General features: G+C 43.0%; 5 protein-coding genes, 2 long non-coding RNA genes, 5 other non-coding genes and 9 pseudogenes across 22 annotated transcripts in view, besides 36 other annotated features; 14 read left to right on the forward strand and 7 right to left on the reverse strand.

The window, feature by feature from the left end:
- Nucleotides 7,700-8,264: an enhancer, noted in NCBI's record as "OCT4-NANOG-H3K27ac-H3K4me1 hESC enhancer chr2:202860883-202861447 (GRCh37/hg19 assembly coordinates)". NCBI's record gives its function as "activates a minimal SCP1, AML or CMV promoter by ChIP-STARR-seq in naive H9 embryonic stem cells {active_cell/tissue: H9 hESC(naive)}" and the evidence as "EXISTENCE:reporter gene assay evidence [ECO:0000049][PMID:30033119]".
- Nucleotides 10,533-11,036: an enhancer, noted in NCBI's record as "H3K4me1 hESC enhancer chr2:202863716-202864219 (GRCh37/hg19 assembly coordinates)". NCBI's record gives its function as "activates a minimal SCP1, AML or CMV promoter by ChIP-STARR-seq in naive H9 embryonic stem cells {active_cell/tissue: H9 hESC(naive)}" and the evidence as "EXISTENCE:reporter gene assay evidence [ECO:0000049][PMID:30033119]".
- Nucleotides 11,037-11,539: an enhancer, noted in NCBI's record as "H3K4me1 hESC enhancer chr2:202864220-202864722 (GRCh37/hg19 assembly coordinates)". NCBI's record gives its function as "activates a minimal SCP1, AML or CMV promoter by ChIP-STARR-seq in naive H9 embryonic stem cells {active_cell/tissue: H9 hESC(naive)}" and the evidence as "EXISTENCE:reporter gene assay evidence [ECO:0000049][PMID:30033119]".
- Nucleotides 31,878-32,403: an enhancer, noted in NCBI's record as "H3K27ac-H3K4me1 hESC enhancer chr2:202885061-202885586 (GRCh37/hg19 assembly coordinates)". NCBI's record gives its function as "activates a minimal SCP1, AML or CMV promoter by ChIP-STARR-seq in primed H9 embryonic stem cells {active_cell/tissue: H9 hESC(primed)}" and the evidence as "EXISTENCE:reporter gene assay evidence [ECO:0000049][PMID:30033119]".
- Nucleotides 34,110-34,975: an enhancer, noted in NCBI's record as "OCT4-NANOG-H3K27ac hESC enhancer chr2:202887293-202888158 (GRCh37/hg19 assembly coordinates)". NCBI's record gives its function as "activates a minimal SCP1, AML or CMV promoter by ChIP-STARR-seq in naive and primed H9 embryonic stem cells {active_cell/tissue: H9 hESC(naive and primed)}" and the evidence as "EXISTENCE:reporter gene assay evidence [ECO:0000049][PMID:30033119]".
- Nucleotides 34,976-35,839: an enhancer, noted in NCBI's record as "OCT4-NANOG-H3K27ac-H3K4me1 hESC enhancer chr2:202888159-202889022 (GRCh37/hg19 assembly coordinates)". NCBI's record gives its function as "activates a minimal SCP1, AML or CMV promoter by ChIP-STARR-seq in naive and primed H9 embryonic stem cells {active_cell/tissue: H9 hESC(naive and primed)}" and the evidence as "EXISTENCE:reporter gene assay evidence [ECO:0000049][PMID:30033119]".
- Nucleotides 34,976-35,860: a biological region, named in NCBI's record as "Sharpr-MPRA regulatory region 624".
- Nucleotides 35,566-35,860: a silencer, noted in NCBI's record as "tiled region #624; HepG2 Repressive non-DNase unmatched - State 21:Repr, and K562 Repressive non-DNase unmatched - State 22:ReprW". NCBI's record gives its function as "represses a minimal TATA promoter and a strong SV40 promoter by Sharpr-MPRA in HepG2 and K562 cells {active_cell/tissue: HepG2 | K562}" and the evidence as "EXISTENCE:reporter gene assay evidence [ECO:0000049][PMID:27701403]".
- Nucleotides 44,977-45,526: a silencer, noted in NCBI's record as "silent region_12238". NCBI's record gives its function as "represses an Ori minimal core promoter by ATAC-STARR-seq in GM12878 lymphoblastoid cells {active_cell/tissue: GM12878}" and the evidence as "EXISTENCE:reporter gene assay evidence [ECO:0000049][PMID:35858748]".
- FZD7 (frizzled class receptor 7) lies at nucleotides 45,395-49,981 on the forward strand. Its single transcript, NM_003507.2, has one exon. The coding sequence runs from the start codon at nucleotides 46,188-46,190 to the stop codon at nucleotides 47,910-47,912; it is 1,725 nt and encodes a 574-aa protein (NP_003498.1). The 5' UTR covers nucleotides 45,395-46,187; the 3' UTR covers nucleotides 47,913-49,981.
- Nucleotides 45,637-45,716: a silencer, noted in NCBI's record as "silent region_12239". NCBI's record gives its function as "represses an Ori minimal core promoter by ATAC-STARR-seq in GM12878 lymphoblastoid cells {active_cell/tissue: GM12878}" and the evidence as "EXISTENCE:reporter gene assay evidence [ECO:0000049][PMID:35858748]".
- Nucleotides 46,279-47,119: an enhancer, noted in NCBI's record as "H3K4me1 hESC enhancer chr2:202899462-202900302 (GRCh37/hg19 assembly coordinates)". NCBI's record gives its function as "activates a minimal SCP1, AML or CMV promoter by ChIP-STARR-seq in naive H9 embryonic stem cells {active_cell/tissue: H9 hESC(naive)}" and the evidence as "EXISTENCE:reporter gene assay evidence [ECO:0000049][PMID:30033119]".
- Nucleotides 46,317-46,436: an enhancer, noted in NCBI's record as "active region_16996". NCBI's record gives its function as "activates an Ori minimal core promoter by ATAC-STARR-seq in GM12878 lymphoblastoid cells {active_cell/tissue: GM12878}" and the evidence as "EXISTENCE:reporter gene assay evidence [ECO:0000049][PMID:35858748]".
- Nucleotides 50,145-51,344: an enhancer, noted in NCBI's record as "MED14-independent group 3 enhancer chr2:202903328-202904527 (GRCh37/hg19 assembly coordinates)". NCBI's record gives its function as "activates an origin of replication core promoter dependent on BRD2, BRD4, P300/CBP and CDK7 cofactors, and independent of MED14, by STARR-seq in HCT116 cells {active_cell/tissue: HCT116}" and the evidence as "EXISTENCE:reporter gene assay evidence [ECO:0000049][PMID:35650434]".
- Nucleotides 50,145-51,673: a biological region, named in NCBI's record as "MED14-independent group 3 enhancer GRCh37_chr2:202903328-202904527".
- Nucleotides 51,018-51,673: an enhancer, noted in NCBI's record as "NANOG-H3K27ac hESC enhancer chr2:202904201-202904856 (GRCh37/hg19 assembly coordinates)". NCBI's record gives its function as "activates a minimal SCP1, AML or CMV promoter by ChIP-STARR-seq in naive H9 embryonic stem cells {active_cell/tissue: H9 hESC(naive)}" and the evidence as "EXISTENCE:reporter gene assay evidence [ECO:0000049][PMID:30033119]".
- On the reverse strand, nucleotides 51,034-66,885 carry LOC124906114 (uncharacterized). The gene is made up of 2 exons (XR_007088053.1): nucleotides 66,852-66,885; nucleotides 51,034-51,226 (listed from the first exon to the last, which is right to left on the reverse strand). It is a non-coding gene; the product is annotated as an uncharacterized LOC124906114 (long non-coding RNA).
- A 17,909-nt stretch (nucleotides 66,886-84,794) lies between these two features.
- KIAA2012 lies at nucleotides 84,795-216,728 on the forward strand. Of its 3 annotated transcripts, none has more exons than NM_001277372.4 (24): nucleotides 84,795-85,251; nucleotides 86,431-86,715; nucleotides 102,310-102,469; nucleotides 104,570-104,725; nucleotides 108,975-109,117; nucleotides 111,153-111,336; nucleotides 111,847-111,989; nucleotides 114,486-114,654; nucleotides 117,301-117,450; nucleotides 121,153-121,329; nucleotides 124,876-124,986; nucleotides 136,754-136,822; nucleotides 149,972-150,048; nucleotides 166,213-166,350; nucleotides 176,824-176,896; nucleotides 196,293-196,383; nucleotides 198,473-198,638; nucleotides 199,692-199,806; nucleotides 201,714-202,033; nucleotides 204,841-205,043; nucleotides 205,730-205,902; nucleotides 208,340-208,559; nucleotides 213,969-214,127; nucleotides 216,538-216,728. In NM_001277372.4, exons 1-23 carry the CDS (start codon nucleotides 85,168-85,170, stop codon nucleotides 214,105-214,107), a joined length of 3,546 nt encoding a protein of 1,181 aa, NP_001264301.2. In that variant the 5' UTR covers nucleotides 84,795-85,167; the 3' UTR covers nucleotides 214,108-214,127; nucleotides 216,538-216,728. The 3 variants fall into 3 exon arrangements, with proteins under 3 accessions (NP_001264301.2, NP_001354649.1, XP_016858601.1); NM_001367720.2 differs by having other exon boundaries at nucleotides 124,879-124,986; XM_017003112.3 differs by lacking the exons at nucleotides 149,972-150,048; nucleotides 166,213-166,350; nucleotides 176,824-176,896; ... (7 more) ...; nucleotides 213,969-214,127; nucleotides 216,538-216,728 and adding an exon at nucleotides 142,133-142,673 and having other exon boundaries at nucleotides 117,301-117,555.
- On the forward strand, nucleotides 93,415-93,518 carry LOC124906152 (small nucleolar RNA U13). The gene has a single exon (XR_007088741.1). It is a non-coding gene; the product is annotated as a small nucleolar RNA U13 (small nucleolar RNA).
- KIAA2012-AS1 (KIAA2012 antisense RNA 1) lies at nucleotides 99,095-128,598 on the reverse strand. Of its 2 annotated transcripts, none has more exons than NR_135244.1 (4): nucleotides 128,427-128,598; nucleotides 126,469-127,444; nucleotides 125,046-126,128; nucleotides 99,095-99,480 (listed from the first exon to the last, which is right to left on the reverse strand). It is a non-coding gene; the product is annotated as a KIAA2012 antisense RNA 1 (long non-coding RNA). The 2 variants fall into 2 exon arrangements; NR_135243.1 differs by lacking the exon at nucleotides 99,095-99,480 and adding an exon at nucleotides 123,783-123,943 and having other exon boundaries at nucleotides 126,469-126,599.
- Nucleotides 115,925-116,014: an enhancer, noted in NCBI's record as "active region_16997". NCBI's record gives its function as "activates an Ori minimal core promoter by ATAC-STARR-seq in GM12878 lymphoblastoid cells {active_cell/tissue: GM12878}" and the evidence as "EXISTENCE:reporter gene assay evidence [ECO:0000049][PMID:35858748]".
- Nucleotides 160,643-161,496: an enhancer, noted in NCBI's record as "NANOG-H3K27ac-H3K4me1 hESC enhancer chr2:203013826-203014679 (GRCh37/hg19 assembly coordinates)". NCBI's record gives its function as "activates a minimal SCP1, AML or CMV promoter by ChIP-STARR-seq in naive and primed H9 embryonic stem cells {active_cell/tissue: H9 hESC(naive and primed)}" and the evidence as "EXISTENCE:reporter gene assay evidence [ECO:0000049][PMID:30033119]".
- Nucleotides 182,440-183,258: an enhancer, noted in NCBI's record as "NANOG-H3K4me1 hESC enhancer chr2:203035623-203036441 (GRCh37/hg19 assembly coordinates)". NCBI's record gives its function as "activates a minimal SCP1, AML or CMV promoter by ChIP-STARR-seq in naive H9 embryonic stem cells {active_cell/tissue: H9 hESC(naive)}" and the evidence as "EXISTENCE:reporter gene assay evidence [ECO:0000049][PMID:30033119]".
- Nucleotides 184,511-184,720: an enhancer, noted in NCBI's record as "active region_16998". NCBI's record gives its function as "activates an Ori minimal core promoter by ATAC-STARR-seq in GM12878 lymphoblastoid cells {active_cell/tissue: GM12878}" and the evidence as "EXISTENCE:reporter gene assay evidence [ECO:0000049][PMID:35858748]".
- Nucleotides 190,884-191,526, forward strand: PSMA2P3 (proteasome subunit alpha 2 pseudogene 3; annotated as a pseudogene).
- DAZAP2P1 (DAZ associated protein 2 pseudogene 1) lies at nucleotides 211,003-213,502 on the reverse strand (annotated as a pseudogene).
- SUMO1 (small ubiquitin like modifier 1) lies at nucleotides 217,711-250,137 on the reverse strand. Of its 7 annotated transcripts, none has more exons than NR_163943.1 (6): nucleotides 249,980-250,137; nucleotides 231,572-231,646; nucleotides 225,897-225,974; nucleotides 222,275-222,346; nucleotides 218,673-218,861; nucleotides 217,711-218,445 (listed from the first exon to the last, which is right to left on the reverse strand). NR_163943.1 is itself a non-coding variant. In NM_001005781.2 (6 exons), exons 1-5 carry the CDS (start codon nucleotides 249,989-249,991, stop codon nucleotides 218,793-218,795), a joined length of 306 nt encoding a protein of 101 aa, NP_001005781.1. In that variant the 5' UTR covers nucleotides 249,992-250,137; the 3' UTR covers nucleotides 217,711-218,343. The 7 variants fall into 7 exon arrangements, 6 of the variants coding, with proteins under 6 accessions (NP_001005781.1, NP_001358323.1, NP_001358321.1 ...); NM_001005781.2 differs by having other exon boundaries at nucleotides 217,711-218,343; nucleotides 218,793-218,861; NM_001371394.1 differs by adding an exon at nucleotides 219,408-219,542 and having other exon boundaries at nucleotides 217,711-218,861.
- On the forward strand, nucleotides 243,188-243,584 carry RPL39P14 (ribosomal protein L39 pseudogene 14; annotated as a pseudogene).
- Nucleotides 249,602-249,791: a silencer, noted in NCBI's record as "silent region_12240". NCBI's record gives its function as "represses an Ori minimal core promoter by ATAC-STARR-seq in GM12878 lymphoblastoid cells {active_cell/tissue: GM12878}" and the evidence as "EXISTENCE:reporter gene assay evidence [ECO:0000049][PMID:35858748]".
- On the forward strand, nucleotides 251,043-251,529 carry STMP1P1 (STMP1 pseudogene 1; annotated as a pseudogene).
- Nucleotides 261,068-261,799: an enhancer, noted in NCBI's record as "OCT4-NANOG-H3K27ac-H3K4me1 hESC enhancer chr2:203114251-203114982 (GRCh37/hg19 assembly coordinates)". NCBI's record gives its function as "activates a minimal SCP1, AML or CMV promoter by ChIP-STARR-seq in naive and primed H9 embryonic stem cells {active_cell/tissue: H9 hESC(naive and primed)}" and the evidence as "EXISTENCE:reporter gene assay evidence [ECO:0000049][PMID:30033119]".
- Nucleotides 261,800-262,531: an enhancer, noted in NCBI's record as "OCT4-NANOG-H3K27ac hESC enhancer chr2:203114983-203115714 (GRCh37/hg19 assembly coordinates)". NCBI's record gives its function as "activates a minimal SCP1, AML or CMV promoter by ChIP-STARR-seq in naive H9 embryonic stem cells {active_cell/tissue: H9 hESC(naive)}" and the evidence as "EXISTENCE:reporter gene assay evidence [ECO:0000049][PMID:30033119]".
- NOP58 (NOP58 ribonucleoprotein) lies at nucleotides 277,303-315,201 on the forward strand. The gene is made up of 15 exons (NM_015934.5): nucleotides 277,303-277,526; nucleotides 286,653-286,729; nucleotides 289,490-289,542; nucleotides 293,891-294,012; nucleotides 295,885-296,021; nucleotides 299,200-299,264; nucleotides 301,863-301,997; nucleotides 302,665-302,810; nucleotides 304,317-304,443; nucleotides 307,214-307,377; nucleotides 308,919-309,053; nucleotides 309,385-309,446; nucleotides 311,774-311,907; nucleotides 314,461-314,597; nucleotides 314,926-315,201. Exons 1-15 carry the CDS (start codon nucleotides 277,482-277,484, stop codon nucleotides 314,974-314,976), a joined length of 1,590 nt encoding a protein of 529 aa, NP_057018.1. The 5' UTR covers nucleotides 277,303-277,481; the 3' UTR covers nucleotides 314,977-315,201.
- On the forward strand, nucleotides 287,971-288,058 carry SNORD70 (small nucleolar RNA, C/D box 70). Its single transcript, NR_003058.1, has one exon. It is a non-coding gene; the product is annotated as a small nucleolar RNA, C/D box 70 (small nucleolar RNA).
- Nucleotides 289,653-289,727, forward strand: SNORD70B (small nucleolar RNA, C/D box 70B). Its single transcript, NR_145774.1, has one exon. It is a non-coding gene; the product is annotated as a small nucleolar RNA, C/D box 70B (small nucleolar RNA).
- Nucleotides 302,857-302,968, forward strand: SNORD11B (small nucleolar RNA, C/D box 11B). The gene has a single exon (NR_003694.1). It is a non-coding gene; the product is annotated as a small nucleolar RNA, C/D box 11B (small nucleolar RNA).
- On the forward strand, nucleotides 304,591-304,674 carry SNORD11 (small nucleolar RNA, C/D box 11). The gene has a single exon (NR_003031.1). It is a non-coding gene; the product is annotated as a small nucleolar RNA, C/D box 11 (small nucleolar RNA).
- Nucleotides 323,693-323,893: a silencer, noted in NCBI's record as "peak4014 fragment used in MPRA reporter construct". NCBI's record gives its function as "represses an SCP1 promoter by STARR-seq MPRAs in K562 erythroleukemia cells {active_cell/tissue: K562}" and the evidence as "EXISTENCE:reporter gene assay evidence [ECO:0000049][PMID:32103011]".
- RN7SL753P (RNA, 7SL, cytoplasmic 753, pseudogene) lies at nucleotides 344,979-345,268 on the forward strand (annotated as a pseudogene).
- PIMREGP1 (PIMREG pseudogene 1) lies at nucleotides 346,843-348,335 on the reverse strand (annotated as a pseudogene).
- Nucleotides 368,616-368,957, reverse strand: RN7SL40P (RNA, 7SL, cytoplasmic 40, pseudogene; annotated as a pseudogene).
- Nucleotides 369,932-370,516: an enhancer, noted in NCBI's record as "H3K4me1 hESC enhancer chr2:203223115-203223699 (GRCh37/hg19 assembly coordinates)". NCBI's record gives its function as "activates a minimal SCP1, AML or CMV promoter by ChIP-STARR-seq in primed H9 embryonic stem cells {active_cell/tissue: H9 hESC(primed)}" and the evidence as "EXISTENCE:reporter gene assay evidence [ECO:0000049][PMID:30033119]".
- Nucleotides 386,715-386,874: an enhancer, noted in NCBI's record as "active region_16999". NCBI's record gives its function as "activates an Ori minimal core promoter by ATAC-STARR-seq in GM12878 lymphoblastoid cells {active_cell/tissue: GM12878}" and the evidence as "EXISTENCE:reporter gene assay evidence [ECO:0000049][PMID:35858748]".
- Nucleotides 386,985-387,274: an enhancer, noted in NCBI's record as "active region_17000". NCBI's record gives its function as "activates an Ori minimal core promoter by ATAC-STARR-seq in GM12878 lymphoblastoid cells {active_cell/tissue: GM12878}" and the evidence as "EXISTENCE:reporter gene assay evidence [ECO:0000049][PMID:35858748]".
- Nucleotides 387,365-387,414: a silencer, noted in NCBI's record as "silent region_12241". NCBI's record gives its function as "represses an Ori minimal core promoter by ATAC-STARR-seq in GM12878 lymphoblastoid cells {active_cell/tissue: GM12878}" and the evidence as "EXISTENCE:reporter gene assay evidence [ECO:0000049][PMID:35858748]".
- Nucleotides 387,565-388,054: a silencer, noted in NCBI's record as "silent region_12242". NCBI's record gives its function as "represses an Ori minimal core promoter by ATAC-STARR-seq in GM12878 lymphoblastoid cells {active_cell/tissue: GM12878}" and the evidence as "EXISTENCE:reporter gene assay evidence [ECO:0000049][PMID:35858748]".
- BMPR2 (bone morphogenetic protein receptor type 2) overlaps nucleotides 387,867-574,902 on the forward strand; it is a 191,423-nt gene continuing 4,387 nt past the window's right edge. Inside the window, exons 1-13 of one of the 2 annotated variants that reach the window (NM_001204.7) lie at nucleotides 387,867-389,090; nucleotides 476,349-476,519; nucleotides 479,059-479,229; nucleotides 525,259-525,369; nucleotides 526,428-526,519; nucleotides 530,362-530,592; nucleotides 531,627-531,741; nucleotides 542,334-542,494; nucleotides 544,125-544,272; nucleotides 553,851-553,987; nucleotides 564,256-564,428; nucleotides 566,792-568,071; nucleotides 571,236-574,902. The exon at nucleotides 571,236-574,902 is cut by the window's right edge and continues 4,387 nt beyond it. In NM_001204.7, the coding sequence (NP_001195.2) occupies nucleotides 389,015-389,090; nucleotides 476,349-476,519; nucleotides 479,059-479,229; nucleotides 525,259-525,369; nucleotides 526,428-526,519; nucleotides 530,362-530,592; nucleotides 531,627-531,741; nucleotides 542,334-542,494; nucleotides 544,125-544,272; nucleotides 553,851-553,987; nucleotides 564,256-564,428; nucleotides 566,792-568,071; nucleotides 571,236-571,486 (3,117 nt within the window). In that variant the 5' untranslated portion in view covers nucleotides 387,867-389,014 and the 3' untranslated portion in view covers nucleotides 571,487-574,902. The remainder of the gene's footprint in view (nucleotides 389,091-476,348; nucleotides 476,520-479,058; nucleotides 479,230-525,258; nucleotides 525,370-526,427; nucleotides 526,520-530,361; nucleotides 530,593-531,626; nucleotides 531,742-542,333; nucleotides 542,495-544,124; nucleotides 544,273-553,850; nucleotides 553,988-564,255; nucleotides 564,429-566,791; nucleotides 568,072-571,235) is intronic. The other variant, XM_011511687.2, reaches the window with a different exon arrangement.
- Nucleotides 388,185-388,244: a silencer, noted in NCBI's record as "silent region_12243". NCBI's record gives its function as "represses an Ori minimal core promoter by ATAC-STARR-seq in GM12878 lymphoblastoid cells {active_cell/tissue: GM12878}" and the evidence as "EXISTENCE:reporter gene assay evidence [ECO:0000049][PMID:35858748]".
- Nucleotides 388,315-388,374: a silencer, noted in NCBI's record as "silent region_12244". NCBI's record gives its function as "represses an Ori minimal core promoter by ATAC-STARR-seq in GM12878 lymphoblastoid cells {active_cell/tissue: GM12878}" and the evidence as "EXISTENCE:reporter gene assay evidence [ECO:0000049][PMID:35858748]".
- Nucleotides 388,429-389,212: an enhancer, noted in NCBI's record as "H3K27ac hESC enhancer chr2:203241612-203242395 (GRCh37/hg19 assembly coordinates)". NCBI's record gives its function as "activates a minimal SCP1, AML or CMV promoter by ChIP-STARR-seq in naive H9 embryonic stem cells {active_cell/tissue: H9 hESC(naive)}" and the evidence as "EXISTENCE:reporter gene assay evidence [ECO:0000049][PMID:30033119]".
- Nucleotides 389,215-389,284: an enhancer, noted in NCBI's record as "active region_17001". NCBI's record gives its function as "activates an Ori minimal core promoter by ATAC-STARR-seq in GM12878 lymphoblastoid cells {active_cell/tissue: GM12878}" and the evidence as "EXISTENCE:reporter gene assay evidence [ECO:0000049][PMID:35858748]".
- Nucleotides 428,198-429,071: an enhancer, noted in NCBI's record as "H3K27ac-H3K4me1 hESC enhancer chr2:203281381-203282254 (GRCh37/hg19 assembly coordinates)". NCBI's record gives its function as "activates a minimal SCP1, AML or CMV promoter by ChIP-STARR-seq in naive H9 embryonic stem cells {active_cell/tissue: H9 hESC(naive)}" and the evidence as "EXISTENCE:reporter gene assay evidence [ECO:0000049][PMID:30033119]".
- Nucleotides 430,820-431,691: an enhancer, noted in NCBI's record as "H3K27ac hESC enhancer chr2:203284003-203284874 (GRCh37/hg19 assembly coordinates)". NCBI's record gives its function as "activates a minimal SCP1, AML or CMV promoter by ChIP-STARR-seq in primed H9 embryonic stem cells {active_cell/tissue: H9 hESC(primed)}" and the evidence as "EXISTENCE:reporter gene assay evidence [ECO:0000049][PMID:30033119]".
- H3P8 (H3 histone pseudogene 8) lies at nucleotides 516,518-517,215 on the reverse strand (annotated as a pseudogene).
- RPL13AP12 (ribosomal protein L13a pseudogene 12) lies at nucleotides 531,933-532,532 on the forward strand (annotated as a pseudogene).
- Nucleotides 545,753-546,751: an enhancer, noted in NCBI's record as "NANOG-H3K27ac hESC enhancer chr2:203398936-203399934 (GRCh37/hg19 assembly coordinates)". NCBI's record gives its function as "activates a minimal SCP1, AML or CMV promoter by ChIP-STARR-seq in primed H9 embryonic stem cells {active_cell/tissue: H9 hESC(primed)}" and the evidence as "EXISTENCE:reporter gene assay evidence [ECO:0000049][PMID:30033119]".
- Nucleotides 557,221-557,290: a silencer, noted in NCBI's record as "silent region_12245". NCBI's record gives its function as "represses an Ori minimal core promoter by ATAC-STARR-seq in GM12878 lymphoblastoid cells {active_cell/tissue: GM12878}" and the evidence as "EXISTENCE:reporter gene assay evidence [ECO:0000049][PMID:35858748]".

Below are 574,902 nucleotides of genomic sequence, written 5' to 3' on the forward strand. Positions count from 1 at the left end.
AGACCAGCCTGGCCAACATGGTGAAACCCCGTCTCTACTAAAAATACAAAAATTAGCTGGACATGGTGGCGGGCGCCTGTAATCCCAGCTACTCAGGAGGCTGAGGCAGGAGAATCACTTGAATTTGGGAGGCAAAAGTTGCAGTGAGCCAAGATCACGCCACTGCACTCCAGCCTGGGCAATAGAGCAAGACTCCATCTCAAAAATAAAAAATAAAATAAAATACTAGCCTGGACAATATAGGGAGACCTCATTTCTACAAAAAAAATTTAAAAATTAGCTGGGTGCATTGGCACATACCTGTAGTCCCAGCTACCTGGGAGGCTAAGGCAGGAGAATCACTTGAGGGAGAGGTTGCAGTGAGCCGAGATCATGCCACTGCACTCCAGCCTGGGCAACAGAGCAAGACCCTGTCTCAATCAATCAACCAATAAAATACTTATTTTTCTTTCTTTTTTTAAAAAAATATTTTTAAATAAATTCATTCATTCATCATATACTGTGCATCTATTATGTACCAGACCTTATTCTAAGCTTTGGAAGACATTGTATTGAATTAACACAAACAACAGTTCCTGACATCAAAGAACAGTAAACAAATAAATGTATGATGTCAGGTAAGACTACATGCCAAATAAGACAAAGCTAATTAGAGTGGAGTGCTGGCTACTGTTTCAGATAGTCCTGAGGGACACTCTGCCAACACTTGAGGGGAGACCTGAATGATGTGAGTGGGGAACTGCAAATGTGTCTGAGAAAGAGCAGTCCAGGTGGAGGGAACGGCAAGGGCAGAGGCGCTGGGTTAGGCAGATGCTGGGCATTTCTGGGAACAGCATGGAGTCCAGAGGCTGGAGCAGAGTGGGAGGAGAGGCTGCCAGGGGCCAGCACGGGCTGGGCCTTGAAAGTCAAGGTAAGGCCATGGGGTTTATACTGAGTGTGGTGGGAAGCCATAAGGAGGACATTGAGCAGGGATGTGATATATGGCTATACTGTGGAGGATAAACTGGAAGGGGCCAAAAATGGAAGACAGGAACATATGGCAGAGTCCAGTGAGAGAGAGTGGAGCCTTGAGCCAAGGTAGAAACAATGGAGGGTGAGAAGCAGAAGCACGTGGGATGTCCTTTTAAGGCAGAACCAAGAGGATTTGCCAATAGATAGGAATGAGTGAATCAAAATTACTTTGTAAAGATCTCTCAAGTCAGTTAAGCTCCTTTGAGCCAAGAGAATTTTCTGTGGGGTGCTTTGTTGTGTTTTGTTTTGTTTTTGAGACAGAGTCTCTCTCTGTTGCGCAGGCTGGAGTGCAGTGGCGCGATCTCAGCTCATCGCAACCTCCGCCTCTCAGGTTCAAGCGTTTCTCCTGCCTCAGCCTCTGGAGAAGCTGGGATTACAGGCCTGTGCCACCACACCCAGCTAAATTTTGTATTTTTTAGTAGGGACAGGGTTTCACAATGTTGGCCAGGCCCGTCTCAAACTCCTGACCTCAAGTGATCCGCCCACCTCGGCCTCCCAAAGTGCTGGGATTACTGGCATGAGCCACCGCACCCAGCTGGGTTTTTTATTTATATATTCACTTTTCTTAATTGTGTTCATTTCTTCCATCATGGGCTATTGGAGGTATTATGATAATCAGCAAAACTTAGTTATACACTTAAATCAAACAGTCCTTGACCATGTTTCTCAAATGCCAAGCCCAGGAGGTTTGGACCATGTGAATTCATTTATTAGAAATTCTATTACTGAACCAGCATAGTGGCATGCACTTGTACTCCCAGTTACTTGGAAGGTTGAGGCAGGAGGGTCCCCTGAGGCCAGGAGTTTGAGGCTGCAGCACACTACGATTGCACCTGTGAATAGCCACCACACGCCAGCCTGGGCAACATAGTGAGACCCCATCTCTAAGACAAAAAAATTCTATTACTGATTTGTATGTTCTGTATGCTACTTTGACACAAGTAGGCCCAGAAATATTTAATTTGTCTGAGAAATATATTGCTAAGCTTGAAGACAACAATGAAAAATATCAATGAGAATTGTAGGGCAAAAGTTGTACGATTATTTTTTAGCAAAAAAATATGGGGAAACATTTGTGTTTAAAAAAAATTTTTGAACCGGGCTTGGTGGCTCATGCCTGTAATCCCAGCACTTAGGGAGGCCAAGACGGGCAGATCACTTGAGGTCAGGAGTTCGAGACCAGCCTGGCCAACATGCTGAAACTCCGTCTCCACTAAAAATACAAAAATTAGCCAGGCATGGTGGCACATGCCTGTAATCATAATTCCAGCCACTCTGGAGGCTGAGGCAGGAGAAATGCTTGAACCTCGGAGGCGGAGGTTGCAGTGAGACAAGATCACACCACTGCACTCCAGCCTAGGTGACAGAGACACTCCATCTCCAAAAAAAAAAAAATCTTAAAAGTCTAAACACAAGAGGCCAAGTGTGGTGGCTCACGCCCATAATCCCAGCACTTTGGGAGGCTGAGGCAGGCGGATCACGAGGTCAGGAGATCGAGACCATCCTGGCTAACATGGTGAAACCCCATCTCTACTAAAAATACAAAAAATTAGCCGGGCGTGGTCGTGGGAGCCTGTAGTCCCAGCTACTGGGGAGACTGAGGCAGGAGAACGGCGTGAACCCAGGAGGTGGAGTTTGCAGTGAGCTGAGCAGAGATGGCGCCACTGCACTCCAGCCTGGGTGACAGAGTGAGACTCCATCTCAAAAAAAAAAAAAAAAAAAAGTCTAAACACAGAAAGAAAAAAAATCTATAAAGTCTCAGAATCTAGGCAAAACAAGCAAAAACAAAACAAAAACTTCGCAACTCCATTACTGATGTCACCATGAATTATCTTCTTTATCACCTCCACCCACAGTGTAATGACAGATAAATTACATGCCTGAAGTCATGCTCCAGGCTGAGGCCTAGACCGACTTTTTCTCTTTTTCCTAAATCAGACACCACCAAGGCAAGATGAATCTGCAGGAAACTTAGTGAGGGCAGAAATCATGTATGGGGAGTAGAAATATTCTATTTGTTGGTTTTAATACAACATGCTTCTTCTTGCACCTTATAGGAGGTGTGCTTGGATCTGAATATCAGGGATTATAAAGGATCAGATTTTCCCTGCCTAAAATCAAAGAACAACAGAAGTACAAGAATGTTGAGCTTATTTGCTCCAGATTTAAGATATTTAACAAGTGGTGTGTCAGACCAGAAGGCAGATGGAGCGCGGGGCTGGTACATACTGGTGCGATGTGAGCCCTGATCTTGTCCAGCTCCCTATTGCACAGACGAGGAGTTTGACACTCAGAGAGGTGTCATAACTTGACCATGATCATGTGGCTAGCAAGTAGATGAGTCTGTCTGAAACCCTTATTCCTGGTTCACTGCTTTTTTTCCCACTACAATATTCTGCTCCTTATTCAATATTAAACACCAAATATAAATACCAAAGAATGAATTACCATGGTCCCAAAACAGCTTTGACTCACGTACTAAAAAATGGCAGGAGTAAGGTGACTTCAGGTACAGCTTTAGAAGACCGTTTCACTCTTCCGGTATCTTGGATCCGCTTCTGTGGGATTGGCTTCCTTCTCAGATGGTCTTTCTCCCCATGATGACAAGGTGGCTGCTAGAACCTCTAACCTAACATCCCTTGAGGTTAAGTCCAGCAGGAAAAAGTTCTCTTTTGCTCTTTCTCTCCAGTCCCAGCAAAAGCCTCATTGTGTCTCATTGGCTCTGACTGGGTCATATGACATTGCTAATCAATCATCGTGGCCTGGGGAATGAATGGACTGATTGGTTAAGGATTACATCCCATGCTGTCTCCCCACCCCCTCCGAAGGTGGGCTGAAAGTAAAGGAGGGGTGGTTTCTCCAAAGGAAGCCTGGGAACTATAACCTGGGTAAATAGATGAATGGATACTGGAGAACATAAAGCAACCAATGTTGTTACAAATCACTGTCACAAGTGATGTAACATAAGAGGATGGACTGCAGAGAAAACCTCTAGGAAACTCCTTAAGGACTGAATATGGCAGATGAGAGGAGAAAGCAGGAAGACCCTATTAGAGTCTGTTTCCTCTATAATGTGGCCAGAGGCATTCACAAACCCTAAGTCCAATGGGAAAACTGGCTCCAGTGTATTACAAACAAAAAATGCAGGAGTCAAAAAAAAAAAAAAAAGAGAGAGAGAGAGAGAGAGGGCCGGGCGCCATGGCTCACACCTATAATCCCAACACTTTGGGAGGCTGAGGCGGGCAGATTGCTTGAGGTCAGGAGTTTGAGACCAGCCTGGCCAACATGGTGAAACCCGGTCTCTACTAAAAATATAAAAATTAGCCAGCATGGTGGTGGGTGCCTATAATCCCAGATACTTGGGAGGCTCAGACACAAGAATCTCTTGAACTCAGGAGGTGGAGGTTGCAGTGAGCCAAGATCATGCCACTGCACACCAGCCTGGGCAATGGAGCGAGACTCCGTCTCAAAAAAAAAAGAGAGAGAGAGAGAGAGAAATAGCAATCGTGTTGGGGGTATGGGTAAGACTTACGGAGTTGCTGGGTTTTAAAACAAATTTTGAAAAACAGGAGAAGCAGATGAATGCGTAGAAGCGTGCTATTGTCTGAATGTTTGTCTCTCCCAAATTCCTGTGTTGAAATCCCTACCCTTAAGGTGATGGTATTAGGAGGTGGAGCCTTTAGGAGGTGACTAGGTCATGAGAGCCCCACCCTTAGGAAAGGGATTAGTGCCTTCATAAAAGAGGCCCAAGAGAGACACCTCACCCCCATCATGTGAGGACATGGCAGGAAGGTGCTGTTCACCAGCCAGAGAGCAGGCCCTCACTAGACACCAAATTGGCCTTGATCTTGGAGTTCCCAGCCTCCAGTACTGTGAGAACTGCATAACGTAGCTTATGCTGTTGTTCATAAGCTACACAGTTTATGATATTTTGTTATAGCAGTCTGAATGGACTAAAACAAGGAGAGAAGTATTTCAAGTAGACATGAAAACCTGATGCTGGCAACAATCATATGTGTGAGAGATGGACAGTCTTCACTCACTCACTCACTCATTCCTTCCCTCCCTCACTTAGTCAATGAATATCAGTCGAACTGTCAGTCCTGGGTCTATGACAGTGGATAAGATACAGACCCTCCATCAGAGAGCTTGAGGCTAGTGGTGTCTGCAACAAGGAGGCTGAAGACTTGTTACAACAGGGAGAATACAGAGCGCAGTGCTGAGGGCCACCTATCTGAGAACTGGGGGAGAGGAGAAAGTGAAACTCTGCTGAGAGCAGGATGAGCCAGGCTGATCTAGGAAAAGTGGGAGAGAGGGGGGTTCTGGATGAGGGAGGAATATGTGCAAACGCTCAAGTAGGTGGGGAAGAGCAGGCCAAATTGGTTGAAGTCTTGAAGGCAGATGGGATAATTTAGATTTGATGAAACCACTGCAGGCCCTACTCAGGGTTGGACTTCATGAAAATGGCGTAGAAGCAAAACTGCTTCACCAGGGAAGGGCAGGATAGTCTTTATAGTCGTTAGGACACTTCCTTGCAACTAGGATATGGGAATTCTCACCTGAGGATATGAAGCCCAAATGGAATGAACCTTGAGGTAGAAAAACAGACAGCTCAGCAGTACACGCAAGAGATGTCAGCAGTCAGAAGGAAGTGGAGAGGAGGGAGTGAAAATGAGAGCTGAAGTGAGTACAGGGGCAAGGAAAGCAATAACAGAAGGTTATTTTAGCAGAAGAGGCAATAACAGAAACCAGAATGCTCTGGGGGAAAAATCCAGGAAGCCGGGTAATACCAAGTGTTGGCAGGGTTAGGGGGACATAGGCACCCTTGTACATGCTGATGGGAGTGTGGGCTGTTGCATCCACTCTGTAAAGATCCCAACTACATTTTCTTTCTTTTCTTTTTTTTTTTTTTTGAGACGGAGTCTTACTTGGTTGCCAGGCTGGAGTGCAGTGGCACGATCTCGGCTCACTGCAACCTCCAACTCCCTGGTTCAAGCGATTCTCCTGCCTCAGCCTCCCAAGTAGCTGGGATTACAGGCGTGCACCACCATACCTGGCTAATTTTTTGTATTTTTAGTAGAGACGGGGTTTCACTGTGTTAGCCAGGATTGTCTCGATCTCCAGACCTCGTGATCCGCCTGCCTTGGCCTCCCAAAGTGCTAGGATTACAGGCGTGAGCCACCATGCCAAGCTGATCTCAACTACATTTCCTAACCTCCAATAATGCAGATTGCATGGGAAATTGGGAGCAATCAGAGCATCCATCTCCGGGTGGGTGAATAAGTAATCGTGGTAAATACACACGATGGAATATGACACAGCAGTTAGAAGCAACAAATTAAATGCATTCATAGCAGCTTGGGAGAATCTTTAAAATTTGGTGCTAAAGCAAAAAAAAAAAAAAAGCAGAAGATAAAATGAGGTATGTAGTAATACTATATATGTGAATTAAAAATACAGCGACCTGCCCAAACTCTCCTTCTCCCTCCAGTACTCTTGATCCCCTTTTCTGGATTATTTTTTCCCACAGCACTTACCAACTTCTAACATACTGATAATTTTTTGTCTTTTTATGTGTATAGATGATTGTGTTGCATCCCCTGTTAGAATACACATTCCAGGGATCCTTGTCAGTTTTCTTCACTAATGTATCCCCGAATGCCTGGCACAAAGCAGGTACTCAACAAATACTTGTTGAATGAATTGATGACCAAGACAGCAATACACATTTTGCAAGACCACACACAAACCAAAAGATCTACTCTCAGGACATGAGAATAGTTGCCTAAGGAATTGAGAAAAGGGAGTGGGGCATGAGGAATAAAAGAAAATGAATAAATAAAGCATAAGAAACAAAACAAAAGGGGTGTAGGAGCAGAAAAGTCAAAATGCAAAGAGGGGAGGTAGCCAAGCAGGGAAGATAGCAGGTGGGCCACCCCCAAGAGCTCAGGTGGGCCAGGAGGAGGGATGAGATGGAGCCTGGAGAGGCCTTGCTGTGCAGGATATCCTGGTCTTCAGCATGTCAGTGGCTTCTTAGTCCCATTCTCTCTGGTTTCCCAGCATCTGACCTGGGTCTACAATCAACCATGCCTGACTTTTCCAAGACATCAGGCCTTGAAAACATAAGCCCGATGACTCTATCAGTCCATGTTCTGGGAGTCCAGAGATTGAAGGATTCCAGGTGAACAGGCCTCCCCAAACCCATCTTAGGAAACATATTAGCTGCAGGAGGCTGCCCCCGGGGACCATGCAAGCCCCAGAGCAGTTTGGCCAATTTTTAGATTTGGAATTCCCAACTAGTTCATATGCATTAGCAGGTTTAAGACAAAACATAGACTATATTCATGCTAAAAGGCATCTTACAAGTCATCAGTTTCCCCACCAGTAGCATGAGAAATACCCAGATCTCCATGGAGATCTCAAGCCTGATCTCCATGGAGATTCAGATTCAAAAGATCTTAAGGGCCCCAGGAATTTGTTTTGTTTTCCTTTTTAACTCCCCAGGTAATTATGGCTCATCCTGGACCAGACCCTTCCTACCCCTCCAACTCCCCAACAACTGGGCAATTGGAATATCAGTCCATCCCTAAAAGCCAACCAGGCTCTCCCGAGGGAGGCAGGAAATCCCTGCTCCCTCCATCCCCCACCGGGAATGCTGCAGGGGGCTTGAGGAGGCGACACAGTGGGGAGCTCTGGGTGCAGGTGGGCAGACAATGGGCCAACACACCCCCTCAGCCCCGCTCCAGTATCAGCATTCCAGGCCCACCCACCTGGGCCCTTGGTCACCGGGAGACCTCACGCGTACACACAGGCTCTAACCTGCCCTGAGCCCAGATCCGGCGTTTCCCAAGCAGCTCTCTCAGCCTGCTGTGAACAAAGGCGATTGTTCTCCCAGGAATGGAGGGAGATGTCTCTCCGTCTTTTCTCTCCTTCTCTTCCCATTCCTCCCATCTCTGTTCCCGTCTTGAAACCTTGGGAGAGAAGGTATTCTAAATATGACTACTCTTGGCTACTTTTTCCTCTCCAACTTGAAAGTCACACGCTGTTGTCTATGGTTATTTGGGCACCTGCAAGCAGTCAGAGGCACATTTTTCCACCTTGGAAGCTGAGGTGCAGGGAAAGGAGGGATTTTTTTTTTTTTTTAAATACACATTTGGAGTTGTTGAACCTTCCTGTGGGAATCCTCCTATTATTTAAAGGATGGATCGTGTCTGTCCCTGCCCCTACCTGATGAAGCAGTAAATCATAACAAGAGAATCTGGCTAAACAAGTTTCCAATTCAAACGTTATCTTGTGGACAAAGAACTCTTTGAATATGGTTGCTGTGTTTGGCTTCTTGTGATGGAGTGGAAAGTTATGTTTTCACTGTTGCTGAATTCTTCTCTCCCTTCAGTGTCCGATGGCCATTCACAGAGAAAGAAGTGTTGAACTGAAAGGGGATGGGGGAGGCCACGTGGCAAGAGAGCAGTGGCCAAGCCATTTCCGGCTAATTAACACATAGATATTGATCATATTTCCTCTGCGAAGCTGCTGCAGATAAGGTGGTCCGTCCCCCTTGGTCACCACATCATCAATAAGCAGACAGCCCCTTTCTAGAAGAGTCCATAATCCAAACATGCTTTGGGTAGGTGATTGATAGAAAGCTACCATTTTAAAAAGATTCCAAGTCTAAACAGAATGTGTCTGGTTACTGGCAAAATTAAATTACCCTCTGCTGGAGGAACTTCCCCTTCTAGTGAAAACAAAGTTATAGTTACAGATAAAATCGAAACTTGGGCATAAATTTTTAGAGGCTTCTAAGAGCAAGCACGTGTGATTGTTAAAATTTATGAGCTTAATTTTATTATATGTTTGTCCCAATTTGATATATTTCATAAGTGAGAAAGTACCGCCCTCCCCCTCAAATTTGGTAGAATTTAAAGGGTCAAAAGTCCAATAGCTTCTTGTTCAAAGCACCCAGAGGCCCAGGTTTTATTTAATTCTTTTCTCTGGGCTGTTCTGGGAAATATCTTTTTCTCCCTAGAAACATGATAACCAGGCTGCCGAGGAAAGAAAGAAAAGATAGAAACTCTTCCTGGGCTATGATGGCCTCTCTTTCTCTGGGAAAGGTTACATGTAACACCCTGCCTCTGTAGACATGTCTCATCAGACATCCTCACTTTTTCTTGCTTATAGAAACAAGGCGAATGTAGTAAAACTGGAAGCAGGCTGTGATGAGACAGTTTTCACAGCAGCCAACAAGAGAGCTGTTCCAAGTTCCAATCGTTTCATTTATTCAACAGATTTTTTTTTTTCATGACAGGGTCTCGCTCTGTCTCCCAGGCTGGAGTGCAGTGGTGCAATCTCAGCTCACTGCAACCTCGACCTCCCGGGCTCAAGCAATCCTTCCACCTCAGCCTCCCAAGTAGCTGGGACCACAGGCATATGCCACCAGGCCAAGCTAATTGTTTTGTATTTTTCGTAGAGATGGGGTTTTGCCATGTTGCCCAGACTGGTCTTGAACTCCTGAGCTCAAGCATTCTGTCCACCTCAGCCTTCCCAAAGTCCTGGGATTACAGGCGTGAGCCACCAGACCAGGCCTTGACGGATCTTCGCTGTGTTTGTGCTCCAGGTCGGCACAGTTCTAGGTTCTAAGAAGAACATAAGCATCTTCAATGACATTCCTATTTGTACAGTACATTTTCATTTACAGTGTGCTTTCACTCACAATAACTCAAATAGATGCCTAGCAAGAAAGAAAATGGTCTCTGGATTTAAAACACTCAGAGAAGCTGGGCATGTTGGCTCATGTCCATAATCCCAGCACTTTGGGAGGCTGAAGCAGATGGATCACTTGAGGCCAGGAGTTCGAGACCAGACTGGCCAACATGGTGAAACCCCGTTTCTACTAAAAATACAAAAATTAGCTGGGTGTGGTGGCTCACACCTGTAATCCCAACTACTCAGAAGACTGAGGCACAAAAATTGCTTGAACCCGGGAGGTGGAGGTTGCAGTGAGCCGAGATTGCACCACTGCACACCAGCCTGGGCAACAGAGCGAGAATAATAATAATAATAAAAACACTCAGAGGCTGGCAAGGGAGGTTGGATTGCAGAGAAGAAACCTCCAGAGAATGGGAGAAGCTCTTGCTTAATCCAGGGCTACTCTCTGAGAGACATATTAAAAGTGCTGGCTGGGCGCGGTAGCTCACACCTGTAATCCCAGCACTTTGGGAGGTCGAGGTGGGCGAATCACCTGAGGTCAGGAGTTCGAGACCAGCCTGCCCAACATGGTGAAACCCCATCTCTACTAAAAATACCAAAAAAAAAAAAATTAGCCATGTGTGGTGGCGGGCGCCTGTAATACCAGCTACTTGGAAGGCTGAGGCAGGAGAATCACTTAAACACAGGAGGCGGAGGTTGCAGTGAGCCGACATCGCGCCACTGCACTCCAGCTTGGGTGACAAGAGCAAAACTCTGTCTCAAAAAAAAAAAAAAGTGCTGCAACTCAGAGAAGAGAGATGAGTAAAACCTGGGCCTCCAGGTGCTTCCAACCAGAAAGTCTAGAATTTCCATTTCTGTGGGCTTGGTTTGTTAAGTGTTCAGCTGGAATGATGTCTTCCTCTGAGACCCAAACCTCAACAATAACACCCCTCTCTTTCCTTTGAAGCCAGTTTCAAACTCTTCCCTAACAGAGAAACTTTATCTCCTACATCCTCTGTACTCTTTGATTCCATCCATGGACACGGGGCCGGCGAGTCCAGCTGGACCCTGCTGCAGCCCTGTTCTGAACCCATGTAATCGACATAGGTTTATGTTTGGGGAAAAATTGCTTTGATTTTGCTTGTGATTAATGCGCTAAGATGTTACATTAGGGAAAGCGACTCTCCCACCCCTGTCTGTGGGCCCCATTAGGCTGGGTGGGTTCTCGGGAATGCAGCTGACTGCATGTGAACACGCACGTACCCAGTGTTTGGCAGGGCTGCAGGATTGCAAGGCACTGGCTCTTCCATCACACTGTCATCGCATAGCAGGAAACACCCTGGGCAGCCCAGCTGCAGTGCTGCTGGCAGCAGAGAGCTGACCAGGGTGGTGAAAGGCACCAGGCCAATCCCTCCTGTCCTCCACAGGCCCCCTGTAATGTCTATGGTAGGTGGGAGGCTCTTCATGGTCACGCAACCACTGACCCACCATTGGGCTGGATAGGATCCTCAGTCTCCATGCTGGGCAGTCTTGCAAGGACTTCAGTGCATCCTGAGTTGTCATCGTCACTATTTACCATAACCACCATTATCAAAGCCACCTACCTGCCCGTTGACATGCTCCAGGACAGTCTACCTGGGCCCCCTTTCAACCAGTGTGCCATTCCCGAAACCCCTCCTATACAGACATTGAGACACCCTGACTGTTGATATGACAGCGGTTTTAAAATTCAATTCCATTCAGAACAAATATAACGAGCCTCTATTATCTTCATTCACTTCACATTTATTGATTTCCTCTGTGCCTAACACTGGGATTACAACAGTGAATTTGCCTGGCTTTCAGCACTTAGTAAAGCAGTGTCCAGGACAGTGCAGTCATTTATTCTCCAGTCCTCCTGAAAAATTCCCAGATGCCCTCTCCCCACTTCTTTGGCTCTCCCACGAAATAGCCATTATCAGTTGGCTAGAGCATTAGCAAAGAGAGTATAAAAGAGTGTGGGTAAATCAGACAGCTATTCAAATTGCAGCTCTACTACTCACGTATTACCAGACATGAAGCTACTTAGTATCTCTGAGCTCAGTTTCCTCATTTGTAAAATGGCAATAATAAACTCTTCATTAAAGGAGCATTGTGAAGATTAACAAACTAAGAACATGTGCAAATTGCCAATGTTGGTGTCTGACACATAGTAGCAGACCCTCTTAAATGGTAGGTACTATTGTTGTGGTGGTTATATACTATTACTACTATTATCATGACTACAGTTGTTATTCACATCTTTGTCCTTTGGTTGGGAGGATAGCCATCAAGTGACAAGTACCTTGGAAAAACCCTTGGCAGATACCTCTCCTAGGAAGTAGCTTATCTAAGTCTCAGGTGGTGGCATAGCACATTGTACCAATTCCAGTTTTTCATTGGAGGTGGCAAAACCTTTGACAAAAGCAAATGTTTATATCTATCTGGAGGAAAAATATAATTGAGGGTTTTTTTTTTAACTTATATGTGATCTCCAGTTAATTCTTTCATCCCTGGGGATCAGTATTCCTAAAACACAAAACAAAACAAAACCAAAGACCCTGGGTTGGATCCTACTCTGACTTACCAGAGGGAGGGAAGTAACACCAACACTTCTTTTTCCTTATTTTTTCTTAAAGTGTTTGGCACATCATGATTTTTTTTTAAAATAATTATCATCATCTAAAAATGCTTTATATGTGAATAATTAGTTTGTTTTTCTTTCTTTTTTTTTTTTTTTTAGTTTGGGGAAGTTGGAGGATTACAAGGGAGAATTACAACTTGACATCTTTCTCTTTTTTTTTTTTTTTTTTTTTTTTTGAGACTGGTTCTCACTCTGTCATTCAGGTTAGAGTATAATCCCAGCTCACTGCAATCTCTACCTTCCAAGCTCAAGTGATCCTCCCACCTCAGCCGCCTGAGCAGCTGGGACTACAGGCGCAAGCAACCACACCTGGCTAATTTTTATACTTTTTTACTTTTTTGTAGAGATGGGTTTCACCATGTTGCCTGTGGCTGGTCTTGAACTCCTGGGCTCAAGCAATCCTTCCACCTTGGCCTCCCAAAGTGCTGGGATTACAGGCGTGAGCCACGATGCTCGGCCTATATCTCATTTCTTCATCCCCTTAGACAAGCAGAAGAAAAATAACTTTCTGAATCCACCCAGGAATCAGCTTATTCAGACCAGATCAATTGTTAATAGCAATAATACAGAAACACTTACACATCAATTTGGCTTTACTTGTACAGAAAGAGCCGGGCATAGTGGCTCACACCTGTAATCCCAGCACTTTGGGATCGCTTGAGGCTAGGAGTTTGAGATCAGCCTGGGCAATATATCAAGAGTCCGTCTCTACAAAAAGAAAAAAAAAATGCACAAATGGAAATTTAATTTTTAAAGATGTCTAGTTTTGTATCATATAGACCAGGAAGATAACATAGACAGATAATTTCTACACATAAAAATATTTCCTTCAGTCAATGTAATAATCATAAAGTGGCTTTCATGACATCCGTTTTCAGATCTTGATATTGGGCCCAATTCACAATTTAAGTACAGTTTTCCTATTTTTATTGCCAACACATTGAGTACAGCTATTTCTCACTGTTTAAATCAGAGGGAGAAATTTCATCTAGAATTATTTATTTTCACTCTTTAATTTTATTCATGTGCCTCTGGAGAATGTATCTTTTGTATGATTCTGTTTCCAAAACCCTAAGGAAAACAGAAGACAAGATGCTATTGGTTTAGGGCCTTTAAAAGGTTATTCGGAGGGGTCTCTCCTGAACTTTTTTTTTTCATAAGTCATATTTCAAGTCTTTGATCTTGACAACCCTGAAATATTACCTTACAATTACATCATAACTATGAAATGACTTTTGTTGGCTAGTGACATGACTTTTTTAAAAGTTTCCACTAAATACACAAATATTACAGTGAAAGGATGTCAGAGTATTCGAAATGATTAGTGATGGTATTAAAATTGCCAGTATTGCTATATATTGTGCCCCTAGGAAATTCAGAATATTTATGATCAGGACTTCAAGTAGTCTAGACTTTTTTTTCCTCCTTTTAAAAGTGATTTTTAGCCTTTTCCACATGCTTTGCCATTACTTAAAGACATTCAAGCCATTGTTATTTTTTCAGTGGGGAAAAATAGCTAACATTCACACAAAAGTCAATAGAGCAACTGAACAAAATAAAATAATCTCAAACATTTATTAATTCAATAAATGTTTACTGCAGAGTCATAATATACATGATACAAATTCAACTGTGTGCCCTTGGCCCTTATTGCCCCCCAAACAGAAAGAGAAAGAAAAAAATAACTATTTCAATAGTGGCTGTTGTAATCACCTATCCACTCGGTGACTGAGGTCCCAGAGCCGGCCAGAGGAGGGACACGGACCCACTGTCAGCTTGGCTAGTTTTACTTTCTTCGTACCTCTCAGAGGTGAGGCTGAATGAGACGCTAGAGTCTGAAAAATAAGTGTTTAGGGTACATCTGGCCTGTAAATAAGTGCCGACTGATTCATCTGGTTCCCAACTAAAACAAAATAGCAATCTGATCCATTGTTGGAGAAAAACCTAGCTGTGTTGAACTTGGTGAAGGATGTTACTATACTTTATAAGCCGTTGAAGGGGTTAGGCATAGTGGCTCACACCTGTAATCCCAGCACTTTGGGAGGCCGAGGCAGACGGATCGCCTGAGGTCAGGAGTTCAAGACCAGCCTGGCCAACATGCTGAAACTCTGTCTCTACTAAAAAAAAATACAAAAATTAGCCAGATGTGGCAGCGGGTACCTATAATTCCAGCTACTTGGAAGTCTGAGGCATGGGAATCGCTTGAACATGGAGGCGAAGGTTGTTGCAGTGAGCTGAGATCTTGCCACTACACTCCAGCTTGGGCGAAAGTGAAACTCTGTCTCAAAAAAAAAAAAAAAAAAAAAAAAAAAAAAAAAAAAAAAAGGCCCCTGAAGGGATTTTCCATGGTTAATCTTGAAAGTTTTATTTGTGCTACCACTCATGGTAGATGCTCAGTACAATGTATCCAGTAAAGTACATCTGCTGTATACAGGCTCTGTGCTGTATACAGGGGAAAATTCCTGACCACTTAGTGGACATTTTGGAGATCTGAAAACAAGATTATCCACACAAACATACATATACATACACATATCTGACTTGAGAATAAGCCACGTTTTTTGTAGAGTGGGCCACTCTTGACGTGTCCTTTTCTCTTTTTTGTTTTGAGACAGTCTCACACTGTCGCCCAGGCTGGAGTGTAGTGGCCGGATCTTGGCTCACTGCAACCTCCACCTCCCAGGTTCAAGCAATTCTCCTGCCTCAGCCTCCCAAGTTGCTGGGACTACAGCCACGTGGCACCATGCCCAGCTAATTGACATGTCCTTTTCTAGCCTAATAGTTTAACTCATATTTACTTATTAGGAACTGTGAGTATGTCAAATGATATAAATTTAAAGGGTGAGATGAGACAAATTTTTATTTAGATTTCTCTTTTTAGAACTAATTATTGATACAATTGGAAATTTTGTTGTTTTTGTTGATGGTAATGGTGGCTTTTTAAAGAACAAGCTAGTGACTTAAAAATAAGCATAGGCTGGGCGCGGTGGCTCACGCCTGTAATCCCAGCACTTTGGGAGGCCGAGGCAGCCAAATTGCCTGAGGTCAGGAGTTTGAGACCAGCCTGACCAACATGGAGAAACCCCATCTATACTAAAAAAAAAATACAAAAATTAGCCGGGCGTGGTGGCACATGCCTGTAATCCCACCTACTCAGGAGGCTGAGGCAGAAGAATCGCTTGAACCAGGGAGGCAGAGGTTGCAGTTAGCCGAGATCCCGCCATTGCACCCCAGCCTGGACAACAAGAGCAAAACTCCATCTTGAAAAAAAACAAAAAACAAGTGTAGCTGAACGTGTTGTGGTGCCCATGGGTAATCCCAGCACTTTGGGAGGCCGAGGCAGGTGGATTGCATAAGCTCAGAAATTTGAGACCAGCTTGGGCAACATGGTGAAACCCAGTCTCTACAAAAAAAATGCAAAAATTAGCTGGGCGTGGTGGCACACACCTATAGTCCCAGCTACTCAGGAGGCTGAGGTGGGTGGATCGCTTGAACCTGGGAGGTCAAGGCTGCAGTGAGTCAAGATCACGCCACTGCACTCTAGCTTGGGTGACAGAGCGAGACCCTGCCTTAAAAACTAAAAAAACAGAGGCCGGGTGTGGTGGCTCACGCCTGTAATCCCCGCACTTTGGGAGGCCGAGGCGGGCAGATTACGAGGTCAGAGTTTGAGACCAGCCTGACCAACATGGTGAAACCCCGTCTCTACTAAAAATATAAAAATTAGCCAGGCATGGTGGCGCATCCCTGTAATCCCAGCTACTCAGGAGGCTGAGGCAGGAGAATCGCTTGAACCTGGGAGGTGAAGGTTGCAGTGAGCCAAGATCGGGCCACTGCATTCCAGCCTGGGAGACAGAGTGAGACTCTGTCTCAAAAAAAAACTAAAAAAATAGGCCTGGGGCAGTGGCTAACACCTGTAATCCCAGCACTTTGGGAGGCTGAGGCAGGTGGATCACTTGAGGTCAGGAGTTCAAGACCAGCCTGATCAACATGGTGAAACCCTATCTCTACTAAAAAAATACAAAATTAGCTGGGTGTGGTGGCGCACGCCTGTAATCCCAGCTACTTGGGAGGCTGAGGCAGGAGAATCGTTTGAACCCAGAAGGTGGAGGCTGCAGTGAGCTGAGATCGCGCCATTGCACTCCAGCCTGGGCAAAAAGAATGAAACTCCATCTCAAAACAATAGATAAATAAATGATATAAATAAAAACAAGTGTAAACCCAGAGAGCTTATTTGCTGATCACTGTGCAACATTAGCCAGTGGAAGGCTTTTATCTGTAACATGTATACTATGTATATACTGTTTAGTCGTGAGCCATAACATCAAACATTGACTGATACATATGTGCCGGATTCTGTGAATTGCTTCCCTGGCCCCAAACAGCCTCAGTTGCACCAAATCTGAAATGCATCCTGCCAAGCATTTTCCCCCTAATTGTTTTAACACAGGATATTTTCAGGAAAAGCTTATCCACCCATTTCTAATTCCATTACAGTTCGCCCCCTTAAGATGTTACCTTGCCCAAGCTAATTCTATCAAAAAAAAAAAAAAAAAAACTTTTTACTTCCTCTTTCAAGGTTTCACTACTTTGCAAACAGGTGGTCCATCAAAACAGCTGCCCATGCCCTCCTCCTCAACTCATGTTTGATTCAAGCTCAGAAGGAGCTTTGTTTAAGCACTCAGACTCCTGGAGAGGTTGGAAAACACACCAGCCCGGGATCAGGAGGAGAGAACTGAAGCAAGCACTGAACTTTCTAACAACTCAAACCTAATCTTTCCCTCTCTCCTTATAGGATCAAATGGAAATTGCAAAGGTCATATGCAATAACTCATTCAAGCTGACCTTTTGAGTTCAAGAGAAACTAGGATGACAAGATAGAAGTGTGGCTTTTAGACAGAGGGCCATCCTGCCTGGGGACATCAACAGATCTTGGTAGCTTTATTTTAGAACTAGAAAGAATGGCAGGAGAAGCAACGAGCATCCTCATTAAAGCTGATTTACTGGAGAGACTCAAAATCCTCCTTTCCTCTTTGGTATCACCCAAGTCACTCATGCCAATTTGTGAAGCTGCACATCATTATTTTAATTGTCTGCAGCCCTTGGGTGAGTTTTAATCATCTCAGTGGCCTGGTGGCTACAAGCAGGGCTCTGGACACTACAGTGAAGAGTTTTCACAGGCACATTTGGTGTCCACCAATTCAGATGGGACCAAAGAAACTAAAGGAACGTAGTCTCATTGATAAACTTTGGGGCAAGTTTTGGGTTTTGTTTTGTTCCTTCTCTCATAGCATAGGAGCTAACTGTCCTCTGATGTAACAAAGATAAATCAGAATCAGGCTCTGGCAAAGGTTTGTATTTGATCAACAAAACACTACACAAAAAAGTAGGTAGTCCGGCATTGCCCTGCTTTCCAAAGCTCTCACTGCTATGGGTTCATCCCTGCTAAAATTGCTTCCTTTCTGCAAACCTCCCGATAATCTTCCTAAAGGAAAAAGCCTTAAACAAATGATCCCTCTGCATAGAATGTTAATTGTCAGGTGACAGGAGTGTCAGTGGGTTCAGCTTCAGAGAAATGCTGAAATCAGGGACACACATGTCCTTTCTAGTGCTATTCAGTTCTCCTTATGTTCCTACACACATCCTTCACCCCGGGGAATCCACAGGTCTGTGCCTCAAGAGCCCCAGAATCACTCACCCCAGCCTGGCTGCAGATTCCACCCCCACAGCCATGGGTATGCCCTGCCTGCACTTCTGCTCTTTCCTCAAAGCCATGTGATGAGACAGAAACCTGAAACATTCCTTGGGTGCTCTTGGTATTTGAATCATTGTTTAAATGGGTTTGACACAGCAAAGTTTAGAAACTTTGTGAAGAGAGAAATAGGTGGCTGGGCAGGGATGGTTCACATCTGTAATCCCGACACTTTAGGAGGCCGAGGTGGAAGGATCACTTGAGGTCAGGAATTCGAGACCAGCCTGTCCAACATGGCAAAACCCCATCTCTACTAAAAATACAAAAATTAGCCAGGCGTGGTGGTGCGTGCCTGGGGTCCCATCTACTTGGGAGGCTGAGGCACAAGAATCACTTGAACTGGGAGCAGGACGTTGCAGTGAGTTGAGACCTCACTGCTGCACTCCAGCCTGGGTGACAGGGTGAGACTCCATCTCAAAAAAAAAAAAAAAAAGAAAAAGAAACAAAAAATAAATAAAGAGAGAAATAGGGAAAAGTGAGAGAAAAGATGGGAACTGTCAAAAAACAGTGATCCTGCGGTATGTCGCAGGAGACTCACAGTAAGCAAATGCTGGCCGCCTGGAGGGCAGGCATGGTGCCAGTTGCATTTGGGTGGCCCCATCAGAGACCCTGACGGCTGTTCGTATTGCTGCCACCCTTCTATCTGGACATTTCTTGTAAGATCTTTCAACACTGCTCTAGATTTGTGTAATTCTAATCTCTGTGGCTATACAGAGAAAAATGAGGTCCAACCAAAATAGGAGCAGGGCTCTCTGGAGAATCTCTTGGATTCTAAGGGAGGTATAGCTCAGGGGTGACCTACTAGAAAGTTTGTCTAAGATCTTTACTGCCCACTGGTGTTGCCAGGGAAACTGGCATGGTGGAAGTCGGCCCATGCTGAGCCTTATTAATAAGTAGCTGAGATTTGCTGTCACACAAAGGCTGAGAGACCACCATGACATGGCAATAGACACAGGGTGAGGGCAAAGCAGGGACATGAAAGAACCACAGTTATATGGACACAGTAAGGAGACAGTTAAGGACACTGGGGTAAGTGTAGAGGGCTGGTTCTTGTTGAGATACAGAAAGAAAAATATCTTCCCTTAAAAAAATCAACACCATATTCTTGCCATAGAGATAAGAAAAGTGGTGATGAACCAGCCCAAAGTAATCTCCAAGGGACCAAGCCTTTTTGGAGATATGACAATCTACAAAGTCGTTGATTTCCCAACATTCTCCCTTCTGTGCCTTACAGTGCAGAGTGATACTGATTTATTAAGCCAAAGTGAACTGAGGTTAATTTAATTTTGAGGATTTCTCAACATGCCTTCAGAGAGTTGGAGACACTCTAGGTTGTTGTGAAACTGAGGCTGGAAGTCCCTGTCATCCCACATATCTAGGTTTAGTGGGACCAACTGATTGGCTCAGGGGGAGAAATAAAGGAAGTACTAAGAAACCTCCTTTTTCAGGTGAAGGTAAATAACAAGAAAAAGGATAAGCATGTTTATTTAATAAATGATTTCATGATCTCTGAAATCCACCCTTCCAGCATGCATCTGTGGGGCTAATCCTGCCTGCTCAGGCCCAGGAGGGGTGAGCCTGCTTGAGCCTCGGGCAGCTGCAGAATCAGACAGCTGAAGAAAGGCCCGGGTACCAGCCTTTAGAGGTAGGTCAAGTGAGTTAGCCACTTTTCCTAAACAAAGAGTGCACACATGCACAAGTACTTGATTAAAAACCATTTTTTTCTTTTTTCTTTTCTTTCTTTTTTTTTTTTTTTGAGACAGAGTCTCACTCTATTGCCCAGGCTGAAGTGCAGTGGCATAATTTCAGCTCACTGCAACCTCTGTCTCCCTGGTTCAAGCGATTCTCATGCCTCAGCCTCCCAGATGGCTGGGATTACAGGTGTACACCACCACGCCCGGCTAATTTTTTCATTTTTAGTAGAGACAGGCTTTCACTATGTAGACCAGGCTGGACTCGAACTCCTGACCTCAGGGGATCTGCCCACCTTAGCCTCCCAAAGTGCTGGGATTTAGGCATAAGCCACTGTGCCTGGCCCTGATTGAAGACAAATTTCTATAAACATTTCCTTCTGAGCAAATTTCAAGGCAATTAGAAAGGCTCCTGTCCTTTCTAAGCCTATATTTTCAGCTTTTCCTTTATTTCTGTGATCTACCCGCATATCTTCATGATAAATGTATTTTTGCTTAAATTAATTAGAATTGGCTTCTGCTGCTTGCAATCGAAGTATTCTAACTGCTACACACACCTTCAGAAAAAGTCCAGGTTGTTAAAATGGAAAACCAAAATAGAAAAATAGGAATTTATTTTTCCTAGCTTTCTCCTGTCGAGAAGGAGAGAGATGAATAGAGACAATTGCACTCACTGGTTTGCTTTGTGAGGTCATAATTTTTCATTATTTGCCAGAAGAAATAAGATACACATTGAGATGGAGAAGTCGTCTAATGTGAACACTGCAGAGTTTACAGCTCAGTGTCCTGTTAGAATGTCTGAAATTCTCTCGCTCTGAAATATGTCCTTTCCATGTCCCCAGACCAGGCTTTGCTGACAGCAGCTGGGCATGTTTTCAGTACTTCTCAGCTCAAGTCATCATCTAATGCAGAGACAGGCTTCATTTCATTGATGGAAACTGTAAAGCTGACTCCTTACTGAAGATCTCTCTTCTGTGTGTCTGATGCCAGACAAGGCCCTGGGGGAAATGCAGAGGAACAGGACCCTGTTTCTGCCCTTGAGAAATTCACAGTTTAGTGGAGCAGCCGGGCACCGACGCTCCTCACATGGTAGCTGCTCCTGAACGGAGGCCATGGTTGCTAGGCAGCTGGTTCAGAACAGTTATTCAAGTCAGGAAGTCAAGTCCTGCTTTTAGCTCTGCCCCTTGACATGTGAGATAAGTCACTTGTCTGAGGATCTTCTGCCTACAGTGTAATACATATAATTAGAGAATTACTTAACATCTCCCTATAATGAGCTGCAGTTGCATAAGCCTGGATATATTTTAATGATTCCAATTAAAAGGGAATACAATCTTGTTCCCAGGTCTTCCTGAGTAAAATCCAAGCACCCGTTCCCACCAGTCTTATAGATCATTACTATATTTCTTTGGTGTCTTCCAAAATGGCATGACTAAATTCAGTAAGTTTATTGAGAGAATGAGCAAATGACTCAAGAGTCAGTATTGGCTCCTCGTGCTACAACGTCTAGCACTTAAACAACTGTGCCCTTCACGGTCATGGACATCTGTCCTTTTGGCCTGCTCAGCTTCCATCCCCTCTTTTTCTAGTAACAGCTCCTCATTTGGCTTTGGGGAACTATCGCTTCCTGTTGGATACAATCGTAGTGGTTCTTTTAACCAAATCTAAGCCAGGCTAGAAACACAACACCGGAATTTCAGTCTTGAATGTTCTTGAGAATGGTCAGAGGTCAACGGAGACTGCAGTACCCTGAAGAGAGTATCCATTGGTTCCTGCGGCCTGAACCCTGGGCTTTGCTCTGGCTCCTGTCCTTTCTGAGCCTATATTTTCTGCTTTTCCTTTATTTCTGTGACCTACCCGCATATCTTCACAATAAATGTCTTTTTGCTTAAATTAATTAGAATTGGCTTCTGTTGCTTGCAATCGAAGTATTCTAACTGCGACACACACCTTCAGAAAAAGTCCAGGTTGTTAAAATGGAAAACCAAAATAGAAAAATAGGAATTTTGAAGCTAAAAGAAGCTTTTGAAATCTAGTTAAACTCTTTCATTTCCCATAAAATCTGACCCAGAGAAGTGACGTGACTTGATGAATATCCTACTATTGGTTGGTAAAAGCCAAGCCTAGAACCCAGGAGACCTAGAACCCAGGAGCCCTTCCACTTTTCTACCCTATTTCCTGTCCTCAGATCTTCTCTTCTAAGGTTATTGCCTATGACTACTTTCATGCTACTACAGTAGAGTTGAGTAGCTGTGACAGATGACATATAGTCTCCCACGCCTAAAATATTTACAATCAGGCCCCTTATAGGAAAAGGTTGCCAACACCTGCCATACACCATACATAAATGAATGTATGACTGTGTTCCAATATAACTTTATTTATAGACACTGAAATGTTAATTTCATATAATTTTCAAGTTTCTCCAAATATTCTTTTGATTTTTTTAAACACTTAAAAATGCGAAACCCATTCTTCGTTCACAGACTGTACAAAAACAGGAAGCAGGCTGGATTTGACCTACAGAATGATGGGATCCTACATGCATCCCTGGTTTTAGCCAGTTTGAGTTAGGGTTTCTGCTACGTGCAATGAAATATGACCTAAATGATAAAATAAAGTCATCCATACATTTATTGCTCATCTATTATGCGTGAGGCACACAATGAGGAATAAGACACAATTCCTTCTCCTAAGGACTCAGTAATCTAGTTAGGAACTCAAGGGCTTCCACAATAGTAGTCACCTTTATTAAGCACTTATAACAATGTGCTGATTGCCTTCCCCTTCAGATGAGTTATCTCATTTAGTCTTAATGATGCCATGAAATGGCTTATTGCTGTGTCATAGACTAGGAAAGTGAGGCTCAGAGAGATCAAGTACCTGGCACAAGGTTACACAGCTTACAAGTAGTAGAGCAGAGTTGAACCCAGGTTGTGTGACTCTGAAGCCTGGAGACCCAAATGCTGTGCTAAATGAACCCGCCATACACTGTGATTCCCACTGTCTGCCATCTGCCTGCTCCTACCCAGTCCTCCACAGACCAGAGGACTTCCTGCTGAAATGCTGCGCATCCCTCTGTCCCAGGTGTTTGAACATCCCAACCACCAACTTTTGAAACTCCTCTTCCTTCTTCTGAGCACTCACAGCACCTGATGTCTAGTTACTCTTCTTGAGCATATAGAGTTTTGATTGCCATTTAACTTTTTCTCTCTCCCCAAGCTATACTACAGTGTCAAGGGCGGGAATGTTCCTCTGCCTCTTTGGTAACCCTTAGGGACAAATACTCAGTCAACTCAAAGTTGAAACAAACTATCAAAAGAATGAGATGAAAGGAGAGATCAGGCAGCTAAAGAAACAATTAAGGACCAAGAAATCATCACCTTCTGTAAGTCAGAAAAAACTAAAGGCACAAAAAGCACCAGCCCCCAAAATGAAAGGAACACATCAGGAAAATACTTGAGGTAATACAAGTTAAAACAGAGGGGGAAAGCAATAATTAAAGCAACTATTAAGAAATGAATAGAAATAGAGGGTAAATTGATATCCATCACTGAAACAGAAGCCTCCTATCCTAAAAAATAGAACTGAAAAAATATTTGAGAACATAATACAGAAAAACTTTTCCAAGCTCAAAGAACACTTGAGTCTTCAGATTTAAAAGGCCCACTCAGCTGGGCACAATGGCACACACCTATAATCCAGCTACCTGGAAAGCTGAGGCCAGAGGGTTGTTTGAGCCCAGGAGTTCAAGACCAGTCTGGGCAACATAGCAAGACCCCATCTCAAAAAATGAACAAAATAAAATAAAATAATAGGGCCCATTCTATGCCAGACAAGGTCTAGATACTTAGAAAAGAAAAGAAAGAGAGAGAAAGAAAGAAAGAATGAAAGAAAGAATGAAAGAAAGAAAGAAAGAAAGAAAGAAAGAAAGAAAGAAAGAAAGAGAAAAGAAAAAGAGAGGGAGGGAGGGAGGAAGGAAGGACAGACAGACGGATGGACAGAAGGAAGAAAGGAAGGAAGGAAGGACCCATTCTAAACTAGGGAAATATGATATAGATCGATCAACAAGAATTCTTGGCCAGGTGCAGTGTCTCACGCCCGTAATCCCAACACTTTGGGAGGCTGAGGCAGGTGGGTCACTTGAGGTCAGGAGTTTGAGACCAGCTCTCAAACTTTAGTAAAGACAGATGGTGAAAATCTGTCTTTACTAAAAATAAAAATAAAAAAATTAGCCAGGTGTAGTGAAGTGCACCTCAGCTACTAGAGAGGCTGAGGCAGGAGAATCGCCTGAACCTGGGAGGTGGAGGCTGCAGTGAGCCGAGATCATGCCACTGCACTCCAGCCTGGGTGACAGAGCAAGACTCCATCTCAAAAACAAAAAACAAAACAAAAAAAAAAAACCTAGGATCTGACAAGGGGAAAACTACAAGCCTGGCATCATCCTTCCAAATAGCAACATTTAATGCCAGAAGGCAATAGAAAAATGCCTACAAGGTTTTGAGGAAAAGAAAAGGCAACTCAAGAACATTACACTCAGCAAGATGTCACTCACATACATAGTGACATAACAGTCAAACATTCTCAAATATGAAAGAATTTGGGGAATATAACACCACTAAGTCCTTCTGCAGGGGCAAAAAATAGGAGAAAAAAGCCTACTCGACAGTGAAATACAACCAGTCAAAAAAATTGACCAAATTAGAGAACTAGTAATGTGAAACTCTTGATAAAAGGACTAGCAGTAAACACTGAATTCAATTAAATATAGAAAGAGGACTAGACCTCTGGAGAAATAAATAGATGCAAATCAGAATGTAGATGCTATAAAGTCAAACAAATTAAAAATTATAGAAGCATCAAAAATTGGGAGTGGGGAAGAAGCATGAGAGCACTAAATCATCTTATTACCTGGCAGGAAGCCAATCAAAACCACCCACCCAACCTTTCAATTAATTTTCATCACCCATTATATTTTTCTAATCTTGGGATGATCTTCTAGAAACTAACATGTCTTGTCATTCAGGAACTAATCTTTGAAGTTTATTAATTTCACCTGAGTTCCTTTTTACTGTTAAGTTCAGGTAAAACCAAGCCTAATGTTTTTAATTATTTTAAAAGCATGCATAATATAATCATGTTACAATAAAATTATTTGTGACCTCTCTTGCTTTCTGATTATTTTTCAATGGTAATTGTAACAATAGCTAATTCTTTTTACGTGCTCACTACGTGTCAACACTATCTTAAGAACTTTACATGTATCTACAAATTTAATCCTCATAAACTCACTCTATTGCCCAGGCTGGAGTGCAGTGGCGTGATCATGGCTCACTGCAGCCTCCACCTCCTGGGCTCAAGTGATCCTCCCACCTCAACCTCCCAGATATCTGGGACTACAGGTGCACGCCACCACACCCAGTTAATTTTTTAAAAATATTTTTTTGTAGAGATGAGGTTTTGCCATGTTGTCCAGGCTGAACTCCTGGGCTCAAGCGATCCACTCACCTCAGCCTCCCAAAGTGCTGCTATTACAGGCATGAGGACCGCTGGCCCCCCACATAAAATTTTTAAGGAGTAGATATCATCACCCCCATTTTACAGGTAAGGAAACTGAGGAATGGAGATGTTTCCTATGGGTTACACAGATAGTACATGGGAGAGCTAAGAGTCAAACCCAGGGATTCAGACTCCAGGGTCTTTGCTGTCTTTGCTCTCAACCATCACCCTATATTGCTTCTCCACAAGTGGATAGGTAGGACATTTGTTGCTTTCTTTGTACTTGAAATTTTAAATGATGATCATATGTCACTTTTAAAAAGTCACTACCAAAAAACAAAAGAGCTTCTACTTGGAAAACAAGATGAATATTCCCTGGGCCAACAGAACAGAGGCTAAACCATCCTGACCATCTAATAATCTAGGCAGGGCATGTTTAAGAGAATTAACTCCTTTACAACTAGAGTAGGCTTTGGAACAATAGTAGCCTGCAACTTTAATGATAATCATTGCAAAACAGCATATCTGTGTTTTATTGGCTCTAGGCAGATTAGCTGGAGGAAATAAGCTTCCTCAAGAGATCACCTCTGGGAGAGAGGAAAATATGCAATAAAAGAAGAGGTCGAAGAAGTCCCAGGTGTACGGAGTCAGCATCCAGATTACTGTATCTCTGAGCAATTTGCTGGACTGACACAGCTTCATTTTAAATGACATAACATAACCAGCATGATTCATCCTGCCGTCCAAGGGCTATATAATAAGTGTGGTAATGGGGGAGCATCTCCCGAGAGGGTACAGGAACAGCTGTGTGTGTCACCTGGGAATGGCACCCACCTATAAATCCCATCTCTTTGACAACGATTCTAAAGTCCCTCTGTCACTGTCACTCACCCACAAAATTAGTGACTAAAGGGGAGAAGGAGAGGAAATGCCTCGCCCCTGAAATAGAGAAAGACTGAGAGAGGGACAGAGCAAGTTAATAAATAAAACAAGAGCCTGAAGGGAAGAGCTGCTTTGTCAGAATATAAATATTTCCCTTCCCCTTTTATCTTTAATGTAGTGTGAGAAGCTTATTAAAGGGAAATGCTTCTCTGTCCCTGGAGCCCTCGCACAAGCCTTGCGGGGAGCTGCCTGCAGAACGGGGTCGCCTAGCCCCACGCTTCTAAACTCTTCCCTGCTGGAAGTGAGCGTAATGTGCAGAGCAATAAAGAAGGGCTGGGGGAGGAAAGGGAAGACATTGTGGCCATTAGGATCCTTATCTTGATGGGCCTGGTGTCAGGTTATGTTAATCGCTGGGAGATGCTGAGAGACTGAGGATGAGAAATGCCTGTCTGCTCAAAGGCTTGGCCTGAGATTCCAAGGGAGGCTGACATTGCTAGACTTACCCTCTGCTCCGTTAGAGAGAACAACATCCAAATTTAGACAAAGGGGAATTTGCCTGATGGAGGCGTGGATGGAGAGTCCTGTGGGTGTTCCTCTGAGGAGCCCTTGGTGGCTGCACATCTCACATCTCCAAGAAGACAGCCAGCACGAGCAGTCCCAGCATACCCCCAACAGAAGCCTATTCCAAAAGCATGGAAGACATTTGCCGTCCACATCTCCTTCCTAAAACCCCTAAAAGGATGGGACATTAAGGGCCTACATACCAAGTCAGGCCAGCACAGAGCCTGGCACGTGGTATGTGTGCAGTAAGTCTGTACGGCACGACACGGAGACTGTACTGGGCTTGTTTACCACTGTATCTGTGGGTCCACACACAGGGGCCAGCACACTTGGTTTTGGATGGATGAATGAACACATGCATTTAGACACAATTAGGGCATCTCCTTTGCTGGCCATGTTTGCTGCCTCTCCAAAGGATCTTTGGATCTGGTCAGGATTTGGGTCCTGCTGAGCTTTGAGGCTACCATATCTTTGCTGGCCTTTTGGAGATATTCGGCCATGTGGTTATACAAAGATAAGCCACCCATCCATCAGGTGCCAAGTCTAGCCAAAGGCTGGGAGTTGGGGGTGGAGAGAACGGCTAAAAATTGCTGCCAAAACGTGCTACTCCTTCAGTCTCCTTGGCTGAGATATTCCAAAGGAGCAGGCCCTGGTTGCTTTGCTACTATACACCACCTGCCACACACCCATGCGTTTCTATTTCTATAACGTAATCAATGGAGGGAACAGAAATGACTTTAAAACTGCATTTCTAAGTCTCTTTTGTGCTCAGACCAGGGTATGCACTTAGCAAGTGTCTACTGCCATTTCAAACCCATTAGGCATCACATGATCATTCCTGCTGCAGAACCTGCTCTGCATCCCCATTTGGGCGCTCCATCCTACCCATTTTGATGTCTCTTGGGGTTTCATCCTCAATAATTTTTTGTCTATGGTTCCCTTCCCACTGAAACTAATTAGGTTGGAATAAAGACTCAGCTACAGGCCAGGCGCGGTGGCTCACGCCTATAATCCCAGCACTTTGGGAGGTCGAGATGGGCGGGTCATGAGGTCAGGAGATCGAGACCATCCTGGTTAACACGATGAAACCCCGTCTCTACTAAAAACACAAAAAAATTAGCCGGGCATGGTGGCGGGCGCCTGTGGTCCCAGCTACTTGGGAGGCTGAGGCAGGAAATGGCATGAACCCGGGAGGCGGAGCTTGTGGTGAGCCAAGATTGCACCACTGCACTCCAGCCTGGGCGACAGAACGAGACTCTGTCTCAAAAAAAAAAAAAAAAAAAAAAAAGACTCAGCCACTTTCAGGATCAACGACATCTTATGGCAATGTCCATGTTACAGGGAAGTGTATAATTCAGGGATGGTGAGCCATTCTTAGCTGGTTCCTAGAGAATTCTTTGTCCAGGGTTCTAAACATTACCTACAACAACTGGCAATACCTGATTTAACATTCCGCCTCCTGTATAAGCCCCATCTAGCCTCCCTGTGGTCTCAGCCGCACTAGGGGCCTGGAACCTTGAGAGGGCCTGTTTCCAGTGTTCCCACCAACAGGGTGGAGGAGGAGGTGTGGGGGCGGGGTGGCACACATATATCTGAGGGGTGGTTGTGTGGGAGAGGGATTAAATTTGTACTGTGAAAATCAATGGAAGCCTTGGGGAGGCAGATTTCAGTTCAATATAGTGAAGGACTTTCTAACAATTAAAGCTGTCCAAAAATGAAATGGGAACATGCAAAGAAAGCCCTCTCTCCCTGGAGTTCAAGCAGAGCTGAGATCTCTCCTGCCAGAACTGTGTTTTGGCCAGTGGCACAGACACCTGACACTTGTCAGCGTGATCAACTGGTGCCTCCAGTTCTGAAGCCAGATGGCCCGGGTTCAAATCACAGCCCCACTAGTTACTAGCTCCATGATCTTGGACAAGTTATTTAGCCTCTCTAAGTGTCCATTTCTGCATCTAAAACATGCAGATAAAAAAAACACATTAGACTTTCTGGGCAATTGTGAGGGTTTTATGTTTATCAAAAGAATCTGTGTTTCTTTTGTGTGTTTGTTTGTTTGTTTTTGAAAAGTAAGATGGGGTTCTAAGCCTTTGGGTGCTCAAAGCCCTTACTGGTTTATAGAAGTCATGAAAGACAGGGCACCATTTTTACTTGCTACAACATAAAACAGCATTTTTGTAATTAATTGTTTTTGGGGGTTTTGTGTGTTTTTAAAGATAGTAAGGCAGATGTATTCAAGGGGGGCCATGGTGATAGGTATAGGGACCACCGTAACAGGGACTTATAGTTGGGGAGGAAGATTGGACTCAACTCCTATAATTGTTATTTTACATACACACATAAACACAAACTTCAGTGTTTAAGCTCTCAGAAATTATGAGGAAAATTATTTTAAACCAACAAATTTAACTGCATAAAGAAAAGTAGAAAACAACGTTTTTATTCAACAAATATTTATTAAGCACCATCTAGTGCAAAGCCTCCTAGGAAATAAAAATATGTTTTAGGCTGGGCACAGTGACTCATGCCTATAATCCCAGCATTTTGGGAGGCTGAGGTGGGCGGATCATCTGAGGTCAGGAGTTCGAGACCAGCCTGGCCAACATGGTGAAACCCCGTCTCTACTAAAAGTACAAAAATTAGCCAGGCAAGGTGGTGGTTGCCTGTAATCTCAGCTACTTGGGAAGCTATGGCCGGAGAATCACTTGAACCTAGGAGGCAGAGGTTGCAGTGAGCCGAGATTGTGCCACTGCACTCCAGCCTGGGCAACAGAGCAAGACTCCACAAAAAAAAAAAAAAAATTAGATGCAGATGCTGCCTGCCAGTGGTTTGCTGTGCAGCAAATAACTGCTTCTGACCCTTCCACTTGCAAGAATGGGCAGGGTTCCACAGGCTCTGCAAATCTAAAATGAGCTATAGGGCATTTTGAATTGGCTTGTATCCCAGATGAAACAGGCAGGACCATAAGATAAAGCAAGCTGAACATTTTTTAATGTGCCATTAGGACTTCAGTTTTTTCCCTGTTTTCCATCAGAAGGTCAGCTCCTCTGAAGATTATAATCATGTTGATAAATGCTATATGCATATTGCCTAAAACTGAAAAAGAAATTTTTTCTTCTTTTATTTATACCTAGCACAGTTTTTGGTTCTGAAAGACCTATGCCTAAAAAGGGCATGGGTAGAAATAAACATGGGATGACCAAAATATCTTTTCTATGGGGTATAAGCATCCAGATTTGGAAAAGAAAGCTTTTTCTTCAACAGCTCCTGTGGTCTGCAGCAACTTACAAACATCCATCTCTTCAGTGTATTTGTGCATTGGAAATATTCAGGATGGAAATGTGACTTTCCTCTGGCCCTGCCATTCCTACAGTATTCTCACTCTCAACTGAGCATACATGATGCTGGCAGCCTTTTGAGAAACCAGAAACTTTAGCTCCCATCTGCCCAGATCAAATTGCCTCTTTAAACCATTACAAATAATAATCATTCCTTACTGAGTATTTGTAACATGCTCAGTACTAAGTACATTGTATTATCTCATTTGACCTTTGCAATCCTATGAAGCAGGTGCTATTATTAAATATTATCACCATTTTACAGATGAGGAAACTGAGGCCCAGGGGAGTTAAGAAGCGTGTCCAAAGCCACATAACTAACAAGCTACTGAACAAGGATTAAAATCCACAAAACCTAGGCTCTCCACCAAAACTATCAAACTGCATCTCTAAAGAAAGATGAGTCCCCACTATACCAAAACTAAGAGCTTTCAAAATAGTGAATGGGAAAACTACTCTACCACTCTTAGAAGAGAAATGTGAGGTTGTTTCTAGAGGAAACATCCTGTATTCCTTACAGTGATGCAGCATCCCATGAACATCCTGGTCTTGTGATCTTCTCTGGGACAGCTGGCTGCATAGGAGGTAGAGAGAAACACATCCTCACCGAGGCTTCCACAGAAAACACGAGCTCATCCTGTCTGTTTGCTCTCTAAGAGCCTTCTCCAGGCCAGACATACACAGATGGCTTGTGCTGTTAGGAGCAGGCTAAATTTCTTCCTTGTTCTTATTTCCTTCCCACAAGTGTTTTTTTTTTTTTTTTTTCTTCAAAGAGAGAACTGGATCCAATGTCCCATTCTTAAGCTGGCATGGTGGCTCAAGCCTGTAATCCTAGCACTTTGGGAGGCCAAGGCAGGTAGATTACCTGAGGTCAGGAGTTTGAGACCAGCCTGGCCAACATGGTGAAACCCCATCTCTACTAAAAATGCAAGCAATTAGCCGGGCATAGTGGCAGATGCCACTATGAATGTAATGTAATCCCAGCTATTTGGGAGGCTGAGGCATGAGAATCGTTTGAACCTGGGAGGCGGAGGTTGCAGTGAGCCGAGACGGTGCCAATGCACTCCAGCCTGGGTCACAGAGTGAGACTCCGTCTCAAAAAAGTCCCATTCTTTGACTTACTACCTGTATAACCCTGGACCTCTCTATGCCTTGGTTTTCCCATCTGTAAAATGTGTCAAATAAACTGTAGCCACCTCAAAGTGCTGCTATGAGGATGAAGACTCAAGAAGTGTGGGTTAAGGGCTTAGCACAATGCCTGACTATGGTAAACACTCAATAAATGTTAGCTGTTAATAAAAATAGTAACGACACAGCTAATACCAGACACCGGAGTCAGTTAGCCGGCTTACTCTTAACTGTTCAGCTGGAATTTAAGTCAGGACATCACCAACCCTGGGTGCCAAAACACAGCAAGACCAATATGGTCCTCAGAACTAGGGCTTTAAAATAGGGTAATCTCTTGGAGCCATGGACCAGCTTTATAAATTAAGGCTAGGGGAAGAGGAGGAGTGAAGTTTCACAGGTAAACCAAAGCCCCTTTTGTTAGAGTGAGAAGTCTGTCGCTTCTTTTGTTTATCTCTTCTCTAAATGTTTCCTCTCTGGCCTCCTGGGCTGTTTTCAAAACCCCTCCGTTTTGGTAACAACTCTTCACAAGTCTGCTGGAAGCCAGAGAAACAAGCCAACAGCCCCTTCCCCAGCACAAACAGCCAGCAGCACAGCCAGGTCCCTCCCCTACCTCTGGGGTGAGGCTGGATGCCAGCAGTGGTTTCTGCAACACACTTCCAGTCCTTTCTTGACAAGGCACAGCTGTCCGGGGCAGCTCAGGCTATGGACACCAGGCAGATCAGCCCCACTCACCAGCTTTCTGTGGGTCTCCCAGTCACGGGCCACCCCGAAAGCCCCTCACTCTGGTCAGTCACTTGGATCCTTCACTCTGGAACTCACACAAGCTATTTGCAACGTGAGGTGGGGAGGAAGCAGAGAAAATAAAGTTGTGCCCTTATGTGCAAAGTTCTTGGGTAAAACACAAGCCCAGGAACCCACACGTGTGGATTCTAGTTCCAGTTCTTTCTGTCGTGAATTGTCCAGCGCTTGGACAATTCACTCTACCATGTTGGGCTTCAGTTTTCTCACCCCCCAAAATAAAGGGAATGAATGACTGGAGTCTGAGATCACTTATAAAAAAATCAATCCCTAGGCCGGGCACGGTGGCTCATGCCTGTAATCCCAGCACTTTGGGAGGCTGAGACGGGCAGATCACAAGGTCAGGAGTTCAAGACCAGCCTGGCCAACATAGTGAAACCCTGTCTCTACTAAAAATACAAAATTACAAAAATTTTGTATTTTTGTAAAAATACAAAAATTAGCTGGGCATGGTGGCGCGTGCCTGTAGTCCCAGCTACTTGGGAGGCTGAAGCAGGAGAATCGCTTCAACCCAGGAGGCGGAGGTTGCAGTGAGCTGAGATTGTGCCACTGCACTCCAGCTTAGGCAACAGAGTGAGACTTTGTCTCAAAAAAAAAAAAAAAAAAAATCAATCCCTGAACCATTCTCCAACTCGGCCCTTCCTATTTATTTATTTATGAGACAGGGTCTCACTCTGTCACCCAGGCTGAAGTGCAGTGGTGCTATCACAGCTCACTATAGCCTCAATCTCCCAGGCTCAGGTGATCCTCCCACCTCAGCCTCCTGAGTAGTTGGGACTTTAGGCACGTTCTACCACGCCCAGCTAATTTTTGTATTTTTGTTAAAGACAGAATTTCACCATGTTGTTCAGGCTGGTTTTGAACTCAGCTCAAGCAATCCACCCACCTCGGCCTCCCAAAGTGCTGGGATTACAGGTATGAGCCATAGCACCCAGCCTAGCCCTTCATTTTTAAATCACAGGATAGGCTGGCTCCTAGCTCAGGCCAAACTCCCATTATAATTTTGAGACAAATTCAAGGTCATCACAGAAAACCAGATTCATTTGTCGATCAAGGCTATAAGATTGGGCCAGGCACGGTGGCTCACTCCTGTAAATCCCAGCACTTTGGGAGGCCCAGGTGGGCGGAACACTTGAAGCCAAGAGTTCGAGACCAGCCTGGCCAATGTGGCGAAACCTCATCTCTACTAAAAATACAAAAATTATCCAGAATCTACAATGAACTCAAACAAATTTACAAGAAAAAAACAAACAACCCCATCAAAAAGTGGGCGAAGGATATGAACAGACACTTCTCAAAAGAAGACATTTATGCAGCCAAAAAACACATGAAAAAATGCTCACCATCACTGGCCATCAGAGAAATGCAAATCAAAACCACAATGAGATACCATCTCACACCAGTTAGAATGGCAATCATTAAAAAGTCAGGAAACAACAGGTGCTGGAGAGGATGTGGAGAAATAGGAACACTTTTACACTGTTGGTGGGACTGTAAACTAGTTCAACCATTGTGGAAGACAGTGTGGCGATTCCTCAGGGATCTGGAACTAGAAATACCATTTGACCCAGCCATCCCATTACTGGGTATATACCCAAAGGACTATAAATCATGCTGCTATAAAGACACATGCACACGTATGTTTATTGTGGCACTATTCACAATAGCAAAGACTTGGAACCAACCCAAATGTCCAACAATGATAGACTGTATTAAGAAAATGTGGCACATATACACCATGGAATACTATGCAGCCATAAAAAATGATGAGTTCATGTCCTTTGTAGGGACATGGATGAAATTGGAAATCATCATTCTCAGTAAACTATTGCAAGGACAAAAAACCAAACACCGCATGTTCTCACTCATAGGTGGGAATTGAGCAATGAGAGCACATGGAGGCAGGAAGGGGAACATCACACTCTGGGGACTGTTGTGGGGTGGGGGGAGGGGGGAGGGATAGCATTAGGAGATATACCTAATGCTAAATGACGAGTTAATGGGTGCAGCACACCAGCATGGCACATGTATACATATGTAACTAACCTGCACATTGTGCACATGTACCCTAAAATTTAAAGTATAATAATAATAAAATAAAATTAAAATACAAAAATTAGCCAAGCGTGGTGGTGCACACCTGTAGTCCCAACTTCTTGACAGACTGAGGCATGAGAATTGCTTGAAACTGGGAAGCAGAGGTTGCAGTGAGCCGACATGGCGCCACTGCACTCCAGCCTGGGTGACAGAGCGAGACTGTCTCAAAAATAAAAAAGAAAAGAAAGAAAAGACTATAAGATCCATGATGGCGGGGACACACATTCCCCGCATCTCACACAGCACAGGGCCTGAACATAATGACTCTAAATACATTTTTAAAAATAAACGAAGACCATGTGGTTTAATTACACCCTTTTAACTTGAGCTGTACCTTACTCGTTCATTCAATCATTTATCGAACGCACTTTGCTGCTGGCACTGTGCCCCACTGCAGTGTGACTGTGTGGATTTAAATAACCTTCTGTGACTACCTATAAACAAAATAACTGGTGACTGACGCAGGGAATTAAAAGCAAGGAGAGATTCCTCAACATATTAATGAGAAAGTTAGCTAAGAAATAAAGGGCTTCTCTGTTCCCATCCCAGAGGCTTCTGATAGGCAGCATTCTAATAAAAGTTGCTTTAACCGGCTTCACACTTTCAAAGCCAAAATTAACACCATACAACGGAAGGCCCCAAATAAATTCAGAAGGTAAGACCCGAGCCAGGGAGGGACTCGGATTTACTCATGAAAAGGAAATCTCAAAGCCCTCTTCAGTCTCAAACTGGCTCACTCCACCCTCTCTTAACCACCTCTTCGATCCGTCACCTCCCTTTGGGGACCCTGCCAGGTTCCTCAGGGCCAGCCACTCCTCGGCCCCTCCTTCAGGTGAAACCATTCTCAAATTAAATCACAAAGAGGAGCAGCCAGTCTGCAATGATCTGTGTTTATTTAGTAAATGGGTTGATTGCCCTCATTTGTGGAGATTAAGGGTTAATTTCCCAATGCAAAGAGAACCGATTTCTCCAAAAGCAGCCGCAGATAATTAAGTGGAAAAAACAAAATTCAAATACCTCTCCCCACCCCGACCCCTACCACCCTGCCCCTTCCCATCCAGTTTTGGCCTCTCGGTGGCCTCTCATGCAAGGTAGCCACAGGCTCTGGGTTCACTGAGGCTCTGAGGAAGGATTTGGTAAACAAAGGCTTAGGAATTCTTTAGGCCCCTCTAAGCTGACATCTGGCAAATTCGAGATCACATAACAGTTTCTCTCTCCCCCCCTCTTCTGGCTTTGAAAGGCAAATGTTTTGAGGTTTGTGTTCTCTCCCATTCACAGGGTTTTTAATCAAGTGGAGTCAAACCACTTTGTCTACACCTTAATTGAAGAGCCTGGCTCTAGAGCTTAAAGTACTATTTAGAATAATAAGGGGGAGGCAGGGAAAGGGAGAGAAGGAAAGGCGGCTAAGTGGAAATGTGAAAGGCTAGAAAAGCGATGGGCAAGTGGCCTTTCAGGGAACACTCAGGGTATCGCGTGCCCAGCCTTCTCAGCACAAGTGGGCACAGGCTGTGAGCTGCTGGGCCTGGCTGCTGCGCTGCCATCAGAACCTGGGAAGACAAGAAAGTCCCTACTTGGAAAGTCCTAGCTTAGGCGAGGAACTCCCAGATAGAGCCATAGGCTATCAGAGCAGAGCCAGATCACAAAGCCCAGTTTCTACCATTTACAGATGCAGACGAAGCCTCAAGAGGTGCACTGACTTGCCGGAGAACAAGGGGTTAGTGGCTGGACCAAGACCCCAAGAATTCTCATTTCCCTGGCTGTAACTGAAGTCTTTCTCTGTTCCTCTGGAGAGAGAAATGCACTACATCCATCTCAAAACAAATTTTCATACACTTGGGAAGACAGTTAAATGACTTCATATATTTTTCCAAGAGAAACAAACTTTCAACTTGTCTTCTCATCAGCTACTTTGGATCCTGACTGCACAGTAGACTCACTCGAGGAGCTTTTAAACAGACTCTCTAGGAGTGGGGCCCAGAAAGTAGGCTTTTTAAAAAGTAAATCTCTCTACAACAACCTTCCACCACCCCTTTGAGAGTCACCTTTTTAACTTCTTTGGGTTACTCTTCATACTGGTTCCTTCACGCCGCTTCATTTACTTTCTGCATGCCAAATTTATGTGTTTAATCTAAAAGCAATAGTAGGGCCAGGCACAGTGCTACATCCTAGTAATCCCAGTGCTTTGGGAGGCCAAGGTGGGAGAATCACTTGAGCCCAGGAGTTCAAGACCAGCCTGGGCAACAAAGAGAGACCTTGTCTCTACAAAAAATTTTAAAAATTAGCCAGACATGGTGGCATGCGCCTGTAGTCCCAGCTACTGGGAGGCTGAGGCGGGAGGATCAATTGAGCCCAGAGAGTTCCAGGCTACAGTGAGCTACGATGGCACCACTGCACGCCAGCCTGGGTGACGGAGCAAGACCCTGTCTCTAAACACAAATAAGTTAAAACAATAGCAGTGATTGTTGACGCATGATTAGCTTGTGGTCCGTTGTGATTCTCAAGTCTTTTGTCCCGAGCTAGCCTTTCACCATCCTGTTTCTCTGCAATGTATAGGTCTTTATTTTCATTGAACTTCATCTGACTGATGAATTGCACAATCTAATTCAACAAATTGAACGTCTACATTGTGAAAGACGAGGGAGAAAAATAAGACATAGTTCCTACTCTCAAAGACCTTTCAAATAAATAGGTGGGGTAAGAAAGCACCAAAATAACTGAAATACAAGAGAGAATACAGTAATATCAAAGAAAAGTGGCAAAAGAAACTGACTTTTGATGAGTACCTACCATGAGCCACATACGTTGTGATAAAAATAGGATTAGGCTTGGCTGTGAGGCATTGGAAAATCTAAAACAATGTTGGCTAAAACATGATCAAAGTTTATTTTGTTCTCATATTTGAGAAATCCAGAGGGAGTCCATCCCAGACTAGCATGGTGCACATCTGTGTTAGAGACTCAGGCCCCTTCTCTCTTTTGCTCCTTTCCCAGTGTCACCTCATGGTCCACAACAGCTTGTGCAGTTGCAGCTGTCAGGAGGAGGGAAGAAGGGTACTTCCCACTCCCTTTAAGTTGCACACAACACTTTTACTGACACCCCATGGCCTGGGCTCAGTGGATCCCAAAAGGGAGGCTGGAAAATGAGATCTTTATTCCAGTTGGTCATATGTCCATCTGACGACTGAGGGCTTCATTACTATGGAAGAAGAGGGGAACAGATATTGGGGGACAACTAGTAGCCCCCACACCATGTTAAGAACTTTAGATTCTTCAGTGCACTTAGTTCTCAAAACAACCCAAAAGAAAGATGTCTCCCCGGCCTTTACAGATAATTCCTATCTGGAAACACTTTTGCAATCACAGTCAACTCAATGTCAGTTGCAGCCCTGGGAGGTATATTCTCAAATTCTTTATCCAGGCCATTGAGCAAGAAGAAGGTGGTTGCAAGACCCAGCCTTGTTAATCAGCCTTTAGCGGATACCTCTCCTAGACTGGTGCTGATCCTCTGTGGTCAGCCTTCTGCCACTGTGGACACATTCTCCAGGAGAAAGTCGGAAGAGACGTGTGTTTTCACCCTTTTCTAAGCCTTGTACTGTGGTTAGTAAGGTTCTCTCTAGTAACAGACAAGGAGTCAGACGGCTTCATTCAAAGGGATGGTAGAATTCTGAGGGAAGGAAGCAGCCAGGAAACAGCTCTCAGGACTTGGTCTTTTTGTCTTCTCCTTCTGAAACAGGTGTTCCCTCTCTCCTTCCTTCCTTTCTCCTTTGTTTCTTTCCTTCCTTCCTTCGTATTTTTCCACTATAAAGGCCGCTGCTCTCCCGTCTTTCCTTCCTCTGCTCCTGCTGCCACCAACTAATTGCTGTCTCTACTCACTTCACTGCCTCACAGCTCTTGCTTCCTTCAAGCTTCTACTGCTTCCTGGTTTCTGCTCGTTCCCTTCTCACTGAATGCTTCCCAGCTTCTGCCAGCATATTTTACACTCAGAACCCCAAATGAAAGCATCCGATCAGTTGGCCTCTCTGTATCCAGCAGGCACAACTGTTGGACCGAGGTCTCATGCCAGACAACCTCATGGCTGGGTCACATCGTCTACTCCAGACTCAATCCTCTGAGGACAGGATTCATGTGGCACAAGGTACACAAATGGCAAGGTCAGTCTAAGGAAATGCTATGAAGCGAACTGTGGAAGTAGCAGCTGTTGCATTTCAGAATAGCCACTGTGACCTTGTTGAGACTCATAAATAAGGTCCCAGACCCAACATCACACCATGCAACGACATTTATCCAACCATCTCTCTCTCTCACACACACACACACACACATACACACACACACATTCACACCCCTCACACATGACACATGTCACACTCCCTTATGGTTCTCATTATTTCCATCCTTCAGTTCAAAAAGTAATCAACTAGAGTGAAAACTTTATGCAAAACTAAAGGCATCAAGCTGGGCACAGTGTCTCAGGCCTATAATCCCAGCACTTTGGGAGGCCGAGGCGGGTGGATCATCTGAGGTCAGGAGTTCAAGACCAGCCTGGCCAACATGGCGAAACCCCATCTCTACTAAAAATACAAAAATTAGCTGGGCGTGGTGGCAGGCGCCTGTAATCCCAGCTGAGGCAAGAGAATCACTTGAGCCCAGGAGGCAGAGGTTGCAGTGAGCCGAGATGGCGCCATTGCACTTCAGCCTGGGCGATAAGAGCAAAAGTCCATCTCAAAAACAAAAACAAACAAACAAAAAAACAAAAGGCATCCTATAAGGTATCAGTAACATAATGTACCGCTGTGGAATACAAGCCTGGTTCAGTGGTTCCCAAACTTGACTAATTCCAAAGAATCACCGAGTGAGTGTTTAAAAATTAAATCCCCAAGTCCCCCACTAGAGATTCTGACTCAACATATCTGAAGTAGGGCTCAGGCTTCAGAAAATTTTTTTCTTTTTTCTTTTATTTACTCCTTAGGTGATTCTGATGACCAGCCAGGCTTGGACTCCACTGTTCAAGTTCCATGTTTACCCTTCCAGAGGATTCCCTGGAAGCTTTCATTACTACCTTGAGTCTGGTTCCTACAGCTTCTCCTCCTAGCTCTCTGCTTGATAAAATTATCTTACTGGGAGAGCCTGATATACAACAAGTTTCCCACTTGCCCTAGGGGGCAGGAGTAGGGCTCCCAAATCTCTCAATCTAAATGCCCACTAGTGCAGTTTCAGAAATGGAATTAAATTGTTCCTTAGGTAACTAGAGAAAATTAACAGATTCTTCCAACTTGGTTTGAAACCTGAATTAGGTGGAATGTTCAAGGGGTCATCACTAACCTGGACTTGATATATCCCAGCCTAGAAATTCTGGGGTTTCTCTAAATTTTGGAATAGCTTTTTATCAGACATATAAAAGAAGATACATTAGTGTTTATCATAAAAGACATCAGGTAGCAGTGCAGTATGAAGTGGAAAATGTTATATAGACCTAAGCTTTAGTTCAGGCTGGCTACTATGGAAAGGAAGTTATAACTTGGACTGCACAGGATTGTTGTGAAATTAGAGATGCTGTACCTAAAGCACTTGGAACTTTATAAATGGTAGTCGTTGTATTTAGAAAATAACTATTTTTGAGGCCGGGCGCAGTGGCTCACACCTGTAATCCCAGCACTTTGGGAGGCCGAGGCAGGCGGATCACGAGGTCAGGAGATGGAGACCATCCTGGCTAACACGGTGAAACCCCATCTCTACTAAAAATACAAAAGAAAAATTAGCCAGGCACAGTGGTGGGCACCTGTAGTCCCAGCTACTAAGGAGGCTGAGGCAGGAGAATGGCGTGAACCCGGGAGGCGGAGTTTGCAGTGAGCCAAGATCGGGCCATTGCACTCCAGTCTGGGCAATAGAGCAAGACTACGTCTCAAAACAAACAAACAAACAAACAAACAAACAATTTTTGATGCTCAAACTAATCTGAAGATAATAAGTTCTAGCACACCCAGTGGTACACCAGGGCAAGCTCTTAGGGGCTTGTGGAGCTGATTATGTGCATCTTTTCCAAACACTAAGGTCAGTGACATCATATTGGCTTGAAATCGGCTATGGTAGCATTATTTACACCACGGAAATTGGCAAATGTACACATCAGGGCTTTTTTTCCTGGAGAGTCGATTGTTAAACATTTACCAGCATACCACTATAAAAAATTACAACCTCGGCCGGGCGCGGTGGCTCACGCCTGTAATCCCAGCACTTTGGGAGGCCGAGGCAGGCGGATCACGAGGTCAGGAGATCGAGACCATCCTGGCTAACACGGTGAAACCCCGTCTCTACTGAAAATACAAAAAATTAGCCGGGCGTGGTGGCGGGCACCTGTAATCCCAGCTACTTGGGAGGCTGAGGCAGGAGAATGGCGTGAACCCGGGAGGCGGAGCTTGCAGTGAGCAGAGATCGCGCCACTGCACTCCAGCCTGGGCGAAAGAGCAAGACTCTGTCTCAAAAAAAAAAAAAAAAAAAAAATTACAACCTCAGCAAAGAGCCAAAGCCCCAAAATATGCAGCTAACTTGGCCTTTTATTTGATCCCTAAGATTTGTATCCATATAACTAGACCAGGATTCTGCCCTGATGATTTTTTGCCTATGGATCACACAGCATTTCGTAAATATTACCTCACAAATTCTCCCAACATCCTGGGGGAGCAAGAGATGTTAAGTGACTTGCCTGAGGCAGGACAAGAAATCAATAGTGAAAGGCAGAACTAAACCAGTCTGTATCAACCACCTCTGCAATCCTTCCTAGACATCAGTACTGTGCAGACCCACATTGGAGACATGGGTAGCAATTACCAAAGGTGCTTTTTACATCATAACCCAGATACCCGAAGTCGCTTTCTACAGACTATGGTCCATATGCTCTGACCTTTGAGTACAGATTTGACTCCCCAGAATGGCCAGCGCTCTACATTTGGACATTTTTTCCAGAACTGTTCATGGTCTTTTATTAATCAACTTCCTCCATGTTTTCTCTCCCAGGGACATGTGTTTGGAAAACTGGTTGGCCAGAGTTAGGGTTCTGTTCTGACTCTAACATCTGCAAGTGGCAACATAACCAGTCAACACTGTATTTTTATCTGTGACCCTTTCTCTGGACTCCCCAAGGACAGAGCTCCAAGAGTCGTTTCTCTCTGTTGCCTCATCTTCATAATACTCTGGAAATGAATAAATGAATAATCCTTGTAGTAAGCAGCCTCTCAAATGGCTCCCTATGATCCCCCAATGGTTTTGCACACTCTATGTATAATCCCTGCTACCCCTTGAGTGTGGGAAGATCTGGTGACTTGCTTCTAGTGAATAGTATATGGCAAAAGTGGTAGGATGTCACTTCCCAGATTAGGTTACAGAAAGACTGTGACTTCTATCTTGATCGTCATTTTTTCCTGCTCTCTCTCTCTCCCTCCTTCTTTCCCTCCCTCTCTCAGAGGGAGAGACTCTCTGAGCCTTTGCTGTGAGGGAAGCAAGGTGCCATATTACGAGTGGCCTTATGAGAGGTCCACATTGCAAGGAACTGATGTCTCTGGCCAACAGCTAGTGACAGCCTGAGGCCTGCCAACAGCCACATGAGTGAGCTTGGAAGTGGCTCCTCCAATTGAGCCTTGAGGCCATCACAGCCCTGATCAACACCCTGATTATACAATAGTCAACGTATAAAACTCTCAACTAGCCCAGTGTGGTGACGCTCACCTGTAGTCCCAGCTTTTCTGGAAGCTGAGGTAGAAGGATCACTTAAGACCAGGAGTTCGAGGCTGCAGTGAGCTATGATCACTCTACCTCACTCCAGCCTGAGTGGCAGGGTGAGATTCTGTCTCAAAAAACAAAAACAGAAACACAAAAACCCCTCTCAATCGACAAGGGAAGTGTTGGTCAGACTCAGTGACTGAATTTACCATATAAATCATCTCTACAAGATGCGGCCTGCACATCTAACATGATTATTGCATGGTCCTCCTCTTCTGCAACTTAGATATCTCTAACTTTCATAACCCTTGAAAGGGTTTTAGGGATAAGAATATCCCCATTTTTGGAATGATCCAACACCCCAACAAAAATGAACACAAGTCAATGACAACCTGACAACTGGAAATTCCAAGTTCTCCATGTTATTACGTCAAAATTGTCTAGTAAAAGAGAGGCCAGAAAGGAAAGCATGTGCTAAAATTTGCCCTTTCTAGTCTTGCATGAGTAATTCTTGCAGCAGGAGCTTCATTACAACCGCAGGACTGGGGCACACGAAGACGGCCATTTTCAAATCTGGCCTGACATCAGAATGTAATTCAACTAGATAAACCTGGGACTTGGCCAAAATAAGTAGCATTTGCAAAACTGGAGCCAATGAATAGCATCACTTTTCTGTGGGACCATATGACTACATGTGAAGAAATAAAGGCCTTTGTTATTTTAAAGGGCAGGGACAATTGGAAATTTTGCAGCAGATAGTCACAAAATTTTCCACCCTTGGCTCTCCCAAGAAGATACCAGTTAGTGGCTTTGGGAGTTGGGTGTGGAAGGGGTTGCTTAGGAAGCAAAATTAAAATGATCCTGGACAGAATATAAACAGATGTCACTACATTTGTCATAGAACCTAAAACATGATTAGACCCTTACATTGTGAACTTACTTTTTCTGATCTTCTATGACTTGGCTCCTTAAAATCATAGCATTCTATACCAGGCAAGGCTTGGAAAGCCAGAGCTCCCCCTCTCACAGCAAATTCTTATTTTGGAGAATAATTTTGGATTGATTTTTTAAAAATCTTTAAAAACAAAACAATCTGTTTTAAAAATTGGCTTTGCTTCTCTGCTTTTTGGACTTGTCTGCCTGGGACAGAGCAAGAGGACTCACATCTGTAACACTTTCCATCTGGGATGGGTTTTCTGCATCTTAGGCATAGACTGCTTTTCATTCGTCCCTTGTATTTAAGGGTTTTTTTTTTCTAAATTATTATCCCTATTGCCTAACATCGGAGCTGTCTGGGGTTATAATATGGAGAGTAGAAGCTCATCAGCTAAATTGGTTTTAGTTGCAGTTGAGACAGTATTTTATCCTGTCAGTTTTCATTTTATTTGATGACAGTGCTTGGTATTTCTTCCTCAATAAGCAAAGATGACTTAGATCAGTGGCCTGATGAATAAGCATGAAATTTTGATTTAGAAAAGGAGGATATCCTGAAGCTCATGGAGAGAAAAAAGGAATCTAACCCCCCACCACACATACTTTAAATGACAAAGCAAAGCAGCAGCATTGTCTTTAAGCAACATATTTCAACCGAAGATCAACACTCCCCGATGTTAGGTAATAGAAATAATAATTTAGAAAGAAAAGGGGGGCCCTTTTAAAAACACAAAGAAGGAATGAAACATTTTTAAAGCAGGTATCGTATTACCTTCAGCACATGTCCCAAAGAAAAGGAAAAAAAGGGTGGGGGGGTCCGGGAGGGAGGGCGAAACTGATGCTTGGGAGGAAGAAGGCGACTCCCGCTGAGGGCCGGATGGAGGATGTGATCAGTCTAACACTCTGCCTTGGCCCAAAGGCTTCCTTCCGCCCTTTCGACCTATTAACAGGAGTGGGGAAGGACAAAGAACCGTGAATCGGAAAGAACGATTCCCAGCAATCTTCAGTGATCGAAAATAAATAAAGAAAAACAGAGAAAGCCAAAGTCTCCCATGGAAGGGAACCCAATTAATTGTCTTCGATTTCAGAATGAGTTTTTTTCCTGCTGTAGAAGAAGCGCACGGGAGGCAGCAGAGACAGCAACTTCTGCCAAGGTTCAACCTGATCAGAAATCGCTCAGAGCTCCAGCACCCGGGACTGAGGCAGAAGGGCTCCGCCAGGAATAACGTTTTTTAAAGCACAGGATTGCTGTGTGTGTGTGTGTGTGTGTGTGTGTGTGAGAGAGAGAGAGAGAGAGACAGAGGAAAGAGGAGGAGGAGGAGAGATTGATTGATTGATTTTTTTCTTTTCCTTCTCAACATGTCACTTTCCTGCATGGGAATTCCTGATATTCCTGGCAGCCCGGAGAGAGGGGAGAGGCCCCCTGGTGACTTATGACCCCCGCAGGAGTAACCAGAGAGCGCGCGCGAGCGCCCAGCGCCTGGCTCAAGACGAAGATTTAACCGAGAACAAAAGAACGTTTGCCAATCAGAAAACGCTACCCGAGAACGAGGATAACCCCGCTTTGTGTTTTGAAAACTCTTTAATTAGCCTGGTTTCTAAGACGCATTAAAACATTCCTACGCAGATTCTAAATGGAGGATCAAATGGTTGCTTCTGCAACGAAGATGGGATCCCGAAAGGGCACACGCCGCAGAACCAAGGCACACGGGGCCACTGAGACGCCCGGCGCGTCGTACAGAGTGTTCCTGGGCGCTCGGTCTCAGGTTACTTCTAGAACCAGTCTCCCCAACGCCGTCTTCGTTTCCTTAAAACCTCGCTAGAGTCACCCCAGTTCCCCAGACTCCAGGCCGTGCGCGCGGGCGGGGTGGCCTGAGCCCGGGTTCCCCGCTCTCCCTGCTTCGGGCCCTTCCTCCGAGGGGTCCTTCCTCCCGCCGTCACTCGGCCCCCTCCGCCCGACTCGGGTTTCTCCTCGGAGGCGGCCCCTCCTCCTTTTTATAACTCGGGGGAGGGGAGAGGGGACTGTGGCCTCGCGTGGACTCTTTGGGTCCGGGGGGAAAGAGGCGATCCGCAAGGCGCACCCCCTTCTCGTCCCGTCCCAAACCCCACATTGAGGACCCGGCGACCCGAAAGCCCCGCCAGAGCCAGCCTTTGCAGTCCTAACGCGACTCCTGGTCACGTCTCTCCCCGAAGGGGCGCTGCGCGGTCCTCGCTCCCCTCAAACGCCGCTGGCGAAGGCGCCCCTGCTCAGGAATGCGCATCTGAGTGCACCAGGAAGAGGAACAAATCTTTGAAGCAAATTCCCTTTCTGCGCGTTTTCGTCCCTGAGCGAATTCAGGGTAAAAGTTTTTCCGAACTTTTCCCTCCCAGTCCCCCGCCCCTCCCCTCAGGAATCCGCCCAGAGCGCCGCGGACACCGCCTCCGCCACTCCCGCGCCCGCCCCTTCCGACTTCCGCCCAATCCGAAGGCGGCCACCGAAAAAACAAAGGCCGCCATTGGGCCGCCGGGGCCTGGGGCCGCCCCCGGAGTGGTTTGTGAATGGGGGGGGAGGGGAGGGGAGGGGAGGGGACGGGAGGGGACGGGAGGGGGCGGGCCGGCCCGGAACCCCGCGAGCCCGACGCTTCTTCTGGCGACCAGCGCGACTCCGAGGCGTTAGTCGGCGCTCACTCCCGGCGGGCGGCGGCGGCGGCGGCGGCGGCGGGCGCCAGGACTCGCTGCTGGGGCTGCGAGGGGCTGGAGGGGCCGGGGCCAGGCCGCGGGCACGAGCGCCTCGCGGTTTCGGACGCAGTGTGACTGGGTTTCCAAAAAGAACTCGCCGTGCTCCCGACTCCGGGGCCGAGATCGGACTCAGCAAGAGCCGGCCGTTTGGCTGAAACTTGGGGCCGAGCTTTTGGGGCTGAAGAAGGAGCGGGGTGTGGAGGAGGAGGCGAAGGAGGCGGCGACGAGCGGAGCCTCGAGGCCAGGAGGCGGGGCAGCACCGCGGAGGCGGCGGCCGGGGCGAGCGAGCGGCGGCGGCAGGGGTTCTCCTAGCGGGGACCGGACCAGGCGCGGGGGGCGTGCGCGCTGCGGTGCGCCGGGGGTCCAGAGTCTTGGGCAAACTTTGAAGGGTGCCGGAGCCGCTTGTTGCTCCTCGCGGCGGAGGGAGCCGCACCGTTACGTCCCCGCGGGGAGAGCGAGGCGGCCCTCCTCGGCGCCCCCAACCCAGGCTGACGAGTTTTGGGCCCCCGGCGGCCCTGCGAGTGCAGGGCGGCGGCGTCTGCGGCGCCTTCGCGGCGCGGGCACCCAGGCGGCAGCGCCCTTTGCTCCACGCCGCCCACGGCCCGGCCCCGGCGCCGTGAGGACTCTCATGCGTCGGGCGCGGCGGCGCCTCCCCGCATCCAAGCCTCTCCCAACCGCCTCGTCGCACTCCTCAGGCTGAGAGCACCGCTGCACTCGCGGCCGGCGATGCGGGACCCCGGCGCGGCCGCTCCGCTTTCGTCCCTGGGCCTCTGTGCCCTGGTGCTGGCGCTGCTGGGCGCACTGTCCGCGGGCGCCGGGGCGCAGCCGTACCACGGAGAGAAGGGCATCTCCGTGCCGGACCACGGCTTCTGCCAGCCCATCTCCATCCCGCTGTGCACGGACATCGCCTACAACCAGACCATCCTGCCCAACCTGCTGGGCCACACGAACCAAGAGGACGCGGGCCTCGAGGTGCACCAGTTCTACCCGCTGGTGAAGGTGCAGTGTTCTCCCGAACTCCGCTTTTTCTTATGCTCCATGTATGCGCCCGTGTGCACCGTGCTCGATCAGGCCATCCCGCCGTGTCGTTCTCTGTGCGAGCGCGCCCGCCAGGGCTGCGAGGCGCTCATGAACAAGTTCGGCTTCCAGTGGCCCGAGCGGCTGCGCTGCGAGAACTTCCCGGTGCACGGTGCGGGCGAGATCTGCGTGGGCCAGAACACGTCGGACGGCTCCGGGGGCCCAGGCGGCGGCCCCACTGCCTACCCTACCGCGCCCTACCTGCCGGACCTGCCCTTCACCGCGCTGCCCCCGGGGGCCTCAGATGGCAGGGGGCGTCCCGCCTTCCCCTTCTCATGCCCCCGTCAGCTCAAGGTGCCCCCGTACCTGGGCTACCGCTTCCTGGGTGAGCGCGATTGTGGCGCCCCGTGCGAACCGGGCCGTGCCAACGGCCTGATGTACTTTAAGGAGGAGGAGAGGCGCTTCGCCCGCCTCTGGGTGGGCGTGTGGTCCGTGCTGTGCTGCGCCTCGACGCTCTTTACCGTTCTCACCTACCTGGTGGACATGCGGCGCTTCAGCTACCCAGAGCGGCCCATCATCTTCCTGTCGGGCTGCTACTTCATGGTGGCCGTGGCGCACGTGGCCGGCTTCCTTCTAGAGGACCGCGCCGTGTGCGTGGAGCGCTTCTCGGACGATGGCTACCGCACGGTGGCGCAGGGCACCAAGAAGGAGGGCTGCACCATCCTCTTCATGGTGCTCTACTTCTTCGGCATGGCCAGCTCCATCTGGTGGGTCATTCTGTCTCTCACTTGGTTCCTGGCGGCCGGCATGAAGTGGGGCCACGAGGCCATCGAGGCCAACTCGCAGTACTTCCACCTGGCCGCGTGGGCCGTGCCCGCCGTCAAGACCATCACTATCCTGGCCATGGGCCAGGTAGACGGGGACCTGCTGAGCGGGGTGTGCTACGTTGGCCTCTCCAGTGTGGACGCGCTGCGGGGCTTCGTGCTGGCGCCTCTGTTCGTCTACCTCTTCATAGGCACGTCCTTCTTGCTGGCCGGCTTCGTGTCCCTCTTCCGTATCCGCACCATCATGAAACACGACGGCACCAAGACCGAGAAGCTGGAGAAGCTCATGGTGCGCATCGGCGTCTTCAGCGTGCTCTACACAGTGCCCGCCACCATCGTCCTGGCCTGCTACTTCTACGAGCAGGCCTTCCGCGAGCACTGGGAGCGCACCTGGCTCCTGCAGACGTGCAAGAGCTATGCCGTGCCCTGCCCGCCCGGCCACTTCCCGCCCATGAGCCCCGACTTCACCGTCTTCATGATCAAGTACCTGATGACCATGATCGTCGGCATCACCACTGGCTTCTGGATCTGGTCGGGCAAGACCCTGCAGTCGTGGCGCCGCTTCTACCACAGACTTAGCCACAGCAGCAAGGGGGAGACTGCGGTATGAGCCCCGGCCCCTCCCCACCTTTCCCACCCCAGCCCTCTTGCAAGAGGAGAGGCACGGTAGGGAAAAGAACTGCTGGGTGGGGGCCTGTTTCTGTAACTTTCTCCCCCTCTACTGAGAAGTGACCTGGAAGTGAGAAGTTCTTTGCAGATTTGGGGCGAGGGGTGATTTGGAAAAGAAGACCTGGGTGGAAAGCGGTTTGGATGAAAAGATTTCAGGCAAAGACTTGCAGGAAGATGATGATAACGGCGATGTGAATCGTCAAAGGTACGGGCCAGCTTGTGCCTAATAGAAGGTTGAGACCAGCAGAGACTGCTGTGAGTTTCTCCCGGCTCCGAGGCTGAACGGGGACTGTGAGCGATCCCCCTGCTGCAGGGCGAGTGGCCTGTCCAGACCCCTGTGAGGCCCCGGGAAAGGTACAGCCCTGTCTGCGGTGGCTGCTTTGTTGGAAAGAGGGAGGGCCTCCTGCGGTGTGCTTGTCAAGCAGTGGTCAAACCATAATCTCTTTTCACTGGGGCCAAACTGGAGCCCAGATGGGTTAATTTCCAGGGTCAGACATTACGGTCTCTCCTCCCCTGCCCCCTCCCGCCTGTTTTTCCTCCCGTACTGCTTTCAGGTCTTGTAAAATAAGCATTTGGAAGTCTTGGGAGGCCTGCCTGCTAGAATCCTAATGTGAGGATGCAAAAGAAATGATGATAACATTTTGAGATAAGGCCAAGGAGACGTGGAGTAGGTATTTTTGCTACTTTTTCATTTTCTGGGGAAGGCAGGAGGCAGAAAGACGGGTGTTTTATTTGGTCTAATACCCTGAAAAGAAGTGATGACTTGTTGCTTTTCAAAACAGGAATGCATTTTTCCCCTTGTCTTTGTTGTAAGAGACAAAAGAGGAAACAAAAGTGTCTCCCTGTGGAAAGGCATAACTGTGACGAAAGCAACTTTTATAGGCAAAGCAGCGCAAATCTGAGGTTTCCCGTTGGTTGTTAATTTGGTTGAGATAAACATTCCTTTTTAAGGAAAAGTGAAGAGCAGTGTGCTGTCACACACCGTTAAGCCAGAGGTTCTGACTTCGCTAAAGGAAATGTAAGAGGTTTTGTTGTCTGTTTTAAATAAATTTAATTCGGAACACATGATCCAACAGACTATGTTAAAATATTCAGGGAAATCTCTCCCTTCATTTACTTTTTCTTGCTATAAGCCTATATTTAGGTTTCTTTTCTATTTTTTTCTCCCATTTGGATCCTTTGAGGTAAAAAAACATAATGTCTTCAGCCTCATAATAAAGGAAAGTTAATTAAAAAAAAAAAGCAAAGAGCCATTTTGTCCTGTTTTCTTGGTTCCATCAATCTGTTTATTAAACATCATCCATATGCTGACCCTGTCTCTGTGTGGTTGGGTTGGGAGGCGATCAGCAGATACCATAGTGAACGAAGAGGAAGGTTTGAACCATGGGCCCCATCTTTAAAGAAAGTCATTAAAAGAAGGTAAACTTCAAAGTGATTCTGGAGTTCTTTGAAATGTGCTGGAAGACTTAAATTTATTAATCTTAAATCATGTACTTTTTTTCTGTAATAGAACTCGGATTCTTTTGCATGATGGGGTAAAGCTTAGCAGAGAATCATGGGAGCTAACCTTTATCCCACCTTTGACACTACCCTCCAATCTTGCAACACTATCCTGTTTCTCAGAACAGTTTTTAAATGCCAATCATAGAGGGTACTGTAAAGTGTACAAGTTACTTTATATATGTAATGTTCACTTGAGTGGAACTGCTTTTTACATTAAAGTTAAAATCGATCTTGTGTTTCTTCAACCTTCAAAACTATCTCATCTGTCAGATTTTTAAAACTCCAACACAGGTTTTGGCATCTTTTGTGCTGTATCTTTTAAGTGCATGTGAAATTTGTAAAATAGAGATAAGTACAGTATGTATATTTTGTAAATCTCCCATTTTTGTAAGAAAATATATATTGTATTTATACATTTTTACTTTGGATTTTTGTTTTGTTGGCTTTAAAGGTCTACCCCACTTTATCACATGTACAGATCACAAATAAATTTTTTTAAATACAAAATGAACATTTATTTAGTTTACTATTCCTGTAATATTAAACCAAAGAAGAGAAAGAAGGAAAGTATGGGAAAATAGTATGGAGGGACAACATTGGGTGTGTCCCTCAAAGAGAATGGTGTATATTATTGAGGTCTTTTTTGCTCCCGCCTTTAAGATAGAGTATAATGAATGCCTTGACTGTCATTTAATTTTTTTTTTCCTGTTGTTGCTGCTTCCTGCCTTCCTCCACACCACCCCACTACATACCCCTAAGCCTTTTTACATCCTGCTTTGGATGACTATTGAAGGTATTGAATAAGCATCTCTTTTAGAGAAGTGCTGTCTGATCTATGTTTTTACTGCCCTTAGGAGATGAAATCCATATTCAAAAGGGACTAGAAGATAGTGTTTATATTTGCTGCTTTTTTTGGTAGTGTTTCCCTTGTGAAGAATACAGTGAGTTTTTGGGTGTTTGGTTTTTTGTTTTTTTTTTTAAACTGATCAGTGTTTTGGTATTCTAATGTAACTTATGTAGATTGGTAATCCTTAAATGCTTTGGGTTCAGGTGCTAGGGAAAGTCAGTGGATACTTCGAGATTAGAAGCCTTGCTTGTGGAGTGTTCTCAGCTGAAGGCTTCCCTCTACCTTCTAGGTAAACCAAGCAGAGGTCAAGCAGCTCCCAAGGTGGCAATGACTCAGCAGCTCCGGCAGCAATAGACTCCATGCCTGACCCTGGGATGGCCTCTGAAGCCACTGAAGCTATTCTTTCCTCTTGAGAAGAGGCTAACTTTGGAATCAGATTAGACAGGGAAGCCTTCACTAGCCAGAAACTTTGATATGAAAGAGTCCCTCGGGAATGGAAAAGGCACTTTAATACATCCAATTCTGAGCCTTACTAGAATTTTTTTTCTTTCCATTCACCTCTCTTCTTTAATTCCGGTGCCTATTTCCTGGCTTTTTCTAGTACAGTGGCTTCATTCCCTGGCAGCCGTGGGGACTCAGGAGCAGACTGGGTGCTGCTGTTTCTCTTGCCCCGCTTGGCCTCAAAGTTTCTGTAGTTCTAAAGTACAACAGAAACAGTTCTGTTTTTGTTTTAATTAACAGGCTCACACACATGGCTCGTGTGTTTTTCAAACGCATGAAATGAAAACCAGTGACAGTTCTCGCAGGAGCAGGAAGCCGCATGTATACAGTTCGTGCAAAGCAGCTTTTCTTTAAGATCCTCCCGGGTTTTGAGCATCACAATGGGTATGTGAGGTCATCTTAACCTGTGAAGATTTTGGCATCAAGGAAGGGAAAACAGTGATTGTAAGTCTCTGAAGGTTTACCCAGTTTTTGTTCATAAAATGACACCTTTTAGGTTAAAGCATGCCTCTCTTAACACCACACTAATACCGCCTGTTAAGAATGTTTGCTTTTAGAGTAGGTGGAAGGCTCCCAACGGGGTTTTTTCCTTGCAAATTAACTGCTGAAGGCACTTAGACCCTTCTACAGGGAAAGCCCAGTGGCTGCTCCTCTGAGTGTGTCCCCTTCGTTTCATCAGCACTGCCTTGTCTTTCAGGGCTCTCAAAGATTGAAGAGTGTTGGTCTTTAGTAAGGGAACAAAGACGGCAGATGAATACATTGCTACCTGCTTTTTTTTTTTTTTTTTTTTTGGTAAGCAAAGATAAAAGTGTTCAGTTTAATTCCCTTCACATTGTGCTGTGTTCTTATGCAGTCAATTCATACCTAGGAATTTTAGAAGCGCAGGGATTTTTCTTAAGGAGGCACATCTCTGCAGAAAATATGTGAGGGAGAGTGTTTGTGAAAGAGCATGTGTAGCATTTAAGAAAAACATTGGCAGGAGTTTGGTGTTAATCCCCAGATAAGGAGTAGAAACACTTGTGAAAATTTTCTGCAGTTTATAAAACAAAACTACTCTGTACAACAACCCCATGCAACACCTATTCTTTTTAAGTAGGTATGTGAGAAATCTTGGCAAGAAAAAAATAAAATAAAAGTCTGGACAACATCTTACCATTAAAATACAGAGAGAGAATTTTAAAATGTGCCTAAAATAAAATAATGATATTAGAAATCATCTGGGTAGAACTCTAGTAGTATAACAGCTGTAGGTTTGAGCCCTGTAATTATACTGGGAAAATCTCTTCTAACTCTCCCATCTTTAATTTCACTGAAAAGGCAGGTGGCTATTTATAGATGGTATATTTTTATATATGCATACGTGAAGGGTGAATAACAGCCTACGGGGCTCCAGGAAATCCTAGAAGGGTCCAAACCCACACCAATGTGGACTGAAATAAGCAATTCATAAATCTGTTCTATTTTTCTCTGATTTACCCCCCTCAGTGGCATTAAACCGAATTCATAAAACTTGGTTCTTCACTTCTCCTCACTGTGTGACATTTCTTACATCTGAATCTGTGTTCTTTACATTTCATGCTAAAGTAAACTAGTTAAAAAGGGTACGATTAAAATGCCAGCTCTTTAGTAAACACACATTGTGTCTCTTACTCTCTTTGGTTCTTTAAAAAAAAAAAAAAAGATCTAGTCACTTGGAATTTTCTCAATTTGTGGATTTGTAGTAGAAGGAAAAAAGGAAGTTTGACCAAGACAATAGTTGTTTATTATAAGGGACCCAGTTCAACAAGTACTGATCAAGCAGCCACTACACTGAAGGTACTAGGAAAAGGACTGGAGGGACGCAGATCAAAGTAAGACAAAGTCCACCTGAAGTAACTGTCAACATAGTTGGAGTAAGGAGGGTGTCCCCCAAGGAAGAATAAGCAAAGAACTTTAATGCTGGATAGAACCTGGCACATGTCAGTGTAGAAGCACAAATGCTGTTTGGAATAATATTACCTGACATTTGGTGGCATTTACTGTTTTTAAAAGCTCTTTTCACATTCACTATTTAGCTTGACTCTCACAATTATTACAACCCTGAAATGGCAATAATTTCTCTTTTAAAGATGAAGAAGGCCGGGCATGGTGGCTCACGCCTGTAATCCCAGCACTTCGGGAGGCCAAGGTGGGCAGATCACCTGAGGTCAGGAGTTCAAGACCAGCCTGGCAGACATGGTGAAACCCCAGGCATGGTGGTGCATGCCTATAATCCCAGCTACTGAAATTGAGGCTGAGACACAGAATCACTTGAACCTGGAAAGCGGAGATTGCGATGAGCCGAGATCACGCAACTGTACTCCAGTCTGGTCAGGAGAACAAGACTCCATCTCAAAAAAAAAAAGTTGAAGCTATTGTGAGGAATTCAGATGTACCTTAGCTGAGGGTTTACTTTACTTTGTAAGGACCATTTAGGGAGCAGAAGCCCACCTCTTTTTGGTCGTTAAGCTTCTTTTAATGCTTTCCACCTGTAAAGCTCTTTATGCTGGTGGGCCCTGGCATCAGATTCAGCTTAGAGTGTAAGAAGTGGTCTCCAAGAGATGTGCATCTAACGAGCAAGAAAGGAAATTTGGGAGGCAGGGAAAAAGTGGGGAGGAGTGAGGAGATAGATAAAGTTCTATCTAGGCCATGAATAAAGACAAGTTGTTTGAATCATCTAACCTAATACTACTTACCCTTAGAAAATCTGATCCCCAAACTTCAGCTTGGCCTTGCAGAATCTAGAGGCTAATTGAATTAAAAGGAAAAGCATGCCAGGGAGAGTATGGTGGGACAGAGACTAGGAAATATGGTACCAGCAATGAAAGCATATGCGGCATAACCTAGCACCGATGACATTTTTCAATTTCCAAAGGAAAAAAACAAATGGCATACAGCATTTGGTTCCAGTTTCCAGGCCTGGAGTCTCTGGAGGGAGGGTTGGGGGTGGCAGCTGGTCATAGCAGCTTTTTGCAGCAGACATAGGGAACACATCCTTAGCTAAAATCATGAATTATCTTCACCTCCAACAGATGGTTTCTTGAGGACCTACCACATGCCAGGTGCTGTGCTAGCCCTGTGTGTTTAGCACAGTGGCTGCTGGGACTCACTCTCTCCAGTCTCAGCCAGTGCATCAACCCACAAACAGCACACCTCGCTTATTTCCCACACTAGCTTCTGGAGGGGGATGAGGACAGTGGGCCAAAAAACACTGTGCTTTTCATTTCAGAAGTGTCTTTGTCCCCAGGTTCCTACAGTACTAATGAATAAATAGCAGCATCTTGATCACGTTGTAAAGATGGGGAAACCAGCACCGTGAGTCTAAAAGTAGCTTGTGCCGTGTCACAAGTAAATTATAACAGGCCAAGCCACAATGAAGGATCCACCCAGGTCACCCAGTGACTCTGAATTTAGTCATCTTTCCCCCACAGCCGTAGGTTTTGAAGATGTGGTATGGTCTAAAGGAACCTGAGAGGGGCAAGGGAGGGGTGGGGTATGGGGACCAGCTTTGTCAAGGGAAGCAGGGTGGTACAAACATGTCACCAAGGACAATAAAGATTAGCTGTTTGTACTTTGTTGATAATAATGATCATTGTCTTTATAATTGCTAACATTTATTGAGCATTACCTGTATGCTAAGTCTTGAGTACAATATGGTATAGTGGTCAAGATAGCTCACACGAAGCCTAAACCATAGTACTTGGCATCTAATAAGTGATCAATAAACATCAACATTATTATTCTTATATAATTATCTCATTTACTCTTCACAATATCCCTAGGAGATAAGTATAATTATTCCCCATTTGACTTGTAAGGGAACTCAGGCTCTAAAAGGCAAGCTGGAGAGCCGCAAAATTGGCTCCAGTCTGTGCCCCTAATCACCATGCCACAAATATTTACCAAGGTTTTAATGCCTGCCATTCTCTATTATTATTCTCAATTTAATCCAGAACCATTCAAAAAGGAGGAAAATAACTTACATCAGGACAGAATGGAATCGAGGAGGGGATTTTCAGTGTTAGTCCCCAGAATGTATTTATTTTTTTCTTGGTGAGATGCAGAAGGCTTGTAAATGCTGTTTACATTCTGAAGTGCCAGATGCTCCCCAGTCTTGTCCTGCCTAAGTTTCTACATTGGGGTCCTAGGGCCTGGCAGCAAGAGGGAGCTTGGGAAGGTGCTTCCCAGACACCACGTCTAGCCCCTCAGGAGTTGGTGTCCGAGTCCCTAAGAGGCCTCCTCCACTGCCACAGGCCCCTTCCCTGCCCATTCCAGCCCTGAAGAACAGGGCAGGCTCAAGGAGGGTGGGACAGGGGCTTAGTGAGAAAACTTATCCTTCTTGCAGAACAGGACAGGCTGTCTTTCTGCTAACAGTGAGTCAGTGAGTGGGAAAATGAGGAAGACAAACCCCAGCACCACGGAAACCCCCTTCCTGAAGGCCTGTGTGAAGAATCACAAAAACATTCACGTGATTCTTATCGTATATGTCCTATCAATATCATCATAATGAAATGGCGACATTGATAGCTGTCACTTAATGTGTCAACTATGTTCTGTGTTAAGCACTTATATTAACTCATTTAATCCATACATTGTGAGATGGAAATTATTATTTTCATCTTACAGGCTTTCAATACGAACTTGTGAAGTCATACGGACTGTTAGAGTCGGACATGAGCTCAAGAGAGAGTTGTGCAAGTATCCTACCCTAAATCCCTTTTAATTATCCCCAGTTTAACAGGGCAACTGAGGCACAGAATTTAACTGGGCCTTAAGGAGGTACACTGGGGAATATTTTAGGTCTGCTTCCCATTGAAGTGCTCTTGGGAAACCATTCTTGGGCAAGAGTGAAAACAGTTGCAGAGAATGTAGTTAAATCCCTCTGTCCTTCCACCCTGACCCCAGGAAGTGTAAACTCTGAAGACAACACTCTTTCTGTTATTGTTATCCTTAAAAAAGAAAAAAACACATGAAATAATTTCACAAGTTTCAACAACAACAAATTCAGGGCATCTGCAGAGAAAGAAGTGGGTCATTGTCTTTCTTCTGGTGCTGAATGTCAAGGTAAAATAATATCTTGCACCCCCATTCCACGGTACCACCCCCTTCTGGATTTGTGGTTCTGGGGGCTTACAATATTTGCCAGCAAGAAAACTGAATTTCCAACAAAGGGAAAGTTCCAGTCATCGGGGACTTCATAGAAGAAATTGGTAAAAAGAAAGCGAAGTCTTTGCCCAGTACAACTGTCTACTAATCTGCTAGTTAAAGCCTGATGTTAGTTAGATATCATGGAGGGCTGGAGTCCATTCTTTAGTTTATCCAGGGCCTAGGTGAGCTCTAGATTGCTTACAAATTCTACATTCTCACAGAAAATCAAGCATGCATAAAAAAGATGAAAGGGGGGGATGGTGGTGGTGTGTGGTATGTGTGGTATATGTGCGTGTGTGTGCATGTATGTGTGTGTGTACTATTTCAAATAAAGGGGGATGGTGGGGGGGTTGTTCAAGCTGGATTTTGCTGCTCTAAAGGGGAGCAGATGATGAGGGCAAATCTAAATGTTCAGATAAGATCTTTTTCATTTTGTCCATTATTAAAAGACTATTTCTTACACATTCTCTCTCTCTCATGATTGACATTGAAATGCTACATTTCTCATTGTTACCTTCTGGGTCTTGTTCCATGAAGGCTGACATGGATGTCAAATGGATGGCATCTGACACCCTTACACAAAGACACATACCAGTCTGAAAGGAGATTATTTAATTTTTAGCAGAAAAGAATCCATTCTAAGGATGATTTATTGTCATTTTGATCACCATTTGTACTTACAATTCCAAGGAGTTAAATTAGAAAATAACACACTTTCTTTAGGAAAAAATATCAATGCCTTATTAATTTGCCACCAGTACTCCCAGCTTCCAGCATAGCAGGCATCTGCCAGTCCCTCTTGCACATTCTTCAAAGGCCAAACGGCTTGATAAAGTCAGAAGACCCAGAAAATGAGAACAACTGTTTCCAACCATACCATCCTCTCAAGCACAAAGAAGTTTCCTCTTGCCGTCAGCACAAGTGGCTAACAAAAAAGAAGGCTAAAAATTAAACTTTTCGAGTCCTTCATTCAGACTCCATTAGGAGCACTCCCTCTACAAAAGTGAATTCATGTTTCGTTTGAGGTGGGAATCTATTTCACTAGGAGTTAAATGAAACAGCAAGGAAATTCCGTTAGTTCATCTCTGATGACAGGAAGGCAACATACAATTCCTCCATTCACCAAGTGGTTTTTGGTCTACAAGTTGTACAAAATGTTTATTTCAGATAACTAAGTCCTCTTTCAGTGCAAACTACCACTATTATATATTTAAAACTGCTCTGCATTTGTCTCTCAGGATTACTAAAATCTGAGCTGTTGAGGTGACTACTGAAAAAAATCTAAATGCAATCTCTACTGTCCAATCAGAATGCTATCTAAATTGCTTTTTATTATTTAAATTATAAAACACAATTTCTAGTAGTGAGAACATTAGGTTTGGATATCTCTGAATAGGCATAGAAAGACTCAACAGGTTCTACCTCCAAGACAGTTACTGCATGGGTAGGAGTAAACATTAATATGTCTCTTAATGCTGGCTATTTGGTTTTAAAAATGAAGGACCCAGATATAGCCTTTTGCGTAGGATCAGCCTTTAAGAAAAATTACAATGGAGCTAGCCTCATTTTCCTTGGGGATGCTTCTTTTAACCTAGAGATCTTGGGGACACTTCTTTTAACCTAGAGATCTTTCTTACCTGTCACTCTCAACCAAGAAAAAGGAAACACAGAGATGGAATGCATTAAAAAAAAAAAAAGATCAAAGGGAAAACTCAGGAAAGAGAGGGCAAGATAGCAAGAGAGAATTCTGAACACAGCCCTGTTCCTGAGCCACTGACACCTTTATTCAATCATTCTTTTGACAACCATGAATTGACTTTCCATCATTACTCTCACTCCCTGCACCTGAGTTATAATAAGCAGTAACATGCATGAGTTTTGATGTGCCAGGCACACATGTAGAGTGTACTAAGCACTCTATACATCTTATCTCATGCGATTCTTTCAACAGCTCTCTGAGACACATACTATTATCCCCATTTTAAAGATAGGGAAAGCTGAGACACCAAGAGGTTAAGTAATTTGCCCAAGACCCCTCAACTCGTATGCGTGCTGCTTCTCTCGCTCACTGAATTTTTTTCCAGCCCTGACTACTAAACTGTTGATATCCACAGAATCAACCCCGTTTCTTTGAAATATTGCTAAAACTGCGATTAGCTTTTCCTGTGATTCAAGTACATCTATCCCAGTCATGTGTTACTCGTTAGCAGAAAATTAGGCCCTGCTTTTCCATGATCTACATTTAATGACCTCACCCCACGTGGCAGGGTTCCACAGGAGGATCATGGCCACCTGTTGGGCTGATAGACTGATGGAGCCACAGGGGGCTTGGACTTAGCTCATCTCCTTGTGTTCTTAGGTATAAAAGGCAGAGAAGCCTGATAAGAGCACCCCTGGGCAAGAGGCCTCTGGAGGTCGGCAGCGAAGTCCAGGCAACTCCCTGCATATGCTCCGCAGTGCTCCCCCTGTGCTCAGGCTCCAAACTCCCCTTGAAAATGAGAGAGTTGAGAGATAACCACAGATTCCCTAAGGAGGTTGGGAGTTGCTTGTAAAAGACACATTAATGGCTCCCTCCAAGCATGAAAAAAAGTCATCATTGTCATTCCAGTTTGGGGAAATATCTTCAGCTCAGCTCTTGGGTTCATGGTGCTAAGCAAGCCAAGGACACAAGAATGTCCCAGAGCCAAACTAGGGTCCTCCACCCTATAGTCTGAGATGTCCCTTTCCCTCCCTGGGGCATCCTGGGTAGGACAACATGGATGTTTAAAAGCCTCCTCATCCGCACTGTTGGAAGAAGAAGGTGGGGCAGGCATCTCTCTAACAGCCAGCCAGTTATTGTAGTTCCTTCTACAGGACTTGCCTCAGGGGACAGAGGGCAGATTACATGGAAAAAGACAGCCACGCTCTTCCTGATGTTGTCAAGGACTGGCATGCTCCATGGCCGTCCCCTGCAGTTCTGCAGGTTCTTGGTGTTTAAGAAGCATCGTGGACTACTGGGACAAGGTAATTGGGTTGAGATCTAACAGCTGGTATTATACATTTTACTCTGCTGGAATCTGCAACTTATCCTCGGCTGTGTCCTCTCCCTCAATCCTTACAATCAGCCAACCACCATAGATTCTGCTTCCTCCCCACGACCAGTACCTGTTGCTTTGATCACTCTAATGGCGCCTTAACTGGCCTCCCTGCCTCCATTTTGGTCCCTCCTCCAATTCCTCCACACCCTGTGCTAGAGGGAATTATGGCAAATGCAACGATGACAATGTCTCTTCCTTGTTTAAAACCCCTAAGCATGGCCTGCAAAGCCTTCCTTGATCTCTGCCTGGCTCTCCAGCCTTATCTCCCACTATTCCCGCTCTGCAGAGAATATTCTGGCCGTGTTGATCTGTTATGGTTGCCCTGCACACTCATGTGTCACAAGAATTCATTTTTTGATGAAAGAGAGAATTTGTGGCTATTATGACCATTGAAAGCTAACAAGCCCCTTATTGGACGCACTCCAGCCATCTTTGCTCCTACCGGAAAGGGGCTGGAATGCGAGTCCAGAAGGAAATCAGAGCGAAGGCCTGGACTTCCTCTACTCCTGATCACTCTAGGACAACTAAAGGAATCCTCAAAAAAAGGGGGCACTACAGGACTGAAAGAAGAAAAAAAAAGCAAATCAAAAAAGATTAAGTATTATTAGTACCTAAAAAGCAGCGATTTTCTTCTATTCAATTTCTAGTGCCCAACACAATATCCAGTGCATAGCAGATGCTCAGTGTGCTGGCTTAGTGTCCCCCCAAAATTCATGTCCTTCTAGAACCTCAGAATGTGACCTTATTTGGAAATGGGTCATCGCAGATTTCTTTAGGTAAGATGAGGCCATACTGGCCTAGAGTGGGCCCTTAATTCAATATTACTATTATCCTTATGGGAAGAGGAAGAGAGGCCAGGCGCGGTGGCTCACACCTGGAATCCCAGCACTTTGGGAGGCCGAGGCATGTGGATCACTGGAGGTCAGGAGTTCGAGACCAGCCTGGCCAACATGATGTAACTCCGTCTCTACTAAAAATATAAAAATTAGCCAGACGTGGTGACACACGCCTGTAATCCCAGCTACTCAGGAAGCTGAAGTGGGAGAATCGCTTGAACCCGGGGGGAGGTTGCAGTGAGCCGAGATCATGCTAATGCACTCCAGCCTGGGCGACAGAGTGAGACTCTGTCTCAATAAATAAATAAATAAATAAATATAAAAATAAAAAAGAGGAGGAGAAGAGATGCAGAGAGAGACACAGGGAGAGCACCATGTGACAGAGGCAGAGATGGGAGGGATGTGTCTACAAAGCCAAGGAACACCTGGGATTGCCAGCAACCACTGGAAGCTAGGAAGAGGCAAAGAAAGTTCCTCCTCTAGAGCCTTTAGAGAGAGCATGGCCCTGTTGCTGCCTGGATTTCAGACTTCTAGCCTCTAGAACGGTGAGAGGATAAAGGTCCATTATTTTAAGCCACCCAGTTTGTGGTAGTTTGTTACAGCTGCCCTACAAAGGTAATACACTCAGTGAATGTTTGTTGGATAAATAAATAAAAGAATAAATGAACAGATCACCTGTGGGAAATTATTTGGAGCTAAATAAAGCATTAACACCCTTAGGAATATGACTTATACTCCCAGCTACTCAGCTGAGGCTGGAGGATGGCTTGACCCCAGGAGTTCGAGGCTGCGGTGAGCTATGATGGTGCCACTGCACCCCAGCCTGGATGACAGAGCCAGACCCTGAGAAAGAAAGAAGGAAGGAAGGAAGGAAGGTAGGAAGGAAGGGAGGAAAGAGAGAGAGAAGGAAAGAAAGAAAGAGAAAGAAAGAGAGAAAGAGAGAGAAGAAAGAGAAAGAGAGAGAAGAAAGAAAAGAAGGAAAGAGAGAAAGAGAGAGAGGGAGGGAGGGAGGAAGGAAGGAAAGAAGGAAGGAAGGAGAAGGGAAGGGAAGGGAAGGGAAAGGTGAAGGGGAAGGGAGGAGGGAGGGAGGGAGGGAGGGAGGGAGGAAGGAAGGAAGGAAGGAAGGAAGGAAGGAAAGAGAAAAGAAAATCTGATGGAAACTATGAGCTCAGTCCCCAGAAAAATACAAGTATAGTCATACACACAGAAGATTTTAGACAATGTCCTCCTAACCCACTCCCACTCCCACAAAACCCATTTAACCAAGATTAAGAACTCCTGAATTAAAAGACACAGGTAGAATATTTAGGATTTTTCACCTTTTCTTTGAACACACTGAAAACATAAAGGCCTGAGAATGGTGATGGACTGTAGGAGAGTAACCTGGCCCAGAAATGCAGAGACCCAAATTCCAAATCCAGCTTTGCCATCATTCAGTTCCTTTTGTTCACTCTTCTACTCACTCCCAACCCCAGTAAACTATAGATGCTTTTAGGGTCAGAGGACAGGCTAATGAGATAATGCTGGTAAAGCACTTTGCCCCCAAGAAAAGGTTCCTATGTAAACACAAGATATTATTAGACATTATCAAACTTTGGCTGGGCCAGCAGTGACCCAGCCACAGTGGTGAGTCCTCTTCCTTATCTACTGTTTGGCCAAATTGGGTTTTTCTCCAAGGCAGGAGTGTGGGAGGTCTGCTGCTGGCTGGTGTTGGGAACTTTGATAAGTGAACCCTATCACATCCCCTTAAGCAGTGCAAACAGATCATTTGACTACATTTGATGAAAGGCCTCATCCTTTGCTAACAGTGAGTCCCAAATCTCTTTGTGCGTACATATTGAACAATCTTCAGAAAATCTTCAGGGAATCTTCCTTTACTGTGTGCGTTAACTTCAATGCGAATTATTCAAATATATCAACAGGAAAATAAATCTTATTTCATGTTTGGTGGTTGTGATTTATTTATTACCTCTTAGGAATTATTACATAGGATTTCCCCTTTATTTCTGCTGTTCATGGCCAATTTGAAAAAAGAAGAAAATAATGATACCACTGGTTTCAGGGATATTGGTTTCAGAACTTATTAAAAATAAAAAGAAAAGAGTAATTTCTACAATTAGTAAATTGCCATCAAACTGAAATGCCTTAAACTAACATTTCCTCTCCTTCCCCCGCCAAAAAAGGAAAAAAAAAAAAAGTAATTGCTCAACTTCCACAAGAATTTTTTCTAAAAATCTCAAGGCAGCTTTTTTTGCTTCATCAGAATTGACAAGGAGGATATAGTAAACTGAGAGAAACATAAAATAACCACAATAATTCTCATCAACACAAAGATGACATAGAATCTTAACAAAGACCCTTAAGGAATCCCACTACAAAGGAAAAGGAATTCACCCATAATTACCCACTTCTCATGCACACTAAGGCTATCTGACATATGATATTAGCCAGCTCTGCATTCAGTCATACTACCAAATTTCAACAGTCATACTTTTCAATCAGAAGAATGATCTTTCAAAGAGATTGTTGAGTTTTAACTGTGTTGTGTATGAGAATCTTCTCTCCCCCTTCCTTCCTTCCTTCCTTCCTCCCTCCCTCTCTCCCTTCCTCCCTCCCTCCCTCCCTTCCTCCCTTCCTTCTTTCCATAAGCACCTATTGATCACCTATTATGTACCAGGCATAATGCTAAGTAAAGGTGAATAACATACACCTGTTACCTATAAGATGAGTATTTAAACCATTCAGACAGCAGATCTTGATACTTTTGGATGGGCAAAGATGCACCTTGGGAAGAGGATATTGTCTTCTATATTGGGGAAGGAGGGGTAAGGAAGGAGCAAGAAGGGATCGCTGGTAAGAATGATTGCACTTGGAAGACAAGTTTGTCTTCAGACAAGTTTGAAAGGCATAGTTACGATCCACTGCTAATATTCTTACCATTTTACTTCCTCTCCTTCTTCCTCCTGTGGATCAAACATTTAATGGCTACTCAGAACCACCTTAAATGACCTCCACTCTAACCTATGATATGTGATCTATGTGTTTGTACGCAGGATACATGTATTTATATCACAGGCTCAATTATGAAGGTGTGCTGTTTCAAAATCTTTTTTTCCTCTCCAAATACTGTGTCCTAGGAACATTCATGCCTTATCAAAAAGGAGTAAGGATGAATGAAAGAGAACCCCCAGTAGGTTTTAGAAAAGGTATACACTGAAATTGTTTAAGTACACATTTAACATTTACTAGAAATAGCTCTGATTGCAAGAGAAAATTAAAGTAGACAAAAGCCTATAATCAGATTTATGCTATCTGATCATGTAATTAGACCTGGCTTTTAGGCCATCCTAACAAGTTTATTTGAAAAGGAAGAGAGATCATTGTTTATTGGAACGGCAATAATTTGGGTTTCTTTAATTGACTCCTGGTGTGAATACGTTGATGCCTGCTGCTAAGAGGCAACATGGAAAGTTTCCAGGAAAAGTTCACATTCCAGGAGAAGCTTTGGAATCTACTTTCCATTGCAACCCAATTCAGCCTTTGGGTTTGAGTTTGTAACAAAACACCAGCTTTCAAAGGCAGCCTCACCAGGCAGCAGCCTCCACAGCAGTGCCAGGGGCTGGGTAAGGAGCCCGGCACTTGGCTGGCCCATCAGGATAACAGAGGGTGTTTCCAAAATCCATCCTTCCCCATGTCCAAAGCACTAAGGGTGCCGAAGGCTGTGGCTACGAGAGCCAACAATGATTCAGAAACTGCCCTAACATTCTGATATTAAGTCAGCCCGAGAGAGGCCGCGATGAAGGCAGGAGGGGAGTGAAAGAGATTTCTCCTTCCAGTGCTCCCAAATTCCCAAAAGCAGTGTTGCCAGTTGCCTGCAAAAAATGAATATACTCCCTAGAAATTTAATAAGGTACAAAATAAAAATAATCCATAACCCACTTGTAAGCAGAGGCATGTTTCAAAGTTCCTCACTACTCTCTGCCCTGACAAATTGACATTTTCCTTATAGGGAGTTTTAGGAGAGAAGGAAGGTAGAGACTGGGGGTCCTGAAAGAGGAAGTGGAGATTTCAAAGACTGGTTTGATTCTGACAGCCTAACTGATACCAACTCTCTCTCTCTCTCTCTTTTGCTTTCTCACTCTGTCTCTCTCATAACAACTACCATTTGTTCAGCACATCCATGGCACGTATTACCTCAGTTCATCCTTACAACAACCTTGCAAAGTTAATGGTATTATTCCAATATTACAGATAGGGAAAATGAGGTTCAAAGAGGTTAAGTAACCAGTTCAGGATCATAGGGTAAATTTAGCCAGGATTTCAACCTAAACCCGTCGGACTCCAAAATCCAGTCAGCTCACTGCCATCCCAGAGTACCTGGCTGCACTCTTCCTGCCATCCCCATGGCTTGGCCAAGGCAGGCAGGGACAGCAGTGGCAGCCAGTCGTCCTGCGCATGAGGTCATATGATGTTTTACTCTCTAAATCAGTCTCTATTTCCTATAGCTCTCTCTGGAAGAGATCAAGCATTTTTATCCCATCTTCTTCTTTTTTTCTATTTCGGTCTTACCTTTCCAGGAAATGGAGAGCCATTGGCCAGAATAGAAAACAAAAGCAACCCCATGTCTCCATCTGGCCCACAGGTTCCCTTGAGGCGAAGGATGTGGGGCCAGGCTGAGCCAGAACAGGTGAAAAGCTTCTTCTCTCCACACATTTTTTTTTCTTTTCTTTTTTTTCTTTCTTTTTTTTTTTAACGGAGTTTTGCTCTTGTCGCCCAGGCTGGAGTGCAATGGCACAATCTCAGCTCACTGCAACCTCCGCCTCCCAGGTTCAAGCGATTCTTCTGCCTCAGCCTCCTGAGTAGCTGAGATTACAGGCATGCACCACCACACCTGGCTAATTTTTAGTAGAGACAGGTTTTCACCATGTTGGCCAGGCTGGTGTCAAACTCTGGACCTCAAGTGATCCACCTGCCTTGGCCTCCCAAAGTGCTGGGATTACGGGCGAGAGCCACCATGCCCAGCCTGAGAGCCACCTTTCAAAAGCGCAAATCCAATCAACTGTGCTGCTTCAGAACTTGTGAGGGCCCCCCATGGAGAACCCCTTACACTGACATACAGGCCCCACCTGATCTGGCCTCTACCCACTCCCACCTTCACCCCTTACCTTCTTCCTCCTTGCTGGTGTCCCCAAGTCACACTGGCCATCTTTCAGGTGGTGAGCCAAGCACTCTCTTACCTCGGGCCTCAATCTGGGAATGCTATTCCTACCCACTCCACGCGCATAGCCCAGCAGGCTTTCTCTCTCTATGGTTTAAGCTGAAATGTTCCCATCTCAGAGAAGATTCCACTGACTCCACTATTTAATTAGGTACCTCTCCATCTCCATCATTCTTCGGCTAAGTTCCCTATTCAATTCCTTTTTGGAACTTACTACAACTTATATACCTTTTTTCTTTGTTTGTTTATTGTCTGTCACCCCATCCAGGCCCCCAGCACAGAGCCTGGCACATATTAGATGCTCAAAAAAAATTTGTTAAATGAATGAATGCACGAGCTTCAAAAATTGTTTGAGTTTTCTTGATAGGATGGCTGTGACAATCAAAACTAATTGCATCCAATATACATCAAAGATACAAAAAATTGCATCTTTCAAGAACTACAAGATGCCACTTTCTGCAGAAATGCCAATACATAATTACAGGAAAGAAAAAACTCATGATTGGTGCAAGAAAAAACTGACCAAGCGTTATCATGTAATATTTTAATGATCCGTTTATATGTCTGCTACCCCAGTGGATTCTGTGCTTTCTGAGAGCTGGAACTGGGTTTTGTTTCTATTTTATGTCCAAATCATAGCACAGTGCCTGGCATATACCACTTGTTCAATATCTGTTTGTTAGGGGGAAAGAAGGGAAGAAAGGAGAGAAAGAGAGGGAAAAGAGAAAGAAGGAAGGGAGAGATGCAGGGAAAAAAGGAAGAAAGAAGGAAGGAAGGAGAGAAGGAAGGAAGGAAGGGAGGGAAGGAAAATAAGTTTCAAGTAAGAATGTAGCAGTAAGCCTAAGAAATGCCCAACAGATTCTTTACAACTGACAATTATTGAGTCGTAGGATCTCTGAGCTGGGAATGACCTTTATTTGTCTAATTCCCCAGTTGAAGATTTGAAGAGAAATTTCAATGCAGAGAGACTAAGTGGCACATAGCTAGTTAAAACATAACCAAGATAAGAACTCAGGTTTCCTAACCCCAAATCTATACCATGCAGGTTCCTTCTGGCAGAGAACTAATAGGCTGAAACTACAGTCACACAAATCTGATTATTTGGGGCAAGTACAAGAGGGTTTCTAGTAACTTTGCAGTTGCAAACCCTGATGCAGCTGAAGCCTCTTGATGAAGCCCTGAGAATCTATACGAATCAAATCCAAGAGCTGTGTGCCCTGCATGAGCTCATCCCACTTCCAGTCTCTTGCTGAGAGGCTGTCAAGCTCTCTGCAGAAGAGTGGCGTCTGGGTGTTTATACATGGATGTGCAGCAGTGACACTGTAGACATCTTCTGTGTAGTGTAAATATGAAGTGGTCATCTTAGCAACCTTCCTTCCTCCCTCCTCCAGCCACAATGCACCTGGTAGCCACGAACCCTACCATGTTGGTATAACATGGACAAATCATCACAGTTGCTTCCTCTGAGCAGTCCCCCAGATTACAGTTGATGTGAGGTTAAGTGGCTGATCCAAACTAGACCAAGTTGGGCTTCCCCTGAAAATTACTGGAATTGAAAAGAAGTCAGGCTAGGCACAGTGGCTCACACCTGTATTCCCAGCACATCCTTTGGGAGGATGAGGTGGGAGGATTGCTTGAGGCCAGGAGTTCAAGACCAGCCTGGACAATGTAGTAAAACCCTATCTCTCAAAAAAAAATTTTTTTAATTAGCTGAGCATGGTGGCACACATACCATTGGTCCCAGCTACCCAGGAGGCTGAGATAGGGGGATCACTCGAGCCCAGGAGTTTGAGGCTGCAGTGAGGTCTGATTGCTCCTCTGCATTCCAGCTGGGTGACAGAATGAGACCCTGTTTAAAAAAAAAAAATGAAAAGAAATCAGTCTCTCTTTAGGTCCCCAGGCTGTCAGATGAGTCTGGATGCCATCCATGGCCATCTTATGGGCCTCAGAAATAAGAAGCAGCAATAACACTAATGCCACCCAGGTCCCTGATCCTACTGTTCCTGAGATGCAACTCAGTGTCATCATCAGCATCATCATCAATCATCACTAACCCTTTTTCTCTAATATGGCCTGCATTAAGTTTCTGTCATTTGTAATCAAAAGGGCCCTACTAATAAAATACACTATTTTTTAAAAAACTTCAAAGAATAATTAGACTAAAAAGAAAAAAATGAGACTTTCCTATATGCACTTCTTATTGCCTAAAATGTCTCTTATTCTGGAAACTATCCAATAATGCCAACTTCTAAAAAAAAAGTGGTAATTGGGAAAAGGGTGGGAAATAATAAAGCAGATAAAACGGTAGATTTGGCATCCCCACAAGTATTGTGTGTCCGTCTGGGTCCTCCAAGAAGCGGATGCCAAGACAGGATTAGGTGTGCAAGAGATTTCTTGAGGAAAACACCTGTGAAGGAAGATGAGGAAGGAGCCAGGAGAACCATGAGACTGGGCACAGGTCCGCCTTGGGCATAGGAGAGAGGGAAGGAAGGTTGGATGGAAGTGTCTCAGACTGCTGTGCAGTTCTAAGAAAGTTCCTCAAGGATATCGGGAGTTCTTGAGCCAGTCACCCATCAGAAGAGTCCCATATCTGCAGCATCTCCCAAAATGGAGCCTGGCTACCATAGCATCTGTCATACGCAGTCATTGGCTGGGAGCAGCCTGTGAGAACCTTAGCCTCCAGAAAAATGTGGTGATCAACTCAGAGCATAGCAGCTAGAACCCTCTATCAATTACACTCCTCAAAATTAGAGATCTGAGGGGTGCCTTTTCATGGCCACCACGGGGTGCTGTTCTCTTCGCACGGCCCCATTCAGTACCTGTTTCTTCAACATCCTCCTGAAAGCCACCTACTCCTCTGTCCTGATTTATACCAACCGAAGTGCTCTATCCCTCTCTGAATTCCCAAGGTATTTTCTTGTCCCTCTCTTACACAGCTTCATGCTTTCTATCTTGCATTACTTTCTACTTCATATTGTGTGTGTATATATGCAGCACACTCAGATACAATGAAACCTTGAAGACTATTCTGGAATGGGTCTGAGGTGGGGGTGGAGGCTGCTCACCTCATCTTCTTACTCTGGGCACTGGAATCTTGATCTGAATCCTCAGAGTTTACCTCATTTAGATATCTGCTTTATTCCCTTTATTCTCAGACTCTTATTTGCTCACATTTTAACATTTCTAAAATTGGAGTGCAGCTTATAATTTATGTCAAAAGAAATTTGCCACCTGCTGGCAGGAGAGTGAGTTGAGAAGGAGTTGTTACTGTCTGCCTGTGGGAGAACTTAGCGAGGCATATTTACAATAAGTGAAGCAAATATTTATTGCTGAAGGCATGACTACACTTTCATGTCTTTCAGCGAAACATCAGACAAGCACTTCAGAGGACACAGGAAAAGGACTGCCAGTCTACACTATGGGCACTGTAATTATATACAATAAAAATTGACAGATATCTCAGGAGAAATAGCAGAATTTTTAAAGTTACAGGAGTTTGGTGTGATCGGCTCATTCATTGAAAAGTCACCCTCAGGTTCCAAACATCTTTCAGAAGCTTCTGGGTGACTTTGGGAAGAAGGTTTTACCCTATAGAAAAGAATAATTTAATTAAGGGAAGGACAAAACTATGAGTTTAACCAAACAGGAAATACAAATGAAACCCTGGTGTTCCACAATATGGCTAAAAATTAGACTGCCTAGCCTACATTTGCTAAGGAGGTCAACATCACCAGCCCACGATTGGAAAGTAGAGAATCTCCATGATGCTATGCACAACTGCCAATGGTTACAGATGATTCCCATGATGCTATGCACAACTGCCAATGGTTACAGATGATTCCCATGATGCTATGCACAACTGCCAATAGTTTCAGATGATTCCCATGATGCTATGCACAACTGCCAATGGTTACAGATGATTCCCATGATGCTATGCACAACTGCCAATGGTTACAGATGATTCAGAAGAATCCACAGACTACACCTGAAAGAGGTTTATTATCAAACACTGAATGAGATGCTGAAAAAGAATATATGGATAAATATTATTTTTAGTGTTCATATTTATTATAGTGGTTTTTACCCCCTTAAAACCTGTTATTAAATCAGTAGTGTACCTAAAATACATGGCATCTTGGAATTGAGGAACTAGAGTTAGTATAATAATCAGTGGCATAGTTCTTTAACTTTTGGCTTTAGGTTGATGCCAAAAGGAATTGTTAAGAATGATTAAATCCACACCCTGTAAAGAGAATTCCATACAGTTTACAATATTGAGTTGGCAAAGATCAGTATAGGTAACACAATTCACTCTCCCTCCCTTGCCTATGGAAGACATCACTGAACATCCATGGAGCTCTTCTTTGCTAAGCCAGGAGTCTGCAGAATTATGCCCAATCAAGTCTTCTAGGCAGTCACTACCAACTGATTGAACTTGGTACATGATAGGAATCTTGGCTGCCATCCGTATGCTATATTCTTGTATGGAATGTGACTCTGAAGAATATACAAGGAGCTCTAATACATCTCTTTCTCCACCCTAAAGAGTTAGTGAAATCCAGCCAGAGCAATCAGACAAGAGAAAGAAATAAAGGACATCCTGATTGGACAAGAAGAAGTCAAATTATCCTTGTTTGCAGGAGATACGATCTTATGTTTAGAAAAACCCAAAGACTCCACAAAAAATAACTACAGCTGACAAGTTCAGTGAAATTGCAGGATACAAAATCAACATACAAGAATAGTAGCATTTCTATATGCCAACAGCAAACAATCTGAAAAAGAAATTTAAAAAGTAGTCCCATTCACAATAGCTACAAATAAGATACCTAGGAATAAACTTAACTAAAGAGTGAAAGAGCTCTACAATAAAAACTATAAAACATTGATGAAAGAAATCAAAGAAGACACACAAAAAATGGGAAAATATTCAATGTTCATCGATTAGAAGAATCAATAATTTTAAAATGTCCATACTAGCTGGGTACAGTTGCAGTTGCCTGTAGTCCCAGCTACTCGGGAGGCTGAGGTGGGAGGGTTGCTTGAGCCCAGGAGGTGGAGGCTGCAGTGAGCTAAGATCATGCCACTGCACTCCAGCCTGGGTGACAGAGCAAGACCCTGGCTCTAAGAAAATAAATAAATAATAGAAATGTCCATACTACTCAAAGTAAACTGCAGATTCAATGCAATCTCTATCAAAATATCAATGACATTCTTCACAGAAATAGAAAAAAAAATCCTAAAATTTATATGAAACCATAAAAGATGGAATAGCCAAAGCAATTCTGAGGAAAAAAGAACAAAGCTGCAGACATCACATTACCTGACTTCATATTATACTAAAAAGCTATGGTAACTGAAACAGCATGGTACTGACATAAAAACATACATGTAGACCAACCGAATAGAGAACCCAGAAATACATCCACACATTTATAAACAACTTATTTTCAGCAAAGGTGCCAAGAACATACATTGGGGAAACCACATGCTCTTCAATAAATGGTGCTGGGAAAACTGGATATCCATATGCAGAGGAATGAAACTAGACCCCTATATATCACCATATACAAAAATCAAATCAAAATGGATTAAAGACTATGAATCTACTAGAAAAAAACATTGGGGAACGACTCCAGGACTTTGGTCTGGGAAAAGATATCTTGAGTAAGACCTCAAACCACAGGCAACCAAAGCAGAAATCAACAAATGGAATCACATCAAGCTAAAAAGCTTCCAGGACAGGTGTGGTGGCTCACGCCTGTAATCCCAGCACTTTGGGAGGCCAAAGCGGGTGGATCACCTGAGGTCAGGAGTTCAAGACCAGCCTGACCAACATCATGAAACCCTGTCTCTACTAAAAATACAAAAATTAGCTGGGCGTGGTGGTAGGTGCCTGTAATCCCAGCTACTTGGGAGGCTGAGGCAGGAGAATTGCTTGAACCCAGCAGGCAGAGGGTGCAGTGAGACGAAATCAAGCCATTGTACTCCAGCCTGGGCGACAGAGTGAGACTCCATCTCAAAAAAAAGCTTCTGCACAGCAAAGGAAACAATCAACAAAGTGAAGAGACAACCCACAGAATGGGAGAAAATATTCACAAACTACCCATCTGACAAGATATTAATAACCAGAATATATAGAGAACTCAACTCTATAGGAAAAAATCTAATAATCCAATCAAAATGGTCAAAAGATCTGAATAGACATTTCTCAAAAGAAGACATACAAATGGCCAACAGAGATACAAAAAAATGCTCAACTTCACTAATTATCAGAGAAATGCAAATTAAAACTACAATGAGATATCATCCCACCCCAGTTAAAATGGCTTTTATCCAAAAGACAGGCAATAACAAAAGCTGATGAGGGTGTGGAGAAAGGGGAACCCTCATATACTGTCAGTGGGAATGTAAATATGGTTAACAATAATACAGCCACTATGGAGAACAGTATAGACATTTCTCAAAGAACTAAAAATAAAACTACAATATGATCCAGCAACTCCACTGCTGGATATATTTCCAGATGAAAGCAAATCAGTATATTGAAGAGATACTGCCATGTTTATTGCGGCACTATTCACAATAGCCAAGATACGGAATCAAACCTGTTTCCGTCAACAGGTGAATGGACTTTTAAAACATGGTGTATAGACACAATGGAATAATATTCAGCCATAATAAAGAATGAAATCCTCTTATTTGCAACAACCCGGATGGAACTGAAGGACATTATGTTGAGTGAAATAAGCCAGGTACATGTTTTTACTCATATGTGGAAGCTAAAAAAAAAAAAGAAATCAAACCCATGGAGATAGAGAATAGAACAATGGCCACTAGAGGCTGGAAATGGTAGTGAAGAGAGGGGGTTACGGAGAGGATGGTTAATAGGTACAAAAATACACTTAGATAGAAGGAGTAAAATCCAGTGTTCCGTAGCACAATAGTGTACTATAGTTAACAATAATGTTCTGTATATTTCAAAATAACTAAAAGAGGAATTAGAATGTTCCTAATACAAAGAAATGATAAATGACTGAGGTGATGGATACACCAATTACTCTGATTTGATCATTACACATTGCTTTCTTATATCAAAATATCACATGTGGGCTGGACACGGTGGCTCTCACCTGTAATCCCAGCGCTTTGGGAGGCCGAGGAGGGAGGATCACTTGAGGCCAGGAGTTCGAGGCTGCAGTGAGCTGTGATCATGCCACTTCATGCCAGCCTTGGTGAAAGCACAATTCTGTCCTGAAAATAAAAATAAAAATAAAAATAAATCACATGTATCTCATAAATATGTACAACTATTATGTATCCATAATTATACATTTTTTAAAAAGAATTCATGAAAACTCACAAAAATGTGGTCAAAAGAATAGTTTGAGGATTAATTTGAAATCTTTTTGAAGGTTCTGGGATTTCTAGATCCAGTGTCCCACATTGCTTTGGGCTACCCCACCTGGTTACTAACCACAAAAAGTTCTATCTTTGTTTATGTGTGTATATATACACACATAAACATATATACATACAAACAAACATACATACATTGTTTATGTATTATATATATGTTTATGTGTGTGTGTGTGTGTGTGTGTGTATATATATATATCCTTTAAGTACCACTCAACTTTCAATTGATGTATTTAAAACATTTTCTTCCTGCTGGGCACGGTGGCTCACGCCTATAATATCAACACTTTGGGAAGCCGAGGAGGGTGGATCACAAGGTCAGGAGATCGAGACCATCCTGGCTAATAGGGTGAATCCCCGTCTTTACTAAAAATACAAAATAAAAGTAGCTGGGTGTGGTGGTGGGTGCCTGTAATCCCAGCTACTCGGGAGGCTGAGGCAGGAGAATGGCGTGAACCTGGGAGGCAGAGGTTGCAGTGAGCCGAGATCGCGCCACTGCACTCCAGCCTTGGGCAACAAAGCGAGACTCCATCTCAAAAAAAAAAAAAAAAGATTTTCTTCCCTAAAATATGCCCTACAAATGCTTGCTATCCATTCTACTAACTAATGAAAATGGTTGTGTGGTTCTCTGTCTTTATTCTCTGGGTCTTTTTTTTTTTTTTTTGAGACATTCTCGCTCCGTCACCCAAGTTGGAGTGCAGTGGCACAATCATAGCTTACTGCGGCCTGGAACTCCTGGGCTGAAGCGATCCTCCTGCCTCAGCCTCCTGAGTAGCCTCTTGGTCTTTCATCAAAGTGTGCTTTCCTTTATTGGGAAGGATAATAAGCACTTCCTGCTTAGAGTCCAAGCTGAAAATGAGTCCCCCACTTCAGAGGGTTTGAATCCTCCTGTGTCACACAGTCAAGTTTCCCCCAGACAAAGGCCACTTGGGGTATTACTATTTAATCATGGTAAGCCTGAGATCATATAGGTCCAATGTAGCATGTCTTATTTTCCCTTAATAGGCTGTGAGCTTCCTCAGGCTAGGGACTATTTATCTATTTACCCCTATAATACTATTCAATCTCTCCCCCAGAACATTCATGTAAAAGGTGCTCTCTCTATATATATACATATGTGTGTGTGTGTGTGTGTTGTGTGTGTGTTTAATGAAAAACTATTTTATTAAGACCAGCCATGAACTATTTATCTATTTATCCCTATTATACTGTTTAATCTCTCCCCAAAACATTCTTGTAGAAGGTGCTCTCTCTCTCTGTCTCTCTCTCTCTCTCTCTCTGTGTGTGTGTGTGTGTGTGTGTGTGTGTGTGTGTGTGTGGTTTTGTTTTTTTTTTGAGATGGAGTGTCGCTCTTGTTGCCCAGGCTGGAGTGCAATGGCGCGATGTCAGCTCACCTCAACCTCCACCTCCCGGGTTTAAGCGATTCTCCCGCCTCACTCTCCCAAGTAGCTGGGATTACAGGCATGTGCCACCATACCCGGCTAATTTTGTATTTTTAGTAGAGATGGGGTTTCTCCATGTTAGTCAGGCTGGTTTCGAACTCCCAACCTCAGGTGATCCACCCGCCTCGGCATCCCAAAGTGCTGGGATTACAGGCGTGAGTCACTGCGCCTGGCCATATGTGGTTTTTTTCTAATGAAAAAACTATTTGACTAAGATCCATCAGGGCCTCTCTTGCCCCCCTCTCACGATGTGACATGCCGGCTCCCCGTTCACCTTCCACCATGATTGTAAGCCTCCTGAGGCCCTCACCAGAAGCAGTTGCTGGTGCCACACTTCATGTACAGCCTGCAGAACTGTGACCCAAATAAAACCCTTTTCCTTAAAAATTAAAAAAAAAAAAAGACTCATCTGGAAAGGTCTCAAAGGGGAGAGAATGTGTCCACTGCGCTGGGCTATACTTCTGTTACAGTCTAGGTAACTCTAGAATCTGACAAATCAATAAAGAAATTTTGTTTCTGTAAATATTATCTCCTTCTCATCTCCATCCCTAGGAATCCATAATATTTGAGGAATTCTTCAGCCTAAAAAATAAATAACCACAGAGTGCCTTTCATATGCAGCATCTGTGATTCTTAATGCTGGCTGAACATCAGAATCACCTGTGGAGCTTCTAAAACCTATCAGTACCAGGACCCTATTCCAGAACAATTCAATCAGAATCTATGGGGGTGGTGCACAGATACTTCATTTCTCTTAGTCCTTGCAACACCTCCGTATGAGAGGTGCTATTATCCCCATTTTCCAGTGGAGGAAACTGAGGCTCAGGCTAAGCGAGATTAAGGCTTGCCCATTACACATTTAATAAGGGACACACAGCCTGATTCCCAAATAGCTCTCAAACATACATTATTTTGGTAAGTGCTGTTCATAACATATTTTAACAACATGTGGATATAGAACCACCAAGAGCCTTTATCCTGCTAAGCTGTGGACAAGCCAGTGGATCAGACGCAGAGAGACATTCATCTGCCTACACAGCAGCAGGAAAGGACCTGTGCTCACTTCCACACCGCAGTTTTTACTCTCAAGCAGAGCAGTCACAAACCCTGTTTCTTTGACTTGTCAACTCTTTCATAACATCTCACCACCAAGACCAAGATAGCTGTTTTCTTTTTTTTTTTTTTTTAATTTTTTTGGTAGATATGGGGGTGGCAGTCTTGGTATGTTGCCCAAGCTGGTCTTGAACTTCTGGCCTCAAGCAATCCTCCTGCCTCAGCCTCCCAATGTGTTGCAATTGCAAGCATAAGCCACTACACCTGGCAACTTTTCTCTTGAGGAATCAGAAGGTTAGAGCAGCACAAATACTAGAGCGGATGGCCAGGCCAAAAGCCAGCATTTTTAATAAATATTACTGTGAATTTTGAACACTTTTATTTCCTGAATATGCTATGTACTTAGATTTCAGTGAGCACGAGTGCATGAGATGAAATTTGCTTTAAAAAGACAGAGTCAAATGGACTGACACAGGTGAACCAAAAGTGAGAATAGCTTGCCTTCTTTAACTCCACTTTGTTGCTTCTCATTTTATTTATTCCCTAAACAAAACAAGAAAACTCAAAGTGGTTCTCAGTAAGACTGAAGAATTCCCCTAAGAATTCCCATCTTTATGAGTTACAGAATCGAGTCAACTTTTCTTTTTTCCGAATGCTGCCTGAAGAGCTACTTTTCACTGCTATTCTGAGCAATTCTGGAGCTGCTGAGATGTCTTGGGGAAGGGTGGAGCAGCTGCCAGACTCCTCAGGTTCTGATGGAGGCAGATGCCTTTCCCCAGCTTGTTGCTGGCTGGGAACAAGCCTTCCACAATATGGATTTCATTGTCTGAACTCCCTCAGCTCAGCAACGCCCCTTGTCAGAGCACAGAGCCCACAGTTATATCACAGATTAGCCCAGGAAACAGCTAGTCATGAATCACAGAGGCTCATGGATCTCTGCCGAACAAAGAACTCCAGCTCTGGGAAACTTTCTGGCCCAGCCTCTCCCTCTGTCCCAGTGGAAAAGCAGGTAATTTCCCACTGGCCCAGTAGAAAACCAGTGCAAGGTTCATGCAAGACAGGTGGACTTAACCTGGCCATTTCTTTCTTTTTCCTCATCTACTAATGCTGTTTTCATACCAACTGCATCCTAAACACAGAGTTAAGATGGTGATTCATAGTGGTGGTGGGCGTCTCAGTAGGAGCTTTCTTAAGAAGAAAGGGCTTTGAATGAGCCAATGAAAGCTGTTGCCAGGGAACCAGATGCCATGAACAGGCCACTCCAGCAGCATAAGAATACAAGCCAGGAGTGCTGGACTGAGCATTAAGTGTACTTGGCAGCTGAGTCCTACAAGGCCTGTTAACCCTTTGTGCACCTATGTCTAGACAGTGAGTCAAGAGAAGGATTATGGTAAAATCTGAAAAAGCCAAGCCACCCCTTCTGTCAGTATCTCCCACTGGAATGTGCCATTTCAAAGTTGTTCTCCCTGCTTGACTAACAGCTCCTCTGGACACCTGCTTTAGAGTGGATTGGCTAAGAGATGGGCACAAGCAAGGGTTGGTGGGGAGGATGACGCTCCGCAGAGGGCACTGCTCATGTCTGATCGTACATGTTAGAACACTAATGACTCCTCTTAACTTGTGGTTGAGTTTTATGTGATCTCTTAGCCTTTGGAGAAGGGACTTTGCTGCCCCAGGTGGGTCTGCTCTATGAGATAAGGAGGAAATGCTTCCCCTCTTCCTTAAATGTATACTTCAGAGCCTTCTAGGGCCAGCTGGAGATTGGCAGCCTATGCCTCATGTTCAGATTGTTGGCTGGAGGAGTATGGACACAGGCTGCTGGCTGGGAAAATGGGGAACAGGCAAAGCTGCTGTAGATGGGCCTCCCGACCTACCTCCCAGGACTCCTCCATCTTGTCCCACTTCTTCCTCTCCCTCTTCCATCAATCCCCAATCCAGGCATCCACTCTGGGTTCCATTCCTGCACAGCTTGATTAATTCAATCTCTGCAAAGGTACTAGCATCTTATCTCAGTTCTCAGGAAGATGTGAATGCTTTTCCAAAGGAAACTATAAAGGTTGAAAAACAGGCAGTGAGGTTACCTGTGGGCTAGGGGCTCCTTGGTTCACAAGGAGAACTCTAGCAATATGTGGGTCTTGAGGGGAAGATTCTCCCCACACCCAGGCTCCCTGACACCCTTCCTCTTCCTCAGATTGTCAGCTGCAGCTCCCTGGCTGCTCCCCTCTGGGGGCTAAGGATGGGGACGTCAATTTGAACATCAAAATCTCACCAGTGTGGGCAAAGAGTGGGAAGAGAATTTGTGTATACCTTGGGTGTTGGTATGTCCCTACAAAGATACATGTTTTATACATCACATTAACATTTATCTAAAATGATCAGCACAGGGTTCACAATTTTCACTCTGTGATAATCAGAAAATATAAAAATTATTCTCATCATAGAGTTAAAATGGTGAGCTGGAAGCCAGTTGACAGAGAAGCGTCTGGTTAGGCAGTCTAGTGACTTACTATCTATATATATTAGATTTCCTGTTGTGAGGAAATGACTTTCAGAGCATCCATTTGTGCAGCAAAACCTCACTGCTGAGCTGGGCACAGTGGCACTTATCTGTAGCTCCAGCTACTTGAGAAGCTGAGATGGGAGGATCACTTGGGCCCAGGAATTCAAGACCAGCCCGGGCAACACAGCGTGACCCCCATCTCTAAAATAAAACCAAACCTCACTAGTGTGTGCTAATAGTGGGAGACAATTCATGTATATTCTGAATTGTGAGATGGAATTATTCATTAAACAATATTTTCAGCCGGGTGTGGTGGTTCATGCCTGTAATCCCAGCACTTTGGGAGGCCGAGGCGGGTGGATCACGAGGTCAAGAGATAGAGACAATCCTGGCCAACATGTTGAAGCCCTGTCCCTACTAAAAATACAAAAATTAGCTGGGCGTAGTGGCACGCGCCTATAGTCCCAGCTACTTGGGAGGCTGAGGCAGGAGAATCACTTGAATCTGGGAAGCGGAGGTTGCAGTGAGCCGAGATCATGCCACTGCACTGCAGCCTGGCAACAGAGCAAGATTCCATCTCAAAAAAACAAAAACAAAAACAAAAAACAATATTTTCTATTTATTGAGCATGTACTATGTGCCTGGCACAAGACTCGGTGCTTGACACAAATCATTTCATTTGCTAATTACATAAACATCATTGTAACAGTATTTAATGAAAATCAAAAGAAAAATTTACCCACCACCAAACAACATAGATCAAACATTGCTATGTTATTATTACATTTTATTACTCTAATGTTCAACAATGCTAAATTATCAGAATCCATGCAGTATCAATGAATGACATCTGCTCTAAGATCCTCCCTTTAGAATTAAAATCATCCCTGCTCCTGTCACCCTCCATAGGTTGGTTCCTATGGAAGTTTGTTATTTTTGCCCCAAGTAACTGAGCTGCCAGCCAGGTGGTGATTGATTTTCCCCATGTTATGAAAGAACCAAGAATGTGTGGCTTTTATTTCTTCTACAAACTCACTATCTCTCCACCGTAAATTTAAAAGCTTGCAATTACAGTGAATTTTCCTACTAATAAAGTGAAGCCATGAGCAAAGGGATAACTAAATATTTTAGACTCCCACAGCAAACCCTTCAGAAAGATCTAAAATAAATAGATCCCTAGTCCCTTCGCTCTGAACTAGACAGGCCATGCAGCCATAATTTATAGCTAAGGAGAGAAAGGAAGCAGAAATCCAAGGCTGACACTCTCTCTCTTGCTATGATTCCAGAGTATTCTTTGTTGCCTTTCGCATTTTCTTCTTTCACACCTGGCCTGGGCCACATAAGAAATTAGCCATAGTCTCTGAATAAGCCAAGTAACTTATCCTTAGCAGGTCTGTGCTTCTTCTGACAAGTTCAGAGGATTTTATCTTCTACACTGATTGTTAGGGTGCTTTCAGCCTGTGTACTAAGCCTTGAGTTGGTCAGCACCTTTAACCTATGGGTCTGAGCTTTGTACTATAGCAAACTACCAACTACTAAAACAGGATTTGACCCAATTCTCTTCTTTTCTATATTTTTCATACTGGCTCAAAGACAATTATACATCTCTTTGGGCATGCTAAAAAGCAAAATGACAAGTATTCAATCAGCTGCTACTATAATGCAAGGGGTTCTATGCTATGGGGAGTATTAAGAATTTTAAGATATTGGCCAGGCACAGTGGCTCACACATGTAACTTTGGGAGGCTGAGTCAGGAGGACCACATGAATCTAGGAGTTTGAGACCAGACAGGGCAACATAGTGAGACCCCATTCTACAAAAAATAAAAAATTAGCCAGGCATGGTGGAGTATGCCTGTAGTCCCAGCAGTACAGGGGGCTGAGGTAGGAGTACTGCCTGAGCCCCAGAGGTCAAGGCTGTAGTGAGCCATGATCGCAGCACTGCATTCAGCCTGGGTGACAAAGCAAGACCCTGTCTCTTAAAAAAAAAGAATTGTAAGATGTAGTCTCTACCTTCCAAAGACTTCAAGTCTAGTTGGGACATAAAACACAAGCAAATTGAAAGCCTTAATAATGTAAGGCGTTGCTGCTTGTCATGTACATGGCCCATCTTTTAAATTTTTTTTTAAACAGGATCTTGCTCTGTCTCCCAGACTGGAGTGCAGTGGTGTGATCACAGCTCACTGCAGCCTCTACCTTCTGCGCTCAAGCAATCTTCCCACTTCAGCCTCTGGAGTAGCTGGGACTACAGGCATGCACCACCACACCCAGCTAATTTTTTATTTTTTGTAGACAGACTGGCTAATTTTTTACATGTTTGGTACAGACAGAGGGATTTTGCCATGTTGCCTAGACTGCTCTTGAACTCCTGAGCTCAAGTGATCTGCCATCCTTGGCCTCCCAAAGTGTTGTGATCACATGCATGAGCCACCGTGCCCAGCCTCACAGCCCATATTTTTAAAAATCTTTTGTTTTGACTTTTTCATACAACTTGTCTTTGGTGCTTATGGTAGATAACTGTAGTTGGCTCTATCAACTTTTATTCTACATTCCCTCTGGTGCAAGAGCTAGAAAGCAGCAAACTTTATTTTCTAGACTTCCTTCCAACTAGATTTACAAAATGAAGTTAAGAGAAGCGAGGTTGGGGAGATCTGAGTGCTTAGAAGTAGTCATGGCAGCCAGACCAGAGGTCCAGGGCCCAGTCACCACTTCATGGCTGAAGCGGGTAGCGGGGGCCAAAGTCATAGCTGCTCTCTGAGAGCCATGATGGGGCTTCTTATGAAGAACTGCTACTACTCTATTCCAGAAGTATTACAGGAAGAACAACAGGCTGAAATTGGAACCAAATTTGGACAAGGTCCCATTTCACCTCTGGTTTGCTCTATGGCTTTATGCAAATCATTTCATCTCTCTGTGCACTGATCTTTACTCTTTCATTAACAAGAGCAACACCAAGGACTCTCCTCGTAGAGTGCCCCTAAAGATGAATAAAATACTAGAAAACACGATTACACTTCCTTTTAAAGAGGGATAAAGGTTCTGACAGTATCACATAGGCCGCCTCTCCAGAGTGGCATTCATTTACTCCAAGCACTTTGGAACAAGGGATACATTCCTGAATGTGCTGGGGAGGTGGCCATTGAACAGCATCTATTTTCTGTTTCATGTGGTTTCTATTTATTTACAGAGTGCCATGGTTATTCATGATGTTTTACAAACCATAAAAACAAGGTCTCCACCCTATAGAAGTTACAGTGTAATTCAAACAGACTTGCTGCATGGGCCGACAGGTCAGGCGTGCCAGGAGATGGTGTTGGTGTTGTATAACATGGGTGTGGAGGGGTTCTTCTTGAGTTATAAATACTTTCCAGTTACAAGGGCCTTTCATCTGGGATCCCCAAGCACTTTAGAATAGCAATAACCCGGATTGCTTTCTAAATGTACTTTCTATAAACTGTTGTGGGGACTGAGTAAATGCTTTTAAATGACTATTAATTGGTCTGTGGATCTGTTCATTGTCCATATTAAACAGCATAGATGTAAACACGATGGTTTAGGAGAGGCCCGCTTTAGGCTGTGGTCTGGCTGCTTACAGATTACTGCTGCCCCACAGAGACCCGGAAGGCTTGCCACAGCCTTGGGAGGGCCAGATGGACACTCCTAGGCGTTTTCCTAGGTGATAAGCTCACTCAACCTAGACTCAGAAAGAGCACTCCTTGGCGCCCTGGTTCACTGCGTATGGATGAGTTAACATTTCAAAGTCAGGTGAGTTCAGAGAAAGAATCTCCTCTGGAGAAACTTGGAACCATTCCTTGGCTAACGATGGTGGTTCTCATTCAGGTCCCAAGGCCTCCATTAAGTTCCTCTTATGCTGCTTTTCTCTCTTTCTTGAGCAATGGCACTTTCAAAACGGCAAGATTTATCTTTCTTTGCAGCTGGTATAGAGTTTCCCCTTCTGTCTTACTCAAAGACCACTTAACTGGTGATTTTTCCTGACCTATTTGACAAGTTCATTCATATCCAAGAGAAGACTGGCCTGGGTTGCAAGTCTTGAAAGTTCACCCAGAGGTTGATGAGATAAGGATTCCTCCTTCTATCCATCCTTTATAAGCTTCTCAGAGTTATCTTTCTAAAAACCCAGATGGAATAATATCACCCCCCTGCTTTAATAAAACCTACCTGGGGGTACAAATGACTCACGCCTGTAATCCCAAGGTAACAAGGGCAACATTAAGGACTCTCCTTATAGATTGCCCCTAAAGATGAATAAAATACTAGAAAACATGATTACACTTCCTTTTAAAGAGGGATAAAGGTTCTGACAGTATCACATAGGCCACTTCTCCAGAGTGGCATTCATTTACTCCAAGCATTTTGGAACAAGGGATACACTCCTGAATGTGCTGGGAGGTGGCCATTGAACAGCATCTATTTTCTGTTTCATGTGGTTTCTATTTGCGAAGCTGAGGCAGAAGGATCGCTTGAGCCCAGAAGTTCGAGACCATCCCGGGCAATGTAGTGAGACCCTGCCTCTAAAAAACAAAACAAAACAAAAACAACAACAACAACAAAAACCTACCTGAAGAATAAAATTCAAAATGCTTCAGCACGGTATATGCAGCCTTCATGGCCTTGGCCAGCTGACCTTTGTCCTTGCATCTCTGTCCACATGACCTGCAGTTTTGTTTTCTTTTTTGTTTCTATTTTTGTTTTGAGATGGAGTCTCACTCTGTCGCCCGGGCTAGAGTGTGCCATCTCGGCTCACTGCAACCTCCACCTCCCCAAGCAATTCTTATGCCTCAGCCTCCCAAGCAGTTGGGATTACAGTTGGGATTCCTTCTTAAGGCACACCACCATGCCTGGCTAATTTTTGTGTTTTTAGTAGAGACGAGGTTTCACCATGTTGGGCAGGCTGTTCTCCTCCTGACCTCAAGTGATCCACCTGCCTTGGCCTCCCAAAGTGCTGGGATTACAGGCATGAGCCACCACAACCAACCGGAAAAAAATTTTAATTGTAGTAAAATATATGTAACATAAATTTACTTTCGTTTTAGAGATGAGATCTCACATTGTCACTAAGGCTGAACTCAAACTCACGGGCCCAAGGGATCTTCTTGCCTCAGCCTCCGGAGTAGCTGGGATGACAGGTGTGTGCCACTGCACTGGCTCAAATGGACCATTTTAACATTTTTAAGTTTACAGTTCATTGACATTAAGTACATTCATATTGTTGTGAATCCACCTTCAGAACTTTTTCATCTTCTCATACTGAAACTCTGTACCCACTATACACTGATGTTCCATTCCCCTCTCCCTGACAGCCCCTGTCAATTACCATTCAACTTTCTGTCTCTGTGAATCAGACCACTCTAAGTACTTCACATAAGAGAAATCATACAATGTTTGTTCTTTCATGATTGGCTTATCTTGTTTAGTGTAATGTCTTCAAGGTACATGCGTGTTGTAGCATATGTCTGAATTTCCTTCCTTTTTTTTTTTTTTTTTTTTTTTTGAGATGGAGTCTCACTCTGTTGCCCAGGCTGGAGTACAGTGGCATGATCTCGGCTCACTGCAACCTCCGCTTCCCAGGTTGAAGCGGTTCTCCTGCCTCAGCCTCCCAAGTAGCTGGGACTACAGGCGTGTGCCACCACACCTGGCTAAATTTTTATTTTTAGTACAGACGGGGTTTCATCAAGTTGGCCAGGCTGGTTTCGAACTCCTGACCTCAGGTGATCCGCCCACCTCGGCCTCCCAAAGTGCTGGGATTACAGGCATGAGCCATGGTGACCAACTGAATTTCCTTCCTTCTTAAGGCTGAATAATACTGCATTGTATGCATATGCTACATTTTGTTGATTCATTCATCTGTCGATGGACACTTGAGTTACTTCCACCTTTTGGCTCTTATAAACAGTTTTGCTCTGCATATGAGTATACAAATATCTCTTTGAGACCCTGCTTTCACCTCCTTTAGGTATACAGACCCAGAAGTGGAATTACTGGTGATACGGTAATTCTGTTTAATTTTCTTAGAAACTGTCATACCATTTCCTACAGAGGCTGCGCCATTTTGCATTTCCAACAGCAATGCACAAGGTTTTCAATTTCTCCGTATCTTCACCAAATACTTGTTATTTTCTGTTTTTGTTTTTGTTTTTTAATAATAGCCATCTTAGTAGGTGTGAAGTGGTATCTCATTGTGGTTTTGATTAAATTCTGTTTGGAGCCTCTGCATTCACTCATTCGCTGTCTTGATTCCCCCTAATAAACCCTATTTTATTTTACAACAGAACCTCTATTTCTTTCTCAGGAGACTTGAACTTGGTTGGGGGTGGAGGGGTCAGAGGGGGAGGGGAAAGTGCCACATAGGAAGATCAAAAAGGTAAGTGGGCTTGTAGCCTGTTGTGCTTCTTCATATAGGCCAGCAGTGGGCACTCCCACAAGACTGCCAGGGTAGTTCAGCTGACAGCTAACAGGCAGCTTGCTTTTCCAGGCTTGAGCAGGTTCCTAGATCCCCAGCAAAGGGGTCTTTTTGTTTCCTGACCCTCTTCCCTCCTGTCTGTGCTCGTCACAATGTCACTGTTAAAGAGACCCAAGCATCCCAGGCTACACAGTGCTTCTCAAAGCAGGTGCTCCTGGCATTCTAGTGGGACAGTTCATCACTATGTGGGAATTTCACACCATGTAGAACATTTAGCATCTGGGGCCTCTGCTTGATCAATGCCAGCAAGACCCCCAATCATTGCAACAACCAAAATGTCCCCCACCCACATTTCCAGAGCACCCCCATCAGGGGATAGCTTGCCCAGTTGAGAACCAGGTATGCAAAGGAAGCTAGAGAATCCCAGTGTCTCCCGCTCAGGCAAAGCAGCAACTACCATAATGAGGTCTCGTGTCCAGTTGAGGGGATGATGGAGCTCAGCCAAGGAAAAAGTCACAGGTGGTTTTAGGTGACCTAGATTACACCCTGGCTCTGTTAATGGTTAGTTGACAGTGACAGGCTCACATATCAGGAGAGAGGGGAAGACGCTCTCTAAAAACAAGATGAGAACAATAACAGAAAAAGTACCCCAACAAGTCCCCCACCCCATGCAACTGGGACTTGCAACCTGAGCCTGGTCCCTTCAGTGTCCATTTGACCCCCACCCCCATCCCCGGGGAATGCACACTGCACCCGGCACCCGTCTCTGCCTTGCCTGGGTTAGTTTAAGGGACTTCATTTCCCTGTGCTGCCATAGCAACCAGGAAACAACCTCCGCTCAGACAAGAAGGATGGTGCTGTGGCCGAGATCTGTAGATGCACACGGCTGGTAACAGAGCAACCGGGACCAAGGGACAACAAGAGCTCAGGAGAAGGGGAGAGACAGGTCGCCCAGAGAGTAGACAATCCAGGGCTTGAGGAGGCTGGCTGTGCGGTTTATTTTTTCTCTCCACAAAGACACACACTGTCTAAACTGTGTGGCTGGTTGTTACTAAGAAGCTGCTGCGAGAGGGAAAAATGTATTTAATAAAAGGCCCTGTGTTTGTGGTCTTCTTGGGCTTGCTGTGAGCTCTGGAAATCTTGAGGTGTGACCAGATTTCAGCCTTCAAAACCAAGATGGACTGCCCTTGAGAAGGGGTGGTCAGAGGGAAACATGTTCACGCTCTCCCTCCTGAGCCGGGGCCACGGGAAGCTGGGCCAGGACAAACAGAAGTTAGAAGTCTACTTTGAACCAGAGGTGAGTCCCACAGCTGAAGAAAGGCACATTTTGGAGGTGGGAGAGGAATGCTCTATGTTTCCACTTGGGAGGTAAACCATGTGTGTCTTGGTTTGTGTTGTTAGTGAGGTGGCGGGGTCACTGGAAGATCTTCCTTCCTCCTTCATGAAACTCAAGAAAATAACATCATTTTCCTGACACACCGAGATTGCCCCTGAGGCCCTCATCTTTCCCCTTGTAGCTGTCTTTGCTTGGACCAAAGGAGATTCCAGATTGTCTGGAATTTGGATGGTTTGGTGCAAGACCAGAATTTCCACCTGGGTTCTAGGCAAACTGATGGTTGTTTGGTTTTTGGAAGTCGTGCTCTGCAGTTGAAATGCTGTGTGTGTTCATGCCATTTCAATGGCTTCCTTGAACTTTCTGGAATTCAACCCACAGGACTCATATTTAATATAGGCCAAAAAAAAACCCACCTCATTTTAGAAGATTTTAAAGAGGTGGCAAAATTCCCTTGTTATACTAGATTTTTATTTCACTTGAATCCTGCCAGGGATAAGAAACCTATTGGGGATACTTTGCAAATTTGGGGGTCATACAGAGATTTCCATTGTCATGGTACTTTGTCATGATATTTGACCTTTGCTGTGTTAAACGGCATATAAAGTTTCAAAGGACCTGTATGGCCAATGGCATTTTCTTACCTACAAGATATGTAACTGCTTTATAGGCCCCTAAATAGCCAAATTAGGTAATGTTACATAGCATCTGGAATGTATAGAAATTCTCCCCACGTACAGCTGAAGTGGTGGTGGCTTGGAATGCTCCTATTTAAACTGCCAGCTAGTCCAGGTCTAATTTCAAAGTTATCTGCTGCCCTTAATAATTCTGACCACTTACTTGCATACCAGGAAACTTTAACTGGCCTGTAACCTACATACAAGCTGAGTTAATCCTCCAGCCATACATGACTCTCCTGAAAGTTGTATGGGGTGAAATAGAACCATGCCCTGGGTTCTACTAATTTTGAAATGTGGAGAGAAAAGGCAGTTGCTAAGAAGAGCAATTGTGTTCCATAACACCATGTGAACAGTTCAGAGAAAATCAGTAACTAAAAAAATGCCGAAGGCTTTGCACAAGCAGTATTTGCTATAGAAAGGTCTTCCACAGTGGCTCCGTCAAAGTGGCTGCTTCTCATTGCAGGATTACTTGAACTGGAGGTCCCCAGAAGACTATGTTCCTGTCAGCAAACCTCAAGATAAGAACAATGCCAGTCAGCACTCCTGGAGCCTCTTTCTCCCTAAAACTTTCAGTACTAGAAAGGGTGCCCTGATCCTGTACTCAGAAGGTTTTGCCATTTCGGCATGGACACCCAAAGAGAGGAGAAAAGGCCCCTACTGCCCCAGAGGTCCCTGGAGGAAGCTGGATCTTGAACTGCACACACTTCAAGACCTCAAAGAAGCCATCCTGGCATATGGAAGGCAGCAGGTAGGCAGAACGCTCCCTTGGGTTTGGGGAAGGTGCTGGTAGCATGTCTAGAAACCCAGTTGCAGCTTTGGGAATAATTTCTTGGACCCGGGGAAGGTATGAAACTCTCAGAACTCTATTTCTTCATCTCTAAAATGAGATTGACTGTACTCTTAGCCCTATCTGCTGCACACCATTGTCACAAAGCTTAAATGAGATAATGTATGTGAAAGGGATCTGAAAACCATAAAGGGCTACATTATCATCATTTTATGTTTTCCTTTCAGTTAGAGTAACACAAAGTCCTTTTCAGCATTCAGACAGATTCAGGCCAGCAGACGTTTCATCAGGATCCTTGAAATCCTGTCTCATAGCCACAAGCATCATCATCCCACCTCTGATGTTCTTGGCTCTGTGGAAATGAGAGGGAGAACATTTTAAATATTTACCTTGAGCCCTTCAGCGTCTGCAGGATAAGTTAATGACTTTTTCCATCCTGAATACAATATTAAGGGAAAACACCTGTGTTCATTTTTCTGATTCATACTTCCTAATGTCTTGTGAGATGTGCATCTGGCCCCTGCTTTATATAATTGCATGCATCAGCCCTTTGGCTGAGGCCATAAGATAGTCTGGGAAGATGTGTCACTTTATAAAATTCTAGGTTAGAAATGGTGGGTGACTCCCTAATTTAAAAGTGTTTACTGACTTTTCATTCCCCACAAAATAAAGTCATTAGCTTCTTCTATCAGGCCTTTCACACATTGGCTTTTCTGCTCCATGTCTAGCCACATTTCCCACCTGTTCCTGTACCACTTCCATCATGGACGCCATAAGGCCCCACCCATGTGATTAGCTCATCATTCCCCAACACCTGTGCCCTTTCATGACTCTCCATTTTTGCACACACCTCTACAGCTGGCAAGCTCCCACCCATCCTTCAAAACACAACTTAAATACCATCCCCTCACTGAAGCCTTCTCCCACTTGCCTAGGCAGAGATAGCTCATGCCTCCCTCCTCTGCAAACATTCCCATACCGTCATGCACTGAAATTTATTTCTTTGACTGTCATTCCTGATGGATTAACATCTCTTCCAATATGGGGACCATGTCTAAATCATTTCCAGAAAGAGTACCCACAAATGTTTGTGGAATTAATGACTTGGTCATGCATGATATTTTCAATGTTTCTTAGATCATCTCCCAGAATCATTGTTGGACAATTTATCACCTACCCCCATGCCAGGCAGAGCTTCCAAAAGAAAAGACTCCTCTGCCCTCTTTTCATCTTTCAAAATAGAGAAGCTTGATGATCCTGACTGAATGCCCAATGCTCTTTAACTTAAAAATAATAAATTCTTGAATAAAAGAAAACCAATTGTTGAATGCTATAATGTTGCATTATAGCTAAATATTATTTTATTTAATCCCTACAAAGACCCTGTGCGATATAGTTTTTCTTGCCTCCTTGTATAGATGAGGAAACCAAAGCTCAGGGTAGATAAGTGATTTGCCCAAGGCCAGAGAGCTACTAAATGACAAGGCCAGAATTCAAATCCAGGACTGCCTACCTCACCAGGGCCTGCATACTTTGCACTCTGCCCTGTTGTTTGTGGACTCGAAGGGACTCCAGTGGTCCACTGGTCATTGTGCTGGTCATGGCCTGTTTGTCTCAGATTCCCTCTGTTCCCTTCCCCTGCTCTGCTCTGCATCACAGGCAGGTTGACCACAGGCTATATACAATTCTGCAAACATCTGTGTCCACTGGCTTCTAGTTGAATTTGCCAATGGGAGACGCTGGAAAGAGATTGGAGAGGGAGAAGAAGAGGAAGACCACAGTATTTCTCCCTTCCCACTCTGCCTCAAGTGAAAAGAAGCATCTGCATTACCTCTGTGATACAGCTCTCAACAGACAGGCCCACTATGACCCCCAGCTCCTCCAGGTGACCCCACCAGCTCCTCCCTCTGTCCTTCTAGCGTAAGTGTGGTGCTGGCTTCCTGATGTTACTGATCTCAATGTTGCCCCCCCAGCTGTTTGGCTTCTGAGGTCTCCAATCACCTGTACAACCAATTCCCTAAATCAAATTCCTTCTGTGTTTACTTAGTTTCTATTTTCCTGGTTGGACACTGAGTGATATATAGGCTAACTCACTGCCCAGAGTAAGAATACCTTCCATCGTCTTCAGATGCTTGTCTATAAGGCTAAATACTTCAGGTAACAGAGATCTTAATAGTTTATAAAGTAGATAAGTCAGTTTGGGGTGAGTTTCATTTTTGGTTATATTTGGGCTCAATGAAAAAAAGAAGTTGCTATCTTCCTGTGGCATCCATCTTCTAAATTTATAGCTCATATCTGTACAAAACAGAATATGTAGTCTAACTCCACATGAGTAGAGGGAAATGGTGTGAAGAAATTAGAGAAAAGAAAACGTATGGAAGAGTACAGGGCTGGAGTTTAAGATTAACGGACATAGTAGATTAAAAGAGGAGGAGAAGCAACTCAAAAGGGACTTCGAATTAAAGAAAATGAACACACTGGGCTCAGTGCCTCACACCTGTAATCCAGCACTTTGGGAAACAGAGGCAGGAGAATTGCTTGAGCCCAGGAGTTCAAGACCAGCCTGGGCAACATAATGAGACCCTGTTTCTATCAAAATAAAAATAATACAAATTATTTAAAAAGAAAAGAAAAGGAAAGGAACACCTCAGAAGCTTCGGAAAATAGAGTACCATCTGACTATGAAAACAACAGCCTGGCAAGAAACTTTTAAAATCATAATACCCAGTGCCAGGACAGCTATAGGGAAACAGCAGTCTCACATGTTAGGAGCACAAATTCACATGACATTTCTGGAGGGCAATTTGGCAAAAGCCTAAAAGGGGCTGATACCTTTTGATTCAACATTCCACTTTTAGGAGCTGGCCCTAGGACATAATCAGATGTATGTTCAAAGATCTATGCAGAAAAACATTGACTACAGGGTTCTTTATTACTAGGCAAAACACTGAAAACAGTAAATGCCCAGCAATGGAACATTGATCAAATGAACTCTGGTAAATCATGTAATGACCTGGGTCAAGCAATGAAGTCATGTGTTAGTCATGAATAACATGAGAAAATCTGCACAATGTTTTTCTTTTGTTTTGTTTTGAGACAGGGTTTCCTCTGTTACCCAGGCTGGAGTGCAGTGGCACCATCACAGCACACTGCGGCCTCAAACTCCTGGGCTCAAGTGGTCCTCCCATCTCAGCCTCCCCAGTAGCTGAGACTACTGGCTCATGCCACCATGCCGGGCCAATTTTTTGTATTTTTGTAGAGATGGGGTCTAGCTCTGTTGCCCAAGCTGGTCTCGAACTCCTAGGTTCAAGAAATCCACCCACCTTGGCCTCCCAAAGTGCTGGGATTACAGGTGTGAGCCACCATGCCTGGCCTGGAATGTATTTTTTTAAAGCAGATTACAAAAATGTATTCATATAATAAAAATACCAGTGTTCATTAACTTTTTTTGAGTAGTTGTGTTATTTTTGCCACTATTCTAAGTGCTTTCCAAGTATAATTCATTTATGCTTTCTAATAATCCTGGGCATAAGTACTATTATTATCCACTTTAAAGGTGAGGAAATAGAAGCACAGAGAACTCGAGTGACTCACTCAAAGTTATACAGCCAAGTAAATCACTGCACCAGAATGTGAGACTAGGCCACATAGAAAACATCACCTCTCTAATATAAATCTGTTTTTAAAAAAGTGATTATTGACCGGGTGTGGTGGCTCACACCTGTAATCCCAGCACTTTGGGAGGCCAAGGCAGGTAGATCATCTGAGGTCAGGAGTTCGAGACCAGCCTGGCTAACATGGTGAAACCCCGTTTCTACTAAAAATACAAAAAATTAGCTGGGAGTGGTGATGCACGCCTGTAATCCCAGCTACTCAGGAGGCTGATACATTTCTTTTTACCAAATATATTTTTTAAACTACGGGATTTTACAAATAAAATAAAAATCTATAGCTTTGAAAGAGGTAGACAGTTGACCCTGGAAATCAAGGTGAGAGGCTTCGGGGAGGAAAATGGAATGGCAAACAGTGCTGCAAGTTGAGTCCACCAATAACCACACCATCTGTCCATTAGGGTGAGTATTTCTTTGTCCAAATAGGATAGTTCAAGAGTTTAAAACACTACACTCAAAGTCAAAGAGCCAAAGTGAGGATGGAAAAAGGGGTAGAGTAATAGTGCTGCTCACGGAAGGATCTGTTCTTGGCTGGACTGTGAATCAAGAAACCTGCATGACTCAGGCCCCACCCAGACCTGTAAGAATACAGGCTGTCGCAGAAAGGTGCAAGTCAAGGTTTAAAGCATCTCACAACACCTCCAACTCCCTGGATCTGACAGCACACATGTGGCAACCCGTCTGGAGTTTATAGCTCAGCATACATCCACCCTTGAACTTTCTTGATGGCCCAACTCCTTACGGGTAAAGATAAATGTTAAGTCAAGAAATCAGAGGTCAGCATTCTTAGACTTCTGGATACACACAAATATGTCGCTTGGTTGGTTTTTTGTTGTTGTTGTTTTTTAACAGAAGGAAATCTTGTTTAGCATTTCCAAAGTTGAAACCATTCTTCTTGAGGCCTTTAATTTATTCAGCTTCCCATTATTGAGACATCAAATAGCTATAAAACCTAAGTAATCATAATTTGGGGTGGGATAAATACAAACAATGTGACATTGATTAAATAATGTATTTAAGATAATGTGTTTTAAAATTCAGTTCACAGGGCATTTTACCTGTATAACCTCATTCAATCTGCACAAGCCTAAGAGCTAGGTGCTAGCATTACCTCCGTTTTATAGGAAGGAAGCCTGGGGCTTGACATTAACTAATTTGCTCAAAATTACAAACCTAAGTGGTGAAGCTAGAATTGGAGACCAACAACGGATTCCAAAGCCCCACGTTTAACCCCTAGATGGCTTGATTTTGAAAACTCCACATTCCCCAGAGAAAAAGAAGCATCTCCCCAGCTTTAACAGTATGTTTAAAAAGTGGATCTGAGTCTTTCAACACATCCATTAAGCTAACCCTTTGTAATTCTAGGAAAGCAAATCAGATTTTTATTAAAATTAATTTGGATGATAAGTAGCATTTCTATAATAAGCTATATATATGATCCAATACACTCCTGTTTCTCTAGGTTTTATGTACTTCATTCATTTGTTCCCTTGTATAACGAATAGAATATTTATAACAATGACTGGGGCCGGGCACGATGGCACACGCCTGTAATACCAACACTTTGGAAGGCTGAGGTGGGCAGATCACCTGAGGTCAGAAGTTCAAGACCGGCCTGACCAACATGGAGAAACCCCGTCTCTACTAAAAATACAAAAAAATTAGCCAGGCGTGGTGGTGCATACCTGTAATCCCTGCTACTCGGGAGGCTAAGGCAGGAGAATTGCTTGAACCCAGGAGGCAAAGGCTGTGGTGAGCCAAGATCATGCCATTGCACTCCAAACTGGGCAACAAGAGCGAAACTCCGTCTCAAAAAAAAAAAAAAAAAAAAGAAGGCTAACACTTATGTAGAAGTTAGTATTATACCAGTACCATTCTAAGTGCTTTACACTTATTAACTCACTTAATCCTCACAACAGGTTAATAAGGTAGGTGCCTTTTTTATTGTAGCAAAATATATATAACATGAAATTTACCATTTTAACCATTTTAGATGTACAGTTTGCTGGCAGTAAGTATATTCACATCGTTGTACAATCATTACCGTCATCCATTTCCAGGAGTTTTGTCATTTTGCTAAACTGAACTCCATGTCCATGAAACAGTAACTCCCCATTTCCCTCTGCCACCAGCCCCTGCAACCATATTTCTGCTGTCTCTGTGAATTTGACTATTCTGAGAACTTCATATAAGTGAAAGCATACAGTTGTATCCTTTGCGGCTAACTTGTTTCACTTAGCATAATGTCTTCACTCATTAGAAGAATGAATTCATGTTGTAGCATGTATCCGAATTTCCTTCTTTTGCAAAGCTGAGTAATAGTCCCTTGTATGTATACACCACATCTTGTTTTTCCATTCTTCCATCAACAGACACTTAAGTTGCTTCCACATTTTGGCTGTTGTGAACAATGCCCTATAAACATGGATGTACAAATATCTGTTCATGTCCTTGTTTTCAATTATTTTGTGTATATACCCAGAAGTGGAATTGTTTGGATTATATAGTAATTCTATTTTTAATTCTTTGAGGAACTACCATAGGATTTTCCACAGCAGTTAGTTACACCATTCTACATTCCCACCAGCAGCGCACAAGAGTTCCAGTTTCTCCATATCCTCATCAACACTTGTTACTTTCTGTTTTCTTTTTAAACACTTTTTTTTTTTTTTTTTTTTGCTGACGGAGTTTCGCTCTTGTTGCCCAGACTGGAGTGCAATGGCGCGATCTCAGCTCACCACAACCTCTGCCTCCCAGGTTCAAGTGATTCTCCTGCCTCAGCCTCCCTAGTAGCTGGGATTACAGGCATGCACCACCACACCCAGCTAATTTTGTATTTTTAGTAGAGATGGGGTTTCTCCATGTTGGTCAGGCTGGTCTCGAACTCCCAACCTCAGGTGATCTGCCTGCCTCAGCCTACCAAAGTGCTGGGATTACAGGCATGAGCCACTGTGCCTGGCCTTAAACACTTTTATTTGATAATAACCAGATCCTTTTGTAGTTCATAAGCATGATGATTGGGTGTTCACATGCATGTGTGAATGTGCCACCCTCTGAACCTCGTTACAACATCAACACATTACCTGTCTGACCTGAAAAAAAATTTCTTTTATTTTATAATAGCCATTCTAGTGGGTGTCAAGTGGAATCTCATTGTGGGTTTGATTTGCATTTACCTAGTGATAAATGACATTGAGCATCTTTTTATGTGCGTGTTGACCATTTGTATATCTTTTCTAAAGAAATATCTATTCAAGTCTTTTGCCCATTTTTTAAGTGGGTTGTTTGGTTTTTTGTCATTGAATTGTAGGAGTTCTTAGATATTCTGAATAATTGGTTCATGCCTGTAATCCCAACACTCTGGGAGGCTGAGGCAGGAGGATCACTTGAGCCCAAGAGATCGAGGCTACAGTGAGACATGATCACACCACTGCACTCCAGCCTGAGTGACAGACTGAGACCCTGTCTCTGTCTCTCTCTCTCAAAGAGAGATATTCTGGATATTAATCTCTTACCAGATACAAATTTACAAATATTTTCTCCCACTCCATGGGTTGCCTGCCTTTTCACTCGGTTGATAGTGTCCTTTGATGCACAAAAGTAGGGAGGCTAAGGCAGGAGAATTGCTTGAACCCGGGAGGCAGAGTTTGCAGTGAGCCAAGATCGTGCCACTGTACTCCAGCGTGGGTGACAGGGCGAGAGTCTGTCTTTAAAAAAAAAAAAAAGAAGTTTTTAATTTTTATGAAGTCCAACTTATCTATTTTTTTCTTTTTTGCCTGTTCTTTTGATATCATATTCAAAAACTCATTGCCAAACTCAATGCCATGAAGCTTTTCCCCTATGGTTGTAAACTCTAGGGGAAAACTTAGTTCTAAGAGTTTTACAGTTTTAGTTCTTATGTTTAGGTTTTTGCTCCATTTTGAATTAACTTTTGTAAATGGTGTACGGTAAGAGTCCAATTTCATTTTTTTTTTTTTTTTGCATGTAAAGTATGTACTTTTGTCATCCTTATTTGACAGATAAAGAAACTGAGGCACAGGTGAATCAAATAATTTCCCTAAGGTCACACAGCTAGTGAGTCATCAAGACAGGATTACAAATCCAGGCAGATTGAGCTCTCGTAGGACCTGAAGCCTAATTTTTGCTGCTAGCAATCCTAGTTGTACCTTTACATTTATGACATATGGCTGGTCAAATCTTTGATGCTGAATGGTTTGGTCAGGGATCAAGCCTTGTTACAACACTGCATTAATGAGAACATTCAGACCACTTCACGACTTTCTTCTTTATGGCCTTGTATCCAGGAACATATGCTCACCAAAGATAGATAGGAGAGAGAGTTATCATTTGCACAGAATCCCAAAAATTAAACCTGCAGAGAAAGGGCTGGCTGAGAGCAGCAGTGTTTGCATGAGGCTGATCAAAGTCACGCTGGGGATGGAGGATGCTTTCCAGGCACAGCTGCAAGTGGCTTCTCTCCTCTCCCTCCCACCCTGCCCCGACCTCTACTCCAGTTGCACTCACCTGGCAGCCCCAAGGCTGGCTCCAGTCACACATGCACAGGTGCAACGACAATGATCAGTCACCGTGTTCTAAGATTTGGCCTTTGCCAGAGAACACTGACTCCGGCAAGACAGACTGAGGGCTAGGAGATGCCAGCTGTGCCCCTCCTGAGAGAAGGACTTCTGGCTGGAGCAGGCAGCTCACAGCACAGGTGGTCAGCAGTAAAATGCAGACATTATTGGGTTTTTCCATTCAATCGAGCCAACGTCTGAGTAGTTAGGAAATGCCCTGGGCCTAAAACAGTGCCTGACACATAGCAGATGCTCAACAAATTGTTTAATGACATATTGGTTACAAGGATATGGCCAGGGGGGCGGGGGGGCTGTAACCTCTACCCAACAGGAGTGCACAATCTGGTGAAAGAGGCGGATTTGTGCCCCAGTGACATTTTGATACAAGGCTGTCCATAAGAGAGTGAGATTATGATTTCCTAATAAAGAAGGCAGAGAGTGTGACTGCTTCTTACTGGGAAAAATCTAGAGTGGCTTCTTGGAGAAGGTAGAATTTGAGCTGAGTCTTGTAAAGATAAGTAGGGTGAGACCTTCCAGGCTTAGGTGAGCAGAGGCCTCTAGGGGAGAAGGTGCAGGGGAGGGGAAGTCAGGGTCACTAGCCAGGCTCCCTGCTGGAAATATACCTGGGGAAGTGGGTGGGGCCAAATTGTGGAGGGCTGTGCCTGCCAGTTCTGGGATTTGGGGGTTTCTCTCTTCACGCTTCTGCTGAGTCCTGCACACAAACGCTGGGCCACCGTCTGCGGTATGATGGCAGCTGGCTACCTAGGGATTTGTTGCCTTCCTGGGGACTCTGGCTCCCTGCCACCCCATATCTGCTGGGCAGGAGCACAAGCCCTACCGTCTCCTTCTATCCTCTGAAAACCTTCAGTGGCCAGCACTAGAGCAGGTGGACAAGACAGCCAGTGCGGGGGAAGGGACAGTTACACAGGAGTCCCCTTCATGCCTCTGCATTCAGAGACCTCATATGCATCAGGAAGGCAACTGGCCAGAGCAAGTCCCTCGTTAAAGGAAGCACTCATGGTGGAATGTGGATAATAGGCCACCCCGTGCACACTAATTACTCATTGCAGAAGAAACCCGAAGCTGGGATTGATTGGCAAAGCCGAGGCAGGCCTGAACAGTCTGAAACCATCCATAGCCAGCCTCCTGCTGTCATGTTTATTTTCCTGTTCCAGAAACTCCCTCCCTGGCTCCCTTCTGTCTCCTTTTATATTTTAGAGTGACTTTTGAGTGGGTGGTTAGGTCTAGGATAACTTTAGGGAAGAACTAAGGAAATATGCATGAGAAGAGGGTGGGTGCCAGAAAATTAGTTAATTTTTAACATGTTTTCTATTTAGAAATATAATCTATATCACTGAAAACTTGATTTTATTTTTTTAAAAAAAAGAGAGAGAAGAAAGAACTATTTGTAATCTTATGCCCAGCACCCTAATACTCCCATTATTAGCTTTTTCATCTATTTTCTTCCAGTCTTTCCATCATGACTATACACAGGATATGCTTGTATGAGGTTGTAATTATACTATACATGCTTTCTTATATTTTGTTGTTTTCCACTGAAAATATTCTTCAACAGGTTGGAAGTGAGTAAGTAGATTTCACCCTGACTGGTATCCTCGGTTAGCCCTAAGCAGGCCTTGGGCATCCCTCAGTGCTTCAGTTTATCCAGTGAGATGGGACATTATTAACCAACTTCATGGGCATAATTTGAGAAGTTATTAAAAGAAACCAGGAAACTAGAAAAAAACTTAAAGAGAATGTGGTAGACAGGATGTCCTGCCAAAGATATCTATGTCCTAATCCCTGGGACCTGAGAGGTTACAGGGCAAAGGGAAATCAAGGTTGCCGATGGAATTAAGGTTATCATCAATAGATGGCCTCGAAATGGGGATATTATCTTGGATGATCCAGGTGGACCCAAGGTAAGCACAAGAGTCCTTAAAAGCAGAAGAAGGAATCAGAAGGAAGATCAGAGAGAGGGCAGCCTGAGAAGGACTCAGCTTAAGGTTGCTGGCTTTGAAGATGGAGGAAAGGGCCACAAGCCAAGGAATGAAGGTGGGGGTGACCTCTAGAAGCTGGAAAAGGCAGGGAAACAGATTCTTCCCTAGAGCCTATAGAAGGAACTCAGGCCTGTCAGCACCTTGATTTTAGCCAGTGAGACCCATTTTGAACTTCTAACCTCCAGAACAGTATGAGAATAATACATTTATGTTGTTTAAACCACTAAATGTATGGTAATTTGTTAACAGCAGCAATAGGAAATGAATACACCAAGATCAGCTTCCAAATCCTAAGCAAAAATATATGTAAATACTCTAAATTCCAGGTCTAGGATTCCCTAACTCTTCTTGGCAACTCCCTGCACCATGGTGCAAGCTTCTCAGTAAAGCTTCAGAACCAAGCTGGTGCTTCAGAAATGCCCACTAATGGCCAGGCGCAGTGGCTCACGCCTGTAATCCCAGCACTTTGGGAGGCCGAGGCAGGCGGATCACGAGGTCAGGAGTTCGAGACCAGCCTGGCCAACATGGTGAAACCCCATCTCTACTAAAAATACAAAAATTAGCCAGATGTAGTGTTGGGTATCTGTAATCCCAGCTACTTGGGAGGCTGAGGCAGGAGAATCACTTGAAACCAGAAGGCAGAGGTTGCAGTGAGCCAAGATCACACCACTGCACTCCAGCCTGGGTGAAAGACCGAAACTCTGTCTCAAAAAAAAAAAAAAAAAAAGAAAGAAAGAAAAGAAAAAGAAATGCCCACTAATGAGAACCTGCAAGGGTTCCTGTCCAGACTCAAACAGCACATCTTGCCATCCGCACAGGGGCCACAGCATCTTGGAAGAGGCTGGTCCTTACTGCATTCAGAGGAAAGTCAGTCAAAGCAAAGATTCACAGAAAAGAAATGAGGTTGCAATTCACCCAGAAAAGGCCTCTCGTCTAAAGGCTCCATATTTCAGGGCCCAACACAGTGCCTGGAATATAAAAAGTACCCAACAAATATTTATCATATGACTGAGTGAAAAAATGCAGTGAGTGAAAGTGTCATTTAGCTTCCACCATCCTCTCTATAATTCTTTCTTTCACGTCCTCTGGGAAAAGCCTCAAGACCACATGAGACTGAATTTCTAGGCTGTTTTTGCACTTGAAGTACCTGCCACATAAACTTTCCAGACATCAAGGAGCAGGTGATGCTGTATGTTTGAATTCTAAGCATTCGTTTAATTCATAAGTCCCCAAGGAGTAAAGCCAATTGAATAGTAAGCCATGTTTTCTTTTATCTTGAACCTTGAACCCATGCACTCTGGCCCTAAATCTAGAGCGCTTTCCCAGGCTTTCTCACAAGCTGTCTCCTTCCCACTCTGCTGCTTGTGCATTTTGGGCTCACTTGATGTGATTTTATTAGTTATCAATCCATCTTGATCATCCCCTTTTTTCCAGTGCTTGTTTCCCATCCCTCCAATCCGTAGCAGCTTTAAATCTGTTGCTCCCATATTATATCCACATATCAGAAATACTTTTGGCTGCAAGCAACATAGTTCATGATTACCAATGGTTGAAGTTGGGGAATCAGCAAACACTGCTCACTGGTCAAATCCTGCCCACTACTTGTTTGTGTAAATAGAGTTTTATTGGAACACAACCATGACCATTTGTTTACATATTGCCTATGGATGCTTTTGCACTACAAGGACAGGTTGAGTGGTGGCAACAGAGACCATATGGCCTGCAAAGCCTAAAATATTTACTGTCTGACCCTTTATAAAAAACCTTCCAGGCTGGGCATGGTGACTCACGCCTGGAGTCCCATGCACTTTGGGAAGCTGATACAGGTGGATAACTTAAAGTCAGGAGTTCAAGACCAGCCTGGCCAACATGGTGAAACCCTGTCTCTACAAAAAATACAAAAATTAGCCAGGCATTGTGGCACATGCCTGTAATCCCAACTACTCCGGAGGCTGAGGCAGGAGAATCGTTTGAACCCAGGAGGCAGAGATTGTAGTGAACCAAGTTAGTGCCACTGCACTCCAGCCTGGTTGACAAAGCGAAACCATCTCAAAAAAAAAAAAAAAAAAAAAAAAAGGCTGCTAACCCCTGATTTAGGCAATAAAGAGATTTAATTATCTCAAGTAACACAAAGTGGAGGGGCAGGAGTTTCATGCTTGCCCAGCTGCTTGCCAATGCCATTAAGGACTCAAGCGCTATCTTTTCCTTCCACCATCCTTTGAATGTTGGTTTTTCTTATTAGGCTTGTTAGTGCATGTTCACAAGATGGTCCCATACTTTCAGAGGTCACATCTGGGTTCAAAGCAGAAGAAAGGGGCCAGCAAGCAATCCTTGCACAGCTGTTCCTTCTCTAAAGAAACAAAGACCTTCCAGAGGCTCCCAGTAGTTTCACCTTAGTTTCATTGACCAGAGCTAGGTCCCTTGGCCATTCTGAGATGCAACGGAGTCTGGGAAAGCAAGGCCCTCCATGTCTTCACTTTCCTGGATTCAACCAACCAGGGATGGAGAATATTCAGGAAAAAAAATAACAATCCAAACCAAAAAAAAAAAAAAGTATAACAACTATTTATACCGCATTTACATTGTATTCAGTATTATAAGTTGCTAGAAACAATGTAAAGTATAGGGAGGATGCATATGGGCTATACTGTACAAATATTACTACCACCATTTTATAATATATAAGGGACTTGAGCATACACAGATTTTAATATCCACAGAGGTCCTGGAACCAATTCCCCACAGATAACGAGGGATGACTATTTGGGAAAGGGGATCTGCTGACAAAAAATTGGGACTCTTTTAGCAGAAAGAAGTGAGGGGGAATAAGTGTTGGGCAGTTAGCATAGTCTCCCACCACCTGGACAAGAAAAAGGAGAAAAGACCTAATATTTGTTCACCACCTACTATGTGCATTAAGTATTTTACATACCTCAGCTCATATAATCCTTAAACTGAGGACACTGAGTAAAATTATTCAGAGAAGAAATTAACATGCCCAAGGATGGGGCAAGATCTCAAGATCAATTCCATCTTCAAGCAAAGCCTCTGCTCAGTCTCCACTGTGTTCTCCTCAGCTCCCTTTAGGAGTACTGAGAGATTAGAAAGTGCTTTCACAAGTGCAGGGTGGGCAGGGAGTGAGAGCGTGCACCCTCTCACCTTACCATAAGCTGGCTCAGTGGAACACCCTTTCACTTACATTATTTCATTTACACCAAAAACGAGGTATTATGTCAGTATTGTGGGCTAAATTATATAATGATTAGACGATTGAGAAGTGGTGGGGCTGAGATTGGAACTATTTGTTCATTTATTCATTTCCCCACAATATCGAGCCCCTAGTATGTGCCAGGCACTGTGAAACCTGACTCTCGGGTTGATTCCAGAACCCATGCACTCTCCATTCCCTCTACCACTATATTAGCTCCATTTTAGAGACAGGTTCAGAAGGTTCCAGAGCTCACGCAAGATCACAAAGTTCCCATGAGGCAGAGCAGGCCTTGAGCCCAGGGGCTCTGGCTGTAAATCCAAGGCTCTTTCCCAAGCTTTCTCACAGGCTGTCTCCTTCCCACTCTTTGGCTTGTGCTTTTTGGACCCACTTGATGTTTCCCTATGTCCATTGTTCAGCCTCTGCAGGCCCATAAGACTGAAGTGAAAGACTGTTCTGAAGGGTAGAAAGAGATTTGGTGCCTACAAAATGAGTTTCAGGATACCAGAGCTATTGAGCCACTGAATTAACCAACCCTGGTATTCTCTAGCCTTTGGTCTTTTTGTTACATGAGATAACAAACTTTCTTTCTCATTGTTCAAGCCTGTTGAGTCAGGATTTACTGCATCCTAACCTGTATGAAAATTTTGGTCGCTCTAGAATATAGTTCTTACAGTCTGGGAAACTCACTGAGGCACCTGCTTCGAAACATCTTTATTTATTGTTTTGACATCAAGCTGGTTCATGGTGCTAACTCCTGATCTGGTCCTTTGATGAGATGGTCAGTTACTGAAGAACAAGAAGCTTTGCACTGATGTGAATTTTGAAGCCCTAGATTCAAGCCCAGCTCCACTTCTAACTGGCTCCACACAGTTGCTCTCTATCCTTCCAGGCTATATTGTTGCCTTGGGAGACTTCCTTAGCCAAAGGGGACTAAGTGGGTTTCATTTCTCATGCCAGTTCTCACTGGAACACTGTGTGGATCACTTTCATGGAGCATCCAAGAATATATGCTGTATGTTTCCATTCATATGAAGTTCAAGAATAGAACAAAACAGTCCACGGTGTTAGAAATCAGAATAGCAATTACCTGGTGGGTAGGAGGATACTGACTAAAAAGCGGCATGAGGGACTTCCTGGGTGGATGAAAATGTTCTGGATTTTGTTTTCTGTGGTGGTTACAAAGGTATATACAATTGTCAATATTTATCAAATGAACATCTAAATATTCTGTGCATGTTATATAATTTATGCCTCAGTTTCAAAAATGTTCTTAAGGAGAAAATGGATTCTGAGATCACCTTCAGTTCAGCAGTCAAGAATCCTGTGATTGATTAGGGATGTCTGCCATGGACACTGGGAAGGGTGAGAGATGTCAACACAAATATCACACATTTGCTATTCTTTTGCCTAAGCAATCATCCTCTGAGAGTTTCTACATCACTTAAGTGGTTGTAGTAACTCAGTCCACCTTATAGGATTACAGATGAGGTGAAAGTTCTTTGTATAATGTAAATTCCTAGTCAATTGTAAGATGTTATTATTCATATTTATTCCCTATGATGTCTTGCACAGTGGCACTGACTTTGGCAGATAGGTTCCCAGAAAATTCTCCCCAGCTTAAATGAAATGCATCAGAGCCAGATATTTTCAAAATGCCAGGCTCCCCATGAACATGGACATGATTTGTCTGTCCCATTATTCACATTACAAACATTGAATGCCAATGCAGATTTGTGAGCTGGCTTTCCCATTACAGTACAGAGCCATTTTTGAAGATACTAAAATGATTTTCACAGGCTGAACTAGGTAATGTGTTTTCTTCTGAAGTTTTTACCCTTTCCTAATACTCTATCTCAAGATGGGATCTGGTATATGTCATTTCTCCTTCTGCTTCCAACTGCAAACCTGCAGGGGCCTTTCAGAGCTTTGCTCTGAGGGCTCTTGGTTCATGTCTATTAGCCGAGGCATCTGTTTTTGGTGCCTTCTGGCACCTTCTGGGAGTTTCCTGGGTTACTGATGAAGATTGTGCTAACCAGCCTGTATCACTGGGTGGCTCAGGGGTCAGCAGCTGTGCTGTTTCCTGACTGGTGTCCCCACAGGGAGAGCAGGACAGAGCCTGGCAACCATACCTCCACTTCCGAAGCCAGCTGGAGAGCCAGGCCCAACGGCAGATCCAGCCAGGGCATTCAGCCAAGAGATACCTCCGAGGCCTCCTGCGGACTTGGCCCCCAGACGCCATGTATAGGCTCTGGTGCGCAGGTCAGTGGGGAAATGGGAGGGGGGCACACCCCAAACTGCCCCACCTCCCATTCTGGTGTGACAGTGTGTTTTCCATCAAGACCTGAAACACCAGGATTTCAAGCCCAATTCTGTGTTAAAGCAAAGTCCCCACGCTTGGTAGCCCACAAGCCCCTTTCACGGCTCCCGTCCTTTGTCCTCTGACGCATTTGCAGAGGGAAGAACGGCCTGAAGTCCTGCCTTCACTCCCATCCCTTGCCCTCAGCAGCCTCACATGCCACATCCAGGCCAGAACTTTCTTCCCAATCTTCTCCACTCAGAGACCCTCCAGTTCAACACCCATCTTTTACAAGATAAGGAAGAAGAAGCCCAGAGAGGCAAAGTAATTTGTCCAAGATCATTCAGTCAAAAGCAGAGCTGGGACCAGAAGTCAGATCCACCCTGCACCTCCACAGTTCCACATTCTTCCCAACATTCCTTAGTACCCCATCTGAGGTGATCCCAGGTCCTCCCGGAAGTGAAATGTTACGACTCTTCCTCTTAAAAATGGCGGCTCTCCAGCGCAATCCATTAGGAGTGCGATGGACACCCTTCTGATGAACAGACCCTAAATGCACTCTGTAGATGCTTGAAAACAAAAATGGGAAGTGGTTGGGGATTAGAGTTGCCAGATTTAGCACATGCATACCCACCCCCGCAACACGCATAAACAGTTACGCTTGCAATCTTCAATCTTCGGGATGTACTTCTACTAAAAAAAATTCATTGTTTATCCAAAATTCAAACTTAACTGGACATCCTGTATTTTATTTGGCAAGCCTATTTGGGATGAGAAGAGTGAGCAGAGAATGTGCCAGTACCCACTCGGCTGTTTGCCATTTCTTCAGCAACAACAAACAGCCAGGACTAGAGAAAGACTGACTTTCTTCCTGCTTTATAGGTTTACCCTGAGGAAGAAGAGAAAGCAATTCACTCCCCCAATAAGTGGTGACTTGAAGCAAAATGAAAGTTGTGGGCTCCTCCAGTCATTGGTTTTACTCTCAGGGCAGTTCCACAGTTATAGGCAGTTCCATTTATTTGAAACTTTTGAGAAAGAGCCCCTTAACCAAAGAAGTGTTTCTCATTGAGTGGGGCAGAGGGCAGAGCAGGCCATTCTCCTATAGCCTAGGTCCAACATTCCCCAGAATGAAGGCCCCTCTTGACCTCAAAAAAGGTCGAGTCCTCCATTGGAGTCTATGGCTAAAATGTGTGGTTTAAGGAAAGATACACACACACATGCATTCTTGAGCTCCTTGCCATAATTCCTTGCCAAAGCCCCTCTTGAAGTTGAGGACCTCAAGCTGGAGGCACAATGGCAAGAATCTGGTGTAAGCCCATCAGTCCAATGGCCCCTACCACCCTCTTCCTGCACATCTCAGAGCTCCCCACTTTATGATACTAATGTACATATTCTCTTGGATTTCTTTACACCCCTATGATTAATCCTCCCCACCCTTCAAGCTCACACCTTCTACAAAGTCTTTGCTGAAAGCTCCAGTCAATATTGAGCTCCTTGTTTTCTGAACTTATATTACACTGACACTCAGAGCCATACAGAACACAAGAGAGCTTTGTCTCTCCAATAGACTACTGAGTGCCTTTTAAAAGGGCCCAAGTCTGGTTCCACTGTATCTACTTCACTGGCTAGCCGAGGGGTGGGCCCATTGGGAAGTCCTCAATAAATACTTATAGAATGACTGGATTGAGGAGGCTGCTGATCATGGGGCCTACAGAAGCAAATAGGATACATCCACTACCACTGGATCTCCTCCTGAGGCAGGAGGAGCTTTTTGCTCCAAAGCAGCAGCCATGCTCCTTCCACCAGGGAGACCCAGTTCTTGGGAATGATGGGGTGGAGGAAGTACACATGTAGCACAGAACCAGAAGCACCCAAGACACTAGATAGACAAGGCCTCTGTGGGTTCTATCTGACTTTTTAATCTCCCTCATCTTCTAATTGTCTTCCCTAATGGGCAATGTCCAAAGCCAAGACTAGTGTAAGTGAGGAACCTTGTAGTTACCACCAAGAACTTGAAGTTGGCTACCACTATTTCTATCAATATCTCCTGATCTACTCTTCAGGATACATCAAGGATTCTGTGCTACTCCAGGACAGTCAACTTAATGTACCAAAGAAGCTCAGGCCACAACAAGATCTTTCAGGTGTACCCCCAAAATACCATCTCCTGCCTGTCTTCCCTTCATTTTGGATTCAACAAGGAAAATCTTTTGAACAACGTACGTGTTGATTTACATGTTGATTTTATGACCAGTTCTCAGATATTTGAATTGTTAACACCTTAAAATGGCATTTCCCAAAACAAGGTCTTGAGATTCTGGGTTGCATAGTCCTCAATCTGTAAAATGAGGGGTTAGTGCAGACCAGCACTGTCCAATAGTGCTTTTCACAGTGATGGAATGTCCCATATGGGCTGTCCAATAAAGTGGCCATTAGCCACATGTGGCTATTGAGCATTTGAAATGTAGCAGTACAACAGTGAAACTGAGCTTTTTATTTTATATTAATTAATTTATATCTAAATAACCACATGCAGCTGGTGGCTACTGTGTTTGGCAGTGTAGGTCTAGACTTTAGATTTTAGATGATTTCTTAGATCTGTTCCACTCTTATATTCCTGAATCCTGTGATTTTTGTGGCAATATGATGTGAAATATATATATAGGATTTAGAGCCAGAAATGTGTATCGAAATGGCTGTTCTCTCATTTACTAGTGTAAGATCTTAAGTAAGTCATTTAACCTCTTTGAGCTTCTGTTTGCTCATCTCTGTAATGGGCACAGTAAGATCTACATAGTAGCTATACAGAAAATTATTGCAAGCCGTCTGTAAACTGTTTAGTATTATGGGGATTGACACTGTCAATCCCAATATTATTCTATGGAACTTGAAGCATTAAAAGAGCCAGAAGTCACCTTTGGTAAGGGAGATGGGAAAAGACAACTGGGTAGCAGTAATAGGCAAAGACGAGAGCCTTGGCTGGTAGCAGGGTTCTTGAGAAAATAAAAGAGCAAGAGCCCAACATAAGATTTTTGGCCAGGCTCAGTGGCTCATTCTGTAATCTCAACATTTTGGGAGGCCAAGGAGGGAGGATTACTTGAGGCTAGGAGCTTGAGACCAGCCTGGGCAACATAGTGAGACCCTGTCTCTACAAAAAATTTAAAATTTTAGCTGGGCGTGGTGGCACATGCCTGTAGTCCCAGCTACTTGGGAGGCAGAGGCAGAAGGATCACTTGAGCCCAGGAGTTCAAGGCTGTAATGAGCTATGATGGCACCACTGCACTGCAGCCTGGATGACAAAGTGAGACCCTGTCTCTAAAATATGTATAATGAAATTTTCCAGAAACAGTGGCAGTGCCTGACCAACCCCCATCTTTGGGGAAATGATCCGGTCAGGATAAGTAGAGAATCTGGTTTATCAAATGAATGGAGAAGTGAACATGGCAGGTTCTCAGAGCCTGGGGCCATTAAACATTTCAACCAACCACACATCTCACTTGAGTCTTTTTTTTCTTTTTCTTTCTTTTCTTTTTATTTTCTTTTATTTTATTTTTTATTTTTTTTAGAGACAAGGTCTTGCTCTGGCTCTGTCACCCAAGCTGAAGTGCAGCCATGTGATTATGGCTCACTGAAGCCTTGAATTCCTGGGCTCAAGCAATCCTCCCACTTAGCCTCCTAAGTAGCTGGAACTGTAGGAGCACACCACCACTCCCAGCTAATTTTTGTATTTTTTGTAGAGATGGGGTTTCATCATGTTGCCCAGGCTGGTTTCAAACTCCTGTTCTCAAGTGATCCTCCCACCTTGGCCTCCCAAAGTGCTGTGATTACAGGCATGAGTCACCGCTCTCGGCCTCAGGGCTTTCATTTTATGGCTGGATTAACAGTGCACACCTGAGGGATAAAGTGACTTTCCTAATTGATGCCATATACCAAGGAGCTGTCACAATCAGGCAGAAAACAAAGAGGCTGTATCAAATAGTGATTAAACATGTGGCCATTAGCACCGATTCCAAGCCATATAGCCACTCTGGGCCTTGGTTTTCTCATTTATAAAATGGAGATGACCATACCCATCTTTATCTCACAGTGTTGCATGTGGGAATTAAATAATATACTAATAGAAGCTGGCACATACTATGTGCTCAATAAATGTTCATTATACCTCCTTAGCTTGTGTTTTAAGCATAATTACTAACTGGAATGCCCAATTGCCCATGATCATAGGGGCCAAAAAAAAATCTATTTTAAAAGAAGCAAAAATAGTTCAGTGGCTGTAACTTGAACCCTGACTGATGTTTTCATTTGTTTGAACCTCATCTTCCACTGGTTTCCCTCTCTTTGCCCAACACTTTATCTGAAGAAGTAGCAAAAGTCCCAGCTGCAAATCCCAGGTCTCCAATAATGTGATGCTGGCTAAGTCACTTATGCTCCCTGCATCTTCAGTTTGTGCATATGTAAAATGCAAATACTGGGGTCTGCATTCCTTCCTCCCTGGGTTGTTTGTGAAGAATAACAGGAGAGGACAGAGCTACTCCAATGCACATTATCTGGATTATCTGAATCCATGCCTGAGATATAGAGAGACTAAGTTTTGTGGTCTCCTTTCAACAACTAAAGCTTCCAATACTTTGCTTGCAAACCTGTTTCTATTAAGCACAAATAAATGAATCAGATGATGATGTTTACTAAGAAAAAAAATTCTGTTTCCCCTCGCATTGATTGAGTCACATATTCAAACTCACCTGGGATATTACCAAAGGGAAAATTGTCTCTGTATCCCCCTACTCACAATGCCGCCCACCCCAACTTAGATACCCAATGTGTAAGACTGTTCAGACTGGGCACAATGGCTCATGACTGTAATCCCAACACTTTGGTAGGTTGAGGCGGGTGGATCACTTGAGGTCAGGAGTTAGAGACCAGTCTGGCCAACATGGTGAAACCCCGTCTCTACTAAAGATACAAAAATTAGCTGGGCATGGTGGTGCATGCCTATAATCCCAGCTACTCGGGAGGCTGAGGCAGGAGAATCGCTTGAACCTGGGAGGTGGAGGTTGCAGTGAGCCAAGATCATGCCACTGCACTCCAGCCTGGGCAACAGAGTGAGACTACGTCCCCCGCACCCCCCACCCAAAAAAAAAGAGACTATTTAGTAAGTTTCACTTCCTCCACCCTCAGAAATGCATTTGGTTCCAGGTGAATCTGACCAGAAAAGATGGACCTAGTTTAGTGTCTGGTTTGACCCCAAGGAATCATTCTACAAGGGATCATTCCAGAATATCCCCAAAGGTCTTTAGTGCTGCACTCTGTATGGAGTTGAGGTCCTCTTAGGAGCAGGCCTAATGTAGCCCTGGGTCACCTCATATTAATGAGTCCCCAGCCCATCAGATTTCCCTGGGCCACTAAAACCAGAGCAGACCCTCTGAACCTGAACCTGAGCCTGAGCCTGTATTTCTTCCACCAACACTCAGCCTCAGTTCACATCTAGCATGGCCTTCAGGAGCCAGTGGGCAAAGGAAGGAGAGCTGGAGGGAGGGAGTAGCCCCACCTGTGGGCAATTGACTCTTGGCCCAGTGACACCAAGGATGGAAATAATGAACGGGAGCAGAGAGGGAAAGTGAGGCTGGCTGGAGGCAGGAGGAGAAGCAGCTCGCAGAAGTCTTGTGATCCATCACACACAGGCCCGAAGCCTTCCAGAGCCCCTAGTTGAAAGACAACCCCAAATTGTTCCATGGAGCTGCATGCTGGGAATAAAGGTATTGCTAAAGCTTGGCTCCAAACAAGGAAGCTTTGCCAGACTGCTTCAGCAATAAATCTACCTTGAGAAAGTGATGAAAACAGCTGCAGGACCCCTTAAACCATTGATGAAAGACTTGTTAACTATGTTGGAGTCATCTGTTGACTCAGATCCTTCCTGAGGGTTGCAGACAGGATAAGTTCAGAGAGCTAAACAGCAGTCTTACCTCAGTGCATTCGGCAGAGGCTTTTCCACAAGTAAAGAGCCAGGAGATAGCCCGGGAATCCCAAGAGCTTGCTTCAGGCTGAGCACCTCCATGACAACAGAGCAGGCTGCAGGTCACGCCACCATAATCACAGCACTGTCATCCACTAATCCCTCACAGTTTACAAGGGGCTGTCACATTCATTATCTTATTTGAGCTCCAAATAACTCTACAAGGAAGTGAGGGCAAGAAATCTGTATCCCCATTTTACAGATTGGGAAACTGTGTCCAAGAAGTGAAGACTCAACCCTGAGCCTCCTGACTGCCAGTGCAGCTCTGTTTCCACAGACCTGGCTGCCACTTCCGAGGAGGCACTATCAGAAATACAAAATAAGGGAGGAGGGGGAGCAAGGGAGGGCCTTGAGCACTTTTACTCAGAGAAGCAAGAAGGGAGGCAGTTTGGAGGCAGCAAGAACACCACGTCCATTTCCAGGGTGACAAGCTGACCCATTGTTCACCATTGCAGGTCAACAGGGCCTGGATGAAGGGGAAGCTGGAGCTGCTGGACACGTGGACCAGGGCCCTCTAGCCAAGAACCATGGCAGTCAGGGGACTCGCTTGCCACCACGCAGGAAGCAGCCCTGGCAGGAAGATGAAACGCAGGCAGAGGTACCATTTCTTTTTTTTTTTTTTTTCCCCGAGACGGAGTCTCACTCTGTCACCCAGGCTAGAGTGCAATGGCAGAATTTTGGCTCACTGCAACCTCCGCCTCCTGGGTTCAAGCATTTCTCCTGCCTCAGCCTCCTGAATAGCTGGGACTACAGGTAAGCACCTCCAGGCCTGGCTAATTTTTTGTATTTTAGTGGAGATGGGGTTTCACAATGTTACCCAGGCTGGTCTCAAACCCCTGAGCTCGGGCAATCTGCTGGCTTCAGCCTCCCAAAGTGCTAGGATTACAGGCATGAGCCACCGAGCCTAGCCAGAGGTACCACTTCTAATGGGCTCTCTTCTGTCATTGTTCTTGACTACAGAGAGGATTCTCTCTCCCTTTGCCATTTCTTGAGACTTCCAGAGAAGGGAAGAGTACTTTGACCTTTTTGACCACCATTTCCCCAAAGTGTCACCTATAGAACTGTAGCATTGCAAGATGCTCCATTTAACAAAGTTTTGGCTGGGTGTGGTGGCTCACGCCTGTAATCCCAACACTTTGGGAGACCAAGGCAGGTGGATCACCTGAGGCCAGGAGTTCGAGACCAGCCTGGCCAACATGGTGAAACCCCGTCTCTACTAAAAATACAAAAATTAGCTGGGCATGATGGTGGGCACCTGTAATCCCAGCTACTCAGAAGGCTGAGGCAGGAGAATCGCTTGAACCTGGGAGGAGGAGGTTGTAGTAAGCCAAGATCGCACCACTGCACTCCAGCCTGGGCAACAGAGTGAAACCCTGCCTCTAAAAAATAAATAAATAAGGGTTTCATAGGCAAATACACTGGGGAAGTGCTGCACGCCTTCTCCTCCTGGAAAGTCACATGTGTAGTTAGATACAGAGAGCTTGGAGAAGTTCTATAACATAGTCACCAGCTTAACTTTGTTAAACTCTGGGTTTTCCAAACTTATGTAACCACAGATTCTCCCCTGACTCTTTGCTCATCTTGGCAGCTGTTAATCTTGTTTGAAAAATAGCTATTGCCTTAGACTCAGAAAAGCCTTGTTTTGGGTCCTGCTTTTTGATAGTTGTGATGAGCCTGTCCAAGAATCGTAACTAACTTTGAGCCTGAATTCACCTCTTCTGTAAAATGGAGCTATTATCATATGTCTAACAAGGTTACTGTGAGAATTAAATGAGTTACAATGTAGAAACACTTTCTAAACTCTAAGGCCGTGTGTGTGTGTGTGTGTGTGTGTGTGTGTGCACGCGCGCGCGCGCGCAGGATAACAATTGTTCAGAGCAACATAGACAACATCTGCTCCCATCCTGAATAAACTCATTTGACTAACAAGAAGGTCATCTGCCAAGGAGAAGAGGAAAGGGGGAGAAGAGCCACAGAGTGGAAGGGCAGAGGGGAGAAACATTTCTTTTTGGGGGGTGGTGGGGGAGGGACACGATCTTGCTCTCTTGCCCAGGCTGGAGTGCAGAGGTGCTACCACAGTTCACTGCAGGCTTGACCTCCTGGGCTCAAGCAATCCTCCTGCCTCAGCCCCCTGAGTAGCTGGGACTACAGGTGTGTGCCACCATGCCTGGCTAATTTTTAAAATTTTTTTGTAGAGATTGGGTCTCACTATGTTGCCCAGGCTGGTCTCAAACTCCTGAGCTCAAGCAATCCTCCTGCCTCGGCCTCCCAAAGTGCTAGGATTACAGGTGTGAGCCACTGCGTTCAGCCTGAGAAACATTTCGTAATGGATAAAAACACCAATACTAGCACTTCATTTTGATTTTTAATCAAAATCTTGTGATTTTTTTTCACAAGATCGCACTATATGTCAGGCATGGCTAAGTATCATTCTTTCCATCATCAACAATAAAATGTTTTATTGTAATAAACAGCATTAAAGAGCTTGCTGTTATAACCTTATTTTTCTTCCCAACCTGCAAAAGAAATTTCATCCTTGAAACCATAAGCCTAGCCACAAGGGCTGTTAAAGAAACCTGCTCTGCCCCTTTATGACAGCCTGTTTACAGGAATGTGTATCTGTCGTTCCCTAGGACACGTCAATAGAGAATCACCTTTGTTTATATGCTTCAAAGGAGAGCTACAATGAAAAGACACAGCAAACCTCCAGGAAGGCCTTTGGGCATGGCCGCATCGATCACTCTTGGCTCCCAAGTGACAAATCCCACATTACATTCTGTGGAGGCGCCTTCCCTAATAGGAAGGCAGATCTCAGCGGTAAGAACTCAAATGTCTTGCTCATTGATCTGGGTAAAGCCAGTCATGCAGAGTTCATTTAAGGACACTGAGGCATGCCAAACATCACTTCCTTGCGCCACTCACCTTACAAAATAAAAGCCAGAATCTAGCTGGACGTGGGAATGAGACTCTGGCAGGCTCCTCTTTGCCTAGTGCTTAGCTGCATGCATTCGGAAATCATACTGTCTGGGCTCAAGTTACCCCCACTTACAGTTGTGATCTTGGACATATTAACCAATATTGCTGATGCTCAGTTTTCTCATCTGTAGAATGGGGATAATAATTACCCCATAAGGCTATTGTGTAAAAACCCAGATCAGGAGACTGGGGCTCTCTGAACCTGCCTCCCCCAAAGCTAGGGCTGTCCCAGTGCCCCAGCACACTGCCTGCCTTTCTCCCCATTAACTACGACGTGATAAAAGTCAAAACTCAACTGTTCATCCCCCTACCTGCAATTAATATATTCTCATTCTCATCCTGTTTTTAAAGATAAACAAAGGAACGTGAAACTCCACAAGGCCAGAAGCAGCCACTTGTTACAGGTGCTTCCTGCTGAAAGAAGCCTCTTCCCTCCTGTAGCATCTGCCACTGGCTCCAGAATAATCACCCCTGGGGAAGTGAAGAAGAAAAAGGTTGTGTGTATATGTATGTTTGTGCATACAGGAGAGAGAGAGAGGAGGGAAGAGAGAAAGTTTAATCCTAATCTAGAAATAAGGTGACTCGAAAGGATGTCTCAAAAGAGAACTGGCCTCTCTAGCGTCTGAGCTGACCAGGTGGAGCTGAATAGAGCTGTAGTAATTTACTAAAGGTTGAAAATCACGAAGTGCAAGGAATTTCAGCTGCCACCAATTCTACCTTAAAGCATGTGTTATTACCACACTCCCTGATAGCAACAGAATTCTTTGATTTCTTAAGGGGCAAGGGATTATCTGTAAACGTTTTAAAGGACAGAATTTGAGTTTGTAAGCAGTTAACTTACTTCAGATTCAAAATGCTGGAGATCTTGAATCCAGCAACAGTTTGGCTCCACTGAGGGTCTATCACCTTTGAAAATGCAGGGGAAATTTTGCAAGTCTATCAACCTCCTTTGGGAGTCAAATACACCTTTTTTAGAGATGTCCTTGGCTGTCTCTGGCCTGGTCCTGCCTTGCAGTTCTATGTGGGTCTTTCTTTGGTGTTTGGAGGCACCAGTGATGAATGGGGACAAGCAAGGGCCCCCGGATGTTCTGCCCGGAGTAGCTATGGGAACATGAGCAGGTCACTCACACACTCTGAGCACAGTGACTTTATCTGTGTATCCAGATAATAATGTCAACCTTACAGGGCTGGTAGAAGAGATGAAGCACTTTTAGGAAAGTATGTTGTATCTGACTGTGATCTACAGTGATGTTGATTAATTGCAGGGATTCATGTCATCTGAAGTGTTCCTGAAGCAGCCATGGGCACTCCAGGTGGTCCTGCTGCCAGTGAGGGAGGTTGTTTACAGTCTGTTCAAGATTTTCTCAGATTTCCTGTGTCTGAGTTGATCTAAACCTTTCCATCCACACCAGAAGGGCCTCTGTCTTCCCAGGTTCCTTTGGTGCAGGAGTGAACAGCAGGCTTGACCTGCCAAGCTCACCACAGGCCCAAGGAAAGCCCTCGACTTTGCTCCTGGGTCAGGCCAGAACTGAGCCAGGCCCAGAGGAAAGGAGTCCCTTCCCTCAACCCATGTATATGGTTTCACAGAGGAAAGCAATATTTTCCACCATATTAAAACTCTGTGTAAGTTTTTAATTAGGATAAAGAAATTAAGTCTTGGCTCGTCAGCCATACCTCACACAAATCATTTGAGTTTCCACATTGATTTCTCAATGCAAACGTTGTCAAACAAAATGCACAAGGTCAGTATTCAAAAAAGGGCAGTTGGTGTGGGCAGCCGGCACCTGGACAGTGAGGGTCTCCAGGATCATAAAGATCCTATGTGCGTGTGTTTGGTTTATCATTTTCTTAATGTCTCAAAATTATAAATATTACCCTGCATAGATTTGGTTGAATTTCCTTCTTCAATCAACTCTAAATACATAGGTTGCTTATGTATGCTTCTGATCTTTTTTTTTCTTTTTGAGTACTAAAAAGGAGACACTAGAAGGGTGTCTGACTTCCCAGATTTCTTTGGCCCAGGAGCAAACAGCAGGCCTAATGCTTTTATTTTTCCTCCTATGAAACTGAACTCCTGAAACCAGAACATGTACACATTTCACAGAGCCAAGTTCATATGTTAAAAGTTGCAAACTAAAAGGAGAAATTTTCAGCAACCTCTGAATAATTAGAAACAGGAGGCTGTTACTACTACCCCCAGTGAATCTCTCATACACACACACATACACATACACGCACACACACACACACTTTTTGGGGGACAGAAAAAAAACTGGACAAAGTTGCTGATTCTGACACACAATGATTCTTTTTCAGCTATGTTCATATTACATAAGTATGAAAAACTTCAATTTTTCTGCTAGTGGCTAGATAAATGCTAACGAGAGGAGAGTCTACTCTCAAAGAAATATGGAAATAATCCTAGTTTCAAACACTATTATAATTGCATATATTAGCTCATTTAATCCTTACAACAACCTTATAAGGTAAGTAGTATGATTACTCCTGTTTTACAGAGGAAGAAATTGTAGCTTGGCTTAGATAAGGTCAGCAATCACAAATGCTATTTCCTGCACCTTCTTAGTGGAAAGCTTGCTCAAACAATGTTCTGTACTTTGCTTTTTCCCTTAACAGCATATGCTGAGATTTCTCCCAATCAGTTCAAAGAGATCTCAGCTATGTCATTTTAGTCCGGCTCAGTCTTTCCAGCTGCAAGAAAAAGAAAGACTTTATATCCTCTCAAAGGCTCTTAAACTGAGCATGTTTATAATTCTCAGAGGATTCACAGGCAGGATTAACAGGGGCATATGCTGGATCCCAGGAGACCAAGTGGCACCACTGAAGTCAGATACCGGCTCCCAGCTGGATTAGCTTACCTCTCTCAGCAGCTCCTGGTGCAAGAGATACAATAAGAGACAGTATCGTTTGCCCCTGCAGGCAGCAGGGTTTGGATACCTGCCATGATCGTTTTGTTTTTAAATTTTCTCCAGGCACCAAAGGCTTTGAAATTACCTCCTATCTCAGAAGAACCACCCAGAGTCTTGGAGCCCCTGAAGAGCCAATTTAAAGCCAATGAGCCCCCAACAGAGCTCTTCATCTTACCGGTGGAGATTCATTACCACACCAAACAACCCCCAAAAGAGAAAGCCCACAGAAGAGGTAGGTCCCGGGTGCATGGGCACTCCTGAGGGAGAGCCTGGGATGGGGGGTCCTGCCACTTCTACATGCTCCTACATCATGGCTGACGTTCCCTATGGTCATCCCCTTCAGAGAATATTTTTTAAAGAAGGAAAAAGGATAAAATCTAGAAGAAGATCTCTTCTGATCATATTCAATTGGATTTTTAAAATATTTATTATACCCTTCATTAAGCAATGCATTTTGTTAAGCTGTGGAAGAGAAAGGAAGACAGGTATTTACATAAGTAAGTCCAATGCACCATAGGTGTTATAAAAGGGCAAGAATTTTTCAGGCAGCTTACAAAAAAATAATTGTATAAAACAAGACAACTAAAATTGAAATTGGAAAAAAAAAAACCTGGGTAAAAGGAGTAGAGAAATAGATGTTATCAGACATCTGAGATGAATTCATGGTTTGAAGTAAGTACTGGATTTAGCTGAGTTTCCTGGCAGCCAAGGTAAAAAGGACACTGGAATCTTTACACCTCCATTTTATAAAAGAAAGATAAAAGTTTATCCAAAAAGTCATTTTCCTGATTTTGAATTAGGTTATTTTGTAAGGGATGACCTCTATAATCTTTGCCACAGCAGAGATTATGTGCTTCTAAGCAAAGTTCTAAGAGAATATGAGCAAAGGAGTTCAATTCCAACTGGCGACGTGGGCTTTTTAGGGGAGGCTTCTGAGTGACCTCTCATCCTGTGTCACAAGGAAAAACTCTTTCTGACTTTCCTTTCATTCCATAGTACTCTTGTTTAAGACACATTCTTGCTCCAGGGACTTCTCTGGGCCCTCTGGGGCAAAAAGTGTCCTAGTTTTGACAGGGGTCCTAGTTCTGAGTTTTCTAGAAATTTCAGCAGAGACTGCCACTGGCTTCTTGGAGAGTTTGACTCCTGGGAATCACACAGGCAGCCATTTTGTTCTAAGCCTGTTTGGACTTCTTACTGGAAAGAATGCCTAACGGTGGAGCTTAAAAGACCAATGGAAGGGGACATGAAGGAACTTTCTGGGGTGATGAAAAATGTTCTCACTCTGGGTTGCTTGTATGGATTATAGATTTGTCAAAACTCATTGAACTGTGCACTTAAGATCTGTGCGATTCACTCTATGTAGATTTTACCTTGCCAAAAAAAATTACTCAGCTCCCTAAAAAAAATAATAATAATAAATAAAATCAACAACACAGTGTTTTAAAATGCAGGTCATCTTATTCAGGTGTGGTGAGGCCAACAGATCAGGAGACAGTTGGCACTGAAAAGATAGTTTGTTACTCACAGTTCCAAGAGGAGGAGGCACACCACACCATGCAGGGCCACACGGGGGCGCACCAGCCTCCAGGAGGCAGAAGGCAGGGAGCACAGGCAAGAGGCTGTATTGTGGTTTTCACAGAAGGAATATGGGCAAGGCAGAGCAAGCAGCCTAAGCAGATTTAGAATTGTCTAGTTTGAATAATTCAGCCAGCTCTGCAGCATAGGGGCTATCCCTTGCTGTCTGGTACTGGCCCTCTGATAATTACAGCAGGCAGATAGTAGCCTGGGAATGTTAAGAGTTTGATAAAGGAGGTTGTTGAGGGTCAGGAACTCTGGGTTGGTTGGGGTGCATATGACAGGTATGTTCCCAGGTGAGTCATTTACTGTGTCTAGGAATTGGCCAGCCCTGGGAGGGACAGTCAGGTCCCAGACATCAAAACATCAGAATGAAAAGATACACTTAATAAAAAGACAGACAATACTATTCACAAGATTGGGTTCGATCTGATTATTTTCCATGATGACCCTGATAGGAAGGTGAGGAAAACCACCAGGCCATCATGAACCAGATTCTTAAAGCCAGATGCACTGAGCTTACCAACACACTGACAATGAAACACAGGAATCGGGTACAAAGACAGTGAATTCATGGAGTTCTTCCCCATTTACATGTCATAAGGACCCTCCTTTAAAAGCATCATGAGCCTAACTCAAAATGTGTTAAGCAAAAATAAAGAAAAGGAAAGGGGAAAAAGGAAGGAAAGATGGAAGGAAGGGAGACACAGAAGGAAAAGGAAAGAAGGAAGGAAGGGAAGAAATGAAGGAAGGAAGGGAAGGAAGGGAAGAAAGGAAGAAAGGAAGGGAGGGAGGGAGAGAGGAAAGGAAGGAGGGAAGGAAGGGAAGGAAGGAAGGAAGGAATTTGTTCATGCAAGAATCAGGTAACTGCAGGACTGGCTGAATCCAGGCCTCAGAAAATATGTGTGCAGTACTTTTCTCTCAACTCTGTTAGCCTTTCCTCTGAAGCAGGCTCCTACCATGAGGTGATAAAGATGTCTTCCTGCAATTCCATGCTAATCTCCTTCCTGTTAACCTCTATAGGAAGGATATGCCTCTTAAAAGCTCTTGCAAAGCGCAGAAATCACCCCGATTGACCAGACTTGGGCCATGTGCCCACCCCGGAACCAATCTCTGTGGCTAAGGCAATGAGGTACTCTCATGCCAGGCTTCAGTTCCATAGCCCTCTCTGGAATCAGCAAATGGACACTGCTCCAACCAAACCACATGGTGTGAGCAGGGAAGGGATAGGTCCCCAAAAGAAGAGACATTAGGCAAAAACAACAGACCTCTGCTACAATTCAGCCTCCTCTTTGTCTCCTAGGTGCTCCACACCCTGAGTCAGAACCAGAAAGCAGCGAAGAATCCACACCTGTGTGGAGACCTCCCCTGAAGCATGCGTCCTTAGAAACACCATGGGAGTTAACAGTGCATCTCCCAGTGGACGCGAGCAGGGACACACTCTCACCTCAAGGTAGCTCCTCCCTCCCTCCAGCATCCCTCGGGAACCTCACTCTGAAGGGAAGCAAGGCAAGACACACAAGGGTCCACAGCCAAGGAAAAGGAGTCTGGAAGGGAGGTTAGTTCACCAGCAGCCACTGGAAGATGGCCTTTGTGCAGGCAGCAGCTGCCTTCACCAAAGTGCTGCACTAAAACTAACAGTGTCCAGCTCACCAGTTACTTACTCCCTAACTCATCCCACTGCTAATATTTTAACAGTGTCCAGCTCACCAGTTACTTACCCCCTAACTCATCCCACTACTAATATTTTAACAGTGTCCAGCTCACCAATTACTTACTCCCTAACTCATCCCACCACTATTTTCTGGTTGCAGATGTAGAAAAGCGTCAAACTTACCAAAAGTTTCCTGCATGCCTTATAGTTTATCCTGTATTTTTAAACAATGAAATTTCATTTCTAATCTGTTTATAAATATGTATTTATTCATTAAAAAGTCCATAATATCGGCGGGGTGCGGTGGCTCATGCCTATAATCCCAGCACTTTGGGAGGCTGAGGTGGGCGGGGATCACTTGAGGTCAGGAGTTTGCCAGCCTGGCCAACATGGTGAAACCCCGTCTCTACTAAAAATACAAAAAAATTAGCCAGGCATGGTGGTGCACACCTGTAATCCCCGCTACTCGGGTGGCTGAGGCACAAGAATCACTTGAACCCAGGAGGCGGAGGTTGCAGGGAGCTGAGATTGTGCCACTGCACTCCAGCCTGGGTGACAGAGCAAGACCCTGTCTAAAAATAAAAAAAAAAAATTTTTTTTAAAAAGTCCATAATATTGATAAAAGTCTTCACTCCAATTTCCATGACGTGGACATTTGAAATTATACACATGGGTGCATCTAAGTGTTTGTGTTTATGTGTTGGATAGGTTGGAAGTAACAAGCCATATTTAGAAAGCTCCCCATTTTCAGAAAACTGAGCCTCCTTTCCAAAGGGCACGTGCAAGATGACAGTATCACAGATGTCAAGTGACCTCTGACTACTGGTATCAGAAATAGGAAGATGCACATTAATGTGTTTGGAGTTCTTCCTCTGTGCCAGGCACTGTTCTTAGTTTTCAACGTATTCTCTCAGGTACTCCTCACAGCAATCCTCTCCTCCTTTTACAGATCAGAGAACGGAAGCCCTGAGAGATAGGTAGTATGTTTGAGGTCACATAACTATAAGTGGCCTCACTAGGATTGGAGCTCAGGGCTTCCAGTGCCAGAATCCATGTTCTTACTCATTAGACTACATTCCCTTTCAGTATAAGCCCAACATTGTGACTTTTCTAACTAATACCAAAAAAAAAATAAAAAAAGAATAAAAGAATAAACCAAACAATGAACCTAGGTCAGGACGTTCTCGAAACATTCAGGTTTCGAGAATGTCCTTTGATTATTGAGGCAGAGGCTTATTTGGTCTATCTCTTAAGTGGGAGTTAATTATCCTAAAGACTTTAATGTTTCCTTTTTCAAAAAATCCAAATATCGGCAGAGATCACTCTGCAAATAGAGAAAAAAGCACCTTTCTACTTATGGGCCACAATGCGAGATGCACAGCTGGAGCCACGAGATAAAGGACACTAGTGAATTTCATCTTCCATAGTGTTCATTTTGCACTGCCCTACATTTGTTTTGAGCTGCCATGACCACCAGGAACTGAGTACCAGAACTTGTCCCTCCTCTGCCACTCTGCCAGGAGGAAACTGGTTTAAGAAGCCCCTTGGTATAAATTATGCATGCGACTGAACCTGGGAGTAAATGCAGAAAGAAAGGGACCTAAAGAGGCAGTTCCAGCTGGGCGCAGTGGCTCACACTTGTAATCCCAGCACTTCGGGAGGCCAAGGCGGCAGATCACCTGAGGTCAGGAGTTCGAGACCAGCCTGACCAACGTGGTGAAACCCCATCTCAACTAAAAATACAAAAATTAGCCGGGTGTGGTGGCACACACCTGTAATCCCAGCTACTCTGGAGGCTGAGGCACAAGACTTGCTTGAATCCAGGAGACGGAGGTTGCAGCGAGCCAAGATCACGCCACTGTACTCCAGCCTGGGCGACAGAGAGAGGCTCTGTCTAAACAACAACAGCAACAACAACAACAACAAAGAGGCAGTTTTTCATGGCAGTCTTCACATAGAGGTCCCTGCTGCACGGGCATATTGATGCTGAGTGGGACTGCTCCATTGCCACGGAGGCGACACATATTTATTTACTTGCCTAGGCCTGGATTACTTCACCTCTAATACCACAGAAATGAAGCCAGCTTTTATGTATGCATCCACACATATATATTTTTATTTTATTGCTTAACCATCTGAGAGTAAGTTGCAGACATTGTACCATTAATCCCTTATCAGCACGTATCTCCTAAGTCCAGGAATATTCTCCCTCCTAGCCACATACAATTACCACACTCAAGAAAGCAAACACTGGTGTAATAGTACTTTCTAATTTCTAATTCATAGTCACATTTCTCTATTTATACCGATAATGTTCCTTTATAGCTTTTGTTCAACCTAGAATTCAACTCAGGATCATGCATTACATTTAGTGGTCCCACTCTTTAGAATCTTTTCATCTAGAAGAGTCCCCCAGTCTTGTTTTTCATGACATCGACATTTTTGAAGAAGATGGGCCAGTTGCTTTGCAGAATTACCTTCGATTTGGATTTTTCTATTTCCTCATAATGAGATTCAGATCAAACCTTTTTGGCAGGAATATCACAGAGGTGATGTTGTGTCCCTCTCAGCCCATCATATCAAGGGATGAAAAATGTCAGTTTCTTCCACTGTAAGTGATGTTAAATTTTATTATTTGGTTAAAGGTGATATCTGCCCCATTTTTCCATTGTAAAGACACTTTGCCTCTTTTTAATGAATAAGTAGTCTGTGATAATTTGAGACCACATGAAGCCAATTTTTAAACCCAAATATTAATAGCAACTATTGTTTTACATGTGAAATAAAGACCACTCCCTCTGAAAGAGGTGAAGCCGAGGCCTCAGTCACTTGGGTTCCTGGGTTTCCTGCTTCCTAGAGCAGGCCCTGTTGCTGTTGAGAAGAGAAAACAGAAGCAGAGTGTAGGGTATGCTCTATGGAATGCTACCATCAATCCTGATACCCTCTGACTTCCATCTGGAAGGTAGCACTTTTTATTTAACCCTGAGGAAGGAATGCAATCATTGACTCTGCCTAGCACAACTACTTTTTGTTCAGAAATCTGTATCCAATAATCTCATCAGCTCTAAAGCTGGGATCTCCCTAGTCAGAGCCTTAGGACTAGGGTTGGAAGGAGTTTGCACCCTCTCCAGTCCTCCTTCCATCTCAGGATTTCATCCGTAAGATGAGAATAAAAACCACCACCACTCAATTCCTCCCAGTTCTTGGCAATTTTCCAAATGAACAGCCACGATTCTAGCCAAGAGTCATGTCATTTTGGCCACCGGAGATATCAGGTCCCTGGTGCTTAGCAGGACTGGAAAAGAGGGACAAACCTGAGAATGAGTGGAATAAACCATCCTAACACCAGGACAATTTCTCCCTTCTAGCCACAATACAATTACCAGTTCTTCATAGCAGTCTTCACACAGAGGTCCTTCAACCAAGTTAGAAGAGAGCTTCCTTCTCCTTCCTGCTGATTCTGTTTTCTCACACAGGCTTTTTCCCCTTTTGTTTTTAAAGATGATGATGCCCCACCTCACGATGTGGCCCCACCATTGGATCTTCTACCCCCGATTAAAGGAAAAAAAAGTCCTGAGAGCCAGAAGGGCGTGGACAGCCCTAGGACATCAGACCACAACAGCCCCCCAAGTCTCCCGAACATGAGAGTGCCCAGGAGGGCACTGCCAGCAGCTCAAGGTAATCATTCCCAGAGTGCATAGACGCCCCCCACTGGCTTGAATGTGGCTCATTGCCAGGGCCGCATGGCTGCTATGATGTAAGTTTTCTGAAAGGCATTCCATTGAAAAGGGGTAATTGACACTGTTTCTGATGATGTCAGTGGGATTAATGTTCCCCATGCATATTTCTAAAGGGTCAGTACATGTTTTAAGGGTTTGCTGCAGCAACATGCACTGCTACGCTGTTTTGGGCTTTCCTCACTCCTGGCAGCAGCATTTGATGACACAGCTCCCTGTGCTCCTGGGGGAGACACACTACTGGATTTACCAGGCACACTCCAAACTGAGCCATAACCCTTGCCCCCTGAGGCAAGAGAGCCCGATGAGCCTGCCAACAGAAGAGTCCCCAGACAGAAGTCAACTCCAGCCCAGGGCAGAGCCTGTTCACAGAGACGGAAAGACCCTAATTTCTAGGGAAGGGTGAGGCAGGGCAAGGCCATTCCCTCTAGGATTTAGCCTCACTTCAAGTACTTATCCTTAAGGAGTCAAGGAGGGGACTAAGATGCTTATACAGAGCAATAATGCAAGGACAGTGCAAGAGCAGCTCCCCCGGGGCTTCCATCTAAAGGTAGCTCATAGAGCAAAAATGGCTTAAAGCCCAAGTTACCCCTGAAAAATCCCTGGGAAGGTGCCACGCTGGAGACTGACAGACCATTTTCAGGAATATGTGGTCCAGGCAGCTGTTTCTGCTTCGTTGAAGGCTTGGCCTGCTTTCTCAGTTTGAGCACCAGATGAAGGAGATGACATGTGTTTGGGGGACAGATTGTATAAAGAAAGAGGTATCTCTGTTAACAGCAGAATCACACTCAGGGCTGTGAGAAGCTCACACTTTGAGAGGCATGTGGGAACAGAGAGCCATCACAGAGGCAACAGATTTCACATCTTTCATTTCATGCTCACTCAGGGACAGAATGCCTCAGTATTTAAATCAGTCTCACTTGCTCTCTGTCTCCCCCACTGCCCAGCACACCCCCTTCTCATTCTCTCCCCAGAGCATATATAGTTGAATTCTTTAAGCATAAATTAAATCCACAGATTAATAGTTCCATTCTGTGTTTGCAGCTTCTGTTTCAGGCTGAGATGGTCAAAATTAAATCCCTTCCTTCCCCGCAACATTCTCTCTATCCCTAGAGACGTTGTTTTCACCTAGAAACCGTTCCAGGGTTGGAACTTCTCTTTCACAACCCCCTCCCCTTTATACTTGTGTGACAGCAATGCTCTTTTCATTTTGATACAATTGAACCAAACTTGGTGTACTGTTATGTCCCCACCTGGGGCCTTCCTAGGAAGTTGCATGGCCTGGGACAAATCACAGCAAATGGATACTCAGGCCTACTTTAGACATCCTTATAAAGGGAGAATCTGATTAGAATAGAATGCCAGTGGCTGGGCGTGGTGGCTCATGCCTATAATACCAGCACTTTGGGAGGCTGAGGTGGGCGGATCACAAGGTCAGGAGTTCAAGACCAGCTTGTGCAACAAGGTGAAACCCCATCTCTACTAAAAATACAAAAAAAAAAAAAAAAAAAATTAGCCAGGCATGGTGGTGTACATCTGTGATTCCAGCTACTCAGGAGGCTGAGGCAGGAAAATCACTTGAACCTGGGAGGCAGAGGTTGCAGTGAGCCGAGATAGCACCATTGCACTCCAGCCTGAGCAACAGAGCAAGACTCTGTCTCAAAAAAAAAAAAAAAAAAAAAAAAAAAGGATAGAATGCCAGGACCAGGACTGGGAAAAGAGAGCAGCCTGAAGCCTCAAGTATGTGTGTTGGGTGTGTGCATGTGTGTAAGTGAATGTGGGATGTGTGCTTATATGCCCATGAGTACCTGTATGTGCTTGTGTGCATGCATGTCATTGTGCACATCTATATAGGCATGGCTGCATATGCACGTGCATGTCTACATATTCAGTCCTGTGAATGTATGTGTCATATGCTCATGTATGTCACTGTTCATGTGTATGGGGGTGTGTGTGCATGCCTGCCCTGTGAGAGTGTGCATATATGTGTGTGTGCCCCTGTGTGAATATGTCAGTGTGTTTGTAAGTGTGCATGTGTATGTGTGTACTCCTTAGCATCCACTCTAGCTGGTGGCCTGCTAGTCCAGGTAGCTGGACTCCTGGACTCTTTGTCTTGGAGATGGGGAAGGTAAGTATGGTATAATATGAATAAATTTGATCTTTGTCCCTGGTTTCTATTACTAAGCTAAAACTCTTGGAATTTTCTGAATGATAGTAGTATCTTTTGTTATTAATAATGAGCCCCTTTGAAAACACCTGAGTTTATGCTAATGAGGTGATGTAGGGTAAGGCCCCTAGGTAGCCTCATGATGGGTGACCAGAAGGACCAAGCGATAAGAGGATTAGAGGGTTGGAGCTTCCAGCCACAACCTCCAGGAAAGGGGAGGGGACACTGGAGATCAAGCTCTTTATTAGCTGTTGACCACGAATTGATAAGCTTCAGCATTGCTGAGCGTGTCTAGGTGGGAGGGCAGCAGGCCCAGAGAGGGCACGGAAGCTCGGCACATGCTTGCCCATCTCTTCATATGGCTGTTCACGATATCCTTTCTAATGTCCTTTATAAATAAGCCAGAAAATATAAGTAAGCGTTTCCCTGAGTTCTGCGAGCTGTCCTACCAAATTGTTGAACCCAAGGAGAGGGAGGATTGTGGAGGCCCAATTTAGAGCTGGTCGGTCAGAAGTACAGGTCACAATCTGGGACTTGCAATTGGCATCTGAAGTGGGGGGCAGTCTTGTGGACTGAGCCCTACCCTGTGGGATCTGACACCATCTCCAGGTAAAGAGTGTCAGAACTGAATTAAATTATAGGACAACCAGTTGGTATCTGCTGGAGAATTGCTTGGCATGGGGGAAACCCCGCAATCTAGTCCCAGGAGTGTTCTGGGTTGAGCGTTGAGATTCAAGTGGGGAATAAATGACTTGTTTTTTACTTTTACAGTCAGGTTATAAAAAATACCTTCAATCTTTCTAAGTAACTAGGGAGACACAGCATCCTTCATCTTGACCTGAGCCCCTGGCATCACCAAGCCATCCCAGTATTTCATCTAGAGGTTCTGGCCGTGCATGCTGAGTACTGCACAGGACATCTGATGGAGGCGGACAGCAGAGGCAGGAAGCAGGAAGCCCTGTTCTCAGGGGCTGGGCTGCATACAGCTGAAGGAAGGGACTCCCTTTCCTTCACACAGAGTGCCCCCGCTCACTTAGCCCTGCCCCTGAGGTAGCCAGGCTCTCCTGAAGGCATGATGTAGGCAAGTGGTAGCCCCTCCCTGTTCATCCCACCTTGACCCCCGGAAGGCAGGGCCTGAACAATAGCCCTGCTCTGCTGAGTCCCAGGAGTAGGGCTCACCCTATACTCTGGTGGGCACCCAAGCACATAGGCATCTACGGGTGTGTGCCCGCGGGGGACCAGGGGAACATGGCCCAGGTTTGGTCTGTCTCCCTCACCAACACGGTACTGACACTGCCTATGCTTGTGCTTATTTTCAAGAAGATTCCAGCGACCCTACACTGGGACACTTCTTGCTGGGTCCAGATGGAGAAAAAGTCTGCCTGTCCCTCCCAGGGCATACCCAAACCGAGGCGCTTCCATCGGGTAAAGGTAAGCTAACACATTCCAGGGCAGCCTTGTTTTTTTTTTTTCAAAGGGGAAGATGTTACCTGCAGCTTCCAAATTTTCCCAGCAGCAGCGACATCATTAAAAACAGACGCAAGTCAGCCAGTTTCTCCCCTTTCACCGACACAGAGGTGCTTCTGTAGCTCAGAGACAATGATCCAATGTTTGCATAACAAGTTTACTCTTGCTGGAGCATTTGGAGAGAGAAGTTCCAGTGGAATGGCTTGGAAGAGGTCTAATGTGCCACGCTGATGCCTTGATGAGAATGATAAAGTCCTTTTGGTATTTGCCCAAACTAAACACTGCCTTTTCTCTTCTTTCCAACCACCCTGCAGAGGTGGAGACGGCTAATTGGTAATCCAATCAGGTATCCTTGTTATGTACATTGGTTCATCCCTGTGAATCATCTGGCTCCTACAGATAGCAAGGCAGTTTCCAAAAACCCTTCTGGCATGTTCACTTTTTAGAAAAGAGATGCTGCCTCTGGGCAATAGCCATTTTGCAAAGGAAAAAATAAATGAAGTCAGAGGGTGATGAGCATCAACCACCCAGAAACCACCGTGATGTGTATGCATGAGTCTGCAGCCAGCAGGCTCCTTGATGTGGGAGATTAAAAGCTGCACTCATCTGGGGGGTTACGTCATGACCCGCTCAATAAAAAGAACATGGATTCAGAGCTAGGAGATTTGAGGAGCTCTGGCCTCGTCTCTAAGTTGCCAGATGACTTTGAGTCAGTCCCTCATCCTCCCTGTATCCAAGGTTCCTCCACCAAAATGAGAGGATTGATTCCTCCCCTGAGAAATTCCTTGACCATTGCTGCATTTTACATCTTGTGTCCGCTGCTATTGAAGCAGCCACCCAGTATATGGATTTCCAGAAAGTAGAATGTATTTGATTCCAAATTCAGCATCAAAGAACTTCCATCAGCAGTTGGTTTATACCAGGATATGAGTATAAAAATATCTTGGTTCTGAATTGGTGGAAGCAGGAGTTAGACAGGTGGAGGCCACTGTCAGCATGACACAGCTGGTGCAACAGCTGGAAAGCAAATATGATTCTGTTCACCTGCTGCACATTTGTCCACTCTGTTCCAGGAGAAATAGTTCCCCCTTTTGGCACAGCAAAAGCTAGAAGCAGAAAAGGAAATATTTAGGCTGTAAGTTTATTGTCACCATTGTCAATATGATGCTTCAGTCATTTTAGTATCCCTGGCACCTAGCATAGTCCCTGACATATACATAGAAGGGTCACAATAAATGTTCATTTAAATTTTTTGAAAAATATTTCAATAATTTCCATGACATGGAGAAAGAGAAAGATGAAACTTATGCTGATAAATGAAGACATGCCTGCCATCTTGTCCCAGTCCCACAGATGGTATATTTAATCCTACTTGCCTCTCAAACCTAAAGGCATTCACTGCATGCTTATTGAATGAATGAATGAATGAATGAGTTAGCCACTGACCTTTCTCAAGCCTTTCCTCCATGGGCAGTTGGTTGACCTTCAGTCTTGATGGTGACAGGATGTTGCTCAAGAAGGTGGTGAAAGATCTTAAACCCACATCTTCCTATAAAGGTCTGGCTTTCTAAGAGTCTCTATTAATAAGCAAAGATTTTTTTGGTTTGGGCTTTTTTGTTTGTTTGTTTGTTTTGGTTTGGTTTGGTTTGGGAGACAGTATACTGAAAAAAATTTTTCCTCTCGCAAAATATTAGGTTGGAGCAAAAGTAATTGCGGTTTTGCCATTACTTTTAATTGCAAAAACCACAATTACTTTTGCACCAACCTATAATTGCTCCAACCACACCGAACTCTTTGCAGATCAGTTTGTTCAAAACCATCTTAATCACCGTCTCCACCCTCCCCTTCCAGCCTCATCTCCTACTATATTCCAGCCCACCCCTTGTTCATCTCTTTGATGACCTAAAAATTCAGTCTTCATTCTTTTCTCTCCAAACTTTTGCTCAAGTTTCCCCCAAATATTTAGAATAGCTTTAAGTTCATCTTTTCTGGAACATTTTCCTTAATAAATCCACCTCATTGCACACAGCTGCCTAGATGTAGCCTCAGCCCCATTCCTCTCTCTCTTTCTCAATCCCACTTTTGTGATTATTGTATGTATCTGCATCTGTTTTCTGTTTAGCTTCCAATATGAGTCCTAGAGAACATCTCATCTCCATCATATGTCCAGGAAAAGCTTGTTGATTGACTGAATACTCCAGGTGCCACAAAGGAAAGTTCTTTAGGGATCATAGTTGTTGCTGGGTTTTTTGTTTTTTGTTTTAATTAAAAAAAAAAAAAAACTCTTGAGTAAAGGAAGGAATACGATCCATCTGATCTTTCTGAGACTTCCAGGCTCTGTCAACAACTATTTGGAAATAAATTCTTAGGCAATTAGATCATGGTATCTTCTTTCAGACAGCATAGGGAAATGAATATAAACCTTCAGAAGGAAAAAAAAAAAGATGTGAAGACTAGAGCTGGAATTTGACCCTTTTGGTCATGTTGGGATATTGAACATTTAGAAAATTGAAAGTCTTGAGAAAGGAAAAGTTAACTTAGAAGGATACATGTCAAACCACTGGATATGCCCTCTGAATTGCTTATCCTTGATTCAAATCCTTCATCTACTCCCCTAGTCACAGTGCCAGCAATAGAAGTTTTCTCTCAGAAGTTCTTTTATTCAGAAGTTTGTTTTACAAAGAAGTTCAAGGATGTTTATGCCAATGATTCAGGTTGGGCATCAAGTCCCATGTAAATTTAAATTCCTGGTCTCTTTCAGAGTTTCTGTTTAGTATTTGTTCTTGTTCTAAATGGATTTTTACCCTCAAAATGTTTCTTGGGTGTTTTTTGTTTTTTTAGACAGGGTCTTGCTCTGTCGCACAGGCTAGAGTACAGTGGTGCAATCATGGCTCACTGAAGCCTCAAACTCCTGGGTTCAAGCTATCCTCCCACCTCAGCCTCCAAATAGCTGGGGCTACAGGCACGAGCCACCATGCCCGGCTTTTTTTTTTTTTTTTTTTTTTTTGAGATGGGGTCTCCCTGTGTTGCCCAGGCTGGTCTCAAACTCCTGGCCTCAAGCAATCCTCCCACCTAGGTCTCTCAAAACACTGGGATACAGGCATGAGCCACTGCACCCAGCCTTTCTTGTTTGTTTGTTGTTGTTATTTGTCATTTAATTAGCATCCTTCCCCCTTGCAACTCTTTCTTGGTGTGGTGGTTTTAAAATACATCCACAAATTCTTTGACACTTCCCCCTTCAAAAGGGAGAAACTAACTCTTCTCCCCTTGAGTGTGAGTGGGATATGATGGCTCACTTCTAAATAAAGATAGACTATGGCAGAATTGATGGTATGTGACTTCTGAGACTGGGGTCATAAAAGGCACCAAGGCTTCCTCCTTGCTCTCTCTCTCGGATTACTCACTCTGGGGAAAGCCAACCACCATGTCTGTGATGAGGCCACTCAAGCAGCCTATGGCAAGCAGTCCACATGGCAAGGAACAGAAGCCCCTTGCCAACAGCCAGAATGAACTTCCTAGGCTTGTGTGGGAGTTGCCTTGAGAGGAGGTTCTCCAGCCCCAGTCAAGTCTTCAGATGACTGCATCCCTGGCTGACACTCTGTCTGTGACCTCACAAAAGGCTGCACCAGAACCACACACCTAAGCCACTCCAAGATTCCCACAGAAACTGAGGCATAACAAAGGTTTATTGTTTTAGGTTTCAGGATCATTTATTTTGCAGTAATAGATAACTAGTATTCTAGATAACTAGTATTCTTGGTGTCATTTTGTGATGGTCTGTGATTTGGTTGACAGAAAGATGAGTCTAAGAATATCCCAGCTGGTCTGAAAACACTGATCATTTAGGGGTAAACATAGGCTAAGTGACTGTTCTCCCATTTTTCCTTTGTGATAAGTTGGTTGTGGGACCCCACGGGTAAAAGAATCCTTCCATGTTGGTGGGGTACTGTTTAAAGTATGATTTTCCTTAAGTAGCCCATCTCTTAGTAGCTGTTACCTTACTGATGATGCCGAGAGATGTAAGGGAGGACAATTAATTTTGATAAGGCCATGTGAGGAAGAAGAAAAAACTCTGGTTTTATTCCCACCTGTACTGCCCAGGATTTCTGTGATCACAGGCAAATAACTTCATTGCCTTGGACCTCAGCTTCCTCATATGGAAAAAGAGGAGTTGGTATTAGATCCAGTCCTCACAGCACATGTCCCGTCGAACTCCAATTCCTCAGAAGGTTAACAGGCATTGTGTAAAAAAGGAAAGGTTCTAGGGCCAGATACATTTGGAAACCAGTGGACCAAAGTTAAGCAGATCCCTTACCGCAGGACTTCCTAGAGCCTCCGATATGCTGATGTGCACCGTGGTTCTTCAGGATGGGGATATGCACTGTTTCCCAAACTTATTTGATCACTGAATCCCTTTGTTTTTGGTAAAGCATCATGTGGATCTAAAAAGTTTTTGGCAAACTTTGGAAAATGCTAAACTGATGATTTCTAAGGTTCTCCTAACATGGCATGTTTCTAAATATGCCCCTTTCCCCAAGGAGATTCTCTCGGTGGAGCAGTTCTTGTGTCTAAATCCTGAAACAGGATTTCAGCCATTAATCATTTGTGACTATTATTATTTTTATTCTCTAAACATCAGTTCTGAATCATAGAGTCCACAATCCATCCATCTCTGGATAGGAAGAAATACAGGAAGATAGGAGCCCCACGTGGTTATAGTGTACACTGCCCCTTGTGCCTTTTCAGTGTTTTTCATAACCCTCATGAGAAATAATGTTGGCAGGTGTTACCAGTACTAGTGATCTCTGGTCAAATGTTTGAGTAAAGGAAAATGTGGCTGGATATGGTCTCTGGGCACCCAGCATTTCCTTCCAGTGGGTGTTCCTGTACTACAGAGGCTAGAAGGCTAAAAACTACATTTCCCAGATAATCTTTGCAGCTAGGGAGCTGGATGCAAATTATTTTCTGCCAATTAGATGTGCTTGCATGAGATTTGGAGAGCAGAAGTGAGGCAGAAGCATCAAAGCTCTGGGCACTGAGCTCATGAAGACTGAGCATGATAAGAGGCAGTTACTGTATAGTAACTCTGTTTCTTCTTAAAAATATTTGGGCAGTTTCTGTTCTGGGCTGAACCCTGACTAAAAAGCTCTCCTTACAAAAATTACAGGAGATTCCCATCAGGCTTGGCATGGCGCTAAGTTAGGTCTATCACACGTACCACAGTGTTGAGAGATTGTAGAAGGGCAGGCTGTGATAGCTGCATTTGTCCCAGCCTTCAGAAGGAAGCAGTGTTCTTTCCCTCACTGTAGTGAGACCAGTAAGGCCTCACAGCCCACTCTGGAAGGTGTCCTGATAGCCACCAGTAGGGAGCTACTAAAACACAGTAGGGACTCTCCTTCATTTCCTTTGACAGAAACCTCTTGTGATTCCTAGAAACATAAAGACTTCCCTACCTCATATGTAGCTGAAAAGGTGGCATCATCACCACTTTATGGCTTCCGAAGAAGAAACATGTCAAGAATAATAGCTTGCGGCCAGGCGCGATGGCTCATGACTGTAATCCACTTTGGGAGGCTGAGGAGGATGGATCACCTGAGGTCAGGAGTTGTTGAAACCCTGACTCTACTAAAAATACAAAAATTAGCCAGGCATGATGGCGGGTGCCTGTAATCCCAGCTACTCGGGAGGCTGAGGCAGGAGAATTACTTGAACCTGGGAGGCAGAGATTGCAGTGAGCCAAGATAGTGCCATTGCACTCCAGCCTGGGCAACAGAGCGAGACTCCGTCTCAGGAAAAAAAAAAAAGAATAATAGCTTGCTTTGAATCCACTAGCTATTCATTTTTTGAAGAAAAAATCAATACAAAGTACTGAAGAATGTATTATTTCTTTTTTTTAAGATGATGGTACTTATGTCATTTTTTACAGAACCTGTGAAGTTATGAATTCTACCTCCCTTGCATTTGTTCTGTTTCAGAGAACCCTAGAGTCAAGAGGGAACTTAGGCATCACCGTCATCAGTATTTAAGCAAAAGAAGCATTTAATCAGACTTTCTGAGGATACCAGTAAATAAAACAGATAAAAGCAGAACTATCTGGTTGAAGTGGAGATGGTCTAATTATGTCCCTCCCAACTTCTCTGAACCCAACTAACTCTTCCCCTCCTAAGATGGTTCTAGGAGTGGGGGTGGGGGACTATGCAGGGCCACTAGAGCTATGTGACAATTAGAAAACCTGCTGGGCCAGGCACGGTGGCTCATGCCTATAATCCCAGCACTTTGGGAGGCTGAGGCAGGAGGATCATTTGAGCCCAGGAGTTCGAGACCAACCTGAGTGATATCTTTTGGCTGTGTCCCCACCCAAATTTCATCTTGAATTGTAACTCCCACAATTCCCACATGTCATGGGAGGAACCCGGTGGGAGGTGATTGAATTATGGGGGCAGCTCTTTCCTGTGCTGTTCTCCTGATAGTGAATGAGTCTCAAGAGATCTCATGGTTTTAAAAAGGGGAGTTTCCCTGCACAAGCTCTCTTTGCCTGCTGCTATCCATGTAAGATGTGACTTACTCCTCCTTGCCTTTTGCCATGATTGTGAGGCCTCCTCAGCCACATGAAACTGTGAGTCCAATTAAACCTCTTTCTTTTGTAAATTGCCTAGTTCCAGTTATGTCTTTATCAGCAGCATGAAAACAGACTAATACACTGTGCAACATAGTGCGATCCCGTCTCTGCAAAAACTTTTAAAAATTAGCTGGGCCTGGTGTGCACACCTGTGGTCCCACCTACTCCAGGGGCTGAGGTGGGAGTATTGCTTGAGCCTGGGAAGTCAAGGCTGCAGTGAGCCATGATTGCACCACTGCACACCAGCCTAGGTAATAGAGTGAGACCTTGTCTCAAAAAGAGAAAAGAAAACCTCTGATTTTATGGATAAGGAAACTGATGCCCAAAGAGGTATGATTTGCTCAAAGCCACACAGCTTTTATATGGCAAATCCAAGGCTCAAACCCAGATCTTCCTTCATCCAGTGAGGCCAGAGCTTTTCCCACTGCATCACACAGCTTCTAGTCCCTCTTATCCAGGTTTCCAAGCTTCAAGGACCTCAAAGTTCCCTCTCTACTGTGATGCTTTACCTGACCACCTCTGCCACAACGATTGCTATTTCCTTACGTTCCACTCATTCTTACCACCTGGGTCTCTTACCAAGCACTCCCTCACATCTTTTATCCTTTGTACTATTTTTCTTCTTTCCCCTCCTAGATTTAAAATTCCTGTGAGTAGATCCCCCTCATCTACCTCTGAATATCACAGAGAACACATTTGGTACTCCCAGAGTATTTCTCATAATATTTACTGAATATTATGAATATTGACTGAATAATATTTATAAAAGGAATAATGGAAGAATGTGTTCAGCTAAATTCTAATAATAGAATCCCCCACCCTGGATTTTAGCTGAACACATGGCTGCCTACCCAGAGATTATGCTTCCCAGACTCACTTGCAGCTAGGTATGGCCATGTGACCAAGATTTGACCAATGGGATGTGAGTGGAAGTAACACATGCAACTTCCAGGTCATTTCCTTAAAAGGAAACTGTTTGCCCTTCCCCTCCTCGTTCTCCTTGGACTTGGTCGTGGTAATAGCTTCAACCATGTGGAAGAGAACAATTCCATATGGGATGATGGAGTACTAAGATATTAGGAACCAGGGTGCTCAGGTAACTTTACGGAGCAGAGCCACCCTGATCGGCCTGCCTGCCTACCTCTGGACTTGTATGTGCAAGAGAAATAAATGTTTATCTTTTTGCGTCTCTTGTTTTACATCAGCTTACCTTGTGCCTTAACAGAATGCAACTATAATATCTGCCAACATACTTCACATTACTTTGTGAAAATCAAATCAGATCACACTTGCACTCCATCTTGTAAAGTATTAAGTAAAATTCCAATATGAAATATGGTTGAACCTCAAAGAAGGCCCATTACATGTGTGTTTGACTCCTTCGATACAATATACTGAATACCTCCCATATGCAAGGGACATGGAAGGATGTTAATATTGAGAGCAAACACTCTCAGGCACCTTGCTATGCATGTCATCTTGTTCCCTTATCCCAACGATCCTAGGAAGTGAGTATTTTCAATCACATATCATAGGTAAGGAGACTGAAACACAGGGAGCTCACTTACGTGGTAAGGGCAGAGCTGGGCTTCATTCCCAGGCCTGTCTGTCCTCACTCCACATACCAAAGCTCCACCCCAGGCACTGCAGTCACTGCCCTCAAGGACCTCAGAGTCGACGTGGAGAACAGATTCACAAGCCAGTAACTGTACCACAAGGCAGAATGAAATGAGTGCCATCACAGAGGCCTAAGAGCACAATCCAGGGGTATTCCAGGAAGGAGCCATTAATTCTAGCCTAGGAGGTTGGGAAGGGCTTTTTACAGAGGAAGTTCCATTTACACTGACCTTTGAGAAACGAGAAGTAGATAGACAGAGAAGGGGAGGGCCAGCCAGCCGAGACACCAGAATGAACAAAAAGAGGAACGTAGAGAACACGTGGATAATGAGGAGCAGCGTGGTGTGAGTGGACTGTGGAGGGGCTTCATGCTGGGGGTGAGGAGGAGCTGGGCCTGAAAGGCAGACCAGGGCCAGACCAGGGAAAGCCTTGTATGCCAGGAGAGAGCCAAAATGCTGCTGTTTAGGCAACAAGGAATCACAGATGTTTGAGGAGGGATGTCATGCAACCCAACACGTGAGCTAGCATGAAGGAACAGACAAGAGAAAAGGCAGAGGGCTCAGGCTACTGCAAAATCAGCCAGACAACACTGGGTGAGGGCCCTGGTGCAAGGCAGTGAGCAGCCATGCCTAAAAGGCATGCTCCCTAGGGCCACTGACTGGACGTGAGCATCTCAACCAGCACTCTGAGATCTGGGTCGCCCATGACAAGACTGTTTGCAGATCCTCTTTATAAAATTGGCTACAATGCTCATCTCCAATCTTCTACTCAAATCCGCTCTTTTTTTTTTTTTTTTTTGGAGACTGAGTTTCATTCTTGTTGCCCAGGCTGGAGTGCAGTGGCACGATCTCGGCTCACTGCAGCTTCCGCTTCTCGGGTTCAAGAGATTCTCCTGTCTCAGCCTCCCAAGTAGCTGGGACTACAGGTGGTGCACCACCACGCCTGGCTAAATTTGTTGTATTTTTAGTAGAGATGGGGTTTCACTGTGTTGGTCAGGCTGGTCTCAAACTCCTGACCTCAGGTGATCCACCTGCCTCGGCCTCCCAAAGTGCTGGGATTACAGGCGTGAGCCACAGCGCCCAGCCCAAATTATCTTTATTCTGTTTTTACTTTCAGTTAAGAAGGTTGTTTCGGAAAGGGGGGCATGTGTGTCTCCTGTATTGTAATTAAGCGAAAACAACAACTAAGGCCTGGAGCCCACATTGTCCCCACAGCAGCACCCACAGGGCCACCGCTCTGGCAGCCTCCCTCAAGCCAAGTCAAAAGTCCCACCAGCACACAGAAAAAAATAGATCCCCATGCCATGTGCCTCTCAGCTTGTCAGCAGTGCAGTGTGGCTGTTTTCTGGCTCCTGGGCTGTAGGGGAAATGGTTGAGCTTCCTAGCAGGCAGCTGTGGTAAATAATGAGTTCTAAGGAAAACCCTGAGAGCAAACTTCTTGGGAGCTACGAGGCAAAGGGCAGGGCGGTGGCGGTGACAGACGGTGTTCGTGTAGCCCTCCTCCGCCCTCTCGCCTGACACACAGAGCTTTCTCTTTCGTGACTGTTTTTTAGCCTCCTTTTCCCTTTCAACCACCCACCACTCAATTCTTTGAGGGAAAATTAACATTCATTATGCAATTTATCTCTCTCCGTTTAATCCAGAGTGTCTGTCTCCAAGGTCCCTACTCAATAATTAATGTTTGTTCTCATTTCCCATTCTCCAGAGCATCTATTCTTGAACCGTAGGGTCAACAATTAACACTAATTACGGCTTTTCCTCTCTCCAGTGTTGATGCTCAGAATCCCAGGCCGCCTGCTCAGCCTCAGCTATCGGTGCGCACGTGACCGTGTGTGTGCCCTGAGATGCAGGAGCACCGAGAGGCAGGCTTTGTCAAGCCCCACCGCAGTTTAGCAAATCAGTAAAACCCAAACATTCTTTCTTGGCATCCTCTCTAGTCTATTTGTTATTGGTAATGAGACGATGAAGCAAAAAATAAATAAATAAAATTATTTGGAGATGAGTTTGGTGGCTAGGCAGACTAGAAGATTTCTAAGTCTTTTCCGGTTTGAATTTTCTAGGATTCCTTTTTTTCTTCTCTGTTGCTCTCTCCCCGATATCTCACACCTCCCTCTCCCTTCTCTCTCTCTCCGCTTCTCTCTCTCTCTCATACAAACACACCAAATTTCCCTTTAAAAAACCTTTCTTCCTGCTGGGCATGGTGGCTCACACCTGTTATCCCAGCACTTTGGGAGGCAGAAGCAGGTGGATCAGCTGAGGTCAGGAGGTCGAGACCAGCCTGGCCAACATGGTGAAACCCTGTTTCTACTAAAAATACAAAAAAAATTAGCCGGGTGTTGGTGGCAGGCACCTGTAGTCCCAGCTACTTGGGAGGCTGAGGTAGGAGAATTGCTTGAACCCAGGTGGTGGAGGTTGCAGCCAGCCAAGATTGTGCCATTGCACTCCAGCCTGGTGACAGAGCGAAACTCTATCTCAAAAAATAAAAATAAAAAACCCTTCATATAGGACCCACTCAATTGACCTCTTTGCTATTACCTCTCCCTTAACTTTCACAAGTCTCATTCTAATTCTCATCAGTCATTAAGACAGCATTGTTTTAACTAATTTTCATTTTGACTGACAAGGGTAGCTAGGAAAATAATTCTCACCCCAGGTGACTAGCAGATCACAAAAAAAAAATTCATCAGGGGCTGTGAAAAAGCCTGTCTGTCTTTTTGGCTAGAATCAGATGGACTAGAATCCCTCCTGGCTCCCCTGGTCCAACACTCTGTTTGTGCTACAACTGGAGAGGGGGGCTTTTTGTGCGTGTCTGTCATCCCCCATGGCTGCACACACTGAGACACAGCTGCTGTTCAAATCTGGGCATCTTGCAGCATGTGTCAAACGTTAACTGTTTCATGATCTTATTTTGTCAAAAGTTCTTCTTACAGAATTTTATCATCATGGACCCTACAGAATTTTACCTTTAAACATCTTAGATAAAAACATTATTTTCCTCAATGCTTTTTTAATCCTAGATCAACCTTCTCTCCAGAATATCATCTGTGGATTTTCAAAAACATCCAATTCAAGGCCGGTGCGGTGGCTCACGCCTGTAATCCCAGCACTTTGGGAGGCTGAGGTGGGCAGATCACTTGAGGTCGGGAGTCGAGACCAGCTTGGCCAACATGACGAAACCCCATCTCTACTAAAAATCCAAAAAATTAGCCAGGCGTGGTGGCACATGCCCGTAATGCCAGCTAGCCAGGTGGTTGAGGCAGAAGAATTGCTTGAACCCTGTAGGCAGAGGTTGCAGTGAGCCGAGATCGTGCCACTGCACTATAGCGTGGGCAGCAGAAAGAGACTCCATCTCAAAAATTTAAAAAAAAGAAACAGTTCATTGCAAAGCTTAAACACTGAGGCAATCACTTCATGTTTTCCCCTGTCTTCGGATAAGGGAATAAATTTTTACAAGACTTTTTCCCGCTCTCAGGTAAAATATCTTACTGTTTTTCAGCCTATGAATCTGTCAATTCAAATATCAGCCATGAAGAGGAAGGGCCTAGTAGTCAGCATTTCCTAAAAGGTAAGCTTTTCCACTAAAAAGTCACCTCGACTTCTCTATGTAATTTGACTCATGATCATATTATTTCATATATAGACCTCCAGAAACCCACAATTTCTCCCCAAATATACCAATAAGTAGCAGAGAGGATTTGCTTCTTGGAAAGCCTGAGAAATGTGTTGTTCTGTTGAGTTACTCATGGACAGCCCCGTGGTCTGAGTGTAAATATTAGTGAGGAAGAGACGTCGGGTGGAACCAAGTGCTTGGGCTTAGCTGGCCTGGGGAAGGATAATTTGCAGGGATGTCCTGTGGGTCCTGCAGGTAATCCACTGCACAATTCCCTAAATAATGAGGTAGACATTGTCCCCTGGAGTCGTGCATCCCTCAGCCTGCACACACCACAAGCTAGGAGCCGATCTGGGAAAGACTCAGGCTTGTATTTTCAATGGAAGACTGAGGCCAGGTCTGCCTCTCCTCAGATTCCTTTTCTATTTCATTTCCCCCATGGAGAGATCTGCAAAAACTGGGAGTATAGGTTGACTTTGTAGCTCATCCTCCACCCACAGACATGGCTGCTGCTGCTTCAGACCAAGGGAAGGATGATGACCTGGAGACTTTCTCTCCTAAAAATAGTCTTTGATTAACAGAGAAATGTGAGTGGTGTTCCTGGCTGCTTTTTTTTTTTTTTTTTTTTTTTTTTTTTTTTTTTTGAGATGGAGTTTCGCTCTTGTCGCCCAGGCTGGAGTGCAATGGCAAGGTCTTGACTCACTGCAACCTCTGACTCCCGGGTTCAAGCAATTCTCCTGCCTCAGCCTCCTGAGTAGGCGGGATTACAGGCGCCTGCCACCAAGCCTGGCCAATTTTTGTATTTTTAGTAGAGACGGGGCTTCACCATATTGGCCAGGCTGGTCTCGAACTCCTGACCTCGTAATCTGCCCACCTCAGCCTCCCAAAGTACTGGGATTACAGGCATGAGCCACCACTCCTGGCCTCCTGGCTGCTTCTTTTGGGGCTGGGCAGCAATGAATCCTGCATGAAGAAGCTGCTGTAGGAACAGGCGGGAGGCAGTGCCACAGATCAAGGGCTATAGGCAAATCAGGGTGGAAGGATTGTTTTTGCCAGAGATTGCAAAACTAAGAGAAAAGTCACAACTGTATCCTTGCCAATCTCAAAATCTGTAAGCAGAGAAATATCTGGGAGTCTGGCCCTCTGCATTCCCCCTTGCCATCTTCCTTGGGCAGACATCCTGACGAAGGTAGAAAGAGTTTCCATGCCATTTTTGTTCATTCTCATGCATTGGTTAGAACTGGGCCAGAGCAGCTCTTAAATAGGAGCCCTCAGTAAAAATGATGATGATGGTGGTGGTGGTGGTGGTGGTGGTGGTGGTGGTGGTGGTGACAGCTACTGTTGTTATATATTCCTGATATGCCAAACATCATGCTGAGTGCTTTGCATTCATTATTTCATTTCATCCCTACAGTAGTGATAGGAGATAAATCCTATTATTATCTTCATTTTTCATCTAGGACAATGTGGCTCAAGAGAGGTTAAGTGACTTGCCCAAGGTCACACAAAGTAGTAAAGTTAGGATTTGAACCCAAGGAACCTGTATTTTTATGACTAAGCATGGTTCATAGTAGCATTGGTCTAAAGAGGGGCAATTCCATCTGACAATATATGAGAGTTTAGGAAGTCCTTGACTTAGTAATGACATATGCAAACAAATGGCTTCTGTCCAACCTCCGTTTCCCCCTCCAATTCCCCCTACTCAGCATCAGACACCCTTTTGTGGGTAACACTAAAAAGGATTTGCAACTTCTAGAGATATCATAGGGAGAAGAGGAGAAGCTGGAAAAAAAAAAGTAACAGTTTGGGAGAATCAAAGTCCTGAAACAAATTTTCAAGCAAGATAAGCCTGTTTACCGGCTAGCTCTGCAAACCAAAATATTCTTTCTAATAGCACCTAAAATGTTACCATTTCCCTTCATTCTACTATTAAAATCTCACCAATAAAAAACTAACCTTGGATTAAGAAGTATCCTCTTAAGATTCTGAAACTTCAGAGAGGTGAATAGTCTGTCACACTTTAGTAAAAGTGTATTTAATCAGATAGTTGCTCTCTTGCAACCTAGCTAGAAACAGCTGCTCTGAGGGACTAAAAATTCTGATGGGGTGGAAACAAAGGTGAGTAATTTGGAAGTATATAGAGCTTAAGGGTTGAAATATGCCTGGCCCATGGAGTGCCCCAGGGGGCTCAGATGAACAGCAGAACATCAGCTGCATGGAGAAGGGGACACTAGAAGGAGAAAAGTACAGAAGGGGCCATGACAGTGCCCCAAAGGCTAACTTAGCCTATTACAGGAGGCCTCGCAGAAAGCTGTAGATCCAGGAAATGGAGAGAACGTTTTGATCCTTCTCGCCTCTATTCCTAGTAACTAAAAGACCTTGGACTAATGCAAATCTCTTTCCTATTTCCAGGCTTTAGAATGTACTGTTCCCTCTGCCTGGAGCACAGTTCCTCATCTCCTATCCAACATTTTTTAATTGCGGTAAAATACAGATAACATAAAATTTGTCATCTGAACCATTTTTAGTGTGCAGTCCAGTGGCGTTAAGTACATTCACATTATTGTGCAAACAGTCTCCAGAACTCTTTTCATCTTGCAAAACTGAAACTTTATACCCATTAAACAACTCCCCCTCCTCCCTCCCCTAGCCCCTGGCAACCACCATTCTACTTTCTGTTATCCCCTGACTTTTACCCCTTGTCCTAGTTAACTCCTGCTAATCCTTCACTTCCCAATTTAGGCCTCAAACTGACCTCCCCACAAAGGTTTTTCCACTTTCCCCTCACCCTCCTTCCCTTCCCCCTCCCTGCCGATGGGGTGACACTCACCACCAACATGTGCACAATGAACCATGCTTACCCAGTTACAGCCACAGCAGCTCACTCACTGCATTGTCCACTGACTAGACTTTTCTCTCCATGAAACTGCAAGCTTTTTTTCTTTTCTTTTCTTTTGAGACAGGGTCTCCCTCTGTTGCCCAGACTGGAGTGCAGTGGCTGGATCTCAGCTCACTGCAGCCTTGACTTCCTGGGCTCAAGCGATCCTCCCATCTCAACCTCCTGAGTAGCTGGGACTACAGGTGCTTGCCATCATGCCTGTCTTTTTGGGGGTTTTTTTTTTTTGGTAGAGATGGGGTTTCACCATGTTGCCCAGACTGGTCTCCAACTTCTGGGCTCAAGCCATCTTCTCACCTTGGCATCTCAAAGTGCTGGGATTACAGGCGTGAGGCACCACACTCAGTCACTAGACTGCAATCTTTTTAAGGGCAGGGGCCCACCAGCAACCCTATTACCTGGTAATATGCTGCTAACACATACCTACTGTCAGTGCAGCATAAGCATTTGATGATTGAAAAGGTTTAGCTACAACATGGGTGAAACAGGCCTTTTTTTTTTTTTTTTCAGGTTGACTTGGAAACTTAATCACTATGCAGAACAGCCTCCACAGGAAAATGCATTCCACATATAAGCATAGGGTGCCTCTTTCACAACTTAGAACCTTATTTGTTCCCTTGATTTGCCCAATGACCTTAACAAAAACATTTTTACATCACTTTGTGCTTAATATTCCCCATTTGTTGCTAAGGGAATAGATATAACACTACTTTGAAAGTATCTGGGCCAGGCGCAATGGCTCACACCTGTCTGTAATCCCAGCTATTCAGGAGGCTGAGGCAGGAGAATTGCTTCTCCTGCCAGCGGCAGGGTCGCGGTGGCAGAGGTTGCGGTAAGCCAAGATCGCACCATTGCACTCTAGCCTGGGCAGCAAGAGCAAAACTCCATCTCAAAAAAATAAATAAATAAAAAAATAAAATACCTGATACCCCCTGGAACTGAGTTCAAAGACCAATTTAAAACATCTATTCGTTGGAACACCTATAGAAGTTTCACAATTTTTTTTTTTTTTTTGAGACAGAGTCTCACTCTATTGCCCAGGCTGGAGTGCAGTGGCACAATCTTGGCTCACTGCAACCTTCATCTCCCAGGTTCAAGTGATTCTCATGCCTCAGGCTCTCTACTAGGTGGGATTACGGGCACCCGCCACCGCACCCGGCTAATTTTTGTAATTTTAGTAGAGATAGGGTCTCACCATGTTGGCCAGGCTGGTCTCGAACTCCTGACCTCAGGTGATCCACCCGCCTCGGCCTCCTAAAGTGCTGGGATTACAGGCATGAGCCACCACGCCTGGCCTAGAGCTTTCACAATTTTTTGTGTTCTTTTTGGTCATTTGGTTTTAATTACTATTTTCAGATAAAAGTGATAGGATTCTGAAAGGATTGTGTAGATGGTAGTCTTTGGGTATTTGTGGACATGAAGGTTGATTTCAGCTATTTGAAATGACCTCAGAAGTCAGGGGAGTGGCACGGTGTGGTGGCTCATGGCTGTAATCTCAGCACTTTGGGAGGCCAAGGTTGGAGAATTACTTGAGGCTAGGATTCAAGACCACCCCGGCCAACATAGCAAGACCCTGTCTCTAAAAATATTTAAAAAATAAATAAATAAAACATCAGGGACACACACAATTTGTCATTTTACAGAGGCATGAAGTCAAATCATTGATATTGCAAGGCTGGGAGACAGAGACTATTACTGAGCTAGTGAGTGAGCCTAGCCAGCCTCGCAGCACTCACACGTCTCATATTGTGGTCTATAATTCATTATAACATCTGCAATAGCTCTTGTGCAGTTACTTTTCAAACAGAAGAACATTGATTTCTTTACATATACATAGATACATACACATGCATTTTTAATGGCCCTAAAAAAAAGCTGACTGCTGGGACTCGTGATGGAAGTAAGAGAAAGTGAAGTGGTCTAACAATGTGATGGTTCTCTGCCAAAAAAATAGTTTAATAAATCACTCTAAGCCTTTATTTATAGTCTCATTAAGAGTCCAAAGAACTCTCTCTCTTTTTCCAATTCTTTTTTAGTTTTATCACCAATAGATACACACTAGGAGTATTCACAAATCTAAGGATTCTTAAAATTCTCAGGATGTGTCCTTCCCAAGTAGCCAGGATCTGCTGTTCATTTAGTGCATGATATGCATTAAGGGATCAGGACCTTGCCCAAGTAGTGAAGTAATACTTAGCACAATGCATTTTAAAGCAGGTGTAGATCTTAGGATTTTGTGTGTGAGTTATATTTCTCAACCTATATTAAAGTTTAGAATATTAAATTTTCTTCTGTCAGAGTGATCAAAAATTATAACTTTCATTAACTAGTAATTCTTAAATAGTATTTTCTATTTAATCACCCTTCAGACATTTATGTTGTCTTCTCATCACAACTATAAAGAAGCTTAAGGCCAGTCGCAGTGACTCACACCTGTAATCCCAACACTTTGGGAGGCCAAGGCAGGAGGATCACTTGAGGTCAGGAGTTCGAGACCAGGTTGGCTAACATGGTGAAACCCCATCTCTACCAAAAATACAAAAATTAGCCAGGCACAGTGGCAGGCACCTGTAGTCCCAGCTACTCTGGGGGCTCAGGCAGGAGAATCACTTGAACCCAGGAGGCAGAGGTTGCAGTGAGCCAAGATTGTGCCACTGCACTCCAGCCTGGCAACAGAGCGAGACTCCATCTCAAAAATAAATAAATAAATAAATAAAATAAAAAACAAAGAAAGAAGTATGAGTCTTTTCTTAAGGATGTTTCCCGCCTAGTTTCTCTCCCTTGCTCCTTTCATACATCTCTCTGTGGCCTGAGGATTTTGCTATTGTCTTGGTTTCCCCATAATCCCTCCTTTGAAAATTAATGTAGACATCAGAATCAGACTGTGTTCAACAGAAAGAATCTGTGAGTATGTTTTTTTGTTTGTTTGTTTTGAGATGGAGTCTGGCTCTTGTTGTCCAGGCTGAAGTGCAATGGCACAATCTCCGCTCACTGCAACCTCTGTCTCCCGGGTTCAAGCCATTCTCCTGCCTCAGCCTCCCAAGTAGCTGGGATTACAGGCGCACGCCACCACACCTGGCTAATTTTTTGTATTTTTAGTACAGATGAGGTTTCACCATGTTGGCCAGGCTGGTCTCAAACTCCTGAGCTCAGGTGATCCACCTGCCTCAGCCTCCCAAAGTGCTGGGATTACAGGCGTGAGCCACTGGGCCCAGTCTGTGAGTATGTTTTACAAAGCAGAAAGATATTGCTCATTCATTTATTCAACAAACACTAATTGTCCATCTACTAGTGACAAATACTATGGTAGGCACAAAAATACAGTTGAGAGACCACGTCCATGCCTTAAAGTAGTCCACAGGGGTGGAATGTGTTGAGAGCTATGAACGAGTTCAGACTGACTCAGCCTGGAGGTTGAGAAGGCTTTTGGAAGGAGAGGACACTTAAGCAGAGTTTCTAAGAATGTATGTAGGAACTAGCCGAGTGGTAAAGAAAGGATGCTCTAGGAGAAAGGACAATATAAAGGTGAGAGAGCATGGCAGCATGGAGAAACTGAAGCAACTTGTAATGACTGCACCCCAGGGTACATGCAGGGGAAGGAGTGATGAAAAATGCACCTTGCAAAGGAGGCAGGAGCCAGATCATAAAGGGCCATAGAAAGCAGCTAAGAGGCCTGGTGCGGTGGCTCATGCCTGTAATCCTGGCACTTTGGGAGGCCGAGGCAGGCAGATCACCTGAGGTCGGGAGTTCAAGACCAGCCTGACCAGAGATGGAGAAACCCCATCTCTGCTAAAAATACAAAATTAGCAAGGCGTGATGGTGCATGCCTGTAATCTCAGCTACTCGGGAGGCTGAGGCAGGAGAATCGCTTGAACCCAGGAGGCAGAGTTTGTGGTGAGCCGAGATCATGCCATTGCACTCCAGCCTGGGCAACAAGGGCAAAACTCCATCTCAAAAAATTTTTAAAAATGAAAGCAGCTAAGGAATTTACGCCAATGATGGTGGGACTCTGCTTACACAGGAATTGACATCACCAGATTTTTATTTTATAGAAATGACTCCCAGCTATGTAGAGACTGGATTGGAAGAGATAAGACTAGGGACTGGGACCCCAGATATCTTTATTTGTTTGAGAAGAAGTGACCAAAAATAATATTTTCTGGCCAGTTGTGGTAGCTCACACCTGTAATCCCAGCACTTTGGGAGGCCGAGGCAGGCAGATCACCTGAGGTCAGGAGTTTAAGACCAGCCTGGCCAACATGGCAAAACCCCGTCTCTACTGAAAATACAAAAATTAGCCAGGCATGGTGGCACACACCTGTAATCCCAGCTACGCGGGAGGGGTACATTGAAGCAGGGAAAATTGCTTGAACCCAGGAGGTAGAGGTCGTAGTGAGCCAAGGTTGTGCCACTGCACTCCAGGCTGGGCGGCAGAGCAAGACTCCTCACAAAATACATATATATATATGTATGTATATATATATGTATATATGTATATATATATAGTATATATGTATATATATAGTATATATGTATATATATACATATATACATATATATATGCGTATATATATATATATTTTTTTTTTCAGGCCAGGCACAGTGGCTCAAGCCTGTAATCCCAGCACTTTGGGAGGCAGAGGTGGGTGGATCACGAGGTCAGGAGATCGAGACCATCCTGGCTAAGACGGTGAAACCCCGTCTCTACTAAAAATACAAAAAAAAAAAAAAATTAGCCAGGTGAGGTGGCAGGTGCCTGTAGTCCCAGCTACTCAGGAGGCTGAGGTGGAAGAATGGCGTGAACCTAGGAGGTGGAGCTTGCAGTGAGCCAAGATCGTGCCACTGCACTCCAGCCTGGGCGACAGTGTGAGACTGTCTAAAAAAAAATATATATATATATATATATATTTTTTTTTTTTCTGGAGAATGGAGACCACCACGTGAATGACATTTGCTGGCTGTTTTGTATGCAGTTCCACCTTCAGCCTTTTTTCTGAATTACTTTCCTCCACACAGTCTTCCACCATAGATATCCTTATTAATCCTGTGATGTTTCTTGATTGGAGGGTTTCTCGCGTGGTTGACATTTTGCTGTTATGCATCTCGAATTTAAATTCAGTCCTCTAGCTAGGCTTTCATTCTGGGCTTGGTAAACTGCCATGTGCCTTTAGACCTTTCCATAAAAAATAATTTATGAACTTTTGAGAGAGATTGGTATTCCCAAAGCTAAAGCTAGACCCTTGAGACTTAGCTAGGCTTAATCTAAAAAGATATAAGTAAAAGGACTGTTATCCCAAATTGGAAGAAAAATATTGCCCTTGCATTTACTGGGTACTTCCATATTTAAATTCAGACTGACTCATATTTTCTAGATCTGTCTACTTGACTCCCTAGTTAGAGCTCCCAGGGGGATGTCTTTTGCCTGGAGACTTATTCAGGCCTCCAGCAACTATTCCCTACGCCCATCTCACCCTCCTCCTCATTCAGGAAGATTTAAAGTGAAAATGTGTAGCATAAACAGGATCTTAAATCTCGTCCCAAGAATTTGATAATGACAATACCAAAAGGCCATCTTGGGTCTTAGTCTCCTGCATTAAACAAGCAGACTCAAAATTTATTATAATACTACAAACACTCTGTAGGTCATAGGTGTCTTGAGTCACATCATATAAAATAAAGTATTTTTAGATATTCTTAAGGAAAGGTCAGAAGGACCAAAATTATCCTTCCTTTTATGGTTAAGTTTATACTGGGGAGAATTTTTTTTTTTTAATAATCTGGAATTTGCATTTGCATTTTCCATTTATGACCAAAAAAACACAAAACCATGAAGTGACTGAGGCTGACTTTCAGGCCTTCTCCCATTGGTTCCTGCTGGGGCCAGCAAGTCCCTGTGCAAAGCTATGAGAAGGCAAAGATGCTTTCTGAGACCTGTTTGGCAATGGATATATCCCCTCCATGGTGATGAAACATTGCAAGTTATGGGGTATGTTCCATGACAGCATGTTAGCCATCAAAGGGTGTGCATGCCTCAGAAATGATATACATAGACAAAGGCCCTGAACGGATTTAAAGAAGCTCCTGCCAGCACCTCCAACAGCTACTGCCCTTGTAACCACTGGATATTTGGCCACTTTGGACCCTACGGGTGTGATATTCTTTCCCAAACCCTGACATGTATCTAGGAAGGAGCCAGGTGGCCCGCCTGGCCTAATAAGGTGACTCTTTGGAGCTGATCTCTATTTTGACACCAGATGGGGCCCAAAAGAGGGTCCCATACCAAGGCAAATATGCATCCTGAAACAATGGGAATAAATATGACTATGTTTCTTTCTTTCTTTCTTTTTTGAGACAGAGTTTCGCTCTTGTTGCCCAGGCTGGAGTGCAATGGCACGATCTTAGCTCACTGCAACCTCCGCCTCCTGGGTTCAAGTGATTCTCTTGCCTCGGCCTCCCAAGTAGCTGGGATTACAGGCGCCCGCTACCACATCTGGCTAATTTTTGTATTTTTAGTAGAGACAGGGTTTCACCATGTTGGCCAGGCTAGTCTCAAACTCCTGACCTCAAGTGATCCGCCCGCCTTGGCCTCCCAAAGTGCTGGGATTACAGGCGTGAGCCACCACGCCCTGCCGACTATGTTTCATTTTTATTGAAAACAACAAACAATGACCTGGGAATTAAACATAGCCAATGCAGATTTAAATAGAAGGAAATGTTAAGGAGCCATATTCCCTGCTAGAATCAGATGCCCTTTCCTGCTTTTCAAGTTTTGAGTGTTTGGTGAAGGAGTCCATGATTTGAAGAAGGCAGAAGAGGCTTGGGATGAGAACCCCATCTAGTAAGGGTCATCTCTAAAACTGCCTGATTATCTGGTGGGAATGCTATCTCCTCACTAAAAGCCTGTGGTTAGATTAATGCTAGCATTTGAAAATCTGCTAAGGCCTGATGGTGGGCAGCCAAGGAAGGAATGTGTTTTCTGTTTATCTCTTTAGTGGCAGAAATGTTCATCACAGAAAGACTGTGAACTCCCAGTTTCAGGCATGCCTGGAAGTTGTGCAGCCTATAGTCTGTATAACCTGTATACACTGTAAAAACTGGAATGTGCACACCAGTTTCTGAATGACAAAAAAGAACCAGGCCTTTGTTTGCAGCCAGTTACCTGGGTTGGTCGATGGGTTAATCAGTTTCTTTGACTTGATAACAGTTTCTTTGACTTGATCTTGCCGCATCGTTCTGAAAGGAGGTTTTACCACCCCCACTGTTCTGTCTACCAGGAATGCAGTTTGAGTTGTGTCTCCTCCTTGACAGCTTGGACCTCAGTAAATTACCAAGGTCTTGACCCAAGAGATGGAGAAGTCCTAAGTGATTTTTCAGTCTCCTATCTAAAAATGTGTTTACATTTCTTGAACTCTGGCTGACTGATTCATTCTCCTGGTGTTGCAAGAACTTTCCTTATGCATTAGAATTCATAAGTTTCATTTCTAAGAGGCCCATGGTTCCTTCCAAGCCACAGTGTAGTGAACCTCATCACAACACAATTCTGCTGGGCTGGATTTGTCCCAAGTGTGGATCATGGCCAAAGCAGCTGTGATGTGGCAAGCTCATTGAAGCTAACGGGAGGCAGTGTGATGTGGAGGGGAAAGTGCAAGACACTAAGTCAGGACATCTGGGTTCTGGGTCCTGGTCTTGTGTTATTTCAAGGTGTGCCCTTGAGCCAATTGAATGAAAATGCTTTCAGGGCCTCAGTTTCCCCCAAGCTGATTCAAATTTAAAAAAAAAAAAAATTTTTTTTGAAACAGAGTCTCACTCTGTTGTGTCCGGAAATGGTGGGTTCTTGGTCTCGCTGACTTCAAGAATGAAGCCGCAGACCTTCGTGGTGAGTGTTACAGTTCTTAAAGGTGGTGTGTCCAGAGTTTATTCCTTCTGGTGGGTTCGTGGTCTCGCTGACTTCAGGAGTGAAGCTGCAGACCTTCATGGTGAGTGTTACAGGTCTTAAAGGCAGCACGTCTGGAGTTGTTCGTTCTTTCCGGTGGGTTCGTGGTCTTACTGGCCTCAAGAGTGAAGCTGCAGACCTTCGCGGTGAGTGTTACAGTTTGTAAAGGTGGCGCATCCGGAGTTGTTCATTCCTCCTGTCTGGCGTTGTTCGTCCTTACAGAGAGCTGATTGGTCCGTTTTGACAGACTGCTGATTGGTGCGTTTACAATCCTTTAGCTAGACACAGATTGCTGATGGGCGCATTTACAATCCTTTAGCTAGACAGAAAAGTTCTCCAAGGCCCCACCCCACCCAGAAGCCCAGTAGGCTTCACCTCTCAATAGCACTCGCTGCGGGACTTTGCGGCACCTAGCCCAGGCACTCCGGCAGCCCAGAGGGAGCTCATCCCCCGATCAAGCCCAGCAGGCGTCGGCCGCGACAGGCCCAGTCCGCGCCCACCCGGAACCCGCGCCGGCCGACGAGCGAGCTGCTGCACGCAGCCCCGGCTCCTGCCTGCGCCTCTCCCTCCACACCTCCCGGCGAGCAGAGGCTCAGGCCTCGACCAGCCCCAGAGAAGGGCCCCACAGCGCAGCGGCGGGCTGAAGGGCTCCTCCAGCACGCCAGAGCGGACGCGGAGGCCAACGAGGCGCCGAGAGTAAGCAAGGGCTGCTAGCACGTTGTCACCTCTCACTGTCACCTAGGCTGGAGTGCAGTGGTAAATCTCGGCTCACTGCAACCTCCACCTCCCGGGTTCAGGTGATTCTTGTGCCTCAGCCTCCTGAGTAGCTGGGATTACAGGCACGCGCCACCACTCTGCTAAGAAATGTTTTAAATCTGTGCAAAAGCCATTTTCAAAGAGAAGAAGATAGCTGAGAAACAACAGAAAAGGGAAGGTCAGCCCACAAAGAATGAGTAGAGGCTTAAGTTCAAAAAGACAAAGATACAGAGTCATATATGGCCATTGGCTCCTAAAAGAGCTACTTATGAGTATCAAGTATGGAAAGAACTTTTTGTTGGACATTCGTCCCACAGAAGAAACTAAACCCTTCGTCAGTAGAGCCATGTGCTTAGCTAAATCTATTCCTCAAATAAACATTCCTTTAGAACATTAAAGTTACTTTTTTTTTTTTTTTTTTTGAGATGGAGTCTCACTCTGTCACCCAGGCTGGAGTGCAGTGGCGTGATCTCAGCTCACTGCAACCTCTGCCTCCCAGGTTCAAGTGATTCTCCTGCCTCAGCCTCCGGAGTAGCTGCGACTACAGGCGCGCACCACCACGCCCGGCTAATTTTTGTATTTTTAGTAGAGATGGGGTTTCACCTTGTTGGCCAGACTGGTCTCGAACTCCTGGCCTCAAGCACTCCACCCACCTCGGCCTCCCAAAGTGCTGGGATTACAAGCATGAGCCACCGCACCTGACCAAATTTACTTTCTTAAGGGAAAAAAAAGAAAAGCAAAATAAAACCTATCCTTTTGCGCCATGGAGTTTTAGGGTCGGGCAGTCTTGGAGGGAAATCCTTACTCAAAACCTCACTAGTGGTACAACTTTGAGTGGGTTACTATACCTTTTGCACCTCAGCTGCCACACCTATAGAGAACATTGACAATGACAACATGGAGGGGAGTCATGGCCATCACACGACAGCCCCATGCTGGTGTCCGGGTGGTGCCTTCTTCCCGGCTGGCTCCGCGGTTTCCATGGTTTCTGTTAGTCCCCTCCCTCCATCCCCACTTTGGCGTTTGCCTTTGTTTGATTCATGTTTCCACCCTTCCTCTTGCCCCTCCACATTATGAGGAAAAAGGGAAGCCTCTGATCTCTCTATTTGGAAGTTTGCAGAAGCCTTTTCCTACTTCAGTGAAGTGCAGTCATACAAAATTTATACTCAACAGCATCAGCAGATTTTTTTCCATCAATATTTCCTTTTTAATTTCAGCTTTATCTGAATTTTAATAGCATAAAGAATTTACTTTTGTTCTTTTAAAGAGCAACCAAAACAAGAATAATATATGTTTGAATATAAGGTCTTAACACTATGTTTAACATGGTGTTTAGGCTATGCCTATAGAGGTTACAGGTGTTTTTTGGTGAGTAAATTATGAATGCCATGGGTGTATATGTGCTTATAATCTTACATACATATGAACTAGGTGTGTGTGTGTGTATGGTATATATAAAAAGTCATGAGATCCAGATCTGACCACCTTGATCTTTTTTCCTCTTTGATTTTCACTACAGCAAACACTGAACCTAGAGCCAATCTTCACATGAACCTTTATGAAACCTCACCGTTGACCCAAACAACAGAGAAGCAGGTATAGTATTGACTCTGAATGAGGATGACACTAGGAGTCACAACTCTTGGGTTCTTGTTTCAGCTTGCTGTGTGCCCCTCAGTGAGACTCTTTACCTCTCTGGGCCTCATTTGCCTAATCAGTAAAATGAGACAAGTAGACTATGAAATCACAGAGGTTCCTTTACTCTTAGACTTGGAATGTCTTAACTTGGACTGTATTATTTGGCTCTTTACTTGTGTGAATAAGCTCAAGGTCTTTCCCTGACTTCTGCAAAGTCAGAAAGGGAATAAGGGAACACAGAAAGGTGGCATCCAGTGAGGCAGTAGGCACTAGTTTTCATTCGTAAAATTAGTAATTCGTAATTAGAGATAAACATTAGCAATTAAGAAAAACAAAGTGCAAAGGTAATCATGAAGAAAGGAGGATGGTGCTTCATCTAGATACATTAAGAATTTCTATTAGCGGGCCAGTCACAGTGGCTCATGCCTGCAATCCCAGCACTTTGCGAGGCTGAGGCAGGCAGATCACCTGAGGTCAGGAGTTCGAGACCAGCCTGGCCAACGTGGTGAAACCAACCCCGTGTCTACTAAAAATACAAAAATTAGCCGGGTGTGGTGGCATGCACCTGTGGTCCCAGCTACTTGGGAGGCTGAGGCAGGAAAATCGCTTGAACCTGGGAGTTGGAGGTTGCAGTGAGCTGAGATCATGCTGCAGCCAGAATCCAGAGTGAGACCCTGTCTCAGGAAAAAAAAAAAAAAAAAAGAATATCTATTAGTGGTTCAAGGACATATGTTCACAAATATTTATAAGTTTGTTCCTTCCTTGGAAGCTTTGAAGCTGGAACTGTCTCCAAATTCTCTCTAGAGAGACAACTCAGGGGAATTCCTAGAACTGAATCCAGGGCCTCGGAGAACCTGAGGCAGAGGCAGCACATGCAGCTCCAGGGGACTCCCAGGTCTCATCCTACTGTGTGACACCTCCAGGCCATGATCTTGACTTCTCCATTCTGTCCACCTTCCTTCCTGCCACAGCCTAGCTATCTCTTCTTCCCCAGCACTCATTATACATAATGATAAAGAAACGGGTTTGCTTTCATCTGCGTGCCTGAGCTGGGCTCTGAGGTAGGACCTGAACTCTCTGTGACAACCCTAGGCCTGGGTCAGGCCTCCACTGAGGTGAAACGCAGCTGAGCGGCTCCTCCCTGCTGCCAAGGAGCTGCAGAACCAACATTTGCATATTTTAAATGCCCACTTTGCAGACATCCCATTTACGGGATCTAGAGACAGAGTTTTTGAAAGAGTGTGTGACTAAGGAAAACATAATATGGTGTATTTTGATAATTCTGCAACCCAAAGGCCATGCAAAGGCCTCACATACCCTAAACACACCCCAAATTCACACAGCCCCACGGTTCTATTCCAAAAGAGCTACTATCACCTGCAATGAAAGAGAGGCTCAGCCAGGTGCAGTGGCTCACGCCTGTAATCCCAGCACTTTGGGAGGCCAAGGTGGGCGGATCACGAGGTCAGGAGTTCAAGACCAGCCTGGCCAACATGGTGAAACCCCGTCTCTACTAAAAATACAAAAATTAGCTGGGCATGGTGGCGCACATCTGTAATCCCAGCTACTCGGGAGGCTGAGGCAGGAGAATCGCTTGAATGCAGAAGATGGAGGTTGCAATGAGCCAAGATCACTCCATTGCACTCCAGCCTGGGCAACAGAGCAAGACTCCGTCTCAAAAAAAAAGAAAGAGGGGCTCAACCATGTCACATTAAATCCTAGGTTGAATTGTTAACTTTGTAGTCAGAAGAAGGAACACCAGAGCGAGGGGTCTTAAACTCTCATGCTGGTTCCCCCCGTGAGGCTGTGGAAAGTCAGCTCCCTGAGAAGCCCATGCACCTGCCTCCTTTGTGAAATGATGGGGTGGCTCCCACCAGAACCCATTGGTTTGTCCAAGTCGCAGTAGTCCCAATTCCTTTAGAAGCAGCCCTGGAAAGAAAGGGCATCTGAGGAGAAGTCTAGGGAGCCCCACCAGCCCCAAACACAGAGAAAACAGGGTGGGAGGGAGGTGGGGGTGACTTCCTGGCCTCCTGCACCCCCGCTTACTTCTCGAGGCTAATGGCCTCTTATTAGATTAATCACTGACTTCAGTTTTAACTACTTCCTCAGCCTACTCCATGGCAATGACTAATTTCATGTTTATTATAAAGCATCTGGAACACATTTAGAACAAATTTCTGTCCAGCTGATTTCAGTTCCCTACCTTGATGGGCCACTGGCAATCCAGGGGATTCCTTCCCTGCGGCCTTTCCCACCCTGAAGCAGAGGACATCACAATACTGATCTTAGCAGCACCGTTCCTTTCCATCAGTTCCCCCACTGGCTGCCCCCTCCCTCCCTTCCTTGGGATCTGACCCTATTAGGGGTTCAGTCACATGAAAGATTTGTACTTTTATCACCCTGCTAGCTGAGCGAGGGGAAGACATGTCAAAGGTGGATATTCTGGTATTACCACCCTCTAATGAGAAGTCGCAGACCTAGATTTTGAAAACAATCTCTGGCGTGTGGGTTGGAGAGAAAGCCACAGGGTGCTCTGCAGAGGCTGGGGTGACGGCGTTCCCTGGGCTGGAGGCTTCTGCAGAGGCCCTACCGCTGTGATGGGAGAGCCTTCACCTTGTCTCCTCAGAGGCTGTCCAAGCTGCAGTGGGAGCAGAAACGGTTAGGCTCCTTCCTCCAGCACACGATGATGGCAAATGGTGGGAATGGTTCCCAAGGCACCCCTTCCACACCTGACCCAAGGAGCGGGGCCTAGGCAGCGAATCCATCAAAAGAAACGAGAGTAGCAACTGATATCAGCAACTTCCTAGGAGTTGGAAGAGGGGGTGAGGTGGTGGGGGCAGGGGTAAGAAAACTACAAGGGGAAATGTGGAGATGAAAAGAGAGCAATGAAAAAAGAAAAAGGAGACAACCAGACATGTTTCAACTCCAAGCTCCCATTTCCTCTTTCAAATGAACTGCTTCCCCACTGTGAACAGAATCAAGTATTTATGAAGGCATTTTTTGCATATTAATAGCTGCATATGGAACATTGCCAGAGCTGCAGTCCTGAAGGTACAGTGCCCTTTTTTAATGCAGGTCTTTCAAACTCCTCACAGAATTTGGTATTCTTCAGATTTATTTTCATTTCTGCCTCGTGGCTCCTCCTAAGGCCCTTCATTTGATTAAGGGAAATTAGTTCCCGGGATACTTTCAGAGACAGAGTATTGCTCTTACCTCGGTGAGCTGCTGACATCAATCACTGGAGAAGCTTTTCCTCTCCCCCAAGGCCTCTCTGTGTAGAGGCCGCAGGTTGGGTAAGGTGACCAGCACCTAAAAAGAGTATTAAAATTATAAATGAAAATTTCAAGAGGAAATATTAATATAGCTAGACAGTGGTGGGAGGAAGTAAAACTAGAAAAAAAAGTAAAATAGTTTCATTAACTTTACCATCTATACTCAGTAAAGATTACCTCCAATTTTAAAAGAAAATCATTGAGAACCAGGAGAAAAATAAACAAAAGACAGAAACAATTCATATCCTAAAAGGAGTAACAGAAAATAAATATGAAAAAAATCATTCATCTTGATTAACAATTTATATGCATATTGAGGCAAACTGTAAGTACCATCTTATATCTGAGATTTGTGCCTTCTCTTACTCTTTTTAAATGGTAACACCCAGGGCTGCCAGAGTTTTGGTAAAACTGGTATACTTATACACTTCTGGTGGAACACAGTCTTGGTTCAATCCCTTTGTAAAGCAAAATGGCAATATAACTCATGAAACATGAAAAACATGAAATATCCATTGATTATGTATTTCTGACTTCCGGGAATTTATCCTAAGGAAATAATTCAACAGAAAAAAAGAAAAAAGTCAGTGAAGATGTCCATTGCAGCATTATCTATAACAGAGAAAATCTGGAAACAGCCTAAGAGTGTAACATCAGAGAAATGATTTTGGGGAGGTTTAGAATCTTGTGGCCTCCAGCCGCATGACTCCTAAACCATAATTTCTAATTTTGTGGCTAATTTGTTAGTCCTGCAAAGGCAGTCTGGTTCACAAGTAGGAAGGGGACTTGTTTTGGGAAAGGGCTGTTATCGTCTTTGTTTCAAAGCTAAACTGTAAACTAAGATCCTCCCAAAGTTAGTTCAGCCTACACCCAGGAATGAACAAGGACAGCCTGGAGGTTAGAATCAAGATGGAGTTGGTTAGGTCAGATCTGTTTCACTGTCTCAGTTATAATTTGGCAATGGCAGTTTCACCCTCAGTGAAGGGTTGACTTCAAGCATTAAAAAAGAATGATTGTTCATACTAGAAACTGAGATTTAATACTAATGTTTAACTAACAGGCAACATCACTGACATTTTGGACCAGATAGTCTTTGTTGTGGGGAACTTTCCTGTTGATTGCAGGATGTTAAGCAGTATACTAGATGCCAGTAGCACAACCCTCCCCAGTTGTGACAATCAAAAATGTTTCCAGACCCTGCCAAATGCCCACTGGGGAGCGAAATCACCTCCAATTGACAACCACTGGTTTAATTTTTTTTTTTTTTTTTTTTTCTTTTTGAGATAGAGTCTTGCTCTGTCACCCAGGCTGGAATGCAATGGCACAAACTCGGCTCACTGCAACCTCCGCCTCCAGGGTTCAAGCAATTCTCTTACCTCAGCCTCCCAAGTAACTGGAATTATAGGATCATGCCACCACTCCCAGCTAATTTTTTTGTATTTTAGTAGAGACAGGGTTTCACTGTGTTGCCCAGCCTGGTCTCGAACTCCTGAGCTCAGGCAATCTACCCGCCTTGGCCTCCCAAAGTGCTAGGATGACAGGCGTGAGCCACCGTGCCCAGCCTGATTTAACATTTTAAAAGTGGAAATCAAAATAAGTCAACTATGACTGCAACTATGTAAAAAAAAAAAATGTATCTATTCGGAAAAGACTTGCAAATAATGCATGAAAAAAGTGCTGTCATGCTAACTTGAAATCGAGGTGGATTATGTTATTTGTTTTCCTGGGCTTTTTTTTTTTTTTTCATTGTTTTGCCTTTTTCTAAATTCTACCTATAAGGAAAGACAGATCATGAGGAGAGCTGGTTTTATTCAAGTCTAGCATAAAATAATCTCGGACTCAGTGTATACAACAAGTATTCAGCAAGCTGAACGGGGTCAACACCATAGCACCATTATTTTTTAGCAAATTATCATTGGTTTAAAATATTTAACATTAATCAGGTTTTTATTAGTTTATTGAATAGAGTCATCAGCATTCTCTTTTTAAGGATCTCAATCCCTTTTTGGCATTTTATCCCTCTAACTCTAGACTTTGGGGGACAATGAATTCATCTTTCTGAAAAATTGGAACTCAGAGCATAAAACTCTCATCCATCCAGATCCATCTATGTAAGCTTGGGAAAAGAGGGGCGCTTGAGCCCACTTGTTTATAGAGCTGTCAGGGCAGAGGTTGTCAGTAAAGAGTATCAAAGTACAAGCTCAAACCTTAATTAGATTTCCCAAAAATGATTGCATCTCTTTGTTTAAAATAAGAAAGAAAGCATCTCACCAGTTTTCACATTGTCACTTTTCTCCCTTTGTTTAAACTATTTCCAGGCTAGGGAGAACAAACATCCTTTCTCACATGCCTTATCTTGGGTTTTGTTTTGTTGCTTTGTGGGGCTTAGAACTTTGATAGTATCCTAAAAATCCTGTTAAATTGGTGTTATATCCCTTTCTTCACTTCTGTTTCAACCTATACTATCTCTTGAGTTCAGGTTTCATAAGTTTACAACAGTATAAATTCATATTTAATCTTATGTATCCTAAGTGTATCTCTTTTGGATTTCAAAGAGTAGCCTGTAATTCTAGCTTACTAGGATTTGGTTTGAATAAACCTGTGTTTACCGCCATCTGTTTCCTTGGTGGTTTCACAGATGGTGTTCATATCCCCGTCAGCTCTCCTCTTTCAGGACCAAAAACAACATGCACACGAAAAAAAAACAAAAGATAAAACACCTGTAGACACACTATGTTTTGTACAAGGGTACAATCGTAACCTTTTATTTCAGTGTCCTTTTAAGCCGTACCCTACCCTGCCTTCTATAAGGCTGTTATCTGCCTTTGTATCCTTTGTGTCTGGCACAGTTCCTGGTACATGGGAGCCACTCAAAAATAAATCAACAGGCCGGGCACAGTGGCTCACACCTGTAATCCCAGCACTTTGGGAGGCCAAGGTGGGCGGATCACTTGAAACCAGAAGTTCGAAACTAGCCAGGGCAACAAAGTGAAACTAAACCTGTCATTAACATTAAGATCCATGTTCTGAATAGAAAAACCCTATCTCCTCTAAGTAGAATTCAGAGATTGCACTTGTTTTATTTTCAGTGATAATGAGATGGAAGTTCAACTGATATTTTCCCCACAACTCACACAATCTCTGGGCATTTCCTGCCATTGGTCATTATGATTTGGTTTTTCCTTCTCTGGAAAAGCTTTGGGTCATGTGCAGACTCGGGGATGTCACTAGGCATCCTTCTTGGAGATCTCTCTGAGGCTGACAAGTAAGATTGGTCTCCACACCAATGCCTAAGAGAATTCGCTTCTGCATTTCCCCATCAAGAGAAGTGCTCTTGACTCCCTACCCTGCCTTTGTTTCTTGTTTCTAAAGTCAGCTGTCTTTTCCAAGACACTGCCAACGTTCACCTATTTCCATGCCTGTGCTCACTCTCCCTTCTCTCTCTCCCCACCCCTCTGGTTTTGTAAATAGCTTTGGTTGTGGAACTTTATTCAAAGGCTTTTTGAAGATCTAAGCAAACTTCATCTTCTGGTTCAACCTTACCCACAGGATTACTTTGTCTGCCCCAAAACGCCCTAGACAATTTAAGGCTAATTTCCTGAGAGGGGTTTGTTTTTAATTACAAAAGGAAGGCTTTTATTTGCTGAGTTTTCACTGCAACTATCATTTATTCCAATAAGTCTGTATTAATCGATGTCTTGGCTGCTAGTGACACATAATATCTGCGTAGTTAATTTTTTTCCTTTTTTCTTTGTATTATGAAAAATTTCAAAGATATGTAAAAGGATAGTATGATGAACCTCCACATACCTATCACAAGCTTTAACAATTATCTCCCCATTCTCTTGAGAGGGTCTTTTTTTTTTTTTTTTTTTTTTTTGAGATGGAGTCTCACTCTGTTGCCCAGGCTGGAGTGCAGTGGTACAGTCTCGGCCCACTGCAACCTCTGCCTCCAGGATTCAAGCGATTCTCCTGCCTCAGCCTCCCAAGTAGCTGGGATTACAGGCGCCCGTCACCACACCCGGCTAATTTTTGTAGTTTTAGTAGAGTCGGGGTTTCGCCATGTTGACCAGGCTGGTCTTGAACTCCTGACCTCAGGTGATCCACCCACCTTGGCCTCCCAAAGTGCTGGGATTACAGGCTTGAGCCACCCGCCTGGCCAAGAGGGTCTTTTTAAATGGTAAAAACAGCCAATGTTTTTGAGTTTTACTATGCACAGGGTTTAGGATTATCTCATCCTTACAACATCCCCATGTAGTTGGTACAGTTATTATCCCTGTTTACAGATAAGGAAATAGATGTCAGGACTAATAGGGCCCCTTTCACACATGAACCGCACTTTAAAGAGGCCTAGTCATTTGGAAATCCAATAAAGCTGCATTTAAATCCCAACTTCTAGGCCAGGAGTGGTGGCTCACATCCATAATCCCAGCACTTTGGGAGACCAAGGCTGGAGGATTACTTGAGCTCAGGAGTTTGAGACCAGCCTGGGCAACAAAGTGAGACCCCATCTCTATAAAAAAGTAGCAGCCGGGTGCAGTGGCTCACGCCTGTAATCCCAGAACTTTGGGAGGCTGAGGTGGGTGGATTACGAGGTCAGGAGATGGAGACCATCCTGGCTAACAAAGTGAAACCCTGTCTCTACTAAAAATACAAAAAATTAGCCAGGTGTGGTAGTACTCACCTGTAGTCCCAGATACTCGGGAGCCTGAGGCAGAAGAATCTCTTGAACCCGGGAGGTGGAGGTTGCAGTAAGCTGAGATTGCGCCACTGCACTCCAGCCTGGGTGACAGAGCAAGACTCCATCTCAAAAAAAAAAAAAAAAAAAAAGCCAGGTGTGTTGGTGCATATCTGTAGTCCCAGCTACTCAGGAGGCTGAGGCAGGAGGATTGCTTGAGCCTGGGAGGTCAAGGCTGCAGTGAGCCATGGTCATACGACCGCACTCCAGTCTGAGTGACAGAGCAAGACTCTGTCTCAAAAATGAATAAAATAAAATAAATCCCAACTTCTTCCTTATAGGCTATGTGGCTTTAGGCAGGCTATTTAACCTCTCTGAGGCACAGTTTCCTCATAGGGTAATAATATTTCCCTCATGGGGTCATGATGAGGATGAGATGAAACATATTGAAAGGGATTCACACAATGCTTGGCAGTAGGCAGCCCCCAATACGTTATAATCATTACTGTTGTACTCCCCTGTCCCTTTCCTTGAAAGCCATTATAAAACAGAACTTGGAGCTTGTATACAATCTAAAGGTTTAGACATGGAAAAGGAGAAGCTTGAAAAGCAGGAATAATTTAAAGGAGGACAATGAGTCAATCTACCAATTGTTCCTCCCTTTCCCATCCCCAACCCCCAATTCAAGCATCCCTCTCTCTGCCTCCCAAATATCCTCCATGCCTTCTGGAGTGTTCACTGTGTTTCACTGTTTAAAATTCTAACCATTAGAGATTATTTTGGGTTCCTCATACCTCTTTGTGAAAGTTTCTTAATTGCTTTCGCCATATACCTAAGGGCGCACAGCTGAAGGTCTAGGGGCAGAGGGGAGGCAGGGAATTTGGGGGCCAGGAGCACTGTGTCAGCAGGGCACCACGGCCCACAGCACAGGGCTGCAGAGGAAAATGTAGAGGTCGGAGGACAGAAGAGCCCAGTGGAGGGGAAGGGGTCAGGAAAGTGTGGAGGGCCAGGAAAGTAAAAGAAAGGACATTTTTCTTTCTCTTCTTCCAGCCTTCTGCTGTCACGCATGACCAGGACTACTTCAACTCCATAGTCCGGCTGAATTTGGGTTAAACTTTTATGGGCGAGTCTGGGAATCAAAACACCATTTTTTTTTCCTAGTAAAAATCGACTGATTTAAAAATGACCTTTTCACAGTGGAATCAGTTTGCAAGTTGAGATTCCCTGTCTGTCGGTTGTCAGATTGCAAAAGTCCCACCAGACCCAACAAAACAAGGAAGTCACACAGTTTTGAGTTCAAGTTGTGAGTTAGAAGGAGCTGGGGAGTTGTTCAGATTTCCCACCTTTCACCCCTCGACGTCCCATCTCCCAGTCTAAAATAGAATGTGTCATCTCTCAAACACAGGCACAGTTCCGGCCTGAATACAGCTAGCCACCCCCTCACAGAAAAAGCTGGCTTCTACCTCCCTTGGGGCAGAAGAGATCACTGTTTTGGCTTGAAATTTTTCTCCTCCAGCTCCTGCTGAGCCAGATAAACAGTGATTCTGTTGTATCAACAAAGCACGTAATAATGTTGAAGACAATAGCAATTAGAACTCACAGCTAAGATTTACTTATAGTAGAAGCTCTGGAATGAAAGTGTCCAGAGTTTCATTCAGAATTTCCTGGAAGAGAACAATGAGCTTAGCCCCATTTTCTAGGTAGGGAAGCTGAGGCACAGAATGACTTAGCCAAAGTCACGAAATGAGCCCCTCACAGGAGCAAAGATTGGAGGTTGCCATGTTTCTCTTCCGAGGCTCATGTTTGCTAGCTGTTCGGCTAATTTGCTAAACACTCAGGAGGATGTCAAATCTCCTTCTATAAAGTTGAGGACATTAAAAAATAGATGAAGACCAAAATTCCTGACAGGCGGAGAACAAGAAAGCTCTTGTTTGGCTACCAAACTAACTGTCTCCACCGTGCCTACTTGTGGAGCCCTCGCAAAACGGCCCACTCAGCCCATTTCACCAGCACCAAATTCCCTGCAGAATGTAAAAAGTGGGCCCAGACCTCACGTGGCCAAGAAGAGCAGGATGACCCCAGGTGACAGGTGCTAGACTGCTGGGCACATTTGTGTGGGTGGAAGCCCGCTGTGGCTCGGGGGTTCTGCTGCTCCTCAGAAAGAGGCTATGCGGCCAGGCTGGGTTGCTGAGCTGAGATCCCAGGCGTCCATCTGACCTCCTGCACACTGGAGGCCTCCTCCCTTCCAGCCAGGGAAACCTAGACAGAGACAGAACCTCAAAGTGAGGACTTTGGGGGTGGCCAGGGTGGTCGGCCTTGCCACAGACAGAGTGCCCTCCAAGTCAGCCTGAGGTTGACAATGTATACAACGCCCGGCCCATTCGGATCCCCTTCCTAGGCAGTCCCATCTCAGGGAGCCCACGGAGTCCCAGGTACGCTCAGCCCCACGTCTGGCCCCATTCCCACTGCCCGCTTTTAGGTCCGCAGGCTGCCATGGGCAAGGAACAACAGGGCCCGGGAAGGCCAAACACGGGGAAAGTTGCCAGGCCCTTTGCTCCTGCAGGAAGGGCCCCTTCCAGGATTTAGTTCCCCTACCCTAGCAGGGGGCGGGAGGACAGGGAAGCTCAGAATCCCAGCCCTCCTTCTCCCCTACCCCCAGTGACTAAATCTCTCAGATCTCTGTGTGCCCCTGGGACTCAGAGCCAACCAAGGGGAGTCAAAGGACAGACTATCAGCCAACGAGGGGAGCCTGGGGGTCAGAGGAGGGACTGACTCTTCCTTTTGTTTACTCACAGGAGGCGACAAATGCCCTTTGTGCACAGAGGTTTGATGTGGCAACTTGAGAGACCACCTAAGGGTTTCAGCAAAGGCTCCCCCGACCCGCTCTTCAAACGTTAAGATAATGGCGGGGTGTGTGCCCCAGCACATTTCAGATCTTGGTTACAAAGGCCCTCCTCCTTTCTGTTTTCTTCCTCCAGCTCAGCTTGCCCGCAGGTTCCCGGAGCCTCTTGGCAGCCTGTTCTCCGGCAGAATGAAGTTGTGAGCTGCGTGGGAGGGAGTTAGACAGTGAGAGTGTTGCAGCCTCCTTAATGAGAGACAATCGCTCTTCTTGGAGCCATTAAACCGCAGCTACAAAGATGGGGAACCCCAATTAGAAAGGAGTGGGAGAAGTAATGAGGAGGGCCGGAGGGACACCTACAGGACAGATCCTTATCTCTGGTGGCTCTGTGGGACCCAGGGTGGAGACACAGCCACTTGGGTTTAGAATTTCATCTCCTTCTTAAGGTTAGACTTCCCAAAGTCTGTTTGGAGAGCCAACCCATGGTAGTGACCATTTAAAATATAACAGTTGAAAGGAGGAGGAAAAATTACTGGGGAGAAGGATTTCTCCCTGGGTCTGTAGCTCAGATATTATAATCCAAGAGTAAGAAAGGAAACAGTAAGATGCGTCTGTAATTTTAATGGATGTTCTCTTTAAGTTTTGCTATATTATATATGTGTGTAAGTCTAGATATTTGTACGGAACCAATAGCTCTCCCTTTTTTCTGTGTGATAGCTCAACTGAATCACATTGTGTTTACAGCAAGATAATAATCCTGGATTTTCCATGGCTCACTCTGTCAGAGTATAAGATTAGCTCTTGAATTCATTAACAGTCATCTCCTTTTAAATGTCAGATAACTTTTTAAATGCCAAGTATTTACGCAATGCCTTCTGTGCAATTCAAATCAGCTTTACCAAATTAACTCGTTAATCTTTATTGTTTCATTTACTAAAGAGAAAGGCTTCCAGGTGTTTTTAGCAGAACATAAAAATATTAAAGTATTTGCAGTACAATATAGGTGAAGGGATGGGTTCTGTTTTTCTGCTAAACATTTCACCATTCCATCAGTTTTTTTGGTTTGTTTGTTTGGTGTGGGGTTTTTTTGTTTGTTTTTTTGTTTTTTGTTTTTTGTGTTTTTTTTTGAGACAGAGTCTCGCTCTGTCGCCGAGGCTGGAGTGCAGTGGCGCGATCTCCGCTCACTATAACGCTCACCTCCTGGGTTCAGGCAATTCTCATGCCTCAGCCTCCCAAGTAGCTGGGACCACAGGCTTGCACCACCATGCCTGGTTGATTTTTGTATTTTTAGTAGAAATGGGTTTTGCTGTGTTGGCCAGGCTGGTCTTGAACTGCTGGCCTCAAGTGATCCAGCCACCTCAGCCTCCCGCAGTCCTGGGATTACAGGCATAAGCCACCGCACCTGTCCATTCCATTAGTTTTTAAATCATCTCCACCAAAGTATTCACATAAAAGAAACAAAAAACCTTCAGGCATCTCTGCTTTCTTCAGTTCCCCCATTTTCCTTCCCTTCCATTTAACCTTGTGTTTTCTTCTCTCTCCTGTACCTTTAGAGACCTTGACTCCTGATCACTATTTATTCTTCTGTCTTTGCTCTCAACATACCCAAGAGCTGCAAGTGTCAGTTTTGATTGCTCTGCCACTCAGAAAACAGAGGGGTGCCTCATGGGGTCAAGGATGGAGCCCAGAAGACTGGGGCAGACAGGCCTAGAAATCAGGAATTCCAATTTCCTTTTAAAAGATCCCCTGCTTACCTCTAAATAATCAGACCACAGGGCCAGGCACGGTGGCTCACTCCTGTAATCTCAGCACTTTGAGAGGCCAAGGCGGGTGGACCACCTGAGGTCAGGAGTTCGAGACCAGCCTGGCCAACATAGCAAAACCCCATCTCTACTAAAAATACAAAAATTAGCCGGGCATGGTGGCACACACCTGTAGTCCCAACTACTCGGTAGACTAAAGGAGGAGAATTGCTTGAATCAGGGAGGCAGAGGTTGCAGTGAGCCAAGATTGCGCCACTGCACTCCAGCCTGGGCAACAGAGCAAGACTCTGTCTCAAAAAATAATAATAATAATAAAATAATTCAATAAATAAATAATCAGACCACAGAGATACCAGCTACCCTGATTGCTAAAGATAGATTCATCCAGGGCTGGCTCCAGCTTGTCATCCAGCTCTCTCCTCAGAGCAGCCTCCTCTGACCATTTAAGCCAAGCGGCCACCCCCTTCCCATTACCCTCCCTCCTAGCACCATTGTGTTGTCTTCACAGACTAGTCACCACCTAAAAGCATCATCTTGCTTATGTGTGTGTTTGTTTGTCTGACACATAGTAGGCACTTAATAAATATCAGTTTAATGGATAAATGAAAAACCAACCAAGCACGTGACTTTCATTTTTATTTTTGTATTTGTTATTACTTTTATATTTATTTATTTTAGAGACAGGGCCTTACTCTGTTGCCCAGGCTGGAGTGCAGTGGCATGATCATAGCTCACTGCAGCCTCAAACTCTTGGGCTCAAGGATCTTACCACCTCAGCTTTCTGAGTAGCTGGGACTACAGGCACACACCACCACACCCAGCTAATTTTCTTTAAATTTTTTTGTAAAGACAGGATCTCACTGTGTTGCCCAGGTTGGCCTCAAACTCCTGAACTCAGGCAATCCTCCTGCCTCAGCCTTCCAAAGTGATGAGATTACGGATATGAGCCACTGCACCGGACCTAGCATGCGACTTTCTTTCCTGCTTTCAATTTTCTGACTTTTTCTTCTCCCATCACTACCTCTTCTTTATATGTTTAATCTTTTTTTTCCTCCCATATCCCAAATCCCCTTTCACTATCATTCATTCATTAGAACACTTGAACGTAATGAGCAAAAACAGTACTTCACATTCCAGTGGGTATAGAGCCTTCACTCAAAACATTCCATCAAGTTAGAATTGATGGCCTCTGAACATTAGGGAGATGAGCCATATGGTCAGGAGAATTGTTTTATCGAAAGATTTATAGGTCAAGTGCTTTGGGGAGACTTTTCTCAAAGCCTCTCAACTCCCCCACTCTTCAATCTGAGCCCCAAATAAGGAGTTAAAGTAATTTCAGGCGTTGGAACTCGTCTTGACTATGCCTTTTGTTCTCCCATCTAACACAAAATCTTCTCTTGGGGATAATGGAGAAATTTCCCTCAAATCATTATCATCTGATTTCTATTATTCTATCCAGTGATTCATGCATGATTGTGGAGGCTAGAAAGCTTGAAATGCCTTGTCTGAGTCTAGCTTGGACCAAATGCTTTCATTTTATCGAGAAATGGAGAGGGACTGTCTCACCCTGAAAAGCTAATCAGATATGTGGCTGAGATGATAAAAAAATTGGATGTGTGTTTATCCAGAAAAATCTTTATCTCTAGCCACATTTCAAAGCAAAAGAAAAGGGTGTGGGTGTTCATTGGAATGATGACTGTTTGTGGGGACTCACCAATTGTTAATTCATCATTAATGTTTAAAAGTAATATAAATGTTATGGGAGGGAGAGTTTATGACTGCCCAGGGAGATGGCCTTCTGAGAGTCTCCTAGAAAATATGGAAATTATCAAATCCACACTCAGGGTGATCTCATGACATATTAATGTATGTGACCCCAGCAAATTTGTCCCAAAAATAATAAATTTTATCTTTGGAAATGAGGAACCAGTGCTACCTAGAGGACTGTCTTCTGGAAGTCAACACATACTTCCTGTAAAGGTATCTTCACTGCTCCCTCCTCCTTTGAATTGAGGTGGGCCATAACCTGTTAGTTACTCTTTTGTTCAGCCAATATGTATCAAGTGTGTGTTCATTTCCAGACCCTGTGCCAGAAACTGCTGGGACAATGGGAACGGAACAGCCATGGTTCCTGCCTTCAGGGGGCTTCCAGTCTAGAGGAGGAGGAGAGATGGCTGCACAAGCCTCAGCAATCATTGTGGTCAATGGTGGGGAGGTGCTCATGCTCTGGGTGGTCACAGGGGCACAGGGAAGCCATACTTGAAAGATGAAGAAGAGTCAGAAGAAGGGGAGAGGGAAGGACACTTACAAAGGTCTTGCTCCAGGAGCTCAAGGGCTGGTGCCCATGTGGCCCTCTGCACCTGCTATTCCCATAGCCAAGTAAACACTTCATGCAGATAGACCTTAGAACCTTCCCTCACCATCTTCAGAGCTTTGCTCAGTCATTGCTTTTTCATGGGACCTTCCTTGACTCTCTGCTTAAAATTGCAGCCTCCACTTCCATCCCCAGCTATTCCCTCAGCCCACTTTGTGTTTTATTTTTCTCCCTGTCACAAACCACCTTCAGATGTACTTATGTTCCACTTCCTTATTGATTCTGTCTTCCCTTTCAGTGGAATGGATGTGCACTCTTCATGAGGGTGGAGACTTTCATCCCTTTGGGCACTGCCCTATCTGCTCTGCCTGGCATAGAAAAGACACCCAATAAATATTTGTTGTGTGACTAAATGAAGCAGGAGAGATCATCCAGGGCCAGGCAGGAAGGGCTTATAAACCTTGTAAGCCAGTTGGCCTTCCTCTTGAGGACAATGGCCTTTGAAGGTATCAAGCAGAGAAGTGATATGGTCCAGTATGCATCTTCGAAGGAGCAGCCAGGTTGCAATGTGGGGCATGGGCTGGAGGGCAACTTCAGATCCAATTCTGTGGTGTCCTGAAATGTGACACCCTTTGTACAGCCCAGAAGCTCGGAGAGCCCCCGGGGCCTCCCAGACTCCTCTGTTAGCTCATTCTTCTTTCTGTCTCTGCTACATTTGTTCAAATCAGTCTTCCTAACATATCAAATTCATTTTTGTCATCTTGGAAATAAACTGGAATCTTGCTATAACCATATTTGCTGCAAAGCAGATTTGATAACCATTCAGCCACTATATAAGTATCAAAAATATCTCATTAAAAAGGAGCCTTCAACAGATGGTAATTTTAGCTCTGCCATATAGCAGCTAATGGCTTTGGGCAAGTTGCTTAACCTCCCAGAGCCTCCTGGTTTCCTGTCTGTATAATGGGAGTAACAGTACCTGCCTTACAGGGTTGTTGTGAGGGTTAAATAATTAAAGCCCTGGGACCTAGGAAGGTCCCTTTTTCCACTTCCGTAGGCATTAATTAATAAACAGTCTTGGGCTATTTTCTCTCTATAGGGTCCTCTGTGTCTTCAACAGTAACAATAGTTGCTGCGTATTATTGTTTCAATGATTTTTAAAATTGCCTTCTGTAAATATTTGGGGATTTGGACTAGCTCTTGTTGCACTGTATATCATTCATATGAAAGTTCGGGCTTTCTGCTTCTCTTCACAGGGAGCCCAGCAGTCCTTGGAGGCAGCAGCTCAGAAGACAGGAGAGCCTCAAAGTTGTATAAATAAAGCGCTGATATGTTCAAACAGAAAAGAATTTTACACGCGCAAGCTGCACATCGACATGACGCCGTTCCTGAAGGTGATCTCACACTGAGAAGACGAGGGGTTTTATAGACACAAACACAGGAATTCCAGTTAATACACTTCTGCATGGTACAAAAACAGCTTCAGAAGTCCCTCAGAGCTCCTGCATTATCAGAAGGGACAGAAAATAGGCAGTTTGTAGCAGATGAAGAAAGAACAAATTAGGACAGTAATCACAGCCAGCCATCGGGGACAAATCAGTCGGGTGTCTGGTTTGGGTGGTGGGGGACAGGGAACAGAGAGGAGAAAGAGTAACTTTAAACCACCTCATAAAACAGTCAAATATAATTCATTTTATCTTGACAGTAGCTAAAATAATTGTTACTGTTTTACCACTGTCACTTGGTAGAGTTGATATTACTACTATAGAGAAGACTGATTCTTGAGTTAACTATTTAGACGTCAACTGCAAATTCCTTTCTGGATATCTGGCCTTGCTTTCTGTTCTCTAAGAGTTCATTGATCTCACAAGCTCAGCTTCATTTCAAGTTAAGGGTTCTGAGGGTTTCTATAGTGAGGGTGGCATTTGTCCATCTTTGCAATACTCCCTCCCACCCCAGCATCGAACACAGTGCCCGACACATGGAAGGTGCTCATTAAATGCTCCATGAATTGGCCCATCCTTTTCATCGCACACTCTCTGGTTTAGGGCCCCTTTCCTACCCATTCTTTGCCCTCCTCAGAGCTTACTGAACTGGAAATAAATAGCCATGGAGTGAAAGAAACTGACCAGGAACACAGCCAGGCCTGGCATGGAAGGATCTCAGATCCTTCATAGTACCCTTGAGGAAATATTCCAGGCCTTTGATAAGAAATGACTGAGAAAGACAGGAATGGGGCAGAAGAAACCAAATACTTGCGGAGTGCATGATGGTGGCTCTATCTAGTGCTATAGACTGGCAGGGCCTTTGGAGGTCATGAGGGTCACCCTCCGAATTCCCTGGGCTGCCCCAATCCCAATTCTACAAGGTGGGGCTTTGATTAAGAGTCATGCATTTGCCCAAAATCTGTCTCTGTCCATGACTGGGCTCTGCTTTTCGGGGCTTCCTCTTAGATAGGCTCTTCCCCAAGGGTGGCAAGTTGGCCACCAGCTTCTATTTCCCAGGTCATTCCGGTACTGAATATAAACCAAATGTGGGTCACTTATCCATACCCAAATGAAATGCCATTGGCCCACCCTGGAGCCACAGGGACTGAAAATGGGAAGAGAAAGGATGTCTGACAGAGGAAAATGGGGTACTGAAAACTATAAGAAGGAATTTCAGCTACTCAGGAGATTGAGGTGGGAGGATCGCTTGAGTCCAGCAGTTCAAGGATGTAGTGTGGTATGATTACACCTGTGAATAGCCACTGCAACCCAGCCTGGGCAACATAGTGAGACCCCATCTCTATAGAAAAAAAAAACTACAAGAAAGAAGAATGATTCTGGACGTCAAAAGAAAAGATATTTGTTACGAGTATTCAAAAAATACTGCCATACTCCATGACTTATCTGGTGAAACTATCCCTTTTATTCTTAGCAACAGTTTAGTTCTTCACTTAGGGCTGAGAGAATTATGAATCGTACTTTCTGGGAGGAAATATCATCACAGTCACCATTCATTAACCAATATTTGAGCACCTGCTATCTACTATGTGTTTGGCAGTTTCTGGGCATTTGGGATACATCAGTAAACAAAACAGACCAAGATCCCTACCCTGCTCCAGGATAGTACAGGTAACAGACAACAGACCTAATACACAAGCAGAGTGTGTAGCATGTTCAAAGGTGATAGCTGCTAAGGAAATGAGATAAGAAAGTGACTCACGCCTGTAATCCCAGCACTTTGGGAGGCCAAGGCGGGCAGATCACGAGGTCAGGAGATCGAGACCAGCCTGGCTAACACGGTGAAACCCCATCTCTACTAAAAATACAAAAAATTAGCCGGGTGTGGTGGTGGGCACCTGTAGTCCCAGCTACTCGGGAGGCTGAGGCAGGAGAATGGCATGAACCCGGGAGGTGGAGCTTGCAGTGAGCCCAGATCACGCCACTGCACTCCAGCCTGGGTGATAGAGTGAGACTCTGTCTCAAAAAGAAAATATGGAGCATCTAAGAACGCAGAATTCAAAGTGGGGAATTTTACAATAATTGCTTGTATATTTAGTATCCACAATGCTTTTGTATTACACTTTTTTTGTCCAGCAATTTTGGCACAGTATTATAGAAGGAAAAGTGTTGTCATCCCTAAGGCCCACTTTCCTGTCCACCTCCCTCAAGACTCACAGAAATGGCAACTCAGCCTGCTTCCAAAGGACTCACGAAGTACACGCTCGGTACACTTTCTGACTCCCAGACCAGTCTTTGCCCCAAAGACCTTCTCTTGGAAATGTTCAGTGTTCACTGCTCTCCCTAGATAGACCTTCTCCTTATGGATGTGGTAGCTCCCAGATTCCTGGGGATTGCCATGTAGTAAGACACAGTCTCAGGGTAGTACAGACAAAGATGATGAGTTCAAACAGAGAAGAGCACACAGGCTGTCCTCCACACCTGGAGCTGTGTGGAAACCAACTCATCCTATACATTCATTTGTGTATCTCCTGCCTGTCCGCAGGGCATGTCATTCATTTTTGCCTGGGGCATGTAGGAAGCATTGCACGTTGCAGGGGATGAGGGTAGGTGATAAGAAAGGTCAAGGCAGAACAAGGGAATGGAAAGAGATAAAAATAATCACAGTTGCTAACATTACTGAGGACTTATTCTGTGTCTGGCTTTGTTCTAAATTGTATATGCATGCATTTATTTAATTCATAAAATGAATCTAAGTATGTAGAATTACTCCATTTTACAGATGAGAAAACTAAGGCATTGAGAGGCTAAGTAACTTACCGAATGTCACACAGTTGGTAAATGGCAGAAGCAAGATTTGGTCAGGCAGCCCAGTTCCAGTGCCTATGCTCAACCATCTGTTATAAAGCCTCACTGCAGCCCCCAGCTGAGCCCTGTCCAATCAAAAACACTGCCTATCATGTTAGCTAAGCATCCAGCACTCCTTCTAGAAAATTCCATTCCTATGGACACATTCCATCTGCACCAGGAAGATTTTCTGACCCCACAGGATTTTGCCCTTCCCTCCAGTCCCACTCAAGTTCTGTGGAGACAATATAAAGCTTTCTCTCCCACTGATCATTCGGTTCCCCTCAGCCAACATATTTTTATTTTTAGACAGTCTCTCTCTGTCACTCAGGCTGGAGTGCAGTGGCACGATCTTGGCTCACTGCAAGCTCCCCCTCCTGGGTTCATGCCATTCTCCTGCCTCAGCCTCCCAAGTAGCTGGGACTACAGGCGCCCGCCACCATGCCAGGCTAATTTTTTGTATTTTTAGTAGAGACGGGGTTTCACCATGTCAGCCAGGATGGTCTCCATCTCCTGACCTCGCAATCCGCCTGTCTCAGCCTCCCAAAGTGCTGGGATTACAGGCGTGAGCCACCGTGCCCGGCCCCCTCAGCCAACATATATTAAATATGCTCTGAGTATCAGACACTGTGATAGGCACTGAGGATACAGAGATGAATCATCTCTATCCTTGACCTTCCAGGGAGCCTAGAATCTAACAGGAAGATAAACAATGAAACAGGTAATAGCACAATGTTGTGGCAGAGGCAGGCTCACGTTACTACAGGAGAGCATTCATTCATTTTCCATTTGTTGCATGTGAACTTCTCACATTTTAAGAACCTCTTTACAACACTGAAGGCAGGGTTTCACCATGTTGGCCAGGCTGGTCTCAAACTCCTGACCTCAGGTGATCCACCTGCCTCAGTCTCCCAAAGTGCTGGGATTACTAGCGTGAGCCACTGCACCCAGCTGAGACCAGCCTGTTTTCTAAATCAAAAAAGAAAAAAAAATTTTTTGAACCATGTTTTTAAAAACTCAATTTGTGTTTTTTCAAAAAGAAATGGTAATTGATGAATGAATAAGGATAGAGGTTTTTTTCAGGGACTTTTTAAATTATCAGGGTTAGGTCATGGTAGTAGGGAAGAAAATAGCAATAATGCCTATTAATGCTAGATATCAAATTGAATATCCTTATACTCCACATTGATATCAAAGGATGTGTATGTTATGCCCAGAACATCTGAAGAATGAGAAATAAGCTTCCACCTCGCAGTTCCCACACAGTTAGCATATAGTGCCCTCAAATGCAAGGTAGAGGAATTGGCCTGAACACGGACAACAGCCAGCCATGCCTGGAGTTAGAGCTGCCCCACCTGTTTTGAGACCAGTCCCAAGCATTACGTATGTGGGCAGGTGTACATGCATCCCACGAAGCAGAAGGGGGCTGCCCCGAAACCTGTGGATTTCACATACAACAGGAAAATAATGCTTGGCTTAGGACATCATCCAAAGATGGAGCAGGGTGCCTTAGGAGATAAGTTCTTGTCTCCACAATCATTTAAACGTGCCTTGATGACCACTTGGCAGGAAAGTTGTAGAGGGATCACGAGCTGGTCTCAAGATTTAATGGTGCCAGGACACTTGAATAATATTCCCAGGAAAAAATATGTATGAGTGTGTTCTATTTCCAAAAAAAAAAAAAACAGAATTAAGTATAATATTATCAATATTAAAGTGTCAGACTAGTAGTTGGGAAGCCCTGGGTGGGGCAAGGGGTACTTCTCTGACACTCTGATACTAAGTGACCTTGTGATGCTTCTGAGACTCCATTTTCTCTTTAATAAAACAGAAATAATAATACTGGGACCTGACAGGGCATGGTGGCTCCCACCTGTAATCCCAGCACTTTGGGAGGCCAAGGCAGGTGGATCACCACCTCAGGTAGTTCGAGACCAGCCTGGCCAACATGGTGAAACCCCGTCTCTACTAAAAATATAAAAAATTAGCCGGGCATGGTAGCATGTGCCTGTAGTCCCAGCTACTCAGGGGGCTGAGACAGGAGAATCTCTTGAACCCGGGAGGCGGAGGTTGCAGTGAGCTGAGATCGCACAACTGCACTCCAGCCTGGGCAACAAGAGCAAAAGTCTGTCTCAAAAAAATAATAATAATACTGGGAACTCCATACCTGCCTCTCAACAGTGAAGCAAGAATTACATGAACTAATAGTTTTGAAAGAATGTTCACATCTGTAAAGGACTCAATTCATAAGGGAGAAAGGAACATTCACTGATCCCTGCTAAGGGCCAGGCCCCTCACATATTGAGCCTTGTATAATCTTCCTGTCACCCTTCCCAGTAATTGTGCTGATCCCCACTGTGCAGATGAGGAAACCGAGGCTCAGAGATGACCAGTCACATGGCTGGCAGCAGAGGGAGCTAGGATTCAAAGCCAAAAATCCCCACAATATCAGAGATCTATGAGGTCTGTCTGTTCTGTTCCTGTGTACCTAGTTGTACTTCTTTGTTCTAGCTGCAGAACCCAAGAAGGGAGCAGAGATTTGATATTATATATTAATCTTTTTTATCTTAATAACACAAGATACTTTATGATTTTTCATAAGGTCTTTTTTTTTTTTTTTTTTGAGATGGAGTCTCGCTCTGTCACCCAGGCTAGAGTTCAGTGGCGTGATCTCGGCTCACTGCAAGCTCCACCTCCCGGGTTCACGCCATTCTCCTGCCTCAGCCTCCCAAGTAGCTGGGACTACAGGCGCCCGCCACCATGCCCAGCTGATTTTTTATATTTTTAGTACAGACGGGGTTTTACCATGTTAGCCAGCATGGTCTCGATCTCCTGACCTCGTGATCCGCCCACCTTGGCCTCCCAAAGTGCTGGGATTACAGGCGTGAGCCACCACGCCCGGCCAAAATCATAGTCTTTAACAAAGACAATGTAGGGGACTTTTCTGTTACACAGGAAAAGTTATACTACCTTGAAGTTGAAACTTTTGAATGAGATCCTGATTTTCTTCCATCATTTAGAAAGTATTGAAATTAGTCATTTATATTCATGTATCATATGGTATGTTACATGGAATTTCCAAATGTCTCTTCCTGGTTAAGCCTTTTGAGAACTCTACAATTATTTATTATTACTCCCATTTCACAGGTGTAGAAGCTGAGGTTCTATGATAGGTCATGCAGCTGGCTCAAGACAGGCTGGAGGCCGCACTTCAGACTCCTGCAGCACATGCTCCTCCATCCTCCCAGCAGCTCCCTAAGAAAGCCTGCTGTGGTCCTAAAAGTAACATGCCCAGCAGGGGGGCTGTGCATGAGAGTGGAGGGCAGGATGGCTGGAAGGTTTTCCAAGGAAAAGATAACCTAAGATCACTTGTCCAGCATCTGTCGGTTTCCAGTTGAAGAAACTGAGGCTCAGGGGTTAAGTAACTCCTATGGTCTGTAAGACATCAAGTGTAGTAGTTAGGACTTGAGTGCAGACAGCCTGACTGCAGGACCTGTACTTCAGCCACCGGAGAAAGCGCCTCTCACATGTTGGTTTCAATGCTGTAGTTTGTGTTCACAAAGTGTTTGTGACTCTTCCTCCTCCTCTCCCAGTCTTATAATACCACACTGCTGCCAGTGCTCTAAATACAGCTCAGTCTTATCAGTGGTTTGCTTGAAATTCTTTACTGTGTCCCCATTGGCCCTCTGGTTAAATTCCAAGCATCAAAGATGTATTTATTTTACAAATAGAAAAATATAACATGTGCAATTTTTCTTAAACTCCGAACTGTAACATGCAAGATCTGGCCTGTGTCTAATTTACACTGTCCACACACTGCCCCCGCACCAAACTATCCCCTAACCAGCACATGCTGCTTCCTCTGCTTGGAATTGTTCTACCTTCCCTTCACTGCAAGATTTAGCACTGTGTCTGCTGGTAAACAACCTTCCCAGCCTAATTTAGCTTCACCTCCCATGAGGCCCTGCAGAAACCTGTCATAATCTGCCACAACATTTATCACGCTGCATTGCAAACTGACTTGTCATTTCCCCACAAGCCAGTGAGCATCCTACGAATACATCTTTCATCTTTGTGCCCCCGGTGCCTATCTCGGTACCTGGCACACAGCAGACACTCAATAAATGTTCATTAGCTGAATGAACAGAGGAAGAGCAAACAACCTGGCCAAAATAACAGAACTGGGATTTGAATTTACAGTCCCTCCATTTGTTTTGCTCACTCACCAAGTATTATTACCTGTTTCCATCACTCTGTTTTAATCATGCATTTGTAACTCAGACTAAAAGTGACATCACATTTTATTTAGGTTTAGTTTCTTTAATTCAAATTTTGAATCTGAAATATATTCAGAAGGTTTTTTTTTTCAAATTTAAGTAGAAAACAGTATGCCTTCCAGCTGCTCAGCTCCCTTCCCTTGAACAACTGGAGTTGCTAGTTTCCTGTGTCCCCTTCCTAGAATGTATAATGCATATATATAAGCAAATACAGATAGATACATACACAGATAGATATTATATGCAAATCTTAGCATATTATACACATTGTTCAGAGTCTTTTTGTTTGTTTGCTTGTTTGTTTTTTTAGATGGAGTCTCACTCTGTCATCCAGGCTGGAGTGCAGTGTTGCGATCTCGGCTCACTGCAACCTCCGCCTGCTGGGTTCAAGCGATTCTCCTGCCTCAGCCTCCCGAGTAGCTGGGACTACAGGCACGCACCACCACACCTGGCTAATTTTTGTATTTTTAGTAGAGACAGGATTTCACCATGTTAGCCAGGCTGGTCTCGAACTCCTGACCTCAGGTGATCCACCCACCTGGGCCTCCTAAAGTGCTGGGATTATAGGTGTGAGCCACCACACTTGGCCCAGAGTCTTTTTTTTTTTTTTTTTTTTACTTACTACATCTTGCAGTTCTACGTTAATTCATAAAGAGATGCTTGTAGGCCAGGCGCAGTGGCTCACGCCTGTAATCCCAGCACTCTGGGATGCCAAGGCGGGTGGATCACCGGTCAAGAGATCGAGACAATCCTGGCCAACATGGTGAAACCCCATCTCTACCAAAAATACAAAAATTAGCTGGGCGTGGTGGCGGGCGCCTATAGTCCCAGCTACTTGGGAGGCTGAGGCAGGAGAATCACTTGAACCCGGGAGGCGGAGGTTGCAGTGAGCTGAGATCGCACCACTGCACTCCAGCCTGGCAACAGAGCGAGACTCCGTCTCAAAAAAAAAAAAAAAAAAAGAGATGCTTGTGCTTTTTAATGGTTGCATCATATTCCATTGTATAAGCTAATAATAATTTATTTAACTAGTCCTCAATTGATGGGACATTTAGGCTGTTTCCAATCTGTTGCAGTGAATGAATGACTTTAAATAGAAGTTATTTCACATGTATATTCTTTTTTTTTTTTTTTTCAAGATGAAGTCTTGCTCTGTTTCCCAGGCTGGAGTGCGGTGGTGCGATCTCAGCTAACTGCAACCTCCACCTCCTGGGTTCAATCAGTTCTCCTGCCTCAGCCTCCTGAGTAGCTGGGATTGCAGGTGCATGCCACCACGCCTGGCTAATTTTTGTATTTTTAGTAGATACAGGTTTTGATCATGTTGGCCAGGCTGGTCTCGAGCTCCTGACCTCATGATCTGCCCACCTCAGCCTCCCAAAGTGCTGGGATTACAGGCGTGAGCCACCACACCTGGCCACATATGTATTCTTATATCTAAAAAAAGATAGTTCTTTTGACACTCTTCTAAGCAACATACAATTGAATTGACAGAGTTTCAAATTAAGACTATTTCTTTTTCTAACAAAGATTCACCTGAAAATATTTTTCCAAATCCCTGAGTTTCTCTATCTCCCTCTCCCACTCTGTGAAATGAGAAGATATTCCTTGCCCCTGAAGGCTCATGGCTGTGTGTTGTTGAGACTGAAGTTTGATCCTTCTTGGCATTAAAATTCTTCCAAAAGAAGAAGCTTGACTCTCCCTTTCAATACAGTTTCTTGTTAGATTAAAAGGCTTTATAACCAGGGATATCTAGTCTTCTAACTTAGCCTGTTACTCCTTTCCATTTATTCAGGGAATTTTTTTTTTTTTTTTTTTTTTTTTTTCCTGTACCAGGCCAAATTGACTTTGTCTCCAAAATAAGAAACCCAAAAGTAAGAAAATTATTTACCTGTGTTAGCCTTTTTATGTCAGTATATATCATCAGCTACAAACACTAAGCTAACAAGTGAGAAACAAACACACAAGGTAAAAAGCCACCAAGTGAGGGAAGTCAGAGGGGAATTAAAGAGAGTGCCAAAATAGCAGATAATTAGTTGTCTCTTCTCAAAGCAGGATGCAGCTTTGATAACAAAGTGGAAAGGTGACTGTCACTACAGAATGAGGGTAAACCCGGAGAGACTTCCAGGACCCTTCATGCCAGATTCCAGCTCTAGCACCGAGATGAAGCTGTGGGTTGAGCAGGGATCCAGGTGACAAAGGCCCAGATCTGGCCTCATCAGACACACGGGGCTTACTTGGGTCACCAACTCTACCTGCCATGTTACTTTGGCACTGAGGAGCTGCTCTTGCAACACTCTAGAGAAGAGCATGATTCTCAGTCCTGGCTGCATATCAGACTCACCCTAGAAGCCTTAAAATGCCCCAACTCCAGCTGTATGACTGTTATTATTTGGAGTTAGGACCTGGGAATCATTTTCTGAAACTTCTCAAATAATTCTAATGTGTAGCCAGGGTTGGTAACCATAGTTATGGAGATTTCTGGGAGGAGGGATTGCAAGCAGCTTGTATGACTCAAGGAAAGAAGGAAGAAGGGATCAAATGTGATAAGAAACCAAATCCGTGGTAATCCTGAGGATGCCACAAAAGGCCTGTCTGACCCTTTGGCTCCCCTGCTTTAAATCCTGAATGCTTTCCATTTGTTCTCAAGATAAAGACCAAAGTCCTCAACCTGCCTTCAAGGCCATGGGGGTTTGACTCCTCCCAGCCCTGCGCAGTTCTCTCAGTCTCTGCTGTAGTCACACTAGTCCTCCCTCAAGTCCTGGAGGTGCCCTGCTTCCTTCTGCTAGTTGGCCTCTGTCATGACATTCTTCTCGCCTTCCTCCAGTAAACTCCTACATGCCTTAGGCATTCAGAACTGCACAGATGAATGGGATAAGACCCCATGAAAATAAGTACAACCAGAAAGCTAACAGTGCTTGATGCTGCTGGTGCCAAGCCTGCCTGGCCCTGGCTTTTTCTTTTTTTTTTTAAGAGACAGAGTCCAGGGTCTTGCTATGTTGCCCAGGCTGGACTCAAACTCCTGGGAACTCCTGTTTTAAGCAATTTTCCCATCTCAGCCTCCCAAATAGCTGAGACTACAGGTGCATATTATTATGCCTAGCCCTGCCTGGCTCTTTAAGCCTGTTTAACACTAGTAGCAGCCTTCCTGGAGACTTAAGTAAAAAGTTGACGAAGAAGGAGAAGAAACCACTAAGAAAACTGGCTTCCCTCTTACCAAAGGTCATGGGATCACAGAAGTGTTTTAAGTGTTTGCATTTATTATGTCTAATGTATTCTTTGTTGTGTGTTAACCCAATAGGAAAGTGGAAATGCACTGGACTATCAGGAAGAAGCAGGGAGACCCCTCAGAGAAACTCACCACAACGACCAAGGTACAGACCACTAGGTGGGGCTTTATAATCTTATAGCCATAACTGTCAGATGAACTTTGCACTGTTAAAAGATGTTAATGGGAGGCCAGGCACGGTGGCTCACGCCTGTAGTCCCAGCACTTTGTGAGGCCAAGGCGGGTGGATCACCTGAGGCCAGGAGTTTGAGGCCAGCTTGACCAACATGGTGAAACCCCATCTGTACTAAAAATACAAAATTAGCTGGGCGCAGTGGTGCATGCCTGTAATCCCAGCTACTCGGGAGGCTGAGGCAGGAGAATCACTTGAACCCAGGAGGCAGAGGTTGCGGTGAGCTGAGATCGCACCACTGCACTCCAGCCTGGGCAACAACAGCGAAACTCCATCTCAAAAAAAAAGAAAAATGCCTAAAGTCACAGATTTTGGATTTCACCCTTAACTTGATCTTTTTCTGTTTATATCTTTTACCATGTCCTTCAGTTGACATCCAATCAAAAGTAATTAATTTTTATACTAATTTTACAAGAGCTTGTTGTTTGGGGGATACCAGACAACAATATATCATGGTAGCCTGATCCTGGGTTTGGTTAAGCTTCTAAGCAGATTTCTGTTCACATGAGCTCTTACCACCTCCATTTTCAAGGCAGAGTGACACTAGACAGGGAAACATGCTCCAGTCTTCAGGTCTGCCATATCATAAATCACACATGCAGAATGTGAACACTGACAGGGCTCCAAGGGCTTGGCCAAGTGTGATGGAGGTTTTAGGCAGCACAGAACATGGCCAAACCTAAGCAATGACCAAGTCAGTCAAAACAGATTTCCTGTCTCATGACGGAAGAGCAGGCACCAGCTGGATTGCATAAAGGTTATTCAGACCATGTTTAATGCAATGAAATATCACCACAGAAAATTAAAGAAGGCATTTTCCTGTCCTGAATGATAAACACTAATGTTCAGAAAGGATTTCAAGTATTTGAAGAAAAAAGAAGAGGGAGTGCCAAGGAATTTTTTTTAACTATTTAAGGATCAATTTTCAGCCAGACACAGTGGCTCACGCCTGTAATCCCAACATTTTGGGAGGCCACAGCAGGAGGATCACTTGAGGTCAGGAGTCTGATACCAGACTAGGCAACACAACAAGATCCTGTCTCTACAAAAAATTTTAAAAATTGCTGGGCATGGTAGCACATGCCTGTAGTCCCATCACTCCAGAGGCTGAGGCAGGAGGATCATTGGAGCCCAGGAGTTTGAGGCTGCTGTGAGCTGTGCTATGATCATGCCACTGCACTCCAGCCTGGGCAACAGAACCAGACCCTGTCTCCAAAAAAAAACAAAAACAAAAAAAAAAAGGATCAATTTTCTCCCCATAGGTCTTAAGGCTAATTACCAGGATTTTTTTCCTACTCTAAATTAAGTTGTGATCTTCATGGTTAATTATAAGCAGTGAACCAGTTGCCACCTGCAGTGAGAATATCATGAGTCTTAGACTTGGTGAGAACACTTCAAGTTTCCACAAGACAGGTCAAATCAGCAACCTCCAAATCAAAGTGGCTTTGAAAAATTGCTCTGGCTTTAAATACAAAACTTTCCACTTTCAGAGGCTGAGGCGGGCAGATCACAAGGTCAGGAGATCGAGACCATCCTGGCTAACACGGTGAAACCCTGTCTCTACTAAAAAATACAAAAAATTAGCCAGGTGCGGTGGCGGGTGCCTGTTAGTCCCAGCTACTCAGGAGGCTGAGGCAGGAGAATGGCATGAACCCAGCAGGCGGAGCTTGCAGTGAGCCAAGATCGCACCACTGCACTCTAGCCTGGGCAACAGAGTGAGACTCCGTCTCAAAAAAAAAAAAAACTTTCCACTCCTCTACCCCTGTCCAAAGTCCAGGGAAAGAATAAAATTTCAATTCTTATTTCAATTCTTGTTTATTTCCTAGGCCAATGGTTCTCAAACTTCAATGTGCATCAGAATCACCTGTAAGGCTTATTAAACTAAAGATTTCTAGGCCCCGCCCTCAGAGTTTCTGATTCATTAGATCTGGGCTGAGGCCTGACGATTTGCATTTTTAGTAAGTTCTCAGGTGATTCTGATGCTGGTGGACCAGCAACCACAGTTTTGAATCGCTGCCCTGGGCCTTGTTTCCAGTATGTATTTCCCTGAATTTGGCAGCAACTCAATTTAACCTGTTCTTTTAAAAACAGTAGGAAGGAATACTGGACACAGTCACTCATGGTTCCAACCCCAGCACTTTGGGAGGCAGGAGGATCACTTCAGACCAGAAGTTGTTGGAGACCAACCTGGGCAATATAGCAAGACCCCTCCCCATGCCCTGCATCTCGGCCTCTAAAAATTTTTTTTTAATTAGCCAGGCATGGTAGTGAGGACCTGCAGCCCTAGCTACTCAGGAGGCTGAGGCAGGAGGATCCCTAGAGCCCAGGAGTTCAAGGCTGCAGTGAGTTGAGACTGCACCACTGCACTCCAGCCTGGATGACAGAGCAAGACCCTGTCTCTAAGAAAATAAAATAATAATAATAATAATAGGTAGTGGGGAAGGAATTGGTTGGCAGGCACTGTTTAGGCAGCATCATTGTGATCAAGAGTACTGATTATGTAGTCTGATTCCCAGGGTTCAAGTTCTAGCACCACCACTTACTAGCTGTGTGACCTTGAGTAAGTTACTAAACTTCTCTGGGCATCTTTTTTCTTCCTCTGTAAAATGGGGATACTAACAGTACTTATCTCATGGGGTGGTTGTGACAAAGAAGAGTTAACTATGTAATGTGCTTAGAAAAGTACCCGTCATAGGGCCAGGCATGGTGGCTTACACCTGTAATCCCAGCACTTTGGGAGGCTGAGGCGGGTGGATCACAAGGTCAAGAGATCGAGACCGTCCTGGCCATCATGGTGAAACCCCATCTCTACTAAAAATACAAAAATTAGCCAGGTGTGGTGGCACGTGCCTGTAGTCCCAGCTACTCGGGAGGCTGAGGCAGGAGAATCACTTGAACCCGGGAGGCGGAGGTTGCAGTGAGCCGAGATTGTGCCACTGCATTCCAGCCTGACGACAGAGCAAGACTCTGTCTCAAAAAAAAAAAAAAAAAGAAAGAAAAAAAAAGAAAAGTACCCATCACAAAGTGCTCAAAAAGGGATATTCATCTACTCTTTAAAAATCTTTAATAGGAGCCACAATTTGCTCCTTGTCAGGAGAGCCTTATTCTAAGGTAATAACATAATGATTTCTTTACTTTCCCAGTCTGGGTGGCATAAGGGGTATTGGGGGTGCTTTTGGGGGATGCATGTAGTCCTCTGCTTAAGTCCAGGTATGGGCAGCAGACCCAAAATGAATGAAGCAGCCTTCCAGCCTCTGCATTCAGTGAAGTTACTGTGACATAACTCCTTGGGACATGACAGAACTGCTTTAAGAGTCTTAGGAGGAGTGAGAGATTTGGGGAACCCTGCATGAGGTGCAGGGGGTCCTTAAGGAGCAGCCTGGAACAATGTGGGGGTGGGGACGAAAGGCAGGTATTGTGGAAATTCTCAGAAACAAATAAGCCATTTCCATCATTTCTGTTCTGTCAAAAAAAGGAGGCCCAGAGCCCTATTGCCTTATTCAAGAGACAGATGTGTAGTAGATAGGATGTTGGTACAACTGTTCTAACAAAGGCCAAAGTAAAGTGACTTCAAACGAGATGGAAGGGTTATTCCTCTCTGATGGAAAAGTCTGAGCTGGCAGGCAGGGGGTCCCTGGGATCCATGAAGTCTAATTCAATTGCACAAATGCTTAATTGGGTGGCTACTAAGTACCACCTATAGCCCCATGTGTTATGTGAGCTGCTTGAAGGCAAGGATCATGCCTTATTCAGGCCTGGTAAATGTTTCCTAAATGAATGAATGAGTCAAATGTATGAATGAATGAATATGCTAAGTATTCAAAGGATTCAAAGATGACAAAACCAAGTTTCCTACCCTCAAGGCCTCACAGTGAAGACTTCAACTGCAGGCATGATGTTCACTGTGAGGAAACAGTGCCTCCCAGGGTTACTAAGGTCACAGCCCTCTAACTAGGGTGCAGTCAAGGAACCTACAGCCACCAGCCAGAACCTGCACCTTCACCATAGACCCAGAAGCAGCCAACAGGCAACAGGTAACTAATGCTGATGGGGAAGGAGGACACTGGCTCTGTCAGCTTCTCAGTGAGTGTCCCAGCAGCCAATGCCCTCATTAACCTGATAAGGCTGGTCTAATTCGTGGCTAGTGTACCAAGTCGTTTCATCATAGTGCAGTCTAGACCAGAGATTTTTGTAAGAACCACCTATCTAGACCCATTCTAGCTAGCACCTGGGAGCTTATTAGAAAAGAGAATCTGGGGTCTCACCCCAGACCTGCCTGTTAACAAGGTCCTCAAGTGATTCGTATGCCCACTGATGTCTGGGAAACACTGAAATCTATTCATCGAGGAAACTGGGTTTCAGATTCAAAAGACATGGATTCCTTTACCAGCTGTGCCTTTGATTAAGTCTGTAGTTTAGGGAAGGGCGGATTGCTTCTCTGGGCCTTGGTCTCCTTTCCCATAAACCAAGGAGGTCGGGATGGATCATCTCTAGGGCCCCATCCCATTCTCATGCTCTGGCCGTCTATGAGTCGCTCAGGCTTGCACAGTGGTAGGCTGTAGATCCAGGACTGGGGCGGGGCCTCCTTCCCAAGCTCATCCCCCACCCCCACTTCCGGGGAAGGCTGGTCTGCCACCTTCACTGTGTCCTACATAAATCTCTTCTACCACCCAGCCTCCCTCAGGTGACAGCCTGGGAGGAGGCCATCCCTGTGCCATTTGTGAGCCCTGGCTCAGTGCAGCAACAAGTGAGTGAGAGCTCAATGGGTCAAGATGGGAGCACTGCTTTGCCACGGTTCTCTGGCATGGCATGAGGACTCCATAAACCTCTGGGCCTCTGGAGGCTTCCACTTCCTGATCTGAAAATAACAAAATTGACCTTCCAATCTCTGTTTCTCACTTTCTGTGATTCAATGACATTGGAACTGTTTCTGTTAAGGGGAAAAGCAGAATCCACGGTGCTACCACTGAGATAGCTCCATGGTTCAGCCTCCAGGTTCAGGCCGTCTTAAGTCTTTAACCACCGACTGCATGAATGGAAGCTTCCATTATTCACTCAGCATACACTTGCTGATCCCTACTAAGTTTCATAGCCTTCATGGTTGGATAAAACACACTCCTTACTGCAGCTCCCGCTTTGGTGGAGGAAACAGATATGTGTGCAGACAGCTCCAGTGAGTGGAGTGTGATCAGTGCTCTAAGAGAATACAGGAAGGACAACTGATCCAGACCGGGGCAGAAATCTGATCCAGATAGAGAGAAATCAGGTAGGGCTTCCTGTAGGAGGTAATGGCTGACATGAAGGAAGGCATTTACGAACCTAGACTGCGTTCACCCATTTGTGATGAAGACATCAAGAGAAGGCAGCAGTTCACACTCCCTGTGTGCCAGGCACCAGGCTATGCATTTTCTGTAAAGTGCCTCATTTAACTTTTATACTAATCCTGTAAAGAAGCAGGCCTTGGTATCCCTATTTGTCAGATGAGACAATTGAGGCACAGAGTGGTTAAGTACCACATCCTTGCTCGCAGAGCTGGGCAACAGTGAGGCTGACCTCCCCAGGCTGTCTGCATAGATTAATGCTGGATGTTAACAGCTATCAAAAAGAGGGTTCGCCCCCCACGGGAGAAAACAGCAAGGTCCGGGGAAATAGAGATTTAAAGAAATACTACACACACACACACACACACACACACACAGACATATACACACACACATTCATACATAGACACACACACAGACACATATACACAGACACACATGCACACACACACACACACACCCCAACTAGAGAAATATGAATGAAAAGATTCTTCAAGCAGTTTTTTTAAAGGGAATAAAAAGGTGTGGCCAATCGGGGAGGGAGGCCAAAGTGGTCCAGCAGTGCGGCATCTGCGCCTCCGCGGCGGCAGGGGCCCCGCAGCAGGCGCGCTGGGAGCAGCTTCTCTCGGGGCCTGCCGCGTTTATGGCTTCAATAGCGCCGCTCCGGGTCCCCGCGGCGTCGGAGAGGCTTCTGCCTAGCGCCTCTCTGCTGCGCGAGGTCGTCCCGGCCTTACAAAAGGAGCTCCTCGCTGGTGAGCTCAAGACCCCAGGCGGGCTCTCCCCGAAGGGTCACTTCTCCGAGTGTGTCGCCTCCTTTAGTCTTTTCTTTTCCTCTCTGTGGTGGCTTGTGATGTCTCTAACGCTGGGGCCTCCTATGGACTCCATCCCGAGATGGAGACTGGCAGAGCTAGAAGGTCTAAACATCTGAAAAGCAGGCACGCATAGTCCCTGGGGAGAAGGCAGGGAGGCAGGCAAACCCCTGGAGTGCCACCCAAACAATTGGACTTTTTAATTGATACTGTTTTATTTTGGCCAATTTTCCACTTAGGGGTGGAGAAAAGGGAAGTAATTTTTGGCATTTACTTTTTTTTTTTTTTTTTTTGGAGACAGAGTCTTACTCTGTTGCCCAGGCTTGAGTGCAGTGGCGTGATGGCTCACTGCAACCTCCGCCTCCCAGGTTCAAGCAAGTCAGCCGCCTCAACCTCTCGAGTAGCTGGGATTGCAGGCGCCTGCCACCACGCCCTGCTAATTTTTGTATTTTTAGTAGAGACGGGTTTTCGCCAGGCTGTTTGCGGGCTTACGCCCGCGTCGGCCTCCCAAACTGTTGGGATTACAGGCGTGAGCCACCGCGCCTGGCCATTTTTGGCATTTACTATGAAGCAAGACGTAATGCTAGGTGCTTTATGTACTTTGAGCTTATTTTATCCTCACTATAACCTTATGAGGCAAAGTGCATTGTTTCTATTCCACAGATGAGGAAAATGAGGCTCAAAGAGGTTAGGTAACTTGCCCAAGGGGCACACAGCCAGTAAGTGGAGAAGCTGAGAGATGAACCCAGGTTTCTATGACTCCATGCTCCTTGAATCTTTGAGTTGTGATGCCATCCCTGTGTTTCTGAGAGGAAATAGTAAAAAGTCAGGGAAACATCACGAAATTATGGCAGTATGTTTTTTAAGCCAGCATGAATCTTGGAGGTGATCTAGAAGTTCTTTTATATTATGGATGAAGAAACCTGAGGCCTACAAGTCAAGAGAATCGTGCATGACAACTAATTATTAAAACCAGGGTAACTGGAGTCTGCCCAGTGTTAGTGGTTATCTAGTTCAGTTCAGTTCCGTTCAGGTCAGTTTCGTTTTGAAGACTTTTCCTTGGGCAGTTTCCAGCTTCAGGAATAAACAGCTCCAGAAGGAGCAAGTGTAATGATTGCCTGACCTGTGCAAAGAAGTGAGGAGTAGCCAGTGCTGGAAAAGTTCCTCCTAACACTGTGGAGAAAACAGGGAGACCAGAAGTGTGTGCCCAGGAGTCCTGGTGGTGCCACTCACCAGAATCTACAGCCTGGAAGATGGCACCATGCAAAGGTCTGGGGCTCCTTGCTCCCCACATTGCCCAGTATGATGCCTGCACAGTCATGGCACAGCACACTGCCAGGCCCTGCTATCTGCAGCCTGCAGTACTAGGTGCAAAATATTCTGCTAGTCCTTAGCACCTACATGACCTAACTCTGGTACTGCTCTATTTTTCCTCTGGGAAGTATTTCAAAGTTCTCCTTCATATTGGAAGAGGAGGAAGTAGGAAGTGGTGCACGCTTAAGAATGTTTCTGGTTTACTCCTACACAGCCCAGACTGGGGAAGTCCCCCGGGAAGTCCCCCAGAGTCCCAGAGAACAGCAGTCGTCCCTTGATTCTGAAAATTCTCTTCACCTTCCAGGAAGAAAAGCTCATTTCTAACAAGAGACCTAAATTTGTCAAAACCCAAAAGCAGCTAAAACTAGAGATAAGGACAACATAAGAAAGGAAAATTATAGGCCGGGCCTGGTCACTCACGCCGGTAATCCCAGCACTATGGGAGGCCAAGGCGAGCGGATCACCTGAGGCTGGGACTTCGAGACCAGCCTGACCAACATGGAGAAACCCCGTCTCTACTAAAAATACAAAATTAGCTGGGCGTGGTGGCACGTGCCTGTAATCCCAGCTACTCAGGAGGCTGAGGCAGGAGAATCGCTTGAACCCGGGAGGCAGAGGTTGCAGTGAGCCAAGATAGCACCATTGCACTCCAGCCCGGGCAACAAGAACGAAACTCCATCTCAAAAAATAAAATAAAAAAAGGAAAATTATAGACCAATCTCACTTATGATCAAACATACAAAACTCCTAAATAAACTATTAACCAATCAAATTCTTAAGCTTATATTTTTAAAAGTATTAACAATACACACAACTGAATTTGGTTTATCACAAGAATTCAAAGAGGGTCTAACATATGAAAATATATTTATAATCCACACTAAGAGGTTAGTGGGGAAAAGCCTTAGGGTCATCTCAATAGATGCAAAAGGAAAAAAATAAAATTCACCCATTCCCAATTAAAACTTATCAGACTAAGAATAGAAGAGGGCTTCTTGATTTTGACAAAGAGTATCCATGAAAAACCTATAGTAAACATCACACTTGAATACTTGAATGGTAGAACTTGAGAAGCATTCTTTTTTTTTCTTTTTTGAGACACAGTTTTGCTCTTGTCGCCCAGACTGGAGTGCAACGGCACGATCTCGGCTCACTGCAACCTCTGCCTCCCAGGTTCAAGCAATTCTTCTGCCTCAGCCTCCCAAGTAGCTGGGATTACAGTTGCTCACCACCGCACCTGGCTAATTTTTTGTATTTAGTAGAGATGGAGCTTCACCATGTTAGTCAGGCTGGTCTCGAACTCCTGACCCCAGGTGATCCACCCTCCTGGGCCTCCCAAAGTGCTGGGATTACAGGCATGCGGCACTGCGCCTGGCCAAGAAGCATTCTCTTTAGAGACAGGACTAGGACAAGGATGTCCTCTATCAGTGATTCTATTCAACATTGTACTAGCAATGCTAGCCAGAACGGTAAAGAAACCAAAAAAAGGAAAGATGAAAGGATAGGAAGGAGGAAAATGACACTGGTATTATTTCCAGACTATATTATTACTTATATGGAAAATTCAAGGGACTCTACAGACAAGACATTAAAAGACAAAAGAATTCAGCAAGATTACTAAATACAGATCAATACACAGAAATCAATTGTGTAAAAAATAGTGTTTGAAAACATAAAGCACAATTTAAAAATAGAATTTAAAAGGAATTGTTATTATGGAAAACTGCAAACATACACAGAAGTGAACAGAGCAGCACAGTGAATCCCATATACCCATCTCTTGGCCAGTGTTGTTCACCTGTATCTCCAACTCCTTTCTCTCTCCCATGTTATTTTGAAACAAATTTTAGGCTCATATCATTTTATTCATATATACTTGAGAACATATCTCTCAAAGATGAGAAATGACTTTTTTTATTATTATTATACTTTAAGTTTTAGGGTACATGTGCACAATGTGCAGGTTAGTTACATATGTATACATGTGCCATGCTGGTGCGCTGCACCGAGAAATGACTTTTAACATAATCATGATACCATTATTACACCCAAAATTTAAATAATTCTTTAATATAATTGAATATTCAGTCAGTTTTCAAAGTTCAAATTGTCCCATAATTATTATAATTGTTTTGGAATTTGCAAACCAACTGTTTACAATTGGTTGATATGACCTTTAAATCTCATTGAATTTATAAGTTCCCTTCCATTTCTTTTTTTTCCCCCTTTTAGTGTATTTGTAGGAAATTGGGTCACTTGTCTTGTTGAGTTTCAATCTAGACTTTGCTGATTGCGTCCTCATAGTGTAGTTTAACATGTTTCTCTGTCTTCCACATGTCCTGTAAGTTAACACTTGGGTCTAGAAACTTGATCAGATTCCGGTTTGGTTTGGTTTTTCCTTTTGGCAGTCTATAAATTCAGTGCAATTTCAATTTTAAAAATCCCCAACAGGGTTTTTGGCAGAACATGATTAGCTGATATTAAAATTCATATAGAAAAGCCAGAAATAGTTGTCATGGTCTGAATGTTTGTGTCCCCCAAAAATTCACATGCTGAAACCTCATCACCAATGTAAAGGTATTTGGAGGTTGGGCCTCTGGGAGGTGATTAAGTCATGAGGGCAGAGCCCTCATAAATGAGATTAGTGCCTTTACAAAAGAGGCCCCAGAGAGCTATCTTGCCCCTTTTATCATGTGAGGACACAAAAGAAGGTGCCCTCCATGAACCAGAAAGTGAGACTTCCCCAGACACTGAATGTCCCCAGACACTGAATGTTCCAGCACCTTGATCTTGAACTTTCCAGCCTCTAGACCCACAAGAAATAAATTTCTGTTGTTTCTAAGCTACCCAGTTTATGGTATTTTGTTATAGCAGCCTGAACAGACTAAGATATTAGCCAGTATAATTTTGAAAAAAAATAAAGTGGAAGTTTGCCCTGACAAATATAAAAACTTATTTTAAAGCTGTAAAAAATAAAACTGTGTGCTATTGGCTTAGAGACAGACAGAAGAGAATAGAGAATCCAGAAATAAATGTGCCCACATATGGAAACTTGATATATGGCAATGGCATTATAAAGGGAAATAGTGGAGAAAGGATGATCTATTATTCACTATATAATTTTGAGACAACTGGTTATGCAATTTTAAAATTCTCACCTCACAAAATATCAGGTGTATTCAGGAGCTTAATGTCAAAAAGCAAAATTTAACTTTTAGAGGAAAATATAGCAGAATATTTTTATGAATTTTGGAAAGGAAAAAACTTTTTACCTATTATTCATAACACAAACCATAAAGAAAATTATTGATAAATCTTTTTTTTTTTTTTGGGACGGAGTCTCGCTCTATTGCCCAGAAAGTGCAATGGCATGATCTTGGCTCACTGCAACCTCTGTCCCCTGGGTTCAAGCGATTCTGCTGCCTCAGCCTTCCAAGTAGCTGGGATTACAGGTGTGTGCCACCAGGCCCGGCTAATTTTTGTATTTTTAGTAGAGACAGGGTTTCACCATGTTGGCCAGGCTGGTCTCAAATTCCTGAACTCAAGTGATCAGCCTGCCTTGGCCTCCCAAAGTGCTGGGATTACAGGTGTGAGCCACTGTGCCCCGCCAATGAATCTGACTATATTAAAGTTTGAAGTTTTCAACAAGACAACATGAAGTTAAAAGCCAAATTGCAGATTAGAAGGAGATACCTGCAATGCATGTAACCAACAAAGCATTAGTAACCAAAATGCAGCAGCATTTCTTCCCTCTACAAATAGGGAAAGAAAAAGACAATCAACCCAAAGGAAAAATGAGCAAATGATGTGAACAGGCAACTAACAGAAGAAGAAACACAAATAAATGGCCATAGAGAAAAAAAAGTTCTCCTTACTAATCAGGAAAATCCCAGTTAAAACAAAAAGATATCATTTCATATATATCAGACCAGCAAAAGTTTAAAAGTCTATAAACACTATTAATGAGGATATAAAGTTTTAGTAATTTAGAGCAATTTGAAAATATTCAATAAATTGAAGATGCATATATCCTGCATCCCAACAAGTTCATTCCCAGGTATCCTTTAGAGAAAGCATGTATGAACAGTGACTCACCTAAAAAGGTTCATTGAAACATTATTAATAATCATAAACAATTGGAAATAATCAAAATGGCCACCAATAGTAAAATGGATTTTTAAATGGTCACATATTTATACAACGGAATACTATATGATAGCTGAAAATAAAATTACATGTATTAATATGGGTTAATCCCAAAAGACTTATTAAGGGTTTTTTGCCTTATTAAGCAAAATAAGGCAAGTTGAACAAGTTACATAAATAATATCATTTATGTAAAGTTTTAATTTGTAAAAAATACTATATATTGTTTACATGTGCATGTATATGTAATACAGATATAAAAATATATATGAGGATTGATGAATATCAAATTGAAGAGACTGATTACCTCTGGGAGGGAGAGGGAAATGGGATTATATGTGTCTTAATCCATTTTGTGATGCTATAACAGAATGCCTGAGATTGGGTAATTTATGAAGAACAGAACAGTCTCCCACAGTTCTGGAGGCTGAGAAGCCCAAGATCAAGATGCAGGTTTCTTACTGTGTCCTCACGTGGTGGGAGGCAAAAAGGCAAAAGAGAGGGAACTCATTCCCACAAGCCCTTTTTCTTTTTTTAGAGATGGGGTCTCTCTATGTTGCCCAGGCTCAACCTGAATTCCTGGACTCACACTATCCACAGCCTCAGTGTCCCGAGTAGCTGAGACTACAGGTGTGCATCACTGTGCCCAGCCCACAAACCCTTTTTATAGCAGCATTAATCCATTCATGAGGATGGAGCCCTCCATGACCTAAACACTTTTTATTAAGCCCCACCTCCCAACACTGCTGCATTGAATATTGATTGAGTTTCCAACACACAAATTTTGAAGGAGACGATAACATTCACACCATAGTAGCATGTGATAAATGAAGTCTTGGACTGTGTCTTAAATGTTTGATTTCTTTAGAAAATGCATGACTTAGGCTGGGCACAGTGGCTCATGCCTGTAATCCCAGCACTTTGGGAGGCCAAGGCAGGCAGATCACTTGAGTTCAGGAATTTGAGACCAGCCTGGCCAACATGGTGAAACCCTGTCTGTAGTAAAAATACAAAAATAAGCTGAGCATGGTGGCGTACACCTGTAATCCCAGCTACTTGGGAGGCTGAGGCAGGAGAATTGCTTGAACCTAGGAGGTGGAGGTTGCAGTGAGCTGAGATGGTGCCATTGCACTCCATCCTGGGCAACAGAGTGAGACTCTGTCTCAGAAAAAGAAAGAAAGAAAGAAAGAAATGCATGACTCAAATATGGCAAAATGTTAAAATTTTACAAAACTAAGTGGCAATGAGTATACAGTATTTTTCCTATACTGTGAACGCTTAAGATATTTTATAGACTTTTAAAAAGTACTTAAAAGTTGTAAGTTATTCAAAGCACTGACTTCGTTTGTTCCAATACTTCCTAAATATCAGGTTATTTTACTAAGAGAAAAAAAAAATCACCCTTCTATGGCCCACATCCCAAAACTGGGAAGGTTTCAATTCTAATCACAATGGAAGTTTCACCAATGTACAACCTCAGCTTTTGGTCAATACAAATACGCCCTCTGCTGGTTCTATCATGCCCTGTCCCAGAGTTCAAAATAGTTGAGAAGAGCAGTGAAAGTCTTCAGTGAGAGTTTTTTCGCGCCAGTCATGTTAAGGAAAGAAATACTCACAGAACTACCCTTTGGCACCAAGATACTTTAATCAGCTTCTGCTCTCTGTTAATGTTACATATTATCCAAGACAAAATAAATTCCAAGGTGCAGCCCCAGTCAACCTTTCCAATTCCTCAACCACCTTTGCGCGTTAACAATCTTGTGCCCCTCTAAAGTCTGGTGGTTGATTTGAGAGACAGTGGACACCTCCCTGAACCTGAGTAGAAGTAGAAGAAAACCAAAGTTGCAAAGAAGCTCCTGGGCGGGGAAACCACAAAATAACATTGAAAAACAGATTAACTGTAGTATTAAGGGAATGATGCCAATGGAATAATGGGTGAACTTTTTCTTTTCAAATCTTTCTTTAAAAGTATAACATCTTCAAATAAAACTGAGAAGAAATAAATTAATTCATGCAAGAATCTACTTCTCAAGAGAGAAAGGCACTAATTGAATATTAGAGTCTTCCTTTCAAAAACAGTTTTGTGTTTTGAGGTTGGTTTTGTTTTAATATTCATCTTCCCCACTGGAATGTAAGCTCCCTTAGACCAGCATCTGTGTCTATCTGATTCAAATTGGTACAAATTTTCTAGGGAACAATTTGGCAGTAGGCATTGTGACTTAAAAACTGTACATACTTGTGCTTTGGCTCTTCGGGTAAAGATGGCGGAGCGCGGTACGGCTTTTCGCTGACTACATTCAGCCCGTCTGATAAACTTGTCCGGATTGAATATGCTTTGGCTGCTGTAGCTGGAGGAGCCCTGTCAGTGGGAATTAAAGCGGCAAATGGTGTGGTATTAGCAACCGAGAAAAAACAGAAATTCATTCTGTATGATGAGCGAAGTGTAGACAAAGTGGAACCAATTACCAAGCACATAGGTTTGGTGTACAGTGGCGTGGGCCCAGATAACAAAGTGCTTGTGCACACAGCTCGAAACTAGCTCAACAATACTATCTTGTGTACCAAGTGCCCATTCCCACAGCTCAGCTAGTGCGGAGAGTAGCTTCTGTAATGCAAGAATATACTCAGTCAGGTGGTGTTTGTCCATTTGGAGTTTCTTTACTTGTTTGTGGTTGGAATGAGGGACAACCATATTTATTTCAGTCAGATCCATCTGGAGCTTACTTGGCCTGGAAAGCCACAGCAGTGGGAAAGAACTATGTGAATGGGGAAACTTCCCTTGAGAAAAGATAAAATGAAGATCTGGAACTTGAAGATGCCATTCATACAGCCATGTTAACCCTAAAGGAAAGCTTTGAAGGCCAAATGAGAGGATAACATAGAAGTTGGAATCTTCAACGAAGCTGGATTTAGGGGGCTTACTCCAACTGAAGTTAAGATTACTTGGCTGCCAGCCGGGTGGGCGCGGTGGCTCATGCCTGTAATCTCAGCACTTTGGGAGGCTAAGGTGGGAAGATCACCTGAGGTCGGGAGTTCAAGACCAGCCTGACCAACATGGAGAAACCCCATCTCTATTAAAAATACAAAATTAGCCGGGCATGGTGGTGCATGCCTATAATCCCAGCTATTCGGGAGGCTGAGGCAGGAGAATCACTTGAACCCGGGAGGCGGAGGTTGCGGAGAGCCGAGATCGCGACATTGCAGTCCAGCCTAGGCCAAAAGAGTGAAACTCCTCCAAAAAAAAAAAAAAAAAAAGAATTGCTTGGCTGCATAACAATGAAGTGACTGAAAAATCCAGAATTTCAGATAATCTATCTACTTAAACATGTTTAAAGTATGTTTTGTTTTGCAGACTTTTTCATATGTATTTCTACATGGCTTAAATCGACTGTTTTTAAAATGACACTTATAAATCCTGATAAACTGCTAAACCCACAAAAAATAGACTGTACATCCTTTAATCAGAAATATGAACAAAGAGTAAATTTTTTAATAATCAAAACATTCCTGACCAGATGCTGTGGTTCACACCTGTAATCCCAATACTTTGGGAGGCCAAGGCGGGTGGATCACTCGAGGCCAGGGTTTAAGACCAGCCTGGCCAACATAGCAAAACCCAGTCTCTACTAAAAATACAAAAAATTAGCTGGGCATGATGGTGCATGCGTGTAACCCCTGCTGCTCAGGAGGCTGAGGGATGAGAATCGGTTGAACCCAGGAGGTAGAGGTTGTAGTGAGCCGAGATCGCACCACTGCACTCCAGCCTGGGCGACAGAGCGAGACTGTCTCAGAAACAAAACAAAATAAAAATTCCTTTCAAGGATATTCTATGCAAAGTTCTTTATGGTTATAAAAAATAGAAGCGATATGAATTTTTAAAATTACATGTTTGGTTAAGTCACTTATGGTACATTCATACGATAACATACTGTGCTGCAATTAAAAATTTTTTTTGAGACAGGGTCCCACTCTGTCTTTCAGGCTGGAGTGCAGTGGTGCCATCACAGCTCACGGCAGCTTCGATCTCCCAAGCTCAAGCGATCCTCCCACCTCAGCCCCCTGAGTAGCTGGGATGACAGGCTTATGCCACCATGCCCAGCTGATTTTTCTATTTTTTGTAGAGACAGGATCTCACCATGCTGCCCAGGTTGGTCTCAAACTCCTGTGCTCAAGCGATCTGCCTGCCTCAGCCTCCCAAAGTCCTGGGATTATACACATAAGCTACCACATCTAGCCTAAAATCATTTTTAAGAACATTTAGGCCAGGCGTGGCAGCTTATGCCTGTCATGTCAACACTTTGGGAAGTTGAGGCAGGAGAATTGCTTGAGGCCAAGAGTTTGAGACCTGCCTGAGCAACATGACAAGACCCTGTCTCTACAAAAAGAAAAATTTTAAAACATTAGCTGGGTGTGGTGGTGTACACCTGTAGCCTCAGCTATTCAGGAGGCTGAGGTGGGAGGTCCCTTGAGCCCGGGAGTTCAAAGTTACAGTGAGCTGTGATCATGCCACTGCACTCCACCCTGAGCAACAGAGCGAGACCCTGTCTCTAAGAATAAAAAAAAAAATTAAGAATATTTAATTATATGGGAAAGTTGTAATATAAAAGTAGATTAAAATTGAATATACACTAATCAATTATATGGAAATATGATATTCATTAGATATACATGAAAGCAAATACACCAAAATATTTGCAGTAGTTGTATATGGGTAGAGTGAGAGAGCATGGTGAGATTTTTTTGGTTCTTGTTTGTTTTTACCGTGTGCTGGCACTGGTTTAGGCACTTTCCTTGTATTAACATATCTCTTGCTACTTTTTTAAAGCAGCTTTATCAAGGGATAATTGACATACAATAAATTAGACCTTTTCAAATTGTACAATTCCCATGAAACCGTCACCACAATCGAAATACAATATTCATCACTCCCAAAAGTTTCCTCATACCTCCCCTATTCCAGCCTCCTTCATCCCCAGACAACAACTGATGTGTTTTCTGTCACTATAGATTAGTTTGCATTTTCTAGAATTTTATATAAATGGAATCATGCCATATGTACTTTTTTTTCTTTATTCTTTTTTTTTTTTTTTTTTTTTTTGAAATGGAGTTTCACCCTTGTTGCCCAGGCTGAAGTGCAATGGCGCGATCTCAGTTCACTGCAACCTCCACCTCCCGGGTTCAAGCCATTCTGCCTCAGCCTCCCGAGTAGCTGGGATTACAGGCTTGCACCACCACGCCCAGCTAATTTTGTATTTTTACTAGAGATGGGGTTTCTCCGTGTTGGTCAGGCTGGTCTCGAACTCCCAACCTCAGATGATCTGCTTGCCTCAGCCCCCCAAAAGTGCTGAGATTACAGGCATGAGCCCCCACACCCAGCCAGCCATATGTACTTTTTCGTATGATTTCTTTCACTCAACATAATTATTTTGAGATTCATCCATATTGCCAGGTATATCAATAGTTCATTCCCTTTTACTGCTGAGTTGTATTGTATTGTATATATACACCAGTTTATCTGTTTATCTGTTGATGGACATTTGAGCTGTTTCAGTTTTGACCATTACAAATAAAACTGCTGTGAACATCTGTGTACAAGTCTTTGTATGGATTTATGCTTTCATTTCTTTCATTTATCTTGGGTAAAATACCTAGGGGTAGGATAGTTGGATGGTACGGCAGGTATATATTTAACTTTTTTAAAAACTGCCAAATTATTTTCCTTAGTGGTTGTACCATTTTACATTCCAAACAGCAGTAGATGAGAGTTCCAGTTCCTCCACATCCTTGTCAAATCTCAGTACAGTCAGTCTTTAATTTTAGTCATTCTAGTAGTTATGAGTTGACTGTGGGGGTTTTGTTTCTTCTTTATGATTTTTTTTGTGTTTTCCAATTTTTCTGCAATAAAATGTATCTTCCATAATCAAAAAATTATTTAAAGTAACTAAAACAAGATGTAGACTAGTCCAATATGAAGTCTTGGTCTGGAGACTCTTCATTCTAAAAGAGTAGCCCAACACAGTCTGCAGAGCACCCAGCAAAGAGCACTAACTGTGTGGCCTGTGTAACCCTTCCTCATATCCTCATAAGATAACATTTGTTTTTTTGGCCAGGCATGGTGCTTCATGCCTGTGATCCCAGCACTTTTGGAAGCTGAGGCGGGCGGATCGCTTGAGCCCAGAAGTTCGAGACCAGCCTAGGCAACATAGTGAGACTCCGTCTATACGAAAAATAGAAAAAATTAGCCGAGTATAGTGGTGCACACCTGTGGTACTGGCCACTTGCGAGACAGGTGGGGAGGATTGGTTGAGCCCAAGAAGCTGAGGTTGCAGTGAGCCGGGATTGTGCCACTGCACTCCAGCCGGGGCGACAGAGCAAGGCTCTGTCTCAAAAAAAAAAAAAAGTTAACATTTGTTTTTTGGGGGGTTTTTGGGGGGTTTTTTAAATTTTTTTTTTTTTTTTTTTTGAGACAGTCTCACTGGAGTGCAGTGGTGCTCCACTGGTGTGCAGTGGTGCTCATTGGAGTGCAGTGGTGCTATCTAAACTTACTGCAACCTCCACCTCCCAGGTTCAAGCTATTCTCTTGCCTCAGCCTCCCGAGTAGCAGGGATCACAGGCATGCACCACCACCACACCCAGCTAATTTTGTATTTTTAGTAGAGATGGGGTTTCACCATGTTAGCCAGGCTGGTCTCCAACTCCCGACCCCAGGTGATCTGCCTGCCTTGGCTTCCCAAAGTGTTGAGATTACAGGCGTGAGCCTAACATTTGTTTTTTAAAATCAACTTGCTTTTCAATGTTATAACCTTTAAGAAAAAATATAAACACACCTAAACCTCCCAATGTTATCTATTATTTCCTTTTTCTGTTTTCCAGTTCATATCCGTCCAGATTTTATAGAGTTCTAACACACTATTCTGTAGTTTATATTTTTACTTGTCATATCAGTTTTTCCATATTGCTTATTTATCTTTTTAACCATAATTTTAAATGTCAAGTTAATGTATCATAAATTACTCCCCCAGTCTCCCTTGTTGAGCTGTTTCTAATTTTTCATGATTAATAGTAATGTTGGCTGAGCGCAGTGGCTCACACCTGTAATCCCAGCACTTTGGGAGGCCAAGGTGGGTGGATCACGAGGTCAGGAGTTCAAGACCAGCCTGGCCAATATGGTGAAACCCCATCTCTACTAAAAATACAAAAATTAGTCGGGTGTGGTGGCACACACCTGCAGTTCCAGCTACTCGGGAGGCTGAGGTAGGAGAATCACTTGAGCCCAGGAGACAGAGGGTGCACTGACCGGAGATCACGCCACTGCACTCCAGCCTGGTCAACAGAGCAAGACTCCGTCTCAAAAAAAAAAAAAAAAAGTAATGTAATAAGAAGTAAGTTGGTACAAAAGCTTGTTTCTTCTTTTGAATTCTTTCCTTATGATAAATACCAGGAGTGAGATTCCTGATCAAAGGCTAGAACATTTTTCTGATCACTGATACATACTGTCATATCACTTTCCCAAAGGATATTTTAATACTAATTTTAATGTTACTTGCCATGTGTCAGCCCTGGTTTCTGAAGTATTTGCTAATTTTCTGGGTATAGCATACGTCATTGTTCTAATTTGCATGCCTTTGGCTACTCACCAGGTAGATGTTTTTCCATGTCTGATCTCCTCCTAGGATAACTGCCTGTTGTCCTTTATTGATTGATACTCTGTTTTCACAGACCCAGAGCCAAGGAGTATGACCCTTGACTCTCCCAGGGCTTCCCGGACTGAGCACATCCAGACCCCAGAAGCAGATATTGTGCAAAAAGTGTAAGTGTTCAAAGTTGTAATAACATAGGCTTCTCTGCTTTTATTTTGTTTGTATTTTTAATTGGTTTAGTTTGGTTTTTTTTCAGACAGGAATGGGAGTTCTCAGCTGACAGTATGCTCTAACAGCCAAAATTAAATGGTTGTCTAAGAAACAAAGATTCTTGAGGATGATTATATTGTGATATGTTTCCTACCTAAATCATATTTATTTGGCTGGTTGGATAAAGAGTGAAGTTAACTCTAACCCTATGGGAACAGCTCTTTCCATTTGCCCAATCTGAGATCCACAGAGATGCCTAGAAAGCTGAAATCTATCACTTCAACCTGGGTTTGTCCCCTCAGCATTCAGTCAGCTCTGAGTAAAATAAATAATGCTGATAATCTTAACACCAATATTAATAATAATTGCTAGCCCGTATTGAGTGCTTCCCATGTACTGTACTTACGCGCTTACTGTGAGCCCAGCCAGTCAGGCGTAGTGTTTTGACTTAAGCTACTTTGGTAGTGGCAGCTGGCGTGGCCTCTCTGCCTCCATCTGGAACCACAGCCTATTGTGACTTCCCAAAAACCTCGATGACTTGAGAACCTGCTGTCACCTGCCCAGGGATGTAAGGATTCCCTCCTAGGTCAAAAAGGTTTTGTGTTCCCCAGGAATAAAGGGGGAAAGGCACTTGGATGAATGAGACAGCCACCAGAGGAACACCATTTTTAGAATTTTATACCTGATCTTTTCTCACAATGTATTTTAAATGCTTATGACAACCACCTCCACCAAAAAACACAAAAATTTTTTTAAATCAGGAGAAAAAAACACAAACTTTTCACAAAAGTCATCATAGCCTTTGTGACTTAATTTCAGGCTTGACAGAGGGATTCCTGACCTACAGATTTCTGAAAAAAAAAAAGAGCAAAACAATCAGGTTTGTGGTTCTCATTTGCAGCATACCTATTCCTCAGGGAAATTAAAGGTTTTCCAAGCACTAAATTCTAAAGGAGACTTCTCGTATAGGCTTTTATAGAGTGACATTGAATGATTTAAAGTCTCATATATTTACAGGAAATTCCATTCACCTCATTCAACAAATATTTCTCAAGTTTCTACAGTAAGGCCCCGTGCTAGCAGAGCACAGTAAAGAGAATACTCATTTAGCTAAAAAAAATAAAATAAAATGCCCAGAACCAGACCTGGCACAGAGCAGGCACACAGTAACTGATATTGCTGCAATCCACGTGGCTGCTTTTCAGTGCCCTTTCTACCCAGAGGGCATAAGTCAGTTATCCTCAGGGCAAACAGTGAGTGACAGCAATTCTACAATGGATAAAACCAACACAGCACATGACCTTTTAGTGGCTGAATTTGATCAAGGATAGAATTCAGAGGGCATATTGCCAGGCGTGGTGGCTCATGCCTGTAATCCCAGCACTTTGGGAGGCTGAGGCTGGTGGATCATCTAAGGTCAGGAGTTTGAGACCAGCCTGACTAACATGGTGAAACCCCATCTCTACTAAAATACAAAAATTAGCCGGACGTGGTGGTGGGCGCCTGTAATCCCAGCTATTGGGGAGGCTGAGGCAGGAGAATCGCTAGAACCCGGGAGGTGGAGGTTGCAGTGAGCCCAGATCGCACCATTGCACTCCAGCCTGGGCGACAGAGCGAGACTCCGTCTCAAAAAAAAAAAATGAAAAGAATTCAGAGGGCATAAAGGAATGAATGGATAGTTACATGTTCCTAACACAATCTTTCTTAAAGGTCACTTTCTTTTTCCAGCTAATCCTTTGATAGAAGAAATTTCAGTTAAATAATTCTATGCCATTCAATTAAAAGCATAAATATGCAACCCCAAAGAGCAAACAATTTATCCCACTCTCTAAATTTTAGGATTTATTCTGAGGAAATCCCTAAAGTGAAGACCAATCTTTCTCATCTTCCTTACCATGGGATGTGCAGAAGAAAAAGAGTTGACTAAGTATGTCAAATGTCAGGCACAGTGCCTGCAGAGAACAGGTGCTCGATGTTGGCTCACTTGCCCTCTTTCTTTCCACCAGAGTTTTTCTTTAGTTTGGTCCTGTTGGTTTGCTCTTTTCAAAGGGGCAGAGATTATGATGTACACCACCTACACAGAGGACTTCTGGGATACGGGCCTGAGTCACCCGAGAGGTTGAGTGCTGTGTATACATCTCTTCTTCCAAGAGAAAGAGAAGGGAAGGCTGAACCAAGACTGTTTAGCCAGGAGACATCAGCCAACATCAGTCATGTGAGTGTAAACCCCTAAAAGCTTGGTCCAAAAGCCCTACTTGGATCTCATCAAGGATACCATGCACAGTTGTATAGATTGCTCACTATATGAGGGCACCCGATAAAGGGGATGAGGGGGGCACTGAGGTCCAGCCTGTGGTCTGCTTACCAAGCCCTGCACAGCCACATTGGGCTGCATCCTCCTGAAGGATGGAACATCATTTCTAATTCCTTTTTTTTTTGGAGACACAGTCTCACTGTGTTGCCCAGGCTGGAGTGCAGTGGCGCGGTCTCGGCTTACTGCAACATCCGCCTCCCAGGTTCAAGTGATTCTCCTGCCTCAGCCTCCTGAGTAGCTGGGATTACAGGCATGTGACACCAGTCCCAGCTAATTTTTGTATTTTTTCAGTACAGCCAGGGTTTCACCATGTTGGCCAGGCTGGTCTCGAACTCCTGACCTCAAGTGATCCACCTGCCTGAGCTTCCCAAAGTGCTGGGATTACAGGCGTGAGCCACTGCACCTGGCCCCATTTCTAATTCCTACAAAGGTACTGAGTGGGTAGTCATGACCCCACTCTGCCATCCTCTCTTAGGAGGAACCACTGTGTTATTCTAGCCCATGGGGAAAGGTGAAGACTGACATAGTTGTGGTCATCTGCCTGAGGTTTCCTGAAAGTTAGCAAATCATTCTGCAGTGAATAAAGCTGGCTTTGATTTAGAATAGTTAACCATTAATCATGGCAACACCAATCTATCAAAGGTGAAAACTCTTTCCCTTTGATCCAGCTCTGTGAATCATGATTTAGAATCTAAGAAAGGAGGCAGACCATAAGTGTTTTTTCTTCCTCTTTCCTCTTATGAAATTATTTCTAGCAGTTTTACATCAAAGGCTGAACCTCTGAGTCTCCCCATCGGCTCTGCATTCTCTAAGATTCACTCTTCTGCTTTACCTGGAACCCACACAAATTCCATTCTAAGCCAGTGTGTCACCTTGTTCAACATAATCTTCTTTGATGGATTTTTTCATTTCCTATACATATTATGGTCCCCTTCCTTGATTTTTCACCTTTAGGAGAGGGATTTGATTAACGAGGCCAAGAGAAAGGAAAAACCCAAGAAAGACAAAACCAAAGGACCCAAAAGCGAGAGAGAAGGAAAGGTCTACGGGCAAGCAGAGGCTGCCATTGGTAAGAGAGTGTGCCTGCAAGTAACAACCTGGAGAAGACTTCTGTTAGGGGTCGGGAGGTGGTATGGATAATTAGCATGGATCCTACCGGACAAACTCTCTGTTTTGAGACTTCTTGACTACTACAGCCAAGATGGTGTTGCAGCCTTATGTCATATCAGTATCTTAATAGACAGAGATACAGGAAAACGGGGAGCCTAGAGGCCTGTGATCACCAAGAAAGGAAATTATAATAATAAGAGCACCTATTTACTGAATACCTACTCTTATTTATTAGGACTCTGTATATGTGATCTCATTAAATCCTCACAACATCTCCATGAAGGAAGTGTTATTATTATATTCATGTAGCAACTGAGGCTGAGCAAGGTTGGGTGACTTACATAATATCAAGTAGATCAGACAGTAAAGTGGTAGACCCAGGGCTTGTCCTTTCCTATTTGACTCCCAGCAGATTCTATTGCCACTGCCTCCATAAAATAATAACTATATCACATAATCAGAGTATTGGGTAGTGAGAGCATTTGGGAAGGGGAAGGATGCCACAAGTGTTGAATGATCCTCCAAGCTACGGTTTCTGTCTTGGTTCCCTATGTTGAGCCTGACCAGGAACTCGGATTCCTTTGCTTCTGAACACTTTCTTTAGCCTAAAACTTACACCCATCCTTTACTGCCCACATGATTCAGAAGACCCTCCAAACAAATCCAGTGCTGCTAGAAAGGACAACAATGGATACACTCCTGAGTGAAACCTATTTTTGACATTTGCTTGTTCATCTCTTGCTGAATTTACATTTTTGTAGCCCATGACTTGGGTAGCATTGGTGGAATTAGGCAAAGGAAATACTTGTGGTGCCCCTACCAAAGGTGAAGCGAAGGAAGGGTCCTTAGAGTACGGAAGGCTGAACTTTGCCAGGTTACAAAGCTGCAACCTCAAGCCAGACTCTCAAGGTATGACTTTCCAGCTGTGTGTACAAGCCTACCCTCCGGACGGTCCTGCCCCCACCATAAGTCAGAGTGAAATAGAACCTTTTTTTTTTTTTTGAGATGGAGTCTCGCTCTGTCACCCAGGCTGGAGTGCAGTGGCATGATCTCGGCTCACTGCAACCTCCGCCTCCTGGGTTCAAGCAATTCTTCTGCCTCAGCCTCCCGAGTACCTGGGATTATAGGCACCCACCACCACACCCAGCTAATTTTTGTATTTTTAGTAGAGACAGGGTTTCACCATATTGGCCACACTGGTTTCAAACTCCTAACTTCGTGATCTGCCCGCCTCAGCCTCCCAAAGTGCTGGGATTACAAGTGTGAGCCACCACGCCCGGCTGAAATAGAACTTATTTAATAGCAAGACTGCTGAATGTCAGTTGATCCAAAGAGGATAAGGTAGTTTCTCAAACGGTGGTGTGTGAACTACTCTTCCCAAAACACTTGGGGTGTTTGTTACAATGCAGATTCCCACTGAACCAGATTCTGGGGCTGGGGCTTAGGAATCTGCACCCCAGGTGATTCCATTGCATGCTAACTTTTAAAAGTTACTAAAAAGGGGCCAGGCACGGTGGCGCACACCTGTAATCCCATCACTTTGGGAGGCTGAGGTGGGTGGATTGCTTGAGCTCAGGGATTTGAGACTAGCCTGGGCAACATGGCAAAACCCTGTTTCTACAAAAAATACAAAAATTAGCCAGACATGGTGGTGTGCCTGCAGTCCCAGCTACTCAGGAAGCCGAGGTGGGAGGATCACAAGCCCAGGAGTTCGAGGCTGCAGTGAGCCATGATCGTGCCACTGCTCTCCAGCTTGGGTGACAGAGCAAGACCCTGTCTCAAAAAAAAAAAGTTACTAAAAAGGATGTATAGTGATCACATTAAGTTAACTCAGCTATATCTCTATCCCCAATTGTTCTCCCCCAGGAAAGTCAAAGGACTCAAAGGCTAAAAAAAAATTAGAAAAAAAAACAAGACCCCAAAGGAAAAGGACACAGAAGGAAAGAAATCTGGAGATAGCGGCAGAGCTGAGCGGGCCTGATGTCAGCTATGAGGAAACAGAAGACACCTCAAATAGAGGTTCCTTTGCCTCAGACTCCTTTGTAGAGGACCCTTGGCTTTCTCCCAAATATGATGCCCAGGAAAGCCAAGTTTCTCTAGATGGAAGATCATCACCCTCTCAGATTGCAACTGTCACTGGCAACATGGAATCTAAAGAAGAGAGAAGATGTGAGGACCCTTCCAAGGTAGGGTCTGATGTCCTCAGCTTGACAGAGGAAGTTCTGTTCTCACTTGGCGCGACTGCAAAGATGGGAAAGCTGCCCCTAATTATATTGCACTTACTAAAACAGCTCGACCACCTAATGGTCTTATTGTTCTACTTTGGTATCTTCTGACCCTAGTAAGAAGCCAGACCTGATCAAAGATGCAGGGGTAGCAAAGCCCCTCTGAAGTGGTGATGCATTCTGTGAGGCCCCCACATTGCCAGGGCAAGTATCCACCCTTTAAAGAATAGGAAATGATCACAGCACCCATCTCTGAGAGGTGCAGGACTCATGGTTACAGGGAAAGGTGGGTACTGGCTGTCAGAGCTGAGCATATTTCCTTGACTCAGGCTAGGGCTCATCTATTACTTGCCTTCCAAAGGCTGTGGAAATTCCTACTTTCCTAATCTGCGTTTCTGCGGTATGCAGCTGGAATAGAGAGAGGCAGCCTGTACACATATACCTGCTTTTACAAGATGCTTTTGGGCCGGGCATGGTAGTTCACGCCTGTAATCCCAGCACTTTGGGAAGCTGAGGAGGGTGGATCATGAGGTCAGGAGTTCAAGACCAGCCTGGCCAACATAGGGAAAGCCCGTTTCTACTAAAAATACAAAAATTAGCCAGGCACAGTGGTGCACGCCTGTAATCCCAGCTACTTGGGAGGCTGAGGCAGGAGAATTGCTTGAACCTGGGAGGCAGAGGTTGCAGTGAGCCGAGATCACACCACTGCACTCCAACCTGGGCGACAGAGAGAGACTCCATCTAAAAAAAACAAAACCACAAGATGTAAGAGTCACTTTGTTCCAGGGACCTTGCTTCTAATGTGGAGGTCTGAAGAGAAAAACTGAGTGTAAGGAAAAATTACCCTTGAAAATTGCTGCAATTCGGCCGGATGCAGTGGCGCATGCCTGTAAACCCAGCACTTTGGGAGGCCAAGGCAGGAGCATTGCTTGAGATCAGGAGTTTGAGGCTGCAGTGAGCTATGATTATGCCACTACACTCCAGCCTGAGCAACAGAACAAGACTCTATCTATCTCTAACCAAAAAAAAAAAGAAAAAAAAGAAAAAAGAAAATCCCTGCAACTAACTAAAAAAGAATACCATATAGATGCATCATCTGTCAGTAAGACCAAAACGGCCAATCTTTCCTCTGCTGTTGGAATAAATTACTATTTCTTCCCCTGAGACTAAGGTACTGAACTTCATTTTGACATCTTATACAAAAAAATTAAAAAGTAGCTTTAAACACTACAAATGCACACACAGCTAAGCCACTACAATTAAACTCACATATGTTACATTAACCTTTACCACACTTGTGAGCCAGGTATGATTAGCCCCATTTTACAGATCCAGAAATAGAAACTAGAAAGAGTTAAATGCAGGTTGCCAGAAATTGCACAACCATTGAGTGGTAGAGCCAAGACTTAAGCTTAGGTCCTTTGACTCCAACTTCAGGACTCTTGTCACCATTTTAAATTATTATCTATTTACTTATTTTATGGCTCATGGTCTTCCAAAAAGGATTCCAGGAAGATTTTCCTTTATAGTTCTCAGTCCCTCCCAGCTTCCTGGATCACACAATTCGGCTCTGCACAACAGATGAAAATTTTAACCTATGGGCCGAACTTTTCTGAACCTGCGGGATCATCAGCATTTCTTAGATTTATTGTCAATCCATAATACTATGCTGCCTCTGCAAAGACTAAAAAGCAAGGAGCTTTTTCTCTGAGTTGGATACACAGAGTTCCTAGAAGGCTTGCCTCTCAAGGTTCCCTTCATAGGCATATTTCTGAGGAAGAGGCACTAGGGAGAAAAAGAAAGCTATGACAACCTTCCTATAAACTGAAAGAACAACCTTCCATTGGAAAGGTGAGTTTCTGTGGGATTAAATGTGAATCTGACCCATCTATACCTAAGATTGCCCCTGGTAAAATAGCTTCTTTTTTTTTTTTTTTTTTTTTAGAGGGAGCTTCACTCTTTTTGCCCAGGCTGGAGTGCAATGGCGCAATCTCGGCTCACCGCAACCTCTGCCTCCCGGGTTCAAGCAATTCTCCTGCCTCAGCCTCCCAAGTAGCTGGCATTACAGCCACGTGCCACCATACCTGGCTAATTTTGTATTTTTAGTAGAGATAGGGTGTCTCCATGTTGGCCATGCTGGCCTGGAACTCCTGACCTCAGGTGATCTACCCACCTCAGCCTCCAAAAGTGCTAGGATTACAGGCATGAGCCATGCCCGGCCCCTTGTTTTTATATTTTTGAGGCAGAGTCTTGCTTTGCCACCCAGGAGTGCAGTGGCATGATCATAGGTGACTTGTTACCTTGAACCCCTGGGCCCAAGCAATCCTCCCACTTCAGCCTCCCAAAATGCTGGGATTACAGGCATGAACTGCTGCACCCAGCCACAAGTAATTTTTGAAAGCTCCTTGGGTGATTCTAAAGTGCAGCCATGGTTGAGAACTCTAGAACCTACCATGTACTGGACATTATGTTGGCACTTTCATTATTTCAGCTAATCCTGGCAACAGTACCATGAGGAAGACAATATCGGGAAGTTTAAGTTGTGATCCCTAAATCCCAAAGCAAGTAAGAGAGAGAGTTGAATCCAGGTTAATCAGACCCAAAAGTCCAAGCTGGTGGTGGCTGAGTCTATGCAGCTGTGGGCAAAGTGTGGAGTCTGTTTTATGATTCCATCTTTGATTAGAGACAACACTGTCTGGGGTGGAGAAGGGCTCACTGCTGAGACAGACCCATCTGTTTATTGCACTGAGAACACTCTGGTTTCTTAGGCCCTCCTCACTAAGAGGGAGCAGGAGAAGGCTTCCTGGGACAGGCTTCGAGCAGAAAGAGCCGAGATGAGGTGGCTGGAGGTGGAGAAGAAGAGAAGGGAGCAGGAAGAGCAAAGGCAGCTCCAGCAGGAGCAGCTGGAGAGAGCAAAAAAGATGGAGGAGGAGCTGGAGCTGGAGCAGCAGAGACGTACAGAAGAGATCCGGTAGGTTGGGCAAGCCAAAGAGACTACAGCCATGTTAGGAAGCAGAAGAAAAAGACAGTGGTTGACCTCCCCTAGGGGCAATGTTTGGTTCTGAGGCTCATGCCCTGAAGTTAAAATAGCATGTGTCATTTTTCTCTATCCTCAGTTTTCCTAGGAACAACACTCACCAGAGATAAACTGTAGCGTCTCAACCATGTGCATTGGTACACTCTGCTGAATGTCACTCTCTTTCAAGTTTAGAACCCCATGTGAGGGTTACTCACATTGATGACCCTGAGATCTTCTTGGGAAGGCTCTGAGATTCAGTCCAGAAAACACTTGTCAAGCCCCTGCACTTTGTGGTCTGCACTGTGCTAGGCCCTTTCACAGGCCTCAACTGCAATTTAATCTTCACAACCCTGTGAGGCAAGAGTTTTGAAATCCATAAGCATGAAAAATGAACTTAAGACCCCTGCTGCAGAGCACAGAGCTGTGTACTGAAACTTCTAGGCTTCTGGTTTCAAGCCCGCTGGGCTCTTTGCTCTTCAATCCTGGCTTCCCTTGGAAAACTGAGTCTCCTGGGAATAGGTTGCTCCCTGTGGCCTGTGGGCTGCAGAGCCTCCCCCATGGGCACTGTCTGTTGGCTCATCTCACAAGGATGCCTCAGTGTTTTCTGCCATTTCCCTGACCATCTTGGGTTTTCTCAGCTTGAGGAAACAGAGACTCCAAGAAGAACAGCAGCGGCAGGAGGAGGAGGAGAGAAAGCAGCAGCTCCGGTTGAAAGCAGCCCAGGAGAGAGCCCGGCAACAGCAAGAGGAGTTTCGGAGGAAACTGCGAGAACTACAGAGAAAAAAGCAGCAGGAGGAAGCCGAGAGGGCCGGTGAGGGGGTTCTTGAGCTCTTTGCATCTCTCTTCTACTTGGGGCAGAAACACTTTTATCCAGCTGTGAGTGTTCATTTATTCCTATCCTAGGCCTTAGTGTGTTAAGCACTCTAAATAATATAAACTATTTTTCAAAGTGATTATGTATGACTATAATTTGTTAATATAGATTTAAATAAGAAAGTAATGACTTGCTTGTGGAAATGACTCCAGAGTCCCTTTGCCCTTTCGGCATTGCTCAAGAGCTACCTAAATTGGAGACACAGCCCTACTCTTTGCTTCCTTCCCGAGCAGATGGAAACAGCCACAAACATCTGGATAGCTTCAGGGCAGACTTTCAGGTGCTGATGTGTGGAATCTTGCCAGCCTCTTTTTAAAAAATTATTAGTTTTTTGTTTGTTTGTTTTTGTTTTTGTTTTTTTGAGTCCGAGTCTCACACTATTGCCTGGGCTGGAGTGCAATGATGTGATCTCAGCTCACTGCAACCTCTGCCTCCCAGGTTCAAGCAGTTCTCCTGCCTCAGCCTTCCAAGTAGCTGGGATTACAGGCGCCCGCCACCATGCACAGATAATTTTTTGTATTTTTAGTAAAGATGGGGTTTCACTATGTTGGCCAGGCTGGTCTCGAACTCCTGACGTCATGATCTGCCTGCCTTGGCCTCCCAAAGTGCTGGGATTACAGGTGTGAGCCACCGTGCTCAGCCCAATTATTAGTTATTTTTAATTGACAACAATAATTGTACATATTTACAGGGTACAGTGTGACCGTTTGGCACATATATGATATGTAATTATCAAATTGGGGTAATTTGCATATCCATCACTTCAAACATTCATCATTTGTGTTGGGAACATTCAAAATCCACTCTTCTAGCCAGGTGTGGTGGCTCACACCTATAATCCCAGCACTTTGGGAGGCCTAGGCAGGTGGATCACCTGAGGTCAGGAGTTCAAGACCAGCCTGGCCAACATGGCAGAACCCCGTCTCTACTAAAAATACAAAAATTAGCTGGGTGTAGTGGTGTGTGCCTGTAGTCCCAGCTACTTCTTGGGAGGCTGAGGCAGGAGAATCACTTGAACCCAGGAGGCGGAAGTTGCAGTGAGCTGAGATAGTGCCACTGCACTCCAACCTGGGTGACAAGAGCAAGACTCTGTCTAAAAAAAAAAAGAAAAAAGAAAAAAACTGCACTCTTATAGCTATTTGAAAATATAAGTTATTGTTACAGTTGCCTACAGTGCTATAGAACACTAGAACTTACTCCTTCTATCCAGCTGTAATTTAGTAGTCTTTAACCAACCTCTCCCTACCCACCTCCACCAACCCCCTACCCTTCCCTGCCTCTAGTAACCACTATTCTATTCTCTATTTCCATGAGATCAATGTTTTTCGCTTTCACATGAGTAAAAATGTGTTATTTATTTTTCTATGCCTGGCTTATTTCACTTAATGTAAGTCCTCCTAGGATCATTCACATTGTCATAAAAGACAGAATTTCATTCTTTTTATGGATAAGTAGTGTTCCATCATGTATATATATACCACATTTTCTTTATCCACTCATCTATTGATGGACATTTATATTGATTCTGTATCTTGGCTGTTGGGAAGAGTGCAGCAATAAACACACGGGTGCAAGTATCTCCTCAACATGCTCATCTCCTCTCCTTTGGATATATACCTAGTAGTGGGATTGCTGGGTCCAGCCTCACCTTTGAGGAAGAGATAGGAACTTCAGCAGACAAAACTGTGGCTACTTCCTGGTTCTGGCTGTAGACTGGTCAGTCCAGCTGAGGAAGCACCAAGTTTCTTTTCTTTTCTTTTCTTTTTTTTTTTTTTTTTTTTTTTTTTGAGACAGAGTCTCGCTCTGTCGCCAAGGCTTGAGTGCAACGGCGCGATCTCGGTTCACTGCAAGCTCCGCCTCCCAGGTTCACGCCATTCTCCTGCCTCAGCCTCCCGAGTAGCTGGGACTACAGGCGCCTGCCACCACGCCCCGCTAATTTTTTTGTGATTTTAGTAGAGACGGGGTTTCGCCGTGTTAGCCAGGATGGTCTCAATCTCCTGACCTCGTGATCCGCCCGCCTCGGCCTCCCAAAGTGCTGGGATTACAGGCGTGAGCCACCACGCCCGGCCAGGAAGCACCAAGTTTCTCTAGACCCTGATTTGACACCGCTCCCCAACCCAGCTTCATACCACCACATAAGCACACCGGGCTCTGGAAAAATTCTTCCCTAAGGCTTTGTATTAATAAAGGACTCTTAAATTAGTAAATTAATCCCCAAGGTACTCCCCAGAGAGGATCTGGCAGCCTGCTAGCAGGTCAACTGCAAAATTTCTCACGGGGAGTCCTTCAGAATCACAGATTTGAGAGTTGGATCCGAAAATTGTTTTCCCTAAAAATGATCCCTGCTGAGCCCACCCCCTTTTCTATTCTGCAGAGGCAGAGAAGCAAAGGCAAGAGGAATTGGAAATGCAGTTAGAAGAAGAACAAAAACACCTGATGGAAATGGCTGAAGAGGAACGACTGGAGTACCAGCGGCGGAAACAGGAAGCAGAAGAGAAGGCTCGGCTGGAGGCAGAGGAGAGGAGGCAAAAAGAAGAGGAAGCAGCAAGACTGGCTCTGGAAGAAGCCACGAAACAAGCCCAGGAACAAGCCAGGTACTGGATATTTGGGCAACAGTTGCCATAGGGGGATGGTTCAAGGGCTTCACTGTCCAGTGCTAGTGCTAGCTTTGCACTGCCTTTAGACAAGAAAAGTCCCCCCACCCCCAGCATGGCTTGGAAGACTGAAAGGCATAGAGGGATTCTTTTGCTGCAAATGTCAAGGATTCCTTTGTAGCTTAATGAAGTTGTAATGAATCTACAAGGGAGTTTGGAGATATCTACGTCAACCCCCTAGTTTATAGATGAAAAAAGCAAGTCCCAAAGAGGGAAAGGATCTTGATCACAGACAAACAGTGACTTAGGGACAATGCCAAGACCAGATCTAAGACCCCCTGATTTCGAACCCACTGCCTGTCTTGATATCTACTGAGTGCCTGTTATGTGCCAAACACTGTTCTAGACACTAGGAATTCAGGAGTAAGCAAGACAGAGAAGGTCTCTCTTCCCATCATATTTACATTCTAGGGGTGGGAATGGAGACAGACTCTAAACAAATATTTTTTAAAGCTAGCAATAAATGCTATGCAGAAAAAATTTAACGATGTGATAGGACACCGGGCACAGTGGCTCACACATGTTAATTCCAGCACTTTGGGAGACCAAGAAGAGAGAATCACTTGAGCTCAGGAGTTCAAGACCAGCCTAGGCAACTAAGTGAAACCCCTATCCCTACAAAAAAAATCAAAAAATTAGCCAGGTGTGGTGGTGAATGCCTGTGGTCCCAGCTACATGGGAGGCTGAGGCAGGAGGATCACTTGAACCTGGGAGGTCAAAGCGGCAGTGAGCTAAAATCAAGTCACCACACTCCAGCCTGGGTGACAGAGCAAGACTCTCTTTAAAAAAAAAAAAAAAAAAAAGGCAGGGGCTGCCGGGTGCAGTGGCTCATGCCTGTAATCCTAGCACTTTGGGAGGCTGAGGCGGGTGGATCACCTGAGGTCAGGAGTTTGAGACCAGCCTGGTCAACATGGTGAAACCTCATCTCTACTAAAAATACAAAAAGCAGCTGGGCATGGTGGCAGGCACCTGTCATTCCAGCTACTCGGGAGGCTGAGACAGGAGAATTGCTTGAAACTGGGAGATAGAGGTTGCAGTGAGCTGAGATCGTGCCATTGCATTCCAGCCTGGGCGACAAGAGCAAGGCTCTTTCTCAAAAAAAAAAAAAAAAAAAAAAAGGATTTGATAGGATTGCAAGTGGCTCATTTTAATTGGCTAGCCAGGGCAAGACCTCTCAAAAGAGGTGTCATATATGGTGAAACTTGAATAACAAAGAGCCACATAAACATCTGAGAGAAAAATATTCCAGCAAGTAAACAGTAAATACAAAGGTCTGAAGAAAGAAATGAGACTGGCATGTTGGAAGAATAAAAGACAGTATGGATGGAATGAAGTGGACAAAGGGCAAAGAATACTTCCAGATGAAGTTAGGGATGTGGCCCCAAGACCAGATCTAACATGAGGGCCTTGTTAGAAGAAAAAGCACAGAATCAAAGTTATCCAGGGCCAGGGGAATTTTCCCCCTTTATTCTCCTACACTAGTGATTATCATTGCATCTTTCTGATAATAAAAACTGAGGTATGTATTTCAATTGACTTTTTAAAAGCTAGGTCCTCTATAGTTGCTACATCATGAACTTCCCTTCCTTAGTGAAAGCAACTAATAATCGTCCCTCTTTAGAACCACCAAAGTTGAAGGGTAAAGAGGCACAACCCCGAAAACCGTGTGATTCCAACGTTAACTGTAAATACTTTTCCCCTTGATATTTGTCCACAACTTAAGCTGAATCTAAGATGATAAATACTCTTTAGGGGACCAAAAAGAGAAGGCAGCCAGTGCAACTCAATATCAAGTTTGTCTACTAACCTTGAGTTCTTCCTTCTCTGGACCTTCCTCAGCTGTTAGGTGAATTACAAAATGGATCATTAGGAAAGCCCTGACTCCATTTCAAAATTATGTATTCCATGTACCATAGAAGCAGAATTAGCTTCCTAAATATTGAGACCACAGGCAAACTATTGGGAGTTCCAACTTTCCACACGAGAAGAAAACTGACGGTCATCCAAGAGAAATCTGGGCAATTTATAAGGCTAGTCCAAGTAGCCGAAAGCAGAAAACCAAATAACTAAAGGAATGAGGGGAAGAGCCTCACTCTACCAAGACTCAGGAGAATTTGATACTAACTGGCTTTATTTCATCTTCACTGTGTGACACTGGCCCAGGTACTTTAACTTCTCTGGCCCGTTTCCTCACCCCAACCCCCTTTTTTTGAGACAGAGTCTCACTCTGTTGCCCAGGCTGGAGTACAGTGGCACAATGTTGGCTTACTGCAACCTCCACCTCCCAGATTCAAGAGATTTGTGCCTCAGCCTCCCAAGTAGCTGGGAGTACAGCCACGGGCCACCATGCTGGCTAGTTTTTATATTTGTATTTTTTATTTTTTTTATTTTCAAATCTTCAAAATAGTCTTTATTCTACATTTTTAGCATAAAAATTCCACAAGTTAACTGCACTACAGTGTAGAGAGAGACATACAATGCTGAACTTCCAGAACAGTCAACGGTACAAACATCACATGTACAGAACTCACAATTTAGATGAACTGAAATTTTAAGACAAAATAAAATCCAATTTCAGAAAACAAAAATCAAAACATTAAGGATCCCTGAAATATTCTTAACCCTAATGAGATTTCACTGGATTCAAGTCGTTTTGTAGTGAGGCATTCACAATATGACCCTATTAACCCACTCCAGGAATTTTGGGGGACCAAATGAGTGGCTGCATCAGACACTCTGACAAAAAATGGTAACCAATTTTTGATCTGAAAACTCCTCTTAATTTGGCTTTAAACCATCAATCAGGCTTTTGAAATGCATCTTCCTCCTTGCCCCTCATAATTTTTTTTTTTTTTTTTTTTTTTTTTTTTGAGACGGAGTCTCACTCTGTTGCCAGGCTGGAGTGCAGTGGCGCAATCTTGGCTCCCTGCAACCTCTGCCTCCCCGGTTCAAGCGATTCTCCTGCCTCAGTTTCCTGAGTAGCTGGGATTACAGGCGCATGCCACCACGCCCAGCTAATTTTTGTATTTTTAGTAGAGACGGGGGGTTTCACCATGTTGGCCAGGATGGTCTCAATCTCTTGACCTCGTGGTCCACCCACCTCAGTCTCCCAAAGTGCTGGGATTACAGGCGTGAGCCACTGCACCCAGCCACCTCTCATATTTTAAACTAACTGTTGTTCACAGTACAGTCTGCAGGATATCTTTGTTCAAACATAGCTCAGTTTTTCTGGCACCAAAACAAATTTGGGTTAGGTTCATGTATGCAGAGACAACCTATGAGGAGGACCCAAAAGGCACCCTCCATTTTTGCCTGAGGAAATACGAAAGCAGAAGTAACGGGATCTGTGCTTGGGGCACAGAGGGGGTTTCAGAGGATCCTTATGAAAGACTAGTTAAAAGATGACCAGTGGGGAGAAGTACAAGGAAAGAAGGAAATTGGCTTTCGGTCCTGCACCATTGATTCAATGGAGACTGGCGGGAGGAAATGGAAGACTAGGGTTGGAGATGGGATGGGTGGGGCAAGGGATGTAAAGGAAAAGGCACACACTAATGCGTTCCATTTATAACAAGTAATATAAATCAAAGACTTAAAGGAGATTAAAGACCAATCAGAATAATTTTGGAACTTTTTTTTTTTTTTTGGTGACGGAGTTTCGCTCTTGTTGCCCAGGCTGGAGTGCAATGGTGTGATCTCGGCTCACCGCAACCTCCGCCTGCCAGATTCAAGCAATTCTCCTGCCTCAGCCTCCTGAGTAGCTGGGATTACAGGCATGCACCACTACGCCCGGCTAATTTTGTATTTTTAGTAGAGACGGGGTTTCTCCATGTTAGTCAGGCTTGTCTCGAACTCCCGACCTCAAGTGATCCGCCTGCCTCAGCTTCCCAAAGTGCTGGGATTACAGGCGTGAGCCACCGCGCCTGGCCGTAATTTGGCAACTTTAATTCTTAGGAAGATCAAGTTTCCCTCCAAACCTAATTTGATGTTTTATTACTAACAGCAAAGACCAGTATGGCACAGTATTACTCCAAATTAAAGGAAGATCCTTAGGGCAGCTTCGCCCACATTCATTTTATGAATGGATACCTCCCTTACCTCAAAATGCTTCAGAGAGTTACTGCTACCATTACATGGTTCCTCATTAAATGTGAAAAGTGCCTGAAAGTTGGGGCACCAGAAAGACATCCCAACAACATGTGTCTAAACTGCAACTTCAGGTTAATATGACTACAGCAGTTACATTGTGAGAAGTGCTGAAGGTATGTGATGTCTTTCCCGGCACAAAGGTGGCCTTGGTTCCTCACCAGATGGTGTAGCCACCATCTGATTCACCCATGAAGAAGTTCCCCTTCCACTGAGTTACGAGGACATTGGCTGCCTGCATGACTGCAAGCTGAGCAGCACTGGGAGGGCATCCAGGAGGTGGAGGAAGAATGTTGCCAGCAGTAGCCCCAGCTCCAAATCTGGCACCTGCATCATACCCGCCTTCCACCAGCACTGTGGAGCCAGGTGGATAGATGGGACCAACTGGATAATAAGCCATGGGGATTGTGGAACCTAAAGACCCAACAGCCACAGACTGGGCCATGGGAAGATACAGAGAGGCTCCAGGAAAGCGGCCGACATGGTGGGGACTGTGGCAGCCCCTGGGGTGCACAAAGCTTGGATGATAGAGCTCTGAGTAGGCAGTCGGAGCATCAGTATAGGGTAGAGCCTGAGAAAGATGCAAGGTCTGAGGGTAGACTGGATTCCCAGGAGGCTGCACAGGCTAGGTTGGCTGTGTTGGATATTGACCTTTGCTGTTCATGGTGGCTGCAGGTCCGGTTCGTCTCGGCATCAGGGACGGTTATCTTTTCCGTCCTCTTCCTGTTCGGAGCCACTTCATGTCACGTGACAGTCCATCTGTCTAGCGTTACCCAACGCCTGAGTGGCGCTGCCGCCGCAGTTTTTGTATTTTTAGTAGAGACGGGATTTCACCATGTTGCTCAGGCTGATCTCAAACACCTGGCCTATCTGCCTGCCTCTACCTCCCAAAGTGCTGCGATTGCAGGCATGAGCCACTGCACCTGGCCCGTTTCCTCATCTCTTAAATGAGGGAGTCCTTTCCAGCAGTGTAAGAACTGTGAATTATGCCTCTCTTTTTACTTTTCCAGTAGGAGGCTCATGGTACTCCAAACCTTGTATGTAAATTTACTAAATGAAGAGTATGATCTTCCACTGAAATCCAAGATCAACAGCCCGAAGTCTAACTGATAATTATTCAAATCTAAAGTTATCTTGCTGGCTTATAAGGACAATTTCTAGGGTGTTTAATCATTATTGGAATTGGGGGTGGGGTTGTCTCCTTAGGCAAAAAGCTGCTTTGGAGAAACATTTTCATTTCTATCAAGAACTCCATAAGGAAGCCAGTGGCCTGCAGTGGACACAGAACATTTCCAGACCATGGGTTTACTCTTATTTCCAGTTCCTACAAATACCCAGGCCTTAAGGCTAGAAGAAAACTAAAAAGTAAGTTGGGAGATGGTGAAAGAAAAGGAGAAATTCCCCTTTATAATAAAGTTCTAGGGGCCAGGCACGGTGGCTCATGCATGTAATCCCAACACTTTGAGAGGCTGAGGCGGGAGGCTTGCTTGAGGTCAGGAGTTTGAGACCATCCTAGGCAACATAGTGGAAACCTCATCTTTATAAAAAAACATTTAAATTAGCCAGGCATGGTGGGGTGTGCCTGTAATCCCAGCTACTCAGGAGGCTGAAGGAGGATCACTTGAGCCTAAGACTTCCAGGCTGCACTGAGCTATGACGGTGCCACTGTACTGCAGCCTGGGTGACAGAGTGGGACCCTGTCTCTTAAGAAAAAAAAAAAAAAAGTTCCATTCTGAGCCCAATTAGTTAGTTCCATTTCATCTGCTTAACCTCAACCCACACCTAAGATATTCTCTACTCTGGAACCTCCATTTCCACCACTCCTCCACAACTCACACATTTTGTTCAACCCAACTGAACTCTTCATTCACCTAAATCCTTTATGTCCTTCAGAACCACGTAAATCCAGAAGCCTTGGTGCCTAAAACTGCCCATAATTTCAGTCTGAAACACTAACGTGGTCTTAGGATAGTCAAAGTATTTCATTTCAGTCAATGTATCTGAAAGAGTTTAGATAAATGAAAATTTTGTAATGCAAAATTTTGTAATGCAGAGAAATTTATATATTCAAATATATAAAGAATTTTATTATACATCTCTCTATAAAGCAAAACCACAACCATTTCACCTTAAGAATCTAAAACGTAATGTCTATTTAGAACAATGCATATCTGCAACCACTTGAAAAATGTTCATTTCAGCAAAATGAGCTGCTTCGTGAGGCCATTCTCACATCCTCGAAGTATAGATTCTAGAGCTGCACTGCTGAGTACACAGCACCAGCCGCATGTAGCTATTTAAACTTGTTAAAACATTCTTCAGCCACAACACCCCCATTTCAAGTGCTCAGTGGTCATGTGTGGTTACCGGCTACTGTATTGGAAAGCACAGATGTAGAATATTTCCATGACAGGAAGTTCTATTGGGCAGCATTATTCTAGAGCCCTGAACATTAATAAATCTTGAGTTTTAGCCCCTGTGCCCTGAAGAATTAACCACCCACAAAAATTTCCCCAGTTGAAAAAATTACATTGACTCTACCAGGATGTCTTTTTTTTTTTTTTTGAGACGGAGTCTCGCTCTGTCGCCCAGGCTGGAGTGCAGTGGCACGATCTCGGCTCACTGCAAGCTTCGCCTCCCGGGTTCACGCCATTCTTCTGCCTCAGCTTCCCGAGTAGCTGAGACTACAGGCCCCCGCCACCATGCCTGGCTAATTTTTTATATTTTTAGTAGAGACGGGGTTTCACCATGTTAGCCAGGATGGTCTCGATCTCCTGACCTTGTGATCCGCCTACCTTGGCCTCCCAGAGTGCTGGGATTACAGGCGTGAGCCACCGCACCCAGCGGTTTTTTGTTTTTTTTTTTTTTTTTTAAGACAGGGTCTCACTCTGTCGTCCAAACTAGAGTGCAGTGGCGCCATCACAGCTCACTGCAGCTTTGACCTCCTGGGCTCAAACAATCCTCCCACCTCAGCCTCCCAAGTAGCTGAGACTATAGGCACGTACCACCACACTTGGCTAATTTGTATATTTTTAGTACAGATGGGGTTTCGTCATGATGCTCAGGCTGGTCTCAAAATCCTGGGCTCGAGTTATCTGCCCACCTCAGCCTTCCAAAGTGCTGGGGTTACAGGCATGAGCCGCTGTGCCTGGCCCAGGATGAGACTTGATTAGATATTTAACATCTCTTTTAATATTTAATAAAATATCCCTTTAACAAAATGAAGAAAGATATTTTTAGCATACAAGTTATATAAAAGGATGTTATTTAAATCTAGAGCATCTGAACTGAATTTTTTCACAAATTTCTTTTGGCCCTACTCTATACTTAACTGTCCACAGATGAAAAGCTTAATATTTGCAAGTAATCCCCTCCAATTCCTCATTAATGTTTGTAAGGTATTTGCTTTCTACAGAAATTACACCTTTACAACCCAGAAATCCAACCTATTTGTAGTCTGTATTGCTGTTATTAGATGTGCTTAGATTTGATACTTATTTTAACTCCTTTTTTGTAAAAATTAAACAGAAATAAAACAGTCAAACACTAGATAGTATCAGTCATACTGAACTTAAATATGTCATATAAACGTTTTCTCAAGCTTGTGGACCCTACCTGGACATTCATTCATTCAATCAATTCATTCAATACTACTTAATCAGATAAGAAAGGAGCATCTCAAATAATTCAACCCACAACAGAACAAACACTTGAGGATAACATCCTTGTGGGGGAAATTACCATTGCTGACTTTATTTTCTCCCTTTTGTTACAGATTTAGGATGTTGCAGTCAAGCACCAGATAAGAGTGACTTCCCTAAATGTTATTCAAGGTCCCTTCAGAAATCTGATAATCTGTTAAAATTTTTGTTGTGAAATGCCTATTTTATCAGCACTGCTAACCAGATAAGCACACATTTAAGTTAACCATATCAGAGTGCAATGCATTTCGAAAAATCCAAAAAACTAAAAACAAGAAAATTACTTCCCCAGTAGCTAAGTCCCACCAAAATCCTGAGCGTCTTCAGACATTCAGAGACGCAAACAAAATTAAGATACCAAACTACAGATTCATAGTTCAAATACCCAATCAGATCTGTTATTCAATCTTGACAGAAATACGCAACTCATGAGGATTTTCTTAAAATGGGCCTAGTTCCTAGTCACTGTTCAATGAACATAATGATAAATATCAGGTGACAATCTAAAAGCTCTAACTTATACCATACAAATAATTTTTCAGTTAGGGTCAAACATAAGAATTATAAGATCAAGCCAATCAATCTCTTTCTCAAAAGGTGACTTGAGTAGGTATGTAAGCTATAATAGTTTATAAAATGCATTCAAAGTGGGTTTTATTTGGTCTTCTCAAGTAGTTAGATGACATTCTATTTGAGATAACATGAAACTGGACTGTATGTATGCATAGATGTAAATTCTGTGATTCATTAGCATTAAAAGGAAAAGTTAAGCCCTCTAATAGGAACAAACTAATCTGATATTTTAATTTTACACAAAGTTTAAATATTTAAGATAAAAAGAAATAAGGCTGGGCCAGGCACGGTGGCTCACGCCTGTAATCCCAGCACTTTGGTAGGTCGAGGCAGGCAGATCACAAGGTTAAGCGATCGAGACCATCCTGGCCAACATGGTGAAACCCCATCTCTACTAAAAATACAAAAATTAGCCAGACGTAGTGGCACAGTCCCGAGTAGTCCCAGCTACTCAGGAGGCTGAGGCAGAAGAATCACTTGAACCCGGGAGGCAGAGGTTCCAGCGAGCCAAGATCACACCACTGTACTCCAGCCTGGGTGACAGAGTGAGACTCTGTCTCAAAAAAAAAAAAAAAAAAAAAAAAGATATAAAGAAATAAAAGGAAAACATAAAATATACCAAACCTTACCACTTTGTACCTTGTTAAAGGAAGAACTGAAATTATCAATAAAAATCCAGTAAGAATTTTTGGCATGCCCATTTATTCAACATGATTAGGTAACTGTATCATATATGCACCATACAGGAATATCAAGTTTTTAAAAAAACAGAACACTGAGTATTAAAAAGGTATTGTGGCCTTAATTAAATCCTTGATTCAGAAGGCACTTCAGTAACTTTCAGTGCTTCAAAGTCATTAACATCATCACTGTACAGTAATGAAGAAAAAATTTGTACCATGTGCAATTTCCAGTATTTATGCAAGAAAACCTTATTTTAGGCATTTTTTTCTTTCTATACAATTAAAATAAAATAAGCATTAGTATGATTTTTACAAATATTGTTTATTTTAATGAAGCTGGTACAGACAATGTCCATTTAAAACCCATATCCCAGGCCAAAAAGTACAAATAAAATCAAAAAGAGCAGTGTTCTGTTGTATTCATTTCTGCATGTATAGCTTTATTAATTGCTAATGAAAATTAGAACTTTTCTGGGATCTTCTGACAAGATTTTTAAAAAATCTTAAAATGCCTTTTCTTCAGTGAAGCCATCTTTGGAGTTAGTCATTACTCTCACCTTATCTGTCATCTTGACTTCAACCTGATATTCCTCTTCTTTTGGTCCAGACCCTCAAATTTTAAAAGTAGCTTCAAGTTAAGGAAAGGTCATTTTTCCACAGTTCAGTTCTCTGAAAAACTTCCATCTCCCACTGAAAGTCACAGTCCAGGAGTGAAGTAATCACATGCTAGAACATCAGGGCCAATTGGAAAGTCATTATGAACACTTGCATTGGTCGATCTTATTTATCACCACAAGCCTGAAAATGCAATGTCCTGAAAAAGGTGACCTCTCTGTGCACACGTAATTTTTAAAAAGGAGAGGGTAATATGAAGGGGACTGAGGCTTGATCACCAAAAATCAGCACAATGAAAACAAACAATAATGAATAATGAGCACTAGAATTCAAATTACCAGATGTTTCAAAGAGATGGGGTGCCAGTTTTCAATTCCGTTTTGAACACCACATTACAAAAGAACTATTTTTAAAAATAAAAAAGGATTGAGGGAAAAGAAAAAAAATAAAAAGAATATCTAAACTGTTGAATGACCCCCCGTTTGTTCCTGATAAACTTCAATCACATCTTCTTCCTCCATTCCCAGCTGTAAGAGGAAAGAAAAATGTTAGACTATAAAAGCAGTTTTTAAATTGACTACAATTACGTGGCCACTAATTTAAAAGTGCAAAGAGATCCAAATGTGACCCATACTTACACTCCTCTAATATTAAGAATCCTGTGTTCTTTAATCTAAAGAATATAGAGGTGTCTTTCCTTCTGATTCTGTCTATTTAGTTATGCATCTTACTTTCCTGAGTCAATTTCACTTCCCAGTTTATTCGCTATATAAAACTGAAGTGTTTTTGACAGCCATGTTAAAGAACTTTTAAATCTAATGAAACATGTATTTAATAGTTTAAGTGATAGTTTAATAGGATATATCTAATTTGGTGTTTGTTTGTTTTTGTTTTTTGAGACAGGGTCTCATTATATTGCCCAGGCTGGAGTACAGTGGCACAATCTCAGCTCACTGCAACCTCAGCCTCCTGGGCTCAACCTCAGCTCACTGCAACCTCAGCATCCTGGGCTCAACCAATCCTCCCAGCTCAGCCTCCCAAGTAGCTAGCACTACAAGCGTGCGCTACCATACCTGGCTACTTTTTCTATTTTTAGTAGAGATGAGGTTTCGCCATGTTGCCCAGGCTGGTCTCAACTCCTGACCTGCAGTGATCCAGCCCGCCTCAGCCTCCCAAAGTGCTAGGATTGCAGGCGTGGGCCACTGTGCCTGACCAAAAAGTTTTAAATTTTATAGGTAACATTTTTGTGCAGAATTTTAAATATGAAAATAAAGTATGTTAAGAAATCTAAACATAACACATGTGAATTTAGGATTTTAAAGTGATCAGAATGGCTCTAGTAGTGTTAAGCTATCTTGGTTGTGGAACATATTTGAATATTTAAATAATTATTAAACATGCTTTTAGGCCAGGTGCAGTGGGTCACACCTGTAATCTCAGCACTTTAGGAGGCTGGGGGGGCGGCAGATCACCTGAGGTCGGGAGTTCGAGACCAGCCTGACCAACATGGTGAAACCCCGTCTCTACTAAAAATACAAAATTAGCCAGGCGTGGTGGTGCATGCCTGTAATCCCAGCTACTCAGGAGGCTGAGGCAGGAGAATCGCTTGAACCCGGGAGGCAGAGGTTGCGGTGAGCCAAGATTGTGCCATTGCACTCCAGCCTGGGCAACAAGAGCAAAACTCCATCTCAAAAAAAAAAAAAAAAAGATGCTTTTAAAACAATTTTAATTGCCCATATAGCATGGTAAATACTGCAAGGAATAAAATTCCAAGTGTTATTAGAAACCTTCAAAACAGGAAGACAGCATGAGTCCTTGAGCTATAAAGAATATAAAGCTACAAACTTCAAGAAGTACATTAACAGAGACAAGTGAACAACAGCACAGGAGGGTCACTCCCTAAAGACCTACTGTCTCCCACTGCACCAACATTCCTCTGAAAAAATAATCTCTTAATTACAAGGAATGTGTAAGGCATGTGTCAGTAAAATGTATTAGATATCTACTGTATGGTCCCAGAGATTATGCCAAGTTAAAGGAAAGTAAAAGATGAGTTTGGAACTTCTTACTGTGCCAGAAAGTAAGGAAGTGTTCAAGAAGGTGGTGGACACTAAACCTAAGGGGAATATTTGATGAGAAAGGGGATATTCGCATAGTTTCAAAGTGTGTCCCCTCAAATTACTTAATTGTAACAGGAAAAACAGTTAACTACAAAGTAAAAAAAAAAAAAAAAAAAAAGAGACAACACTTAAACTAAGTGATCAAAGCCTGGGCACATAGGGAGACTCCATCTCTACAAAAAATTTAAAAGCAGAGCATGGTGGCACATGCCTGTAATCCCAGCTATTCAGGAGGCTGATAGTGATAGGATTGCTAGAGCCCAGGCATTTGTGGCTGCAGTGAGCTATGACTGCATTCTAGTAGTCATACTAGAAAAACATAATATTTTTTTTTTTTTGAGACAGGGGACTCCTCGCTCTGTTATCCAGGCTCGTCTCGAACTTTTGGGCTCACTCAAGTGATCCTCCCGCTTCAGCCTCCCAAGCAGCTAGGACTATAGGCGTGCACCACCAATCCCAGCTATCAAATGCTGCACAATGTTATTTTATTTTATTTACTTTATTTTTGAGACAGGTTCTCACTCTGTCACCTAGGCTGGAGCACAGTGACATGACCAGGGCTCACTGCAGCCTCGACCTCCTGGGCTCAAGTGATCCTTCCACCTCAGCCCCCCAAGTAGCTGGGACTACAAACATGCACCACTAAGCCTAGTTAATTCTTTTTTTCTTTTTTTTTGAGACAGAGTCTCGCTCTGTTGCCCAGGCTGGAGTGCAGTGGCGTAATCTCGGCTCACTGCAACCTCTGCCTCCCGGGTTCAAGCGATTCTTCTGCCTCAGACTCCCGAGTAGCTGGGACTACAGGCACATGCCACCACGCCCGGCTAATTTTTGTATTTTTAGTAGAGACGGGGTTTCACCATACTGGCCAGGCTGGTCTCGAACTCCTGACCTCGTGATCCGCCCACCTCGGCCTCCCAAAGTGCTGGGATTACAGGCATAAGCCACTGCACCTGGCCAAATTTTTTTATTTTTAGTAGAGACGGGTTTTCGTCATGTTGCCCAGGCTGGTCTTGAACTCCAGGACTCAAGCAATCCACCCACTTTGGCCTCCCAAAGTGCTAGGATTACAAGTATGAGCCACCGTGCCTGGCCCACATGCTGTGCAATTTTAATTGGTGAATCTAAGGAATAGTTATACAGGAGAGTATTACACTATTCTCACAATTCAGTAAGTTTGAAATATTTTCAAAATAAAAAGTTAATAACCCTATATTGTTCCCACTATCAGAAATATCAGTAATGTTACTCTGTGTATGAAGGGAATCTATGTATATAGATACACACACACATACACACACACACACACTACTTTGAGATATCTCTATAGAGGGAAGATGGGTGGAATATAAAAGCAAAGCAAACTGCTCATAGAATAAAAAAATCAAATGAAGACAGAGAAGCATAAAAAAATAGGGTAAAACAAGATGACAGAGCCAAATATATTAATATACACTATGCTTCTGTATTAACATTCTCAAAATAGGTCAAAAATGAAAATCCAGCCATTAATGTTACCATCACCATGAAAGTATACCAGAAATTTACCAAATTTGAGGAACATTTGTCTATCTTCAAAAAGGATGTAGCATGTGACCTATGACAATTTCAGTACTCATTTTGTTTCTACCACCCTTTTTATTGGCACTTTTAAAGGCACTATAGGGGAAGTTCAACCCAAAACATTATTTCTTCTCTCCAACAAATGATATGCCATTTAAATCAGAGAATATTCAAGAAAAGGGCAGTTTTAACACCAGTGAACCAAACTGCTCAAAGGAGAATTTAAATTTTTTCTTGACTCAGGAGAAAAGTATACTCACTTCTTTTGGAGTATGATTATCAGCAATTCTCTGACCCTCAAAGAGAAACCTGAGTGAATTCATTGGAACACCCTAAAAAGGTAAAGATAATAATAATGCATACATACACACACAAATATTAGAAAACATAATGGTAACTTTGATGCACAAAAAGCAAGCATGAAAGCCTTAGAACACTACATAGAAAATAAAATTAGACAAGCTAATTCAATCATAAATACTATATACTGTACTGAGTAGCAACTATTTGCAAGGCCCTCCCTGTACCAATTCTTTACATACATAATCATAAGTGTTAAACACAACAACCCTGGAAGGTAGGTATTACCACCTTATCTTCATGTTACAGCTAGGGAACCTAAGGCTTGGAGCTAGCCAAGAATTTAAGCCCAAACCTGTTTCTAAGCCTATGCTCTTGACCACTACTCGATTCACTTTGCCCTAAATCTGTAAGCTAGAATAAAAGATCAGATCAGAAACTGGACGTGCACCCTCACTAGCTTCCAACTATACTGGCGAAATTGGTTTTAAACAGATTACATCATAAAATTTGGTAAAGCACAAATGGCTAGCTAGCTAATCTACCATAAACCTGGATGGCATAGATAGCGCAATATTACAAAATATATTAGTATACATTTTTCTAATCACTCTTCAACAAAAATAGCTGAAAGGGGAGACGGCTCACTTGAGGTCAGGAGTTTGAGACCAGCCTGGCCAACATTATCATAAAATCTGGTAAAGCGCAAATGGCTAGCTAGCTCATCTACCATAAACCTGGATGGCACAGATAGCACCATAAATATTACAAAATATATTAGTATACATTTTTCTAATCACTCTTCAACAAAAACAGCTGAAAGGGGAGAGACGGCTCACTTGAGGTCAGGAGTTTGAGACCAGCCTGGCCAACATAATGAAACTCCATCTCTACTAAAAATACAAAAATTACGGGGCAGGCGCAGTGATTCAGCCTGTAACCCCAGCACTTTGGGAGGCCGAGGCGGGTGGGTCACTAGAGGTCAGGAGTTCAAGACCAGCCTGGCCAACATGGTGAAACCCCATCTCTACCAAAAATACAAAAATTAGCCTGGCGAGGTGGCACGCGCCTGTAATCCCAGCTACTCGGGAGGCTGAGACAGGAGAATCACTTGAACCCGGGAGGTGGAGGTTGCAGTGAGCCAAGGTCGTGTCACTGCACTCCAACCTGGGCAACAGAGGAACACCCTGTCTAAAAAAAAAAATACAAATACAAATACAAAAAAAAATACAAAAATTAGCCAGGCCTGGTGGCAGGTGCCTGTAATCCCAGCTACTCGGGAGACTGAGGCATTGGGAATCACTTGAGTCCAGGAGGTGGAGGTTGCAGTGAGCTAAGACGGCACCACTGCACTCCAGCCTAGGCGACAGAGTGAGACTCTGTCTCAAAAAAAAAAAAAAAAAAAAAATCAATTCCCTGGCCTACAGATGGGGGGCGTAGAGACTATATGAATTTTCTTCAGAGTTATGAAAATTAAATGACGATGAATCTTTTTTTTTTTTTTTTTTTGAGACAGTGTCCCACTCTGCCACCCAGGCTGGAGTGCAATGGCGTGATCTCGGCTCATTGCAACCTCCGCCTCCTGGGTTCAAACGATTCTTCTGCCTCTGCCTCCCGAGTAGCTGGGATTACAGGCGTGCACCACCATGCCTAGCTAATTTTTGTATTTTTAGTAGAGACAGGGGTTTCACCATGTTGGTCAGGCTGGTCTCGAACTCCTGACCTCATGATCCGCCTGCCTCAGCCTCCCAAAGTGCTGGGATTAGAGGCGTGAGCCACTGTGCCTGGCCAATAATGTATCTTAAATACCTATGGCACAGTACACATAATTGAGATTTCAATAAATGTTTCTTTCCCCTGATGAATTTCATCTCAATTTTAACACCCAAAGTTATTACAAATGTGAAGTAGTTGAACCCCAATTAATGTGATTTTATTAAGTTAAACAATTAAAATCTACAAAAACAGAAGAGACAAAAATGCTTATTGTTTTACTTATCCTAACACCTAGTTTCTCTTTCTTATAATAAGTTTTTTTTAATGTGAGTTACAAATTTAAACTGTTAAAAGCAAACCTTCTAAAAATGAAATCTACAGGCCGGGCACGGTGGCTTATGCCTGTAATCCCAGCACTTTGGGAGGCCAAGGCGGGCGGATCACAAGGTCAGGAGTTCGAGACCAGCCTGACCAACATAGTGAAACCCCGCCACTACTAAAAATACAAAAATTAGCCGGGCGTGGTGGTGCATGCCTGTAATCCCAGCTACTCGGGAGACTGAGGCAGGAGAATCGCTTGAACCAGGGAGTCACAGGTTGCAGTGACCTGAGATCACACCACTGCATTCCAGCCTGGGCGACAGAGTGAAGACTCCATCTCAAAGAAATAAATAAATAAATGAAAATAAAATTTACAATACCTGAGTTAATATTATGTAATATAATTCAATTTTTTTTCTTTTTTTTCTTTTTTCTTTTTTTTTTTTGAGATGGAGTCTTGCTCTGTCACCCAGGCTGAAGTGCAGTGGCATGATCTCAGCTCACTGCAACCTCTGCCTCCCAGATTCAAGTGATTCTCCTGCCTCAGCCTCCCGACTAGCTGGGAATTACAGGCATGCGCCACCATGCCTGGCTAATTTTTGTACTTTTAGTAGAGACAAGGTTTTGCCATGTTGGCCAGGCTGGTCTTGAACTCCTGCCCTCAGGTGATCCGCCCGCCTCAGCCTCCCAAAGTGCTGGGATTACAGGCATGAGCCACTGCACCCAGCCTATAATTTAATTTAAGACTGATTAAACATATATTTCTTGCTTATTAAATCATAATTTCACTTAAACTATATCTTGGTTGTCTCATATTAATTCCAATTACATTTATTTTCAAAACCTATTTTATAAGGCCAGGCCTGGTGGCTCACGCCTGTAATCCCAGCACTTTGGGAGGCCGAGGTGGGCAGATCACCTGAGGTCGGGAGTTCGAGACCAGCCTGACCAACATGGAGAAACCCCATCTCTACTAAAAATACAAAATTAGCTGGGCGTGGTAGTGCATGCCTGTAATCCCAGCTACTCGGGAGGCTGAGGCAGGAGAATCACTTGAACTTGGGAGGCGGAGGTTGCAGTGAGCAGAGATCGTGCCACTGCACTCCAGCCTGGGCAGCAAGAGCAAACTCCATCTCAAAAAAAAAAAAAAAGAGAGATAATATACTAATAATACTACTACTTAAATTTAACATATGGCTAAACACTCATGATTAGAAGTACAAAAACAATCCATAGTAATCACCAAAAAATTACTTGCCTTTTTTGCTATATATACTGGTAAGCCATCAAGACAGAAACATTCATTTGAGCTCGCTTTTACAATTCTGAGTTACTTTTCAAACTAGTTCCCATCTTACGAATTCAAACTTTAAAATGGGCCACAAGACAAAAAAAGCAGTTAAGCAGGGTACAAGAAATGATAGAGTGTTTTCCTTGAGTTGCTAATGGTGAAAATAATAAAACAGGATTTTTCTTCTGACAATCTTCTATAAAAAAAAAAAAATTAACGACAAAGCATTGTACTTAATACCAAAATGGACGAACCTGTCTTTGACAGTATGATTCTTTGAGTTTCTTGAGATGTGTTGTCATTTTCACTTTGAAGTGAATCTCACTGCTATCCTAAGGAGATAAAAAAGAAAAAAATTATCCCTCTTTGTATAAATCATTTGCTTTACTTGAACCAAACTATTTAATTACACATATAGTGCAAATAGAAACATAAACCTTGTAACCTGTATTTTTCCACCACAATATTCTTTTTAGCATTCTTAACAGGTTTTCTTAAAACAGTGTAATCATCCTCAAAGTTACTGTATACCCATTACAAAAGAAACCGAGTAAAACAAAGTTAATCAGTCTTGAGTGTTAAAATTATCAGTATAAGTAAAAGTCTAAGTAAATGCATTCCTTCATTTGCCATTCTATTGTCAAAATAAAAGATGAACTATCGCATCTTTTATTTATCCCAATAGCAACTCAAAACAAAAAGTCTGTCCCCCCAAGTGAAGTGTCACTGAAGGTGGTCGCCTAGGAGAAAAGCAGTTAATTAGATAATAATTAATTGTATAAAATTCAATTTTATACAATAAGCGACTGAGAAATTTATTCCTGCCATAAAAAATCACCACATGGGGCTGAGCGCAGTGGCTCATGCCTGTAATCCCAGCAATTTGGGAGACCAAGGCAGGCGGATCACAAGGTCAGGAGTTCAAGACCAGCCTGGCCAGTATAGTGAAACCCCGTCTCTACTAAAAATACAAAAATTAGCCAGGCATGGTGGCACACACCTGTAGTCCCAGCTACTCAGGAGGCTGAGGCAGAAGAATTGCTTGAACCCAGGAGGTGTAGGTTGCAGTGAGCCAAGAACACGCCACTGCACTCCAGCCTGGGAAACAGAACAGTACTCCATCTCAAAAAAAAAAAAAAAAAAAAAATCACCACATGGAATCTGGTTTCTCTCACATGAGTAAAATGAGTAAGAACCTGAGTTAGTCAAACTGATTTGTGAGACCAAAAATTATTTTATTCTGCTCAGATTGTGAAACAAACTATCAGCCAGCCAATCCTCAGAAAAAATACTGTTACTTGCATAATGTAAACTTTCAAAGCCAAACTTCATGACTACATATCACATTCACAAATGTGTATTTGCAGAAGCTGCACATTTACAGTATTTTTCTTGTGACTGTAACTATGAAGAAATAAAATTATCTTCACATAGATCATTTCATAAACAGATAAAATTCTACAGCAAACCTCATGCTATACATTAAAATCAATTCCAGGCTGGGCATGGTGGCTCATGCCTATAATCCCAACACTTTGGGAGGCCAAAGCAGGAGGATCATTTGAGTTCAGGAGTTCGAGACCAGCCTGACCAACATGGTGAACGCCATTTCTACTAAAAATACAAAAAAATTAGCCAGGCGTGGTGGCGCATGCCTGTAATCCCAGCTACTCGGGAGGGTGAGGCAGGAGAATCGCTTGAACCCAGGACGCGGAGGCTGCAGTGAACCTAGATCTCGCCACTGTACTCCAGCCTGGGCAACAGAGTGAGACGCCATCTCAAAAAAAAAAAAAAAAAATCACTTGCAGATGAATTAAAGAGCTAACATTAAAATTTTTTTGGCCAGGTGCAGTGGCTCACTCCTGTAATCCCAACACTTTGGGAGGTCAAGCCGGGCAGATCACGAGGTCAGGAGTTCAAGACCAGCCTGGCCAACATGATGAAACCCTATCTCTACTAAAAATATAAAAAATTAGCCGGGTGTGGTGACAGTTGCATGTAATCCCAACTACTCGGGAGGCTGAGGCAGGAGAAGTGCTTGAACCTGGGAGGCGGATGTTGCAGTGAGCCGGAAGTACCACTGCACTCCAGCCTGCATGACAGGACAAGGCTCCACATCAAAAAAAAAAAAAAAAAAATTCTCAATATTTTCCCCTCAAGGGAGAATTTTTTTCCCCTAATTTTGGCCTTGGGATGCCCTATTGCAAAGCATGATTTTAACCTAGAAACCATAAAAAAAAGAGGTGGATAAATTTGACTTAATAAAAACATAAAACGTCTGTATAGTAAAAGATGCCATAAACAAAAGTTAAGACATACTGGAGGAAATATTCATAACATGTAACAGACAAGGAAAATGAAGACAATATTTTTAAAAATCCCACAAATTAATAATTCTTAAAAAGACATTCCATGGCATATGGACATATAGATAGATCAATGGCATAAAATTGAGAGCCAAGAAAAAACCCTTATATCTATAGTCAATTTTTTGACAAGGATACCAGAACAATTCAGTGAGAAAAGGACAGTCTTTTCAACTAATGGTCTGGGACAAACACCCATAAAAAATTATTCAAAATGATGAAAGATTTAAATGTAAGAGCTAAAACTATAAATAAAACCATAAAACTTTTTTTTTTTTTTTTTTGAGACAGGGTCTCACTCTGTCACCCAGACTGGAGTACAGTCACGTGATCACAGCTTACTGCAGCCTTGACCTCCCAGGCTCAAGTGATTCTCCCTGCTCAGCCTCCTGAGTAGCTGGGACTACAGGCATGTGCCACCACGCCCTACTAATTTTTTATATTTTTTGTAGAGATGGGGTTTCGCCATGTTGCCCAGGCTGGTCTCCAGCTCCTGAGCTCAAGCAATCTGCCCACCTTGGCCTCCCAAAATGCTGAGATTACAGGTGTGAGCCATTGTGCCCAGCCTTAAAACTCTTAAACCACAAGCGTAAACCTTTGTGACCCTGGATTAGGTAATGGTTTCTTAGATAAATTACAAGCAACAAAAGAAAAAACAGATGAACTTAATTTACCAAAATTAAAAACTTTACGCTGCAAAGAATAAAACCAAGAAAGTGAAAAGACAACTCAAAGATAGGAGAAAATCCATGCAAATCATATATATGATAAAGGTCTAATACCCAGAATAAAAGACATATTACCACTCAACAATAAAAAGACAACTAACCCAATTTAAAAATGGGCAAAAGATCTAAAGAACTTCATTTTTCCAAAGAAGATGTACTAATGGCCAATAAGTACATAAAAAAATGCTTGGCATCATTAGCCATCAGGAAAGAGCAAGTTGAAACCACAGTGAGATACCACTTCACACCCACTAGGATTATAACCAAAAATACGGATAATTACAAGTGTTGACCAGAATATGGAAAAACTGAAACCCTCATATGTTGCTGCTAGGAATGTAAGATGGTAGGGCCACTGCTGAAAACAGTTTGGCAGTTCCTCAAAAAGTAAAACATATAGTTGCATACTAGACCCAGCAATTCCACTCCTAGGTATATATCCAAGGGAGCTGAAAACATATGTCCATACAAAAACACACATGAATGTTCACAGCAACATTATTAATAGTAGCCAAAATATGGGGACAAACTAAATATCAACTGATAAATGGAAAACAAAATATATTCTACCCATATAATGGAACAGAATTCAGCCATTAAAAGGAATATAGTACTGATACATGCTACAGCATGAATGAACCTTGAAAACATGCTAAAACAAAGAAGCCAGGCCAGGCATAGTGGCTCACACCTATAATCCCAGAACTTTAGGCCAAAGAGGGAGAATCACTTAAGCCCAAGAGTTCAAGACCAGCCTGAGCAACATAGCGAGAACCCTGGAGAGGGAGACGGGGATGGGGAGGGGGGGAGGGGAGGGAGGGGAAGAGGAACAGGGAAGCAAGGCAGAAAAGAAGAAACAAACCAGAATAAAAAGTCACATATCAAAGCTAGGCATGGTGGCTCATGCCTGTAATCCCAACACTGTGGGAGGCCGAGGTAGGCGGATCATCTGAGGTCAGGAGTTTGAGACCAGCCTGGCCAACATGGCGAAACCCCATCTCTACTAAAAATACAAAAATTAGCTGGGCATGGTGGTGCACACCTGAAATCCCAGCTACTCAGGAGGCTATGGCAGGAGGGTCGCTTGAACCCAGGAGGTTGAGGTCGCAGTGAGTTGAGATCAGGCCACTGCACTCCAGCCTGGGTGACACAGCGAGACCCTTGCCTCAAAAAAAAAAAAAAAAAAAAAAAGCCATATATCTTATGATTCCATTTATATGTAATGTCCACAAAAGGCAAACCTATAGAGACAGAAAGTAGAATCATGGTTGTCACTGGCTGGAGGAAATAGGATGGGGAATGACTGCTAATGGGTACAGGGTGTCTTTTTGGGGTAATGCAAATGTTCTGGAATTAGTAGTGGTGATGGCTGCACACACTTGTGAATAATACTAAAGCCCCTGAATTATATACTTTAAAATAGTGAATTTTATAGTATGTGAATTTTATCTTTTAAAAGTTTTCAAAATAAAGCCGGCATGGTGGCTCACACCTGTAATCCCAGAACTCTGGGAGGCCGAGACGGGTGGGGATCACCTGAGGTCAGGAGTTCGAGACCAGCCTGGCCAACATGGGGAAACCCCGTCTCTACTAAAAATATTTTTTAAAAAAATTAGTCAGGCTTCGTGGCAGGCACCTGTAGTCCCAGCTACTCGGGAGGCTGAGGCAGGAGAATCACCTGAACCCAGGAGTGAAGGGTGCAGTGAGCCAAGATCACGCCATTGCACTCCAGCCTGCCAACAAGAGCACAACTCCATTTCAAAATAAAATTTAAATTTAAAAAATTTTGAAAATAAAAAATAAAAGTCTTCAAAATAAGATAATCACAGAAAAATGGGAAAAGGGTATGAACACAATTAACAGAAGAATATAAATGTAACAGACCAAAAAAATTATACCTTATTAATAATCAGGTAAATGAAAAATAAACAAAAATGTTTTACCTAGCATATTTGAACAAAATTTAAAGACTGTTAATATCCCATGTTTGGGAGAATATAGGGAAATGGTACTGTCACACTTCAATAGAAATACCACTGCACTCCATCCTGGGCGAGTCCACCCTTCCACCAATTCTCTGTCTTTTGTCCTTTAGAAAACCCACGTAACTATGTAGATTCATTCCTCCAACGGTTGTTAGCTAACCTTAATTAACATTTCAGAATCAATAAGATACAGACTAGAGCCAGGCGCGGTGGCTCACGCCTGTAATCCCAGCACTTTGGGAGGCCGAGGCTGGCGGATCACGAGGCCAGGAGATCAAGACCACCCTGGCTAACACAGTGAAACCCCGTCTCTACTAAAAATACAAAAAAAATTAGCCGGGCATGGTGGCGGGCGCCTGTAGTCCCAGCTACTTGGGAGGCTGAGGCAGGAGAATGGCGTGAACCCGGCAGGCGGAGCTTGCAGTGAGCCGAGATCGCACCACTGCACTCCAGCCTGGGTGACAGAACAAGACTCCATCTCAAAAAAAAAAAAGATACAGACTAGAGTCTAGGGAAATAGGGGGCCAGAAAAGGGTCAGGAAAAGGGCTGATAAACCTTTTACTTAAGGTTGGCCCTAGCCTTAACACTTAATAGTATTCACTGTATTTGCCCCTGAAGCACACTAACCAAGAAAACATTCCTATTTGGAAAAATTAAGATGATCTAAAACTGCCTGGCAGAGTAATTTAAAAAACAGTATCGGCCTCTTCTACCTCTAACAGATGCATACACAGTAAATTAAAATGCATACATAGTCATTTTAAAATAATTTGCCTTAAATAATTTTTTTTCCTGTGAAAAAGTATTCACATTGAAGGGGACTCAAAAGAGAAAAACAATGAAACTCACCTGTCCAATGACTTTGAGTTTAATATATTCACCTTCCTTCTTATCCCCCAAGTCCTCAGTTGAAGGTTTTGCCTCCTGAAAGAAAATTAAATTTCAAGATAAAAGTTCCTACATGCTATTTTAATTACTCACTTATGAGTATCCATTACTTTCATTCAGGATGCAAAATCTGCACCTGAGAATACAAACAGCATTTCTTTTCCATGCCAGTCAATTAAGAAAAAAAAATCCTAAGTCAATTACTGTCCCAAACGCCATTCACTAGAAATCAAGAAAGGGGTCTCTTTTATTATAATACCCCATAGTAATGGTCTAAAACTTTACCACGCATCAAAATCAGCTGAAGGACGTGTTAAACAAACTGCTGGGCCCAAGACCCAGTTTCTTATTCAGCACATTTGTAGTAGGGATAAGAATCTCTTTCTAACAAATTACCAGGTGGTACCGATACTACTGGCCAGAGGAACAACTTGGAAACAACTGCCCTACAGCCAGCTCTTACCAGCACAAAGGAAGTTCATCCTCCATGAATTTTTAGACAAACTTCTGAATCCAAGATTATCTTCTCACAGCCTATCATGAGGAGTTTACTTTAACTACAAAACTGTACTAAGAAATGTAAATTAATCATATTAGCATAAGCAAGGCTATTATTTATTATTTTTTTGAGACAGTTTCGCTCTTGTTGCCCAGGCTGGAGTGCAATGGCTCGATCTCAGCTCACCGCAACCTCTGCCTCCCAGGTTCAAGCAATTCTCCTGCCTCAGACTCCCGAGTAGCTGGGACTACAGGCATGCACCACCATACCCGGCTAATTTTGTATTTTTAGTAGAGACAGGGTTTCTCCATGTTGGTCAGGCTGGTCTCAAACTCCCGACCTCAGGTGATCTGCCCACCTCGGCCTCCCAAAGTGCTGGGATTACAGGCGTGAGCCACAGTGCCCAGCCAAGCAAGGCTATTTAGAAAGGAAAATCAAATAAGAAAGTATTAGCCTAATGTACTCTGGAGTCAAAACGAATCAGTTTTATATAATCAATTATTTTAGACTATCCGAAGCATAATGCTTAAGTTTAAAAGAGGAGACAAAAATAGGAGGACAAGATACTTGAGAGGCTGTGGCACTAGGACTGCTTGAGAGCCCAGGAGTTGGAGGCCAGCCTGGACAACATAGCAAGACCTCATCTCTTCAAAAAAAAAAAAAAAAAGATCACAAAAACAGTTACAAAACAATTTCCAATAAAGAGATACTGAAATGAAAATGAGGTTAACAGAATAAATTAGTTAAAACAACTTCACCATGAAGTATCTCAAGAATAAGCAAATCATTTTTAGTAAAGGGGGTACCTTGGAAAATTTCATGAATAATGTGGTAAAAAAGTAGCTTTTTTTCTCTATGTGCTACACCTTAGTTTGGCCACCAAATTACCCACTTATTTAGATATATACCTTATTATCCGTAATAATTTCAAGCAGTTAATCCGTATTTGATAAGAATAACCATAACCATTACCTGTGTATCTCATGCCAGTAACTTAAAATACAAAATTCTTTAACATTCAACAATTAAAAGAACATATTAAACTAGAAGCAGCTTTTAACTTTAAAATACAGGCTAGAGTCTAGGGAAATGCTTAGATAACAGAACTGATTTCATTAGTATGAATCCTTGCCTGTTTTTCATTCTGCAGTGCTTTTAACATTTGCTGACTACTGACTATTACAGCAGCAGGCAAAATTAACCTTCTTTAGTGAGACAGTATTTCACCTGAAAACTAGAAGACTGTCTTCAAATATAGTCTCTCCACATTTCTATGAATTTATATTCATAGTAAACAGCTGCTTCTTCCTCTAAGTATCTAGAAGGCAAAGAGCTTATTCCATGCAGTGAAGGGCAATAAACAGCAACCAAGCCCTGAGTCCTCTGTAACTGGAAGGAGAGGAGGCCTTAAGAAGCTTTGTTTAAGTTACCACAAAGGACAGCCCCCTCCCCTAGCAGCAATATATCAGCACAACATGAGTGGCTTTGCTCCTGTGTCTCCTAGATAGGGTAGCTATAGCGGCTACTCAGCACAAAAGAATTCTTCCCCTCCTCCCCTCCATCATCCTCAGTGCTTCAGAATTCTCCTAAAGTCCAGCTTCTCCAATCCTGTAACTACTCAGATCAAAAAGCATAAATACCTTCCAGGACTTTAGGGCCTATAACCTAACTCTATAGCATGACATTCTCTGCTTCCACCATCAAGCTCAATTCTCATTTTTCTCTCATCATTCACTCAACATACCCAAAGATTCTGTTCAATTGGACTATTTGCTGTTCCCTGAATATGTCCATTAGCATTACTTCAACTTCAGCCCTTTGCGGCCCTAGTTTCATTTACCTGGAATATATATACATATCCTCTCTCAGCCTCTCTTGAAATCACCTCAAGGATATCTACCTCACACATGAACTTAAGTTCAGTATTTTTTTTTCTTTTCTTTTTTTTTTTTTTTGAGACAGATTTTCGCTCTTGTTGCCCAGGCTGGAATGCAATGGCACAATCTTGGTTCACTGCAACCTCTGCCTCCTGGGTTCAAGCGATTCTCCTGCCTCAGCCTCCCAAGTAGCTGGGATTACAGGAGTGTGCCACCACGCCCGGCTAATTTTTGTATTTTCAGTAAAGATGGGGTTTCCCTATGTTGGCCAGGCTGGTCTCGAACTCCTGACCTCAGGTGATCCACCCACCTCAGCCTCCCAAAGTGCTGGGATTACAGGCTTGAGCCACTACGCCCGGCCTGCTTTTTTTTTTTTCTCTTTTCTATGACAGAGTCTCGCTCTGTCACTCAGGCTGGAGTGCAGTGGCACAATCTCGGCTCACTGCAACCTCAGGTTCAAGCGATTTTCTCATCCCTCAACCACCTGAATAGCTGGGATTACAGGCATGCACCACCATGCCCAGCAATTTTTTGTGTGTGTATTTTTAGTAGAGACAGGGTTTCATCACATTGGCCCAGGTTGGTCTTGAACTCCTGGCCTCAAATGATCTGCCCACCTTGGCCTACCAAAGTGCTGGGATTACAGGCGTGAGCCACCATGTAAGGCCAAGTCCAGGATTTTTTAAAACTCGTCTATGAACCACAGCACTCCCCCAACCTTCCAAATGATATTAATATCTTCCTTTAATGCTCCTACTTGCAATTTATTCATATATTTTATGGCATTTATTTTCAACTTAAAAATACTCTCCCTTGACCTTACTTCTCTAGTCGTTTTTCTCCCCTTTTTTGTTTCTTTTTGTGGTTATTGTTGTTGTTGTTGTTTTGAGACGGAGTCTTGCTCTGCTGCCCAGGCTGGAGTGCAGTGGTGCGATCTCGGCTCACTGCAACCTCTACCTCCCAGATTCAAGCAATTCTCCTGCCTCAGCCTCCTGAGTAGCTGGGATTACAGGTGCGTGCCACCACGCCCAGCTAATATTTTGTATTTTTAGTAGAGATGGGATTTCACTGTATTAGCTAGGATGGTCTCAATCTCCTGACCTTGTGATCTGCCCGCCTTGGCCTCCCAAAGTGCTGGGATTACAGGCGTGAGCCACCACGCCCAGCCAATTATCACCTTTTTTCAAAATCAAACTTCGTAAAGAGTATTCAGCTTTTGCTATCCCCACTTTCACTGTCAACCTACTGTAATGTGGTTTTATGCCCCCATCATTCCACTTAACACTCTTCTCACCAGTGGTTAGCAGGTGGATTCTTTATTGCTAAATCCAATGTACACTTTCAAATCTCATCTGTAACTCTCTCAAACAAACACTGATTGAGTTTTACCTTGAAAACTCTCCACCTTTGGCTGCCAAGATTAGGTTCTCTCCTCATTTCTGTAATTTCCTTCAATGCTGGGTTTCATCTGAATTCTGTGTCTTCAATCCTCTGCTTTTCTGTCTCCCTGGTGACCCACGGTTCCAACTAGTTCTCAGATACTAATAACTCGGCCGGGCGCGGTGGCTCACGCCTGTAATCCCAGCACTTTGGGAGGCCGAGGTGGGCGGATCACGAGGTCAGGAGATCAAGACCATCCTGGCTAACACGGTGAAACCCCATCTCTACTAAAAATACAAAAGTTAGTCGGGCGTAGTGGCGGGCACCTGTAATCCCAGCTACTCTGAAGGCTGAGGCAGGAGAATGGCGTGAACCCGGTAGGCGGAGCCTGCAGTGAGCTATGATCGCGCCACTGCATTCCAGCCTGGGCGACTGAGCAAGACTCCGTCTAAAAAAAAAAAAAAAAAAAAAACAGATACTAATAACTCAATTATTCCTTCTAACCTTTATGAGTTTCACACTCATTTATCCAAGTGCCTGAATATATCCTTGGATACGTCAGTGTGAAAGTGTCCCAACTAAATCATTATCTCTAACTCTTGTGTCAGTTTTAACTCCTCTTTCTAAAAATCAAAATCAAAACAAATTATAATTCTTCCTGGATTCCCAATTACAATAAATGGTTACCATACAATCAGCTGCCAACAACAGAAATTCCGGGATCATCTTTGGCTCCTCTTCTGCTTTTAAACATTAAACTTCATACTTAACATCACTCATCATTCTGACAATTCTGTATCTTTTTTTGTTTTGTTTTAGAGACAGGGTCTCACTATGTTGCCCAGGCTGGTCTTGAACTCCTGGGTTCAAGCAATCCTCCCATCTCAGCCTCCCAAAGTGCTGGAATTACAGGCATAAGCCATGACAATTCTATTTCTTACTAGCTCTCAAGCCCAACCCATTCTCTCCCTTCCACTGCTTTAGTTCAGCCACTCATTGATGCTTATTAACATCACTGCAACAACATAACTGGCCTGGTGCAGTGGCTCACACCCAAATCCTGGCACTTTGGGAGGCCAAGGTAGATCACTTGAGGCCAGGAGTTAGAAACCAGCCTGGGAAACATGGTGAAACCCTGTCTCTACAAGAAATACAAAAATTAGCCAGACGTGGTGGTACACACCTATAGTCCCAGCTACTTGGAAGGCTGAGGTGGGAGGATCATTTGGCCCCGGTAGGTCAAGGCTGCAGTGAGCCAAGATTGTGCCACTGCACTCCAGCCTGAGTGAAAGAGCGAGACCTTGTCACTAAAAAAAAATAATAATTAATTTTAAAAATAGAATAACTGAGGTTCCCAGTCTTCCTCCCTTCAATTATTTCTCCAAACTGTCACCAGAGCCATCTCTCTAAAATGCAATCTGGTCTGCTCAAAATCTTCAGGGTTAAATTCAAACTCCTAGGCCAGGCATGGTGGCTCACGTCTGTAATCCCAGCACTTTTGGAGGCCGAGGCGGGTGGATCACCAGCCTGACCAATATGGCGAAACCCTGTCTCTACTAAAAATACAAAAATTATTAGCCAGGTGTGGTGGCGCATGCCTGTAATCCCAGCTACTCAGGAGGCTGAGGCAGAGAATCGCTTGAACCCGGGAGGCAGAGGTTGCAATGAGCCGAGATCGCCCGCTACACTCCCATCTGGGCAACAGACGGAGACGCCGTCTCAAAAAAAAAAAAAATTCTAACTCCTTAGCTGACATACACTGATCCTTCATGTGCTGGTCCCTGCCTAGCAATGAAACCTTATTCTCCTCCCTCTGTTAGCAAATATCCTATCCTCCAGCCATAACTATCTACAATTGCTGGAACATGGCACCCTCCACCTTATCTCAATTATCTTTTTACATGCTGACCCCCCTCTTCTTGGAAGGCCCTTTCCCACTCTATTCACCTCTCATGACCACCCAGACATCACTTCCCTGATCATCTTCTTAAATGTTCCCATACTGCTTACTTATCTATCATAACCATTTGTTTGCATATCTGTCTCTCCTATCAGATTTGAGTTTCTTATTGGCATGCCTTACTCTTCTTTGTATTTCCGGTCAAGCACAGAGCCTGGTACTTTTGAAGATACTCAATATTCTTATTAAACAGTTTTCTGTGACAGGTTGGTATGTCTTGTCTTCCCTACAAGTTTACAAGTGGAGGGTCCAAGTTTTTTCACCTCTCTAACCTCTGTAGTGCCAAATAAATACTAAGCAATTTTTAAATGTTTGTTGAATAAATAAGATTGACAGCACTATTTTCTGTATATCACAGAATCTTACTCATGCTTCATACTTCTGTATGCAATAGTTCAAACAGATCTTTTCAGTTTTTTGCATTCAGTTGAGAATAAGAGATAATTCACCTCAATTTCATAAGAATATGTGAACAATTGGATTTTAAATTTCCAAAAACAAGCTGCCACTTTCCCTAGACACTCCATTTGGTGATGTCTTCCCAACTCTTAACCACCATAATAACAATCACCTGTACCACTTGTTTAATAGCCTCATGCTTGTTTAAGGCAGTCATCAAGCTTTTTGCCTTCTCTCTTTGACAAACTAGCCTTGAAAATGAGAAGATCCTGTACAAAAAAAGGCCAAAGTTTGTCTCCAACGAGCTCAGTGTCTTTTGTAGGCTGTCTTTCCTTCTCTTCCTTGTAAAAAGCAGCCAATACAGAACGGTATGATACAGTGATTACAAAACAGTGAAAGCATTTAGCTCCGAGTCTGGGACACTAGGTCATCAAAGAAAAGAGAATCCCAAAGAGAGCTGGGTGATTTGGCTGGAAAGGATACACAGCCCCAAAGCAGAAGAAATGGGTGATGGAAAGATTAAGCGAATATACAGGATCAAAGAGAGAACTGAAAGCCTCTTAGACTGCAAAAGATATGGAAAACACAATAGGCCTCATTTTCAAATGTACAATATTCATGAGGAGGGTTTTATTATGCTATTTCAAAGTCAAAAGAACAAGACCTTTGCTTAAAAGCACTCAGGAGGCTGGGCGCAGTGGCTCACTTCTGTAATCCCAGCACTTTGGGAGGCCAAGGCAGGCAATCACTTGAGGCCAGGAGTTCAAGAGCAGCCTGGCCAACATGAAGAAACCCCATCTCTACTAAAAAAAGTGGTGGTGGTGCACGCCTGTAATCCCAGCTATTCGGGAGGCTGGGGAACAAGAATCACTTGAACCCGGGAGGTGGAGGTGGCAGTGAGCCGAGATCATGCCAAAAAAAGCACTCTGGTGATCAGTACACTGACAATTCAGTCACAGGGACACAGCATCACACTTAACTACTGCCAATGTGTCACGGACCCAGCTGCACAAGGATTGCCTTTTTTTTTTTTTTTTTTTTGAGACAGAGTCTTGCTCTGCCTCCCAGGCTGGAGTACAGTGGCGTGATCTCAACTCACTGCAACCTCTGCCTCCCGGGTTCAAGCGATTCTCCTGCCTCAGCCTCCTGAGTATCTGGATTACAGGCACACACCACCACACCTGGCTAATTTTTGTATTTTTAGTAGAGACGGGGTTTCACCACGTTGGCCACGCTGGTCTCGAACTCCTGACCTCAGGTGATCTGCCCACCTCAGCCTCCAAAAGTGCTGGGATTACAGGCGTGAGCCACTGTGCCCGGCTGGATTGCTTATTCTCACTGAAAAAGGAGGGGTTCTAGGAAAACTCAACAAAAAATAAAATACGTTTACTCTTATTTGATGATATTAACAAATCTGTTCATTTTTTAAGGTGTGACAAGAGTATATTGGTCATGTTAAAAGAAAAAGCCTTGGCTGGGCACTGTGGCTCATGCCTGTAATCCCAGCACTTTGGGAGGCCAGGGTGGGCCAATCACCTGAGGTCAGGAGTTTGAGACCAGCCTGACCAACATGGAGAAACCCCGTCTCTACTAAAAATACAAAATTAGCCATGCGTGGTGGTGCATGCCTGTAATCCCAGCTACTAGGGAGGCTAAGGCAGGAGAATCGCTTGAACCCGGGAGGCAGAGGTTGCGGTGAGCCGAGACTGCACCATTGCACTACAGCCTGGAGAACAAGAGCAAAACTCCGTCTCAAAAAAAAAAAAAAAGGGGGGGCCAGGTACGGTGGCTCACACCTGTAATCCCAGCACTTTGGGAGACCGAGGTGGGTGGATCACGAGGTCAGGAGATCAAGACCATCCTGGCTAACACGGTGAAACCCCATCTCTACTAAAAATACAAAAAATTAGCTGGATGTGGTGGTGGGCGCCTGTAGTCCCAGCTACTCGGGAGGCTGAGGCAGGAGAATGGCGTGAACCCAGAAGACGGAGCCTGCAGTGAGTAGAGATGGCACCACTGTACTCCATCCCGGGCGGCAGAGGCAGAGCAAGACTCCGTCTCAAAAAAAAAAATTAAATTTAAATTAAAAATAAAGAAAAAGCCCTTCTCTTTTAAAGATACATACTGAAATATTTACAGATGAAATGATACAATATTTAGAATTGGCTTCAAAATAATATGGGGGAGTATAATGGGATGCTGTAGATTATAGGCCAAGAGGAGGCCACAAGGATTCATTATAATACAGTACATTTAAACATAAATTTAAAAAAATTCATTAAAAAATTCACTCCAGCCAGGCACGGTGGCTCATGCCTGTAGTTAGAGCACTTTGGGAGGCCAAGACAGGCAGATCATGAGGTCAGGAGATCAAGACCATCCTGGCTAACATGGTGAAACTCCATCTCTACTAAAAATACAAAAAATTAGCTGGGCGTGGTGGTGGGCGCCTGTAGTCCCAGCTACTTGGGAGGCTAAGGCAGGAGAATGGCGTGAACCCAGGAGGTGGAGCTTGCAGTGAGCCGAGATCACGCCAATGCATTCCAGCCTGGGCAACAGAGCAAGACTGTCTCGGAAAAAAAAAAAAAAAGTCACTCCAAGCTTCAAATTCTATATATATCAATTTATTTTATTTCCTAATGAAGAAAGCTCAAAAAGGGTTAAACAGGATAATTCTAATGCACCATTAAAAGGGAAAAACCGAGAATTACAGTGAAGTCACTTCCCTTATACTTAAATAATTTACCACAATTCCATTTTATTTATTTATTTATTTTGAGTCTCGCTGTGTCACCCAGGCTGGAGTGCAGTGGCACGATCTCGGCTCACTGCAAACTCCGCCTCCTCAGTGGCTGGGACTACAGGCGCACACCACCACACCCAGCTAAATTTTGTATTTTTTCATAGAGACAGGGTTTCACCATGTTGCCCAGGCTGGTCTCGAACTCTGGTGCTCAGGCAATCCGCCTGCCTCGGCCTCCCAAGTGCTGGGATTACAGGAGTAAGCCACTGCACTGGGCCCACGATTCTAAAAACACAAAAATATATGTATATTTTCATCTTCATGATGCATATGTTCAAACTTAGTAAGACGGTACTAGAGATTTAGAACAGAACTGACCAGATTTAACTGTATAACTTCAAGGTTTAGGTCAAAGCTGTCAACACAATGGGCCTCTGAATATTTACATTCAACCCTGAATGGTAGTTAAACACTAGTCATGCACAGATAGCTTCTCAGGAACTCAAAACTATAACTAAAAATTTTACTGGTTGTGTAAACCTTACCCTTTGAGTCTAGACCTATGCTAAGCCTAGAACAAACCAGTTTGATTGCATCCAAAAGTACTAGCAAACAGACTTGGAAGTATGACAGACATTGTTAATTACCTATCTGGTATCTATTTTCCCTTTCTTCCTTACAAAGGGAAACCTAAATTTACCCAGATAAAAAACGTATTTCCCAGCTTCTTTTATACCCATTTTGGCCAAAGAGATATAAAGTGAACATACTTTTTCCCTTTTCTCCTGTCTGGAACACAAAGTAGCTTTTTTGTGCCCACAAGTAGACAAGCACCAGAGTGAAAGACTGCTGTTAAGGATGGAGAAGAAAATAATATGAAGGAACTGTGGAGCTACCACATCAGCCTTGAGCTACTTTTGTCTACATTTCTTGTTTTATGAGAAAAAAAAAATTGTTTAACCTACAATAAATCAAACTTTCTGTTATTCAGCCCAAAAGTAATCCTGAAATAGAAGGTGCTATAAAAGGTATAAGTTTGGCTCATATTAAAAACAGGTGCTAGAAAATTCCTCAATGGGCATCAAAAGCAGAATGAATAAGTAAATTGAGTGTACTGCATTCCACACAATGGAAAGCCACACAGCAATGAGATGTAATAACATACAACTATATACAATAATAATGAACAAACCTCTAAACAGTGCCGGGCAAAAGAACCAACACACAGAGATACATACTGTATGATTTCACTTATAAAATGTTATGCTGTATAAAAACAGACAAAACTATTCTACTTGTTAAGTCAATACAGCAGTTCTTCATCTGAGTGCTGGTTGCATGGATGTGTTCAGTTTGTGAAAGTTCGGCAAACCAAACACTCTTGTGCACTTTTTTGTATGTATATTACTCTTTGGTAAAACCTTTAAAAATAACTGGCCCTAGATATTGAGAACAACCAGCCCAGCAAACAAAACTCCACCCTTCCTTCCTTCCTTCAGGTCTTTTCCTTCAGATCCTCATTAGCTCAGAAAAGGCAACTGAATGCAAAAATAGCCAAAAAATATAACCGATACAACGTATCTTTAAGTAAACATAGTCACGTTGCAGGAATTATCCAGATTTTAAACTGTAAAACTAAGGTGCTCAATAACAGTATCTGTGTGAACTTTTCCCCATGACTCTTTTAAAAAGAAACAGAATATCAGCCGGGATGGCGCAGTGGCTCATGCCTGTAATCCCAGCACTTTGGGAGGCCAAGGCAGTCAGATCACCTGAGGTCGGGAGTTCGAGACCGGCCTGACCAACATGGAGAAGCCCCATCTTTACTTAAAAAAAAAAAAAAAAAAAAAAATGAAATTAGCCGGGCGCAGTGGCTCACGCCTGTAATCCCAGCACTTTGGGAGGCCGAGGCAGGCGGATCACTAAGTCAGGAGATCAAGACCATCCTGGCTAACGCAGTGAAACCCCGTCTCTACTAAAAATAAAAAAACTTAGCCAGGCGTGGTGGTGCGTGCCTGTAATCCCAGCTACTCAGGAGGCTGAGGCAGGAGAAATGCTTGAACCCAGGAGGCAGAGGTTGCAGTGAGCAGAGATCACGCCATTGCGCTCCAGCTAGGACTCTGTCTCAAAAAAAAAAAAAAAATTAGCTGGGCATGGTGGCACATGCCTGTAATCCCAGCTACTCGGGAGGCTGTGGCAGGAGAATCGCTTGAACCCAGGCGGCAGAGGTTGTGGTGAGCCAAGATGGCGCCATCGCATTCCAACCTAGGCAACAAGAGCGAAACTGTCTCAAAAAAAATTAATTAATTAAATTAATTAAGTAGAATATCAGCATTATATATATATACTTTTTTAAATCACAACTTCAGGGAATTCCAAAATGGAATGCTAAAGATGTCTTAATAAAAAATTAACTGGGCCAGGCACCGTGGCTCATGCCTGTAATCCCTGCATTTTGCAAGGCCAAGGCAGGCGGATCACCTGAGGTCAAGAGTTCAGGACCAGCCTAGCCAACATGGTGAAATCCCATCTCTACAAAGATCAAAAATTAGTTGAGCATGATTGCAGGTGCCTGTAATCCCAGCTACTTGGGAGGCTGAGGAGGGAGACTCACTTGAACCTGGGAGGCGGAGGTTGCAGCGAGTCGAGATGGCACCACTGCACTCCAGACTGGGTGACAGAGCGAGACTCCGTCTCAAAAAAAAAAGATTATCGGCCTCTCTTCCTTTATCTGCCATCATGGTGTGTGCTTGACTCCACTTCTCGCCATGTCTTCTCACAAGACTTTCAGGGTTAAGTGATTCCTGGCCAAGAAACAAAAGCAAAATTGACCCATTCCCCAGTGGATTCGGATGAAAACTGGTAATAAAATCAGGTAAAACTCCAAAAGGAGCCATTGGAGAAGAACCAAGCTGGGTCTATAAGGCATTGCATGATACAACATACTTATGCTGTCTGAAGGTCACAATCATGTTACCATATCGAGCTGAAAATGTCACCACTATCTAGAGAGTTGGACATGTTTTATTGGGAATATATTTTTTTCTCTGAATCTGTTATGAACGTGTTGGTTGGCTAGGTTCAGTAATAAATATGTGAGACCTTTCATTTTTTAAAAAAAAAATCATCCTTAACAATCCCAGTGTCCTGGAAGAAGTAAATGATTCAACTTTGGATATAGTTACCAGGTCTATTGCTAACAGAAGTAAAGATGAAGAAGGTATGCAAAAATATCATAAGAGAAAAACTATTCCATGGCAACCAGCCCTGCCTCAATAACAAAACAACATCAAGAGGACTGAAAGAGGAGGAGGAAGGTACCTGCTGTTTCATGTTTTTGAGGCGACCTTCCAATTCTAGGGCCTAGAATCATGCTGTGAACATTGTGACATTTAATAAACATTTGTTGAATGAATCTGGCCACTCTCCTTTAAAAAATTTTTTACTAATTATCCACTCAATGTGCTAAGCATTACAGGAAAAAGAGGATAAATAAAGCCTGATGTAATGGAGAAAAGACACTTAGAATGTAAATAACTGGCAACGCGGTGGCTCACACCTGTAATCCCAGCACTCTGGGAGGCCGAGGCAGGTGGATGACTTGAAGTCAGGAGTTCAAGACCAACCTGGCCAACATGGGGAAAGCCCATCACTACTAAAAATATAAAAACTAGCCAGGCGTGGTGACACACATCTGTAATCCCAGCTACTCGAGGCGCTGAGGCAGGAGAATCACTTGAACCAGGAGGCAGAGGTTGCAGTGAGCCGAGATCATGCCACTGCACTCCAGCCTGGGCCACAGAGCAAGACTCCATCTCAAAAAAAAAAAAAAAAAAGGAACGTAAATAACTGTAACATTACATGTAAAAATTATGAAAGAGATACCCTAACTGCCTTCGGGACTAAAGGATGTCATGAGTTGACAACTACTTAATAGTTTTTAAATCTGAACTACTAAATCTTAATGAGTAATCATAACATTCATATTCAATTTTTAAACTACTAGTAAAGTTTGTTTAGATAATGCTACAATCTATACATTTGTAACATCCACTAGCAGGACCTCATGTCTATCAGAGCGGACACAGTATTCTTCTTCTCCTAGGGCATGAAATGCTTAACTACATACTCAAGTAATAACTACAGTTTAACATATCTATTCTATGATATAAATAGTAGTACACACAATTATGAATTTTAATACACAACCAGTTCATCATATTCTCCTGCTATCTCAAGCAAAGAATTTCTAAAATCAGTAAAAATCAATAGCAGGGAGCTATATAGAACACTGCAGGGAATAATACTATCATGGCAGCAAAAATACAATTAATGTAGATTAAAGATAACTGCAAATTCTTTGTTACTCTCCCATTGAGAAACAGTGTCTAAATAAATGCCTTTCCCTTGAATCTGGCTGACCTTAGTGATTTGAGTGGGCAACAGAATTACAGACGTGACTTCCAAGGCTAGGTTGTAGGAGACTTGCTATTTCCACCCAGGTTCTCTTGGAACACCTATTCTCTCTGTGATCCCTGAGCCGTAAGTCTGAATACCCTGGGGTCTCCATGCTGACATCACATGATGAAACCACTAAGAAAGGCTCTGAGACTATATGGAGACACTTGCCCCATCCAGTCTCATCTCACCTGACAACTAGCTGTTCCAGCCCCCAGCCACTTGAGTCATCTCAGCTGAGGCCCCACACACCAAGAAGCAGAGGTGAGTCTAATCCACAGAGCCCTGTCCAAATTGCAGATTTATAAACAAAATAAATGGCTGTTGTTTTAAGTCACAAAATTTTGAGGTAATGTATCAGATAATCAGAATTACACAATGCTTCCAAATCCTTGACTAAAGATAAAAGGAAATCATTCAATCTCTCTTTGGGGGTGTTAATACAGATTCAGTTAGAGTGGAACAGTCATCCAATTGCTACAATTAACAGACTTGAATTGAAGAGCTGACCAAGCTACCTTTAATGATTTTGGTATAAAAAAGAAACACTATAAACTCAAATATCAGAAAGGAGGAAGGGGAAAATATTTGTACAAATTACCCTTATCCTTTTGATATTAAGCTTCGGGTTCTGTACGAGCACTTTGTTTTGCTACAAGGTGAGACTGGGCTAAAGGAAAGCACCCAATCAGATTTCTGTTACTGGTTAAAGGATGGTCCTTAACCATTTTGAGGAATCACGTACCCCTGATGAGACTATGGGTCCTTTCTCCTATTTAAAAAAAATATATATATATGGCTGGGCTCACGTCTGTAAACCCAGCACTTTGGGAGGCCAAGACGGGCAGATCACCTGAGGTCAGGAGTTCGAGACCAGCCTGATGAAACCCCATCTCTACAAAAAATACAAAAATTAGCCAGGTATGGTGTCATGTGTCTATAATCCCAGCTACTAGGGAGGCTGAGGCAGGAGAATCACTTGAACCCAGGAGGCAGAGGTTGCAGTAACCGAGATCACACCACACTGTACTCCAGCCTGGGCAATTGAGCAATGCTCTATCTTAAAAAAAAAAAAATACGTATGCACAAATACTCACAAAACACTCCATACAATGTAAGCGAACTTTCAGTCTTTATGGTCTATGGGCCTTAGGTTTAGAACTTATTTTAAAGGATTATTTAATAATGGTACACAAATCTACTAGATGATGTTGGAATTGTTAAAATTATAAAGAAGTGGGTTTTTTTGTGTTTTTTTTTTTTTTGCCAGGCACGGCACCTCACGCCTGTAATCCCAGCACTTTGGGAGGCCGAGGCGGGCGGATCACAAGGTCAGGAGTTCGAGACAGCCTGGCCAATATGGTGAAACCCTGTCTCTACCAAAAATACAAAAAAATTAGCTGGGCATGGTGGCTAATTTTTTGTGACTCCGTCTCAAAAAAAAAAAAAAAAAAAAGTTTTTTGTTTTTTTTCCTTTTCTTTTTTTTTTTTTTTTTTTTTTGGGACAGAGTCTTGCTCTGTCGCCCAGGCTGGAATGCAGTGGCATGATCTCCGCTCACTGCAACCTCCACCTCCCAAGCTCAAGCGATCCTCTCGCCTCAGACTCCCAAGTAGCTGGGATTACAGGCATGAGCCACCAGGCCCAGCTAATTTTTGTATTTTTAGTAAAGACGTGCTTTCCTCATGTTGGCCAAGCTGGTCTCAAAGTCCTGGCCTCAAGTGATCCCAAAGTGGTGGGATTACAGGCGTAAGCCACCCTACTCAGCCATTAAGAAGTGTTTCACTCAAATTCCAAAAACAATCATTTTTTCATTAATCAATGGAGGACCCAGCAATTGAAGTCTTGTGTGTATTTAATGTCCACCGATTTTAACCTTGTTATTACTCAATTTCACTATTTTAACACCAGACAATAACCTTCTGAGAGCTGCCTCAGAAAACACATCACTCTAAAATAACTTGATTCAAATTAAGGTTGTCTTCTTAGGACAGTGGTTTAGTCTCATGCTGATATTAAACAGTACAGGATTTGGAGATTCTTGTTCTCACTTATAAACCTCTTAAGATTAAGGGTTCAGCTTTATAACTCTTTTAAGTCTTTAGCACTCAACACTGAACTTGTACTGGGTCTTCTTTGTTTTGAGTCAGGGTCTCTATCGCCCAGGCTGAAGTACAGTGGCATGATCTTGGCTTGCTGCAACCTCGACCTCGCAGGCTCAGGTGATCCTCCCATATCAACCTCCTGAGTAGCTGGGACTACAGGTACAGGCCATCATGCCTGGCTAATTTTATTTTTTGTAGAGACGACGTCTCTCTATATTGCCCAGGCTGGTCTCAAACTGGGCTCAAGCAATCCTCCCCCACTTAGGCCTCCCAAAGTGCCAGGATTACAGGTGTGAGGCGCTGCACCCGGCCAATGTACTGAGTCTTTTTTTTTTTTTTAAACGGAGTCTCACTCTGTCGCCCAGGCTGGAGTGCAGTGGAGTGATCTCCAGTTACTGCAACCTCCGCCTCCCGGGTTTAAGCAGTTCTCCTGCCTCAGCCTTCTGAGTAGCTGGGATTACAGGTGCGCACCACCACGCCTGGCTATTTTTTGTATTTTTAGTAGAGACGGGGTTTCACCATGTTAGTCAGGCTGGTCTAGAACTCCTGACCTCGTGATCCACCCAACTTGACCTCCCAAAGTGCTGGGATTACAGGCTTAAGCCACTGCACCCGGCGAGTCCTAATGATGTTGGTCAATCAGCCTACAGCAACAGTTCTCAAACTTTTTGTTCTCAGGAATCTTACACTTAAATTTATTTAGAATCCCATAAAGCTTTTGTTAGGTTGGTTACATCTATTGATGTTTACAGTATTAAACACTGAAAACTGAGAAATGTCTTAAATATTAATTCATTTTAAAATACCAACAAACCTGTTATATGTTAACAAATATATATTTTTATTAAAAATATTTTTCAAAACAAAATTAATGAAAGAGTGGGACTGTTACACATTTTTGCAAATCTCTTTAATGTCTGGCTTAATAAAAACAGCTAAACAGCTGGATTTTCACATCTGCTTCCACATTTAATTTGTTTTATCACAAGTCATGTTAGTTTCTAGAAACGTCCATTGAACACTCATGAAAGAATGACAGTGAAAAAGACAAATAATGTCCTAGTATGAACATGAAATAAAAGAATCTATTTGTATCCTAGGTCCTTCATTTCTTTATGTATCTCTTAAATAACCTGACTTCAAAATGGAGCAATAAATTCTACATTTTATAATTATTTCTTTATGTTGCTCTTCCATCAGTCTACAATAAATTTCAAAATGCTTCCTAGACGCTTCTGGGAAACAAAATAAAAGGCTGACGAAACTAAGCATTTACGCCTATACTTTTCTTCCTAGTAACCAAGTAAACAACTACCTAGGGAAACACAATGCCCACTTGGGAATTAATCTAGATTATTAGTAAGTAGATCCATCCAAAATTCATCTAGATTATGGTTAAGCTTTAAAATGTTAAGTGTACATTTTGTACAATAGTACCAATCTGCAAAAACCTCACTTGCTCTCACGAAATGGTACAAAACTGGGTTAAAAGCCAAGGGAATAGGTGTGTTAAATTTAAAAGTTCAAGTACATCGTGGAGTTGAATGAAAAATAGTTTTCTGAATAACTACCATTAAATGAGTAAAAGTCCAAAAATAATGTAAAAAGTCAAAGTCGGCTGGGCGCGGTGGCTCACGCCCGTAATCCCAGCACTTTGGGAGGCCGAGGTGGGCGGATCACGAGGTAAGGAGATCGAGACCAGCCTGGCCAATATGGTGAAACCCCGTCTCTACTAAAAATACAAAAATTAGCTAGGTGTGGTGGTGAGTGCCTGGTGGTGAGTGCCTGTAATCCCAGCTACTCGGGAGGCTGAGGCCCGAAAATTGCTTGAACCCAGGAGGCGGGAGGGTGCAGTGAGTGGAGATCGCACCACTGCACTCCAGCCTGGCGACACAGCGAGACTCCGTCTCAAAAAAAAAAAAAAGTCAAAGTCGTCTGAGCAAACAAAAGACCAGACAAAAACTTTATGAATTAAAAACTAGCCATAAAGTTGTTTAATTAGAACAGGATGAGGAAGAAAAGGGGAAATCGATCACTCCTGATTAAGTGCAAATCCCAAGTAAATTATTGATACTAACAGTGAGCTGGAGCACTTTGCCTTACCAGGCAACTTTCTGCAAATATTCTGCAACGACTCTACATACACAAAGTTTTCCTATGCTTTTCCTCAAAAATATGAGACTTCCTCAGGTTAATGCCCAGGTGAGATGCTTTTTGTTGCTCTAGCAGTTTAGTTCTATTTTCTTTCTTGGTTATTATGAATGCTCTCTTACAACTGGAGAGCTAGGATGAACCAATCCCGAGTAAGAAACGGGAAAGTACAGTAAAGAGGCGACAGCTCTGCACCCCCACACGGAAAAAGACTCAGAGGAGAGCAGCGGCATCCTTGCCCTAGCTCCAATCCGAACGGAGGCAGGATTCCCAACAACATCGGACGTCTCCCTCCCTCGCCGCCCCACGCCCTCCCGACGAAGAAGCAAAAAGTGGAGAGTCCAGCCGCTTCTCAGGGCCACGGAGCCTCCCAGTCAGGGATTCTCTCCCGTTACATAACTAAGGCCTAGGGCCCTGCTTCTGCGATTAGTCCTCTGGAAGGAGACGGACGGGTTCTCCAGAGACCCTCCCAGGGAGGTGGAAGCGGGGCTCTGCACCTAGTCGACCCGGGAGAAAGAAGTGGGACGACATGAGGGAGGCCGCCACCAAAGGCGGTGGGGTACGGGGGTGATGAGCGAGCCCGGAGAGGGGCGGGCGGCTCCGGGAGCCCCGCAGCAGGCCCCGGCACCTCCGGCCGTAGTCGGCTCCTCTCCCTCGCCTGCCTAGTCCCCACCGGCCGCCCCCTCCCCCATTCCGCGCTCCCCTCCCCCGCGCCTCCATCCCCGACCCCAGCCTAGCGGCAGGCAGACCTGCAGGGAAGGCCCTGGCCACCGCCGTTGGATGGCTCCCAGCCCGGTACCTGGTCAGACATGATGACGGTGGCTTCACCCGGGGGTCTCCGCACAGCAGCGGCCTCGGGTAAGCAGAACCTCGCTCCGGGGTTTACAAATCCTTCTCCCTTCCCCACAGCACAACACCGCGGCTGCAGTAACTTCCGCTACGCCTCGCGTCACTTCCGCTTCGCGCAGGGAGGAGGGAGAGAGAGAAGAGAGGAAAGACAAGGCGGGAAATGGGTGGGGGAGCAGCCAAGGGGAGGGGCAGGCTGTGGAGCTGCTTTGCCGGTGGTCGCGCGGGTGAACGGCAGTTTTGTCAGCTCCTTCAAGGACCAGGTCCTGCGCATCAGTACTAGGGCCATCCCCCAGGAGCAAAGGTCCTGGCTCCATGTCTCAATGTTTGGAGCCACTCTCACAACCTAGATTGCTCTCTCCGTTACACCTTGCGCGTCTCTGACGACTGAGCCGAGATACTTCTTTTGTCTCCTCCCAGCCTTGCTCATCAACCCCCAACCCCCAAATATGTTTATTTGAATGCCAGTACTTCTAGCTCTAGAACCAACATTTTCGGTTAACCAGCACCCTTGCCAAACACATGACCGTGATTTAAAACAACAAGAAAGCAACGACCCAACACAATCTTGACGGCTACTGATGCTAAAGACCGCTGCTGAAAGTTCTAAATGGGGAGTGAGTAATTCCAACCCTTGAATTGGTTGCTTTGAGTTAAGGTTAAAGAATGATTCTTCTTGGCAGGGCGCTGTGGCTCACGCCTATAATCCCAGCACTTTGGGAGGCCGAGGCGGGCGGATCACCTGAGATCAGGAGTTCGAGACCAGCCTGGCCAACACGGTGAAACCACGTCTCTACTAAAAATAACAAAAATTAGCCGGGCGTGGTGGCTGGCGCCTATAATCCCAGCTACTAGGGAGGCTGAGGCTGGAGAATCGCTTGAACCCGGGAGGCGGAGGTTGCAGTGAGCCGAGATCCGCGCCATTGCACTGCAGCCTGGGCGACAAGAGTGAAACTCCCTCTCAAAAAAAAAAAGGTGGCGGGGGGGGCGATTCCGCTCCCCTCGCATGGGGAAGCAGGCTCTGACCGGCCTGCAGAGCTGCAGCAGCCCTTTGCGCCCTCCTCGCCCTCCCCACCAACATCATGCTCCAATTCCTGCTTGGATTTACATTGGGCAACGTGGTTGGAATGTATCTGGCTCAGAACTATGACATACCAAACCTGGCTAAAAAACTTGAAGAAATTAAAAAGGACTTGGATGCCAAGAAGAAACCCCCTACTTCATGAGAATGCCTCCAGCACTGCCTTCGGGATATACTGATTCTACTGCTCTTGAGGGCCTCCTTTACCATCTGAACCAAAAGCTTTTGTTTTCATCTCCAGCCTCTGGGCTCCTCTTTGCTAGACCCTGTGTTTTTGGCTTTAGAGCAAGCAAAATGGGGCCTCAATTTGAGAACTACCCTACATTTCCAACATACTCACCTCTTCCCATATTCCCTTTCCAACTGCATGGGAGGTTCTAAGACGAATTGTGGTGCTAGATTAGTAAACATGACTTTTAATGGAAAAAAAAAAAAGAATGATTCTTCTTAGATTTCTTCTGTAAAACACAATGGCCCTACTGGCATACACAGTGGCCCTACGGGCATACTCATGGAGGATAAGAATATAAACAAATAGAATTGAGAATCCTGAAATAAATCAATAACCCTCACATTTACATCAACAAAAACACCAAGACAAATCAATGGTGAAAGAACAGTCTTTTCAACAGTTGGTACTACCACTGCTGGACATTCACATGCAAAAGAATGACTTCGTTTTGTTTTTTGTTTGTTGTTTGTTGTTGTGTTTTTTTGGTCACCATCTCAAAAAAAAAAACCAAAAAACACACACACAAGGAGGCCGGGCACCGTGGCTCACACCTGTAATCCCAGCACTTTGGGAGGCCCAGGTGGGCAGATCTCTTGAGCCCAGGAGTTCAAGACCAGCCTGGGCAACATGTTGCAGTGTGCCAAGATCATCCCACTCCACTCCAGCCTGGGCAACAGAGTAAGACCTTGTCTCAAAAAAAAAAAACAATCAGGCGTGGTGCTTCACACCTGTAATCCCAGCACTTTGGGAGGCCAAGACGGGCAGATCACTTGAGATCAGGAGTTGGAGACCAGGCTGGCCAATATGGTGAAACCCCATCTCTACTAAAAATGCAAAAGCTAGCCAGGCTTGGTGGCTCAGGCCTGTAATCCCAGTTACTCGGGAGACTGAGGCAGGAGAATCGCTTGAACCTGGGAAGCGGAGGAGGCTGCAGTGAGCTGAGATCACACCATTGCACTCCAGCTTGTTACTGGGTGACAGAGCGAGACTCAGTCTCAAAAAAAAAAAAAAAAAAAAAACAAGGAGATACCACTTTATACCCACTAGAAGGGCTATGTTCAAAAAGACAGAAAATAACAAGTGTTGACAAGGCTATGGAGAAATTAGAACCCTTATACCCTGTTAGTAGGAATATAAAATGCTTTAGGCTAGGCATGGTGGCACTGGCCTATAGTCCTAGCTACTTGGGAGGCTGAGGCAGAAGGATCCCTTGAGGCCACGAGGTGGAAGCCTCAGTGTGCTATGCTATGATCAAGCCTGTGAGCCAATGCACTATATAGCCTGGACAACACAGCAAGACCCTGTCTCAAAAAAAAAAAGTTTTGAAAAACTGTCTGTCAGTTCCCAAAATTGTAAAACATAAAGTCACCATAAGACCCAGAAATTTCACTCCTAGGTATATACCCGAGAGAATTGAAAACATATATCCATTCCAGACTCAGTGGCACATGCCTATAATCCCAGCACTTTGGGAGGCCAAGGCAGGAGGATACCTTGAGGCCAAGAGTTCAAGATTACAGTGAGCTATGATTGCATTCTAGCCTGGGCAGCATAGTGAGACCCTGTGATATGGTTTGGCTCTGTGTCCCCACTCAAATCTCATGTCCAGTTGTTATTCCCAGTGTTGGGGGAGGGACTTGGGAGGTGAGTGAATAATGGGGACAGATTTTCCCCTTGCTGTTCTCAATATAGTGAGTGACTTCTCACGAGATCTGGTTGCTTAAAAGTGCGTAGTACTTTCCGCTTCACAGTCTTTTTCTCCTGCTCTCGTGTGAAGAAGGTGATAGCTTCCCCTTTGCCTTGGTCCATGATTGTAAGTTTCCTGAGGGCTTCCAGTCATGCTTCCGGTTAGGCCTGCAGACCTATGAGTCAATTAAACCTCTTTTCTTCATGAATTACCCAGTCTAAGGCAGCTCTTTACAGCAATGTGAGAACAGACTAATACACTCTGTTTCTAAAAATAAAAATAAAACATATAACAAAAACATGTACACTAATGTTCAAAGCAACATTAGTGAGCTACTGCTCCAGCCTCCTACTAGGGCTGAGGGATTAGGGAGAAAATGGAGAGTGACTGCTGATGGGTACAGAGTTCCTTTTGGAAGTGATGAAAATGCTCTAAAATTGATTGGTGATGGTTGCACAGCTATATGAATATACTAAAAATTATATATTTTAAAGAGGTGAGCAGTATAAGCTAATTATCTCAGTAAAACCATTACATTAAAAAAAAATACAATGGCCTTGAAAAGAGCTGCTAGTAATAGGTGAAGAGGATTATTAAGGGAGCCTACATCCAAGCAAGTTAGTCAGGAAAAGCTTCCAAAATAAATACATAAATAACATCTAAATTGAAGGTCGGAGAGTAAGCTGAAATAAGCTAGAGCAGCAGTAGTTCTTTTTTTTTTTTTTTTGAGACAAATTCTCGCTCTGTCGCCCTGGCTGGAGTGCAGCGGCACAATCTCGGCTCACTGCAACCTCCACCTCCCAAGTTCAAGCAATTCTCTGCCTCAGCCTCCCTGAGTAGCTGGGACTACAGGCACGTGCCACCACACCTGGCTAATTATTTTTTTGTATTTTTAGTAGAGGCGGGGTTTCACCATGTTGGCCAGGCTGGTCTTGAACTCCTGACCTCGTGATCCACCCGCCTCGGCCTCCCAAAGTCCTGGGATTACAGGCTTGAGCCACCACGCCCGGCCCATATAATTCTTAATCTGTATTATAGTTTTTCAGTCCTACAATTTCTATTGGTCTTTTTCAAATTTGCTATGTCCTTGTTAACAATTCAAATTCTCAGTTGACATTCTCTATATACCTTAACAATAATTAACATGGTTATTTTAGATCCTGTTTCTGATCATTCTAGAGCCCCTGGAGGCACTTGCTTTTTTTGATTCTCATTCACATTATCTCCTCATTATCTTTGATTACGTGCTGGGCACTGTGTTTGAAACTTTGCTGAAATAATCTGTAATAACAATATTTTCTTCCTTCAGAGAGGAGTTTTGTCCTAGGGCACTAGGAACCCAGAGTCACCTTAATCCAATTTTAGGGACTGAGATTTTCTACCTGCCAGAATTCTCAAAGCTGGGCTTCAATTCATGCCAGTTCTGTTTCATTCTTAGTCTCAAGAGTCTACCCTTAGATGTCCCATTCCAAATCTTGGGGTGTTCTACACATGATATACTCAACTGTTTTTCCTTCTAAACAGACTTTGATTTCAGAGCAGTTTTAGGTTCACGACAAAATTTAGCAGGAAGTACAGTGCCCATATCACACATGCATCCCACACTATCAATGTCCCACACCAGAATAATATAAATTATTACAATTGATAAACCTATGCTGATGCATCATTATCACCCAAAGTTCACTCTTGGTGTTAGACATTCTATGGGTTTTATTTTTTAATTTTTTTTTTTTTTTTGAGACGGAGTCTCGCTCTGTTGCCCAGGCTGGAGTGCAGTGGCACAATGTCGGCTCACTGTAACCTCTGCCTCCTGGGTTCAAGCAATTCTCCTGCCTCAGCCTCCTGAGTAGCTGGGATTACAGGTGCCCCCCACCATGCCTGGCTAACTTTTGTATTTTTAGTAGAGATAGGGTTTTACCATTTTGGCCAGGCTGGTCTCGAACTCCTGGGCTCAAGTGATTCGCCTGCCTCGGCCTCCCAAAGTGCTGGGATTACAGGTGTGAGCAACCACACCAGGCCCTTACTTATTTTTTTGAGACAAGTAAAAAATGGCTCTGTCGCCCAGGCTGCAGTGCATTGCAATCACAGTTCACTGCAACCTCTGCCTCCTGGCTGGGCTCAAGACATCCTCCCACATCAGCCTACCAAGTAGCTGGGATGACAGGCGCTTGCCACCACGACCAGCTAATTTTGGTATATTTGTAACGACGGGGTTTCGTCATGTTTCCCAGGCTGGTCTCAAATCCCTGTGCTGAAGCAATCCACCCACCTCAGCCTCCCAAAGTGTTGGAATTACAGGTGTGAGCCACTGCACCCAGCTTCCATATGAACTTTAGAATTGATATGTTGATATGCACAAAATTAAATGCTGTGATTTTGATTGGGATTGCACTGAATCTATATATCAAGTTGGGAAGAAGTGACATCTAACTGACAACATTGAGCCTTCTTATCCATAACATAGAAATCCTTCATTTATTTAGCTCTTTACTGATTTTTTCATCAGAGTTTTGTAGGTTTCTTCATACAGATTTTAACATATTTTGTTAGACTTATACCTAAATATTTCATTGGGGTTGATGTTAATGTAAATGGTGTTTTTTTGTTGTTTCTTGTTTTTTTGTTTGTTTGTTTGTTTTTGAGATAGAGTCTCACTCTGTCGCCCAGGCTGGAGTGCAGTGGCGCAATCTCAGCTCACTGCAACCTCCGTCTCCCAGGTTCAAGCAATTCTCCTGCCTCAGCCTCCCGAGTAGCTGGGATCACAGATGTGCACCTCCACACCCGGCTAATTTTTTGTATTTTTAGTAGAGACGGGGTTTCACCATGTTGGCCAGCCTAGTCTCGAACTCCTGACCTCAGGTGATCTGCCCGCCTCGGTCTCCCAAAGTGCTGAGATTACAGGCATGAGCCACTGCACCCAGCCGTAAATGGTATGTTTTTAATTTCAAATTTCATTTGCTCATTGCTGGGCTGGAGCTAGTTTTTAACTTGTATCCCTGAACTGACAAAATGTTGAAAGCACTGCTCAGCCTTCCAGCCACTTCTACTATAGTTGGCAAATGCCAAATGGGGAAATGACAACAGATCTTGAACTCACTCCTCTAGATTCTTCCACTTTCCAAGATCTTGGTATTCTTCACTACCTTCATAACGCTTAGATGACTTCAAGCAAATTTTTAGGAAATATTTTATTCAGCTTTTCTAGTTGTCCTCAGTAATAGGGCTGGTCTTAGCTACCTGGTCCCCTTACTAAAGGTGGAAGTCCATAACCTTAAAAATTAAAGTTCACTTTAGATCTTTTTAAAGATTGTTTTTAAAACAATTTCTCAGAATCCTTTAAATTAATGCTTCTCAAATTTTTTATTCTTGGACCCCACGAATCAGAATTGCCTGGGTTCTGTATTTGAAAAGCCAGACTTCAGGCCCAACTCTAGACCTATTGATTCAAAATCTCTCTGGGCAGGGGCCAGAAATTCCCAAATTTCCAAGCTCTCTGTATTATATTTATTATAGCGATTTGAGCATCATTGATTTCATAAAGGGTTTTTTGTTTGTTTGTTTGGTTGGTTGGTTGGTTGGTTGATTGGTTGGTTGGTTGGTTGGTTTTTAGATGGAGTCTCACTGTGTCGCCAGGCTGGAGTGCAGTGGCACGATATTAGCTCACTGCAACCTCCGCCTCTCGGGTTCAAGCGATCCTCCTGCCTCAGTTCCCCTAGTAGCTGGGATTAGAGGCACGTGCCACCATGCCCAGTTAATTTTTGTATTTTTAGTAGAGACGGGGTTTCACCATGTTGGACAAGATGGTCTTGATCTCCTGACCTCGTGATCCCCCCACCTTGGCCTCCCAAAGTGCTGGGATTACAGGTGTGAGCCACCGCGCCTGGCCTCATGAAGTTTTTTTTTAATGGTGACACCTTGGGATAAATAAAAACTGTTGGCCAGGCATGGTGGCTCATGCCTGTAATCCCAGCACTTTGGGAGGCTGAGGCAAGCAGATAACGAGGTCAGGAGATCGAGACCATCTTGGCCAACATGATGAAACCCCGTCTCTACTAAAAACACAAAAATTAGCTGGGCATGGTGGCGTGCACCTGTAGTCCCACCTACTCAGGAGGCTGAGGCAGGAGAATCGCTTGAACCCAGGAGGTGGAGGTTGCGGTGAGCCAAGATCGCGCCATTGCACTCCAGCCTGAGCAACAGGAGCAAAACTCTGGCTCAAAAAAAAAAAAAAGAAAAACTGTCACTTAAGAAACACTATATTAAAGGAATGAATGTTAGCTTTTGCTATGGTACAAACACTGGTAATACTTCCTAAGAATAGACTGAATCTTCCTTGGTTCACTTGCTCAAAAACTGAAGGAGTTGTGGACTTGCTTTCTTCTTAAAAAGCGTAATCAGGGCACAGTGGCTCACACCTATAATCCCAGTACTTTGGAATGCTGAGGCAGATGGATCGCTTGGGCTCAGTAGTTCGAGACCAGCCTGGGCAACAAAGTGAGACCCTTTCTCTACAAAAAATGCAAAAATTAACTAGGCATAGTGGCACAGGCCTGTGGTCCCAGCTGCTTGGGAGGCTGAGGTTGCAGGATTGCCTGAGCCTAGGAGGTAGAGACTGCAGTGAGCCAAGATCGCACCACCGCATTCTAGCCTGGGTGACAAAGCAGGACTCTGTCTTGGGAAAAAAAAAAAAAACTTAAAAAAAGTGTAATCAAGTGTGAAAAGATAGCTGATTCTTACATTTTTTATTCTAATACTCATCCCCATGAAAAGAAGGTCAGCATCTCTAATAATAGCATCTCTAAGAATTGCGAATTAAAATGAGATACAATGTTTACATATCTGTTTTGCAAAGATTAAAAGAATAAATAAGCCCAGTATCGTTGATGTGGTTTGGCTCTGTGTCCCCACCCAAATCTCATCTTGTAGCTCCCATAATTCCCACGTGTTGTGGGAGGGACCTGGTGGGAGATGACTGAATTATGGGGGTGGGTCTTGCCTGGGCTGTTCTCATGATAGTAAGTCTCATGAGATCTTATGGAATTATAAGGGGGACTTTCCCTGCACAAGCTCTCTTTGCCTGCCGCCATCCACATAAGATGTGGCTTCCTCCTCCTTGCCCTCCACCATGATTGTGAGGCTTCCCTAGCCATGTGGAACTATAAGTCATTAAACCCCTTTCTTTGTAAATTGCCCAGTCTCGGGTATGTCTTTATCGGCAGCATGAAAACAAACTAATACAATCGTCAAGGTTTGAAAAATGGGCACTCTCAAGCAAGAATGGTAGGAGTGTAAACAGTACAATTGTATTAAAGGGCAACTTGAAAACATCTGCCAAAATTTTATACATACAAACAAATTTTACACAAGACAATTTATCTTCTAAGAATTTATTATTCAGTAATACACAATTATTTATAAACATATATATTCAAGGATGTTCTTTTTAGCATTATTGATGATAGCTAATAAACTATATACAATTATGTGCCTATTAATGGCAATCAGATAATTATGCCTGTTAATGGGAATCAGATAAATTATGCTACATCCCTAGAATAGAATCCTGTGCAGAGATGGGGTTTCACCATGTTGGCCAGGCTGGTCTCGAACTCCTGACCTTATGATCCACCCACCTCAGCCTACCAAAGTGCTGGGATTACAGGCCTGAGCCACCGCACCCAGCTGTATTATTTCTGCTATTCTATTCATTTATTCGCTTAACAAATAATTGTTTAGCTCCTGCCATTAGCCAGGCACACTGGTCTAGGTACTGAGGAGAGTAGTGTTTTAGGGAGAAGATAACTAGCTACTAACAAATAACCAAAAAATCACAATGTCTCCACAAAGTAAAGCTTTATTTGTCATTCACATCACAGTCTGACTTGGGTGTTCAGTAAGCATCCTTTATTTATTTATTTATTTATTTATTTTTATTTATTTATTTTTTTTAACCCTCCTGGGTTCACACCATTCTCCTGTCTCAGCCTCCCAAGTAGCTGGGACTACAGGCACCCGCTACCGCGCCTGGCTAATTTTTTTGTATTTTTAGTACAGGCAGGGTTTCACCATGTTGGCCAGGTGGGTCTAGAACTCCTGACCTCGTGATCCGCCCGCCTCGACCTCCCAAAGTGCTGGGATTACAGACGTGAGCCACCATGCCTGGCCAGTAAGCATCCTTTAATATTCTGATTTAAGGAATCAAGTTGGTCTCCTACCAACTTGTGCTGGCACCATCTTCTCATGCAAGCATCTGCAAACATTTTTTGTAAAGGGACAGATAGCAAATGTTTTAGGCTTTTGTGTCACAACTATTCAATTCTGCTATTGAAGCATGAACACAGCCATAGACAATATGTAATTGAATGAGCATTATTGTGTTCCAATAAAACTTTATTTACAAAACCAGAATATTAGCCGGACGTGGTGGCAGGCGCCTGTAGTCCCAGCTACTCCAGAGGCTGAGACAGGAGACTCGCTTGAACCCGGGAGGCAGAGGTTACAGTGAGCTAAGATCACACCACTGCACTCCAGCCTGGGTGATAGAGCAAGACTCTGTCTCAAAAACAAACAAACAAACAAAAAAATAGATGGTGGGCTAAATTTGATGCATGGGCCATGATTTGCCAATCCCTGTTGTAGGATGTCCTCGGAGTCTTGAACTGATTCTCTTTGCATTCAAGAGGTCAAAAGAAAGCATGAGAAAAAAAGGAAGAAAGAAAAAGCATGAGGAAGGCCTGGAAATGGCCTGACTTCAACCCTCTCTCATTGGCCAGAATCCAAACACAATGTCACAACTAAGTGAGTCTTTCTTGCGACCCAATGAAAGGAAAAGAGAGACACAGTCTGCCCTTTTTCTTACCAAATATTGTTTCTTTTTTTTTTTTTTGGCAGAGTCTTGCTCTGTTGCCCAGGCTGGAGTGCAGTGGTATGATCTCAGCTCACTGTAACTTCTGCCTCCTGGGTTCAAGTGATTCTCCTGCCTCAGCCTCCCGAGTAGATAGGACCACAGGCACCTGCCATCACAACTGGCTAATTTTGGTATTTTTAGTAGATACGGGTTTCACCATGTTGACCATGGTGACCAGCTTGGTCTCGAACGCCTGACCTCATGATCCAACCGCCTCAGCCTCCCAAAGTGCTGGGATTACAAGCATGAGCCACCACGCCCGGCCCCCTCAGATATGGCTTTCTATTATCTGGCTTTCTATTATCTGGTGACCTATGAACTAAAAAGACCATCTGCCCATATGCACCCGTGATAATGCAACATAGACAGGAAAACTGGGAAAAAAACGTCCTCATTCAGAACAAGGAAGAATTGAGGGCACATGGGTCACTGGACCACAGCAATTTTGAAATCCCACTGGGTAAGTATTGTGAAGGCCCTTTCACAATGGGTCAGCTCTACTGGTGGACTCTCAGAGTTCACATCGTGGGGATGTCCTCACTTCATGCAAGTTCCAACATTCTGTGCGAGGCAATTGTCTACATGGATGTTCTCCCTCTTGTCAAGTTCTGACACCATGGGTGGGCCTTCCCTTCACAGGACACCCTCTTCACACTAGTCAGGCTCTGACATTCCTCTCCAGGTGACACCATGTTGACACTTAGTCAGCTCGGCCCTAGCTAATGGCTTTGGAGCTAAATTGTTCAGAAAGGGAAAGAGAAAAAAGAAGAGAGAGGAATAAGGGGAAGAGAAAAAATAAAACTTTTCTTAATTTCTTACTATTAGGGCTAGAAGCAGTCAGCATTTCCTACTTTCAAGGCCCCCAACTTTTTTATTCTATTCTCTTTCATTTCTGCTTACAAACCCAGGAATTCTTTTTTTTTTTTTTTTGAGACGGCGTCTCTGTCGCCCAGGCTGGAGTGCAGTGGCGCAGTCTCGCCTAACTGCAAGCTCCGCCCCCGGGTTCATGCCATTCTCCTGCCTCAGCCTCTTGAGTAGCTGGAACTACAGGCGCCTGCCACCACACCCGGCCAATTTTTTGTATTTTTAGTAGAGACGGGGTTTCACCGTGTTAGCCAGGATGGTCTCGATCTCCTGACCTCGTGATCCACCCACCTCAGCCTCTCAAAGTGCTGGGATTACAGGCTTGAACCACTGCGCCCGGCCCAGGAATTCTTTCTTGATCTCATCTCTTTCATGTAATATCTTGCCAAACATTGCTAAAAATAATCACTATTAAGTTTCTACTTTCTATTTCCTTCCTCCAGGATGGATGACTCAGTAGACACATGGCCTGCTGCTCAGGTAACCTCAGGCAACAATTTTGTGAAATGTACTGCCACTCTATTTCATGGCTTAGCATCTTTCCAGCCACTAACATCAAGTTCATTGCAGCCCACCACTCACCTGCTGTCTCAATGATATATAGCTAAGGTGTGGCTTTTTTACAATAGAATTTTACTTCAAGCCAATACTCTTAAAACTGAGAGAGGAAACCCCAAGTGCCACGGAAAACAGCCAGTTATGTGAGGAGGCTGGAAGAGGCGGTGTTTCATTTGCATAGGGCTTAGGGGATTGGTTTGACCAGGCATGTTATTTACAAAGCCCGAGTAAAAACTGACCCTTCCAGCATAGCCTTTTAATATGCAAATGCAGGGCACCAAGATGTTTTACACGTGTGGGGCTATGTGGGGGAGGCCATGTTGCCAGGCACATGTGGGGGCAAGGGCAAGAGGACAGAGGTGGGAATTACCCTGTGGACCCAGTTTTAATGGCCTACATTTGCATATTAAAGGTTGCCGGCGGGTTCTAAGAGCCAGAGCTTTCCTGCTAAACAGACATTTCTGGAGCTGCTTTAAAAGAGACAAAAAATTCCTAAAGACCCCTTTTCCTCTCTATCTGCCTAAAATAATTTTTTAATAACTCCTATAACACTATTATTCTTCTTTTGAAAAAGAACAGGGCCGGGCGCGGTGGCTCCTGCCTGTAATCTCAGCACTTTGGGAGGCCGAGGCAAGCGGATCACTTGAGGTCAGGAATTCGAGACCAGCCTGGCCAATACAGCGAAATCCCGTCTCTACTAAAAATACAAAAAAATAGTCGGGCATGGTGGCATGCGCCTATAATCCCAGCTACTCAGGAGGCTGAGGTAGGAGAATCGCTTGAACCCGGGAGGCGGAGGTTGCAGTGAGTCAAGTCCGCATCACTACCCTCCCGCTTGGGGGAGAGAGCAAGACTCCGTCTCAAAAAAAAAAAAAAAAAAAAAAAACAATAAGAAAAAGAACAACCAATTTGTTGACAATTATGGTGAATCTGTGGTGTGGTAATCTGTGGTAGGTAGAATAATATCCCCCAAAAGATATCCATGTCCTAATACCCAGAACTAATGAATATGTTACCTTAAATGGCAAAGTGGACTTTGCAGATGGGATTAAATTAAGGATCTTGACATGGAGTGCTGAATTTTCTATGTAGGCCAAATGTTATCACAGGTTCTTATAAAAAGGAGGAAGAGCCAGGCGCGGTGGCTCATGCCTGTAATCCCAGCACTTTGAGAGGCCGAAGTGGGCAGATCACCTGAGGTCAGGAGTTTGAAACCAGCCTGGCCAACATGGAGAAACCCCGTCTCCACTAAAAATACAAAATTAGCTGGGTGTGGTAACGCATGCCTGTAATCCCAGCTACTCGGGAGGCTGAGGCAGGAGAATCGCTTGAACCCGGGAGGCGGAGGTTGCACTGAGCCGAGATCGCCGCCATTGCACTCCAGCCTGGGCAACAAGAGCGAAACTCCGTCTCAAAAAAAAAAAAAAAGGAGGAAGAGGCCGGACGCGATGGCTCACGCCTGTAATCCCAGCACTTTGGGAGGGCGATGTGGGCAGATCACGAGGTCAGGAGATTGAGACTATCCTGGCCAACATGGTGAAACCCCGTCTCTACTTAAAAAAAAAAAAATTAACTGGATGTGGTGGTGCACGCCTGTAGTCTCAGCTACTGGGGAGGCTGAGACAGGAAAATTGATTGAACCCAGGAGGCAGAGGTTGCAGTGAGCGGAGATCACACCATTGCACTCCAGCGTGGCGACAGAGTGAGACTCCATCTCAAAAAAAAAAAAAAAAAAAGAAAGAGGAAAAGAAGGCAAGGCAGTCAGAGTCCAAGAAGGAGCTGTGACAAAGGAAGTAGGGCCATGAGCCAAGGAATGCAGGAAACTTCTCTTAGTCTGTTCAGGCTGCCATAACAAAACACCATAGACTGGACGGTTTAAACAACAGACGTTTATTTCTCACAGTTCTAGCAGCTGGGAAACCCAAGATCAAGGTGTTGACAGATTTGGTTCTTGGTGAGGACTTTCTTCTTGGCTTGCAAGCAACCGCCTTCTTGCTATATCCTCACATGGTAGAGAAGAGCATGTGATCTCTTCCTCTTCTTATAAAGGCATTAATCCCATCATGGGAATTCTACTCTCATGACCTCATCTAAACAAAATAGTCTCCCAAAAACCCATCTCCAAATATGATCATATTGGGGATTAGGGTTTCAACATATGAATTTCAGGGAGTCTATAACATTCCAGAAGCTGGAAAAGCTGAGGAAATAGAGCCTGTCCTAGAGTCTCCCCACTCTAGATGCCCTGTTAACACATCTATTTTAGCTCATTGAGTCCCATGTCACACTTATGACATCTAGAAGTGTAAGGTAATAAATTTGTGTTGTTTTAAGCTATTAAATTTGTGGTAATTTGTTACGGCAATAATAGGAATCTATTACACTTGTTACAGATGGTTAGACAGGCATGAGCAGGGTAGGAGAGGGCTCTCTCCTAACCCACCAGAAATGTCAGACTTCACAATTATCACATTGCCTCTCTAAAAGTGATAAATTAGCAGCAGGTCCCAGGGAGAGGCCGTTTCCTGATGGTCTGCACCTGTTGTACTAAAGTGTTAATTGAATGCAGACACCAGAAAGAAGGAACTTCCCTGGCATGTGCATTAAGAGACAAAATGGTGGAGTATGACCTTTGGGACACTCCACTGGAAAAGGGAAGAAAGCTTCAGATGGGGATGCATACAACCTCCTAAACACAGCGCATGTGCTCACTTCCCAAACATAAAAAGGGCAGCATGCAGCCCACCCTAAAGGAAGAATCATGGAAAAGGGGTGAAAGACACCAGAAGTGGGGCAGCCTACAAAGTCCTAGGATCACAGCTAAAGGCAGCACTTGACCTTCACATGCCTGCTTGGATCTCTTCCAAGCATACTTTCCTGTTCTACAGCCTTTTTAAATAAACTTCAGCCCAGGCACGGTGGATAACGCCTATAATCCCAGCACTTTGGGAGTCTGAAGTGGGTGGATCATGAGGTCAGGAGTTCACAACCAGCCTGGCCAACATGGTGAAACCATGTCTTTACTAAAAATACAAAAATTAGCTGGGCATGGAGATGCACACCTGTAATCCCAGCTACTCAGGGGGCTGAAGCAGGAGAATTGCTTGAACCCGGGAGATACAAGTTGCAGTGAGCCGAGATCAGGCCACTGCACTCCAGCCTGGGCTACAGAGTGAGACTCTGTCTCAAACAAACAAACAAACAAACAAACAAACTTCAACTCCTTCTCTAAAAGTTGCTGTGGTCTCTTTTTCTGCCTTATACCCTTCAGTCGAATTCTTTCTTTTGAGGAGGCAAGAATTGAGGTTGCTGCAGACCCATATGAATTTGCTGCCAGTAACTCAGATATCTTTTGCCAGTAATGCACTGTCCTTGCTTGTGAACATAAGTGTGTTTCTATCCAACCTGAAAAGTATACAGTGAGGCCAGGCTTGGTGGCTCACAATTGTAATCCTAGAATTTTGGGAGGCCAAGCCAAGAGGATCGCTTGAGACCAAAAGTTCCAAACCAGCCTGGGCAACTGTATTAGCCCGTTTTCATGCTGCTGATAAAGACAAACCCAAGACCGGGAAGAAAAAGAGGTTTAACGCACATGTTCTCACACATAGGTGTGAATTGAACAATGAGAACACTTGGATACAGGGTGGGGAACATCACACACTGGGGCCTGTCCTGGGGTGGGGGGATGGGGGAGGGATAGGATGGAGATATACCTAATGTAAATGACAAGTTAATGGGTGCAGCACACCAACATGGCACATGTATACATATGTAACAAACCTGCATGTTGTGCACATGTACCCTAGAAAATAATAAAAAATAAATAAATAAATAAAAAGAGGTTTAATGGACTTAAAGTTCCACATAGCTGGGGAGGTCTCACAAACAAGGTGGAAGGCAAGGAGGAGCAAGTCATGTCTTACATGTATGCCAGCAAGTAAAGACAGAGCTTGTGCAGGGAAACTCCCCCTTAAAAACTCCCCCTTAAAAGACTTATTCACTATCATGAGAACAGCACCAGAAAGACCTGCCCCCATGATTCAATTACCTCCCACTGGGTCCCTCCCAGAGCACTTGGGAATTCAAGGTGAGATTTGGGTGAGGACACAGCCAAACCATATCAGCAACATAGCAACATCCTGTCTCTATAAAAAATTTAAAAATTGCCAGACGTGGTGGCTCACGTCTGTAATCCCAGCACTTTGGGAGGCTGAGGCAGGCGGATCACCTGAGGTCAGTAGTTTGAGACCATCCTGCCCAACATGGCGAAACTCTGCCTCTACTAAAAATACAAAAAATTAGCCAGGCGTGATGGGAGGTGCCTATAGTCCCAGCTACTCGGGAGGCTGAGGCAGGAGAATCACTTGAACCTGAGAGGCAGAGGTTGCAGTGCGTCAAGATCATGCCACTGCACTCCAGCCTGGGTGACAAGAGTGAAACTCCATCTCAAAAATAAATAAATAAATAAATAAAAATTAGCCAGGCATGCTGATGTGACCTATAATTCCAGCTACTCCAGAGGCTGAGGTGAGAGTAGCACTTGAAACCAGAAGTGAGTTCAAGTGAGCTGTGATCATGCCATTGCACTATAGCTTGGGTGACAGAGTAAAACCTTGTCTCTTAAAAAAAAAAATATATATATATATATATACAATTACTAACATATACTCATTACTCATATCAATAATTGATATATTTTTACAATATATAATTAACTTGCAGACATTGAGCTTTTCTTTTCTTTTCTTTTTTTTTTTGAGACTGAGTCTCACTCTGTCACCAGGCTGGAGTGCAGTGGGGCGATCTTGGCTCACTGCAACCTCTACATCCCAAGTTCAAGCAATTCTCCAGCCTCAGCCTCCCAAGTAGCTGGGATTACAGGGGCATGCCACCATGCCCAGCTTATTTTTGTATTTTTAGTAGAGACGGGGTTTTACCATGTTGGCCAGGATGGTCTCGATCTCTTCACCTTATGATCCGCCCTCCTCTGCCTCCCAAAGTGCTGGGATTACAGGCATGAGCCACTGCACCTGGCCCCTGAGCTTTTCTTTTTTAAAAAAATTCCTTTTTTTTCTTTTGAGACAGAGTCTTGCTCTGTCACCAAGGCTAGAGTGTGGGTCTTTCCCTATGTCATCATGTACTGTATTGTACAATACTCATTCAATCAGGTTATGAGTTAATCTAGGGGCACAACTCTTTTTTAAAATAAAGATGGGGTCTTGCTATGTTGCTCAGGCTGGTCTGAAACTCCTGGGGTCAAGCGATCCATCCACATGGGCCTCCCAAAGTGCTGGAATTACAGGCATGACCTACAGTGCCCAGCCTATGGGCACAACTTTAGGATTAATTAATTATTTAATTATTTAATTTTTTATTTTTTTTCAGACAGAGTTTCACTCTTGTTGCCCAGGCTGGAGTGTAATGGGCAATCTCGGCTCACTGCTGATACCTCTTCTCTTAGTCTCTTTATTTATTTATTTATTTATTTATTTATTTATTTATTTATTTATTTTTGAGACGGAGTCCAGGCTGTCGCCCAGGCTGGAGTGCAGTGGCACGATCTCGGCTCACTGCAAGCTCCGCCTCCTGGGTTTTACGCCATTCTCCTGCCTCAGCCTCCAGAGTAGCTGGGACTACAGGCGCCTGCCACCACGCCCGGCTAATTTTTTTTGTATTTTTAGTAGAGACGGGGTTTCACCCTGTTAGCCAGGATGGTCTCGATCTCCTGACCTCGTGATCCGTCTGCCTCGGCCTCCCAAAGTGCTGGGATTACAGGCGCGAGCCACCGCGCCTGGCCTATTTTTTCTTAGGTTTCTTAAGTATTCTTAAGTATTCTTTTGTATTTTTCATGAGTCTATGACTCATTTGAAGTACTTCTTTTTTTTTGAAACAGGGTCTCACTCTGTTGCCCAGGCTGGAGTGCAGTGGCCTGATCACTGCTAACTGCAGCTTAACCTCCCAGCTGAGAGCGTGTCACTGCACTCCAGCCTGGTGACAGAGTGAGACTCCATCTCCAAAAAAAACCAAAAAACAAAAATTAGCCAGGCATGGTGGCACGTGCCTGTAAACCCAGCTACTCAGGAGGCTGAGGCAGGAGAATTGCTTGAACCTGGGAAGCAGAGATTGCAGTGAACCGAGATTAAGCCATTGCACTTCAGCCTGGGGCAACAGAACAATCTCTGTCGCAAAATAAAGAAAGTCTTTATGTTTATTTATGAACAAATCATTTTGCTGGATATACAATTCTAAGTTGAGTTACTCTTTTTTCTAACACTTTGAAGATATTCTTCCACTATTCTCTAAACACTATTATTGCTGTTAAGACCTCCCTTAGTCTAATCGTTTTACTTTGTACGTTGCAGGTCATCTGACTTTTCTCTCTGGCTGAATTTAAGATTTTTCTCTTTTTGATATCTTGTGGTTCTGACATAACCATTCTGTGATTATGATATTCTACACCATACTTAGGTATGAACTTTCCCTCTGAATTGTGTTTCCTGTATGTGTGAATTCTTGTCCCAGGTTTAAGTGATCCTCCCAAGTAGCTGGGACTAAGGTGCATACCACCACACCGGCTAATTTTTAAAATTTTTTGTGAAGACAGAGTCTCACTATGTTGCCCAGGCTGGTCTTGAACTGAGCTCAAGCAAGCCTCCTGCCTCAGCCTCCCAAAGTGATGGGATTACAGGTATGAGCCACTGTGCCTGGCTGAAGTACTTTCTTTATGTTTATCTGCAGAGTACTAATTCTCTTTTTTGTCCATGTTTTAACTTGTTTTCTAGCAAATCTGTCAAGTTTTTATTTCAATGTTATATGTTTTATTCTAGAAATGCAATATGATTCTTTTTCAAATATGCCAAATCATTTTAATACTTACATCTTGCTCTTTTTCCTGATTTCACGTTTTTTATTTAAACATTTCAGATTAAGCAATGTAAAATCTATATATGATAAATTTAACATCAGAAGTTTTTGAAGAGGACCTACTGTGTTTTTTGTTCTGAATCTGTTCTTTGTTTTTGTTTGTTAATTTTTTAATGTAAGCTGATATTTGGGTTTCAATTTGTGTCAAATTTGAGGAAGGTGGCCAGTATTTTAAAGAGCTTGCTCACCACAAAACAAAAATGAGGCCGGGCGTGGTGGCTCACGCCTGTAATCCTAGCACTTTGGGGGGCCAAGGCGGGTGGATCACGAGGTCAGGAGATCGAGACCATCCTGGCTAACATGGTGAAGCCCCATCTCTACTAAAAACACAAAAAATTAGCCGGGCGTGGTGGCGGGCACCTGTGGTCCCAGCTACTCAGGAGGCTGAGGCAGGAGAATGGCGCGAACCTGGGAGGCGGAGTTTGCAGTGAGCCGAGATCGCACCACTGCACTCCAGCCTGGGCGACAGAGCGAGACTCTGTCTCAAAAAAAAAAAAAAATGAATAAACAAACTATGTACTTAAAGGAAACTACCCACAAAGTAACCAAGGTTACCAAGTTAACAGCTAGTCAGTTAATAAAGGAAAAATAGCAATTTTCTCATGTGATTATTTTATCTATAAAGCCCCTCCCATATCTTCAGTTATTCGCTTTATAAAAACAGTTGTTTTTATCTAGGAAACAGTAATTTACAGGAAAGCCCAAGGTTTTATTTGAGATATTAAAACTAGAGCCTTCTTTTGTTTCTGTTTTCTCAGGGTGCAAAGTGGGGTGTATGTGTGTTTCCCAAGTGTAGACCGTGTATGCTTACCCTTGGTGGAAGTATACAGTGTCTATTTTGCTCTACATTTCTTTTTTTTTGGAGACGGAGTTTCGCTCTGGTTGCCCAGGCTGGGGTACAATGGTACGATCTCGGCTCACTGCAACCTCCACCTCCCAGGTTCAAGCGATTCTCCTGCCTCAGCCTCCCAAATAGCTGGGATTACGGCATGCACCACCAGGCCCGGCTAATTTTTGTATTTTTCGTAGAGACAGGGTTTCACCATGTTGCCCAGGCTGGTCTTGAACCCCTAATCTCAGGTGATCCACCCACCTCGGCCTCCCAGACTGCTGGGATTACAGGCTTGAGCCACCGCGCCTGGCCCTTTCTTTTTTTTTTTTTTTTTTTTTTTTTTTTTTTTGAGACAGAGCCTTGCTCTGTCACCCAGGCGGGAGTGCAGTGGTGTGATCTCGGCTCACTGCAACCTCTGCCTCATGGATTCAAGCAATTCTTGTGCCTCAGCCTGCCAAATAGCTGGGATTACAGGCATGTGCCACCATACCCAGCTAATTTTTGTATTTTTAGTAGAGACAGGGTTTCACCATGGTGCCCAGGCTGGTCTCAAGCTCCTAGCCTCAAGTGATCTGCCTGCCTCAGCCTCCCAAAGTGCTGAGATTACGGGCATGAGCCATCACACTGGGCCTAGTTTCTTATAATTGTTTAATATGCATAGATTTTGTTTTTCAAAAAATTAAAAGTTCCCTAAGAGCAAGTAATCTTGAAGTTGGAGCAGAGATAGTGATGTCAAAAATAGAGGCTAATTATTAGTCTGCTCAGGACCATACCATGATATGGTCGAGGGTCTGGACCTTAGCTTTACAAGCCAAGAAACTAAATTTTTATCATTAACCCAGATTGATTAGTTCAGAGGAAATGGCTCATTTTGTGCAAGCTCACAAGACACCGATGAATGGGTATCACTATATTTTAGCTGGTCAGGCAGAAATGAGACTTTCTTGAGCTGCTTTACCACACAACTCACCAGACAGCCTCTATGTTTTCTGGGTAGACTAGCCTCCACATTTTTATGTTCAAATGTTCAGGAAACGAGGTCTTGCTCTTTCACTCAGCCTGGAGTGCAGTGGGGTGATCATAGCTCATTGTAGCCTCGACCTCCCTGGTCAGCCTCCCAAATAGCTGGGACTACAGGCACATGCCACCTTGCCCACCTAATTTTTTTATTTCATTTTATTTTTTTTGAGATGGAGTTTCCCTGTTGTTGACCAGGCTGGAGTGCAATGGCGAGATCTCAGCTCACTGCAACCTCTGCCCCCTGGGTTCAAGCAATTCTCCTGCCTCAGTATCCCTAGTAGCTGGGATTATAGGCGGATGCCAAGACGCCCAGCTAATTTTTGTATTTTTAGTAGAGACGGGGTTTCACCATGTTGGTCAAGGCTGGTTTCAAAGTCCTGACCTCAGGTGATCTGCCCGCCTTGGCCTCCCAAAGTGCTGGGATTACAGGCGTGAGCCACCACACCTGGCTTTTTTTTTTTTTTTTTTTTTTTTTTTGTAGAGACAGGGGTCTCACTTTGTTGCCTAGTCTGGTCTCAAACTCCTTGCTTCAAATGATCCTCCCATGTGTGCTGAAATGTTCAGGAAACTTTTCATTTATTTATTTATTTATTTTGAGACGGGGTTTCGCTCTTGTTGCCCAGGCTTGAGTGTAATCAATGGCATGATCTTGGCTCACTGCAACCTCTGCCTCCTGGGTTCAAGCAATTCTCCTGCCTCAGCCTCCCGAGTGGCTGGGATTACAGGCATACTCCACCATGCCCGGCTAATTTTTGTATTTTTAATAGAGACAGGGTTTCTCCATGTTGGTCAGGCTGGTCTCGAACTCCTCACCTCAGGTGATCCGCCCGTCTCAGCCTGCCAAAGCGTTGGGATTACAGGCGTGAGCCACTGCACCCAGCCATGTTCAGGAAACTTTTTTTTAAATTTATTTTTATTATTTTTTTATTTATTGGAGACAGAGTCTTGCTCTGTTTCCCAGGCTGCAGCGCAGTGGCGCAATTTCAGCTCACTGCTACCTCCGCCTCCCAGGTCAAGTGATTCTCCTGCCTCAAACTCCTGAGTAGCTGGGATTACAGGCGCCTGCCGCCACACCCAGCTAATTTTTGTATTTTTAATAGAGATGGGGTTTCACCATCTTGGCCAGGCTGGTCTTGAACTCCTGACCTCGTGATCCACCCACCTGGGCCTCCCAAAGTGCTGGGATTACAGGTGTGAGCCACTGCACCCAGCTTCAGGAAACTTCTAAACTGAAATAGAAACTCAATTGAAACAGATACCCTTGATTTGCATGGGGCCCACAGGGTAAAGTGAGGGAAAGACATTAAGGTTCATACTAGTACTGATTTGATGGCAAGAAGTCCTCGGAAAATGCTGGACTGCCCAGAAAGACAATAGCATCATGAGAAAAAACCATCATGCATCTAGTTGCATGAGCCAGACCAAACAAAAAGGCTGGCTGTTAGAACACACGGTCAGAGGTTTGAGCCTATTTCTGTCCATCTCCCAACATATTATCCCAGTAGCCTGATTTCTCCAAGCACCCAGGGTCTCTGGAAAAAAAGGACTCTGGCAAAAAGAAAAACATGTGACACAAGGGGCCAACAACTCTGAAAGAACAAATTAGAAGGCACAAAAGTTGATCCCCTGTTGGCTGGAAAGGGACATCAACCCATGAAGGTAGCGATATAGAGAAGGTGGACAATGGTGTGGGCAGCACCTGCTTTCAACAAAGTGGAAGCAGTCAACAGAGTAGAGGTCTGCAATACCAGCAGACACCAGAGCAAGAAAATACAGCACTGTAGGCCAGGCATGGTGGCTCCTGCCTGTAATCCCAGCACTTTGGGAGGCTGAGGCGGGCGGATCACCTGAGGTCAGGAGTTCAAAACTGGCCTGGCCAACATGGTGAAACCCTGTCTCTACAAAAACACAAAAATTAGCCAAGCATAATGGTGTGTGTCTGTAATCCCAGCTACTCTGGAGGCTGAGGCGGGAGAATTGCCTGAATCCGGGAGGTGGAAGTTCCAGTGAGCCAAGATCACACCATTGCACCCCAGCCCGTCTAAAAAGAAAAAAAAGAAAATACAGCACTGTACGCGGCAGGTCAGTGATTGTGTGATAGAAACAATTTCCATGTCCATCTTCTGGGTACTCCTAAAGGAAACTATGAGGAAGATTGTATGATTTTGCATTACTTAACTTCTCTGAGAAGGAAAACAAGAGTAATAATAAGTAGAGAGATTTTTACATGTTTCTTTCACTGCTGTGTCTCTAGTGCCTGTAAGAATGCCTGGCACAGGCGGGCGTGGTAATCCCTGTAATCCCAGCACTTTGGGAGGCTGAGGTGGGCGGATCACCTGAGGTAGGGAGTTCGAGACCACCCTGATCAACATGGAGAAACCCCGTCTCTACTAAAAATAAAAAATTAGCTCGGTGTGGCGGCCTGTAATCCCAGCTCTCAGGAGGCTGACGCAGGAGAATTGATTGAACCCAGGAGGCAGAGGTTGCGGTGAGCCGGAGATCGCGCCATTGCACTCCAGCCTGGGCAACAAGAGCGAAACTCCATCTCAAAAAAAAAAAAAAAAAAAAGAATGCCTGGCACAGGCTGGGTGCAGTGGCTCACGCCTGTAATCCAGCACTTTGGGAGGCCGAGGTGGGTGGATCACGAGGTCAGGAGTTTGAGACCAGCCTGACCAACATGGTGAAACCCCGTCTCTACTAAAAATGCAAAAATTAGCCGGGTGTGGAAGTGCGCACCTGTATAGTCCCAGCTACTCAGGAGGCTAAGGCAGGAGAATTCCTGAACCCGGGAGGTGGAGGTTGCAGTGAGTGCTGAAATCCTACCATTGCACTCCAGCCTGGGCAACAGAGTGAGACTCCATCTCAAAAAAAAAAAAAAAAAAAGAATGCCTGGCACAGAGTAGACACTCAAATATTTGTTGAATACATAAAAGATATTCACCACCCAGAACATCCCCTTCTTGTTACCAGGCACATGGAAGGTGTCTGACCAAAATGGTGTCTTTGGCTAATCTCATTAGGTTCCAAAAAGTCCCTGGAGGCTCTACTAGCACCTTGAAATTATCCCACCATTCACTCATTCCATTCATCCATTCATTTACTTAGTTACTAGTCATGTTTATGGAATCTCTACTACGTGCCAGATACTAGCCTAGTACTTGCAGATTTTGCAACTAACTTTTATAGAGTTTATATTCTAGTTGGAACAGGGGTGGAGTTGGGGTGTACAGAGAGGACAGACGAACCATGTTTCTCATCCTTGTTATTTCACCATGTTAGCCACCAGTAAAATTGTAAGCCCTGGCCGGGCGCAGTTGTTCACACCTGTAATCCCAGCACTGTGGGAGGCCAAGGTGGGCAGATCATCTGAGGCCAGGAGTTCGAGACCAGCCTGACCAACATGGAGAAACCCTGTCTCTACTAAAAATACAAAATTAGCTGGGCGTGGTGGCACATACCTGTAATCCCAGCTACTCGGAAGGCTAAGGCAGAAGAATCGCTTGAACCCGGGAAGCAGGGGTTGCGGTGAGCTGAGATCATGCCATTGCACTCCAGCCTGGGCAACAAGAGCGAAACTCTGTCTCAAAAAAAAAAAAAAATTGTAAGCCCTTCTATCATCTGTACTCTCCTATATTCTCCTTCTTATATTTCTTTGTGCTATCTCCCCTTCACTCAGTACTTTAACAAAGTACTAAGACTCTTACTTCTCCCTTGCAAGAGAAAATCTCCAATTACTGGCCGGGAGCAGTGGCTCATGCCTGTAATCCCAGCACTTTGGGAGGCCGAGGTGGGTGGATCATGAGGTCAGGAGTTCAAGACCAGCCTGGCCAACATGGTGAAACCCCATCTCTACTAAAAATACAAAAATTAGCAGGGTGTGGTGGCAGGGGCCTATAATCCCAGCTACCCAGGAGGCAGAGGCAGAAAATTGCTTGAACCCAAGAGACAGAGGTTGCAGTGAGCCAAGATCATGCCACTACACTCCAGCCTGGGCAGCAGAGCAAGACTGCATCTCAAAAAAAAAAAAAAGAAAGAAAGAAAATCTCCAATTACTTTATTTGGTCAAGTTACAAACCCAAAATCAGAGTCAGCTCTGAACTCCTGATTAAAGCATCATATGGAGGTGACTATGTAAATGGTAACGTGCAAGGACAAATTCTAGGACATACCATGGCAAAGAGATTTCTCATTGAATAAGTGGTTTCATTTCATTTTGGGAATAGGATTTAAGGCTTTACACGTAAAGAAAAGAATTTTTACTTCCTGCAGACATTCATTCATTAAATTTTTAAGAATTAATTAGATTCTATTTCATGAGTAGCACAACATAACATCCTATACAGACACAAATATGTGTAAAGTAGACTCAATTCTCTAGCAGATGTCACTTCTGCTAAGGAGACTAGACAGAAAAATACTGTGCAGTTAAATAACACTATAAACAGACATGGTGTTTCTAACATCTCACCCACCCACGCATACCCCTCTCCCAATCAGGTAATTTTCGTCTCTCTTGTCTCCCTGACCACACTGGATTACAGCTGTAACTATAATCAACCATGCTTTTTTTCTTTTTTGAGACAGGGTCTTGCTTAGTAGCCCAGGCTGGAGTGTAATGGTGAGATCATAGCAGGCGTGAACCATACACTCGGCCAATTATGCTCTTGAATTCACCCTAGGCCGGGCGTGGTAGCTCATGCCTGTAATCCCAGCACTTCGGGGGGCTGAGGCAGGCGGATCACCTGAGGTCAGGAGTTCAAGACCAGCCTGGCCAACATGGGGAAACCCCGTCTCTACTAAAAATACAAAAACTAGTTGGGCATGGTGGCGTGTGTCTGTAATCCCAGCTACTGGGGAGGCTGAGGCAGGAGAATCACTTGAGCCCAAGAGGCAGAGGCTTCAGTGAGCTGAGATCGTGACTGAGATCGCGACACTGCGCTCCAGCCCTGGCGACAGACTGAGACTCCGTTTCAAAAAAAAAAAAAAAAAAAGAATTCACCCTAGATTCCTCTGTCCTGTGACTTTCTGTTATTCAACCCAGGATTTTCTTTCCTCTTAATCTCAGGTTGCAGAGTTGCTACCTATTTAATGTTCCACAATCTTGAGCAGGTTGCAATTTTTTTTTTTAGATGGAGTCTCGCTGTGTCGCCTAGGCTGGAGTGCAGTAGTGCCACCTCGGCTCACTGCACCCTCCGCCTCCTGGGTTCAAGCAATTCTCCCAGCAGGTTGCAATTTAATGATTAGGAACAATCTGCATATAGGGCCTGGGAAGTGAGTAAGGAAATTTTACCCCTGTTGGAAGACAGACTTGTGAAACAACTGGGGTATTTAATCCCAGTCCCTGAGACTGAAAGGCTTCCAGAAAAGCAAGTAACACTAAATCAAGAAGACAGTCTAAATTCAGCCCCGCACAGTGGCTCATGCCTGTAATCCCAGCACTTTGGGAAGCCGAGGTGGGTGGATCACCTGAGGTCAGGAGTTCGAGACAAGCCTGACCATCATGGAGGAACCCCATCTCTACTAAAAATACAAAATTAGCCAGGCGTGGTGGTACATGCCTGTAATCCCAGCTACTCGGGAGGCTGAGGCAGGAGAATTGCTTGAACCCGGGAGGCAGAGGTTGCAGTAAGCAGAGATCATACCACTGCACTCCAGCCTAGGCAACAAGAGTGAAACTCCGTCTCAAAAAAAACAAAGAAGAAAAAGAAAAAAAAAAAGACATTCTAAATTCATACCCTGGGGTCATTTTAACAAATGCAGCAAAAATAGGAGAGGCTTATTGAAAGAAAACTGTGCTAATAATTCATTTGGCCAGACAGAAGGGAACGGCCAGGAATGCTCACAAATATAGTGACAGTAATGGTGTCATTCTGAGGCCTTCGCCTCAAGGCAGGGCTTGAAAGGGGATAAAGTCTAATGGCACTAGCTGGCATTTCAAATTCTAGATGCCTGAGGCAGACTGGCACCGAAACAGCTCCTCGTTTCTCTCAAAGTGAACATATAATTCATAGAGGGTTAACAAAATAATATCGTGAAGTTTTTCCCCTTTAAATCTCTAGCGGTGGCGGGGCGCGGTGGCTCACGCCTGTAATCCCAGCACTTTGGGAGGCCGAGGTGGGAGGATCCCTTGAGGTCAAGAGTCCGAGACCAGCCTGGGCAACATCGTGAAACCCTGTCTCTACAAAAAATTAGCTGGGTGTGGTGGCACAGGCCTGTAGTCCCAGCTGCTCCGGAGGGTGAAGTGGGAGGATCGCTTGAGCCTGGGAGTTGGAGGTTGCAGTGAGCCGTGATAGTGCCACTGCACTCCAGCTTGGGCAACAGCCAGACTGTCTCAAAAAAAAAAAAAAAAAAAAAAAAAAAAAAAAAAAAGGCCGGGCCTAGTGGGTCACGCCTGTAATCCCAGCACTTTGGGAGGCCGAGGCGGGCGTATCACGAGGTCAAGAGATCGAGACTATCCTGGCCAACATGCTGAAACCCCATCTCTACTAAAAATACAAAAATTAGCTGGGCGTGGTGGTGTGTGCCTCTAGTCCCAGCTACTGGGGAGGCTGAGGCAGGAGAATTTCTTTTTTTTTTTTTTTTTTTGAGACGGAGTCTCGCTCTGTCGCCCAGGCTGGAGTGCAGTGGCAGGATCTTGGTTCACTGCAAGCTCCGCCCCCTGGGTTCAGGCCATTCTCCTGCCTCAGCCTCCCGAGTAGCTGGGACTACAGGCGCCTGCAACCACACCCGGCTAATTTTTTGTATTTTTAGTAGAGACGGAGTTTCACCGTGTTAGCCAGGATGGTCTCGATCGATCTCCTGACCTTGTGATCCGCCCGCCTCGGCCTCCCAAAGTGCTGGGATTACAGGCGTGAGCCACTGCGCCCGGCTAGGAGAATTTCTTGAACCCGGGAGGCGGAGGTTGCAGTAAGCCGAGATCACACCACTGCACTCCAGCCTGGGTTACAGAGCGAGACTCCGTCTCCAAAAAAGAAAAAAAGAAAAAAGAAAAAAAGGCGCAAAGGCTCCGTTCAGGCCCTAGATCCCGCGATACAAACTTTCTCGGCCCGCCCCAGCCCGCTGTGGCGGGAACATTCTGGAAGTGACGGCAATCTCTGCGGCAGTCTTCTGTCGGAAGTGACGTTGCTATCCCAGAATCCTCAGAGAAGGAGTAGCGCGTTCGTGCGTCCTAGTTCCAGTACAGCGTGGAGGGTTTAGGCAGCGTGTTCTGATTCTTTGCGGGACGGCGAGCGCATTTGTGCTTTGCCCGCCGCGGCCTAGGAGGCCTTTTGAGGCCGCGTAGTCGGTGTTTTTGAACTGACTCTACAGCTTCTGGCAGGCCGTGCGGCGCCCTGACCCGGCCTCACCATGTTGGTGCTGTTTGAAACGTCTGTGGGTTACGCCATCTTTAAGGTAGGTGGGAGAGCGAGCCGTTAAAGGGGGAAGGCGGATGCTGGACAGACGAGGAGAGGGAAAGACTTAAGCACGGAACTACTCAGAGTAGCGTGGGTGCCTGTTATAGCCCGGGCTCTGGGAGGAGGGAGAAGGCCTTTACACCTGAGAGCCATGTTACGTGTAACACGTGGCCCCGCCGTTTGGGGAGACCCGTTCTGCATTAGAGGATTTTATTTCCTCCCGTTGAAGGGGTGGGCAGGAGGCGTGTTAGAATTTAACAGATTATAGGGAATTCGGACTTTATTCTAGATGTTTTGAGGAATGATCGAAAGATTTTTTTTTTTTTTGAGATGGAGTTTCGCTCTTGTTGCCCATGCTGGAGTGCAGTGGCGCAATCTTGGCTCACTGCAACCTCCGTCTCCCGGGTTCAAGCGATTCTCCTGCCTTGGCCTCCCGAGTAGCTGGGATTACAGGCCTCCATCCACCACCACGCCTGGCTAGTTGTTTTTGTTTGTTTGTTTGCTTTTAGTAGAGACGGGGTTTCACCATGTTGGCCAGGCTGGTCTTGAACTCCTGACCTCAAGCGATCCACCTGCCTCGGCCTCCCAAAGTGCTGGGATTACAGGCGTGAGCCACCGTGCTCGGCCAATCGAAAGGATTTAAGCAGAGGAATGACCTGCTAATTTGTCTTAATACGGTTACTCTGCTGTGTGGAGATTAGACTCGAGGAGATAAGAACGGCAGCAAGAATACTTTTGCATTCATTTGGACAAGATGAAATTGCCTGGTATGGAGAGAAACAAATATCGATAGAAATTGTGAAGGTAGAACAGGAAGGACTGGCTAATAGATTGAATGTGGGGTTTTGGTTTAAATAAGATGTTAAGAAAGTTTCTTGGGGAAGGACTAAAGATTTCCGGTTTGGGCTGTGCGAAGCTTGCGTTGTCTATTAGACCTGATAATGCAGTTGTGTAGATCGGGCAGTTCAGTATTTCAGATTTGAAGCTTAGGGGAAAACATCTGGGCTGGTGATGTCAGTTTGAGGTTTGGTTGTTTTCGTGGGGAAAGTTTGACAAGTTCGTCAGCACTGAAATGGTTGAATGGTAAGACATTCGTATCGCAAGATGCTGTTGAGATGTTAGGAAGAATGAGTGAGATTGAGTGCCTTTTCTTGTGCGGTGCAACTCTTCTGAGGTCTGTGAATATAGCAATGAAAAATAAAGTTTTTATGTATATTCTACATATATATATGTTGGTAGAAAGCAAAAACGCTAGGTAAAAATAAATGTAATACAATTTTAGCTATGAACCAAAAAACCATTTGTGGTGTGGATGCAAGAAAGTCTGGATGGGTGCAGAGTTCTCCATGTTTCACTTCTGACATTTGAAAATACGCAGTTTGCATTTGATACGTCAAATGTTATTTTTAAGAAAACCAATAAAATCATTAAAACCGAAAAGGCAGTTTTGCTTGTTTTTACCTTAGTTGGAGTTATCTGCAATTGCCGTATTAGTGTTTTAAGGAACTTGTAAGTAAGCTCCTTAGTCCCCTTTAGAGCTACGAAACATGTCAATTTTACTTTTCTCCAGCTTTTTGGAATCTTATCTAAATTACCATGTAGAGTTCTGCATAGCTTCAAATTCTCTTAGCCAATGTGGTCTGTAAGTGTCTATCGATGAATTTCACCGTTAATTGCCGTAGTATACTGTCCTGTACCGGATGTGAAGAGGAGCAACTCTGCACAGTGCACTGGTTGTCTCCCATGGTAGGAAGGAATTGGCTTATCAATGGTCGGATTTCTAGACCTGGGTCCTAAAATACTCAACCGTGTCTCGATGAATTACTGATTTCTATTAATGAAAAGTGTCCTCCTCCATGAAAATGTCTTTGAGTATTCCGTTGGAGTTTGCAGTGCTATTTATCTGCAAGTTACTGTTCAAAATGATTAAATTGTGGTTTATGTAACCTAGTACTAAAGAAATAACTAGTTAAGCTCGAATATGTTGACATTGATTAGTTTGTAATTATTGGAATTAACATTGATCGTTTCTGAGTATAAAAGACATACAAACGTTCTGGAACTAGTGATGGCTGCACATTTTTGTGAAAATGCACTACTAAAAAGTGAATTGTACACTTTAAAAGGGCAAATATTAAGATACATGTAAAATTAATATGATATATGGTGAATTTTATCTCCTAAAAAAGTAGACATACGGTTCAAAGTTATTAGTTTCCTTTCCCATAATCTTTCAAAATGCTAGGGTATAAAATTATGTTGGTTGCCAGGCATGGTGGCTCATGCCTGTAATCCCAGCACTTTGGGAGGCCGAGGCCGGCGGATCACAAGGTCAGGAGTTTGAGACCAGCCTAACCAACATGGTGAAACCCCGTCTCTACTAAAAAAATAGAAAAATTAGCTGGGCGTGGTGGTGTGCGCCTGTAATCTCAGCTACTTGGGAGGCTGAGGCGGGAGCATTGCTTGAACCCGGGAGGCGGAGGTTGTGGTGAGCTGAGATCGTGCCATTGCACTCCAGCCTGGGCAATAAGAGCACAACTCCGTCTCAAAAAAAAAAATTATATTGGATGCATATAATTCATGCTTTGATGAGAATGCTTTAGGAAGTTTTTTGAAGTTTTTTGTTTTTTTGTTTTTTTTGAGACGGAGTTTCACTCTTGTTGCCCAGGCTGGAGTGCAATGGCGCGATCTTGGCTCACCACAACCTCTGCCTCCCAGGATCAAGCAATTCTCCTGCCTCAGCCTCCCGAGTAGCTGGGATTACCAGCATGCACCACCACGCCCAGCTAATTTTGTATGTTTAGTAGTGACAGGGTTTCTCCATGTTGAGGCTGGTCTCGAACTCCTGACCTCAGGTGATCTGCCCGCCTCAGCCTCCCAAAGTGCTGGGATTACAGGCGTGAGCCACTGCACCTGGCCTTGAAGTTTTTTTTAAACTTCCATTTACAGTGAGGAAAACATTTTATGTATAACCCATGTACACATACAAATTCATGTTTATGTATTTAAAATTTATTTTGAGGCAGGGTCTTGCTCTGTCACCCAGGCTGGGGTGCAGTGGCAGGATCATGGCTCATTGCAGCCTTGGCCTCCTGGGTCAAGTGATCCTCCCACCTCCTCCCGAGTAGCTGGGACTACAGGCTCAAGCCACCATGCCTGGCTAATTATTTATTTATTTGTATTTGTATTTATTTATTTTTTGAGATGGAGTCTCACTCTGTTGCCCAGGCTGGAGTGCAGTGGTGTGATCTCGGCTCACTGCAACCTCCGCCTCCTGGGTTCAAACGATTTTCCTGCCTCAGCCTCCCAAGTAGCTGGGATTACAGGCGTGAGCCACCATGCCTGGCCTAAATTTTTTTTTTTTTTTTTAAGAGGCAGAGTCTCACTATGTTGCCTAGGCTGGTCTCAAACTCCTGGCCTCAAGGTGCTGGGATTACAGCCATGAGGTACGGTGTTCTGCCCACTTATGTGTTTAGAGCGATTCAAAAGGAAAACACTTCCAAAAAGTTATTGCTCATTAACAGGGTTATATATATATAAATGTAAAGACATTGTGTAAAGGAACTGTTGTGATTAATTCTAGGATATTATAAAAATTCAGCCTGTGGCCGAGAGCAGTGGCTCACGCCTGTAACCCCAGCTACTTGGAAGGCTGAGGCAGGACAATCAGTTGAACCTAGGAGCAGAGGTTGCAATGAGCTGCGGTCGCGCCACTGCAGTGCAGCCTGGGCGACAGGGCAAGACTCCGTCTCAAAAAAAAGAAAAAAAGAAAAAAAGAAATTCCACCTGTGTCCTTGTGTCACGTGGCACACAGCATAAGATTTTAGTCTTGCTCATACCAGACTTCCTTCAGCTGCTCTTCCATGTGGTAGCCATTAGTACGTATAACCATTTCACATGAGATGTAACTGATAGGACTGAGGAAGTGAATTTTAACTTACTTGAATTTTAATGGTTATATTGTACAGTGTAGCTGTGTAGCATAGCATTTTGTGTCACTTCATTTTCTCAAGGTTTGGAGAAAGATTTTTGATGTACATACCAAATGTCTATATAAAACCTAAGTACTGAGCAATATATTTTTTCTAACTTTATTGGGTGTACTTTACATACTGTATAACTCACCTATAGGTTTTAGTTACAATCCAGTTTTATAGTACACTTTGTTGCAAAAAGTTCTCATGCCCATTTTCAAGTTAGTCCTGCTCTAGACAACCACTGTTCAGCTTTCTTTTTGCATAATTTTTTCTAGAAGTTTCATGTAAGTGGAGTAGTATTTTAGTCTTTTGTGTTTGGCTTTTTTCACTTAGTGTAATGCTTCTGAAGCTAACCGAAGAGCTTTTTCACATTTGTTGCGTGTATGGATTTGTTTCTTTTTGAGCAGTGCACATTTTAAACTAATTATCAGTTTTATCCTGTATTTAAACAAGTTTCATAAAATATTAACTTGCTCATATTGTCTGTGGAAGTGAAACTTAAAAGTTAGCATCAAATAATTTACACAAAACATAGAGGTTGGGTGCAGTGGCTCACGCCTGTCACCCTAACACTTTGGGAGGGTGAAGCAGGAGGATTGTTTGAGCCCAGGAGTTGCAGACCAGCCTGGGCAACATGGCGGAAAAAAAATTAGCTGGGCACAGTGGTGCTTGCCTGTAGTCCCAGCTGCTGCAGGAGGCTGAGGTGGGAGGGAGGTCACGGCTGCAGTGAGCTGTGATTGAGCCTCTGCACTTTAGCCTGGACAACAGAGTGAGACCTCATCTCAAAACAAAACAAAAACCACACAAAGTCTCAAGCAATCAATTAAAAATGAAAATGAGGAGGCTGGACATGGTGGCTCACACCTGTAATCCCAGCACTTTGGAAGGCTGGGGTGGGCAGATCATGAGGTCAGGAGTTTGAAACCAGCCTGGCCAACATAGTGAAACCCCGTCTCTACTAAAAATACAAAAATTAGCCGGGCATGGTGGTGTGTGTCGCCAAATCTGTAGTCCCAGCTGAGGCAGGAGGATCGCTTGAACCAGGGAGGTGGAGGTTGCAGTGAGAAGACCGCGCCTCTGCACTCCCCAGCCTGCGTGACAGGGCGAGACACTGTCTCAAAAAAAAACAAAAAAAGTGATTAAAATTCTTAATTCCATATACCCTCACCAATATTCTGTATCAGCTGCCCAAGTATTAGATAGGATGGGCTCAATCCTAAAAGGCACAACCCCCATATTTAACATCCCTAAAATTGGGATGTCTTACAATTGATGACAGGTCAATTGGGAGTGTAAAAGAATAACATAAGCTGGGTGTGGTGGCTCACGCCTGTCATCCCAGTACTTTGGGAGGCTGAGGCAGGTAGATTGCCAGACCTCAGGAGTTCGAGACCAGCCTGGGCAACAGGGTGCAACCCCGACTTTACTAAAATACAAAAAAAAAAAAAAAAATTAGCCAGGCATGGCAGCATGTGCCTGTAATCCCAGCTACTTGGGAGGCTGAGGCAGGAGAGTTGCTTTAACCAGGGAGGTGGAGGTTGTAGTGAGCTGAGATCACGCCACTGCGGTCCAGCCTGGCCGACAGAGCGCAAGACTCCGTCTCAAAAATAAAAAAAAAAAGAATAGCATGTTAAATTTTGTGAAATAGAGTATGCACAGATATTATGCATATATTTTTATTTAAAAAACCAGCTGGATCAGGCGCCATGGTTCCTTCCTGCACTCCCAGCACTTTGAGAGGCCAAGGCAAGAGGATCACTTGAGTCCAGAAGTTAGAGATCAGCCTGGGCAACAAAGCAAGCCCCTGTCTCTACAAAAAGATTTTTAAAAGAGCTAGATGTCGCAGTGTGCACCTATAGTCCTAGCTACTTGGGAGGCCGAGGCAGAAGAATCGCTTGAGGCCAGGAGTTTGAAGCTGTAGTGACATAGGACCACACCACTCCACTCCAGCCTGGACAACAAAGCGAGACCCTGTCTCTGGAAAAACAACACAGCTAGTAAATTTAAAACTATACTTTGCTAATAAGCATTATTTATCAAGTCCATAATATAGCACATCTACACATTAAGACGCAGTTCTAGTCTGGTTATATATTATTTTCAGTAAGAGAAACACAATGTTGCAAGTTGTATAAAACTTAGATGAGTGACAAGATGATTTTAGGGGTTTGTTCTGATGTATAATTTTTTTTTTTTTTTTTTTTTTGAGACGGAGTCTTGCTGTCGCCCAGGCTGGAGTGCAGTGGCGCGATCTCAGCTCACTGCAGGCTCCGCCCCCTGGGGTTCACGCCATTCTGTTGCCTCAGCCTCCCGAGTAGCTGGAACTACAGGCGCCTTCCACCTCGCCCAGCTAATTTTTTTGTATTTTTAGTTAGAGGCGGGGTTTCACCGTGTTAGCTAGGATGGTCTCGATCTCCTGACCTCGTGATTCGCCCGCCTCAGCCTCCCAGAGTGCTGGGATTACAGGCATGAGCCACCGTGCCCAGCCTGTATAAATTTAATCACACATGGTTGAATTAGATATGTTGGTAAAAATAACCCAAACTAGAAAAACTTAGAGTCACACAAAGCAATAAACAACTACAAAGCCTAGAGTTGGTATTAACAATTTATAAACTAATAGCTCTAACTTTGTATATCATGAAGTTTTAGAATCCAGAGACACCTCACCAAGTCTCATGACTATACTGAAAACACTGATTAAAATTTTTTGAAATTGTTCAGAGAATGCAGCTAACCATAACTGAAGTTCACTATTTTTAAGAGGACATGTATCAAATAGGGGATATGACTCATGAGTAAAATTCACATTTTTTCTAGCTGAAAAGCAAGTATATTTGAAGATAACATTTGGGTAACAAAATTGCCATATTTAAAAGATACTTTCGGCCTGGCGGGGTGGCTCACGCCTGTAATCCCAACACTTTGGGAGGCCGAGGTGGGTGCATCATGAGGTCAGGAGATCGAGACTATCCTGGCTAACACGGTGAAACCCCATCTCTACTAAAAATACAAAAAATTAGCCAGGTGTGGTGGCAGGCGCCTGTAGTCCTGGAGGCTGAGGCAGGAGAATGACGTGAACCCAGGAGGTGGAGCTTGCAGTGAGCCGAGATCCTGCCATTGCACTCCAGCCTGGGCGACAGAGCGAGACTCCGTCTCAATAAATAAATAAATTAATTAAAAAATACTATCACCATTCTAAAACTGAAGTTAAAATAACAAAGGAAATGTGATAAAATCAGGGCAATTCATGAGCACACAAAGGTCTTCAAAGACTATGTTATGTCAGCCAAAACCATTACTATGACAAATAAAACCATTGTGTTCCCAACTGCAACATCTTGAAGAAAACATTGCTAATAAAGACCATCTAAATAAGAAAGTTAGAGATATTGCTACATTTTCTGTATTACATTTGTCTCAAAGTTTTTATTTGTCTCAAATTTTTAATCATTTCTTTTCAGCCAGGGTAATGATAAATATTTGTATACAGAAATCCATTTTAAGTTTTATCATTTTAAGATAATTTCCATTTCTAAGTAGAAATAGTATACAACTATTACCATTGCAATCTTTAGCATTGTTGTTACAACAGTACTAGTTTTAAAACAAGTCTTTATATTTTATAGATACAAACTGAAATATTAACAGGTAAAAATTAAATGTCTAGGTCTTGCTTCAAAACAATACAAGGCGGCTGGGTGTGTTGGCTCACGCCTGTAATCCCAACGCTTTGGGAGGCCGAGGCAGGTGGATCACCTGATGTCAGGAGTTCAAGACCAGCCTGGCCAACTTGGTGAAACCCAGTCTCTACTAAAAATACAAAAACTAGTTGGGTGTTGTGGTGCGTGCCTGTAATCCCAGCTATTCAGGAGACTGAGGCAGGAGAATCGCTTGAACCCGGGAGGCGGAGGCTGCAGTGTGCCGAGATTGCGCCACTGCACTCCAGCCTGGCGACAGAGTGAGACTCCATCTCAGAAAAAAAAAAAAAAAGCCATTTACTGTGATTCCTAAAAGTATGCATGAACATGTGTTGCACAGACATTCAAAGTCTTGGAGAATATATACCTAAATGTTGATAAGTATATTGTTGATTAAAGTACCCTATGTTTCTTTTGCATTTAAAAAATTTCTCACATCTAGATGTGTCTCACAATTGACGATAGTTTTAGAGAAATCCATAATACTTTCATGTTAGGATGATCATAGCAGTAAATAACGAATATAATCTATTGAAAGTAGACAAAAGTTTTTTTTGTTTTTTGTTTTATTTTTTTGAGATGGAGTTTTTTGCTCTTGTTGCCCAGGTTGGAGTGCAGTCGCGCAATCTCGGCTCACTGCAACCTCTGCCTCCGGGTTCAAGCAATTCTCCTGCCTCAGCCTCCCGAGTGGCGGGGATTACAGGCATGTGCCACCACGCCCAGCTAATTTTGTATTTTTTTTTTTTTTTTTTTTTTGTAGAGACGGGGTTTCTCCATGTTGATCAGGCTGGTCTTGAACTCCTGACCTCAGGTGATCCGCCTGCCTCAGCCTCCCAAAGTGCTGGGATTACAGATGTGAGCCACCATGCTTGGCGCAAATTAAAGTTTTTAATGATTACAATACTTTACTGTAAAGGGATTAATGGCTCTTTTAAAAGAAAGGTTCTCGGCCAGGTGCAGTGGTGCACACCTGTAATCCCAGCTACTCAGGAGGCCGAGGCACTAGAATCTCATAAACCCAGGAGGTGAAGGTTGCAGTGAGCCAGGATTGCTCCACTGCACTCCAGGCTGGGCTACAGAGCGAGACTCCATCTCAAAAAAATAAAAAGAAAGGTTCCCTGCCCTACCCCCTAGGACCCCATAGCTCCAGCTACGGCCCAAGGCTGGGGCAGGAATATCTCTTGAGGCCAGGTAGATTCTAGACTGAATAGCCACTGTACTACAGCTGACTGGACTAGATCTGAATTCCATTTAGCTGTTAAATGGGCAATTCGAACTAGTAATTTGACCAAAATTACATGCAGGGTAAGAAAACTAGTTCATTATCTTAGTGAAAGAAATAGCTTCTACACCTTCATTTTACATGTAAAATTGTATTTGAAGAATGCAGCTGTATATGCCTCACCTGTACCATTTAAATAAAACTATTTAAACATTTTATTACAGGTTCTAAATGAGAAGAAACTTCAAGAGGTTGATAGTTTATGGAAAGAATTTGAAACTCCAGAGAAAGCAAACAAAATGTAAGTACTCTTGAAATCAATAATTTAGCAGTTAACATTTAGGGCTTGTTTTATTTTTTACATTTTTCCCTGATTTATATAATGTTACATTCGTAGTTTTCTGTTTTGAAATCTGTTTCAGGAATAATTTTGGTATGAACCTAATTATTACAAATGTTTTACTTGGAATATAGGCCATCTCAATTAATTTGAAGGCAGTAGTCTCCCCCTTACCCACAGGGATTATGTTCCAGAAGACCCTGTGGATACTTTAAACCTCGGATAGTACCAAATGTGATTGCTGTCAGTAGGAACACATTTGTCTTCGTGTCTTCCACACACAAATGTAATACCTTTTTTATCTTAACTAAGCACTTACCGCACACAGGGGTTGTAACCTGCTTTTTGAGTTTTGCAACATCAAAACTAGCATGAACTACTTTTTCTTTCATCACAATTTCATGGAAGATTCATTCTTAGTGTAGATGTTAAATCTTTGGTTTTTTTGTTTGTTTTTTGAGACAGAGTCTTGTTCTGTCACCTAGGCTGGAGTACAATGGCGCAATCTCTGCTCACTGCAACCTCCGCCTCCTGGGTTCAAGCTATTCTTCTGCCTCAGTCCCCCAAGTAGTTGGGATTACAGGTGCCCACCACCATGCCCAGCTAATTTTTGTATTTTTAGTAGAGACAGGGTTTCGCCATGTTGGTCAGGCAGGTCTCAAACTCCTGACCTCAGGCGATCCGCCTGCCTCGGCCTCACAAAGTGCTGGGAGTACAGGCGTGAGCCACCACACCTGGCCTAAATCTTCGTATTTGTATGTATATTTAAGGGACCACACTAGTATGTTCCCTTACCAGATAAGAAAACCTTGCTTAAGATGACACTGTTGCCTGGTGTGGTGGCTCATGTCTGTAATCCTAGTACTTTGGGATACCAAGGTGGGTGGATCATTTGAGGTCAGGAGCTCGAGACCAGCCTGGCCAACATGGTGAAACCCCCTCTCTCCTAAAAACACAAAATTAGCCGGGCGTGGTGGCACATGCCTGTAATCCCAGCTACTGGGAGGAAGCTGAGGCAGGAAAATCCCTTGAGCCTGGGAGGCGGAAGTTGCAGTGAGCCGAGATTGCGCCACTGCACTCCAGTCTGGGTGTCAGAGTGAGACCCTGTCTCCAAAAAAAAAAAAAAAGATGACACTGTTTTAGGCAACTAGAAGACTAGTTTTCCTTCTTAAAGGGTTATATGCTTTGTTGGGTTAATCTGATTCGTTGTTGTCAATGATGTATTCTTCTTGGAACTGAATCTAAGTGATCTGACTCAATATTCGTCACTACCACTGAGACAACGATGAATCAACTATATGTTTCTTTCTGGATAAAATACTACCCTGAGGCTGGGCGTGATGGCTCACACCTGTAATCCCAGCATTTTGGGAGGCCAAGGCAGGCGGATCAGTTGAGCCCAGGAGTTCAAGACCAGCCTGGGCAATATAGGAAAACCCCATCTCTACCAAAAACAAAAATTAGCTGGGTGTGGTGGTGCACACCTATAGTCCTAGCTGCTTGGGAGACTGAGGCTGGAAGATCCTTTGAGCTCGGGAAGTCAGGGCTGCAGTGAGCTGTGATTGCACCACTGCATTCCAGCCTGGGTGACAGAGTGAAGTGAGACCCTGTCTCAAAAACATAAAGGGGGCCGGGCACGGTGGCTCACGCTTGTAATCCCAGCACTTTGGGAGGTCGAGGTGGGTGGATCACAAGGTCAGGAGTTTGAGACCAGCCTGGCCAATATGGTGAAACCTCTTCTCTACTAAAAAATACAAAAAAATTAGCCAGCCATGGGGGCTGGGCACGGTGGCTCACGCCTGTAATCCCAGCACTTTGGGAGGCCAAGGCGGGCGGATGATGAGGTCAGGAGATGGAGACCATCCTGGCTAACACGGTGAAACCCCGTCTCTACGAAAAATACAAAAAATTAGCCAGGTGTGGTGGCGGGTGCCTGTAGTCCCAGCTACTTGGGAGGCTGAGGCAGGAGAATGGCATGAGGCAGGAGAATGGCATGAACCTGGGAGGTGGAGTTTGCAGTGAGCCGAGATTGCGCCACTGCACTCCAGCCTGGGCGACAGAGTGAGACTCTGTCTCAAAAAAAAAAAACAAAAACTAGCCAGGCATGGTGGCACAGGCACATGCCTGTAATCCCAGCTACTTGGGAGTCTGAGGCAGGAGAATTGCTTGAATCCGGGAGGCAGAGGTTGCAGTGAGCCGAGATCGCACCACTGCACTCCAGCGTGGGTGACAGTGAGATTCTGTCTCAAAAAAAAAAACAAAAAACCATAAAGGGTTAGGATGTAACAAGAATGAGACCTGACAATAAGCTATTTTTTTTAATGGCATTTGTACAGGATAGACAAATGAATATCATGAGATTCCTAAAAAGGACTCACGTACGTTTTCTTGAGTCAATTCTATGCTGTATAATAAAGTCATCTCTGTACAGCTTTATGCAACAGGGGTTTGTATTAAAGCTTCAACATCTTTACTCTTGGCCAAAATTTCCTCCAAAGCCTACAACTTTCTTTTAATAATCCAAGCATTACTAGCCTAACATTTAGAAAAACTAGTAATTGTATGAAGAATATCTAACTTCACACCCTGATACACAATGGTAGGCATGTTTTATTGGTGTGTGCTTTGGAAACAGTCAAGCACTTCTTTCCAAGTTATGTGGCTTTTGAATCAACGCACTGCCCCCAATAACATGTTTATCTCTTTTTTTTTTAATTCTAGAGTAAAGCTAAAACATTTTGAGAAATTTCAGGATACAGCAGAAGCATTAGCAGGTAAAGTAAAAAATTAGAAGCTTGCTTTTTTGAAAAAATTAAGTCTTAGCCGTTTGTTTTTCTTGTTTAAAAGGTTGTTTGCTTCAGTTGCCTGTGTTAACCTTATTCAATGTTGTCAATGATGCATTCTTATTGGAACTGAATTTAAGTGATCTGACTCATTCGTCACTACCACTGAGACAACATTGAGTTAGCTTTTTTCACCATAGGGCTGGTTTTCCCCATGTGTGAGGAGAGGTGAGAAGTGGTTAAGTTGATCTCCCTGTGGAAACCAGCAACATAATGCTGAAGCACAATTCAGTAAAAGGTGTTCTACAAGGGACCAAGGTAATGTGGTCAAGTATACAGCTCTCTCCTCATTTTAATCCAAGGGTAGAGTTGTAATCCTGAGAACAGCCAGGATTCACAGTTGAAAAATAATTTAAAAAGCTCTTCTGGGGGTATAGATTTTTAGTTCAAAAAAACATATCAATATTCAGAGTTATACAGAAACTGACAGAGGTGTTATTTTTAAAAGATTCAGAAGAATGGATGACTCATACTCTTCAACTAGATTTCATCACGGGACAACAGAGTGATCGGGTTTATTTACTGTAATTGACTGCAGTAGGTCTTACAGTTTTGTTTTTTTAAGTGTTAGGGAAAACAGGAAGAGCAGATATAAAGCCCAAATCATTAAATTTTCAACTGCCTGAATTCTTTATCACAAATCAGCCAACTATTTGGCGGTGTAGTTTGAAAATGAAGGACCGTGAGGAAGAATATGGCTTAAAGCTGGGCAAGAATATGACAGATGCAAAAAATTTTGTTAAATAACCACAGGAGAAAGGTACAGTTTTTGTCTGAAAATTTGGAATCCAACTAAACATGCTGGAACATAACAGACCACCCTAACCTTGGCAGAGGGGTAGGCTGAAGGAAGACCCATAGGGCCAGTTTCTTTGTTTTATAAACATAGTTCTAGGGCTGCTTCACCAACTCTTCAGTAATTAGAGTTATATACAGCCATAAAAAAAACTGTGGTAATATTAACTTGGAGAATTTTTAAAAAGATAGCCTGTTCATCACAGCTTTTAAGTATGGGTAAACATTTGGTAAGATTCCAAGCAAGATTGTGTTAGCTGTATTCAAACTCTAGGGGGTGTTGTTGACATAGACTGGGATATGAACAGTTCCTAGTCCTGATCTCAAGTAGCCTCTTCTGAATTCCTTTTTGCATACGATCTTTAATCTGCTTGGGATATATCTGGCCAGTCCTTATTAAACTGTATTAAATGGACAAGCCAAGCTTTTGCTCAAACAAGCAGGTTTTTACTATTAATACCTAATATATTGAGCACATACTGATTGTCAGATTTATGCTTATGATTTCATAATTGTTATTTAATTCTTGAATCCTGTGAGGCAGATAACCATCATCTCTATGTTACAGATGATAAAACTTGAAATTTAAGCAGTATTTCCAGATTCATTTACCTAGCTTCTTTGTATTATTTAAAATAATGTACAATAAGGCTGGGTGCGGTGGCTCATGCCAGGAATCCCAGCACTTTGGGAGGCCAAGACAGGCGGATCACCTGAGGTCAGTTCAAGATCAGCCTGGCCAACATGGTGAAACCTCGTCTCTACTGAAATTACAAAAATTAGCCGGGTGTGGTGGCACACACCTTAGTCCCAGCTACTCGGGAGGCTGAGGCAGGAGAAACACTTGAACCTGGTAGGCAGAGATAGCACTGAGCCAAGATTGCACCACTGCACTCCAGCCTGGGCAACAGAGCGAGACTCCTTCTGGAAAATAACATAAAATTAAGTAGTGTACAGTAAATGGACAAAATGCCATAGTAGTTGAGAATTTAAAGTCAATTCCCCCCAGTCTAAGCTCCATGAGGGCAGAGACTGTTCTGTACTGTCAAATTCCTAGACGCTAGCAAAGTATACAGCTATAGAAGGTTTATAATAAATATTTTGGGGAAAATGAATGAAAATAGTGAATTTTATCAGGAATGCTGTCATAGAAACATTTACAATGCCTTTTCCTATCTGTTTTCACCAGAAAGTTAAATGAACATCAGCTAATTAAGAAAGCAGAATCCTTCCCCTGGGAATTCAGTTCTCACTGCCTATTATAAGGCAGTTTTGACATGACAGAACCACAACTAAATGGCTGTAAATGTCACAGTGTACATTTTAAACCTCATAGCCTTAGAGTTTGATGAGACCAGGCACAGTGACTAACACCTGTAATCCCAACACTTTGAGGGGCTAAGATGGGCAGGAATTTAAGATCAGCCTGGGCAATATAGCAAGACCCCCTCTCAAAAAAGATTTTTTTTTTTTTGGAGATGGAGTTTCATTTTGTCACCCAGGCTGGAGTGCAGTGGCATGATCTCGGCTCACTGCAGTCTCCACCTCCTGAGTTCAAGTAATTCTCCCAGGAGGCTGGGTTCAGCCTCCAAAGTAGCTGAGATTACAGGTGATACCACCATGTCCAGCTAATTTTTGTATTTTTTAGTAGAGACGGGGTTTTGCCTGTTGGCCAGGCTGCTCTGGAACTCCTGACCTCAGGTGATCCACCCGCCTTGGCCTCCCAAAGTGCTGGGATTACAAGCATGAGCCACCGTGCCTGGCCATCATTTTTTTTTTTTAAATAAAGAAATAGGGTCTGTTGGGGTGTGATGTTGAATTTGTATTGGTCTCAGACATTCATATATGCTATTTGCATGAAGTGGTTTATTTTTATTCTTGATTGTGTTTTCAACTTGCAAGTCTTTTTTTTTTTTTTTTTGATACTGATCTTCGGCTGGAGTACAGGGGCGCGATCCCAGCTCACTGTAGTCTCTGCCTCCTGAGTAGCTGGGATTACAGGCTCATGCCACCACGCTCACCTAATTTTTGTATTTTTAGCAGAGATGGGGTTTCACCATGTTGCCTAGGATGGTCGCATCTCCTGACCTCGTGACCCGCTCACCTCAGCCTCCTGAAGTGCTGGGATTATCCATTTGATCATAATTCGAATGGATATACGATCAGGAGGGAAGAGCAAGACCTGACTTATTAAGCACAAACTGCCTGACCTTGGAAATTGTTGATAGACCTTCATTCCTGCCAAGCATTTTTCTTTTCTTTTTCTTTTTCTTTTTTTTTTTTTAGATGGAGTTTTGCTCTTGTCACTTAGGCTGGAGTGCAATGTCACGGTATCACTTTAACCTCCACCTCTGGGTTCAAGCGATTCTCCTACCTCAGCCTCCCGAGTAGCTAGGATTACAGGCGTGAGCCACCAGGGCCAGCTAATTTTTGTATTTTTAGTAGAGTGTTTCGTCATGTTAGCCAGGCTGGTCTCTCGAACTCCTGACCTTAGGTGATCTGCCAGCCTCAGCCTCCCAAAGTGCTGGGATTACAGACTTGAGCCACCACGCGCAGCCCAAGCATACTTTTTATGTTTTTTGTTTTTGTTTTGTTGAGACAGGGTCTGTCACCAGGCTGCTGGAGTACAGCGGCATGATCATGACTCACTGCAGCCTTGAACTCCCTGGGCTCAGGTGATTGTCCCAGCTCAGCCTCCCCAGTAGCTGGACTACAGGCACATGCCACCACACCCAGCTAATTTTTGTATTTTTAGTAGAGACAGGGTTTCGCCGTGTTGGCCAGGCTGGTGGTACACACCACCATGCCTGGGTAACCCAAGCATACTTTTACCTCAGTCAAATGTCAGATAAATTTCAGAAGAGGTATTAGTTCGTGTGGGTCCAGAAAAAGGGAATATAGGTCTAAGGAAGGGTGAGAAATATAAAGCAGCTGATTTAGAACTTGCCAGAAATACCAGCGGTCTCAAAATAGAATAGGCAGCCTTTGCTACTAAGTTTTACATTGCTGGAGGTGTACAAGTGGAGATACAAGCAAAGCTAAGGCCTTCACTCAAACATGTTTATATTATGGCAGAACTTTGAAAATGATTACACTCATTTTTACTAGTTTTGATGTGATTTTAGGATATTTCAGGACAGTCTATTTGAAATGACAAAGGAAAGTGAGTCTGTTTTGTCTTCCCAAAAAGATTGTTTCTAAGATTTCATGATTCTCCCTTGAGTTCATGAGAAGATTCTTGTGAGAAGGAAAGAAACCCTGGACCTGATTTTACCCCTGGCTCTGTAGCAAAAATGAGGGTGGGAAGATCAAATGAAATTGTGAAACATGTAACTTATAAAACATATATCATTTCATTTCAGAAGTAACATTAAATTCAAGCCCTTTGAAAGGCCTATTTTATTTTTTTAAGTGTCAACTAGGGCAAGGTCTCAAAGTTAAAAATTTGAGAGTTAATGCTTTTGTTTTTCTTTTTCTTGAAAAGCATTCACAGCTCTGATGGAGGGCAAAATCAATAAGCAGCTGAAAAAAGTTCTGAAGAAAATAGTAAAAGAAGCCCATGAACCGCTGGCAGTAGCTGATGCTAAACTAGGAGGGGTCATAAAGGTAAAGTCACGATATTTTTGGTCATGCCTGCTAGTCAGATCTCACAGCATACCAACTACAAAGCCTAGCCTTTGCAATAAGTTGCTTATCATAAATTCTCAATACATTTTTTTCTTTTCTCTAAGCTACATGATAATGGATTTCCCCTAACATCAGCTGAACTGAGCAAATAAGTAATACCTATTTGTTCTAGAAGATATAGAAGAACAAAAAATGATAAAAATTGACTTTAACAAATCTGCTACCCATATATAATGTTAATGTTCTATGTATATCATGCCATATTTTTGTCTAGCCACATTTTTTTCCAACGAAAATGGGGTCCTTATATTTTTTAGAAATATATTTATTAGAAAACTTTTAGTAGGGGTGTATTGCTGGAGATGAAATAAAATGTGAGAGTGGAAAGAAAGACTAGGAAAATAGCCTCCCAAATACAGAAAGCAGAACAATTCGGGCGGGGCGCGGTGGCTCACACCTATAATAATCCCAGCATTTTGGGAGGCCAAGGTAGGAGTATCACGAGGTCAGCAGATCGAGACCATCCTGGCTAACACAGTGAAACCCTGTCTCTACTGAAAATACAGAAAATTAACCGGGTGTGGTGGCAGGCGCCTGTAGTCCCAGCTAATTGGGAGTGCAGTGGCGCAGTCTCACAGCTCACTGCAGACTTGACCTCCTGTTCTCAAGCAATCCTCCCTCTTCAGTAGCTGGGACTACAGGCACATGCCACCATGCTGGCTAATTATTTTATTTTATTTTATTTCATTTATTTGAGACAGAGTCTCACTCTGTTGCCCTGGCTAGAGTGCAGTGGCATGATCTCGGCTCACTGCAACCTCTGCCTCCCGGGTTCAAGGGATTCCCCTGCCTTAGCCTTCCAAGTAGCTGGGATTACAGACGCCCGCCAACACGCCCTGGCCTCCCAAAGTGCTAGGATTACAGGCATGTGCCACCACGCCCAACCTGTAATTTTTTTTTTTTTTTAAGACGGAGTCTCACTCTGTCGCTAGGCTGAAGTGCATTGGCTCAGTCTTGGCTCACTGCAACCTCCGCCTCCTGGGTTGAAGTGATTCTCCTGCCTCAGCCTCCCGAGTAGCTGGGACTATAGGCACCTGCCACCACACCCGGCTAATTTTTGTATTTTTAGTAGAGACGGGGTTTCATCATGTTGGCCAAGATGGTCTCGATCTATTGACCTTGTGATCCACCCGCCTCGGCCTCCCAAAGTGCTGGGATTACAGGCGTGAGCCACCGCGCCTGGCATAACCTGTAATTTTAAAAAGAAGCTAAATAACAGGTAGTAAAAGATCTCCTTAAACCAACTACTTGGTCAAATTATATTAATCTTTTTATAGCTTTTAATTTATATAGCCAAGCTGTCTTCTGGAAGCTTGTATCAGTTTTTACTTCCACCAGTGATACAGTCAAGTATTCTACAAACACACTGGAAATTATGCTTCTTGTCCAACTGAGAAATGCGTATATTTAAATTAGTGCCACTTTAATATTTAGGAAATAATTTCAGGCTGGGCGCGGTGGCTCATGCCTGTAATCCCAGCACTTTGGGAAGATGAGGCGGGCGGATCACTTGAGGTCAGGAGTTTGAGACCAGCCTGTACAACATGGTGAAACCCCGTCTCTACTAAAAATACAAAATTAGCTGGGCATGGTGGCTCATGCCTGCAATAATCCCAGGCCGAGACAGGAGAATCTCTTGAACCCAGGAGGCGGAGGTTGTAGTGAGCCAAGATTGCGCCACTGCACTCCAGCCTGGGCGACAGAGTGATACTGTGTCTCAAAAAATAATAATAACAACTTCAGGAAAGTCTTTTTTTTTTTAATTTAATATAGATGTTCATGTTCTTGTAGGAAAAGCTGAATCTCAGTTGTATCCATAGTCCTGTTGTTAATGAACTTATGAGAGGAATTCGTTCACAAATGGATGGATTAATCCCTGGGGTAGAACCACGTGAAATGGCAGCTATGTGTCTTGGATTGGCTCACAGGTGAGAATTACTGGAAAATAAAGTCAACTTACTTTTATTTGATAAGCGCTTAACATAGATCTGTTCTAAGAATGTTACAAATGCTCATTTGAACCACATCAGAACCTTATGAAGAAGATGATAGTAATATCCTCATTTACAGATGAAACTGAAGCCCAAGGTCAATACAGCTGGTAAGTGGTAAAGCCAGGATTTGAACCCAGGCAGTCTGGCTCTATTGTCTGGATTCTTAAAACCTTAAAACCTCATCAAAGGAATTCTCTACTACTCTGATCTTGGATGCCCTGTTTCTTGGGCTTTCCCTCCTTTATCTCTGCTAAGTCATGCCACTCCTCCATCTACTTAGTATTCCCCCAAATTCTCTCATCTGCTATGGTCTTATGGGATAGGTGTGTATTTGTGTTTTCATTGCTTTACTCTGATTTTTAATAAGGCAAAGAGGACTAGGTGCAGTGGCTCACCCCTGTAATCCCAACTCTTTGGGAGACCAGGAGTTTGAGACTAGCCTGAGCAACATAGCAAGAAATATGTCTCTCTCTGTGTTTTTTTGTTTGTTTTGTTTTTGTTTTGTTTTTTTTGAGGCAGATTCTCACTCTGTCGCCCAGACTGGAGTGCAGTGGCGTGATCTCTGCTCACTGCAGCCCCTGCCTCCCAGGCTCAAGTGATTTTCTTGCCTCAGCCTCCGAGTAGCTAGGATTACAAGCGTGCACCACTACTGCCCAACTAATTTTTGTATTTTTAGTAGAGACGGGCTTTCACCATGTTGGCCTGGCTGATCTTGAACTCCTGACCTCAAATGATCCATCCGCCTTGGCCTTCCAAAGTGCTGGGATTATAGGCATGAGCCACCACACCCGGCATTTTTTTTTTTTTTTTTTTTTTTTTGAGTCAGGGTCTCACTCTGTTGCTCAGGCTGGGGTGCAGTGGTGCGATCTTGGCTCACTGCAACCTGGACATCCTGGACTCAAACAATGCCACCTCAGCCTCCCAAGTAGCTGGGACTGCAAGTGTGCGCCACCATCCCTGGCTGATTTTTTAACTTTTTGTAGAGACGGGGTTTTGCCATGCTGCCCAGGCTGGAACTCCCAGGCTCAAGTGATCCACTTGCCTTAGCCTCCCAAAGTGCCGCGACTGCAGGGGTGAGCCACCATGCCCAGTCTTCTCCCTATTTTTAATTGCATGTTAACCCTATCATATTTCATTAGAAGTCCCTTAGAATAGGCATTATTGCTATGTTGTGATACATCTGTTCATGAAAAGCTTAATACTTTGGAATTGCACTACAGTTAACAGGGTTGTGAAGAAAATAATGGTAGGTAGTTGCTCAAAACCTGTGCAACTTTGTAATCAGTACTGTCAAATAGTAATCCTAATAAAATTATTACCACAGTTCAAAAGACATTTTAAGCTAATATTAAAAGAAACACTACAGGCTGGGCACGGTGGCTCACGCCTGTAATCCCAACACTTTGGGAGGCCAAGGCAGGCAGATCACAAGGTCAGGAGATCGAGACCACGGTGAAACCTCGTCTCTACTAAAAATACAAAAAATTAGCCGGGCACAGTGGCGGGCGCCTGTAGTCCCAGCTACTTGGGAGGCTGAGGCAGGAGAATGGCGTGAACCCGGGAGGCAGAGCTTGCAGTGAGTGGAGATCGCTCCACTGCAGTCCAGCCTGGGTGACAGAGTGAGACTCCATCTCAAAAAAAAAAAAAAAAAAGGGAGAAAGAAACACTATAGGCCAGGCGCAGTGGCTCACGCCTGTAATACATCCCAGCACTTTGCGAGGCTGAGGCAGGTGAATCATGAGGTCAGGAGATCGAGACCATCCTGGTTAACACAGTGAAACCCCGTCTCTACTAAAAATACAAAAAAATTAGCCAGGCATGGTGGCGGGCGCCTGTAGTCCCAGCTACTCGGGAGGCTGAGGCAGGAGAATGGCGTGAACCCGGGAGGTGGAGCTTGCAGTGAGTGGAGATTGCTCCACTGCACTCCAGCCTGGGTGACAGAGTAAGACTCCGTCTCAAAACAAAACAAAAAAGAAACACTACAATTTAAAAAGGTCTATTTTAAAATTAAAAGGTGGGCATAGATTGAAAGGGTTGAAGCTGCTAAGCTAGAGTTAAGAGCAAAAATGCACAAAGGTTAGGGAGAGCTTTGTAATAAGCATTTCTAAGAGAGAACAAATAGTGAAACTGAGTCAAAAATCCAAACCTGGGTAAATCTGCATTGTGTATAGCAGTGGTTCCCTATCAAGGGCAATCAGATGTCCCCCCAGTAGGCATTTGTCTATGTCCATAGACATTTTTGGTTGTCACAATTGGAGGTGGGTTGGGGTCTGCCATGAGTATCTGGTGGATAAAAGTTAGGGATACTGCTAAAGGTCCTATAATGCACAGGGCAGCCTGTACAACAAGGAATTAGGCCCAAAATATTAATTGTGCTGAGATGAAAAAACATTTTTATACAGACAATATTGTTACTCCACAGCTTTCTGTTTTCAGATGTTAAGAGTCCTGCAAAGTTCCTAACTGGTAGTATAAAGCTTAATATGTGCTATTAAAAATTGCATGAACCAATATGGCTTTTTTTTTTTTTTTTTTTTTGAGGCGGAGTCTTGCTTTGTTGCCCAGGCTGGAGTACAGTGGCACGTGATCTCGGCTCACTGCAACCTCTGCCTCCCCGGTTCAAGCGATTCTCCTGCCTCAGCCTCCAGAGTAGCTGAGATTCAGGCGTGCCCCACCATGCCTGGCTAATTTTTATATTTTTAGTAGAGACAGGGTTTCGCCATGTTGGCCAGGTTGGTCTCGAACTCCTAACAGGTGATCTGCCCACCTCGGCCTCCCAAAGTGCTAGGATTACAAGCGTGAGCCACCACGCCCAGTCCAATATGACTTTTGTATTACACAGCTTATCCTATTTGTCATTCATACATAAACTCATTCATGTTACAGAAATAAAGGTCGTAGCAGCACATATAGTTTTTTTTTTTAATGTGTATTTTCTGTTCTCGTATGGTGCATTTCTACTTAGCTGATTTTTCTTCTTAGAAAAACCAATTACAGCTCTGACTACAGGCTGATTTGAGTAAAAACAAAAACAAAAAAAAACTTTAAGGTGTTAATTTAAATGCTTTTCCTAGATGCTATCTTGCTAATTTATTTTCCCCTTTCTTCCCAGCCTGTCTCGATATAGATTGAAGTTTAGCGCTGATAAAGTAGACACAATGATTGTTCAGGCAATTTGTAAGTATAGTACATGCAAAGTCCGATTTGTTGCTCTGTCCTTCATGCGTTTTCATACTGTTGAAACTATCTTTTATGATTCTGTCTGTTGAGAAAGAGAAAGGAGGCCAGGTGTGGTGGCTCAAGCCTTTAATCCCAGCACTTGGGAGGCTGAGGCAGGCGGATCACCTGAGGTCAGGAGTTCAAGACCAGCTTGGCCAACATGACAAAACTCTGTCTTTACTAAAAATACAAAAAAAATTAAATGTGCATGGTGGCGTGTACCTATAATCCCAGCTACTCAGGAGGCTGAGGCAGGATAATTGCTTGAACCCAGGAGGCGGAGGTTGACTATTTGGAGATTATATGAATCACAGAATTAACATTACGTTAATTAATTCATTTGTATTTTTCCATGAAAATGTTAAAAACATAAGTGCAATCTTTGTAGTTGTGTATTCTGCTGTGTCATTAAATGGTTTTTAGAAAGCTCAAAAGCTGCCAGGCACAGTGGCTCATGCCTGTAATCCCAGCACTTTGAGAGGCTGAGGCGGGAGGATCACCTGAGGTCGGGAATTTGAGACCAGCCTGACCAACATGGAGAAATCCCGTCTCTACTAAAAATACAAAATTAACCAGGCATGGTGGTGCATGCCTGTAATCTCAGCTACTCGGGAGGCTGAGGCAGGAGAATCACTTGAACCCTGGAGGCAGAGGTTGTAGTGAGTTGATCGTGCCATTGCACTCCAGCCTGGGCAACAAGAGCAAATCTCCATCTCACTAAAAAAAAAAAAAAAAAATCAAAATCTTAATCGTTTTTCTATTTTAGAAATGCATTCGGCCGTGGCTCACGCCTGTAATCCCAACACTTTGGGAGGCAGAGGCTGGTGGATCACCTGAGGTCAGGAGTTCGAGATCAGGCCAACATGGTGAAACCCGATCTTTAGTAAAAAATAAAAAAATTATCTGAGCATGATGGTAGGCGCCTGTAATCTCAGCTATTCAGGAGGCTGAGGCAGGAGAATCACTTGAACCTGAGAGGCGGAGGTTGCAGTGGGCCGAGATCGCACCATTTCACTCTAGCTTGGACAACATGAGCAACACTCCGTCTCAAAAAAAAAAACAAAGTATTCGGCTGGGCGCAGTGGCTCACACCTGTAATCCTAGCACATTGGGAGGCCAAGGCGGGTGAATTGCCTGAGCTCGGGAGTTTGAGAGCAGCCTGGCTAACATGGCGAAACCCTGTCTTTACTAAAAATACAAAAAAGTAGCCAGTCGAGGTGGCGTGTGCCTATAGTCCCAGCCACTTAGGAGGCTGAGGAAGGAGAATCACTTGAACCCAGGAAGCAGAGGTTGCAGTGAGCTGAGATCGCACCACTGCACTCCATCCTGGGTGATGGAGTTAGACTCTGTCTCCAAAAAAAGAAAAAAAAAAGCGCTCAACCAGCGATTCCTTTCCTAGATTTATACCCAAAAGAATTAAAAACAGAACTGAGTTGCTTGTACACCTATGTTCATAACAGTGTTATTTACAAAACCAAACAGTGGAAACAACCCAGATACCTTTTAACAGATGAATGGATAAACTGCATTGTGGATGCAGCTTGAATGTCCCTAATCTGAAATTCAAAATGCTCTGAAATCTAAAACTTTTTGTGGTACCACACAAATCCACAAGTGGAAAACTCCACACCTGACCACACGTCAAAACTTTGTTTTATGCACAAAATTATTTAAAATATTGTGTAAAATTACCTTCAAGGTTTTGTATATAAGGTATATGTGAAATGTAGATGCATTTCCTATTTAGACTTCGAGTTCCATCCTCAGCCTCATACGTGTTTGCAAATACTCTGAAATACTTCTGGTCCCAAGCATTTTGGGTAACGTACACCCAGCCACTTCACACAGTGGAATGTTAGTCAGCCTTAAAAAGAAATGAAATTCTGATACATATTTCAACATGATAAACCTTGAAAATATGCTAAGTGAAATAGTCACAAAATACTGCATGATTCTGCTTATATGAAGTACCTAAAATAGGTGAACTCAGAGACAGAAGTATAAAGATAACTAGAGGTTGGGGGGAAGGTGGGAATGAGTTACTGTTTAATGGGTACAGAATTTTTCAGTTTCTGATGATAAAATTGCTCTGGCAATAGATCCTGGTAATGGTTGCATAACATCATAAGAATACTTAATGCTACTGAATAGTACACTTGAAAATGGTTGAAGTGTTATTTTTTATTCTTTTTTTTTTAAATTTTTTGCGACGGAATCTTGCTCTGTCACCCAGGCTGGAATGCAGTAGCACGATCTCGGCTCACTACAACCTCCACCTCCTGTGTTCAAGTGATTCTTCTGCCTCAGCCCTCCAGAGTAGCTGGGACTACAGGTGTGCACCACCATGCCTGGCTAATTTTTGTATTTTTAATAGAGATGGGGTTTCACCATGTTGGCCAGGCTGGTCTTGAACTTCTGACTTCGTGATATGCCTGTCTGCTGGGATTACAGACATGAGCCACCGTGCCCAGCCTGAAGTGTTAAATTTTATGTTGTGTATGTTTTACCACAATAAATCCCTTTAAGTTTTGTTTGTTTGTTTTTAATCTACTACAGCCTTGTTAGATGACTTGGATAAAGAACTAAACAACTACATTATGCGATGTAGAGAATGGTATGGCTGGCATTTCCCTGAATTAGGAAAAATTATTTCAGATAATTTAACATACTGCAAGTGTTTACAGAAAGTTGGTGAGTAATTTGTTCATCCTTTAAGGCATTGAAAGTAAATGAATTTGATTGCATCCTAAAACATGACGTATAGCATTTTGTTAAGCAAGATTCCCAGGGTTTTTGCAATTTCTGTGTATTTGGGAAGTGTAGCAGTTTAGTGTCTTAAATTTAAGAAACAAAATGAATTTTAACTTAGATTTTGATGGCCTATAACATGATATTAGTACCTAATGCTAAATAGCAGTATTGCCGTCTGTACTGTTAATATACAGAGGAACTTGATTGTTGATTGTCGTTAACGTACAGAGGAACTTGATTGATTGATGGTTTACTTGCCTTACGAATTACTGGCCCCAGCTTCAGTATAAAATTGTCTGTGACATTATTATTAGTCCTGTCTTTTTTAAATTTTTGCCACTTATATTCTGTAATAAGTGTTGTGGCATATTTTGTCCTCTTTTTACTCTGATTATTTTTTGGAAGAAGGTGGTGGGGAGACATTTAATGTCTAAACTTAAACCCTTAAATGAGGAAAACTGTTATACTAGGTCAAACTTCTTCATTTTTTTTGTTTTGTTTAGGCATCCTTTTCATTGGCTTTCTACTTTTTCTTTTGACTATTTGCTGGATTTTATATAATTTGTTGAAGAGTGATTCTCCCTCATCCTCTGCAAACATTCCATAGGCGATAGGAAGAACTATGCCTCTGCCAAGCTTTCTGAGTTGCTGCCAGAAGAAGTTGAAGCAGAAGTGAAAGCAGCTGCAGAGATATCAATGGGAACAGAGGTTTCAGAAGAAGATATTTGCAATATTCTGCATCTTTGCACCCAGGTAAATTTTACTCCTGGAGAATCTAGTTGTGGTGTTACCAGCTCTATAGTACTAATTTTTCTGATGGCAATGATGATTTTTACACTTATTGTTGTTCACCTGATAACATAAATATGAGGGTGTTCAGTCACTACCTCATCTGATGCCATCATGATTTGTATACTTAAAAGGGGGAAATACATATTAAAAGGAAGTAATTTACAATCATCGTCTGAATAATGAATTAACCAAAAATCAATTAAGATGGCAGAGAAGGCCAGGCGCGTTGGCTCACGCCTGTAATCCCCGCACTTTGGAAGGCCGAGTCAGGGATTGACCTGAGGTCAGGAGTTCGAGACCAGCCTGACCAATATGATGAAACCCCCATCTCTACTAAAAATGCAAAAATTAGCTGCGCGTGGTGGCGTACACCTGTAATCCCAGCTACTCGGGAGGCTGAGACAGGAGAATCGCTTGAACCAGGGAGGGGGAGGTTGCAGTGAGCCGAGATGGCACCATTGCATCCAGCCTGGGCAACAAGAGCAAAACTCCATCTCAAAAAAAAAAAAAAAAAAAAAAAGGATGGCAGACAATTATGGATTGAGCCTTTTAATTCTGAGTCTTATGTCTATATCTTGTGATTTTTTTTTCTTTCAGATTTGAAGGTAGCCATATAGGAATTAAAAAGAGCATGATACAAATGTTTATTGCTCAGAATCTTTTTTTTTTTTTTTTTTTTTTTTTTTTTTTTTTTTGAGACAGAGTCTCACCCTGTAGCCCAGGCTGGAGTGCAGTGGCACGTTCTCAGGCTCACTGCTACCTCTGCCTCCCAGGTCCCAGTTCAAGCGGTTCTCCTGCCTCAGCCTCCCGAGTAGCTGGGATTACAAGCACGTGCCACCATGCCCAGCTAATTTTTGTATTTTTCATAGAGACGGGGTTTCACCATGTTGGCCAGGATGGTCTTGAACTCCTGACCTCATGATCCACCTGCCTCGACCTCCCAAAGTGCTGGAATTACAGGTGTGAGTCACTGTGCCTGGGCTGCTTAGAATCTTTTAAAAATACAGTTACGCTGACTAAGATTTTCAGGCAGTGGACCAAGTAGTTTACATACATTATATAACGAAGTCCTCATTACAGCCATCTTATAGAAAACTGATGTTAGGATCATGAGGTCAAGAGATAGAGACCATACTGGCCAACATGGTGAAACCCTGTCTCTACTAAAAATACAAAAAATTAGCTGGGCGTGGTGGCGGGCCCCTGTAGTCCCAGCTACTCCAGAGGCTGAGGCAGGAGAATCACTTGAGCCCGGGAGGCGGAGATTGCTGTGAGCTGAGATTGCGCCACTGCGCTCCAGCCTGGGAAAAAAAAAAAAGAAAACTGATGTTAGGCATAGGTGATGTACCCAGTACCCAGGGTTGTGTAGCTGCTCTTTCATAATTGAGGGCTCCAGTGTTTTAGACAGGAATTTTTACTGTTTTTACTCATATGATATTTGTGACTTAACTTTATTCCTTATACTAGGTGATTGAAATCTCTGAATATCGAACCCAGCTCTATGAATATCTACAAAATCGAATGATGGCCATTGCACCCAATGTTACAGTCATGGTTGGGGAATTAGTTGGAGCACGGCTTATTGCTCATGCAGGTGATGGTTTTAATGTAATTTGTAAATATGAGTGTTTGAAGTATTTTCTGGTTAGGATTTTGTTTACATCTTTAAACTACAGCTGTTAAAGAAATTTTAGCTGATAACACAAAAGTAGATGATATGTGGGAGATCACTAAGGGCCAAGTGTTCAATGATGATTTCTATTTGTTTGCCTGATTTCCTTTTGGATAATGAAGGCATCTTTAGTCACTACCTCTTCTGAGACACTTGTGGTCCATTGTTAGAAGTTTGTTAGGGTTAATTAGAACAATCGGATGAATGCAGGAGGATAAAACAGTTAACATTTTCATAATAAAAACTCACTAGACCTAGATTTGAATACAGTTTTAAGAAATCACTGTAGAGAAAGAAAAAAAAAAGAAATCACTGTAGAGGATTTGTGCCCTTGATTGATTACCTTAGTTTCACTATTGAGTGTGAGGATGTAATATATTTGACTTTCAAAAATATTTTCAACAACTGATTTATAATAAAACTTTGTATATGTGTATGGCAGTATTATAAGGATGATATGCTATAATTAAAATGCTATGTAATTGAATACCTACAAATACAATGAAGTACTGATTCATCATTTTTATGTTACTTGGAGACATTGTTATAATTCATCAAAAAAGATTATATCATCTGCATCAGAGTGTTTAAAATGGCATAACTCCTTTTTTTTTGTTTGAGACAGAGTTTCACTCTGTTGCACTGGCTGGAGTGCAGTGGCTCACTGCAACCTCTGCCTCCCAGGTTCAAGCAATTCTCCTGCCTCAGGCTCCCAAGTTGCTGGGATTACAGGCATGTGCTGCCACCATGCCTGGCTAATTTTTATATTTTTAGTTGAGACAGGGTTTTTGCCATGTTGGCCAGGCTGGTCTCAAACTCCTGACCTCAGGTGATCTGCGCACCTCAGCCTCCCAAAGTGTTGGGATTACAGGCGTGAGCCACTGCGCCCGGCCTGGCGTAACTCCTTTAGCTGCATCATTAATCAAAGGTTTCATTCAAATGCCCTCAGCTATAAGATCAGATGATTTCATTGTCTCTACCCATTTTCATAGGTATAGCTAAACTTGTAGCAGTAAGCAATGGCAGGGGTTAATAGAAGTATGTATTTGTTGGCCAGGCGTGGTGGCTCACGCCTGTAATCCCAGCACTTTGAGAAGCTGAGGTGGGTGGGTCACCTGAGGTCAGGAGTTCGAGACCAGCCTGGCCAACATGGTAAATAAAACCCCATCTCTATTAACAACACAAAAATTACCCAACCTTGGTGGCATGAGCCTGTAATCCCAGCTACTCGGGATGCTGAGGCAGGAGAATTGCTTGAACCCGGGAGGTGGAGGTTGCAGTGAGCCAAGATTGTGACATTGCACACAGCAGTGGTGACATTGCTTGCCTGGGTGACAAGAGTGAAACTCCATCTCAAAAAAAAAAAAAAAAAAAGAACTATGTATTTGTTACACTTTTAAAACTATGTCTAGTGCTTAAGTTCATAGTATTAATAGAGTCTGTTTTCTGACAGGAAATATTCTATACAGCATATCCAACTAAGCAGCATGTTGATAACAATAGTCCCCAGCTATTTATGGAGATGTATTCTAAGCTCCCCCCTCCAAGAATGTTTGAAACAGAGGATAGTACTGAATCCTATACTGTATATGCTGTTTTTTCCTAAACATACATATCTATAATAAAGCTTAGCTTATAAATTAGGTACAGTAGGATATCAACAACAGTCATAATATAACAGTTATAACACTATGCCAGCAGGGCCGGGTGTGGTGGCTTACGCCTGTAATCCCAGCACTTTGGGAAGCTGAGGAGGGTGGATCACGAGGTCAGGAGTTCAAGATCAGCCTGGCCAAGATGGTGAAACCCCATCTCTACTAAAAATACAAAAAAAAATTAGCTGGGTGTAGTGGTGGGTGCCTGTAATCCCAGCTACTCGGAGGCTGAGGCAGAGAATTGCTTAAACCCGGGAGGCGGAGGATGCAGTGAGCCAAGATCGCGCCACTGCACTCCAGCCTGCGCAACAGAGCGAAACTCTATCTCAAAAAAAAAAAAAAATGCAAGCATAACTATTTTTGTGCATTGGTTACTTGAATATAAGCACTGCAGTACTGCACAACGGAGAGGGCTACGAAAGTGACTAATGGGTAGATAGAGATGATTCATGTCCTGGGGGGAGCTGAGTGGGATAGCAAGAGATTTAAAACTTAGGAACTATTTATTTCTGGAATTTCCTTTTTAATATTTTCAGACTGCAGTTAACCACAGGTAATTTACCACACAAAGTGAAAGCACAGGTAGGGGACTATTAATAGATACTTGTAGGAATATCTCTTCCTAATAAATGTGTTTATTTGTAGGCTTTTTCATATCTAAAGCAATAGAATATTTGATACAATCTCAGAAAGCAGGGACCAGATTAGTGTTCGTGTGTGTGACATTTATGTCACTCCTGTAGTATACTAATGGAATTTAGAATAGTACTGCCATCTCTCAGGTGAATAGAAACATTGAACTTAATAAGCTTAGCCTTCAGTTTGTCCTAGGCATTCATTGCAAACCTGCTTGTGCTAATGAAGGAATTACAAATGAAACATCAAGATTTTTAGGGAATTCTGGATTATAGAATTCTATATTATATGTGATTTTTATTTATTATGGTGGCTGTAATAATTCTATAGGTCTTTTGTTTCAGTACGTGGAACATTCATATATTTGGAGGTGCATTCTTTGTAACTTTTTTCTTTTGTAGGTTCTCTTTTAAATTTGGCCAAGCATGCAGCTTCTACCGTTCAGATTCTTGGAGCTGAAAAGGCACTTTTCAGAGCCCTCAAATCTAGACGGGATACCCCTAAGTATGGTCTCATTTATCATGCTTCACTCGTGGGCCAGACAAGTCCCAAACACAAAGGAAAGGTGTGTTATAGGGTTTTGCTTTGTTTTTGAGGTTAGACTTTTTCATTTTTTACAACCCATTTTTCTTCTACTCTGTAGTACACATTAAATCTTCTATTGTCTCTTTCTTGTTAAATAGGGAATGGTGAGTTATTTAAATAAAAAGTGCTTTGTGTACACTGAAGGATAAGGTTAGAAGAAACTGTTATTGGTTGGATTAAAGCCAGTTTCTTCCATTGTGTTAGTATTTTTTTCCCCCCTAGAATCTCCCTGTGGTTGGCACACTGAAAATACTATCTCTGGCAGCAAAAAAAAAATCTAACATTTACGAATCATAAAAAATAGCATATGCATTATGCTAAAACACTTTGAGAGAAGTCACTAAACTTTTTTTTTTTGAGATGGAGTCCCGCTCTGTCGCCAGGCTAGAGTGCAGTGGCTTGATCTCGGCTCACTGCAACCTCCAGCTCCCTGGTTCAAACGATTCTCCTGCCTCCCTGCCTCAGCCTTCTGAGTAGCTGGGATTACATGCACGTGCCACCACGCCCGGCTAATTTTTGTATTTTAAGTAAAGACCAGTTTCACCATGTTGGCCAGGCTGGTCTCAAACTCCTGACCTCCTGATCCACCCACCTCGGCTTCCCAGAGTGCTGGGATTACAGGTGTGAGCACCTGTGCCTGTCCTAAATCTTCAGTAGCCTTATGAGATGTAGGTATCTCTATCTTGCAGATGATGAAACTGAGGCTTAGACAAGTTAAGTACTTTCAATGTTTTTGAAAGATGTGTCGTTTAACAGATCTAAACTGAAAATTGATAAAATTTAGAGCAGAGTGGTGGAGGAAAATAAAGCGTTCAATAAAATAAAATGTTAATTAGATTGAAAAAGAACCCACGCTTTTTTTTGTTTGTTTGTTTGTTTGTTTGTTTGTTTTTTGAGATGGAGTCTCACTCTGTCGCCCAGACTGGAGTGCAGTGGTGCCATCCCGGCTCACTGCAAGCTCTGCCTCCCAGGTTCACGCCATTCTCCTGCCTCAGCCTCCAGTGTAGCTGGGACTACAGGCGCCCGGCACCACACCTGGCTAATTTTTTGTATTTTTAGTAGAGACAGGGTTTCACCGTGTTAGCCAGGATGGTCTCGATCTCCTGACCTCGTGATCCACTCGCCTCGGCCTCCCAAAGTGCTGGGATTACAGGCGTGAGCCACCGCGCTCGGCCAGAACCCGCACATATTTAAGATTGTTACGAGGAAAAAGATGCACTTCTTTTCAGTGACCTCATAGCACAGAACTAATGTCACTGAGTAGAAACTAAAGTTTAAAAATATTTTTTAAAAAAACCTAGTTTGAGCTAATATTTGACATGAATTGCTGTAAAATCTTTTCAGCCACAGAAGTGTTGGTGGTGATATATGGCCATTAGATTGTGGCAAAGGTTGAAATACGATGGATGATTTGAATTGTATGATTCATAATAGTTTTATAACTCCTGATTTTAAAACATCCAAGTTATTGAGGATTTTACATCTGAACATGGAATATAGTTCTTCATGTTTTTCTATTAGATTTCTCGAATGCTGGCAGCCAAAACCGTTTTGGCTATCCGTTATGATGCTTTTGGTGAGGATTCAAGTTCTGCAATGGGAGTTGAGAACAGAGCCAAATTAGAGGCCAGGTTGAGAACTTTGGAAGACAGAGGGGTAAGAACTACATCATGCCTATTCCAGAAGTATTACTTGTCAAAAGTTAATAAACTGAGTAAATTTATTAACTTCATCTGCTAAACAGTTTTATGATACTTATTAGTATGTCTAAAGTATTCTTTTTGTGCCTACTGTTAACAATTGCTATTATTTACCAAGAATTGATGTATCCAACTGCATTTGCCATTAGGATATGCTATTCAAAATAACAAAACAAAAAATAGCAGAAATTGCTGTTTGCTGGCCCACTGATTCACTAGACTGTATAGTGTATTATAAAGAGATTATGACTTAGAAGTGTATTTGTAATTTTTCGTTTTCTTCTTAGATAAGAAAAATAAGTGGAACAGGAAAAGCATTAGCAAAAACAGAAAAATATGAACACAAAAGGTGAGTACATTTAAGTGAGGATGGGGTGAATAGTTTTTTTAAATGTTAATTATTGACAGTAATTTTTTATTGTAAACTTCACCTTGATGTGCCCATAGTTTTTTCAAATTTATTTATTTGACCAAAATTGTGTATGTTTATTGTGTGTATGTTGTTTTGGAAAATGTGCACATTGAGGAATGATTAAGTCAAGCTCATTAACATGCATTGTCTTATGTACTTTTTTTGTGGTGAGGACACCTTAAAATCTACTTAGCAATTTTCAAGAATATAATACATTGTTAGCTGTAGTTAACCATGTTGTGCACCCCTAATTTTTTTCCATGCCATTTAGTTTTCCGCATTAACTTCTACTAGTTTTCATTCATATACATATTTAATTTATTCATTTCCAGATATTGATAGTAAATTTTTTTAATCTAAAGTTCCTCTATAATATGTTCTTTATCAAAAAGTTCACTCAGCCGGGCACAGTGGCTCATGCCTGTAATCCCAGCACTTTGGGAGGCTGAGGCAGGCAGATCACCTGAGGTCAGGAGTTCAACACAGGCCTGGCCAACATGGTGAAACCCCATCTCTACTAAAAATACAAAAAATTAACTGGGTGTGGTGGCGGGCACCTGGCTGAGGCAGGAGAATTGCTTGAAACCCGGGAGGCGGAGGGTGCAGTGAGCTGAGATCGCGCCCCTGCACTCCAGCCTGGGCAACAAGAGCAAAACTCCGTCTCAAAAAAAGTTCATTCAGAGTTAATCCCTACAGAAACCTATTTTGTAAAAAGTATAAAGACAGAAAACAAGTCTAAAGATGGCTGAGGCATGACAAAGCATTCAAACTTAACTATCAGATTAACAAAAGATTTGTATGTGGAGGGGTATTTGGGTTATTATTTGAGGCAATGCTCAATGCTGGTGAGGTTGTGATGATGCAGGTAGAATGTGGCACAGCTGTTCTAGGAAGCCATTTCACAGTATGTATCAAGATTCTTCAAAATGTTCCTAGTCATTAACCCAATAAATTATACTTTCAGGAGTCATAATCCTTCAAGATTTTTTTTTTTTTTTTTTTTTTTTTTTTGAGACAGTCTGTCTCTGTTGCCAGGCTGGAGTGCAGTGGCACGATTGCGGCTCACTGCAACCTCTGACTCCCCGGTTCAAGTTATGCTCCTGCCTCAGCCTCCCGAGTAGCTAGGATTACAGGCATACACCACCACATCCAGCTAATTTTTGTATTTTTAGTAGAGTCGGGGTTTCATCATGTTGGCCAGGATGGTCTTGATCTCCTGACCTCGTGATCCGCCCGCCTTGGCCTCCCAAAGTGCTGGGATTACAGGCGTGAGCCACAGCACCCGGCCTCCTTCAAGAATTTTAATAGTAAAATCTTATAAGTGGATGAGGAGAGTAATTAATATATAGAACATTACCAATTATAAATACATATTTAAGTATAATTTAGTGTTTTCTGGAAAGAAATCAAATGTGTTTCTGTGGGCATTCACATTTTCTTTTTTGTGAATTTTCCAAGCTTTCTACAATAGCCATACATTCTGCAATATTTATAGTCTATAACTTATTATCTCTAGTTGACAAACATGGTTCTTTGTTTCTTAAATTATAAATGTCTTTAACCTAAAAAAATTAAATAGTCATTCAGCTTACAGGTCTGCTTAAAAAACAGAACATTTTTTAGCTTGTTTTGAACCAATTTTTTTAATGTTCCTGTGCAATTAGTACTTTTTACTTTAAACATATGCACTTAAAGCATCCATTCACATTTTAGGCACTCATTTCAGTATTTTCTTTCTGCTTACATTAGAACAAAAGCAAATGTTGGGTTCTATGGAATCTTTTCCATGTGCATGTATTTGTATCCTTTCTTGTTCTTGTGATCTTGTGATGAAGACTTCTATACTAAGCTTGGTTTAGATTTTTTGTTCTGCTTTTTTTTTTTTTTTTTTCCCCCATTGAGCAGTGTTCTGAAAGTTGGATGGTTCAGTTTTCACTTTCTAGTTAGGTGTGAAGACGTTTTCTCCTTTCATTTCCCCCATGCTGATTGAGTGTTTTCCTGTACCATAGTAACTACATTGATTACTAAATCAGAATTCATTTAGCTCACCACATCTCTTGAATGTGATTGACCTACTTGAAAAATATTAATACCTTTAACTTTTGGAAACTATTAGTCTTCATAAACTACCCCAAAGCCACTAAAATGAAACAACATTGTGTGCTTATGTAAGTATTATCTAATGGCATTTTCTTTATCTCTTGAGAATTATTTCAATTCCAGATACTTGTTAGAGATTTTCTAAAACTTTTTGGGTCTTTCAGTGAAGTGAAGACTTACGATCCTTCTGGTGACTCCACACTTCCAACCTGTTCTAAAAAACGCAAAATAGAACAGGTAGATAAAGAGGATGAAATTACTGAAAAGAAAGCCAAAAAAGCCAAGATTAAAGTTAAAGGTTAGTTTGAATTTTTTTTTTAACACAACTTATACTCACTTCTTTAGAACTGTGGATTTTGTGAGTCTTAAAAGTACATGCCATCCCACTTTATTATAAAACTGCTCATTGAACGCTAATGGTGTTTTAATAATGCCATTATGTTCTCTGGGAATATGATATTGTTAAATTTATCAGACTGCACAGAGGAAATGTGAGAAGTTTAGTCAAATTAGGTATTTTACTAAGAGTTCCAAAACTTCATTTCTCCTACATGAACTATTTGGAGAATTAAGAGAAAAAAGGAACGTGTTTTCTAAATTGGTTGTTGAAAATTTTTTGTTTTATAGTTAAGAATGAATACAGAATTGATGGAACAGTGATTTTCTTCATTGTTTCTCTTACACGGAGCGGACTGGAAGGAATACATACTGGTAGCCTGCCGTCATAGTTACAATATCTAACAGGTGCTCACCAGTTAACTAGGCTGTCTTGTGAAGTTGATAAGCAGGCGCCCCATTATTAGTTACACCTGGGTTTATTGAACACCTACTAGCAAGTCTAGCAGAAGAGTAAAGCATTAACACAATGATTGCTTTAACTTGGTTTCTAAGTAGCTTAGTGGTCAAAAGTATATGATCTACAAATGTGGATAGTATACTTGATAGAGAAAACAAACAATTTATTTAACTTTTATGCTTCTTTTTATTGAAAAGTAAGGAGATCCCTAAACCCACTAGTAGCATTTGAGGCACCAAACTCTGTCCTTTGTATCCTCAATTGTGTATCCAATAAGCTTTTCCAATTTATTTGTCAATTTTTCATCCCACAATTTCCCCCCTCTTTTTTTACCCCCAAGACAGAATCTTGCTCTGTCACCCATGCTGGAGTGCAGTGGCATGATCTTGGCTCACTGCAACCTCCACCTCCCAGGTTCAAGCAATTTTCCTGCCTCAGCCTCTTGAGTAGCTGTGATTACAGGCACGCACCACCACGCCCAGCTAATTTTTTTATTTTTAGTAGAGACAGGGTTTCACCATGTTGGCCAGCCTGGTCTCAAACTCCTGACCTTGTGATCCACCCACTCCGGCCTCCCAAACTGCTGGGATTACAGGCATGAGCCACCACGCCCAGTCCTCTCCCATTTTCTATATGTGACAATTCCAGTTGCTTTGGCCATCAACCTTGACTTTTTTCTCATAACTCAATCTAGTCTGACAGCAAATCCTCTCAGTTCCACTTGAAAGTATGTAGTAGCCACAGTGGAACCACCACTAGCTTTTTAAATCTAAATTTGTTCCAGCCATACTGGCCTGCTTGCTATTTCCTGAACCTACTATCCATCCACTTATCCCATCTGCCCTCCAAAACGCCTTACGACTTAAGCATCTGCTCTACTCTACCTGGACTATTTTCCCTCAAGATACATGTATCATTCATTCACTCCCTCACCTCTTCTAGGTGTTTGCCGACCATTCTGCCTAAAATGGCCATATATACTGCCCTTTTCCAACATTCCCCTTCCTGCTTTATTTTTATTCTTACCACTTTAATATCTATTATGTAATGTATCATTTATGTCTCCACTCTGCCACTAAAATAAAAAAGATTCATAGGGAAACGAATATTTTTGCCTCTTGTGCCTTGCTCGAATTGTTTAGTACAGAGTCTGACATGAATATTATTTGGTTGCTGAATTGCTGAATTTCTCTCTCTTTTCTTTTTCTTTTTTTTTTCTTTTTTTTTTTTTTTTTTTTTTGAGACAGAGTCTCCCTCTGTCGCCCAGGCTGAAGTGCAGTGGCGTGATCTTGGCTGACTGCAGCCTCCGCCTCCTGGGTTCAAGCAATTCTCGTGCTTCAGCCTCCTGAATAACTGGGATTACAGGCATGCACCACCATGCCTAGCTAACTTTTTTGTATTTTTATTAGATACAGGATTTCACCATGTTGGCCAGGCTGGTCTTGATATCCTGACCTCAAGTGATCCTCCCGCCTCAGCCTCCCAAAGTGCTGAGATTACAGGCGTGAGCCACTGCACCCAGCTGGTCACTGAATGTCTAATGATAGCTATGTGTTGAGTCCTTATTGTAATGTGTGCTAAGCATTATACTTAGTGCTTTCTATGCATCATCTTTTTAAATCAGTAACAGTCCAGTAAGATAAGACATTCTTAAGTTTTATAGATAGGGAGCTTCACCAAGGGTAAATACAATTTTTCAGGGTTGCAGCAGGTAGATTAAACCCAGGCCGTCTGACTTCAGAGTGCAAGCTCTTAACCATTTCTAATATAATTGACTTTCTTCCCAATAATGATTGGAGATCAGATGACCTTTGTTTTAATCCTGATTTTTATACATGACTTCATGATCGTGAGAAGATTGCTCTGAGCTCTATCTATATCATTCGTTAAAGTTAGTGGTAGGCCTTGGAGAACCTTCCCAATTATAAAATAAACAAAACAAACATTGGGTAGTTGATGAGAATGACAGAAAAAAACTAGGACTCAAACGTTTTTGGAAGGAATGAGATCTGATACAGTGTTAATTTGTTGTGCCTTTACACTTACCCTATTCAGTTGAAGAAGAGGAAGAAGAAAAAGTGGCAGAAGAAGAAGAAACATCTGTGAAGAAGAAGAAGAAAAGGGGTAAAAAGAAACACATTAAGGAAGAACCACTTTCTGAGGAAGAACCATGTACCAGCACAGCAATTGCTGTATGTTTGTTTTTAATTATCGGTTTTCACTTGGAGGGGCCAGTTCTCTATATTTCAATCTATTTTCTATATCAGAAATGAGCAGGCATTTTAAAAAATGGTTTTCATTGATGGAGAGGTAAAAGTGAAATGGCTTTGTTGTATTTATATTATAAAAGGCCATTTCCCAAATCTAGAATTTATTACTAAAAATCAAGTTTGCATTGAGGGGAGGAGTATGATTTGCTCAAGCTTACTTTTTTTATAGGTGGGGTTTTTATATTTTCAATGTGATTACTCACCCATACAATTTCAGCTCTTTCAAAGCATTCTTGTTGGCTATTTTCAGAGTCCAGAGAAAAAGAAGAAAAAGAAAAAAAAGAGAGAGAACGAGGATTAACAGAAAGGAATTACGATTATATCACCCGGACACACATCATGCTTAAGATTCAACTGGGAGCATACCAGGGATGCTCTCTAACGTAATCAAGGGAAGGTTCAGTAAGACAAAGTGATTTATCATCTATAACTTCAAACCTATTTGTCTTGACATCAACTCTGTTAACCTTATGTCATCATTTCTTAGAGTCTTTGATATACAAATAAAATTTTCTTTGTATTTTAAGACAATTTTGTGATCTCTTTATATCTTAGGTAGAGAATCTTTGGCTCTTTCTGTAGTTTGCCATGTGATGATTATTGTTTTGATAATTATAACTGAAAAGTGAGAGTTGTTTTGAAATTTAATCTTTTGGAAGTCAGTGATTAAGTGGACCAATTCAAGACCCCACTCTAATGTGTTTCTTTTGCCTTTTTGGACTACTTTTTATTTTCCACCTATAATCTTTCTACCTCTTTATTTAAATAAATATTTGTTTCTTATTCAAATTTTTAAATTAGGTGAGCAAAACTTTTTAGTTCAAAAGGGTGGGAGACAGTATCCCTCCCTTTACTGTTTGCAATTCTAAAAGGCATACCAAAATAATTCTTAAAACCCTGATTTGTTTTTAAAGTAGTCAGCCTGAAGTGACTTTTTTAAAGGTTGTACAAAGTGATCATAAAGAATGGAGAATAGGGAAAAAATAAGAAAAAAAAAAGTGCCAGTTTGTGTATGTCATAGACATCATACTAAAGCCCAATTCAGTAAAAGCTGTTGGTGGATGGAAACTAGAATGACTATGGCTTTTGAGTTCCACCTCTGCTTTTCAAGTCAACAGCCCCTCTTTGGTTTCCTCATTTGTAAATCACAGATAATGGTCAATTTTACCTCTCCCAACTGGTTTGTAGAAAATGAAATGACATAAACTTTCAGAGATGTTACTAGGCTTCAAATTTAATTTGCTTGAAGTAAATGTTGATAAAATACATGCAGCCATCCCTAGATAAAATTACATAATAAAGCTGGTTATCTTGTTCCCAGGAGAACACTGTCATTTTCGCATCACCCACTGGTACCGCAGATACATTCCTAATTTAGGACAAAACAGACTTAGTTTATGACCGACTTTTGATGAAAAAGGCCTAACCACCTACCCAGCTGCATAGTCAAAAGGTTTACATGCAAAACAAGGTAGGTTTTTGAGAAACCTAAATAATAAACTTCCAGTTATTTGAATAGTCTTCTGCAGGCCCAGAGAAAGCATAGTTAAATCATACAGCAACCACCTCTCATAAGGGCTGAAGGTTTAACTATTTAAAAAACTAACCAAAAGGTAGGTTCTTGTTCTACTTGGTACTATTGAAACACTTCTAATGAAGAGCCTTGTGAACTTAGTTTGAAATCGGAAACTCGGGTGAATTTTATATGCCTAGTTTTTATTAGTAAATTTGAAGAATTTCTGTGGCTGCACCACAAAACTCTGCTGAAAACCTACTGATTCTCCATTTCCCTTCAAAAATGTAAATTTCTATCTTCCAGTTTAAACTGCTGTATCTGTCCATTGCCTTCTGGCTCCTCAGCACAATTACAAGGCCCTTGAGTGAGCTGTCCTCTCTCCTCCAACTTTGGCGCTCTGTTCCAGGGCTCTTTTAGAAAAGATTTATTTGCTGCCCGTGAAGGGTTCTCTGATCCATCTGTTGCTTCTCAATGGCCATTTTCAGACTTGGCTCAGGCTCATCCTTTATCCCAGCTGTATTTGTACCCTTTAGGATAACATGGAGTAGGGCCAAATGTCTCAAACCCTAGCTAGTGTGCATAGGAATTATCTAGAGACCTTGCTTGATAAAATGCAAATCTGATGCTCTATTAGTGCCACCAGAGCAAAAAAAAAATGCAGGTCTGGGTTGGAGCCCAAGATTTCCTCATTTTTTACAAGCTCAGGTGGTGGTAGATGAGGGTCCATGTGCATGGTAGCAAAGTACTAGGATAAATTACTTAAACTCTCAGAACCTGTTTGCTTATCTGAAACTGGATTTCTCTGAGAAATAAGTGAGATAATGCTTGTGAAGAGGTTTATGTGGTAAAGTCAAGATTTAACCCCTAGCTACTTGGGACACTGAAGCAGGAGGATCGCTTGAGTCCAGGAGGTTGGGGCTGCAGTGAGCCATGGTCACACCACAGCACTCCAGTCCAGGTGACAGAGCAAACCCTGTCTCTTAAAAAAATTTCTAAAAGAAGTGCAGTTGACTTTTGAACAATAAGGGACTAGGGGGACTGACCCCCTGCACAGTTGAAAATTTTGCGTATGACTTAATGATTCCCCCAAAACTTAACTGCTAACAGCCTACTGTTGACCAGAAGCCTTACCAATAACAAACTCAAAACACATTATGTTATGTATTACTGTATTCTTACCATAAGCTAGAGAAAAAAGTGTTGAGAAAATACTGTTCATTCAGTGGAAGTGGATGATCATAAAGATCTTCATACTTGTTTTCAGTTGAGTAGGCTGAGAAGAGGAGGTGTTACTCATGCTGTCTCAGGGGTGGCAGAGGCAGAAGAAAATCTGTATGTGTCAAGGGTCAACTGTAAATTACAATAGTTCCTAAAACATCTGGAGAACTTTTTAAACAGTAAATTTCTGATTTACTGGGTATCGGGTAGAGCCCAAGAATTTCCATTTGTTACAGATTCCAGTTGATGGTTGGGGGACAGCACCTGGACCACTGTACTGCAAGGACTCCCTTGCCTAACCCTATAGTTCTCCAAACTAAAACCAAACTTAAATTGATGGTCAAGAAGTCAGGCCTGCCCATTTTGGCAACATGAAAAGCACCAGAAAGCCAGCGTCAGGCCTCAGTTGTGCTGTTGCACTGTAGGTAATTGAGGAGCCCCAGAGGGCTAGACAATCAGGTCAATGCTCTCCCTACATAGATAATGCAAGCTTGAATGGGTACAAGAAAAAATTAGTAGCATTGTTTCCTGGCCGTAAGAATTTGCTTTTGAAGGGACAAACTTAATTGCTGATACTGCAAGTGTTCTATGTATAATTAGTATTAAATAAAAGGGAAAAAACTTAGGCATTTTTTTTCTTCTTTTTTTGAAATGGAGTTTCGCTCTTGTTGCCCAGGCTGGAGTGCAATGGCGCGATCTCGGCTCACTGCAACCTCTGCCTCCCGGGTTCAAGCAATTCTCCTGCCTCGGCCTCCTGAGTAGCTGGGATTACAGGCATGCACAACCACGCCTGGCTAATTTTGTGTTTTTAGGAGAGATGGGGTTTCACCATGTTGGTCAGGCTGGTCTCAAACTCCTTACCTGAGGTGATCCACCTGCCTCAGCCTCCCAAAGTGCTGGGATTACAGCCGTGAGCCACTGCGCCTGGCCCCATTGTGTTGTTTATTAAAGTTTGTGAGAACAATACCAGAATTAAAGCACCACACAACATACAGCAAAAAGTGTACATGCAATGCAAAATCATCTGAAAAATATCAGTGAGAAGATAAATTCATGCCCTAGTCCCAACATTGTGCATGGGGCTGAGCATTTCTTAGTCTTACTTTAGCTAAAATTTTAAGGAGTCTGATATGACTAGTTGAAAGAGAAAATTATCAATTTAGCATCATTAAATTTTTATTTATACTAGACTCACCATATCTTCATATCCAAGTTTTTCTATTTAGTATTTTTGAGTACTTCCAGATTTTTTTGTAGGCTGCAGTGAATGCCTTTGAACATTTATTTATCTTCATGTATTTGCATTTCCATAGGATAATTTTTAGATACAGAATTACTATGTCAAAGGGGATATAAGTGTAAAATAATGTCAGTTTGCCTCCAAAAGAATGTCGTAATTTACACTCCTATACTCCAATAGCATTAAGAGAAAGCTCCTATGTCAGGAACCGTCTCATAATCATCTTTTTATTAGCATCTATTCCAGTCCCCTGCTCACTAGCAGTTTTTCGTATAGTAGTAAACAATGTTTTAAAATATTAATTTGAACTTACTGGCTTTAAACCTGGATGATTTTCCTCTCACAATTCTGTGGTCCATGATGTACAAGAAGATTCCATTTATCAGTACAGTATTGAAATCATCTTCCAGATTATACGCTCCCACCTAGCCTTGTGCTGCTAACCCAAAGAGTATTTGTGTAAATAGAGAAATATTTATCTTTTTAAAGATGGGGGTCTCACTGTGTTGCCCTGATCTTGAAATCCTGGCCTCAAGTGATCCTCCTACCTCAACCTCTGGAGTAGCTGGGACTATATGCAAAAGCCACTGCGCCCAGCTTTTGGAACATTTTAGTAGCCTGAAGATAATTGGAATCTTGTCATTGGAAAAAATAGTTTGAGTCTAGCAGTGAGTTGTGCTTGCTACCCCTGTGGAGATAGGTTGGAATAGCAGCTCACTAGAGGTTTCTCACGAAGCCTGGGGACCCGAGGCTGGTATCTGCTACTTTGATTTAAACCAAGCCCCCAAACCTGGCAAGGCACCAAGCAGTAGCTTTGGAAGTGGCTGCCTGGAAATTCCTGGCCTACAGTGTTGAGACAAAGGGCCCCTAGTATTTCAGCTGGTCAAGACATCCATTTGCATACCAACTCCTATGTCATAGCAGCAAATGCAGCCTTCAAAGTTGGAAGGTAAACTGTTATTAGGATAGCTATGAATGTATCCTATATAAAAGTAACCAAAGCTGAACAAACTCTCATAAAAACTACAGCCCTTGATTACTCAAAGTGTCACAATACTTAAGAGCTAATGGCTGTAAATGAGACAGCAAGGAGCATGACATCACATTCGTCAAAAATTTGATCTGTTGTCAGGGCAATAGGAGATTTTAGAGTTAAAAGGAATCCAGGAAATCACCTATATACAATGAAGACTCAGACCCAGAGACCTTTATACATGCACCCAGTGTGCTGGCGTATTCCAAAGACATTAGGCCTGCTCTTTTCTTTTAGACAGCAATGTTTTTGTTTTTGTTTTTGTTTTTTTTTGAGATGGAGTTTCACTCTTGTTACCCAGGCTGGAGTGCAATGGCACGATCTCGGCTCACTGCAACCTCTGCCTCCCAGGTTCAAGCGATTCTCCTGCCTCAGCCTCCCTAGTAGCTGGGATTACAGGCATGTGCCACTATGCCTGGCTAATTTTGTATTTTCAGTAGAGACGGGGTTTCTCCATGTTGGTCAGGCTGATCTCGAACTCCCGACCTTAGGTGATCCGCCCACCTCAGCCTCCCAAAGTGCTGGGATTACAGGCATGAGCCACGGCGCCCGGCCGAAAGCAATTTCTTTTATTGAAAGTTTACACATTTAATTCAGCGTTGGTCTTTTAGGTTTCAGTTTACAGAAAAAGCATCATAGGAAACAATCAGATCCAAAATGTGCAACGTTAAAGTCGAATAATTAAGAACGTAGGGGAAAGAGCCAGGCGAGGTGGCTAACGCCTGTAATCCCAACATTTTGGGAGGCGGAGGCGGGTGGATCACTTGGGGTCAGGAGTTCAAGACCAGCCTGGCCAACATGGCAAAACCCTGTCTCTACTAAAAATACAAAAATTAGCCGGGCATTGTGGCACACGCCTATAATCCCAGCTACTTGGGAGGCTGAGGCAGGAGAATTGCTTGAACCCGGGAAGCGAAGGTTGCAGTGAGCCGAGATCACACCACTGCACTCCAGCCTGGGCACAGTGAGACTCCCATCTCAAAAAAAAAAAAAAAAAATGCGGGAGAGGGGCAGGCCTATTGGCTCATGCCTGCAATCCCAGCACTTTGGGAGGCCAAGGTGGGCAGATCACTGGAGACCAGGAGCTCCAAACCAGCCTGGGCAACATGGCAAAACCCTTTCTGTTAAAAAAAAAAAAAAAAAAGAAAGTTAACCAGCCATTGTAGTGTGCGTCTGTAGTCCCAGCTACTTGGAAGGCTGAGGTGGGAGGATCACCTGAGACCAGGAAGTTCGAGGCTGCAGTGAGCTGAGACTGCGCCACTGCACTCTATCCTGGGTGAAAAGGGAAGACCCTGTCTTTAAAAATAATAATAAATAATAAAAATAAATAAATGGTGCGGGGATTTCATCGTGATTGCTTCTTAGGAATTACATCGTGATTGCTTCTTAGGAATTACATCCTGAGAATTAACGGTGGCATGGGGGATAAGGGACTACTCGTTTCATTATATCTTAGTAGCAGTCGTCTCAGTCTCTAAACTATGTGTATGGATTGCTTAGATTAAAGAACTATTTTTAAAAAATTATTCTTAAGTCGGGAGCGGTGGCTCACGCCTGTAATCCCAGCACTTTGGGAGGCTGAGGCTGGCAGATCACGAGGTCAGGAGATCGAGACCATCCTGGCTAACACGGTGAAACCTCGTCTCTACTAAAAATACAAAAAATTAGCCGGGCGTGGTGGCGGGCGCCTGTAGTCCCAGCTACTCGGGAGGCTGAGGCAGGAGAATGGCGTGAACCTGGGAGGCGGAGCTTGCAGTGAGCCAAGATCATGCCACTGTACTCCAGCCTGGGCGACAGAGCGAGACTCCGTCTCAAAAAATATATAAAATATATATATAATTCTTAAAAAAATTATTCTTAAACATGGGTATGAGGAAGAGGGGCTGTTTAGATCAGAGGTGGGCAAAGGACAGCCTGAGGTTCAAATCCAGCCCATAGCCTGTTTTTGCAAGTAAAGTTTTATTGGAACACAGCCATGCCCATTCCTTTAAGCTCTGTCTGTGTCCGTACTGTTTATGGCTATATGCTCCAACAGCACAATTATGTGTTAAAAAGGACAATGGCCTGCAAAGCCTGAAATATTTACTATCTAGTCCTTTACTGGAAAAATTTTCTGACCACTGTTTTGGATTAAAAGGAACTTAAAGGGTCAAATGCGATGTATAAACCTTGATTTCAAACCTGATTTCAAAACATGAAAGACATAAAAGATGTTCTGGGAACAGTTAGGGAAGTTCTAATATAAACTGGATATTACATGACTTTAGTGAACTATAATTACCTTTAGATGTGATTAGGCTGCTAGGGTCATGTAGGATAATGTCCTTAGTTTTCTTTTTGTTTTTTTTTTTGAGATGGAGTCTCACTCTGTCGCCCAGGCTAGAGTGCAGTGGTGCGACCTTGGCTCACTGCAACCTCAGCCTCCTGAGTAGCTGGGATTACAGGTGTGCGCCACCATGCCCTAATTTTTGTATTTTTACTAGTGATGGGTTTTCACCATGTTGGTCAGGCTGGTCTCAAACTCCTGACCTCGTGATCCGCCCTCCTCGGCCTCCCAAAGTGCTGGGATTACAGGCGTGAGCCACTGCGGCGGCTGTCCTTAGGTTTTGTTTTGTTTTGTTTTGTTTGAGATGGAGTTTCACTTTTGTTACCCAGGCTGGAGTGCAATGACGCCATCTCAGCTCTCCACAACCTTCGTCTCCCGGCTTCAAGCGATTCTCCTGCCTCAGCCTCCTGAGTAGCTGGAACTACAGGTGCCCACCATCATGCCCAGTTAATTTTGTATTTTTTAGTAGAGACGGGGTTTCTCCATGTTGGTCAGGCTGGTCTTGAACTTCCGACCTCAGGTAATCCACCCACCGTGGCCTCCCAAAGTGCTGGGATTACAGGCATGAGCCACCGCGCCCGGTCTGTCCTTAGTTTTTAAAGATGCAAGCTGCTGGGAGGAAGTATCCTGATGTCTATAATTTGTTTTGCAGTGCTTCGGCAGAGATTATGAATATAAATAGATGAAGCAAATACAGCAAAATGTTAATAGTTGTTGAAATATGTTGTGGGGGTATATGAATGATCATCATACTATTTTCTCCCTTTTTATTCCTGAATGCTTGAAATGATCATAAAGTCTTATTTTTTAAAGCAGAAACATGCTATTTATTTTGCTTTAATTCTGAGTTCTTTCTCTCTGAAAACTTCCAAGATCCTTGCAAAGTTCTTGCCAGCAAGTATTTGGGACACCCACTATGGGCCAGGCACTTGTGAGCAGGGAAAGCTCAAAAGAAAAAGATGCAGTAGCTGATGACCTCAGAGAATTCACAAAGTGAACCTCAGACCTCAAACGCTCCTGATGAAGAAGGCATGTTCTCATTTAAATAAATGACTGAGGAGGGGGGAATGTGGGGAAGCAGCAGTTAGAGATTGCCATAGAAGATGAGAATTATGGAAATTAGGAACACAGAAGCTGTGAAGTTGAATTTGAGTTTATGAAACAGAAATCATTCCTCTCCCTTTCTCTACTAACCACCAAATACTACACATTTGAAGAAAATAGAAAACAGCCGAAAGAGCTGAGTGGCGTGGTACTTGCCTATAGTTTCAGCTGCTCAGGAGGGTGAGGTAGGAGGGTCACTTACGCCCAGGGGTTCGGGTCTAGCCTGGGCAACCTAGCAAAACCCTGTCTCTGGAAAACAAAAAACAAAAAAGCAGCAAAGCCCCACCCCTTGGCAGGTAATAGAGTTGGGACTACAGCTGCATCCCCTTGTAACCCCGTCTCCCCACCCCAAAATTGCCCTTCCACATCCTTTAAGCTTTGGCAATTTAGTACTCACCTGGAGAGCTCTTCTGTGCCACACAAGTGTAAGGAGGTAGCCATGTGCCTTCTCAGGGCCTCATAAAACTGCCTCTTAACCTGAGCCAGGAAGCAGGGAGGGCTTGGTTTCTAGCAAGGGTAAATGTGCCTGACTCCAGGAAAAGAATCAGTCAGACAACAAATACATCTATTTGTAGCCTAAAATCTGCTGGGCCAGCAACATGCTAATAACCAGCTGGGCATGATGGAGAGGCCACAAGCCGACTGTCAGGATGGGAAGAGCCCTGCACTACTGGTCAGAGAAAATATACGTGAAAGTGCTGCATAAGCCAAATGGCACTATTTAAAATATGCTTGCTGTTATAAGCTGATTTCACTACTTACTAGTTCATGTCCTTAGACAAGTCAACCTTGCCTTTTCGGTCTCAGTTTCTGCAGCTATAAAATGGTAATAATTTTTTGTTTATCTTGTAGAGCTCTTAGAAACTCAGATTTAAAAAATGCACAGGCCAAGCGCAGTGGCTCATGCCTGTAATCCCAGCACTCTACGAGGCCGAGGCGAGTGGATCACTTGAGGTCAGGAGTTCAAAACCAGCCTGGCCAACATGGTGAAACTCTGTCTCTACTAAAAATACAAAAATCAGCCAGGTGTGGTGGCACAGCCCTGTAATCCCAGCTACTCAAGAGGCTGAGGCAGGAGAATCGCTTGAACCTGGGAGGCAGGGGTTGCAGTGAGCCGAGATGGCGCCACTGCACTCCAGCCTGGGCAACAGAGTGAGACTCTGACTCAAAAACACAAATTCCTTGTAAACTGATCAAATATATTGTATTATTATTCCTCGAAATTTATTCTACATAAAAAAATAAGATGCAAGAATGTACCAGCCTCATTTTCTCTTAATTTTGTGCACACAGCTAGCTAGAATATTCCTCAGCCTTTCTTGCAGTTAGGTATGGCCATGGGATGAGCTCTATCCAACGAAAGGGTTGTGGGTGGCAGCGATTACATCACTAGGGGGCCTGTTCCATAAAACTCCCCCAGTACACTCCTCAATGCCTTATCCCCCATTCTGTCTCAGTGTGGCAGATATCATGACCTTGGAAGTCATTTGTTAAAGATAGAGAAGTTACAAGATAGAAGAAACCTGGGATGCTGAATCACCAGTACTGTTAAGGACAGCTACCGACAGATGAAGAACATCTGTTTTGGACTTCATAGACAAAGAATAAACTTTTGTAACGTTTAGGCAATTATATTAGGTTGAACCACATGAAACTGCCAATATTTGACTGGTTTTGACCTATAAAAATCATTCCATGTGGTACAACCTAATAGACATTTTGCTTTGTTTCCTCTAAAATGAAAATCTTAGGTGGGGTGTGGTGGCTCACGCCTGTAATCCCAGCACTTTGGGAGGCCAAGGCAGGTGGATTACGAGGTCAGGAGATCGAGACCATCCTGGCTAACATGGTGAAACCTCGTCTCTACTAAAAATACAAAAAATTAGCTGGGCATGGTGGCGGGCACCTGTAATCCCAGCTACTCGGGAGGCTGAGGCAGGAGAATGGCATGAACTCAGGAGGCAGAGCTTGCAGTGAGCCGAGATCACGCCACTGCACTCCAGCCTGGGCGACAGAGCAAGACTCCGTCTCAAAAAAAAAAAAAGAAAGAAAAAAAAAGAAAATCTTAGAGGAAAAAAAAAGTTGTTTTGTTTTGTTTGGTTTGTTTGTGTTTTTTTTTGCTGGAGTGCAGTGGCACAATCATGGCTCACTGCAGCCTCAATTTCCCCTGGCTCAAGTGACCCTCCTACCTCAGACTCCCTAGTTGCTGGGACTACATGCACACGCCACCATGCCCAGCTAATTTTTGTATTTTTTGTTGAGATGGAATTTTGCCATGTTGCCCAGGCTGGTCTCAAACTTCTGGGCTCAAGCAATTCACCCACCTTGGCCTCCCAAAGTGCCGGGATTACAGGTGTGTGTGAGCCACTGCGCCTGGCCTTTTTTTTTTTGAGACAGGGTCTCTCCTTCTGTTTCTCAGGCTGGAGTACAGTGGCGCGATCTCGACTCGCTTTAGTCTCAACCTCCCAGTCTCAAATGATCCTCCCACCTCAGCCTCCCCAGTAGCTGGGACCACAGGTGTGCAGCACCACGCCCAGCTAATTTTTATATTTTTTTGTGGAGATGGGATCTCCCTATGTGGCCCAAGCTAGTCTCAAACTCCTGGGTTCAAGCGATCCTCTCAAAGGGTGGGGATTACAGGCATGAGCCATTGCGCCCAGCCTGAGGAAATGTTTTCAACAGTCACATTTTCAAAAGTGAGGAGGGAAATTAGTATTCTTGAGCTCATAGATCAGAGATTGTAAACTGTCTGCCTTTGGTCCACATTTGGGTGTAAAAATATTTTATTTGCTGCACAAAATGTTGGCCCACATAGTTTTAAACAATTGAATTCATTGCTGAATCAAATATATCTTCCTGTGATACAGTCAAAAATATTTTTCTTTTTCATTGTTTTTTTGACCTTTGGAATTAACATAGCAAAACAAAAACCTAAAACCAAACTAAACAAAGCAAAAAGAACAAATCTACTTTAATAAACAAAGAATTAAACTGTTTAGGCCTTAAAAGAGAGAGATCAATTTATAATTATGGGATGAGTAAGTTCTTTCTAAAATATAACATGAAATTCAGAAAATAAAAATAAATTGATAAAATTGACCACATTACTCTTGTATGGCAAAAATACTGTAAAATAGTCAAAATATAACAGATACTTTCTTTAGTATGTAAAGGGATTAAACAAGGTAATAAGAAAAAATGAAAATTACAAATAGCAGGCAGCTCAAGAAGAAAAGGTAGGGCTGAGCACAGTGGCTCATGCCTGTAATCCCAGCACTTTGGGAGGCTGAGGTGGGTGGATCACCTGAGGTCAGGAGTTCAAGACCAGCCTGGCCAACATGGTGAAACCCCGTCTCTACTAAAAATACAAAAAATTAGCTGGATGTGGTGGCAGACGCCTGTAATCCCAGCTACTTGGGAGGCTGAGGCAGGAGAATCGCCTGAACCCGGGAGGCAGAGGTTACAGTGAGCCGAGGTTGAGCCACTGCACTCTAGCCTGGGCAATAAGAGCAAAACTCCGTCTCAAAAAAAAAAAGAAGAAGAAGAAAAGGTATACAGGCCAGGTGTGGTGGAACACACCTGTAGTCCCAGCTACTCAGGAGGCTAAGGCAGGAGGACCCCCTTGAGTCCAGGAGATTGAGGCTACAGTGAGCTATGATAGCGCCACTGTACTCCAGCTTGGACGACAGAGCAAGTCTGTCTCTGAAATAGAAAGGAAAAAAGGTATACAGATCATCAATAAACATAAGAACAACTTTACCAAATTACCAAAATTAAGTAATAATAATACCCAGTGTTGGCCAGAGTGTAGGGAAACAGACATACATTGTAGGTGAGAGTATAAATTTGTGGAAGCTTTTGGAAGGATATTTTGCTAATAGCTAGAGTAAAAATGCTAACCAGGCGATTATACTGCTAGTTTAGTATAGGAATCTAGTCATAAAAGTCACTAAGATATAGGTACAAGAATGTTCTTTATACTATTGTATATATATATATATGTATGTATGTATATATAAATCTGATAAATGGGGCTAGTAAATAATTCTATTTCCAAAAAATTCAGCAATTAAAATGCAAAAATATTTCCTGGATAGACTATTTAGTGGGAAAAGCAAAATGCAGAACAGTGTGAAACCATCTGTGTAAAATTTTTGAAAGGATATGTATGTTTTTCTTTTTTTCTTCCCCTTCTTGTTCCATATACAAGAAGCTATCAGGCTGGTTCACACCTATAACCTCAGGACTTTGGGAGGCCAAGGCAGACAGAGTACTTTAGCCCAGGAGTTCAAGACCAGCCTGGCCAAAATGGTGAAACACTGTCTCTACTAAAAATGCAGAAAATTAGCTGGGCATGATGGCTCACTCCTGTAGTCCCAGCTACTCGGGAGGTTGAGGTGGGAGGATCACTTGAGCTTCAGAAGTCGAGGCTGCAATGAGCCGTGATCGCACCACTGCACTCCAGTCTGGGCAACAGGAGTTGCCCTGTCTTAAAACAAAACAAACAGACAAAAGCTATTAACAAGTTCCCACCTTTGGGGCAAGGGATTAGAGATTTGGGGATCAGAGAATGGGGAGGAAGATGTGAAGATGTTTGCTTTTCATTTCTTTCTGTATTGTTACATTTTTATATATTTTTTTCCTTTTGAGACAGGGTCTGGCACTGTTACCCAGGCTGGAGTGTGTGGCACGAGCTCACCTCTGCTTCCCGGGCTCAAGTGAGCCTCCCACCTCAGACTCCCTGGTAGCTGGGACTACAGGCAGAAACCACCAAGCCTGGCTAATTTTTCTATTTTTTGTAGAGACAGTTTCACCATGTTACCCAGGCTGGTCTCAAACTCCTGAGCTCAAGCAATACACCTGTGTTGACCTCCCAAAGTGCTGGGATTACAGGCATGAACTATCATGCCCGACCTGTTTCATTTTTTAAAAACCATGTACCTGGCCGGGCACGGTGGCTCACACCTGTAATCCCAGCACTTTGGAAGGCTGAGGCGGGCGGATCACTTTTGGTTGGGAGTTCGAGACCAGCCTGACCAACATGGAGAAACCCCATCTCTACTAAAAAATACAAAATTAGCTGGGCGTGGTGGTGCATGCCTGTAGTCCCAGCTACTCAGGACGCTGAAGCAGGAGAATCTCTTGAACCCGGGAGGTGGAGGTTGGGGTGAGCCAAGATTGTGCCATTGCACTCCAGCCTGAGCAACAAGAGCAAAACTCCGTCTCAAAAAAAAAAAAGTGCCTGTGTTATTTTCACATGTATTATTTTCATGCTTTAAAAATGTAAAATAAATGAAGCTATAGGCAAAAACTACCAAATACATTTTATCTAAAGCTAGGATACCAGTTATTTGTTTTGTTGTTTGTTTTTTTCCTCGAAGAAATCATGAGGTATATATATAGTTTTGTGGCTTCACCACTGTAATCCCCAAGGCTTTTCCAGTAGGGAACAAAGTAGAAAGTGTAAAGTATAAATGAACAGATTATTTGAGATTCATCAGTTCCCTGTACATAGCTCTCCCTTAGCCCCAATTACTATTCTTTCTACTTCAGGCTAAGAAATCACCGCATGGTTTTGAAAGTATTAAACTATCATTTTATAGCAGAAGAACTAGAATCACAGTAGAGTTATAGGGACAGAATTATTCCAGCTTCCACCTGTTTACTCTCTATTAGAGAAATGTAATGTTGTGAAATGGTAGATTGGAGACCAAAGTGTTGTATTACAGTAGGCTTAAGTTAATGCCAGTGATCTGGTTTGATCTTAAATGAACTGTAATGATTTGAAAGAAAGCACAAATTTTAAGATTTTGCTATTCCTTCTCTCCTTGTTCTAGACGATTTGTCTCTTTTTTATAGTCTTCCTTAGAGCTTTCCTCAATCTCTTGTCAGTTCTTGGAATTGAGTTTTCTTACTTCTTCCCAAATCACAGATGTTTTCCCACCCTGTGAAATCTAGGGACTGGCTGGCCAGAGTGTTACCGCAATTGTGTTATTCTGGAGGAAATCCTTTCTTTATCTGCCAGGAATTTCTGGCTCCAAACCAGGGGAAAAAATTTGGTGCACTGCCAGGTAATTGCCTTCTTCCTTTTCCCTTTAGCCGTCTGCAGGCGACTAGCTGGAGCCCACGGGTAAAACCACAGCCTCCAGGGTTGGGAGGGAGCAACTTTCAGGGATCCTGAAGGATAAGGCCAATCACTTCTCCTCCATACAGACAGGACCTCATTTAAACCACAACCTAGCCTTTGTTAGTGCCTTCCAAAAGGAGAACTCATCTAAACTCTGTTGATCACGAATCTCAGTGTTAAAAATCACTATCATAAAATTTTTTCTTTCATCTACACCAGAGGTTGGCAAACTTTTTTGCAAAGGACCAGTTAATTAATATTTTAGTCTTCACTGACTATATGATCTCTGTCGTGACTGCTTAACTCTTCCATTGTGGTGCAAAAGCCAAAATACCAAACAAACGCGTGTGGCTGTCTTCCAATAAAACTTTCTTTATGGACACTGAAAGTTGAATTTCATTTTATTTTCCCATGTCATGCAATATTATTCTTTTTTCCCCCATCCATATATAAATAGAAAAACCATTCTTAGTTCATAGGCAGTATAAAAACAGGTAGCAGGCTTTATATAGTTTGTTGGCCCCTGATCTTAACAACTGGTTTTCTTTTTTTTTTTTTTTTTCTGAGACGGAGTCTTGCTTTGTCACCAAGGCTGGAGTGCAGTGGCACGATCTCAGCTCACTGCAACCTCTGCTTCCCAGGTTCAAGTAATTCTCCTGCCTCATCCTCCCTAGTAGCTGGGATTACAGGCGTGCACCACCACACCTGACCAATTTTGTTTGTATTTTTAGTAGAGATTGGGTTTCACCATGTTGGCCAGGCTCATCTCGAACTCCTGAACTCAGGTGATCCGCTGCCTCAGCCTTCCAAAATTCTGGGATTACAGGCATGCACCACCATGCCTGGCCAACAACTGGTTTTCAAACTGTGTTTTGGGAAGCCCTCTGAGGAGACAGCTCGCTGGGCTAGGGAATGCCAGTCTTCCAGTACCCTTTTTTTCTGTTTTATATATTGTCCTTTCAAATTTTGTTTCAAGGGTTCTATAACCAAAAGTTTAAAAGTCACTAACCTAAGCAGAATCCCTTCTTTTGCAACTTTAGCCCATTTACTTTTGGTCTTCCCTCAGTGCAGGTAGAGAAGAGCTGGTTATTTAACTCTTTTTTTTTTTTTTTTTTTTTGAGATGGAGGCATACTCTGTCGCCCAGGCCGGAGTGCAATGGCATGATCTCGGCTCACTGCAACCTCCACCCGCTGGGTTCAAGCAGTTCTTCTGCCTCAGCCTTCTGAGTAGCTGGGATTACAGGCACCCGCCACCACACCCGGCTAACTTTTTGTATTTTTAGTAGAGATGGGGTTTCACCATGTTGGTCAGGCTGGTCTGGAACTCCTGACCTCACAATCTACCCGCCATGGCCTCCCAAAGTGCTGGGGTTACAGGCGTGAGCCACTGCACCCCGGCTATTTAACTCATTTTATAGGCCTCTCAAGGAAGTAATTAAATAATTGAAAGCTTAATCTTAAATAAGCCTTATCCTTTCGTATACTTCATAAGTCTGCCATATTTTTCCAATCCTTTAATTTGTATTTATGACCCTTCTCTCCAAAATCCTACAAATTTGCACACAGTGAAATAATACTCCGGATGGAAGAGTACCTTTCTGTGTATCCCAGCATCTTTCCCTTATTATTCAGGGTCACCAGCAGCACCATGGCCAGAGGGAGTGTCCAGATAGTGCTAGAAGAGAGGCAAAAGGCAAGGCCAAGTCTGATGTGAGGATTAAGAGAGTCGCTAAGTGGGGAAAAAAAAAAAAACGTCCTGAGGTCAGAATCCAGGAAAATCTTGAATGGACAGGAAGCAAAGTGGGATATGGGTGAGGGCAAGCAATTTAGGAGAGATGCTATGAGCAACACAGGGGTGCCTCAGGATAATCACCCATGCCTCCTTTATAGACAAATAATATATTTTTGTTTATTGGTTTTTTGGTGGGTTTTTTTTGTTTGTTTTTTGTTTTTTTTTGAAATGGAGTCTCGCTCTGTCTGCCAGGCTGGAGTGCAATGGTGCAATCTTGGCTCACTGCAACCTCTGCCTCCTGGGTTCAAGCGATTCTCCTGCCTCAGCCTCCAAAGTAGCTGGGATTACAGGTGCACACCACCACACCTGGATAATTTTTTTGTATTTTTAGTAGAGACGAGGTTTCACTGTGTTGGCCAGGCTGGTCTCAAACTCCTGACCTCAAGTGATCCACCCACCTCAGCCTCCCAAAGTGCTGGGATTTACAGGCATGAACCACCGCACACAGCCTTTTTGGTGTTTTTTTGTCTGTTTGTTTTTGAGACAGGGTCTCACTCTGTCACCCAGGCTAGAGTGCAGTGGTGTGATCATGGCTCACTGCAGCCATGACTTCCCAGGCTCAATTGATCCTCCCACCTCAGCCTCCCAAGTAGCTGGGACTACAGGCACTTGCCACCATGCCCAGCTAATTTTTTGTATTTTCAGTAGAGACGAGTTTTCACTATGTTGCCAAGACTGGTCTTGAACTCCTGGGCTCAGGCAGTCCGCCCACCTTGACCTCCCAAAGTGCTGCAATTTACAGGTGTGAGCCACTGCACCCGGCCTGTATGTTTGTTTTTTGTTTTTGAGACAGGGGTCTTGCTGTATTGCCCAGGATACAGTGCTGAGTTACTCAGACTGGTCTCGAACTCCTGGCCTCAAGCAATCCTCCTGCCTCAGCCTCCTAAAGCCCTGAGAATACAGGCTTGAACCACCATGCCCAGCCAATACATTTTAGTCATAGCAAATATTTATATTAAAAGATAATTAAAATCACCCATAATTCTACCACTCAGAGATAATTACTATTAAAAATTTGGTGTATGTCCTTCCAGAATTTTCTTCTATGACCATATATAAAACATTATTATTATTATTATTATTATTATTATTATTATTATTATTATTATTATTATTTGAGATGGAGTATCACCCTGTCGCCCAGGCTGGAGTGCAATGGCGCAATCTTGGCTCACTGCAGCCTCTGCCTCCCAGGTTCTAGCGATTCTCCTGCCTCAGCCTCCTGAGTAGCTGGGATTACAGGTGCACACCACCATGCCTGGCTAGTTTTTGTATTTTTAGTAGAGATGGGGTTTCACCATGTTGGCCAGGCTGGTCTGGAACTCCTGACCTCAGGTGGTCCACTCACCTCGGCCACCCAAAGTGCTGAGATTACAGGAACGAGCCACCATGCCCGGTCCATATATAAAACATTTGTATACACAGTATTGTCACTTTTATGTCCCACGGACAACTCAAACACACTATGTGCCAAAAAAATAAAATTTTCCGTCTTCCCTAAACCTGTTTCACTGTCACCTACTGTTCACTTCAAAACCTAGGAGTTCATGACCCTCTGTCTCCCTCACCACCATCCCACGGATCACTAAGTCTCCTTGTTAGCTCTTCTCTTCCAGAAATCATACTAGTCACACTCTGACCCATTCTTTCTAAGACTGAAGTCTAGCACTTAAGAAAATATAAAACAGGCTGTGTGCAGTGGCTCATGCCTATAACCCCAGTACTTTGGGAGGCCAAGGTGGGAGGATTGCTTGAGCCCAGGAGTTAAAGACCAGCCTGAACAACATAGTGAGACCCCATGTCTACAAAAAATTAAAAAATCAGCAGGGCATGGTGGTGTGTGCCTGTGTACCCAGCTACTTCGGAGACTGAGGCAGGAGGATCAGTTGAGCCCAGGAGGCTGAGGCTGCAGAGAGCCATGATTGTGCCACTGCACTCCAACCTGGGCAACAGATCGATACCCTGTCTCAAAAAAAGAAAAAATATGAAACATGTTTATTTCAAGAGTCTACATTTGCATAACTAAAAACTGGGCTCCCCAATGCAGGGTGCCCAGTGTCTCTGTCAGCTAATATTGTACTACCCGCTGGACACCTGAAAGTTGTCATTTTCAGGGAAACCAATAAAAACAGGTGTGAAGTCATGTTTAGTCATTTTGAAGTCAGGTGTCTATGTTTGAGGGTTGAATTCTAGAGGCCTCCAGAAATAAAAGGGGTACAGCCTAGCTCCGAAATGAGTTGGTTACAGAGGTGTCCAGATATAATGATGGTGAATATACCTTGTAATTTAGAATCTAAGGAAGGGTTATTTGGAAGTGGGTAATTAGTCTCAACTAACATTGGTGCCACTTCTCCTTACAGTCTGAGGAAACTGTGGAGGGAGAAGGTGCTCCCAGATGACAGAGCCACTCTCATTCTGCTATACTGATGATAACAGGTAACATTTATTGAGTACTTGGTGTGTACTAGGCATAGTGCTAAGAGTGCTCGTTCTTTCTTTTATTCCTCACAACACCACTGTAAATTGAGGCATGTGCAAAACAAGAGGACAGAGAGGCTTAGCAAGGTTAGCTACTTTGTCTAAGGTCACTTAGCTAGAAAGTGCAAGAGCTGGGATTGGAACCACGACCATGCAACTTCAGAGTCCTAGTACTTAAGGCATTCAGTCTTTGCTGCCTATAACCACGACTCCACAGTAAGAACCAGGGTCAGAGAGAAAAGGAGGTGACCCAGGAGGATGATCCATCATAGTCTTGTGGAAGGTAGGGGCCTGGGAATGAACCCAGTCCAAAGGGAGTAAAACTCCTAGTCCAAACTGTGCCCCCAAAGCTTCTGCATTTGAACGAAGGCCTGAAACAGACATTTACAATAGAGTGAGCCAGTTTGGACTGTTGAAGAGGCTCTGAGTAGGGAGTTAGCTACCCTGAAGAATAAGGCCAGAAATTTGCCAGTTTCCCAATTTCCGAGTGTCCAATACTGTCGGGGCAAGTTCTTCACCTGCTGCTCATCTCCTAATTTAGCCATCCATATGCACAGTTAACAGAAACCTTTGGATTCCAAAAAAACACTGTTATTATATAGTATTCACTTCAACAACCTATTACCCTTGCAAGCTTCCAAATGACTGAAAATTTTACACTCACTCAGCAATTATTTAAAATTATTTACTGATTCTGTCTCCCAGACACTGTGTCAGATGCTGGAGATGTAGTGGTGAACAGGAAAACCAGAGTCCTTGTTTTCATGGCGTAAAGGGGAGAAAGCAGATGGTATTTGAGTAATTTACAAAGTGTAAGGAATGACATGTTGGGAAAGTATATGAGTCTACACAAATACCTAGCAAAGAGACTTTCCAACTCAGAGGTCAGGGAATGTCTCCTTGAGGAAATTACTTTTAAGTTTAGACTTGAAGAAAATAGGCCTTTGCCTATTGACGGGGTAGGTAATATTAATAGAAGGTGAAGAATCAGCTGGGCACGGTGGCTCATGCCTGTAATCTCAGCACTTTGGGAGGCCAGGGCGCACAGATTGTGTGAGCTCAGGAGTTTGAGACTAGCCTGGGCAACACAGTGAAACACCCATCACTACAAAAAAATTTTTTAAAAATTAGCTGGGCAGGGTGGTATGTACCTGTGGTCTCAGCTACTCGAGAGACTGAAGTGGGAGGATCCCTTAAACCCAGGAGGTCAAGGCTACAGTGAGCCAAGATCACACCACTGCACTCCAGCCTGGGTGACAGAGTGAGACCCTGTCTCAATAAAAAAGAAAAGAAAAGAAAAAGGGTGAGCAATCTAGATGGAAGGAAAGTAGTCTTGGAGGTGGAGAAACTGCCAGAGAAGAAGAAGAGTGAGATCACCAGTTGGAAAGGAAAATGGGATTCAGGCAGAGTTTTTTTGTGTTGTGTGTGTGTGTGTGTGTGTGTGTGTGTGTGTGTGTTTTAATTTGAGTTGGGGTCTTGCTCTGTTGCCCAGACAGGAGAACAGTGGTGCTATCATAGCTCACTACAGCCTCGAACTCCTGGCTTAAGTGATCCTCCTGCCTCAGCTTCCCATGTAACTGCGACCATAGGTGCCCCCTAGATAATGTTTTTTGTCGATGGTTTTGCTTTACAAAATGGGAGAGGTTTGAGCATGCTCATGTCTAATGGGAAGGAGCCAGTTAAGAAGGTGAGACTGACACAGTCTTACCCATAGTAGAACCTTATGCATGGTGTGAGGTCCCTAAGAAGATATGAGAGAAGAGAATCTAGGGCTCAGGAGCAGCATTTAGATTTAGGAAGGAGAAGAAAACTCTCTTATAACATGCCTGAAGAAAATGAGGGTTACGGATTTGGATGGGTTTGCCATTTGTTAGTGGGAGTTGGATTCTGTCTTTTCCGGAAAGGAGTGAGATCATCTGCTGAAAGTAAGAGGGTACATGAGGCATTGGGGACCTGAGGAGAAGGCTTGAAAATAGCCACTGTGAAGGGTTGTGTCTGTGAATTTGGAGGGGCGCTGGTCTGCCCAGGTGTGGGTTTTTATCCAGCAGCATTCAACAGCCCAAGCGTGGGTAGCTAGAAAGCAAAAAGCTGGAGTCATCCAGGCCCAGGGCTTGCCAGGCAGATGCAATGAAAAGACAGAGGGGCAAAGGAGTATAGGATATTGGCAAGAGAGTGGGTGAAGTCAGGGGCCATGGAATATAAGTTGGTGCAGAGGGGGAAAAGACAAGAGAGGGCCAAAAAGAGAGAGCACGAATGGGTCCATGGACTAGAGAGCAGAGAACTAGGGAAGTGGGAATAACTGAGCAGCTCTGCTGTAAATATACACTGAATCTGATCACCTTCTACCATCTCCACTGCTACCAACCTGTTATAAACTACGATCATCTCTCTCCTGGACCACTGAAATGGCTTCTTCCTTCTTGATCCCTCTGCTTCAATTCTTATTACCCTGCAATCCGTTCCTCACTTACATTAAAATTACCTTTTTTTTTTTCTTTTGAGATGGAGTCTTGCTCTGTCACCCAGGCTGAAGTGCAGTGGTGCGATCTCAGCTCACTGAAACCTCCACCTCCCAGAGTCAAGAGATTCTTCTGCCTCAGCCTCCCAAGTAGCTGGGGCTACAGGTGCTCACTACCATGCCTGGCTAATTTTTGTATTTTTAGTAGAGACGGGGTTTCACCACATTGGGCAGGCTGGTCTCAAACTTCTGACCTCAGGTGATCCACCCGCCTCAGCCTCCCAAAGTGCTGGGATTACAGGCATAAGCCATTGTGCCCAGCCTCAAATTATCTTTTTATGTATGAGTCTCTGGTACCAGCCAACATCATGTGCCTCCTCATGATGCACTGAAGAGAACACAACATCAGTTTTGTGGTTTTCCTGACAAAAATGCATATCTGGTTAGAATCACGAGGAAACATCAGACAAACCAAAATGGAAGACCATTCTACAGAATGACTGCATTCTAAAAATGTCAAGGTTGGCTGGGGGTGGTGGCTCACCTCTGGAATTCCAGCACTTTAGGAGGCTCAGGTGGGAAGATCACTTGAGGCCAGGAGTTTGAGAGCAGCCTGGGCAAGACAGTGAGACCTAATATCTACAAAAAAAAATTTAAAAATCAGCAAGGCATGGTAGCACATGCCTGTGATTCCAGCTACTCAGGAGTCTGAGCCCAAGAGGTTGAGGTTGCAGTGAGCCATGATCATCCCACTGCACTCTAGCCTGGGCAACAGAGAGAGACCCTGTCTCAAAAAGGGGTTGAGGAAAAGGTCAAAGTTGGGAAGACAAAGAAAGACAGAGGAACTGGTCTAGATTAAAAGTGACTAAAGAGATAATAATGAAATACAGTGGCCTGGTGCAGTGACTCATGACTGTAATCCCAGCACTTTGGTAGTCCGAGGAGGGAGGATCATGAGGTCAGGAGATCGAGGCCATCCTGACCAACATGGTGAAACCCCAACTCTACTAAAAATACAAAAATTAGCCTGGCGTGATGGCACGCACCTGTGGTCCCAGCTACTCAGGAGGCTGAGGCAGGAGAATCACTTGAACCCGGGAGGCAGAGGTTGCAATGAGCCGAGATCGTGCCACTGTACTCCAGCCTGGTGACAGAGTGAGACTCTGTCTCAAAAAAAAAAGAAAAAGAAAAAAAAAGAAATAATATAGTGTTTGTCCTGAAGTGGATCTGGGACTAGGACACAAGTAGTTATAAGGAACATTACTAGGATAATTAAAATTTGAACATGACCTACAGATAAGATAATAGTACTGCTGTTCCCATGTTAAATTTTCCGATTTTGACAATCTAAGAGAATATCCTTGTTTTTAGGACATACGTGAAGTGTATTTAGGAGTGAGAGGACACAATCATCTGCAATTTACTCTCAAATGATTGAGAAAAAACTGTGTATATAAAATGTGTGTGGTGTGTGTGCATGTGAGAAAGAGATAATTATGAAAGGAATGAGGGTAAAATGTAAACAGTTGGTGAATTTGAGTAAAGGGTATATGGGAAAAGTTACCACTCCAAAAAAAAGTAATCAATCATGTTAGTTCCCTGGTTGCAACTCATCAATGTCTTCCCATGACACTAAAATGAAAACTCCTCATTAGGGCCTACAACATCCCTGAAATATGCAGCCTGCTTATTTTTATTTATCTCTTTGGCCTCATCTCCTTTCATTCTGTTCTTTGATCACAGCCTTCCAGCCACACAGATTTTCTTTCTGATTCTGGAGCACTTTAAGCTCATTCTTGGCTCCAGGCCTTAGGACTTCTGTCTCCCTCTGTCTGAAATACTCTTCTTCCAATTCACAGGGTTCATTCCTTGTCATTCAGGTTGGAGTACTTGTATTACTTCCTCAAAGGAGCCCTCCCCAGCCATCATTCTAACGTTGCCCCATCTCTCTATCCAAAACTTTTCAGCATACCAATTATTTACCCATGTCTGCCTCCTCCGGTAGACGGTAAACCTCCAAGAGCAGGATCTGTGTGGTCTTATGCATCACCCTCAATCAAGAGCAGGATCTATTTCCTCTTCTGCATCATCCCATCTCCTGCACCTCATTCAGTATAAGAGGACATGCTCAGGGCCGGGCGCAGTGGCTCATGCCTGTAATCCCAGCACTTTGGGAGGCCAACGCAGTAGGATTTCCCTGAGGTCAGGAGTTGAAGACCACTCTGCCCAACATGGTGAAACCCTGTTTCTACTAAAAAATACAAAATTAGCCTGGTGTGGTGGCAGGCGCCTGTAGTCCCAGCTACTCTGGAGGCTGAGGCATGAGAGTCGCTTGAACCCAGGGGGACAGAGGTTGCAGTGAGCTGAGATCGCACCACCGCACTCCAGCCTGAGCAACAAGTGAAAACTGTCTCAAAAAAAAAAAAAAAGACATGCTCAATAAATCGTTTCTGAAGTCATAAACAAACAAGGAAGGAGACTGTGAACAGAGAGTATATTAGTGAAGGAAGCGGACCAGTGCTGATGAGCTCCACGTGTTAAGAGTGGGTGAGTCTGGGGCCAGCGTGGTGGCTCATGCCTGTAATCCCAATACTTTGGGAGGCTGAGGCAGGCGGATCACCTGAGGTCAGGAGTTCGAGACCGGCCTGGCCAACATGGTGAAACCCCTGTCTCTACTAAAAATACAAAAATTAGCTGGGCACGGTGGTGTGTGCCTGTAATGCCAGCTACTTGGAAGGCTGAGGTAGGAGAATTGCTTGAACGTGGGAGGCGGAGGTTGCAGTGAGCAGAGATCGCAGCCACTGCACTCCAGCCTAGGCAACAGAGTGAGATTCTGTCTCAAAAAAAAAAAAAGAGTTGGGTGAGTCCCTCATGCGCAGTGGAGATAGCTCCTTAAATGATGAATGGGCCGGGCGCGGTGGCTCATGCCTGTAATCCCAGCACTTTGGGAGTCCGAGGCGGGCGGATCACCAGGCCAGGAGTTTGAGACTGGCCTGGTCAACATGGTGAAACCCTGTCTCTACTGAAAATACAAAAATTAGCCTGGCATGGTGGCGGGTGCCTGTAATCCCAGCTACTCAGGAGGCTGAGGCAGGAGAATCACTTGAACACAGGAGGTGGAGGTTGCAGTGAGCAGAGATTGCACCGTTGCATTCCAGCCTGGGCAACAAGAGTGAAACTCCATCCCCCCAAAAAAATAAAAATAAAATGATGAATGAAGAAAGTAAATGTCTATGAAGTATGGAACAATGATGGTGCATTGGAGAGTTTCTCTTACTTCTTTATGTCCCTCCCTTCCCTGGAAGCTGGAAAAGAAGCTGCCAGGGATGAACACCTTTGCTTCTCCTCATCCTTGGAAACCATTAAAACTGCGTCTGAATCTTTGCTGCACTCCTAGAGTATGGACTGGAAAATAGCCCAGGGGAGTCAAAATCCTGACTTTGATTCACAAACATGCTTGAAAGAAAAAAGAAAGGAAGGAAGGAAAAGAGAAATTGTGGCTGTGACCTAACCATAGCTAAAAAAATCTCTTTGACTTCCAGTGGTTTGGTATTAATGGAAGCCTTTTATCTTCAGCACTTTGTCCTTGTGCTGCCAAGTGGAGGAAGGGAAAGTGCAGAAAGCTCTGTCTGCATAATCATGTGCCTGCTGGCCCTCCCCAAATCCAGAGCCATGTGAAGGCTCACCCTCCTGGTTCTGGGAGGCCCCAGGCTAGCATGAGAAATCAGTGGGAAAATGTTCCTTCAGATGTCAAATCCCACCTTCTCTCAGAAAAGAAAGACATAAATAAAGCCGCAGGCAAGGACAGGCAGGCCCTTAGGTTGCTTATGCGAGCATTCTAAAAATCTCCTCATCAATGCTTAGCCTAGATTTCACAGACCAAATGCCAATATGTTTTGCCCTAAAACACAGTTTATAAAATTAAGAGATCCTTTCCCAGGGGACCTCAGCCTCATGGCCTCTGTATCTCTTGTTAGGACCACTTTCAAGGAGGAATAATTTACTCAAAAGTGCATTTTAGGCCAGGCATGGTGGCTCACGCCTGTAATCCCACTTTGGGAGGCCGAGGCAGGCAGATCACTTGATGTCATGGGTTTGAGACCAGCTTGGCCAATGTGGTAAAACCCCATTTCTACTAAAAATACAAAAATTAGCTGGGTGTGGTGGCAGGTGCCTGCAGTCCCAGCTACTCAGGAGGCTGAGGCAGGGCAATCGCTTGAACCCAGAAGGCAGAGATTGCACTGAGCTGAGATCATGCCACTGCACACCAGCCTGGGTGACAGAGCGAGACCATCTCAAAAAAAAAAAAAATGCATTTTACCCTGCGGCTCCCTCCAAATAATTACCTTTTCTCCCATTTTCTATAAGAATTATTTAAATTGCCGAGCACGGTGGCTCACACCTGTAATCCCAGCACTTTGGAAGGCCAAGGCGGGCAGATCACCTGAGGTCTGGAGTTCGAGACCAGCCTGACCAACATGGAGAAACCCCGTCTCTACTAAAAATACAAAATTAGCCGCATGTGGTGGTGCATGCCTGTAATCCCATCTACTCTGGAGGCTGAGGCAGGAGAATGGCTTGAACCCGGGAGGCGGAGGTTGCTGTGAGCCGAGATCGCGCCATTGCACTCCAGCCTGGGCAACAAGAGCGAAACTCCGTCTCGGGAAAAAAAAAAAAAGAATTATTTAAATAATCTTTTTATTTTGGAATAATACTAGATTTACAGAAACGATGCAAAGATAGTACAGAAAGTTCCATATAGCTCTTGTTCATTTTCTCTTGTTAACATATTACTATGGTACATTTGATTCCATTCATTGTTCTGTTACTATTAACTAAACTTGGCACTTTGCTCAGATAGTTTTTCCCTAATGACCCTTTTTCTGTTCCAGATTCCATCCAGGATACCACGTTACATTTAGTCATCATGTCTGGTCAGATACTTTGTAAAATGTCCCTCAAATTTGGATTGTCTGGTGTTTTCCTCACATGTAGATTGGGATTATGGGTTTTCAGAAAGAACACCTCAGAGCTGAAGAGCCCTTCTCATCATATCAGGGTAGATGACATACACATGGCATCACTGGTAATGTTAACCTTCACTGATTGGTTAAGGCAGGGTTTGCCAGCTTTCTCCATTGTAAAGTTACTGTTTCTCCTTTTCTGTAATCTGTTCTTTGGAAGCAACTCCCCCTAAGTCTAGTCTACCCTCAAAAAGGTAGAAAGGGAATTGGGAGGGAATTAAGTTCATTTCCTGGAAAAGGGAGTATTTACAGACATTATTACTGTTATTATTTTAAAATTCAGACAAGGTCTTGTTCTGTCACCCAGGCTGGAGTGCAGTGGCCTGATCTCAGCTCATTGCAACCTCCACCTCCGGGGCTCAAACAGTCCTCTTGCCTCAGCCTCTGAAGTAGCTGGGACTGCAGGCATGCATCACACAGGCTATTTTTTTATGTTTTTAGTAGAGAAGGGGTTTCACCATGTTGGCCAGGCTGATCTCCAACTCCTGAGCTCAAGCGATCCTCCCACCTCAGCCTTCCAAAGTGCCAGGATTACAGGCATGAGCCACCGTGCCCAGCGGGAGTATCTACATTTTTTTATTTTTTTATTTTTTTGGAAATGGAGTCTCACTCTGTTACCCACGCTGGAGTGTAATGGTGCGATTGCGGCTCGCTGCAACCTCCACCTCCCAGGTTCAAGTGATTCTCCTGTCTCAGCCTCCCAAGTAGCTGAGACTACCGGCACGCACCATCAGGCCTGGCTAATTTTTGTATTTTTAGTAGAGATGGGGTTTCACCATGTTGACCAGGCTGGTCTCGAACTCCTGACCTCAGGTGATCCGCCCACCTCGGCCTCCCGAAGTGCTGGGATTACAGGTGTGAGCCACTGCACCCAGCCAGATCTACATATATTAAATGGGGTTATTCTGTCTGAAAGAGTAGTTTCTTCTTCTCGATTAATTTTTATTCATTAATGGCTGGGCACAGTGCCTCACACCTGTAATGCCAGCACTTTGGGAGGCCAAGGCAGGTGAGTGGCTTTGAGCTCAGGAGTTTGAGACCAGCCTGGGCAACATGGCGAGACCCCTGCCTCTATTTTAAAAAGTACAAAAATTAGCTGGGCATTGGTGGCTTGTGCCTGTAGTCCTGGCTACACAGGAGGCTGGAGAATTACTTGAGCCCAGGAGGCTGAGGTTGCAGTGAGCTGAGATTGTGCCACCTGGGTGACAGAGTAAGACCTAGTCTCAAAAAATAAAATAAAATAAAATAAAATAAAATAATAATTTTTATTCATTAATGTATTTATATCAGCCTGAACTCATGTTTATAGTCAGCTCTCGGTATCTATGGATGGGTTTTGTATCCATAGATTCAACCAACCACGAATCAAAAAAAATAAAAAATAAAAAAACCCAGAAAATGAAAAAAACAATGTGACATTTAAAACTAATATGCATTTTTGCCGGGCGCAGTGGCTCACGCCTGTAATCCCAGTACTCTGGGAGGCCGAGGTGGGAGGATCACCTGAGGTCGGGAGTTTGAGACCAGCCTGACCAACATGGAGAAACCCTGTCTCTACTAAAAATACAAAATTAGCCGGGCATGGTGGCACATGCCTGTAATCCAAGCTATGTGAGGCTGAGGCAGGATAATTGCTTGAACCCAGGAGGCAGAGGTTGCGCTGAGCCAAGATCATGCCATTGCACTCCAGTCTGGGCAACAAGAGTGAAACTCCATCTCAAAAAAAATATTATTGGGTGCATCACACCAACATGGCACATGTATAGATATGTAACAAACCTGCACATTGTGCACATGTACCCTAGAACTTAAAGTATAATAAAAAAAATAAAAAAAATTAATGGGTGCAGCACACCAACATGGCACATGTATACATATGTAACAAACCTGCATGTTGTGCACATGTACCCTAAAACTTAAAGTATAATAAAAATATAAAAAAAAAATAAAACTAATATGAATTTTTTTTTTGAGACGGCGTCTCGCTCTGTTGCCCAGGCTGGAGTGCAGTGGCACAATCTTGGCTCACTGCAAGCTCTGCCTCCTGGGTTGACACCATTCTCCTGCCTCAGCCTCCCGAGTAGCTGGGACTACAGGCGCCCACCACCACATCCGGCTAATTTTTTGTATTTTTAGTAGAGACGGGGTTTCACCATGTTAGCTAGGATAGTCTCAATCTCCTGACCTTGCGATCCACCCGCCTCGGCCTCCCAAAGTGCTGGGATTACAGGCGTGAGCCACCGTGCAGGCCAACTAACATGCATTTTTAAAATAATACAGTATAAATACTATTTACATAGCATTCACATTGTATTCTGTATTATAATTAACATATAGATGATTTAAGGTATAGAAGAGCATGTGCATAGGTTATATGCAAATACTACACCATTTTATTTCAGGGACTTCAGCGTCCTTAGATTTTGGTATCCTTGGGGGTCCTGGAACCAATCCCCAGTGAATACCAAGGGACAACTGTACTCATTTGATACTTCGGGTTATAATCCAATACTATGTTGTTTATTTTGTTATTCAAATTGATCCAGTTTTGGCCATCGGGAGCTCTTTCAAGTTGGTCCTTGCATCTCTTTGACATGCACACATTCTTGTAAAATGTTAAAAACATACAAATGAAAGATAATCACTTATCTTTGGAGGCACTTTATTTTTAATGTTACATACATGGGGCTGCACTCGGTGTCTCATGCCTGTAATCCCAGCACTTTGGGAGGCCAAGGCAGGAGGAGTCCTTGAGACTAGGAGTTCACGACTAGGCTGGGCAACATAGCAAGACCTCATCTCTAACAAAAAAGCAAAAAACAAAACCCCAAAAAACATTACATACATGCACTTGGCATCCTCCAGTGGCAATCCTCCAGTGATTCCAGAAAATATGTCATTTTATTTTTTTAGTTTTTTTGAGACAGAATCTCAGTCTGTCACCCAGGCTGGAGTGCAGTGGCATGATCCCAGCTCACTGCAACCTCCGCCTCCCAGGTTCAAGTGATTCTCCTGCCTCAGCCTCCCGAGTAGCTGGTATAACAGCCAACAGGTGGCAGGCACCTGTTATCCCAACTAATTTTTATATTTTTAGTAGAGACGGGGTTTCACCATGTTGGCCAGGCTGGCCTCGAACTCCTGACCTCAGGTGATCCGCCCGCCTCAGCTTCCCAAAGTGCTGAGATTACAGGCGTGAGCCACCGCACCCAGTTGCCAAGATGTCATTTTAAAACATAATGTTTCCCTGATCTGATTGTGCCATTATAATGAGTTATGATTTACCTTTAATTACCTCGATTATTTTACTTGTTAAAAAATTTACGTTTGTGGGCCGGGTGTGGTGGCTCACACCTGTAATCCCAGCACTTTGGGAGGCCGAGGCGGGTGGATCACGAAGTCAGGAGATCAGACCATCCTGGCGAACATGGTGAAACCCCATCTTTACTAAAAATACAAAAAAATTAACTGGGCGTTGTGCCAGGCACCTGTAGTCCCAGCTACTCGGGAAGCTGAGGCAGGAGAATGGCGTGAACCCAGGAGGCGGAGCTTGCAATGAGCCGAGATCGTGCCACTGCAATCCAGCCTGGGCAACAGAGTAAGACTCCGTCTCAAAAAAAAAAAAAAAAAAAATTACATTTGTGCCAGGCGAGGTGGCTCACAACAGTAATCCTAGCACTTTGGGAGGACAAGGCAGGAAGATCACTTGAGCTCAGGAGTTCAACAGCAGCCTGAGTAACATAGTGCGACCTCGTCTCTACAAAAACATACAAAAATCAGCCAGCTGTGGTGGCATGCGCCTGTAGTCCTAGCTACTCAGGAGACTGAGGTGGGAGGATCTCTTGAGCCCAGAAGGTAGAGGCCAGTGAGCTGTGATCATGCCACTGCACTCCAGCCTGGGCAACAGAGCAAGACCCTGTCTCAAAAAAAAATTTACACTTATAATCTGGATTCATTGTAGGAAAATTCAGATAAAAAATAGGAGAAATTGCCAGGCATGATGGTACTCATCTGTAATCCCAGCTACTAAAGAGGCTGAGGCAGGAGGATCATTTGAGCCTAGGAGTTTATACTGTAGTATGCTATGTCTGTTGGATGTCTGCACTAAGTTCAGCATCAGTATGGTGACCTCCCAGGAGCGGGGGACCACCAGGTTGCCTAAGGAGTGGTGAACACAGATTGGAAACAGAGCAGGTCAAAACTCTTGTGTTGATCAAGAGTGGGATCATGCCCGTGAATAGCCACTGCACTCCACCCTGGGCAACATAGTGAGACCCTGTGAAAGAAAGAGAGAAAGAGAGAGAGAGAGAGAGAGAAGAAAGGAAGAAAAAGAAAGGAATGGAAGAGGAGGGGCGGGGAGGGGAAGCAAAGTGGGGAGGAAGGAAGGAAGTATCCATAATCTCATTATGCAGTGATAATTACTTTGTTTGTTTGTTTGTTTGAGACTGAGTCTTGCTCTGTCGCCCAGGCTGGAGTGCAGTGGCACGATCTCGGCTCACTACAACCTGCGACTCCTGGGTTCAAGCGATTGTCCTGTCTCAGCCTCCTGAGTAGCTGGGACTACAGGCATGTGCCACCACACCTGGCTAATTTTTGTATTGTTAGTAGAGACGGGGTTTCACCATGTTGGTCAGGCTGGTCTTGAACTCCTGACCTCAGGTGATCCACCCATCTTGGCCTCCCAAAGTGCTGGGATTACAGGCGTGAGACACCCTGGCTGGCCGTTAATTGCTTTTGTTTTTGACTCCAGGCTGGAGTGCAGTGGCATAATCTCAGCTCACTGCAACTTTGACATCCCAGGCTCAAGCAATCCTCTGCCCTCAGCCTTCTGAGTAGCTTGGACTACAGGTGCATGCCACCATGCCTAGCTAATTTTTTTTTCTTTTTCCTTTTTTCTTTTTGTAGAGATGATGTCTCACTATGTTGCTCAGGCTGGTCTCAAACTCCTGGGTTCAAGCGATTATCCTGCCTCAGCCTCCCAAAGTGTTGGGATCACAGGCATGAGTCACCACACCCGGCCGATAATTACTATTAATACTTTGCTATACGTTTCTCCTTTCTAGTGTGTGTGACTCTGCATATCACTTACATATATATGTATATTTTTGAGACAGAGTTTCACTCTTGTTGCCCAGGCTGGAGTGCAATGACAAGATCTCGGCTCACTGCAACCTCTTCCTTTGCCTCCCGGGTTCAAGCAATTCTCCTGCCTCAGCATCCTGAGGCACACACACACACACACACACACACACACACACACATACATATATACACATACATATATACATGTATATACATATACGTATATACATATACATATATACACATACATATATATTTTATAAATATATGTATATAATATATACATATATAACATATAAATATATGTATACAAATATATGTATACATACATATATATGTATATAAAATATATATTTGTATATAAAATGTATATATGTATGTGTATATATGTATGTATATGTAAATACGTATACATACATATATATATATAAATTTTTTTTTTGATGGAGTCTTGCTCTGTCACCCAGGCTGGAGTGCAGTGGCGCGATCTCCGCTCACTGCAATCTCTGCCTCCTGGGTTCCAGCAATTCTCTGCTTCAGCCTCCCGAGTAGCTGGGATTACCGGCGCCCACCACCATGCCTGGCTAATTTTTGTATTTTTAGTAGAGGCAGGGTTTCACCATGTTGGCCAGGCTGGTCTCGAACTCCTGACCCATGATCCACCCGCCTTGGCCTCCCAAAGTGCTGGGATTACAGGCATGAACCACCGTGCCCGGCCCACTTACCAATATATTGTTAGAGCTTTCCCACGTCACTATATACATTTTTTTTTAATGCAAACAGTCTTTATTATGAGAAAACAGTGTTATCTAGGAAAGTCACATGCTGGTTTCTTTCTAATAAAATGACAAAGCAGGTTTCTTAAATAATTTACAAAGAGCAAAAATTGTTCTTGAACAGGCACACCCACAGTGCTCTGCATTTAGCATATACATAGGTACCCGTGAGCCCAGGGTCTTAAGCCTGGAAATATCTCCTATGCCTTCCTACGAGTCCCTGGTAGGGAAAGCAGGGATGAGAGTGGGGCCCCCAAGAGCCTTGGCACCGGAAACACAGTGGGTGAGTGACTCTGCAGATGACTCCCCAACAACCAGGCACCTGGGTACACAGCTAAGAGCTCTCTAACATCTGATGCTAGCACTTCACGTTGTAGATGAGGCAAATACAAGGCTCAAGGTCAAGTGTATGATGAGTTTCTAAGCTCAAGAGTCCCCTGGGAAAGTGGAAGGAACAATTCTCCCCACCTCTGCAAGGTCTCCCCAAGACACTCTCAGGCTATGGCAGGCAGTCACTGATGGATCCAGATGTGGCCAGAGCCAGGGGGCTCTGGGCTCCTTGTTAGTCAGGTCCTTGTTAGCAGTGGCCCAGGGGTACTGATGACTCCTGGGGGCTTCCTCCAGGAAGCTCATGGGGAAGCACAGACATCCTTGGGTATGAAGCCTTGGCAATCAGACAAGGCTTGTTTCCTGCAGGCCACTTACTCAGCCATGAATGAGAGAGATGATGTCACCACTCTCTTCCGCCATAATGGCTTCATCTAGCTCTTGGGACAGCTTCTGGAGATGCTGAATTCCCACCCCCATAGGCTCTAGGTCACTGCCAGACTGGCTGGGAGAGCAGAGTGGCTCTGTTGAGGAGTAGGGGCTCCAGAAGGCAGCCTCCTGCATCGACTGTCATAATGGGTAGGCATGGGAGCCTATCCGGGCGGAGAGGCAGTTATGCTCCTTCTCCCAGGGGTCTGTGGGCTGAGTGGGCAGGGGCATCTCCAGATAGCCGGGTGCTCTTCTGGCTCAGGCTGTGAGCTGGGGAGCCACTGCCCTTCTGTGCCCGTCTCTTCCTCCTCCTGGCCTTCACCTGGGTCTCCACCAGCCACTTGGTGCCACTTTGGCAGGACTCCTGGATTCTCTGGGACATGGCACCCAAGGCACTCTTAGCTGAGTGAGCCGTAGCCTGGAGGCCCTGCTGCCCTGGCTCTGGGGTTTCCAAGCATTTGCAGGAAGGGCCTGCACGGAAGTTGAGGTTGATGGCTCTCAGAGGCAGCCTCCATTGGAACTGTCTGCACAGGGACCCCAGGGACCCGCGGAGTTCTCCTGATGGCTGGTCACGGGCTGCAGCTCCTTGCATCCTCCAGCTGCTCCTGGTGCTGGAGACATCTCCGGTGCACGGAGGTCCCCATTCTCTGCCACCAAGAAGCCATCTGCCTGGCCAAGAGTCTTCTCTGCCCACTAGACCCCGACACAACCAACGCCAATCACACCCCGAGCATAGCTGCCCCACTATATACATTTAATGGATATTTAACTCCCTTTCTACTGTTTTTTTGTGTGATTATAAACATCCTTGTATATATTTAAATCATTAATTTGTGCCATAGCAACTAAACCAAGCTTGTTTCCAGACTGTAAAGGTTTGCAAATTCCAGCTTCCTAAGTCTTTACTGAAATAATTCAGCATGATTTTTAAATTTACTTATAGTGCCTACCTTATAGCCTGCATTGTGGTAAAAACCAAAGCAGCTGAAGAATGATCCCTGCTTATGATGTAAAAATGGAGGCAGAAGACCTAAATCTAAGGCAATATACAATTTAATGTGACAAAATTATGATATAGAGGGTATGTAATTGCTGAAGGAATTCCAAAGAAAAAATAAATAAATTCTGACTTAGCTAATGTTGGCATCACATGATTGTTTTATATGTGGTGAAGACTGTCGGTGCTCACCAGTGACTGTGTTCTTTTCTTCTTCCTGGCCTACAGCCAGAGTCCCTCTTCCAGCCTCCAGTGCAGTTAGGTATGACCATGTGACTGTTCTGGCCCGTGGAATGTGAGCAAGAGTGATGGGCACCACTTCTAGGTCCATAAAAACCTCTCAAGCACAATCCTCACTCTTTGGCCATCCCTTCTCTTGCTGAATGGAGAGGACAAAGAAAGGGACAAACAAAAGGGTGGAACCACAGTTGGAAAAAAGCCTTTGTCCTTCAAGCAGTTCTCCTGCCTCAGCATCCTGAGTAGCTGGGACTACAGATGTGTGCCACCACACTGGTTGGGCCTTAGTTTCATTATCTGTAAAATGCAGGGTGGGCCTAGATGGTAGCTAAAGGCAGTTACAGTTCTAATTTTCTTTTTTGTTTTGTCTTTTTTTTTCTTCCTTTTTGTGGAGAACGGGGTCTCGCTATATTGCCCAGGCAGGTCTCAAACTCCTGGGCTCAAGCTATCCTCCGGCCTCTGCCTCCCTGACAGCTGGGATTACAGGCGTGAGCCACCGCGCCCTGCCTCTAATTTTCTTTAATTAAATTTCCTGTGATTCTCACTCTAACCACGTGAAGTCAGCAGGACAAATATTATCTCTCTTTTACAGATCTGCTAATCAAGTCCTCAGAGATAAGTCTGTCCCCAAGGGGAATGAGGCCTAAAAGCACCTCATGGGCTAAGGATGGAGTGGTGGAGCAGTGTAGAAGATTGTGGGGCTTTAAAAATTCATTCTTTCTGAAAAATAAAGGGAAACTCAAATGAGAGATCCCACCTTGCAAAAAATTTATCTTTCTCTAAACCTACTATACACAGGATGACTTCAGCACTATTTTTATCAGACAGAATCATATCAGTGTGAACCAAGAAGTCCTAAAAGGAATAATAAATCACACATAGGCAGCTGCAGCCAGAATTATCCTAATCCAGGGATAATTCTGTCCAATAAACTTAAAAGATTGCCTCGAAGTTCCAGAACATGTTAGCAGTAGAGCTAGACAGAAACCCAGCCTTCTATCCCCAGGACTGGGCACTCTTATCATGTCGAAAGGCTGCAGGGGTAAGGCCACGGTTGAGGACATCTCAATTTTCCCTTGGTAGCCATTCATGACTGATGCAAAGCCCTAGAGTCATTGTAAGCTTTGCCACACAACTCTGCCATATAGTACATTTTTTACTACGGCAAGCAACCTCTATGAAGTTCTTTCTTCTTTCCTTCCTTCCCTCCCTCCCTCCTTTTTCTTTGTTTTTCTTTCGCTTTATTTCCCTCTTTCTTTCTTTCTTTCTTCTTTCTTTTCTTTCTTTCCTTTCTCTCTCTTTTCTCTTTCTTTCTTTCTTTCTTTCTTTCTTTCTTTCTTTCTTTCTTTCTTTCTTTCTTGTTTCTCTCTGTCTTTCCCTTTCTTTCTTTCCCTCTTTCTTCCTTTCTTTCCTTTTCTTTCTTTCGACAGTGTCTTGCTCTGTCGCCCAGGCTGGAGTGCAGTGGCGCCGTCATAGCTCAGTGCAGCGTCAACCTCCCAGGCGCAAGCTGTCCTCCCACCTCAGCCTCCCGAATAGGTGGGCTAATTTTTGTATTTTTTATAGAGATGGGGTCTTATTATGTTGCCTAGGCTGGTCTCAAACTTCTGACCTCAGGTGATCCTCCCATCTCAGCCTCCCAGATTGCTGAGATTACAGGCATGAGCCACTATGCTGGGCCAGACTCTTTACTTTCCACACTTCTCCGCAATTTGATCATTCAAACCTGTGTGCTGAATGATGCCTGCGGAAGGTTGAATATTGTATCTGCTAAATGCTTCTCTTAGCTAGGATTTGGAGTCTAGTGAGCATGTGTCAAGCTGGCAACATTCAATGTCATCCTCCTTCGCTGATAACTCAGCTGCCTTGTGCTGAGAGGGCACTCCACCATGGGCCCTGAACATGCCTGCACTCTCTTGCTGAGTAGGCCAATCCATAAGACTTTCAGGCTCCTGATACTGAGCAATGTCTATAGCTACTCACACAGATATAACTAGGCCAAGGCAACTACTGTAATTACCTGTAACTGCTTGCTCCCTAGAGGGAGTGGGGATTGGCTCATTTGCTGCTTGCTCAAAAAGTGCTAAGCCCTTGGCCCAGGATTCCTCTCCTGTAATGCAAACCACTGCAGATACATATGTCATCTGGGCTCATTGGGTTGCCCCATTAGAATTTGAGGGCAAGGGAAACCATTGCAAATAGGCTGACACATGCTATTTGCTGTGCCATGAATAATAAATTCCTCTGTCTCTGACCAAGGAGTGTCATGACTATTGCCAGGATCCATGAAACAATGACAGACTAACATATTAGCTTGCAATTGGCCTTCATTGTCCTTGCAGCCTTTTCTCCACGTGCTCCACTTTTGCACTCACCCAGTAGTCTCCCAACCTCTGGTCCCCTGGTGCATGGGGCTATCTGACTCTTAGTATTTGCAGAGAAGCTAAGGCTGTGCAAAAGCTATAGACATCCAATCTACAGAGCTCTTAATTCGTGATTCATTCTGCAAATATTTACTAAGGACCTATGCCAGGAACTATTCTATATGATGCAAATGCAACAGTGAACAAAATGAACCAAGTGCCTTTACTTATGAAGATTGCCTTCTAGTGGAGGAGACAACCAATTTAGGACCCTCTCTATATATAGTCTATATATATATATATATATATACTTAAGAGTATATAAATTTTCTGGGGTTTTTTTGTTTTTGTTTTTGTTTTTGAGACGGAATCTCACTCTGTCGCCAGGCTGGAGTGCAGTAGTGCGATCTCGGCTCTCTGCAATCTATGCCTCCTGGGTTCAAGCAATTCTCCTGCTTTAGCCTCCCAAGTAGCTGGATTACAGGTGTGCACCACCACACCTAGTTAATTTTTGTTTTGTTTTGTTTTGTTTTGTTTTTGAGACAGAGTCTCGCTCTGTCGTCAGGCTAGAGTGCAGTGGCGCGATCTCAGCTCACTTCAACCTCCACCTCCTGGGTTCAAGCAATTCTCCTGCCTCAGCCTCCCAAGTAGCTGGGAATACAGGTACGTGCCAGCACGCCCAGCTAATTTTTGTATTTTTAGTAGAGACGGGGTTTTACCATGTTAGCCAGGATGGTCTCGATCTCCTGACCTCATGATCTGCCTGCCTTGGCCTCCTAAAAGTGCTGGGACTACAGGCGCCTGCCAACACAGGCGTGAGCCACCTCGCCCGGCTTATTTTTTAATTTTTTTTTGAGACAGAGTCTTGATCTGTTGCCCAGGCTGGAGTGCAGTGGTGTGATCTCACTGGAACCTCCAGCAAAAAGAGAATGTTTAGATATTAAAGTTTTGGGGCCAGGAATGGTGGCTCCCACCTGTAATCCCAGCACTTTGGGAGGCCGAGGCAGGTGGATCACTTAAGGTCAGAAGTTTGAGACCAGCCTGGCCAACATGGTGAAACCCCATCTCTACTAAAAATACAAAAATTAGGCCGAATGCCATGGCTCACACCTGTAATCTCAGCACTATGGGAGGCCGAGGCCAAGGCGAACGGATCACTTGATGTCAGGAGTTCGAGACTTGCCTGACCAACATGGAGAAACCCCATCTCTACTAAAAATACAAAATTAGCTGGGCGCAGTGGCACATCCCTGTAATCCCAGCTATTTGGGAGGCTGAGGCAGGAGAATTGCTTGAACCTGGGAGGCGGAGGTTGAGGTGAGCCGAGATCGCGCTATTGCACTCCAGCCTGGGCAACAAGAGCAAAACTCTGTCTCAAAAAAAAAAAAAAACAAAACACAAAAATTACTTGGGCGTAGTGGTGCGTGCCAATACTCCCAGCTACTCAGGAGGCTAGGCAGGAGAATCACTTGAACTCAGGAGATGGAGGTTGCAGCGGGCCGAGATCTTGCCATTGCACTCCAGCCTGGGCGACAGAGTGAGACCCTGTCTCAAATAAATAGACAAATAAATAATAGGCCAGGTGTGGTGGCTCACGCCTGTAATCCCAGTACTTTGGGAGGCCTAGGTGGGTGGATCATCTGAGATCGGGAGTTCGAGACCAGCCTGACCAACATGGAGAAACCCTGTCTCTACTAAAAAAATACAAAATTAGCCAGGCGCAGTGGCGCATGCCTGTAATCCCAGCTACTCCGGAGGCTGAGGCACAAGAATCGCTTGAACCCGGGAAGCGGAGGTTGCAATGAGCCAAGATCATGCCATTGCACTCCAGCCTGGGCAACAAGAGCAAAACTCTGTCTCAAAAAAAATAATAATAATAATAATAAAGCTTTTTGTCCTGAACATCCTAATTTATCCCTATAGAAGAGCCAGAGGATTCCAGGCAAGGATTATGTAGGAACAGTGCTCAGCAATGTGATTTGAAGAGCATCAGATATGCTTTCTTATTTAAAAGTATCTCCTTTACTTGCCTCGTTTCTGTGGAGTAAACTTTACTACAAACTCCAGTCTTTGTTTGGTGGATAGATAACAGTTCTTGGCCAGGCGCGGTGGCTCACCCCTGTAATCCCAGCACTTTGGGAGGCCGAGGCGGGCAGATCATGAGGTCAGGAGATCAAGACCATCCTGGCTAACACGGTGAAACCCCGTCTCTACTAAAAATACAAAAAATTAGCCAGTCATGGTGGCAGGCGCCTGTAGTCCCAGCTACTGGGCAGGCTGAGCCGGGAGAATGGCGTGAACCCAGGAGGCGGAGCTTGCAGTGAGCCGAGATCGCGCCACTGCACTCCAGCCTGGGCGACAGAGCAAGACTCCGTCTCAAAAAAACAAAAACAAAAACAAAAAAAACAAAAAACAGTTCTGTCTGCACTCAGGCTTCTCAAGGTCTCCCCTTCAAACCCTCCTACTCCCTTCACCCCCAGGAATACTGGGGCTGCTATTCCATATATAATATTTTCCCATCATAACATATATGTTAACCCTTAAATTGGTAAGTATAAGAGATATGTGCGGCTGGGCGCTGTGGCTGAAGCCTGTAATCCCCCGAGGCCGAGGCAGGTGCATCACGAGGTCAGGAGATCAAGACCATCCTGGCTAAGACGGTGAAACCCCGTCTCTACTAAAAATACAAAAAATTAGCCGGGCATGGTGGTGGGCGCCTGTAGTCCCAGCTACTCGAGAAGCTGAGGCAGGAGAATGGCGTGAACCTGGGAGGCGGAGCCTGCAGTGAGCGAAGATCTCCCCACTGCACTCCAGCCTGGGCAACAGAACAAGACTCCGTCTCAAAAAACAAAACAAAAAACAAACAAACAAACAGAAAAAAAAAACAAAGATATGTGCAAAGGGGAGTGGAGATCCATAGGAGGGAATGGCAACTTTCTTAAACAAGTCTAGAAAGGTTTCACTGGGAAGATTGCAGGATAACTGGGATTTGAAGGATGGTTAGAATTTTGCCAGGTGAAAACAAAAAGGTTTTCTCAGGTGGAGGGAATAGCATGAACTTTATTTAATTATAAAATTTCTTTTTGAAATAGAAGTATTCCAGTTAAGGATGGCCGGGAGTGGTGGCTCATGCCTGTAATCCCGACACTTTGGGAAGCTGAGGCGGGCGGATCTCAAGAGATTGAGACCATCCTGGCCAACATGGTGAAACCTCATCTCTACTAAAAATACAAAAATTAGCTGGGCGTGGTGGCACATGCCTGTAGTCCCAGCTACTCGGGAGGCTGAGGCAGGGGAATCGTTTGAACCCAGGAGGTGGAGGTTGCAGTGAGCCGAGATCGCGCCACTGCACTCCAGCCTGCTGACAGAGCAAAGCGAGACTCTGTCTCAAAAAAAAAAAAAAAAAAAAAAGTAATATTCCAGTTAAGAATAACACATTAGGGATAACACTAAATCTTCATATAAATTTATTGTATTGGCTCACTTTACTGATTGATTGAAGGTTGCAAGATAGCATAAGACTCTTGGGTTGCAGGTTTTGGGAAAGAAGAGTGGGGTGGAAGTGGGAAAGATAACTCTGTTTATCTAAGGGAAGATTTGGCTTAAAGCTCCCAAAATGGCTGGCACTTGTTCAACACGTGATGATGATGAAACTGACATGGATACTAATCTTAAGGGTAAACAAAGGTTGTCAAGCTATCAAGACTGTTTTAATAATGATGATTCCAAAGTAAAAAAGTAACAATAGTATTTTACATTTATGTAGTGTATTAGTCTATTCTCACACTACTTATAAAGAACTACCTGAAACTGGCCAGGCACGGTGGCTCACGCCTGTAATCCCAGCACTTTGGGAGGCCGAGATGTGCGGATCACTAGGTCAGGAGATCGAGACCATCCTGGCTAACATGGTGAAACCCCGTCTCTACTAAAAAATACAAAAAATGAGCCGGGTGTGGTGGCGGGCGCCTGTAGTCCCAGCTACTCGGGAGGCTGAGGCAGGAGAATGGCGGGAACCCGGGAGGAGGAGCTTGCAGTGAGCCGAGATCGCGCCACTGCACTCCAGCCTGGGCGACAGAGTGAGACTGTGTCTCAAAAAAAAAAAAAAAGAAAAAAAGAAAAAAGAAAAAGAAATATGATCCAATCACACCGCAATCCAATCACCTCCCACCAGAAGCCTCCTCCAACACTGAAGGTCATAATTCAACATAAGATTTGGGTGAGGACACAGAGCCAAACCATATCATATAGCATTTTAGAATGTTCAGTGGACATTTTTGCATTCATTAATTTATTTGACCCTGACTGAAGTTATGAGAGATAAAGACACTTCGACTCAAAAATATTTTGATCACTAATCCAAGGATCACTCTCCTAATTAGCAGAGCTGGACTAGAATCTGGGCATCCTGATGAAGTCTAGCATTATTTTCTTTGTTCTTCTGGAACAAATTAACCCTCAGGGTGACAATGAGAGACTTTTAAAAGAATTCACAGCAAGGGATATAGCCCATAACAGAAAGTTCCAGGCAAAGATTGTGAAAAATTACAGCTTTCTGAAAACCAAAGGGTCAAACCATGTAATGTTGGATGATTGTTTTTGAATTCCCTTGATTTCCTATCAAGTTGAGTCCTGCACAGACATTGAGGTTCACCCTTTGTTTATAACTTGGCTTGAGTCACTAAAGGCAGTTGATCAGCAGCTGTAGTGCAGCCCAAACACCTGAGGGCTGATCTCTTCCCACCTCTGCTTTATGATGAAAATTTCTTAAGTGAGTGAGTGGGTGTTATTTGCTGAGAAGGAGCTTCACTGAAAAATGCCTAGCAGACAGCAAAGGAGTCCTCGTTTCCTTCTTTGTTATCTTGTTTCTTTTTCTCAAGAAACTTTGAGTAAATAAGTAGGGAAACTTAGTTGATTTTTTTTTATTATACCTTATTTGGGTTAAACTCTGTATTACTTGATTATTGTTTTCTTTTTTCTTTTCTTTTTTTGAGACAGTCTTACTCTGTCACCCAGGCTGGAGTGCAGTGGCATGATCATGGCTCACTGCAGCCTCGACCTCCTGGGTTCAAATGATCCTCCTACTTCAGCCTCCTGAGTAGCTGTGACTACAGGCATGTGACACCATACCTGGCTAATTTATTTATTTATTTATTTATTTTTAGACAGAGTCTTGTTCTGTTGCCAGGCTGGAGTGCAGTGGCGCAATCTTGGCTCACTGCAATCTCCACCTCCTGGGTTCAAGCAGTTCTCCTTCCTCAGACTCCCAAATAGCTGAGACTACAGGCGCCCACGACCATGCCCGGCTAATTTTTGTATTTTAGTAGAGACAGGGTTTCAGCATGTTGGCCAGGGTGGTCTTGATCTCCTGACCTCAGGTGATCCACCCGCCTCAGCCTCCCAAAGTGCTGGGATTACAGGGGTGAGCCACTAAACCCGGCCTGGGTTTTTTTTTTTTTTGGTAGAGATTTTTGCTGTGCTGCTCAGGCTAGTCTGGAACTCCTGGACCCAAGCGATCCTCCTGCCTTGGCTTCCCAAAGTGCTGGGATTATAGGCCTGAGCCACCGTGCCTGGCATTGATCATTGTTTACTTCCATTTATTTTATTATAGCTTTTCCTGTTCAAGGGTTTTTGTTTGTTTGCTTTATTGCAGACAGGGTCTCACTCTGTCACCCAGGCCAGAATGGAGTACCATGATCATAGCTCACTGCAGCCTTGAATTCCTGGCCTCAAGTTATCCTCCCACCTCAGCCTCCCAAAGTGCTGGCATTATTACAGGCATGAGCCACCACGACCCACCTCAAGTGTTTTTTAAGTTAAAAAATTATTTAACTTAACCTCCAAATTAGGAGGTCTGCTAGAGTACTTCTCTGAATAATATTTTTCTATAAAGTGTACATGGGTACACTTTATAGAAAACACCTGCTTATATTTTCTGGGTCCTTGAATGAATGGAGAAGGTGTGACAGTACTTTCTGTCAGACTGCATGTGAAGTACAGCTTAACTGGGTACAGGATTCTTGGGTCACAATCATTTTCCCTCAAACTTCGCAGATGTTACTTCACTGTATTTTGGCACTTGGTGTTAAAGTAGAGAAGTATGATGATATTTGATTCATTTTCTCAGATGTAGTCATTTTAAATAAAGTGTCTCAATATCTGTGAGATTTCTTTTTTCTGTCCTTAAAATATTTAAAACTTCTGATTATAAAAGTAAGATTGGAGATTACCAAACATTTGGAAAGTACAGAAAATTTAAACTATAAAATTTAAAATAACCAATGAACAAATAATATTTCACGATAACTCTTATTAATATTTATTGGTGTGTTTCCTTCCAGTCCAGGCCAGACTATTTTAAAATAAAGATAATAGATATTTAAAGTAATCTATTTAACATATTTAAAATATTTTCAGAGCATTCAAGCTCCTCTATACATTCCAAATTAAGAAGCCTTGATAATAATGACTAACATCTATTAAGTAATTCTACTACATGCCAGGCACTCTTTTAAATGTTTTACATGTATTAATTAATTTAACCTTTATTATAAGCCCATGAGGAAGATAATGTTTATCTCTACTTTGTTTTTCTTTTTTTCTTTTTTTTCATGAGGCTCTGCTTTCACGGTCTGTATTCGTACTAAAAATCAACATCAAGCGAGCTTTTGCCCTTCTGCTCCACGGGAGGTTTCTGTCCTCCCTGAGCTCGCCTTAGTTTTTTTTGTTTTGTTTTGTTTTTTGAGCTAGAGTCTCACTGTGTTGCCCAGGCTGAAGTGCAGTGCCACAATTTCGGCTCACTGCAACTTCCACCTCCTAGGTTCAAATGATTCTTGTGCCTCAGGCTCCTGAGTAGCTGGGATTATAGGCGCCCACCACCACATCTAGGTTTTTTTTTTTTTTCATTTTTTTGAAACAAAGTTTCACTCTTGTTGCCCAAGCTGCAGTGCAATGGAGTGATCTCAGCTCACTGCAACCTCCGCTTCCTGGGTTCAAGCGATTCTCTTGCCTCAGCCTCCTGAGTAGCTGGGATTACAGGTGCCTGCCACTACGCCTGGCTAATTTTGTATTTTTAGTAGACATGGGATTTCGCCATGTTGGTCAGGCTGGTCTCAAACCCCTGACCTCGTGATCCACCCGCCTCGGCCTCCCAGAGTGCTGGGATTACAGGCATGAGCCACTGCGCCCAGCCCATTATCTCTACTTTTCATATAAAGAACTTTAAGCAGCAGGGCATGGTAGTTCATGCCTGTAATCCCAACAGTTTGGGAGGCTGAGATGGAAGGACTGCTTGAGCCCAGGAGTTTGAGACCGGCCTAGGCAATGTAGTAAGATGTTCTTTCTAAAAAAAAAAAAAAATTCAAAATTAGCCAGACGTGGTGGCTCATACCTGGAGTCCCAGCTACTTGGGATGCTGAGGTGGGAGCATCACTTGAGTCTGGGAGGTTGAGACTGCAGTGAGTGATCATGCCACTGCACTCCAGCTGGGACAACAGGGCAAGAACTTGTCTCCAAAAACAAAACAAAACAAAACAAACAAACAAAGAAAACAAAACTTAAAACAGGCTAACTGAATTTTTCAAGGTCACAAAACTAGAAAATGACAGAACTGAGACTTTAATTCAGGTGATCTAACTTCAGGGCCCAGGCTGAGGCAGGAGAATGGTGGGAACCCGGGAGGTGGAGCTTGCAGTGAGCCGAGATGGCGCCACTGCACTCCAGCCTGGGCAACAGAGCGAGACTCCGTCTCAAAAAAAAAAAAAAAAAAAGAATCCAGACTTCATAGTGGCTACCACAGTCTGGAGACCATTTTTCTGTACTGAACCATTAATAGGGGGCCAAAAAAGGGATTTGAGGCTGCTGTGTATATGTATACACTAAATGTTGGTGATTTTAAAACATATTTCCCAGTTTTTTGAACTGCTTATTGAGTGGTGGTATTTTTGTCTCCTTTCCTTGAACTTTGAGGGTCTTTGTGACCGCATCATGACTCTACATGAGTTGCAAGGCTAGATTATGAAAATGTCACTCGGCCTCCATCTTGGCCTCTTGGCATGCTCACTTTCAGAACTTAGCCATTATGATGAAAGGAAATCCAAACAACTCCATGGAAAAGCCACATGACAGCACAAACTGAGGTCCAGTCTGAGGGGCAGTATCGACCACCAGACATGTGAGTGAGCAAGTCTTCAGACAATTCAAGTCCCAGCTGCCAAGTCACCCTCAGCCCTGAAGTCTTCCTAGCTGAGTCTCTAGACATCTTAGAGCATATATAAGCCATCCCTATTGAACCCTCCTCCAATTACAGATTTGTGAGCAAAATAAATGATTATTATTATTTTAAGACACAAAGATTTGGGATAGTTTGTTGAGCAACAATGGTAACTAGAAAACCAAGTATATATTACCCTTCTCATCACATGCCTGCTTATACACACACACCAGGCTCATTGACTTTACTTAATGTTTAGTCAGCCGCCTATACAATATGTGTGGACCTTTTTCCCTGAAATTGTTTTCCAGCTAACTTTGAGTTTAATTTCCAAAGTAAGAGCAAAGACTAAGACACAAGGAAACACAAGGCTGCTGGCCTGTGGTTGAGTCTGGTAGTCCAAATATCTACTGTTCCCTTCTTTGGCCATAGAAACCCCATTTAATTTAATTCTGGTCAACAGGATGGATTGAAAAGTTGCTGTGAGTGTTAAATGAGTTATACATGTGAAGTACTTAGAACAATACCTGGAACATAAAAATTTATCACTATGAATGAGGGAGCTGCTTTGGTCCTGAGGGCATTGTAAATTGGACAAAGTTGACCTACAGGTTTTAATAATGCAAGAGGAGTAGATTCTACTCCCCAAGTATCTGAGAATCCATCCTTTCAGCCTTAACTCAGACCTTTATCAGTTCTCACTTAGGTTTTTTTGGTAAACAGCAGCCAAAAAAAGTCTCTCTGCTTTATTCTCTTTCATTCATTCTTTTTTTATTAAACAAGTATTTGAGTGCCTGTTATGTTCATTATAATCTAATCACAGTTAATTATTTAATGACAACAGTGTTAAGTTATAAGTTTTTTTGTTTTGTTTTTTTTAAATGAAGTCTCACTCTGTCACCCAGGCTGGAGTGCAGTGGCACGATCTTGGCTCACTGCTGCAACCTCTACCACTGGGGTTCAAGCAATTCTCCTGCCTCGGCCTCCCAAGTAGCTGGGACTACAGGCATGCACCACAATGTCTGGTTAATTTTTGTATTTTTAGTAGAGACGAGGTTTCACCATGTTGGCCAGGCTGGTCTCAAACACCTGGCCTCAAGTTATCTGCCTGCCTCGGCCTCCCAAAGTGCTGGGATTACAGGTATGAGACACCACGCCTGGCCAATAAAGAAATAACGTTTCTCCAAAGAAGATATACAAATGGCCAATAAGCACATGAAATGATGCTTAACATCATTAACCATTAGGGACACGTAAATCAAAGCCACAGTGAGATCCCCATTCATACCCACTACGGTGGTTAAAATAAAAATGATACACAATAACAAGTGTTAAGAAAGATATGGAGAAATTGGAACTTTTATATATTGCTGATGAAATTGTAAAATGGTATGGCTCCTTCGGAAAACAGGAAGTTCCTTGAAATGTCAAACAGAATTACCAGATAAGCCAAAAATACTGCTTCTAGGTATACGCCCTAAAGAACTAAAAACAGGTGTTCAAATAAAAACTCGTATACAAATGTTTATAGCAACATTATTTATAATAGCTAAAAAGTGGGAAAAAAACAATTGACCATCAATGGATAGATGGATAAATGATATTATTCAATCATAAAAAAGAATTAAGTGGCCGGGCACAGTGGCTCATGCCTGTAATCCCAGCACTTTGGGAGGCTGAGACGGGTGAATCACGAGGTCAGGAGTTCAAGACCAGCCTGGCCAACATAATTGAAACCTCGTCTCTACTAAAAATACAAAAATTAGCTGGGCATGGTGGCAGGTGCCTGGAATCCCAGCTACGTGGGAGGCTGAGGCAGGAGAATCACTTGAACCTGGGAGGTGGAGGTTGCAGTGAACTGAGATTGCGCCACTCCACTCCAGCCTGGGCAACAGAGACTCGGTGTCAAAAAAAAAAAAGAAAAAAGAATTAAGGATTGATACATGCCGCAAAATGGATGAACCTTGAAACATGCAAAGTGAGAGAAGCCAATCACAAGCGGCCATTTATTGTGTAATTCCATCTATATAAAATGTCCAGGGTAGGCAAATCCATAGAGACAGAAGTAGGTTGATGATTGTCAGGGGCTAGAGGGAGGGGGCACTGGGGAGTGATTGCTAATGGGTAAGGGGTTCCTTTTTGCAGTAATGAAGTGTTCTAAAATTAAGTAGTGGTGAAGATTGAATTATAGATTATATAAAAACCACTGAAATGTGTACTTCAAAAAGGCGAATCTTATGAAATATGAATTATATCTCAATAAAGCTGTCATAACAATTGTCTTGAATGAAGAAGGGCTCTCTGAACACATAACCGAGAAGCCATAAAAGACTGATATGTTGGACTCCATAAAAACACAGCCTCTCACTCCTGCTCTCAAGGGATCCTCTAGACTGCAGGCTCACCACCATGCCTGGCTTCTACAAATGTTTAAGAGAGAGAAATGCCCGTACATCACTTTAAAAAATGCAAATTAAAACCAAAACAGGCCAGGTGCGGTGGCTCACGCCTGTAATCCCAGCACTTTGGGAGGCTGAGGCGGGCGGATCACCTGAGGTCGGGAGTTTGAGACCAGCATGACCAACATGGAGAAATCCCGTCTCTACTAAAAAAAAAAAACCACACACACAAAATTAGCCAGGCGTAGTGGCTGAGGCAGGAGAATTGCTTGAACCTGGGAGGCAGAGGTTGCATGAGCCAAGATCGCGCCATTGCGCTCCACCCTGGGCAGCAAGAGCGAAACTCCATCTCAAAATAATAATAATAATAATAATAATAATAATAGCATGATGATACAAAAGTATTTGATATGCTATATATGTGTGAATACTGAATTGAGCACTTTGTGTAACTATTGTTGCTATGTAGATACTATGTGAGGATGAAATCATGAAAAAGAATGAATATTATATCTTTTGAAACATGTATTTAAAAAATTATATAATAGCATTCCCTCTGCTAAATTACATTCTTGCCAAGTAGAAATTCAAGTTACACAAGCAAGAGCCTATTTTAACTTTTGGATGAATGTTGTCTTCCCATATATATATATGCCTTAGCTACCTGCTTCTAGATAAAGATCAGGTTAAGTGTCTTTCACATGGGAATTTCAAAGCAGTTTAAGGGCAATAATTAGTTCTCATAATAACTCTGTGAAGTGTGTGTATTTTTTCATATCTATTTTCACATGAGAGGACTGACAGGCTAAATGGTTTCCTGGTATTCTGTGCTCCATTATTGTTGAAACTAAGACTGTTATTGCTTCATTGGCCACTTTTTTTTCCTTGAGAAGTGATAAAGCAATTGTTGGGTCAATAAACCAAACAAAAATAGCTATTTACATGTCAATTTTTTTTTTTTTTTTGACACAGAGTCTTACTCTGTCACCCAGGCTGGAGTGCAATGGCATGATCTTGGCTCACTGCAGCGTCCTCCAGAGTAGCTGGGATGTGCTACCATGCCCTGCTAATTTTTGTATTTTTAGTAGAGGAGGGGTTTCACCATGTTGGCCAGGCTGGTCTCAAATGCCTGACTTCAGGTGATCCACCCGCCTCGGCCTCCCACAGTGATGGAATTACAGGCGTGAGCCACTGCGCCCAGCCATATGTCAAATATTTTTAAAACACGAGGACAGTATTTTTATTTTTTGGACTTTCTAAACAATCTTTAGCATTTTTAATTTACTCTATACCCGAATAGTTGATTGGGACAACATTTTCTTTCCTTTTTTCTTTTTTCTTTTTTTCCTTTTTTTGAGACAGGGTCTTGCTCTGTCACCCACACTGGAGCACAGCAGCATGAACAGGACTCACTGCAGCCTCGACTGCCCACGCTCAAGTCATCCTCCTGCCTCAGCCTCCTGAGTAGCTGGGACTATAGGCACAGGCTGCCACACCTGGCTAATTTTTGTATTTTTCTGTAGAGATGGGGTTTTACCATGTTGCCCACAAAAGTCTGGAACTCCTGAGTTCAAATGATTCTCCTGCCCTGGCCTCCCAAAGTGTTGGGATTACAGATGTGAGCCACCACGCCCCGCCAGGGCAATGTTTTCTAAATTAAAATATATTTTAAAATATAGAAATAATCAGAGTAGCTCTGCAGTAGCTTCATCTGAGATCTGCTTTGAATATTTCTTTAATTATTAGAAATGTACTTACAGATAATTAATGTGGTTTAGTGACTAGGAGACCTATTTTTAAAGATCCTGTCCTGGCACACTGTGAGAGTATGATACATTTTTGAAACAGGCAGGGTTGAAATGTCTTTCACTGGTGCCACACACTATGCTAACCACTTTATATACATTATCTCATTCAATCCACAACATGGTGAGGTAGTTTCAGCCATTATATTTCTCATTTTACAGACAAACAGCCCAATAGTGAGACTTATTTAACATTACATAGAAGGTGAGAAGTTAGGCAGGATTCTAAACATCAAGTCAATAATGCCATTTTGATCTTGCTATTTTCACCTCATTTTTTGTACCCTGAACTTGAATCAGATATGTGATTTTGACCTGCCATTTTGAACCCTGTATTTGTGAATATACCCATGTAAACTATTGTTATAACCAGTTTAATTCTTGATGAAATTTCTCTGCAGTACAGTGAAACTATTTCCAATTTTTTTTCTATTCTCATTTTTTTTTTTCGAGACAGAGTCTCACTCTGTTGCCCAGGCTGGAGTGCAGTGGACTGCCCTCAGCTCATTCCAACCTCCACCTCCCAGGTTCAAGCAATTCTCCCACCTCAGCCTCCCAAGTAGCTGGGATTACAGGCATGCACCACGCCCGGCTAATTTTTGTATTTTTAGTAGAGATGGGGTTTCACCATGTTGGTCAGGCTGGTCTCAAACTCCTGACCTCAAGGTCCTTCCTCGGCCTCCCAAAGTGCTGGGACTATAAGCAAGAGCCACAGCACCCAGCCTCTATTCTAATTTTTATTTTACCAAAATTATGCTCAGGATAAAATTTTTCCATGTGCATTTAAAAATTAGATTCATTTCAGTCATTAGGTCTTTTTTTTTGTAATTTAGAGATGGATGTCACTCACAGGCACCATCATAGTGCAGAACAGCCTCGAATTCCTGGCCTCAAGGGAGCCTCCTGCTTCAGCCTCCAAAAGTAGCTGGGACTATAGGCATGCACCTTTATGCTGGGTATTTTAGTCATTAGGTTTTTATCCTCATCAAACTCTGTCCATTTTAACTACTGCTATTGTGAACCTTCTTTCATAGCTGTTATTTCTATGAAATTTGAGTTTTTCCTCTGATTCAGTCAAAACATTCATTGGGTTAACATGGTAGGGTCAAAACATTCTTTTTTGCCTGGGATATAAGAATTCAGGCTGGGCACAATGACTCACGCCTGTAATCTCAGCACTTTAGGAGGCCAGAGCAGGAGGATCTCTTGAACCCAGGAGTTCAAGACCAGCCAGGGCAAGAGCAATGTATCAAGACCCTATCTCTAAAAAAAGAGAAGAATGAAAGAAAAAAAGAATTCAATAAAGGTCATTTTTTATGATAGTGATGATGAGACAACTAATACCTGCTTTAGCCCCCTCTCAGGAGGCTCCAGTGTAGAAAGATGTGACAGTGCTTTGTAATCTGTGAAAGTTAAATAAATGCCTCTTTACTAATTGTTAAAATAAGTTGTAAAAATCCATCCTCTGAAACTCTTCTGGAAGGCAAGTACCTTCCTGTTCCTGCTGTGATGTTATCTGCAAAAATGCTTGCAGCCAGGATTGTCAGGCACTTGTAGTCCCAGCTATTCCGGAGGCTGAGGCAGGAGGATTCCTTAGGAGCGAAGGAGTTAAGGTCAGCCTGAGGAACTTAGTTGCAAGACCCTGTCTCCAAAAGAAAATTTTTTTTAATTAAAAATAAATTCATTCTTGTAGGGACATTTAAAAAAATGTGGTTACAGACATCAACTGATTTTCTAAGTATATCCTAGTAACCCTTTACTCACTGCTCTCTTCTCATTTGTTTTCCAGTCCAACCTCATTAATTTTTCTTTCTCTAGCCCTAATGCTGAAATCCTTTGTGATATAGAGACCAGCTTTGGCACTCTAATGGATTCTTTACCATTGATTATCCGTTTCATCATCGTGGTTGCTGTAACTGTTGCATAGGATTGAGTGATATAGCATTACTGGCTGGCAGTTCTTGAGAAAAATTAAAACAAGCCCATTGCCAAATGGATTTTGTCTCAGCAAGAGTGCAGTTACACTATTATTATATAAAAATCTCCTGTTATCATAGCTCTCTGTCTCTTGCCTAATGTACCCCTGAAAGGTTTTTCTGTTTTGTTTTGTTTTGTTTTTTTGAGATGGAGTTTTGCCCAGGCTGGAGTGCAATGGCACGATCTCGGCTCACTGCATTCTCTGCCTCACGGTTTCAAGTGATTCCCCTGCCCCAGCCTCCCGAGTAGCTGGGATTACAGGCATGTGCCACCATACCTGGCTAATTTTGTATTTTTAGTAGAGACAGGGTTTCTCCAAGTTGGTCAGGCTGGTCTTGAACTCCCAACCTCAGGTGATCCGCCCACCTCAGCCTCCCAGAGTGCTGGGATTACGGGCATGAGTCACTGCACCCGGCCAAGAAAATTTTTTTAAAGATGAGGTTGTATTAGGATTCTCTAAAGGGGCAGAACTAATAGGACAGATGTATATATGAAGGGGAGTTTATTAGGGAGAGTTGACTGACACAATCACAAGGTGAAGTCCCATGATAGGCCACCTGCAAGTTGAGAAGCAAGGAAGCCCAAGTTCCAAAACCTCAAAAGTAGGGAAGCCAACAGTGCAGCCTTCAGTCTGTGGCCGAAGGCCTGAGAGCCCCTGGCAAAACACTGGTGTAAATCTAAGAGTCCAAAAGCTGAACAACGTAGAGTCTGATGTTTGAGGGCAGGAAACATCCAGCATGGGAGAAAGATAAAGGCCAGAAGACTCAGCAAGTCTGCTTCTCCCACCTTCTTCGGCCTCCTTTATTCTAGTCCCGCTGGCAGTTGATTAGATGGTGCCTACCCAGATTGAGGGTGGGTCTGCCTCTCCCAGTCCACTGACTCTAATGTTAATTTCCTTTGGCAACACCCTCACTGACACGCCCAGGAACAATGCTTTGCATCCTTCAATCCAATCAAGTTGACACTTAATATTAACCATCACGGGGATCTAGCTATGTTGTTCAGGGTGGAGAGCAGTGGTTATTCTCAGGCATCATGGCAGGTGCCATGATGCTTACTGCAGCCTGAAGCTCCTGGGCTCAAGCAGTCCTCCCACACTAGCCTCCCAAGTAGCTGGGTCTACAAGTGTGTGCCAGCATGCTTAACTTTTGAAGAACTGTCAAACTGCTTTCCAAAGCAGCTGCACCATTTTGCATTCCCAACAGCAATGTGTCAGGGTTCTAATTTATCCACATCCTTGTCCATACTTTCTTCTGTCTACTTTAGCCTTTTTTTTTTTTTTAAATTGAGACAGAGTTTCACTCTTGTTGCCCAGGCTGGAGTATAATGGCACAATGTGGGCTCACCACAACCTCCGCCTCCTGGGTTCAAGCGATTCTCCTGCCTCAGCCTCCGGAGTAGCTGGAATTACAGTCATGCGACACCATGCCTGGCTAATTTTGTATTTTTTGGTAGAGACGAGGTTTCACCATGTTGGTCAGGCTGGTCTCAAACTCCCGACCTCAGGTGATCCTGCTGCCTTAGCCTCCCAAAGTGGTGGGATTACAGGCGTGAGCCACCACGCCCGGCCTTACTTTAGCCGTCTTAATGAGTGTAAAGTGGCATCTCATTATAGTTTTGATTTTCCTAATGGCTAAGGATGTTGAGCATCTTTTTTTATGTGTTTATCGGCCATTTGTATATCCTTCTTTAGAGAAATGTCTATTCAGATATTTTGTTCATTTTATCTTTATTTTTTATTTTTTAGAAACCAGGCCTTACCTTGTTGCCCAGGTTGGAGTACAGTGTGATCATAGCTCACTGCAGCCTGGAACTCCTGGGCTCAAGCGATCCTCCCACCTCAGCTTCCCAAAGTGCTGGGATTACAAGGATGAGCCACTGTGCCTGGCCCCATTTGTCCATTTTTAAGTTGGATTTTCACTTTTAGTTCAGGAAATTCTATTCATATATTCAACTCATTTGAGAATTTCTCCTGATGCTTCTCTGCTCCTTAGAAAGTATGTTTTATATTAGATTATTGTTTTTCAAATAAGTTCTGCATTTATTGAGGACCTAATATATGTCTGACTTAGACTAAATATTTGGGCTACAGTTGGAGACCTTAAGGAATTCACCATCTCTCTTCCTAAGGAGATGTTTTGCAACACAATGCTATAAATACTGTTGCAGGCCTCATGTAGATTAAAATGGCTTAACAGCAAAACCCCTGTGGGGATACAAACAAGAAGGTTTAAACTAACGTTACAGAGATAATACAATGGAGTTTTTGTGCAAGGTGGAAAAAGTCAAAGTATACAAGTTATATCTCTCACCAGTCACCACAGTACAGAAAACACTGATCACATCAAACATGAAGACAGCTGAGTAAGAGGTGCTGGCCTTAGAGCAGAGCTTGCAGAACAGAACAAACAGAAGGAAGACAATTTCCCAGTACTAAGTAAAACTGGGACCTTTTGCAGAGCACTGCCCAAGACTCTTCAACAATGCAATTCATAAAATCTTTATTTGAAGTAATCATTTGGAAATTACAGGTTGACAATGTATCACTGTTTTTGCAAATAGTAATAAAGGAACTGACCTCAGAAGTCACCTTGCACCATAGCCAGACCTGCATGGTACAAGAGAACAGGACACATGAAAGAAAATAATCAATGGACCATACAAGAAGAGAAATTAAAATAGAAAACACAACTTAACCATGTATGGCTAAGGGCTTTCACAGTTCTTTTCCTTTTTCCTTTTTTATTTTATTTTTTATTTTTAGAGACAGAGTCTCACTATGTTGCCCAGGCTGGAGTGCAATGGGTATTCACAGACACAATACCACTACTGATCAGCAGGGTTTTGTTTTTTTTTTTTGAGACGAAGTCTCGCTCTGTGGCCCAGGCTGGAGTGCAGTGGCGTGATCTCAGCTCATTGCGGAAACTCCATCTCCCGGGTTCAAGCGATTCTCCTGTCTCGGCCTCCCCAGTAGCTGGGATTTCAGGCGCCTGCCACCACACCTAGCTAATTTTTATATTTTTAGTAGAGACAAGATTTCACCATGTTGGCCAGGATGGTCTCGATCTCTTGACCTCGTGATCTGCCGGCCTTGGCCTCCCAAAGTACTGGGATTACAGGCGTGAGCCACAGCGCCCAGCCTAGCAGGGAGTTTTTGACCTGCTCCATTTCTGACCTGGGCCGGTTCACCCCTCCTTAGGTAAACTGGTGATCCCTGCTTCTAGGTGGTCACCATACTGATGTGGAACTTATGCTGACACCTGATCGGCATAGCACACACTACAGCCCAGAACTCCTGTGCTCATCCATCCTCCTGCCTCAGCCTCCTGAGTAGCTGGAACTTACAGGCATGCACCACCACATCCAGCTCACCGTTCTATAATGAAGAGAAAAATGAAAATAAATATCAAAATATCATAACCTTCTGCATATTGTTTATGTTGCATATAGACATGTTTGTGTGGACTGCAAATGAGAGCTTTTTTTTTTTTTTTTTTTTTTTTTTTTTTTTTTTTTTTTTGAGATGGAGTCTCGCTCTGTCGCCCAGGCTAGAGTGCAGTGTCACAATCTCGGCTCACTGCAAGCTCCGCCTCCTGGGGTCACGCCATTCTGCTGTCTTAGTGTCCCGAGTAGCTGGGACTACAGGTGCCCGCCATCACGCCCGGCTAAGTTTTTGTATTTTTAGTAGAGATGGGGTTTCTCTGTGTTAGCCAGGATGGTCTCAATCTCCTGACCTCGTGATCTGCCCGCCTCGGCCTCCCAATGTGCTGGGATTACAGGCGTGAGCCACCGCGCCCGGCATTTTTTTTTTTTTTTTTTTTTTTTTTTTTTGAGACGGAGTCTTGCTTTGTAGCCCAGGCTGGAGTGCAATGGCATGACTTCGGTTTACTGCAACCTCTGCCTCCTGGGTTCAAGTGATTCTCCTGCTTCAGCCTCCCGAGTAGCTGGGATTACAGGCGTCTGCCACCACGCCCGGCTAATTTTTGTATTTTTAGTGAAGATGGGGTTTCACCATGTGGGCCAGGCTGGTCTCAAACTCCTGATCTCAGGTGATCTGCCCGCCTCGGTCTCCCGAAGTGCTAGGATTATAGGCGTGAGCGTGAGCCACCGCGCCCAGCTGAGAGCTCTTTTATACTGCAGATTTTAGACACTTGGTTAGTCATTTTTGCTGTCTTCATAAAGTCTTGCTCTAAGGAAGCATTCCCATTGCAGCTAAATATGTTAATCTTGTGGAATCCACTAGGGACAATCAAAATTCTGGTTCCTGGAATGGCTTATTTAAACACTCTCTATTCCACCAAGCGCCTGAGGAGTCTTACTAGAATGATACAATATGATTCTTTGAAAAAAGACATTGCAAACCTAATGTATGATAAACCAGAGTACTAAATAGAATATTAACATATCCTGGAGGCTTCAATAAATATTAGGGTTAGGATTTAGTGCTGATAATAAAGTGTCATCTGTGAAGTAATTTGGATTTTTATAATGAACAATGAGTTTACATAATTTTTTTTTCTGTATTTCCTTACCTTGAGTATAATTTTTGTTCTGAGGCTAGGCGCAGTGGCTCATGCCTGTAATCCCAGCACTTTGGGAGGCTGAGGCGGGAGATCAACTGAGGTCGGGAGTTTGAGACCAGCCTGACCAACATGGCAAAACTCCGTCTCTACTAAAAATGAAAAATTAGCCGGACATGGTGGCGGGCGCCTGTAATCCCAGCTACTCAGAAGGCTGAGGCAGGAGAATCACGTGAACTCGGGAGGCAGAGGTTGCAGTGAGCCGAGATCGCGCCATCACACTCCAGCCTAGGCGACAAGAGAGAAACTCCGTCTAAAAAAAAAGCAGGCCGGCTCTGTGACTCACCCTGTAATCCCAGCAGTTTGGGAGGCTGAGGCGGGTGGATCACGAGGTGAGGAGTTTGAGACCAGCCTGGCCAAGATGGTGAAACCCTGTCTCTACTAAAAATGCAAAAATTAGCCGGGCGTGGTGGCAGGGGCCTGTAATCCCAGCTACTCGAGAGGCTGAGGCAGGAGAATTGCTTGAACCTGGGAGGCAGAGGTTGCAGTGAGCCGAGATTGCCGCCACTACAATCTAGCCTGGGCAAGACAGCAAGACTCTGTTTCAGAAAACAAAACAAAACAAAACAACACTGTAGGAGGCCAAGGCAGAAAGATCTCTTGAGTGCAGGAGTTCAAGTTCAAGGCTGCAGTAAGCCATGATCACGCCACTGCACTCCAGCCTGGATGACAAGTTGAGACCCTGTTTCTTTTTTCCTCTTTTTTTTTTTTCTTTGAGACGAAGCCTCGCTCTTCTCCCCCAGGCCCCCAGGCTGGAGTGCAATGGCTTGATCTCGGGTCACTGCAACCTCTGCCTCCCGGGTTCAAGCAATTCTCCTGCCTCAGCCTCCCAAGTAGCTGGGATTACAGGTGCATACCACCACGCCCAGGTAATTTTTTTTGTATTTTAAGTACAGACGGGGTTTCACCATCTTGGCCAGGCTGGTCTCGAACTCCTGACCTCAGGTGATCCACCAGCCTCGGCCTCCCAAAGTGCTGGGATTATAGGTGTGAGCCACCACACCCAGCCAGGTGAGACCCTGTTTCTAAAAATAAATTCTAGGACATTAAAACATATAAAAAAGAATAAAGAAGAAAATATTTAAAGTCACCCATAATTCTTTTCCTCCCCAAACCAAAACCATAGGAGAGGAGTGTTACACTACTCCAGAGTGTGAACAAATCTCTTTGGGAACATAGAGGACAAGGCAAGTAATGCTGACTGGGGAATTGGAGAATGCTTAACATTCGCTAGTTGGGAGGTGACAATTATGCTGGCTTTAGCCTGGAGAAGGGGCAGGGAAAGGCACTGAAGGTGGAGGGAATAGTCAGTAGGAAATGATAGAATCACTCTCTTTTTTTCTTTAATTAGAAAGAAGGTAAAGTTTGGGGAAGAGCCTGATACATTCTGAGAGCTCTAAGAGGTTCAGTGTATCTAGACTATAAGAGATAAAAGAGGGGGATAAGGTTGGAAAGAGTATGAAGACCTTTGTTCATAAAGGTAAGGAATTGGGCTGCTTTCTGTAGGATTGTCCTTAGTTATACTGAGATAGGCAAGGTAATTGACAACTAGAAGCACGATGCTGTTCTCTAGCCCCTTAACTAGAAAGTTGTTACTTACCCCGGCTGGATGCGGTGGCTCACGCCTGTAATCCCAGCACTTTGGGAGACTGAGGCGGGCAGATCACGAGTTCAGGAGTTCAAGACCATCCTGGTCAACACGGTGAAACCGCGTCTCTACTGAAAATACAAAAAATTAGCTGGGCGTGGTGGCGGGCGCCTGTAGTCCCAGCTACTTGGGAGGCTGAGGCAGGCGAATGGCGTGAACCCAGGAGGCAGAGCTTGCTGTGAGCCAAGATTGCGCCACTGCACTCTATCCAGCCTGGGTGACAGAGCGAGACTCTGTCTCAAAAAAAAAAAAAAAAGAAAGAAAATTGTTACTTAGCCTAATCACCCCATCAGATTTTCCTCTACGTCCTCATTTTTCTGTTACCAAAGTTGATCGTTAGGGGAAAAAACAAATCCTTATAGGAGGATGCAGGAAGACAAGACAATAGCAAATGTTGGGGCTCAGAAAACAATACCCCAAAATATGGTGCTTTGGCACGCTGAGCATTTTGAACTAAAGGAAATTTAAAGGCCTTAGAAGCAGCCTCAGAACCAAGAACTTTCTTTCTCCTGTTTCTCCCCAACCCCAAGCCCAGGGTGGAATTCTCTGAAGCTCCCTTATCTGAAGCTCCTCCAGAAGGAACATAGTTGCCTTTGATCACTGAAATTTCAAAACAGAGAGGATGAAACTCACGGAGCAGGAAGGAAGACTGAGGAAAGTCACCTCATCTAGACAGGCTTTGTCACAAGCCATTGTCTGTTCTTCAGGTCCCATTCAATTTTCAAATAGAATCATTTACAAATGATTGCCTATTCTTTGGGCCCAGTCAACTCTCCCCAAAATCATTTACTGCCTCTCAAAATTGCCTATATTTTTCCCATCTCCATCTCCCTTCTCCCTCTCCCCTACAAAGCTTCAGCCATCTGGCCCTTCTTTGAGTTTCATATTTTGTATGGCTCCTGTGCACGCTTGCATGTTAATAAATCTGTTTGCCTTTTCTCCTATTAATCTATTGTCAGTTTATTTCGGCGGACTTGAAACTTTAAAGGCGTAGAAAAAAATTCCCTTTGCCCTGACAAAAATAAGATGTCTTACAGATGTTCTACATAAGGATTTGGCAAACAGAATGCATATGAGTAATCCTTAGCTGTGAAACCATTCTAGTAATAGTTTGTGTTTTGTGCATTTTCTTAAAGACATTGATTTTGGGCATATGGAAAGATTATTCTGTAATATTTGAAGGAGGGAAAAAAAGCCTCACAGTTCTGATAGTTCCATTTTTTATTCTGCACTTTATGAAGGATAAATGTACGGTGTCTGTTTCTGGATGGTAGACATGTTATAGGAAAGGGGTTCTGATCCAGACCCCCAGAGAGGGTTCTTGGATCTCCAGCAAGAAAGAATTCAGGGCGAATCTGCAAAGTGAAATGGTTTCACCATGTTAGCCAGGATGGTCTTGATCTCCTGACCTCGTGATCCACCCGCCTCGGCCTCCCAAAGTGCGGGGATTACAGGCACGAGCCACCGCGCCCGGCCTTTTATAGATTTTTCTGAGATGGAGTCTCGCTCTGTCGCCCAGGCTACGGTGCAGTGGCATGATTTCGGCTCACTGCAACCTCCGCCTCCCGGTGACAAGTGATTCTCTTGCTTCAGCCTCCTGAGTGGCTGAGATTACAGGCACCCGCATCCACGCCCAGTTAATTTTTGTATTTGCAGTAGAGATGGGGTTTCACCATGTTGGCCAGGCTGGTCTCGAACTCTTGACCTCACGTGATCCACCCACCCTGACCTCCCAAAGTGCTGGGATTACAGGCATGAGCCACCTCGACGGCCCTATTTCTTGATCATATGCTAAACAAGGGGTAGATTATTCATGCTTCCCCTTTTTACACCATATAGGGTAACTTCCTGACATTACCATGGCATTTGTAAACTGTCCTGGCACTGGTGGGAATATAGCAGTGAGGACTACCAGAGGTCACTGTCGTCACCATTTTGGTTTTGTTGGGTTTTAGCTGGCTTCTTTAATGCAACCTGTTTTATCAGCAAGGTCTTTATGACCTGTATCTTGTGCTAACCTTCTATCTCATCTCATCCTGTGACTTAGAATGCCTTAACCGTCTGGGAATGCAGCCCAGCAGGTCTCAGCATCATTTTACCCAGCCCCCCACCTTTTTTTTCTTTTTTTCCAGAGGGAGTCTGGCACTGTCGCCCAGGCTGGCATGCAGTGGTGTGATCTTGGCTCACTGCAACCTCTGCCTCTCGGGTTCAAGCGATTCTCCTGCCTCAGCCTCCTGAGTAGCTGAGATTACAGGCACGGGCCACCACAACCGGCTAATTTTCGTATTTTTAGTAGAGACGGGGTTTCACCATGTTGGTCAGGCTGGTCTCGAACTCCTGACCTCGTGATCCGCCTGCCTCGGCCTCCTCCCAAAGTGCTGGGATTACAGGCGTGAGCCACTGCACCTAGCCACCCAGCCCCTATTTAAGATGGAGTTGCTCTGGTTCCAATGTCTCTGACAGATATACACTGAAAAAACTGATTAGATTGATAACTATATAATGGAAAAAATCCCCCTAGGAGGACGAGTCAGTAAGTAAAAGGTAGTCATGCTTCTGAAAGAAAAGAATGCCAAAAAATGCCAGACATACAGTAAGTCTCATGCTGGATTAAATAGAGACATGCCCTAAAATGCCTAAAAGGAGGCTAATGATTAGCCTTCTTTTTAATCATTATTATTATTATTATTTGAGACAGGGTTTCACTCCGTTGCCCAGGCTGGAATGCAGTGGTATGGTCTGGGGTCACTACAATCTCTACCTCCCAGGTTCAAGCAATCCTCCCACCTCAACCTCCCAAGTAGCTAGGACTACAGGCACATGCCACCACACCCTGCTAACTTTTTTTTTTTTGTAGAGACAGGTTTCCCCATGTTACCTAGGCTGGTCTCGAACTCCTAGGCTCAAGAGATCTACCGCCTGGCCTCCCAAAGTGCTGGGATTAGAGGCGTGAGCACCATTCCCAGCCTAATCACTATTTTTATAGTTGAAACTTGTATTTTTCTCTATAAAAAAGTGTGGAAGTTTATCTTGCTTTTTTGAAAAAGTTGAGACCAAACCCAGACAAAGGTTTTATCCTAAATTTGTTGTATGATGTGATTTCCTACTGCAACATGGGTTTTAAAATCAGTCTTTTATTTTAAGGGAAAAGGAATACATTCAAGTGGAAGAGGTTCAAATTTTAAATCATGATTAGTTTTGTATTTGGAAAATAAAACCATCACAATTCAGCTCTAATTATCTAATCAGTTTTAACTAGAGAAATTCTAGATTAAGAAAGAAGAAAGTAAGTTTTGACATGGGTATTTCTGTGTTTCAGGGGCCTCCAAAAGGATGAATATGTACTTATCTTACATGGGGTGAAGGCTGTGAGAGTGAGTATTACAGTAGCTTCATTATTACACAAATCCTGCTCTTGAAATTATTTGTGTAATTTCTGCAAGCAGATAGTCCAGTGCAGTTATTTGGAGGTCACTGTGAAGGGCCAGATAAATATTATCAAAAGCCAGAAAAACTAGGAAGCAAGGCCATAATAAGGTCTTGTTTCCTTTTTTTTTTTTTTTTTTTTTTTTTGAGATGGAGTTTAGCTCTTGTTGCACAGGCTGGAGTGCAATGGCCTGATCTCAGCTCACTGAAACTTCTGCCTCCCGGGTTCAAGTGATTCTCCTGCCTCAGCCTCCTGAATAGCTGGAATTACAGGCATGAGCCACCACGCCTGGCTAATTTTGTATTTTTAGTGGAGATGGAGTTTCTCCACGTTGGTCAGGCTGGTCTGGAACTCCTGACCTCAGGTGATCTGCCCGCCTCAGCCTCCCAAAGTGCTGGGATTACAGGTGTGAGCCACTGCGCCCAGCCATAAAGGTCTTGTTTATTGACTTCAGTTTATTTCATACGCTTATGCAACAGTCTTACCTGCTAAGTAAGAAAAATGTAGACATGCTTAAGACCTGGAAAAAGTATTGAAAAGGTATCAAAGGTTTATAGAATGTGCAGTACATATTATTCATATTCATTATGATTTTTTCTAATCCTGACGATAGAAATATAAGCCTACACAGGATCAAATATTTGCCTTGTTTTGTGTCTTCAATTGGCTGGCTTTTTTTTTTTGAGGCAGAATCATGATTTTTTTTTAAAAAACGTAAAACAATTTTTTTTTGAGACAGAGTTTCACTCTTGTTTCCCAGGCTGGAGTGCAGTGGCACGAACTCAGCTCACTGCAACCTCCACCTCCTGGGTTCAAGCGATTCTCCTGCCTGATTTATATTTTTCCAGAATTTTCTAAGTATATGTTTATAGAGAATTGTACACACATACAGCTGGGATAATGTATTACTTACATTTAACATTCTGGTTTTCCAATTTAATACTATATCATGGGCATGTCCCCATGACATTATTTTCTATAAATACCATTTTAATAGCTCTATAATATTTAAAGCTATTTATATTTCATGGTTTACCAGCTGTTCTTTTATTGTTAGATATTTAAATTAATTCCAATTTTTAGTACTATATATAAACAATGCTGTGATAGACACTTTTATCTGCCTTTCTGAGTATTTCCTTAGGATTTCCTTAGGAGAGCCATGAATAAATTTCATGGCTATTCTTAGAGTAATTTTTTTTTTTTTTTTTTGAGACAGGGTCTTGCTCTGTTGCCTAGGCTGGAGTGCAGTAGCATGATCATGGCTCACTGCAGCCTCGACCTCCTGGGCTCAAGTGATCCTCCCACCTTAGCCTCCTGAGTAGCTGGGACCACAGGTATACACCATGGCCGGCTAATTTTTTCATTTTTTGTAGAGACAAAGTCCCGCTATGTTGCCCAGATTGGTCTCCAACTCCTGGTGCTCCTGTCTAAGCCTCTCGAAGTGCTGGGATTACAGGCATGAGCCACCACACCCAGCCTACTGTAATATTTTTTAAGAATTTGATTTCATTTATTCTATTAATGCATAAATCTTAAATTATTTCAGACTCTAATCAAACAAACTATAAATGTAAAATATGAACAAATGTATTCAGGGTCTGAGCAGAAGTTATCTGAAAATTTTTCTTTAGTAAGTCAATTCAAAAGCATGAATAAAAATTCATGAAGCATTTTTCAAGTGGATCAATTTTTATTCACTTTTATAGACCCATTATTTTGTTTAACTCATGGTTATTTTGACACACAGTGTTTCTTTATATAATATAGGTTAGGCCTCATTTACTCATTCACTCAGGTGCAGGTGCTCTTTCCCCTGACTTAATCTGTATTAGTGAGTGTTTGCCGTATTACCTCCCATTTAAAAAAAAATATAAGTCTAGGCTGGGTGTGGTGGCTCACGCTTGTAATCCCAGCACTTTAGGAGGCCAAGGCGGGCAGATGGCTTGAGCCAGGCATTGGAGACCAGCCTGGGCAGCATGGTGAAATTCAGTCTTGACAAACAATAAAAGAACTTAGCTGGGCGTGGTGGTGGCGCACCTGTAGTCCCAACTACTTGGAGGCAGAGACAAGAGGATCACCTGAGCCCATCAGGTCAAGACTGCAGTGAGCTATGATCATGGCACTGCACTCCAGCCTGGGGACAGAGCAACACCGTGTCTCAAAGAAATAGAATAGGCTGGGCAAGGTGGCTCACACCTGTAATCCCAGCACTTTGGGAGGCCAAGGCGGGCAGATCATGAGGTCAGGAGTTCAAGACCAGCTTGACCAATATGGTGAAACCCCATCTCTACTAAAAATACAAAAATTAACCAGGCATGGTGACACATGCCTGTAATTTCAGCTACTCAGGAGGCTAAGGCAGAGGATTACTTGAACCTGGGAGGCGGAGGTGGCAGTGAGCCAAGATTGTGCCACTGCACTCCAGCCTGGGCAACAGAGCAAGACTCTGTCTAAAAAAAAAAAAAAAAAAAAAAAGGCCAGGCGGGGAGGCTTGACTGGGCGGAGTGGCTCACGCCTGAATCCCAGCACTCTGGGAGGCCGAGGCAGGTGGATCACGAGGTCAGGAGACTGAGACCATCCTGGCTAACATGGTGAAACAGCGTCTCTACTAAATGTTAGCCAGGCATGGTGGCATGCACCTATAGTCCCAGCTACTCGGGAGGCTGAGGCAGGAGAATTGCTTGAACCCAGGAGGCGGAGGTTGCAGTGAGCTGAGATTGCGCCACCGCACTCCAGCCTGGGCGACAGAGCGAGACTCTGTCTCAAAAAAAAAAAATTATATATATATATATATATATATATATATATACACACATATATATACACACACACACACGCACACACATATATATATATATATATATATATATATATATATATATATATATATATATATATATATACAAAAAATTAGGTGGGCGTGGTGGCGAGTGGCGAGTGCCTGTAATCCCAGCTACTTGGGAGGCTAAGGCAGGAGAATTTCTTGAACCTGGGAGGCAGAGGTTGCAGTGAGCGGAGATCGCGCCACTGCACTTTAGCCCAGGCAACAACAGAGCAAGACTCTGGAGTCTCACAAAAAAAAAAAAAAAAAAAAAAAAAAAAAAGAATTAAGCCAACAACGTGAATAGGCTTAAAAAAGGAGATTCTTCCCCTGTTAAACCTCCAAGTGTTAACAGTCTGGTTGACACTTTGATTGCGATCTCGCGAGACTCTGAGCAGACAGCCCAGCTAACCTGCCGAGACTCCTGACAGAGTGAGAAGTCGTCTCAAAAAAAAAAGTACTATTTATTTTACTTTTTTTTTTTTTTTTTTTCAGACAGAGTCTGACTGTCCCCTAGGCTGGAGTCCAGTGGCGCGATCTCGGCTCACTGCAAGCTCCGCCTCCCCAGTTCACGCCATTCTCCTACCTCAGCCTCCGGAGTAGCTGGGACTACAAGCGCCGGCCACCACGCCTGGCTAATTTTTTTGTATTTTTGGTAGAGACGGGGTTTCATCGTGTTAGCCAGGACGGTCTCGATCTCCTGACCTCGTGATCCGCCCGCCTTGGCCTCCCAAAGTGCTGGGATTACAGGCGTGAGCCACCGCCCGGCCAACAGTACTTTTGAGACGGAGTCTGGCTCTGTCGCCCAGGCTGGAGTGCAGTGGTGCGATCTCGGCTCACTACAACCTCTGCCTCCTGGGTTCAAGAGATCCTCCTGCCTCAGCCCCCCTAGTAGCTGGGATTACAGGCACACGCCACCATGCCCGGCTAACTTTTTTATTTTTTATTTTATTTTTTTGAGACGGAGTCTCGCCCTGACGCCGGGCTGGAGTGCGGTGGCCGGATCTCGGCTCATTGCAACCTCCGCCTCCCGGGTTGTATTTTTAGTAAAGACAGGTTTCACCATGTTGGCCAGGATGGTCTCGATCTCTCGACCTCCTGATCTGCCCGCCTCAGCTTCCCAAAGTGCTGCGATTACAGGCGTGAGCCACTGCGCTTTTCTTTTTTTTTCTTTTTTTTGAGACAGAGGTTCGCTCTTGTTGCCCAGGCTGGAGTGCAATGGCACGATCTCGGCTCACCGCAACCTCTGCCTCCCAGGTTCAAGCGATTCTCCTGCCTCAGCCTCCCAAGTAGCTGGAATTACAGGCATGCGCCACCATGCCAAGCTAATTTTTTTTTTTTTTTCAGTAGAGACGAGGTTTCTCCATGTTGGTCAGGCTGGTGTCCAACTCCCCATCTGAGGTGATCCGCCCGCCTTGGACTGCCAAAGTGCTGGGATTACAGGCGTGAGCCGCCGCACCGGGCCAGAAATAGTACTTTCAAATGTGGTTCCACTGGGCAGGTATACATGTGGCTCAAGGACTTCAGAGAGCAAATGATATCTGACTTCAGAGAGCAGTGATATCTGATTCTTTTTTTTTTCTTTTTTTGAGACGGAATCTCACCCTGTCGCCCAGGCTGGAGTGCAGTGGCGCTATGTCTGCTCACTGCAAGCTCCGCCTCCTGGGTTCACGCCATTCTCCTGCCTCAGCCTCCCGAGTAGCTGGGACTACAGGCGCCCGCCATCACACCGGTCTAATTTTTGTATTTTTAGTAGAGACGGGGTTTCACCATCTTAGCCAGGATGGTCTCCATCTCCTGACCTCGTGATCAGCCCGCCTCGGCCTCCCAAAGTCTTGGGATTACAGGCGTGAGCCACCGCGCCCGGCCCTGATTCTTATTTTAAGATATCCTTCACTGTGTTATACTACATTATACTTTTATTCTTTCTTTCTTTCTTTCTTTCTTTCTTTCTTTCTTTCTTTCTTTCTTTCTTTCTTTCTTTCTTTCTTTCCTTCCTTCCTTCCTTCCTTCCTTCCTTCCTTCCTTCCTTCCTTCCCTCCCTCCCTCCCTCCCTCTTTCTTTCTTTCTTTCTTTCTCTCTTTTTTTTGAGACAGTCTCACTCTGTCACCCAGGCTGGAGTTCAGTGGCAAGATCTCGGCTCACTACAACCTCTGCCTCCTGGGTTCTAGCGATTCTTGTGCCTCAGCCTCCAGTGCACCACCATGCCCGGCTATTTTTTTGTATTTTTAGTAGAAATGGGGTTTTCGCTTTGTTGGCCAGGCTGGTCTTAAACTCCTGGGCTCAAGTGATCCACCGTCTTCGGCCTCCCAAAGTGCTAGGATTATAGGTGTGAGCCACTGCATCCAGCCTATTTTTCTAATTCCAAGCCTTAGTAAAAATCTTAACTACATATGGTATAACTTGGAGATAAATGAAGGGTACTGTATCTACTCTTTGAAGGAAAATAGAGCTCCATGTTTGAAATCAACAAGGAAAAGCTCTTAGAAGACACCAGTAGAGAAGTCAAAAGGCACATAAGTAAATTTGTGAAAAATAGAAGTCCTGCCAGGCGCGGTGGCTCACGCCTGTAATCCCAGCACCTTGGGAGGCCGAGGTGGGTGGATCACGAGGTCAGGAGATCAAGACCATCCTGACTAACATGGTGAAACCCTGTCTCAACGAAAAATACAAAACAAAACAAAACAAAACTAGCCGGGTGTGGTGGCATGTGCCTGTGGTCCCAGCTACTCAGGAGGCTGAAGCTGGAGAGTTGCTTGAACCCAGGAGGAGGAGGTTGCAGTGAGCCGAGATCTCACCACTGCACTCCAGCCTGGGTGACAGAGCCAGACTCTGTCTCAAAAAATAAAAAAAAAGAAAAATAGAAGTCCTTTTCTGTGATCTTTCAAATGCTTGGGAGAAGCTGGGTTTTCCTGCTGTCAGTCACTCAGGATGGGAGGTTCTGATGGTTTTATTTTGCTCTTGAAGAAAAGGGTGACCCCAGAAGCTAGGTTAACTAAAATTTCCAAAGTTAGACGAAAAGGGAAGGAAAGAGATGAGACAATAAATCTAGGTTTCAAAAGCAAGGCTCTTTTTATTTGTTTATTATTTTTTAAAAGCTTTGTTTGTTTTAGGAAGACAGAATTAGGTTGCTTTCAGGCCCAAAGGATGTCAGGGAGGTCAACTGGATTTTCTTCTCTCCCCACAACTATACCTTGATCTTCCAAAAGGAGACAATGCCCTGTCCTGTTTCTCAGTTTAAGCCTAAAGATAAAATTCTAAAGTTTCTAAGCAGCTTTTAGTTGTTTGTTTTTCTGATCTGGAAAGGTGTCCCAGTGCTAACTTCCATATTGTTTGTCTGCTAGAGCTAAGAGTTTTTCTTCTATTTTTCTTTGATACCACCCCTTTATGATCATGAAGTTTATTCTTAGAAGTAGTCGGTATTTCTGAGCCCAGGTAATACCTACATGTCCTCATTTATTTAACAAGAAATTGGCCTTGGTCCTTATTTCAATTCTTGTTCTAATAATCTGCTTAGTGCCCCTCTGTCCCTTCTTAAAACCAGGACCAGTCCTCCAACTGAAGGCAGAGATATCATCCATGAGGGGCTATAATACATAGTGAAGATCAGTTTCGCAGATGCTGTTAGTCTGTCCTCTTGGATTTCTGTGTTGTTCTCCTTTATTTCCTGCTTCCTTACCCCTACCAGGAAAAAAATCCTACTTGTTGGGGTTTTGGTGATTAGAATATTGGGGATTATTTTACCCTTGGATACTATGTTAGTCATCAGGGCTGTTCACAAATATTCAGGTTCTCTTTCTCATGACATGGTAGGATTACATTTTCTGCCCTCTTTTTTTCTTTTTTTTTTTTGAGACTGAGTCTTGCACTGTCGCCTGGGCTGGAGTGCAGTGGCGCGATCTAGGCTCACTGCAACCTCTGCCTCCCAGGTTCAAGCGATTCTCCTGCCTAGGCCTCCGGAGTTGCTGGGATTACAGGCACCTGCCACCACACCCAGCTAATTTTTTGCATTTTTAGTAGAGAAGGGGTTTCACCTGTCTCGAACTCCTGACCTTGTGATCTGCCCGCCTCGGCCTCCCAAAGTGCTGGGATTACACGCGTGAGCCACTGCTCCCAGCCTCTGCCCTCTTAAAGTTAGGTTTGGCCATCTGACTTTGGTGGCCACTAAAATATGAGTGGAAGTAAAGCACACTGCTTCTAGGTGGAAGCTTTTTAATGGCTACAGCAAGACACTGCAACACTAGCAATTAAATTTTATGATCCCTACTGTCACAATTTTGAAAACATGTGTCTCAGTGAAGCCTCTACCAACCTAAGGACCTCAGTGATTAAAATGAGAGAGTCCATGCAGTGGACATTTTGCTGAGCTCCCCAGATCCACCCTTTAGGTCTAAAGCATTCTTTCTCCCAACTGCTGGAACTGCTGGTGGCTGACAGTGGTCAGCTGGGTCCCTCTCTGGGGGTAGCTGTTGGCTAAAGAGAGCCCTTTTATCAAAGGTCACGTCTGTCTTTTTTTTTTTTTTTTGAGATGGAGTCTCGCTCTGTCACCCATGCTGGAGTGCAGTGGCGTGATCTCGGCTCACTGCAAGCTCTGCCTCCCGTGTTTCACGCCATTCTCCTGCCTCAGCCTCCCGAGTAGCTGGGACTACCGGCGCCTGCCGCCACGCCCGGCTAATTTTTTGTATTTTTGGTAGAGACGGGGTTTCACCGTGTTAGCCAGGATGGTCTCGATCTCCTGACCTCGTGATCCGCCTGCCTCGGCCTCCCAAAGTTCTGGGATTACAGGCGTAAACCACCGCTCCAGGCCGGTCACATCTCTTTCAATATGTGCAGCCCACATCCAGTGACTGGTTGGTGTGAAGGTATAATTTTACTGGGTTTTGCCGGGCGCAGTAGCTCACGCTTGTAATCCCAGCACTTTGGGAGGCCGAGGCGGGTGGATCGCCTGAGTTCAGGAGTTCGAGGCTAGCCTGGCCAACATGGTGAAACCCCATCTCTACTAAAAATACAAAAATTAGCCGGGCATGGTGGCACAAGCCTGTAATCCCAGCTACTTGGGAGGCTAAGGCAGGAGAATTGCTTGAACGCGGGAGGCGGAGGTTGCAGTGAGCCAAGATCGTGCCAATGCACTCCAGCCTGGGCTACAAGAGCGAAACTCCGTCTTTAAAAAAAAAAAAAAATTTACTGGTTTTACCCAACTTGGCTAGGCAGTCTGTCTAATGCTGGATTTCCTACTCCAAGGCAGCATTCAAGGAGCCTAAATTATCAGTATACTTGAGGGACTTTTTCCCTAGATGTACTCCACTGAAGGAATCTTGAATGAAAAGCTTGCTGGGTTTGGGGGGTCTTTTAGGTGTACCTTAAAGTGTTAGCAGACACAGATTAGGACAATGCTGAAAGGCCAGCCCAGCTCCAGAATTCCTGCAGGATTGATTGATGCCTCAGTTGCAAATGTGTTGCAATTCAACTTCTCCCTCTGCCCAGTCTTGCATCCCTCAATCCCCACAGAGGTTGCTCTTGCCATCATTAGGTAATAACCTCCTGCATACAAATTTCAGAGTTTCAGTGTCTATTTCCTGTGAACTCAAGTTGCGATGGGTCCCCTGATGACTTATATCAAACATGTAACATGTGTGAGAAATAAACCTTTATTGCAATAAGATGCTGAGATTTGGTGAATGTTACTGTAATTTAGCCCATCCTAATTAGTACAGATGCCAAACCTCACCTGCATCACCAGTCCTTTGTTCTCAGCTGAGCTTGACTTACATTGTCTGCCTTTTGTCGTGGACAGGTTTCTTGCCAAGTCTTAATTCTGTTCTTTGATGTTCTTTCTCACTGTGAGTGAACAGCCATGTCCCAACTGAAATATCACAAGAAGGAACAGAAAAGGGAAGAGGGTACATATCTAGTTGTCTACCTACCAAGTCAGCGGCATGTGTTTTTTCTTGTGAATTTCCTAAGACCTTTTCTTTATGTTCTATATAATTTATCATACATTTATAACATGTACGGTAGTCCTCCCTGCCCCTTATCCACAAGGAACTTGTTCCAAGACCTCCAGTGGATGCCTGAAACTGCAGACAGTACTGAACCCAATTGCTATAAACTGGAATACATTTCTATTATGTCTTCTACCCACAAATTTAATGCCTTTTCCATCTTAACTAAGCACTTATTACACATTGTGGCCATCACTTTTGCAGTTTGAGGTATGGCAGCAAAACTAGCATGAATTTATTTTTTCTTCACAATTCAGTTTCACAGATAGATTTTTTTTTTTTTTTTTGCCAGAGTCTCTATCGCCCGGGCTAGAGTGCAATGGGCAACCTCCACCTCCTGCGTTCAAGTGATTCTCTTGCTTCAGCCTCCGGAGTAGCTGCTGGGATTACAGGCACGTGCCACCACTCCCAGCTAATTTTTGTATTTTTGGTATAGACGGGGTTTCACCATGTTGGCCAGGCAGGTCTTGAACTCTTGACCTCAAGTGATCCTCCTGCCTTGGTCCCCCAAAGTGCTGGGATTACAGACGTGAGCCACTGCACCCTGCCAAAGATTCATTGTTACCAGCAATCTTAGCAACCTCAGCCTATAATTTTTTTCCCTCCTTATTAAGTCAAGAACTCTGACTTTTTTTTTTTTTTTTTTTTTTTTTTTTTTTTTTTTTTTGAGACAGAGTCTTGCTCTGTCGCCCAGGCTGGAGTCCAGTGGCATGATCTCGGCTCACTGCAAGCCCCACCTCCCGGGTTCATGCCATTCATTCACTGCCTCAGCCTCCCGAGTGGCTGGGACTACAGGCGCCTGCCACCACGCCTGGCTAATTTTTTTGTATTTTCAGTAGAGACAGGGTTTCACCGTGTTAGCCAGGATGGTCTCGATCATCCTGACCTTGTGATCTGCCTGCCTCGGCCTCCCAAAGTGCTGAGATTACAGGCAAGAACTCTGACGTTTTAACTTACAGGAAGCACTTTACAGCTTCTGTATGGCTGAATTGCCAGCATCACTACTCTTGTGCTTTGGGGCCATTATTAAGTAAAACGAGGGTTAGTTGAACACAAGCACTTGGATATTGCATACTGCCACAGTCAGTCTGATAAGAGACTGCTACTAAGTGATTAAGGAGGTTATAGCGGATACACTGTACAAACCATGATTCACATCCCAGAAGGACAGTGTGGGATGGCAGCGATTTCCTCACAGCTAGTTAGTAACAGTACTCAATTTAAAATTTATGAGGCCAGGCGCAGTGGCTCACGCCTCTAATCCTATCATTTTGGGAGGCCAGAAGGGCGGATCACCTGAGGTCAGGAGTTCGAGACCAGGCTGACCAACATGGTGAAACTCCATCTCTACTAAAAATACAAAACTAGCCGGGTGTGGTGGCGCATGCCTGTAATCCCAGCTACTCAGGGGGCTGAGGCAGGAGAATCGCTTGAGTCTGGGAGGCGGAGGTTGCTGTGAGCTGAGATCGTGCCATTGTGCTCCAGCTTGGGCAACAAAAGAGAAACTACGTCTCAAAAAAAACAAAAACAACAACAACAAAAAAAAACACCACTTATTATTTCTGGAACTTTCCATGTAATATTTTCAGACCGTGGTTGACTGCAGGTAACTGAAACGGTGGATAAGGGGGAACTACAAAAAGGACACTTAATGTTTCTTGGAAAAAATCTTAAGCAAATAAAAATTGAATGATGAAGTACTTGATCTCAATTTGAGGAAGATAAAAGTGTACTACGAATTAATAAACTTTAAACTTTCTGCACCTCTAACATACTAAAATCCAATTTCTCTGAGTGCTAGAAACTCTCAGTTCTTGAAAGACAAATGGTAAAACAATACCGTTTCTAATTTAGACCTTTTGGGCAAAACAAAATACAGTAATAAAGCTATAAAGAATCGGTCGGGGGCGGTGGCTCACGTCTGTAATCCCAGCACTTTGGGAGGTCGAGACGGGCGGATCACGTGAGGTCAGGAGTTCGAGACCAGCCTGGCAAACATGGTGAAACCCTGTCTCCACTAAAAATACAAAAATTAGCCGGGCGTGATGGCGCCGCCTGTAATCTCAGCTACTCGGGAGGTTCAGGCCGGAGAATTGCTTGAACCTGGGAGGTGGAGGTTGCAGTGAGTCGAGATCGCGCCACTGCACCGCAGCCTGGTCGACAGAGCAAGACTCCGCCTCAATAAATAAATAAATAAATAAATAAAACCTAAATAAATAAAGCTAATGAATCAAAGCATATGCTCTTCGTCTTTTTAAGGGATTTTACTAGGTAGAATTTTTTTTTCTCTGTCTAAAGGGTAAACAGCATAAACATATTTCAACTAAAAAGAGTCTTAGAATCCGGGGTTGGTATTGCTACAACCCCTAATTATGGAAGATGTTTAGTATAACAGAACCAGTTTAAGGAATGTGGAGATTTATTTACATCAAATTCAGATAAAGAGGTAACAGCGGACTAGAAGAAGCAAGCAGAGCATGACTTAAGGAGTCTATCTATGACTGTATCTGTGGAACTGCCCTTAGCCACAATGAAAGACCAGCAAAACCAGCCTTCAGCATAACCCTCCTGCCTGGTAGGAGATGGGAAGGCCAGACTTCACCCCTCAAGATCGCCCTCCCACGCGCATTTTCCACCTCGCAGCTAAGAATTCAGTCCAGACTTCCGATCATGGCGCCACGCACGTCACCTTCTCCCCTCGCCGCCAGCAAAATCCCACCCACGTCGGCTGACCCCGCAGCGGGGTGTAAGGGCGGGAGGGATCCCGTCTCCTATACTGGTCGCTTGTACAAACCAGATCCAAAAAACGCACTACACAAATCCTTGGAAACTGCGGTACCAACGGGATCTTCTCAATTCCTTGAGTGCAAAATGATCCCACTCTCTATCCCGACACAACTCTAACTCCATTTTCCTTTCACGTGCCCTAAAAAGCCCTCAAGGCCCCCAGCCTTGGTGAATCCAGGCCCTCTCTCGGGGTGGGCACCGCGCTGTACGGACAGACGCGCGCACGCAGCGGGACGATTTATAGAATTAAAAGTCTTTTTTTTTTTTCTGGCTTCGCATCCTTGCAAATACTCAATATTCCTGTCAACTAAGAAGGCTAAGGGAATGGGCGGTTGAGGAAAGCAGGACGTCGATTACAGCGAACACATCAAAGGGGTGGTCTTTCCAATTCCGGCTTTTGTTTGAGTCAGAGGGGAGCCTGAGGAGGCCAAGGTCTCCGGTTCTGGGAAAGGCGGGTCCATCCGGATTCTTTGGGCTGCGGAGAGGGAGGTTCCAGCCCCGTGAAACAACAGAGGGCAGTTCTGCCCCTCGAGGCTTTCCTCCGAGAGTACTGAGACGGAGACGCCTCAGTCGGGAGAAATCCCGGAACTCGGAGGAGTCTGCTGAACGCCGAACAAAAGGATGTGGCCGTCGTCTCTTAAACAAATACGCGAATCCCAAGCCATGCACATTTGGAAGGCATGTGTATGTGTGTGAAGGAGAAAGGCCACCGCTGCCCACCGCAGCCCCACCCAGCCCTCGGCCATTCACCGGAGAGACGCGCTGCGGTGGGGCCTCGGAGCCCTCAGCCAGCCCCGAACGAGGGGCGGGGCCGGGCGGGGCCGTGAGCGCGCAGGCGCAGTGCGGGCTTCATCCCGCCGCCGGCGCCGCCGCCGCCGCCGCCCGCTCTGCACCACAGGCTAGAGACAGACAGGGCCGGGAAGAGCCGGAGACTGAGGAGGAGGCGGAGGCGGCGGCGGAGGCGGGGCGACTCCGGTGACCGGGAGCGCCGCAGACTGGCAGCTGCGGCGACTCCCCCCTTTGTGTCTGGTCTGCTCGGAGCCACTGGAAGTGCCTCCCGGAGGGACGCAGGGTGTCTCGCCGCCTCCCTGCCCACCCCCTTCCCCGGCTACCTTCATCCGCCCTCCCGCCGCCCCCCGCCCTCGGTCCGCGACGCCCGAGTTCCGTCAGGAGCCCAGAGCTGCGGGAGAACGAGGCGGCGGCGGCGGCGGCGGCGGCGGCGGCGGCGGCAGCAGCAGCGGCTTCCTCGGGGGGTTGTGATTCGCTCACAGGAGCCATTGACGGGAGAAGAGGAGGCTTTCTTGGTGGAATTTACCTCAGGCAAGATCGAGCCGCAGGAATAAAAAGCGAGGAAGGGAAGGGAGCGCCGCCGGGAGGACTAGAAGGGGCAGCCTCTCACACCCACTCCGCCTGCCGTCTCGGGGAGCCCGGACCGGGGCCGCGACCGCGACCCCTCCCCTCCCCCGCTCCTACCTCTCCTCAGCCTTCGCCAGGGCCTCCCCAACCCTCTCACGGTTGTTCTGCGAAGGCGTGGGGACTGTGAGCTTGTCCATGGAGGCAGGCACCTTTTTTGATCCAGTCAAGGAAGAGGATTTGTTGTTTTCGAAATCAGAGTGAAGGAAGCACCGAAGCGAAACTTAAGGAATCCTGCCTTCCCGGAGCCGCGGGCGATGCGACTAGGGCTGCCGGGCGCCGCCGCCGCCCGTCCGGCTTCGTCCTTCCCGGCAGTCGGGAACTAGTTCTGACCCTCGCCCCCCGACCCCGGATCGAATCCCCGCCCTCCGCACCCTGGATATGTTTTCTCCCAGACCTGGATATTTTTTTGATATCGTGAAACTACGAGGGAAATAATTTGGGGGATTTCTTCTTGGCTCCCTGCTTTCCCCACAGACATGCCTTCCGTTTGGAGGGCCGCGGCACCCCGTCCGAGGCGAAGGAACCCCCCCAGCCGCGAGGGAGAGAAATGAAGGGAATTTCTGCAGCGGCATGAAAGCTCTGCAGCTAGGTCCTCTCATCAGCCATTTGTCCTTTCAAACTGTATTGTGATACGGGCAGGATCAGTCCACGGGAGAGAAGACGAGCCTCCCGGCTGTTTCTCCGCCGGTCTACTTCCCATATTTCTTTTCTTTGCCCTCCTGATTCTTGGCTGGCCCAGGGATGACTTCCTCGCTGCAGCGGCCCTGGCGGGTGCCCTGGCTACCATGGACCATCCTGCTGGTCAGCACTGCGGCTGGTGAGTAGCTCCGGCCGGCACGTCCCGGCCACTGCCCCTGCGGGTGGCGAGGGAGGGAGCCCGCAGAGGCCGAGGCCTGTGCTTGCCCTTCGCCATGCGTCCCCCCGATCGCGGTGCAGCGGAGCTGCGACCCGGTGCCTGCGCGCCTGCCCCATGCCTTCCAGGGAAATCGCCTTTAATATTCTTGTGTATTTTCCTATCCCCACTTCCATATTCCCACCCCACCCCCCTTTACGGGGTGAAAAAGACATATTGGGTGTGGTATCTTGACATTTTTAGCTGTGAGGTAATGCAACGATTAAAAATAATATTTTAATCACCAGTGAACAGTGCTTATTATGAGATCTCTGGAAACAGACCTGTAGATTTTTAAAATTATTATTATAAAGAAGCGGTTTTGGCTTATAGTAAAAAGAACATCAACTAGAGAACACACACTTGAACCTTATTTTGAAATTTAGATCACTCTGGGAATCCATGTTCCTTTCATTATTCAGAAATGTTACCGAATGAATAGAATAAATGTTGAGGAAGCCAGAACTGTGAGATTCTTGATATATTGTATTATACGGTTTGATAACTTTACTGTTAGTCATCTGGCATCTATCTATTGGCTTTGCTGTCGAGACAACTTTGACCTGACATTAGACTTCTAGGAGATTTGACTCCGAAAGTTCTTTGACATTTCACTAAAGTCTAAAGGGTGGTAGTCATCCTTTCCTTTGGATATTTTCATTTCAGTTCTCAGAAACCTTAGGAAAAAGACCTTATCTTCTATTTGCAACTATTTTTTCAAGCAGCCTTTTGGTGATTTGCTTTTAGAAATTTTCAGGAGTGAATTCTACATATAACTCGTACACTTGGTTTATGATGGGCAAATGGATTGTGCTTTTAAAACGAGTAAAGGACCAAATGACCCTTTCGAATTACTTTTTTTCTTTTGATAAGTGTGTTTCACATTAAACAAATTTCTCATTGCTATGTTAGATACAGAGGTTACTTGCTTATTTTCATTTTGAAAGTCTGATCTAGGAAAATGCCGAAGAAAATTTGAAGTTTCCTTTTATGCTTTTGCTATTGTTGAATAATGTCTACTGTTGATTAATGTCTGTTAAATTGATGATAAATCTATATGGTTCTGTTAAAATAATTTGAACTTCTGAGTTTACTTTAAAACTGATATTTTAATATTTTTAATAATTGTAGTTGCTTTCAGAGTAAAAATGATTTTTCTCTAAATTTCTTTATATTGTGTTAGCTATTTAAATTCTCTAGCCATAAGCCATGTGGTTCCTGTAAAATATGGAGTAAAAGGCCTTAAACGTTCCATGAGCAGAAATCTCAGAACATAGGCTTTTCAATGTTATTTGTTATTCTTAACCTTTTTAGAATATAGATTCTCATTTATGATGACGTGCTCATAATATTGTGATCAGAACTGATAAAAGTAAGAGAAAAAGCATTTATTTAAAAATAAACTTAATTTTTGTTTGGTAATACAATCATCTTAGAATAGTGTCTCTTAAAAGGGAGAGAGTAAAAGAATCACTGCTTAAAAGTGGTTGTAGTCTTTTTTTTCTTTGGTATTGCATAGCACCAGATGACAAAATTTGTGAAGCTGGATTTCAGACCTGTAACAGTAATGATAATAGCTAGTATTTATTAAGTGCCTGCCATGCACCATCAGCTATTCAAATAACTTTACATATATTTTTTCATTTCGTCTTCATGACAATTCTATGTTGTAGGTTATTATCATTCCCCTTTTCCATAGAGGGAGAGTAAAGTACAGAGAATTTGAATAACTCACCACACAGTCAGTAAATTATGGAGCCAGGATTATAGTGTGCGCCCTCACATACCACATTAATGGTAACAGCAGCACTAGCAGCAACAACTTCTCATCTTATTGGATATATGAGATGGAGTAATTAGCCTTCACCAGATCAACCTTTGTAAAGAAGCAGGGACACTTACAAGGTGTTAGTGCAGCAGTGGTTATGCAAATGTCGTAGTTCTGAACATGTAAAACTTTGCTTGGCCTAATATTGAAGTGGCTAGTGCAGCTTCATTAAGTGCAAGCTGATTAGAGAGGGCCTGTGTGGATTTGGGTTACACAGATGCAGTGATGTTAACTCGACAGGCGCAAATGGTGCAGCTGAACAGGAAAATAAATCCTAGAAGACTGATTGATAGCACATCCTTTTTCGGGGTCATGGATAAATCATTTCTTTTGATTCCCTCTTTCTCACTTATTGAGTTCTTGGACTCCTTAATTCTTAGAACATTTTCTTTCTTTCTTTCTTTCTTTCTTTCTTTTTTGTTCAGACAGAGTATCACTCTGTCGCCCAGGCTGGAGTGCAGTGGCACGACCCTGGCTCACCACAACTTCCGCCTCCCAGGCGCAAGTGGTTCTCCTGCCTCAGCCTCCAGACTAGCTGAGATTACGGGAGCCCACCACCATGCCCAGCTAATTTATTTTTATTTTTTGTATTTTTAGTGGAGACGGGGTTTCACCATTTTGGCAGGGTGGTTTCGAACTCCTGACCTCGTGATCCACCTGCCTCGGCCTCCCAAAGTGCTGGGATTACAGGCATGAGCCACCACACCCCGCCTAATTCTTAGAACATTTTCTATGCCCCCCCCAAAAAAAAAAACAACTTATGAAAAATAAGATGTGCTGGCTTGGTTTATGAATGAATTCTTAATAAAAGAATACAACACAGCTATTATTTAAAGGTCAACTTCTGTAATGCGTTTTAAATAATTCACTTGATTAGATTGCAATTTTACATACATCTCTTGAGGAACACACACATTATATAAAGTAAGATTAATCTAATGTTAGTGAATATTACTGAGTAACTGAAGTTTAGTAATCTTCATTTTAGTTTTTCTCAAAGTGTGGGTACTGCAACAGAATTACCTGGGGTTCTTGATAAAAATGCATATTTTTGGCCCTATAGTCCAGATGTACTGAATGAATCTCTCTGGGAGAACCCCCGCAAAGTCTCACTCAAGCAGGTGCTTGAGAAGCACTGCTTTATATCATCAGTCCTGATTGTTTGGATTTCTTTCTTTTTTTTTTTTTTTTTGAGTTTTGCTCTTGTTGCCCAGGCTGGAGTGCAATGGTGTGATCTCGGCTCACTGCAACCTCCACCTCCCGGGTTCAAGCAATTCTGCCTCAGCCTCTCGGGTAGCTGGGATTACAGGCATGTGCCACCACTCCTGGCTAATTTTGTATTGTTAGTAGAGACAGGGTTTCTCCATGTTGGTCAGGCTGGTCTTGAACTCCTGATCTCAGGTGATCTGCCCGCCTCGGCCTCCCAAAATGCTGGGATTATAGGTGTGGGCCACTGTGCCTGGCCCTGGCCCTGGCCCTGGCCCTGGCCCTGGCCCTGGATTTCTTTCTTTCTTTTTTTTTTTTTTTTTTTTTTTTTTTGAGACAGAGTCTGGCTCGGTCACCCAGACTGGAGTGCAGTGGCGCCATCTCAGCTCACTGCAACCTCTGCCTCCCGGGTTCAAGTGATTCTTCTGCCTCAGCCTCCCAAGTAGCTGGGACTACAGGTGTGCACCACCACACCCGGCTAATTTTTGTATTTTTAGTAGAGACGTGGTTTTACCATATTGGCCAGGCTGATCTCAAACTCCTGACCTCGTGATCTGCCTGCCTCTGCCTCCGAAAGTGCTGGGATTATAGGCATGAGCCACCACGCCTGGGCTGGATTTCTTAAATATGGTGATTCAGTGACATTTTGCTGTGTAATTATTGGCAACCACAAAATCTTAGTGGCATGCAACAATAGGCATTTATTCTGCTCCATGTGTCTCTTTCTGGGGTCCAGGCTAGAGGGAGAAGTAACATCTATCTGGGGGAGGCTTGTGTCATGGCATTGGCAGAAGTGCAAGAGGCCAAGCCCAACCCTACCAGCACATTTCCAGACTCTGCTCTCCTAACATCCCATTGGCTGACCGAGTCATATGGCTAGGCTAAGCTCAGAAACAAGAGGTATCAAAGTACACTTTGCCTGTGATGAGGCTAATGTAATATTTGGATATATAGTACTATTGCAGAAGAACGAAGAATTGAAATTCTCAGTAGACCACATATAACCAGTAAGATGGTCCAGAAGGGAGGCTTTTCTTACCCTTTGAAGAGGGCCAACCTCTTAATTAGTTTTTTGCATTAAAATGATATAAACTTTGGTCTCTACAAAAGCTATTCTGGCATGTGGGATGATGTGATAGTAGTGGTATTGATGTGGATGAGTAGTGAGGTGAGAGATAACTGTTCACACAAGACAAAACCTTTCCTTCATTAAAGGCCAGTTTTTTTTTTAACAAAAAGAGAAGAAATTGAATATTGATCTCTAATGGGTAAATTCTAACCATTAAAAAAATACTGAGTGGAATCTGTGTGAATCAGTTAATTTTATAATTGGCCACACCACTTATTTTGGCACCTACTCATAGATTGCTGTGCTGCTGGATATCAGTTTTTGTTTTTGTTTTTTTTTTTTTTTTTTTGAGATGGAGTCTTGCTCTGTCACACAGCCTGGAGTGGAGTGGCACGATCTCGACTCATTACAACCTCCACCTCCCAGGTTCAAGCCATTCTCCTGCCTCAGCCTCCCGAGTAGCTGGGATTATAGGTGTGCACCATCATGCCTGGTTAATTTTTGTATTTTTAGTAGAGATGGGGTTTCACTATGCTAGCCAGGCCGGTCTCGAACTCCTGATCTTGTGATCCACCTGCCCTGGCCTCCCAAAGTGCTGGGATTACAGGTGTGAGCCACCACACCCGAAATTTTTTTATTTTTAGTAGAGATGGGGTTTCACCATGTTGGCCAGGCTGGTCTCAAACTCCTTACCTCAGCTGATCCACCCACCTTGGCCTCCCAAAGTGTTGGGATTACAGGTGTGAGCTACCGCACCTGACCAGGTATCAGTTTTATGTATTTGCCTTGTCCTTCCTACTGATAATTGCTTCCAGAGGACAGTATTCATGTCTGATTAGTTTTATAATTTAGTAGACATTTAAGAAATACTTAGTGAATGAATAATAAATAGGAATTTCAACCAGGAATATTCTAGGGTTGTTTATTGACTCAAATAACACACCAATAACTTTTTCTTTGTCCTAGTTCCTTCAACTATAAAGTATGTAGTTTAAGAGGTATAGTGGGAAGACCACTGTTGGGAGTTAATGAGACCTAGATTCTATATGATTCCGGGCAAATAGGTTACTTAACATAGTTTTCTTACTTGTAATAATATGGGGTTGTACTTGATCATTTTGAAATACAGATTCATGGGTACCCCACTAGACCTACTGAATCCAAATCTCTGGACAACGAGCCTGGGAATCTGCCTTTGATGCCCTCATCAGCCAGTAAATTTTAGGTACCTTTGAGAACTACTGGATCTAAGATTCTTTCTAACTCTCAAGTTCTATAACTTTATTTCTACTTTTTGTGGTAATTACTACTTAATCTATATCTTTTATTGCTTAATCTGGTAAACATTAGGAACAAACATTTCTTAATTTGTGCATTAAGCAATTACCCAAAATCTTTTCCTTTTAAAAATTTGCAGTGTGGCCTGGGCGAAGTGGCTTACTCTGTAATCCTGGCACTTGGGGAGGCCAAGGCAGGCGGATCACTTGAGGTCAGGATTTCGAGACCAGCCCTGCTGTACAAAAAATACAAAAATTTGGCTGGGAGCTGTGGCTCACACCTATAATCCCAGCACTTTGGGAAGCCAAGGCGGGCTGATAACCTGAGGTCAGGAGTTTGAGACCAGCCTGACTAACGTGGTGAAACCCCGTCTCTACTAAAATACAAAATTAGGCCAGTTGCCATGGCTCACGCTTGTAATCCCAGCACTTTGGGAGGCCAAGGTGGGCTGATCACCTGAAGTCAGGAGTTCGAGACCAACCCGGCCAACGTGGTGAAACCCTGTCTCTACTAAAAATACAAAATTAGCCGGGTGTGGTGGCACATGCCTGTAATCCCAGCTACTCGGGAGGCTGAGGCATCGCTTGAACCTGGGAAGCGGAGGTTGTGGTGAGCCGAGGTTGTGCCTTTGCACTCCAGCCTGGGCAACAAGAGCGAAACTCTGTCAAAAAAAAAAAAAAAAGAAAAAAACAAAATTAGCCACGCGTGGTGGTGCATGCCTGTAATCCTAGCTACTCAGGAAGCTGAGGTAGGAGAATCACTTGAACCTGGGAGGCGGAGGTTGCAGTGAGCCGAGATCGTACCACTGCACTCCAGCCTGGGTGACAGGGCGAGACTCCATCTCAAAAAAAAAAAAATTACTATTTTCAAAAGCACTAATATTGGCTGGGCCTGGTGGCTCATACCTGTAATCCTAGCACTTTGGGAGGCCGAGGCTGGTGGATCAACTGACGTTAGGAGTTTGAGACCAGCCTGGCCAACATGGTGAAACCCCATCTCTACTAAAAATACAAAAATTACCCGGGCGTGGTGGCGGGCGCCTATAATCCCAGCTACTTGGGAGGCTGAGGCAGGAGAATCACTTGAACCCAGTAGGCAGAGGTTGCAGTGAGCCAAGATTGTGCCACTTTACTCCAGCCTTGGCAAAAGAGTGAAACTCCATCTCAAAAAACAAAACAAAACAAAAAAACACTGATATGAAAGATTATATGCATGCCTAGAATCACAATGCCCAACACTGTACCTTAACCCTGCCTTGTGCATCAGTAACGTTTAAAATACATTACCCAAATTATCAAGATATAGTGCAAAATGTGTGCAATCATTCACGTCTTAAATGTGTCGACGGTGGACTTGGTGGAAAAATTATGAGACATGATAAAGTATTGTGCCAGAGGCATTGGCCTAAGAATTTTAGATGGAGTTAGGTATTTGGGACAGTTAGGTATTTGATCCACATCTCTTTCTGGAAGGTTAGATGCAAATGGAGGTTGAGAAATTTCAGTTTCTTTCTTTCTTTCTTTCTCTTTCTTTCTTTCTTTCTTTCTTTCTTTCTTTCTTTCTTTTTCTTTCTTTTCTTTCTTTTCTTTCTTTCTTTCTTTCTTTCGACGGAGTTTTGCTCTTGTTGCCCAGGCTGGAGTTCAATGGCAAGATCTCTGCTCACTGCAACCTTCACCTCCCGGGTACAAGTGATTCTTGTGCCTCAGCCTCCTGAGTAGCTGGGATTACAGGCATGCACTACCACACCCAGCTAATTTTGTATTTGTAGTAGAGACGGGGTTTCTCCATGCTGGTCAGGCTGGTCTCGAACTCCCGACCTCAGGTAATCTGCCTGCCTCAGCCTCCCAGAGTGCTGGGATTACAGACGTGAGCCACCGCACCTGGCCAAGAAATTTCAGTTTCTTAAAACCAGATCTCACTTCCCCTTTCTCCTTCAAGACAGTAGTTTGCCCTTATAATTGGTGTCAAAAATGTACATGATCATGTACTTTCATTCTGCCCCAGTAAGTTTAGTGCAAAATAGGAAAATTTAGAACAAAATGTGTTAATGATAAGTGTGAAGGGATGTATAAATATTTGGCCAGTAATCCAAATTCTTCAGTTTTTTGTTTCATTTAGATGAGGAAATAGTTAAGACTTTCTATTATTATTAATCTGTGTTCAGTCTTTGCTTTTGTAAATAAGAATAGTCTGTGAGCAAATCTATGTAATTGTAGTAGACACACCAGGCTAACCTTTTAGGGCAAGCTTTTTTTTTTGTTTTCATTTGAAAAATTAAGAGAAAAAATATTAATCTTCACACAACCCTAACACTTTTTGTTTTGGTATGTTTTCTTCTAATTAAAAAAAAGATGCTTTTTTTTTTTTTTTTTTTTTTGAGACGGAGTCTCGCTTTGTTGCCCAGGTGGGAGTACAGTGGCGTGATCTCGGCTCACGACAACCTCCACCTCCTGGGTTCAAGCGATTCTCCTGCCTCAGCCGCCCGAGTAGCTGGGACTACAGGTGTGCGCCACCATGTCCGGCTAGTTTTTGTATTTTTAGTAGACACGGAGTTTCACTGTGTTGGCCAGGCTGGTCTCGAACTCCTGACCTCGTGATCTGCCCGCCTCAGCCTCCCAAAGTGCTGGGATTACAGGCGTGAGCCACCACGCCTGGCAAAAAAAAAAAAAAAAGCATGTATTTTTATATGGTTGTGATTTTATAATATCTATTAATTATATCTGTTTTTTTTACATAGAATAATATAGTCATGTATATGTGATCTTAATAACTATCATTTTTTCATAATTGTGTGATATTCCATTGAGTGTATTTGTTATTTACTTAATTCATATTGGGAGATGTTTAGGTTGTTTCCGATTTTCTTCTCTAATAAACAATGCCATATTTAATACTTCTGTGCGTATGTCCTGCTTGTTGTTTGATTTATTTCCAAGTTCTTGTTTTGACCTATCTGTAGCATGAGCCAATTTAATCCTTTTTTTTCATCCTTCAAGTACTTTCTTCATTTGGCTTTTAAGATACTATTCTCTCTTGATTTTTCTCCTACCTCACCAGCAACTTTGATAGTTCCTCCTTATGTCCCTGATGGCTAAATGTTGTGTTTCAGGATTCAGTCTTTAGACCTTTTCTCTGTCTGCACCCACCCTCTTGGTGATCTCATCCAGTTTTATGGCTTTAAATAGCATCTAAAGGCGTACAAGTTTCAAATTTATTTCTATCTCAGACTTCTTTCCTTGAAATTCTGTTGCATGTAGCCAACTGTGTATCTGTCGTATCTACTTGGATGTCTGATATTCATCACAAACTTAACCTGTCCAAAACTGAACTTCTGAAGCTGCTTCACCAGACCTGTTCCTCCTATGTCTTAGCCTATTCAGCAAATGTCAGTTCTATCCTTCCAGTTGTTCAGGCCCCAAATTAGAGATATCTTTGTCTCTTCTCTTTCTTTTTTTCACATTCTTATCCAATCTGATAGCAAAAACTCTTGGCTTTACCTTCAAAATATATCTAGAATCTTATTGCTTCTTACCACCTCCACTGTGCTACTACCTTAATCTAAAAGCCACTATCTTCTCTTACTTGTACTTTTTTACTAGACTCTGTTTCCTCTGTTAACGTCTTTGCTTTATTACAGTCTCCTTTCAACATAGTAGCCTGAGTGACCCTTTTCTTTTCTTTTTTTTTTTTGCCAGACAGAGTCTTGCTCTGTCGTCTAGGCTGGAGTACAGTGGCGCGATCTCGGCTCACTGCAACCTCTACCTCCCGGATTCAAGTGATTCTCCTGCCTCAGCCTCCCGAGTAGATGGGATTACAGGCGCGTGCCACCACGCCCGGCTAAATTTTTTTTGTATTTTTAGTAGAGACGGGATTTCACTGTGTTAGCCAGGATGGTCTCAATCTCCTGACCTCGTGATCTGCCCACCTCGGCCTCCCAAAGTGCTAGGATTACAGGTGTGAGCCACTGCGCCCGGGCAGACCCTTTTCATACATAAGTTAGATAAGACATTTCTTTGCTTAAAACTATTGTCTTCCCATCTCATTCAGAATAATAGTCACAGTCATTTAAAATATTGTACACAATCTGGCTTCTGCAATTTATGACCTCATGTGCCAGCCTGTCTTGCTCAACTTTCATTGGGCTTTTAACTTTACAAACTAGGAAAGATTCTGAAAATTAAATATTTTAGAAGAGATTAGGTTTAAGATACCTTATTCTATCTAATTTGACAGTGGCTACAATTAGTTAATCTATATTGGGGAAGTGAAGAGACACATGAGCATTTCTCATCTTTAGTATAGTTACTAATACTAAGGGCCTTACATATTTACTGTGTTATCTCATTATCCTCTAAACAGACTGATCAGTACTATTATTTTTCTTTATTCTGCAGATGAGTAAACTGAGTAAGTGGGACACTTGGGAATCAAGGTCAGGCCCCTATGGCTCCAAAGCAAAACATTCATATAATACATAAAGTGTTAGTCTAAAGGTATAAAATACTTGGAATCTTTTAGGCATCTGAAAATCTTACTGGTATTTTGATCATGCCAGAATAATTGTCCAGATTGAACTATGTCTTAGATATAGTCTCTTCTTTTGCTGTAAATGACAGCAAATATCTTAGGTTTTGTTTTATGTGTAGCATTCAAATGTCAGTGGATAATAAAAAAATTCATTGAAGATTCAAAGCTTCAGTTTTGGAAAAGAACACCAGTTAGATTAGAAGAGTGATGATGACATATTTAGTTGAGGTTACATTTTTAATGTTTCCATGTGTTCTTAGTGATTAAAACCCCATGGGGCCAGTCTAGTGTGAAGAAAAACTTTTATTTAGTTACTTCACAAACGACTGTATTGTAGTGATAAGAAAGGCAAGATTAAAAACAGTCAAATGATATGAAGAGATGAATTTATTCATGTTACTTATTCAAACAGAGTTTTATGTGGGATATAACTTTTCTGAGATACTTAATCGTTTTTTCCTTTGGCTAAACCAATGTGTTAGCTTGATGAAACGTTATCAAGAATGCTAATCTATAAATTCAGTTTAGTCTTTCACACCAACTTGTTCCATTTGTACAGCTGTTTCTTAAGAATCATTGTTTGGCTGTCACGGTGGCTCATGTCTGTAATCCCAGCACTTTGGGAGGCCGAGGTGGGTGGATTAACTGAGATCAGGAGTTTGAGAACAGCCTGGCCAACGTGATGAAACCCTGTCTCTACTGAAAATACAAAAATTAGCTGGGTGTGGTGGTGCATGCCTGTAGTCCCAGCTACTTGGGAGGCTGAGGTAGGACAATCGCTTGAACCCGGGAGATGGAGGTTGCAGTGAGCCGAGATTGTGTCACTGCACTCTAGCCTGGGTGACAGAGCGAGACTCCATCTCAAAAAAAAAAAAAAAAAAAAAAAACATTGTTTGTCCATATACTTAGGTTTGTAAGAAATTGAGTTATTCTGATTCCTTGCTAAGGCCTTCTTTTAAAAGCAAGATACGCCGGGTGCAGTGGCTCACACCTTTAATCCCAGCACTTTGGGAGGCCGAAGCGGGCAGATCACGAGGTCAGGATATCGAGACTAGCCTGGCTAACACGGTGAAACCCCGTCTCTACAACAAAATACAAAAAAGAATTAGTTGGGCATGGTGGTGGGTGCCTGTAGTCCCAGCTACTCAGGAGGCTGAGGCAGAAGAATCCCTTGAACCTGAGAGGTGGAGGTTGCAGTGAGCCGAGATTGCGCCACTGCACTCCAGCCTGGGCGACACAGTGAGATTCAGTCTCAAAAAAAAAAAAAAAGCAAGATTTTAGTCTTAGGTTTTTACTGTGTTCTACTCTAAGCATCTAATAGGCTTTATATTTCACATTACCCTTTTAATGAAAATAGATTAAATTCAGTAACTGACATTCTTTAATAGATTAAATTCTAGTTATTTGCAATTAAAAGTGTGGGCTGGGTGCAGTGGCTCGCGCCTGTAATCTTTGGGAGGCTGAGGCAGGAGGATTGCTTGAGGCCTAGAGTTCGAGACCAGCCTGGGCAATATAATGAGAACCCTGTCTCTACAAACAATTTTTAAAAATCAGCTGAGTGTGAGTCTGTAGTACCAGCTACTTGGGAGGCTGAGGTGGGAGGCTCACTGAAGCCCAGGAATTGGAGACTGCAATGAGCTGTGATCATGCCACTGCACTTCAGCTTGGGTGACAGGTTGAGACCCTGTCTCTTAAATTTAAAAAACAAAAAAGGCTGGGTGTGGTGGCTCAGGGCTGTAATCCCAGCACTTTGGGAGGCCAGGGCGGGCAGATCATGAGGTCAGGAGATTGAGACCATCCTGGCTAACATGGTGAAACCCCGTCTCTACTAAAAATACAAAAAATTAGCTTGGCGTGGTGGCATGCGCTTGTAGTCCCAGCTACTCGGGAGGCTGAGGCAGGAGAATCGCTTGAACCCGAGAGGCAGAGTTTGCAGTGAGACGAGATTGCGCCACTGCCCTCCAGCCTGGGCGACAGAGTAAGATTCCATCTCAAAAAAAAAAAAAAAAAAAGACTTGTTTTTGCTTTTGATTTTATCATTTCTTTTAAAAAACTTTTTGTTATTTAAGATTCTAAAATTATACAAAGTCATTGTAAAAGGGTTTTATAAATTTATTTTTTTTTTTTTGAGACTGAGTTTTGCTCTTGTCCAGGCTGGAGTGCCATGGCTCGATCTTGGCTCACCGCAACCTCCGCCTCCTGGGTTCAAGTGATTCTCCTGCCTCAGCCTCCCGAGTAGCTGGGATTACAGTCATGTGCCACCACGTCCGGCTAATTTTGTGTTTTTAGTAGAGATGGGTTTTTCCATGTTGGTCAGGCTGGTCTCGAACTCCTGACCTCAGGTGATCCGCCCGCCTCAGCCTCCCAAAGTGCTGGGATTACAGGCGTGAGCCACTGCACCTGGCCCATTAAAAAGGGTTTTTAAACGATGATGATGGTGAAGTGTAGAAATGATAATGAAGTATACAAAAAAAAAAAAAAATCGTCTCGTGTTTCCTTAATCCCATTTCCTGGATGTAACCAGTGTTAATAGTTGGTGTATAATCTTTAATGCTTTTTTATATGTGCTATAAATAAATATCTGTATAATTAGAATTTGCTTCTAAACAAGGTGGAATAATATTGCGTATATTGTACATAAAGTTTTGTGATTATTGATCTGGGACAGTTCTAGAAGTAAGATCATGTGGTTAGAAATTTGTACATTTAAAATCTTGAAATGAACTGCTAGAATTTCTTCAAAATAGGTTGTACTGTCATTTCTACCAGTAGTGTATGAGAACCTCCCTTTTCTTTCGTGTTTTTTTTTTTTTTTTTGAGACAGAGTCTTGCGCTGTTGCCCAAGCTGGAGTGCAGTGGCACGATCTTGGCTCACTGCAACCTCTGCCTCCCAGGTTCAAGCCATCCTCCTGCCTCAGCCCCCCAGTAGCTGGAATTACAGGCACGTGCCACCATGCCTGGCTAATTTTTGTATTTTTAGTAGAGACAGGGTTTCACCATGTTGGCTGGGCTGGTCTCGAACCCCTGACCTCAGGTGATACACATGCCTCGGCCTCCCAAAGTGCTGAGATTACAGGTGTGAGCCACCGTGCTTGGCCGAGAATCTCCCATTTTCTTATACCTTTTCAAATACTACGTAATATCATTCTTTTCAATTTTTGCCAGAGCAAAATAAATGATATCTTGTTGGTTTAGAGTCCTTTAATTATTAGTGGAGCCAAGCTTTTCATGCTTGTCAGCCAGTTGTATTTCTCTGAATTGCCTATTCTAATGATTTGTTTGTTTTTCTTACTGATTTAAAGGTGTTACATGATATAAATATATGATATAAATGACTTTATGCAATTACAACTGCTTTTTTTTTCCTTTATGACATCTGGTTTTGTGTTATCTTAGGAAAGCCTCTACCTTATGTACAACTACCAAAAATGCTTTTAGTAAGTAGTCTTTTTTTTTTTTTTTTTTTTTTTTTTTGGGAGATGGAGTTTCACTCTTGTTGCCCAGGCTGGGGTGCAATGGCGCAACCTCTGCCTCCCGGGTTCAAGTGATTCTTCTGCCTCAGGCTCCCGAGCAGCTGGGATTACAGGCATGTGCCACCACCCCCAGCTAATTTTGTATTTTTAGTAGAGACAGGGTTTCTCCATGTTGGTCAGGCTGGTCTCGAACTCCTGACCTCAGGTGATCCGCCCGCCTCAGCCTCCCAAAGTGCTGAGATTACAGGTGTGAGCCACTGCGCCTTAGTAAGTAGTCTTATAGTTTTGTTGTTGTTGTTGTTGTTGTTTTTCAATAAAATAGGGCCTTGCTCTGCCACCCAGGCTGGAGTGCAGTGGTATGATCACAGTTCACTGTAACCTCAATCTCCCGGAAGCTCAAGTGATCCTCCCACCTCAGCCTCCCAGTAGCTGGGACTACAAGTGTGTACCACCATGCCCGGCTAATTTTTTTATTTTTTGTAGAGATGGGGGCTAGGCTGCTCTTGAACTCCTGGGCTCAAGCGACCCTTTTGCCTTGGCGTCCCAAAGTCCTGGAATTATAGGCATGCACCAACACACCTGACCAGTGTACACTCTTTTTTTTTGGAGACAGGCTGTCACCCAGGCTGGAGTGCAGTGGTTCAATCTCAGTTCACTGCAGCGTCTGCCTCCCAACTCAGGCCATCCTCTCACCTCAGCCCCCCGAGTAGCTGGGATTATAGATGCATGCCACCATGCCCGGCTACAGTCTACACTTTTTTCTTTTTTTTTTTTGAGATGGAGTCGCACTCTGTCGCCAGGCTGGAGTGCAGTGGCGCAATCTTGGCTCACTGCAACCTCCGCCTCCCGGGTTCAAGCGATTCTCCTACCTCAACCTCCTGAGTAGCTGGGACTACAGGCGCGCGCCACCACGCCCAGCTAATTTTTGTATTTTTAGTAGAGATGAGGTTTCACCATATTGCCCGGGATGGTCTCGTTCTCTTGACCTCGTGATCTGCCCACCTTGGCCTCCCAAAGTGCTGAGATTAAAGATGTGAACCACCGCACCCAGCCTACAGTCTACACTCTTTTTTTTTTTTTTTGAAAGAAGTCTCGCTCTCGTCCCCCAGGCTTGAGTACAATGGCTCAATCTTGGCTCACTGCGACCTCCGCCTGCCGGGTTCAAACGATTCTCCTGCCTCTGCCTCCCAAGTAGCTGGGATTAAAGCGCCTGCCATCACGCCTGGCTGGTTTTTGTATTTTTTAGTAGGGATGGGGTTTCACCATGTTGTCCAGGCTGGTCTGGAACTCCTGACCTCAGGTGATCCACCTGCCTCAGCCTCCCAAAGTGCTGAGATTACAGGCGTGAGCCACTGTGCCTGACCCAGTCTACACTCTTAACTGCTGGACTGTACTGTCTCTTACATAGTCAAGTTGTCTTCTCATCACTGAATTCCAAATAAAGAAAGTGTTACATTTGAGTTGAAAGTATCATTTAGGGACAGGTTATTTGATACGTGTAAAATATACTTCTGCGGACATGTCACAGTATATTTTATGTGTGTCATGGTAAGTAGGTGACCAATATCAATTGGGTAAAATGCCTGATCATTGGAACCCAGACATTTCTGGCTCTCATTGTAGAGCCTTACTTATTTTCATTTAAAAATGTCTAAGAGCTGTAGTTGTTTGAGTTTCTAGCTTTAAAAAGTTAAGGGAGCATCTGGCCGGGCGCGGTGGCTCACGCCTGTAATCTCAGCATTTTGGGAGGCCGAGGCGGGCAGATCATCTGAGGTCGGGAGTTCGAGACCAGCCTGACCAACATGGAGAAACCCCGTCTCTACTAAAAATACAAAATTAGCCGGGCGTGGTGGCACATGCCTGTAATCCCAACTACTTGGAAGGCTGAGGCAGGAGAATTGCATGAACCCAGGAGGCGGAGGTTGCGGTGAGCCGAGATCGTGCCATTGACTCCAGCCTGGGCAACAAGAGCGAAACTCCGTCTCAAAAAAAAAAAAAAAAAAAGTTAAGGGAGCATCAAATAGGTAAATAAATGACTAGTATCAATGACTTAAAATGGCTCAGCATGTACCTATATTTAATACATTCAGAACAACTTTGAGTTAGAACCTAGTCTCTGCAGTTGGTGTATGGAAATACATAGCATAAACTGGAATTAAACTGGAATTCTTTGTCACCCTAGTAGTCCATTCTAGTAGTCCTATTTCACAGGATGTGATACACTTAAGGTTAGAATAATGGTAGCAAGAGATAAACAGACAGAGTTTGGGGAGTCTGGGAGAGGAAGGAGACAAAATATTTTACTAAGTTTCTCTCATACTGTCTTTCTATCTCCACCCAAACTGCCCCAGCTTGGTGTAGCCTTATTGCCCTTGCCTTTGCTTTGATCTATACTGGAGTAGGCTCCAAAACGGTGTACGATTCTTTGACTGTGACCTCTGGTAGTAATTTAAAAATATATATATTTTTTTGTAGGGACAGGTCTCGCCATGTTGCCCAGGCTGGTGTCAAACTCCTAGGCACAAGCGATCCTCCTGACTCAGCCTCCCAAAGTGTTGGGGCTACAGCTGAGAGCTACTGTGCCCAGTCTAGACAGTAGTTTTAATGTTAGAAAGCCTTGAGGGTACTACTTGAAGCAAAGAATTATATTTGAAAACAGAATTCTAAACAGTGAAATAAATGACAGTACCAGAAGAAAGTTAACAGATAGGAATATTAAAATTACTAAGAGAATATACTCTGTGGGTTGCATTTATCACCTGTAAGTTAGGTGAGCTGATTCTTGAAATCTTTTCAAGCCCATTTTACTTATTTAGGTCACTAATTATAGAGTTTGTTGTTTAGAAGATGGCATCTAATTAAGGTAATGAGAGAGCGAGAGAGAGAGAGAGAGAGAGAGAGAGAGAGAGAGAGAGAGAGAGAGAGAGATTCCTGTGAGATTCAGCTGAGTCATATCATCAGTAATTATCTTGAGAACTGTGTTGGAGGAGCAGTGAATTTCTGTTGCTAATGAATATTTCATTATTGTTTGAAGGAACCGGTTGTATAAAAGATTACTCCTGGCCGGGCGTGGTGGCTCATGCCTGTAATCCCAGCACTTTGGGAGGATGAGGCAGGTGGATCACCTGAGATCAGGAGTTCAAGACCAGCCTGGCCAACATGGTGAAACCCTTTCTCTACTGAAAATACAAAAAAGTTAGATGGGCATGGCGGCAGGAACCTGTAATCCCAGCTACTTGGAGGCTGAGGCAGGAGAATTGCTTGAACCCGGAAGGCGGAGGTTGCAGTGAGCCAAGATCGTGCCATTGCACTCCAGCCTAGGCAACAAGAGTGAAACAACGTCTCAAAAAAAAAAAAGTAATAATAATAATAATAATATTTCCCCCAAAATAACTGACATTCATAAAATATACAGAGAACCATATTAGATGCTTACTAGAAGTAACAGATTAAGTAAAATAGCTACTGTTTAACAAAAGTAACTTCTCCCTTTATGAGTGCCTGCTATGTGTCAAGTGAAATGCAGTGTTTTTACATACATTTTCCTTAGATCCTCAGAGTAGCTGAAAGGTAGATATTTTTCCTGTTTTAGAGTTAGGGAAACAGACTAACAGAATAAGTACTTTGTCTAATGATATGTAAAAATAATTATTGAATTATTCATCGAGTACCTCCTTGTGGCAGGTATTATACTACGTGCTTTATTTAACCTGATTCTTATATCAGCTTTCTTTTTCATATATTTATGAAAAATATAGATTTTTTCATAAATAAAGATATTGAGGCACAGAGAGGTTAAATAAATCATCCAGAGTCTAGAAAGTGACAGAACTGTATTTCAAACCAGTATCTTCTTGATTTCTAAAAGTCTTTACTTTTTTTTATTTTTTTTTTTTTGAGACAGAGTCTCACTCTGTTTCCCAGGCTGGAGTGCAGTGGCGCAATCTCGGCTCACTGCAACCTCCGCCTCCCGGGCAAGCGGTTCTCCTGCCTCAACCTCCTGAGTAGCTGGGACTACAGGTGCCCGCCACCACGCCTGGCTAATTTTTGTATTTTTAGCAGAGACAGGATTTCACCATATTGGCCAGGCTGGTCTTGAACTCCTGATCTCGTGGTTCACCCGCCTCGGCCTCCCAAAGTGCTGGGATTACAGGCATGCGCCACCACGCCTGGCAAGTCTTTACTCTTAACCATGTTTCCTCTCATGACTTCTTCATGTTGTAAGATACAATTTATCACATTGACTTGCCTTTCAACTTTTAAATTCTGTGAATTTTTCTCTCTGTAAACTAAGCAAGGTAGGACAAGTCGATTAATATCTTTACACCAATTGTGTATAAGGAATGTGTGATTCATTACCAGAAAGATTACTATTCTTGATCAATTCTGTTTCCAAATTAGAATGTATTCACTGAATATATACTATGTTTAACTGTGTTATGATACAGAAGTGTGAATCTTGGTCCCAGAACTGAAGCTATTATAGGATAAGAACATAAACATGATGGTTTATGCTCAACTACTAAATTGTAAGTTTAAAAATCCAGATTTGGAGTAAGATATACAGAATGCACATAGATAGTAATAATTTGGGCAATGGATAAGTCACTGTGGCTGAACAGGTAGGGATAAAAGCTTACAGTTCCTAGCTGAATGCGGTGGCCCATGCCTGTAATCCCAGCACTTTGGGAGGCTGAGGCGGGTGGATCACCTGAGGTTGGGAGTTCGAGACCATCCTGGCCAACATGACAAAACCCCGGCTCTACTAAAAATACAAAAATTAGCCAGGCATGGGGGCGGGAGCCTATAATCCCAGCCACTCGGGAGGCTGAGGCAGGAGGATCGACTTGAACCTGGGAGGCGGAGGTTGCAGTGAGCTGAGATTGCACCATTGCACTCCAGCCTGGGCAACAAGAGTGAAACTCCATCTCAAAACAAAAAACAAACAAAAAACAAAAAAAAAAGCTTACAATTCCTTTGAGGCTGGGCTAAGGAAATTGGCCTGATGATGGAGATGTTCTTTGGAAGAGCAGCCAGGTGGCAAAGGCACAGTGATCAAATATGTGATTAATAGGAGTGATCCAGTCCTAAACAGGGATAGAGGCTGAGAGGCCTAGTCAAGTGGTCTAAACTGCACATGAAAAGGAAGGGAAAAATCGGTAACTTGAGCAATCCTTTATCATCCCTACAGCCACTCAGTTTTAGGTCTGATCAGCAGTTATTCCACTGAGCTGCTGGATGAGCTGAGGGTGGTGATGAAGGCTGAGTTATTTGGTATATATGTAGTCTACCTTATTTAATATTGGCTCAGTTGCTGTACTCAGCTCTGAAGACTTGAAATCTGGCTGATGGGTTATCATTCTATGTGAAGAAAGTATTGTAAGGGGAGTATAGATGGTTAAGGAGGTAGCAGTAAAAGCAGTGCAGAAGAACAGAGATGTGCATGTAAGAGCTCAATGATACTGTTTAGGGTTGCATTTACCAGGTAGATTCTTCTCACTATTTTTATTCTTGATAGCTGGGGTCTTTGGGACATCTAGGCTTATCTATTTTGTTTGGCTGCAAAAAAGTCAGGTAAGAGGAAACACTTGGAAAGCAAAAAATAAATGAAGGCAGAGAACATCATAAAGAGATATATGAAAAGAAGCCCCATTTAAATTATTTGGTAAAATGTGATATACATGGTACATCAGAGATATTGCATGCTTGGATTTTTTGGATTTTACAGATACAGCAACAATGTATTTCATTGATGTGAATGCCTTAGAGTTATCTTGAGCAAGAAACTATTTTTTTTTTTGAAACGGAGTTTCGGAGTTTCGCTCTTCTTGCCCAGGCTGGAGTGCAGTGGCGCGATCTCGGCTCAAGGCAACCTCTGCCTCCCGGGTTCAAGCAATTCTCCTGCCTCAGCCTCCCAAGTAGCTGGGATTACAGTCATGCGCCACCACGCCTGGTTAATTTTGTATTTTTAGTAGAGTCGGGGTTTCTCCATGTTAGTCATGCTGGTCTCGAACTCCCAGCCTCAGGTGATCCACCCGCCTCGGCCTCCCAAAGTGCTGGGATTACAGGCATGAGCCACCGTGCCCAGCCTGAGCAAGAAACTTTTTATTGATATCTTGAATCTCCAGTATAATAAAGTTGGGAGCAGGGTCAATAAATATAAATAAATAATACTTTTTCCTCAAAAATATCATATTTTTTTAAACCTAAGACATCATCAATCATAGGAGACACCACTAGGAAAAAAACACTGCCAAGTAAATTATGAAACTATAGTGATTGTAAAACTAACCCCAATTTCAGAAATGTTGCGATGTGCAGTACATACATTATACAGAAGTTAACTATCAATTAATATCTCCTTGAACCTTTAGAACTTGATCTATAGTCTCACTTAAGTAGATTACAGTAATAAGAAAGTCAGTCTCTGGTTTCAATATTTTGTGACTGGATATCTATAGGGAAAAGTAAATGTAGGTAAGTGTAGGTTTTTTTTTGTTTTTTTTTTTTGAGTCAGGGTCTCTCTCTGTCACCCAGGCTGGAGTGCAGTGGCACAAACATGGCTCCCTGGGGCCTCCACTTTCTGGGCTCAAACAATTCTGCTGCCTTAGCCTTACCTGAGTAGCTGGGACTACAGGCATGCCACCACGCCCACCTAATTTAAAAAATTTTTTTTAGAGACAGGGTCTCACCATGTTGCCCAGGCTAGCTTCGAACTTCTAAGCTCAAGCAATCCTCCCACCTCAGCCTCCCAAAGTGCTGGGATTATAGACGTGAGCCACCATGCCTGGCCAAAAATGCTTCCTTATATTGTCATCTTTAAAGATTTTCTGGCCAAGCATGGTGGCTCCCGCCTGTAATCCCAGCACTTTGGGAGGCTGAGGTGGGCGGATCACCTGAGGTCAGGAGTTTGAGACCAGCCTGGCCAACATGGTGAAACCCGGTCTCTACTGAAAATATAAAAAATTAGCCAGGCACGGTGGCAGGCACCTATAATCACAGCTACTCAGGAGCTAAGGCATGCTCCTGAGATTGGAGATTGCGGTGAGCCAAAATTGCACCACTGCCCTCCACTCTGGGCAACAGAGCAAGACCCTGTCTCAAAAAAAAAAAAAAAAATCTATACTTACCTGTACTTACTTTTCTTTATAGACATTTAATCATAAAATATTGAAACCAGAGACTCATTTTTTCTTATTACTGTGATCTACTTAAATGAGACTGTAGATCAAGTTCTAAAGGTTCAATGAGATATCAATTGATAGTTAACTTCTGTATAATGTAAGCTGTCTCAAAACAAAATAATATAAAGATTTCCTTTTGTTTTTAGGGAAATTTCTCATTCAGCTCTTTTCTAATTGCAGGTGAAAACAACTGGCTTTTTTTTTAAAAAAAGCTATATGTGAAGCAAATCGTGTGCTGTTATGCACCTAATTTTGCCATGTATGCTTAATGAAGGAGGCAGGAGGCCATTTAGCCATCAAGGGAGATAACTTGGCCTAGTGCTTTTCTGCAGGGAAGCAGTTAAAATAAGTTTGAAGAAATTATATATTTAAGGAGAAGGCAAGTTTGTAACACACTAAGACAAAATATTAACTGCTGAGTTTTGAATATTCTTGTGGTTTTCCCATGTCTACTGACATTTGAACATTGTTTAGTAATACTATAAGGAGATATTGAGCAAAATAAGTTGGAACCCTGCCTTCTGTAATCTAGCTTTTACATGTTTATGTAGATTAGGTTAGGTTAAGAGAAAATACCGTAGTATTTTGTAGCTATACAAAGCATCTGGATCCCTGACTTCAATGGCACTTATGTACTTGTTAAGAAGACAGATCATAGCCGGGTGCGGTGGCTCACGCCTGTAATCCCAGCACTTTGGGAGGCCGAGGTGGGCAGATCACCTGAAGTTGGGAGTTCGAGATCAGTGTGATCAACATTGAGAAACCCCGTCTCTACTAAAAATACAAAATTAGCTGGCCATGGTGGCGCATGCCTGTAACCCTAGCTACTCGGGAGGCTGAGGCAGGAGAATTGCTTGAACCTGGGAGGCGGAGGTTATGGTGAGCCGAGATCGTGCCATTGCAATCCAGCCTGGGCAACAAGAGTGAAACTGTCTCAAGAGAAAAAAAAAAGACAGATCATAAATAAGTAGATACATAAAGGAACAAGATCATTAGAGATTGTGATAAATGCCACAGGGCTATATTAGAGGGTAATTGGGGAAGGCCACTCACATTAGATAAAGGGGGTCAGTGAAGCTTTCCTTATGAGGTGAGACCTGAGGAATAATCAGCCAGATATGTGAATAATTGCAGGAAAAACATTCCAGGTAGAAGAACAGAAAGTGTAAAGGCTAGGAGGTAAGAAAGAGCTCGATATTTCACAGGATCGGAAAGGAGCTTGTTGTGGCTCGAATGTTGTGAACTAGGAAGAGAGATGCACAACAAGGGGTTAGACAGGCAGGCAGGAGCCAAATCATTTGGGGATTTGTAGGCCATAGTAAAGATGAAGTTTGAATTTTATTTTGAGAAAATAAGAAATGCTTTAGAAAGAGTTTAAGCAGAGTAATTTCATAATCTAATTTTCATTTTTCAAAGACCACTCTGGTTTATCGGTAGAGAAGAATTAGAGGGGAGGCATAGGAAAAACAAGAAGACTGGTTAGGCAGATGTGCTAGTCAAGATGGCCAAGGGTAGTGGCAGGTTGGATTTTTTCCTCTAGTACTGTCAAGTAGCATTTTGGTATCATTGCAAGCCTACTTCTCTAATATACTGTTTTTTAAATAGCAGAGACTCTTTGGATTTAGAGTGTATAGTTGAGTGCTGGGCTTGATGGCCAATGCCTATAATCCCAGCACTTTGGGAGGCCGAGGCAGGAGGATTACTTGATCCCAGGAGTTCCAGACCAATCCGGGGAGCATAGTGAGATCCTGTCTGTACAAAAAATAAAAAATTAGCAGGGTGTGATGGCACTCACCTGTATTCACAGCTGCTCAGGAGCCTGAGGTGGGAGAATCACTTGAGACCAGGAGGAGTTCAAATCTGCATTGAGCACAGATGATGCCACTGCCCTCCAGCCTGGGTGACGGAGCGAGACCCTGTCTTAAAAAAAAAAGAATACATAGTTGAATTAGTTTATTATTATTATGGAGATGAGATCTTGCTCTGTCACTCTCAGGCTGGAGTACAGTGGTACAATCATAGTTCACTGCAACCTTTAAATCCTGGGCTCAAGCCATCCTCCTACTTCAGCCTCCTGAGTAGCTAGGACTACAGGTGTATACCACCATGCCAAGCTAATTTTTTTTTTTTTTTTTTTTTGGTAGAGACAACGTCTCGCTATGTTGCCCAGGCTGGTCTTGAACTCCTGGCTTCAAGAGGATCTTCCTGCCTTGGCCTCCAAAAGTTCTGGGAGTACAGGGTGAGCCATCATGCCACCCTTAATGTAGTATTCTTTGACTGCAGAATTAGATTTGAATTGAATAATACAAAAGCTGATTTTTAACTATGCCTTGACTGAAAACTAAATTCTTTTAAAAGTACTGGTAGAGGAAGTAGTCTTAGAGTTTAGTAGATGATAATGATAATAGCACACATTGCTGTTTTTTCATAGTTAATGAGCATAATGGTTATATTTAATGAGAGTTTTAAAATTTATGTTTTTATTTCTACTTGGTGATTTTCATAACAAATTATACTTAGGCTCAGGTCTCAATATAATTATCTGATTAGTGCATAGTTTTAAATCTTTAACTTTGCCACTAGAAATACACTTAATTTTTAATTTAGCTACTAATTGTGAAACATTTTTGTTTAGTATTTTGTTGTTTTATTCATGTAAATCAATTTAAGCCTTTTCTTATTTAAATTACTTAATTCTACTTCTATAATCTATTCTAATACTGAATTCCGAACTCTCCTAAATTATTCTTGATTTAGATAAAATGGTTTTAAGCTGGTAACTTTAAAAAATACAATTACTTCAAAATAATACACATACATGACAGAAAAAATTCAAATTGTGAAAGGGCATAAAATGGAAAGAATATTTTATAACATTCTTATTATCTAAGCCAGGCAAAGGTTGGCAGCTTTCTTTCAGTTGGATGTCACTCAGCCTATTGAGTATGCAAATGTCTTTTGTTTGCATGCCACCCAACTCAGCAGTAGTGAGTGAAGGAGAACTGATGAAGATTGCCAACAGTACCTCACATCTCATCTCCCCTTTTATATAAGAGTAAAATTAGATGGCATGTGGTGGCAATACCTGAAAGGAACATGGTTCTAAGAGTGAATTTAAATAGTTTATCATTTGTATTAATAGATGTTTTTTACTCCAGTAGGTGCACATTTTTCTGGTAGTGGATACAGACAATTACAGTGTACTAAGAACTTTGCTGAAGCATTTCAAGGCAAAGGTATTAAAATAAAAATAGATAAAAGTGGTTTGTTTTGCTAATGAATTTTGGAGATAATGATCAGTAGACCGCATTTACCAAGTGTGGCACGCCAACTGAAATATCTTCATCTTCTGTATAGGTTGTTAATCCTTAATACATATGTAATACTTAGTCTTTTACTTGGTATAAGTCAATGAGATGGTTAATCTTCATTATATAACATTTTAAGTTGATATAAATGAGCAGTATTTTGGGGGTTTTATTTTTAAAGCAAAAGGTGAGCCAAAATATTAATCTTTAACAAATATAGTGGACAAAAATTTGTTGAGAAAGTTTCAGATTAAGGAATCATGCAGCATCAACCAAGGAGCCTCAACATAATAATTAACCCAGCTTCTTAACAAAGATATGATTTAATTTTTGTTGTTGAATGATTTCAAGACTACATTTTCCTTTTGGGATTGTTCTGTATGATGCAGTAAAATGTTGGAAATCACAGTGATTGCTTAAAATGAACATGCTGCAAAAAGGGCTCAAAAGTGCTTTTTGTAAAGAGCTCTATTGTTAGTACAATTTTGCTCGTGGGTCCTCTGTCTTTTAGGGGAAGGCTGTAATGCCTAAAAGTTGCCAGTGCTTCATTAAGCTAATGCTGAATTATAGCCAGACATTCAGTGATCCAGACCCCAGACTTCCCTGCCATCCAAGAGGAGCAGTTGGGGAAGGGAATGAGGTGGAGGTGGGAGGTGGAATAGGCCTTTTTTACGTAGTAACTTTATGTATTTATTGTGTCAAATGAGTTTAGCATACTTGTGTTATTAGAATCAATTTGGCCGGGTGTGGTGGCTCACACCTGTAATCCCAGCAGTTTGGGAGGCCAAGGTGGGTGGATCACAAGGTCAGGAGTTCAAGACCAGCCTGACCAACATGGTGAAACCCTGTCTCTACTAAAAATATAAAAAGTTAGCCGGGTGTGGTGGCACACGCCTGTATCCCAGCTACTCAGGAGGCTGAGGCAGGAGAATCGCTTGAACCCAGGAGGCGGAGGTTGCAGTGAGCTGAGATCACACCACTGTACTCCAGCCTGGGCAACAGAGTAAGACTCCGTCTCAAAAAACAAAAAACAAACAAACAAAAGAAAGAATTAATTTAAGCCTTGAATGCTCTCTAACTTTTTCTCCCATTAGCCTTTCCATTTTTTTTTTCAGTTAATAAGAAACAATACTGATAGCAAAACTTGCATTGTGTGTGTGTGTGTGTGTGTGTGTGTATTTTTTTTGAGACAGAGTCTTGCTCTGTCACTCATGCTGGAGTGCGGTGGCATGATCTTGGCTTGCTGCAACCTCCGCCTCCTGGGTTCAAGCTATTCTTATGCCTCAGCCTCCCTAGCTGGGACTACAGGTGCATGCCACCCTGTGTTGCTAATTTTTTTTTTTTTTTGAGATGGAGTTTCGCTTTTGTCGTCTAGGCTGGAGTGCAATGGCGCGATCTCAGCTCACAGCAAATTCCGCCTCCCGGGTACAAGCCATTCTCCTGCCTCAGCCTCCGGAGTAGATGGGATTACAGGCATGCGCCACCACGCCCGGCTAATTTTGTATTTTTAGTAGAGATGGGATTTCTCCATGTTGGTCAGGCTGGTCTCAAACTCCGGACCTCAGGTAATCCACCCTCCTCGGCCTCCCAAAGTGCCGGGATTACAGGCATGAGCCACCGCGCCTGGCTGTCCTGCTAATTTTTGTATTTTTAGTAGAGATGAACCCTCTCCCTCCCCTTCCCCTCCCCTCCCCTCCCCTCCCCTCCCCTCCTCTTTTCGAGACAGAGTCTTGCTCTGTTGCCCAGGCTGAAGTGCAGTGGCGTCATCTTGGCTCACTGCAGCCTCCGCCTCCCGGGTTCAAGCAATTCTCCTGCCTCAGCCTCCCGAGTAGCTGGGACTACAGTTGCGCACTGCCACGCCTGGCTAATTTTTGTATTTTTTGTAGAGATGGGGTTTCACCATGTTGGCCAGGATGGTCTTATTCTCTTGACCTCGTGATCCTCCTGCCTTCTCCTTCCAAAGTGCTGGGATTACAGGCATGAGCCTTTTTTTCTCGTATAATTTTGAACAAAATAATACTTAGTTTTTCATTCAAATTAGAAATTTAAGTAAAAGTGATACCTCTAGAAAGTTAACGTTTGACTCATTTTAAGAAAGCAAGATTATAATAGGGTCATCTTATTTGTTCAGATTCTTTAGATTTCATATTTTTATATTTTAAAAAGTTTCAAACCTACTGAACATTTTACTTTATGTGGATGTACACTCACTTAAGAGTGAGATATTGCAGGGCGTGGTGGCTCACGCCTATAATCCCAGCACTTTTGGAGTCCAAGGCGGGTGATCACATGAGGTCGGGAGTTCAAGACCAGCCTGACCAACATAGAGACTCCCTGTCTCTACTAAAAATACAAAAGTAGCTGGGTGTGGTGGCACATGCCTGTAATCCCAGCTGCTTGGGAGGCTGAGGGAGGAGAATTGTTTGAACCTGGGAGGCGGAGGTTGTGGTGAGCCGAGATTGTGCTATTGCACTATAGCCTGGACAACAACAGCAAAACTCCGTCTCAAAAAAAAAAAAAAAAGTGAGATATTAAGGGCTTTTACTTTCTATATTTTATATTTCTATGATACTTGAATATCATTTTACCAAATTTGTAAGTCTTATAATTACTGTGATTAGAAATATAATTTTAAGCCCTAATAAAATGACTTATTGTCATTTTAGAGCTAAAATTTGTCTTGTTTCTTTGGGTTGTTTTTTTTTTTTTTTGAGATGGAGTCTTACTCTGTCACCCAGGCTGGAGTACAGTGGCATGATCTCGGCTCACTGCAACCTCCACCTCCCTGGTTCAAGCAATTCTCCTGCCTCAGCCTCCCAAGTAACTGGGATTACAGGCATGCACCACTGCACCCGGCTAATTTTTATATATTTTTTTAGTAGAGACAGGGTTTCACCATGTTGGCCAGGCTGGTCTCGAGCTCCTGGCCTCAGGTGATTCGCCCGCCTTGGCCTCCCAAAATGCTGGGATTACAGGCGTGAGCCACTGAGCCTGGCCTAAAATTTGTCTTTTGCTAGGTATATGGATTTGTAGATGAGTGTGCAGTAGCAATGATCATAGTTTATTTTATGAATTAATAGTTAATGAACATCAGATATTGGTGATACAGCAATAAACGAGATAAATATATTTCCTTTTGGAGTTCATAGTTAAGGTTTGTTACATGGGTTGGGTATATTAGGTTGGGTATATTGGGTGGTGCTAAAGTTTGGGCTTCTACTAATCCCATCACCCAAATAGTAAACATAGTACCCAATAGGTGGTTTTTCAACCCGTGCCCTCTTCCCTCCCTGCTTTTGGAGTCCCCAGTGTCTATCGTTCCAATCTTTATGTGGGTGGAGACTTTTTTTTTAAGACAGGATCTTGCTCTGCCAGGCTGGAGTGCCAGGTTGGAGGCTCACTGGCACCTCAACCTTCCAGGCTCAAGCAATCCTCCCACCTCAGCCTCCCAAGTTGCTGGGAGTACAGGCGTGTGCACCATGTCCAGGTACTTTTTAAATTTTTTGTAGAGACAGGGTCTCGCTATGTTGCCCAGGATGGTATCAAACTTCTGGACTCAAGTGATCCTCCCATCTCAGCCTCCCAAAGTGCTGGGATTACGGGCACGAGCCATCTCACCTAGCCCTGTGCACTTTTTAAACTCCATTTACAACATTGGTCAGCTTTTTCTTATTGTACTATAAATTGGACATTAATGAAGTTTTGTGGTCCTGAAGCCTGAAAAAAAAGTCAGATACAGTAATTAGAACTGTTTAACTGTTCCATCATTTCCTCTGCTATCTTATTTTTATTCATTCTGTAGAAGTCCAGACAGGAAAAGGTTGATTGTTGGTAGGGTGACTATATAATTTGCAAGTCCCAGGGCAAAATAAAAATGGGGGCTCCCTTATTCAAAAAGCAGGAAAAGGGGCAGGGCGTGGTGGCTCATGCCTGTAATCCCAGCACTTTGGAGGGCTGAGGCGGGCGGATCACGAGGTCAGGAGATCGAGACCATCTTGGCTAACACGGTGAAACCCCGTCTGTACTAAAAATACAAAAAATTAGATGGGTGTGGTGGCGGGCACCCATAGTCCCAGCTACTCAGGAGGCTGAGGCAGGAGAAGGGCATGAACTTGGGAGGCGGAACTTGCAGTGAGCCAAGATCAAGCCATTGCACTCCAGCCTGAGCAACAGAGCGAGACTCCGCCTCAAAAAAAAAAAAAAAAAAAAAAAAGCAGGGAAAATGTGCTGCTAAAGGTACTAAAATATATACCTTTTTTCTTTCTTTGTAGTGTCTCCTTCAACTTGTCATATTTTAAAAAAATTTATCATCTAATGTCAGTCTAAGCAAAGAAAAATTAGAATTTTAAATCATTAGCCTGTATTTTACTGTTCATCCCTATATGTTGTGTAGTGTCCATTTAAAATGCAAATATAAGAATATTTACCTCATTTGTGGAAACTGAAATTATACAGTCATTTTGTAGTTGCACTTGCATGTGTAGTTTGTTTTTGCTAGAACAGTAGAAACTCTGTACAAACGAACTCAGTGGTTTGTATTTCACTTCTTGATGAATACATATTCTACCAACATTCTACCTTCTGCTTACTGATGAGTAGGGAAGGACTGAGAAGAAAAGGAATTATGGGTGGCCCTATCTCTACCTTTACTTTTATGTTATTATATCCAGCATAAGTGGTTGATTAATATAGGCAAGTAATAGGAGAAATAAAGGATATAATAGGGTTCCTTCATTGTTAGTTTCATAAAACACCATTGCCTTCTTTCTGTGTTCCGAGTAAGTTGTAGCCCCTTGGGGCTGTGAGCAACCCCCTCCAGTGAGAATTAATACAATTTTCTTTGTACTCTATGGCAGAGAAGATGCTCTTACTTTGTTTTGTTTTGAGAACCCTGGCTAGTCCTTGTCAGGAGGATGCTAGGCTTTATGGGTTTAAGGAAATTGGTTATATGCTGTTAACCATTTATACAGTAATAAATTGTTTAATAGGAATTTAAGGCCCAGGCCATAACAGGAGTCCTACTGTTTTATTTTCTGGAAAGTGAATGTAGTTTCATGAGTGTGGAATATTTGTAGCATATTAAAATTGCTCTCTAGGTACAGTTAGCTTATCCCTTATGGTTTTACCCTGCTGTAAGGGGAAACCATACAGAATTGAGCATCAATGAATAAATAAACCTCTGCCAGAGATTGGCAGGCTTTTTGGATCATGGTGTCATTCCAAGTTAGGGTTAGGCACACACTAGAGGCTGTGACTTGGTAATTCAAGTGTTTCACTTGGTTGCTACTGTGCCCTGGCTGCTATGCAAGGATGGCAAGAATGGCGTAATAAACTTAAAGCTGTAGTAATGCTATAATTGTCTGATAGTAGTGATTAAGGTCTGGGTTAGTATACCCGAGGAGTCCTGTTCAGGTGTTATTCTTTTTTCTTTTTTACTTTTTCTTTTTCTTTTTTTTTTGAGACAGAGTTTCAAACTTACTCGATTGTCACCCAGGCTGGAGTGCAGTGGTGTGATCTCGGCTCACTGCAACCTCTGCTTCCTAGGCTCAAGTGATTCTCCTGCATTAGCCTCCCAAGTAGTTTGAACTACAGGCATGTGCTAATTTTTGTATTTTTTTTTTTTGAGTAGAGACAGGGTTTCACCATGTTGGCCAGGCTGGTTTCGAACTCCTGACCTCAAATGATCCGCCTACCTTGGCCTCCCAAAGTGCTGGGATTACAGGTGTGAGCCACTGCACCTGGCCTAATTTTTGTATTTTTATTAGAGACGGGACTTTGCCATGTTGCTCAGGCTGGTCTTAAACTCCTGACTTCAAACTCCTGATCCATCCTTCTTGGCCTCCCAAAGTGCTGGGATTACAAGTGTCAGCCACTGTGCCTGGCCTCAGCTGTTATTCTTCATGCGTATATTTGTTTTGTTCATTTGGGGCACCTTGTTGGTTATCATAAATTTTGGTGTGATCAGGTACTGCTCCTTAATAATACTGTATTTGGCTGGGCGTGGTCGCTCACGCCTGTAATCCCAGCACTTTGGGAGGCCGAGACGGGTGGATCACGAGATCAGGAGATCGAGACCATCCTGACATGGTGAAACCCCGTCTCTACTAAAAATACAAAAAAATCAGCCAGGCGTGGTGGCGGGCGCCTGTAGTCCCAGCTACTCGGGAGGCTGAGGCAGGAGAATGGAGTGAACCCGGGAGGCGGAGCTTGCAGTGAGCCAAGATCCAGCCTGGGCGACGGAGTTCCGTCTCAAAACAAAAACAAAAACAAAAAAAAAACTGTATTTATACTTTATTCTGCATAACTTCTTTTAACTCAGGATTTCTTTTTCTTTTTCTTTTCTTTTTTTTTTGGAGACGGAGTCTCGCTTTGTAGCCCAGGCTGAAGTGCAGTGGCGTGATCTCGGCTCACTGCAAGCTCCGCCTCCCAGGTTCACTCCATTCTCCTGCCTCAGCCTCCCGAGTAGCTGGGACTACAGGTGCCCACCACCACGCCTGGCTATTTTTTTGTAGTTTTAGTAGAGACGGGGTTTCACCGTGTTAGCCAGGATGGTCTCGATCTCTTGACCTCGTGATCTGCCCGCCTCTGCCTCCCAAAGTGCTGGGATTACAGGCGTGAGCCACCGTGCCTGGGCTTTAACTCAGGATTTCATAAAGAAAACAAGATTGAGAAAAACCAAATCTGTTTGTTGTATAAAATAATGTATAGCTCTGAATAGTCATGTCTGATTTTGGGTAAAATGCTAAAAGACTATTCTTCTATGAAGTGCTTTTTACTTTTGCAGTTTTAGGTGGCAAAATAATTTCATATTCTTATTTCCTCACAGAAACCATATGTCTGTGGTTGCTTCTTAGCTCTATCAAATATCCACCTAAGTGCACCAGTAGGTTAAATTGTTTCTCATAAAAGGTTAGTTTTGACAAATTTTTGCTGTTAGCTTTTCATTATCACCAGATCTTGACTGTACTGGCACAATGGTGTATAAAATCTAGAGAGGAAACAAATCAATGTGAACCATAGCATAGTTAATGGGTCTTCTCCAAAGCACTTATTTGGTTAGATAAAAGTACATAAAGCACTTCTCACTGTGTCTGGTACAGAGGGGAGGCATGCAACAAATGTTTTTAGAATAAATAAAAATTCAGTTCTTGTAAGCATTAGTATTAATTACATGAAGGACTTCCAGGCACTGTAATCAGTCTTCTATCTTTGAGATTTGAAAGAAGCAGGAAATAGGGCGTAGGACCTACAAGGAAACAGGAAGATTATCCATGTTTTTATTTCGCATTCCACTTGAACTATCTTGGAAACACAGGGTATAACATCAAACAATGGTCATATAAGTATTTTTTAAAATTTGTTTTTATCTGTTGCTTTATCTGCTTTGTGGTATATTATTGTATTCTATGTCTGGACATGTCTGGACGTTTTCAGTTGATTCATTAATATCAGGAGTAGTGTGAGTGTTTCCTTGTCAAGGAGATACTGCATTTTCTTCCTAGTCCCATAATTAGCCAAAGGAACAAACTACTCTTCTTAAATGTTCATCAAAACAGGTATATGAGTCTGGGCGCAGTGGCTCACGCCTGTAATTCCAACACTTTGAGAGGCCGAGGTGGGTGAATCACTTGAGGCCAGGAGTTTGAGACCAGCCTGGGCAAGACGGCGAAACCTTGTCTCTATAAAAAATACAAAAATTAATCAGGTGTGGTGGTGCACACCTGTAATCACAGCTATTTGGGTGGCTATGGCATGAGAATCACTTGAACCCAGAAGGCGGGGAAGTTGCAGTGAGCTGAGATCGCGCCACTTCATTCCAGCCTTCATGCAGAGCAAGACTCTGTCTCAAAATATATATATAAGATTACACATATATTTCAAAAAAATTATATTTTCCAAAACCAAAAACCCCACAGGTATATGATCTGTAAAACAGGCTGGACATGGTGGCTCATGACTGTAATCCTAGCACTTTGGGAGGCTGAGGCAAGGAGGATCACTTGAACCCAGGAATTTGAGACTTGCCTGGGCAAAATAGTAAGACTCTGTCTCTATTAATTAAAACAAAAACAAAAACAAAAATGACAGACATATGATCTCCGAAACAAACGAATCATGCAGGTCAACCAGGATGTGGGGAGAACTCAAAAAGGTATATAAACAATAACACACAAACCTAATTGTATTATAAATGGATAATACACTGAAGGGGTTGGGGAAGAAAATAACTTGTCTAAGATACTTTGGAAAATTATAAGGCTAAAGACAAAAAGAATTATATGCAAATATTGTGGTGTCATTAGTAAGTTTCTTTCTCATAGGGGCAGGGGTTAGCAATTCTACTTTATATATATACTTAACAGTAAACAAATTAGAAAATATTGTGGATAATAAGACCTAGGTTCCTAACTCTCTCCACTGAGAGGACCTAGAATTAGGAATACCACAGTAGCAGTGACCACAATAGTGCCCCAGATCTTGATTTCTTTTCTTTTTCTTTTTTTTTGACAGTGTCTCACCCTGTCGCCCAGGCTGGAGTGCAGTGGCACGGTCTTGGCTTACTGCACTCTCCACCTCCTAGGTTCAAGTGATTCTCCTGCCTCAGCCTCCCTAGTAGCTAGGACTATAGGCATCTGCCACCACGCCTGGCTAATTTTTGTATTTTCTGTAGAGATGGGATTTGGTCATGTTGTCCAGGTTGGTCTCAAACTCCTGACCTCAAGTGATCCGCCCGCCTCGGCTTCCCAAGATGCTGGGATTACAGGTGTGAGTCACCATGCCCGGCCCCAGATCTTGGTTTCTAAATAACATTCTCCACTAATAAGAACCCTTGAGAAATGACTGATTCCAGGACTGAGGCAGGGAAAATCAAAATGAACCTGAAACATTTAATGGTATCAGAAAGTAACTAAAAAATGATAGGGGCATATGAAAGGATCTAACCAACTTGAAGAGATAGTTCCATTGGTCAAAGCTAAGACAAAATAAATAATCATAGTATTGGATTCGAATCCATAGAATATAATAAATATCAGTGAGTCCATACTAATATAAACAAGGGAGAAAGGACAGCCTATCTATCTAGCTAGCTAGCTATCTGAGACAGTCTCTTGCTCTGTCACCCAGGCTGGAGTGCAGTGGCACGATCTGGGCTCACTGCAAGTTCCACCTCCCGGGTTCACAACATTCTCCTTCCTCAGCCACCCGAGCAGCTGGGACTACAGGCGCCCGCTGCCACGCCCGGCTAATTTTTAGTATTTTTAGTAGAGATGGGGTTTCACTGTGTTAGCCAGGATGGTCTCAATCTCCTGACATCGTAATCCGCCCGCCTCGGCCTCCCAAAGTGCTAGGATTACAGACGTGAGCCACTGCGCCCAGTCTTTTTATTTTTAAAAATAATAATAAAAAATAGTAAACTTTATTTTTAGAGCAATTTTATGTTCACAGTAAAATTGAGAGGCAGCTCTTTTTTTGTTTTTACAGTAGAATTTCAGTTAATAAATAGAAGGAGTGATGGAAATAGAAAATCATCATTAGGCGATCTCCATGGCAGGTTCTTGTTGCAGGCAAGAATCAACCAATGGATGCTAAAATTAGTGGGTGAAAGTGTGGTAAGAAACACGGTATTTAAATAGGCTCTAAGTATCTGCCCTACAAAATACTTATTCATTACAAAGGGGAACCTTTGTAATGTAACACTGGAGAAATCTGGATATACCACTCTAACCTGGTGACACATTGACATCTGTCAGAAGACAAAAATTTTGACAAACCAAGTTTAAAGATTAATTGGCTTTTATTAGCAATTCATGAATCAGGCAGCATCCCATCTAAAGATTTACAAAGGCACTCCAATGAGCTGAGCAGTGGAGGCAGGCTTTATTGGTAGAAAAAAGCTGAAGAAGGCAGAAACAAGGAAAAAGAGTGATTGCTCATTACAAAATTACTTTCCTTGTAGGGTTAAAACAGAGGAACTTCATTATCTTGCTAGCACAAATAAACTGGGCCCCTTCTGATTGGTTGCTGTGAATGGCCTGTTTGTTGGAAAACTGGCCCATTTTATTGTTCAGTTTGATTATGTGGTGCCTAGCAGGAGTGACTCCATTCAGGTTTTGTGTGCTCTGTTGGAGTCTAGTGTAGAAACTCAGCCCAAAACAGTGGCTTTCTATACGTTTATTTAACACGTCAGATGCTTCCTGATGCAGTGCACTGAGAAGGACATAGCATCGCCTCTGTGGTATTTTTTGCCAGGAAAGGTAATTTTTGTCTAATCATGAGAAAACAGAGATAAACCCAAATTGAGGAACATTCTACAAGATAACTTCCCAGTACTTTAAAAAAGTCTCAAAGTCATAAACAAGAAAGAACTGAGGGACTATTGCATATTGGAGCGATCTAAAGAAGTATTACAATTTGTGGAATTCTTGATTAAATCCTGGACCAGCAAAAGGACATTAGTGGGAAAATTGATGAAATTCAAATGAGATCTTATATTGAAGTTAATTGTGTCAGTGTACATTTCCTGGTTTTCATAATTGCAAGTGATTATGTAAGGTTTGTTAATATTAGGAGCAGCTGGGTAAAGGTTATACAAAAACTCTATACTATTTTTGCATTTTTTCTGTAAGTTTAAAACATTTTCCAACTAAAAAGTTGAAAACACATGTATTAGAGACACATGCGTATGTGTCTCTAATAATCTTAAATATATTTAAGATGATAGAAGGAATTCTTGAGATAGTAAAATGAAGTCACCAAAAAACAAACAAAGAAACAAAACGAAATCACCAAAATCTATCAATAAATTTCAGGTAATACTTTTGGCAGATTCATTCTTTGAGATGGAGTCTCACTCTGTCGCCCAGGCTGGAGTGCAGTGGCGCAATCTCGGCTCACTGCAAGCTCCGCCTTCTGGATTCACGCCATTCTCCTGCCTCAGCCTCCCGAGTAGCTGGGACTACAGGTGCCCGCCACCATGCCCTGCTAATTTTTTTGTATTTTTAGTAGAGATGGGGTTTCACTGTGTTAGTCAGGATGGTCTTGATCTCCTGACCTCGTGATCCGCCCGCCTCGGCCTCCGAAAGTGCTGGGATTACAGGCGTGAGCCACCGTGCCCGGCCGTTTCTGTTATACTTTAAAAAATATAATTTATATTTGGCACCTATATTTCTCAATAAAAATATAAGCAGGAATTTTTAGTTTTGTAAATTTTATAATCTGGGTCTAATAAATCTTAAAGGGATACTAGAGTTTATGTAATCATTAACCACATTATTTTAGACATTTTTTTGTGCAAACTGATTTTCTTATGTTTATACCTATGGTCTTCAGTAATTACTATTTCACTGATAGTTGTAAGAATATGAAATTAAGGCAGGAAGAGGAGAAGTATTAGTTTAATGTGTACTATATGCTGTGTGTGTGTGTGTGTGTACACACTTACATGCTGTTGATTCTCATTGTTCTTGGATTCCATATTTGTAAATGTTCCTACTCACTGAAATTTATTTGTAACCCCCAAATTAATATGCATAGTGTTTTTGTAGTCATATAAGGATATCTATAGAGCTGTGAAAAATGTAAGTCACCTGATGCACACGTTCTCAGCTGAGGTCAAACAAGGCCACATTCTGACTTCTTGTTTCAGGTCTCATGCCATAAACAAATGTCCTGTTCGTGGCCCATTTAGTGCCATATTTTTCTCATTTTTGTGCTTTTTGCTGGTGATTTCACTGTTCAAAATGGCCCACAAATATAGTGCTAAAGTGTTGTCTGGTGTTCTAAGTGCAAGAAAGCTCTTTTCCTTAGGGAGAAAATACCTATGTTAGATAATCTTCAGTCAGTCATGAGTTATACAGGCATGAATTATAGTGCTGGTAGCCAGGAGTTGAGTGTCAGTGCATCAACAAAATATATTAAAGTGACTTTAAACAATCACACGCACACAAAACAACATTATATATTGATCTGTTAATGCAAATGTGGTGAGCACAGGCTTATAGCAATCTAACCTTGTATTTCTCCTAGAAGCAATGGTTCATTGTTCACTAATTCAGTGTTTGCAATAACTATATAGAACATACAAGAATCATTTGTATGTGTGTGATACCCATCTATCTAATATATATTACATATTGTTCATTATATATTAAAAATGTTATTAATTATATTACTTTTTTTTTTTGAGATAGGGTCTCACTCTGTTGCCCAGGCTGGAGTACAGTAGTGTTATTTTGGCTCACTGCAACCTCCACCTCCCGTGTTCAAATGATCCTCCCACCTCAGTCTCTTGAATAGCTGGGACCACAGGCGTGCACTGCCACGCCGCCAAATTTTTTGTATTTTTAGTAGAGATGAGGTTTCACCATGTTGCCTAGGCGGTGTGGAATTCCTGAGCTCAAGTGATCTGCCCACCTTAGCCTCCCAAAGTGCTGGGATTACAGGCATGAGCCACCACGCCCAACCTTATATTATTAATATATGTTTCATATATACATATACATACACAGGCATACCTTGTTTATTGTGCTTCACTATTGCACTTCACAGATAACTGTGTTTTGAACAAATTGAGGGTTTGGGGTAACTCTGCATCAAGCAAGTCACTCAACACCATTTTTCCAACAGCATGTGCTCTTTTCATGTCTGTGTCATATTTTGGTAATTCTTGCAATGTTGCAAACATTTTAATTATTACATTTGTTATAGTGATTTGTGATCAGTGATCTTTGATGTTACTATTGTAATTGTTTTGGGGCACCAGGAACCACACCCATATAAAATGGCAAACTTAATAAATGTTTGTGTTCTGACTGTTCTATCAGCTGTTGTTCCCCTGTCTCCCTGTTTTCAGGCCTCCCCGTTTCCTGAGACACAAATATTGAATTTAGGCCAATTAATAACCCTGCAATGGCCTTTAAGTGTTCAAGTGAATGACAGAGTTGCACGTTTTTCACTTTAAATCAAAAGCTAAAAATGATTAGGCTTAGGGAAGAAGGCATGCTGAAAGCCAAGACAGGCTGAAAGCTAGGCCTTTTGCTCCAGTTAGCCAAGTTGTGAATGCAAAGGAAAAGTTCTTGAAGAAAATTAAAAGTGTTACTCCAGTGAATACAGGAATGATAAGAAAATTAAACAGCTTTATTGCTGATAGAGAAAAAGTTTAAGTGGTCTGGATAGATTAAACTAACTACAACATTCCCTTAGGTCAAAACCTAATCTCAGAGCAACACCCTAACCCTCAGTCTTGTTTTTTTCTTTTGGAGACAGAGTCTCCCTCTGTCGCCCAGGCTGGAGTGCAGTGGTTCAATCTTGGCTCACTGCAGCCTCCACTTCCTGGGTTCAAGCAATTCTCCTGCCTCAGCCTCCTGAGTAGCTGGGACTACAGGTGTGCACCACCATGCCCGGCTAATTTTTGTATTTTTAGTAGAGATGGGGTTTCGCCACATTGTCCAGGCTGGTCTTGAACTCAGGTGATCCGCTTCCCTTGGCCTCCCAAAGTGTTGATATTACAGGTGTGAGCCACCGTGCCCAGCCCCCTCAGTCTTCTGTGAAAACTGAGAGAGGTAAGGAAGCTACAGAAGAAAAGTTTAAAGTTAGTAGAGGCTGAATCTCAACAGATTTTCAATGTAGATGACACATTTTTATGTTGGAAGAATATACCATCTAGGACTTTTATAACTGGAGAGAAATTGTTGGGCTCAGTGGCTCACACCTGTAATCCCAGCACTTTGGGAGGCCGAGGCGGGCAGATCACCTGAGGTTGGGAGTTTGAGACCAGCCTGACCAACATGGAGAAACCCTGTCTCTACTAAAAATACAAAAAATTAGCTGAGTGTGTTGCTGCATGCCTGTAATCCCAGCTACCTGGGAGGCTGAGGCAGGAGAATTGCTTGAGCCTGGGAGGCGGAGGTTGCGGTGAGCCAAGTTTGCGCCATTGCACTCCAGCCTGGGCAACAAGAGCGGAACTGCATCTCAAAAGAAAAATAAATAAATAAATAAACGTAACTGGAGAGAAATCAATGCCTGGCTTCAAAGCTTCAAAGGACAAGTCAGCTCTCTTGTTAGGGGCTAATACAGCTGGTGACTTTAAGTTGAAGCCGATGGTTATTTACCATTTTGAAAATCCTAGAGCCCTTAAGAATTATACTAAATATGCTCTGCCTGTGCTCTATGAATGGAACAACAAAGCCTGAATGACAGCACATCTGCTTACAGCATGACTTACTGAATATTTTAAGCCCACCATTGAGAACTACTGCTCAGAAAAAAAGATTGCTTTCAAAATATTACTGATCATTGACAATGCACCCGATCACCCAAGAGCTCTGATGTAGATGTATAAGGAGATGAATGTTGTTTTCATGCCTGGTAAGACAACATCCATTCTGCAGCCTATGGATCCAGGAGTAATTTTAACTTTAAAATCTTATTTAAGAAATAATATTTCATAGGCTATAGCTGCCATAGATAGTGATTCCTCTGAATCTGAGCAAAGTAAATGCAAAACATTCTGGAAGGAATTCACCATTCAAGATGCCTTTAAGAGAATCAGTGATTCATGGGAGGAGGTTAAAATATCAGTACTAACAGGAATTTGGAAGAAGTTGATTCCAACCTTTATGGATGACTTTGATAGGTTAAAGACTTCAGTGGAGGAAGTTACTGCAGATGTGGTGGAATAGCAAGAGAACTAGAATTAGAAGTTGAACCTGAAGATGTGACTGAATTGGTGCAGTCTCATGAGAAAATTTGAATGGAGGAAGAGTTGCTTTTTTTTTTTTCTTTTTCAGAAAGGGTCTCACTCTTGCCCAGGCTGGAGTGCAATGGCGTGGTCACAGCTCACTGCAGCATCAACCTCCTGGGCTTTATCAACCCACCTCGGCCTTCCAAGTAGCTGGAACTACAGGTGTGCACTACCACACCTGGATAATTTTTTTTTTTTTTTTTGAGATGGAGTCTTGCTCTGTCGCTAGGCTGGAGTGCAGTGGTGCGATCTCGGCTCACTGCAACTTCTGCTTCCTGGGTTCAAGCGATTCTCCTGCCTCAGCCTCCCAAGTAGCTGGGACTACAGGCACGTGCCACCACGCCCAGCTAATTTTTGTATTTTTAGTAGAGACGGGGTTTCACCGTGTTGGCCGAGATGGTCTCTATGTCTTGACCTCGTGATCCGCCCGCCTCAGCCTCCCTAAATGCTGGCATTACAGGCATGAGCCACTGTGCCCTGTTTAAAAGTTGCTTCTTATGGATGAGCAAAGAAAGTTGTTTCTTGAGGTGGAATCTACTTGTGCAGACGCTGTAAACATTGTTTAAATGACAACAAAGGACTTTTTTCTTTTTCTTTTTCTTTTTTTTTTTTTGAGACAGAGTCTTGCGCTGTTGGCCAGGCTGGAGTGCAGTGGTGTGATCTTGGCTCACTGCAAGCTCTGCCTCCTGGGTTCACACGATTCTCCTGTCTCAGCCTCCCGAGTAGTTGGGACTACAGGCACCCGCCACCACGCCCGGCTAATTTTTTGTGTTTTTAGTAGAGACGGGATTTCACTGTGTTAGCCAGGATGGTCTGAATTTCCTGACCTCATGATCCACCCGCCTTGGCCTCCCAAAATGCTGGGATTACAGGCGTGAGCCGTGGCGCCCAGCCTAGCACATTTTTCTTTTTTGAAATGGAGTCTCCCTCTGTCGCCCAGGCTGGAGTGCAGTGGCACGATCTTGGCTCACTGCAACCTCTGCATCCCAGGTTCAAGCTATTCTCCTGCCTCAGCCTCCTGAGTAACTGAGATTACAGGGACCTGCCACCATGCCCGGCTAATTTATTTTTTTTGAGACGGAGTTTCACTTTTTTTGCCCAGGCTGGATGGAGTGCAATGGCACGATCTCGGCTCACCGCAGCCTCCGCCTTCCGGGTTCGAGCGATTCTCCTGCCTCAGCCTCCTGAGTAGCTGGGATTACAGGCATGCGCCACCATGCCCGTCTAATTTTGTATTTTTTAGTAGAGACAGGGTTTCTCCATGTTGGTTAGGCTGGTCTCAAACTCCCGACCTCAGGTGATACGCCCGCCTTGGCCTCCCAGAGTGCTGGGATTACAGACATGAGCCACTGCGCCCAGCCTTCCATGAAGTATTTTTAAATTAAGGAATGTACATTACGTTTTTTGTTTTGTTTTTTTGAGACGGAGTCCCAAGGCAGGAGTGCAGGGGCCTGATCATGGCTTTTTCTATATTCCTTTTTTTTTTTTCTTTTTTGAGACAGCGTCTCACTCTGTCACCCAGGCTGGAGTGCAGTGCTGCCATCTCGGCTCACTGCAACCTCTGCCTTCTGGGTTCATGCCATTCTTCCGCCTCAGCCTCCCCAGTGGCTGGAACTACAGGTGGCCGCCACCACGCCCGGCTAATTTTTTGTTTTTTTAGTAGAGATAGGGTTTCACCGTGTTAGCCAGGGTGGTCTTGATCTCATGACCTCCTGATCTGCCCACCTTGGCCTCCCAAAGTGCTGGGATTACAGGTGTGAGCCACCGTGCCTGGCCCGTCATGTTTTTTTTTAGACCTAATGCCATTGCCCACTTAACAGACTACAGTATAAACATAACTTATATATGTACTGAGAAACCAAAGAATTCATGTGATTTGCCGTACTGTGATATTTGCTTTATTGCAGTGTTCTGGAACTAAGCCTGCAATATCACTGAGGTATGCTTGTATTTCTTATCTAATCTTTCTAAAGCATCCAGGCCCTTCTACATGAGGAGTGAGAACAGACAAAATTAAGTGATTTGCCCAATATAATAGCCAGAACTCAGGGTCTGGTTCCAAAGTCTGCAGATTAAAAATCTCTTTTTAGATGACATTATCTGTTTTGCCTAAGACATACAGTAAAGGCATCTGTAAATTTATCTTGACATTTAATTAGATGTGTTGACAAAAAGACTCAAACTCTGTAAAATATTTGAAGAGATTTATTCTGAGCCAAATATGAGTGACCAAGGGCCCATGACACAGCCCTCAGGCAATCCTGAGAACATGTGTCCAAGGTGCTTGGGTTACAGCTTGATTTTATACATTTTAGGGTGGCAGAAGTTATAGATACCAGTCAACACATGTAAGGTGAACATTGTTTCAGTTCAGAAAGGGGGGACTTCCAGGTCATAGGCAGATTCAAAGATTTTGTAGTTAAGTTACCCTCTGAAGACCTGGAATCAATAGAAGGAAATGTCTGGGTTAAGATAAGGGGTGGGGGAGACCAAGGTTCTTATGCAAATGAAGCTTCCTTGTAGCAGGCTTCACAGAGAATAGATTGTAAATGTATCTTATCAGTCTTTAAAAGGTGCCAGACTGTTAGTGGATTCTCTTCTGGATCAGGGAAAAGACCTGGAAAGGGAAGGGGATTCTCTGCAGAATGTGGATTTTCCCAAGAGACAGCTTTGTAGGCTATTTCAAGATATGGCAAATAAACATATTTGGGGTTAAAATATTCTGATTTCTTTCCTTATCTGTCATGTGATGTTATGTCAGAGTCAGGTAAGCCACATTATGTAGGGTTAAATAAAACCCCTCTGATGAGACTATGGTTTGTAAGGCGTGACTCCCCAGGTCCCTCAGATAGAAATTTGAGGAGAAGAAAAAGGTCAGAGTTTAGTCCTCAGATGGCAAGAATAGTAAGATTTCCCTCATATCTTTCTATTTGAAAATTAAATTGCCTTCATTTTAAAGTCAAATTTAACATTATGTATTTTTGTTTTAACAATTTACTTTTTTATTCAGCGATTCACTTATTTAAAATGCCATGTACTAATTAGCGTAACATTTTCTAGGTAGTTTTTAAAAATTTCTTTTGGGATTTATGTTTATTTTTGTTCATTTATTTATTTTTATTTTCTATTTTTTGAGATAGAGTCTTGCTCTGTCACTCAGGCTGGAGTGCAGTGGCAAGATCTCAGCTCACTGCAACCTCTGCTGCCCAGGTTTAAGCGATTCTCTTGCCTTAGCCTCCTGAGTAGCTGGGATTACAGGCGCGTGCCACCATGCTTGGCTACTTTTTGTATTTTTAGTAGAGATGGGGTTTCAGCATCTTGGCCAGGCTGGTCTTGAACTCCTGACCTTGTAATCCACCCGTCTCGGCCTCACAAAGTGCTGGGATTACAGGCATGAGCCACTGCACCTGGTGTATGTTTTTTTTAAATGAAGTCTTAACTGGGAAATGTGAAACAGTGAAGTATTTCAGTTTCCATAAGTAAGATCTTAAATGTTTAGAGTGTCAAATGTCTCTAGAAGAAAACAGCGTCTTGTTGATTCTTTAGCTTTTCACTACTCTTTACAATGCTTTTCCCCGAAAAGCAATATGAGAAATTAGAAAAAAGGTTATTAAAAACCCAAGGGGGCCAGACACAGCGATTCATGCCTGTAATACGCGCACTTTGGGTGGCCAACGCAGGAGGATGGCTTTAGGCCAGGAGTTTGAGACCAGTCTGGCCAACATAGTGAGACCTCGTATCTATTTTACATATTTTAAAAATTATATTAAAAAATTAAAAAAATCCCAAAGGGAATGGAATGATAGTCATTTGCTGTAAAGAAATCAGAAGATTTTCATAATAATGCTTTTATCCCTTCCATTTTTCCTCTAGAGTTATAATTGAATAATTAATTGCCTTATGTTGCTTATTGCTTATAATAATTAGGGAAATTAGGATGTATCTAACAAAAAATAAAAGACTAAGAAAAAAATACAAAAGACTCTTGACCATCAAAAGGTAGCTTTATAAACATCTATTCAAAATACATTTATTCAAAGAAATAATGAGCAATTACAAAATTAAACTTGAGAATATCCTTATTAAATAAGATAGTATAGTTAATTAAAATAATTTATACAGAGAAACTGTGAATTTTATTGCTTTGTCTTAAAACATTCAGACTCCTTTCTAACATTGTTTACAGTTAAGGTTTTTGGGTTTAAGTTGAAGGATGAGGCCTGCTAACATTACTAAATATGCGTTTATAACCCTATACGTCCTGTCTGGAGTATGCAAACATCTGTAGAAGCATGATTTTTTTTTTTTTTTTTTTTTTTTTTTTTGAGACAGAGTCTTGCTGTCGTCCAGGCTGGAGTACAGTGGCATGATCTTAGCTCACTGCAACCTCCACCTCCCGAGTTCAAGTGATTCTCTTGCCTCAGCCTCCTGAGTAGCTGGGACCACAGGTGCATGCCACCATGCCTGGCTAATTTTTGTAGTTTTAGTAGAGATGGGGTTTCACCATGTTGGCCAGGCTGGTCATGAACTCCTGACCTCAGGTCATCCACCTGCCTTGGCCTCCCAAAGTGGTGGAATTACAGGCATGAGCCACCACGCCCAGCCAGGATGAGGAGTTTTTAAGGCAATATAATGCAATATTTAGTAATTGATTCCTTTAATCTATGAGGTCCAACTTAGAAGGAACAAAAATGTTACCAGGCTTCATTTAAAAAAGAGAAATTGAGGCCAGCCATGGTGGCTCACACCTGTAATCCCAGCACTTTGGGAGGCCGAGGCGGGTGGATCACTTGAGGTCAGGAGTTCAACACCAGCCTGGCCAACATGGTGAAACCCCGTCTCTACAAAAATACAAAAAAATTAGCCGAGCATGGTGGCACACGACTATAATCCCAGGTACCCGGGAGGCTGAGACAGGAGAATCGCTTGAACCCAGGAGGCGGAGGTTGCAGTGAGCTGAGATAGTGCCATTGCACACCAGCATGGGCGACAGAGTGAGACTTCATCTCAAAAAAAGGGAGAAATTATATTGAGGCCAGCCTGGACAATAAGACCACATCTCCAAAAGGAAAAAAAAAAAAAAAAAAGTTTAAAACCAGGTCAGGACCTATTTGCAGATGTACAGTTATCATCACAGAAGGCTTTCTTCTCCAGAAATTTAACTTTGTAACTAGTATTCTTAGCACTATAGTATTTGATAGCAAAGCTACCCGCCCCCACCTTTTTTTTTTTTTTTAAAACAAGTTTTGCATTATACAAGACTGAATGGTGCTTGGCAGAGAGGAATTTTAAGAATTTGGAAGGGCAGGAGAATGGCGTGAACCTGGGAGGCAGAGCTTGCAGTGAGCGGACATTGTGCCACTGCACTCCAGCCTGGGCGACAGAGTGAGACTCCGTCTCAAAAAAAAAAAAAAAAGAATTTGGAAGTAGGGAGGTGAATGGAACTAGACTTTAACTGTAGACTAGAAGCTTCCCTTTCCCAGTCTCTGCCCATTAAAAAAAAAAAAAAGTCACTTCCACTAGAAGATTCATAGATGTTGGGAAAACACAACTGGGGGAACTTTTGATTTTCTTTTTTAATGTGGGATGGGTTGAGCAGGAGTACTCAAGAAATTGATAGGTAACTGTAGAGTAAATAACATGTAATGTCATTTTAAAGTTTGTATTTTGTTGTGGTGGTTGTTTTGAGATGGAGTCTCGCTCTATTGCCAGGCTGGAGTGCAGTGGTGCGATCTCGGCTCAGTGCAACCTCCGCCTGCCAGGTTCAAGCGGTTCTCCTGCCTCAGCCTCCCAAGTAGCTGGGATAACAGGCACAAACCACCACACCCAGCTAATTTTTGTATTTTTAGTAGAGACAGGGTTTCACCGTGTTGGCCAGGCTGGTCTCGATCTCCTGACTTCGTGATCTGCCCGCGTCGGCCTCCCAGAGTGCTGGGATTACAGGCGTGAGCCACTGCACCCGGCCGTTAAAGCTTGCTTTAGTAAGCAGAAAACACTTTCAAAGATACATGTGAATGACAGCTGCTATTTGTCTTGTAGCTGATTCAAAGTACTCATCATAAAGTTGTTTTTTTGTTTTTTTTGAGACGGAGTCTTGCTCTGTCGCCCAGGCTGGAGTGCAGTGGGGCGATCTGGGCTCACTGCAAACTCCGCCTCCCGGGTTCCCACCATTCTCCTGCCTCAGCCTCCCGAGTAGCTGGGACTACAGGTGTCCGCCACCATGCCCGGCTAATTTTTTATATTTTTAATAGAGACGGGGTTTCACCGTGTTAGCCAGGATGGTCTCGATCTCGTGACCTCATGACCCGCCTGCCTCAGCCTCCCAAAGTTCTGGGATTACAGGCGTGAGCCATCGTGCCCGGCCATAAAGTTTTTTAAGTTAGCCATTTCCAGTGTCTGATCTTCAGTGAAGTTTGTAAATTGTTTTTGTTTTGTTTTGTTTTGCTTTGTTTTGAGATAGAGTCTCCCTCTGTCTCCTAGGCTGGAGTGCAGTGGCATGATCTCAGCTCACTGCAGACTCTGCCTCGTGGGTTCAAGCGATTCTCCTGCCTCAGCCTCCTGAATAGCTGGGATTACAGGTACATGTCACCACACCCAGTTAATTTTTCTGTTTTTCGTAGAGATGGGGTTTCACCATTGTTGGCCAGACTGGTCTCAAACTGCTGACCTCAGGTGATCCACCTGCCTCAGCCTCCCAAAGTGCTGGGATTACAGGCATGAGCCACTGCACCCGGCCTGTATATTCTTTTAAAATAATAAAGATAGGGAGCTAGATATTAGTAAAAAGTAGCAACAAAGATGTAAGGATCAGATGATGACCCAAGGACTGTTAGTGGAGGGTTTTGCCATGTTGGCCAGGCTGGTCTTGAACTCCAAACCTCAAGTGATCCACCCTCCTCGCCCACCCAGAGTGCTGGGATTACAGGTGTGAGCCACCATGCCCAGCTGACAGGTGAAATACTAAAAAATAACATGGCTAGGCTCAAAAATGAAGCTTAACACCTCCTTGGAATAGAAAAGCAAAGTGTTCTACCTAACTGAACTCTGGGGCCAGAAGTTGGCAGTTTTTCCCATGATTTCTTGCCAGGCTGACAGGGTCCAAAAGTGACCATGTGAGAAGGAGATCAGAACTTGGCTCCCACTTCAGACACGGGGGCTGTGTCTCCTTGAAAGGATGCCAGAAAGAGAACAGCATCTTGCTTCTTGGTGTTAAAAACTTTTTTCATTGGCCAGGCACTGTGGCACACACCTGTAATCCCAGCAGTTGAGGAGGATGGGGTGGGAGGATTGCTTGAGCCCAGGAGTTCAAGATCAGCCTAGGCACAGTGGCAAGACCCTTTTCTGTCTCTACAAAAATTTTAAAAATTTCTCGGGATGTTGGCGTGCGCCTGTGGTCCCAGCTACTCAGGACGCTGAGGCAGGGGTATCGTTTCAGCCAGGAATTCGAGTCTGCAGTGAGCTATGATGGCGCCACTGTACTCTGGCCTGGGCAATAGCATAAGACCTCCTCTCTAAAAGAGAAATGATAAAAGGCCAGGTACAGTGGCTCATGGCTGTAGTCCCAGCACTTTCGGAGGCCGGGGTGGTTGGATTGCTTGAGGCCAGGAGTTCAAGACCAGCCTGACCAACATGGCGAAACCCTGTCTCTACTAAATATACAAAAATTATATTTGTTTAATTACATACCACGGATGTGGTGGCCCGTGCAGACGTCCCAACTACATGGGAGGCTGAGGCGTGAGAATTGCTTGAACCTTAGAGGCGGAGGTTGCAGTGAGACAAGATCATGTCACTGCCCTCCAGCCTGGGTGACAGAGCAAGACTGTCTCAAAAAAAAAAAAAAAAAAAAAGGCCAGGCACAGTGGCTCACCCCTGTGATCCCAGCACTTTGAGAGGCCGAGGCGGGCAGATCACTTGAAGTCAGGAATTTGAGACCAGCCTGGCCAACATGGTGACACCCTGTCTCTAATGAAAATGCAAACGTTAGCTGGGCATAGTGGCATGTGCCTGTAATCCCTGCCACTTGGGAAGCTGAGGCAAGAGAATTGCTTGAACCCAGGAGGTGGAGGTTGCAGTGAGCCAAGATTGTGCCACTGCACTTCAGCCTGGGCGACAGAGCAGGACTTCGTCTGAAGAAAAAAAAAAAAACACGTTTTTTATAAGCTGTGGCCCTAGGTCTGGCGTGGTGGCTCACGCTTGTAATCCCAGCACTTTTGGAGGCTGAGGCGGGTGGATCACGAGGCCAGGAGTTCGAGACCAGCCTGGCCAACACAGTGAAACCCCGTCTCTACTAAAAGTACAAAAATTAGCTGGGCGTGGTGGCAGGCGCCTGTAATCCCAGCTACTCTGGAGGCTGAGGCAGGAGCATTGCTTGAACCTGGGAGGTGGAGGTTGCAGTGAGCTGAGATCGCTCCACTGCACTCCAGCCTGGGCGACAGAGCGACACTCCGTCTCAAAAAATAAAATAAAAATAAGCTGTGGACCTAAGGAATATGAGAATTAAGAGATACCCTTAGTACCAGAAATTTAGCCAATATACTCACTTGCTCTATAAAGGCATCTGCAATATCCCCAATGTCTTTACAAGGTTGGCATCTCAAAATACCATTATAAGACCTAGTTTTGGACTGAGAGCAAGAGATAGATATGTTAAAATAACTTTTAAGATAAATTTAAGACAACTTCAAGACAAATTTTAAGAGATTAATTGAGCAAACATTTTTTTTTTTTCCCCAGAGATGGAGTCTCGCTCTGTCGCCCGGGCTGGAGTGCAGTGGTGCAATCTCGGCTCACTGCAACCTCCACCTCCTGGGTTCAAGCAGTTGTCCTGTCTCAGCCTTCCTAGTAGCTGGGACTACAGGCACATGCCACCATATTGGTCAGGCTAGTCTCGAACTCTTGACCTCAGGTGATCCACCTGCCTCACCCTCCCAAAGTGCTAGGATTACAGGTGTGAGTCACCATGCCCAGCCGAGCAAGTAATTTTTTATGAGTCAGGACTACCCCTATCTTCACCCCTTGCCCCAGCCAGAATAGATTCAGTCTGCCGCTAGTGCTGCTGCATGGTTGGAGAGGATTTATGGACAGAAAAAGGAAAGTAATGTACAGGAAACAGAAGCGAGGTACAGAAATAGCCGATTGGTTACAGCTTGGCATTTGTCTTATTTGAACATGGTTTGAAGATTTGGCAACATGTGATTGGCCAAAACTTTGTGATTGATACAAGAGTATGTTATAATCTGTTTACACATTGAGTTGGGTTACAGTTCACTATATAGAAAAATCTCTGGGCCGAGATTAAAGGATATGAGGAGACAGCTTTAGGCTAAACTTTATTTAACAGATATAGAGGGGAAGCACCTGGAAAGATGCTGTGGAGGAGTTGGTGAGTGGGAGTTGGAAGATAGAGAAACAAACCAAAAATCCAAGTTGGCAAAATCACATTTTGAAACATCTGAAAAAATAAATCTTATTTAAAAAATCTTTATGTGAAAAATTTAAAGCTTTTAGAAGAAAAAATATATCCTTTTGACCTTGGTCTAAAAAAGAATTTATTTAAAAGGGCACAAAAACCAAAAATAATAAAAGGAAGATTAATACATTGAATTGCATTTTAAAATTCTATACAGCAGGATGCATTACAAAGTGAAAAAACAGCTACAGATTGAGTAAGATATTTGTAACATATGTAATCAAGTAAGAATTATCCAAAATATGAAAAATATTTTTTAAAAAGGTAACAATCCAAAAGGGAAATGTGAAAGGATTTGAATAGGCAATTCACAAAATAGGAAACCTGTATGGTTGATACATACTTGAAAAGATGCATCCTTAAACAAAGAAATGCTTGAAAGAAGGATAAAAAATGTTTTGGATGGTCTTACATTAGCAATTAAATGCTGTGGCCAGAAGTAACACTTTACTTAGGCCCTGAGTGATTAGGATGATCAGAGCTTGCCTGGTGACCCATAGGAAATAGAACACGAGCAAGAAATAAACTTCTGTTATTTAAAGCCACTGAGATTTTGGGATTGTTATTGCATATAATTTAGTTTATGGCCGGGTACGGTGGCTCACGCCTGTAATCCCAGCACTTTGGGAGGTCATAGTGGGCTGATCACCTGAGGTCAGGAGTTTGAAACCAGCCTGGCCAACATGGTGAAACCCCATTTCTACTAAAAATACAAAAATTAGGCAGGCGTGGTGGCGGGTGCTTGTAATCCCAGGTACTCAGGAGGAATCGCTTGAACCTGGGAGGTGGAGGTTGCAGTGAGCCAAGATTGTATCACTGCACTCCAGCCTGGGCGACAGAGCAAGTCTCCGTCTCAAAAAAAAAAAAAAAAAAAAAAGTAAATTTTGGCTGGGTGTGGTGGCTCATGTCTGTAACTCCAGCACTTTGGGAGGCTGAGGTAGGAGGATCACTCGAGGTCAGGAATTTGAGACCCACCTGGGCAACATAGTAAGATCCCGTCTCTTCAAATATTTAAAAACTAGCTGGGCGTGGGTGGCATGCACTTGCAGTCCTAGCTACTCAGGAGGGTGAGGCAGAAGGAGTGACTGAGCGTGGGAGTTTGAGGCTTCAGTGAGCTATGACAGTGCCACTGCACACTAGCCTGGGTACCAAGTTAGACCCTGTCTCTTTAAAAGTAAAATAAAATAAATTGCTCTGGTTACCATGTAGAGATTGGATTATAAGAGGATGTTGAGAAACCACTAAGGAAGTCATTAAAGTTATTCAGGCGAGATATGATGATACTCAAGACTAGGATGGTGCATTGGATAGGACGTGGTATATTTAGATGGAATCTAGTGATAATATTGAAGGCGGGCTTGGCGAGGTGTTTCACACCTATAATGCCAAAACTTTAGGAGGCCGAGGCGGGAGGATCACTTGAGCCCTAGAGTTCGAGACAAACCTGCCAACATAGTGAGACCCCCGTCTCTACAGAAAATACAAAAATTAGCCAGGTGTGCCAAGTGGTGATGTGTGCCTGGTACTTCCCAGCTACTCAGGAAGCTGAGGTGAGAGGATTGCTTAGGCCCGGGAGATTGAGACCTCAGTGAGCTGAGATCGCGCCACTGCACTTCAGCTTGGGCATCAAGCAAGACCCTGGCTCAAAAAAAAAAAAAAAAAAAAAAGGGCAGGTATATTGGATTTAGTGAACAATTGGATGTGTTATGTATTTCTGCAACAAAATTTTTACAGTAAGCAAACAGTGCTTTTGTGGACCAAAAATCAAATTAAGTAAAAAGAAAAAAAAAAAACAAGAAGCAAGCCCTTAACAAGGCTTTGTTTTCCTCTGAACCTTAAAACTTTTTCGTTCCTATACTATCATTTCTCTGAGGTAGTTTGATTTCTTCACTTCATTTACATTTTTTTCCATTCTCACAGTATTTCTCTAGTTAAGAATTGTATTATGCCTCTACTGCACCATTATAGGAAATACTTTTTATGGTTGGACATTGTGGCTCACGCCTGTAATCTCAGCACTTTGGGAGGCCGAGGTGGGTGGATTGCTTGAGCTCAGGAGTTTGAGACCAGCTTGGGCAACATGGCCAAACCCCATCTCTACAAAAAACACAAAAATTAGCCAGGCATGGTGGCACGCAGCTATAGTCCCAGCTATTCAGGAGGCGAGGGGTGGGAGGATCACTTGAGCCTGGGAGGTGGTAGTTGCAGTGAGCTGAGATCATGCCAGTGTGCTCCAGCCTGGGTGACAGAGTGAGATCCTGTCTTCACAAAAATAAACAAACAAACAAATAAAATAAATAATACCTTTTATTATTTACCTCTGATCTATTCCTATTACAGTTCCGCATTCAGTGTAATTTCCCCTAGGGGTAACTGCAATTTCATTTTTTTAATATACCCAACAAAGAGCTGTAGCTCCCTCCTGTCTGCAGATCAGTGTTTATAGGACAGAATATAATATTCTACTATGCTAACTTTACCTTTTACCCTTTTCTTAGCACGTGCACACACATGTGTGCACATACTGTCAGAGTCCCTATTTCTCTCTCTCTACACACTGCCAGTCTCTCTCCCTTGTCATACTGTCAGAGTCCCTATTTCTCTCTCTCTACACACTGCCAGTCTCTCTCCCTTGTCCCCGCAGTCGAGTCTGTCTCTCTCCTTCTGTTTCTCTCTCTCTCTTTCTCTCTCTCTTTTTTTTTTAAGAGACGGGCTTACTCCATCTGCCAGGCTGGAGCGCAATGGTGCGGTCATAGCTCACTGCATCCTCAAACTCCTAGGCTCAATCAGTCCTTCCACTTTAGCCTCCAGAGTAGCTAGGACCACAGGTGCATGCCACCACACCCTGGCTAATTTTAAAAAAGTTTTTTTTTTGGTAGAGATGGGTCCTCGCTGTGTTGCCAGACTGGTCCTGAACTCCTGGGCTGAAGCGATCCTGCCTGCTCAGCCTCCCAAAGTGTTGGGATTCCAGGTGTGAGCCACTGCCTCCAGCCTTTCTCTTACACATGTGTACACACGCATACTGTCTTATAGTCCATGAAAATGGAAAGATTTATTCCAATGGTTCTGTTCTTAATATTCTCAAATGCCTTTATATCTCTTGATATCTTGGCATTTTCAGGTTCATCACAAATTCTCCATCTTTCCACATATATCTAACTGTAAGCCTTTGCATGTGCCCATAGTGTTACTGGAAAGGGGTCTTGATCCAGACCCCAAGAGAGGGTTCTTGCACCTTGTAAGAAAGATTTTGGGGTGGGTCCACAGAGTAAAGCAAAAGCAAGTTTAAGAAAGTAAAGTATTTTGTGTGACTTCAGGGCCTATACTAGTTCCATTTGGCCCCATAAATATCTCTAGAATCTATTCCTTTCTTGTTTTCCTCTGCTCCTGCCTTTATCAGTTCTCTCCTTGTATTATTGCAGTAGGTTTCTAGATGGTAAATGTCCCTCTTTTCTTCTTCCCCCAATCTCTTTTTCATACTCCGCCAGAGTACTTTTCTAAAATACAAATCTATTCATTTTATTCCCCTGCTTAAAATTCTTCAGTGGTTCCTTGTGGCCTACAAAATGAAGTTCAAACTCCTTATCATGGCACATCCATCATCTGGTTCCTGCTTACATTTTCAGCATCATTTCCTACTACTACTCCCCCTTTCCCACTCTGCATTCCAGTAACACTGAACTATTTATGGTTACTGGAACTTAACACGTTCTTGCTAAGCTTTTGCTTATGATACGTCCCTTGCTTGGAATTTCCTTCTCTCCTGGTCTGCTTTTTGAATCTTTACTTATCTATGACAGTTTAGCTCAAGTTATATTTCTGTGATGCTGATATTTTAAAATATTCCTTGATATTCCCTAGAGAGATTGGGCAGTATATTAGTCTGCTTGGGCTGTGTATTAGTCCATTTTCACACTGCTATAAAGAACTTCCTTGAGACTGAGTAATTTATAAAGGAAAGAGGTTTAATTGACTCACAGTTCCACATGACTGGGGAGGCCTCAGGAAACTTACAATCGTGGCAGAAGGGGAAGCAGGTGCCTTCTTCACAAGGCAGCAGGAGAGAGAAGCATGAAGTGGGAACTTCCAAACACTTGTAAAACCATCAGATCTCTTGTGAACCCACTCACTGTCATGAGAACAGCATGGGGGAAACTGCACCATGATCCAGTCACCTCCCTCCCTTGACACGTGGGGATTATGGGGATTACGATTTGAGATGAGATTTGGGTGGGGACACAGAGCCAATCCATATCAGGTTGCAGTAACAAAATACTGTAGAATATGTGGCTTAAACATATTTTCAGAAACTTACTTTCTTCCAATGTGGAGGCTAGAAGTCCAAGATAGGGTGCCAGCAGTCAGGTTCTGGTGAGAGCTCTGGGTTGCCTTCCACTGTGAAATTAGAGAGAAAGAAATCTCTCTCTTATAAGGCCATCAATGCATTTGGATTAGGACCCCATCCTTATCATCTCATTTAACCTAAATTAGTACCTAAAAGCCCTATCTCCAAATATAGTCACACTGAGGGGGGATAGGGCTTCATTATATGAATTTTGGGGGAACACAGTTCAGTTGTAGCAGTATGCAGTATTTGTTGAAAGAAGTGCTACAGTCTTTTTGTTTTATGATTCACTGTTTACATGATTGTCTTTCCCATTAGATTACACATTTCTTGAGAGTTGGGATTGTTTACTTTTTAAAATATTCTTCAGACTTTGAATATGTGGAATTGTTGAATATGTGGAGTTGTTGAATGGGCTAAGTTAATTGCATTATAGGATGGGATTAATGATGTATATTTAAGTAAGGTAGACGCCTAGAGTAGGTCTTCTGGACTGCTAACTTTGACTGACATTACTGATGAATCATTTTGACCCATTCTTTTTGCCTAGCTTGCCAACTGGATGGGTCCTTTGGTTATATATACTTTCATTCAAAGCATTTTATAACATTAACAACTTGGACAGGCGCGGTGGATCACACCTGTAATCCCAGCACTTTGGGAAGCTGAGGCAGGTGGATCACCTGAGGTCAGGAGTTCAAGACCAGCCTGACCAACATGGAGAAACCCTATCTCTACTAAAAATACAAAATTAGCCAGGTGTGGTGGCACATGCCTGTAATCCCAGCTACTCAGGAGGCTGAGACAGGAGAATTGCTTGAACCCGGGAGGCGGAGGTTGCAGTGAGCTGAGATCACGCCATTGCACTCCAGTCTGGGCAACAAGAGCGAAACTCTGTCTCCAAAAAAAAAAAAAACTTGATGAACTTAATCTATATTTTAAGAACTCTAAATGATTAAAAACTTTAGAAAGAATTGGGATTTTTCACGATTAGAGGAGACCAAGATATATTTCCTCAGCTGTTAAACAACTTCAATCTGCTAAAATATGCTACTTCATTAAGATTTTGGGAAAGAAATTTTAAGTAACAGTTTAATGTTTTGGTGTCCATCATGTCTCCTTTGCTGGAGCAATAATAGATTTTGCATATATTTTATTGTCTTTTGTGTAGAAAGCATGGTATAAAGATAAATACATTAGAATACAAAAATTGCTCCCTCTGGATGATGTTAAAAATAAGACACATGTTTTTCAAGGTATTCTGTTGCTGTTGATGAGTTTTGAGAGTAATACAAACATAGGTATGAATTTTGTTAATACTGCTTTTCAGTGAGCCTGGTCAATTAAACCTCTTTGAGTCTCAGTTTTCTAATCTGTAAAGTGATACATTTATATTACAATTTGGTTTATTTAAATGCATTTTAAAATTGAAAATGTAAAACATTCATTTATAGTCATGCACCACTTAATGATGTTTTTTGGTCAACAGCAGACCTAATGAATATATGATGGTGGTTTGTAAGATTGTAATATTGTATATTTACTGTACTTTTTCTGTGTTTAGATACATAAATACTTAACATTGTGTTATGTTAGTATTGCCTACAATATTCAGTAGTATAGTAACATAGAGTACAGGTTTGTAACCTAGGAGCAATAGACTTTATAACCTAGGTGTGTAGTAGGCTATACCATGTAGGTTTGTGTAAGAACACTCTATGATGTTCATACAATAACAAAATCTCCTAACAAGGCATTTCTCAGAACTTATTCCCATTGTTAAGCCACAATGACTGTTTTAAAATTCTAACAGTACAAAAGAGTAGCCAATGAAAAACTCTTTTTTTCTACTCTAGATCTCTAATTCTTTTTCTTCATCTTTAAAGTGACCATTGTTAAGTTTCTTACGTTTTTCCAGAAATATTCTTTTTATATATAAATATAGGTACTTATATATTAAGTATAGGTATGTGTGTGCATATGTACAAATGTGTGTTTGGGGTTGCCATTAAAAACAATAAGTTATGTAGAATAACTAGTATGAAGCAAAACAGTACAGCAGATTTTAAATGATGAATGTTATTAACTCTCTTCCCTTTCTTTCATCAAGGCTTCTTAAGGGCTTATGCAGTCAGAAAATTCCTTTAAGATTTGTTTTCATTTTGTAATTTGAAATGTTAATTTTCAGATCACAAAGGTTGTCCATGTTCACATATAAGCAGAAAAGTAATTAATATCTAACACCAGGTAATGATTTATTCCTTGCCGGTTATTTGAGATTTTTCTTTACCATGCTGTTTCATTCCATTAGCACAGTGGTATTTAAGTAGAGGTGATTTTGCACTCAAGGACATTTGGCAATATGTGGAGACATTTTTTGGTTGTAACATCTAGGAGATACTGTTAACATTTACTGGATGGAATCTAGGGATGCTGTAACACGTCTTACCATATGTGGGACAGCCTCCACAACAAAGAATCATCTGGCACAAAATGCAAGTATTACTAAGGTTAAAAAAACCGTAAGTTAGCATAAATAATAATGAATTAAGTATAAGTTGCAGCCTCGCTCATTCTTTAATTATAGTTTGTGTTGACTGTTTATTTTGTGATTTTATTATTTTATTATTTTAAAACTAAAATGATCCTAGATTAGATGTTATCTAATATGCAACAGATAGGTACATCTGTTCTGTTTCTCAGATTCTGATCTTAAAGTCATTTTATCATATAGCATTGGCATTTGTTTTGCAAGTTTTTACCTTAATTAAAAATAAATCAAAGGCAGCAGAAATCTGTGTGTTTTGTTGTCGTTGTTGTTAACTAAAATGATAAAGGGATCCTCAGCTGTTAAATCTACTTTGTTGTTTTGAGGTTTGACCTGGCCTTATTCCATATATAGCCATCTGCCAGCTGGTAAGGTGGTATCTAGTAAGGATATTTAAGAGTGTTGCCTTGCCAGATCTAGCCGTAAGCAAGTCCTATATCTAAATTAACCTTTGAGGCTGAAAATCATATAGCCATCTGCCAGCTGGTAAGGTAGCATCTGTCTAGGATGTTCAAGAATGTTACTTTGCTAGATCTAGAGGCAAGCATGCTCTCTGCTAAATTTCATCTTTACTGGACCTCCAGGATCTTTAGGACTTGTATTAGTCAGGATTCTCCAGATAAACAGAACCAATAGGAGTAAGTAGATAGGTAGGTAGGTAGGTAGGTAGATAGATATATGTATAGATAGATACACAAGGGGACCTCAGAAAGTTCATGGAAAATGCATATTATGAAAAAACTCTGCATGTTTTTCAAAAATTTTTTGTGCCAAAATAAACTTGAACAGGATCTAGTTTGAGGCACTAAGGAAGGCTAAGACATCAGTTTGAAAAAAGCTCCTATCAAAGCAACATGAATTCTACTAAAATTGAAGCAAGAACAAACATAAAATTTATAGTGAAACTTTGGTAGAAGAATGGTGAAATCATTGATGCTTTACAAAAAGTTTATGGGGACAATGCCCCAAAGAAATCAGCAGTTTTACAAATGGATAACTCGTTTTAAAAAAGGACAGGACAGGCCGGGCATGATGGCTCATGCCTGTAATCCCAGCACTTTGGGAGGCTGAGGCGGGCGGATCACGAGGTCAAGAGATCAAGACCATCCTGGCCAACATGGTGTAACCCCGTCTCTACTAAAAATACAAAAATTAGCTGGGTGTGGTGGCGTGCGCCTGTAGTCCCAGCTGCTCGGGAGGCTGAGCCAGGAGAATTGCTTGAACCCGGGAGGCAAAGATTGCAGTGAGCCAAGATCGCACGACTACACTCCAGCCTGGCGACAGAGCGAGACTCTGTCTCAAAAAATAAATAAATAAAAAAGGACAGGACAGTGTTAAAGATGAAGCTTGCAGTGGCAGACTGCAAGGAAATTTGCAAGGAAAAAATTAACCTTGTTTGTGCCTTATTTGAAGGGGACAAATGATTAACAGCAAAAACAATAGCGAACATCACAGACATCTCAAGTGATTCAGCTTACACAATTCTGGCTGAAAAATTAAACTTGGGCAAACTTTCATCTCATTGGGGGCCAAAACCATTGCACCCAAATCAGCTATAGACGAGCAGTGCTTTCAATGGAATTTTTAAACAAATGGGATCAAGATCCTGAAGCATTTCTTGAAAAAATTAAAACAGATGAAACATGTCTTTACCAATATATCCTGAAGACAGGGCATAATTAAAGCAATGGCTACCAAGAGGTGGAAGTGGTCCAGTCAAAGCAAAATGGACTGGTCATGGCAACAGTTTTTTGGGATGCTCAAGGTATTTTGCTTGTTGGTTTTCTGGAGGGCCAAAGAATGATAACATCTGCTTATTATGAGAATGTTTTGAGAAAACCAAAGCTTTAGCAGAAAAACACTAGGGAGAAATTTGTTAAAGAGTCCTTCTCCACCATGACAATGCTCCTGCTCATTCCTGTCATCAAACAAGGGCAATTTTTAAAGAGTTTCAATGGAAAATCAATATAGTCCTGATTTGGCTCCTTCTGACTTCTTTTTGTTTCCTAATCTTTTTGTTTGTTTGTTTTTGAGATAGTGTCTTGCTCTGTCACACAGGCTGGAGTGCAGTGGCTGGCACAATCTTGGCTCACTGCAACCTTGACCTCTGGGGCTCAAGCGAGCATCCTACCTCAGCCTCCCAAGTAGCTAGGACTACAAGGTGTGCCACCATGCCTGGCTAATTTTGTTTATTTTTTGTAGAGATGAGATCTCAGTATGTTGCCCAGTCTGGGCTCAAACTCATGCCTGGTGACACAGTGAGACTCTGTCTCAAAAAAAAAAAAAAAAAAAAAAAAAAAAAATATATATATATATATATATATATATATTTATTTATTTATTTACGTCTATAATCCCAGCAATTTGGGAGACTGAGGTGGGCAGCTCACTTGAGCTTAGGAGTTGCAGACCCGCCTGGGCAACATGGTGAGACCCCTTCTCTTCAAAAAAATTCAAAAATAAGCTGGATAGGCTGGGTGTGGTGGTTCCTGCCTGTAATCACAGCACTTTGGGAGGCCAAGGCAGGCAGATCACCTGAGGTCAGGAGTTTGAGATCAGCCTGGCCAAGATGGTGAAACCCCGTCTCTACTGAAAAAAGACAAAAAAATTAGCCAGGTGTGGTTGTGGGCATCTGTAGTCCCAGCTACTCCGGAGGCTAAGGCTGGAGAATTGCTTGAACCCATGAGGCAGAGGTTGCAGTGAGCTGAGATCATGCCACTGCACTCCAGCCTGGGCGACAGAGCCAGATCCTGTCTCAAAAAAAAAATACATATATATATATATATATATATATATATATATGTTTTTGTACAGTTATACAGTATGTTCGTGTTTTAAGCTAAGTGTTTTATTATAAGAGTAAAAATGTTAAAAACAGTTAAACCACAGGTTAAAAAGTTTATGAAGTAAAGTTAGAGTAATCTAAGGTTAATTTATTATCAAGGAAATAAAAAACAAAAGTAATGTTGTCTAAGTATAGTGTTTATGAAGTCTACAGTAGGGTACAGTAATGTCCTAGGCCTTCACATTCACTTACCGCTCACACACTGACCTAGAGCAAGTTCTAGTCCTACAAGCTCCATTCATGGTAAGTGCCCTATACAGGTATACCATATTTTATCTTTCATACTGTATTTTTGCTCTACTTTTTCTGTGTTTAGATACACAGATACTATTGTGTTGCAGCAACCTACAGTATTCAGTGGAATAGCTATACAACTATCCTATAGTCTAGAAGTAATAGGCTATATCATATAGCCTAGGTATGTAATAGGCTATGTCATCCAGGTTTCTCTAAGTACACTCTATGATATTCATACGATGAAGTCACCTAACAACAAATTTCTCAGAACATATTTCTGTCATTAAGCCACACATGACTGCCTTAAGTATTGTTCCATGAAATTTTTATTTTAGTTTTATGTTTACCTTTGCATTTGGTCATGATTCAAAAAAGCATTTCTTATACTATGTTTCTTTCTATACTAAGTTAACTATAAAATGGTACATCACTGGTAATAGTGATAATAAACCGGCCATTTTCATGAAAACTTAGTTTTATCTTGGCTAGGCACAGTGGCTTACGCCTATAATCCCAGCACTTTGGGAGGCTGAGGCGGGTGAATCCCTTGAGCCCAGAGTTAGAGACCAGCCTGGGCAACATGGTGAAACCCCGTCTCTACAAAAAAATTAGTTGGGCATGATAGCCTGCGCCTGTGGTCCCAGCTACTTGGGGGCCTGAGGTGGGAGGATCACCTGAGCCTAGGTGATTGAGGCTGCAGTGAGCCCTGATTGTGCTACCGCACTCCAGCCTGATGGATAGAGTGAGACCCTGTCTCAAGAAAAAAAAACAACAACAGCAGCAACAAAAAAACCCACAAAAACAAAAGCCGAAAAGAAAAGGAAACTTAGTTTTATCTTGACAAAGATATCTAATTTGCTTCTAAGCTTTTTAAATTGAAACAATGCATGGCCTATCTTTTGAATTTGTGAGTTTGCCACCCCTGAAAACATCTAAGTAGATCATCTGTCAGAGATGTTACAGGTAGGATGAATTCCTGCTTTATTATGGAAAATTTGACTTCTAGTTCTTTCCAAGTAATATTTTATAATTCTAACTTATATATGTGGTCCTATTCCTAGAAAATGATGTATTCTTTTCATACAGTTTTTCCAGTGGTACTGAAAATAACCTCAGCCCGAATTGGCTTTGTTAAACTTGGAAGTTTTTCAAGAAACATGACTCTAGAATTCTTTACTAGGTCTTCGCAAAATATTTCGCCTTGCAGTAAGAATTGTGTTCCTCTCATATCTCTTTTTTTCCTTATTTCCATGCTTTCCCATTTTATTCACATGGACAATTTTTAGTCAATTAGCATTTATTTTGGGGCTTCCTCAAAAACTCTAAATTTTTTTTTTGAGATGGAGTCTCGCTTGGTCCGAGGCTGGAGTGCAGTGGCGTGATCTCGGCTCACTGCAACCTCTGTCTCCCAGGTTCAAGCGATTCTTCTGCCTCAGCCTCCAGAGTAGCTGGGATTACAGGCGGGCGCCACCACGCCCAGCTAATTTTTATATTTTTAGTAGAGATGGGGTTTCACCATTTTGGCCAGGCTGGTCTTAAACTCCTGACCTCATGATCCACCCGCCTCTGCCTTCCAAAGTGCTGGGATTACAGGCGTGAGCCACTGCGCCCAGCCAAAAAACTCTAAATTTACCTCTTTAGGAATTTCAACCTGACCATTTGTATCTCTTCTTATATTTTCAGTTGTTGCAATAAATTTTAACTTTTTTTATGTTATTTTATAAAATTGTTTCCATTCATATATACATTTTCTTTTTTATAACAGCTTTATTGGGATATAATCTACATAGCATATAATTCACCCATTAAAATGCAGAATTCAGTGCTTTTTAGCGTATCCACAGAGTTGTGCAACTGTCACCACTGTCAATTTTAGAACATTTTTCTTACACCACTAAGAAGTCCCATGTCCATTAGCAGTAATTCTTCATTCACTCCCTCCCCAAGCCTCTGGCAACCACTAATCTACTTTCTGTCTCAAATTTGCCTGTTCTAGACATATCCTGTAAGTTGAGTCGTATCATATAATATATAGTCTTTGGTGACTGGCTTCTTTCACTCAGCATAATGTTTTCAGGGTCCATCCATGTTGTAACATATATCCAGCACTTCATTTCCTTTTATTGCCCAATAACATTCTATTACGGATATACTGCATTTCCTTTATCCTTTCATCAATTGATGGACATGCGGTTGTTTCCACTTTTTAGTTATTGTGAATAATGCCATTATGAGTATTAACGTACAAATTTTTTTTTGTGGACATATGTTTTTATATCTCTTGCATATACCCAAGAGTGAAATTGCTGGGTCAGGTGGTTAAGGCGTAAGAGTTCTTTTTATGGCCAGGCACAGTGGCTCATGCCTATAATCCCAGCACTTTGGGAGGTGAAGGTGGGCGGATCACCTGAGGTTGGGAGTTCGAGACCACCCTGACCAACATGGAGAAACCCTGCCTCTACTAAAAATACAAAATTAGCCAGGCATGGTGGCGCATGCCTGTAATTCCAGCTACTCAGGAGGCTGAGGCAGGAGAATCGCTTGAACCCGGGAGGTGGAGGTTGCGGTGAGCCAAGATCACGCCATTGCACTCCAGCCTGGGCAACAAGAGCGAAACTCCGTCTCAAATAAATAAATAAATAAATAAATAAAAGTTCTTTTTATATTCTGGATACTAGTACTTTGTTAGTTATATGACTTGTAAATTTTTCCCCCATTCTGTGAGTTGTCTTCACTTTCTTTATGGTGTGTTTTGAAGCACAGAAGTTTTAAATTTTGTTGACATTCTATCTATTTTTCCTTTTGTTGTGCTTTTTGGTATCACAGCTAAGAAGCTATTACCTAATCCAGGATCATAAAGGATCTACACCTATGTTTTATTCTGAGATATTTATAGATTTACTTATTACGTTTTGCGTTTCTGATCCATTTTCAGTTAATTTTTGCTTATGATACAAGGTTAGGGGATCCAACTTTATTCTTTTATACATGGATATCTAGTTATCACAGCATCATTTATTGAAAAGGGCAATTTTTTCCCCATTGAATTGTCTTGGCACCCTTGTCAAAAATCAGTTCACCATATATATAAGGGTTTATCTCTGAACTCTCAATTCCATTCCATTGATGTGCATGTCTGTCTTTATTTCAGTACCACACTGTGCTACAGTCTTTATTTGTTGCTTTGTATTACGTTTTGAAATCAGGAAATGTGAATCCTCTGACTTTGTTCTTCTGTTTCAAGATTGTTTTGGCTATTCTGGGTCCTTTGCATTTCCATATAAAGCAGCAGCTTGTCAATTTCTACTCGAAAGGCAGCTGGTGTTTGAAAGAGATTGCATTGAATATGTAGATAAATTTGGGGAGTATTGACATCTTAATAAATATTAAGTCTTATAATCAGTGAGCATGGGATGTCTCTTCATTTGTTTAGATAAGATTACTTTTTTTCAGTGATGTTTTGCCATTTTCATTGTGTAAATCTTGCACTTCTTCTGTTACATTTATTCCTAATAATTTTGTTCTTTTGATGCTATTATGAATGGGCTCATTTTCTTAATTTCGCATTTGGATTGCTCATTGCTAGTGTACAGAAATACAATTGATTTTTATATATTGATGTATTCTGCAATGTTGTTGAACTTTTATTAGCTCTAGTAATTTTTTTGTAGGTTCCTTAGGATTTGCTTATATACAAGCAAATTTGGATTTTGTAGATTCCTTAGGATTTGTTTATATGCAAATCCTAAGGAACCTACAAAAAATTACTAGAGCTAATAAAAGTTCAACAACATTGCAGAATACAAGACCATGCCATCTTCAAACAGAGATGACTTGACTTCTTCCTTTCTAATCTGTATGTCTTTTTATTTCATTGTTCTTTTTCTTTCTTCTTTATTTTTACTTTTTGTCTCCTTTCCCTGGCTAGGGGAATCTCCAGTACAAGTTTGGATAGGTTTGGGGAAGCCAACATTTTTGTCTCGTTCCTGATCTTCGAAGGAAAGTTTTTAGTTTTTCACCATTAAGTATGCTGTTAGTTGTGGGTTTTTCTTTTTTCTTTTTTCTTTTTTTTTAGTATTTATTGATAATTCTTGGGTGTTTCTCGGAGAGGGGGATTTGGCAGGGTCATAGGACAATAGTGGAGGGAAGGTCAGCAGATAAACATGTGAACAAGGGTCTCTGGTTTTCCTAGGCAGAGGACCCTGCGGCCTTCCGCAGTGTTTGTGTCCCTGGGTACTTGAGATTAGGGAGTTCAAGCATCTGTTTAACAAAGCACATCTTGCACCGCCCTTAATCCATTTAACCCTGAGTGGACACAGCACATGTTTCAGAGAGCAGCGGGTTGGGGGTAAGATTATAGATTAACAGCATCCCAAGGCAGAAGAATTTTTCTTAGTACAGAACAAAATGGAGTCTCCCATGTCTACTTCTTTCTACACAGACACAGTAACAATCTGATCTCTCTTTCTTTTCCCCACATTTCCCCCTTTCCTATTCGACAAAACCGCCATCCTCATCGTGGCCCGTTCTCAATGAGCTGTTGGGTACACCTCCCAGACGGGGTGGCGGCCGGGCAGAGGGGCTCCTCACCTCCCAGACGGGGTGGTGGTAGGGCAGACACACTCCTCAGTTCCCAGACGGGGTCGCGGCCGGGCACAGGCGCTCCTCACATCCCAGACGGGGCGGCGGGGCAGAGGCGCTCCCCACATCTCAGACGATGGGCAGCCGGGCAGAGACGCTCCTCACTTCCTAGACGGGATGGCTGCCGGGAAGAGGCGCTCCTCACTTCCCAGACTGGGCGGCCAGGCAGAGGGGCTCCTCACATCCCAGATGATGGGCGGCCAGGCAGAGACGCTCCTCACTTCCCAGACGGGGTGGCGGCCGGGCAGAGGCTGCAATCTCGGCACTTTGGGAGGCCAAGGCAGGCGGCTGGGAGGTGGTGGAGGTTGTAGCGAGCCGAGATCACGCCACTGCACTCCAGCCTGCAATCCCAGGCACTCGGCAGGCTGAGGCAGGAGAATTCAGGCAGGGAGGTTGCAGTGAGCCGAGATGGTGGCAGTACAGTCCAGCCTTGGCTTGGCATCAGAGGGAGACCGGGGAGACCGGGGAGACCGGGGAGACTGGGGAGAGGGAGAGGGAGAGCAGTTGTGGGTTTTTCATAGATGCCTTTATCACATTGAGAATGATCCTTTCTATTCCTAATCATGAAATGGTGTTGTATATTTATTAAGACATTAAATACACATTGACTAGTATTTATTTGCTTTCCCACATAGAAAATATTATTATTATTGTTATTATTTTTCTTGGAGACGGAGTCTTGCTCTGGTCACCCAGGCTGGAGTGCAGTGGCACAATCTTGGCTCACTGCAACGTCTCCCTCCTGGGTTCAAGCAAATCACCTTCCTCAGCCTCCCGAGTAGCTGGGACTACAGGCGCATGCTGCCACACCTGGTTAATTTTTTGTATTTTAGTGGAGATGGGGTTTCACTGTGTTGCCCAGGGTGGTCTCGAACTCCTGAGCTCAGGCAATCCACCCACCTCGGCCTCCCAAAGTGCTAGGATTAAGAAAATATTCTTAATACTAGTCTTTCAAAGTTTTCTTCTCTTATTTTCTCTCTTCTACTTTGAAGGGAAAGCAGGGATCAACGTAAGAGTGCAATAAATATCTTTTTTGAAATTCTAAACACTAAGGTTGAATTGTCACTAATTTACTTTATTTAAAAATCATAAAGGCTGGGTGCGGTGGCTCACGCCTGTAATCCCAGCACTTTGGGAGGCCGAGGCGGGTGGATCACGAGGTCAGCAGATGGAGACCATCCTGGCTAACACGGTGAAACCCCGTCTCTACTAAAAAAAAAAAACAACAAAAAACAAAAATTAGCCGGGCGTGGTGGCGGGTGCCTGTAGTCCCAACTACTCAAGAGGCTGAAGCAGGAGAATGGCGTGAACCCGGGAGGTGGAGCTTGCAGTGAGCCGAGATTGCGCCACTGCACTCCAGCCTGGGCGACAGAGCAAGACTCCGTCTCAAAAAAAAAAAAAAAAAAAAAAATTATAAAATGTGGCCAGGCGTGGTGGCTCACGCCTGTAATCCCAGCACTTTGGGAGGCCGAGGTGGGCGATCACCTGAGGTCAGGAGTTCGAGACCAGTCTGGCCAACATGGTGAAACCCCATCTCTACCAAAAATACAAAAATTATCTGGGCATGGTGGCAGGTGCCAGTAATCCCAGCTACTCGGGAGGCTGAGGCAGGAGAATCGCTTGAACCCAGGAGGCGGAGGTTGCAGTGAGCCGAGATCACGCCATTGCACTCCAGCCTGGGGGACAAGAGCGAGACTTTGTCTCTCAAAAAAAAAAAAATTATAAAATGCATTGAAAGTGGGATAATGGAAATGTTTTCTTGGGGGAGTCACGTACTTCATCTGGGTTAACCTGTTACAGAGGGAGTTAGTCTAAGTGAATCTTAAAATTGTTATCCTCAAATTTCAGTGATCTTTTACTTTATAGCTTGTATGCTTCTATGGTCCCCCAGCAAGAAATCTTGTACTCATTAGCAGTTATTCCCAGTTCTTTTCCACACACACTCCCCTATCCCAGCTGTAGGTAAGTACTAGTTTACTTTCTGTTTCAGTATCTTCACCTATTTTGGGTGTCTTATATAAATTGAAATCTATAAATTGTAGTCTTTTGTGATTAACTTCATGGTTCATCCATGTTTTAGCGTATATCGGTACTTCCTTTCTTTTTTTTTAAACTATGGCAAATCATATAATAAAATTCACTTTCCCAACAATTTTCAAGTATATAGTACAATATTGCCAACAACATGCACATTGTTATGCAACAGATGCCCAGGATCCCCCTATCCTGCATGGCTGAAAGTCTACATCCACCAAACACAACTTCCTACTTCACCCTCCCTCTAGCTCCTGGCAACAAACCACCATTTGACTTTCTGTTTCTGTGAGTTTCACTGCTTTAGATGCTTTATATAAGTATGCATTATTTCATCTTTTGTGACTGGTACACTTCTCTTAGCATAATGTCCTCAAGGTTCATCCTTGTTGTAGCATATGACAGGATTTACTTCTTTTTAAAAGACTGAATAATATTCTCTTGTATGTATATACCATATTTTGTTTATCTGTTCATCTGTTGATGTACATTTAAGTTGCTTCCACCTCTTGCCTATTGTGAATAATAATGCAGTGAACATGTGTACTGTGGACTGAATTGTGTTCTCCTCAAATTCATATATTGAAACCCTAACTCCCAGTGTGACTGGGTTTGTAGATAAGGCCTGTAAGGAGGTGATGATAAAGGTTAAATAAGATAAGGTTGGGGCCTAATCCAATAGGGCTGGTTCCTTTATAAGAAGAGGAAGACACCAGATCTTTTTTCTACACTGTGGGAAGACACAGCAACAACATGGCCATCTGTAAGCCACGAAGAGAGCTCTCACCAGGAACTGATGGATAGCACCTGGATCTTGGACTGCTCAGATAGGTTTATACGATCTAGTCTGTGGTATTCAGTAGCCCAAGCTGACTAATATAATGGCTGTGTGTGTACAAATAGCTTTTCAAGATTTTTTACAATTCTTTTATACAGTGGGAAAACTGTATTCTATTTATACCCAGAAATAGAATTGCTAGAACATGTAGTAGTTCTATTTTTAATTTTTTGAGGAACTTCCATATTGTTTTCCATAGCGGCTGCACCATTTTTCATTCCCACCAACAGTGTACAAGGGTCAAGGATTCCAATTTCTTTATATATTCACCAACACTTACTTTCTGCCTCTGTCTCTCTTTCTCTCTCTCTCTTTCTTTCCTTTCTTTCTCTCTCTCTTTCTGTCTCTCTCTTTCTCTCTTTCTTTCTTCTTTTTTTTTCAAGACGGAGTCTTGGTCTGTCACCCAGGCTGGAGTGCAGTGGCGCGATCTCGGCTGACTACAACCTCCACCTCCCTGGTTCAAGCGATTCTCCTGCATCAGCCTCCCAAGTAGCTGGGATTACAGGCATGTGCCACAATGCCCAGCTAATTGTTTTATTTTTATTTTTATTTTTGGTAGAGACTATTGGTCTTTGCCCACTAAATTGGAAGATATATTACCTTGTAATTGCCTTCAGAGCAGGGTTTTCCTCCTTTAGCTCATTGACATCTTGTACCAGATAATTTTTTTTCCAGATAATTTCTGTGTGTGTATATGGAGGAGCCATATGTGCATTGTAAGATTTTGCCAGCATCCTTGACAAATGTTGGTGGTACTACCGACTAATAACATAGTGGTACAAATGTTAGTGGTACTACCGACAAATGTTAGTGGTACTACCACCGGTTGTAGTGACAACCAAAAATGTCTCCAGACATCTCCAAATATCCCCTGGGGCGTAAAACTGCATATCATTGAGAACTTTATGGCCCTAAAGAAAGAGATACAGTTTTATTCTCTGCTCGCTTTCTTTTCTGTTAGTCTTGATTATTTGTCATTTACAATATTTAACCTTGCTCAGCAAAATTTTAACCTTTCAAATAAAAGAAGTAGGTTACTGCTTTAAATTATTGCTAAATAATTCTCAGGGCAGGTTTTTCTAAGTGAATTTGAACTTAGAAACATAGAATAGAGATGGATGAAAGTATCCTCATTTTATTTGTTTTTTTATAAGAAAATTTATTTTTGAAATAATTTGGGGCACATGTGCTTGTGAAGAAATCCGTAGATATTGAGAGAGATGAAGTGTTAAAGATAGTTTAATTCAACAAATTTCTAAAAAAATAACAAAACCTAGAGAAATTATGTAATTTGTTTTTTGTGTTGGTGTTGGTGTATATAGTTACATCAAAAATTTTAAAGACTTTAGTTAGATGTGTTCTACATGTGGAACACTTTTGTGTTGAAATGTTTTGTGGAGGTCACTAGTGATTTTTAGAACACTATACATGTACTAAAATGTTCTATGTAATATTGGATGGAATGATCCATTGTTTTATTTACCCTTCTTTTTCTCTAGAACTTAACTCTACATTTGGAAGTAGTGTATCTTACATTTTTTAATTTTTAATAACAAAGCCAAATAATCTTCTCAGTGAATTAGAAACTTATTTATTTATTTTTTGAGATGGAGTTTCACCCTTGTTTCCCAGGCTGAAGTGCAATGGCACGATCTGAGCTCACTGCATCCTCCGCCTCCCGGGTTCAAGCAATTCTCGTGCCTCAGCCTCCCAAGTAGCTGGGATTACAGGCATGCGCCACCATGCCTGGCTAATTTTGTATTTTTAGTAGAGGTGGCGTTTCACCATATTGGTCAGGCTGGTCTCGAACTCCCGACATCAGGTGATCCACCTGCCTTGGCCTCCCAAAGTGCTCGGATTACGGGTGTGAGCCAACACACCTGGCCTAGACATTTTTTAAAGTGTAGTAAATATGTGACATACTGGCAATGTTGCATCACCATATACTTGAAAATGCTATCCAGATGCTTTTTTGTATAGGAGTCCCACAAGATATGCAAACATTTTTATTTATTTATTTATATTTGTATTTATTTATATATTTAAGACAGAGTCTCCCCCATCACCCAGGCTGGAGTGCAGTTGGGTGATCACAGCTCACTGTAGCCTCAACCTCCCAGTCTCAAGCCATCCTCCTGTCTCAGCTTCCCAAGTACCTGAGACTACAGATGTGTGCCAACATGCCTGGCTAATTTTTTAATATTTTGTAGAGACAGGGTTTCACCATGTTGCCCAAGCTGATCTCAAACTCCTGGGCTCAAGCAGTCCAACCATCTCAGCCTCCCAAAGTGCTGGGATTACAGGGGTGAGCCACTGCACCTGGCCTATTTTTAGTTTTTTGAGGAACCTCCAAACCATTCTCTGTAGTAGTTTTATTAATTTACATTCCCACCAACAGTGTATAAGGGTTCCCTTTTCTCCAGACCCTTGCAGCATTTGTTATTGCCTGTCTTTTGCCATGTTGCCAGGGTTGGTCTCAAACTCCTGGGCTCAAGTGATCCTCCCGCCTTGGCCTCCTAAAGTGTTGCAATTGCAGGCATAAGCCACCATGCCTAGCCCTACAAACATAATTTTTTTTTTTTTTTTTTTTGAGACGGGAGTCTTGCTCTGTCGCCCAGGCTGGAGTGCAGTGGCACAATCTCGGCTCACTGCAACTTCCGCCTCCTAGGTTCATGCCATTCTCCTGCCTCAGCCTCCCGAGTAGCTGAGACTACAGGCGCCCGCCAACACACCTGGCTAATTTTTTGTATTTTTAGTAGAGATGGGGTTTCACCGTGTTAGCCAGGATGGTCTTGATCTCCCGACCTCGTGATCTGCCCATCTTGGCCTCCCAAAGTGCTAGGATTACAGGCATAAGTCACTGCGCCCGGCCACAAACAATTTTATACAAAGAATTTGAAATTTGAAAATTAACACAGGCTGGGCGTGGTGGCTCACGCCTGTAATCCCGGCACTTTGGGAGGCTGAGGTGGGCGGATCCCCTGAGGTTGGGAGTTCAAGACCAGCCTGACAACATGGAGAAACCCTGTCTCTACTAAAAACACAAAATTAGCTGGGCATGGTGGCGCATGCCTGTAATCCCAGCTACTTGGGAGGCTGAGGCAGGAGAATGCTTGAACCTGGGAGGCAGAAGTTGTGGTGAGCCAAGATTGCGCCATTGCACTCCAGCTGGGGCAACAAGAGCGAAACTCCGTCTCAAAAAAAAAAGAAAGAAAATTATACATTGTTGAAATAATTTTATTTCATTAGATATGCATAATAATTTTTAGCTCTACAATTTTATGTTCGCTTGTGTTTTTGAGTCTGTAAATCATAATGATGGGCCTATTGGGCATTCATTTCAATATAGTATTAGTGTAACAGAGCAAAGAGTATATGAATACTCATGATCCTACCACATTTGGGGATATAGTCTGTAGACCCTTTTTGTGCCCATGTGCACACACTCACATACATTTTTTTTTTTTTGAAACAGAGTCTTGCTCTGTTGCTCAGGCTGGAGTGCAGTGGTGCCATCTCAGCTCACTGAGCCTCTACCTCCCAGGTTCAAGTGATTCTTCCGCCTCAGCCTCCTGAGTATCTGGGATCACAGGCATGTACCTACCACGCCCTGCTAATTTGTGTATTTTTAGTAGAGACAGGGTTTCACCACGTTGGCCAGGCTGGTCTCAAACTCCCGACCTCAGGATCCACTCACTGCGACCTCCCAAAGTGCTGGGATTACAGGTGTGAACCACTGCACCTAGCCATAAATTTTTAAAAATGCAGTTACATTATGCTGGTGTTTAATACGGTCTTTCCCCTCTAAAAATAGATTGTAGATTGGCTGGATGTGGTGGCTCACACCTGTAATCCCAGCACTTTGGGAGGCCGAGGTGGGCGGATCATGAGGTCAAGAGTTTGAGACCAGCCTGGCCAACATAGTGAAACCCTGTCTCTATTAAAAATACAAAAAAATTAGCTGGACATGGTGGCAGATGCCTGTAATCCCAGCTACTTGGGAGGCTGATGCAAGGAGAATCACTTGAACCTGGGAGGTGGAGGTTGCAGTGATCCAAGATTTCGCCACTACCCTTGAGCCTGGGCGATGCTGTGAGACTCTGTCAACAAATCACATCTAAACAATTTTTCATGACTGCATAGTATTTTATTTTGGGGTATAGTATGATTTTGACAACCTAAATATATCTATAGAGAACTGATTACTGGCCGGGTGCAGTGGCTCACGCCTGTAAATCCCAACACTGTGGGAGCCTGAGGTGGGAGGAATCCTTGAACTAGCTTGTGCAAGAGGGCGAGACCCCATCTCTACAAAATGTGTTTTAAAATACTAGACAGGCATGGCGGCATGTGCCTATAGTCCAGCTACTCGGGAGGCTGAGCTGGGAGGATCCCTTGAGCCCATGAGTTTGAAGCTGCAGTGAGCTGTGATTGCACCATTGCACTCCAGCTTGGGTGACAGAGCAAGACCCTGTCTCACATACACAAGAAGAGAGAAATGATTACCAGTGTTTGCTATTACAAATAATGTTCTAGTAAGTAAGTACACTTATACATATTTGTATTTTTTTAATATAAAAATTTGAAAGGGAATGTGGAGTCTTAGGAAGATCCATATTTAAAATTGTTATTTTATGATGCTCTCCAGGCAGGTTATAGAAAATTATGTAGGTTAAGAATGTTTCTAGGATATTCAAAATTTAGTCCTCTTTTAAGAGTAGGTAATGAGGATGGCCACCCATTGCAACATGGGTTGAAAAAATAGAGTCATCCAAAACCATCTCATGGAATTCTTATTTATTTGTTTATGGGTTTATGACTTATATTTACACCATTAGAATATAACACCTTAAGGGTAGGTGGGCACTGTCTTATTCCCAGCATTTTTCCTGGTTTAGAATACTGCCGGGCACATAACCCACACCTAATAATAAGTATTTGACTTTTTTTTTTGAGACAGAGTGTTGGCCAGGCGCGGTGGCTCAAGCCTCTAATCCCAGCACTTTGGGAGGCCGAGGCGGGCGGATCATGAGGTCAGGATATCAAGACCATCCTGGCTAACATGGTGAAACCCCGTCTCTTCTACAAATACAAAAAAAATTAGCCGGGCATGGTGGCTGGCGTAGTCCCAGCTACTCGGGAGGCTGAGGCAGGAGAATGGCGTGAACCCGGGAGGCGGAGCTTGCAGTGAGCCGAGATTGTGCCACTGCACTCCAGCCTGGGCGACAGAAGGAGACTCCGTCTCAAAAAAAAAATAAAAATAAAAAATAAAAAAAAAAAAGTGTTGCTCTGTCGCCCAGGCTGGAGTGCAATGACTTGGTCTTGGCTCACTGCAGCCTCCTCCTCCCGGGTTCAAGCAGTTCTCCTGCATCAGCTTCCCGAGTAGCTGGAACTACAGGCACGTGCCACCATGCCTGGCTAATTTTTTGTATTTTTATTAGAGACGGGGTTTCGACATGTTAGCCAGGATGGTCTCGATCTCCTGACCCCATGATCCGCCTGCCTCGGCCTCCCAAAGTGCTGAGATTACAGGCATGAGCCACCGCGCCCGGCCTCTTTAATGACTGATTTTTGTGTAGACTCCAGGATATATAAGCCTCTTAGAGGTTTAAGCGTGGCTTATGTGCTTTTCTGTGGTTTAGCTGTTGGCTCTGAATTAGGAGAGAACAATATATCTTATTGCTGTTTGGGAAAGCTTGGATTATTTTGTCAGTTTAGAATTGGTGTGTGTGTGTGTGTGTGTGTGTGTGTGTGTGTGTGTATTTTTTGTTTTAATCAGCTTTTGCTTGTCTTTCTCTTTAGGTGTACAGAAAAGAGTTAAAATAGCAGGCCTGGGGTGGGGGTGGCAGCTCACACCTGTAATCCCAGCACTTTGGGAGGCCAAGGCAGGCGAGGTCGGGAGTTCGAGACCAGCCTGACCAACATGGAGAAACCCTGTCTCTACTAAAAATACAGAATTAGCCGGGCATGGTGGCACATGCCTGTAATCTCGGTTACTCAGGAGGCTGAGGCAGGAGAATCGCTTGAAACCGGGAGGTGGAGGTTGCAGTGAGCCAAGATTGCGCTGTTACACTCCAGCCTGGTCAACAAGAGCGAAACTCCATCTCAAATAAATAAATAAATAAATAAATAAATAAATAAATAAATAATAAAAAAATAACAGACCTGAGACTGCTATCTTTAGAATGGCCTGCTTGCAACTTGGCCCTTAGCTGGCATTTAGGAATTTAGATTTTGGGAGTGTTCCCACCATCCCCAAACCGATATGAGTGGTTTACTATGCCTAAAGTGTTTGTGCAAACAGTGTGGAAATATGCTTTATATTGAATGCCTCCCTTTCTTCTGGGAATTTGGATACCTGCTAGGCTAAGTATGCCTCTGTGACCCATGACCCAATAAAAACTTTGGACACTGAGTCTCTAATGAGCTTCCTTGGTTAAACAACATTTCACACGTTTTGTCACAATTCACTGCTAGAGGAATTAAATGCACCCTATGTAACTCCACGGAACTGATGGAAGTTTACACCTGGTTTTCTCCTGACTTTGATTCATGTCTTTTCCTGTTGCTGAGTTTGGTTTGTATTATTTTGCTGTAATATATTATAGCCTTGAGGCTGGGTGCGGTGGCTCACGCCTGTAATCCCAACACTTTGGGATTACACCCAGATGAGGTGGGTGGATTGCCTGAGGTCAGGAGTTCGAGACCAGTCTGGCCCACGTGGTGAATCCCCATCTCTACTAAAAATACAAAAAAAAAATAGCCAGGCTTGATGGCATGCACGTGTGATCCCAGCAATCTGGGGGGCTGAGGCAGGGGAATTGCTTGACCTAGGGAGGTGGAGGTTGCAGTGAGCCAAGATGGCACCACTGCACTCCAGCCTGGGCAACAGAGCGAGACTCCGTCTCAAAAAACAACAACAAGAACAACAACAAAAAAAGCATTATAGCCTTGAGTACGACTTTGTGCTGAATTCTGTGGGTCTCAGGGATCCCCAACACAACATCAAATTTGAGAACATCCTGAGCAGGTAGGTACCTTATGAAGATTTTGATCTCTTTCCTACTATGATCTTTCTCTGACATCATGAGAATGCTCAGCAAAATGATAATTTAATCTGTTGTATTCTAGATACAGAAATATGTAAATTAAGGGATGAATATTTTATTTTTGAAAGGATTATTTGCTTTACAAAAGATTTCACCATGGGCTGGGCGAGGTGGCTCATGCTTGTAATCCCAGCACTTTGGGAGGCCGAGGCAGGTGGATCACCTGAGGTTGGGAGGTTGAGACCAGCCTGACCAACATGGAGAAACCCTGTCTCTACTAAAAATACAAAATTAGCCGGGCATGGTGGCGCATGCCTATAATCCCAGCTACTTGGGAGGCTGAGGCAGGAGAATCGTTTGAACCTGGGAGGCGGAGGTTGCAGTGAGCCCAGATCATGCCATTGCACTTCAGCCTGGGCAACAAAAGTGAAACTCCATCTCAAAAAAAAAAAAAAAAAAAAAGATTTCACCATAAGATTGGGAAAATAGAGGACTCTTGCTTGATTTATATACTTAAATTTAGAAATTTGAGTTTACACTAAATTTTATAGGGACAATTATGTTAGATTAAGATACTCTGTTTTTCATATATTTCATAACAGAATTTGTGATACTCTGAAATCCCAGTTGTATTTGTCTTGAGAAGTTTGTGTTCTGGGAAAGGAATACTGTTGCTTCAGCTATTTAGTTATTTGCCCCATTACTGCAAGGTTCCTGTGTTGTTTATTTTAGATAGTTCATTTTGACATTTAGATAAACCAAAGCCAAACACACAAGCATGCCCAGAATTAGTCCCTGAACTTCATTCCAGGGTAAAGATAAGACATTTAGACTTCTCCAGTACAGATAAATATATTACAACTACTGAAAAATGGGTGTTATGTGACTCTTGTATTTTTAGATACAGAATGACAGTGAAGGTCTTAAAAAATTTCTATCAGTTAAACTTATGGGAAAATTTATATTCACTTATAGATCCTACTTTTCAATTATAGGTTATGCCTAGGATTCTGTGACTCAATAACACCTTTTAATAACACGAATGAAAAATATTTAAATTCCCCTGAACTATATGTTGTCCTATTCAGCTCTATATTGTGTCTTGCCTTTGAAAAAATGGACTTCATTGAGGTATAAACTGCATCTATTTAAAACTGTACAATTCCAGCCGGACACAGTGGCCCACGCCTGTAATCCCAGCACTTTGGGAGGCCGAGACGGGAGGATCACCTGAGGTTAGGAGTTCGAGACCAGCCTGGCCAACATGGCAAAACCCCGTCTCTACTAAAAATACAAAAATTAGCCGGGTGTGGTGGCAGGTGCCTGTAATCCCAGCTACTCGGGTGGCTGAGGCAGGAGAATTGCATGAACCCAGGAGGCAGAGGTTGCAGTGAGCCGAGATCGTGCCATTGCACTCCAGCCTGGGGGACAAGAACGAGACTCTGTCTCAAAACAACAACAAAAAACTACAATTTGATGAGTTTTTGTTTTGTTTTTTGTTGTTGTTGTTGTTTTTGAGACAGAGTTTCACCCTTGTTGCCCAGGCTGGAGTGCAATGGCATGATCTCAGCTCACCACAACCACCATCTCCCAGGTTCAAGCGATTCTCCTGTCTCAGCCTCCTGAGTAGCTGGGATTACAGTCATGAGCCACCACTCCTGGCTAAATTTTTTGTGTGTTTTTAGTAGAGATGCGGTTTCTCCATGTTGGTCAGGCTAGTCTCAACCTCCCGACCTTAGGTGATCCGCCTGCCTCAGTCTCCCCAAGTGCTGGGATTACAGTCGTGAGCCACTGCGCCTGGCCAATTCGGTGAGTTTTTATAATTGTATAATAGTCATGAAACTCCCCACCATACTCAACATACAGTACATTTTTATCATCCCCCAAAGATTCCTTATGCCCCTTTGTATTCTGTTTGCCCCTTGCCCTTAGCACCAGGCAATGACTGATCTGCTTTAGATTACTTTGTATTCTCTAGGATTTCATATGAATGGAATCTATATGCACTTGTGTGTGATGTCTTTTGCTCTGAACAATGTTTTTGATATTTATCCATATTGTTACATAATCTATTCCTTTTATTGCTGAGTAGTAACTTATATGGATGTATCACATTTTGTTGATCACCAATTTATGAACAGTTGTTTACGTATTGTAAATAAATTGCTATTGTATGAGTTTTTGTGTGATATATGATTTCATTTTCCTGTTTTGTTTTTGGTTTTCATTAATAAAAAAGATTGGTTCTAGTAGTCAGGCATTGTGGCTTGTGCCTATAGTCCCAACTATCCAGAGACCAAGGCAGGAGGATCACTTGAGCCCAGGAGTTCAAGTCCAGCCTGGGCAACATAGCAAGACCCTGTCTCTTAAAATAATTGGTTCTAATAGTTCTTGTTAGTGGCAAAAATTAGGGGAAAGAAGTACATCAATAATTTACTTATTCAATAAATACTTGTTGAATGCCAAGTATAATGCCATGTGCTTAAAACACAATGGTGAACAAGGACTCAGCCCCTGCTCTTATTTTAGCTTATACTTTAATGAACAAGCTAAGCACATTTACAAGTAGTAAGAATTATGGGGATTGTGTGCATAAGTATAGAATGTTATGGAAGTATGTGATAGGGGATCCCGCCTCAGTGGTCTGGGGTAATTAGAGTAGGAGTCTTCAGAGAAATGTTTAAGAGGAACAGAAAGTAAATAAATGAGGCACTCCAGGTAAAGAGAACAGAATGCATGAAGGCCTTGATGTGAAAAAGAGAATGGTACTTTATGTGTGCTATCTGGATGAAGCTGGAGGGATTTGGAGTTTCTAGATTATGTAGGTCCTTGTACAACATCTTAAGGATTTTGGAAATTTTCCTGAAGATGGTAGGAAATCACTAAAATGTTTCAAGCAAGGACGTGACGTGATCAAATTGTGGATCTTATCATTGCAGTTTAATATATACTGTCTTTTTTTTTTTTGAGTAAATTATTTATAGTCCCTTCATTATCAGAAATTCTGCCCATTATTTAAAATTCTATTACTTTTAATAATAATTTTTAGTAATACTAAGTATATACCCAAAAGGAAGGAAATCAGTATATCAAAGAGATGTTTGCACTCCCCTGTTTACTTCACCATTGTTCACAATAGCCAAGATTTGGAAGCAACCTAAGTGGCCATCAACAGGTGAATGAATAAAGAAAATGTGGTACATATACACAATGGAGTACTATTCAACCATAAAAAAGAATGAGATTCTGTTATTTGCAACAACATGGATTGGAGGACATTATGTTAAGTGAAATAAGCTAGGCACAGAAAGACAAATTTTGCATGTTCTTACTTGTTTGTGGGAGCTCAAAATTAAAACAATTGAACTCATGGAGATACAGAGTAGAAAGATGGTTATCAGAGGCTGAGAAGAATAGTGGCAGAGGGGGTAAGGACAGGGCAGAAGTGGGGATGGTTAATGGGTACAAAAGTATAATTAGATGGAATGAATAAGATCTAATATTTGATAGCACAAGGTGACTACAGTCAACAATAATTTATTGTACATTAAAAATAACTAATAGAGTATAATTGGATTGTTTGTAATACAAAGAATAAATGCTTAAGGGGATGCATATGCCATTTACCCTGATGTGATTGTTAACTCATTGCATGTCTGTATCAGAATATTTCATTTACCTCATATATACCTACTATGTACCCACAAAAATAAAAAAATTTTTTGTAAGAGATGCTATCAAGAAGGTGAGTAAAATATTGCAGTAAGACTAGGACCACTCCCCATTTTATTATTTTATTTCTGAATAAGTAAAAAAATTTATTTTTAATTTTTGTTTTTGAGACAGGGTCTCACTGTCACCCAAGCTGGAGTGCAGTGGCGTGAACTTGGGTTACTGCAATCACCACCTCCCGGGCTCAAGTGATCCTCCCACCCCAGCCTCCCAAGTAGCTGGGACTACAGGCACACACCACCACACCTGGCTAATTTTTTGTATTTTTGGTAGAGATAGGGTTTTGCCACGTTGCCCAGGCTGGTCTCAAACTCTTGAGCTCAAGCGATCCGCCCACCTTGGCCTCCCAAAGTGCTGAGATTACTGGGGTGAGCCACTGCACCCAGCCCTGAATATGTAGAATTTAAATATGCAGATGCTACTGGAATACTAAAGTTTTAAATTCCCATTTATGTAAGAGAAGGCTACTTGCTGGAAGTAAATCGGGGATAAAGCCAAGAGGCCTGGTATTTGATTTTCGGTAACAGTCTATAACCAAGTAACTTACCTACTAACTTATCTAGTTACTTGTTACTTGTTATCTAGTAACTTGTTACGTTATTGAGCACTCATTTATAGTACTTGCTCTGAGTCTGTGAGGAGGAAGTCTTTAGGAGAAGCAGGGATTATCAGAACAATTTACAGTTGTGCTTTAATGGACAAAACCAAAACATGATTACAATTTGACAATTTTGTTTATATATAGTGCTTAGTATATTTATATAAACTCTCTAGAGCTGCACTATCTAAAATAGCACTAGAGACACGTGGTTATATTAGTTGGCTTGGACTGCCACAACAAAATACAATAGACTCGATGTCTTGAAACAACAGCAATTTATTTTTTCACAGCTCTGGAAGCTGGGAAGTCCAAGATCAAGGTGCTAGATGACTTGGATCCCTGGTAAGGGCTCTATTCCTGGCTTGCAGATGGCCACCTTCTCTCTGTGTCCTCACATAGCACAGAGAGAGGAAGCAAGCTCTGCAGTGTCTGTTCCTATAGGGTACTAATCCTATCTCATGACGTCCTTGAAACCTAGTTACCTCCAGAGGCTCCATGTCCAAATAACATCACATTGTGGGTTAGGGTTTCAGTAAGTGAATTTGAGGGGGACACAATTTTAAGTCTTACAGCAGTGGCTATTTAAATTTACATTGCAATTAATTGAAATTAAAACAATACTAAAAATTCAGTTCCTCAGTCACACTAACCGTATTTCAAGTGCTTAATATCCAAATAAGGTGACTGAGAGTGATGGTTCACACCTGTAATCCCAGCACTTTGGGAGGCCAAGTTAGGAGGATTGGTTGAGCCCAGGAAATTGAGACCAGACTGGGCAACATAGCCAGACCCCATCTCTATCTAAAAAATAAAAATAAAAAAATATGACTACTGGTTACTGTATTAGACAATGTAGATTATAGAATATTTCCATTTTCACAGAAAATTATATTGGATGGTGCTGATATATAGTATATGGAAGTCTGTCATGATAGCTATTGATACACAAAAGACGTTAGTCTTATTTTGAGTGAGATACAATGCTGTGATTGTGTCTTACTTGAAGTCTGCTTTCCTCAGTAAAAATCCATTATAATGAACTCCTTTAAGAAGTGGAGAGTTTTTTGTTTGTGGGGAGTGATTAGTTTTATTTTAAAGTGTTTTTTGGCCCAAAATGGTTAGTTTTATTTTAAAGTGTTTTTGGATTATTTTCATGGTATGTTCTTTTGTGTACTTTTTATCTTAAAATTAAAGTAGTATTGCCAGGGGCGGTGGCTCACGCCTGTAATCCCAGCACTTTGGGAGGCCAAGGTGGGCAGATCATGAGGTCAGGAGATCGAGACCATTCTGGCTAACACAGTGAAACCCCGTCTCTACTAAAAATACAAAAAATTATCTGGGTGTGGTGGTGGGCGCCTGTAGTCCCAGCTACTTGGGAGGCTGAGGCAGGAGAATGGTGTGAACCGGGGAGGCAGAGCTTGCAGTGAGCCGAGATTGCGCCACTGTACTCCAAACTGGGCAACAGGGTGAGACCCGTCTCAAAAAAAAAAAAAAAAAAAAAAAAAAAAAAAAAAAAAAAGTTAAGTAGTATTGCTAATTACCTGTTTCAGATCTCATCACAAAGGACACTATGTTTTTTTGTTTGTTTGTTTGTTTTTGTTTTTTTGAGATGAAGTCTTGCCGTGTCGCCCAGGCTGGAGTGCAATGGCTCAATCTCGGCTCACTGCAACCTCCGCCTCCCGAGTTCAAATGATTCGCCTGCCTCAGCCTCCCAACTTGCTGGGATTACAGGCGCCCACCACCACGCCCAGCTGCCCAGCTAAGTTTTGTACTTTTAGTAGCGATGGGGTTTCACCATGTTGGTCAGGCTGGTCTTAAACTCCTGACCTCATGATCCGCCCATCTCGACCTTCCAAACTGCTGGGATTACAGGCGCGAATCACTGCGCCCGACCGATTGGTTCTATTTATGTAGCACTTTTCTTTCTTTCTTTCTTTTTTTTTTTTTTCCAGAGGGAGTCTCGCTCTGTCGCCTAGGCTGGAGTACAGTGGCACGATCTCAGCTCACTGCAACCTCTGCCTCCTGAGTTCAAGCAATTCTTCTGCCTCAGCCTCCCAAGTAGCTGGGACTATAGGCGTGTGCCACCACACCCGGCTAATTTTTGTATTTTTAGAAGAGACGGGGTTTCACCATATTGGTCAGGCTGGTCTTGAACTCCTGACCTCAGGTAATTCACCAGCCTCGGCCTCCTAAAGTGCTGGGATTACAGGTATGAGCCACTGTGTCCAGACTGTATAGCACTTTTCAAAGCCCTTTCATATATCTCTGCTACTCACAGTGAACCCGAGTGTGGAGATTGCATGTAAACTATACAGTATACATGGCTTCATATGTGGGTGTCTCTTAGAAGACACACAATAGTGTGAACTCTCCTAATAACTGTATATAAATGTGTAAGTTGAACCTGTATTCTTTCCTTTTTTCACTCCTTTCTTTTTTTTAAAGTGCCTTGGGATTTTTAGAAGGGGATATACCTTTCCAATAACCCATATACTATTGTCTGCCAAATTGACCATATTTTCAAAACAGATTTATTATCTATCTACCTACCTACCTACCTATCAATCATCTGTCTCTCTATTGAGAGACACTAGTATTAGCATCTGATCCAAAACAATGAATGAGATTAAACCTCATGTAATAAGATTTTGAGTTAGAATAATAAATAGCCTTATATGTGTTTGGGTTTTGCATACTGTAGCTGTCATATCATGTTTCAGTTATTCATTGCTTCAGATGATTAAGGGTTTTTTTTTTGTGCTCAGCCTTAATATAGCTCATTTATCATGAACATGATATAATAATTTTTCATGACTATTATCTATTTCTAGTGATTTCTTCATCAATATAGATTTATAATGACTTTTTTTAGAATGAAAGAAGAAACAGAAAAATGACATAAAGATCAATTATTTTTAGCAAGCAATAATATAAAGATATATTATTTTTAGCAATATTTTATATATATATATATATATAGAGAGAGAGAGAGAGAGAGAGAGAGAGAGAGTATTATAGATAAGCCATTAAAATCTTTGGAAACCTATGCTAATTTTTCTGTGTCATACTTTCATCTTTTTCCCCCAACATCATATAGTAGAATGAGACACTTCTACTCAAAGGACAAGACATAGATTGCAAGTTTGACTTTTTTGGTTTTTTTTGAAATGGAGTTTTGCTCTGTCACCCACACTGGAGTGCAATGGTGTGATCTTGGCTCACTGCAGCCTCCGCCTCTGGGGTTCAAGCGATTCTCCTGCCTCAGCCTCCCAAGTAGCTGAGATGACAGGCACACGCCACCACGCTCGGGTAATTCTTGTAGTTTTTAGTAGAGATGGGGTTTCTCCATTTTGGCCAAGCTGGTCTTGAACTCCTGACTTCAGGTGATCTGCCCACTTTGGCGTCCCAAAGTGCTGGGATTACAGGTGTGAGCCACCATGCCCAGACTTTACTTGTTTTTCAAGTAAATGATTGGACACCTTCAGTTTAAATGATATGGTAACACATGGACAATTCTGTATAGTGATACTTTTTGTTTAAAGCATTTATTTGCCATATATATAATATTTAAAAAATTTTTGAGCCAGGTACTGTGGCTCACTCCTGCAATCCCAGCACTTCCGGAGGCCAAGGCAGGAGGATCACTTGAGTCCAGGAGTTTGTGACCAGCCTGGGCAACATAGCAAGACCTTGTCTCTGCAAAAAAAAAAAAAAAAAAAAAAAAACGCACACAAAAATTAGCCGGGCTTGGTGGCATGTGCTTGTGGTCCCAGCTACTCAGGAGACTTAGGTGGGAGGATCCCTTGAGCCTGAAAGCCGGAGGTTGCAGTGAGCCAAGGTTGTGCCACTGCACTCAAGCTGGGCAATATTACTGAGACCCTGTCTCAAAAAAAATTTTTTTTTTTAAATTAAATGCTTAATTCTCTTATAGTCTATCTTTGTTAGTGTGCTCAGTTAGAATTTGGCCTCTGCTGTATTCTGTCAAATTGTCCTCTTTATCCTTTCTATAGCTCTGAGTTTAACAGATCTTTAGAATAGATGATAACCAGTGGTGATTGTTTCTTTAATGTGCACATTTTTCTTTATTCAAAAAGATGGCTTTCTTTTTATTTGACGTGTATTTTTTGCATTCTCTAACCCAATTTTCTTATACATTTGGGACTTCAATTTGTATCTGCCTATAAGCAAACTTACTTATAATTACAATTTTTATCCCTGCCAAATCTTCCCTGTGTATAAATTGGTTATCATTAGGTTCTAAAAAGTTTTTATAGAGTTAGTTTGAAAAGCTGTTCTTCATAATTGTGTACAGTTTCTAGAGTTTTACATTTATGGACCTACCTTGCATGCAATATCTTGAAGACAGAAAAAGTGTAGGCTGTTCTCAAAACGTTGGAGTGAGAAAGTAAGATGTCCTGCTGCCAAATATAAAGTTGTTTTTATACTGTCTCTCTGCTGAAAATCCTTTTTATTTTTCTCCTTTAAGCCTTCCTCTTTGATTGAGTGCACTCTCTTCTTTTCTAAGGTTTTCGTTTTTTGGATACTTGTTTAACAAACTTTTTGTCAGCTACCATTTGGCAGCTCACTTTCACAACCCTCACACTCCTCTTTTTACCTACTTTTAGTTGTTTGGCAAACATCTATATTTTTGTACAACTTTGGCAAAAATGATTTATCAATGTAGCTCCATACCTGTTGAATAAAAATAGTAGAAATTATACATCACAAGAAATAGAACCTTATTAAGAATTTTCTTTACATTTAACTTTTAAGTTCAGGGGTACATGTGCAGGTTTGTTATATATGTAAACTTGTGTCATGGGGGTTTGTTGTACAGATTGTTTCATCACCCAGGTATTAAGCTTAGTATTTCATTAGTTATTTTTCCTGATCCTCTCCCTCCTCCCACCCTCCACCCTTTGCTGGCCCCAGTGTGTGGGGTTCCCCTCTATGTGTCCATGTGTTTTCATCATTTATCTCCCACTTATAATTGAGAACCTGTGGTGTTTGGTTTTCTGTTCCTGTATTAGTTTGCTAAGGATAATGGCCCCAAAACCATACAAATTCTGGAAGACAGCCTAGGCAATACCATTCTGGACATAGGAACAGGCAAAGTTTTCATGACGATGCCAAAAGCAATTGCAACAAAAGCAAAAGCAAAACAAAAAACAAAAGCAAAACGAGATTTAATTAAACATAAGAGCTTCTGCATGGCAAAAGAAACTATCAACAGGGTAAACAGACAACCTACAGAATGGGAGTAAATTTTTGCAAACTATGCAACTGACAAAGGTGTAATAACCAGCATCTATAAGGAGCTTAAACAAATTTACAAGAAGAAAGCAACCTCGTTAAAAAGTGGGCAAAGGAAATAGATAGTTTTCAAAAGAAGACATGCATATGGCCAACAATTATATGAAAAAACGGCTCAGTATCACTGATCATTAGAGAAATGCAAATCAAAGTCACAACGATATATCATCTCACACTGGTCAAAATGGCTATTATCAAAAAGTCAAAAAATAACATATGCCAGGAAGGTTGTGGAGAAAAAGGAACACTTATACACTGTTGGTGGGAGTCTAAATTAATTCAGCCATTTTGGACACATGCACGTGTATGTTTGTTGCAGCACTGTTCACAATAACAAAGACGTAGAATCAATCTAAATGCCTATCAGTGCTAATCTGGATAAAGAAAATGTGGTAAATATACACCATGGAATACTATGCAGCCATAAAAAAGAATTCTTAAAGGTTGATTCTACATCTGAAAATTACTTGAAATTAAACTAAAAAAGCCCAGTGTTTAAATTTTTTGGCATTTGACATTAGAATATCCATGCTATGGAGAAAAAGAAAACTTTAAGAATATTTTTTAAACAGAGAAGAAGAACATACTGTACTGATATCTTGAAGGATTTCAAGCTAAACTAAAAATTCAATAGAAAAAATAAAATTAGTGCTAAAGGAAGTAAAGAACAGACATTGTAGTACAAAATTGAATAAGAGGATTGGAAGAACACCTTGAGAAACTCTCACAGAAGCAGAGGAAACAATGAGAACGATAAAAGAGAATGTGCTGATTTTGGAGACCATGGATCCATAATCATATATCCATAATATAATATGGATCCATGTCATCATTTCCAAAAAAAGACATAAGAAAAATGAATGAAAACAGTTAACAGAGCATACATTAATATTATTTTCCTGACCTGAGAAAAGACCAAACTTTTTTTTTTTTTTTTTTTAAGAGATAGGGTATCACTCTGTTACCCAGGATAGGCTACAGTATTGCCCTAGTAACCCAGACTCTAGGGTGCAGTGGTGCGATAGTTCACCATAGCCCTGAACTCCTGGGCTCCAGCTATCCATCTGCCTCAGCCTCCCAAGTAGCTGGGACTGCAGGCATGCACTACCATATTTAAAAATTTTTTAATTCCTTGTGGTTACCTTACTGTGTTGCCCGGGCTGGTGCAAACTCCTGGCCTCAAGCAGTCCTTCTGCCTCAGCCTCCCAAAGTGTTGGGATTACAGGCACAAGACGCTGCACTCGGCCACACCAAACTTTTTATATTGAAAGTATTGATTATCAAAAACACATATAATAAAAAGAGAACAGGCCAAGTGCAGTGGCTCATGCCTGTAATCCCAGCACTTTGGGAGGCCAAGGTGGGTGGATCACCTGAGGTCAGGAGTTTGAGACCAGCTTGGCCAACATGAAACCTCGTCTCTACTAAAAATACAAAATTAGCCGGGCGTGGTGATGCATGCCTGTAATCCCAGCTACTTGGGAGGCTGAGGCAGGAGAATGGCTTGAACCCGGGAGACGGAGGTTGCAGTGAGTCGAGATCATGCCACTGCACTCCAGCCTGGGCAGCAGAGCAAGACTCCGTCTCAAAAAAAAAGAACAATACTTAGATACATGCTAGTATGTTTGTTGAATAAAAGAACATCAATAAGCATGTGTAATTAGTCTAACCTTCCTAGGTTGTTGAAAAGGAACTAAAATCAAGCTTCACCTCCAAAAATATAATGCTTATAATGACCTGTGCAAACAGTTTTGAACAAAAATGATAATTCCAGGAAGAAGGGGAAGCTAGAAAATTGAGAGTTTTAAATCAGAAGCAGCAGTTCAATTGAGAATAAGAATTGACTGGATTCAGTTGTTTAGCTAATGATAAGAAAAAAAGAAAAAATGACATCCCTTTGACATTTTCTTAGTTATTCCACAAACATATCTGCATAATTTATATTTTATTGTATTTTTCTTATCTTTTTAAAGGTAAGAAATCGTAATATACTTTTTTCTTTTTTTATCATTCAATTTCTTTTTTTATTATTATTATACCTTAAGTTCTAGGGTACTGTGCACAACGTGCAGGTTTGTTACATATGTGTGTAGTATACATTTTCTTTGTTGTTTCCCGTATGTGGTTGGGGTAGCATTTTGAAGAGATGGTCTTTCCACCTGCAAAGCTATTTGTATATTAGAATATTTAATTCTCCTGGGGACTGGACTAAAAGCCAGTGAAAATGCTTCAGGCATTTTGACAGGTAAACCAAAACAAAGTAAAATACCACTTCCACACATTTCCAAATTCTTCTCCCTTGCATGCAGTCCTGCCAAAATTAGGAACCACTATTTTTTTTTTTTTTTTTTGAGATGAAGTCTTGCTCTGTCGCCCAGGCTGGAGTGCAGTGGCGTGGTCTCAGCTCACTGCCTCCCGGATTCAACTGATTCTCCTGCCTCAGCCTTCTGAGTAGCTGGGATTACAGGCATGCGCCTGCATGCCCAGCTAATTTTTGTATTTCTAGTGGAGACGGGGTTTCACCATGTTGGCCCGGCTGGTCTCAAACTCCTGACCTCGTGATCTGCCAGCCTCTGCCTCCCAAAGTGCTGGGATTACAGGCGTGAGCCACCGTGCCCAGGCTAGTAACCACTGTTTATCTATTAATTTGTACTCAGGGTGTTAATAGAGCACGTTAATTGATTTTTTGAATATTGAACCAGGCTTGCATATCTGGGATAAACCACCCCGTACCTTTTTTTTTTTTTAACTATACTTTTTTTTTAAATGCTGAACTATCCACAGGCCCTTATGGTTTTGTTTTTTGTTGTTGTTGTTGTTGTTTTTGTTTTTTGAGATGGAGCTTTGCTCTTTTTGCCCAAACTGGAGTGCAGTGGTGCGATCTCAGCTCACTGCAACCTACACCTCCCAGGTTCATGTGATTCTCTTGCCTCAGCTCCTGAATAGCTGGGATTACAGGCGTACACCACCATGCCCGGCTAATTTTTTGTATTTTTAGTAGAAACAGGGTTTCACCATGTTAGCCAGGCTGGTCTCGAATGCTGACATCAGTTGATCTGCCTGCCTTGGCCTCCCAAAGTGCCTGGGATTACAGGTGTGAGCCACTGTGCCTGGCCAACATTGGATTTTTCAGTTGTATTACCAGTTTTATGTTCAAAACTCCTTTAAGAGGTTCTATTTTTATGCATTGTCTTTACTTAACCCAATCTCTTCATTTATAAATATGTAAATATTATGTATTTAGAAAATATATAATGGTAAAGTTTGAAAGGATGCCTGAGTAACCAAGAACAGTGGTTTCCTGGGGTGGAAGGAGGGCAACATCGGAATAGACAAATGGGAACAAGGGTATGAGTGAAGCTTTTCACTATATAATCATTTATAAAATGGACAGATTGATCGGCTGACACTAAAGTTCTTTTCAGTGTTCTAATCCTATGAATCATGTCTAGAATATTTAAACTATTGATAAAAGACCAGCATCTACAAAATTTTTAAGTTTTCTTATTATTGTTGGTTAATTTCATCTCCAGAATTTAGTTATTAGTTTTGTTCAGAAACATTATTTAAATAAATCAGCCTCAGTGCTATGGTGCGTATGAATTAAGCCATACTAAAGGTACACATCCAAAATAAAGAAACAAGTCAGAAGCCCCCAAGGAATATATTGGCCAAGTGTATTAGACTATTATTTTAGCTAATCAAACACATTAGGAAAGCCTACTGTAAGAAATGAAATTAAAGATCAGATATTGCTTTCGATAACCTTTTACTTTAGTATTCTCAGCAATGTTGGTAAATATTTATTAGCTGATAAATTATGTGGCAAATGTTCTACAAAAATTAGTTAAATCGGATTATGTGTGTGGAGAAAGATTGGCATTAAAAGTACATTAGGTTGTCCTTTTAGGATAAGTCTATTGAGCATTTCTTTTTCTGGTTATTATATTGATAATTTGAATAACAGAAAGTAATTTTTTTGGTCGTGCATGGTGGCTCACGCCTGTAATCCCAGCACTTTTGGAGGCCTAGTTGGGTGGATCATCTGAAGTCGAGAGTTCGGGACCAGCCTGACCAACATGGAGAAACCCCATCTCTACTAAAAATACAAAATTAGCCGGGCGTGGTGGCACATGCCTGTAATGCCAGCTACTCAGGAGGCTGAGGCAAGAGAATCGCTTGAACCCAGGAGGCAGAGGTTGCGGTGAGGCGAGATTGTGCCATTGCACTCCAGCCTGGGCATCAAGAGCGAAACTCTGTCTCAAAAAAAAAAAAAAAAAAAAAAGAATTTTTTTTTATTGAAGTATAATTTATACCTGAAGTTCACTCAATTTAAGTGAACAATTCAGTTATTTTTTTTGCAAATGTACACACTTGTGCAATGGTTACCAGTTTAATTTTAGAACATATATATACCCTAAAAAGAAACCATGTACCCATTCATAGTTACTCTTTGTATCATTAGTTTACCATACCTAATTATGTATGTAACTTTGTATAACTGACTATAAAATATGATAAAAGTAAGTACTATGCAATTTCCAGAATTATTCAGCCTTCTAGGTTTGTTTTGAAGACTTGGTAATTTTGAACATGGACATTTTCTTTGATGATATTTTTTATTTGGACACCAAAATTATTTAATAGAAGCAAGAGTGGTGAGAATAATTTGAGTACGAGGGGATTGCTTTTGGGAAATGAGAATTTTAAAATTTCCTTCTTGTTTGGAGTTTACAAATGAATTCATGAACAGAAGAACGTCATTGAATGTAAAATTAGAAATTTATGTAAAGATTTCAGTTCAAATAATTTAGTAGGGAAATTTATGAAGTCATTCGGATAAGACAAAGATTTTATATAATATTTTGAAAACATTAAATAATTTGTCATTCCTTTATTTCCTTTATTTTAGCTTCGCAGAATCAAGAACGGCTATGTGCGTTTAAAGATCCGTATCAGCAAGACCTTGGGATAGGTGAGAGTAGAATCTCTCATGAAAATGGGACAATATTATGCTCGAAAGGTAGCACCTGCTATGGCCTTTGGGAGAAATCAAAAGGGGACATAAATCTTGTAAAACAAGGCAAGTGATACTTTCCTTACCTGAAATGACTGTGTTTTATACAATTGATATTTATCTAAAAAGGACATGGGAGTATGTTAAAATCCTGTTCAGAAAAACAGTGAATTTAAAAGTGTATATATAAAGCCAGGTGTGGTGGCTCATGCCTGTAATTCCAGCACTTTTCGAGGCTGAGGTGGGCGGATCACTTGAGGCCAGGAGTTTGAGACCAGCCTGGGTAATAACATGGTGAAACCCCGTCTCTACTAAAAATACAAAAATTAGTCGGGTATGGTGGTGTGCGCCTGTGGTCCCAGCTACTCAGTAGGCTGAGGCAGGAGAATCACTGAACCTGGAAGGCAGAGGTTGTAGTGAGCTGAGATGTCACCAGTGCACTCCAGTCTGGGCAACAGAGCAAGACTCCATCTCAAAGAAAAAAAAAGTGTGTGTATATCTCCACAAGCCCCAAATTTATAAAAGGCTATTTATTTTTAGATTATTTTTAAAACATCTTTCTTATAATGTTATACATGCCCGTTCTATGAATTTTGGAATATATAGAGAACTACAAAGAAAACAAAAGTCTACAATAATATACTCTTTAAAAATATTTTTACTGGCCGGGCGTGGTGGCTCACGCCTGTAATCCCAGCACTTTGGGAGGCCGAGGCGGGTGGATCACTAGGTCAGGAGGTGGAGACCAGCCTGGCTAACACAGTGAAACCCCGTCTCTACTAAAAATACAGAAAATTAGCCGGGCGTGGTGGCGGGCGCCTGTAGTCCCAGCTACAGGCTGAGGCAGGAGAATGGCATGAAGCTGGGAGGCGGAGCTTGCAGTGAGCCGAGATCGCACCACTGCACTCCAGCCTGGGCGACAGAGCGAGACTCCGTCTCAAAAAAAAAAAAATTAGGAACATACTGTATAAACAATTTCATATCCAGTTTTCTCCACCTTAATTATAAGCATTTTTCCATGTCTTTAAAGAATCTCTGAAAACCTTTTTAACTTTTGCACAACATATCATTGTATATATGTATCATAGTTTACTTACAGATTATTCTATTGGTAGACATTATGTTATTTTCATGTTTTCACTGTAATGCATAGTGAAACACAGTTGTTCAGTGAACAACTTTAAACATAATTTTTTGATTGTATGTGATTGTTTCTTGAAATAGATCCCTTGATGTAGAATTATTAGGTTATAAGATATATCAATATTTTAAAGACTGTATAAAAATTTCCATGTGGCTTTCTAAAAGTACTGTTCATTTATATTCTCTCCAACACTGTATGAACGTGTCTGTGTTACTGAATCATTTTTCTTTTTTTATTTTTATTTTTTGAGATGGAGTCTCGCTCTGTTACCCAGGCTGGAGTGCAATGGTGGGATCTCGGCTCACTGCAACCTCCGCCTCCCGGGTTCAAGCGATTCTCCTGCCTCAGCCTGCCAAGTAGCTGGGACTACAGGTGCGCACCACCACGCCCAGCTAATTTTTGTATTCTTAGTGGAGATAGAGTTTTGCCATGTTGGCCAGGGTGGTCTCGATCTCCTGACCCTCATGATCCGCCCACTTCGGCCTCCCAAAGTGCTGGGATTACACGTGTGAGCCACCGTGCCCAGCCATTTTTCTGATATATATTATTTATTTATTTGTTATTGTATTTTTGAGACAGAATGTCACTCTGTCGCTCAGGATAGAGTGCAGTGGCACATTCATGGCTCACTGCAACCTTGACCTCCTGGGCTCAAGCAATCCCCCCAAGTCAGTAGGACCACAACTAGGCACCACCATTCCCAGCTAATTTTTAAGTGTTTGTAGAGATGTGGTATGGCTGCGTTGCCCAGGCAGGTCTCAAATTCCTGGGCTCAAGTGATCCTCCTGCTTTGGCTTCCCAACGTGCTGGGATTCTAGGCGTGAGCCACCGTGCCCAGCCATATTATTTTTTAAACCTAAAACAATATATTTGGTATAGACAAAAATGAAACCTTACTCTTGCTTTAATAATTCTTCGATTAGCTGGGTGCAGTGGCTCACACCTGTAATCCCAGCACTTTGGGAGGCCGAGGCAGGCAGATCACCTGAGCTCAGGAGTTTGAGACCGGCCTGACCAACATGGAGAAACCCCATCTCTACTAAAAATACAAAATTAGCCGGGCATGGTGGTGGCACATGCCTGTAATCCCAGCTACTCGGGAGGCTAAGGTAGGAGAATCGCTTGAACCCGGGAGGTGGAGATTGCAGTGAGCTGAGATCGTGCCATTGCACTCTAGCCTGGGCAACAAGAGTGAAACTCCGCCTCAATAAATAAATAAATAATTCTTAGATTAATCATGCAGTTAAACCTTTTTTGGTGGCCTTTTCCCCCCCATGAAATGTCTTTGGTATCCTTTACCATTTTTCTGTTTCTTAAAAATATGTTTCCTGTTGATTTGCAAAACTGTTTCATAGCTTACACGTACTCTCACATTTATTGAAATTACTGCTTAGTTTGTTGTTTTTCTCTTAGTTTTCTTTATCATATTGTCTCCTTTTTTGTATTCATATTGATTTATAGGATGTTGGTCTCACATTGGAGATCCCCAAGAGTGTCACTATGAAGAATGTGTAGTAACTACCACTCCTCCCTCAATTCAGAATGGAACATACCGTTTCTGCTGTTGTAGCACAGATTTATGTAATGTCAACTTTACTGAGAATTTTCCACCTCCTGACACAACACCACTCAGTAAGTAAAGTAACCAACTTTTCTTTGTATTTCCTTTCTCCAAAGATTTGCAAAATATAAAAAAACTTAAAAAACATTCAAGGTTGAAGCCAGGCGTGATGGCTCATGCCTGTAATGCCAGCACTTTGGGAGGCCGAGGTGGATGGATCACCTGAGGTCAGAGTTTGAGACCAGCCTGGTGAAATCCCGTCTCTGCCAAAAGTAAAAAATTAGCCGGGCGTAGTGGTAGGCGCCTGTAATCCCGCTACTCAGGAGGCTGAGACAGGAGAATTGATTGAACCCGGGAGGCAGAGGTTGCAGTGAGCCAAGATTGCACCATTGCACTCCAGCCTGGGCAACAAGAGTGAACCTAAAAGAAAAAAAAAATTCAAAGTTGTTGGGAGTGAGAGGTAGAGTTCCAGCATCATAAGATTACATCTGGCAAACACCTGAAATCCGAAAGCGATGCACCAGGACTTCCAAGGCATCAATATATTACTAAATAACTTTGGTAAAATATAGTACTGGCCAGGCACAGTGGCTCATGCCTGTAATTTCAGCACTTTAGGAGGCCAGAGCAGGAGGAGCACTTGAGCCCAGGAACTGAAGACCAGCCTGGGCAACATAGTGAGATCCCATCTCTACCAAAACAATAAATAAATTAGCCAGGCGTGGTGGTGCGCATGTGTAGTTCAGCTATTTGGGAGGCTGAGGTTGGAGATTTGCTTGAGCCTAGGAAGTTGAAGCTGCAGCTATTGTGCCACTGCCCTCTAACCTAGGTGACACAGCGAGACTCTGTCTCAAAATAAAATAAAATGTAGTACTTTACAACCTGTATGGAGGGAAATTTGGTTAAGACAACTACATGTGTGCTTACTCTTTCACCTAGCTTTCATATTTCTTGGAATTTATCTGGAAGATACATCTTCAATAGTACGAATATACATAGACATTGAGTTGTTTACTGCAGTGTTATTTGTAACTGCACAATATTAGGAAGTAAATGTCCAAGAATAGGAGATTAGTTGAAATATACTATGGTACATACATGTAATGGAGTACCAACTATACAGCTATAAGAAAAAAATAAGATCTCTATGAACTAGCACAGAGTGATTTTCACCGGTAATATTAGATGCAAAAAGTACATATAGTAGGCTGTCTTGTATAGGACTGGAAGGAAAATAAAAAAGCCTATCTATTATTGACTTACCTTTAAAAAAAGAAACAAAGAATAAATAGAAAATAATGAACTTGGTTATTTATAAGGGATCCAAGGAATGAGACAGAAAGAATATGGAAGGGAGTGAATGTTCTCTGAGTGTAGCTTTTTTTTTGGTTTTTGTTTATTTTTTGGTTTTGTTTTGTTTTGTTTTTTTGAGATGGAGTTTCGCTCTTGTTGCCGAGGCTGGAGTGCAATGGCACGATCTCGGCTCACCACAACCTCTGCCTCCCAGGTTCAAGCGATTCTCCTGCCTCAGCCTCCCTAGTAGCTGGGATCAGGCATGTGCCACCACGCCCGGCTAATTTTGTATTTTTAGTAGAGACGGGGTTTCTCCATGTTGGTCAGGCTGGTCTCGAAGTCCCGACCTCAGGTGATCCACCTGCCTCAGCCTCCCAAAGTGCTGGGATTACAGGTGTGAGCCACCGTACTCGGCCTGAGTGTAGCTTTTTGTATGTAGTTTTTACTGTTGGCATCGTGTCACTATTCTACGTAAGCAAACAAAATTAAGTACCTAACAATGGAAAGGAGAAAAATTCTTCACAGTATACGCAAACTGAAATAAATGAACCCAATTTTATTTTTATTTTATTTATTTATTTTTTTGAGACAGAATCTTGCTTTTGTCACCCTGGCTAGAGTACAGTGGCACGATCCCGGCTCACTGCAACGTCCACCTCCCAGGTTCAAGTGATCTCCTGTCTCAGCCTCCCAAGTAGCCAGGATAACAGGTGTCTGCCACCACACCCAGCTAATTGTTGTATATTTAGTAGAGATGGGGTTTCGCTATGTTGGCCAGGCTGGTCTCAAATTCCCGACCTCAGATGGATGATCCGCCCACCTCGGCCTCCCAAAGTGCTGAGACTACAGGCCTGAGCCACCGCGCCCGGCCCCAATTGTATTTCATATTACTATAATAACTACCCTGATACCAAAGTTATTGAAAGATAAGGGGGGGAAAAAAAGCCCTGAAGAGAAAAAGAACTAATTCAAGTGATTTATAAGCACAGTATTTGACTATATACACTCTTGTGCAAGACGTGATATAAAGGATGGAGGAGAATTGCAAACAAATACTGAACTCTTTTGAGAAGATTTGTCTTTTAGTAGTGTGGGCAAAGCAATTCTGAAACCATCGTAGATGCATTATAGGATTAAGAAAATAAGTTGAGGCTGGGTGCAGGGGCTCATACCTGTAATCCCAGCACTTTGGGAGACTGAGGCGGGCAGATCACGAGGTAAAGAGATCAAGACCATCCTGGCCAACATGGTGAAACCCCATCTCTACTAAAAATACAAAAATTAGCTGGGTGTGCTGGTGCATGCCTGTAATCCCATCTACCCAGGAGGCTGAGACAGGAGAATCACTTGAACCTGGGAGGCGGAGGTTGCAGTGAGCCGAGATCATGCCATTGCACTCCAGCCTGGGCAGCAAGAGTGAAACGCTGTCTCAAAAGATAAAAATAAAAAAAAGGAACGAAGCCTTCTTAGAAAAATGATTTATCCCAAGACTGGAGCAGGATAGATACAAGATAAGCCTGGGACATCTTGTAATGTTTTAATAATTTTTGTAAGAAAGTAAGGAAAGAGGCCGGGCGCGGTGGCTCACGCCTGTAATCCCAGCACTTTGGGAGGCCGAGGCAGCTGGATCATGAGGTCAGGAGATCGAGACCATCCTGGCTAACAAGGTGAAACCCCGTCTCTACTAAAAATACAAAAAAAAATTAGCCGGGCGCGGTGGCGGGCGCCTGTAGTCCCAGCTACTCGGGAGGCTGAGGCAGGAGAATGGCGTGAACCCGGGAAGCGGAGCTTGCAGTGAGCCGAGATTGCGCCACTGCAGTCCGCAGTCCGGCCTGGGCGACAGAGCGAGACTCCGTCTCAAAAAAAAAAAAAAAAAAAGAAAGTAAGGAAAGAGCCTGTAATCCCAGCACTTTGGCAGGCCAAGGCAAGAGGACTGCTTGATCCCAGAATTTCACAACCAGCCTGGGCAACATAGACCTTATCTCAAAAAAAAATTAAAAAGTAGCCAGGTGTGGCACACGCCTGTAGTCCCAGCTACTTGAGAGGCTGAGGTGGGAGGATCACTTGAACTTGGGAAGTCAAGGCTGCATTGAGCTGTGATCAGGCCCCTGTACTCCAGCCTGGGTGACAGTGAGACCCTGTCTCAAAAACAAAACAAAGCAAAAAAAGGAAGGAAAAGTACCTAAAAATATCATGGAGACTTGTCATAAGGACACAGGAGCCAGCTGGAAGGAACTCCCACTGGCTAAATCTGGGTCAATTTGAGTGCTAAACAAGTACATTAATGAACTGTGAACCACTGGAAGGAAAATGAATCATGAGTAGAATGTCAAGTGCCAACTGGTAAATGTAGGATTGCTGGAGTTGGCAGCTTATCATTCTGCAACCATTGTGTTAAGGATTGGATCAGGCAAGAATCATCAAAGGATCCTAAATCTAGGGGCAGTTTCAATGAGGAGCCAGGATATTTGCATGCCTTCCACATATCTCAAGGGAAAAGTTAGTAATTATAAAATGGGAAAAATGGACACCTTGACCAGGTAATAAAAGTTAACATTATTAAAGAAGGACACATGGAAATCCATGATACCTAGAGAAGGACACATAACTAATATAGTACTATATTCCAGTCAAGAATGCATAACCTGAATTTAATCATGAGGTAATATCACACAAACCCCAAATTAGGAATGTTCTGTTACAAAAAGGGGGATCGCATTTTTCAAAAATGCGAATGTCATATAAAACAGACTGTGGGAAAGGTCTAGGTCAAAGGAAGCAAAAAAGACTGGACGACTAGGCAGTGCCTGTCTTTTACTGGATGAGAAGAATGTGATAAAGGACATGATGATTAGAGAAAAATGTTGTTTCAATGTTAAATGTGCTGAAGCTGATAATACTGTGGTTTTATAAGAGAATAACCATATTCTTAGGAAATAATCTAAGAAGTGTTTAAGAATAAAGGACCATGATTCTACTGTGTATTGGTTCAAAAAAAGATTGTGTGTGTGTGTGTGTGTGTGTGTGTAGAAAGAGGTAATAAAAGCAAACAGTAAAATGGTATCAGTAGGTGAATAGGTAAATCTGGGTAAAAGTATATGGTGTATTCTTTGTACTATTCTTGTGACTGTTGTGTAAGGTTTAAATTATTTCCAAATAAAAATTTTAAACAATTTTTAAAGTTTAAAAAGTTAAAATATAGCACATCTCAAGAATTTTCTTAGTCAACCAATTATAACAGACCATACTCTAGGATCATCAGTTTTGGATTATTTCCTTTGATTTGTTGATGAAGCACTAAACTGAAAGCAATAGGAAATTTTCTTTATAGCTGTAGTTTCTACCTATTGAAGGCCATTAGCTTCTATTAGGAGATTGTATTGAATTGGATACATTTATTTTTCACAAACAAAACAAAGTCTCTAATTTTCACTTGTACTTCTAGCTAGATGAAAGAGAGAAAGTGGCCATGTGCGGTGGCTCACACCTGTAATCCCAGCACTTTGGGAGGCCAAGGTGGGTGGATCACCTGAGGTCCGGAGTTCCATGCCAGCCTGGCTACCAAGGTGAAACCCCATCTCTACTAAAAATACAAAAATTAGCCGGGCATGGTGGCGCATGCCTGTAATCCCAGCTACTTGGGAGGCTGAGGCAGAAGAATCACTTGAACCCAGGAAGCAGAGATTGCAGTGAGCCGAGATTGCACCACTGCCCTCTAGCCTGGGCAACAGAGACTCCGTCTCAAAAAGAAAAAGAAAGAGAGAAAGTGAATTTGTTCATACATATCCTCAAAGATCTTTACAGCTGCCTTACATTTCAGATTGTTACCTAGGTCTTAGTTTAGTTTACTATAACCTTTTGACCCAAAAGTAGGAATATTGCCAGCTAGGAATCAGTAATGCTATTGCAATAAAAAGGGAAAGTGTTTTAAGTAAAGCGCTCTAATTTGGAAGCATTAACTCAATTTATATATTTTGTTCTTGAGACAAAAAAATTGAGTGAAGTTAAAGTTGGCAAACAAGATCAGTTTTGGCTTTTGCACTAACCTCAAGAAAAATAACTACTGTAATATCAAATGTCAGACATTTAGTCTGCAATTGCTAGGTGTTTAACCAAAATAAAAATAATTTTATTTGTTGAAGTTTAAAGAAAGAAAATATAAAAATCAGAAACAGAACTTTTGCTCATGGCCATATAACAATAAATAGAAAGTTTGGTGATGGTGAGTTTTTTCTCCTTTAAAATTTTTCATTATGGCAGGGCACAGTGGCTCATGCCTGTAATCCCAGCACTTTGGGATCGCTTGATCCCAGGAGTTTGAGACCAGTCTGGGCAACATGGAGAAACCCCATCTGTACCAAAAATACAAAAATTAGCTGGGCATAGTGGCGCACACCTGTGATCCCTGCTACTTGGGAGGCTGAGATGGGAGGATCACTTGAGTATGGGAGGATCACTTGAGTTTGGGAGGCGGAAGTTGCTGTAATCCAAGATTGCGCCAGTGCACTCCAGCCTAGGCTACAGAGTGAGAACCTGTCTTAAAAAAAAATGAACATAAAAATTTTAACAAAAACACATTTTAAAATTACAAAAAACTGGCCAGGCGCGGTGGCTTACGCCACTAATCTCAGCAGTTTGAGAGGCCAAGGCGGGCGGCTCACTTGAGGTCAGGAGTTTGAGACATCCTGGCCAACATGGAAAAACCCTGTCTCTACTAAAAATAGAAAAAATTAGCTGGGTGTGGTAGTGGGCGCCTGTAATCCCACCTATTCGGGAGGCTGAGGCACGAGAATCGCTTGAACCCAGGAGGCGGAGGTTGCAGTGAGCAGAGATTGTGCCATTGCACTCCAGCCTGGGCGACAGAGTGAGACACTGTCTCAAAATAAATAAAATAAAATAAAATAAAATAAAATAGCCAGGCGCAGTGGCTCATGCCTGTAATCCCAGCACGTTGGGAGGCCGAGGCAGGCGGATCATGAGGTCAGGAGTTCAAGATCAGCTTGGCCAATATGGTGAAACCCCATCTCTACTAAAAATACAAAAATTAGCTGGGCATGGTGGCACACCCCTGTAGTCCCAGCTGTTCGGGAGGCTGAGGCAGAAGAATTCCTTGAACCCAGGAGGCAGAGGTTGCAGTGAGCCGAGATCATGCCACTGCACTCCAGCCTGGGCGACAGAGCGAGACTCTGTCTCACCAAAAATAATAAAATAAAAAATAAAATTACTAAAAACTGTGCAAACTTAGCAAAGAAATAAGTGGATCGCCGGGCACGGTGGCTCACATCTATAATTCCAGCACTTTGGAAGGCCGAGGCAGGTGGATCATGAGGTCAGGAGTTCGAGACCAGCCTGGCCTATATGACGAAACCCCATCTCTACTAAAAATACAAAAAGTATAGCCAGGTGTGGTGGCATGTGCCTGCAGTCCCAGCTACTCAGGAGGCTGAGGCAGAATAATCTCTTGAACCTGGGAAGTGAAGCGGAGGTTGCAGTAAGCTGAGATCGTGCCACTGCACTCCAGCCTGGGCAACAGAAAGAGATTCCGTCTCAAAAAAAACCAAAAACAAAACAAAACAAAAAAGTGGGTAGTGTGGGAAGACTGTGGAAAGGTTATTTTTTATTTTTTTGAGGCGGAGTCTCGCTCTGTCGCCCAGGCTGGAGTACGGTGGCTCACTCGGCTCACTGCAAGCTCCGCCTCCCGGGTTCACGCCATTCTCCTGCCTCAGCCTCCTGAGTAGCTGGGACTACAGGCGCCTGCCACCACGCCTGGCTAATTTGTTTTTGTATTTTTAATAGAGACGGGGTTTCACCGTGTTAGCCAGGATGGTCTCGATCTCCTGACCTCATGATCCGCCCGCCTCGGCCTCCCAAAGTGCTGGGATTACAGGCGTGAGCCACCGCGCCTGCTGGAAAGGTCACTTATTATTCCTATAGTTTTGTATTGTTTGAATCTTTAATTTAAAATGAGAATATATTCATGTATTATTTGTGTAACCAATAACCTGCTTGTTTATTTGGAAAAAGAGAAAAATGACATAAGTAGCAAGGAAAAAAATAATCTCCAATAGTCTCTACACCCATATACAACCATTGTTAATATTTAGAATGTTTCTTTCCAGTCTTTTCTCTTTTATTTTTGCGTAGCTGTATTTGTAATATACATCCATTTTAGATCCTGCCTTTTTGTTTAACATAAATATTTTCCAGGTTACTATATATGTTTCATAGTTGTCAGGTTTTTGTTTTGTGTTGTTGTTTTTTGATTCGGTCTCGTTCTGTTGCCCAGGTGGGAGTGCAGGTTTTTTGTATTTGTATTTTTAGTAGTTTGGCCAAGCTGGTCTCGAACTCCTGACCTCAGGTGATCCACCTGCCTCGGCTTCCCAAAGTGTTGGAATTACAGGCGTGAGTCACCACGCCCGGCCACATTTTTATACTTTTTCAAAATACTAGTGTAACATCTCACGTACCCCATAAATATATATACCTACTATGTACCCACAAAAATAAAAAATTAAAAAATATATATTAATGTAGAAGGCACAGGATAAGAGAAATATAAGGTTGCATCCTTTAGGAAAATATTAATTCTTTAATGCAGTAGTAACAAAATTCCATTTACACATTATTTATTGTTCATCAGACAGTTTTCATTCTGAAGTTTTGCTAGCTCTGCACTTCTGAATGCCAGCCTCTATCCCGTATCTACCCTACCTACCTACCTTGCTCCTCTTCTCTCAAAAAGTAATCCTTTTTCATGTTGGGGTTTTTAAAATTTTACATTACTTATTTGCCTGATGAACAAAGCAAAACCTGTTAACTGACCTGGCTTTTACTGATAAACTCAGTGGAAGCTTTTCGTCTGTAAAATCTAAGTCCCGGCCGGGTGCAGTGGCTCACGCCTGTAATCCCAGCCCTTTGGGAGGCCAAAGTGGGCAGATCACCTAAGGTCAGGAGTTTGAGACCAGACTGATCAACATGGAGAAACCCCGTCTCTACTAAAAAAAAATGCAAAATTAGCCGGGCGTGGTGGCACATGCCTGTAATCTCAGCCACTTGGGAGGCCAAGGCAGGAGAATCGCTTGAACCTGGGAGGCGGAGGTTGCAGTGAGCCAAGATTGCAGCATTGCACTCCAGCCTGGGCAACAAGAGTGAAACTCTGTCTCAAGGTTAAAAAAAAAAAAAAAAAAAAAAAAAAATCTAAGTCCCAAGCATGTATGGTGGAATTGACCAGTGTTTAATAAATATCTTCTGAAATACTAGACAGAATTGGTTGCAGACTATGAAATAATTTCCATGTCTTTATTTCAACAACTGCAATTTTTATTGTCTTTTTAGGATTTCCAATTCCATGTGTCCCTCTCTTCCTGCCTTAACTGTGTCTCATTTCCTTATAATGTGCTCTCTGATTACTGAGCATTTTCTGCGTATTTTCATATGCAAAAACTAATTACCCATCTAATAATTATTTAGTGGTTTCAGATACAGACGTACTATAATAGAGTCATAGATACATGGAAACATTTAAAATACATTCAAAACCAAGATGAGACTAGCCATGATTTGAGTAACAAGCATCTTTAAAATAATGTTAAATAGGCTGGGTGCGGTGGCTCATGCCTGTAATCCTAGCACTTGGGGAGGCCGAGGCGGGTGGATTGCCTGAGTTCAGGAGTTGGAGACCAGCCTTGGTAACACAATGAAACCCGTCTCTACTAAAATACAAAATAATTAGCTGGGTGTGGTGGCATGCGCCTGTAATCCCGGTTACTTGGGAGGCTGAGGCAGGAGAATTGCTGGAACCCGGGAGGCGGAAGTTGCAGTGAGCTGAGATTGCGCCATTGCACTCCAGCCTGGGATGCAGAGCGAGACTCAAAAAAAATAAATAAAATAAGTTAAATAATAGTTGAACAGACACAACTTTGACTAAGAATACACGGACAACTTCAATATACTGTTTTGAGCACTTCTCAAAATGTCTCATTAAAAACAACACATTTTGTATTAGCTGTAATATGAAATTAGCTTAATCAACTGCCAAAAAAAAAAAAAAAAGGATAATTTGAGGGAGAGAAGCATAAGGTTTCACTTGATTGTTTGGAATGTTATATAGTGTAATGATTAAGAGCATAGGTCATCAGTCGTAGTGCCTGGGTTAAAAACCTTGCTGTTAAACTTGCTAAACATAACCTTGAGCAGATTATTTAGCCTCTGTGCATCAATTACTTCATATGCAAAATAATAGTATCCAATTTATGTGGGTGTTTAGATTAAACAAGATAATACACTAAAGTGCCCACATAGAGAAGACATTCAATAAATAACAGTTACTTTCTTAGGAAATAACTGTCTTTAAGTCATTTTAGAAACTATTACAAACATCCTCCCCCATATCATTTTCCTTTTACCATAAAGGATACTTTTCTGCTAATTTTTATTTATTATGTATGAAAGCCTATATTCTGTGATTTTTTTTTTAATTTGAAGGATTGTTATTGAGTTTCCTATGATATTTGTTGTTTCCTATGTCCTTATACTTGAGAAACAGAACACATACTATTTCCTGCATCTTTCATACACAGAAAAAAAATAAAAGCTAAGCCGGGAGCGGTGGCTCACACCTGTAATCCCAGCACTTTGGGAGGCCAAGGCGGGCGGATCACAAGGTCAGGAGTTTGAGACCAGCCTGGCCAATATGATGAAACCCACCTCTACTGAAAATACAAAAATTAGCTGGGCATGGTGGCAGGTGACTGTAGTCCCAGCTACTTGGGAGACTGAGGCAAGAGAATAGCTTGAACCTAAGAGGCGGAGGTTGCAGTGAGCTGAATTCACCCCACTGCACTCCAGCCTGGGCGACAGAGTGAGACTCCATCTCCAAAATAAATAAATAAATAAATAATAAAAGCTATAGGAAGTTGTTCCTGAAAAACCAGATATTCTGCCTTTTTTCCTCCAATTGTATATTTGTAAAAGTGTTTAGCAATAAGTAAGAGGCAGTGGATCCTCATTGTTCCTGAATTCCGTTTTGCCCCCCTTTTACTTGCTAAAATGTATTTGTAACCCCAAAACCAATATTCACAGTGCTTTCATGGTTATTCCTAGACATGCACAGAGTGGCAAAAAATTCAAGTCACCCAAGGTGCACGTTCCTAGCTTAGGTTGAAGAAGGCTATGCTCTGCCTTCTTGTTTCAGTTGTCATACTGTAAACAAGTATCTTTTTCAGTCTATTTAGTGGTATTCTTTTGCATTTTTATGCTTTTTGTTGCTTTTGTGGTTTGAAATGGCCTGCAAGAGTGGTGCCAAAGTGCTGTCTAGTATTCCAAAGAACAAGAAGGCTGTGATACACCTTCAGGAGAAATACGTGTGTGAGGTAAAATTCATTCAGGCATGAGTTATAGTGCTGTTGGCCATGAGTTAAGTGTCAATGAGTCAACCATATACAACCATATACAGTATGTTAAATAAGTTGTCTTTAAACAGAAAAACATAAAAGAAGGCTATGTATTTGGAATGGGTTGACAGAACGTTGTGACTTGAGGCTCTTTTTAAGTTAACAGGGCATGGTGGCATGTGCCCGTACTTCCAAAGTAGTCCCAACTGTTTGGAAGGCTGAGGTGGGAGGATCATTTGAGCCCAGGAGTTTAAGGCTACACTGAGCTATGATCACTCTACTGCACTCCAGGTGGGGCAACAAAGCAAGACCGCTCTAAGAAGGGCCAGGCATGGCAGCTCACACCTGTAATCCCAGCATTTTGAGAGCCTGAAGTTGGTGGATCACTTGAGCCCAGCAGTTTCAATAGTAACTTGGGCAACATAGCAAAACCCCGTCTCTACAAAAACAAAACGAAATGAAAGAACAAAAAGATTAGCCAGTTGTGGTGGTGCATGTTGTAGTCTCAGCTATTTGAGAGGCTGAGATGGGAGAATTACCTGAGCCCAGGAAGTCGAGGCTGCAGTGAGCCATGATTACACCACTGCACTCCAGCCTGGGTGACAGACCGAGACCCTGTCTCAAACCATAAATAAAAATAAAAAAGAAGAAAAAAATCAAAAGTGTATATATTGTGGTAGGCAGCTTCTGACATGGTTCCCAATGATCCCTGCCTCCTGGTATTCTCACCCTTGTGTAATCCTGTCCTTCTGAATGTGAGCTAGACTTAATAACTTGATTTTAACAAATTAGACAAAAGTGATGGTATATCACTTCTGTAATTAGGTTTTAAAAGACCATGACTGTTATTTTGCTGATGTGTTCTCTCTGGCTCTTCTTTTGTGCTTGCTCTGTTGAAGAGGGCCACTTGACAAAGAACTGAGGTCAGCTAACTTGCCAATACCCAGCAAGGAACTGAGGCCCATAGTCCAACAATTTGTGAACCCTGCCAACAGCTATTGAGTGAGCTCAGCGATAGATACTGTCTTAGTTGAGTCTTGAGATGACTATGGCACCAGCCTACACCCTGATTACAGTCTTGTAAAAGATCCTGGCAGAGCACTTATATAAACAGTATGTAGATTCCCATAGAAACTGTGAGATAATAAAATTTTTTTAATAAAAAAAAGTAGAGCAGTTTAGGTTGATAGCAAAATTGAGAGGAAAGAAGAGAATTCCCGTTATCTCCCCTCTGCTCCCACACATGCATAGCCTCCCCCATTATCAACATTCCCACCAGAGTGGCACATAATACAGTTAAGTATTTGTATTTACACATTAAAACCTCCAAACACATGCTTGAGATGGGGTGTGCAGTAATAAGCACTACTGTGTTTTAACCTTTGGCAGCTTTTATTCTTTCCTCCCAACTTTCAATTATTTTCTTTTCATTTCCAATTTTTTAACCTTTCTCTACTTGAAAATAGTGACCAGTTTCTTTTTGGTTATAGTCATCCTAATGTGTATGATGTAATATCTCATTATGGTTTTGGTTTTCATTTCCGTAATGAATAATGGTGATGAGCATCTTTTCCTGTGCTTCTTAAACATTGTATATTTTATTTGGTAAAATGTTAATTCAAACCCATTGCCCATATAAAAATTGTGCATATTTGTCTTTTTATTGTTGAGTTGTAAAAGTTCTTTTTACATAGTAGATACAAGTCTCATTCTTTGGCTTGTCATTTTACTTAGTTGGTGGTATTCTTTGAGGTACATAGTTTTGACATTTTTAATGAAGTCTAATTTATCTTTTTTTATTTTGTCACTCTGAAACCATTTTCTTTTTCTTTTTCTTTTTTTTCTTTTAAATGGAGCCTCACTCTGTCGCCCAGGCTGGAGTGCAGTGGTGCGATGTCAGCTCACTGCAACCTCCACCTCTTGGGTTCACGCTATTCTCCTGTCTCAGCCTCCCGAGTAGCTGGGATTACAGGTGTTTGCCACCATGCCTAGCATTTGTATTTTTAGTAGAGATGGGGTTTTGCCATGTTGGGCAGGCTGGTCTCAAACTCCTGACCTCAGGTGATCTGCCTGCCTCGGCCTCCCAAAGTCCTGGGAATACAGGTGTGAGCCACCACGCCCAACCTGAAACCATTTTCTAATACACAGTCACAAAGGTTTGCTGTTGTGTTTTTTTCTTGGGGTTTTATAGTTTTAGCTCTTACATTTAGGTCTGTGATCCATTTTGAGTTAATTTTTGTATATGGCATGAGGTAGGGAGTCCAACTTCATTCTTTTGTTTGATATCCAGTTTTCCAGTATCTTTTGTGGAAAATATTATTTTTCCCAATTGAAAAGTCTTGGTATCCTTGTCAAAAATCAATTGACAGGCCGGGCACGGTGGCTCATGCCTGTAATCCCAGCACTTTGGGAGGCCGAGGCGGGTGGATCATGAGGTCAGGAGATCAAGACCATCCTGGCTGACACGGTGAAACCCCATCTCTACTAAAAGATACAAAAAAATTAGCCAGGCGTGGTGGCATGTGCCTATAGTCCTAGCTACTCAGGAGGCTGAGGCAGGAGAATGGCATGAATCTGGGAGGTGGAGGTTGCAGTGAGCCGAGATCGTGCCACTGCACTCCAGCCTGGGCGACAGACCGAGACTCCGTCTAAAAAAAAAAAAAAAAAAAAAAAAAAATCAATTGACCGTAAGTGCAAAGGTGTATTTCTGAACTCTTAATTCTATTCCATTCATCAATATGTCAAGGATCCATTGATCCTTATGCCAGGACCACACTGTCTTGATAACTATTGCTTTGTAATTAGTTTTAAAATAGAGAAAGCTGAGTTCTCCAACTTTGTTCTTCTTTTTCTTTCTCTTCTCTTTTCTCTTCTCTTCTCTTCTCTTCTCTTGAGATGGAGTTTCACTCTTGTTGCCCACACTGGAGTCCAATGGTGTGATCTCAGCTCACTGCAACCTCCGCCTCCCAGGTTCAAGCAATTCTCCTGCCTCAGCCTCCCGAGTAGCTGGGATTACAGGCTTGCACTACCATGCCCAGCTAATTTTTGTATTTTTAGTAGAGACAGGGTTTCACCATGTTGGCCATGGCTGGTCTCGAACTCCTGACTCAGCTGATCCGCCTGCCTCAGCCTCCCAAAGTGCTGGGATTACAGGCGAGAGACACCGTGCCTGGCCTGTTTTTCTTTTTCAAGATTATTATGGCTGTTTTGGGTTCCTTGCATTTCCATATGAATTGTGATCAGTTTTCCATATCTGAAAAAAGACAACTGGGATTTTGATAGGCAGTTTGGGGAGTATTGCTATATTAACAATAGAAAGTCTCTTAATTCATGAACACGATATCTTTCCATTTATTTAGACCTTATTTCATTTATTTCAACAATGTTTTATAGTTTACTCAGTGTACAAGCCTTACAGTTCTTTTGTTAAATTTATTCCTAATTATTTTTCAGAGCAGTGTTTTCTGTCTTAGTCAAGACAGCTGCATGTAGTGTATGTACGTTACAATAAATTATTTTGTAAAAATTTTAGCTGTGGTAAAATACACAAAATGTGAAATTTATCGTCTTACCATTTTTAAGTGTACAGTTCAGTATAGTTCCTATTGTCGTACGACCAATCTCCAGAACTCTTCACCTTCAAGTACTGAAACTCTATACCCATTAAATAACAACTCACTATTACCCCTTCTTCTCAGGCCCTCCAGCCACCCTCTACTTTCTGTCTCTATGAATTTGACTACTCTAAGTATATCATATAAGTAGAATCATATCATATTTGTCTTTTTGCAACTAGCTCATTTCACTTAGCATAGTGTCATGAAGGTTCATCCATCTTGTAGCATGTGTTAGAATTTTTTTGAAGGCTGAATAATATTCCATTTTACGTAAATACTACATTTATTCATCCATTCATCCATCGTGGACACTTGAGTTACTTCTACCTCTTGGCTATTATGAATAAAGCTCCAATGAATGTAGGTATACAAATATCTCTTTGAGACCCTGCTTTCAATTCTTTTGGATGTATACCAAGAAATAGAATTGCAGAATCATGTGATAAAAATGCTATTTTTAATTTTTTTTAAGAGACAGGGTCTTGCTTTGTTGCCTAGACTGGAGTGCAGTGGCACGATCATAGCTCACTGTAACCTTGAACTCCTGGGCTCAAATGATCCTCCTGCCTCAGCCTCCCGGGTAGCTAGGATTACAGGCACATGACCCCATGCCTGTCTAATTTTTTTTTTTTTTTTGAGACGGAGTCTCACTGTGTCGCCCAGGCTGGAGTACAGTGGCACGATCTCGGCTCACTGCAACCTCCGCCTCCCAGGTTCAAGCGATTCTCCTGCCTCAGCCTACTGAGTAGCTAGGATTACAGGCACCCGCCACTATGTCCAGCTAATTTTTTTGTATTTTTAGTAGAGACAGGGTATCACCATGTTAGCCAGGCTGGTTGCAAACTCCTGACCTTGTGATTCACCTGCCTCGGCCTCTCAAAGTGCTGGGATTACAGGCATGAGCCACCACACCCGGCTGCTACCTGGCTAATTTTTAAATTTTATTTTAGAGATAGGATCTTACTATGTTGTCAGGCTGGTCGTGAACATTCAGCTTCAAGTAATCCTCCCACCTCAGCCTCCCAAAGTGCGGCGTGAACCACTACGCCTGGCCTAGTTTTAATTTTTTGAGAACCTACAAGGGTTCCAGTTTCTTCACCTTCTTGCCGTCACTTGTTATTTTTTTTAAATAGTCGCTGTCCTAATGGGTGTGAGGTGGAATGTCATTGTGGTTTTGTTTTATATTTCCCTAATGATTGGAGATATTGAGCATCTTTTTATGTGCTTGTTGGCCATTTGGAAAAATACCTATTCAGGTCCTTTGCCCATTTTTTAATTGGGTCATTTGTTTTATGTTGTTAAGTTGTAGGAGTTCTTTATATATTTTGGATATTAACCACTTATCAGATATATGATTTGCAAATATTTTCTCCCATAGCTTGCCGTTTCACTCTTTTGATTGTATCCATAATGTGCAAGTTTTTATTTTTGTTTTTGTTTGTTGGTTGGTTTTTGTTTTTTTGTTTTTGTTTTTTTTTTGAGATGGAGTCTCACTCTGTTGCCCAGGCTGGAGTGCAATGGTGTCATCTCAGCTCACTGCAATCTCCGCCCCCCACCCCGCCTACCCGCCCAGGTTCAAGCCATTCTCCTGCCTCAGCCTCCCAAGTAGCTGGGATTACAGGTGTGTGCTACCACATCTGGCTAATTTTTGTATTTTTGGTAGCGATGGGGTTTTGCCATGTTGGCTAGGCTGGTATGGAACTCCCTGACCTCAGTGATCCGCCCACCTAGGCCTCCCAAAGTGCTGGGATCTATTATAGGCATGAGCCACCACGCCCAGCCCAAAGTTTTTACTTTGGATGTAGTTCAATTTATCTATTCTTTTGCTGCCTGCAAGAGGTAATTCTTTATTTGGTATTGGAACTTGTTACTCAGGAATGTGTTCTTTTGACCGGGTACAGTGGCTCATGCCTGTAATCCCAATACTTCAGGAGGCTGAGGTGGGAAAATCATTTGATGCCAGGAACTTGAGACCAGCCTGGGTAATATAGTGAGACCTTGTCTCTGAAAAATAAAAAGAAAAGTTAGCTGGGCATAGTGGTGCACACCTATAGTCCTAGCTACTCCAGAAGCTGAGGCAGTTGGATCACTTAAGCCTAGGAGTTTGAGGCTGCAGTGAGGTGTGACTGCACTCAGGCATCATGAGAGAGTATCTTACTCTATATAACTAACCCAGAAGATGATAAAAATTTGAAGTAAGATTTCTATACATTGCTTTTAAGCTATGGTAAAGTCAAAAAATTTTAAGTCGGGAAGCATCTGTATTTCTCATTTTCAACTGTTACAGGAACTACTTTAAACAGCACAGATATTCTAAACACATCACTTTGGTTGTTCCCCCAATACTTGTCTGTTGTTTAAAAATCAAGGCTTTGTGTTATAATATGCTGTTCAGTGTCAGTGTCTAATATTTCCTTCCTTCCTTCCCTCCCTCCCTCCCTTCCTTCTTTCCTTCCTTCCGAAAAAAAATAAGGCCGGGCGCGGTGGCTTACGCCTGTAATCCCAGCACTTTGGGAGGCCGAGGCGGGTGGATCATGAGGTCAGGAGATCGAGACCATCCTGGCTAACACAGTGAAACGCTGTCTCTACTAAAAATACAAAAAATTAGCGGGCTTGGTGGCAGGCGCCTGTAGTCCCAGCTGCTGGGGAGGCTGAGGCAGGAGAATGGCGTGAACCTGGGAGGCGGAGGTTGCAGTGAGCCGAGATCGCGCCACTGCACTCCAGCCTGGGCGACACAGCGAGACTCTGTCTCAAAAAAGAAAAAGGCTGGGCGCGGTGGCTCACGCCTGTAATCCCAGCACTTTGGGAGGCCGAGGCAGGTGGATCACGAGGTCTGGAGATCGAGACCGTCCTGGCTAACACGGTGAAACCCCGTCTCTACTAAAAAAAATGCAAAAAATTAGCCAGGCGTGGTGGCGGTTGCCTGTAGTCCCAGCTACTCGGGAGGCTGAGGCAGAAGAACGGCATGAACCTGGGAGGTGGAGCTTGCAGTGAGCCGAAATCGTGCCACTGCACTCCAGCCTGGGCGACAGAGTGAGACTCCGTCTCAAAAAAAAAAAAAAAAAAAAGAAAGAAAGAAGAAAAAAAATAGAGATGAGGTCTCACTCTTTCACCCAGGCTTGTTTCGAACTCCTGGGCTCAAGCAATCCTCCCGACTCGGCCTCCCAAAGTGCTGGGATTACAGACATGAGCCACTGCGCCCAGCCAATGCCCTAATAGTTTCTAATTATTTTTGAATAATATAAATGGTAATTAATGCCTCTGTTTTTTAATTATAGAACTTTAAGATGTGTTTAGTGATCCTAAGTATGACTGGTTTTTACCTGAAACTTTTTTTTGTAGGGTTGCCATAATAAATTATCACAAATAGGGTGACTAAAAATAACAGAAATTTGTTCTTGGACAGCTTTGGAGGCCAGCAGTCTAAAGCCAAGGTATTGGCTGAGTTGGTTCCTTCTGGAGGCTGTAAAGGAGAATCTGTTACATGCCTTGAGATCTCCTAGCTTTGACAGGTTTCAGTAAATCATTGGTGTTCCTCGGTTTGTAGCTGCGTAATTCTAATCTCTGCTTCTGCCTTCACATGGCCTTCATCTCTATGTGTCTCAAATCTCCCTTTGCCTTTATCTTTTTTTTTTTTTTTTTTTGAGACAGAGTCTCACTCTGTCACCCAGGCTGGAGTGTAGTGGTGTGATCTCAGCTCACTACAGCCTCTGCCTCCCGGGTTCAACGGATTCTTCTGCCTCAGCCTCCTGAGTAGCTGGGACTACAGTTGCACACGACCATGCCTGCTTATTTTGTATTTTTGGTAGAGTTGGGCTTTCACCATGTTGACCAGGCTGGTCTCAAACTCCTGACCTCAAGTGATTCGCCCGCCTGGGCCTCCCAAAGTGCTGAGATTACGGGCATGAGCCAGGGCACCCAGCCCCTTTGCCTTTATCTTATAAGGACATCTGTCCTTGAATTCAGGAACCACCATATGCAGGATGATCTCAAGATCCTTAATTGCTAAGTGAGGGCTTAGTGCCTAGGGTGAGGGCAAGGGCAGTTCTCTAAAGAACTGCCATTGGCCTTTAGGATAAAACATCAGTTGTACCAGACCATCCCAAGCATTGAAGGATTTTAAAGTTCCTGGTCTACACTCATTAATGCCAATAGCCCTCTAACCCTAATATGACAATTAAAAAAAATGCCCCCATACACTTTCACATCCCTTTCCCAGCAGGAGGAGGAATGCTTGTCTTAAGAAAGAAAGGATATTTAGAACATATATTGCCTTACTTCTCCATGCTAATGGAAGGCATAATGTCATACAGAAAAGTAGAAAACAGACACAGAATTAGTGTCTCTCTTTTGAAATTGTCTACTTACCTATCAACATGAGTTCTGAAATATTTGTATTATTTTGAAATAGCAAAATAATGAGACAGGCCGGGCAGGGTGGCTCACGCTTGTAATCCCAGCACTTTGGTGGGGCAAGGCAAGCGGATCACTTGAGGCCAGGAGTTTGAGACCAGCCTGGCCAACATGGCGAAACCCCATCCCTACTAAAAAATACAAAAAAACTTAGCCTGCCTGGTGGTGCACGCCTGTAGTCCCAGCTACTCAGGCGGCTACAGCACAAGAATTGCTTGAACTTGGGAGGTGGAGTTGGCAGTGAGCCGAGATCGCATCACTGCACCTGGGCAATAGAGCAAGACTGTCTCCAAAAAAAAAAAAAAAGACACATTAAAGGCTTATTGCACATGTTCGTAGTCTTATTTCAATTTTTATTCATCTTCAGAATGAATTATATGGACCATTCTACTTAGAATAAAGAACTTTAAGACTGGGCATGGTGGTTTACACCTATAATCCCAGCACTTTGGCAAGCCAAGGCAGGAGAATTGCTTGAGTCCAGGAGTTCAGGATCAGCCTAGGCAATATAGTGAGACCCTGCCTCTACAAGAAATTTTTAAAAAAATTAGCTGGGTGTGGTGGTGCACGCCTGTAGTGCCAGCCACTCAGGAGTCTGAGGTGGGAGGATCACCTGAGCCCCAGGGAGATGGAGGCTACAGTGAGCTGTGTATTCTCATGGGTCTTATATTTTGAAAGAAATTATGCTGTACAAATTATACTTATTATAATTGATTTCCCCATTTTTATTAATAAAAAAATGCCTGCCTAATAGAGCTTTTTATCCGCATGATAGCAAACTATTTTTTAATTATGTTCTGAAAATAAAATTTTACTTAAGCAAAGACACCTGGCATATGTAAGCCTATGAAGCTTTATTATGCATAAATAAGTTTGATTTTCAAGAGGTTTTTTTTTCTAACACTGAAAGTAACTTAGTCTGTTTTATAATAGTCATCTAGGAACTTAATGGCTAAAGAAGACCCCAGGTTGGGCACTTCTAATGAATTTGTAGACTGAAAATTGAGAATTCTGTATAATGAATCAGATTCATACATCAGAGTTAATACTAACAAGAATTTGAACATAATAATTTTCCTGGAATAGTAAGTAGTTTGTCTTTATATCACTAATAAATAATGATCAGATTTCCATGAAACTTGAATTACAGTTAAAAAATCAATAAGATAAAAACGTAGAGGATAATATTTGAGGCTGCTTCTCTATCACAAATCAATGCAAACGCCAGAACACTGCTATAAAGTCAAGTGTTCTATTCTGAAGGGTTTACTTTGCCTGTATTGCACCACAATCAAGTTATACTTTTTGTATTTTTCTGAACTGGTCTGGGTTCAGTTTCCTCGAAGAAAATACCACCTAGCTAGTTTATGTAAGAAAGGACAGCAAATTATTAAAATGATTGCAGAATTGTTGAGAGCACTTGAATAATGATCCTCAAACTTTAGCATTAATCAGTATCAGTTTGGAGGCCCTTGAAAACAGATTGTTGGCCCCACCCTCAAGATTTTTTTACTATAGGGGTGCACCACCAACACCCGGCCAATTTTTGTAATTTTAGGAGAGATTGGGTTTCGCTATTTTGGCCAGGCTGGTCTTGAACTTTTGACCTCAGGTGATTAGCATGCCTCACCCTTCCAAAGTGCTGGGATTGCAGGCGTGAGCCTCCGCATGCCACTGCGCCCAGCCTATTTCCAGTATAATCTTGTCATTAGTGCTCCCCATCATGTATTTATTCATGTATCCATTCATTCATTCAACAGGTATTGAATACACACTATGCATGCAAGCCACTTTCAAATATTGGCAATAAAGAGGTGAATACGATTTTGTTTCTCATTCTCTTTATTATCCCTATCCGTGAACTCCTGTTGAGGGTATAAAGGTGAATATGTCAGGAAGGAATATGGGTAGATTGGAATATTGTAATTATGCCAATAATTACAATATTATGACATAAGTGCTGACAGTATTATAAAGCATTTTATAAATACTGAAAATTGTGTGAGTTCAGGTGTTTATATGTATATTCTTAATATTTTAAAAATAAAACATCTTTTGAAAAAGGTGAGAACCACCCTTAGACTGTTTTTTAAAATGTGAAATTTACTGTCTTAACCTTTTTAAACAAAAAAACAAAAAAACAGAGTCAGGTTCTCACTCTGTCTCCCAGGCTGGAGTGCGGTGGCATGATCATAGCTCACAGCAGCCTCAAACTCCTGGGCTCAAGTGATCCTCCCACTTCAGCCTCCCTAGTAGCTAGAATCTTTTTTTTAATGTTTTGTAGAGACAGGGTCTTGCTGTGTTCCTCAGGATGGTCTCAAGCTCCTGGCTTCAAGCAATCCTCCTGCCTCGGCCTCCCAAAGTGCTAGAATTACAGGTGTGAGCCAGCATGCACAGAGTTTAACCATTTTTAAAAATATAAAATTTACTCTCATAGTAATTTTTAAGTGCACAGTTTAGTAGCATTAAGCACATTCACATTATTGTGTAACCAACCTCCAGAACTCTTTTTGTCTTGCAAAACTGAAACTCTATACCCATTAAACAACTCACCAATCTCCCCTGCTCCCAACCCTTGGCAATTACCATTCCACTTTGTGTCTGATGAATTTTACTACTTGAGATACCTCATATAAGTGGAATCATAAGGTATCTGTCTTTTTGTTACTTTTTTTTTTTTTTTTTGAGGTGGAGTTTTGCTCTTGTCGCCCAGGCTGGAATGCAACGGCACAATCTCAGCTCACTGCAACCTCTGCCTCCTGGGTTCAAGTGATTCTCCTGCCTCAGCCTCCCGAGTAGCTGGTATTACAGGTGGCTGCCATTACACCCAGCTAATTTTTTGTATTTTAAGTAGAGATGGGGTTTCACCATATTGACCAGGCTGGTCTCAAACTCCTGACATCAGGCGATCCACCCTCCTTGGCTTCCCAAAGTGCTGGGATTACAGGCGTGAGCCACCACGCCCGGCCTTTGTTGTTCTTTTGTACCATTTTGTGTACTGTTTTTCAGATTTTAAAGTAAATGGAGATATGAAAAAAGAAAAACAAAGTTAAGGGAACGAAAAGCAAGGAATAAGACAATTATAAAAGTAAAGACAGTGGTGATTAATTTAAGTCACAATAGATGGAATTCCTATATAACCTAGAGAGAAAGTTAGAATATAATTGGACTAAGAAGAAGGTGCTGAAGATAGAAGTAGATTTAAAGTTGTAGTTTAAGGTTTATACATCTCACAAGTGGTAAATAAATGTTGATCTTTAGGAATATTACATATCTTACCCCACAAAACAACTGAAGTGCTGTGTTTTAAATAAACAAACATGATTAATTTTAACAGTGTTAAAAATTCATTTTATAGTTAGTAGTGGGATTCTGGGCATTACTTACAGACTCCTTTGTTTGGATAAAATTTTGTCTACAATTGTGAGAAAAACATGGACAGAATTTTTAGAAAATTGAAAGTTTTATATGTTGACACACACCTACGTAAGATGTTACATGGGCAGTAGTAGGCATACTAATATATCAGTCAGCTGTTGCTGATAATACTTCATCAGCAAGCCACCCCTAAGCTCAGTGGCTTTAACAACAAGCATTTATTCTCATAATCATAGGTTTGTAGAACAGCTGGATTTTGGCTGATCTAGGCAGGACTCAGCTTCAGGCTTCAGGATCAATTCATATCTTTTTGTCTGGGACCCACGATCAAGGGGCAACATTTACTCAAGCTTCTATCAATAGTGGATTGCCTGCTCATAAGAAGTGCAAACGCAGCTACCCAAGCATATTTTAGATTTCTGCTCGCCTTATATTTGTCAGCTTCTCATTGGTCTGATCAAGTTATGTGGCCAGATTCAAAGTCAAGGGGCAAGGAGGTACACTCCATCTATCACGAGGCCGTGGCAGAAGGTGGATATATTTTCATTATAGGGAAGTGACAATTTTAGGAAGTAAAGAGAGTTACCTTCTAAAGTCAAAAGGTATGTACACACACACACACACACGAGGTTGTACTAAATATATAGCTACTCAAAGATATGTATATATACACAAATGCACACACACAAGTATGTATTGGAACCTATACATTTAGTACCACTTATTTTTTGTGTATGGTATACATTCATTTCCTTGAAAATGAAAATAAGTTCTTTGCATGTAAGAATGGACATCCAAAATGTACCCACAATGATATAAATAAAAAATACTTTTCTCACTCTGCTAGCTTTTACTTTTGTCTGTTTTTGTTTTATTTTGTTTTAAAACCAAGATAGAGTTGGATTAAAAATAGAACTTCCTGCATATGCCAGAATTTCTCCAGTGCTTCTAAGCAGGACATGTGAATGCCTCTGAGACAGGTTTGCAGACAGAAATATGTACAGGGAGAAAGAAGAGAACATAAAAGAATAGGAAGGGTAAAGAGTAGGATTAGGGAAAAGAAGTGTCTGTTTTAGAGATCAAGTACCAGCAACAATTAATCTAAACTCCCCTTAGGGTCATCAGTGCCCTTGATATTGTTACTTCCTTACTCTCACTATATAAGGAGTATGGTTTGTAGGATCTGAGCAATGTTTTTTTGTTTTTGTTTTTTGTTTTGTTTTTTGTTTTTTGTTTTTGGAGACAGAGTCTTCTTCTTGCCCAGGCTGGAGTGCAGTGGCACAATTTTGACTCACTGCAACCTCAGCTTCCCAGGTTCAATTGATTCTCCTACCCGAGTAGCTGGGATTACAGGCATGCACCACTATGCCCGGCTAATTTTTGTATTTTTGGTAGAGATGGGGTCTCGCCATGTTGCCCAGGCTGGTCTGGAACTCCTGGGCTCAAGCAGTCCTCCCACCTCAGCCTGCTGAGTAGCTGGGACTACACAGATGCGCCACTACACCCGGCTAATCTTTTAATTGTTTGTAGAGATGGGGTCTTGGCAGGTTGTCTAGGCTGGTCTTGAACTGCTGGGCTTAAGTGATCCTCCCGCCTTGGGCTCCCAAAGTACTGAGATTGCGGTCATGAGCCACTGCTCCGAGCCCACCCTACCTCTTTATTCCCAAGCTTTTCTGTCTATTCTGTTCCTTCCCTAAGTACGTCTCTTTTTTTATTTTTTATTTTTTTTTGAGATGGAGTTTCACTCTGTCCCCCAGGCTGAAGTACAGTGGCACGATCTCGGCTCACTGCAACCTCCGCCTCCCGGGTTCAAGCAATTCTCTTGTCTCAGCCTCCAGAGTAGCTGGGATTACAGGCACCCACCACTACACCCAGCTAATTTTTGTATTTTTAGCGGAGACCAGGTTTCATGATATTGGTCAGGTCAGGAGATCCACCCGCCTCAGCCTCTCAAAGTGCTGGAATTACAGGCATGAGGCACCACGCCTGGCCAGGTGCATCTTTTACTAACTCTGGCCTGCCTTATTGCTGACTACTGCCTCTAGTGCCAAAAGAGAAACAACTAGAGGATGTACAGCCTATTTGTCTGCTTCATTTAAAATTCTTCTCTTAGCAACAAAATTAAAGTCCTAAATATAACTAAAAAATCAAATGTATACATTTGTGGAATGTAAAAGGAATTACACACAATGTTCTTTTTATTGTCATTATAGTCCCCAGGCTCCTTACAAGGAAAAGTAGCTACATTTGTTACATAGAAAAACAGCCCTGAATTATTTTCAGCTACATACAAACACCATGGTTAAATCTTCAAAACATATTACTGAACTGAAGAAGCAAGGCACAAAAATTCCATTTATATAAAATTCAGAAATAGGCAAAAAAACTCAGCATTCAGTGATAGTAATACTATTAAGAAAAGCAAGGAAATGATTACCACAGAAGTCAGAATAGTGACTATTTCTGGGGCAGAGGAAGGATGTTAGGAACAGGTAGGAGCAGGTAGGAGACTTTTGGGACCCTTGGTGTTGTATTTTGTGGCCTTGGTGCTAGTTACATAAGTGTTTGCTTCATCATGATTCACCAAGCTCTGCATTTTGTATTATAAACATTTTCGTGTATAATGCTTATACATTATACACGAAAATGTATATAATTTTGTGGGTTATATTTTGTAAGGTTTAAAAAATGGAAGTCAGGATGGGCGGTTACAAGTGGTGACTCACGCTTGTAATCCCAGCACTTTGGTAGGCCTACGCAGGCAGATCACTTGAGACCAGGAGTTCGAGACCAGCCTGGCCAACATAGCAAAACCCCTTCTCTACTAAAAGTACAAAAATTAGCCAGGTGTGGTGGCAGGCACCTCTAATCCCAGCTACTTGGGAGGCTGAGGCAGGAGAATCACTTGAACCCAGGAGGCAGAGGTTGCAGTAAACAGAGATCCCGCCATTGCACTCTAGCCTGGGCGACAATAGCGAAGCTCTGTCTCAAAAAAAAAAAAAAAAAAAAAAACCAAAAAAAAAAACAAAAAGGAAATCAGTGTGCGAAGTGGGAAAGCTAGAGCAAGGGAAACAACTAGGAAACAGACCAGGAGAAATTTAATGGGGAAAAAAAGTTATTTGTTTTTCTCCAAATATCTATCTTGTTTTCCTTATAAGAGAGCAAAGGTTACTATGATAATTAAAATAACATAAAATGAATTGAGGGAGTTGCCTGCTGATGTGATTCATATTTTGTTGTTCAATCAGTAAATAACTGGAAGATACAGCTTTCACTTTGATAGTCAAATTAGTTCATGGTCATTTTCTGAAAACAGTTCTTGAGTATGGATTCTGAATTTAGAACTGTCATTTTGTAGAGCAGTTAGGAAAATTGACGAGGGATCTTTGAGTGACATAGTCTTTGGTTTAGTTCTATATTGTGAGTCTCGTGAATTTTCTGTATTGTGAATTTTATTTTTAATTTGTTTTGTTTTAAATAATGACTATTATAGTGACTAGGTTTCCATTTTTCTAGTGGTAACTTTAGGCTTAAATGGACATTTCTTACTCAATTAGGTTATTGGTGTTTTCTAAGAATCATTAAATACTTTTTTTTTAAAGTTGTATAGAGTAACAGACTCTGTTCTATCATATCTAAAAAGTACAATCTTAGTACAATAGAGGTAATTAAAGTAGAATTATACCAAAAATACTTTGAGAGCATATTTAATGGTGTTTTCTTTATTCTTCGATGAAATGTTTTGATGTACAATGGTCTGCAAATTAATTCTTCTATTTTTCTTGTATTTTTAAAATTCCTAGTCTGTTTACTTAAATGTGATCTTTCCATTTTTTATTTAATGATTTTATTCCAATCAAATATAATTAACTGTTTTAATTCATTCTTTAATAAAATAAACAAATTGCTGAAATTGTCTCTCCTAATCATAAAATAGCTATTTAAAATACACTCTAAAGAAATTAAAATTGTAAATACTTATGGAGCTAAAAGTTAAGGAGGAGGGGCACTGAATGTTTTTCCCATTTTTTCATGTCTTTTCTAACCTTTTGGCGGGGGTGGAATTTAACTTTAGACTGTTATTTCTCTCTCTTCTTCAGTTTTTCACTGTTTCTTTCATAATTCACTCATCGAATGCCTTGATTCAATTAGCCAAGTATGGGCTATTTTTTTTGTTGTTATTTTTTGCTTTTTCTTCCAAGCTAGATCTATTCAAAATGATTAACAAGTTAAATTTAAACCAGTCTTTCATATTCAGTATTAACTACTTGTTTGAAAAAACAAGAAATCTGCCCCCTCTCAATTTTTTAGGGCATTAAATGTAAACATTAGTCTGATTATGATTACTGCCATTCCAAACATATTAATTAAAAGCAACGTTTATTTCCTATAAAAACATTTGTTCAAAACATTGAGCTCCACAATAAATCATAGTACAGAAACAATATCATAACAATTTGGATTATTTTGCTAATGAATTCACTTAACTGATCACATCGTTTTGGATTTAAATGTTTTTCTCTACTTGTATGAAAGCTACATTGCTTGAAAACTACAAAAACTAATCCCCAATTTGCCTTTCTACACAGTGGTAAAAGATTAAGGAGCTGACATAACCACTAGTGTGTTATATTTAAGCTTCCCTTTGCTGCTTGCTGCACATGTTACAATGTTGTTCTTTCTTTGACACAGACCCAGACAAAAGCTGAGTGTAGCAAGGAAACAGACAGAACGCCTCCAGTAGTGGCCCCCGCCTGGCTCCAGGATTTGTAAACAGAAACATCCCAGGCTCCAATGAGACAGACAGAGGTTCCCTGTCTGTTCTGCATTCAGGAAGTGTTTGCTTGTATAAGCCCAACTATTGCACAGGCATACATAGTAGTGTTTACATTTGGCTGAGTATTTAACTGAGAAAACTTAATAGGGAAGAAAAAGAGGGTTTATTAGAGGTAGGAGAACAAGACAATTCAGGTATAACATAGATGTAGCATATGTTATGTAAAAAGGTTTTTTTATTTTGAAGAAATAGACAACAAAAAATAGGAGTTTTCTAGTTAAAGGCCTCTTTTGCACGTACACGTGAATACACATATTGAAATATTTTTCCTGGCAGTTTTTCAGGGATCTCATATTTTTAGACCATGTGACAGAGGCTTGGAAAGTTTTTATTTGAAATTTAACCAATCATATGGTTTATAATGAAATGGGAAAAGTTCCCTTGTCCTGACAGGGTGCGTGATGCGGGGTGTGGCTCACTTCTTAAGTGCCCCGCTGCTCAGACCTCTAGGGGACCATACAGACAGGTAGGCTGTGGGGCTCCGACCTCACAACAGTGTCTAGGAGTGAATGTTTACAGCTCCTGAATCCGCAGTGGGCGTGTGTTACAGGGTGCTCTTTTAGTTTGCCATCTATAGGCGGCTTGTGTTAGCTCAATTAGACCCCCTTCCTTATCACAAGGACAGAGGGATTTCTGTATCCCAGGGTTTCCTGCCTTGGTGTACGGGAAGAGTCGGCTCACACCTGGGCTTGGAGAATGAGTGCAAGGTTTATTAGTAGAAGTAGCTCTCAGCAGATGGGGGAACCAGAAGGGAGATGGTTTTCTCCTGGAGTTGGGCCGCTTGGTGGCCAGGGCTCTCCTCCGTCTGCCCCAGCCAAACTCCGCGTCGTTGTCGTTCTGTCGACGGCCTGCCGGCGTGCGGGTGCCTATCGTTGTGCTCTTCTGCTGGCGTGCTCCTCTCGACGACCAGCCACTTTCTTCCGCCGATGTGCTCCTCTTTACGTCTGGCCGCCTGTGTGTCTGCCTGCTAGGGTCTCGGGTTTTTATAGGCCCAGGATGGGGACATGGCGGGTCCGGGTGGTCTTGGAAATGCAACATTTGGACGGGAAAGCAGGAGTGCCTGTCCTCACCTAGGTCTGTTGGGGTGGAGCCCTAGTCAGGGACGCACCTTTCTCTACCCATTACTTACCTCCCCACTTCCGTGTCATTTAAGGAGGGCACACTGTTCCCTTCCCAGCACTATAACATGTTTAAAATGTTTTAAAACTTTTTTCATTCTCTCCAATATATGAATTAATAATCCATTTCAGATTTTGAATTAATGAATGTTTAATGTAAAAGTTTTGTTAAATTTTCTTTTATAAATTTGAGAATAAAAGCAAAGAATGCTGAGCCTTCAAAAAACTGTATGAGAAGACTCATTATACAGAGTTTTGGAAGTAGGAGGACCTTAAAAGTCACTTACAAGATCACTTATTTTTATTTTATAGTTTAATGTATTTTAGTAACAAACAGGAACAGCAAAAAGACAGCGTTAAAAACGTGCTTGAATGTAGGACAACTCAAAAAAGTAGAGTGAACAGATGGAACCTACTCTATGATTAAAATGCTGCAAACATCATTTAGTTGCTGTCAATAAGAAATTTACTTATTTTCCAAAAATCCAAATGCAGGCATTATCCAGAAAAATTTAACAGGTTTATTTATAATTGTTATGGCCAGGCATGGTGGTTTATGCTTGTAATTCCAGCACTTTGGGAGGCCAGGACAGGCAGATTGCTTGAGCCCGGGAGTTTGAGACCATCCTGAGCAACATGGCAAAACCCTGTCTCTACAAAAAATAAAAATTAGCCAGACATGGTGGCATGAGACCAGATGCTTGGGAGGCTGAGGTGATAGGATCGCTTGAGCCTGGGAGGCTGAGGCTGTAGTGAGCCATGGTCATACCATTGCACTCCAGCCTGAGCGACAAAGTGAGACCCTGTCTCAAAAACAAAAACAAAAAAAAATCAAAAGAACAAATTAAATAATTGTTATGAAGTTGAACTTCTAAAACTTGTTCACTGAAATGTTTTGACCCGCATTAATGCTTTATGTCCCACATTTATATTGAAAATCCACATGCAAATAAAAATGGAAAAACCACCAATACCTCATTTCTGTTCCTTATTTTTTCACTTACAATCTTATACTTAGGTGCCTTTTGACCCTATGGGGAAAAAATAATGTTCAGAACTACTGAGAGGTGACAGCGTGCTGGCAGTCCTTACCGCCCTCGCTCGCTCTCAGCGCCTCCTCTGCCTGGGCTCCCACTTTGGCAGCACTTGAGGAGCCCTTCAGCCCACCACTGCACTGTGGGAGCCACTTTCTGGGCTGGCCGAGGCCGGAGCCCACTCCTTCAGCTTGCAGGGAGGTGTGGAGGGAGAGGCGCGAGCAGGAACCAGGGCTGCGTGCCACGCTTGCGGGCCAGCTGGAGTTCCGGGTGGGCATGGGCTTGGCGGGCCCCGCACTCGGAGCAGCCGGCCAGCCCTGCCGGCCCCAGGCAATGAGGGGCTTAGCACCCGGGCCAGCGGCTGCGGGGGGTGCACTGGGTCCCCCAGCAGTGCCAGCCAACCGGCACTGCTCTTGATTTCTCACCGGGTCTTAGCTGCCTTCCCGCGGGGCAGGGCTCGGGCCTGCAGCCCGCCATGCCTGAGCCTCCCACCCCCTCCATGGGCCCCTGTGCGGCCCGAGCCTCCCCGATGAGTGCCGCCCCCTGCTCCACGGCGCCCAGTCCCATTGCCAAGCGGTGAGACAATCGCTGAGCGGTGAGAGCATCACCTATCCGCAAGCAGTGAGTACCATCGGACCCCTTTCGCTTGCTATTCTGTCCTGTCTTTCCTTAGAATTCGGGGGCTAAATACCGGGCACCTTATTGGCCAGTTAAAAGTGACTAGCGCAGCTGCCAGAGTAAAGACACGGGTGTCAGGCTTTCTGGGAAAGGGCTCTCTAACAACCCCCGACTCTTCGGAGTTGGGACCATTGGTTTGCCTAGAACCAGCTTCCGCTTTTCCTGTACTTCTGGACTGAGTCAAGGGTCGACAAAGAGGAAAGCCATGCAGCTCCGGGGTCCCAACAACAAGTTGGTTGACCCTGCGGCCATGGGCAGAACTCTCAAAGGCATGTCACCCAAGTGAGACTTGCCCATCTATCGTATCTATCCTGACCCTTGCCCCCTGGGTCCTAATGCCTGCCAGACAAACTTCCTCTCACCTCTTTTCTCTGAGGCTAATTAGACCCACTTCTAAAAATTGCTACCTGTCTCTGGTGCTTTTCTAGTTTCTCCTATAAGAATGATTTCTAGTATAAACTCCAGGACTCTGTTACCTTCTTTAGGCACCTGGGCTCACCAATCAGAAAGACATAATTTTTGCCCAAAGCCCTGTCACAGTGGGGACTACCTGGAATTTTAGGATCCCTCCTCAGACTAACAGGCCTAACAAAAGCTATTCCTGAAGCTAGGATATGGGGAGCCTTAGAAATTGTATCCTTCCTATTCATATAAGTGAGGACAAAAGGTGTCACTCTTCCAACCCTGGAGATCCCTTCCCTCCCTCAGGGTGTGGCCCTCCACTTCATTTTTGGGGCATAACATCTTTATAGGACAGGGGTAAAGTCCCAAGACTAACAGGAGAATGCTTAGGACTCTTAACAGGTTTTTGAGGATGCGTTGGTAAGGGCCACTAAATCTGATTTTTCTCAGTCGGTCCTCCTTGTGGTCTAGGAGGACAGGCAAGGGTGCAGGTTTTCAAGAATGCGTCGGTAAGGACCACTAAATCCGACCTTCCTCCGTCCTCCATGTGGTCTGGGAGGAAAACTAGTGTTTCTGCTGCTGCGTCAGTGAGCGCAACTATTCCGATCAGCAGGGTCCAGGGACCGTTGCAGGTTCTTGGGCAGGGGTTGTTTCTGCTGCTGCATTGGTGAGCGCAACTATTCCGATCAGCAGGGTCCAGGGACAGTTGCATGTTCTTGGGCAGGGGTTGTTTCTGCTGCTGCGTCGGTGAGCACAACTATTCCGATCAGCAGGGTCCAGGGACCGTTGCGAGTTCTTGGGCAGGGGGAGAAACAAAACAAACCAAAACCACGGGCGGTTTTGTCTTTCAGATGGGAAACACTCAGGCATCAACAGGCTCACCCTTGAAATGCATCCTAAGCCATTGGGACCAATTTGACCCACAAACCCTGAAAAAGAGGCGGCTCATTTTTTTCTGCACTACGGCTTGGCCCCAATATTCTCTTTCTGATGGGGAAAAATGGCCACCTGAGGGCAGTACAAATTACAATACTATCCTGCAGCTTGACCTTTTCTCTAAGAGGGAAGGCAAATGGAGTGTCTTACCTTATGTTCGAGCTTTCTTTTCATTGAGGGAGAATATACAACTATGCAAAGCTTGCAATTTACATCCCACAGGAGGACCTCTCAGCTTACCACCATATCCTAGCCTCCCTATAGCTCCCCTTCCTATTAATGATAATCCTCCTCTAATCTCCCCTGCCCAGAAGGAAATAAGCAAAGAAATCTCCAAAGGACCACAAAAACCCCCGGGCTATCGGTTATGTCCCCTTCAAGCTGTAGGGGGAGGGGAATTTGGCCCAACCTGGGTACGTGTCCCCTTCTCCCTCTCTGATTTAAAGCAGATCAAGGCACACCTGGGGAAGTTTTCAGATGATCCTGATAGGTACATAGATGTCCTACAGGGTCTAGGGCAAACCTTTGACCTCCCTTGGAGAGATGTCATGCTACTGTTAGATCAAACCCTGGCCTTTAATGAAAAGAATGCGGCTTTAGCTGCAGCCCGAGAGTTTGGAGATACCTGGTATCTTAGTAAAGTAAATGATAGAATGACAGCTGAAGAAAGGGACAAATTCCCTACTGGTCAGCAAGCCATCCCCATTATGGATCCCCACTGGGACCTTGACTCAGATCATGGGGACTGGAGTCGTAAACATCTGTTGACCTGTGTTCTAGAAGGACTAAGGAGAATTACAAAAAAGCCCATGAATTATTCAATGATGTCCACCATAAATCAGGGAAAGGAAGAAAATCCTTCTGCCTTCCTCGAGCGGCTACGAGAGGCCTTAAGAAAATATACTCCCCTGTCACCTGAATCACTTGAGAGTCAATTGATTCTAAAAGATAAGTTTATTACCCAATCAGCCACAGATACCAGGAGAAAGCTCCAAAAGCAAGCCCTGAGCCCTGAACAAAAATCTAGAGGCATTATTAAACCTGGCAACCTCGGTGTTCTATAATAGGGACCAAGAGGAACAGGCCCAAAAGGAAAAGCGAGATCAGAGAAAGGCCGCAGCCTTAGTCATGGCCCTCAGACAAACAAACCTTGGTGGTTCAGAGAGGACAGAAAATGGAGTAGGCCAATCACCTGGTAGGTCTTGTTATCAGTATGGTTTACTAGGACACTTTAAAAAAGATTGTCCAATGAGAAAGAAGCTGCCCCCTCATCCATGTCCACTATGCCGAGGCAATCGCTAGAAGGTGCACTGCCCCAGAGGACGAAGGTTCCCTGGGTCAGAAGGCCCAACCAGATGATCCAACAACAGGACTGAGGGTGCCCGGGGCAAGTGCCAGCTCATGTCATCACCCTCACTGAGCCCCGGGTATGTTTAACTATTGAGGGCCAGGAAATTGACTTCCTCCTGGACACTGGCGCAGCCTTCTCAGTGTTACTCTCCTGTCCTGGACGACTGTCCTCAAGGTCCGTTACCATCCGAGGAATCCTGGGACAGCCTGTAACCAGGTATTTCTCCCACCTCCTCAGTTGTAATTGGGAGACTTTGCTCTTTTCACATGCCTTTCTTGTTATGCCTGAAAGTCCCACACCGTTATTAGGGAGGGATATATTAGCCAAGGCTGGAGCTATTATCTACATGAATATGGGGAACAAGTTAGCCATTTGTTGTCCCCTACTTGAGGAGGGAATCAACCCTGAAGTCTGGGCATTGGAAGGACAATTTGGAAGGGCAAAAAATGCCCGCCCAGTCCAAATCAGGTTAAAAGATCCCACCAGTTTTCCTTATCAAAGGCAATATCCCTTAAGGCCTGAAGCTCATACAGGATTACAGAATATTGTTAAACATTTGAAAGCTCAAGGCTTAGTAAGGAAATGCAGGAGTCCCTGAAACACCCCAATTCTGGGAGTACAAAAACCAAACGGTCAGTGGAGTCTAGTGCAAGATCTTAGACTCATTAATGAGGCAGTAATTCCACTATATCCAGTTGTACCCAACCCCTATACCCTGCTCTCTCAAATACCAGAGGAAGCAGAATGGTTCACGGTTCTGGACCTCAAGGATGCCTTCTTCTGTATTCCCCTGCACTCTGACTCCCAGTTTCTCTTTGCTTTTGAGGATCCCACAGACCACACGTCCCAACTTACATGGATGGTCTTGCCCCAGGGGTTTAGGGATAGCCTTCATCTGTTTGGTCAGGCACTGGCCCAAGATCTAAGCCACTTCTCAAGTCCAGGCACTCTGGTTCTTCAATATGTGGATGATTTACTTTTGGCTACCAGTTCGGAAGCCTCGTGCCAGCAGGCTACTCTAGATCTCTTGAACTTTCTAGCTAATCAAGGGTACAAGGTGTCTAGGTCGAAGGCCCAGCTTTGCCTACAGCAGGTTAAATATCTAGGCCTAATCTTAGCCAAAGGGACCAGGGCCCTCAGCAAGGAACGAATACAGCCTATACTGGCTTATCCTCGCCCTAAGACATTAAAACATTTGAGGGGGTTCCTTGGAATTACCGGCTTTTGCCGACTATGGATCCCTGGATACAGCGAGATAGCCAGGCTCCTCTATACTCTAATCAAGGAAACCCAGAAGGCAAATACTCATCTAGTCGAATGGGAACCAGAAGCAGAAACAGCCTTTAAAACCTTAAAGCAGGCTCTAGTACAAGCTCCAGCTTTAAGGCTTCCCACAGGACAGAACTTCTCTTTATATGTCACAGAGAGAGCTGGGATAACTCTCGGAGTCCTTACTCAGACTCGTGGGACAATCCCACAACCAGTGGCATACCTAAGTAAGGAAATTGATGTAGTAGCAAAAGGCTGGCCTCACTGTTTAAGGGTAGTTGCAGCAGTGGCCATCTTAGCATCAGAGGCTATCAAAATAATACAAGGAAAGGATCTCACTGTCTGGATTACTCATGATGTAAATGGCATACTAGGTGCCAAAGGAAGTTTATGGCTATCAGACAGCCACCTACTTAGATACCAGGCACTACTCCTTGAGGGACTGGTGCTTCAAATGCGCATATGCGTGGCCCTCAACCCTGCCACTTTTCTCCCAGAGGATGGGGAACCAATCGAGCATGACTGCCAACAAATTATAGTCCAGACTTAGGCCGCCCGAGATGATCTCTTAGAAGTCCCCTTAACTAATCCTGACCTTAACCTATATAACGATGGAAGTTCATTTGTGGAGAATGGGATACGAAGGGTAGGTTACACCATAGTTAGTGATGTAACCATACTTGAAAGCAAGCCTCTTCCCCCAGGGACCAGTGCCCAGTTAGTGGAACTAGTGGCACTTACCTGAGCCTTAGAACTGGGAAAGGGAAAAAGAATAAATGTGTATACAGATAGCAAGTATGCTTATCTAATCCTACATGCCCATGCTACAATATGGAAAGAGAGGGAGTTCCTAACCTCTGGGGGAACCCCTATTAAATACCACAAGGAAATTATAGAGTTATTGCACACAATGCAAAAACACAAAGAGGTGGGAATCTTACACTGACAAAGCCATCAAAATGGGAAGGAGAGGGGAGAACAGCAGCATAAGCAGCTGGCAGAGGCAGCAGAAAGGAAAGAAAGGGACAGGAAGTCAAAGAAAGAGACAGAGAAGAGACAAAGAAGTCAGAAAGAGGAACAGACACAGAAAGAGAGTTAAAAAGAGAGGAAGAGACAAAGAAGAAGTTGAAGAGAAAGAAAGAGAGATGGAAGTAGTAAAGAAAAAACAGTATACCCTATTCCTTTAAAAGCCAGGGTAAATTTCTATCTACCCAGCCAAGGCATATTCTACTTATGTGGATCTTCAACCCGTATCTACCTCTCAAACAGTTTGCAAGAAATAACAAAATCTATCCTTACTGTATAATCCCAAATAGACTCTTTGGCAGCAGTGACTCTCCAAAACCGCCGAGGCCTAGACCTCCTCACTGCTGAGAAAGGAGGACTCTGCACCTTCTTAGGGGAAGAGTGTTGTTTTTACACTAACCAGTCGGGGGTAGCACAAGATGCCACCCAGCGTTTACAGGAAAAGGCTTCTGAAATCAGACAACGCCTTTCAAATTCTTATACCAGCCTCTGGAGTTGGGCAACATGGCTTCTCCCCTTTCTAGGTCCTGTGGCAGCCATCTTGCTGTTACTCGCCTTTGGGCCCTGTATTTTTAACCTTGTCAAATTCGTTTCCTCTAGAATCGAGGCCATCAAGCTACAGATGGTCTTACAAATGGAACCCCAAATGAGTTCAACTAACAACTTCTACTGAGGACTCCTGGACCGACCCTCTGGCACTTCCCCTGGCCTAGAGAGTTCCCCTCTGAAGGACACTACAACTGCAGAGCCCCTTCTTTGCCCCTATCCAGCAGGAAATAGCTAGAGCGGTCATTGGCCAAATTCCCAACAGCATTTGGGGTGTCCTGTTTAGAGGGGGGATTGAGAGGTAACAGCGTGCTGGCAGTCCTCACAGCCCTCGCTCACTCTCAGCGCCTCTGCCTGGGCTCCCACTTTGGCGGCACTTGAGGAGCCCTTCAGCCCACCACTGCATTGTGGGAGCCCCTTTCTGGGCTGGCCAAGGCCGGAGCCCACTCCCTCAGCTTGCAGGGAGGTGTGGAGGGAGAGGCGCAAGCAGGAACCGGGGCGGCGTGCCGCGCTTGCGGGCCAGCCGGAGTTCCGGTTGGGCATGGGCTTGGCGGGCCCCGCACTCGGAGCAGCCAGCCCCGGGCAATGAGGGGCTTAGCACCCAGGCCAGCAGCTGCGGAGGGTGTACTGGGTCCCCCAGCAGTGCCAGCCCACCGGCGCTGCTCTCAGTTTCTCACTGGGTCTTAGCTGCCTTCCCACAGGGCAGGGCTCGGGACCTGCAGCCCGCCATGCCTGAGCCTCCCACCCCCTCCATGGGCCCCTGTGCGGCCCGAGCCTCCCTGATGAGTGCCGCCCCCTGCTCCACGGCGCCCAGTCCCATCAACCACCCAAGGGCTGAGGAGTGTGAGCGCACGGTGTGGGACTGGCAGGCAGCTCCACCTGCAGCCCAGGTGTGGGATCCACTGGGTGAAGCCAGCTGGGCTCCTGAGTCTGGTGGGGACATGGAGAACCTTTATGTCTAGCTCAGGGATTGTAAATACACCAATAGGCACTCTGTATCTAGCTCAAGGTTTGTAAATACACCAATCAGCACCCTGTGTCTAGCTCAGGGTTTGTGAATGCACCAGTAGACACTCTGTATCTAGCTACTCTGGTGGGGCCTTATAGAACCTTTGTGTCGACACTCTGTATCTAGCTAATCTGGTGGGGACGTGGAGAACCTTTGTGTCTAGCTCAGGGATTGTAAACGCACCAATCAGCGCCCTGTCAAAACAGACCACTCGGCTCTACCAATCAGCAGGACGTGGGTGGGGCCAGATAAGAGAATAAAAGCGGGCTGCCCGAGCTAGCAGTGGTAACCCGCTTGGGTCCCCTTCCACACTGTGGAAGCTTTGTTCTTTAGCTCTTTGCAATAAATCTTGCTACTGCTCACTCTTTGGGTCCATACTGTTTTTATGAGCTGTAACACTCCCCGCAAAGGTCTGCAGCTTCACTCCTGAAGCCAGCGAGACCAGGAGCCCACCAGGAGGAATGAACAACTCCAGACACGCCGCCTCAAGAGCTGTAACACTCACCGCGAAGGTCTGCAGCTTCACTCCTGAGCCAGCGAGACCACAAACCCACCAGAAGGAAGAAACTCTGAACACATCCGAACATCAGAAGGAACAAACTCCAGACGCACCACCTGAAGAGCTGTAACACTCACTGCGAGGGTCCGTGGCTTCATTCCTGAAGTCAGTGAGACCAAGAACCCACCAATTCCGGACACACTACCAATAAAAGGAAGAAGATAATATTTTTTTAACAGGAGTTTTCCATCATAGTAGATTCTTTTTTTTTTTTTTTTTTTTTGAGAGAGTCGCACTCTGTCACTCAGGCTGGAGTGCAGTGGCGCAATCTCTGCTCACTGCAACCTCCACCCTTCGAGTTCAAGCGATTCTCCTGCCTCAGCCTCCCGAGTAGCTGGGATTACAGGTGCCTGCCCCCGTGCCTGGCTAATTTTTTGTATTTTTAGTAGAGACGGAGTTTCACCATCTTGGCCAGGCTGGTCTTGCACTCCTGACATCATGATCCACCCGCCTTGGCCTCCCAAAGTGCTGGGATTACAGGCGTGAGCCACCATGCCTGACCCATCATAGTAGATTCTTAAGGATGCTTTCTACAAATGCATTGTGCTAGTTGGATATCTTTTGGCATGATTGTTACACGTTTGGCATGGATAACATACAGGTTAATGTCTTCAAAAAGGCCAACCAGATAGGCCTACTGAACCAAAGAGATAGCTATTTTCAAAACACCAATAGCTGTACTCTAGATGTGCCAATCTATTTTGAAGTCCCAAACAATTTCTCACCTCAGACACTGGAAGAAAATTTGCCAATCAGAAGTTCAGGGGACTTCTGATTAGGACTTATTACAGAGTGCCTCGCAAATAGGTCTGTAATTCTGAGGTTTCTTCACCTATCCTGTAGAGGACACTCTCTTAGGAGCAGCTTTTTTTTTTTTTTTTTTTTTAATAAATTTTGGAAACAGGATTTTACTCTGTCTTCTAGGCCGCAGTGTAGTGGCGCAATCATAGTTCACTGCAGCCTGCAACTCCTGAGCTCAAGCAACCCTCCCAACTCAGCCTCCTGAGTAGCTGGGATTACAGGTGTGAGCACTGTGCTTGGTCTCTTATGAGCAACTTTTGTAACCACTTGCTTACTGGATGCTTTACTTCCAGTTGATTTATGGACATTGTTGTGCCTTTTATGAGCCATGGTATAGAGACCTCCTTACTTACTCTCCTCCTTTGGCTGGAGCTTGGCAAGCTAGAGGTGGTGCTGGCACTCTATAACCACTTTATTTTATGGATAAAGAAGTAAGAGCCTAGAAAAATTATATAATTTGTCCACAGTGGCTAAAGTGGGACTAAAACTTATGAGCTCTTTTCACTAAACTACTTTACCACTGTTACCTGAAATATTTTGGGAGTGTAATATTATCAATAATAGACTACTTATTTCCTAACAACTGGTTGTTAATGATAATGTTAAATTATAGTTAAATTTTGAAGTTAAATCACTGTTCGTCATGGTTGCTAATATTTGATGTAATGCCTTAGGACAAATTTTCCTACCTAGGTGTCTTAGTCAAAGTAGTGTGGACTGGGTACTTAGTTCTAGAGTCTGGGAAGTCCGTGTCCTTAATAGTGCCTGCAGATGGTTGTCTTCTCATTGTAACTTACATGTTATGTGTAACTCACATGCCAATGTTCTCACATGGCAGAGAACAGAAAGATAGATCCTGTGTCTCCTCTTTTTTAATTTTTAATTAATTAATTTTTTTTTTGAGACAGAGTCTCACTCACCCAGGCTGGAGTGCAGTGGTGTGATATCAGCTCACTGCAACCTCCGCTTCTTGGGTTCAAGTGATTCTCCTGCCTCAGCCTCCCAAGTAGCTGGGATTACAGGCACACACCACCAAGCCCAGCTAATTTTTTGTATTTTTAGTAGAGACAGGGTTTCGCCATGTTGGCCAGCCTGGTCTCAAACTCCTTACCTCAAATCCTCAAGTGATCCACCCACCTTGGCCTCCACTTTACAGACATGAGCCACCATGCCTGGCCTTTTGTTTTGTTTTGTTTTGTTTTTTTATAAGGGCCCAAACCCATTCATGAGGGCTCTACCCTCATTATATAATTACCTTCCAAAGGTTCTACCTCCATATACTGTCACGTTGGGGATTTAGGCTTCAACATACGAATTTGCAGGGCACATATTCTGTCCATAGGCCGGGTGCGGTGGCTCACACCTGTAATCCCAGCAGTTTGGGAGGCCGAGGCGGGTGGATTACGAGGTCAGGAGTTTGAGACCAGCCTGACCAACATGGTGAAACCCTGTCTCTACTAAAAATACAAAAAATTAGTTGGGCGTGGTGGCATGTGCCTGTAATCCCAGCTACTTGGGAGGCTGAGGCAGGAGAATCGCTTGAACCCAGAAGGCAGAGGTTGCAGTGAGCTGAGATCGCGCCACTGCTCTCCAGCCTGGGTGACAAGAGCGAAACTCTGTCTCAAAAAACAATAACAGCAAAAAAATTAGCCGGGCATAGTGGCGTGCACCTGTAATCCCAGCTACTCGGGAGGCTGAGGCAGGAGAATTGCTAGAGCCTGGGAGGCGAAGGTTGTAGTGACCCGAGATCGTGCCATTGGACTCCAGTGTGTGCAAGAGAGTGAGACTCTGCCTTAAAAAAAAAAAAAAAAAAAAGGAATTCATTAAATGTTCAGCTGTTTCTTCCTCCTCACATGTACAGTGGTGTCCTCCTCCACTCACTGCTTTACCTAGGATAAGAGCAGCCTTGGGTCTCTTCACTCTTGGAAGAGTCTTTTCATATTCTACTTTTAAATCCATTTAGTTTCCTTTTGTCCTTAGATCTTATTTTTAAAGAAAAGGTTATGATTTTTAGGTTTTCTGACTTGTTATCAGGGAAGTGTTTTGGCTTGTTACTAAGATGGGAATAAAATTCTTTGCATCTTTGTATACTCTAAGCAGAAGTGGGAGTCACTTTTTTTCACATTGGTCGAGACAGCATCTTGCTCTGTCACCCAGACTGGAGTGTGGTAACACAATTATGGCTCACTGCATCCTCGAACTGCTGGGCATGAGCAGTCCTCCTGCCTCAGCCTCCCAAGTAACTGGGACTATAGGCATGCACTACCACACCCAGCTAATTTTTTATTTTTTGTAGAGACAAAGTCTTGCTCTATCACCCAGGCTGATCTCAAGCTCCTGGCCTAAAGCGGTTCTCCCAGCTTAGCCTCCCAAAATGCTGAGATCACAGGCATGAACTACTGTTGCCTGGCCTTTTTTCATCTTTTTTTTTTTTTTCCTGAGATGGAGTTTCACTCTTGTTGCCCATGCTGGAGTGCAATGGCGCCATCTCGGCTCACTGCAGCCTCTGCCTCCCGGGTTCAAGCGATTCTCCTGCCTCAGCCTCATGAGTAGCTGGGATTACAGGCATGTGCCACCATGCCCGGCTAATTTTTGTATTTTTAGTAGAGACAGGGTTTTACCATGTTGGCTAGGCTGGTCTCGAGCTCCTGACCTCAGGTGATCCACCCGCCTCAGCCTCCCAAAGTGCTGGGATTATAGGTGTGAGCCACTGTGCCTGTCCCCTTTTACACATTTTAACATATGTGATATGATAAGTCATTTTATCTTATCTAAAAAGCTGTCATTTGAGGCTATTATTATTATTATTATTATTATTATTATTATTATTATTATTTTTGAGTCTCAGTCTGTCACCCAGGCTGGAGTGCAGTGGTGTGATCTTGGCTTACTGCAACCTTCGCCTCCTAGGTTCAAGCGATTCTTCTGCCTCAGCCTCCTGAATAGCTGGGATTACAGGCACGCACCACCACACCTGGCTAATTTTTGTATTTTTAGTAGAGATGGGGTTTCACCATGTTGGTCAGGCTAGTCTCAAACTCCTGACCTCGTGATCCACCCGCCTGGGTCTCCCAAAGTGCTGGGATTACAGGCGTGAGCCACTGCACCCAGCTGAGTCTATTATTTCCTTATCACCAAGAAAAAGAAATACCATCAAGTAATTTTACAATGCCACAAATATGATATATCCCACTGTAGGAGATTTTAAGGTGTGATCAATGTATGTATTAAAATTGATGAAATATGGGAGTTGTCACCTATGTAAATGTGAACTTGATTGTTAACTCTGGCAGAATGTCCACTCAGCAGCAACCCTTCAGTGTTTCTGTCAACAAACCATATGAGAAGTCAGATGAGTTGTATTGTTTGAAAATGTTTCATTGGATAACAAAATGTTGATGGTTGCTAACGCTTAGTGATGGGCATTTGGAATTTGTATGTACACTCCACTTCTGTATATAGTAGTAAGTTTTTTATAATAAAAAGATTAAAACTAGAACAAGCAACCTTCCATTGGCACTTTCTGGCATGATCAAGAAAGCATCTGCATTAAAATTTTCAGTGTCGTGTTAGTGGATGGAAAGAAAATTCCAGAGACAAAAGTCAAAAGAATGTTTTAAAGAAATGTTGGGTTATGATCTCAGTGATGTTTTTAATGACACATAAGGTAGAAATGTATGGAAAAATAGGACACAGTTGACAAATTTGAAAAGATATTCAGAAGAATCTAACTCTAAATATGAAAAAGTTTTAGGAATACCTACACCAATTTATTTTGCATCTGTTTTTCTTTTTACAGGCTGTATGAGAGTGATTTTAATAATCTCTGTCCAAATAAGTCTAAAGGAGCTTATCAAGAAGTAAAGCATAACATTCTAGGGGATAAGTCATAGTTGGTCGTAGTTTAAGCAGCATACTTTTTAGTATCTCTTATTTTGAATAAAAAAAAATTAAGTACCATGTATATAGTTAATCATTTTTAGTGTTTCCAAGATACTGCTTTTCTTCATAGGCTATAAAAAGCTTTTGTTGCTTATATTAGTAACAAAAACAATTTTGCAAATGGAAACATTTCTAGAAACCTTACTATTTATATTAGTATTATATAAATTTATCCAATTTCCAGAAATTTGGGTAATGCTAAAATCACTTTCCAACAACTAAGACTAGGAAAATTGTCATTTCTATTTTGTAATAAAAGCTTGATAAAATACACATTAGTTAGCTATATGCAATGTTCTCATAATTTAGTAAAAGCAAAAAAAAGCCTAGAAAGCTAAATCTTAGTGGAAAAATCTTTATTATTAAATTTTCAAATGTACTAATTCTGTGCTTTTTATGTACAACTTTTGGTTTTTCAGGTTTTTCCAAAATCTAACCTTTGTTACATTAAAATTTTAATATTTTATTTAATTGGTAATGTCCTTTAAATAACATTAATCTAAATTTTCAATACTGAAATTTAAACATGTCCACATATTTAAGAATTAAAAATTAGATTTTTAAAAAATAAAATTAGATTCCTTATCACTTCTCATTCCTAGTTGAATTCAAAATACATTTTTCAAATAAGTAATATGGTTCAGTTCTTTTGGGAATTATAACATTGGATATCTTAACTCATTTCCAGAGACAGTTTTATCTGTAATGCCATATTAATATTACATTTAATATTTAATTTTATTTTTTATACAGAAGACAAGATAATCTTTATTAACTCATATTTACTTGAATTACACAAGAATGTAAGAACACATTTAAATATTCAGTGTTTCTCATTTGGATGTGGCAAAACTTTGTTTCACGTTAGACTACGAATTTTTTTATTGTAACAAATATTTAAAGAAATACCAGTTTTTGGCTGGGCGCGGTGGCTTATGCCTATAATCCCAGCACTTTGGGAGGCCAAGGTGGGCAGATCACGAGGTCAGGAGTTCGAGACCAGCCTGACCAACATGGTGAAACCCTGTCTGTACTAAAAAATACAAAAATTAGCTGGGTGTGGTGGCGCGTGCCTGTAATCCCGCTACTTAGGAGTCTGAGGCAGAAAAATCACTTGAACCCAGGTGGCGGAGGTTGCAGTGAGCTGAGATCGTACATCTGTGACATGGATAATATTCAGTGATAAAAGGAAATGAACTGCTAAGCCACAAAAAGACATGGAGGAACCTAAAGTACATATTGCTAAGTGAAAGAAGGCAGTCTGAAAAGTCTGTATATTGTATCATTCCAACTATATGACTTTCTGGAAAGGAAAAACTATAGGCACATAAAATATCCTTGTATAGTCATGAATCTATAAATTATTTAGTTTTGTGTGTGTGTATGTGTATGTATTGAAAATAGTTTATCTTTTAGGTTTAGCAAATTCTAAAATGAGGTTTTTTTTGTTTTTTTTTGTTTATTTGTTTGTTTGCTTTTGAGACGGAGTCTTGCTTTCTCACCCAGGCTGGAGTGCAATGGCATGATCTTGGCTCACTACAATCTCTGCCTCCTGGGTTCAAGTGATTCTCCTGCCTGAGCCTCCTGAGTAGCTGGGATTACAGGCAAGCGCCACCATGCCCAGCTAATTTTTGTCTTTTTAGTAGAGCTGTGGTTTCACCATGTTGGTCAGGCTGGTCTCAAACCCCTGACCTTGTGATCCGTCTGCCTCAGCCTCCCAACGTGTTGGGATGACAGGAGTGAGCCACCGCACCTGGCTTTAGTTTTTTTTTTTTTTTTTTGATTGAAGTAAAATTCACATAACTTAGAATTAGTCATATTAAAATGTACCACTCAACACATTCATAGTGTTGTGCAACTATTACCTCTGTCTAGTTCCAAAACATTTTCATCACCCCACAAGGGAAACCCTGTATCTAATAAGCAGTCACTCCCTATTTCTTCCTCTCCCAGTCCCTGGCAACTACTAACCTGCTTTCTGTCTATGAATTTGGCCTATTCTGAGTATTTCATTTCAATGGAATCATAGAATATTCAACCTTTTGTAAATCCTTTGTAGGAATATACCACATTTTGTTTATCCATTCATCAGTTCATGAACATTTGTGTTGTTTCCACTTTCGGGTGTTGTAAATAGTGATGCTGTGAACATGCATGTAGAAGTTTTTGTTTGAACACTTGTTTTTGGTTCTTTCTGATATATGCCTAGGATTGGAATTGCTGGGTCTTATGGTAATTCCATGTTTAACTTTTTGAGGAACTCACAAACTGTTTTCTACTGTATACTTACCATTTCATATCCCACTTGCAATGTACAAGAGTTATAATTTATCCACATCCTTGCCAGCGCTTTTTATTTTCTTTTTTTTTAATTGTAGCCATGCCAATGTATGTGAAATAATATCTCACTGTGGTAAAATGAGTTTTATATGTAGCTTTTCTGCCTGTAACTTACTCTGTATGTTAAAAGGAGGCACAATGATCAATGTGTTAAAATCTATTAATATCTGAAAAATGGGCTGGGCACAGTGACTCACACCTGTAATCCCAGCACTTTGGGAGGCCAAAGTGGGCACATCAACTTGAGGCCAGGAGTTCAAGACCGATCTGGTTAACATGGTGAAACCCCATCTCTACTAAAAATACAAAAAATTATCCAGGTGTGGTGCTACAAACCTATAATCCCAGCAACTCAGGAGGCTGAGGCACAAGAATTGCTTGAGTCTGGGATGTGGAGTTTGCAGTGAGCTGAGATTGCACCACTGAGCTCCAGCCTGGGCGACAGAGCAAGACTCTCTTAAAAAAAAAAAAAGAAAGAAAGAAAAAAGAAAATATAATAAATGGTCTGCAAATTAAGAGTATTTCAGTGTTGTTTCAACATATCCTTCTATAGAAATATAGTTTAGACATTTTAATAAGCAACTTCTACTTAATTTGATTGAGACAAATAAATTCATTAAAACAGGAATGCCCATTAGAGGAACTCTTTGCCGTAGAGGCATCCTACTTTGCCATAGAAGCTTCTAATTTGAGTATAATATGCTTGATTTTGATTGAATATAAAGAATGAATAAAGATGCTGGCAGTCATCAAGCGCAGCTTCTGATCAGTATTACCAAACATTGCATAACTACATCTAGTTAAACAATGAACAGCTCTTTCATAGGGCAACTCATTCTGTTTTAGACAGGTCTGTTTATAAGCCATGCTTTTCTGTATGCTCAACTAAAGGCTCTTATCCTTGAAGATACACTGATTGGAACTGGTTATTTGATGTGAAGACAGCTATCATATCCTCCCAAGTTTTCTTTTTTTTCCTCATCAGATGCTTTCAGTTCTTTCTACCCATCACAGTTCAGAGGTCTCAAACCTTCATAGTTGTACTTGCTCTCTTTTGGATATGCTCTAGTTTGTGGCCATCCATCCTAAAGGGTATTTGCTCTAGATGCGATCTGACCCACAGAATGGAACTTAACACATAAAATGTTTACATGTTTGTGATAGCCCTGTGATTTACCTATGTGTGTTCCCATTCCATTCTGCAAGTGAGTAAACTTGGGCTCAGATAGGAGAAGAAACTTTCCTAAGGTCATATGTTAAGTGGAAGAAGTGAGCTTCAAGTCCTATTCAGATTTAACTGCCTCCAAAGCCATGCTATTTTCATTAATAAAAATACCAATATTGATAAGTGTAACTACCATTTATTGCGTAGATAATATATGCTTTTTTAAAAAAAAACTTTAATTTTTTTTTTTTTTTTAAAGAAACAGAGTCTCACTTCATCACCCAAGCTGGAGTACAGTGATACAATCATGGCTCACTGCAGCCTCAAACTCCTGGGCCCAAGCAATCCTCCTGCCATAGCCCCCTGAGTAGCTGGGACTACAGGTGCATGCCACCATGCCTGACTAATTTTTTTTTTTAATTTGTTTTAATGTCTGGCATTTTGCTATGTTGTCCAGGCTGGCCTTGACCTTGTGGCCTCAAGTGATCCTCCTGCAGCAGCCTCCCAAAGTGTTGGGATTATAGGCATGAGCCACTGTGCCCAGCCAGATAATATATTCTTGACGTTGTGTTAAGTACTTAGACTACCATCTAAATCTTACAGCTAACTTGGGAAATACAGAGTACTATTTTTATAAATGAGGAAATTGAGGATTTAAAACCAAATGTGATTCTAAAACTGTTAGATTCTAAGACTCTTGATATTATACTATCCTGTCTAATCTGTTTCATGGTATTGTTGATGTTTTAATAATTAGGAGCACATCTACTTGGTGTTTTAGTGTTCCAAATCTATACAGAATAGTCTGTATGATTAAAAAATATAATTTGTAATTATCACATTTATTACTAATTTTTTCTTTCATTTCCTTTGATGCAAAAACATTACTAATTTGATTATACATGGGTACAGCCTTTCTAAAGGGCAGTCTGTCAGTATTTAACAAAATACTTTTTTAAAAAAAAATGACATTTCAAAATTTGTTTTCTTTTAGGTCCACCTCATTCATTTAACCGAGATGAGACAATAATCATTGCTTTGGCATCAGTCTCTGTATTAGCTGTTTTGATAGTTGCCTTATGCTTTGGATACAGAATGTTGACAGGTAAAAATTACCATTTTTTGTCCTATTGTTTATTAAACATGCAATTTAATCAATTTATTTGCTCCTTTTAAATTCCGTATGTTAAAAAAAATAGTCTCAAAGTTATGCAAAATACACCCAGCCTCAATAGTATCACGTATGGACAGTATTGTTTCATTTAAATTATCAGTCACTACCCCTTTCCATGCCACTGGATTATTTTGAAGCAAATCACAGATATCATATATCTGTAAATATTTAATTAGATATTATATATCTATAAATATTATCTCTACAATACAAGAGCTTTTTTTAAAATTTATTTTATTTTATTTTATTTTATTTTTGAGACGGAGTCTCGCTGTCGCCCAGGTTGGAGTGCAGTGGCGCGATCTCGGCTCACTGCAGGCTCCGCCCCCCAGGGTTCACGCCATTCTCCTGCCTCAGCCTCCTGAGTAGCTGGGACTACAGGTGCCCACCTCCTCGCCCGGCTAATTTTTTGTATTTTTAGTAGAGACGGGGTTTCACCGTGTTAGCCAGGATGGTCTCGATCTCCTGACCTCGTGATCCGCCCGCCTTGGCCTCCCAAAGTGCTGGGATTACAGGCGTGAGCCACTGCGTCCGGCCAATACAAGAGCTTTAAGAATACATATCCATAATACCATTTTCACATCTGAAAAAATAACAGTAATTCCTCAGTATCATCAAATGTCAAGTTGGTTCTAATATACTTTAGGTTTGATGGACTGTTTAGGAAATCAGCGTTCATTGATTCATTTGAATAACTTCTATACAATCTTCTTTAAAGTTTTTATAATATTGCTTAGGGTTTTAAACTTTTAAAGTAAGTCATCATGGGAGTGTCTCCCAGAATTTGGCTTTCATGCTATTCTGCATTCATCTTAATTTATAGGTATTACCTAGTTTAGTAAATAGCTTTACTCCTATTGACATTAGGCATAAATCTTGCTGCTAATCTTTCTGCAGCTCTTCTTTTTAAGTGTAATATTATAAAAAGTGTAAAAAGATATTCATTTTAAGAAAACCATATATTAGTAACCTGTTTCCTGTTCTTATAGGAGACCGTAAACAAGGTCTTCACAGTATGAACATGATGGAGGCAGCAGCATCCGAACCCTCTCTTGATCTAGATAATCTGAAACTGTTGGAGGTAAGTTTGCCGTTAGATTATGGACTGTTGTTTCTACTGTGATACTAGACCTGGAACAGTGACTTCATTCAATCATTAAGACATTCATTCATTTATTTAACCCTATTTACTAAATTACAATTTTTTGTCAAGGCCTATTCTAGGCACTAGGAACATAGGTGAACAATGTCTCCTGGGGCTTCTATTTGAATTGGGGAGTCTACAGACAGGTACAGGAATGTATAATATAATTGCAAGTAGTAGTAAGTGCTATGAAGAAAAGTACAGTGGATAAGAAAGTGATGAAAAGGGGGTTATTAAAGAAAATATGGGCCAGGCGCAGTGGCTCATGCCTGTAATCCCAGTACTTTGGGAGGTTGAAGCTGGTGGATCACCTGAGATCAGGAGTTCAAGACCAGCCTGACCAACATGAAGAAACCCTGTCTCTGCTAAAAATACAAAATTAGCCAGGCATGGTGGTTCATGCCTGTAATCCCAGCTACTCAGGAGGCTGAGGCAGGAGAATTGCTTGAACCCGGGAGGCAGAGGTTGCGGTGAGCCGAGATCGCACCATTGCACTCTAGCCTGGGCAACAAGAGCGAAACTCTGCCACAAAAAAAAAAAAAAGAAAGAAAGAAAAAGAAAATATGGCCAGGTGCAGTGGCTCACGCCTGTAATCCTATCACTTTGGGAGGCTGAGGCAGGGGGATCACTTGAGGTCAGGAGTTCAAGACCAGCCTGGCCAACATGGTGAAACCCTATCTCTACTAAAATACAAAAATTAACTGGGAGTGGTGGCGCCCGCCTGTAGTCCCAGCTGCTTGGGAGGCTGAGGCTAGCGAATTGCTTGAACCCAGAAGGTGGAGGTTGCAATGAGCCAAGATCACGCCACTGCACTCTAGGTGACAGAGCAGGAATCCGTCTCAAAAAATAAAAAAGAAAAAGAAAATATATTTAGAAAGAGGTTGACCTTTGATTAGAGATTTGTACAGGGTATGAGAATAAAGACATGAAAGTTTGAGAAGAGTGTGCCACAAGGGATCCATAATAGACAACAAATAAATACTCCTTGTCTGCATATATTACATATTTTTATAGATACATAAGGCTCTTTTATATAGAATTTAAGTTTCATTTGGTGATATCTCAGAAGCTACATTAAAAGTGTTACCATGATGAGTGTTTTTATATTTATTAAGAATGACTTGAAAACTATGGTCCCCAAACCAGAGACTATTAAATAATAGATGTGATAGATTTGACTATATAAAAAATTGTAAGAACTTTCTGTTTTGGGAGAGACATACCATAAACAAAGATAAAAGCCAAATTTGAAAAATAAATTTCAACATTTCAACATATAAGGGAAAACTTGATAAAGAACTGATATAAATCAAGATGAAAGAAACATTCTATAGCAAATGGACAAAAAGGCTGAGTGCTGTGACTCACACCTGTAATCCCAGCTCTTTTGGGAGGCCAAAGTGGGTGGATTGCTTGAGCCCAGGAGTTCAAGACAAGTCATGGGCAACATGGTGAAACCCCATTTATTTTGTAAAAAATACAAAAATTAGCTGGGTGTGGTGGCACATGCCTGTAGTCCCAGCTACTCGGGAGGCTGAGGTTGAAGGATCACTTGAGCCCAAGAGGTAGAGGTTGTGGTTAGCCTAGGTGACAGAGACCCTGTCTCAAAAAAAAAAGGACAAAAGGTATTAACTGCCAATTCACAAAAGAAGTAAGTGTGGCTAAGAAATGTACAGTAAGATGTCCAATTTACAAGGCTGAAAGAAATACTAGTTAACCCATGGAATTTTAGCCATGATTAAGTGATAGAAACACTTCCAAACATTGCTGAATTAACTATATATTGATATAACCTTTTTAAAGGACACTTTGTATAATTTTGATCTGGAAACAGTGTATGAAACACAACATATATCCTTAAATAAATGATGGTAAATCCCCAACCTGTTTTAATAAAAAGTAAAAGCAATCCCCAGAAGCCAAAAATAACGAGAATGGGTTACATTTTGCTGGTTCTTTGGGTGTTGAGTAATTTTTTTGTATTCTGGATATTGTGAATATTGTATTGTGGAACACTGAACTCAAAAATTAGCTGGGTATCATGGCACGCGCCTGTAATCCTAGCTACTCAGGAGGCTGAGGCAGGAGAATCACTTGAACCCGGGAAACGGAGGTTGCAGTGAGCTGAGACCGTGCCACTGCACTCCAGCCTGAGTGAAAGAGCAAGACTATCTCAATTAAAAAAAAAAAAAAAGATTTTTTTTTGTTGTTTTAGTAAGCAATAAACTTGGTTGAACACATACCACAAATCTGTTTGGGGCAGAAGCTCAAATCTCAGTTCAGTTATTTTATCTTTTTTTTTTTTTTTTTACTCTGTCATCCAGGCTGGAGTGCAAGGCATGGTCTGGGGTCACCGCAACCTCTGCCTCCCGGTTTCAAGTGATTCTCCAGCCTCAGCCTCTATGTAGGGATCTTTATGCAAGTATTTAAGTCTCCACAAAAGTGACTACAGGCGCATGCCACCACGCCCAGCTAATTTTTGTATTTCTAGTAGAGATGGGGTTTTACTGTGTTGGCCAGGCTGGTCTCAAACTCCTGACCTCGTGATCCACCCGCCTCAGCCTCCCAAAGTGCTGGGATTACAGGCGTGAGCCACCACGCCCGGCCTCAGTTATTTTATCTTTAGCTGGAAACTCTCTTGTATATTCACTGGGCTTTCCTCTCTCTGAATTTCTCCTTTCTAGGGTTCTCCCCTCATTTTCTAGCAACTGTGGCTGTCCAAAATATGTCCTGAGTTTCCCAAGGCCAGAACAATTTTCTGTTCTTCTTTTTTCTTTTTTTTTTTTTTGAGACGGAGTCTCACTCGGTCACCCAGTCTGGAGTGCAGTGGCGCGACCTCGGCTCACTGCAAGCTCTGCCTCCCAGGTTCACGCCATTCTCCTGCCTCAGCCTCCTGAGTAAGTGGGACTACAGGCGCCCACCACCACGCCTGACTTTTTTTTTTTTTTTTTTTTTGTATTTTTTTAGTAGAGATGGGGTTTTACCGTGTTAGCCAGGATGGTCTCGATCTCCTGACCTCATGATCCACCCACCTCAGCCTCCCAAAGGGCTGGGATTACAGGCGTGAGCCACCGCGCCTGGCCTCTTTTTTTTTTTTTTTTTTTTTTTTTTAATTGAGACAGTCTTGCTCTTTCGCCCAGGCTGGAGTGCAGTGGCGCGGTCTCAGCTCACTGCAACCTCCGTTTCCTGGGTTCAAGTGATTCTCCTGCCTCAGCCTCCTGAGTAGCTAGGATTACAGGCGTGTGCCATGATACCCGGCTAATTTTTGTATTTTTAGTAGAGACAGGGTTTCACCACTTTGGCCAGGCTGGTCTCGAACTCCTGACCTCAAGTGATCTGCCCACCTCAGCCTCCCAAAGTGCTGAGATTACAGGCATGAGCCACCACACCCAGCCTAGAATGGTTTTCTTTAGCAATTTTAGTTCCACTGCACAGTGCTGATTTCAGCCTGCCCTCAGGATAAAAGTCATAAAAATGGGTAGCTTGCCCCATACCACTTTTTTCTCAAAGCTTTAATGCCTCTCAAGATCTATCTGCCTTTAGATCTTTCTTTTTTTTAAATTTTGTCCAGCATTTATAAATGTTCTCTATGGGCAGGCTGGGTCTGGTAGGAGCTTCATCAGCCATACTAGAACAGAATTTATTAATTTCTTGATAATGGAATAAACTGTAAGCAACAGAGAGCTGTAGCATTCTGTTTAAATTTGTACTTTATTATTTAGTAAATTTGATTGTTCAATTGTGATATTAATACCTTGCTTTCTTTAAAACACTTGCAGCTGATTGGCCGAGGTCGATATGGAGCAGTATATAAAGGCTCCTTGGATGAGCGTCCAGTTGCTGTAAAAGTGTTTTCCTTTGCAAACCGTCAGAATTTTATCAACGAAAAGAACATTTACAGAGTGCCTTTGATGGAACATGACAACATTGCCCGCTTTATAGTTGGAGATGAGAGAGTCACTGCAGATGGACGCATGGAATATTTGCTTGTGATGGAGTACTATCCCAATGTAAGTTCTTCATAGAAAATAAACTGAGGCCAGGTGTGGTGGCTTATGCCTGTAATCCCAGCACTTTTGGAGGCTAAGGCAGGTGGATCACTTGAGGCCAAGAGTTCAGGACCAGCCTCGCCAACATGGCAAAACTCCCGTCTCTACTAAAAATACAAAAATTAGCCGGGTATGATGGCACACATCTGTAATTCCAGCTACTTGGGAGGCTGAGGCATGAGAATTGCTTGAACCCGGTAGGCGGAGGTTGCAGGGAGCCGAGATTGTACAGCCGTACTCCAGCCTGGGCGACAGAGCAAGACGCAATCTCAAAAAATAAAAAAAAATAAACTGACATTTATATTAGTTGTTAATCAGACTTCAGAGAGGACCACTGTATTACAGATAGAGCATTGCTGACTCACAAACTGGATTATTAATGGTCTGCAATGAAATAAGGATCTCACACCAGAATGTGAATCAACTAATTATACTGTTTGTTTCGCTGTCTCCTCCTTCTTTCTGTTTTTCTCTTCTTTATTTAATTTTTTGATAACAAGTTTTTTGATGAAAGAAGCAGTACTTTGATTGACATTCATTCTGATGCAACATTCTTTTCTCATCAGCAACTGGTAATAGTTTGTAGATAAGCACTTTGAGTGGCACCAATACATAAATGAATATATTTACAAAATCCTTTTGTTTTCTACTTATTAACCATAACAATATAATTTGTATTCATACTGGTGAATGATACACTTTTCTATCTTAATTTGATCAAAGAATTGTTTAAAAGGAAATAATCATTCATAATTTTTAATATTAGAGACATAAAAATTTATAATGTTTAAATTCCCCTTTCCATCCCTTCCTCTCCTCTCTACACACAGAAATGTCATACTAACTCTTTCAAGATTCTGAAATGTAGTAGTTCATTAGATCTTCATGGAATCCTAGCCTATTTGCAAATTCTTTATAAGGATGCTAATTTACTCTTCATGTTAAAGTGAGTTAATTCTACCTTTTTTTTTTTTCGCATTTTTTCCTCTATATAGGGATCTTTATGCAAGTATTTAAGTCTCCACACAAGTGACTGGGTAAGCTCTTGCCGTCTTGCTCATTCTGTTACTAGAGGACTGGCTTATCTTCACACAGAATTACCACGAGGAGGTAAGATAGTCAATAGATGAAATTGACACTCATGTGGGTTCAAAATTCACAACAGGAAATTTTAATTATATCTTCAAAGTAAAAGTATAATTTATATTATTGGAGATTTATTATTAGTCAGTTGTTTGAAAGATTCAGCATGAAATGCATTTGAAATGTAACAGAAAGAGCTTTCCCACGCAGCTGCCAAGATGGCAGAGGGGCAGTCCTGGTGCTTGATAGCTGAGTAAAACTCCTGGGCTACCTGGAGGCTATCATGACCCAGCAGAGAAAGTAGTGGTCATGTCCTGTGAGGACATCAACATTTCTGGCAGTTTCTACAGAAACAAGTTAAAGTATCTAGCCTTCCTCTGCAAGCGGACAAGCACCAACCCTTCCCAAGGACCCTACCATTTATGGGTCCCCAGCCACATCTTTTGGCAGACCACCTGCGGTAGGCTGCCCCACAAGACCAAGCAAGGCTAGGCTGCCCTAGATCACCTCAAGGTGTTTGATAGAATCCCCCTGCCATATGACAAGAAAAAGCAGATGGCGGTTTCTGCCACCCTCGAGGTTGTACGTCCGAAGCCTTGAAGAAAGTTTGCCTACCTGGGGCACTGGGCTCAGAAGGTTGACTGGAAATACCAGGCAATGACAGCCACCATGGGGGAGAAGAGGAAGGTCTATTATCAGAAGATCTGTTACCAGAAGAAAAACAGCTCATGAGGCTATAGGAAAAGGCTGAAAAGAACATAGAGAAGAACATTGACAAATACACGAAGGTCCTCAAGGCCCACAGACTCCTAGTCTGAGTCCAATAAAGACTGTTTATTCCTCATGCTTGTCCTGGCCTGCTCTTCCTCCATTGTTGCCATGGGGATGTAGGGGACCCAGGGGCAGCAGTCCAGGTGCTCTAGGCAGCCTGGGACTTACAAAGCTGGAGATAAGGAATGAATCTTAGTCACTGTCTTTCTATTAGGTTACTTTAAACAACTCTAAAAGTTGTGCAGACATAATTTGTCTATGATGTACTTGTTTGCAAGAGAGTTTCATAAAATCATTAGTAAAAACAACCTGCTACTTCAGTTGGAATATTGGCAGCCCGGGCGTGATTGATGGCTCATGCCTGTAACTCTGACACTTTGGGAGACCAAGGCAGGTGGATTGCTTGAGCTCGGGAGTTTGAGACCAGCCTGGGTAACATGGTGAAACCCTGTCTCTACAAAAAATATAAACATTAGCTGGACGTGGTGGCATGCACCTGTAGTCGCAGCTACTTGGGAGGCTGAGCTGGGAGGATTGTTTGAGCCTGGGAGGTGAAGGTTCTAGTTAGCTGAAATCACACCACTGTATTCCAGCCTGGCTGACAGCTAGACTGTCTCAGAAAAAAAAAAAAAGCAAATGTGAACTGGAACACTAATTGAAGAGTTTCCCTACCTTGTGAATGGGGAATCTGTTTGTATTTCCTACCTTGTCATATACTGTACTCTGCAGCTGTTAGGATGTGAGAAAATGCCTGTGGGGACAGTATGAGCCTGGTGTTGTACAGGGTATTTATGGATGTGTAGGCTAGGAAGATATGCAACCAAGGGATTACAGCCATTGCATTCTCTTCCCTGTACTTTGTGATGAGAAACAAATAAATTAATTTTAAAGAAAAAAATATAACAGGAAGAATAAGAGAAAGAACTTTGGCTGGCATGGTGACTCATGGCTGTAATCCCAACACTTTGAAAGGCCAAGTGGATCTCAAGGATCACTTGAGCACAGGAGTTTGAGACCAGCATGGGCAACAAAGTGGGACCCTTTCTCTACAAAATATAAAAAAGTTAGCCAGATGTGGTGACACGCGCACATAATCTGAGCTACTTGGATGGCTGAGGTGGGAGGATTGCTTGAGTCCAGGAGGTCTAGGCTGTAGTGAGCTGTGTTCACCCCACTGCACTCCAGCCTGAGTGACAGAGTGAGACCCTGTCTCAAAAAAACAAAAAAACGAAAGAAAAAGAACTTCAAGACTTACAGGGACCATTAAGAATTTAATTCTTGGCCGGGCACGGTGGCTCACGCCTATAATCCCAGCACTTTGGGAGGCCGAGGTGGGCGGATCACAAGGTCAGGAGTTTGAGACCAGCCTGACCAACATGGTGAAACCCCGTCTCTACTAAAAATACAAAAAATTAGCCAGGCATGGTGGCACGCTTCTGTATTCCCAGCTACTGAGGAGGCTGAGGCAGGAGAATCGTTTGAACCTGGGAGGCAGAGGTTGCAATGAGCCGAGATCACGCCACTGCACTCCAGCCTGGGTGACAGAGCGAGACTCCCTCTCAAAAAAAAAAAAAAGAAATTCTTGTCCATTAATAATTTCTGAGTTGGGTGCAGTGACTCACATCTATAATCCGAACAATTTGGGAGGCCGAGGCAGGTGGACTGCTTGAGCCCAAGGGTTCAAAACCAGCCTAGACAACATAGTCAGACCCCCATCTCTACAAAAAAAGTTTTAATCAGCTGGAGGTGGTGGCACACACCTGTGGTCCCACCTACTCAGGAGGCTGAGGTGGGAGGATAGCTTGAGCCTAGGAATTCTAATTGCAATGAGCTATGATCATGCCACTGCACTTCAGCCTGGGTGACAGAGTGAGACATCGTCTAAAAAAAAAAAGAAAAATGAATTCCTTTTCATACTCTGAACATTCTTCCTCTAAGATATACATGCGAGCATACTTAGAAAATGTTCTTTTCAAAAGAAACTATCCACGGAGTAAACAACCTACAAATGAGAGAAAATATTTGCAAACTTCACGTCCAACAAAGGTCTAATATCCAGAATGTATAAGGAACTTAAACAATTGAACAAGCAAAAAACAAATAGCCACATTGAAAAGTGGACAAATGACATGAATAGACACTTCCCAAAAGATGACATACAAGCAGCCAACAAATATATGAAAAAATGCTCCATATCACTAATCATCAGAGAAATGCAAATCAAAACCACAATGATATACTATCTTACAACAGTCAGAATGGCTGTTAATGAAAAGTCAAAAAACAACGGATGCTGTTGAGACTGGAGAAAGCGGAACACTTATACATTATTGGTGGGAGTATAAATTAGTTCAGCCACTGTGGAAAGTAGTTTGGAGATTCCTCAAAGAACTTTAAACAGAAATACCATTTGACCCAGCAATCCTATTACTGGGTATATATCCAAAAGAAAGCAAATAATTCTACCAGAGAGACACAGGTCTTCTGTTTTTCACAGCACTATCCACAATAGCAAAGATACGGAATCAACCTACTTGTCTGTCAGTGGTGGACTGGATATAAAAAATGTGTTAAATGGCCGGACGTGGTGGATTACGCCTGTAATCCCAGCACTTTGGGAGGCTGAGGTGGGCGGATCACCTGAGGTCGGGAGTTCAAGACCAGCCTGAGTCAACATGGAGAAACCCCATCTCTACTAAAAATACAAAATTAGCCGGGGGTGGTGGTGCATGCCTGTAATCCCAGCTACTCGGGAGGCTGAGGCAGGAGAATCTCTTGAACGTGGGAGGCAGAAGTTGCGGTGAGCCAAGATCGTGCCATTGCACTCCAGCCTGGGCAGCAAGAGTGAAACTCCATCTCAAAAAGAAAAAAGAAAAAGAAAATGTGTTACACATACACCATCGAGTACTACACAGCCATAAAAATGAATGAAATCATATCCTTTGCAGCAACATGGATGGAGCTGGAGTAGGTTATGCTAAGTAGGAATAGAAAACCAAATACCACATTTTCTCACTTTATAAGTGGGACGTAAACATCGGGTACTCATGGACATGAAGATGACAGCAGTAGAAACTAGGGACTACTAGAGTGGGGAGAGAGGGAGAGGGGCAAGGGCTAAAAACTAACTGTTGGGGCCGGACGCGGTGGCTCACGCCTGTAATCCCAGCACTTTGGGGGGCTGAGGCAGGCGGATCACGAGGTCAGGAGATCAAGACCATCCTGGCTAACACAGTGAAACCCTGTCTCTACTAAAAATGCAAAAAATTAGTCGGGTGTGGTGGTGGGCGCCTGTAGTCCCAGCTACTCGCGAGGCTGAGGCAGGAGAATGCCATGAACCCGGTACGCGGGGCTTGCAGTGAGCCGAGATCGCGCCACTGCACTCCAGCCTGGGCGACAGATCGAGAGTCTGTCTCAAAAAAAAAAAAAAAACAACTACCTGTTGGGTACTATGCTCATTACACGAATAACAGGATCATTTGTACCTCAAACCTCAGCATCATACTATAAACCCAGATAACAAACTTGCACATGTACCCCTGAGTTTAAAATAAAAGAGGCCAGGTACCATGGCTCACACCTGAAATCCCAACACTTTGGGAGGCTGAGACGGGCAGAGAGCCCAAGAGTTCAAGACCAACATGGTGAAACCCTGTCTCTGCAATAGCCAGGCATAGTAGCATGCATCTCAGGAGGGTAAGGTGAGAAGATTGTTTGAGCCCGGGAGGCGGAGGTTACAGTGAGCCAAGATCTCGCCACTGCACTCCAGCCTGGGCAGCAGACCAAGACTGTGTCTGAAAAATAAGGCTAGGTGCGGTGGCTCACGCCTGTAATCGCAACACTTTGGGAGGCCAAGGCAGGTGGATCACCTGAGGTCAGGAGTACGAGACCAGCCTGGCCAACATGGTGAAACCCCATCTCTACTAAAAATATCAAAAAAAAAAAATTAGCCAGGCATGGTGGCAGGTGCCTGTAATCCCAGGTGCTTGGGAGGCTGAGGCAGGAGAATCAACAAGAGCGAAACTCCATCTCAGAAAAGTAAATAAATAAAAGAAAAAAATGTTCTTTTGATTCTAGGGCATTTTCAGACTTTTTAAAGCCCATTTTTGGATCTTAGGTTAAGAACCTCTTAGCTAGGCTATATTATATTTTCCTTGTATTAATTTTGTTTAAGTGAACTACAATGCATCATTAATTTTTTTAATTTTTAATTTTTGTGGGTACATAGTAGTGTATATATTTATGAGGTACGTGAGTTTTGTTGTTGTTGTTTTTTGTTTTTTTTGAGATGAGTCTCGCTCTGTTCCCCAGGCTGGAGTGCAATGGCGCAATCTCAGTTCACTGCAACCTCTGCCTCCCTGGTTCAAGCAATTCTCCTGCCTCAGTCTCCCAAGCATTACAGGCATGCACCCAGCTAATTTTTGTATTTTTAGTAGAGGTGGGGTTTCACCATGTTGGCCAAGATGGTCTCGATCTCCTGACCTCAGGTGAGCCGCCCACCTCTGCCTCCCAAAGTGCTGGGATTACAGGCATGAGCCAGCGCACCTGGCTGGCTTTCATTTTCAAAGTCACCTCATTGTCCATCATGCCAGTCAGGGAAAAGTAAGGGAAGGTAAAAGGAATTGTCCCTTTCTGTCTCCATAAGTCCCACTCCTATGCTTGTTTGTTTCCCAGAACCTAGTGCACACTTAGCTCCAAAAGAGGCTGGTAATATAGTTGTTGTTGATGTTGTTGTTTCCTGCTTGTATTGCTGCCTCAAATAATATTGGGTTCTGTTACTAGGTAGGAAGAGAAGAATACATTGTGGGGATCAGCCTTTGCTCGTGTTTCAGAGCTATGTAGTTATATTCCCTGTTGTAACTGTGGTCTTCCTCACCTTTCATGCATATTTTTGCTAGTTGTTCAGAGCATCTTTTTTTTTTTTTTTTTTTTTTTTTGAGACGGAGTTTAGCTCTTGCTGCTCAGGCTGGAGTGCAATGGTGCGATCTCAGCTCACTGCAACCTCCGCCTCCCGGGTTCAAGCAATTCTCCTGCCTCAGCCTCCCGAGTAGCTGGGATTACAGGCATGCACCACCACGCCCAGCTAATTTTGTATTTTTAGTAGAGATGGGGTTTCTCCATGTTGACTCAGGCTGGTCTTGAACTCCTGACCTCAGGTGATCTGCCCACCTCAGCCTCCCAAAGTGCTAGGATTACAGGTGTGAGCCACAGCACCCAGCCTGGAGCATCTCTTTAATACGTTTGCTTTCTCACTTTGTTTCAATATACACCTCACCTCATAGATACCCCAAAGTTACCTTTGCTATAATTGTGTCTTTGTGCTTTCTTCTACCCTCATCCCTTGCTACATTTCCTTGTCATATTATAGCCCTGACATTATTTTTTCAGTCTCTCTGACATCTTTAGTGAAGAGAACTTTAATATATCAGTTTTCTTAGATCTTTGTTTCATTGTATATTAGCATGGATCATCTTTTCTAGCTGATGCTTCATGTATAAATAATTTCTCCTGAATAATTTATCCGTTCATTTATCTTGACATCTTGCTTCTCCTAAATACAGAATTGTCCAAAGTATTGCCTGTGTCAGCAACTTGATGCACTTGCTGTAGTGCTTTAGCACATTAACCATTGGACTGTGTCCACTTAGCTCTTCAATATTATACTGCCTTTAAAAAGTTGGCTTAGCACAGAACTTAAAATACCATCCTAATCTCCCTTTTCAAGACTTGCATAATTTAGCAAGGTTTCAAGTCAAATGTAGGCTGAAAAGAATGATTGCCATCAGATATAAGTTTTATTTAAACAGAGCTGTTACTCTGAAACATTAGCTAATGTTACCACTAAATAAGGGTAATACCTTTTTAAAAACTAAGTACATAGATGCTGCTATTGCATATAAATATAGTAGCTATTTGAATTTATGGGATTTTTCTTTTTTTTGGAGTCTCACTCTGTTGCCCAGGGTGGAGGGCAATGGCATAATGTTGGCTCACTGCAACCTCCGCCTCCTGGATTCAAGCGATTCTCCTGCCTCAGCCTCCCAAGTAGCTGGGATTACAGACGTCCACCACCATGCTGGGCTAATTTTTTGTATTTTAGTAGAGACAAGGTTTCACCATATTGGCCAGGGTGGTCTCAAACTCCTGACCTCAGGTGATCCACCTGCCTCGACCTCCAAAAGAGCTGGGATTACAGGCATGAGCCACTGTGCCTGCCCAGAATTTATGTTTTTTACCTGATTATTTAAAAAATATTCCCTGGCCAAATGCAGTGGCTCAAGGCTGTAATCCCAGCACTTTGGGAGGCCGAGGTGGGTGGATCGTGAGGTCAAGAAATCGAAACCATTCTGGCCAACATGTGAAACCCTGTCTCTACTAAAAATACAAAAAAAATTAGCTGGGCGTGGTGGCGTGCGCCTGTAGTCCCAGCTACTCGGTAGGCTGAGGCAGAAGAATCGCTTGAACCTGGGAGGCAGAGGTTGCAGTGAGCTGAGATTGCCGCCACTGCACTCCAGCCTGGGCGACGGAGCAAGACTCCATCTCAAAAATAAATAAATAGGCCGGGCGCGGTGGCTCACGCCTGTAATCCCAGCACTTTGGGAGGCCGAGGCGGGTGGATCATGAGGTCAGGAGATCGAGACCATCCTGGCTAACAAGGTGAAACCCCGTCTCTACTAAAAATACAAAAAAAATTAGCCGGGCGCGGTGGCGGGCGCCTGTAGTCCCAGCTACTCGGGAGGCTGAGGCAGGAGAATGGCGTGAACCCGGGAAGCGGAGCTTGCAGTGAGCCGACATTGCGCCACTGCAGTCGGCAGTCCGGCCTGGGCGACAGAGCGAGACTCCATCTCAAAAAAAAATAATAATAAAAAAATAAATAAATAAATAAAAAATATTCCCAAGTACAGATGTTTCTTGACTTACAATGGGATTACATCCCAATGAACTGATTATAAATTGGCTGGGCATGGTAGTTCATCCCTGTAATCCCAGCACTTTAGGAGGCTGAGGCAGGAGAATCAAACTCCTGAGCTCAGAAGTTTGAGACTAGCCTCGGCAACATAGTGAGACCCCGTCTCTACAAAAATAAAAAAATTAGCTGGCTGTGGTGGCATGCACCTGTAGTCCCAGCTATTTAGGAGGCTGAGGTGGGAGGATTGCCTGAGCCCAGGAGGTCAAGACTGCAGTGAGCCAAGATCATGCCACTGCACTCCAGCCTGAGCAACAGAACGAGACCCTGTTTTTATTTATTTATTTACTTTTGAGATGGAGTCTCGCTCTGTCGCCCAGGCTGTAGTACAATGGCGTGATCTCGGCTCACTGCAAGCTCTGCCTCCCGGCTTCATGCCATTCTCCTGCCTCAGCCTCCAGAGTAGCTGGGACTACAGGCACCCGCCACCACGCCGAGCTGATTTTTTGTATTTTTAGTAGAGACAGGGTTTCACTGTGTTGGCCAGGATGGTCTCGATCTCCTGACCTCGTGATCCACCCGCCTCAGCCTCCCCAAGTGCTGGGATTACAGGCGTGAGCCAGCACGCCTGGCCAGAGACCCTGTTTTAAAAAAATGAAAGAAAGAAAAGAAAAAAGATCATAAGTTAGAAATATTGTAAGTTGAAAATGCATTTAATACATTTAACCTACTGAACATCATAGCTTAGCCTAAACTATCTTAAATATGCTCAGAACACTTACATTAGCCTACAGTTGGCCAAATCATCCAATACAAAGTCTACTTTATAATAAAGGATTGAATATCTCATGTGATTTATTGAACACTGTTCTGAAAGTGATAAAAAGGAATGAAGTATGGTTTCTACTGATTGTTTACTGCTTTCCCACCACTGTAAAGTTGAGAAATCATAAATCAAACCATCTGTAAGTGAAAGATCATCTGTATGCCTATACTATACTATTTTTACTTGAAGTGCTCTTTCACTGAATTCTATCCTTCCCAGCATCTTCAGATATAACTTTGTTATTTGGAGTAGAAATTTGGTAGTAAGGAATTATACTGTTATTACTTATTCAGCTGTTTGTTGCTTCCGAATAAGGAAGAATTGAACCTATTTATTTATTTGTAATAAGATCTCCCTATGAATTTTTTCCATATTATAATAGCAACGCATGCTTATTACCAAAGAAATATCTGACCAAAAAAATAGATATAGACAACTCAGACTTCACCAGAAAATTACTGTTAAGTAGTTTGTATATAGTCTTTCATGTCCTTGGGAGGGCAGGGGGATAGCACTGGTGATAATATGTATAAATATCCATAGATTGACTATTTTTGGTCAGGTTTTAAAAATACATATAACTAATATCTTGTTGTGCTTTCCTTTGAGATATTTGCCTACTGCAGTGTTCTGCCCAGGGCAAAATTATTGTATGTTCCACCCTCCCTCCATACCCAAATAAAGAAAATTAAAATGAGTACAGAGGGGAGTTTAAAAGGGAAAACTTTTCTCAAAAGGGCAGTCTATAGTTCTGCCCATTGATTTGGTATTATTATATAAATATATTCCAATGTTTCCATGAGTTTTCCTATATAAATATTAGCTCAAGATTGTACGACATATATTTATGTTGTGGCTTTATCCAGAGTAAGAAATGCAGCTCTTGCAGGAATTGAGTAGGAGCCAAGTTAATACAAGCTTTGGAAGACTGGAGAACAGGAAGTGGGTAAGGGAGGAAATGAGAAAGAAATCAACTCTTAGGTGAAGAAATTGGTAACTCCTATTTTTTCTTCAAATTGTACTGTTGCTTAATTTTTTTAAATCAATGATTATTATAATTATCTATAGTTTCATTATTGGTGAAATTGCATTTGAATGCTCATTAATGAGCGTAATACATCTGAATACTGAGTCTATTTGTGCCAAAATACAAATCCTCAGTAAATGTATTGACTTTGTTCTGATTGCTTTGTTTTTCTCTATACCTAAGCAGATATTTTAAATTTCAGAAATTGTGCTATAGAATTTTTTTTCAGTTCCAGAGCTATGGTTTTATTTAATACAAGGTTTATATAAGATTTCCTTATAGAGAAGAAAAATATAATGTACTTATATTTGGTGAGAGGCTTAGGTTAGATTCATTCTTTCAGTCAGCAATCATTTACTGTGTGTCTACTCTGTGCCAAGCCTTTTAAAGTCAGGTGAAAGATGTTCTCTTTCTGCCTTCATGGAGCCTGTAGTCCTATGATAAGGATAAAAAAGTAATAGAAGGAGCATAATACTACTTTGCTTCTGTAAAATCAGAAAAACAAGTTTTCATATCTTGGTGAGAGATACCACTTCCTCCACTTGTTTTTCCAAACCATTGTAAAACTATTTGTGGTTAGATTTGAAAAGCTGAGGTGGGCTTAGAGATATGGCTAAACCTCAGGGCAGAACTGGAATGTGCTGTCACAGATTTGATCTGTTAAGCCATAGGAGAGCAGTTTAAGATTTACGTTAAAATTTTGGAGCTCCATTAGTTTTTCACTGATACTTATTTTAGACAAGCAGACTTTTTTTTTTTGATGTTTATACCAAATATTCCTTTCTGTATTGCCTCCTTTTACAGCCCTATACTATAAATGAAGAGAAAAAACAAGTGCGTGTTAGAATCTGAAGTGGCAGCATGTTTGTTAGTTTTAGTTAATGTTTAACTATACATGCAACAGGAGTTATATTATAAAATATATTAGAAAATAGTGATGAGTGTGAGTTGAAATTCCGATTTCTCTTTTTTTGTTATTAGAAAATTAATGGGCAGAAAAATAATACTACTTCTATATTTATGTATGTTCATTTCATGTTCAATAGTCCCTTTTATTCATTGATAAATATTTGAAATTATCCAAACAGATCATTATAAACCTGCAATTTCCCATCGAGATTTAAACAGCAGAAATGTCCTAGTGAAAAATGATGGAACCTGTGTTATTAGTGACTTTGGACTGTCCATGAGGCTGACTGGAAATAGACTGGTGCGCCCAGGGGAGGAAGATAATGCAGCCATAAGCGAGGTGAGTGTATACAAAAGGTATCACACTGATGTACTTTGAAATGATAATTTAATTAAAACATCTACTGGCCAGGTGTGGTGGCTCACGCCTGTAATCCCAGCACTTTGGTAGGCCCAGGTGGGTGGATCACCTAAGGTAAAGAGTTCGAGACCAGCTTGGCCAACATGGCGAAACCCCGTCTCTACTAAAAATACAAAAATTAGCCGGGCACAGTGGCACGCACCTGTAATCCCAGCTACTCGGGAGTCTGAGGCAAGAGAATCGCTTGAACCCAGGAGGAGGAAGTTGCAGTGAGCTGAGATTGTGCCACTGCACTCCATCCTGGGTGACAGAGTGAGTGAGACTCAGGACAATTATCCTCATATACTGCCAATTATAGAATACTAGGAATTACAAAATTAGGAAATATAAAAGACATCTCATAAAGGCCTTTGTAAAGTTCATCAGTTTATTTTGGAACTCACTGCCATTCCAAGTCATTTTTACAAGCATTAGGAACAAATTTGTAGGAACTGATTTTTGAGGCAAGGGTAAAGTTACCAAGTTTAAGATAACACAGTCCACCTTCTGATAATCACCATTACAGTGTGGAACGTATCCTTCCCAACTTTGTTCTCTGCATTCATATATACTTGTCTGTGCACAACATATATGTATTTTTGTGATTTTAAAAATTTATTTATTTGTTTATTTTGAGATGGAGTTTCACTTTTGTTGCCCAGGCTGGAGTGCAATGGTGCAATCTCAGCCCACCGCAACCTCTGCCTCCCAGGTTGAAGCAATTCTCCTGCCTCAGCCTCCTGAGTAGCTGGCATTATAGGCATGTACCACCATGTCTGGCTAATTTTTGTAATTTTAGTAGATACGAGGTTTCTCCATGTTAGGGTGGTCTTGAAGTCCTGACCTTAGGTGATCCACCCACCTTGGCCTCCCAAAGTGCTGCAATTACAAGTGTGAGCCACCACGCCCAGCTGTATTTTTTTTTTTTTTTTTTTTTTTTTTTGAGACGGAGTCTCTCTCTGTCACCCAGGCTGGAGTGCAGTGGCGCGATCATGGCTCACTGCAAGCTCCATCTCCCGGGTTCACGCTATTTTCCTGCCTCGGCCTCCTGAGTAGCTGGGACTACAGGCACCCACCACCATGCCTGGTTAATTTTTTATTTTTTTTTAGTAGAGACGGGGTTTCACTGTGTTAGCCAGGATGGTCTCGATCTCCTGACCTTGAGATCCACCCGCCTTGGCCTCCCAAAGTGCTAGGATTACAGGCATGAGCCACTGCACCCGGCCACCCAGCTGTATTTTTGTGAATTTTAAAAAATATTAAGTTGTATACATATTGTTTTGCAATTTTCTCACTGTATCTTACAGATTATTTATATTGATATACATAGGAAAGTCTAGCTCATTCTTTTTGATTGATTAATAGTATTCACTAAAATGGATTTACCACAGTTTACTTATTCAGGAAGGGCATTTTATAGGTAAAAAATAAGTTATAGAAAGGTTTAATGACATGGTTAGGGTCAAATAACATTGACATGACTAAGATTTATATATAACTTCTGGTCTAATGTCTGTTCTTCAGAATATGCTACGTTCTCTCTCTAAAAAATATCACTCTAATTTATCAGGTTGGCACTATCAGATATATGGCACCAGAAGTGCTAGAAGGAGCTGTGAACTTGAGGGACTGTGAATCAGCTTTGAAACAAGTAGACATGTATGCTCTTGGACTAATCTATTGGGAGATATTTATGAGATGTACAGACCTCTTCCCAGGTAAAAACTACTGTCAAAAGTTGATATTTTTTGAAGTGAAGCAGTTATATCTTCTTTCTCTACCTATAGTACCTAACTCAACTTTTATGTAAGAATCTTTTTACTTTCATTTAAACCTTTAGTTCATTGCTATCTAGTGTTTAGAAACATTATTAGCAGCAGGATGCAAATTAGGAATTTTTTTTTTTAGAGTACTCCAGGTTTTCATCTGAGTGAAATTTAATTAATTGCCAGTAATAGCTTATCTAACTGTATTTTGTTTGGTCTCTGATTGCTTTAGCAGTAAACATTTTCCTTATGCACCATCTGAGTGTTTGAGACAAGGTACACTTACGATGTTTACTGAGTTGAACCCAGAAGGAATTAGAAGCAATGAATTATTTGTAAACACTTTTTCCTTTTCTTTTTTTTTCATGCTCCCTTTCTCCCTCCTTCCTTCTTTCCTTCTTTCTTCCTTCCTTCCTCTTCTCTCACCTTATCTCCTTCCCTTCCTCCTCTTTTCTCTTCTTCCTTCCTTTCAATGAAAGAATACTCATTGGCCAGGTGCGGTGGCTCATGCCTATAATCCCAGCACTTTGTGAGGCCGAGGCTTGCGGATCACCTGAGGTCAGGAGTTCGAGACCAACCTGACCAATATGGTGAAACCCCGTTTCTACTAATAATATGCACCTGTAATCCCAGCTGCTCAGGAGGCTGAGATAGGAGAATTGCTTGAACCCGGGAGGCAGAGGTTGCAGTGAGCCAAGATCTTGCCGTTGCACCCCAGCCTGGGCAACAAGAGCAAAACTCTGTCTCAAAAAAATAAAAAAAGGCCTGGCGCGGTGGCTTACACCTGTAATCCCAGCACTTTGGGAGGCCAAGGCAGGCGGATCATGAGGTCAGAAGTTCGAGACCAGCCTGGCCAATATGGTGAAACCCCATGTCTACTAATAATACAAAAATTAGCCAGGCGTGGTGGCGAGCACCTGTAGTCCCAGCTACTCGGGAGGCTGGGGCAGAGGAATTGCTTGAACCCAGTAGGCGGAGGTTGCAGTGAGCTGAGATCACGCCATGGCTCTCCAGCCTGGGTAACAGAGCAAGACTCCGTCTCAAAAAAAGGGAAAGAATACTCATTTAAGTGAATGTTTGTTTGAGGCTTACTTGAAATAGCCAAATGAATTTATAGTTTTCCCTTCTTAGGGATTACATCGTTGTAGTATCATCTAAAAACTTTAACTATAAATCTGGCATTGCATTCTTCTAGGTGCTATACAGATGATTTGATCTGTGTGGCCACTGTCTTTTAGGAGTAACACCATTAAAAGCATAGAAAAAGGAACTAGCATTGGACAAATTTATGAAATAGAGCTATTTAATTTAAAAAGATTAATAATGGAGTTGAATTGTTTGGCTTTAAAGACATTAGGCATTACACATTAGTTTATATATATCAAGTGTGTGTATATATATATACACACACACACACATATATATGTATCGTGTGTGTGTGTATATATATATATAAATAAAATTTTTATTTATTTATTTATTTATTTATTTATTTTTTATTGATAATTCTTGGGTGTTTCTCACAGAGGGGGATTTGGCTGGGTCATAGGACAATAGTGGAGGGAAGGTCAGCAGATAAACAAGTGAACAAAGGTCTCTGGTTTTCCTAGGCAGAGGACCCTGCGGCCTTCCGCAGTGTTTGTGTCCCTGGGTACTTGAGATTAGGGAGTGGTGATGACTCTTAACGAGCATGCTGCCTTCAAGCATCTGTTTAACAAAGCACATCTTGCACCGCCCTTAATCCATTTAACCCTGAGTGGGACACAGCACATGTTTCAGAGAGCACAGGGTTGGGGGCAAGGTCACAGATCAACAGGATCCCAAGGCAGAAGAAGTTTTCTTAGTACAGAACAAAATGGAAAGTCTCCCATGTCTACTTCTTTCTACACAGACACGGCAACCATCTGATTTCTCAATCTTTTCCCCACCTTTCCCGCCTTTCTATTCCACAAAGCCGCCATTGTCATCCTGGCCCGTTCTCAATGAGCTGTTGGGCACACCTCCCAGACGGGGTGGTGGCCGGGCAGAGAGGCTCCTCACCTCCCGGACGGGGCGGCTGGCCAGGCGGGGGGCTGACCCCCCCACCTCCCTCCCGGACGGGGCGGCTGGCCGGGCGGGGGGCTGACCCCCCCACCTCCCTCCCGGACGGGGCGGCTGGCCGGGCGGGGGGCTGACCCCCCCCACCTCCTGGCCGGGCGGGTGGCTGACCCCCTGCCACCTCCCTCCCGGACGGGTCGGCTGGCCGGGCGGGTGGCTGACCCCCCCACCTCCCTCCCGGACAGGTCGGCTGGCCTGGCTGGGGGCTGACCCCCCCACCTCCCTCCCGGACGGGGCGGCTGGCCGGGCGGGGGGCTGACCCCCCCACCTCCCTCCCGGATGGGGCGGCTGGCCTGGCGGGGGGCTGACCCCCCCCACCTCCCTCCCGGACGGGGTGGCTGCCGGGCGGAGACACTCCTCACTTCCCAGACGGAGCGGCTGCTGGGCGGAGAGGCTCCTCACTTCTCAGACGGGGCGGCTGCCGGGCGGAGGGGCTCCTCACTTCTCAGACGGGGCGGTTGCCAGGCAGAGGGTCTCCTCACTTCTCAGACGGGGCGGCCGGGCAGAGACGCTCCTCACCTCCCAGACGGGGTCTCGGCTGGGCAGAGGCGCTCCTCACATCCCAGACGGGGCGGCGGGGCAGAGGCGCTCCCCACATCTCAGACGATGGGCGGCCGGGCAGAGACGCTCCTCACTTCCTAGATGTGATGGCGGCCAGGAAGAGGTGCTCCTCACTTCCTAGATGGGATGGCGGCCGGGCGGAGACGCTCCCCACTTTCCAGACTGGGCAGCCGGGCAGAGGGGCTCCTCACATCCCAGATGATGGGCGGCCAGGCAGAGACGCTCCTCACTTCCCAGACGGGGTGGCGGCCGGGCAGAGGCTGCAATCTCAGCACTTTGGGAGGCCAAGGCAGGCGGCTGGGAGGTGGAGGTTGTAGCGAGCCGAGATCACGCCACTGCACTCCAGCCTGGGCACCATTGAGCACTGAGTGAACGAGACTCCGTCTGCAATCCCGGCACCTCGGGAGGCCGAGGCTGGCGGATCACTCGCGGTTAGGGGCTGGAGACCGGCCTGGCCAACACAGCGAAACCCCGTCTCCACCAAAACCAGTCAGGCGTGGCGGCGCGTGCCTGCAATCGCAGGCACTCGGCAGGCTGAGGCAGGAGAATCAGGCAGGGAGGTTGCAGTGAGCTGAGATGGCAGCAGTACAGTCCAGCTTCGGCTCGGCATGAGAGGGAGACCGTGGAAAGAGAGGGAGAGGGAGACCGTGGGGAGAGGGAGAGGGAGAGGGAGCTAAATAAAATTTTTTTAAGAGACAGAGCCTCACTCTGTCACCTAGGCTGGAGTGCAGTGGTGTGATCACAGCTCACTGCAGCCTTGACCTCCCCAGGCTCAGGTGATTCTCCCACCTCAGCCTCTGAGTAGCTGGGACTACAGGCATGCACCACCAAGCCTGGTTCATTTTTGTATTTTTTTGTAGAGACAAGGTTTCACCATGTTGCTCAGGCTGGTCTCAAACTCCTGGGCTCAAGTGATCCACCCACTTCAGCCTCCAAAAGTGCCTGGATTACAGGAGTGAGCCACCGCACCAGGCCAAACATTAGTTTGTAATTCAAAAATATAATGAAATAAATCAGTGATTAGTAGATTAAGTACAGGTTAATCAGTTATCTAGAAGTATATTTTCTAGTTAATTAAAAGTACAGAGATTCAATTGAGGCATTTTTCTGAAAATAGCAGTAATTGCAGTAGTATCAACAAGTACTTTTTTTGGCCGGGTGCGGTGGCTCACGCCTGTAATCCCAGCACCTTAGGAGGCCGAGGCAAGTGTATCACCTGAGGTCGGGAGTTCAAGACCAGCCTGACCAACATGGTGAAACCCTGTCTCTACTAAAAATACAAAATTAGCTGGATGTGGTGGCACATGCCTGTAATCCCAGCTACTTGGGAGGCTGAGGCAGGAGAATCGCTTGAACCCGGGAGGCAGAGGTTGCAAGGCTGAGATTGCACCATTGCACTCCAGCCTGGGCAACAAGAGTGAAACTCGGTCTCAAAAAAAAAAAAAAAAAAAAGAAGTACTTTTTTTGTTTTGTTTTTAAGAGACAGGGTCTCACTCCTGCCCAGGCCGGAGTGCAGTAGTGCAATCATAGCTCACTGCAGCACTGAACTCTTGGGCTCAAGCAGTCCTCCTGCTCAGCCTCCTGAGTAGCTAGGACTACAGGTGCATGCCACCACGCCCGGCTAGTATTTTATTTTTTGTCGAGACAGTGTTTTGCTGTATTGCCCAGGCTGGCCTCGAACTCCTGGGCTCAAGTGATCCTCCTGCCTCAGCCTCCCAAAATGCTGTGATTGCAGGCATGAGCCACCACACCCAAACCCACAAGTATTGTATTATCAGAACTTTGACCACAGTTTGGTAATTTCTTTGTTAATAGTCTCATGTAGGATTTTTGTTTTAGAAGCATGTCTGACTGAAATGATTTTTTCATCAGATTAGTACACTGCTACAAACAATATATTTTGAAAAACTACTGTGTTCAAAGAATGACTATCGCTTTTGATCTGATAAATAATAAAGAATGATATTAAATGTTTGAATAGGGAAAGGCAATTAAATCTTGTTTTCAGAAGATTATTTTAGCAAATATGTAGGATTAATTAAAATAGAAATAGAACTAGAAGGGGCTTAAAAAGGAAAAAGAAATGGAGAGTTACTGTTTAATGGGTACAGAGTTTCAGTTTGGGAAGATAGAAACAGTTCTAGAAATGGTTAGTAGTAATGGTTGTACAATAGTGTGAATGTACTTAATACCACAGAATGGTGCACTTAAAAATGGTTAAAATGATCAGTTTTATGTTATGTATATTCTACCACGATAAAAAAAAAATAAAGGAATAAGAAGAGAGTTGCTTTAAAATACCCCGTAATCTTGGATATGGAAATGGGGAGAGGCAAATCTGGGAGAAAATGCAGAGAAGAAATCTGTACTTGTGGTTATCTGTTAAAAGAATGAGATGTCAGGCCAGGTGTGGCTCACGCCTGCAAACCCAGCACTTTAGGAGGCTGAGAGGGGTGGGGGTGGATCTCCAGGTCAGGAGTTCGAGACCAGCCTGGCCAGCATGGTGAAACCCCGCTCTACTACAAATACAAAAATTAGACAGGTGCAGTGGCACACGCCTGTAATCCCAGCTACTCAGGAGGCTGAGGCAGGAGAATCACCTGAACCTGGGAGGCAGAGGTTGCAGTGAGCCGAGATCGCGCCACTGCACTCCAGCCTGGGTGACAGAACGAGACTCCATGTCAAAAACTAAAAAGAATGGGATTCAAAGGAATTGAGAAATATTCAGAGGTTGGCCGGGCACGGTGGCTCAGGCCTGTAATCCTAGCACTTTGGGAGGCTGAGGTGGGTGGATCATTTGAGGTCAGGAGTTCGAAACCAGCCGGGCCAACATGGTGAAAGCCTATCTCTACTAAAAATATTTAAAAATCAGCTGGTCGTGGTGGCAGTCACCTGTAATTCTAGCTACTTGGGAGTCTGAGGCAGGAGAACTGCTTGAACTAGGGAGGCGGAGGTTGCAGTGAGCCGAGATTGCCTCCATTGCCCTCCATCCTGGGCAACAGAGCGAGACTCCATCTCTTAAAGAAAAAAAAGAAGGAACTATTCAGAGGTCTTAAAACACAGTGAGGGTGGGCCAGGCACAGTGGCTCACACCTGTAATCCCAGCACTTTGGGAGGCCAAGGCTAGTGGATCACCTGAGGTCAGGAGTTTGAGACCAGCCTGACCAACGTGGTGAAACCCCAACTGTACTAAAAGTACAAAAAAATTAGCCGGGCTTGGTTGTGGGCACCTGTAATCCCAGCTACTCGGGAGGCTGAGGCAAGAGAATTGCTTGAACCCGGGACGCAGAGGTTGCAGTGAGCAGAGATCGCGCCACCGCACTCCAGCCTGGGTGACAAAGCGAGACTCTGTCTCAAAAAAAAAAAAAAAAAAAAAAGTGAGGGTCAGAGTGGCAACCAGAAAGATGAGTTAATCCTGGAGACTGTTCGATGGGGTATTGACAGACAACTAAATAAATTTTTAAAGACAATTAAAAATAATAAATAAGATGGAAATTTAAGATTAAAATGGTTATTTGGGAGTTGTCTACATAGAGATGGTAACTGAGAAGTTATGAGTCGATGCACTCCTTTAACTGGAACATAAAAAGAAAGAAAAATAGGTGAATAATGACTGAATATTGGGGTACTACCCCCATGAAGTAGGTTAATTAAGAAGACAAATGATCAGAAAAGTAGTGAGAAAACTGAAAAATCCTAATGCCTTGTAAGTCAGTATTAGAAAACTTTAAGAACTAAGATTTCAGCCTGAGGAAGCTGATTAAAAAATAAAAATAAAAAACCACACCAAGATTGATGGCAATAGATGTAATTGAAAAGAGGAAACAGAACTGAGGAATGATTTTTGAATTTGAGTAGGAGGAGGTCATTGGTATTTTTAGAAGAGTTTCTGTGGAATACAGAACACAGAAATCATGTTACAGAGTGTATATAGGAGGGGAAAGTATTTAAAAAGCACAGTCAAGGGATACAGGGCACTCTTGAAAATTTTAACAATTAAATGAGGTGGAAGTAGAAAAGAAAAAAGGATCATATAAATATATTAATAAACCTAGAGAATAGTGTATACTAACTATAAAATTCTTATAAAACATTTTTTAAACTTTTATGATATACCTCAAAATGCAGTATGTGCTGTATTATTAAATGGAAACACTATGTAATGAAGGTTACTTCTCTATAAAATGTTAGTAAAATAAATGATTTATCTGTATTACAGAGGAAGAGTGAAATGCTACAAAGTTTAAATAGAAGGGGGAGAAGGAAGAAAAAAAGAAGAGATAGAAAAAGGAAGAAAGAATAAGTGTAATTTGAGAAGGGAGCTAAAAAAAGGTCTGTAACTGGTAGAGACATAGTTAACAAGTGGCACATGGGGTGAGAAGCAGGTAATGGTATCTGATAGTGCTAGATATTACTATAAGATATTTTGGGCAGTTCTAAAGAAAATGAGATTATAAAACTTTCCTTGAGCAATCCAGCGATAGTAAGGAAATTCAGTAAGGTTTTAAGGAAATCCAATAAGGTTATTATCTTCCATGATGATGATTTTTGTCATTAACATTCACCTTTGTATCTCTAATACCTAACACTAAGTTAGCACTAAACAAGTTTCTATTGAACAATTAGATTTTGAACTGTGAAGATTTAGTGGAAATTTATTTGGTAATTCTTAACCATTGCATTCATAAAAGATTGTGCTTCAATTTCCTTTAGCAACTTTTAAAATTATAATTTGGACCTAATTTTTTAAAAGAGTGAAATTGTGAATTTTTAGTTATTCTACTAAACCAGCATTTGAAAAAAAAATAATAAATAACACTTGGAAGGTATGTGTATGTGTTGTGTGTATGTCTCAGAGACAGATCAGATACATTAGTAAATACCTTGCAATTCACAGATGGTATAGGATAAGGTTTTATCACATGGGGTTTCAAGGAAGAAAGTGATATACTAACTGCCATGATTATTAAATCCTTTAATTTTATCTCTCAAGTTCAATGTTGATGTTATTGATCAACACTAAGTATCTGCTTAAATGTTTACAGTATGTGAAACTCACTTGTATTTATACATAAGGCAGTATTACAACAAACTTGGGCGATGCTGCACAGATAATAGAATTAATCTTTGTAAATCTTTTTTAATATTGGTGGAGGGCAAGTATTTATTAGTTGTTTTGAGTATTCAAATAGAAACAAAACTTAAATGAAACATAAACTTATTTGTAATGTGGTTTCCATCTGGGTCATTATAACTTTGTATTATCTCCATGTAAGTGATATAAGGAAGGCTGCAGACATTGCCATTTTGCTTACAGGAAGTCTGAAACACAGAATAGTTAAATGACTTTTCCAAGGTCAAGATGAAGTGAAGATTAGAACCTAAATGCCTTATCCTCTGTCTTGGCGTTCTTCCTTCTAATTTATCTTGTCATTTTAATAGGGTGGGAGGACGGGTAAAGAGACAGGAACAGTCTCTGTGTTCTTTGCCATGGTTTCTACTAGATCATTGAGTGTTGGTCCCAGGGGTCTTCTATGTGGTTCAATATATTATATACATAAACTTAATTTTATTATCATATTTTGTAAAAATCAAAAGCCTAACATCAGAGTTGATTGTGCTTATTGGCAATGAATAGGGTTATTAAATAGTGATAAAATAGTTAATAATATTTAAGTCCATGATCTAAATACTACCTGTTAGTTAAAAGGAATTTTTAGAGCTGGGCACAGTGGTTCACACCTGTAATCTCAGCACCTTGGGAGGCTGAGGCAGGAAAATCATTTGAGGGCAGAAGTATGAGACCAGCCTGGGCAACACGGCAAGACCTTATCTCTACAAAAATATTTTTAAAAATTAGCTGGGCATGGTGCCACACTCTTGTAGTCTTAGCTATTAGGGAGGCCACTTGAGTGCAGGAGTTCAAGTTACAGTGAGCTATGATAATGCCACCGTACTCCATCCTGGGCAACAAAGTGAGAGCGTTTCTTTGAAAAAAAATTTTTTTAAAGTATATTGATTTTTCTTTCAAATGACCATTATCATAAATATTTTTGTAACATTTGATACAGTCTGGCTGGACTATAATAGAACCAATGATGTAATGAGACATAGTGACTGTTCAACCCACCCACTTACATTTGGTTCTGTAGGCATATTTGTTGTACTAGGTCCTGGAGTTTTTCCTCATCTTTACCCGCCTCCATGGGATCAGTGTTCAGGCATGTTTTCAAGTATTAAGTATGCCTTATAAACATAATAGTCTTTTTTCCCTGAATTTAGTAATACCAGAAACCATTTAAAAATACCTATCCATCATTGAAACTACCATTTGACTTATCAACAAATATTTGAGACTATTCTAAGCAAAACATTCATTAATAATGCATTAGACTGGGCATGGTGGCTCACGCCTGTAATCCCAGCACTTTAGGAGGCCGAGGCTGGTGGATCACCTGAGGTCAGGAGTTCAAGACCAGCCTGGCCAACATGGTGAAACCCTATCTCTACTAAAATATGAAAATTAGCTGGACGTGGTGGTGTGCGCCTGTAATCCAAGCTACTCGGGAGGCTGAGGCGAGAGAATCACTTGAACCCGGGAGGCAGAGGTTGCAGTGAGCCGAGATCATGCCACTGCACTCCAGCCTGGGCAACAGAGTAAGACTCCGTCTAAAAAAAAAAAAAGAAAAAAAAATCATTAAACCTACAGCAAGGTCTCTTTAGGATTTCCAAATGTGCCTGAAGGGGATGAAAAAATAAAAAGATTGTGACACAATTTTTTTTGCTTACTTGGTATCAGAAATACCCCTGTTATTCTATCATTTATGATAGTTAGAAATTTTATTCTGTCATTCTTTTCTACAAATCCACAGGGGAATCCGTACCAGAGTACCAGATGGCTTTTCAGACAGAGGTTGGAAACCATCCCACTTTTGAGGATATGCAGGTTCTCGTGTCTAGGGAAAAACAGAGACCCAAGTTCCCAGAAGCCTGGAAAGAAAATAGCCTGGTAAGAAAAAACTAAGTTATTAAAGAGAGGACTTATGACTGAATATGTTTTAATGTTGTTTGAAACAAAAATAGACTGTTAATAACGTTAATAGTTTTTGGAGTTGCCTAATGCCACAAATCAAACTTGATTTTTATGATGTTTTCAAATTTTTCAATATGAAAAAAAGTCAGTTTTAGTTCCATTTTGTTTTTTTCCAAGCTTAAAATACTATTTAGAGAGAATAACTAATGTGTCATAAGTTTGCCAGATTAGGTAACAGCTGGATAAATTAACATATTAATATTTTAAATATTATTGAAATTCTATCTTACTCTCTTGAGAATAGTACCAAAACTGTTAAGTAGTGCAGGCTTACATAACCAATGGCTAATGAAAATTTAGGCTAGACCTGAAAAAAACCAAGGCGCAGCCTATGAATTCTGCTAATTATTAAAAATATAATTCGGCTGGGTGCGGTGGCTCACACCTGTAATCCCAGCACTTTGGGAGGCCGAGGCGGGCAGATTGCCTGAGCTCAGGAGTTCGCGACCAGCCTGGGCAACATGGTGAAACCCCACCTCTACTAAAATACAAAAAATTAGCCGGGCGTGGTGGCGTGTGTCTGTAGTCCCAGCTAGTTGGGAGGCTGAGGCAGGAGAATTGCTTGAACCTGGGAGGCAGAGATTGCAATGAGCCGAGATCACACCACTGCACTCCAGCCTGGGTGACAGAGCGAGACTCTGTCTCAAAAAAAAAAAAAGCATATATATATATATTTATATACATATATATTTATATATATATTTATATACATATATATTTATATACATATATTTATATATATGTAAAATTCACAACAATGAAATATCTCAAGTCCCCTGCCATTTGAGTAAGTTGTTGTTACAACACTGAAAACATCTTACAAATTAACAAATATACACTCATATAATCTTTTAGTATAAATAGGATAATCTAATTATCTACTATCATTTCTGAAGTTTATTTTTTTACTTAAACACATTTTTTTAATGTCAGTACCTCTAGATGTATCTATTTCTCTCCATTTGGTCAGTATTCTATTGATAAAATCATATAATGATTCTATTGGATGATATATGATAATTATTGTATTAAAAAGGAAAAAACTACCTCTCCCTACTATCACTCTCCGTAAGTAACTCCCTTTAGCAATCTTTTGGGTTTTTTCTCTTCCAAAGATTACCATTATAACTTCAAATACTCTATCTATTCTTAAGTTATCTCTCGTTTACTTTCTCCCAGTTTGTAATATTCTATTATTAAATGATTTATGTTTTGTCTGTAAATTCATCTAATATTTAAATACAATAACGAGAAATTTTTGGTATTATGATTATGTAAGCATTCACTGCACAACAAAGTATTGTGCTTGGATTTATAGGAAATAAAAATTCTACATTAGTTACTAAAATCTCCCCTGCGCTTTGGGGAGAATGTTTCAAGTTATCATCCATCACTTGAGCCCAAGGGTTTGAGGCTGCAGTGAGCTATGATCACACCACTGCCCTCCAGCCTGAGTAAGACCCTGTCTCTTTAAAAAAAAATGTCATCAAGTCTCAGCTGCCCAGGAGGCTGAGGTAGGAGAATTGCTTGAACCCCAGAGGTGGAGGTTGCAGCGAGGCGAGATCGTGCCACTGCACTCCAGCCTGGGTGACAGAGTGAGACCCCATCTCAAAAAAAAACAAAAAAAAATTTGAAAAGTCATCATCAAATGATTTCTTTTTGGTTTCTTGTCATCTTTCTTTGTCTTGTTTTTAGGCTATACTCAGAAGCGCATTAAAAATCTCATGTCATTCTCTTTCTTGTAAACGATTGTTTTTTTGATGAAGTTCCTCCTTAAGTAATGTGTATTAGTATGTGTATGGTGGTAAACATTATGAATCCTTGCATGTTTAAAAATGTTTTTATCTTGCCCTCACACTCGAGTAATAATCTGGCTGGATAATAGTTTCAATATCATAATTATTTTCTTCACAACTTTGAAACTACTACTCCATCATTCTCTAGCCTACAATCTCCATGTGCTCTAGGCCCTAGTCTCCAGTCTAATGAGAATTTCAGTGCCATCCTGAATCGTTTCATTGCTTTTTGTTTCGTTATGTTTTTGTTTTATCCTCTTAATTTTTTTTCTCTATAAGCTTTTAAGACTTTATCACTAGAATTGTGAAATTTCACCTTGATGTTTGTAGGCATGGATCTTTACACACATTTTGCTTGGCACTGGGTAGGTTTTCAGTTTGAAAATTCAAAAGTTTCTTAAATTCAGAGGAATTTTCTTTTTTCTTTTTCTTTCTTTTTTTTTTTTTTTTTTTTTGAGACAGGATCTTGCTCTGTCATTCTGGCTGGAGTATAGTGGTGTGATCATGGCTCACTGCAGCTTTGAACTCCTCTGCTTAAGCTATTCTCCTTCTTCATCTTCCTGAGTAGCTGAGACTTCAGGTGCATACCACTTTGCCTGGCTTTTTAAATTTTTGGTAGAGACAGGGTCTCGCTTTGTTTCCCAGGCTGGTCTCAAACTCCTGAATTCAAGCAGTCCTCCTACCTCAGCTTCTCAAAGTACTGAGATCATAAGCATGAGCCATCATGCCTGGCCTGGTATTTTTTTTTAATTATTTCTTACCTTTCAATTCTTCCTTCTGGAATTCCCACTAGACAAATATTGTACCACCTGACATTCTAAGAATCATTTTTTTCTTATATTTTCCATTTTTTCTCCCTCTATGTTTTTCTTCCTCCCGTCCCCCTCCCCTCCCCACACACCTGGCCTCCCTTACTACATTTTTCAAGATTTACTCAGCTTTATCTTCAAATGACCCATTTAGTTTTCACTATTACCCTTGTATCAGTTATCTATTCATTAAAGTTTTAGCTTCCACGATCATAATTATATTTCCAGAAACTCGTTTGCCTTTTCCATAGCAATCTGTTCTTATTTCCAGAATGTAATAAGAGTGATTCATTCTGAAGGTGTTGTTTTTATGCTTTACACAAATTAATTTTCTTGACTATAATAAAAGGACAAAAAGTGAAAAAATAAGCAACTTAAATTATTTTACTATGTATTTTCACATTTCAATTTTAGATTGTCTTGGTAGGACTAAAATAATATTTCCATTTTGGATCCTGATTTAAGTGGGGTGATGTCATGTCAGAGACAGGGTAGAGACACATTATAGTTTCCATACAGATTTAGAATGAGCACTGTCTTCATTGGTTATCTTAGTCACTAGGTTACTTTCAAGTTTGGCTTCTGTTTCAAGTCAGATTGAAATATTTAAGTATGTGGCAATTAAGGAGCCTATTGTCAAGCACATACGTCCAAGATTGCTTCCAAAACTACAGTCCCTGCTATGGGAACTGGGACAGATTTTTGAGAGGTCCCTGATAGCAAGTGAGAGGCTGAATACTTTACTAGGATTAATTAGAGGTGCCAGCCTCACAATAGAGTATCCCTAAAAGAAAAATCTGTGAAATTTTATTCTAGTAAAATACAACTTCATCTTCCTTAAATTGTTTTATTTCACCAGCGCAAATGGGATCTATTATTTTGAAATATCTCTCGGCAACCCTATTATTATGAGATATGCATCATATGCATATTTACCTGAAAACTTTTTACTTCCAGTATAGAGTAGGTTGCCAAGTAAGGAATTCATAATACTTGGTTCACTTCCAGGGAATCCATTTAAATCTAATGTGCTACAGTCAATAAACTGCTTCTCTGCAGTGACAATCCAATACTAGAGTTAGGTAGCAAGTACATAGTTTATAAAAAGAGAGAAATGCAGCTATGTCTAAAGAAGCCATTTTTGCTTTCATAGTTGCATTGAGATTAAGAAACATTCCTTTAGTAGTAAAACTCAGAATCTTTCAAATATTAATGAATATAAAAACTAGCTTTAATTTTATAAATTGCCAGGGACTCAAGCATAGTTTAGTCAATAAAGGGGGGAAGAATAGTTTCCTGATAAAAATGAAAGCATAGAAAATAGTCTAAAGGAAATACATGAAAATGTTAAACCATAGTTATCTCTGAATATTGAGTTCATAAATGACTTTTTCTTCCTATATGTTTCAGAATTTACAGTAAAAATGAACTACTTTAACAATCACATACACATGGTTTTGTTTTTGTTTTTGTTTTTGTTTTTTTGAGACAGAGTCTCGCTCTGTCACTCAGGCTGGAGTGCAGTGGCGCAATCTCAGCTCACTGTGGCGTCTGCCTCCTGGGTTCAAGCGATTTTTCTGGCTCTGCCTCCCGAGTAGCTGGGACTACAGTCACGTGCCACCATGCCTGACTAGTTTTTGTGTTTTTCGTAGAGATGGGGTTTCACCATATTGGTCAGGCTGGTCTTGAACTCCTGACCTCATGATCCACCTGCCTCAGACTCCCGGAGTGCTGGGATTACAGACATGAGCCACCGTGCCCAGCCGGTGTTTTGTTTTGTTTTGTTTTGTTTTGTTTTGTTTTGTTTTGTTTTGTTTTTGTAGAGACAGGGTAGTTGCCAAGACTAGTCTTAAACTCCTGGCCTCAAGCAATCCTCCCACCTCGGCCTCCCAGAGTGCCGGGATTACAGTCATGAGTCAGCATGCCTGGCCCCCACACACAGTTTAAGGCTTTTGTTTTATGTTAAAATATTTTAAATTGGTAAAATAAAAAATTATAGGCCACGTTTATTTTAAAGTAGCTTTTTTCCTCCTACATAAAATTTTCAGGTATAATTTGTTTAACTGTACTACCATTCTTCATGTTTTCCATTCTTTTCCAGTTTTTTGTCACCCATACTATAGTGCAGGGGGACAATAATAGCTCACTGTAGCCTCGAACTCCTAAAGTGCTGGGATTATAGGTATGAGCCCAGCCTCTTTTCCAAATGTTTATACTCCATTTCTTAGTCTGTCTTGAATTCTTTTCTCTCCCCTGTTAAAATCACTTGCCTGGCTTTTCTTTATTCCTTAGTGTTAGTTTTGTATAACCTCTTGTAATCAATGGTTTTATCCTAATATATTTTCACATAAAAGGTGGCAACTTAGCCAGGCACGGTGGCTCACGCCTGTAATCCCAGCACTTTGGGAGGCTGGGGCATGTGGATTACTTGACGTCAGGAGTTCGAGACCAGCCTGGCCAACATGGTGAAACCCCATCTCTACTAAAAATACAAAAATGAGCTGGGTGTGGTTGTGCATGCCTGTAATCCCAGCAACTTGGGAGGCTGAGGCAGGAGAATCGCTTGAGCCCGGGAGGCAGAGGTTGCAGTGAACAGAGATCATGCCACTGCAATCCAGCCTGGACGACAGAGCAAGATCCATCACAAAAAAAAAAAAAAAAAAAAGGCCAGGCACGGCAGCTCATGCCTATAATCCCAGCACTTTGGGAGGCCGAGGTGGGTGGATTGCTTGAGATCAGGAGTTTTAGACCAGCCTGGCCAACATGGTGAAACCCTGTCTCTACTAAAAATACAAAAAATTAGCCGGACATGGTGGCAGGTGCCTGTAATCTCAGCTACTCAGGAGGCTGAGGCAGGAGAATCACTTGAACCTGGGAGGTGGAGATTGCAGTGAGCCGAGATTGCACCACTGCACTCCAGCCTGAGCAACAGAGTAAGATTCCATCTTAAAAAAAAAAAATGCGGCAACTCTTCCTCAGTTTATGTTTGCCCTCTGGTCTTTTTAAGAAATATATAGTACATTTCAGAAGAAACTACCAGTTCTTTTCACATAGTTTTAGTTTTTCCATTTTCTCTTTTGGACAAAATCTATAGACTTCTGTGATCTAGAATTCAACATTTTACATACTTTTTCATCTGACACAACCCACATTAAGAAATACAACTTCAGCCAGGTGCAATAGTGCACACTTGTAGTCTAAGCTACATAGGAGGCTGAGGGAGGAGTATCGCTTGAGCCTAGGAATGTGAAGCTGTAGTACACAATGATCCCACCTGTGAATAACCACTGCAGTCCAGCCTGGGCAACATAGTGAGACCCCATCTCAAAAAAAAAAGCAAAGTTTACATCATTACATATAGTATAATACTTAACCTTACCACCTACTCTATGTCCTAGTGTTTTCTATTCTAGTCTAGAGCATTTCAGTTTTGGTTAGAGTTGTTTGTTTTAAACCACTGAGCTGATTTTATGACCCACCCATGAGATCCAACTTACGTTTTCCTTCCTTTGGGTAGGAAAGATTGAAAAAGTTCCTTGTTTATCTTTTCTACTTTTTTTTCCCCCTACTTGTCTTTCCTCATTAGTGTTAATAATGCCACTCCCTTTAACTTATTTACACAAGCATTAAGGTATCATTATTTACCTATTCCTAGAGTTAGAGTCCCCTTTCAAAGGACGCATCAGATTTTGCCTGAATATTTATGTTTTCACTTCTGATTTATTCTCAATTTTTGTACATTTAAAGAGCTATAATTGATAAACTGCACGTATTAAAGTGTACATTTAGGTGTGTTTTGATATATGTATACACCCATAAAACCATCATCACAGTCATGATTGTGAACATGTCAATTACCCCCAGAAGATTTCTTGTGCCCTTTTGTAATCTCTCCTCAACTTTCTCTATCCCCCATGAGTCCCCAGGCAACCACTGATCTGCTTTCTGTCACTAGAGATTAGTTTACATTTTCTAGAATTTTATATAAATGGAATCATATAAATGTACTGTTTTTCTGGCTTCTTTCAGTATGATTATTTTCAGTTATAATTAACTATTAGTTATAATTATTCATGTTCATTATTAGTTATAATATTATTATTAGTTATAATTATTATTCATGTTCTTATGTGTAGCCATAGTTTATTAATTGCTAAGTAGTATTTCATTGTATGCATATGATACAGTTTGTTTGTCCATCCACTCGTGATGGATATTTGACTTATTTCCAGTTTCAACTTTTATAAATAAAGCTGCTGTGAATATTCATGTACAAGTCTTTGTATAAACATATGGTTTCATTTACTTAGGTAAATATCTAAGAGTAGAGTGGTTGAATCATGTGGTAGGTATATGTTTAACTTTTTAAGAAACTGCCAGTTTTTGTGACCGGGCGCAGTGGCGGAGTTCAAGACCAGCCTGGCCAACATGGTGAAACCCCATCTCTACTAAAAATACAAAAATTAGCCGGGTGTGGTGGTGCATACCTGTAATCCCAGTTACTCGGGATTGAGGCTTGAGAATCGTTTGAATCCAGGAGGCAGAGGCTGCCGTGAGCTGAGATCGCACCACTGCAATCCAGCCTGGGCGACAGAGCAAGACTCTGTCTCAAAAAAAAAAAAAAGAAAAGAAAAGAAAAAAGAAACTGCCAGTTTTCTAAAGTGGTTGTGCCATTTTACATTCTGGCCAGCAGTGCATAAGAGTTCCAGTTTCTCTGCATCTTTGCCAACATTTGGTATTGCCAGTCTTTTTAATTTTAAACATTCTTTTTTGGGGGTGGTGGAGGGAGTACAGAGTCTCATTGTATCACCCAGGCTGGAGTACAGTGCTGCCATCATAGCTCGCTACAGCCTTGACCTCCCAGGCTAAAGTGATCCTCCCACCTCAGCCTCCTGAGTAACTGGGACCACAGGTGTGCACAACCACATCCAGCTAATTTTTAAAAATTTTTGGCCAGGTACAGTGGCTCACGCCTGTAATCCCAGCACTTTGGAAGGTTGAGGTGGGCGGATCACGAGGTCAGGAGATCAAGACCATCCTGGCCAACATGGTGAAACCCCATCTCTACTAAAAATACAAAAACAAAATTAGCCAGGTGTGGTGGCGGGTGCCTGTAGTCCCAGCTACTCGCGAGGCTGAGGCGGGAGAATGGCACGAACCCAAGAGGTGGAGCTTGCAGTGAGCCGAGATCGCGCCATTGCACTGCAGCCTGGGCGACAGAGCGAGACTCCTATCTCCAAAAAAAAAAAAAAAAAAAAAATTGTAGAAATGGAATCTTGCTATGTTGCCCAGGCTTGTCTTGAACTCATGGCCTCAAACAGTCCTCCCACTGCAGCCTTCCAAAGTCCTGGGATTACAGGCATGAGCCACCATGCCTAGCCTAGATTTATAATTATCATTTTATGCTTTTCTCTCTTAAATAAGAAAAAAGGAGGAGGCTGGATGTGATGGGTCTTGCCTGTAATCCCAGCACTTTGGGAGACCGAGGCAGAAGGAACATTTTGGCACAGTGGTGCCTTAGTCAGGCACAGTGGTACTTGCCTGTCGTCCCAGCTACTCAGGAGGCTCATGTAGGAGGATTGCTTAGGTCCAGGAGTTCAAGGCTGCAGTAACCTGTGATCATGCCACAGCACTCGAGCCTGGGCAACAGAATGAGACCTCTTTTTTTGTTTTTGTTTTTAAAAAGGAGTTACAAACCAAAAATATAATAATAGTGGCTTTTATAGTTACCTAAGTAGGCTTTTGGGTTCTACTTATTATCTAATGTCCTTTGAGGGACTCCCTTTAACATTTCTTGTAGAGCATATCAGCTTTTTTTTTTTTTTTTTTTTTTTTTTTGAGCCAGAGCCTTGCTCTGTCGCCCAGGCTGGAGTGCAATGGCGCGATCTCGGCTCACTCCAACATCCGCCTCCTGGGTTCAAGCAATTTTCCTGCCTCAGCATCCCAAATAGCAGATGTAGATATATACAAGTCTTTGTATAAACATATGGTTTCATTTACTTAGGTAAATACCTAAGAGTAGGATGATTGAATCATGTGGATGTTTAAAAACAAACCTAGTCTGTTTTTAAAAAGGGAGTTAAAACCAGCTTTCCCCTGGCCAGGCGCAGTGACTCATGCCTGTAATCCCAGCACTTTGGGAGGCCAAGGCAGGTGGATCACGAGGTCAGGAGTTCAAGACCAGCCTGGCTAACATAGTGAAACCCCGTCTCTACTAAAGATACAAAAAAAAAAAAAAACAGCCGGGCGTGGTGGCAGGCGCCTATAATCTCAGCTACTCAGGAGGCTGAGGGAGGAGAATCACTTGAACCCGGGAGGCGGAAGTTGCAGTGAGCAGAGATCGTGCCACTGTACTCCAGCCTGGGCAACATTGCAAGACTCTATCTCAAAACAAACAAACAAACAAAAAACTAGCTTTCCCCCAAAGGGAGACTATTATAGGGAGACTATTGTTCATTGCTAATAGATAGGAATACTGCAGAATGGGACTGTTTTTGATACTACTGTTTTGGAACTAGTTTAAAGAAGAGATGTCTGTAAGTTTTAAGGTTGAAATGAGGCACTCTTTTTTTTATTCTTTTGAGGCGGAGTCTCACTCTGTCACCCGGGGAGGAGTGCAGTGGCACGATCTTGGCTCAGTGCAACCTCTGCCTCCCGGGTTGAAGCAATTCTGCCTCAGCCTCCCAAGTAGCTGGGACTACAGATGCATACCACCATGCTGGCTAATTTTTTTTTTTTTTTTTTTGAGACAGAGTCTCACTCTGTCGCCCAGTCTGGAGTGCAGTGGCATGATCTCGGCCCACTGCCTTCATGGTTCAAGCGATTCTTCTGCCTCAGCCTCCTAAGTAGCTGGGACTACAGGCGCATGCCACCACACCCAGCTGATTTTTGTATTTTTAGTAGAGACGAGGTTTCACTGTATTGGCCAGGCTGGTCTCGAACTCCTGACCTCGTGATCCACCCGACTTGGCCTCCCAAAGTGCTGGGATTACAGGTGTGAACCACCACGCCTGGCCAATTTTTTTATATTTTTAGTAGAGATGGGGTTTCACCATATTGGCCAAACTGGTCTCAAACTCCTAACCTCAGGTGATCTTCCTGCCTCAGCCTCCCAAAGTGCTGGGATTATAGGCGTGAGCCACTGCGCCCAACCAAGTATCCTTAACTGGGGGTAAAGGAGAAAAGCTCACCTAGAGATAGAAGACAGCCAAATGTCCCCAAGTTCCATCAAACTCAAAACTTATTTTTGAAGCAGAATTAGTGGCTATTGATTGACATAACGTAACTGAATTAGCAACAATGACCTAAACCTGTGGCCTTGAAGAAACATCTACGACTTATTGTTGCTTTTACTTTTATGAATAATTCTTCAAGGAGTTAAGGTAAATCTTGCTTGCTTACTTGTTCATCACCTTTTGAGCATGTTCCGTAATCCTTGAAGCCTAAAATATGTTATTAGAGCTATGTAAAATACTGGTTAAGGTAATTGATTTTTCTTTTACCTCATGTGGTAAACTGAAAAGCTCAATACATTTTTTTTTTTAAAGACACATGGTTTGACATGTACTTTGTCTTACAGGCAGTGAGGTCACTCAAGGAGACAATCGAAGACTGTTGGGACCAGGATGCAGAGGCTCGGCTTACTGCACAGTGTGCTGAGGAAAGGATGGCTGAACTTATGATGATTTGGGAAAGAAACAAATCTGTGAGCCCAACAGTCAATCCAATGTCTACTGCTATGCAGAATGAACGGTAAGACCCTAAGGGGTGTGGCATCTATCAATCAGTATTAGAAACTGAGACCCAACAAAGAATAGAAAATAAATACTTTTAAACCAGCCTAATAGTTCAATGATTACCTCATACAATCTAAAGTTATCATTTTTCTTTCAATATTCCTATTCTTCTATTGAACATTTTTGTTTGGTACAAGTGCAAGATGAAATCTGCATTTTTTAATATGTAAAGGTATAGTGAAAGAAGTTAGTCTTTCTCTATTTATGGTCCAACTTTCCTGCAATAATAAAGGTAAAATGTTTTTATAACTCCAAAAGTTCATAAGCACTTCTATATAAATTGTCTCATTTATCCTTTGTTGTTATTCCTTCTTCCTCTGCTTTTTTTTTTAAGTAAATGGAACTATGAACTTGCCTATCTAACCACTGTTTCACTGACACTAAGGTTTGTAGACTTCCTATCTAATGCTCTTTCTTATAGAATATACTACTACTACTTTTATATGAAAGCAATTCAAAGGTCTTTCTGTTCCATCATTAATATTATTTTACAAGACATTTTCTTTGTTAGAACTATGATTTTTGGTTCTAAATAGAAAGGCTTTTTAAAAATTCCTACAATTTGGAACTTTCTACATCTGTATTTCTTTTTTCCATGTTTGGGGTAAAAAAGCCTTTCTATGACTTTGTCATTTTGTCTAATACATGTTTAAAACTTTCAGAAAGGCATCCAGGAAAGGGTTACTGGAGAAAATTGAAATAAAAATAAACTCGATTCTTGAAACTTTTTTTTTTTCTGTGTGGTTTTTGTTTTTTTTTGTTTGTTTGTTTTTGGAAACTGTGTCTTACTCTGTCCCCCAGGCTGGAGTGCAGTGGCGTGATCCTGGCTCACTGCAACCTCTGCCTCCCAGGTTTAAGCGATTCTCCTGCCTCGGCCTCCCGAGTAGCTGAGATTACAGTCACGAGCCACCACGCCCAGCTAATTTTGTATATTTATTAGAGACAGGGTTTCACCATGTTAGCCAGACTGGTCTCAAACTCCCGACCCCTGGTGATCTGCCTGCCTTGGCCTCCCAAAATGCTGGGATTATAGGCGACAGGTGTGAGCCACCGTGCCCGGCCTATTTTCTGTTCTAATTTGTGAAAGCTATTTGTATTAGCCATAGGTGAAAAATTTGGTTTGCACTACTTTTGTATAGGTCAAATTAGTTTCAAATATAAACTCTTATACCTTGTATATCAGCAAATCAAGAAAGTTAGACACTGGCAATTCTAATTATAAATTTTCTCACTTTACACATACCTGAGGACAGTCTTCTGCTTTTATCTCCCCTCATCTCTGTATTTCCCATGTCCTCTAGTATGATGTTTTTACCTCTCTCAAAAGTCAGCTAAAGCTTTTATTTTGAATGCTTTCAAACTTTTCTTGAATGGTAAGAAAAAAAAACCTTGATGGCCCACCTTGATTTGGCCACTTTTCGCCTCCTGTGTCATTCGGCTCAACCTTCTGCATGCATCTTCTCATCTCCAGTCTCTACTAATAATTTCCTCAAAATTATAATTCATCCCATAGTTACGCTAACTCTAGGTTTTATTTTCCTGAGTCTTACCCTCCATGTCTCCTTAGCTTCCTTTTCTTGTACTGTATAACAATTTTTTTTTCTTCTTTTCCTTCTATCATCTCCCTTATAAATAACTGTCACTCCCAAGGAATGACAATGACAGCAAAGAACCCATGATAATTGGAGAGCAGTTCTGAATCTTTGATCCTTTATTTGAACATCATATTCTGCCTTATACCTTAGGCTCAAGGACTTTTACTGATATGACTCAGACTACCCCAGAAAGATATGTGCCATTACTAGGGCATGCCTCTTAATGGAGGCCTTTGGAACAACCTAAAAGCTTATATTCTTTTTACTATTTGGCCATTGGAACTTAATTGATAACATACCTTTTGAGTAGGCACTATGCATCTAGAATTATGGAAATACAGAAAACATATACCATGGTTCTTCCTCTCATAAAACATAACGTCTGGTTGTATGAATATACATTCCATAAATATATATTTCATGATGTTATAAAACTATAGGGGAGATTTTTTAATTAACTTATAAACCAAAATAATGAACATTTATAAAAATTATATCTCATCCACATACATTTTTCAGTAGGCTTAATTCACATAAAACTAACACTTATCAAGTTATTAATTGACACTTGATTATTTGATTAGACTTTTTAACCTTTAGAAAAATGTACGTTTGGAAGAAAATGAAAAACAACTCAGACTTTAAAATCAGAGGTGTTAAATTTGGAGAGACAGTTTGTCATAAATGTACGTTCTCAATGTGATACTTTTTTTCTTTCTTTAAGCAACCTGTCACATAATAGGCGTGTGCCAAAAATTGGTCCTTATCCAGATTATTCTTCCTCCTCATACATTGAAGACTCTATCCATCATACTGACAGCATCGTGAAGAATATTTCCTCTGAGCATTCTATGTCCAGCACACCTTTGACTATAGGGGAAAAAAACCGAAATTCAATTAACTATGAACGACAGCAAGCACAAGCTCGAATCCCCAGCCCTGAAACAAGTGTCACCAGCCTCTCCACCAACACAACAACCACAAACACCACAGGACTCACGCCAAGTACTGGCATGACTACTATATCTGAGATGCCATACCCAGATGAAACAAATCTGCATACCACAAATGTTGCACAGTCAATTGGGCCAACCCCTGTCTGCTTACAGCTGACAGAAGAAGACTTGGAAACCAACAAGCTAGACCCAAAAGAAGTTGATAAGAACCTCAAGGAAAGCTCTGATGAGAATCTCATGGAGCACTCTCTTAAACAGTTCAGTGGCCCAGACCCACTGAGCAGTACTAGTTCTAGCTTGCTTTACCCACTCATAAAACTTGCAGTAGAAGCAACTGGACAGCAGGACTTCACACAGACTGCAAATGGCCAAGCATGTTTGATTCCTGATGTTCTGCCTACTCAGATCTATCCTCTCCCCAAGCAGCAGAACCTTCCCAAGAGACCTACTAGTTTGCCTTTGAACACCAAAAATTCAACAAAAGAGCCCCGGCTAAAATTTGGCAGCAAGCACAAATCAAACTTGAAACAAGTCGAAACTGGAGTTGCCAAGATGAATACAATCAATGCAGCAGAACCTCATGTGGTGACAGTCACCATGAATGGTGTGGCAGGTAGAAACCACAGTGTTAACTCCCATGCTGCCACAACCCAATATGCCAATGGGACAGTACTATCTGGCCAAACAACCAACATAGTGACACATAGGGCCCAAGAAATGTTGCAGAATCAGTTTATTGGTGAGGACACCCGGCTGAATATTAATTCCAGTCCTGATGAGCATGAGCCTTTACTGAGACGAGAGCAACAAGCTGGCCATGATGAAGGTGTTCTGGATCGTCTTGTGGACAGGAGGGAACGGCCACTAGAAGGTGGCCGAACTAATTCCAATAACAACAACAGCAATCCATGTTCAGAACAAGATGTTCTTGCACAGGGTGTTCCAAGCACAGCAGCAGATCCTGGGCCATCAAAGCCCAGAAGAGCACAGAGGCCTAATTCTCTGGATCTTTCAGCCACAAATGTCCTGGATGGCAGCAGTATACAGAGTAAGTGGAGGGATCATATAATCTCTCCTGTGTGTCTTTTGGGGCCATTTAAATAACTATTTAGAATCAACTAATAGATATATTTCAACTAGTGATTATTTACCTTTACCACTTTTGTAAATGATCCATTTGAGGCGGGGCACAGTGGCTCACACCTGTAATCCTAGCACTTTGGGAGGCCAAGGGAGGTGGATCACCTGAGGTCAGGAGTTCAAGACCAACCTGGCCAACATGGCGAAACCCCATCTCTACTAAAAAATAAAAAAAATTAGGCCAGGCGCGGTGGCTCACGCCTGTAATCCCAGCACTTTGGGAGGCCAAGGCGGGCAGATTACTTGAGATCAGGAGTTCAAGACCAGCCTGGCCAACATGGTGAAACCCCATCTCTAAAAAATACAAAAATTAGCCAGGCGTGGTGGCGTGCACCTGTAATCCCAGCCGAGATCACGACACTTCACTCTAGCCTGGGCAAAAAAGTGAAACTCCATCTCAATAATGAAATAAAATAAACCATTTGGGCCAGGCGTGGTGGCTCATGCCTATAATTCCAGCACTTTGTGAGGCCAGGGCAGGTGGATCACCTGAGGTCAGGAGTTCGAGACCAGCCTGACCAACATGGTGAAACCCCGTCTCTACTAAAAATGCAAAAATGGCCAGGCACAGTGGCTCATGCCTATAACCCAGCACTTTGGGAGGCTGAGGCAGGTGGATCACGAGGTCAAGAGTTCAAGATCAGCCTGGCCAAGGTGGTGAAACCCCTGTGTCTACTAAAAATACAAAAAATTAGCCGCGTGTGGTGGTGGGCACCTGTAATCCCAGCTACTCGGAAGGCTGAGGCAGAGAATTGCTTGAACCCAGGAGGCGGAGGTTGCAATGAGCCGAGACTATGCCACTGCACTCCAGCCTGGGTGACAGAATGAAACTCTGTCTCAAACACACACACACACACACACACACACACACACACACACACACACACACACAAATTAGCTGGGTGTGGTGGTGCCCACCTGTAATCCCAGCTACTTGGGAAGCTGAGGCAGGAGAATCGCCTTAACCCAGGAGGCGGAGGTTGCAGTGAGCTGAGATTGCGCCATTGTACTCCAGCCTGGGCAGCAAGAGCGAAACTCCATCTCAGGAAAAAAAATAAATAAGCCATTTGGTTGGGCCTCAAAGGTAATTAGACTATTGTAAAGAAAAAAGTAATATTTTTGTCATTGATAATTAAAAAGTCAGTGTCACAATAGTCAGAATAATTACCCAATTTAATATGTGCTTTATGTGGCTGCTGCTTTATAATGCAACTCACATACTTGCTATGAAAAGTTGAAATAAAGTAAATACAGTTCAAGAGCTCCAAGTAATGTTATACCAGTATAATCTTTGAAACATTTTATTGCATATATTAATATTGATTATGTCTGCATTTAGGTTTTATCAAACTAACCTTAATAAATCTTAAAGATCCAGAGAAATTTTGGGAAAATTACTATAAAGAAACTGTAGGCTAGGCACGGTGGCTCACGCCTGTAATCCCAGTGCTGTGGAAGACTGAGGTGGGTGGGTCACTTGAGGCCAGGAGTTCAAGACTAGCCTGGGCAACATAGCAAAACTCCATCTCTACAAAAAATTTAAAACTTAGTTTGGTGTGGTGGTCTGCAACCTCTGCCTCCCGGGTTCAAGTGATTCTCCTGCCTCAGCCTCCCGAGTAGCTGGGATTACAGACATGTGCCACCATGCCCTGCTAATTATTGTATTTTAGTAAAGGAGGGGTTTCGCCATGTTGGCCAGGCTGGTCTCGAACACTGGACTTCAGGTGATCCACCCACCTCAGTGTCCCACAGTGCTGGCATTACAGGCGTGAACCACTGCGCCCAGCCTATTTCTCTTTTAGACTAAGGCATTTATGAAAAAAAGTTATGTTTTATTGTCAAGGGCTACAAAATGGGCTTGAAGGAAGGATACAGGTCTCAAAACACAATCAGGAAAATTTAGCCCCTTGCTTGAGTGGCTTGTATTACAGATCAGTTGACAGACCTTTATTGCAGGGCTCTGAGTCAGTAAGACATCGTGTCAGATAGGCCAGGCATGGTGGCTTACGCCTGTAATCCCAGCACTTTGGGAGGCTGAGGCGGGCGGATCACCTGAGGTCGGGAGTTCGAGACCAACCTGACCAACATGGAGAAACCCGGTCTCTACTAAAAATACAAAAGTAGCCAGACGTGGTGGCACATGCCTGTAATCCCAGATACTTGGGAGGCTGAGGCAGGTGACTTGCTTGAACCTGGGAGGCAGAGGTTGCGGTGAGCCGAGATCATGTCATTGCACTCCAGCCTGGCAACAAGAATGAAACTCCATCTCAAAAAAAAAAAAAAAAAAATCTTGTCAGATATAGGAAGAGGAAATTATTAGAATGTTTGTACTCTAATATTTCTGTTATTCTTCTGAAAAATATTGTATGCCAGGTGCCTTTAAAATTTGATCCAGGCTGGGCATGGTGGCTCACACCTGTAATCCCAGCACTTAGGGAGGCTGAGTCGGGCACATTGCCTGAGCTCAGGAGTTTGAGACCACCCTCGGCAAGATGGTGAAACCCCCCGTCTCTACTAAAATACAAAAAATTAGCTGGTCATGGTGGCATGCGCCTGTAGTCCCGGCTACTTGAGAGGCTGAGGCGTGAGAATCACTTGAGCCCGGGAAACAGAGGTTGCAGTGAGTCAAGATCATGCCACTGCACTCCAGCCTGGGCTACAGAGTGAGACTCCATCCCCCAAAAAAAAAAAAAAAATTTGATCCACCTTGAGCATTAAATACAATTAAATACAATAATTAAGTACATTTTACCAAGTTAAGATCGCTACCAAAACCAGAAGATTTGAGAATACAGCTGAGAAGTTTAAATGTTCTCCTGTGTTTTGTGTGTGTGTGTTTTCCCTTGCCTTATAAAATAAGTCAATCAGTTATTAAAACATTTGGGTTAAAGAGTCTCAAAAATAAGTTGGTTAAGCTTTTCCTGGAAAAACATTGTCTGGCATTATGAATTTCAAGAAATGTTCATTAGCACCCTCCTGAGACATTGGTTTGACCTTTTCTTGAGTTACATCCCTTACCCGTTATTTCTTAAGTTTGTTAAATAGCTCATTTTTCTGCACTTTTATTTTCAGTAGGTGAGTCAACACAAGATGGCAAATCAGGATCAGGTGAAAAGATCAAGAAACGTGTGAAAACTCCCTATTCTCTTAAGCGGTGGCGCCCCTCCACCTGGGTCATCTCCACTGAATCGCTGGACTGTGAAGTCAACAATAATGGCAGTAACAGGGCAGTTCATTCCAAATCCAGCACTGCTGTTTACCTTGCAGAAGGAGGCACTGCTACAACCATGGTGTCTAAAGATATAGGAATGAACTGTCTGTGAAATGTTTTCAAGCCTATGGAGTGAAATTATTTTTTGCATCATTTAAACATGCAGAAGATGTTTAAAAATAAAAAAAAAACTGCTTTATCCTCCTGTCAGCACCCCCTCCCACCCCTGCAACAAAGACTTGCTTTAAATAGATTTCAGCTATGCAGAAAAATTTAGCTTATGCTTCCATATTTTTAAATTTTGTTTTTTAAGTTTTGCACTTTTGTTTAGTCTCGCTAAAGTTATATTTGTCTGTTATGACCACAGAGTTATATGTGTGTGTATCAAAAGTGGTCTCAAAATATTTTTTTAAGAAAAAAAGCAAAAACAATGTATTGCTGATAATCAGTTTGGACCAGTTTCTTAAGGTCATTAAAACAGAAGCAAATTAAGACAGGTTTGACTGCAGTGGTGTCTGGTATCCATGTTTTATTTCTGGGCACAAGCTAGTTTTTATGTTGATACGTTCCTGAACATATTATCTTGTTGGACATCTTTTCTCTTGTGTTTTGTTTGAATGTGCAATAGTTTATAGGCCACAAATAAGCTTTCTTGTAAGCTCTCTTCCTAACAGGGCACATATTCTTCCATAATATAAACACTTTTCTGCCCCATCTCCCATACTTTTGAAGGTCAGTTCTATGACAGTGAATTTTGCACAGGAGAAGCAGCTACCTGATTTCTTACTTTCTCTCTCCTTATCATGGAGAATACAGAAACATTGTCTGAAAGGGCTCTAAAGAAGGAACTACCAAAACCTGACTTGAAATGCCATTTCTTTTAACCTTCCAAATCCTAAATGTTTCCTTCAAGGCATCTTAATAAACTTATTTGCTTCTGGTTTTGGGAGTTCATAAGAGAGAATAGAACAAAATACAGGACATCAAATATTAGCCATTTCCCATTTTATTTTATTTTTCTATGTAGGTTCATGTTCCATGTTCATTTATTTAAGAAATACATTTTTATTGGTAAGCTTATAGAGCTACACTTATGGAATTTTTAAGTAGGTAAATAAATGGTTAAGACAAAATAGTGTTATAGCCTTCATTCTCTGAATAGGCCATCTTTGACTCATAAAATTACCCTTACTGTTTATTATAACTTCAGAAGTAATTTATAGTTCTGAACCTATAGTATCTTTTACCCTGTTCCCAAGCAAAGACTGGTGACTTTATCTGAAAATGATTCCTCTTCCCATGACCTAAAACACTGTGAGGAAAAATCATTCAAGTGGCATGCCAAGTCCCTATGAAGGAAGGGCTGCTATCAAACCTACCTTTTTTGAGCAAACTGAGACTAAACTTCTCTCTTTTCAAAATTGTGTTATCTTCCTTAATCCTATTTTCATAATTTTTCCTTTTGCCAGTTTTTCACATTATCTTTGATATGTGAGCAACATTTATTATTTACATTAGAGTATACCTTTTAGTAATAAAATGACTTGAAATCATATTATTTTTAAAAGCCCTTTGCTTCTTTCATTACTTATAATCTCCTCTAAAACAACCTCTGCATGTTTTTTTTAAATAAAGCACTTTCTGTCAAATAATGGACTTTTTTCTAAACAGAAATTATTTTCTATTAATTTGCAAACTGATGATTTCACTTTTTTTTACTTTTTTTTCGATTATCAGAGTACTTAGTAAATGTTATATAGTTTAGTTCTAAGATAGTTCCAGGGATTAAAAGGTTAAGAGGAAAACACAAATCACCAAATTTCTGATTTATGTTTTTATCTCCTGAACAATATTTTCTCACTCATATTCCTCTATCTTATCACTTAGCTAAAGACAGCCTAAATTTCCCAATTTTCTGTCCAAAATATTTGTGATTTACTTGTATATAAGCCTTCTCATTTGCCATGTGCTGTGATCTTACAAGTTAGATGTTACTATACCTACCATTTATTCAGCTGGATTGCTGAACACAGTTCTGGATTCATAGAATTAAGAATATCTTGTTAGTGCCCAGGATTTCCACGTTTTGTGTTTTATTGGCCCTTTTCTTTATTCAGCCCCTTAATCTATTTTCAGTCTTCTGGCACGTAATTTTTTTCACAGTTATTATTCTTCTATTAACAAATTATTTTTATCTTTCCTAGTACATTTTCACTTAGTTCTCTTGCCCTTAAATATCTTTCACATGCATTTTAGGATATTCTTTTCAAATATTTGTAGGACAACTTTGAATCAAAATAAATTATGTTCCTTCTCCAATTTGAAGCATTGAGGATAAATGACCATTTGAGGTCTAACTGATCTTTTCCTGCCAGAAGAGTTATCTTACGTTCTGCTATATTTGTATTTGGGCCAGTTGATTGTAGGTTGTCCAACATTTTTTAATATTGGGAAAATTATGATAAAATGCTTTAAAAATTAATATGCCAGATTAAAATAACTGAATAGTTTACTATTTCATTCAAGCATGTTTAAAACAAATAATTTCCTTTCACCAGTTTTTCTTAGTAAACTCCTGAAAAAGTAGGAAAGGTGGAAAGTATATATCATTTTTATAAATTTTAAATTGTACATCAGACTTTTAAAATCTGTAATATACAAGCAAGCAAAATTATTTTAAATGACTTAATTGTATGCTAATACTCATCTGATAATAAATGCTTCTTAAAGTTGACATTTAACTGCTATCACAAAGTTTTATATGTAGAAAAGTGGGGTCCTTTTGAATAAAAGATCATTCAACTAAAAATATTAAAATTTATTTCACTGGATGGTAATGTAACCTTAAAAGCATCATAATAGGTAAAGTCTAATATTAGTTCCCTTAACAAAATCCTAACTGTATACCAGAATTAGGTCACTGAAAGAACTTGATTTGAATTACGTTTAGACAAAAATGATTTAATTGTAAATTCTTAAAACTTTCTAAATGCATAATTGGCAAAAAAAAAAACCCACTGTTACCAGTGTAGGAAGTTACAAGAAGGCACATACTGAATGCTGAAGTATACATATGCTATTTCTCTTAAACCTCAGAGCAACCATATGAGCATTGTAATTAATATTCCCATTTTACAGATGAGGAAACTGAAGCTAAGAGAAGCTAAGTAATATGCCCAAGGTCCACATCTAGTAACAGACAAAGCTGGGATTTCAGTCTATGTCTGCCTCTCTCCACATCTCTTTCATCCATACCACACTGCCTACATGCCATATGACAGGATGTGTAATGGGCTAACGTTTATTTAAAAAGTTCAGGCCAGGTGCAGTGGCTTATGCCTATAATCCCCGCACTTTGGGAGGCCGAGCCGGGTGGATCATGAGGTCAGACGTTCAACACCAGCCTGGCCAAGATGGTGAAACCCCGTCTCTATTAAAAATATTTTTTAAAAATTAACTGAGCGTGGTGGTGGGCGCCTGTAGTCCCAGCTACTCAGGAGGCTAAGGCAGGAGAATCTCTTGAACCCG

Source organism: Homo sapiens, chromosome 2, assembly GCF_000001405.40.
Source record: "Homo sapiens chromosome 2, GRCh38.p14 Primary Assembly".
Lineage (NCBI taxonomy): Eukaryota > Metazoa > Chordata > Mammalia > Primates > Hominidae > Homo > Homo sapiens.

Excerpts from the sequence above, each read along its gene's own strand:
- FZD7 (NM_003507.2), top strand. The coding sequence starts at position 46,188 with ATGCGGGACCCCGGCGCGGCCGCTCCGCTTTCGTCCCTGGGCCTCTGT.
- NOP58 (NM_015934.5), top strand. The coding sequence starts at position 277,482 with ATGTTGGTGCTGTTTGAAACGTCTGTGGGTTACGCCATCTTTAAG. Across the intron at positions 296,022-299,199 it reads TGTCTTGGATTGGCTCACAG|CCTGTCTCGATATAGATTGA; the intron begins GTGAGAATTACT and ends CTTTCTTCCCAG. Across the intron at positions 301,998-302,664 it reads CAAGTGTTTACAGAAAGTTG|GCGATAGGAAGAACTATGCC; the intron begins GTGAGTAATTTG and ends AACATTCCATAG.
- SUMO1 (NM_001371394.1), bottom strand. Across the intron at positions 222,347-225,896 it reads AATCATACTGTCAAAGACAG|GGTGTTCCAATGAATTCACT; the intron begins GTTCGTCCATTT and ends TTACCTTTTTAG. Across the intron at positions 219,543-222,274 it reads ATAATCATACTCCAAAAGAA|GCACAGTGGCCCACGCCTGC; the intron begins GTGAGTATACTT and ends CTTTTTGGTCAG.
- KIAA2012 (NM_001277372.4), top strand. The coding sequence starts at position 85,168 with ATGTTCACGCTCTCCCTCCTGAGCCGGGGCCACGGGAAGCTGGGCCAG. Across the intron at positions 166,351-176,823 it reads ACATGACGCCGTTCCTGAAG|GAAAGTGGAAATGCACTGGA; the intron begins GTGATCTCACAC and ends TTAACCCAATAG. Across the intron at positions 205,044-205,729 it reads AGACGTACAGAAGAGATCCG|CTTGAGGAAACAGAGACTCC; the intron begins GTAGGTTGGGCA and ends GGGTTTTCTCAG.